Below are 427,018 nucleotides of genomic sequence, written 5' to 3'. Positions count from 1 at the left end.
AATTCTTTTTAAAAAATGTGTTTTTATTGACATTTTTTTATGAATATATAGCACATGAGCCTGAAAATTTAATCTATTGTCAATTATGATACCTAAATATTTAACTTGATCCACTACTGCTATCTTAGCATTATTTATTTTTATATTCATGTTATCTACATCAACCAATGAGTGTTTATTTTGAATTACCAAACATTGACATTTTTTGGCTTTAACAGCTGGATTATTCATGCAAAGATATTTAAATATTGTTTCCAAGTCTTGATTTAATTTATTTATCATGTCTTCAATATTTGTACCACTAATAAATAACATAGAATCATCAGCAAATAGTTTACAATGACAATGTTTTACACAGGTTACAACATCATTCCAATATAATAAAAATAACAATGGTCCCAAGATAGTGCCTTGCGGTACGCCATTATTTACTTTCAAACATTTAGAATAACTACCCCAAAAATTCACTTTTTGAAACCTATTAGATAAGTATGAGTCAAACCAGCTCAGTGCGTTTCCACCAATCCCAATTGCTTGCATTTTCTTCAGGAGAAGAACTCTGTTCACCATTTCAAAGGCCCGTCTCAAATCTAGGAACACAACTATCACATTTTTCTTCTCTTCTAAGTCGCTCAGCCATTTATCGCAAATATCTAACATCACTGCCTCTCATGAATGATTTTTTTGAAACCCAGATTCTTTCGACTTTCTTGTCTCCAAATTGGATAAATTTTTGTGGCGTTTCATTTTTGTTAGGCAACATTTTCTTCAGTTCTTTCCACATTTCTGCCCGCTTACTTTTATTTATTTACTAAAATATTCTTAGCTTTTCTAATTTTACCAACGACAGTATTCCTTAATTTTTTATATTCTTCCCATAAGTTTAAACTTCCTGTTAACCTAGCTGCCTTGTGTTTGTATTTTTTGCTGCTTTTTTGGATTAACTATAAGAACAGCTGATGCATACGATTTAGGTTTACTTGTTTCCGTGTTATCTATTTTTATCGTATTAATTTCTTCACGCAATTTTTTATTCTCAGTAATCACACTAATCAGGGTTTCGTGCATTGACTCAATTGAATTCGATAGCGATACTAACCTTGTAGTTATCTCATTCCTTTCTTCTTGTGTGAATCCGTATTATCCTCTTGTACTACTTTTTCTCCAACTTCACAGCACTGTTTACATTTTTAATGATGTTATCTTTGATAGATTAATTGGTTTGAGGCTTTAATTTGAACCCGAAGTGCAAGGGATTCAGGAGAAAAAAATTTTCGTCTAAACCGAAAGAATGCCCTTTCTAAGTACACTTTTGGATGTGGTTTTGCCAAAACGCTCTCGTGAGCTTGCCCGTTTTAATTTGTCCCTCAGAAATCGTAACAACCGGTTTACCACATTACAAGGTTATATGTAGCCTTTTTATTTTTTATGTCCGGTAAAACTAAAATTCTATTTATAATTTTGTTCGGTTAAATTATGGTCAACGACGATCATTTAAATAAGTTTATACAGGGTATTTTTGAAATGCGTGCACAAATTTTAATCACGGACACTCGGAAAAAATATTTAAAAAATTTTATGTCAAAAAATAAAATGACATTTATTTTTTGAGCTACAACTTTTTTAAATTACTTTTAGTTTTCTACGTTGTCCTACAATCTCGTAGGTAAAATTTCGGCACATTTTAAAAATACACCCTGTATATAATTTTTTATAAAATGTACGCCAATGCGAAGTAACCTATAGGAAATATGCTTTAAAACAAGGAAACCGCATTGGTGTACGTTTTATAAAATATGATATTCAGGGTGTATTTTTAAAATGTGCCGAAATTGTACCTACGAGGTTGTTTGACGATGTAGAAGACTAAAAGCAATTTTAAAAAATAGAATTTTTTAGATATTTTTTCCGAGTTCCACAAGAAGCCAGTAGCGCGTGGTTAAAATTTGTGCACGCATTTCAAAAACACCCTGTATAGTTTGTCCAGCGAGAGATTGGTTGACATAAAAATCACTAACGCATATATTTTTTATTTTTCTAAAAATTTACAAAATTCCGCATCTATTGAACTTTCTGCTGCCTTGGCAAGATCCTAACTTTGACATCTTCCTTCGGCCGGAGCACCAAGTCCGGCCTGAACTCGATGTCGTGCATGTCGTCGACCTTTTCCAAGGCGAACCTGCGCAAGATGCCGCACAGCACCGTCTTCAGCTCCAGCAAGGCGAACCTTTGACCGATGCAGTTCCGGGGCCCTGCGCTGAAGGGGATGTAGGCGAAGGGATGCCTCTCGGCGACTTGCTCCGGAAGGAAGCGGGCCGGGTCGAACTTCAAGGGCTCCGGGTATATCTCCGCGTTGCGGTGCAAGTCGAAGATGTGGATGTGCAAGACGGTGCCTTCGGGAATGGTGTAGCCCGTCTTGGTTGTGAACTCTTCGCTGGCGTACCTGGAAATGAAGGGAACGCTCGGGAAGAGGCGCAGCGTCTCTTTGATGCACCGCTCTGTGTACTTCAAGTTCTGCAGGTCTTCGTAGGTTGGGATTTTGGTGGGTCCCACAACGTTCAGAATCTCGGAGAGGATCTTGGTCTGGATGTCCTGCAGGTTGGCCAAGACCAAGAGCATGAAAGAGATCGCCATGGAGGTGGTGTCGTGGCCCTCGAACATAAACGTGTCGACTTCTTCGCGGATGCCTTCGTAGTCGATGTCGGCGCCGTCGTTCTTGGCCGACAAGAGCAAATCCAGCATCGCCAGGCGCTTCTTCTTCGAGTAGAACGCCATGTTTTGGGAAACGTTTGTTGTTCTTTCCTTCTCCCGCTCTGCTATTATGTTGGTAGAGAAGTCGTGGAGGATCTTCACTGTGGCGTTCTCCTCTTCTGCTAGTTTGCTCATGCTGTAAATCGCGTTGATGCGGTACCACGGTTTGGTCAACCGCCGCAAAAATATATGTCCGATCTCGTAGATAGCCTTCTTGTACTCCTTCTGGTGCCGCTCGTCAATACTGCTGATTCCCATGGCAGTCTCGGCGATCGACTGCAACGTGAAGTGCGTCACTGGTGGTACCACGTCGATGGTTTTTCCGCACTCTTCCTCCAACTTCTCGACCAGCTTGCCAGTCTCGTCGTTGAAAATGTGCAAGAATTGCTGCAAAATGCTGAAGTGGAACGCTGGGGTCAAGATCTTGCGCCGATTGTGCCATTTCGTCCCTGCAACACATTATTCACAACCTCGCGGAGGCTTCTGTGGGAGGAGTACCTGTGCTGGTCAGCAAACCGGTCCCCAACCAATTATACAAAAACGTGTAGATCTTGCTCTTGGACAGGTGTTTCGTGGAAGACAGTACCAACTAGAAATTAACTTTTGACCCAACAAAAAACATTCTCCAGTACTCACTTCGATGTCCTCGGGTTTCAAAAAATTCACGATGTCCACGTACAGCGTCGAGAATCTATAGATGGGGTAGTACTGTTTCGAAAAGTTCCTCATCCTCGTGAACATCGAATCTGAACAAAGATAATTCAGTTGAGACTTAAGACTACAAAGTACTCACCTGTATCTTGCATGAATATGCCCATGTGACCAATGATAACCCTCTCCGGTGGCCCTGGTATGCGCTTAAGTACATTCTTGTTCCTCTGGTACTTACTAAAAGAACGTACCACTTTCACCAATACAATTACACCTAAACTTAACAAAACTAAATAAACTGATAACATTTTGTACAGATCGCTGTGTTATTTGTGGATCGAACTTTGACATAACAGAACCTCGTCCAGCAGGTTTCGAAACGTTACTCCTTTATATTAGGCTTTTGTTTTCTTTGCACAGATAAAATTAAACTTTGCGACGAGAATAATAAACTCGAACTGCGCCGCACTGTTGGGCAAAATATTCTTATCGCTGATAAAAATAGATTAATCATGCTAGAGCACGGAGAGTTGCATACAGCATATTCGTTTGCGTTTCTTTATCGCGATTTGCTTATTTTGATAAATAAGAAAGGGACAAGTGGAGCGCTCTGAGGTTCCGAGTTTTCCGCAAGGATCTCCAAACGTCATCTGTTTGTTTTTAAATTAGGTAAGCAGAAGAGGTGTCAAATCGTGACAGACAATGTCCATGGTCGTCACGTCTATTACGTGAATCATTATTAACCGGTAGGACAAGTTGTTTGTGCGGCATGATGCAATGTTTTAGTCCCCCACGAAGCAAAATCAGGTGCACGTATTAAAGGTGATTAAAGTTTTACCGCACGCACGAAAAACCCTATTAAAAAATTAGTAAAAATTATGAAACGTTGGGGTTACATTCCCTTGATATAAGGCTTCAAATGTGTGCAATCAGTTTTCCCGTATCACTTTATTCAGAGCCATAAAATAAAAAAAATAAATAATAAGAGTGCAGTGTCATAAATAAACACCTCATTGTTGGGAAACATCTGTTGACTACATTTTTAGTAATTCTTAAGTCCCTAAAGGGTACCATAAACAAGCCATGTCAACCTCTTTTGTGGAATCTTGCACTTTAATATCAAATTCCATTTATTCCTGAACCGGTGATGTTTTCATGATTTCAATGACACAAAATTTTTGAAAGGTCTGTCATCGAAAAATTATGTACATTGTTTGTTATGTCAGTTTTCACATTTTTAACTGATCATAATTTTTCAAGACATTTTTCATAATGTACACAAAAGATAAAAAGAAGGATATGATTCTCATACAGGGTGTCGCAAAATTAACGTATTCCAAATCGGGGGTTTTGTAGGGAAAAATCTCAGGAATCTGGAAAAAATTAAATAAAAAATGTAGGGGGGTGGGGTCTTTACAAACATATATGGGTTTGAAAGTTCAAACTTTTCATCATGTTTTTTTCAAATAAAAAATATAAATGGTTGTCATTCATTTTGAAATATGGTGAGGATGATTATGTAAAATATTAAAATATAAATGAAAAGACATTTCTTGAAAAAACAGCTTTATCTCGAAAAAATAAAAGTTTTATTTTTCCAATTTTTGTTCAAAAGGGAAGTACAACATAGCTAGATTAATATTAATCAGGTACTTTTGAACAAATATTGGCAACTTTGATATTGTTTTCAAAGTGACAGCAATTTTTTTTTAAACATTTTTATTTGATCAACAGGATGTCCCCTACTAACCCCCGAACTCGGAATACGATAATTTTAAGACACCTGTATATGCAGAATATAAAAAAATGGTGCCCAAGCTGCATTTATTTACAGATGCCGATTTCCAAATAGGCAATATCCATGTTTGTTGTAAAAACTTTTGCTCATAACCTCAATGAGGAGTTAAGTGTCATGATTAATCTTATTCGCCAAGCTACTTGGATTGCTAACTTATTTCGAATTAAACAAAATATCAAGTTCTAGGGGTTTCTTGTACTTTTGGTTGCATATAACGAAATTTTCATCGGAAGTCTCTCGTAACTAATCCTGTATAAATGTTTCACGAAGACGATGAAAATGTATAACTGGTTGCGTTTCAATATTTGTAAGGCCCATTATTACTCGTTAATAACGCTGTATATCAGCTTCTATAGGATTTTAGGATTAAAAAAATGTAAACAAAAACTTTGTTTTTCAATGTTAAAAATCTAAAATTATGGAAAACTATTTCTAATTGGCATTCACAATTTGTTTGTAGACTTTCTAGACACCATGTGAATTTTTTCAGAAGTTTTAACAACATTTAGATTTTTCAAAATCTGTAATTAATGCAAAATTGGAGCACTGTTTGCATCAAGATGAAAAATTTGTGGTGATCTTATTTTACTAATGCACGTCATGCACTTTTTAATTATAAATAAAACTACATTGTCATACATATAAAACAAAGTATACAGACAGAGCAGTCTAGACGTTATTTCATATACGTTATAAGATTATTATCAACCAATTTTGGTAGGTATTCAAAGTGAAAAATAAAAAGTAGGTACCTAATAAAAATAAAAAATAAAATAAAAATAAAAAGTTATATAAATTCTTGAATATAATCATCTTCATTATGCCGTAAACACATAAATAACTATCACAGTAATTTTTCACCATCGGTAATTTTCACGTGTTTAACGATTTAATTAAGCGACGTTTAACGCATTGGTTTGCGTAACAGCCGGCCGTAAACTACAAAAGGAAATTATAAAAAAATATGTCCTTTGTAAAAAATAAAATAATGAAATAAATAGAGCATCACTGGCGTAGTGCTAGAACCGGCTTCGGATAATAATGGGAGTCGGTCTCCATACTATTACGCTTGACCGGTAAACGCACTTACCGCCCTTGATTCTTAAATAACTAATTGTTCATTAAATTATAATCATTATAGTTAATTAGTTTAATAAGTTCATACAATACAACACGCCAGTCAAATAAAAAGGAATAAGATGTACAGTTACAATGAGTTCTTGTTTTACATAGTGATAATGTTATTGGAAACTTAACTTGTGATGTTATCTTTTTCAGAAATCGTAATTAAGCGTAGAAATTAGAACAACTTGATATAAATCGATCGATCACTAATGTAGCAACATCAGAAAATTCGGAATGTTAGTTAAGAGTTACAAAATCTTGAACGGTCCTTAATGACTATATACTTGAATACTTGAAATACTTGAAACTAAAGCCAGAGTAATAGAATTTACTCAACTTCAATAATTTTAAGACTAAAATGTGTAATCAGAGAGCTAATTTCTCTGTAAGATTTATCACAATCCGCGATCAAAACCTCCAACACATCTTCTAATTTCAGCAAGAGTGAAAATTAAGTTTTATTCCTAATTAATAATTTAGTTACTTTTTATCGAGAATATTGCAAACTGGACTCAATTAGTAACGTACTTCATAACAAGTGTTCAATTGAATTGTTCATCAAGTTGGCTAAGACAGTATTTTTTAAGAGACAACAACGTCGTAAATTAAGTTGGTTAGACAAAGATAGCGACGAAAATGAAATCCAATTTGATGAACTTTTCGATTGAACACATATTATATTCTGGACATTGGTGTTGAGGGTTCAGAACAAAAAAAAAAATTGGATTAAAGCAAGATTTATTTATTTCGCAACAGAATCTCATTTAATACATTCTGGGCAGAAATTTCACCCTGATGTTGTTCTTGCTTCGGACCATAATATCTGTCACTAAAACAATTGATTCCTACGGCTCAATCAGAATTTGTGTTTGTTTCTGGAAATTACTCACTTGAACTTTGGGATGACTGGCGATCACCATCAAGGCAAAAGTAATGGCGGTGGAAACAGTGTCGTGTCCTCCAAACATAAAACCGTCCACTTCTTCTCTGATACCTTCATTATCGATGGGTCCTCCTTCTCTTTTGACAGTTAGCAACAAGTCCAACATTGCCAACCGTTTTCTTGTCCTTTCAGTCGAACAACTGTGAAAATCTTTTTCTTTTTCAGCAATAACGTTTCTAGTGAAGCTGTGTAGTGTCTTGACAAATTTCAGTTCTCTGTAAAAATGAGGAGTGAAAATGTAAAGCCAGATGTTTAAAAGGTAAGGGCGACAGATTCGAAACATTATTGTGTCGATTAAACCATGAATCGCTGTCTTGTAAGCTTCTTCTTTTTTCGAAACAAATTCCAGTTTTATCCCCATTGCAGTCTCTAAAATGTGAACATACTCGTACTAATCAAGGGCATAGATGTACATCTCTTCACCTCCGATGATCTTCAGAGCGAAATGAGTAATTATCGGAGATATCTCAGTGCAGGTGTTGTCACACTCCCGCTTCAACACTTCTACCATTTCCTCGGTTTTCTCGTTGAAGATTTCAATAAAGTCTTGAAGGATCTTAAAATGGAAAGCTGATGTTAAGATTTTCCGACGCGTCTGCCACTTCGTTCCGCTGCTGGTCAATATTCCAGTACCTAACCACTTCTTCAGCGAGTCGTAAATTGGACTCTTCTTCATGTGTTTTATATTGGTCAGAATCAACTGCAACCAGACGGTTTTACTTCTTTTTTTCCGTCGTTTTAAAACTGACCTTCATATCTTCTGGGCTCATTACGTTAGCAACTGCTACAGACATTGCCCATGACTTATAAATGGGGTAGTACTCGACACCCCATTTTCTAAGCACCTGGAAAATTTTATCTATGTTCCGGTTAATTTACAGTCTCACCAACACAATATTGTGGTACCTGGACTATCTTGAAGAGGGTATATATTCCCCAAAAACCAGTTGAACGTAGGAGGTCCTGGTAATTTTTTAATGTGGCGGACGCGACTACAAGATTTTTTTGATTTTTTTGTTTCTACTTTAAAAAAATAATATAAAGTAGTCAGTGCTATTACACCCAAGAGAACTATCCCCAGAAGCATTCTTCAAGCTGTCGGTAGTCAACAAAAAAAGAAGAAAAGTTATTTATTTATATGAGAAAAGACGTTCCAGTTTGATACTGTTCTGGGCCCAAAACCTTTTAGTGCAGAATAATATTTCGTGAGAAAGTAAGACACACAATCTCCGAAGTTGCGAACGTAAACCGAAACTTTTATAAACGCAGCAATGACTGTCTGTGCAGTCTCTGACAACGGTTGTCACAAGACTACAAAATGAACTTTTGTATTTAACATAAAACATAAGTAAATATACATTATTTAGCATAAAGTATACACTTCTTAGTATGCACTTGCTGCTTACTTAGCATACACTACTTTGCTATACTAAGGACAACGTAACATTTTTTATTTTTCACTTTCGTATAATTGCATGATAACTCCTAGGATACGAAATACGTAAACATGTCCATAACAACCGGGGAATAATAAAAGGGCGTAATAAGAATAAACGGGCGTAATAAGAATAAGCGGGCGTAATGAATTCATAACGCCCTCATCAATTCATAATTGCAAACATGCCAATTTTTTTTTTTAAAGAACACGTATAGTGAAAAATAAAATCTTGTATGCACCATGGCGTCACCGAATGATTGCGCCCATCGAACGATATCCATCTCTCGGGCGGGAGTGAGTGAGAGGTGATAAGGAGAAGACAGCGGGCAAGAAAGAGAGGGCATGCCGAAATCGCCGAAAGCAAGGAAAGAAAGCAGCAAGAGAGAAAGAGAAGAGGGTAGGATGTCGGAAGAAGGTCTGAACCCATTCAGAAAGAGTTCCAGAACCGAAAGATCCCCAAGTAGAGGCGAAGAAAGAAAGCAAAGCAAAGAAATAGAGGAGAAAATAGAAACAGTGCTCAGAGAGATAAAAGAGGATATGGCGGGAATAGTAGAGGAGAGCAGAGCACGAAGAAAGGAATTAGCGGCAGCGAGAGAGAAGGAGGGAGAGCAAGAAAGAGAGGACATGCTGAAATCGTCAGAAGTAAGGAAAGAAAGCAGCAAGAGAGAAAGAGAAGAGGGTAGAACGTCGAAAGAAGGCAAGAACCCACTCAGAAATAATTCCAGAACGAGAAGATCACCAAATAGAAGCCAAGAAGAAAATCAAAGCAAGGAAATGGATAAGGAAATGAAAACAACCCTGATAAGAGAGATGAGAGAGGAGATCAAAACACTAAGAAAGGAATTGGCGGCAGTGAGAGAGGAGAATGGGGAGCTAAGGAAAGAATTAGCGACAGTGAGAGAGGAGATGAGAGGAAGAGAAGAAAAAGGGCAGTTGGAGAAGGCAGATTGGATGAAAAGGATGGAAATGATAGAGGAAAAGATGGAACAAAGAGAAAAGAAGGAGAGGAAGAATAATGTTATAATAACTGGAATAGGAGCAATAAGTGGAAATGTAGAGAGGGGGGTGGAAGAATGGTTAGAAAGGGAGATAGGGGTGAAAGTGAATGTAAAGGAAGCATTTAAAATAAATAAAGATAAGATGATGCTGGCAAAAATAGAAAATTGGGAGCAGAAGAAGAACATAATGCTAAGTAAGAGTAAGTTAAAGGAAAAAAAAGGTGAGAGGATGTATATAGATGACGATTTGACAAAAGAGGAAAGGGAAACACAAAAGAAGTTAAGAGAGTTGGCCAGAGAGGAGAGAGATAGAGGAAGAAGGGTGAAAATAGGATACAGGAAAATACAGATAAACGGGGACTGGTTTAGATGGGATAAGAGACAGGAGAAACTGAAGAAAATTTGCTAGCAGAAGGAGAGAATAAGAAGACGACTCGGCGAGAAAATGCACAAGGAGAAGGTGAATAAAAAGGTAGAGGGACAAAGACACAGAAAAGTAAGAGAGAAGAGAGAGAATAAGAGAATCGAAGTACAATAGGGAGGGGAGAGAGTGTGTGTGAGAGAGGAAAATGATAGCGGGTTGCAGAGGTGGGGACGAGGAGAGAGAGAACAGGAATGGGAAGGAAGGAGAAGAGAGTGAGAAGGTGCAGGAGGTGACGCGAGGACAGTGAGAAGATCGAACACATGCGGCGAAATGTGAGAGAGAAAGAGAAGGGAATGGGGAGAAATATGGAACGAAGATGGCAGGGAGATGGATGAAAGAGTAAGGAAGAGGAGAGAAAGAATAGAGAACGAGAGGAGTGAGGGAGAAGAATAAATTGTTATTTTTATGTTTATGTTTTGTAATCACATCAGGAATCCGAAAGCCCGTAGGGCAAAATAAAGCATTTTGTTGTTGAACACGTATAGTGAAAAATAAAATCATGTATGCACCACGGCGTCACCGAATGATTGCGCCCATCGAACGATATCCCCCTATATATTCTTTTATCTATGATCCATCTCTCGGGCTAAAGCCCTCGAGCTGGATTCTCCGGGCGTAATCATCGTTGTAACGCCCTTGGTACATAAATAGCTAATCTGCCCCGGCCATTACATTTTCTTAGTTAGAAATCAAATAGGTTGTTACGACCATCTGATTTACACAGAAAAAAAATCTGACATTCGAATTGTCTTTGTGACATTTTATTTTTTAAAAACTAAAACAATAATTGTGGAATTGTGGACTTGGTAGATTTTTGACAGATCTGTGCCATAAAGGCCAATTTATGCCCACTTTTGAGAGCGTATAAAGACGATTATTGACTAAAATAGAATAAATAGTAATTTAATATACGAGTTTTATAAGACACCATTTTGTCGCACGCGTTTTTTAGAGCACGACGAGTGCAGCGAGGAGTGCTATAAAGCAAACAAGTGCGACAAAATGGCTTATAAATTAAGTATAATACACTCTTTTTTCTATTTTGTCCCAATTTTAAATTAAAAAAAAGTTCAAAACATAATGCTAGGAAAATTAATTTGGTGGATATAAAGGGTTGGTAATACTGATAACTAGACGAACAATTGCAAGTTTTGAATTTAAAGTGTCGTGAAGTGCAGTGATCACCTAGTCAGCAACTACTCACTGTGAATCACTGCCAACATTAAAAATTTAAATAAATGTTCCTGAAACCGGTATCGAAAAGAACTCCTTTTCGAAACCCGTTTGAGGTGCAAAATAGAAAAAAGTTATTATATTATAATTCAGAATAAGTGGCATCTCGGTAGGCGTTGGAAATTCAAATTTACGTTGGCAGCAAGACCCTTGCTAATAATTCCCTAGTTTCGATGCTGTTGGTAACCTTCGCTTTTAATTTGGCCTTGATATTATCATTGAAATCGTTTTGTGTTCATTTTCTTGTTATAAGTATTTGGAATTTCCTTGTTTCATTTATGAAAAGTGTATTATTTGTCTGGGGGTTATCTCTGCTGTGGGTGAAAACCATGTCAAAATTATGTAACGTATAACTTCAGAATAAAGTAATGACGGTTTCACATGTTTATTAAATTTTTTGACATAACATAAAGCTCACTTTAGAGAATCAACGCCTACCGCGATGCCATTTATTCTGAATTATACTATATAAAACGTGCGGACCAATGACTGAGAAGTGGGTGGAGTTTGATAATGGCGCCAATTTAAAAAGTGGAAAGGAACCTTTGCCACTATCCACTTGTCTTTTGACATTTTATTTGGCGCCTTGGCTTACAGTGTTTTGCTGTTGTTTGAGCGATTTGCGCTTATCTACTGGCTTTATCTCAATATGTCACGATTTATTTTAATCTGCAATTTTCATTGCAAAGTTTCATTTGATTTCTGGTAAATTTTAAAATAGATGTAGGTACTGTTAAGTTATTTATTTTCCCTGATGGTGAAATTTTCCCAAAATAACGATTTAACAGACTTCGGGTCGAGATACACTGGAGACTACTCGAGAGTACAACCTAAATGTGGGGGTGGGTGGTGATAATCGGAAGAAAGAAAACTCCGAGTGGTTTAAACGAAAAGAATACATTTTCACTCAATTCAGCACACGTAAAAATCTGATTATTTGATAATAAAAACGTTTCTCACACACTCAATAATTATGAACAAATATGAAGGGTTGTGCCCTCGCTGCGACGGAAAAAAATAAAGGAAAACTTGAAAAGTAAATTGATTTCATAAACTAAATTAAAAAAAAGGGGGAGAGCCGCCACGATCGGCGGGACCGTTCCCTCGGGCCTCACCTCGTTTTCCCAAAAAAAAAGCTAAATTCAAAATAGAAAATGAAGTCGCGCGGCGTACGAGGACACAAAAGATAATGAAATAAAATAAACAAGAACTCTTACAAAAAAAAAACTGTTATCGGCCTGACCGGCCGTTTACAGCCGAGGTCACCAGCAGACCGATAACTCAACCCGAACAAAAAAAACGTTCTTCCTGAAACGACGCCCTGGCTTCGCGAAAACTAAAAAATTTTTCTGGTCTTGATCGTCACGGGGCGGTCGACGTCTCTGGAGACCTGGACGTTCCTCGGGGACTTCCTCGGGCCCACGGTGGACGACGAAATCCGGGCGTGGAATTTGACTCCGCACTCCGGCGTTTGGTTCTTCAGGAACCTTCCGTCGGGGATCCGCAAATCCGCTCCTCGGCGTCTGGGTTTGGAGTTCGTGGACTCTTCTTCCAGCCTCACCCTCTTCGGACCCTCGACGTCCCTTTTCTCGCCGTTTCAGCCCCTTTCACAGTCCCGTACCGATCTGACCTCCCTGACCAAAGACCAAAGACAAATAATGTTTATTTTCCTCGATTTAGGGATTTTTGTGGCGGTTGGTAATGTCTTAATTTTAAAAGTGAAAATTTGATCAAGTCTTCAAAGTCGCCATTTGTTTTATCCAAATTCTGCCACAAAACACGAATATGGAAGATCATCTTTCATGTACGCCCGCTGAAAAACGTGAAATTGCCAAAAATACGGTCGCGAATTTGTTGCCTGATAAATTCTGATAAATAATTCTTTGCACATTTTGTAATTTAAACTGACACGCATGACGGATCAAGCTTTGCCGACCTAAAAATTTTCGTAAAATGTTCCGTGAAATAATGGCTATAAGGACATCCCAGATGATGACGTCGCGTTCGTTAATATGTCTATTAGAGAATCAAAATGGAGGCAAATTACAAAAAAGTCTATGCTAGCACCCAAATGACGTTATTTGAGTGCTTTAATAGGTCGTTGGCGTGTTAGAGTAGACTAGTAAAATTTACTGTATTGATGTTGGTAGCGTGAAGTGTCAACTGACAGACGTCAAAAAATAAATCTCGCAGAGAACAAAGCAAATTAATAAATAACAATGAACAAAACGTTTAATTTTCATTCTGGGATTTAAACTTCTCCGGCAGTAAATTTTCTAACGTCCTCTGTGCAATTTGCCTAATTTGCGGCGGCGTTAGTGATAAACTTTCTTCAGCATTCATTTTCAAACATCAAATGCGCAAATAAAAAAATCTGACGTTTTAAATTAACTTTTTTCACAGCCGGCTAAAATTATGCCACATATAAAATGTCACCAACCACCGCAAAATTCCCTAAATTTATTTTGTAATGAATCCGAGACTGCTTTTATTATGATAAGTTTCAGTTGTTGTTACGTGACATCTATCATGTATTTGCCTTTAAATAAAAATAACCTAAAAAATTTACATTAATTTAGATGTCAACTTCATGTCAAATTAAAAAAAAAAACAAACTAAAATCACCTTTTTTTTTAAACAGACGAAGGCGATGAAAATGTATAACTGGTTGCGTTTCAATATTTGTAAGGCCCATTATTACTCGTTAATAACCCTGTATATCATCTTCTATAGGAGTATACGATGTAAACAAAAATTTTGTTTTTCAATGTTAAAAATCGAAAATTATTGAAAACTATTTCTAATTGGCATTGACAATTTCTTTATAGACTTTCTAGACACTATGTGAATGTTTTCAAAAGTTTTGGCAACATTTAGATTTTTTAAAATCTGTAAGTAATGCGAAATTGGAGCACTGTTTGCATCAAGATGAAGAATTTGTGGTGATCTTATTTTACTAATGCACGTCATGCACTTTTTAATTATAAATAAAACTCCATTGTCATACATATAAAACAAAGTATACAGACAGAGCAGTCTAGACGTTATTTCATATACGCTGTAAGATTATTGTCAACCAATTTTGGTAAGTATTCAAAGTGAAAAATAAAAAGTACCTAATAAACATAAAAAATAAAATAAAAATAAAAAGTTATATGAACTCGGGCAAAGGCCCTCGTATTTGTAAACTGTTGCCCTTGAATATAATCATCTTCATTATGCCGTAAATATATAAATTACTATCACAGTAATTTTTCACGATCGGTAATTTTCACGTGTTTAACGATTTAACGATTAAGCGACGTTTAGTGGCCAGCCGTAAACTACAAAAAAAGATTATAAAAAATACCTCCTTTGTAAAAAATAAAATAATGAAATAAATTGAGCATCACTGGCGTAGTGCTACCGGTCTCGGATAATAATGGGAGTCGGTCTCCATACTATTACGCTTGGCCGATAAAACGCACTTACCGCCCTTGATTCTTAAATAACTAATTGTTCATTAAATTATAGTTAATTAGTAATAAGATGTACACCTGCAATGATAGTGATAATGTTATTGGAAACTTAATTTGTGATGTTATCTTTTTCAGAAATCATAATTACGCGCAGAAATTAGAACAACTTGATATAAATGGATCGATCACTAATACAACGGAGTTGTAGCAACATCAGAAAATTCGGAATGTTAGTTAAGAGTTACAAAATCTTGAACGGGTTCTTAATGACTTACTCTTAATAATTTACTCAACTTCAATAATTTTAAAACTAAAATGTGTAATAGGAGAACTAATTTCTCTGTAAGGTTTATTTATCATCACAATCCGCGTTCAAAACCTCCACCACATCTTCTAATTTTGCATCAAGATTCGCATCAAGAATAAAATCTGGCAAGATGTAAGGCGAAAAGCAACAGTGAAAATTCAATTTTATTGCTAATTGATAACTTAATTCAGCCTTTTTATCGAGAACATTGCAATTATAGTAACGTACTTCATATTGGTGTCGATAACTGAGGTAGAAATAACTTGTAAGTGGTAATAGAATTAAAGCAAGATTTATTTATTTCGTAACAGAAACTCATTTATTACATTCTGGGCAGAAATTTCACCCTGATGCTGTTCTTGCTTCTGATCATAATATCTGCCACTAAAACAATTGATTCCGGGGTGTCTACTGCTTCCAAAACAAAACTCCCCAAAATTCCACACAGAACAGCCTTCATTTCCAACATGGCGAACTTTTGGCCCAAGCAATTTCTGTGTCCTGCACTGAAAGGAATGTAGGCAAAAGGATGTCGTTGGTCGCAGTTGTGCGGCAGGAATCGATCAGGATCGAATTTTTCAGGATCAGGATAAATGTCAGGGTTGTGATGGAGATCGTAGATGTGCATCTGCACCACTGTACCCTTCTTTAGTTTGTACCCAGTGTGTGTTACCAAATCTTCGCCGAGTATACGCGCAATATAGGGCGCACTTGGATAGAACCTCAGGGTTTCCTTGATACATCTCTCCATGTATGTGAGCTCTTGCAGGTCGCGGTATTGTGGTTTTTTCCTGATGTCTCCCAAAACGTCTCTCATCTCTTGGACAATTTCCTCCTACGGCTCAATTAGAATTTGTGTTTGTTTCTGGAAATTACTCACTTGAACTTTGGGACGACTGGCGATCACCATCAAGGCAAAAGTAATGGTGGTGGAAACAGTGTCGTGTCCTCCAAACATAAAACCGTCCACTTCTTCTCTGATACCTTCATTATCGATGGGTCCTCCTTCTCTTTTGACAGTTAGCAACAAGTCCAACATTGCCAACCGTTTTCTTGTCCTTTCAGTCGAACAACTGTGAAAATCTTTTTCTTTTTCAGCAATAACGTTTCTAGTGAAGCTGTGTAGTGTCTTGACAAATTTCAGTTCTCTGTAAAAATGAGGAGTGAAAATGTAAAGCCAGATGTTTAAAAGGTAAGGGCGACAGATTCGAAACATTATTGTGTCGATTAAACCATGAATCGCTGTCTTGTAAGCTTCTTCTTTTTTCGAAACAAATTCCAGTTTCATCCCCATTGCAGTCTCTAAAATGTGAACATACTCGTACTAGTCAAGGGCTTAGATGTACATCTCTTCACCTCCGATGACCTTCAGAGCGAAATGAGTAATTATCGGAGTTATCTCAGTGCAGGTCTTGTCACACTCCCGCTTCAACACTTCTACCATTTCCTCGGTTTTCTCGTTGAAGATTTCAATAAAGTCTTGAAGGATCTTAAAATGGAAAGCTGGTGTTAAGATTTTCCGACGCGTCTGCCACTTGGTTCCGCTGCTGGTCAATATTCCAGTACCTAACCACTTCTTCAGCGAGTCGTAGACTGGACTCTTCCTTATGTGTTTTATATTGGTCAGAATCAACTGCAACCAGACGGTTTTACTTCTTTTTTTCCGTCGTTTTAAAACTGACCTTCATATCTTCTGGGCTCATTACGTTAGCAACTGCTACAGACATTGCCCATAACTTATAAATAGGGTAGTACTCGACACCCCATTTTCTAAGAAGCTGGAAAATTTTATCTATGTTCCGGTTAATTTACAGTCTCACCAACACAATATTGTGGTACCTGGACTATCTTGAAGAGGGTATATATTCCCCAAAAACCAGTTGAACGTAGGAGGTCCTGGTAATTTTTTAATGTGGCGAACGCGACTACGAGATTTTTTTGATTTTTTTGTTTCCACTTTAAAAAAATAATATAAAGTAGTCAGTGCTGTTACACCCAAGAGAACTATCCCCAGAAGCATTCTTCAAGCTGTCGGTAGTCAACAGAAAAAGAAGAAAAGTTATTTATTTATATGAGAAAAGACGTTCCAGTTTGATACTGTTCTGGGCCCAAAACCTTTTACAGCAGAATAATATTTCGTGAGAAAGTAAGACACACAATCTCCGAAGTTGCGAACGTAAACCGAAACTTTTATAAACGCAGCAATGACTGTCTCTGACAACGGTCGCCACAAGGCTACAAAATGAACTCACTTGAAACCACTATTTAACAAAGTACATTACTTAGTATACATTGTTTAGCATAAAGTATACACTCCTTAGCATGCACTTACTGCTTATTTATTTATTTTTTTTTTGCAATAAGTACCTCCTTTGCTATATTAAGGCCAACGTAACATTTTTTATTTTTCACTTTAGTATAATTGCATGATAACTCCTAGAATACGAAATACGTAAACATGTCCATAAAAACCGGGGAATAATACAGGGCGTAATAAGAATAAGCGGGCCTCATAAATTCATAATTGCAAAGATGCCATTTTTTTTAAAGAACACTTATAGTGAAAAATAATAGTATATTATACGCCAAGGTAGAGAAGACATTTTTTTAAGCCGAGGTAGTTTATTCCCCGAGAAGCGAAGCTTCGAGGGGAATAAAGAAGCGAGGCTTAAAATTGTCTTCTCTAGCGTGGTTTATATACTATTTTTTTCACTACTAGATCCGTTAAAACCCTTTCTAATAATAATTATTAATGAAATTTGTTTGTCCGATGCGACGATCCGAGTTCTCATTTTTCAACGGTTGCTATGAAAATTGAAAATCGTCTGTCTACGTTAACCAATAAAATCAAAGAAAATCTTTCGTTGCTAGGTGCGGCTGTTCATTATTGACCTTGGTTAATAATGAAAATTATTATTAACCAAGCGGATAAAGGTTACACACCTTTAAATTTAAGCGATAAAATAATTTCAGATATTGTTGAGCCAAATATACCTGACACTATAGCAAATATAAAACAAAAGTCTTTACATGGGAGATATTTTAAAGAACTAGAACAACCAGAAATTAATATTCAAGCTTCTCATGCATGGCTTAAAAAATCAAATATTCATCCTGAGACTGAGGGTTTTATATTTGCAATACAAGATCGTGTTATAAATACAAGAAATTATAAAAAACACATATGCGGATTACAATCGATCATTGATAAATGTAGGATTTGCGGAACTGAAGGGGAAACCATGAACACATCATTTCTTCTTGCACCGTTTTGGCTCAAAGCGAATATAAAAAACGTCATGATATATTCGCAAAAATTATACACATGAATTTAGCAGTTAAATTCAATTTATTAAAGGATACACAACCACATTATATTTATAAACCCGAAAGTTGTTTGGAAAATGACAGTTACAAATTATATTTTGGTCGTACAGTTTTAACCGACATTCATATTCAGCATAACAGACCAGACATTATTATTTTAAATAAATAACAAAAGCAAGCATATCTTTTAGATATAGCTGTTCCAAATTCACACAATATAACACAGACATATAATACAAAAATTAATAAATATTTAGAACTCTCCGTTGCTATGAGAAGTCTTTGGTGTTTAGAAAAAATTTCGATTTTACCATTTATAACTTCAGCAACAGGAATAGTACCGCAATCTCTTTTTAAAAATTTAAAAATTTTGGACTTAGACAACAAATTGGTGGTTGAAATTCAAAAAGGTATATTATTATACTCATGTCATATCGTGAGGAAATTCCTTAACATTGACACAGAACATAAAACACAAACAAGTCAAAATGTGGAGGCGAGACGCCGGTAGCGGTAATTATGTTGATAAGCACTGCACTATTACTTGATAGTATTATCCGTAATAGTGTATGTACTCCGGCAAAATTGCCGTGCCGCCGGGTGGAGGTGGGATAGTGTGAACCAAGGGAGAGAAATTCTACTTCTGGGGTCGGTTGGAGAGTCAATAATGACGCCTTCTGAGACTAGTAGTAAAAAAAATCTTGTATGCACCACGGCGTCACCGAATGATTACGCCCATCGAACGATATCCATCTCTCGGGCTAAAGCCCTCGAGTTGGATTCATCATTCTCCGGGCGTAATCATCGTTGTAACGCCCTTGCTGCATAACTAGCTAATCCGCCCCGGCCCATTACATTTTTTTAGTTATCAATCAAAGAGGTTGTTAAGGCGATCTGATTTACACAGAAAAAAAATCTAACATTCGAATTATCTTAATGATATTTTATTTTTTTAAATCTAAAACAATAATTGTGAACTTCATAGCAAAATTCTAACCTTAACTTTTTTTATGTGTCAAAATTTGACACTACAGTGTTTTGCTGTTGTTTGAGCGATTTCCGCCCTGTCTATTGTTTTATCTGAACATATCACCGTGTATTTTAATCTGCAATTTTCATTGCAAAGTTTCATTTGATTTCTGGTAAATTTTAAAATAGTTGTACCAATTGTTTTAGGGTTATGGTACACCGCCTCCATTTTGCTATGGAGAAATAAGTAAATTTAACTTTAACCTACAAAAGAAGCGCTTAAATATTATAGCTTTTTTATTTCATCTGAAATAAACTAATTTGCCGTAGTAATCAGAAAAATTTTGTTAGTATTTCGAATCGACGTTTTAAGACGCTTATTAAACTGTTTTTGGTAATTTTTAGCTTTCTTATATTGGCAACATCAGTCGTTTCACGTCAGGCGTCAATGTAAAGTGTGAAGCTTTGAAGTAAATTTAGTCAATCCTTTTTCTCCACGTCTATTAAAGAATGGATGCATTCTTGTTGGATATTCAGTGAAAGAATGATATCAATTCCACGCCCCGTGTTAGAATATACTGAAATCCACGGCTCTCGACCAATCACATCCTTCGTATTTTTGTTTTACAACGGCAGATCGCCAATCGAATGCGTTTGAGAACAGTAAGTCGCGCATCGCGTAGCAACCGCTAAACGAGGCACCATTTTAATTGTCAAATATTAAAAATCAAATTCAATGATTGTTTTTTCTTGGTATAGTCGTGGAGAAAGTATAGTCTTCAACTAGCTTATAACGGCAATTATTCACTCGGATATTTTTAGAACATTATTTAGGAGGACGAAAATTCTAACACGAGCCGTAGGCGAGTCATAATTTTGAAAGGCAATAATAGTCCAATCAATAGGGAGTTTTACCTTGCAAAAGGTACAGAAAAGTTTATACTTGGCAGGTATCTTCTATCAGGCATATTATTAATATTGTTGAGTTTGCGACCTTGGGGGGTTGCCGCTCGCCCCGCCATACTGGAGAATAGGGGTGTAAAATCACATTTTTGCGATTATTTCATTATCCGTGCGAGATACCTCTATCTAAGTTATTATAGAAAATGTAGAGCATGCAATTCTCTACATTTTTTGTTCTTTATGTTTTTTGTCAGACCAATAGTTTCGTAGTTACAGCGTGTAGAAATCGAGAATTTCTTTTATTTTTGTATTTTTTATTCTTTTCCACACCACCACAGAGGTAGAGCAAGAGGGTGCGTCTTTTTTTATGTGGTGTCCCCAGTGGGCATAGTCCACGATGCAGTAGAAGTTTACTGTTTTACTCTTTTTGATCTCTTTGTAGCGTAGACGGACCCAAATGATCTGGATCGAACGGTATAGATGAGCTGAATTCATCAGAGTTTATGAATTCGGGAATTCCTCTTGAGAATTTTCCTCTTGTTCCTCAGGGATAATGAAATAATCGCAAAAATGTGATTTTCCACCCCTATTCTCCAGTATGGCGGGGCGAGCGACAACCCCTCAAGGTCGCAAACTCGGCAATATTAATAATATGCCTAATAGAAGATACCTGCCAAGTATAAACTTTTCTGTACCTTTTGCCAGGTGGAGCCATTTTTATGTCTCTATTGACTGGACTAATAATAATTCTTACAACAAATGGTCAAAATGTTGTCCTTGAACATCTTGACAATATCCTAAACGATAATAAAATTCGTTTTGGACGTTTTCTATTATTCCAGTGAATTTTTTTTATAACATAATAACTCTTTCAAGGTCATTGAAAAGACCGAACAGACACTATCAGCAGAAAGTTTTTTTTTATCCTAATTGACCTGTCTTTAGATTTTTTTCAAAAATTATCATTTGGGTGTTTCCAGGCTTTTTGGACAATTATGTTTTGTACTTTTCGTTTTTTACACAGTTGCATACACACGTTCCATATTCGTTTGCGTTTCGTTTCCGCAATTAACTATTTCCGGTAAATAACAAAGGAACATTGAAGCACGGGAGGTACCGAGCGTTCCGCAAGGATCTCCAAGCGTCACCTGTTTGTGTCTCTCCAATTTTCCTACATCTCAAGTATTTTTCGATACGGAGCCAAATTTAGGCCTAAAAACATGACTTTCAGAATTTTATCAATCTCTATAAAATGTTTAAACAATTTCCTGAGTATTTCCTGCCATGCAAATGTATAATGGATAATGTGATTTGTACCACGCAAACAATTATTTACTGTTAGAATTAATTAATGCACATGACATGACTACATGGGCGGCGCAATAAATTGAGTGGACTAATAATAAAGATCTGACTAGCCAAGGTAAACATGCAAGTTGCATACTCAAACAGTTTTTAGTATGTATTCCGCAAGTGAGAATTTTTGAAGATTTCTGTCACGCAAGGACACACTTCTCTTGTTCCAAAAATAACACAAAGACGCTTCTAATCAGTTTGTTCTTCTTCAAGACAGTTTACAACACACTAGAATGATATACATATTTTGAATATTCAGAAATACAAAAAAATTGTTGCGAAATTATTCTGTCAATATGTTGAAAATGTTTCTTTTGAAAACTGAGTCTCAATTTGAATTTTTGAGTTTTAAAATGTTTATTGCAGCTCGGAAAATAGTATATTACACTATAAGTGATGAAAGTGCCTGATTTTTCAACGAGCAATACATTATATACCTACTCGCGAGCGCCAGCGAGTGAGGATAGTATTGCGAGTTGAAAAATTGAACTTTGATCACGAATTGTGTATACTATTTTTTCCAACATCGCTTATGAAAATGAGTCTCAATTTTAAATTTCTTTATAATGATTTTACTCCCCTATTTTTTGAATTTTTCGGATCTGGAGTTTCAATTAATGCAAATAACAGTGTTTTAAATTTTTATATTAATAAGTAGTAGGTAGTAGATTGTTAAATACATTTTTCTCACTAGTGAGTTTACTTTCTCCATTTTCCTCACTAGTGATGCAAACACCTATTTTCCTCACTAAATTGAGTGATGAAAGTTTCATTTTCATAATCGATGTTGGAAAAAATTATTATCACTACATTATTGCCAACTATAAAACGTACACGTTTTACGCCCACTATATTTTTTATTGCCAAACAAATTAATATTTTTATCGGGAATTCGTAATGAGCGAGATACATACATAGGTACCTATCTATGTACATACTACATATGTATACATATAGAGGTTAATAACACTCCAATCTCGAAACGTCTCGATAAGTTTCCAAACACTGATAACAATTTTGCCGTCTCATTTTTGGCAATTGAAACAAAAACAATGTTGATCTGTTTGTGCAAAAACAACGGAACTCGGAGCAAAGAGCAGACGTCTCTAAAAATACCTGAAACCTTCAACTTCGTACTTTTTTAACTCTGTGGTGGTCCCGTTTTATGGCCGTTGCGCGTCCGTCAATCCGTCGTGATTATGTACAAAGCTCTCAATTGGCGCAATAAATATTGCACAATCATAACCGTGTGGTAATGGTAACATTTGAAAGTGGCCCGGTAGGAGGGCGGCAGGAGCTCGGCGGAGGTGTCGGAGGCGGAGACGTCGCATATATCAATCAGAAAATTGCCATAGAATAGACTTTAAAGCAATCTTCCAGCAGGAGCGCAGGAAGCGCGGGAGGTCGTGGGTGGTGTAGCACGGTTCACAAGCGGATAGGTCCAAAGCGCACCCAACGGGTAATAGGGGGACATGAGAGGCGGCGACGGCTCGCCGCGCGCGCCAACGCGAACGTTCTCGGACTTTGCAGAAACGGTCGCAGCGGGGCGACCCCATTTGGGAGTTGAACACTTGCGACGGTCTCCATTTTTGTTCCTGCGACACTCGAGTTACCACCAACTAGACAATCACAGCCCCGGAGTGAGCAGGACTGCAGCAATGCGGACAAGTCGCCGGTTTGCGCCGATTGCATCCGCGGGGCGACCTATGAGGTCCTGATCGGCGCGCCAGGACGATAACCTGCCACTTTCTATTATTATTTGACACGATAACATCCACGAACTCTGAATTGCTTTCACACTCCAGTCAGATCGTAATGGCCTTTCTCTATGTTATCGTCGTATGTGCTGTCGCGGTGGTGGCGGCGAAAACATGGCGGTTTTACAGGACCCTACGCAGGATTCCGTCACCCCCGGGCCGCCCCATCATCGGGAATCTTCTCCAATTTATGTCGAACCCAGGTGCGTATCCCGAGGTTAAAAACAAATCTGCTACCGGAGGTTTCAGATCGACTCTTCATTAAAGCGCGAGCTTTCTCCGCCAAGTACTATCCCATCTACAGACTGTCTACTTTTTATTTTACGGTGGCGGTACTACTTGACCCCAACGACGTCGAAGTAAGCAGTACTTTTAACACAATTCTTCGATGCGTTCATACCGCTTATTTAATTGTCTCCAGTTGGTACTGTCCAGTACCAAACACTTGGCCAAAAGCAGAGTGTACAGTTACTTGAACCAGTGGCTCGGTACCGGACTCTTGACCAGTACAGGTACTACTTCCATTTCTTTTGGGTCAAGTTCTTTTTAACACTTTTGACAGGTGAAAAATGGCACAGTCGTCGGAAAATCTTAACTCCTGCTTTCCATTTCGACATTTTGCAACAGTTTGTTGCCACCTTTAACGACGAAACGGACAAACTAGTTCGAGTACTGGAAGAAAATTGCGGAAAAGCTCCAGTGAATGTTGTTCCAATCGTCACAAACTTCACTCTACAGTCTATTGGAGGTATGAAAGTTTAAAAAATGTTTGTTTCTCGATTTGACCAATCAAGTGTGGGTCTTGAGGCTAGCCCCGCCCCTAAAATTTTGACAGCGAAATGAAATCTTGTCCCGACAGAGACTGCGATGGGATTTAAGAATGCAAAAGAGGAAGACCACTTGCAGTACAAGAAAGCTGTCTACAGGATAGGCAAGATCATCTTGAGTCGACTGTCTCGGCCGTGGCTCCACGTCCACGCCTTCTACAAGTTGTCATCTCTAGGGCGTGAAGAACAACACGTGGTCAAAATCCTTCGCAACTTCACCAACAACATAATCCTCCGCAGGGAAGAAGACACGATCGGAGGATCATCCAAGAAACGACTGGCAATGTTAGACTTGCTCCTCGCCACCAAAAGAGACGGTGTCAAGATCGACTACGAAGGAATTCGCGAAGAAGTGGACACCTTCATGTTTGAAGTAGTCCACTTTTTCTTTCAAAACGTCGAGTAATCGAGTCATTTCAGGGTCACGACACAACTTCCATGGCCATATCCTTCATCCTCTTGACCCTAGCCAACCAACCCCACGCCCAAACTCGCGTCTTCGACGAAATCCTCCAAGTCGTGGGGCCCACCAACCATCCCACTTTCCACGACTTGCAAGCGCTCAGATATACAGAGAGGTGCATCAAAGAGTGTCTGCGCTTGTTCCCGAGCGTACCCTTCATCTCTCGACGAGCCGGGGAAGATTTTCGGACGACCACCGGGTATGACATTCCGAAGGATACGATCATGCACATACACATTTTCGACATTCATCGGAATCCGGTCCTGTATCCTGACCCTCTAAAGTTTGACCCTGACCGATTTTTGCCAGAAAATATGAGTCAGAGACATCCTTTCGCGTATATTCCCTTCAGCGCAGGACCTAGGAATTGCATAGGTGGGTGAAAATAATCCGGGGGTTTTTTGATGTAGTTCTGGGGGTTCTAGGGCAGAGGTTTGCTTTGTTGGAGCTGAAAGCGGCGCTGTGTGGGATCTTGAGGCGATTCGTTTTGGAACCGGTGGACGGCATGTTCGATGTCAAGTTTAGGCCTGATCTGGTGCTGAGACCGAGGCAAGAAATTAGAGTTAGATTAGCTCCCCGTGTACTCTAGTCATGTGTTGTATTGCGTAATAACGTGAATAAAAGCATATTGTTTTGAAAATTTGGCCCCCATTTAGGGACTTTTTCGTCGGTAGTTTGTCAGCGACAGCGAGCCGTCAGTCAGTTGTCACTTGTCAGTCGACAACAACATAACATAACCTAGATGTTTTGACAATGTCAATGTTTCGAGCCCTGGGTCGTAATCTGCCGTACTTGCGGCAGCAGTTCGGTGCCTTGTTGGGCAACACGAGCACCTCGGTCAAGTTCATCTGCGGCGTGGTCCTTTTCAGTTATGGCTTGTCGTACTCGGCGGAGGCTGTGCGTGTGATTTCAGTGACACCAGGCTACTTAATGCCTCCCTCGTTCTGGCTCTGGACAGCCTTCACGTTTTGTTTTCTCGAAATCCACTTCTGGGAAGTGCTCGTGGACATTGTGACCGTCGGTCTGTGCGGTAAACTGATCGAGCCGTTATGGGGTCAGATGGAGATGTTGACGTTCTTCGCCATCGTCAACTTCGGCGTGGCGGTCATCACCACCGTCTACTACTTCATCCTGTACGTGTGCACCTTCAACACGGACCTCCTCTTCACGGTGCACATCCACGGACTAGCCGGCTACATCGCCGGAGTCTCGGTGGCCGTCAAGCAGATAATGCCGGATTTGGTGATAGTGAAGACTCCTCTCGGTAAGCTGAGCAACAGGAACGTGCCCCTCACCGTCTTCTTCTCATCCCTGATCATGTGGGCCGTGGGGCTGGTCGACGGCACCTACCCCACCATGTTTCTCAGCGGACTGATTGTCAGCTGGATCTACCTCAGATTCTACCAAAAACACAACAACGGCTCGAGGGGCGACATGGCCGACTACTTTACATTTGCCAGGTCGGTATAGACATCTCCGCGACCCCCTCACTGACCCCCCGTTGCAGTTTCTTCCCCAACGTGATACAGCCCCCGATTTCCGTGGCCAGCAACAGTATACACAGCATGCTGGTCAAAATCGGCTTGTGCAAGAAAGTCGTGCGACGATTCGACATGTCTAATCCCACGGGAGTCACGGTCGCGGTCCCGGGGGCGGACCACCACGACATGGAGAGGAGGAGGTTTGTAGCGTCTTTAACGCGGGTTGCGTCTACATTTTTTGTTTCAGACAAATCGCGCTGAAGGCGCTCAGTGAGCGCCTGTCCAAGTCGCACGCTGACAAGCAGCCCCTTTTACCCAAGACTAATCCGAAGATTCTGATGCCCCCCAATTTCATGCACGGACCCTCGACGAGCGCCGCGCCGCAGGTGCAGTACGAACAGACCGTCATTAATGTCAGCGAGGCGCCGCCGCTGGCGCCCCCCAAAACCGAGACATAACTATTTCAAGCAGTCTTAGGTGAAGATAATTTATACATAGAGTATATTTAATTATTGTTGCTTTATTTTGTAAGATATGTCAGACTTTATTATTAACGAATTGAATATTTAATTTGTAATATTATTTTGTGTCTTTGTGACCCTCAAACAACCAACTGCAGGTCTCTCCCAACAGTTTGTTTTTTTCAAATTATCGAAAACCAAAACTATTTTCTTGAAGAAAAAAAAAGTTAATCAAAGATAAAAAAATACATTTAGCGTTCTTGTTTTAAATGATGGGGCCCCTAAAGGGGTTCACTGATTGAAGGTAGGACGTGATCTAGTGGATTTTTCGTACGTTGGTGAACGTCATAACATAAACATAACCTAAAAATACGAAGCTCATAACCTATATTTTGTGGTGTTTGTGTCTGGTGTCGGAGTTCAAAATGTCTTTGGCCGACGAATTATTGGCGGATTTGGAAGAAAATGACCAAGATGACTTGGACGAAGCTATGGAATTTGACGAAAAACCAGAAATCAAAGAGGAGAAACCCGACATCAAAGAAATTCCGATAGAACGAGACACAACACAGATAAACTCAGTTAGAGAACTGTGTAGGCTTCGAGATTCTAAAAAGCTGCAGTCCATATTGAAGCAGATTGAGAGTTACGTGAGTAAAAGTAGAAAATTGCACGATATAATAGGCCCCGTGGAGCAAGACCCTGAGTACCAGTTAATTGTAGAAGCTAATAATATCGCCGCCGATATTGACGGAGAAATAGGTAATTATTAGAATATTTGTCCGTTTATTTGAGTGATACATTTGTTTGTTTAGCCACTGTGCACAAATTCGTGCGCGACAAGTACCAAAAACGCTTCCCGGAGTTGGACTCTCTGGTCGTCAGCCCATTAGAATACGTGAAAACGGTAAAAGAACTCGGCAACGACTTGGACCAGGCGAAAAACAACGAGATCCTGCAGCAATTTTTGACGCAAGCGACTATAATGGTAGTCTCGGTGACCGCCTCCACGACTCAAGGGTAAGTCCCCCTCCCCCGTAAAATTTTCTTGATATCTTTTTTCACAGGAGCATGCTGACAGACTTCGAGAAAAAACAGATCGACGAAGCGTGCGACATGGCCATCGACCTGAACAACTTCAAACTGAAGATCTACGAGTACGTCGAGAGCCGCATGGCCTTCATCGCGCCGAATCTGTCGGCCATCTTGGGGGCCTCGATCGCCGCGAAAATCATGGGAGTGGCGGGCGGTTTGACCCGGCTGTCTAAAATTCCCGCGTGCAACGTGCAGCTCTTGGGGCAACAGAAGAAGACTCTGTCGGGGTTTTCCCAGGTGAACATGATCCCCCACACGGGGTTCGTGTACTTTGCTGAAATCGTGCAAAACACCCCGCCGGATTTGAGACGCAAAGCTGCGAGACTGGTGGCGACGAAGTGCACGTTGGCGGCGAGGGTCGATTCGTGCCACGAGAGCAAAGACGGGAGGATAGGGCGGCAGCTGAGGGACGAAATCGAGAGGAAGCTGGACAAGTTGTTGGAGCCGCCTCCGGTTAAGTTTATCAAGCCGCTGCCGAAGCCCATCGACCAGTCGAAGAAGAAGAGGGGCGGGAAGAGGGTGAGGAAGATGAAGGAGAGATACGCGATGACGGAGTTTAGGAAACACGCGAACAGGATGAATTTCGCCGATGTGAGTATAGTCAGTCGAGTAGAGCGCCCTCTAGTGTGACGTTAATTCTCGGCGGGAAATTTGAATTTTTCTAGCCTTTTGATAATGTTGTGATTATGGTTGCAGATTGAGGACGACGCTTACCAGGAGGACTTGGGTTACACCCGGGGGACCATCGGTAAAGCGGGGACGGGTCGGATCAGATTGCCTCAGGTCGACGAAAAAACCAAAGTCCGAATTTCGAAAACCTTGCAGAAGAATCTACAAAAACAAAACGTTTGGGGCGGCAGTACCACCGTCAAGAAGCAAATATCTGGCACCGCCTCCAGCGTGGCTTTCACACCTTTGCAGGGCCTGGAAATCGTCAATCCGCAAGCAGCGGAAGTGAAGGTGAACGACTCCAGCGCCAAATATTTTTCAAACACTTCGGGATTTTTCAAGGTCGAGAAAAGCTAATTTACGTTCAATTACTTGTAATTAATAAAAAACATATTAAAACTATTCACTCTTCGACTTCTTTACGTCATCATCTTTCAAGTGAAGGAAAACGATAGAAAATAGGAAAACTCCAGCCATCATGGAGAAGGCCCCCGCGTAGTAGGGGTAAGCGCACGCGATGAACCGCTCGTACTGGGTGTGCTGCAAAGGTCTCACTGACACCTGAGTGGTGTTGTAGATCCTGGTGTAGCCCACCCTGTCGTAGTCGACCTTGAACTGGTAAACCCCGTACACGTCCGGTATTTTAAATGTGACTTCGTATTCGCTGGGGGAGTTTCTTTGGAGGTTGATGCGGACGAAAGGATCGATCCTGACGAATTCCAATTGGACGTCGTTAGCTCTGAACGGTTTCCATTCGCCATCTTCCAAAATGTCGATTCCGATCTTGTAAATGACGTCATCCATGATGGTGTAAGAAGATGGCGGCTTTTCTTCGCCGACTTTGCTGTGTTTGACCGATCTGACGCGCAGCTGACCGTGTTCTTTGAACACCCATTGACTGACAGCGAAGGCCACGTCTCTGTTACCTGACATTTCGGCTTTAAGGCCGCCCTTTAGACGAAAATAAAATTATTAAAAAATAAAACAGATGAGCTGGCGACAGTACTTGGGCTTTTTCTACTGGCGATGTGAAGAATTCATCAGAGAAGAACGAAAGCGAGCCGCTGAAGACGACTCTGGCGTTGTTGCGCGCCTGCAGTCCCGCGATCAACACGGTGTCTTTACCGACAGCATGGGGGTACTAAAATTATTTCTCTTAAACTGTGGTGACAATTCCTTGATAATTATTTACCTCTTTAATTGGTTGCTCAGGAATATAACTGTAAGAAGTGCTGTCGGCTGTTAACAGCGGCAACACTAGGGGGTTCTCAGGGTCAGCCAAAATCCCAGTGCCCTGGTAGAGCAAAGGCTTGGCATCCTTCTTTGACCCCACTATGACAGGCGCGTCAATTAAATTGTCTGGAGTGATGACGAGTTTAGTGTGTTGACCTTCATCACTAACGTCGTAATTCAAGTGGTCAATTACAAAGGCGCCCTCTTCATCCACCTGGTAATTAATTCAATTAACACACTCTGAGTGATACTTAAATGAAATTATTTACCTCAAAACCACATTCTGACGCCAGCTCGCGCAGAACGTCACCGGTCCCGCTGTTCCCGGCCACTAGAACGTTGCCCCCTTCGTCGACAAATTGAGTGATGGTGTCAACATTCAAGCTGCCACCAAACTCTTCGACCGCCGGCGCAAAAATGATCAAGTTTTCGTACAGATATTCGCCGTATTTTGACAAAACGAGGGAGGAGTCATCGGCAATTTTGAAATTAAGAGTGTAGCCCCGTTCTAGAAAAATTCGCCGGTAACATAACCTCACTTTTGGAAAAAGTCTTACCTTGCAAGGACTTGAAGAATATTGAATGAGTCTCGCGTATTACCTGATTGTCTAACAGAACTAGAGTGTTTCCTTGCGATTTTACCCACGCGAAAAGGGTGCATATTAAAAGAATAAGCAATTTCATTTTGAACCAGCACACGTCACCTGAATACCGACTGATATCACCGCTAGCTGGACCGCACTTGATGATGATAATAATTTTTTATCAGTATTTAAAAATTATTTATTTATCAGTAAAATAAAAAAGCTTGCCGAAAATGTAGTTTGTGGAGACACAGTAGTCTTTATGGTAGGAACGTAAAAAATTACATGTACAAGTGCATAAAAAAATTAAATTGAATTTAACATCAAATTGATTATTACCGATACTTTTAAATTGATCTAGAGATCTAAGACCGCCTTTTTTGCTAAGTGAGGCTAAAAAATAAAGAAAAATGGAAAAACAAATAGGGTATAATTTAATTTTATTTAAGGTTGGCACTATCAAGGTTGAAATGTGAGTCGAGAAATGTTGAAAGAAAAATCATTCGTAGAAAACTAAGCGCAAAAAGTTTCATACGGCTAAAAATACACAGGGGAGTAACACACATAAATCATGCAAAAGATTGACTTCCTTGGTTTTTGTATATTTTTTTAACAATGTATAAATTACGACATACGACCAACACCACAAAACCAAATTCCCTAACCGAATTTTGCACTTTTGAACGGGTTAGCCTTACCGAAAGTACCCACGAACAAATTCACACGAAAATAACCCGAAAGTGAGTGTTAAAGTGCGACTTCAATGTCAACCTTCCCACTGTAGCCATTATCGGGAATCCTCTGCAAGAACTTCTGATACTCCTCAGGTAAGTTTGACTCTTTTCCCCCAGCCTTGATGATGTTCAAATACACGGCCGACGGTTTCCTGTCGTCGGCCAACTCCTCGATGTCTTCGGTAGACCCCGGTATGACGCACTGTTGGTAGACGTGACACTTTCTGGTGCCTCCTTCAGGCAAAACTACATCAACATCGAAGCGATGGTAGATCTTGTCTGGCACACCTTCTTGCCTGCAAAACACCCCAAATGAGACCGCGTTCGAGCACCCCCACGCGTTCAGTGCCTGTCTAGGGACTCCATGTGTTCCAAACCGATCTCCCAGATAGCCCCCCAGACGTGTCGCTTGTCGCTCTTGACGATCGTAGCCGAGGCCCCACGCCACCTCTCCGAGTATTTGGCGAAGTCGAGTTGGTAGTTCTGGACGCGAGATTAGTTAAAATGTAAAGAATTATCGGGTAAATGTACCATTAATTTGCCGATCCCCACTCTGACGGCGCTGGGGTTGTTGATGTGGATTCTTTTCGTTAGCAAGTTGCTGCCGTAGGCAAAGTACAAGAAGGTGCCCCCCATGTTTGGCCGAGCTACAAAAAGTCGCCGCTAAATAAATACACAGCTGACGGAGGTTAGAACCATAGAACACTGTCGCACTGCGCAATCAGTGCAAAGTTGGAATTGTGACGTCAGTTATCTTATTTGTTATAATACATTGTTAAGACCACTTAAGACTTGTTCTAGTTGTCACGTAAAAAAAAACACTCGTTGCTTAACAATTTTTATTTGCATTGAACCACTCTTGGGGCTCAGTCCCTGCCAAATTGGTGAGTCTCAACGGGTCTGTCAACGCGGTAGATCTCTTCGCCGGTGTTGAAGTACCCCAAATACTCGACTGTGTCAGGAGTGACGTCGATGTGGTAGTGTCCAGCTTCGCCGTGGTGGCTGAAGCCGTGGAAGTGTTGGACTCGCAAGTCCAGCCCCTTGAAAACAAAATTCTGTCAAAAAACCAAAACAAAAAAATGTCGGTTGTTACGTGGTCGCTGTTGATCAACGTCCCCACCGTGACTAGAGGAGCCGACATGTTGTAGAACTTCAACCAGTTGTTCAACTCCTCATCTGTGTTGATTGGAGTTTTGGAGAAGTCGCGCATCACGTGCTGCTTGGCTTTTCCCTCTTTCAGCAAAAACACGCCCCCGAGGCCTAAATCACAGCTTAATAAAAAAATAAAAAAACCTTACCAGATCTACAACATACCGACAACTTTGTTCTTGTACTCGTTGACCAAAACTTGTCGAATGCTCGTGATGAAGTCCTTCTTGCCCGTGCGCTTCTTCACGTGGACTTTCAACACCTGCAAGACTAGCAATGAGAGTGGCCGGGGGCGAGGGTCGAGCGTACCTTCCCAGGGGCCCCTTCGCTGACGAACAGGTTGGCCAACAGAGCCAGTCTGGTCTCGCTGTTGGGCAGAATCTCCTGTATGGGGACCGCTTCGTTGGCGGGGTCCACTTTGGATATTCTCGTCTGCTGGTCGACCACCCCTTTAGCGATGTTCAGATTTATGATCCCCTAAAAATATTTGAAAGTCGTTGTTTCTTTGGACAAAAATTAGATTACTTCGCAGTTGACGCCGGCGTAGGGGTGGGGTCCGGCGCCGGCACCGATTATGAAAGCCGGATCGGCGTCGATCATCGTTGCGAGTTTTTTCAAATCGTAGACTTTGTCTCTTTTGACGAGGGGTAGCAAGTACGGGACTCCCCCGATTTCCACCAGCTTGGTGCTGCCGTTGATACCTGGAACTCCTTGTGAGGATTAGGGGTGGCAGCGCGGTGACTTTACCTTTCTTTGCTAGGGTGAAGGGTTGTTGGGTCAAGTCGGGACACTCGACGACTTCAACTTTGACCTCTTCGAATTCGCTCCGGAGGCCTTTGTTTAAAACTGCGAACGGAAAGGTGAATAATGAGGGTCGCGGGGTCACGCGCACAAACCTTTCGCCAGTTCCTCCAATGGGGGCCTGTCTAGGGGCTTCTTCTCGATGGACAGAGTGTCGTAGTTTACAGACATGGTGCTGCTACGAAAATATATTTTGGTATTACATAACAACGTTATCAACGCTCCAGTTAATATTAATTACCCACATAACCTTAAACTGAACAAAAAAATTGCCAAAATTGATTTCGTCATGTCTTTTTATTCGATACACCCTGTATATTCAAAATTTTGAAATGTAGAGAGTTGAGAGTATTATACCAATAAAAGCTTGCACAAAAACTTACTTTTCAATGCCAGAACCTCTCCTCTTTGCCTCCAATAATAAAATAATCAAAAAATAATAATTGCAGGTTAACTGTAGGTCAAACAATCGATTTATCGCTTGACGTATAGCGCAAAGATTATGTTATTACATGCTCGGAAAGGCGTGATTTTATTAAATAAAGGTCGTCAGATAACGGATATTTCGCTTTTTTTAGCGATCCAATGACTTTCACAATTTCAAATTCGCCGCCATTTTGCTCGCGTTGGCAGCCCTGGCAGTCAACAAATCCGCGCGTTCCGATTGGGCGGCGATATTGCTTGGAGAGAAAAATGTTTGGTAGAGCTCCATGTTGTGTTGCGTGAAAATCGTGAAAAACGCTTTGTAAAATATACGAATTAAAAGTTGCATTTAACGTCTTGCCTTGAATTAGAAGGGTGTTGGTGTTGTTTTGTCGATAGGAATACCATTTGAGGTAAGTAATCACTCGGATAGTGTGCTTGCGGTGTTGTAAACAAACACCGGGTGCGTCCTTGGCGATCGATAAAAATTCGTTTTGATTTTTCCTAGTTCGGAAAATGTCACGGTATGGATCTGACTGCAAAGTTTACGTCGGCGATTTGGGCAATAGCGCTTCCAAGCAGGAGCTGGAGGACGCCTTCAGATATTACGGACCCCTGAGGAACGTCTGGGTGGCTCGAAATCCACCGGGATTCGCTTTTGTGGAGTTTGAGGACGCCAGAGACGCCGAGGATGCGATAAGGGGGCTAGGTAGGTGCAAAATTAAGTGGCAATTAGACACTGAAGTAATAGAAAATGCCAATGATTAGATGAATCAAGTAGGTTTCAAGGCACAGAAGGTAATGCAGAAATCTGCCCACAAGAAAGAATAAAAAAATAAATATCAGTTAATTTGTAAAAACGTTGTGCCAATTGAAAGTGCTTAATTTTTTATTCTTTTCCTGCTTGAAGTGTTTTTTTTTTTTAATATCAATTGATACCAAAATTCTGTTAGATTTTTAAAATGTGGTTGTTATGTACTTTTTGTTGCCAACTTGTGAGTAACAAAAGTACTAAATTTCCAAATCAAGATTACCTAAACAACTTTTCACAAATTCTAGACAGTGGTAAATGCTTATCAGTGCTCGGAAATATCGCATAATGCCGGTTGCAGTTTCCTGAAATTATTTTTTTTTTAGATGGTCGTACCATCTGCGGGCGTAGGGCCCGCGTGGAGATGTCGAACGGGAAGAGCGGGAGTGGCCGTTACAGGGGTCCGCCGCCGAGGTCCAGAGGGCGTCCCTTCCACCCGGACGACCGCTGCTACGAATGCGGAGACAGGGGTCACTATGCGAGAGATTGTAATAGATATAGACGTGGTGGGAGGCACAGGTGCGTAAGTTTGAAATTGAGCGAGAGGACACTCATTAGTCATAAGTCAATTTTTATTGAAATTATCATTTGTGTTGTTTTTGTTTTAATTTGATTTAATTTATTTTTTTCAATCAACTTGCCGCACAATTGGATCGTGGCGTCCGAACACGTGATTTTTTGTTTTAGTTTTTTGTTTAGAACGTTGTTTGAGTCATTGTTGGCGGTCCAGTTGTGCGGTGAAGGGCGTATAAAAGCGAACCGCATGGCGGTGTACTGTGTGAGGTGATTGGCTGACAGTGATGCCATGTTTATAGGTATAGTCTGTGGCCGATAGTAAGGTAAAGCGTTGAGTTCATTCTCGTCTCGTTGTATGCCTCCCGCTGACTACTGCGTAGAGCTGCCACGTAGTACATCGCTCACTCTGTCTGCACACGACTGCATTATACATACGAGACTGCTAGTGAGCCAGTGAGTTACCAGCTCTTTCGGGTGTAGCCCTACCTAGTTGATTTACTCTACCTCTACCTACAATGTTAACTTCACGTCTCACGAGCTCACAGACAATGGTAAAAACTTACATCTAAATATCTCTCTTTAACATTTGACTCGATTCTCTTTGTCTACACAGATTATTAACAATTTTTGACAAAAAGAAATAAATCGATTCGTCCGTGGTCGCACTCGGCGGCTCCGGATTGCCGACTCTTGTTACCGGAGCTGCGACCATCACTCTCAGAGAGCGGCGGAAAAACAGTCGACCCGGCAACACCGGTAACAAGAGGGTAGGTCGCAGCAAGCCGCTGCTGTGGCCACACTGTATGTGGTGACACTTTGAAAACTAATTTGTACTCCTTAGTTTGATTGGTTGGTCGCGTTTTTCCAAACGTTAACTGCAGTCGTGACATTCGAAATTTTTTCAGTAATTATTCATAAAGATTCGAACAAAAAATAACACTTAATGTTTTACGTTTCAGGTTAGTATTTGTTTCATTTTTCTTTTTTCAAATTGTACTCAAGGCAACGGTTCAGTACAATAATTTAACCAATTTCGTACTTACTCGTAGTGGAATAGTTTTGAAGTCTACATCATTTAAACAGGACCCCTAATCGTTTTGCACTTTTGTTTCTCCTCCCGAATTTCTTTTCGTTGGGGTTCTGTTTGGATGAGTCGCACGGGCAACAAGTGTTTTTTCACGTTGGTATTTCTTCTGTGTTGACAGGTCACGTAGTCGTTCCAGAAGTCGTTCGCGTGATCGCAGGAGCCGGTCAAGAAGCAACTCGAGATCTCGCAGTAGATCACGTAACCGCTCCAGATCCCGATCTGGATCTGGAAAGAGGAGCAGGAGCAGATCACGCAGCGCTGATAAAAATTCTAGATCTAGATCGCGCAGTCGTTCTGCTCCTAAAGAAAACGGAAACGCCACAGAGAAAGATTAGGACCAATCTTGTTTGATTTTTCTTTTCACGTTTTCTAGATTCGTGTTGTGTAAAAAAAGTTTCTTTTTATATTGGATTTGATGCCATAAATTCAACCAGTAATAAAATAAAAATGCACTTGTATTACGGTTAGAAGTGTTTAGTGTATAAAATAAATATGTAATCACAATTACAAAGTGTTTTTATTTACATTAAAATTAACGAGTCACAAAAAATAAAAACTTAATAACTATTTAACAATAATTAAAAAATTGGGGGTGGGGCGTGCAGAATCCAAAGCGGCTTCCCCTCCGGCGGTGCTCTCGTTAAGATCTCTGTCTCACCAGGCTCAGCTTGGTGGAGCCTGAGCGAGGTGGCCTGTCCGGATCGCGACTGAGCACCCCTCGAGCCTGCAGCTGCGGCGCATTCTTGTTGATGATGTCGGTGTTGAGCGGCGGCAACTCGCCCTTGAAGGGGGCGAATTGGGGTCGAGCCTTGATCAGTTCGGCAGCTTTCGACGCTCGCATGTCCAGGATGCTGCTCCGGTCGGCGATCCTCGCCGTCAAGCTCGCCCCCGACACTCGTTTCCCGTCGTAAGTGACGACGACGTCCGGCGGCGACGCCAGGTCGATCTTGGACGGCCCCTCCAGGTCGATGTTGGAGGGCTGGCGGTTCTCGCCGATCTGCGGCGGCTTGCCCAGAGGGGGCAGGTAGTAAGACTCCACCCTCTCCGCGGCCGCGGCCACGGGCTCGTCGTCGTCGAGGCTGCGCGAGTGCTTCACGATGACCTTCTTGACGTAGGGGCGCTTGCGCTTCAGCCCGTCGGCGGGGGACGGCACGAACACGGGCTCGAAGGGCCGGGGTGGTCGCTCCCTGTCGATCACGCCGATCTCGCTCTCGTATTCCAGCTCCGGCTCCTCGGACACGCGCTTCTGGAAGTCGCGACTGACGATGGGCTTGAAGCCGCCCTCGATCACCAACGACTCAGGGTGGAAGCCCGTGTTGAGGGCGGGCGGCAGGAGTTGGACGGGCTCTTTCGCGGGCTTCACCGCGTCGAGCGGCGACGACGACACCGTCTGCACCTCCGGTTGTTTCTCGGTGGAGGCTCGCAACGGCGAGATCTCCACGTTTCTGACCGTCACAGGCGCCGTCGCGATCTTGACCGGTCTCGGCACCACGATGAAGCCCGGTGCTCGCCTGATCTTCGCTTGAGACTCGGAGAGATAGAGCGGCTCCAGAGGGGGCGGCCTCTGCAGAGCGACTTTGACGCGCGGTCTGTACACAGGTTTTTTGTGTAGAGGCGGCGGTCGGATCATCACCGACGGGTAAGGCCGACGTAAAGGTCCCGAGGGCCTGCGCACTACAAAACTATTTTTCTGATAGGCGAATTTAGCGTGAGGAACAAAGAGACTTTGGTTTGACGGCTTAACGTCGGTGACAATGATTTTTTCGCCAGTTGCAGGAGTGGCGCTAGTTGTGGTGTGAAGTTTTTCAGAGATAGCAGTAGTAGAAGTGGTAGTAGCAGAAGGTGGAAGAGTGGTGTCTTTTGGTGCCTCTGAAGAAATGTCAGGAGGTTTGAAATCCTCCCTAACCGATTCTAAAAGTGGACTAGGTTTGAAAGTCTGCGGGTAGGGATTGTAGTAGAAGGGATTGTCGAAGAGGAAGGGGTTGTAAGTGGTGAGGATGGGAGTGTGGGCCATGTAGATTGGTGTTTGGTAAAAACTCGTGGGGTGTATCAGGATTGGTTCGATCGTTACAGAAGGGAGGACGGCGCTTTTTTCTGAAACTGTTGTATTATTCTTATCTTCTTTGTCTTCAACAATTAAAGCATTTGGTTTTACCCTAGTTTCTATCCGAATCGAGGGACTCTCTTCTAGGTCTGGTGCCGGAACGACCGACACTTCCGGTTCGCTAGCTGCCTTTTGTTCGTCGCAGCTGTCGTGAACGTTAATCTTCCAGCCCAGATATCTATGAGTGAAGCACTGGAACGCGACACCACCATCATCAAATCATAATCTTTCATCCCTGTCGGTACTTACCTGATAGTAGACCGTGTCGGGGGTGTCTTCATCCGGCGTCCATTGAATCACCCCGGGTTCGCCTTGATCGCACTTCAACTCCAGAGTCCTCTGGTACGCCCCGAAGGACTCGAAGTCGTCAGCTTCCTTGTCTCCCTGTTGGGTCCAGTGGCACAAACGCCCAGTCCCGGTGGGTTTGGCGGTACCGTCTTTGCCGAAAACTGCCCCGGCGAAGATCCTCACTTTTTTTCTCTCGTCAGGGGTCTTGTATTCGTACCCGCCGACTGGATCGTCCGTTATGTAGAAGGGATGGTACTTCGCTGGTACTTCCGGATCGAATCCGCCTTCTACCACGAAGGTGTACGCTTTTCCGCGCACCACGTTGATCTCGGGGATCAACAGTCCGTTGATGTACCACGAGATGCCCCAACCGACGTGACCGGTGATCGCCGGGTACCCCATTTTACCCCCGGTGGGTCCCATCTGCGCGTAGAAGACCCCGTCTTCGGGTTCGTAACACTTGATGGGCGGAATGTCCCAGGCGTCGCGTTTTGCAACGGGAGCCGGCGTGGGGACGGCGCGCACGCTGTTGGTACCCCTTCTGGTGTTGCCTCTTCGTTCGGTTTGTCTCGGTCTGGAGGCGCTCCTGTCGTTGTCCGCCGCGTCTTTGCGAGTGTTTCCGCGTCTTCGTTCTGAGTTTCTGGATCTGGAGGGAGCTGCGGTGGTGGTGGTTTGTCTAGGTTGCGACGCGGTTTTCATCGAGGGTTGTTCGCTTTCGGGCATGGGACAGTTCCACTTGGCCGGTCTTCCGAAGTCGAGGAACTGGTCGCCTTTGGTGTAGTGGCTGTGGAAGGACACTTCGTCCTTTTGGTTGAGAGGACCGATGGCCCAGATGATCGCCTGGGAGCGGTTGGTGTGGATCTGGCGGTCGTACTCGTCGGAGGGCTTGAGAGGCCTCTGGTAGGTCACTATGGAGTAGCCGTTGACCATCGCGGCGTTCAACAGCCGGACGTTGTCGCCGTCCTCTTTGAGGCTCCCGTCGGGACAAGATCCGGTGGGTCCGGAGCACTGGGACTTCGCCCCCAGGTAGTAGTCTTCGGCGAAGCCCTTCAGACTGGGTCTGTCCACCCAAGCCACGACGACGTCGCCGCCGATCATCTCGCTCCTGGAGTCGTCGCCGGAGATGCCGAACGACATGTACTCCCCGTCGTCTGGAAAATTTTTGTTTTTGCAATGGTGCCGCAAAAGATTGCTCTCTAAGTCGGTGAGGTCATGCAAAAGTGAAATGGACTTTCTCTCGGCGGATCGGTCGTTAAACCTGCGAGTGGGCAGCCGGGACAATGTTACATTTCAGAAAGCCAAAATTACGAAACGTCGGACGTCCTTCGCAGGACAATCGATGGGAGTTGTGCAAGTTCGTGCCGCCGTAAATCATCCGTTTTCAAAAAGAATAACGAGTCCATGAAAAAGTCGTAAAACGTGCGAATAAAAAAGCAATGAACGTGGCCGTTGTGTCACTTTTTTTACGGAGTTATGAATCCGGCACTCCGTCATTAAGGTCGAGAACAATTTGCCGGGTTTTATGTACAGTGGGTCGAGAAAAAAAGCGGTCGATACCGCCGCCGGACGGAAACGCAAAAATGATTGGTTGCTAATTTCAATGATAAAGGCTCATCTGCAGGAAGCGAGCGGTGTCGAGTTGCGGCGCAAAACAATGTCGAGCGTGTTTGCAAATTGTACTAATTGATCTGGAGATGTTATCAACCGGACAAAACCAATCGTATCCGATTTTTGCGCCCGCCCGTCACGACCCAGGTGATTGACATCGAGTGTGGCGGCTGGTCAGGGACGGTGAGCGGATCGATCGGCACACTCATAAATAAACTAATTTGTAAAACTATTGTTAGTTCTAACCCAATTAACTTTTGACGCGTGCACGTGGTACGAGAGGTCGTGCAGAATTTACATGATTTGACGGTCGTAATTGGCGCAATCACGATCTCGTGCGCGCCAATCGATCAGGGCGACAAATCGGCGCGCGCCGAAGCGGCGTCCTACAATTTTGGGCGCCGTTCCGTCGCCCATCTCTACAACCCCCTCTAACACGTGTTTCTGTTGCAGGAACCTGGAGGAGCCGGTGAGTGTCGCGGCTTCCAGAATATTAGCATGCAACAATAAGATTTTCATAATTGAGTGGGCGCGCTCCGTGCCCCTTTGTTGACGTTCTTTGCGAGCGGATTATTTTTATGGTGCGTGACGAGTTGGGGGGTGGAAAACGGAAAGTGTGCTCTTCGGCGCCCACGACTTACCCAATTTTGCAACTAATTGCAACACAATGCTGTCCCCGGCGACCGCCCATCTCGCTTCAAATGCCAGGTCGTCGTACAAGACTTCGCAGTTCAGCTTCGACTGAAACAGATTAATGTTGTTGTTATAATGGTGAGTTATGCGGCGGCGGCGGCACCTGGTGCGGCGCCCACGAGGGATTAGGAGTTTGAATGAGGCTGCGGTCGGACGTTTGTACAAAAAGCCTTTATTTGTATATAAAAAATGTATAAATTATAAATAGTGGAGTATAAAAACATTTATAAAAAAATATATTACAGCTGATAGAGACTGGCCTCGGCGAATTTCATGCGCGCTCATTAGTTTCAATTATAATTTAATCTCGTAAACCCCTAATATAATAATTCGGGGGGAACGATTCCGTGGCGAGGCTTCAATCTGTTATCGGATAAACTAGAGGCGGACGACCTAATTTCGAAAAAATCGATCGCCATGAAATCCGAGTAAAGCTTAATAAGTTATAGAACTCTGTGGCTTTCATGATTAATCTAAATTGTTAAACAGGTTTTTGTGTTGACATTATGCCAGGATCGGAGGAGAAAAAACACACTTTTACGGTCAGTTACCGACAGCTCGAGACCTTGGGAGCGGTGCGCCCACCCCCGACGCGAAGATTCGGTCTTTGCGAAATGCCGCGACCTCGGCGAGCTTCCTCATCTGCATGTTGTTGTGATTATTGAATTTTTTTTGGGTGGACACAATTTTGCCCAACCTTGCGTGAAAAAGGCCATCACGAATCTGTTCGATTGTGCGAAATGATAATTTTATTCTAACCTTAATCTATTTTCAAGGTGAAACGTTAAAGTGCATTCAGGTGAGACCGTTCGCGTATTTATAGCGATAGCCTCGAGCTCGGTTTCTTCAATCAATCTGAAATATCACGTAAACCGGTATTAATGAAACAAGCCCAGAATAATACTGCCCATCACTGAAACTGTCACATAAATTATTAGAATAAATAGTTAGGAGTAAAGCTTGGACTGTACAGGGGCGCGGCGGACCGCGGGCGGTCCACCCGCCGGGTGGGGCGCGCCGGGTCGAATTTAGCCGAATTGCGCGTACGCGTTTTGACCGCCGGCGGGCAAGTCGAAGCGGTTGTGCTGGCGGTTCAGCTGCGCCTTGATCTGCTGCTCTTCCAAGAGCCTCCTGTTCTGCAAGAACTGATTGTAAGCGAGCTGCTCTTGGTACTGTCTCTGTTGGAGATTGAGGGGGGTGTAGGGCACCGGCTGTCTCTGCTGGTGGTAAACGCTTTGGTCGATTCGCTGTTGCGCCTGGTGTTGTTGGGCGAAAATTTGCTGGGGCGTCAACAACTGCTGTTGTTGTATAAGGAAATTTTGGTTGGGTTGTTGGAAGATATTATGGAATTGGCGGTTCGGTCGGAAGGTGGTCGCTTCTAATTGTCCCCCAACTAGCGGCACTCGGGGCCTCGACACCTCTCTAGAGATGTCGAAGTTACGTGGTCGCTTCTGTAACAACCAGAAACATGTTAGTCTCTCCAAGGGGAAGGACAATAGCCGAAGCAAAACCCTCCGACCAGCAGAAGCGAGTGGTTAGGAACTAAGCTGGGACAGTCTCTTCGCTGTAACACTTTCAACATTAAAACGACGCCCGGTCTCGATCGTTCATGGGGTTCGTGATTCGCAAGTCTTTCGCGGTCACTTGGTTTCACTTCACTCGACGCGAGGACGCCCCACAAATATGCATGATTCTCGAAAGTCTATCCTACCTGGGGGCTGACTCCTAGCATCTTCAGCGACGGCGGCACGTTCAGGTTCGGGGGGATCTGCACGTGGCCGAAGTCCACGGTGAAGGCCTCGCACCAGATGCCGAAGTGGCCGATGTCGAACACCGTCAGGTCACCGGGCAGCGTCAACACGACGGTCTTCCTGTCGTATCTTCTCAAAGGGACTTCTTTGCCGTTCTCGTCGGGGACTCGGATGCCTTGAGGGGACGGCTTAGGCCCCCGGCCCACCCAGAATTTCGCATCTGCAACACGACGACACATTAAGACGGGCGCACGCGGAAATGCCAAACAATTTTTTTCGATGTCCACCAAATCTCTCTTTTTGCGAAAACACGAGTCCGTTAACCTCGTTATGTTGGCAGCGGAATTTTTGTTGCGACATGTTTCCATCCGGTTTTCGACACAATGGTCTTTAACACCGGCTCTTGCGGCGGATTTCGAGTGTGGGCGAATTGCTAGTTTTGAGAGTGTGGTGGCAACAATGGCGCGATTAAAACTTGCCCGGGAGGGACCAGAAAGGCTCTCACGGAGGTGTTGTCGTACGCTAAACAAGCACGTTGTGGCTTTGTTTGGATTGCATAAATTGTACACGCCGGAATGTACTCGATATGAATAAAAACAATTTCGTAGGCTGGTTACTTCATTTAAGAACACGTTTTCCATCCAGTACCACCCTGCAAAACAATCTCCTACTTCACACTGGAAATAAATATCCATAACAGAGATACTCGATCGTTTTTAACTCTGTTCTATAAACAACAAACTATTTTTTTTTTGAACATTTCAGAAGTTTTCCAAGGCTAAATTGTGATTCGTTGTTATTCCCAGAAAATTTGTAGCTTCTACCACAAATTAATCATGATTGATAGTTGCGCTCTTGGAATATGGTCTTTTATCACGAACTACAACAAAGTTGTCTCAGTTAACCCATTTCTGAATTACTTTAAAACACGAATTTCTTTTGTCGCAATATATGTGCATGTGAGGAATAAGACAGGTGCAAGAGCGCTCCCTTGAGGTGCACCTGAATTATGACTTCCGCCTTTCATGAATTTACAATTTCTTCCTCAAATCTTCTGATTTTTTTTCGTCGCCATGTACATACAGGGTGATTCTGAAATAAGTTTGTAAAAAAATAATAAAGCTGTAGGTGCAAGCACACTGCTTTGTATGGAAATGATCGAGGGGAGTAATGTTACGTTTGTGACTGACGGGCACCTTTTACCGTTGATTTATTATTGTTGCTAAACTACCAAGATAATCAGGTAATCACTCAGCAGCGTACTAGCAAATTTGACCAAATTTTCAATTATTTGTATCTCGAAAACGAAAAAACTTTTATAAGAAAATTTTCTTGTCCATGGCTTCTTCTCATCATTACCAATTACCGTTTTTTTTTCCAAACTTATTTCAGAATCACCCTGTACACTTGTGGAATAAGAGAGGTTCAAGAACGCTCCCTTGAGATACACCTGAAGCATGACTTGTATGTTTCATGAATATACAGTTTCTCTTTTTTCTTTGGACGAAATCTCTTGGTTCTTTTCCAAACAAATCTAGAGCGACAGTGTTGGGATTGAGGAATCGATTCCTTCCGAGCGGAGCTCTCAACTTAATTGATGCAACAATCGACTTGGATGGACGGAGTCGAGGTCGCGACGCTTCCTTTTACAAGGAAGTAGCGCCACTAATCGACTCCTGAAAAAAAATCTCGAGAAATGTCACTGGGAGTCCTTGCCGCATCTTCTGCGTTGGCGATTAGCATAATTGAATGTACGAAAAAAAACTGCATCTCTTGTAAAAAATTGTTTGTTTACACGACGCGATAACCTCGCACACGAAATTTCCATTATGTAACGCGGTTTCGCTGGAAATGCCATCAGATTCCTCCCCCGTCCGGCGCCATTATTCGCCTCGCAAATGGCTTTCGACGTCTGCACGTCGAGATTTTTGTGTCGTCCGTAATTATTATGGATCGACGTCGTGAAAGCTCCAGCCAATAAAGTGCATTTGTGCAGACTACAAATCCAATTCCGAATAGCTGTACGCGACTCTCGGAATTGTTTCCTAACATGTTTCGCCGTCAAAACCATTCTCCATAAATCAGGCCTCCGTTGCCGGAAAATCAGAAGAATTTCCAGGCTTCAGCGGGCAAGGGTGTCGCCTCCGTCCTCCCCTGTTATAGAGTCGATCCGGGGTAATTTATCTCCAGTGTGCGACGAGGTTTACACCGGTCTGAGCAAATAGTCGGCGCGTTTAATTGCCGTGTGTGCTCTTTTAATCACCAGTCAGTTTGGGTTAAAGCGAGAGCAAACAGGAAGAATCTCACCTGGGGCTTCCCCGTCGTAGGACAAGTTGGGGATGAGCAAGGTCTGGGCGTCCACGATGACGATGTTGTCGGACGAGATCGCGTGCACTCCCTTCAGCGGCTCGATCTTCTGGGGTCGGGGGTAGTCCAAGCTGCGTGGGATTTTCACGTCCCCGAAGTTCACCTGCAACCGCCAAATTTCGATAGGGTTCGAGTGGGGTGCGTGCAGTGGCCATTTCGCCAATCGAGTCGTTTTAATAAGCGCAATTGCCCGGCAACAATGCTATCTATCTATCTGCGGTGCATGCGATATGCTAATCACGTTATTTATGCCGACAGTGACATTATTAATGATCACACGCGGAAAAGAAAATATTCTGAATTCCGACGGTCGATGTGCACCGTTAATATGCCCGTTATGAGGATAATTAGCGCGAGATGGAGCCGGCGTCGCTCGAAGGGCCTGAGCCCGCGAGATGGCGCCAGGGTCTCGATGGTGCGACCGCGGACGGATCGATGGCCTATTTAGGTCCGTGACGGATGGCGATCGCGTTTTCATCGCGGAGGGACGATTGATTCGTCGTTGCGAAAATGGTGGTTTTATGAGATCGCGTGGCGCAATTGATTGTAAATATCGCGGATAGATAGACAAACAAACGGTGTCTCCATTCATGGTTTCGTTAGCATTCATTTGAATATTTAGCAATCCGTGAAATTCATTAATGAATGTGTGGCAAGCGGTGTTGATTTTCAGCTTGAACTCGATGTCATTGTCAATTGTGTCGAAAAATCCACAGTTGACACCCTTTTGGGCGTCGTGGGCGTCGCAGTTCACGAAATGTCGGCGTCGAAGGCCGTTTTTGTGCTCGTTATGCAAATCATATTCTATAGCTTATTTATTAAAATCTCGGCAAAGAGTCGGATGAGATATGCATCGTATTTAAATTGCTAATCCGGCAATAATTATTTAAATTTAAGGAAAAGCGTTTTTTCGCGGGGTTCATTATTGGCCGGTGTTAAATTTCCGCGAAGGTCGCCTCACCTCGAACTCCTCGCACCACACGTAGAAGATCTTGATGTTGTTGAGGGTCTTGCCTTCGGGGAGGGTCAGCGTGACCCCTTCCTTTCTGTACCTCTTGATCACTTCGCCGCTCCCGTTCTCGTCCCTCAGCCTGAAGCCGGCGCTGTTGGCGTTCCTCGAGGTGCTGGCGTAGAAGTACGCCGCTGCGACACAAAAAAACAACCTCAGGGTCCGTTCCGATTTTCACTTTTTCGACTCGATCGCACTTTCAAACGGCGATTTTCGGCCCAAAAGTGGATCGACTCGAGATGAAAGTGTCCTACCTGGGCCTTGGCCGTCGTAGGTGAAATCTTTCAGGTACAGAGTGCGGCCGTCGACCGCGTACACCTCGCCGGAGACGCCGTGGTGGAGCTCGGACAGCTTTCCGATGAACTTGCCCAAGTAGGGGGCGCCCACGGCGCCGCCTGCAACAAACAAACAACACCTTTCAGGGACTCCATCGCCAAGAAAATCTTTCTTGTGCGGAATTAAATCGCGGCCTCATCAGGAACGAATCGTTGCATAATCAGCGTTCATTGTTGAACATCTTCCATTATGTTGTTTGTGACGTAACGCCCACTCAGCCCGATATGCTAATACCCCGCAGAAAAAACCTACTCCAGGCTTATGTAAGCGCTGCAGTCGGTCCACCTTGGAACGGGCTGGGCACGTCGTAACTTATTTTCGATCGTGTCGCGGTGTATCGTGTAATTTTCCGCACCGAATAGCCACCAATTGTTCCGATAACTCGATTAGACCAGATAATAAGGGATGTGTATTAAGCGCGTCGAGTTAATACTTTATGCTTTCACGTTCTCGCCGCGTCAGGATAATTGGTTTTTTATTCGTCGGCGGATTGGCAACACTTCATTCCCGACGACTTCTAGATCACATCTAAATGTCAATTTCAATTTGCGCCATGGTGAAAATTCCCCCAGAGCGCAAATGTTGCCAGGTCCATGCATAATAGATGGTCTCTGATGCTCCATCTTTTTTTTCCCTCCTTCTAATTCCTGCTTTTTTTCCGCGCGATTTTATTGAGGAAGCTACTCGACTAGAAACTTTCATAAATTTTACTTTTTTTTATTTTTGCTTATATCACACTACTACTAATGGCGGTGGTTGCGCAACTCGCCTATCGAAGATGACAAATGAAAAAAATAATAATATTTTACAATTGTTTAGCTGTGCAACTAGTGAAAGTGTGTTAGTAATCCTCGACGCTTCTGGACTGAACTTTTAAAGTAGGTAAATATGTTTATATCTGTGCGCGGCGTTTTCTTTGTGCGATTTCATCTGCCAGTCTTATAATTGTACATAATTGTTGTGTGCAACATATTGCACCTGAGAAGAATCTAGGTGAGGACGGTGAAGCAATTCGCGAGCAATTTGCGGCGCGGAGGGTGTCGAGGAGCCGTTTCGGATAAGATAAGACACCCTTTCTCCGGTGGAGGGTCGGTCGGTGGTTTTCTCCGGCAGACGGAATAGGGGTTGGAGGTGAAGGAAGAGCGGGAGAGGGTCGAGACGAGGAGGAACGGGACCGTTTGGTCGGTGAAATGGAGGCGACGGTGTCCCTAATCCGGCGAGAAAAAAAATAGCTTCGGCTAAAAAAGGAAGTCGTCCCAAAAACATTATGCAAGGAGTCAAGGTTGCAAGCGCTGGAACGAGTTTCGTGGTAATAAAATTGCAAATTCAACTCACCCGAGATGGAGGCGATAATCACAAATGCAACGATGGGCCCCATGGTGGCCGTCGTCATGTCCGCTGCACAACTGAACGCACAAACACTGGCTGAACACCTTCGATGTCTTTCACTTAAATTTCATATGTTGGGAACGTGTACAAGAACTGGACAGTACGACTATTATGGACCCCTCTCCTTTTGCATTCTCATTTTATACATGTACTTCTCTCGACGGTTTTATTGTTCGCGTTGCATTAGAAACCACCCTGACCGCGTCGTGGTAGGGGATCGGTCTGATTTATTGCGATCGTTATGGAAAAAATCGTCGATCGTCATGGTTTTGCGCTTTTTTCCAGCGTCCATTAATTAATGGAAAGGAAGGAAAGTTTTTTTTTATATTTTGCGACTCGCACCTCGTCTCAACTTTCCTAATCCGGCCGGAGTCGTCCGGACACGCTGAATATTTGCCATTCCGAGACCCTTACCGAAAAAGTTTCTAAAGTGAGACGAAGGTGCGCCGAAATTAGCGTGAAAGTATCGCTCTTTTTCTCGTTTGGTCTGTTTACATTATCGCTTTCGTCGTCCTTGAACCCGTGCTCACTTTTCTTCGAAACTGACCTGTGCCACGAAAGGGCGCTAAGAGCGTGTTGGCGTTCCGCAGATTCGACTTGGAGATGGCCGGAAGAGTGATCAACCCACGAATAAAACTGATATATTGAGGACTCGAGGAAGGTCGACGATAACGGCGAACAATCAGCAAGGCTGACATAACAATTATAAAATCCCGATGCAAAAGAGAAAGAGCTGGAGATGGAAGGTTAGGAGGATGAATGGTGCCACCATCAGGAAGTGTACTTTTCGGATTGGTCAAGTATGAGTCTCGATTTGGGTCAATACTGCCGTCGAGAATTTAATTTTACGTTTTTCGCATCAATAACAACAGTGACGGCCTAGAAATATCGGCGAAATAATTTATCGTCGGCTCGACGTTTCGTTGGTTTTAATTGATGATCGGTTTTGGCGATTTCGGCCTCCGAACCGGGGAATGTCCGAACATTGTTGTTCAATTATCGCCAGAAGGTCCGCGAATCAAGGTTGATTTAACGGGATACGAAACGTCGATGGTCCGTTAAGCAAATGACCTTGATTTCCAAGAGATGGCGAGTTGGATTTAGATCAAGAACTCATCTGGTCGCGATTGTGTGTTTCGCGCGGACAGCGGACTGAACGTCGTTCTGGGGACATTTGTCGGCGAAATTGTTTAGGTTTAGGCCATGCAGATTCCTGTAACGAGCGTTGCGAGGAAAAATGTCGGCGATTAAATTGTCTCGTTTTCCGTTTCTGCCTTAATTCGGCACGGAATCTCATTTGGCATTTAACAAATTAGCCCAATTACGTAAGTGTTAAAGGCAAAAAGTGTCCATGAAACTTATAATTAGGGCGCATTCACGAAATTACCGGCCAATTAGTGCTGAGGTAAAGTAATTAGGAGCGCAACTTTCATTTGCGGGGTTGTGCGTTTTTCGATTGACGGATGAGGCGTCCATTAGAAGAGTGCCCTACGTTTTTCTCTTATTTTGACAATTCGAGCGTGACGTCCCGGTGAAAAATGGCGGTGGCGCTCCGGATTATGGCGGAGATATTAATGATGGAGATGTGGAGCGGCTGTCGAGTCAAACGCGGTCATCGAATGGGAATTTTCCCGGCGGCTCCCTCAAAAAGTCGCGCTCATTTTCCGCGTCCCTTTGGCGAGCTCCTTTCGTGAAAATTTAATAACTATCGATTCGAAAATTTAATTCGGAGCAGTCGTCTCTCCCAGACGGCGGAATATTTTCGCAATATCAACGCCATATTTCAGGACCTCGAGACGTTCGCAATTAGAGGATTGCCACGTAACGGCGTGGGCACGCCATACGTCGATTATTGTCCCAGCTGGGCGAAGAACGCGTTTCGCAATCCAGAGGAAGACGAAGAAGGAACCGGTGACAGATTTTGCGACGGGCTCGACCTCAAGTCATCTATCGATAAGTGGTGTTCGACGGCGGGGACTTCAACTCTCACTTGATCACTAAGTAGGTGAACCAGTTGTGAACAAACGACTAGCATCATTGTTGCGAAATCACGCACGCCGCGACTTTTAAACGTCGACTAGGCCTAATTGTGTCCGGGCCGAAAGCCCAATTTGACAAGATAAATGTCAAGTTACATCTCACTACTGCGCCGCTTTCTCCGCACGTATATGTTGACGGGCGTGTCAAGGTCACCGTCCATCCGACCCGGCGATCTTTGCTGGACTCACGTTTTGCCGTGATTATTATTATTATTATGAAAGGGTAGAAACCGATTGTAATTTGGTGGGCGTTCCCGCTGATTAGTTTCGTGTTTATCCACGATTCGATCTGCCAATGGTATTTAATTTTCACGATGATTATGATGAAATTTTACCTATCCGGACACATTTAATTATCCCATTCGATAGATACATGATACAATTTAATTTGTGCGCTCTGTGTGTGTAAATCAACATTTGCAAAATGCTTTCATGTCTGGCAGATCCATCCAGCGCACGGATCTGATTGAAATGTCGATGTTTTCCAGGTGGAACGGCAAAATTTTCATTTGGAGAAATCAACGTTGCGCACTCGATGGCTTTCAAGGCCACAATGGCGGGCGACAATTAATGGGACGCGTTTTGCTGCGATGAGGACGAAAACAGCAATTACATTTTTTATTTGAAATGCATTTCGAAGCACAAGGTGGAGAGAATTTATCGTCGGGTTCTGTAACTTTATAATTGCTTGTAAATTTATGCCAGGTGTAAATATTTGCCGACTATAAATAGCAAGAACGACTCAACAATACAGCTGACATTATTCGGCTCGAGAAAACACCAAATTGTGGTGAACGAACGGAGCAGGCCACAACACGGGTTTCAGTTTTTCTCTGCAGGAGTGATAATAATGAACGATGATGATAAAAATATGTATAGCCCAAATAATCACGGGACAAAAATAAAAAAGAGCACAATCATGAAGAGTGTGTAAATTAAATAATACACCAAAGAAATTTCTCTCGAATGTGAAAAATGCGGTTGAAAATAAATAATTTCGGAGGTTAACATTGACACGAAAAATGTTATCATGTTTACAAATGTTATAAAAGCACGCGTAACGCACGGCGGAGAGACCAAATTAAATTTTGGAGTGTTACAAAAATGTCAGAGGGATTTTTGTTTCATCAGTGAGGAACTAGAAAATACAATTTGCTTAATAGAGTTTCAATCGATTTTGATGTGGACTAGTTTATTCAAAACTAACACAACAGTGACATTTGTTCTAGTGGAAAATGGTGTATGTACTTTCAAATTCAATCAATAACATATTATTTCCATAAGGTTTGTTGGGGGAGCTGTCAACTTTAAAATACCAGAATGTAACAATTGGGAAACTGTTTGACAGAAGTATTTGTTAATTTTGACAATGAAAAAGGTGTTAAATATTTCACCAGAAGCGGCTAGAGAGGACGCTGCTGCTTCAAGACCTACAATTTTCTCTGTTTTGTTTTTTGCAATAAACTCTTATTTTCAAATATTCTTCTCATAACTGTGACTTAGACCCCAACTCAAGTTCCTTTTTCAAAATTTAATTCACGGTTGCATCTACAAACATCCATGCTACACGCCCCAGACCGTGTGAGTCGGGCTGCGCGGTACATATTTACAGAAAGTAGCAATTCACTCCACACGCGAAGCAGGTCAGATGGAAACACCATTCTGCTTCAGCGCAGGGAAACATATAGAAGGCAGGTCCGTATCAATTATAAATAGACCACATGGTACAAGTGATGCACACTTGTTTTGCTTCAGTTAACTGCTTGGGTGCGGGAAGCCATACTGTTCTCTCAATTTGGTTGTACGTCGTGAAATTTTATGGTACTTTATGTTAAAGATCTTGCGGGGATAGTTTACCACTAGCAGGTAATGTTTTAAGCAGGGTTGTATTGCACATTTTGCATACGCCAAATGGCACGCGCCGCTTCCCAAACCCAACCCAATAAAATTTTACGACCTACAACGAAATTCAGGAAACAGTACATATTTCAAAGTTCAGTTCTTCCAACACTTTAATTCAATACATTTTGGATAGAATTACGGGAAGAGAAGTTTTCATAAAAATCCAGAGAATTTTTTCACGAATTTTCAAATATTTAGAACGACTCTTAACTCCCAAACTAAGCCAGCCAGGGGGCTGAGTTTTGCACCGTTGGATTCCTGTTTCAACGTTCTTGGTTCACTCCGAAAGAGCTTTGATTAGTGGTGGTAGTTTCGGAGGAAAATCGCAAAAACGAGGTTTCCAAATTTTTTGTAACAATCTTAGAGCAACAATTACTGCTCCTGCGGAATTATTTCATCACTCTCGATCACGTGGATCACCACTGGTCTAGATTGGTTCACACTGAAGTCGGTGCAAAATTTTTCAATACCCCATCTGGATGCCGGAAATTTTTTTCATGAAAATTCTTCCCTGTTTTTCTGGAATTTTCCAAAATTTCAAATAGCCATAGCTCCCTAACTAATGTAACCAGCAGAATGAGTTTTGTACCGTTGCATTCGTCTTCCAACGGTCTTTTTTTCAGTGCAAACAAGATTCGATTAGTTGTGGTACTGGTAGAGTAAATCACAAAAAACTCCAATTTCACATTTTATTACGTAAAACTTTTTTTACAATGATCTTATATCGATTATTTCTACTCGTTGCACCAAGCTTTGTCACATGGATCACCACCGGTCTGGATTTGTACAGACTGGAGCAGAGGCGGCTCGTCAGGTGAGGCAGTTGAAACTTTGCCTCACCCAGAATTTCCTATATCTTGCTGTTTTGTTATTATTTTCATGGTGATCGTACCAAGAATTTTAGTTTTATTTTTTCCTTTTCCTGTTTGATTCGATTAATGATAATAACGATGATGAGAATAAAATGCGTCAATCGACTTGTAGTGTGGGCGTGTGCGTTACGTTGTTGCAGAATCGTGCAGCACTCAATTTTTGCCCGGATCGGGCCGGACATATGGACGTAAAAAATGAGGGTGATTTGGTGTGAGCTTTTCAATAAGGGAAAAATGAGGGTGCGAATGTGTCCGTAGTGACCCCCACATCTCTCCCGTTTCATCCGTGGGACGTATCGATCCTCGGCTCATAAATCTCGTATTTATCAGGTTGTCAAAATCGCAATCTCCTCACCTTTGATTAAGCGACGTGTCTTGAAGTTTCCGCTCGTAAAAGTCCAACTTAATTCGTGTTCGTTAAGAGGGCTTTTTGACGATTTGTGATAAATTGGTCGGATATTCATTTCGGTCCGTAATATTCCATAATTTACTCCGCCTAATCCGATTAAGGACTTTTTCCCTGTCCACGAAGAGAGTGTGGCGCGGTGTCTGCCGCCAAATTAAATTCACGTCGTTTTTCTTTTGTCGGGGCGCGTCGACAACACCCGCCCCCGTCGTTCGAAAATATTTGCCCACGGGCCGGCCGCCCGACCGTTCATAATCGCCCCCGAATTAACATAACGAAGAAAACAAGGCCCTTTGTTCTTGCGTTTTTAATGAGTTGGAGGCGGCGCGGGGTGGAAATATGAACGCGTTACGAAACTACCGCGAGTAATTAGCAGTAATGACGTCCCGTGCTTTCCTTTGACCCGCGAATGTGGGTCAAAAGGATTTTATTCAGCTCTTTCGGTTTTTCCTCGGCGCATTGAAAAGTCCTCCCCCTCGAGATTTATTTTATTTGCCTCCGCGCAATAATAACGCATCAGACAGCTACACTCGGGATAATTAAGCCGAGGCCCCATCAGATAATTCAGTTTTAGTGTTGTCGCCGTTGCACAAGAGAGTGTTTCGTTGCAGTTTAGGAACGCGTCTTTTACAGAAATGTCACGCCATATGGACGCGCGCCAACTCCCAGATGTCGTCCGGTTAATTGGTTGACCTCAAGTGCAATTGATAATAACAGGCGAGATTTTTATTAGAGCAAAAACGTACGGTTAATGAAGGTGAGCTTCACGCCACGACTTTTTCTCAATGTGATTATTCGAAAGCGTGGAGAGTGACGTTAAATGGAATCTAAATGGTTGGGACGTCGTTAGTCTTGTTAGTAGGGGAAGACTAACGAAGTTAATAAAAACTAGGTAAAACCTAGCAAATGTACACAACAGCAAATTATCTGAAAAGGTTACCGCTTGAAAGGGGTTTTGCTAACGAAGTAGTAGCGCGCTTGGTTGGAAGATTTTTTGGATTGCTAAAAATCCCTGCTGTAATTGCTACTTAATAATAGTTAATGCAGAATAAAACAAGACACTCTAGACCACTCTAGAGGCTTACATATCATTTTTGAAGTGAAAACTTCTTTAGGCGCACCACACGGGCAGTGTATTAATTTCATGCGACACGCTAAAATCGTCACGCTCGACTATGCGACACGCTCAAATCGTCGTCAGGCCGGAGAACAACGACAAGCGACACTTCGCTTGATTGGCAAAAATCATGTTTATTGACTATGACGTCATATGACTCCCTCAACGGTCAGTAAATTTAAAAATCTAATATCCGTGAAAATCTGGTAATTTATACAACAGCAAGCTCGGCTCTGTTCATCGGAACATCAGTTACCTATGATTTTGAGTGGAGATTTTAATATCGATTTCTCGACAGAAAAATCAAATCCCTTAATTGGTTTTTAAAAAACAGCATTGGATTTAAATAATATAACGGATGACTATTAAAATTTTCACTATGGATCATTCTTTGTTTTGCGTTGCACCTTAGACACTGACAAGTTTGACATTTCAATAAATGTTTTTTCTCTTAATTTGGTTATGTTTCAGTAAATTGTACTGACTGACATTTGTCGTTCGTTCTTGCGTGTGTCTAAAGTAACAGAAAAAATAAAAACTCGTTCAAAGCCAACTCCCAGTGAAAATTTTAATGGTCACCCGTTATATATACAGGGTGTCTCAGCGTGAAGGTTCAATTAGTAATAATAAAATTACCTCAAGTTAAAAAATGTAATTTTAACACATGTTTCCTTTATCGAAAATTATGCGCGATTATTATTAGATTGTTAAACATTAAAACGAAAAGATTAGATTTTGTCGTTAAAAATTTAATGTAAAATTTGAAGGTATTTGAGCAGTTACCTTTTGAAACAATTGATGATTAATTGCCAAGCAACATTTTGTACATCCTTTAAAGTCTGTCAAAATTGGGCGCGCTTTATTAGAAACGTCAAATTGTGAACATTTATTGAAAATACTCTAAAAATAGACTACAGCGGCAGAAATTTCAATATTGTTGAAAAAGGAAAAAAAAAATGCCTATGGAGAGTGTCGTAAGAACTTCAATGACAGTGCGTTTTCTCGTGGAACACTATCCAAATGTAGGCTTTACAAAATGTAAGGTTAAGAGAGTCGTCAATTTATTTGAAGACACAGGAAGCGTACGTGAACTAAATTAGGCCTTGCTAAAATATCCCGATCTTGTTTTAGTCCTTTATGGAAGAATTAAGGCATCCAGTATAATAAATTACGTCCAAATGTTGTCTTTAACTTTGTAAGTGTTTGTAAGGTTAGCAAGATAAACGTCAAATATGTCACCTGCGCTTCTGCGAAAAGGGATGACCAAAATTCTGCAAAATTGCGCGTTTGTTTCATACGCGTCTACGTTTTTGCATTTGCAGCCACGTTTAACACAGTTTTTTGCTTTTTTCTTGCAAACCAGACGTCTTCCAAGGACGAGTTTTTCCCTACAGCATTTTTTATTGACGATCAATTTTCTGTGTAAATCTTAATTGATTTAACATTTTAAAAAGGCATGTAAAAATTACGTTTTTAAGACTTGGGTGATTGCATTAATGGGATTTTATTTTTCACCGTCTAAAATATCTGCATTTTAAATTGCACAAAAATCCGCTGTAAAATAACTGAGTTATTAGGCTTAGCTGAGACACCCTGTATATATATTTATATGTATATGTTATTCATGCCTTGTTCCTGATTCCTCCAAGTACTATAATCCATAATAATATAATTTATACAATATACATTATTTAAAATCAGTTACGAGCGTCATAGAAGTTTTCACTTTTGTCGTGCGGTCTTAAGCGCAGACTCTTTTTTTCAGTCACATAATTTTTCAGAAAAAAACCACTAAAAATGTAAATTAAACTTTCTCAAAATTAGAGCATCAGAGTAAGCATGTTTGTCGTTGTCAAGGTTGGGTTTTATAAATGTTCGCCGGTTATGTCCGGATTCTACGAATTTTTGAAGAATGGATTCCGGAAGTGAATTTGTGGAAATCGGTTCTCAAGATATCCTTCGAAAAGGTTGACCCAGAATAAATGGATCTAGGGAGATCTTAGCGTTTTTACTTTTACTTCTTTTGGAGTAAATTACAATTGGTTTGGCAAAAAGTGTAATGATGTAGAGGAAAAATGGAACACACTGTACAGTTACAAATTACGAGAAGAAAGAGTGAAGGGAAAGTTCATTTAGTTGGAACAACAAAACAAGCTGAACTGTTTCAATAACGACAATCAGTCGCCGAAGACGGGAAATTCCAAATGGAGGAGATAATACCAAGAACATTGCAAGGAATGTAGAGCTATTAATAATTAATTTGAATAATTTGTTGCATAGAAATTATGGGAATGGGTAAATGCGAATTTGAAAAATGTGCGAGAAAGGTTCACTCTATTGTCTCTGACGTAGAAGGTGTCGACAAGTGTTAATTGTCCAGTGAAGTGGATCATTTTAAAGATGGGCATAAACAAAATATAGCAGGAAAATTGGAAGAAGATTGTTGGTCCATCAAGATAACGTTTTTTATTAGCGTGGTATATGTTCTCCATAATATTACATTTGTTGCCAAAAACACAACAAAACATTCTTGGTACTGATTTCTGATGACGACAGTAAATGAGTGGTTGGAGTGGTGTCACAAAAATGGTTCATGGAGGATTTCTTCGGATTTTTAATTTGATAAATTACCATTTAGGTCGATTATTACGACTGATGTCTTTATTTGCAACACAACAGTATCGTTTTTCAGTCTTGCACCACTTCTCGATCGCAAAATCTTCCACCGCAACGATCTTACGGTTTTCGCAAAACATTTGCATTTTACGGTGCTGATAATTTACGACTGTTGTCAACGTGTGTCCGTTTTTATCACTCACATTTTCAATCCTGTCGAGTGCAGGTACCACTCATCCTGGTTATAAATGTCAAATAGAAATACGATTGGTCCCAATATAGATCCGTGCGGTATTCCCTGCGTACGGCTACCTAGATTAGAGAAACTATAATAATAGATAGTGTATGATAAATTCGCACGCGGTAAATCATTTTCTAATGTATCGCATGACCTAGAATTATGTAATGAAGTGGGTGGGGTGGATACACCCTTATCGTGATCGAGGAATCGAGCAGGTTACGTAGACTATTGCAAGGCTGTATCCTTATCTAGTCCCCGTTGTAGGGGTGAATTGATGTTGACGATAGAGGCAAACTTGCACAGAGTCCTTTGTTCAAAAGTTTTAGCGAAGCTCACCGCAGAATTTCTAATTTCTCAACTTTAACTATTTTTTTAAACGTGGAGTAGTGTATCAAGACGTTACTTCGATTGTGCTTTCACTTTATCTATCATTTCCAATTTTTTTTTTATTGTTGTTAGGTAATTGTAATTAATGCGTCGTTTTTAAATGGGAAGAAAGTTGAAATACTTAACACAAACAGGAATAATCTGGTAATGAAATCTCTCTCTCTCTCTCTGACATATCATAGGCAAGCGAAAATAGTACATTTTTCAATGAACGAATAATAATGGCTATTATTCATGAGGATGAAAATTGCAACACGAGTCGTAGGCAAGTGGTGGAATCATCCGAGTGAATAATACCTATTATACGCGAGTTGAAGACTTATACTTTCTTTACGACTATACCAATTGGAATGATATCATTCTTTCATTGAATATCCAAGAAGAATGCATTCATTCTTTAATAGTTGTGGAGAAATATAATTCCTAGAACTGTACTTGTTGAAAAAGTGCTGTCATTTTGTCCACTACTGTAATTAGTTTAATAACACGTAGAAAACTTGCAACGTGACTGTTTAATTAACAGTAATCACGAAATTTTCTTCGTTCTAATTAAAAAAAATAAATCTGACTTTTGTCTTCTGTTCTTTAAAAATTCCCGAAATCTCCGACTTTCAAAGAATACTTGCAAACGATTTACCACATCTCTTTTCCCTTTGATACTTTTACAAAAGGTTCACCACTAATTTGATGTTCACCCCGACTCTAACGAGTGGCCCTTAGTTTGCTTAAAGTTACCCTTTTGGGGATATTGCCTCGTTTTGCAGTAAAGTTTCGTGCGTTTACAGTCTGTAATTATTTGAAACCTCCGTTTTGGGACTTTTTGCAAACATTAAATGGGAATATTCATATTTCAAATTGTCCACCCTCGCTAGTCCAAACTCCTCGACAACTGTTGGCATTCTCAAAGACCACAACGTCCTCGACAAACAAACAAAATTTTGCACCATCATTTAAAAAAGTACTCCTAGTTTGTTTTAATGGGTGTATGAAGCACTTGTTTCCGCGTGGGGTTACAGCGCTCGCTGCGCTCGCGCGTGCAAACTTCCCACTTGAAAGATTTGAGAAATCAAAGCCGGGAAAGAGCCGATTTATTAAATTCAGGTCGGAATTGTATCAATTTGACCCTTAACCTTAGCAACTATCTGATTACGTTTCATTATTTTTTATCCGATTACTCTGCCACCAATTTGTTTAATAGAATTTTGCGTCGCTGAAGTTTTGAATATCACTTAACCTCGAATGCTGCCGACTTTCGCCCCCTTTCCTTATCTTTTATCGTTTTATTAATATAATTTGCTTGGAGCCCGGTGACGGAAGCGGGGTCACCGTAGGTGCGACCCTTCGTTCCTTCATCCACCAAGTTCTTGGAGATGTTGCGGCGGCGATCGATTTGAGGAGGTCGAGTGGGGGGCGGTATGGATTTGGGCGTTATCGATCAAGCAAAATCCGACAATAAAACAAGCCCTCACGTGTGTATTTCACCGGCGGAAGGGCGAAATTTATGCTTTCACGCATCGCCACAGGCCTCCAGTGCCGAGTTTACGGCTTTGCTCGCTGTATTATTAAGGGGCGACTCGTTCGGGTTTAAACCGCCATAGAAGTTTAAACTGGAGTCGGTTTCGGATGGCTCTGGATCTTCGTGAAAGGGGACATTGTAGTCGAGCGGAGGGTCCGGCCGTTGTGCACGCGTGCGGAGGCCCCGCACGAGTGGTTCCGCTATTAAATCGAGCCGTTGTTAGCATCTCTCGCGTCCTACTTTATCAATAAAACGCTGTTCCGAGCGACATCAACGTCAGGAGCAGGTCTAATCTGGCGACATTCGCATATACAGGGCCGGCCAAACAAAGGGAATTGTGTTTTTGTCGGCGGCGGCGATAGCGCTCCGGTCGCGGGGTCAGATCTTTGTTTTTGTAATTGATGGAAACGTTGGCCAACAATGGACCCAGTTACAGATCGAAACAATTATACAGTCGGGAGAATGGAAAGCGTCGAGTTGGAGCATCCGTCGGAGGAACAATATGGAGTCATTGTGCGCTATCCAGCAATAAATCACCGATTTTGGGGCACAATCGGCGAGGGCCCCGAAGACGGCGGCGGCGGCGGCGGCGGCTCCGCTCCAGACGCTCGCTTTTTGCGCGCGTCCGAAGCGAGAAGGCGCAATAATTTATGGCTCATTTACTAGAGAAAGACGAAACGAAGGGCGGGAAAATCAATATGGGGGGTGGTGCGTCCGCGGCCGGCGAGAGGGCGCCACCGGGCGAGCGCGCCTCCGGCGGAGCATGTCGGGAGGGGGCAGCTTCGGGTCCGGACTCCCCGGACGGAACCGGCCGACGTTCATCTGTCCGCTCCTGCGACTCCGGGCGCGAATATGCGCACTGGCCCCCTGGTTATTTCACGTTTTCGGTGCTATTTCATCGCATTAAGTTGGCTACCGTGCTGCTCCGAGGGTGGTTGGCGTTAAAATAAAAAAATCGAAAAATCGAAAGCTCGACCGAATCTCGCTTGGGTAAGTTTTTGATTGAATCCTCCAGGCACGTTGGCTAGCACGCACCGCCGCCGCCGGCACGTCCCCCTCCCCGGGTCCGCCGTCCCCGCGCTTTTTCCCCGATCAAAAATTTCCGATCGATTTTTTTCCGCCGCCTCCGGGGAGGAGCGAGCCGCCGGACCGTCTTTTTGTCGCGTTCGCGAGTCAATATTTACAATTTGTCGCCGCGGGCGCCCCTTCACGACCCTCCGCGCTATTTTTCAGCCGGGAGATGGATGTTTCCGGCGGTTTTTCGGCTCCGGGGCCGCAATCGATAGGTGCGGCGCCTTTTTCGCGAACAAGCCCCCGACACGGCCGTAATTTAATTATTCACACCTGCTCTGATTCGGTTTGCCGGTTGCGATTTCGCCCGGATTTCGCCCCCAAATTATTAACGAGGCTCGTTAGGCCGTCCAGTCGCGGGCCCCGAAAAACCGACGGCACTTGATCGATCCGGCGCACGTCACTCGATTCGATCGACGAAAACGCGACTCCGGGAGGCTGCCCGCCGTTCACATTTTCATCACGAACCGACCGAAAATTCACCGTTCGATGACGCTCCAGGCATTTTCAATTAAAATCGCCGGATTTACATTCCACGGACTCGATTGCACCATCGAGTTATGCAACCATTCAAAGTTCCAGACACCGAAAAAGAATAAACTCCGGGCGGCCCGGCCGGGATTCTTCCATCGAACCGGACAAAAAGAGCCGTAAAACAACACAAAACACGCTTACGATTTCCTCTGCTGTTTGTAATAAAACTTTTCGAACAATGCGAATTACTCCGGATTTGTTTCTGCTCGCCGGTTTATTTTCAAACGATGATTTTTTCCTCATCGCCGACCCCTTCTCACAAAAAATCGTGAATGAACAGGCGTGATCGCGCCTTTGCATGCGCCCATTATTTATTTTTTTCGAACAGGAAGCGAGATAATGTCTGATAAAGCCGCGCATTTATAGTCGGTGGCCGATCGCTTCGCTGTTTTATGAATAGAGCGATTAATAGTTTCGCCAAGTACGTGATAAATTGTTCGGCGAACGTGAATTTTTCAACAGCTGGAGAGCGGCGTCGATGAGGTAACACGAGAGTGCAATTAATATTTTTTGTCGATTGAATTTAATTGCGTCACTAACCTACAAAACATCTCGATTGACTTTTTGCATCTGCAAATGTCGACCTGGTGGGGCCCCGCAAAATTGTTATTGTTGCAATTTTTATTGACCGAACACGTAATCGAAGGTTAGGTTTGCATGACGCGATTGCGAGGTGAGTCATGAGATGAGTACGATACCTGCAGGAAAAGAACCAGCCGGTCGTACCGACGATCGATCGAATTCTTTGGCGAGACACTCCACTCCATTACGAATACATTTCTCGGCGGTGTTTGCCAAGATTTTTAGTTTCAACCGAACGTTGTCCCCTCATCAAGCTTATCTCGAGGAGGACGAGAGCCCTCAGGTCCCTCCGACAAGCTAGATAAAGGCAATTCTGAACGGCGATCTTACGAGACGACGCGCATTGTAAGACGTCGCATTATCTTGCACCAACGAAACAGTATTGCGAATGCCAAGGCCAAAAACTATCCAATTTTGTTTCTCGTTATTTCTCATTATTAATTAAATTGTTAGTAGCATTGAAAATTTTAAAACTAACTGTATTGTTTAGCGTAGAAGCGGAAGCGCAGTCTGCAGTGCAGCACTGTAAAAAATTCAAATAATAATTATGCATTTATTGCACTAGAATGATATTATGTTTTGCATATGATATATCTGCACATTTATTAAAGGAACGGTTAAGTTTCAAAATTTTATTACTCCTTAAACATTTATGATTCAGTATTGTAAAACATTTTAATGAGGATTTTTTCAAACCGCTATAGATTCCTTCATTTTATTATCGGGGTTTTAATACCTTTTCGAAATTCCACAACTCAAGAAAAAGCTATAAAAAAATCGGATTTATGAAATATGTATCGACAAACTCGCAAAACATTACAGTTTGTTCACTAGTGAGAAAATATTTTTCCTCACTAGTGATTCAATTGCCATTTTGCTCACTATTTTCAGTGAGCAAAGACCACTGAAATTAAATGATCATGGAAAAAATATTTAACCATCCATTAACATCACCAGTTAATTCTTTTAGTTATAAAAAAATCACAAACAAGAAGAAACGAATATCTCAGGACGGCTAGCCGCAATAGACGGGACTGCGTCTAATTAAGATTAGACGTACGTCCCTCTGTGCTTGAATTAGACGTCACCGACGGTTCTTTTGTTCGTTGCATACTCCATATTAGATTTGTACTTTAATGAAATTATTAATGAAGATTTCAAAATAAACTATGTATATTCATTAGCGTGGAACGGCTTGCTGTACCGGAATAACGAAAGCATACACAAATGCAGTCTGGAGTGCAGGCACTGGCAAAAGATTCAAATAAAGTTTTTAAAGAGGATTTTCTTTTCAAACCGCCATATATTATCTTAGATGATAGTACTTGGAGGAATCGGGAACTCCGTCTATTGTTGTTGTACTCTCTATCGGGTCATTTGACATATTTAAATCCAATGCTGTTTGTAAAAAATCGATTCAAGGTTTTGATTCTTTGGTCAAGAAATATCCACTGAAAATCTGATTGTTTCTCGTTCGCTCGTCTAAACTCTGCTCGCCAGAACTCACTCGAGTGAGCCTTTCACCTCGGAGCGTGATACGTGACGATGTGACGGTGAAACTAATTCACTGCCCGAGAATAATGGCGCGGTGCGCCTAAAGAAGTTTTCACTTCAAAATCTTTTCAGATTTTTAAACTAAAATATCTCCTTGAGCTTCAATACTTCAGTATTTATTAATAAAGGAAATAATACACTGACCGGCACAAAAAACGACTCATTATGATTTCTTTAATAAATGATCTTAAAATTACATATACATATTTGTGCTTATTTTTCTTTCTTATAGTTAAATTGGGATATTTTCAATGATAGGGAGTGCTATGGTCACCATGGCAACTGAATTGTTTTGTTTAAATAAATTATTAGAAAATTTGCGCTACGTCCATGTTGTTTTTGTCGGTTGTCTTAAAAGATTTAATTTGACAATACGAGATACTAATTCAAAATGCTGTTCAAATTTTGGCAATTTTTTAAACATAAAATTTTTTCTAAAAAAATTACTTTTATTTTTTTTTTTCATTAAAATTGTATTTTCTGTGTTTAATGTTGTGTTTGTCGGATATTCTTTGGCAAAGAATAACTTAAATAACACTTATCAATACACATGTTATAATTTTTTTTTCTGAGACAATGAATTACTTAATTATACAGGGTGTTTTCGAAGTTGACGCGTTCCTTGTAACACGAGGTACTACACATTATACTTAAGAATTTTAGCCTAAATCTTCTTAGTAAAATGTTTGTATTAACGGAGATAATTGATTGTATATTTTTATTGTTTTCTAAAATTTTAAGTCCGGTCCTGTCCATTTCTCCGCTGTACTAGATTAATAAATAACTTGGCCCAGAATGGTGTCTTTCCGGAAATCGCTTTGCAATACTCTCTGCACGCTGCAGATGCATTCTGATAACGTGATAACATTGCCCATGCATTTGCAACATATCTGTGAGCTCATTATTTTCCTAATAATAAAGCCATTTCGACTAATTAGATGACAACTCTGACAGTAGTTTTGATTAACGTCCATGCTCATTTGCATTTGCTTTTTTTTTTTGTTAATTCCAATTTCTAACAAATCAGCGCAAATTTGAGCAGGACCGGTTTCAAAAATTTCAAAAAACTAACTTATTGCATCTTCATTGCTGTACACATTTTACTAAGGTGATTTTGGCTAAAATTCTTTAGAACAACGCATACTATCACATGTTAAAAGGAACGCCTCAACTTCGAAAACACCCTGTATTAATAAAATTCCAAGTGAGTCGTTTTTTGTGCCGGTCAGTGTAGATTATCAAAAAATTGCAAACAAGAATAAATGGACACTCTATTTTGGTACGGCTAGCCGTACTACGCAGGACTAGGCCGAATTAACATCCGACGTACGTCCCTCTCTCAGAAGTAGAAATCATCAAGTTGTTTTGTTGGTTGCATACCAATAACTTTTTTCCAAACTTTTCTTAATTTTTTGTTTGTGTTTGTCGGTCTTGACCAAACCTTTGCAGCCACCACTGCAACCATCAAATGCGATTTAATTCTCCAGTTTCACAGTCTAAGTTTCGTATTTCGGGTCGGGGATCCGCAGACAGTGTTTAATGAGGAGGTCGGCCCTAAATAGTAGTTTGTCTAGCTTAAAATTTTCCCGTCTGAAAACCTTTCCGGAAGGGTTTAGGGATGACGTTCGATGTCAATTACCCCCGGAAATTTTAAGTCCGTGCGGTAATCCCCCTGGAGGAATTTTTGACGTTTAATTATTCCCAAAACTAGGTCTCGTCCTGTTCCCGACAGATAATTGTTGCCTAGTGGGTCCGCAATAAAACCAATTATCTATTGGCTTTTGCCGGATCGATGTGCGCTCCGGTGCTCCGCCCGGAAGTTGTCGACTCCCGACCGGCGAGATTTCGAAAAACAACAAGTTTTTCCACAATGGCGACGGCGTTAATTTTCGCCGGCGCTACGGTGTACTCAGTTTCGTTGTTCGAGTGTTTGCTTTGGTCTCCCTGGGGTGCGCCTTATGCAAACTGCACGACGAGGGCGGCTGCAATTTTGCAACGTCGCACGGTTATTTGGTAAAATTCAAGGGATTTGTTTTAATTCGCGCTTATCGCAGCCGCCCCTCCGATAAATAATTTGCAACGTTCGCCTCGTCAGCTGTCGCGGCGGATGTATTAACCGCCCCCGACGGCAAACAAGGAGTAACGGAGCCGTCTCAATGGCTGCTAACTGTTATTGTGCCATTAATGGAAACGCGCAATTATATCGCTTATTGCTCGAATTTCCCGCTAGTGGTTCATAGGTGCGGAGGACGCAACTCCACGACTCAATCCATCCAGGATCGGGATCTCTGGAGGAGCGTTACGGCGTCGTAAAATTTTTACGAACATTTGAATTTGTACGACGGCCGTCCAATTTTCCCGGTTAGATTATTAAAATTCGTGTAGTCGTAAAGGCGAGAATCAATCGAACGTGAAGGAAAAACTTGGAGGGATTCGGCCTGCGGATCCGTGATTTGGGTGCGCTTCAGGTTTCAGGCTTCGTCAATTTCTAATTAACCGTCGACAGAGTAATTCGCCGCTGAAAAAGTGCCGTCGAATCGCTTGAATACAGTTCCGCCGTGAAATTGGCGGAGTTGGGAATAGTTGGATACGTTGTCGTGTGTGGAGTTTCCGATTGATGGAGGGAATGCAGATTTTGCGGGATAAAGGCTGCCGACGAAGAAAAGCCGGTTTTCGACGTTCACGTTGCGAATAATTACGTTCCACGGGTGTTCAATTGGTGACAGCTGTGGTGAGGGCGCAGGCTGTGCTTTTTGAAAGAAGGGCTAGTTTTGCTTGGTGTAGATCTGTGCTGCGACTCAAATTGCTCTAAATTCTAAATTGTATTTTTTTAAATTTCCTTACATGATTTGTGATAGACAATTTTACTTTTTTCCTTCAAAATGCAAAGTAAGGATGTTGGTTTCAATAAAAATCTGCAGTTTTTCTTTTAAGAATTCCTTTATTCCGAAATAATAATAATAATAATAATAATAATATGGTTACTATTACCTAAACAACAAAGCTCCAAAAAAAAATTCTTTGCAATGATTGAAATTTTAAATCAATTCATTTTACCTAAATTTGTAAATAACACGACAAGTTTTAAAAAATTACACAGTATCATATACAGTGGAGCTTTAACAATTATCAGATTAAATGGTTGAAAAGAAATTGACCAGACAAATAATATAAAAGCTAAAGAATTACCAAAATGGGAACGAAGACTAACTAAACGCGTTAACAATATCAGACGAGATTTAGGTAGAATAACTTTTTTTTTACAGGGTATAAATTCTAAGCATCTAAATAACTGTATTCAATCGATTTTAAATAAAAACAGAATACATTGTTTAAAATATAACGAATATAATGAAACATTAATAGAAATTAAAGACACTTTATTACAAAAATTGAATATTTATTCTAAACGATTAAAAAGATATAAAAATAATAAACAACGGAAATTTGAAAACAAACTATTTAGAAATAATGAGAAGTTGTTTTACAAAAATTTAGCAGATAATAAAACTCAAAATAATAATGGTCTACCAAATATAAATGAAATTAAAGAATTCTGGTCAAACATGGTCAAATGAAGTTCAATTTAATAATCCGGCAGAATGGATTCCTAATTTAGAAAATGAGATACCAGATAGTAATAATCCACATCATATTCAAATTAGCCTTGAAATTTTAGTTCAAAATATTAATAGTTCACATAATTGGAAATCCCCTGGAGGTGACCAAATTCATAACTTTTGGTTAAAAAAATTTACTTGTATTCATAAATGCTTACTTGATCACTTTAACGGATTTATTAGGGAACCTAACACATTTCCAGAGTTTTTGGCCCATGGTATAACATATCTGAAACCAAAAGATTCCGATATTAAAAATCCATCAAAATACAGGCCAATCACATGTCTGCCTACAATTTATAAAATTATGACATCTTGCATTAAAGTAATAATTTACGACCATTGTCAAAAATTAAATATACTTAATGAAGAACAAAAAGGTTGTGTTAAGGAGTGTTTTGGTTGTAAAGAACAACTCATAATAGATACGGTAATAATGGAACAAGCTAGAAAAAATAATAGAAATATTTGTACCGCATTCATAGACTACAAAAAAGCCTATGATTCAGTACCACATTCATGGTTAATTAAAATTCTTAAAATTTATAAAATTAATTTGGATTTGATTAACTTTTTATCCCATGTTATGACATTTTGGAAAACTACTTTAAATTTATCAATAAACAATACTAAATTAAAATCCGAGCCTATTCAAATTAAACGGGGAATTTATCAAGGAGATTCTTTAAGTCCTTTATGGTTTTGTCTAGCCATTAATCCTTTGACAAATTTATTAAATAGCACTGGATACGGTTTCAATATTAGAGTTAATAATACCACACTATCCAAATTAAATCACCTTCTTTATATGGATGACATAAAACTTTATGCATCTAAAAAGAATCACATTTTATCTTTACTAACAATAACTGAAAATTTCTCAAATGATATTGGCATGAGTTTTGGTATTGATAAGTGTAAAACGCAATCAATATGTCGCGGTAATTACGAAAATTTAGAATATATAACTAAAGAAGGAGAAATCATTAAAAATTTAAATAAAGGAGAATTTTATAAATATTTAGGTATTAATCAATCAAATCATATTCAACATTCAATTATAAAAGAAAATTTAGAAAAACAATTTTATTTAAGAATGAAATCTATTTTAAAATCAAAATTAAACGGTAATAATGTAATTAAAGCAGTTAATACATATGCTGTTCCATTGTTGACCTATTCTTTTGGTGTTATAAAATGGTCCAAAACTAATTTACAGAATATAAATATTCAAACTAGAGTTCTCTTTACAAAATTTTGTAAACATCACCCCAAATCTGCTATTGAAAGATTTAATTTACCATGCGAAAATGGTGGTAGGGGTTTTTCAAATCTAGAAATTCTACAACACAATCAAATTGCTTCACTAAAAAATTATTTTCTCAATAGAGCTAGTGATAACACTTTTTTTAATGCTTTGGTTTCAGCGGACAAAGGTTACACACCTTTAAATTTAAGTGATAATATAATTTCAGAAATTGTTGAGCCAAATATACCTGACACTATAGCAAATATAAAACAAAAGTCTTTACATGGGAGATATTTTAAAGAGCTAGAACAGCCAGAAATTAATATTCAAGCTTCTCATGCATGGCTTAAAAAATCAAATATTCATCCTGAGACTGAGGGTTTTATATTTGCAATACAAGATCGTGTTATAAATACAAGAAATTATAAAAAAACACATATGCGGTTTACAATCGATCATTGATAAATGTAGGATTTGCGGAACTGAAGGGGAAACCATTGAACACATCATTTCTTCTTGCACCGTTTTGGCTCAAAGCGAATATAAAAAACGTCATGATATATTCGCAAAAATTATACACATGAATTTAGCAGTTAAATTCAATTTATTAAAGGATACACAACCACATTACATTTATAAACCAGAAAGTTGTTTAGAAAATGACAATTACAAATTATATTTTGATCGCACAGTTTTAACTGACATTCACATTCAGCATAACAGACCAGACATTATTATTTTAAATAAACAAGAAAAGCAAGCATATCTTTTAGATATAGCTGTTCCAAATTCACATAATATAACACAGACATATAATACAAAAATTAATAAATATTTAGAACTCTCCGTTGCTATGAGAAATCTTTGGTGTTTAGAAAAAAATTCGATTTTACCATTTACAATTTCAGCAACAGGAATAGTACCGCAATCTCTTTTTAAAAATTTAAAAATTTTGGACTTAGAGAACACATTGGTGGTTGAAATTCAAAAAGGTATATTATTATACTCATGTCACATCGTGAGGAAATTCCTTAACATTGACACAGTACATAAAACACAAAAAAGTCAAAATGTGGAGGCGAGACGCCGGTAATTATGTTGATAAGCACTGCACTATTACTTGATAGTATTATCCGTAATAGTGTATGTACTCCGGCAAAATTGCCGTGCCGCCGGGTGGAGGTGGGATAGTAGTTGGTTTATTTCCATCAGGCTGACTCGAGCAAATATAAATACAGCGTGATCAAAAAGGACTGTTTGAGTTGGCAGTACTGATTTTTATTTTTAAATGGTATAACTGGAATAACTTCCGGTTGTTGACGACTTCACACTGACAGTTGACAATTCTTACATAACCTACAATTTTGTCGTTGTTGATTTCACGTCAAATATCTGTCAGAAGATGTATCCGGTTGCAGTATTGCAAACAGCCGAATAACAAAATGCTCTTAATTATATTGCCAACTTAAACAGTCCTTTTTGATCACCCGGTAGAATGAGAATAATAACGTAATTAAAACTGAATATGTAAATCATTATTTACGCAACACGTGTATAAAGCACTACTTTTTTTGGACATGGGAAGTTTTACACGCTCTAGTGCGTAAAGAAATTCTTTATGCACGCCTTGTATAAAATTTTGTTTGGAAACAGCATTATCTCGGTAAAAGAAAATTATTATAAGAAAAATTAATAATAACTTGAAAATATGAATCAGATAAATAAAAGTCAGGTGTACCATGTCATGTCAAGTCGTTGTTAAAGTTCCCTAAAGTTCCCTAAACTGTAAGATGAAGTATGAATTTAATTTCAAATTAATTGAATTGATTAATTAAAAAAAACTTTTATTGTTTTCTTGTCTAAGATAAACACTATTGATCCTTCCATGATAAAGACAGTATTTTTTTCATATTGCAATTTTTCATTACGACAACGTGCAATATCTTCTCTTAATGAGTTATTTAACTGCAAAATATTATTCGAAACATGTATTATTGAATTTCTTGTATGGAACGATACCCTTTGAAACGTGGTACAAGCTTATAAAAAGAAATGTTACTTTCTCCTTTCAAAATGTCATCTTTGCTGTTTGTCGACACAGCGTCTGATGACGATATTCTTGTCTAAAAGTTTTAATTCGAGAAATTTTATAAGAAATAATTACTTTTACGTGAGACGGCGTTAACACCGTAAAAACTTTATTCTTACTTTCGTCCATCGCATCGTTTTCTAGAATGTCTAGAAATTAAGAGTAGAAGTGAGTCTTTTTGGGCTAATCCCAGAGATTGAGACGAAGTTGAGGTCGCAACTGGGCGAAGCATAAAAAGACCTTCTACTCTGAATGATTTATACTATTTTATCTTCAAGCGGATCACAAGAAAAATTGGACATGAACTCATTTATTTTCTTTTGCTGCAGTTACAGTAACAATTTTCAAACTTACTATTTTCAAATTTAAAGGCACCAGTAATTCCTAGTTCTTTTGTTGCAATATTATTAGTATTTGAAGGTTCCATAAAGTAAAGTCTACCAAAGTCTGAAGTTTACCTTTTAACGTTGAACGGCCATCTTGCTATTTTTGATTTTGACATTTGTCATCCGTGCAAACAAGCGACTCGTGTTACACCACAGTGACACCGGTTAAATATTGGCAATAATTTCGTTATTTCGCTTTTTTAGAGGATTTTATTTAATTATTAAATATTTCGTGCAATTATTGATAAATATATCGTGAGAAATGCTTGAAACGACTTTGGTCGAGCCGAATGTGGACATTTCAACTTCTAGGATTTGAAGTGTTTCAAGGCCGGTTACAAGAAAAAAGCTACTTCAACCGTTTCTATATTCTAAAGGCGCGATTTTCGACCGCTCCAAGATAACATTTTTTTCCAGGACTTATAGGTTGTTGCTTTTTATAAAAATAAGTTACAGATTTTATTTGCGATGATCCAATTTTTTCCAAGTAGTTTGTGCTCCGTAAAAAATATCTAATTTTGGATGATCTCCAAATTAATTCCTTTGCTTGTGTCCGCAATAATCCAACTGCCCTTGTCCAGAGATTTCAGAGATAAAAATATTATATTTTTACAAAGGAAAATGAGTGTTCTTATTTATAAGGTCTTCATCTTTTCACAAAGTTCTTCCTTCGGTTTTTTCCCCAAGATTTCTGTTTCCAGCATAATGATGTTGACAACAGTTTCTCCTTTATGAGAGCTCGTATTGCTGTAATGTAGCTTTACTATTTAATAGGACCAATTCTTCTAAAAATGAAAACGTTATACAGGGGTATTCACGAGTAATAATGGGCCTAACAACGTCCCGATGCAACCAAATAAACATATTTCGCAAACGATTTGATACCAATTGATTTTTTTATTTTTTAATGAATCCAAAACTCTTTTATTAAGACAATTTTCAGTTGTTATTACGTGACATCTATCATGTATTTCTGTTTAAATAAAGATAACCTAAAAAAATTACATTAATTTAGATGTCAACTTCATGTCAAATTAAAAAAAAAAACTAAAACCAACTGTTTTATTATTTTTTTTAAATAAATGTAAATGATCCACGAAGGCGATGAAAATGTATAACTGGTTGCGTTTCAATGTTTGTAAGGCCCATTATTACAACTGAATAACCCTGTATACTCGTACTCGCATTGTTTTGTTGCAAATTGAAATATTCAACTCTTCTCGATTCGAACATTTCCTTCATTTATTTTCTCACTCTGTTGAGGCTTTTTTCACTACATTCTTCTCTAGAACGTTGATTTCAGTCTTAACAACGTTGATTTTAAAAGCCGCAAGTTTTACAACATTCGTCTTGAAAGCTCATCTTTTTTTTGTAGTTTTTGCCCTGTGAGAGCATGCATTATCTTGTCGCAACACAGAATTATCTATCTTTACAAGATTAATTTTTATTCACTTTTCTGCATCCAACAAATTGCGACGACCTTTCGACAATACTTTCTCCTGGACGCCCACTTCAAGAATAAAACGCTGATTTTTTATAAAAAATCATGAATGAATGTGATGGCGTTATTTTTTAAAAGCGTCTTTATTGTGTCAAGTGAGCCGTGATGGTTCTTTCATAACTTCCTTTTTACAGTTTGGAGGAAAATGATGGTTTTGATATGCGTTCTAATTTGTGACGGGTGTATTTCCTCAAAAGAAAAATGCCGTACAGTTTGCCGTGTGGGGGCGTGCTTTGTTTTGTTGCAACGTAGGGGGCTGAAAATTTTCTTTTATTAATTTATTTTTGGTGCTTTGACGGTTTTTGATCATATTCTTCTCCTCAAGGGTGAGGATATTGTGTGTGTTGGGTCCATCATTTTTCTTGAAAACCCCACTTTGAAGCATACAGAAACAGATTTTTATAAAAAAGAAATATGTACTTAATCCACATCATTTATGACGGCAATTTTTTTACTCTGCGAGTGCGTAGCTTATCTACCACAATTATTTGTCTTCAGAATATTTACTTTTTAAACGAGACAAACTATAATAGCCTTCGACGATATTTTTCTCCAGAGAACATTTTTACGAAAGTTAACGACGAGGTCGTGTCTTGTCCTATTACGTTATAAAACCATTTACCTCTGGAAAATTTGGAATTTCCTTTATTTTTCTATACTCGATGAATTCTTCTAGAAAGCATCCACTCGGGGGTTTTTGTAAGTTCTTTCTGTACGTGGCGTGCCTTGTCTTTCTGCCACATAGAACTATTTAACTCTGAAAGATTGGAAGCTCGACTTTATTTATTTTCTTGTATCAAACGAACTGTGATCGATCTTCGAGGACGTTCTTGTGTAAGGCCCCCACTTCAGAGATAAGGATGTTGATTTTTATGAAAGAAAAGGTCGGTTTTATTTGTGTCGGAATTCAAAATGGAGCAAAACCGAGTCGGTAACGTAGCGAAGAGGATCGACTTTATTTTTGAGAAAAAGGAAAATTAACACAAAGACACAACCCTCGCCGCTCTCAAAGCAAACGAAACGCCAAAGAATTCCCGCGATTGTTTCAGCCTCGTCTCGAGTTATTCCAATTTCAATATTCCCCAAATTAGAGCTTTGATGTTTCCGGAACGTAAATCGGAAGTTTGAAATTTCCATAAAACTTCCGAATCGTCTTCATTTTTAATTTCGCACTAATGTACGCCGCACGCTAAGTAAAAAGTTGTGTTGTCGTCGTTCACCCCTCGCGAAATAATCCGGTTAAAAACCACACGTGCTCGGGATTCGCATCCGCCGCTCCGCCTGTCAACGTCGGTAATTAAAATTGATAGAACAAATAAATTTCCGCCGTTGTTTACACGACACACAATGTTAAGTGAAGCCTCCTGTAATTACGGCGACGCTTCTTGCGTCTTCGGCCGCCATTATGCGTCGAAATTTAAAACGTGTGTACGTTGTACACCCCAATTTGAAACGAGACAGCTTGATAAGTCCGGGATTGTTTATTGCGGAGGAACGGACATAACTGTACGAGGGCGATCCTTATTACGTCGACTCCAATAAATTACCGACGAAAATCCGTTCATTGTCTCGACCTCTCCACTAATTAAGAATGGCGGCTCATATTTAATGCTGCACGTCTCTCACCCGGCCTACTGTGTCGGAATGAAGACGACGGGGGCGCCGCCGTCGCTGACACGTGTCATCTGTCTAAATCGACCCCTGTCTCCGCTTGGTGGCGCTGCAGAGGCGCCATCGTCGCCGATACGTGTCGTCTGTCAAAACTGCCCCGTGGGGCCGCTTGGTGGCGCTTTAGAGACGTGTCATATGTCAAAATTAAATACACAACACATTGGAGTGCGGAACTGTCAAATGATTCAAATAGTAAATATTGCACCAGATCACTTTTAATTAAATTTATTATGCTTTGTAATTGATCATATCTGCAAATTAATAAAAAAACTGTTTTAAAAGATTTTAATTTGTAATATTATACAAGTAGCAATTATTACCTCATTAAAAAATAATCCAATCGAACATTTAAAGCTTTTAATGAGGTTTTTTTTCAAACGGCTGAAGTTCATTAATTTTGGGAATTACCGGATCGGGTTTTAACACATTTTCTTTACTCTTCAAGAAAAAGCTATTAGAAAAAGAATATTTTAAAATATAATTAATACCCCTTTGAGCTTCAATACATACTTCAGCAGGTATTTATTAATAAAGGGAATCAAGATATTTAGCCTTTCATTTTGACGTCATCTACTGTTTGTTTTGTTGGTTGCATACCAATAATTATTTTACGTTTTTGTTTGGCCTGGTGGCGGTTTGGAGAGGGCGCCCCGGTGACTGACACGTGTCATGCGTCAAGATTGCGCGGTGGGTCCGCTCTGTGACATTTTTGGAAGGGCAGCGCTGTCGCCGCCAGTTGTCATGTGTTAAAATTGCTCGGCGTGTCCGCTTGGAGGCGCTTCAGAGAGGGTGATGTGTCAAAATTGCGCGTTAGGTCCGGTCGGTGGCGCTCTTGGCGGGATTGGCTGTCAGATCGCGTCTAAATTAACGAGAAGCCGTCAAAAGTGATCCAGCCGAAATGAAAACAAAGCGCGATAATTTCGCGAACGTTTCAGCCGATTAGCCCGAGCGATTCCCGAAGGGTTCGGGAATGGATGCAAGCAATCAACGTGATCCGCGATGATGACGGTGGTTGGGAATTGTAAAACCGGCACTCCTCCATTATTAATACGAGCCCGTCTTTGGAGAATCATCCGAAAGAAATGCCCACTTGTACGGGAATCCCCGCGAGGACGGAGTCCATGAAATATTGAAGAAGGGAACGGAGACCGCAAGAATTGGAACAACAGCAGCCACTCATTAGCCGGGATGGTAATTGATAAGTCCCCGAGGTGGGCGCTGATGCCTTTATGGAGAATGCAAGACGTGGCGAGGTGTTTAATTACGCGGAAACGTCGCGAGGGGCCGGATATCCCGTGCAAACAGTTTGGGGGGCGGCGAATAAAAAATGAATCGGCGCCAATTAACTTAAAAGTTTCCTCTTAACCTCTGGCGGGGTGTTTCATTAATTCCACCCTTTTTCGGAGGACGAGCCGCACACGCGACGATTTAATTACAAGCGCAAACAACTTCTTATTTCCAGAATAATAAAACCATTTAACGAACGAGAGACCATCATTATTTGTTCCCCAATCAAGTGGAGAGAGGTCGATCGATCTTGGTATTCTGGGTGAGACGCACCGACGAGATTGGTAGACGATGTCTTACGTCATTGGTGGCAAGCGCAGCCGGAATAATGATCAGGTGATTGGCAAGACTGCTCAGCCACATACGAAAAATTCTACACCGAACGCCGCCGCCACCAAATTGTTATTTGCCGCTGACGGTCGCGTTTTGTCGAACCGGGACCACTTTCGTATTCAAACGACATGTCAGAACAATGACGACGCGAACACACAACAGGACACAAAGTTCTATAAATACTCGCCGAAATAAACTTTATGCGACCGACACAATGGACCAATCTTTGGGACCAGTTTGACTGACAGCCAGATACTGATCTCCCCTTTTCGTCAAACCAAAAAAGTACCAAACAAAATAGTAGCCTTCGAATTTGGCGCCGAATCTCAGCGCTCCCACCGGCTGACTCAGAAGCTCTGGGGTGGCGCCAGTCAAAAATTATTGGTGCTCTATAGTAGTTGCTTCAACTGGCGCAAGATTCAAATTTTGATTAACTTCTCTTTTCACCCTTTTTTTCCATCTGGCGTTTGTTATTTTACTGGTGCCAGTTGAACTGGCATGCGCCAGTCGACTGGCGCCACTAAATTTTTCACGCAGCTTAATTCTAGAGGGAGCGGGTTAATTTGTTTGTTGCGAACGTGAAAAGTCGGGTGGAATAAAATCAAAAGATGTGCGCGCTTTGTTCGGATAATAATTATTCTTGCAAAGAACAAAGCTTTGGCGATTGTGGAAGTTCGCCAGCGACATATATTGCATGTGACAGTCTTAAATAGCTTTATAATTTTCATTTGCGGAAAATCCAGCTTTTCAGAGCGGAAAGCTCCCCGAGCCACGTTTGTTTATAAAGTTAAGAGCCTTATTTTGTTGTATTCGTGAAAGAAAGCTGTAAATAATCTAGATGAGATAGGTACGTTTCGAAAAAGAACGGTGAAGCTTTCGCCAGACGCAAAAAGGTCATGGAGCTGCGATTAGCGAAATGAAACGCGGATTAGCTTTATCTTGGGTATTTTTTTGATGGTGGCGTTATCCCGAGCGGGGTGCGCGTTATCGACGTTGTCATATGCAGAGTGTGGAAGTTTGTCGGGAGTTGAAATTACTTTCTGATTTTGTTTAGAACATGTGAGCCGCTCAGGATCTGATTTTTATTCGAGATTAATCCGGGCAAGGGTCCGCCCGGGGCGGCCCTCGCTGCAGATTGTCCATTTAAGCCCTAATTGATAATTTCCAAATGAAATGGAAATTGAGATTTCCAGATGGAATAAAACCCGGCTCGTCCGTCTTTTTCGCCTCGGCTCCGAGTCCCGTTCGAGGGGACACTCGAGCAACTTTAATTGAAAAGGAGTTCCGGGGCAACTTTGCAAATTCCGGCGAGCGTGGTCGAGTGGCGAAAGTCGCACCTAGGAGCATTCTTCAGGAGGGTCGGCGCGAGGGCGCACTAATCGTTGGCTCAAGACGCACCAGATCCCTTGAATAATTTAAGGGAGGCTTGCATCCGGGCCAACCATTGCGTCTTCGGATTTCTGTCAGACTTATGTTGCATGTAACGCTGATACCGAATTACCATATTCCCGCAACAATTCACCGGGCGGTCGGGGAAGTTTTGTTTGAGTTGGAGGGCTTATAGAGTCAGTAAGATGGCGCGTGACGATATAACGGCCGCCATGTTGACGTTGCTGTCGCTCGTATTTATTGCCACCTTGCATTTCGCGCTTGACTAATTGCAAACTTGTTCCGAGAAAAGATATTTCATCCCGGGTCTCGTTTGTAACGCCATAAAGACGTCACGGGAGAGATTACGGCCTAATTAATTAGTGGGGCGGCGGGCCTGATCGCCAGGTGACGGCGGGAAAAAATCCCACCCGGGGGGACTCCTCCATAAGAACTATTTCATTTATTCAGCGGCTCTTTTCGTATTATTTCAAATTCTATTATACGTCAGAGCCGCCTTTGTAGGCACGTTCTCTTTGTACACTGCTTTATCTGTCTTCCGTTTCCGTCGACGTTCCTATCTTAAATAATAATATATACCTGCCTTTCTCTTTCCCCAAACAAGAAAACTTTATATCTTGGCTGCTCCCAAAGTTCGCTCCCTTTTTTTTTGTTTTTCACATCCACCGACTTCCTAAGCCAGGACTGCGTATTAATTGGTCCTTTTTATGTTTCAGGTGTCAGGTCGACGAGATCGTGAAGTGAAAGGTGAGTCCTGAAGGCGATCAGCTCTCTTGTTTTCTTTTATCGGAATCGAAGTCCTTCGCTCCGGGCTCTCCATAAAAACCCGGATCTCGAGATGGGATCCGGACGATGCGACACCCAACAATCCTCCGGTATTCCGCGTCGGACTGGACTCGTGCCAAATGGCCGTCCGGATTTTTCCGGGGTGGAAAGACTCGCGTTAACCCAACGGGAATTTCCTCCACCGGAACCGGTGGCAAAAAGTCTTGTCTTTCCAAAATTCATATTATTTTTTGAAATCTCTTCCAATATCCCTCGATCAACTTTTTTGTTTCTCTACCGAAATTGCTTTTGCTGCTCCACCCTGTCAAATTTTTTTCCCACTTTTTTATCTCTTTAAATTTTCTGTATTTTTCGCCCGGCGCATCCACCATTTCCGTGTGGTGCAAAAAACACTTTGAGAAATTAATTACGACGAAATTAAAATGCCAAAGCTGCTGGCTCGAATGCTTTAATTAAGTCCCTAACGCGGTTTTATGAAAATTCCGGCGCCTCCCCACGATTCCGCCCGTTCGGCATTCGACTGAGGTGCCATTAGGACCGGCGCTTTTTCCGATAACGCGCTTTTAAAATTGAATAAGAGAAAATTAAAGGACCGCGAAACGACTTTTATCTAAACAGCTTTCATTAGTGCGGTGTAATTACAAGAGTTTTTGTTGTTTTTGCGTCCCGGTGTGTAAATCGACCTGTTCATCAATTATCTGTGTGGTAATTCGTGATTGATTGTCCGGTGTCGTTGCGTATGCGGTCGGTGTTTATGAAAGTGTGGCGAAACTTGCCCTAATGGCGCCTAATTTGTTTTAAATGACCGTCGAAATGGAGCCGCCGGAAGTCAAACTTTAACCCGGGACCATATCCGGTTCTTAAAATTTCCCTAGCATACCACGCGATTAATTTCACCTGTCAGAAAGTTGTAATCGCTTTCATTGGAGTTTTCGAAGTGCCATGGGGAGAGAGCGATCGAAGAATTAATAACGGGTGAAGGAATGCGACTCGGGGGAAGTTTTGCATTCAGTAATACATAGTAGTAGTGGTGGTATTTTTGTTTGGGGCAGGATAAAAATACACCAACTAAAAATAACGACAATAAACAAATAAAAAAAAAGTGAATGGTTCGTCGCGGTTTGTTAGTTGAAGTAAATAACATGAATATAAGTAAACACGAAAAAAGAAACAGGAAATAGTAAGTAATGATGCACTCAGTGGAGTAATCTATTGAATCGTTGTCGATAAGGGGAAACATCGAAATTTTATTGAAATTGTTGGAGTTTAGATTACGGTGTCAGTTTTAGAAAATTGACGCTGACAGGGATTAAGTTGTGGAAGTCGAAATTAATTTCATTTGGGAGTGGTGAATATTCTAGATTTTTGTTTACAAGATTAAATAAAAAACGAATACTTGGAATTACATTTTTGCGAGTAGAGCTAAAATGAAATCTACCAAGCGAAAAATACTGCCGTAACCGAATTATTCGGTCTCACAAAAAAGAGAGTATTTCAAAAAAATGCCTTTGAAGTAGGACTAGTATACGTGGCGCGAATAACAGGTCAAAGAGTTTCTGTCAATCTTGCATTAAAATTTAAATATCTGGTCGACGGCTCGATAATCGATAAAAGAAAGTTTGGAATCAGATGTGATGTGTTGTCTAGATTGGAGTGTCTGTTGTGATATCTAGACAGATTTTTGATTTTTTTTCATTTCTTTCTCGACAGAAGACGTTTTAGTAGTTTTTAGCATTTTTGTCGGTTTATTTGAATCCACTTGACTCAAAAACTGACGAATCGATTTTCTTCAAACGAATATTTTTACAAAGAGAAAGTTTCTAGTTGTGTTCTGTAATTTATTTCATCACGATATTACGTCAGGGAAGGGTGTAGTAAAAATAAATCTGTGCGTAAAGTCGGGTCGCTGAACATATAGGTATAGTGATAAAATAAAATGACGGGGGCTAATTGCGCAGAACGGTGTAGGACGAAGCCGGGTTCACAATCAAGCAAGCTCGTCGTTCTCGTAAGAATTTGGCGCGATTGATCGAGGCTGGATGTGCAGATTTCTCCTTTGACACTCTATTGAAGTGATAATTTTACTTTATAATGTGAGAACTGTGTAGAATTTGAATTGTGTACAAACATACTGTGAAAATAATATTACACAAACAAATTTTACAATTTTTTGCATCAACTCTACACGTGCGTACTTTGAAACAAATAGAAAAGTAAAAGTCCTGTAAAACATTGTTTTGTGACATAAGTCGTAAAATTTTAAGGGAAGCAATGAAACATGAAAACGTGATCAAACTGTCAAAGTGAAGTTAACGCGAACGCGAGGTTGTCACGTGATTTTTGGCGGTGTACATCGAGCTTTCAAGAATATGCGCGCTTTTTGAACGAGCCAATCGCAAACTGCTGTTTAAAAATCGCTACCCCTAGGATTCGGTTTTATTACTCTCTCTTGATCGACCCCAGTACAGTATATCGCGGTGTAATGAGCTCGCCTCGCTAATTTCTGGTCGATTTTCATCTAATTTGTGTCTTAATTTGTCGGGTTAGATGAGTTGATTTTTTTAAACGAACTTTAATTTGTTTAGATTCACTTTACCCGCATATTTTTCATTTAGAACCCTTCGCAAGCTAAAGGGGGAAAGCTCGAGCAGAGAGTAGTAATGAATTTTTAGAGAAACGTTCAAATTAAAATTGAACTTGATATTGACATCGCATACTTTAATATGCTGAAATCTTGGAAACATTTTTTTCTTTGAGCTTTTTCATTTTGGCTAAGCGATAATCACTGAGTGCCAGATCTGGGGAATAGGCTGGTCTCTCTAATGATCTAAAACGGCATTATTTTAACAGCTGTGCAAATCGTCTCAATTCTTGTCTTATTATTGTGATATATTTGTTTTAATTTGCAGCTTTGCATTTGTTTGAGCTTTTTAATTTTGACTAAGCGGTAATCACACAGTGCCAGATCTGGCGAATAGGGAGGTCTCTTCAATGATCTAAAACAGCATTATTTTAACAGCTGTGAAAATCGTCTCAGTTCTTGTCTTATTATTGATATATTTTTTTAAATCTGGAGCTTTGCATTAATGATTGTGTCCTTCGTCGGGATCCAGTTGGATTCTTCTTCCGGACAGGGTTCGGTTGTTGTTGAATTTTTGTAATTGTGCACCGGAAAGGCGGTTGCACCGTCGACGTGACCGAAATTCATTGTTCCGTCGGTTATTAGTTCGGCAATCAGCAGAAGCTCCGTCGACGAAAGCCGATTACTAGGGGACCGCTTCCACCATCCGGACAATAATCTCCAATAACAAACCCCCGTTCCGGCAGTAGCGATTCCTCGTCGGGTTTTTGCGGGCCAATTTAACAAACACGCCATCTTCCGCTAATTTGGGAGAGCGTCCAGGATGGCCGGGTCCCATCAAACATTATTTAATAAAGCGAGAATTAGGTAAATGTTGCCCGTAGGAGCCAGACCTAAAACGCCGCTAATATCATCAACCATCGACGACTTTAATTAGTCGGGCATATAGTAGATTAAAGGGTAATTTGCGCGCCATCTTTCGCCTTCTGGCGTTTCGCCCCACACACCTAATAAATAAGGACGGATTAATTGGCGGGGTGATTGATGGTGGTGGGGGATTCGTTTGTTTTTTGAAACGTTTCTCGTGTTTTCGGCCGATCGACGTCGGAAACGAGATTGGATTCTTGGCGATCTGTTAGTGTGCTTAAGGCTTAATGTCTTTCGGTGATTATTTCGCGTTGTGGGGCCATTAGGGCGCGGGTTGGTCTTAATTGATTCGTTCTTGATGCGATCGAGGATTGGAACGATAAATTTTATGCCGATATCGTTCCCGTTCGACTATTAAAAAATATACAAGGACTGCTCACGCAAAACGGCGAAGAGGTCTTTGCTGCTTCTAGCCAAGATGCCTGACATACCTGGGACTCATCTTGCGCTCAGATTCAGTCTTCAGGAGTAGTGAAGTTTTTGCAGGGGTGTCAAAGGACTGCAGAATCGATAGCGTCTTGGGCGACTATGAAATAAAATTCGTTGTCTTTTGCTTCTGACGGGTACACCCTCGTTTAAGTACAGAGTGATCAACAAGAAAACAAATCACGTTTTTCTAAACGTCTGTCTTAGCTTAATCGTACACATATGTATACTTGCTATACACAGTTTTATTGGTTGCCTACCTCTCGAAGAATCTATTATTAAAAAAAAAGGAACAAAAACGTTGGATAAAAGCAAAACCAATTGATCCTACTTTGTGTTGTGGTGTTATTTTTTTTTGATGGTTTAATTCAGGTTCTTCGAGAAACCGTACCGTTGGAAGAATTATTTAAATTGAAGGATCGAACAGACTTCACTTAGATTTTATTTAATAAAACAGGAAAGTGTCTTACTGGAATTTGGTTCATAGAAATGTATGAATAAATGAATTTGGTGGGAGTTTTTATTTAAGTTTTAGGTCTAAATGAAATTCTACTGAATTGAAAATTGGGTAATAAATAAATGAGTGAAATAAAAGGTAGATGGATTTGTAAAACATGATTTTGAAATTGAAGTTTTGAAATGCGAATCGCAGCTAATACAGTTTACGCGTCCGAAATTCATTCGGAAACAATTATTGTCTCGTGCAAAAAAGCGTTATTCAAAATTTTCCAATTCAAATAAGTACACTTAAAAATCTCAAATAACCTCATAGAAAATATAGATAATTACACTACACGGTCAATATAAATGATTGTAGTCCAAGTTGGCTTGAAAACAGAATGTAAAATATGGTTGCCGCTCCATATGAAAATGATCAAACGTATGTGAAAAAGTGAATACACACCGTTCACACAATTGATACTATTGACAGTTCACGCCACATTAGAGTTATGTTTGTATAGAGCGGCAAAAGTTTCATACCATGGGCATGGCTTGCTTTGACTACAATCATTTATAATGATCTGGATAATCTCTATACTTGAGAAATAATTTTAAAATGAAAGTCTTCATCGTTTTCTTCTTGTATATAAATATTTTTTTGTAGGATACATTTGCACAAGATTTTTGACCCATGCAATGTCTAGATCCTCTGTAAAGTATTTTAGATACAGGAAATATTCGTAAATGTAGAATTAACAAAAATATGTCCTCCAATAAAATAGGTACTTTTAACAATATCCCATTACCGCAAAACTTATCTCTCTCACGTTATTATAAATAATTTCCAGTAGCTTTCTGTGCTCTGTGAATGTACATATTTGTAAAATAGACGTTACTTCAAGCAGCCTTTCATTTTATTATTAATATTAAATCAATATTGTTATTTGTGTAAGAATTATCGGTAGATCTAGGGCAACAGCCGAGCGTGGGGAATTATGCCGTGTTGGAGGGTGATCTAGGTTTGCAGTTCGAAGGGCTGCATCATTATTTCACTAAAATTAGACTAAGAAGTGTCGTGACCAGAAAACATCGGTCTTCAGTTTTTAAAGAATACAATACAGGTTTAGTTTCCGAGTAATGGAAGTGAAAAACGTGAAAATACCGCAAAATTCACTTTGCTCACTAGTGAGAAAATATTATTTCCTCACTAGTGATTCAATTGCCATCTTTGCTACTATTTTCAGTGAGCAAAAACCACTGAAATCCAATGATCATGGAAAAAATCTTTTTAAGATTTTCTTTGAAAAATTCGCCTTTGCGAGAACACGTATCCCAATTGTTCAATGCAAAAATGATCACATACTTCGCTGTAGTGAATTTACAACAAATAAATGAAAGATTTTGAAGAGAAAGACTTTTTTTAAGGAAGGAAATGAAATAACAATAATTGTTAGATGGGGTTTTAAAGACACATTTTCGAAATCATATTCTTGTGTCTTTCCCTAATTTAAATTAATCAAAAATCGGTCAAGGTCTTTTCCTGGCCAAAAGTTATTAGAATCGTTTGTAATATTGAAAGTGGAAAGAGATTTTGTTGTGGGTTGTGGTAGATTTATTAATGAAATTTTTGCTTTCACATTAAAAATTTTAATACGCTGTTTTGAATTTTGCTTTATCTCTGATACGTATGAATGAAAATGTGTATATTTTCCGGATATTTTTTTGTCAGATTTTTTAAATATTGTTTTGAGTGGATCCATTGTTAAATGTTAAATTCAACGTACCACCTTTACCAATCTGTGATAAATTTAGGCAAGTCGAAATGTTTCTGCACAAAAATATCATAGAACATTAAATATTTAGTAAAGTAATTAAATAGTAACGAGTCAAAAACAATAGTAATAATGTAACAAGTGAGTAAAATAACATTTTTTTACGAGAAGGAAAATTTGGCGCACGAGCGAAACGATTGCCCAAATACGCCAAGCAAAAAAAGATACTTTACAAAAAAATTTTGCCCTCCGTTATTAAATGCATAGATTTTTTCATTCATTCGCGTTCATAAAAAACTTTTCTTAACGTAAATGCGTGAAAAAATGAACCGCTATGGCACTTTTTTAACGCTTCTGGACCTATTTCAAAATCACATTAATTTTAATTTAATTTTTAAATTAATTTTACTACGTGGATCTAAAAACTGAAAACAAAATATTGTCCTTGCAAATGTTTAATTCATATTTATTTATTTTGCACTATGATTCTTTCCTTTTATTCCTAGTTTTTCCCGTAAATTATCTCAGATAAAAAAACATTCCACTACAACAGGTACTTCAGCAACGCTATCTTTCATTTTTAAAACTAATATTATTGTTATTCTTAAATTAAACCGGTTTACATAAAACGTAATAAATGTGTACTTAAAACTCACCCTTGCGGCATTCCAAGCGAAGTGTCGATTTTACGGTTTTCAATTTTATTTAAAATGTCGTAAAACTTTTTTATCGTCCACCGTTTATGAAAAAATTCTCTCTTATTCTCACGGTTCATTTTTTATTTTATAGGAGTATATACCTTTATTAAGTGTGGCAAGGATTCAAAAAGTCCCAACAGACGACACATTCAATTGCATCGTGATGGAAATTGTGGATTGCGGTTATCGCCGATCAATTACACCCAAAACCATTGTTTTCGGTTTTGTTCGTCACGCTATTAATTATAATCCTAAACAATCTTTACCCGTTTGTCATAACTATTGATTCTATTATGACAAAACTTCATTTTTGCGGCAGAAATTAATTTAATTACACAAATAAATAACCGTGTTTACCATTCGTTTAATAAATCTTGTCCGAAAATATTTCATTGATTAGATTTAATCTCTCATACAAAACATTTTTGTTATTACATAACTTTTAGATTGTCTGGACAACAGACTCGAAGTATTTTTGGTGCGAAACGAGCACTTCGCGTACCTAAAACAGACCGCGAAATCTAGTTTCGCGGCCCTTGTTTTTAACGACGGCCGTTAAAGTAAACTACAGTCAATTTTACTACAATTAAAAATTTTCGCTTGCACAAAAGTATTGTATACACCTTGGCCGCGAAATCCTTTAATATCCACGAGATTGTCTTGCCTCGGCTGCAATCGGCCTCGGCGACAGTTTTCCTCCCAGTACGTTAAAGAATGATTTCGCAGCCTTGATGTACAGATAACTAGTGTTGCTTTTCGTTGTTGGTACCTCATAACAAGTAGTCTGGAGTCAACAAATCGGGGCGGAAGTGTGGCAGCGTCAAAAACACATCGCCGGTTTAAATTCCCCTCGTAGGTGGCGTGTTTGCACCCCATCATCGTGCAACATTAGTGCTTTTCCTCGTCGATGGCTCTGCGTAAAGAAAAAATCTCTTTGAAGGGCTCTCATCGTGTTTCTAGTGTGTACATCAAATAAAATTCCGTTTATTGTCGAAGTTGTGTTTGCAGAGTCGTCTCTCAATCGATAATGTTACAGGAGTCGCCTTGTATCCGAGATATTTTATTCATGCCCTATTTTATTTTCGGTAAATAGTCGTCTGGCAGCGCGTCCTCCTCGGACTCTATTTGTTTAAGTGAAGAGTTGCCAATTTTATTAGTGTTTAATCTCCGTAGATTCTGAGCAAAATACGGGACCTTTTAGCGGAATGTAATTTCGTTACTTAATAGAATGCTTTTAGAGTGGAGTATTTAATTACTCGAGTCCACTCCTCCACCTTTCAAACTCCACTTCCTTTTTTCTCCAAGATCCATCGATTCCGCCGTGTCGCCGCGGTACGACTGCGCCATTATCCGAAAAATGCAATTTGTATCGGCGGCGGTTCGAATTGTTTCCCGCTCGAACGGCCCCAAATTAAGAACTTATCCGAGACGAACGATCTAAATGAAAATCTCTCCGGAGGTCCAGCTCCGAAAACATCCCTTACGCGTGAAACACTGCAGATATAATCGGAGGAGTACCTCGCTCAAACACGCGCTGCCAGCAAAACCTCGCCCCGGCCTCGCATAAAACACCCTTTGATAAATTACCGCAATCCGTAATAAAACACACCCAGTGTGTCTAATTAGAGTCCTTTTGATCCGATCGGAACGCCCGAAATACCCGTCGACGACGACGCTCCTGCTGATTTTGTTCGCGCTTATTAAACGTTTTCTCCTGCGGAGGGTTGATCCTGCGATCGGGCGAAAACGACGCCGATCATAATTGGAAATTAAGTCGGTCGCAGGAATTGCGACAGACCAACTTTTCACGTTCAAAGAAGATGAAAATGTCAAGTGAACGGAGTTATGGTGAAAGTTGGACGTGGAGGCGAAAGAATACAAGTTTTTTCCGAAAGGCTGAGGGACCGACAGGAGAGGACGAGACTCGCTTTGATTACGTAAAATTATTTCCTCTCGTAAAAATACTAGAAATTTTGGTTTTGTGTCGAACTGTTCAAAAGATATAAAAGTTTCATATCGTGCATGCAATAAACGTATAATATTTTCGTTTTACTTGTGCGTCGTAAACTTTTATTGGTGGTGTTTGTTATAGCCAACAATAAATTTGTTAGTGAAAATTATTAGTTCGTATTTTTACTCTTACTACCTGTGAACCTCACCTAAAGCACCAACACAGATTCAACAGAATCTGCCAATTCACACCTTGCTTAAAATTAAGAAATTTCTGATGCTGGTTTTGGGTCGTTTGGTTAAGTCGTAGTGTACCGTAAAGAATGAATTTTACGAGGTACAAACAAAGCGAAATTGCGATATTTTCCAAATGAAAAGCAATATTTACAGTCTGAGTGAGAACACTTCAAGCTAGAGAAGATGAGAGTTATCTGATAAACGAAATTTTATGTACGAGAGCTCAAATCTAATGATTGAAATGTTTTCGGACTGGATTTACCAAATGAATAATAAACAGTCTTTTATTGGTGTTATTAAATTAATCTCTACCACAAAAGTGAAGTTGTGTCATAAAAGAATCGATAATGATGACAAACGTGTAAACTTTGTTCAGGATATAATTAATAGCGTGACATACAAAACCAAAAACAATGGTTTTCGGTGTAATTGATCGACGATAACGGCAATCCACAACTTTCACCACAATACAATTCGATATGTTTTCAATCCTTTGGGGGGTCATAAAAGTCAATGAGAAGTCAGAAGTGAAGGTGCAAATGAAGAACAGTTTTTTCATAAACAGGCGACAGTAACAGTACTTTATGGCACAAGTGCGTAAAGTAGTACTTTTCACACGAACCGGATGTTTGTTCGTACGAGTCACAGGCGAGTGCGACAATTTCATGAGTTTTACGCACTAAGAAGAGTGAGGTTTAGTACTATTTTTTAACAGTCGTAAAGATACAGTTTCACATGTATGTGTGTGCTCTATACACTCAAAAATTACTCGACCGATTTGGGTGAGAACTTCACAGTTTGTTCTTATTAATGCCAGGAGTATTTAGGGAGTGGTTTGAATGAAATCCGACAGGTAGCGCTGTTGTTTTGACAGCGTTAATTAAAAATTGGATTTATTCAGATTTCGCTGTTTAATATCGATGATAGATGTGACTCTTTTTCGTCTTAATTATTTGGATTTTTTGCTATTCGATCTTCTACGATAACCTTGCACAGTAAGATTTTTGGAAAATTGGAAGAGTTTGGAGATGTAGAAATCAATTCAAAAAGCATTAAAAGAAAACTAGGAGAGTGGATCATCTGTTCGTCGTTCCTCCAAGAAACTGCCACTACTTTTTAAGCGAAATAAAAACGCGAACTTCAATTGCCTTTTGGAATGCAGAAAATTAAAAGAAAATCTCATAAATGGTGTTGCTTTGTTGTTTGGATTTTTTTTGTCGAATCTTGGGTGGGTCCATCTATGTACCAAGACAATCTGCAGAATAGTTTAGTAGGGGTGTTGGATTCTCTCATGGGCTGTGACCTTGGAATGCTGTTTCTGGTGTGCTTGTTAAGCATGGTGCGGTGACACACGAGGATGGTTCATCATTTATTCTCCCCGATAGAGAAGATCCAAAACATTTTGGTAGGACATTCGGTGTATCGCGGATCGACTTCTCGTCGGAGTTTTTGAACTCGCGGCGGTGTTTTTGCATAAAATGCAAATTGTCAGATGTTTATTTTATTCTGCGGAACGGGGGGTGATTAAAATTCCGAGACGGATAGAAGGAAAACAATGTCATCGAGGACGTGGAGCGAAATCAAAACGGAGACCGAAAGGACTAGGAATTACTGTTCTGTCTTTCGCTAAGAAGAAGGACTTGAGATTTATTCCCTAATAAACTAAGTCCCGGGGATGGTCTTTTAAATTGCCTAAAGAGGATTGACAAAATTAAAACAGTGGGACTGCTCGAGCCGAACTAACTATATCCCTAGGGAAATTGGAGCTCGAGCCGATGCGATAGCCCGACAACTCGACCCTTAATCCTGAATATTTCATTATTCGTCATTATTTTGCATCCCCCGTAATATCGGTTGATTTCTGTGAAAAAGTCGCCAACCCTAATGGGATAAATTAAACATGGCTTGAAAGGAACGAAGGTCGCGGCAGCTCTCGAGGGTCCGAATCTGGGGGCTCTTTGATTTTCATGAAGGCGGCTCTCGTATCCCGATTGTTACCCGTTCTCGAGGACTCTTCCGTGATTTCTCCCCGTGATGAATGTTAAATATTTCCTCCACTCTGGCAGATCGATTCGACGTAATGCTTGTCAAATATCTGAACCGTGCCATAACCACGTTCTGTCTATATTTGAGCAAGGCCGGGGAGCATTTATAGTCGGAGAAGAGAGCGCCAGAACCAGATGTCAAAAACCCTTTTAACGTTCCTTTGACGGCTTCGTTCGCCATTACACATTAATATCCCTCATCTAGCAGACAATTTTGCGGCAATTTCAACACGGAACCCTCTCCCGATAAAGCCGAACGTGCGCCCGTTGTTATCGCTGCTCCTGACACGAATTACGCGGAAAAATCGCACACATCGATCGGGGTGGTTCTTCTACCCTCTTAATAAGGCCGCGTCAGCGAATATTCCGGCCGTCAGAGCTGGACGTCGACGATTAATCCCTCTCGTCGACGTTTTTCCAAGGATGCAACTCGTCCGATGCTAATTCCGCACACACTCGCCTTTTACGAGTTAATTAACTTCACCCGAACAACTTCCAAACTTCCATCACCAACAGACAAAAACGCCAGTTGGTTCCGCGCCATTTTTCCGCCCCCCACACTTATTTATATTTCCCTGCATAAAGTTTAAATGGGAATTGCATTATGCAAAACTTAAACATCGCCCCGAACTTCTTAAAGAAACTCGAGACCATATCGGGTGCGGCGGTGTAGATTTGCCCTAAATATTTTACGAACTTATCTAAGTTTAATGGTACAGAAAGATGGGCTAGATTCTGATTATCCGGTCCGGGCAAGAATCCAGCTCCGGATGCACAAGATGACTGCAACGTTTTCTGCCAGATTTTCGACTGGCACCCCCCAAATATTTCACGACTATGACGAAAATCCTGATTAAAGGGCGCTGGAATCTTAATAATCCCGCAGTGCATCCGGTGACGCTGCGCCACCCCCTCCGGCCCAAGAAGCGCTAATTCTGAGCTAAGCCCTCGAGTCGGCATTGTTCCGCAGGAATTGATCCTTTTTGGGGGTGCAGTGTCAACAGAAACTTTAAAATTGCTTCCTGAATTTTATTTAAATGCCACATCCCGGTGAGATATCGGTGTCCCGCCTTGTTTACATTCTGCCAGGGGTGGTGGACAACTGCCCGACCGGCTGTCGATTTATCGGGAATATTCCTTCACAGGACTCGGGATTTGTAGAGTGCAAGCCGCCCTGACAGCGCCGACCTCTTACAGATTTTATTTCCCCGGTTTACGAGTTCAAGGGGATGCACCAAGCGAGACAGCTGACGCCGGATCTCCAGATGAGCCGGAGTCGGTTGGTCACCTCGCGCGAGGGAAATCCCCCGGAGCGCGCCTACACGCTCACCTGAGGGGCGGGAGGATGTCTATCGACTGTCGCGGATGATTCTTTCGGCGTGGGTCCCCGGAGGCGCGGAATCAATCGATATTTAAACAATCTCTCGGTGGGATTGATGGTGGTTTGTGTGTGGAAGGCGGACTCAGCGAGGTGTTAAGAGAAAGCTCGACAGCGGGACCAGCTCGACCGAGAAATAACACGACCTAGGAATTCTCGCACGGATCCTGCACCCAACACGCACCACGGATCACGTCCGTGTTACCCTTCAGACGTGTACGTTCTGCCGGGAGGGATCACCGACGCGACATCTGTCCACGTGAAGACCTAGATGGCAAATTCGGCGATTAGGGCACCGTCACGGACGCGATTTATGAAGGGGAGGAAGGCTCCCCCGACAAAGAAAAGAACTCGTGTTTTTGTAAACGTTTCTGAGTGATGGCAACCAGACATATAGGTGTCCTGGTGACCTTGCTTTCGCGAAACGAACCGCCACGGGAGAATACGCGAGACCGGAATTATAAGACTAGGATGTTAGAGAGATTTGTAACGTTGCATTAGTGTAGAGTTGGATTTTTGTGGCTCGCGCGTACAATTTTATCGCGCTTTTGTCGAACCCCGTAAAACCCTGAAAGCGTTCATCCTCGTTCGGGAGGATTCTTAACGACGCCGAAACATACAAAGTGACTTCTTTGTGGCCATATTGATATTTCATCTGGCGATAGATCGCAGGTGCGTGCTGACATCAGCCCATAGAAGACAGAAGGCCCGCGAGATTGGGTGAAGTCTCGCATCGCTGATTCTCGCGGATGATTTGTTCGGGTTCGTGTTGTTTTTCAATTAGCAAGAGGTAAATAAAACAAGAACATGAACCTCTCCCGATATTGGCTACCCGTTAACTGGCAGCTAAAGGGAGTTTAACAGTGTTTGTGTTTGTCTTAACTTGAGGCGAAGTTCTCGCGCGCGCTAATGAACCGAGCACCTCCACCCCATCCCGTCGAAACATGCCAGCGTCAAAGGGTGCGTAATGACAGGGCAAATTCGAAAGCACCTGGAGGCGCGGCTAAGAAGTCGAGGTTGAGACGTCGGGATTAGGACGGTCGAAAAACAAACGGCGATAATTTGTGCGGATCTTTCCGTTGATAATCGATGCGATTTGTGCCGGAGCGGCTGTTAAAAAACCGCCACGAAATCGGGAAAAAGTGAGAGGGCGAGGGGAAACAGTGACGCCCACGGCTGCCACCATTCGCAGATAAATCTCCCTGTCTCTTGCACGTTTTACACGGTTTTAATCAACCCGAACAAAAACCGTCACCGGTGCTGAAACAACGTAAACTTCTGAAAAATACCCGAAACACCAGTCGGCGGGGCCAACCGAAAAAAACTGAATATTCAGGCGGCGGTACCGCGTAATTTCACCCTTCATTATACGCCGCCACCTACGGCGGGGTGGAATTTCTCCGTTTCGGGATTTCTTCGCCTCGCCGGACAGGTGAGGGTGTTTGTTCAAATCTGCAAGCGTGGATTTACTGTTTTAATTTTTTTTATAGTGACTAATGTTCCAATTTGCATTTTTTACCGCCGCGTTTTCCATTATCATTATTTACAGATAGTGCCTTTGCGGACCGACATTTTTGTAATCTTGTTTTTGTTCGAAATGGATTTCGTTCCTCGTGGATGTGATTTATTTTCGTTCCGGAGGAATTCCTTTTATTGGAATAACCGCCTGCACTGGCGAATTCCATCTTTGATCCACTTTTTGCCCCGGATCGAATGAATTAGTCCAGGGTGCGAGGCGAGGGTGCTCATTAGCAGATAAGCCGTACGGGTTCTACCCCGAAATCCCACGCGTTTTCTTATGGAGGGCTGTTTTTCGTATGCATACAATTGAAATCAGTTTACGGTTAACTAAGGTAAACGCTGGATATCCATTCGCAAATGGAAACCCTTAATCTCTTGTGCTAAATGGTGATCGCGAAGCGACGATGCGGTCATCTGAACGACTTTAAATTGCATGAGGAACCTCCCTGAGAAAGTACACGGGATTAATAAAGAATTCCGGCGGAGGCGTCACTAATCGCGAGGGTGCTTCGGCGGGTTTAAGAGCGGTCGTAACAGCTGTCAAAACACGGAGTAACTTCACGGGGAAATTTTACAATTTGCCAAATTAGTCGCCGGGGATGGTGTGTACTCGCCGGTTCATTACAGAAATAAATTGATGCTTCGGAAGGTCGTACATTCCGAAAGTTTTCCAGGGGTCGGTGGAGAATGAAGGATTTTAATTGCTGCGTCGAGTTTCGGACTTTTTCCGCCATTAAATGTGCCAAAAGTCGAGCAAATAGAAATTGTACGCGGCGAAAGACGAAGATGAACAAGCCGGGTCCGGCTACCGTTTCATCATTAACTCTTCGGGACTTTTTTAATTACGAAACTAGCAGTAATTGTTGCGCCAATTTTTCTCCAGAACGAATATTAATGAACCGGAGAGAGTTCATAATGAATTACGACCCCCTCCACACGTCAATTTACCACTAACTCGTCTGGCAAACATCTGACTAGTCTCGCTTTTTGATTTTTAATCAGACAGCTAATCAAGTGGATTGGGCGCACCTCGTAGTCACACCGAGTACTGTGGCCAAGCGCCTAGCGCGCCACTTTACATTCGGGGGTCCCGGGTTCTAACCCTGACCAGGTGTGGGTTTTTTTCAAAGGTTTCCCCACACCATCACATCGTGGTATATCGCATATAACAGATATCAACCTCTAAGTACCTACCACCTTCCTTCCGCACCCATCCTCACCGTACCCATCCCGAATCTTCCCATCAGTGTGGCTGAAAAGGCACTGTAAAGCCTCAGCAGGCCGCCCCTCTTCAGGGGGGAATGAAAGATGTATCCTTTCTTGTCACACATCTTGCGTGAGGCGTCCCTCAAGACTCCACACTGGGTCCAACGTTTTTCCTGTTTTGTATGGGCGCTGTTGCAGCCAGATCTACCTCCGGATCTTGCGTGCGTGCACACGAGCAAACATTCTAGACTGCAAATATTTGCAAAATGTCGTTCGGAATTCGTTGTCGGCTGAGTGGGGTTGTCCTTCGGTGGAAAACGTGGCGTGTGGAGTTTTCACAGCGCGCGGCCTTTCCGGGCGAAAGTTCCGGTTGCGAATTCAAATTTGGTCGGGATCGATTTTCCTCACGGCGAATACGTTCCGTGTTGATATTTGGTGCTAATCGATCGGGTGGAGCGGAGTCGAGCCTGTCTGGGAAGGTCGCCCCCGTGATCCTCTCATACTGTGTCATTTTAACCGGAATAAAAGGAGTAATTCCCGGAGACTTAGAGTTCGCAGAGGCCGGAATAATTTAGTGTCGCGACTGTTTCGAATCGGAGTGATTCAGGAGCTGTCACATCCGTTCAAGTTATCTGGTGAAAATGGGATTTTGTACATAATTAAAATTAATAACATCAGAACGGTTGCGGATGGGGAGAGGGAATTAGCGGAGGCAAAAAGTGGAGTCGATCGATGAGACGGAGTTGGGTCGGAGTATTTGAATGGGAGGGCAGAAAAGGTAAATATTTGGGGGGTCTCTGTAAAAATATGGTCGTTGTTTACGTTCTCGTGTTTCCATTAATAATGAAGAGCGCGGGAGCCTTGAGCGACTCCGTCCCGGACGCGAAACGTCGCCCCTTAACAAGTAGATCTCTGCGAGTCGAAAAGTTGGAGGTGTCAAACTACCGAAAGAAGTCGAACTGTGACATGATTGATGAGACTGCTCCGGATTTTATTCGTTTTGTGTCCGTTCCCGGTGTCACTTCCATTCCCCGCGGGCTTTTTTTATTGCCCGTGTATAAATTTCCGCTACTCCTTCCACAGCTAACCGGCAACTCCACCTCGTTAACGTCCGCACAGAGAAAACTCCATTTCGCGCATAATCGAGTTGGTTTTAAAAATGGAATCGAGTTGTGTGCGGTTAATTTTTTTTTAATTTGTCCCGTTCTCGGGCGCAAAACACTCCCCCTTATCTCGGATTACGTTCTACTCTTAATGCAATAAAAAACTTTTATCTGGAAACTCTGGATATTTTCGTAAACCGGCAGCCTTTTGTTGAACTCGGTGTAAAACATTCGGGCCGTTTAGTTTCGCGGGAGATACCGAGGAGTTGGCACAGACCTGATGTCTCAACTTCGGCGAGTTTTTTTTATCGCCCCCCTCTAGCAAGAAGAAGTTTTCTCGTGGAGAGGTCGCAACACGAGACATTATGTAGGGCGGTCGTAACTCGCGAGCGATTAAATTCGTGTTGGTGTAAGTCAACGATTTTTCAATATTTCCTCTACAATAAAAGCCCGATCGGTAGCTATTTAATAAAAGTTTTATCCTCTCCCATATCAATATCCATAACGTTTTATGGCTTTACCCTGTCGCGGGGATAAATCAAATCCCAAATTTCCAGATCGAAATTAGTTATTATAAGAGAGCCGGGCCTTGAGGGATATATAAAAAGACAACAACAAGATAAGGCAATTTGCGACGACGTCCTTGAACCGCACTCCGGAGATGCGGCATACAAGATATGGGGGAGAAAAATGATGTAATTCTTGCGTTCGGCATGACGCGGCTTCCATACAACCTCCGCCTGATGAATGTCTTCATTTCCCGACTCGTTTTGATCGACACACGCGAGGATCGTCATGAAATTTACACGACCAACGAACGATTGATTGATCGTCCTTCAGATGAACTCGATTCGACTCTGGTTTCGTCCGTGAATGCGGACGAAACGCTTAGTCTGTCGCACGTTCGTTGAACGTCCGTCGCACGTCCGTGGAACGTCCGTCGAACCGATTTTGTCGCTTTTCGAAACGGAGGAATCGGAGAGGCGCGAAAACGAAACCGCGATATTTCTCTTTGAAGGGAAATTGTACAAAAGGTTGATTGTTGACAGGAAATTACGGCGGTAAATTAACGAACAGGGTGGAAGGTCCGCGTTACGACGGTCAGGTTCTTTGAGATATGTGCGGTTGTCGTATCAGGCGTCGACTTTTCGGGATAATCCGCGAAAATCGCGTATTCGACCGGATTTGGGTCGCGAGAGACGGCGTCCCATTTTGGCGACGATTTATAGTGTATTTTTCGTTTGTCGGTGAACGCGGACGGAACGATTCGTCCGTCGCACGTTTGTGGAACGTCCGTCGAACCGATCTTGTCGCTTTTCGAAACGGAGGAAGCGGAGAGACGCGAAAACGAAACCGCGATATTTCTCTTTGAAGGGAAATTGTTCAAAAGGTTGGTTGTTGACAAGAAATTACGGCGGTAAATTAACGAACAGACTGGAAGGTCCGCGTTACGACGGTCAGGTTCTTTTAAATATGTGCGGTTGTATCGGGCGTCGACTTTTCGGGATAATCCGCGAAACTCGCGTATTCGACCGGATTTGGGTCGCGAGAGACTGCGTCCCAATTTGGGGACGATTTAGAGTGTATTTTTCGTTTGTCGGTGAACGCGGACGGAACGATTCGTCCGTCGAACGTCCGTTGAACGTCAGTCGCACGTCCCTGGAACGTCCGTCGAACCGATTTTGTCGCTTTTCGAAACGGAGGAAACGCAGAGGCGCGAAAACGAAACCGCGATATTTCTCTTTGAAGGGAAATTGTACAAAAGGTTGGTTGGTGACAGGAAATTAACGAACAGACTGGAAGGTCCGCGTTACGACGGTCAGGTTCTTTTAAATATGTGCGGTTGTCGTATCGGGCGTCGACTTTTCGGGATAATCCGCGAAAGTCGCGTATTCGACCGGATTTGGGTAGCGAGAGACGTCGTCCCATTTTGGCGACGATTTATAGTGTATTTTTCGTCGGCGGAGTGCGAAAAACACCCCAAAGAAGTAAGATAATTCCGAGATGGAATAATGAAAACACCTCGGAGCCGTTCCGTCTTGGCGTGGCCGTAAATGCGAATGGAAAGGCGACCGGTAAATTCGGAAACACGAAAATAAAGCGCGCACGTTATTTAAAATGAAAAGTTCGCCGCCCCTTATTTACGGTTTAATCAAAGTGCGGAATTAAAAGTTGCTGTTGGGGGCTTACGTCGGGCTCGTTTTTGTTTTCTTTTCTCTTTTCTTGTTGTTGATAAATTAACCGCAAGAGATTTCTAATCATAACATCGCATCGCTACAACCAACTTCTTATTTAATTTATCACCCGGGCGCTTAATTAGCACTGCGAATTTCCGGCCTAATTGAGTCGCCCTCACTTTTGTCGTCTTCGATCCCGTCTTAATGCAGCATCCTGCGGTGTAGGCATCCAGGACGAGTCCCCTTTGATTTTGCATGCTCCGCATCGTCCGCATTCTGCCCCCAAGTGGTGCTCTGCATTTTGCTATCGTGCCCCTTGCACATTGTTGCTCCAAAGTGGCATCCTCCCCTGTTTTATTGGACGAGCGGAAGGTGTACGTCCCTGACGCGAATCCTAACCCATTTGGAAAAATCGAAGCCGACAACGTGAGACGAGAGCAAGACGTGTCCCCCTTTCTCGAGCACCAGGATGACGTCCAACGAAACTTCGACGTTGCAAATCTATTTTCACTTAAATTAAATTCTCGTTAAAATCGAATTACGGCGCAGCACACCTGCGCTATTATTTGTTGCTCAGACCCTTTCCTGGGATTTATTTTTCGATGAGGCGGCAGCTTCATTAATTAGGACTCGCGGGCGCGACGCGCGGCCTTGTAGTTGGAAGTGGGCGGGCGCGACACGCAACGGCTGGCGCCATCTCTCGCTCGCGAACGGGAACGACCGCGTCGGTAGTTTTTGCACGCAGCTGGATGTTCCACGCTCAAATCGCGGCCTTTGTGCCTGTCCAAAAAGCGATTTAAACTTCCGCCGCTACAATTTTAAACAGGAAACAAGCCCCGGGGTGACTTTGATGGAATAAAAACCGATGTGTGCGCTTTGGCCCGCAAACGGATGAAGAGTTCGAGAGTTTAAAACTAATTCCGAAAATGACAAATCGCATCCTATCAGACCCGTCCGAATGACAAATCCCTTTCCGTCGAAATTGCAATATTCACTTTGTCCCACAGACCAAGATCCATAACTCACGAGACAAATCCGCTCCACGACCGATTCAATTTCGTGCTCGAATCTCGTCCGGGAAAAAACTGTATCGATTATTAATTCGAAATCTCCCTAATACGGCGGTTCGGGTCAATTTCCTTTTGTGCTTTGACCGCATTTACAAAACGGGAGTGCCGGGGTGGTTTTGCTGGTGACGTTTTATCGTGGCAGTTCGGATTCGGTCCGGTTCAGTTAGTTGCGAAAGTTTGGAGGAACATTCGCCGCCTTTAATGGTCATTTCGTATAATTATCAGGATAATATCACGATTTTATTGCGTCCGGAATGGATTGCGGACGTAGTTTACTCAAAATTCACTTGTAGTACTCGCCGGAATGATCTAGGAGGTTGGGCAGTGTCGGCGATAAACTCCGTCCGACACCAATTTAGTCGCCAAGCTAGTAAAGCTCGGAAGAAAAAAGCAAACACCAATCCTGACAGCAGACTATCCCGGTTCTGAGCCTCGTTTTAGTCTCTGCTCTTCCAGATTCCCACCGGGGTGAAATTATTATCCCATACGTTATGATACGGCTCCAGTTTATGCTCCACCCGCGAACTCCGGTAATTTAATAGCGCGAGAGTCTTCCGCGGGAGCAAGTCGTGTCGTTTTTTAATTGGCGTTCATTATCGATTCGAATTTGCTCTGGATTGATGTTGTCGCTCGTAATATTTTTACAGCTGGGACAAAGTAACGAGAAAACATAAATAGTTTATGGGAGATAAAAAAGCACTGAGGCTTTATTCAACATTTTTCCACCGCAAAAACGCCATATTTTATGTGACGTCTCCCACTATAATTTCACAGTCGTAAGCAAAGTTTGATGTGACGCAAGTTTAATCCCCGGCAATAAGGGCGTACGTGTGTGAAATGGCGTGATGACGCCATTACGGGGTGCAATCGCGAAGAAAGGTGCCAGTGGCGTGGGTAAAGGGTTGGACGCGCGTCGGGGGTGGCCAACACGGCTAATAATTTCCAACCGGGGTGAATTTTTAACAAAGTCGCGCATAAAGCCGCTCCATCATTCTCAAAACGAGTCTTGATGTAGCTTTTATCTTGGCGTAAGAGCGGAGAGGCATGAGGGACCGATGTAAATTATGAATTACGGAGGAAGTTGAACAAAACGGGGACGGAGAAAAAAGCTTGCGTCAGAATTATTAATGCATTGATAAGTGGGGGCGGTCGACGGACGTCTCGATCGGTTCGGGGGTTCGGACGTTATTTTTCCGGCGGCGGCGGCATATTCCGCGCCCCCCGAAATTGGATGTTCGTCCTATTTTCGCGCACACATTTATCAAAACAAATTTAAACTACATTATGGGGATCGATAGAGCGGCCAAACTGACAAGGGTTGAAAATGGGGTTGAGATAAAATCTATTTTATGTCCGGGAGGAATTAGCCGCGTCTGGAGGTGACCCGGAACCGTTCCGATAATTCCATGCAAATAGATTTAATTTTATTTAAATACGATTCAATAGATCGGCCGTTTTGTGCCGGTGTGTATGTGTTTCCCCGGAGAGAGGATACACACAGACACACACGTCGGCAGAGGGAAGGGCACTTGAACGCAGGTTAATCCCCAATTCTATGCAAATTACCGAAGCAGATTCCGTTTCCTCCCTAGAAATTGGAATACTCGACACGGTTTTCCATCGTGTAAACTTCGCAACGACAAAGTTATCGCCTCGCAGTCGTTATGTAAATTGCGCGACTATCTCCCCGTATGAAGATATGACGACTTACGATCATTATCTCTCACTTAACCCGGGACGACGCTGCGGTCCAGCTTCCGCCGCCCCCGCTCCCTTTTTCCACGCAAAAATACAATTTCTCGCTCGCGCCACGCAGATTTCCACCCCCCTGTCAACCGTGACACGTGATGAATTGTGTTCCCGCCCTCCGACATATCGAAAAGACGCCATAATGCACGTCCAATTAAATCATTTAAAAGGCCAAATTTCAATATAAATTCACGAACGTGGGGCGCACATAACGGACTCCTCATCAAATTAATGACTCTCCCGAATGAAACTTAATTAGAATGTCGTTTTGATCGTGATTGGGTCCGTCTGGGAGCGGAAAGTGGTTCGGTTCGAGTGCGCTTCCCGCATCTTTTCTGTCAATTCCCGACGATTCGTCCTACATTAAAGCGAAAACGCTGAATATTCGGGTGACATTAGCACGTCGAACCAGGGTCGCGACTTCGGGTGCGAGACTTATACGAGCGGGGGGCGACCGGCAGCGGTGAGATGTAATCGAGGCGCGGGATTCGAACTGTCGTGAGCGATCAGAGCGTGTCAGAGACCTCCCGTATTAATGCCAGGTGAATAAATTACACTGGAGTTTTATCATCGCGCAAACTATCATGTCATTCCCAGGTACAAAGCGGCGGCTGCACAAACGCGTCTCCCTTGAACGTGATAACTCCCGCTTTTATCCGCAAAGTATTGTGCGGGAGTTTTCACGTATGGAAAGCGAGCAACGTGAAATAAATAATAAAATTAATGATGGCGTATCGTGGGGGATTATTTGCGGAGTGGGGAGCGGATTTTTGCGAATATCAGTGCGGAAAGCGGCACCAGCGGCCATTAATAAATTAATAATGCCCCGCTAGAGCCCGTAACGGGCCACAATACTCCCTAATTACTCGGATCCGGCGGCGGGAAGAATCCGGGTGAGCCGTATCGCTCCGGTGCAGCTTAACTCCTCTGTCAACTGAATATTACACCAGTCGTGATGCAGTCGCCCTGTCCGGTGACCTGGAAATCGAAGCTCCTTTACGGCTCCGGAGCCCGGATGAATGTTTCATTCGTTCGGAAATTCACTCACCGTCGTGCGCTCCCCGTGTTCGGATTAAAAAATTATTATTTCAGCATCTCGCCAATTAATTCGATGGAAACGGGAGCTGTTCCAGTCGACCGGAAAATGTCGCACACACGATGGAAATCTTGTGACGTCGAGTGGCGCCAGCTTGGCAGACGTCCCGTCCATCGTGCGCAATATGGCGCCAACCGATTTAGTTTCTGTGTGTGTTTGCACCCCGAAACTGTGTCAAATTGACGGGGTGAGGTCGACCCGGACCGCAACGTCTTACGGTATTTTTGTTTGTCAGACCCGAAAGGAAAAACTGTCCCTGCCAGGACCCTCGTCAAATTTTAATTAGTTCCCCGTTTCATGTAATATTCCCGAATAAGATTATATTGAGCTTTTCTAGTCGGAGTAAATTAAATATTTGCTTTGAGAGGGTGGGATGCTTTTAGTTTCGAGTCGGCGGGGTTTTATCGAGAGCCATAATTAAAAAAATCGCCAGAAAGCTGCCGGGATTCGCTCCGCTTTGTTGCGAGGCCGATAAAAGTCAGGGTTCAAATCCCGCCACGGATTTATCTATGGGCCAGTGTAAAAATAATTTCGATTGTGGCGGGAGCGGTGCCCTCAAGGACTTGACATTTACGAACGTTTGTTTTGCGGCTTTTTGAAATTTTCATGCCCCGAAAAACACCCATTCCTCTGCCGAAAGCTCCTGATGTGTAGACAACCAGCAATTCAATCGCGAGGAGGGGAGCGCCGTTTCTCTACTCGCCCAACACCACCGGGTCGGTGTGTGTTTTATCTCGTCCGGACAGTGTTGTCGGTTTGGATTTTTGTGTGTTTCTCTTTGTGCGTGCAAGCGGCAAAAACTGAACCTGTTTTTGTTTCAGATAATCCAGGAAAATGGCGGCGTTCGTTGCGAAACAAATGGTCGGGAACAAATTAAATGCAGTTAAAGGTAAATATAATTATTGTAATGTTGGTCGTGGGGGTGGAGAATTCGCCGTAAAAATGACAAACGCACACCTAACGCGTCGGTTTTTATTAAATCAAACGGGGGAATTACCCATTCGCATGCGGAATAATCGCGAAGAAAGCTCGCAGGAAATGAAAGCGAATCCATAAATTAGGCGAAATAAACGATACCCACTAAAACAACAGGACACTAGCCGGAGGGGCGGCGTGACTGTGCAGCGGTGCACGTAGCCGCTCCCGGCGCCGTCACAGTCTCGCCTAAACAGAAACAAATAGCCGCATCCGTTTGCTCAAGATTTTCTGTGCGACTTCTTTCGATGCCACTAAACCCGTGCGAATAAGAAAGGCAAATACAATTTTCCAAAGTGAGCCGCCGACACATTGATTTTGTAAATTTTAACGGCTAAGGAGTTTTTCTTTGCTCAGGGATCCATAATTTATTCGGCCATCTCTAATTCAGGATAATCACAAGCAATTTGCTGTGTCGGTAGGGTTCTGAACGACCCCCACGAGCCCTCGACCTTAGCTATGACCCCGGCGCGCGGCACAAAGGGAGAGATAAAGTTCGGCGGCGCTCCTAGGGCTTATTAAAAGGGCACACCGGGCCGGTTTGCACCGCCGAAATCGAAAGCCGTACTTCGACGTGTTTCTTATTTAGGGCGGTGAAAGGGTTCCGCACGATCGATTCATCGCATCGGGGCTTCCCCTTTGACGATTTTCCTTATGATTCGCGACGGCTTTTTTCGGGAAGCTTTCATTCCGGCCGCGACAAATTCAATCAAACAAATTACCCAACGTAATGATCGAGTCCAAAGACTGAAAGAAACTCCGAATAATCCGATTACGACCAACTGCAGACTGTTGTAGTTTTAGTTTGCAATAACAAGCCTCCCGTCATGTTTGGGGGCCCGTTAAGCCGAAAGCGAACAAATTCCGTTCAATTAGTACCTAATTCCGGTGTTTCTGTTTCTGCTCCGGGTCAATATTAATACAAGAACGCCATTAAACGTTCGATATTACCAGCGATCGGCTATTGCCTTATATTGGTTTAGATTAGATTGTAATCGCTCCAAATTACCTATTGGTTTATTCATAGTGGTTATCTTTTCCCGCATCGCGCCCGACCACCACACCGATGACGCTCTTTTATTCCAAGAATTGCCCCCGAGCTGAGACGCGATTGGTCGCAGGAACCGGACGGTTCCCGCAGGTGACAAATCACAGCGCGGGGACTCTCAACTCCTCAAGTAATCGGAAAATAATTTCCGCAGTCGGACAGTGGAGCTTCCGGAAAGCGCGTATTTGACTTGTAAAACAAGTTAAATCCGGAGCGGTTTGCGTTCCGGGTCTCGGCGGCAAACCGCCCAACTATAAGCTCCATCCTCGCTAATTGGGCTAGGTAAGCCCCCTTTCGGGGGCGAACATGTTTGCATTTTGATTGGGCAAGTTGCGGGGAGATCGCGACGCGGCACTCCGGATAGTTTTCCGGGTTCAGGTGGCGAATCGACATAATTAATGCGATTATTTGCACGAGTCGATAGATCGTATCAACACGGTGTATCTTACCCACAATGCCGTTAATTTCGATTTAATACAAGGCAACCGCGTCGTGGTGGAGATAATTATCTGATAATAGTAGCAATAGTCTATATAAGACAAATTAATGTGTTAGCCATTCCAAACCATCCCTTTGAAATTTTATATGAAACTGAAACAAAGATACCCGCTTTTATACATGTTATACAATATTTCCTACAAATTTAAACCATTAGATTCTTACTTACTTGCTGAAGGTTCTGTGGCGTAATGGTTAGCGATTCTGACTGTGGAACTTCGATCCGGAGTTCGAACCCAACTGACGCCAAATGAACTTTTTCTTAATGAAAAAGATACATAATATGCAATCTTATGTATATCTTGTACAATATGATATACAGTGGGTTTGTAACAACTATCACTAGTACTAGTACTGCTAGTAGTGACTACTATAGTTCTAGTTGAGTTGTATTTGTCGTTATATAAATATGTATAACAAGGTAGCAGTAGTTCAGATTGTTAAGAGCTGTCGAGAAAGAGACGCTACAAGCTCGCGGAATTATGGCCGAAAAATAAAACACCAGAGTGCACAACATTTTCAGGATCTGAATAATAAAAGTTTATTCTTAATCTCATGTTTTATTAATGGAACGGCGGAGCGGAGAGTTGCGAAAATTTTGCACAAAATATATTTACTTTCAGACTTGGAGGGTCTTTATGTTTGATCGGAAGGAGTGCACTTGCGCTAACAAAAAACGCAAACTTGGAAAGAAGACTCGTCGGAAAGTTTCGTAATGCCACAAACGTCCTCTCACCGCTAGGCGACGGACTGAAAGTTTATTTCTTAATTGCTCTGGATGTGCCGATCTGGGGGTGAATCTCTTTTACAAGCGATTATCCAGACGATCTTGTCACAATCATATGTTGGTAAAGTTTGCGCCGCTCGGTTTATCCATCACGTCAGGAAGTGATGCGAAAATGTAATATTGCCTTGAGCGGATGTAAACAAAGCGAGAAGGCAGAAGACTGGCTTTATTATAAACAATTAACGAAGTTTACGCTATATTAGACGAGCAGAGAACAACAAACAAGTTGTAGTAACCTATCAGGGATGCGTTTTTCCCATCTTGTCCAAGAGTGAAAATGTTGCAACTCTTGTCTGGACCAACTTTCTCGCCCTCTTGATAAAACACCCTCTATGTTCATCAAATACGATTATTTTGATAATCTGAAGTCGCTGCAGATGACCACGCTAGATTATTCAATGAAGGTCTACTTCCGTCAGTTCACGAGATGCTGATCAATCCAGTTTTCTGAAGACACCAATGTGAGTAGAATGAGTAGAAATAGATCTCTCATCAACTTGTTCAACGATTACGACAGAATCTTCTTCCACCATGACCTTCAGAAGATGGTGATCAAACTTTTCGATTTTTCGACTCCAGGCTGTAATTTGAAAATATAATTTTTTTATTTAAAAATTAAAACGAGGGTGCAAATTCTAAAAAAATACATACAAAACTCGTTTTATAAGGGTATTGGCGCACTCGTCCCATAGAAAACTCCCCTACGGGTTCTACACCTGATAACTTGTAAGTCTGTTGCAAGTATTTTAAACTCTGGTGAAGCATGTTTTAACTGGTTTATACACAAACAACAATTAAATAATATCGATTAAAATTACTCTAAATGAAAATGACGTTTTAGAAAACGAGAATGTTCACTTTTTTTTCCTCATTTAATGTTTTTGCCGGACAATTAAATAAAGAAACAGGATTGAATATGTTTTTTTTTCTTTTGTCTTTTATCGTGTGTCGTCACGCACTTTACACCCTCGGCCGTCCTGGAATTTCCGTTATTTTTGCGAACGGGTGCGGTTTCAGCAGGACCCCTTTTTGCAGGGTTAATTAAAGGATTTGTACCCAAGAAGTATCACTCGGGAAAATTTCCTTTTCTCCCCGTGCCGCATTTCCATTCGTGACTTGTTTACCCCTCGAACGCTGCACACGACAGCACACAAGGTAATTGCCAGTCGGAGGCGGCAGTAACGCCGCAGCTTTGACGGGGCCCATTCAAAACTATCGGTAAACAATGTTGCCGACAATGGGCGAAGGTAGGCACGCTCAGGTGGGCGCGAAATTTCCACATTTCCATACAAAGGGTCGCCGCCACTCGAAATTTGGGAACAGCCGGCGGAGAAACGCTCCCGATACCTGAACGCAACCCGCCGCCCCTTCCTTCTTTTTCCAAGGACGTCGGGAACGTCCAGCACATTTCGGCGCGTTCGATATCCAGGCTTATACTAACCATTTTGATAACGTCAGTGCGACAGGATCCGCTAACATGGAAATATAACGGGCGAAGTGATCGGAGTCTTCTTAATCAAGTCTCGGATGGATTCTTCTCATTTTATTGAATCAGTAAAGTTTGGTTAGGGGCGAATAAACGGTGTCAGCAGAAGCCGGGATATTAAAAAAGAAAGGGAGTTCGACGATAAAGAAAAAACAAAAGGAGAAAAATCGCACAAACAGCTAGCGTCTAAGGGTGGTGTTCGATTCGAAACTGTTCCAGGATCGTTACTCTAAATAGATTCATAGGGCGAGTTTAACAGTTCCGATACGTCGATGTCATCGAAGTCACGTCCTAAAAATGCGATCTACAGCCCTTTAAAAGTCGAACTTTGCATTGGGATAGGCTAAATGTGAAAGAATCACGTTTCGTATAGCGCCAATTTCGGGGAAATAAAAGAGATGACATCAATCGAATGCTGCAACGGAAACAACCTACACAACAGCTTAGCAATACATCCCGAGGCAGCGATTCTCCTCTCGTTTGTCACAATCATACCAAAGCACGACCCACTACCGAAGAGAAACTAACTAATCTCAATTGGACGCGACGGATCGGGGGGCGCTCCGCAGGGTGGACGTCCGGCTGCACCGTTCTTCGGCCGAAAGCCCCTTATCAATTCACCAAAATGGAAGTCAAAGAAAGACTCTAACTGTTAGTGAAAACCCCATCAAAATATGTGTAGTAGTAATTTATTTATAAGTGTCCAAGGGATGCATACATAGAGACAAATTTTGTCTTTGTTATAACGTGAGATGTGATTTTCAATGGTGTTGTTGTTTCATGAAGACACTAAGAGGCATCACGCGGAATATTGGGAAAATTGAGAGAGTTTGGGCGGGAAATACCAACTTGTACTCCATATTCTCCAGACTTGGTTTCAGTAGATCTGAATTATTAAAAAAAAAAACATTGGATGAAAGCAGTTGATGACAATCGATGACAATTGGATGGCTTTTCGCGGATTCAGATTTGAATAAAAGAAGAAATATTTAAGAAGAAGGAATCAAAAGGTTGTTAGTTTATGGAAGTTGTTTTTAGGAAAATTTCTTTCTAAACTTCATTCTTCTTTCAAAACCTTTGGGTGCCAAAAATTTAGAAGCCATATTATTGCTAAGCGACTTCCTCCTGTGCAGCGCTTCAAATAAAAGGGATGACGTACGGGACGCGGCCGGAAGAGTGAAAAATTCCATTGGATCGGGACAACGCTCGATAGATTAATAGCCGACATGTTGAACTCCAACGGAGTTCGTCGCCTCATTACCGTGACAAAAATGGCGGAAAATGAGATCACGTAACGGAACTATTTCGAATTTGCGACGAACAATAAACGAGACGGTCGACAGTTTGGACTCGAGAGGAGAGTCGAACAATTAATAATAATATTGGAAGTTTATTGGACGTTCGACGAAGACGAACTCCCGACTCGGTCCACTTAAATATGATTGTAGCAGAAACAAGTTGTATGAATCACGGAGAGCGATGTCGTGAGTGGTAATAAGATTGTTATTTTCCTCGAATCAAATTCTGTTGTGGAATGGGATGTTCCAGATTTTAACGATCAAGCTTTTTGATTGTTGATGACGTGACCGTGTTTCAACATAACAGTAATGAAAGTTTTTGCTGAAGCGTTCATTTCCAACCGACGATTGTGATTTGCAAGCGTTTTCAACCGTTTTTAAGAGTTGGTCCCCAAGTGGGACCGTGCGGCACGCCTTGACGCAAAGCAGAACCTGCATCGTTAGTACCTACTAAATTATTTCCTGTTTGACGAAGACCATGGTGGCGCAAAATCTTGTCGTAATCATTGAAAAACTTGATAAGAGACTCAATTCTACCTACTTGATCCCCTTAATGCCACGAATCCGATTTCCAAAGAAGAATACATGATATGTCAAGTACGAATTGAATTATTCTGTAGCTAATTCAGGTTTTTTGGAAGTAAAGAGTGCACGATTCAGTAAAGGAATTATTAAGAACCACGGTTTCGATGTCTACCATCCAGGAATCACAACTTGGAGGGCAAAGTTAGATCCAAAGGACACTAAGAGTTTGATGGTGACCTTCTGAAGACCATGGTGACACAAAATCTTGTCGTAAACGTTGAACAATAAGAGACTCAATTCTACCCTGTGGACCCCCTTGACATTTTAAGAGAATTGGAAGGTTTCCATACTGGGCCAATGGGTACCTCGTGAACTGAGAGAATGAGTCCTTCATCACAGACATCTTGTACGGAGGTGCAAAAATTCATGTTTGATGAAAATGGGAGGGACAATTGAAAAAGTGTAGGTCTTAAAATAGAACTTTGCGCTACCCCTTTTTTCGTATCGGCGAAACCTTTGAAGCTTTGAATGCAGAAGTCAATCGGCTAGAGTGTCAAGAGCTAATCTTGTAATGTGTCTCATCTTTATCAGGTAGATTCTGATATGGGTGTAGGTATAGTTATGACCTTGACGAAATGCATACTGTTTCTTAGAGATGACGTTGACCGTGTTTGGGCAACTTTGTAGAGTGCAGACAATGAAAATAAGTCAGATGAGACGATTTTGCTTATTCATGTGCATAAATTAAGACAATAGTTAATGAAAAATGCTACAGTTCGAATGTAGAAGTTTTAAAGAGGTATAAATTTTTTACGACACTCTTAACATGCATTTTAAATCTAGATCGTTATATACTCTCAAACGTTACGTCTGCTGTAAAAAGTTGCACTTATTTACTGTGATATTCCAGTGTCAGAGTTGTTTCAAATTCTTTTTTGAACTCACTACTTTCAAAATGACATTTCGCGACCGCATAGCAGTGCGCGAAATCGACGTTCGCACACTAGTCCGAATGCTTTTTTGATGATTTTGAAGCACTAGTGCGCAAAATCGACGATCGCGCACTAGTGCTTCAAAATCATCCAAAAAGCATTCGTCTTTTTGAGCATTCTGAAAATAATTTGACCTGATAATAATAAACTCTGCTTCGCAAAATGCCATTTCTCCAATTTGGATGATGAAAATTTCGAAAGAGTGAAAATAAATCGCTATTAATTCGATTGACACTTTGGCAAACGCAAAACGCGAGAAGACGTATTCTGCACATTCGCGGAAATGAAGCACTCGCTCCTTCGTCGCTCGTGCCTCAAATAATGCGCTCATGGAAAGAAGTAGACTACAAGTACAGACCCTGGCGGAGATCCTTGCGGTCCACCTGTTCCAAATTATTTAGATACTCAAGAGTTGAGAATCTTGAATGGGTATTAAGGGCTTTGAAGAGTCAAATGGGTGGGAATGGGTTGCAAATTAGAAAAGTACTGTGCTCGGTTGGTTTTGGGAGGTGGAAGAATCAAGGAATTTGGTTTATTTGAAAGGACATTTAATTTGTAAAGAGTGTCGAGCCAAGATTGTTTTTGTTCGGTATCGACACACCATCAATTGGTTGTTCTTCGTCGTCGACTGATTTAACTCACGTCTTCTTCCACCCATTTGGCGCCACCATAACTCGCGATTAGGAGTCGGTCGCGTTCTCCAGGACTCTTTAAGCCGGGCGAGCGCGTCCTGGTCTCTGTTCAGGTCCGATAAGGGGGAATGTGACCCGGGGGGTTGTGTCGTCGGTGGCGTCGCCACATTCTAAGATCACACATAATTCTTTCACGGGGCAAGTAGTCAGAATGAACCTGTATAGGAGCACCTTTCCGCCCAGCTGGTCACACGTTTAGAGACGTTTCAGACCTTCACGGTGGCAAGATCGGTTCAGTGAGCCGATGGGCGTCTGGATCCGGCCGATATCGGCCCGATTCATAAGCACAACTACTGAAATATGGCTTTTATTGAAATGCGTCACGGGTCATCGAACAAATTGGTAATTTTCGCCGCCGTTCATCGTGCATTATAATTCATCGCGCCCGGGTCACGGCAGCGGGATTTTTCCGGGTGATGAAAATTCTTGCGCGACTAATCCTTTGGCGCCGTATGCAATAATCCCGACGCAATCGTCGGCATTCCTCCGCGGGGACGCCGAGGAATTCACCAGATGAGAGCCGGATCGGGGTGGAAAAACGCGTCCAGGAATTCCCATCTGCATCACCGGGATAACGACCCGAAAAACCACCCCGACTAATTAAATTCGACGTGCGATTGGCATATTTCGCGGCTCGTTAAACGCCGCCCATTGTCCCACGAACAATCGCCAGATAGCGCCGCCGCCGGACGGAGGGAAAACTTAAAATTTAACGACATCCATTCGCCGGTGAGTGGCGTCGTCGTGACTGACACTTTTAGACAGCTGAATGCCTCCTAGGTTCTGTTTATTAGAGATAAGAGACCTCCGAATGGGACTCCGATAGTGATGAATGCTTTATGAGCGGGGCACGGGCGAGAGGGCTCCCTCTCTCTTTATCTCGACCCGCTGAAGATGATAAATTACGAGACACATTACGTTAAACGTTACAATAATCGTCTATTCGTTCGGATGCTACGCCCCACTCGCACCCGAAGAACGATTCGACTCCCCCGACAGACCTTTTGCGATTATTATCCGGAACCGACCACCAAAATCGCACACCCAAAGAGTATCCACGCACTATTATTATTATTATTATTATTAGAAAAGGGGTATGGAATGAGATGACATCCATCCAAATGCCGACCGCTACCGGCGTTACTTAACCTCGACTGATATTGCTTTGATTACCATTATACAGGGTGCTATTGAAAGTTGTACAGATATTTTAACCACGAGCTACTGGCTTCATGTAGAACTCGGAAAAAATATATAAAAAACTCTGTCAAAAAATAAAATGACATTTATTTTTTGTGCTACAATTTTTTAAAATTGCTTTTAGTTTTCTACGTTGTCCTACAACCTCGTAGGTAAAATTTCGGCACATTTTAAAAATACACCCTGTATATCATGTTTTATAAAATATACGCCTATGCGAAGTAACCTATAGGAAATATGCTTTAAAACAAGGAAACCGCAGTGGTGTACGTTTTTTAAAATATGATATACAGGGTGTATTTTTAAAATGTGCCGAAATTTTACCTACGAGGTTGTTTGACAACGTAGAAGACTAAAAGCAATTAAAAAAAATTGTAGCTCAAAAAATAAATGTGATTTTATCTTTTGACATAGAATTTTTTAGATATTTTTTCCGAATTCTACATGAAGCCAGTAGCTCGTGGTTAAAATATCTATACAACTTTCAATAACACCATGTCTTGTGTAAATAGTTGTGAGAATAGTGTTGTTCAGAGGAGTAGCCCTGGCGCACGCCGCGACGCCTGATGCACCAGCGAGAAGCGAGAAGTTTTCGTTAATAAAGGAAAATGAAAAGTTGGCGGAGGAAGGCGCGTTTAAGCGAGTCGTGGAAGGTCCCGTTTAGGAAAGAAAAATCTCGTGATGAAGCTCACGTCCTCCAGAATTGGTTTAGTGGAGTGTAATGACCGACCGATTCAACACAGAAATTTCTTTTGACAGTTATAAATAAAACGGGGCCTTTTCCTTTTGTGTTGTATCGCTCGGCGCTGTATTGTCTAATTTAATTCATTCGAGTAACAAAGTGTGTAATTCGCTTTGACGATTTATCCTTGGTTCTTTTTGTTCGGGGTGGATTTTTGAAAAACGTGCGTTTCAAGCGAGATTAGGTGCGATCAATTCAAGATCGATTGACAGCGGCTTATTGTCTCTGTTGTGGGCGTTTTAAAAGCAGATGAAACAATGTAAGATTTTCTGATGATTAAGAGAATTACAATAATTTCGGAACGAGTGTCTAATCCATACTGCGTTCGTTTTATAAATGGGGCTGCTAATGACACCTGACACGTGACCACAAACCGACCAATACAAAACATTTTCATCAAAACTTGAATAACTGCAACAGGCAGAAACTTTTGGTGCATCCTACCGATAGATAATTTTTTGACAGCGTTGCTAACATAACAAAATTACATCTTCCGTAATTGTTTTGACGTTTCGTCATCCTTTTGTGAATAAATCATATTTTTTTGGTTTAGTCTTTTCGAGAAATTCATTTTCAAAAAACGAGCGGGGATAAAATAAACTGTTCATAAAATGCAATCTTGGTAACGGCAAGTGTGCTTACCCTGATGTTCTAATTTGAAGAAAGTTTAATTTGTTTTTTTTTAGAAAATAAAAAGGAAGTAGTATGTACAGTCGCGAGCAATAAATTTTGATCGTCAAGGTCATTCTTTGACGCAATCGAAAATGCTCAATTGTAAAACAGTCGTAAATATCATAACCATCATCACGTTGTATCACATTAATTGTAATTTTTTTCTCAATTTTTTGACACTTTGTTGACGTGGGCATAATCAGGCAGGGATTTTTTTTAAATTTGTGACAATGTAACCAAATTTTAAAATGACATTGACGACCAAAATTTATTGCTCGCGACAGTACTCGTGATTAAACTTCTGCGGGAGTAAATGATACACTTTCCTCCCTTATCCTGGAAATAAGTGTCGTAGTTCTTTGACGTTTTTGAGATGTTACAAGACAATTTGGGCAACGAATTTTGCGCGAATAACAAGCGTGAAGCAGCTAAATTTCAGCAAGCTTTGGAAACATCGTTGAATATCCATCTCGTGGGAGAACAAGCGCCCAATCAGGCACCTAGCCGCGAGTCCAAAAAGCCGGCAGCAGCGACTGCACCAATCTCGTCGTCCTTAATCCTGCATCCTCGCAATAATCGAATAAAATGTCTCCGGGAAATTTAACACAATAAACTAGTAGTGTTCAGATAACAGCCCTGTTAATTGCAAGTAGCGATGAACTCGGGAAGGAAGCGACTGCCAATCGTAACTTCGTTACGTGTAGATTACCAATCGGATGGGGCGATGATTGGACCCTTTGATTACATCGTCCTGGCCCCCTGCATTTTTACCCCCTCGCTCCGACAAAGAACGTTCGAATTCCGAAACGCGAGTGTTAGGCAACCAATAAAACATCCGTATATGAAATGAATTTTTTCTTTGATGAACATCCGTTCTGCAGGGCGCGAGATGGAATTCCCGCGGACTTATTGGAATATCCGGCGTGCTATGGCTGCTTCTTGGATGAGGGAGCACGTCGCGGAATCCGACAAAGCCCAATATCTGGCCGTTATTAAATAAGGATATTGGGAAGTAATCGGTATTCGGTCGCCGCCGATTATCTAGCAGAATTAATTTGTCCCGAGTCCTTGTTAAAAGTGGCGCGGAATTGGATTTGCGTCAGGGGCGGCGGATTATGCCGCAATTAAAACCTCTCCGGACCGCAAGAAATCACTCTCGCTGATCCGTCGCCGGGTGATGATGCTACACTGCAATCCATCGCGTCCGAATTGATCCGGTGACGTAAAAATTGCGATTTTTCAGGGACAGGTGCGGATGGTTTTTGGGGTGCACCAGCGTTTTAATTTCGTTCGATCGCCTACGGACAAATCAGAATTAGGCGTTTGTGTCACAAGCACCACTTGCAATTGAGCGGAATTTAATCCTGACAGGAGGAGCGGGTCCGGGACCGGATGAAGGTTTTTGTGCGCCGGAAAAATACGACGCAGTAATGTTTATTTATGAAATTAAAAAATATCGCGGGGGTGGAATAACAGGCTGGTGCCGAGGGGTGGCGAAATAACAGTGAACAACTGAAACGGTTAATGAAATAATTGTTTGAGTGTCCAAGCCAGATGGAACCTTACCACTGAATTATTATTATTGTTATTACTTTTTTCGGTGGAAAATTACCGATGTTGGGTGTTTTGAGGATTTACCAAACTAAGAGATGAGACGCTTTTGTTTATTAATTTTGCGAAAATGTTACAGAATGAAACGAGAGTCCTAGTTGGCGTGAAAACTTATAGTAAAATTTATGGTTGCCGCTCCATATCAAAATGATGAAAATTAAACGAATAACCTACATCGTTCACACAATTCACATTATTGACAGTTCACGCCACATTAGAGTCATGTTTGTATAGAGCGGCAAAAATTTTACAACATAGGCATGGCTTGCTGCGACTACAATCATAGGTACTAGTTCATTTATTAGTTCAGATGAAATTTCCCCATTCTGTATTTACTAACATTATTTTAGTACGAATCAGGAATCTTTCTTCTTTAATACGTAAAAACGACCTATATAAATTTGATTCATAATTTAGCATAGAATTCAAAAATAAAATCAAACTGGGTAGGTTCCGTTTAAAAAAACATAACTTTAGTGTTTTTATAATAGTGAGACACACTGTATATATACCGCAATATGTTCCGAATGTGCAGTAGAAGCGTAGCTATCATCTAGAAAAAACTAAAAGTTGATATCTTTAATAACAAACAAATTATGGAGCTTTTTCGCAACTCTGGGACACCTTGTATGTATTCCTTAGACTCTTATAAACAAATGACTACTACACATATTTTGATGGGGTTTACGTTAGTAGTTAGAGTGTTTCTTTAGTTCCGTTTTAGTGAACAAACAATTGTAGCAACTCGAGAAGAGACTGAGTAGTAATGAAAAGTGTGAAACAAATCGGAGCGATTCCTTAGGAAGACAGTGACAAATTTACATACTTTAATTTGGTATAGTTGCATTCTTTATAGTTCCAAGCTGTAATTTTCGGATTGGAACGTTGGAACTAATGGTTCAGTCGTCGCAAATCCTGCAGGACTTTACCTTCCAAAGTGAAACATTTCGAATTGCTGTTTTGACACATCCATTACCAAATAACCTGAACGCGCTTAAAAAAAGGACAAATCGCATTCGTCACTGCCTTTTCAACGGCATTTACGTCCGAATGTACAGATTATGTTTTATTTTTGAAAACAAAATCCTATTGAGCTGTTTTTTAGTTTTGTGCAAGTTTTTGTGGTGAATCCGGCTTCTTAATTCAACCGAGGCGAAACCGTTCAAGAACTCGTCGAGGTACAAAAGGTGCTGTAATAGCTCTCGACTGCTAAAAAACTTGGATTAATCTTCCACAATCCAAAGGCAACACCTCGTAAATGGTTTATGGCGAGTTTTCCCCGGCTTCTGCAGCCCAGCCGGCGTCAGAATTCGAAACCACTATTAGGGCAACTTTGTTGAAGACCGAAGTGGCGTGTTTTTTCTTGTCTTGTCGGTGGAAAGTTTGTCGGTGGCGCATTTCGGGCGTTATCAGGCCGGAAAAATGACGTCAGGGGAGGCGGATACAATAAAGTCACCATAAGGACGTGATATTTCTCACGTAGCAGAAATTTATTCGCGTCTAAGCGTCGCGAAAGTTCCTTTAAGGGCGGGAATAAAACAAACGCCGGCACGTAGACGGGGGACTCCCCGAACTCGCCCTCGAAAATTTAAATGGCCACATAAAACGGGTAATTTACGATTTCGCGAGTCGAAAAAATCCCGGCACGTGACGTGGCGCCCCACCCCCTCGCGATTTCCACGTGGCCGGGACAGTGTGCACTAAAACGGCGGGGGTGGCGTAAATAACTACCCATAAATCGGCCGTTATCATCTGTAAACACGCGCGCACATCAATTTCCACACGGAAAATATTCAAAGGACGCGCCCTTGATCGGGGGCGGCTGCTGGACCGGCGACTGTCGATCCGAGCCGATTAAAAACCGTAGCGTTCATTAGGGCCGAATACAATTTTTCATAGCGAATTAATGCGGTCGCCGCCCCCACAACAGAAACTCTGATCCTGTGATAATCTGTTTATCAACGGGTGGCACGCGTTAATGCATTTTTCATGCCACACTGCATTTGTTCCGCGGGTTTATCGACGGCCGGACTCCGGACTCCGGACCCCTCGAATTTCAGTGGCGGATACTGAAGAATGTCGTTATGGCGATTACTTCGAAAAATTATCATTCTGGAAGGAACTTTCACCCCAAAGCTCTAAAATCCCCAAATCCTTGTCGATTCATTTAATCGCGATCGCGTTATAATCAAGATTCGTTAGTCGCTTATTTCTATCCACTAAAAATTTATCGACTGTAGTCCAGTCAAATTAAAATTTTGCTTCCATTATTTCCAAGAGAAAAAAAATAGAGTGGTACAAATCGGTTCGTTAGATCCAATTATGCATTTGCACCGGAGAGAGTACTCAGGAAATTATAAAATGAGATTTTGACGTCTACAGGACAAAGTATAATGTTTTTGGCCTCCTCAACTCTAAATGACATGTTTACACATTTTGAACAGCTACGGTATCTTGATTTTTACACATCAAGCAAACTATGCGTCATTTTACCGCACGGAGTGTGTAAAATACCACGAAAATTTTAAGCTTTCAGGGACCTCCAAAAAAACTGTTACCTTATCATAAATAAAGCCCATTTATACTAAAGACAAGATACCGCTACCATTGATCCGTTCAGTTATCGAAAATAACATAATTTAATTGTTTTCTTGTGAAAAATTGTGAAGTCTGATGGGGCTATCTTGTGGTGTAAATCGTAAGCATGTCAGTTATCGGTATAATAGATAACTTTCTGATATTTCATTAATAAAATGTCAGTCTTTGACAGGTTTTGCAAAATTATTGGTTACAACAAATTTCAAATTTGAGAAAACGAGTCGTCGGCCAAAAAGATAAATACATTACTAATGCGGTAGGCATTTTACGTCGCTCGGTTTTTGTTAAAACACTGCTGCGCGGTCGTGTTTCAATCTAAAAACCTCGCGCTGTAAAATGTAGTCTACCGCATTTGTAATGTAAATAACTATTTCAAAAAGCTTTTGAAAATATTTGAATAGATGGAGCTTTTAATAAACACAGAGAAAGATTGCGTTGGTCTGTAATTTTTTTTTTTCATTTGTATTAGACTACGATGTCGATAACGATAATGACGTTTCGTCGATTGGTGGTGCGCCGTCAGGAGTTCGCTCTTCGGGGTAGTTAAGGATTCAATTTGTGCTCGAATCGGGGTAAATCCCGCCCCGAAACGTATATTGTTTCGGCAATGAGCGTTATTATTTGCACTAACCGCATGTAAGCTTCTGGATTTCTCCCGTTTCACGGGTCCTCCATCCCAGATGGAGTAATCGCGAGTGGTGCGTCGGTTTAATTGAGCAGGGCTCGTGTGCGATTTTTGCGCGAACCGGAGCCGTCGCCCGGAGCATTTAGCGAGTTCGACGAATCTCATCCGGTCGGTTCAGCCGGAGTCGGAGTTACAAGTGTTCCGGTAAGGCCTTTTACAGTCTTCTTACGAATCCAATTATACGCATCTCTTCGCCGCCCGCGCTCAAAACTCCGGGAAGCTCTTAATGTAATAAGGGCAAAAACGGGCCCCGTTAAGAAAATATCGCCCCGGAACATGAATCCGCCGTTACCGGCTTTATTAATCCCCCCAATTTAACATTGTTAACTCGAGCAGTACACGCCCCCCAACGCCGATTACCCCGAGTGGCCGGGGATTTTTTCCGGGATGGAGCTGTCACTTTCCGGGTTAATATCGACGGCCCAGATGACGGCGATTTTATTAGCGGAGCGCCGCGTCATCGATCGGCGGTCCGACGAAATCCCGCCGCCGGTTCGATATCGGCGGCGGCGTTTTTGGCCGCCCGCCAAAACCGAGAGGACCGGTGCGGCGCTCCTGACCCACTTCCCGATCGTCCGTCCGACGTTTTTCCGGGGACACTTTCGAGCCCCCGAAACGAGTGGAGATTAGCGGAGGTCCGGTTCGACGGAATTTATCGGCCCCCGGTGTGTTCGGGGCCCCCGACTGGGGACGGATGCAACTTTTTCTCCAGAAGGGGCGGGGCGGATCGAAGTAGACACGCATTTGTTCGGCTAGGAAAAACGCGTGAAAAGAAACGCACCGGAGCGGAAGAGGGAGGTGGGAAATGGTGGATGCGCCGGGACGGGGGTATTGACGAGGTGGATTTCTTTTTTGTTTTGGGAAAAACTAGTCATTTGGAGTTCAGGTGGACGGTCTGAGTCTATTAAAAATGGAGATCTAGGGAATGAGACTCGGAATGCTAAAGAAACTCGTAAAAGGAAACGGATAAGTTATTAGTTCATGAATGAAATAAAACTAAATAGGTCGACCTTTTAAATGTTACACAGGAATGTTCATCCTTTGTCTCGGGGATCTTCGGAATCTCAAAGACGACAAAAGTGCAGCCAAGTTGGATTTAATTCAAAGCTTTATGCTCCTGATGGTTTAAGGGGATTTATTATTGTAATGAAAAATTCATTTATGTCTACGAGTGCTTGGCAGAACTATTATGACGTAGAAAAATTAAAATACGCAAGTTTTTGTCAGTTTTGACAGTTATTCAAAGACAAAAATGTGGAACGGAACGAAGAGGTGACGATTTTTTTTTAAATGGGTGAAGAATCCGAGGACAGAGAAAATGAAGTCTGGAAAGACGAAACATGTTATGAAAGTGGGAATATGAAATATGAGAATTGCTTTAAAAAAACTGGGCTCCCCAGAACTTACTCGAATGAGCCTTTCCCCTCGGAGCGTGAGGGCGTGACGCGTGACGGTTGAAAACTAATTCATTGCTCGGGAATAATATTTAATAATGTATGAGGTGCCCCTAAAGGAGTTTTCACTTAAAAAAATTGAATAGAAAATGAAGGGGTTGAAATAATAAACGCTTTTGGTTTCGAAGGGGCTAAGCAACGAAGAAAAAAGAAAATCTAGTTTGCTAGCATTGGAAAGGGTTTGAATAAGTGGATTTAAATAATGTATTTAATTATTTGCATTATTACAGGAAGTCGATAATATGCAAATTAGTCACAGTCACGTTACATAATTTGCAATTAAAATTAATTTTATATTTGTTTTGCACTCTGTGCAGCTGTACCGGCGTTCTCGGAATAAAAAATAAATTGTCGGAACGGTGGATGCGCCGGGTTGGAATATAATCTGACACTAATGTGATAATAATACTGAAAATAATTTTTGAAATAACACTTTTCGAGTGAAAATGTGCCGTGGATGCAGTTTTTAAAACAAATTTTTCACCAGGTACCACAGTGTATTTTTGCGTAATGAATAAAAAAACATAAACAAAATTTGTGACAACAGATTTTTATTCAAGCCACACAAATTTGCTCATATTTGCAAAATAGCTAATCCGACTTACATCGAAATCAATAGGACTTGAATCCTTATCAGGAGAAATATTTTCCACAAAGAAACATTCCAGTCGGTGGTGTTTTGCAGAGGTTATTGTGCACGAAAAAGTTAATTAATGAACGAGTCATTGAATGCTTTAAGGAAAGAATCAGTCGAATCCTTAGTAAAACAAATATTTTTCACAAAGGATGTTTTTGCAGAAGTTATCGTGAACGAAAAAATTGATGAATTAATGAAGGCTTTAAGAACGAATTAATTAATGCGTGTAAACAGACAAGCAGACAGAAAATTGCGTAGATTTCCAAATCCACTGTTGCCGTTGGCACCAAAATCAATAGAACTGTATAAAAAAATCAAATGGGAGTTGTCGTGAACGAAAGAAAATTCCACAGACAGAGACGTACACACAGCCGCCATGCCGAAACCCACTTTTCTTTACATCTTGAGCAAATGACAATCGCAATTTGATCCTATCTCGTGCACGATTTTTCGAGCCTGTTTCCTTACGGAAGGCGGAAATAAAAATCAGTTAACGATAACTTTGAAACAACAAATTTTAACTTGTTAAATCAGCTTTGATGTTGTTAATGTTTTGAATAATTACGGTGAAAGAAGATTTGGATCATGATGGGATATGTAAATCGGGAAAGAAAGCAAGAAGTTTGCATTCTATTTAATAATTTGAATCCCTGAAGAGTTCCCTTAACACGGGGTATTGTAAATCGGATTGTCAAGACGTCAGTCTCTTAGGAAATCAAGGGACAACTCTCTTATTTGCTCTTTTTTCGAACCGACTATTAGCAAGAATACGATTTCAACAAGATGGTTCAACATCGCATTTTACTTACCATAAGTCTTTCGTATAAAGTATAAATTAGAAATTACTTGATTTCAGTATTGTCCGCAAAATAAGGAAGAAAATAATACTTGGAAAGAAGATGGATCTATTATCAGTGAAAGCTCTAGAATTAAGCTTCTTTTATATGATTGTAAAAAAATAATGGGATTAGAATTAAATAATTTTTGTGAAAACACTGAATTGACAATTTGTATTGCTCGCGTGTAGTGGCTATTACTCACTCGGATGGTTACAGCGTGCGTAACCACTACACGCTAGGTGAGTAATTTACTACATATTTCAAAGCTCTTGTGGCAAATGTATTTTTCCCAACACCTGATTTTTGAATGAACCGATTAAAAATGTGTAATTTGCCGCACGTCCCAATTTCATTAACACCACAACGACTTTCAAGGAGCACCAAATAAAAAAATTCCAAGGACGATTATCTCATTGTGGAGCGGTTGACGGAGCACTTTTGTCATTTTTTGTGATCAAAATTAATTTGTGAGAGTGCCAAGGACATTCTAGCTTTCTCCTTGAATAAAATGATTAATTTCCATCCGCGCGAGGGGTCTGTAAATTAACGAGTTTTAAATCGATTTTTTCAATCCTTTGTAAATCTTCAAAATTGCCCCGATGTAAGTTGTGACACGAATAAAAAAAAATTGATTCTTGGTGGGATTGAAATTGGGGGTGGGGACCCCTACATGCGGGTCAATTATTAACGATGATAAAATTGGCGTGTCCCGTCGAAGGACCCAGGATAATTTACGGCCAGAGCAATCTCATTTAACTGTCTCCGGTCATCGGTAAATTAGTGTTGTCGAGGGACGGCCGTTACGTGTTTCTTTTCTTAAACGTGGAAGTTGTGTCGGAGGGCCGCGGTCAAGATCGCCGTCCCCGTCGATAATCAAATCACGACTTCTCGTCAGTTTTTCGTGTGGCGGCGGCGACGGCCGGGGGCAGCGCAGCTCTCCGCCGTTAATTAATCATCCCGTGATGAGCGTTCGGTGTAGGTAGGAGCGAGTGTGGGGCCCATCTGATCCAATTATAGTTGAAAACGTTGTTAAACTATGTTCAGACGCGGCGAGCGTTAAGGACACGGGTTGGATGGATAACTAAATCGTTTAATTTACATAACCCCACTGTGTCAAGATTATAAAGGATCCGGTTTTAATAAGCGACGCACGCCGCCCTCAATAAAACATCACTCGTGCAAATCGCACAGATATCGGTTGCGGATAATGCCCCGATCGCTGTATCTCACACGTTCGCCACACACAAAGCGTCGGTGGGGGTGGGGGTTGGTTTTTTGTTTTTGGTTTTGTTTTGCGCCGCGAGATAAGGAACGAGAGGAGAACGATACATTTTCATGATTCTTGGCCGAGCGCGATTCAACAATCCATCTATAAATCCATCAAGTGCCCGCGATCCATTAAACGTTTACATATACATAATTCAACGACCGCTTCGTTGACTTGCAGATCGGACAGATAAACGAGGGAGGAGGCGATTGACACGGGGGTGGGAGGGGCGGCGCACGGAAGGGAATTGGAATGATGGAAATAATAAAAAAGTGATAGTCCAGCGGGACGGAGAAGTTCGTTGTTGTGGGTCAGAAAGTGGCGGGAGTTGGGGAGGAAATACACAGGGTAGTTGGGTAAAGTAGGGTTTCTGTTATGATACAGGTGTCATGAGAGATGTTGGATGAGGCAGGAAACCACGGAACAGCTCCTTGTTGGCTCTTCCTGTTTTAATAAGATAATAAGACGCATCTCGTTACTTACACGGTTTTTCTGTCGGATTAAATCCGGCTCTGGGAGTGGCCAAATCGTCCGATTTATTACTATCACATCTCGAAATAGAGACAATAATTAAAATATTGTTGGAATAAATGTATTTGCATTATTTTATTTTATTATTATTATTTCTTCTTTTTTTTGTCCTCTAAATAATATTTCTTATCTGATTTCATTCCATTCTTTTTGTCATGGCTAATTTTGAAATCTTGATCGAGACTGACAAAGTTTTCTGTGGTTTCATTCCAACGCTTTTCTGTTGGGTTGAAATCCGGTCATCGAAATGACCAAATCGTTATATTTATTAATTAATGCTTTCATTATACTCCAAACTATAGACAAAATTGCTCAAAAAAATTAACCTTTGGTTGTATGAAATAATTTTCTTTTGTGTTTTATGACACCATTAATGTCACATGATTTATGATTTTTTTTTCTTTTTAAAGAAAATTTCTTGTAATTTCATGCAAATATTTCTGTAAGGTTGGAAACTGGCAACTGAGGTGGTCAAAAAAGTTACAATTTTCTGAAAAAATGTACTTTAGTGTCATAAAAATATTCATTTTCAGTTTTTCATGACAATAGCACAAAATCTAATTTTTTTTTGACTGATTTCTTATTTTACTCCACCCATCTTGAATATACTGACAACTATATATTTTTGGAGTTTTCAGTAACGGTGATGAACTTTCTTCTTGATTCCATCCAAAGATTTTTCCTGTAGATTAAAATCTGGCGATTGGTGTGGCCAAATTAATCGCACTTTTATATTCCTAAATAATATTCACCTTTGACTTGGTTGAAGCCTCTGTTGTGTTTTTTTTTATTAAAAAATAAACTCTTGACAATTCTTTCCTTAGTTTAAACAAAATTTCTTCACCGATTTTTGTACAATTTTCACCATTTCACTGCATTCGCCATCACTTCCACCACAATTCTTTTCTTGAATTTTTGGCAATGAAATTCCCTGTTGCACAACATTCCAAAATTTTTCAATTGGGTCAAAATCCGGCGATCGCGGTGACAAAGTCATGATAATTATTGTTGAATCACGTTGCTTTGTCTCAAAGTAAAGAAAGATAATTTTAATTGTCTACAAAATCACTCCTGTTTCTTTTTAAATATTTTTTTTTTCAATTTTTTTACATCAGTAAGTAAACTGAAAAAATTAAAATTATTTAGAGGGAATGAATTATGCTTTTGTCAAAGTATTTTTTTTTTAAATTCTGAAATCTCCAAAGTTTTATTCAGGATCTTGAAGACACCAAGGTATTTCTAGTGAGTCAGATCTGGCTGTTGGTGTGGCTGCGTTATCGAATTTATTAAAATCTTGATCTGTGCACAATATACAAAGAAAAAAAACCACAACAAACAATCCCCTCTTCAATAAGACGTTAATTTTTTCCCGGAAGGGATCAAGCTTTATTGTATTTAGTAGATGAAAAGCGTCGTCCTGAGCGCACCATCAATAAACTTTTTCTCAATTCAAATGGCAAAAAATCAACTCGCTTCGCAATAACTCATCACGACAACTACGCCGGGACGATGTCTTTTACTGTTTAACGATGAAGAACACGCTCGACTGTCACTTAATCGAAATTTATTTGAGATTTTTTTTACAGTTGTCGCAAATTATTGTAAATTTTTCTACTAACTTTAAATTATCGCTCGAGAACCTCGAGATAGCCGACTCAGCTACAACTCCGAGGACCGTAACGACCTCGCCACACACATTAAAACTTCCCAATCAATAATAGATAGCGAGGTATCGAAAAATAGTAAAATGCTAGTGGACCCAAGGGGAATCCCCGAAGCACTCCAGAGCCAATATGATAATTAAAATACAACTAGAAATCGTACAATAACTGAACGACGCAGTGTTAAGATAAAAATAGGAAAATTACTGGATGCAGGAATATGAAGAGTGGATTTTTTTTTATTATGAAGTCGTAATTCGACATTTTCATCCGGAAAAATGCGATCTCTCAAGAGATTGAGGCATCTCACAGAATTCAAATTTCCGTCTAGCTAGTCGATGGGATGCTGGGTGTGCACTTCCTGTATTATTCCTCCAAAGCATCGACACTCGTCCTGTTAATGTTCCTTCTAAGCAGGAAGTTTAGTTTGCAAACACACTAAATGAAACACGATAAATGCAAAACAGGCAATAGTTTAATAATATTCGTGTGATAAATTAATCCGGCCTGAATGCCGTGGCACCTTATCTGTGATGAATTAAATCATAATGATCTGTTGAGCAAGATGTATTTCTAAATTCTTAATAATAATTAATAGACTGAAGAAACACAGTTTATGGTCATTGCAGATTGACAATTCAATGAATACTAATAATAATAATGATAATGATAAAATTTTGACATAGAGAACATGAATATAGTAGTTACAAAAATTAATAAGACGAGAACGAAGCCACACTGAAGAGATAGGACCTATACTCTATTCGCTGTAGAAATGTAGATATGGTATACATACGAGTCATAATTTACAAATGATGAATTTAAAGGTGAAAATTTCTTGTGCGTAATAAAAAAAAAGTGATAAATATGAGTCAGTGACAGAGAAGCTTCAATTTGTTAGTTTTTTCCACTTTTAAAAGGAACAAGTTGTAGTTGTTTGTGGCACGTGATGCCTTCGAGGGAACACAATGAATTCTCAGCAGCGTGAGCTCCGGGTTCCGGCGCAGAGCGAGCAAACCGCACCTCTGTTGGCCGATTGTTAAAACAACATTGTATGAGTGCAAGCAAAATAAATTTTGGCGATGCCTTTTAAACGCTTAACGATCGGGAGCCCTGCCCGTGACAAATGGAAGCAGATAGCTGCGCCCCGGGCGAAACAATGATGAATTAAGATGAAACGGGGGCGATAAGCCCCCTCGTGCCACACGTGATAAATGAAGAACGAGCGTCCGAATGACCACGAAAGGTGGAATTTTAAAGCGGCCGCGCTCCTCCTCCAAGACGCCGGCTCGCACCGATTAATCCCGTATGGGGTCCCGCAGGACTAATCTTCAATACGTATTAGATTGCGTCGAAGTCATTGTGGTGCGCGCTGCGCGAACCGGCCATCCGCAAGAAGCGACCGACAATGGGCCCCTAGACGAGACAATGGGCGGGAGCGATACCATCTGTCATAAGGTCCGCACGAGACCGTCTAATCTGATCCGGAGGAAAGGAAGTCAATTTGGAAAGGGAAGATATGGCCGAATATGATGACGGAGTGTCGGCCGCAATTAACCGGAGGAGAAGGGAGGAAAGCAAAGTCCGGGACGGCGGGATTGTAGTCCGGCACGCTCCATTGATCCTAATCTCGGAACGTGAAATAATCAGGCGGGGTTATTTATTTATTCATATTCACGAAACGTTTCCGAAATTTATTTACAAACCCACTTTTTTTTATCGGATCTCGCACAAAATTGCAATGGTTTTATTAAAAACTGCCAGTTGCAAACGCAAAGAGATTTTTTGGGCAACCCTACACTAAAGTAAACGTCATTTTAATTTCTATGTATTAACGTCCTCGAGATTGTCTTGCCTCGGCCGCAAGCGGCCTCCGCGACAATTTTTCTCTCAGTACGTTAAACAATGATTTCGTGGCCTTGATATATTGAACTATTGTGGATTTTTCTGGTGAATAATAATTAAAAAAAATTAAGTACCTAGTGTACGATGTTAGGACGGTACGTGCCTCTATAATAATAATAGAGAAGGTAGTAAATTATCCTGGGAAGGATTAATCGGATCCCTTTAAGAAAGTGACGCGTCAGACGGTCGAGTTATTAGCAAAATTCGGGAGACAATTTGTCAAATAAGTCAATTCGGTCGTCGTCAGTATGACCGAATTTGATGGATTATCGACCACGATTAACCGTCGAAGCACCAAAGAAGAAAGTGTGCACGTCGGCCGTAAATCCTCGATCCGAATAAACTGGAGGATTCTAATCTGGGCACGCTCCATTGCTCCTAATCTTAAATCATTGCCGATGCATTATCTTAAAGAATGGGCGAGATGAGCGCGCGACCACTTTACCGCCTCACGTATTATTTGGCCTGGAACGACTCGCAAAATGTATTTTCGGTGTCGGAGAGGATGCCTTATTCACGATGTAACGGCACTTAGATATATTTCCGCCGCAAATGGCCACCTTAATCTAGATGCAATCGGAATGAAAAGCCGCTCGGAAGCGAGGCACAACCTGAGAACTTTTCACTCAGAAAAAGAACCGCACCGTGCGGAATTTCCACCGTAATTAAGCGACACTCCAGACACCAAATACCAACAGTGATAATGACGATTATCGTTTGTTGCCTCTAATGAAAACATACCAAGCGAAAGATAACAGATACACATAAAAGATACTTAATTGTTGGTTGTGGCATGTGAGCGGCAGCTAAATCTTGTCGGATGTGGTCGTTTGTTAGTTTCATCCACTTGATTTATAAAGGATTCGAGGAGTGTTTGGAAACCACGCCTCATCAGTGAAAAAATAATTTGTTGCGAAAAGGGTTAATTGTTAATTCTAACTATTTGTGGGGATGAAAGACGCAGTGTTTTGATAGATATATCCCTTTTATGGTCACCTGGTATAAAGTGCGAAGGGTGTTGGTCCGCGGCCCCCAAGATTGATAATTCCCGTGTGTGACGTCACCGCAATCCAACAACAGCCGGTTTTTACAGTATCGTGTAATAAATCAAAAGGGGAGCGTTCCGGTTTCCGGAAATCACGTGACATGTGATGGTAGACGAAGGATAAAAAATTGGAAAATCCAAACACTAATCTAATCCACTTTTGACCCAAATGCAATTGCCGTGTAAGCCGGGACCGCGCCATTATCTGCCGACTCCTCGTACGCATCCCCCGGAATAAAAGGGAAGAATCGTCTCCTTTTGAATTATTAGGTGGACGAGTGTTGATTTCCCGTTTAATTCCGGTATTTGTATACTTCTGGGAGGTCTGGTAATGCCCGTGAACAGTGATTTAGTCAGGAAAGCTCTTACGGCGAATGAAAACGTTTTGAAATTCAAATGGGACCCGGTGCCATCGGAAGCCCTAAGATGAATGGAGATTTTACTGCTTGTAACGAACGAAAAAAACCGATTGATTTACATGGGGGGGCCGATGCGATTTTTTGCCCTGAAAAATCGTCCGGTGACATGCGAATTACTTGTTTTGTTGGCTTCAATTCGCCCCGGCCCCCGGAATAATTTATTTCGCGGTAAGTACGACCGGGGGTGGCTTATAAATCACCCGCGTGATACACCTCAGACATGCGAGTGCGCGCCGCCCCCGACAACATTTAAAAAAAGACCGCCACTCGAGTTATGGATCCACCAAATGTGTCGAAGTTGTCGACTGATCTCTCGGTCCTTTGCATCTGAAGAGATAACGTTTTTGGTTAATTTTGTATTCCGGACGGTGCCTCGCAATTACGCTAATGCGTCTCGCGTATACAGAGTGATGCCAAAATGGCACGTGTTGCAATGGAATTGCGTACATCGGGCGGGTGTTAATCTGGACATCGCATAATGGCGCAGTTTTGAATGGAGGAGCGCGATAAATAAAGATTTTACGAGGATTTAAAGGCTCAGCGCGATTCCGCCCCCGCACGACAGATTAAAATTGGGCCAGAAAGACCGCACAAAATGTTGGACGAATCCATCTCGAACGTTCGCCGATATACAATGAAGGTTTCTCATTTATCAGTACTCAACGTGTGCATAAAATACTGCTTTTCTTACAAGTGGGAAGCTTACACGCACGAACGCAGCGCGAGGTCTATTTCCGCGTCGAAACGTGCCAAATCGACTGCACCTGTTTGAAGTGGACCACAAGTAATTCGATTATTGTTAAAGCAAAGCAAAAAAATATTTTTTTATTGTTACGTTCATATCTTCACACATTCCAGCATTTATGTTTATATTTATAAACGTGGCCAAAGTTCATGAAATATTCAACGTTTGTCTGCTTAGACCAAGTAGCTGAGTGAGTCGGAAAGTTTAGTAGTTCTAGGTCCAGATCGGTGTAAAAGTTTCGCTGACACCAACTTATTTATGATATTCTCCGTTGGAGGAAAAGCACAATTTAAAGTGGTAATTGTGCCATCGGTTAATAAAAAATTTCTATAGTACGAGGACGTTGTTGGAATGCTTGATAAGGTAGCTACAATTTTTGCGATTGTCTTTGTCAGCAAAAAAATCGTGACACGTAAATAGTCATGAATCGTGATCGAGCAGAAAGTTTTTTTTTACACGCAATTTAAGAAACAAAGAAGGAAGTCCCGGCGCATCCACCACTTGTCGGAGATGGTGTTGGGAAGGATCCGAAGGAGGCGGCGTCCTGGTCCGACGATAATGAAGCCGGGCCTCGCGAGCCCCAACTTATTAACTTATTCATGATCCCCCTCGACACGCGAGCAAAAGTTGTAATAGTGCCCCCCTCCAACCGCTCCGTGTCCCCTCGCCGCTCGTCTCCCCCTCGCGAAATAGTATAAAATAGAAATGCACCACTTAGCAGAGAAAGCTCCGCTAACCTAAAATATCGTCCCCCACCACTGTGTCTCCTCCCTCTCCGTGCGAGTCCGGCGGTGGGGAGTAGTGACGTAACACGCAGTGCGGAACAAAACACTAGCGTGCGGAGAACCAGTCCGACATCTAGTGTTCCACGGTCGAGATATGAACATTCTAGGTAAGCCGTGACTTGCCACATCCTCGGTCCCTCGAGTGCTTGGTTGGGTCAATTGGTACGACTGAATTTTATCAAAGATTTTTTCGTTTCGTTGTGGTTAATGCTTGATGTTTTTGTTTTCTGTTTTTGTCGGCGAGACTTGTGCATGGATGTGACACTCTCTCTGTGTTTCTCTCTGTGTGTGCCGACTTTATGATTGTCGGAAAAAATTCTGCACGTCGCGGCTCATTAATCTCCCGGTCGGGGGATCGATCCCCCTCGATAACACCGGATTTTTGCGCGACCAGGCCCGGCTGGAAGCTTCTTGTCTTGTCTTGTGTTGGGTGTTGTCGTTGCACGTGGCGCTCGCCCGGAGCGGCGGTGCAAATTAACCGGAGCCGTAATCCGGGGATGAAGGTTGCAAATCAGCCGGATCTCGTCCGCGAAGTTGAACCGGAGCGGCGCTCGGCCGGGCTCGCCTCCAGAAGGAATCCGATTAATTCCGGGGGGCCAACAAACTATTCGGCATCTGCCAATAACTATTCCGGGTGGGGGCGGCGTAAATCCCGGTGCGGTCCGCAATAATTTCGCTCAGTTTCCATTGTTTGGTCCGGGCTAATTAACAGTTTCGATCCTGCAGAAGTAACGCGGCGTAGAATCAATTATTTTCGACTAAACAAGCGGCCCTAATTAAATTTCCCCAGTTTATGTCATCGTTCAGATCTCGGCTCTCTTATGTAATTGAAGTTGTTCCATTGAAGTTTTCGAAGAAACGCGCTTGTCGGGATTAATTCACTTAGGAGTATCGTGAATAGGACACATATACACTCGCATGCCAAGACCTAATTTGATTGTGAGCGCAATTAATCTCGGAGTCGGGAACGAGATTACTCGCCAATCTAATTGTCGACGAGGAGACGAAGCCGCCGCCGCCGCCGCCGCCGCCGCCGATGATGGAAGAAGTGCGGCGGCTCTTCGGTTAGACTGCAACGACCGATCGGGCGACCAGACCGCCCCCGGAACCATCGATCCGGGTGTCGAACACGAGATTACGTCACACGACCCGCATGCATTAACGCCACATCTGCAAACTTGTCAGCACCCACGGATGGATTCCTCCAGATACATGTTTGGTTATGTGATCGCGGTCGCGCGTCAACACGCTTTGAGGGACCGGAAATCGACCCCGGGAGGGCGAAATTCCGGACTGTCCCGGGAAAATGCAACAATTTACGTTGGAGGGGAGGAAGGGTTTTTATATTTTTGGAACACACTTTTTCTGGGTACGATGGGTATAAGAAGCGGAAAAGTTGCTAAAATATTTACCGAGTTACAAAATTTTCATGGTTTTTTGGTGTCTTGTAAAACGCTGACTTCTTTCAAATATTCCATTCTAATGTGCAAGAGTTCTTTTCGTAGAACTTCATTGTTAAGTTTCTTTTCAACTTTTGATTCAGAAGGTTTGATTTCTTCGAGATATTACATTTTTAACAATTTGTGATATGTATTTTAAGAATTGAGGAAATATCTCCTGTTTCGACTTTTTCTATTGGATCGAAATCCGGTGATTAATATGGCTAAAACATTATATTTATGAATCCTAGTATTATTTTCCAAAATAAAATCAAAAATTAAAATTGGCCTAAGAAAACTAAATTTTGGTTTTGCTAAAATATGTACAGTCGCGGACAGAAAAAAGTAGGACAAGTCTTATTAAGATTTTTAGCTAAAATTGAGTGGAGTTAACCGGGCTTACAATGGTAAATAAATAAATATTTTAATTCAATGTTAAGTTTCTTTTCAATTTTTGATTCAGAAATTCAGAAATTAATGTCCAAGTAGAGAGGAAAAATTACGACTGAAGTAAATCAAGGTTTGATTTCTTCGAAATATTCGTAGAGGGATATGGAGGGAGCACTGGCTATGCTGGCAATGTAAAGAAAGCGGCACGTCGCGAGACCTGTGCGGAGACCTTTTATGACGCCTTTTAAAATGACCGCCAGTACTTCGTGAAATTTCGTGACGAGGGTCGTTGGGCATCAGATGCTTCATAGGCGTCGGTGTTCCGTCATTTTACTAGGATTTGCTTTTTTACACGTGAACCGGTTGATGAATTGTCTTTGTATTTTTTCAGTTGTATAACTCTGATCTGTTTTTATTTTGAACTAAATATTTACGGTCGTCTTCCTACAATTCCTACGAAAATTGTCCTCAGAAAAAAGTTAAAGCGACGCCACTGGAAAGATGAAATATCTGCGTTAACTTCGGTTTCGCTCGGCTCATCTGGAGACCTTTTATTAGGTCTACAGAAAAGCGCGGTCGTATCCACTTTTTTGAAGAGTGCTCCCTCCATATCCCTCTACGGAAATATTACATTTTTAACAATTAGTGATATGTATTTTAAGAATTGAGGAAATATCTCATGTCCCGACTTTTTCTATTGGATCGAAATCCGGTGAATAATATGGCCAAAACATTATATTTATGAATCCTAGTATTATTTTCCAAAATAAAATCAAAAATTAAAATTGGCCTAAGAAAACTAAATTTTGGTTTTGCTAAAATATGTACAGTCGCGGACAGAAAAAAGTAGGACAAGTCTTATTAAGATTTTTAGCTAAAATTGAGTAGAGTAAACCGGGCTTACAATGGTAAATAAATAAATATTTTAGTAGTAACCATAGAAAGAGTAAACCGATTTACATTAGCGAAAACACATTGGCCTACTTTTTTCTGTCCGCGACTGTATTTACATTTTCATGACAGTTGTTTGGGATGTTGGGAAACGATAACGTCTTTGAAATTTACTTGTTCGAAATATTCCACTTTATAACAGTTTTTTTAACTTTATTGAGAAAATTCTTCTCGTGGCTGTATTGATATTGTGATGCCGTGAAATATTCAGTAGTAATATCCCGAGTGCTCGCGTGCATTCGACGGTTTGACATGTACGAGGAATATTTTGGTAGATTATTTCTCAAATGAAAAATTAAACTCAGAAAAATGGCTTTGTAAAGACGAAAAAAATCATTATTTAATCTTTTTTTTTTATTTCATCTTTACAGGGTGAAAATGAGTGAAAATAAGCCGGACGGAATTAAAAATGCAACCCACAATTCATTGGGAACGTAAAGCTGGATATTTACCGCGTCCAGATCCACCTTTACGTTCCACATGTATTGTGGGTTGCATTTTTAATTCCATCGGACTCATTTCACTCGTGAAATACCCTGTGTTTAATAGAAAAGTTAAAAGAGATTTGGTTTTCGGAGAACATAACACGAAAAATTTCCTAGGCATTTGATAGCGCTATTACGGAACACCCCTATATTCTAGTCACGACGAAAATGACTAAATTAATAATTGGAATAAAATTTTCCCTTATTCAATATAAAGTAGACATTTTCTTTTTCACATTAGAGTTTAAAAGATGGCATTCTCTTCTTAGTAACTAAAATATTGTTTTGACATCTTCCCTAGTTTTTGACATTTCTTTCCATCAATTTCTGAAATTTTTATTTTTTTTTTTTAATAAAACGAAAACGTAGGTAATGGAAGAAATTATATGTACATCTCCGGAGTGAACTGTCACTTTCTTCTTTGGGTGACTTTCCTCTCTTATCATATAAATGATAACTTTACATAATTTAAACTGTTCTAACTAACACACAGTTAACACAATGAGGATATTTAAATAAAATATATACAAAAACGTTTCTTATCTGAACATTTTCCATTAAATCCATCTTTATACACTTCAGAAAGCAATTATTCATATTTAGACTTAATGAAAAAACTTTGAGGCAGATTATCCCAGCGCCTCCACCATTTTTGTTGCACTCTACACTACTAAATTTTTAATTCCGAACAAAATTAAATTGTCTCCCACACTTGTAAATTTCCTAGTTACGTTAACAAGTTTATCCCGAAAAATCTCATTGCCTTCACCAGTTTTCACCTTCTGATAAAATATTCGTTCAAAATTTCTCTTACTTGAGATTAAAGTAAACGGACGTTGTCGTCGCATTTCAAACCAAGCAAATTGAAAGATTTAAAGCTCCGATACGATTTCTTAGTGAGCATGTTCTGCATGTTCACCAAATTTAGTCCAAGTTGTAGAGAACTCTTGACATTTTTATTTAAGTTTGAAAAGTCACAACTTGATTGATTTACCTTGAAACTCTCCGCAACCATTTATTTATTCCTAAAATTCGAGTGAAATTTCTTGGATCAACCATTACAAATGTTTGTCTTCAGATTTTTTAGTCTTTCTTGTTGTTTATCAAAAAAAAATCCGCACTAATAAAATCATCCTATACAGAAGATTTTAAAATGTGACCTTTGCAATCCTAGAAAATTTACAGCAGAAACTTAAGTTAATTGTATGACAGACAATACTCGTAAATCAATAAAATAATAATTGATTTTTGGTGAACACATTATACGCACTTTGTAACTTTTCAATTTATTTTTTTGGTTAGAAATATTATCTGAACGCTTCAAACTATGAGTGCGAAACAATTGAATTTCACGTTCAATGCAGGAAAAAGACCTGAAGAATTTTGGAAAAAATAGAATTCAAAAGCAGTTAACACGAGTAAGATGTTTAAAATACTTATTTGTATGTCAAGGCAAAAAAGTGCAGCTTTTTCGTCCGAGTCAGAGTTTTCTGTCCGAGGCGCAGCCGAGGCTTGAAACAAGCGAGGACAAAAGGCACTTTTTGGCAGACAGTGCACATTAAATTTCTTAGGCAATTTTTTAGTATGTTTTGCATTTACCTTTTTCAAATTGATAAATTTATTAATACATATTAACATTTTTTTTAATAGTATTTGTTATCAGCTTGCCAACAAAGCTAGAAATTTACTATTTACAATACAATTATTTATTTACATAATTTATCGTGACAGGACAATTATCGGTTTCGTTGATAACTGACTAAACAGAACGCCACGGTCAGCGTCCGAAAAAGAGTTACTTTTCGTCCGCTTGTGAGTACGTAAAATTACCGTTTCCATTAAGGGTGCCTAAAAAAATATTTAATTTGAAATAATGTGCGGAATGGCTTGGGTTCAGGACCAAATCGCAGCGTTCGACTAAAGTCCGGATCGTTTTCTTCGTCATCCGGTTCGATTCTTCGCGGTATTCCGGTCGCGTGTCCCTCGCCGGATTCCTCCGGGATTAAAAACCAATCAAGAGTGACCATAAAGCGCAGCATTCAGTGACGACGTAAAAAGTGCACTCCGGCCCGGCACCAAATGGGGCCGTAATTCGCTTAACGATCGAACAGAGTAAATGGTAACCATTTAACAATGTTGCTGGAGGGGCCGTAAACCGGCCGATATATCCGCTTTAAGTGCGTCGACATAATACAGCTAAGTGGGGCCCCGATATAAAATAAACAATTTTATTTCGTCCCGCGACGAATTAAACTAAAGGCGCTTAATTAGTTCCCGATCGGGGCGGAAAACCGACAAACTGCGTCACCGTAATCATTTCCCGGGAGCCCCGACCCCCCGGCCGCCCCCCAATCCACTTATCGATTTTGCCGAAACAATAAGCCCCACCTGTCATCGAGATACGCTTTTGATTGACGCGATCGGATGGCATGTGTTTTTGAGTGTTTTCATTACGCCAGATTTCACCCTCTCCTCGACCGTTATTATTTTTATTCACCGACCGGATTAACGATAACTCCGGGCCCGTCCTAATTTATGTATCTGGCCGCAAGAGTTCCGGATTAATGTACCGGAACAACAAAAAAATTACGACCCGGCAACAGCGCGAGACCGCGTAATTGGGCGGCGGGGGCGGCGATCTCGCAGGATTTTTTACCGACTCGCGTGCAGATCCTGGAGGGGGCGCTTTCTGTTTTTAATTCGAGTCGATGGTTCCTGATCCTGGAATGAATTCGTCGGTGGTTTTTAGCAGAATCCGGCGCGCCACTCGTTTTTCCGTTCGACTTCTCTTTGTTGCCTTCTAGTGTTTCCTGTGTAAAATGTTAGACAGTGGGCGCATGCTTAGGTGTTATGTGTTAGTGTGCGGAACAACAAATACATTAAAACGCGGAGACGTATCCAATTTCAAAGAGAATGTTTCGTTAAATGAGAATTTTCTGGCGTTATGTGTCGACGCTTTGTAGCAACGGGTCGGGAGGACTAATTGAGAAGTAAACATGTACATCTCTTTGTGGGGAAGGATAATAGCAGTCTCGTTTGCGTTTCTTTTTTCTTCGCCGGGGCTACATTTAATTAATACAATTTACGAGGGCGACGGTGTCCCAGCGCATCCACCATTTTGCTTCGCCTTGCCTTGTGCGTTTTTTTTTGTCATTTCTAAAAACGTCCGCGCGGCTGTTCCGGGAAACTTTAAATTTCCCGAGTGCGATTTTCATTTGAAGCTCTTTGGCGTTCCGGGCGCATCCACCAAATCCAGTCGACGCTGAAGCGACCACTTCACATTTTTATTGAAGTTTGAATTTCCGAAAGCTTGAATAATTCACCGTGCAACGCTTGAGGATTTGTGATTTATGTTTAAAAATTTCAGCTGAATTTTTTTTCAAGAGTTATCCGGTTGCCTCGCCACTTTTCACCCCGATCCTGCTTAACGATCCTTAAATTCTTGTTCTTACTATTCGATTCGTTCCAAAACATGACCGAATTTGCGCATCCACCATTTCTGCAACGCGTTCTAAAATTTTTGTCGCTGGAAATTTTCAATTCCTTAAGGAGCGTTCGTAGGACTCGAGCAGATTTAGGTCAATTTGGATGCATTTCCAAAGCTCGAATAACTTATCCCGACGCGCAGGAGAGATTTGTTTATTTTATTAAATGTCAAGTGGGAAATATTTATCAAAGCGCATCTACCATTTTGATGTATTGCAAACTCCTGCAGAGCTTCGGTCGATTTTTAAAGTTCACTCCACTTCTGAAGGAAATAAACGAAAGATGTCGTCTCAAACAACACTTATTGGTTACTTTGCTGACGCATTTCCTGAAGCAAAGAGTCACTCGACATTTTTATTTGATTCAAAAAATTTTAGATGTTGTCTCGGCACCAATTTTCATCGTGAAAGTTTTCTTTCTCGTGCTTCAAATCAGGGATGTGGTCGATTTCCCTTTTCAACTCTCACGAAACGAAAACCCGAAAATATTTCATTTCTCGCAGTCTCATTTACAGCTCTAGAACAATTTTTCCTTAACTGTCCCGGCACTTTCACCATTTGTGGTCAATTTATTTCGCACAACCAATTTTTTACGTGATCCAAACTTTCGAAAATATTCGTTTAAAATTTCTTTTTAATACCTAAAATTAAGTCGGTTCATTTTCAGTCGTAATTCGAGTCGAGCGACTAACTGAAAGATTTAAATTTCTTGAACATCGTCTCGTTTAAAGCTCAAGTACGATTTCTTAGTTGGCTTTCTCTTCACCAAAATTAGTCCGACTGGCAGAGAACCCTTGACATTTTTATTTAACTCTGAATATTCAGAGCTTAACTGATTTAGGCGACTCAATTTACAATCATTTATTTATTTTAAAATTTAGCGAACATTCATGAACAATCTCTTACAGAATTTTCTCTGATCCGTTAAGATTATCAAACTGAGAAGTTGAAACGCCTTCTGAAATGTTTCATTTAGGACGATTTCTTATTATTTAAGTGAATTTCAAGAAAACCCAAATATCGTACTCAAGAATTTATTTCTAAAAAATTTCCAGAGAAATATATTGTGTCCCGGCGCATCCACCATTTTTCCTATTAGGATTGCGGCTGCCGTTTTATGTGATTTTACGGTTTTTGTGATGGCTTTTTTAAGGTTACACAAAATTTTAGTTTATTTAAAGGCAACAGCAACAAGCAGATTTTTTGTTGTGGAAGGTGAAGAAAAAATGTTGTGTGCAAAGTTGTTGATTTTATGTGGTGTTACTAAAGCGGTGAAAATATATACAGGGTGTCTTAAAATTATCGTATTCCGAGTTTGGGGCTTAGTAGGGAACATCCTGTTGACCAAGTAAAAATGTTTTAAAAAAATGGCTGTGTTTTCCACAGACCCTCATACAGGGTGTCGCAAAATTCGCGAATTCCGAATTCACAGCGTTGTAGGGGATCACTTCAGTAGTCCAAATAGGGAAATTAAAAAAAAAATTGAACGGCAACGTGGCTAGAATAGTATTTTGTCACTGTGGATATGTATTGAATAAAATTAAAGTGCTTATATCTTCTTCAGGAAGAGCGAATATTTTTTTCTCACTTCAGTAGTCCAAATAGGGAAATTAAAAAAAAAATTGAACGGCAACGTGGCTAGAATAGTATTTTGTCACTGTGGATATGTATTGAATAAAATTAAAGTGCTTATATCTTCTTCAGGAAGAGCGAATATTTTTTTCTAAGTATTTTTCGAGCTCCACTGGGTCCTTTCCTACCACGCTCTGAATTCGGAATTCGCGAATTTTGAGACACCCTGTATAATTAGATGAACCTTTTCCCATTAATAAAGCACTTTTCCTTGCTTTTCACGCTCTCTACCCGGTCGTTAACACCAAAAACATTTTCAATGCTTTGGTTTTATGTCACAACGCGGAAATAAATGGAAACATGCTTCTGGTTCATTTTTTTCGGCACGTGTTACAGCCAAAAACAAAACAATTTGTTTTGTCGATCTTTTTTTTAGTCATTTTTACCGTCGTTTTGTTTTAAAAACACAAACCACTTGGACTTATAATTAGTTCATACAATTCGCACCAGATGTCTCACTGTTAATTGGACTTGCCAATAGTGTAGTGAAAATATTTCTCGAAGATCTCTTTCTAACAGTCCTGCCGCGACTCTGAGCAAACAAGTATCCGAAACATTTAAAGTTGTTCGTCTCGTTGAAAACTCCTGTACGATTCCTTCGTCTGCACGTTCGCCAGATTTAAAGCAAGTTGTAAAGAACTCTTGACATTTTTTTCATTATTTGCACTGATTTATCTCGTGACACTGCGCGATCATTTATTTGTATTTAAAATTCAGTTGAAAATTCTTCAACCATTTATTACAGAGTTTTGCGGAATATTCGCTCAAAATTTCTCAGTGTTTCTTAAAGTTTAGCATACCAGTAATCCTGAACGAACATGTAACTGGGAAGTTTAAATCCCTTGAACATTGTTTCATTTAGAGCTGGAATTCGATTTCTTAAATCGTATTTGTCTTTGAATCCAGATTTATTCTAAATTAAAAGAAACAAACAAACTTGCACCAATGCGGTTTCCTTGTTTTAAAGCATATTTCCTAGAGGTTGGCGTACACTTTGTAAAATATGATATACACGGCGTATTTTTAAAATGTGCTGAAATTTTACCTACGAGGTTGTGGGACAACGTAGAAGACTAAAAGCAATTAAAAAACACTGTAGCTCAAAAAATAAAACTTTTTATATATTTTATTTTTTGACATAGAATTTTTTTAATATTTTTTCCGAGTTCTACATAAAGCCAGTAGCTCGTGGTTAAAATTTGGTCACGCATTTCAGTAACACCCTGTATATTTTAAAAATTTTAGAATTTACTCCAAATTATTTTTCAATCCTTAAGATGGCCACGCAAGCAAGCAAATCACTACAAATTATTTTTTTAACATTTTCTCATCTAAAACACAAATCGTTTTGTCGAAAAGTGAATATTTGGGATCCTTTTATTTTTCATATTAAAAATTTCATTTGGTACATATTTTGTATCCCGACGCCTCCACCATTTCTCTCATAACGCAAACTTGCAAATATTCATTAAAGCATTTTTAATACCAAAATTGGAGCCCATTTATCCGAGTAAATACGAGAATTATTCAAATTTCGTGAGTGTCGTCTCGTTTAGAGCTCAAGCTTGGTTTCGTCCCCAAATCTATTAGTGGTAGAGAACCCTCGACGTTTTTATTTAAATTTGAACATCTAGAGCGTGACTGATTCATCTGGAGCCACTTTGCTGCCGTTAATTCACTTTTTAAACGGTGAAATGTCTCTCCGAGATCCCTACCGCTTCTCTAAATATTCCTACTTCTTGGAATCCTGAATGGAGTCCTCTTTCGCCAACTCCCGAACGAGCACATCACCAAAAACTTTAAGTTTCCTGAACATCGTCTCATTTACACTTTCTTGATGAGCTTTCCCGGCGCATCCACCAAACCTATCCCAACTTACTCCACATTTTTATTCAAGTCTGGAACATCTGGGACTAATTCGCCTCGAGACGCCCCACTTATTTATTTGCGAGGGCGTAAATTCTTCGGCGGCGGCGCCGCGTCGGACACCGTTTTTAATTTCGGCCGCCAATAATCCCGGAATTTCATTCGACTATCCGCAATACATCCCGGATAATTTAATTACGGCCCGGAGTTAGCATTCCTCTCCTCGGCGAGCTCCAGAACTTCCAACCTGTCGAGGTCTTGCCAGTCGCCTGGCAACCTTTATGCGTCCGTCACGCACCGACTTCTTCGCGACTTCCATTGTGGCGGTAAGAAAATGCGCCGCCATATAGGGAGGAATCCAGCGACGACTGCGTTCGAAGGTCCTCGTCCTTTTGTCCTTTTGTTCTTGGCGTTGTCAGCGATTTCAATTATATTGGGTTCCCTCTTGAATTTCCGCGCGAACAAGAGATATTCATTATTTCGTATTGATATTTCGTATTGTGCCAGGAAGCGGCGACAATGCTCCAGGCCGCACTATCGGGAATTAATTCCACAACGGGGAAGGTTTTTCCCCGGACTGCTAATCTGCACGCCGGATGCGTTTATCACATTGCGAACAAAGTTTTTGGATGCACGATGCACCGGAAAAACCGCAATTTAGGGCGCGAGTCCTCCAAAAGGACGTGTTGGAAATTTACGCGGTCGGATTATGACGGGAGCAGCAGAAAGTCGCGAACTGTGGAAGCGCGACGGCCTCCCGGGGGACACTTTCGTAATTAAAAAGCGGGAATGATGGCGTCCGTGAAGCGCACTGCATGCAGATAATTAAATCCGGCTCGTCTTGCGCTCGCTAAGTGGATTCCGGGGGACCATATGGTGACAACCGCCGGTAGCAGCTGCACCGATAAAACACGAAATTGAATCGATCGGGTTCATCTCTGGACGAATTAGCACCGGAATTGGAAGGTGCGAGTGGAACTGATCGCCGAGATTTCCGATACGGATCGCAAGCTAATAACAGTCCGGTCCAATTAAAGTTTCGCTTGAGGTAATCCTCAGAGTACAAGAATGTATATGACTGGTCCATTAGGTTCTATTATACCAGAGGAAATTGTTAAAATTATTTCCAACTAAAACTCGGCTTCGCCTCGTGCCTGAAACCTAGTTTTCGCCTGTACTCTAATGTAAAAAAAACTGTTACAATGTGGTGCAAAAAATGAAACAGGATAATAATAATCTCTTTAATGAATATTGTTGTTTGTTACATCAACGCTGGCATATTATTTTGGAACAAACATTTTGTCCAAAACTCCCTCTGCGGAGTTCTAAAAAAGGACGAATATGATTCTAATTGTGTGTTTCTACAGTTTGAGCTCTCTCATTTTACAATTTCATTCATTTGAATAAAATAAAATACCGACTAATGTTATTGTCCACACTAATTAAATTTTACTGGGCCAACCCAGAAACGGTGCAGTAAACGTGTTTTAAAACACCGATAAACAAAACAAACAAAAAATGGAATTGAAAATTTTATGTATGCAGTGTTAAAAATAGAAAATGATCGGAAATTAATTTTGCTTGGCATTAAAAATGTCTTTATGGTGTCTAGACGCAACGTGATTTTTTTTAGAATTGCCAGACAACATCATCATTGTTTTCCAATGAATTTTAACTAGATCGGCACCAAGCTACGGATTTGCAAGTCACGCGAAAGTGGAACATTTCGTGGCGCCCTTTCAAGTCTCAAGTAATAGCTACAAAACGGCCGTTCTGACCAAACCAGACTGCTTTGTACGAATTTTTGCGCTCTACAAAAATATTCTGTTTAATTTCGTTTCATCCAATGTAGTTTTTTTTTATTATGGAGGATCTAAAAATAACTATTGTTCGATACCTCCCTAGAAAGTGAGTCAGTATCTATAGTTGCCAGTGGGTGAAGGTTTCTCTCTCGTTCACTTTCGCTCATCGTTTTTCGATCACTCACTGGTTTTCATTCACTCGTAAATTTTTCCAATTTTTTTTGGTATCGTATTTTTGATTTTGTAGGCAACATTTGGTACCTCACGACATTTGCCTGTTCTAGGACATCATCAACAACATACAGGGTGTCTTAAAATTATCGTATTCCGAGATCGGGGCTTAGTAGGGGACATCCTGTTGACCAAGTAAAAATGTTAAAAAAAAAAATTGCTGTCACTTTGAAAAAAATATCAAAGTGCTCAATATTTGTTCAAAAGTACCTGATTAATATTCTAGCTATGTTGTACTTCCCTTTTGAACAAAAATTGGAAAAATAAAACCTATTTTTTCGAGATAAAGCCGTTTTTTAAAGAAATGTCTTTTCATTTATATTTTAATATTTTACATAATCATCCTCACCATTTTTCAAAATGAATGTCAACCATTTATATTTTTTATTTGAAGAAAACATGATGAAAAGTTTGAACCTTCAGACCCATATATCTTTGTAAAGACCCCCCCTATATTTTTTATTTTATTTTTTCGAGATTCCTGAGATTTTTCCCTACAACACCCCCGACTTGGAATATGTTAATTTTGCGACACCCTGTATAACTCTTCATTATCCATTTCCACAACGCGCACACAATCACTTTATTGACGTTACAGAACTTTGTTTATTTTGTATTTTTATTTTTTTTTATTTAAAATTTTGAATACTTTCTAAGAAGATATCGAACAAAACCAAATACAGTACTCGAGAGTAAGGCCGGTTTCGTTCACTTGAATTGCAATTCGCGTGAACGAAAGCTTTGCCTTCTTCACTCTTACTGTAAATAACTATGTCAATATTTTCACAATTTTTAGGAATTGTTTAAACAATTGCTCGAGATGTGTACCACTTGTATTTTTTTTTTTTTTTTTGGTAGTCTTAAAATTTAATTTGACCGGATCACAGCAGGGAGCGTTTCCGTTTCGTCGCCGAGGAAAAAATAATTGCAACGTTCTAGTTCCGGGTTTGGCCCTCGTAATCCGGGAGCAGGTTCTGTTTGTTAAAGCGCAATAATTTCCTCCGAGGCAAGACGTTTGCGTAGACCACGAGGAAATTCGCGTTAATCTGGTCCCTTTGAGGGATCGAATTTTCCGTTTTACGAAGCGGGGCGAAAAATGCATCTGCCTATCTGGACCCTGGCACGTAAACAATGAACCTTATCGCGGATATTCCAATCTCCGGTCGGTTCACAACAAAAGGGCTCTCGGCTTGTCTCGGTGACGTCACGCACAGGACGCGACTGGTAAGTGACGGAGAGGGAACGGGAGTGGGCCCTTTGAAAGCCGTGACCGATCTAATTACACCATGACATGGAGGGAAATCACATTTCAATGTGCCGTTTGTATTGGTCCTGATATGATATTAGTGCCTTGGATGGCGTGCACTCGAATAAATGGACAGCGTTCGACGACTCCCTTCACGTGTTTAAGCTTTAATTTCGTCTTTTGTCGGGGGCACAAACGCAGATATGGATTCGATTCGAGTGGCGGCTGCAGGCGAAGGCGCCGCTGATTAAAATCGACGGCGGCGTCTCCAATTTTTTCCCTCCGCCTTTTCCGGAGAGACCGCTGCACCTCCTGGAACAAAGACAAACATCTCGTCCTCGCACGATGCAACCCCCGAGTGCAAACAGGGGGCGGAGGCGGCGACGGGACGGCGCTATTTGTTGTCATCAATCGACAAATATTGGACGAGTTTTTTTTTTCGTATTTGCTCTGCAAATTTTTTTAATTAAAATTTACGACCGCCGCCGCTTAACATTTGTGTTCAATTTAATAATCGCTAACGCCCTTCGGTGATTTAACGAGGAAATATCCACTTCATCTGGAGGAAGTTAATAAACACGGGGTGGGAGAGCGGTGTAAAAGTTTTCTCGGGAAATTCTGAAGCGAACTCGATTTGAAAGTTGTTAAATTAGGAAAGGCTTCGCAGATGTTCAAAAAATTACTGCACGTCTAATATTAATATGGCGGGAAATAAATACTAGAAACTTTGAGATTAGGAAAGGACGGGAGTTGAGGGGGGTTGATTGAGATGTGCTACAAAGGAAGAAACTATTTCTAAAAATGGTGGATGCGCCGGGATTTTAATAGTAACGAGTGTCTAGAGAAGTGAGTTTTCTACGACCAAATGAACAAAACAAATGTAACAAGTAACTTTTTTATTCAACGTTAATTTAAACGTAAAATTCGTACCTGATAAACGTCAATTAACAAGTGACAACTAACTTTATTTTAAGTGTCACATGATTTTTGCTATTAAAAACACCATAGCGTGAGTAAAAAGCCCGTTGCTAACTTCACCTCGTGACTAAAGCGCACAAAGTCACAGCTTGTCAAGGTGTATTTAAAAGATCACTTAGCGTCATGGAAACATATGAGATAAATGGCGTTTTAAACATGGGAGTAGAAAAAAAAAATTCAGAATAAAAATAAAATATAAATAAACGACAAACAAGACTGCAATTTTTATTTTTATGGTGAATGCTACAAAGAAATTGCATGTCTCTATGTTCGACAGTAAACTGGAAAGTTGTCGTAACCGAAGGAAAAATGGCGGATGCGCCACATATTTCTCGATACCGAGATATCAAAAAGAAAACAAATCAAGAGTGCTTATCTTTTGTTTTATCGAAACGTTTGTCTTAGCTTGATCGTAGCATATGTATACTTGATATACACAGTCGTTCTATTGCTTGCCTACCTCTCGACAAATCTATTATTAATTAATTAATTATTGATAATTAATACTTTAGCTTCTCATTTTACCACTTATTCTGGGATAATTGTTGGTTAGCAACAGCACATCGTTAACGTTTCTTTGACATTTCCGCAAAAAATCTGCTTACATTACTCATTCTTACGAATGTAAAATGTTGCTCTTGTTTATTTTATAAATCTGCTCCATTGTCAGATAATATTATAAAATGCACAATTATAAAATTCATGAAGTATGATTTATTATAAAGTAGCGTTTGAGACCACAAATTCTCTACGAACGCTTATTTGCATAGAATTCCACTACGACATGATCGATAATTTGCAACGCTGGCTCTGGTTTGTTATCTTTTTGATCACATTGTATGTGAGGTAAATGCATTTTGCCTGAAAGTTGTTTTTTTTTCAATCTCTAATTATTCAGAAAAAGAAAATTGGAACAAAAGAAATCGTGAATTTTTGAGCTTGTGCAAGCGACGGTATTTTTGGCTTCGCTCTTTTAAATTCGTTCGAGATCTGACCTACTAATCCAGATAATGGATAATGCTCACAAATTTCTGCGAGCAGACGGTTACAAAGGCATTCAAGTGGGAATTAACTGTTTATAAAAGCTCTACATTTTACGTTATTCTTTGGTTTATTGTGTATCTTTTTGTCAATTTTTTGCTACACTTGTATTCATCACGATTTTATATTTTTACGTTCGGAATATCTTTCTGTGGCGAAATGAACAAAACAGGAAAGACCGCAGTCTTGTCTCTTTGAAATGTTGCTCCAATGTAAATTACAGATGTAACAGATGCGTCCAGATTAAACTTTGGATATTTCCAACTAGAACGACGAGATTAGATCTAAACATTGTATTTTATGCGCTCGGACCACTCGATTACAAATCACTGTAGCTGTGACACTAATAGAAAGTTGCTCTATGAAGTTACATCCACAAATATTCTCTTAACTTTCTACCAATTGTTATTTTTTCAAACGAACGTCAATTCCAATTGATGACATTTTTCTTGAGTCTCTAATATCAACTTCAAAAACAGCGTTTTCAAATTTTTTTAGATAAATCTAATGAACAAAACTTCAACTCTTCAACACCACTAACTGTTGCTCTTTAGTAATGTACAAAGTGATCAACAATAAACCAAATCAACTAAGATAATTATATCATCTGTTGTTTTATCGAAACGTTCGTCTTAGCTTGATCGTACACATATGTATACTTGCTATACAGTCGTTTTATTGGTTGCCTACCTCTCGAAGAATCTATTATTAATTAATTGATTATTAATAATTAATGCTTTATCTTCAACGGTAAAACTCACTTTAACACTTAATCTGGCATAATTGTTGCTTACAATTACAGGAAACGTCCGTAAACTTTACCGAAATCGAAAAGAAAAAACTTTTATTCAAGGTTAACGTCATCCTTGCTTTAAAACTGACGTTTGTTTGACATTTCACCAAAGAATCTGCTTACCGGTGGCGTTGCCTTTGGCAATAAAGCTGGTAAATTACCCATTATTACGACTGTAAAATGTTGCTCTTCTTCATTTTATAAATTTTCTCCATTATAATAAAGTGCACAGTTATAATTCCAACGTCAAAAATTCATGGGTATGATTTATTATAAAGTAGCGATTGAGTCCACAAATTGTCTATGCCTATTTGCATAGGATTCCGCTACGACGTGACCAATAATAATTTGGAACGCCTGCTCTGGTTTGTATTCTTTTTGATCACTTTGTACGTGAATGGTGGATGCGCCGGAAAATATAAACAATTTCTCTAGTTCTGTCTTATCAGGTATGACATAAAGCTTGCTGTCACGTGGTTGTCTTGAAGTGATTCAATTGATGAAAACCAAAGCTGCCGTCTCTGTTACTAACTTTGGAATTTGCTAATAAAGATTTTAGCACTGCAAATTTTTTTTACTTGTGTTTTTCAGACTAAATCTAAATGCTGTTCTATGTAGGTTTATCGTAGCAAAAACACGCTATCTTGTAGACGTCGTTAACCCTGAAAATTGCTTTAATAAATAGCAAAAGTAGGCAAAGCTCCAGCAAATGATTTTCATAAACTCCTCGATGTCTCTGTTGTTTAACGACGTAACTCCGACCTAAACACATCGTTTCTAGATGTTTACAAGATGAAAACTCCTTTGTCTCTAACAGTTACTCCGGAAATTACCGCGTGGTGGTTTATAGAACTAGTGGATGCGCCGGGAAACACATATTTAATCATATTTTTTTCTGTTTGTCGAAGCTGATGAAATAAAAATTGTTCTCGTCGCGACACGGTCTCTCATCTTGGTCTGTGCTGCCAACTTTCAAAGTTGAAAAAATTTATGAAGAGGGAACGCCTCGATAAACACTACGAGTGATATTTTTTTACATCTCTGTTTTTGATGACCTAGATTACAACTAAAAGCTGCCTTTGTAGACTTCGTAATGGTCAGTCGATTGGAAAACGCGACATTCTTTTATCTCTGATGCGAACCCTAAAAAACTGATTTAATATGAATTGCAAAAACCAGGGAATGCGTCTGCAAGTGTTTTTAAAATTTTATTGTTTTCAATTGTCATAAATTTTCATTTTTCTCCTTTGCAATTTGTCGAAACTGTCAAAAGCAAATGTGAAACCATTTTTAAAAGATTTGAAAGCTTCAGGGACGTTGTTTCAAACAATAAAATTTTGTATGCAACTCGTTTTTGGGTAAATTGGGCTTTTCTAATTGCCCTCGAGTCCTTAAAACCCTCGCTACGCTCGTGTTTTAATCTTGTCCCTCGGACAATTAGAAAAGCCCAATTTACACAGAAACTCGTTGCATAAATAACTATTACGATATCTAAATTGTTCCACGAAATAACTTTGACCTAAAAAGCACGTATTAAAAGCGGATTATTAACGGTAACTGTTGAAAATTTCTTTTAGGAGTTTTCAAGAATGGTGGATGCGCCGGGAGTATTTTTCTGAAACTTATTAATAAGTCTCTTTTTGTTGAAAATTGCTCTTAAATGGATTGCAAAAATGGTTGATACGCCTGTAAATAGTACAATAAAATCTTTTCATATTTCTATTCTTGGAAAAGCTCGGTTATATCATATTTTATAGCCTTGCTGTGGACAATCGATCAAAAACACTCTATATCTGACATTAATCTTGAGAATGGCTCCATATTAAATAAAAATCAACGGCGACGGTGAAGGAAAAGATTTCAATAAACCAATCGAAATCTCGATTGCTTCAATCGAAAAACAGTGATTCGAGATTTTTTTTAAGCCAATCTGATAAAGATGAACATAAAAATGAGTCTTCCGTAGACTAATGTTACGATATGATTCTTCAATATTTCAGTTGTTTGTCGAGCTCGACAAAATTTTACATTTTTTTGCCTTCGGGGCGAATCGAACAAATAAGTTGCAAGAAATTGCGAATGCGCCGGAAAATCTTTTCATATTCCTCGCACAATCAGATGATATCAAAATTTCTCTTTTATAGATTTCATTATGGCGAATCGAGCGGACAGATCTTTTATCTTTGGCGTCGAACGCTAAAAGTCTAATAAAACGGTGGTTGCGCTGGAAAATTCTTAAAAGAAAATCTATTGCCTGACGATGGAACCTAAAAACTGAAACTTCACATTTATAGCCGCGAGTTCGCTCTGTTTGCGTTTTTAATTAAGAAAAAACAAGAAAAAAGGCAAGAGAGATTTTCTCAGTTAAGAAGATTCAACAAAGAATAAAGTACCTAGTTGCTTTTCGATCAATACGATGCGTCCAAAGAGATTTTTTTTGTCTAGTGTAAAATAGTATGCTTAATTTTACAGCTTTGGAATAACTGTTTTCAATACAAGTGAGCAAAGTAGTGCATTTAAGCACGAGTACGGAAGTTGGGCGTCTGAGACGAAAGCGAGGACCCCAACCGTAAAAGTGCGTGTTTAATCTATTTTTTCCATTATTATAAAAAAGAGTCGCGGCAGCATTTTTTTGGTCACTTTTTGAATTTTGAGTTAATTCCAGTGAGTGTAATTAAGCATCGGTTTCACCCCTTATTATGCCGCAAATCACTATTTTTTAATGTAAATAAATCAAAATGACAAAAACATGACAAGAGTAAAAAATGAGGTTATACTAACGTAAACTGTACATTATCTATCTGCATCACTATTTTTCATAACTGTTAAAATCACTGAAATAATAACTTCTACAAAATCAGCCCAACAACAGTTTTTCACAACAAAACGTGGATCAACAAAATTCGAAACAATCACTTTGCTCACTAGTGAGAAATTATTATTTCCTCACTCAATTGCCACCTTTGTTAACTATTTTCAGTGAGCAAAAACCACTAAAATCCAATCATCATGGAAAATACTTAGTTATTTACATTAGAGTACGATAGGAGGATTTTACAGCGCGAATACTAGGTTCAGGCACGGGGCGAGGCCGAGAATAGTTGGATTAGTTGTAAAATACCTTCCGTACGACATTTGTATTAGTCTTTTCGACTGACCAAATGTTCTATTTTGCGAAATAACAAATGTCAAACTTTTTGACATACAGAGCTGCCAACCCGATAGATTATATTAGTCAATAAAAATTAAAAAAAAAAACATTAATCGGAAAAATAATAAACTTTAATTTTAAAGTAATTGTAGGAAGAGTAGATTAACCGTGCGTGCTACCGCACTCCTCCAGAAATTTACAACATCGGTCGGTAAATCGCAGCTACCTTAATCTAAATTGAAAGGTAAAGATGTGATTTACAGTTAGGGAAGCCGAAAAATTGATTTCTCGCTTTGGTACACTTCTGACTCGCTGCGGTCGCGTGCGCAAACTTCCCACTTGTATAAAAAAGTACGTGTACGTACAGTCTGCAATTGTTACGATAAGATTTGACGAAACACGAACCGAAACCTTGAAATGTTTTAAAATCACACGAATTTCTTTAAAAAAGGGGAACGGAATCTATCGCTTGAAGATTTTCTGTTTTCGTTGACGGCAAACTTACGTTCGTCGTACACAAACCAGGACTCCGTTAAAGGTTCAAGATTTATAGTTTTATTTATAGAAGCTCCGAAAGGTTTTCCAACATGCAAACTTCGTGCATTCTTTCTTTTTCGTTTTAAGCATGTCAGAATTAAAATATGTTCATTTTCTGCGACGAAAACGAATTCCTGTTTGTCGGTACGCCAGATCCTTGTGGGTCTTTTTCTAATTTGTAACAAATTGAAGTGGGAGAAACCAATTGGAGCAAGTGTGACCAATCGGAGAAAATTTGTAAAGACCGCAATATCGGTTTAGCGTTTGTTGGTTCGTCGAGGTTCGCTTTGTATTCCGTCGATTTCCCGTAATTGGTAAATGCGAAAATTTCCCGGAGCCAGTGCCACCCGTGACGTATCGCCTGGCAGCAGTAGCTGCTTAGGCTTCCATCGATCCCGGATTAATCCGCGAGGGCGAGCGAAACTCGCCGCGAACCGATTCGGTGGCGTTGTTTGTTCGCCGTTCATTTGACGTTTCGTTTTGATTTTTCGTTTTGCGTACGAGTTCCCTCCGGGGCAAATATTTGGCGCTGTTTGCGGAAAGGAATGCGAGTATCGATTCGGCAGGGCCGCACAACTCGGCCCCGCTTTTAATAATAGAACGTGTGTGTGATGAATCGCGTGTTGCAGGAGCGGTCGGTGGCGATGACGACGGCGACGACAAAGAGAAGGAGGAGGAGGCCGAAAGGGAACGGCTGGAGGCCATCCGCGAGGCTGAAGAGCGCCGGAAGGAGAAGCACAGGAAGATGGAGGAGGAGCGGGAAAAGATGAGGCAGGAAATCAGGGACAAGGTCAGTCGGGGGGCGATTTTCGAGTATTCGGGGGGCGATTAATCACGGCTCGCCCTGTATATGCGGTAACGAGCCGTGACGTTTGAGGGTGACGCGTGCGGCAAGGGCGGACCGTGATGTATTTGCGGCCGTCACGGCTGACCCCCTTCATAATTTCGTGATGGGAATTATCGAAATGTCAGACGGCGGCATCGATCTCTCCCTCTTCAAATTTTAAAACGACGAAGGCCTTGGCCGGCTTCGTTATCTCAACCTTTCATCTCTTGCGCTGCGAAATGCAAATTGTGCGAGATCGCGATCCACAGGATTTTTCCTCCTTAGGGATACTATTTGGTCGGGGACAAAGAGCACCCTTCGTTCGGGGGTCCTGGACGGCCCCATAAAGGACGAAACGTATTGGATACGGTTCAATATTTGTTTGGTATTATTTGTAAAAGGCGAATGTTTATGTGAACGTTATATATAATTTTACAATCCCTTGTGTGGTCAAACAATACTGGATCGGATGTTTACTCGAAACGGTCAATTTGACGATTTGTGGTGCAATTGTACTAAAAACATTTGATTTGGTGAAATTACCGCAAATCTATTGTACCAAAATATAGCTGCAAATTGAATTAACCGAATCTGATAAAATAAAAACGAAATTAAAATTCCCTTTTATGTATAACACGATTCGCGTTTTTTATTGCGTTTTTATGATCTACAAAAGTATTAATTCGTTGATGAGGTTGTTAAATACCAGGTGACCATAAAAGGTTGTGACTGTCTTTGTCAGGTTGGCGTGCGGAAGATCACTTTGACATTTATTAGTTAATTTATGTTCTAAAGTAAGAAACGTTTCTAAAACTGGTTTGAGCACAACGTCTTTTTTTAATGACAATGATTCACGACAATCGGTACCTCATCGGTTTCTTATTTTGTGTGTTTTCGCACGATATTGTAAAAGAGTCAGAACGCTTTTTAAATAGGAGTGTAGCTAGAGGCAAGTGTGCTGGACGTGCTACAGCAGCTACACCAGATGTTGTGGAAAATGTTTACAAAATTGACACATCTTCGTGCATCCTTTATCCCGCCAAATAGCGAGATCTGAAGTAACTCTTTTTCCTTCCCTCTCCGAAATAAATTTCCTTCATTTTAGAACTTTCCGATGAACCCTCAGGACAAATCCAATTTTACCATTGGCACAAGCACGCGCAACACATTACTTTTTTCACCGATGAGGCGTGGTTTCACGTTTCTAGTTTCGTCAACTGTCACAATTATAGAATTTGGTCCGCGTGGAGTGTTGTTGAAGTGCCATCGCATTCAATTAAAATTGGTGGGTTGGTTGTAAAGTCAGGGGGGCGAATTATTGGCCAGATCTTCTTTAATGAAACAACTAACGCTCAAAGATTCCAAAGACTCCTTGGACCATTTGTAAATGAGCTAGATTGTGTGGAATTAACAAACGGATATTTCCGACAGGATTCAGCTACTCCTCACATGCCACAAACAACAATCCATTATTAGAAACCTGACCTGACCTCTCTTGATTTTTTTTTGTTCCCTCATTTAAAAAACGTAGTTTTAGAACCCGATGGAGAATTTGCAATTAATTCAATAAATTGCCAACATATGAAAAAAAATCATAACCTTTTGTAGTCGCTTGTTTAAATCACTGTTTAGAAAAAATATTGATAACCTGGAGAAGCCGGATAACAATATTCAAATTTTTATGTAAATTTGTCTGTGTTGCTGAATTACCAATTTTCTGATTTTGTTGGTTGTTACAGCATTTCCATTTTTGAATAATAAATTAAAAAGTAGTCACACGACGAACGTAAACGACCTTCGTGAAGATAATTTTTTAGATGTAAGATTTTTTACTCCTATTAAATAATACATTAATTATGTGTACGCTAAGTGATGACGGGTTGTGACCAATCGCATCATTGCATTTGCAAATCGTCATGTTAATGTGGCTATAAAATTTTTATGACGCAGCGTAATGTTCGTGTATGTCACAATTATTTTGAAATGTCATAATTGACAAGTATGTAGAAATTTTATTATTCAAAAGATGTCATACAACTTTTTATTGAAGTAGGTAATAGCGGTCATTACACGCTCGTTGAATAATAGATTATTACCATATATGTATGTATTTAACATACATATAGAAAAAATCTAATTTGAGTGTTTTGAACTCACCTGTGGGAATATTTACTGTTTTGATTTTACTGCTTTTTAACTAATACATTATTTGTCGTCCGCTTTATCAAACTTGTTTAGTGGAGTAAAGAGAATTTCATAAAATTTTATATTTGCAAATGACCCGAGTATTTTCTTACGGAGCTCCTCTTTCACAGTTTTCATTTAATAGTTTTAAAAATCGCTCAAGATTTTGCTACTACATGTGCTACGTTAAAATTGATAGATTGTTCACAACTTTGGGATAAAATCAGTTTTTAATGTAACGGATGAAGTTTACTTAAAAACTCCTAGAATAAACTCATTAAAATTTCCGCATGGCATAAAATGTGTAGCGTAATCAATTCTCTTCAATTGGCGCTTCATTGCACAATTATTTTTCAAATCCACAAAATGTATTCGTCGACGCTGACATTTTTCGCTTTTAGTTTTATTAGTCTTTGGCAAACTGGTACCAAATTTGAATTTCAAGCTGTGACAAGTAAATGAAAGAGATAATTAATGCACCAGTGCACCGTTACAAAAAATTTATTAAACAATGTATTTTGGTATTCATAAATTTATTTCAACTGTCGATAATTCCCTAACTTGACCCACGAGTCCACGACTCGGTACATTACGACAGAATATTTTTCGTGATTTATTATTTAAGAATCTGACCCAGAAAGCGACGTGGAAAGGGTCTTCGTAAGTAGGAACCCTTGAGCACTTTTTCCCATTACGTCTAAACAACAGGAGAAAGTTAAGAAAATTGAAGTTGTTTGTCAGTATTGCTTGACGCCTTTTTCCATTTGTATGTAACTGTTGTAAAGGAAATCAAACGGAATTGATAATAAAAGGGAAAGTCATTCCGGATCTGTATTTTACACAGACGAGATCTTTCACTGCAATTTTCGATAAAATGCCTCAGAAACTTATTGTAATTGTTGCATTTTACAAGTCAGAAAAATATCATTTTTCAACTCACTACCTTGACACCGCACAGTCAACCGGGAACGTAGATTTCGCGCACTAGTGCTTCAAAATCATCCAAAAAGCATTCGCCTTTTTGAACATTCTAAAAATAATTTGACTTGATAATAATAAAATCTGGTTTACAAAAGGCCACTTCTCCAATTTGGATGTTGAAAATTTCGCAAAAGTGAAAATAAATCGCTATTAATTTGATTGACACTTTGGCAAGGGTCCACTAAAAATCAGACATAATGTTCGTTTCAATAAATATTGTACAAACTTTGATGCGCGAAGACGTATTCGGCACAAGCTTTCGCTCCATCGTCGCTCGTGCCTGAAATAATGCGCTCATGCGCGAAAAATGTCTTCCCGCACTCGGTTCGTAAATAACTATTTCACGATATGAATAAAAAATAGAAATTTGTAGTTTAAAAAATCACAAAAACTCTGTCGTTTCTTCTTTCAGTACGTACAGGGTGACATTTTCTCTGATAATAACTGGAGCGTTACGTATTGTTAATGAAGTCCTAATCCTTTTATTATTTCTGCGAAAACTTGAAACTTTTTCCCAGAAATCTAATACCAAGAGAACATGGATTTGGAACTCTTATCATTAAAATGACAACCGTGTCAGATTTCATTGGGCGAGAGAGAATGTGTAGTGTAGAGCTTAAATGTAGTCCGAGCGCCATCTTTAACATTTCCAAAATTTGCCAATAAGCCACGAGAACTGCAAAATTTTCTTTTCTTTAGTATGTATAAGGAAAGAATTTTCTATCAGGTGTTATAAAAAATTCCGCCCGGACGAACCTTGATAACAACTGAAACTCTCTCAACGCTTGGAAGTTCTGTAACTTATACAATTTCATTTGACGGTTTTGTACAAAGACAAGAAATTATCTATTTACAAAAACGCAAACGTGAAGAAAGTACAAAGTACTGTTTCAAGTGATACGTTACTACACTCCAACAAAACTACTTGAAACATTTCAAACAGCAATAAGAAAAATACTAAATGAATTTCTGGTGAACTTGTGCTCGCAACTTGTGTATAAAGAACTTTTTACGAGTGGGATTACATCTCTCGCAGGCTGCGTTCGTACGTGTTAACTTCCCACTTTCAAAAAGAATATTGCATAAATAATAAAAGTTTTGTCTAAAAAGAAAAAAATACTGTATAAATGTGCATACAAATCCCGACTTTGCGAAGGTCATTTGAAAACTTGAAGCGAAGAGAGTAGCATTACGTTTGGAAGCTGAAAGCAGACACTTCGAACATTTACTCTAGTTCGTAAATACGATTGGAGCTCCTCATGATTCTTTTACAACCGACAGGTCACACATAATTCACACCTTTATGAAAATCAAGATTTGCTAACTGAAATTTTTGATCACAGCCAACTCTAATTTTTTTTTTCAATCTCACGGTATTATTAATTAATTAATTATTAGTAATTAATGCTTTATCTTCAATGTTAAAACCCATTTTACCACTTATTCTGGGATAAATGTTTTAAACTATCCCACTCAAGCCAAAAAAAGCCCAATTTACAAAATAACTCGTTAAATAAACTACTATTAAATGTAGCTACGCCTCCACTTTTTTGTTGCTACTGAAAAATATTACAGCAGCAAAAATGTATTTCTGCCCAACGCTGCACGTATTGAATTATGTGAATAGGTTAGAAATTAATAAATAAATAAATGCTTTTAGTGGGCTTTGGCATATTTTATAAATAAATTATATATGTATGTAATAGTTACATAAAATGAGCAAAACAGTTATTTCCTCGTTTTATTCACAATGTATTTATTTTTGTTGGAGTATGATCATGAAACTAAAATATTAATTAAACTAAATGGAGCACATACTGAAATCTGATTTAGCTGCAAACAAAAATTCATATAAACACACCGAGAACCTGAATTATATTATAAGTAATTAATGAGTAGATTTTTAGTATACAAGCTCGCGAAAATAAATTTCAAATGATTCGGGTTGTGCCACCCTCCCCGGTCGAAAATAGCTCACGGGGGCAGACACGGAATTCGGTTAGTTATCCGTGGTCGTACCCGAACAATTTCTTCATCCCCCAAATTCAAACCAGACCACTCCGATTGATGGATGAAACCGGCGCATCCACCATTTTTGCGTGTTCGATCGATCCGCCCTGACTGTTCGACCCCGTTCCACGTAATGCCATTATTAACAAGCTATTTGCTCAAGAGAATCGGCCCGTACACCGGTAATAATCGACATAATCAGCTTTGCGTGCGATCCCCAAATTGCGCCGATCCGACGGGGGCGGCCCTTTTTTCCAGCTTCGACGAAAAAAGTTCACCCGAAAAATGGAACTAATAATCGGAGTGGAGCGGCGGAAAATTGCGGTCGACGATCGCGGCAAGACCGTCGAACGCCCTTATTATTTGGAAGGGAGCGACACGCGAAATCTATAAACAAACAGAGACGGGGATTCCCCCGGAGTGAGCGAGGACGTGTGGTTTGCGAGCCGCCCCCGCCGGGATGAATTATACGAGGCCGCACACTTCGGCGCGAGAGGCCTCTTCCTCGTTTCGTTTTTCGAACAATTTACGTAATCGCCCCGCATTTGCATATTGTAATTCAAGAGGGGATTGTGATTTACGGCCGGGGTTTCACCGAGTGGGTCGCCGGAAAAATCCGGAATTATTTCATTAGGAGCGGCACACGTGAACTCGCCAAAAGTGACGGAGACGGGAGAAACTCGATAAAGACGTTATCCTTTTGCTTTATTGAAATGACGAAGAGTCGATACGGAGGATGTTATTAATGTCTCTTAGGAAATATCCGCGCGATAGTCTCTTATTGAGACGGTTGTTTAAAGAAGCCGTATCCACTCACGCTTTAGATGGAATATTTTCAATATGAGGAAGAATAAACAAAGAAGATTAATAACTGAACTAAAAACAACACCTTAGTTGGAAAATCCCGGCGCCTCCACCATTTTTTCTAAAAAAAAAAAAACCATACGAGTGATGCTTTCCTAGTTGTCATTGAAGGTAGAGTCGTCCTATTTGTTTTATATTTGATCCACCTTAAAAGCTACCAGAGATTCCTGTGTTAACAGTGAAAATATCCTGGCGCCGCCACCATTTTGCTAAACATATTTTTGTTTTAATTTTCTTGACCATCGTCTTTTTTGTCCGGGGTATTTTTTGTAGAGGGAGAGGAGAGCAGTGAACGAAATGAACACGTTTAGAGCGTGAACGAAAGTGAACGAATTTCGCCCCGGGTCAACTATTTATCGGAACGCGGCCCGCTCATTGGCTGACCAATGGGGCAACAAAACCGGGACACGACGCTGCCCGGTATCACTCTTTACAACGCTCGAAATACATTTTTTCTTTAACGTATTCAGCCCGCACCCCGATAATCACCACCACCAACTCACAACTTTCCCGGCCCTTGTTTCCACTTTCTTTCACTTTGTGTCGTTGAAATTCGTGGGCCCGCTCGTTTTTGAAAGTTCGTCAGACCCGACTGTCACATTTAGATCACCCAATAAATTATTAATGTGAACACGCTTTCGCCTCCAACTTTCGTAGCAAACGAACGCACGTAAACATTTTCCCCGCACATAATCGCCAGCTTTGTCAAACTAATAATGACGTGTGCATTTTTAACAGCCGGCGGCGGCGCCGGCAATAATTTATTGCTTCGAACCCTCCCCCTGTTGTGTGACAAACCGTACCGCTTGCATCATTAAAAAATTTCAACAGGAAGTGAGTCAATCGGCCACCCTGCGGTACCCCACGCAACGTACATTTTGCCACAAGAGAAAATTGGACGCGCTCTGCTAAACAACTATTTGTACGAGCTAACAAAGGACTTGCCGCAATCGCTCACGGCGTTTTTAATTATAAAGCTGCAGTCAAAACGACAAATCATTTCAAAACAGGTGCTGCGAAAGGGTAGTTTAAAAAGTACAAAGTTTTTTAGATTTGCTGAATTGCTTCGGGACAAAATTCCGATTCTAATTGCGTCAAGCTCAACATCCACGTCTGGAAGTTGCAGAAGTAGTAGTTAGGTTTAATGGTATTGTCACAGTCGCAGTGAGAGCTTTAGTTTTTTGAGCACCGGAAAAATGTTCTGCAAATAGATTAAGTTTCGTTGTTGCAATTATTAACTTCTCCGGTCCCGACTGTTAAAACTTGAAAGGTTTCCCCGAACGATTATTTTGCACAAAGCGAGTTCGTCTGGTTCTTTCGAATCCCGAGTGTGGCAGCACTGACGCGTCGCGAGGGTTTCCCCGCTCGGCCATAATTTGCTAATCCGCAATTAATCGCCGTGTTTTGAAAACGCGTATGGACGTTTCATTTAGCGGGGGCGCGTTTACACGCGGATTATCTCCACTTGAAAGACGTACAGTGAAAGAGCGAGGGCCTCGTGCTCCTGAAAACTGCGTAATCCTCTTAGGGTCCCTCTCGAAGCCGTCACACTTTTTCCACCGTATTGACATGGCGTGAGCGCATTAATCACCGCCGTAAAATCGACGAACAACCCGCCCCAATAAAACCTCGTTTACTCCGGCGACAATAAAAATCGCGTTAAATCGCACAATACCCACATAGTTACCCCCGATAATGGAGTAGTGGTCGGTTATCGCGGCGCACCCCATAAATACGCGAGAGCGAAGGGGGTGTGTATAAATTACCCCCGGACGCGCTCCCGTTCGGATAATTAGGGAAATCCAGTGCGGCGAGGGATTTACGAGGGCGCCAAGAAAAATGGGGTGCGGGGTCAAGGTGGTGGAGGCGGCGGGGTCGAGGACCGAGATCGAGGGGGCGGCGATTTGCATCTCGGACAAAAGATGCAGAACACACAAGAGACATAGAATATTAGCAACAGCAGAAGGAAGATAACAAATACGACCCTGAGAGATAAAGCAAAGAGTGAAGATATTAGAAAAAAATAGGGTAGATAACGTAAATGAGTGAATAAGAGTTTAAAAACAGAAGAAAGAAGAATAGAAGAAAAAATAGGCAACTTGCTTATTAACAAGAAGGAAGAAGAAGAAAGAGACGACTTCTATGACCTTTGTAAAAACTTACCCCTATAGCTTCTAGCCCCTCCTGCCCCGATTCCGGTCAGCGCGACCGTCAGCGGCAAATTCGGCGGCAAATATTTGCCGCCCCCAATTAAAAGGGTCCGTCCGGAGCCCCCGGCGCGCCGCGCGCACTAACCGCCGCCGAGATAACGCGTTTCCGTCCAATTTGAATAAAATTACCACGAGAGAAATTGCAAATCGCCCCTTCGTGATCCGCGCCTGCATAATAATCCGCGATTTGTCGCCGCCGCTGTGGGTGGGTTCCGATAAAAAGTCGCCGCAACTACCGCCGCCACGTGGTGGTGCGTGACGCGTCGTCCGAACGTGACGCTCTTTTGTGCGTCGCGTTAAAATTCACTTTCGTGCGGCGCGATCGCCTCCTTTTTCATTCCGGACGTGGAATCGGTTAAAGGCCGATAGACCCGATCGGCGGCGGGGCCCGCCGCCCCCGATTTTTGCGATGCGGCTGCAAGAAGAGAGGAGTCGTCGGACCGGTCTAATTACGGCGGTGTCTCCCTCGCGAGTGGGTGATTATCACCTCCAACTTTCTTTTAATTTCCAATTTCCAGTTGTCACTCCTTTGTTCGCGTTTTAATTAGTATTTATGAAACTCGCGGCCATTGTCTTACGGACGTAATTGGTTGGGGCGGCGGCGTTTTTCAATTTCAATTAAAAGCGGCGAACAACAATGATAACGTGTAGTTATAATAATGACGACGGTGATGAAGTCGTTCCAGGTTTGGATAAAGTGGACGAGGCGAAGAAGTCAGTCACGGCAGGGGGGGCGGATTGGAAACCTTTCTAGTTGGAGATAATCTAATTACAGCTGTTAGCGCTTATTGATTATTCGTTTGCTGGAAATGGACCAAAACGGATATTCGGAAAATTAATATTAAATTAACAACATTATTCACTAAATTTAATAAACATCGTCCTAAATCAACTGATGAAGGATTCAATTTGGGGAGGAATGATGGCGCCCGAACACTGATGAATCTACAAAATCTAAATAATAGCCACGTCACCGCATTCAGAATGCTTTTTAATTGAGGAATTTATTAAAAATTCGTTGTGGATCGTAGTGTCAGTGATAGATACAGAATTCGCAGATTCCAATTAAATTTTTGTCGACAGTTACTACTTGCGCCGTCAAATCAAGATGGCGCTGTTGCCGCGTAACCCGCGAAATTCAAATGATCTAGTATTAAATTCTCTGACCGAATCAGTTTGTCAAAGAATCTCATTTAAGAGCAATAGCCGCGAAGTTGGATTTCGCGGCTTGTTTTAGATTGCACAAAAATTTAATTGTGTTGTGATCCATTAATCAGAAAGAGAAACAAACTTGACGACCAAGCTGAATAAAAAGACGAAGTTTTAGGTAAAATATATCTGAATCTGAGGAAGTAATAAAAACGGTTAAACACAATCACGAACGACTGTTGAAGTTTGTGACAAATAGACAACAAAATGATAAAACGAGCGAACAAATAGATCGATATTGCAGATATGATTCGTATTATGTAAACAGTGGCGACATCTCAATTTGCCTGATGGAGCCTCGAGTGGTTGTTGTCTGCACTAATCAGGGATATTCTCCCATCACATTACTAGCTCTCGGCTGTGATGAAACCAGTTTAACAGTCCAGGAAATTGCAGCAAATAAACATAACAATACACCACCATAACCTAATATTGTCGCAATAAAGACGCCAAGATTCACGTATTACCAGAATGAAATTTTAAATGTTTTATTATTGGAAGATTTGATTGTGCTTATCGCGGTATTGAATTTATCGCGGGTCGGGTCGATATCAAATAGGGATGGATTTTGTAATAATTCTATTTTTATCCAGTTTCTATAAAATTTTGTCGTCACTCGCCTACCATAATATCCGTAACGAGAAATTGATCCGGCCTGAATGACGTGTCGCCAGATGTGCGGCAAGATACAGAACGTAATAATAATTTCATCGCCGGACAAAATGTATCTACATTTTGTCATCGTCGACAGCGTTTACGTTATTCGAATAAAATTGTGGAATTTTTATGATGATGAGAAGAGCGTTGGGCCTGTCTAGACCCCGGGGAACCCCCACACAACCGTAAATAATAGATTTGTAACCTTGATGTGCACCACACAACGATCCATCGATTAAATATGGACGAATCGGCCGAAGAAAGGTCAAGTGATCAATCAAAAGTAGTCCAGAAAGGTCAGGTCAGCCGTGCGGTCGTGTAAATTTTCCTGTTGTGAAATTAAATTCGAGTCGGCGCGACCGTCGAAACGTGATCTCGGGGACCTCCGGAATCAATCCCGACGAATCGATCCGCTAATTGCGAAAGGAAAGGACGCGTCTCGAGTTCGTCCTGCGGCTCACGTCCTGACGTCCTCGCCGGTTCGATTTCATTTTTCATCTCCCAAATTGCATCGCACCCGGACGCTGCACGCTTTCGCCGTCACCGGAGCCGCTTCATCAAGACCGGAACGGCGACGTCTTCGTCGCGACGCGCTATTAATTGTGATAATTAATGTAAACAGGGACGGGTGACGGCTCTGGGACAATCACGGTGAAAAATCGCAGCCCGTCTGGACCATCTAGCAACGACGCGACGCTGAATTTAATCTGTTTCTCAATTTTCCGAGACGCTTTATCAGTGCAATTACCCTAATTTATCAACGGGGAACGGTGGGCAAATAAGGACGAAAGAGTACAAATGTCTCGGATGTTGTTCCGGAGAGGGCAAACAAAACGGACGGGGAAAAATGAACAGACGGTGGGGTTGGTGGCGGAGCGCGTTTGAAGAAGGGCGCACGGGGTGGCGGTTGACGTCGGTGTGAAATTGCCAGGACGAACGGGACGGGTGGGCGTCCTGGGGATGGGACAAGGATCTGAGCACAGTTTTGACCGATCGAAATGATAACTTGATTTGATTTATTCGTTGATTACAAAAAAGTAACTAAGTTTCAATTTTGAGACTTTGAGGTTAGAATCTAAAACTGAGAAATAACAATTGTTTATAATATTTACCAAATTCTCTGATGTTGGGATGCTGCGGCGTTCGTTGAAATGTTCTCGATCTTGGCGTTTTTTTGACAAGTGAAATGTAGGTAAAGCAGAGAACTCTAAAATTACTACAAATGGCCGTACTGCCAACTTAAAATTTAATTTTCAAGGTCAACTGCGTCGAATTATTATAATGCAACGCAACAATAATAACAACCGCGCTGCGAAAAAGAAATGATAATAATAATAAATGGGGCACGGGGTATCGCGGTATCTAATTTATCGGCGATGGTTGTTGGCACCGGTTCGTGGACAGGAGTCGATACGCGAGAGGGCCGAGGTGGAAATATTTCACCGGAGCTGCGTTATCAAAAAAGCTATAACTTAAAAACATATTTTCATAAGCGCTCCCAGAAATGTTATGAGGATTTATTGCGTCGCTCCGGGCGACTTGCACATTTCAGGAAACGAAATTTATTAGGCAGCCCCGAGCCGCCAGCCTCGTAAGGTTTCCTTCCAAATCGTCGCGGATCGCGTCGGCGGCCACCACACGACGTGTGCGGTAGATTCAGGGGCGGCGGCGGCGGGGTCGGGAAAGCGCGGTCCCCTTTCGAATTACGAATCGACTTAGAGGACGTAATATAATAAACCATTAGAATAAATTAAGCGCGAGGAGCCTCGGGCCGGAAGAACCTCCCGGAATTATTCAATTAAATCGTAGTCGTCCCGGCGGAAAAATAATTGGCGGCGGCCGCCCCCGCCTCGCGACTCGTCGCCTCGAAGGTGCGAAACGGACTCGTCGATGAGATTTATTTATTTCGTCGAGGGAGCGCCGACACACGCACGCACACACAAAAGGTGAGCGCCGGCACGGAATCTAATTATTTTTTTGCAGGGGGCGGCGAGCGCCGGAGAGGCTTTTAAGAAGACGCCCATCTTAATCGGGGTCAAATTGACTCTAGTAGGGAGTCCGTTACTTTATAGCGACTCCCTAACGGAGTCAGGTTGACTCCCTTTGAGGGAGATCTGCACCTGGAGGAGGAGCGACCCGCCGAATTTCGTGACCGATTTCCATTGCAAATTCGCCCCCGACTAAAACTCGTAACTTTGCCGTGCGCCCGTCCCCGCACCCGAAACGCCAATGCGGACCGCGGACTGAACGCGTCGTGTCTAAAGTGTCGTTCTGTTGCAGTACAACATCAAAAAGAAAGAGGAAGTCGTAGATCCCGTTCAGGAGGAGCCCAACCCGCTGATGCGCAAAAAGAAAACGCCCGAAGAGCTGGCGCGGGAGGCGGAGGCCGAGGACGAGGACGAGTTCACAAGTGAGTGCGTTCGGGGGCTTTCCCGGTTGGGCAAACGGTGCAGCATACTCTAGACAACGAATCGTTTTACAATTTCGATGTTTTTTGGCTATTTTACTCGTCGAGATTCTAAATGTTGTTGTTGAAATTTAATAACCTAGTTGTAGTTTACAAAAATGACAGTTGTAGTTGTTTTGGCACTAGCACTAAGTCAATTCACACTCGAACCACCTCACCTAATGCCTAAGTACAAACCAACAATAAAAGAAATTGTTTACAACTCTGTGCCTTTCGTGGCCTACCACATCATCGTCACGTGACAATATCGCAGATTACGTGTTGCCAAAATTGACAAGTCTTCTTCTTTTGGTGTACCTATTCTTGTTTTGTACTTCTGATTGTTGAAATGTCACCTGTGCTCTTGGTAGTTGTTGTGTTTTATTTTCTCATTGTTTTTTATTTGTCGTCGTCCTCATCGACACAGTACAATAATACAATTTTGATTGTTATTTGATTGTTTTGGTTTGTTTTCTTTCGTTCACCCGTCCCATTTTTTCCGTTCACATAGCGGTGCATGCGGACCGACACCTGGGTTGTCGGCAACCAGCAATACACCGGTGCGCGTTGTCCGTCGTGGAACGGGGGCGGCGGCATGTGCATGAGCCTTGTCCCTTTCTAAATGTGTTTTCGATTTCAGAGTTGAAGAACACGATAGAGACGCAAGTGAACGAACTCAAGTCTCAGATAGAGAGTAAATGCGTTATGCAATGAATTCCGGGGACATCCACGAGGCAATTTCTGCGGGCCGTCTTCATCTAGAACGTCACGGAAAATTCAAATAGTCTTAGGAGAGTCGGTCGGGCGAGGGGGGCGGCGTCGGCGGCGCGGTCCGCCGCGTCGCCGACGGTGCCGCCCGAGATGACGAGAGCCGTGCAGGAAAATGCCCAAAAACACAACAAAAGAGACTGCGATAAACAATTAACAAAAAACGAAAATATTATGATGACATCGGATGCCGTCACACTGTTGTCATAATACTTTTGTAGTATAGTGTAAAAGAATTGTTACCAAGAATTTTTGTAGATAGATGAGATATAGTTTGACCTATTTTTTTGTAACGTCAACCAACAACATTGTGCATACGGGACGTTTATTTGTGTTTTCTGAAGACGCATGTAGACACTTTTAACAATGAGACAATGAGGAATGTTCGAGGCTTTTTACCACGGCCACCAACGTTTCCGATGATGAATAACTACACTCTTCACTCCTCTCTTCCGAGCACACGCCGTGATTGGTCATCCAAATTCCTTGTGATCGCCTTTGATGTTCCCCCGGGTCCGCCGACGGCGACGACCGATTTCAGGGATCAGAAGCAACTCCGGGAACTAACAAAACGAAACAAAAAATCTTGTACATAGAACCAACGCTCAAATTACGCGCGCGCGCCCGTCGGCGGACGCGCCCCGCTTGCTCTGTATCTCTCATTCTCTACTTAGCTCTCTTTCGTGATATATTCTGTAAAATTAGCACATCCAGACGACAATCGAAGAAAACAGACGTCGCAGTATGGCAACCGCTTCTGTTTCGGTGTAGCATGTCATTCGATAATTATTGTTCGTTGTTCATTGTTGTTGTCTGTCTCTCTGTCTCTTTGTGGATACTCTCTTCCCGCCGTTACCTTCGAAACCACGACCAACATGTTCGAACACCAGGATGATAATGAATTCCCGACTTGAATTGTTGTTTCAGTTGTAGAGACGGACGGGCCCGACTGGTAGAGCGGTCAACCCTGCACCCGCGGGCTCGCTCCCCACGGGGCGGGCCCGCCGCCCGTCACCTAGTTCCGTTAGTCTTTGTGTTTAGTCTCCGGTCGGCGCCTTCACGATCCTGTTGTCTATGTGTCAATTAAATTCTATATATCATTCTCTGTAGGAGTAGCGTAATCTGTGTCTATCTTAACTCTAGTTGGGGTAGAGTCTAGACTGTATCGGTGTACTCATTAACTATAGGTGTCGTTGCTCAAATGTGTCTTTTTGGCAAAACGCAATGTTCAATGTGGAATTTGGGTGAAATCAACGTGAGTCTACAACACTACTACTACTACTACTAAAAAACAAGTTACACACGCAAATGCAAGACAATGCAACACTCGAGTAGGTTTTGTACATTTAGCAAATCTGTCTCTCTCTCTCTCTCTATCTCTTTCAAATTGTTGACCCGGTTGTCAAGGTTTTTTCGCGTTCGGCCGGTGCTTCCCCGGAACCGCCGTCCGAACCGTTGTTCCTACTTTGTCTGTTGTCGGTTATTACGGTTCCCTCACAACATAAGCAATGTAGTACGACTTAGTCTGGTGTGTGATAATACTATTAAGTGTATGTTTTTGTCTTTCGTATTGTATTCGACCGCCGAATTCCGTGTACTCAGCACACTTTTGTGACTATTGCGTTTGTTAATATCTAAAATTCTAGAGACAACGACACGTATATTATACACAACAAATAAGTAATTGTTAAACAACCAAAAAAAAAACGACAAAAAAAAACATAATGATCTGTAATTTCTAATCTTAAAGGTCGCCACGGCTGTCGTGGATGGCGGCGGCGGGGACGGGCGGACGCCGCACCTCCGTTCCCGCCTCCGCGAGCTTCTGCTTAAGTGACGTATTTAAATAAAAGCTAGTGATAAATTTATGCAAAAACTGAAAAATCGTTAATGAAATGATCAATGTTGTATTGTTATTACAAAATGATATTCGCAAGTATATATTACCATGTATTGTAGATATTGTTGTTGATTCGAAGATTATTCAGTTCGACATGAGCTTTCCACCAATTACCTACAACAAATTACCAACGGGTTTACGTTTTTGCATTCTTCCGTAATTTCGTTGTGGGACGATTTGTAAAGCTGTCTAGTCAAAAAACTTTTGTATTTATACACTTATTAACAGTAATTGTTTCATGAGCCATGGAACAACACGTTTGTAGTTGCCTGAGTACCTATAGTTAGTAAGGGCTGTTCACGTTGTTATATAATAATATTAAATTGATAAGTCTTAGTCGATCGACTTGATTGTTGTTAGTTGTAAAACCACCTGCAACGTTATTGTGAAAAGAAAGGACTTAATAAAATATTACAGTTTACAAACTATTCTTTCTGTTTCGGTTGTGGCTCTCGAATCGATACCACCGCCGACGTTTTTCCCATTTTTCCCCGCAACGAATGAATATTTCACGCGCTCGGAAAACTTTTCGCTAGCGTGCACGTCAACGTCAAATTTAACACGCGAATTCCTCCTACCGAAAACATTTTATTCCTCCTTAAATCTACAAATAAATAACCACAATTGGACCCGCCGCCGACGGCCTATTTCAGCAGGTCCTCCATTATGCATTTCCGAAGCTTGCTACCCAGGCCTCGGAAGAACCTCGACAGTTTCTCGTAAAGCTTCTCCCACACGTTGTCCGAGCGTTTTTTCCAAACTTTTTGGATGTTGCTGGCGGTGGTACTCTCCCCCTTGCCGTCCGTGGAGTCTTCGTGGAGTACCAATCGCAACTCCGTCTCCCCCCGATTCTCCACCACTTCGATTTTGTCCTTGTTCGGAAACACCAACTCGTAGTCTCCGTTCTCCTTGTCCCCACCTGGGTCTTTCGACATCTCGTTCAAAAAATTCCCGATTTCGTTCTCCACAGAACCGGCGTAGTTGTCCACGCTCCTCTTCACTTTCCCCTTGCCGGTCTTCTTCAGCCCCAGAACATCCGTCGGCTTCCACACCCTCAACCCTTCCGTCAAAGACTTGTACCTCCTCTTCGTCTTCTCCTCCGGCGACCTCACCTTGCGCTTGTGCAACAACTCGTTGTTCCTGTTGATAAAATCGAGCTTCTTCTTGTACGCCAGTCGCTCTTTCAGCATCTTGATCTGCTGGTCCTTCAGGGTATCGTCGATTGTGATCTTCGCGGGGTCGTACCCCTTACCCAAAACGTAGTACCACTTTCCCTCCCCGATTCCGTCGATGCTCCTCTTCAGCCTCAGGGGACCGCTCTCGTCGCTCTCCAAGTCGTCGTAGTCGTTCTCGAGGGAGACACCCTCCTCCTCCTCGCGAAAGTACTCCCCCAGATTCGCCTTGGTATCGAGGTCACTCTGGAAACACAACCAAAACCTTCCACTCCCGATTCGAGACCCAGATACTTACTTCTTGGAGCGCGAACCCGCGGTTGGTCACCAACGGAAGATGGTCGTCTCTTTTGTCTTCAGTCACGATTCCAACTTCCCACAGCTCGGACGCGTTTTGTTTTTCCTCCCCTCCGGCGGCACTCTTCTTGCCGAAGAACTCGTGGATGCAGTCGAAATTTCCGCCGTCGTCTTCGTCTGGTACCGAGTCAACTTCAAAATCTCTCGCTTGGACCGCGTCTTTTGCTTCGAATTTCATCGGTGTTACGGCGATCTTCGGCTTGTGGAGACCGAACAACCCTTTGGTCTTCAATCCCTTTCTCGACTTCTCTGTCGTGGTGAAGAGCAACTCGTCGGGATCGGCTAGTTCCGCGAAGACGTCCTCGTCTGGTAGAGGACTCTCTTCCTCGTCTTCTTCCTCCAAAAGCCCCATCATCTCTTCGGAAGTCTGTCCCGCCTCTCTGATCGTCGCCACTTTCTCCTCATTGTTCTCGAAACTCTTCTTGGTCTTCTTGGTCTTGCTTTGCTTCATCTCGGTCTTCAGCTTGAGCAAATCCATGTTGATATCTCTCCTCTCGCGCTTCTGCTGCTGCTGCTGCAACTTTCCCCTCCTGCTCAACATCTCCTTCAACAAATTCCTCCGATCCCCAAAGCTCTTCAGCTTCAACAGTCGCATATTTATGTCTTTCTTGTCGCGCGTCACCTCCCTCTTCGCTTTCCTTATCCTGATCAAAGTATCCTCACTGTTCAAAAACTTGTCAGTCGCTCTGTTCATGATCTCTTCCAGTTCTTCACTCGTGAAGATAATATTCTTCTTGGCGGCCTTCACTTTGGCCCTGTCGGACAAAACTCTTCGAATCTCCGTGCTGGTCAGCTCCAACTCGAAGATCCTTTTCTTCTCTTCTTCGTGAGGTTTCTGCTTCAACTCCTGCGCCCTCCTGTTGTCCTGTTTGTGCTTGGCCCGTTCGATGAAGAGCGCGCGCGGGTCCGCGTCCTCGTGACTCTTCTTCTTCTTCTTCTTGGTCTTCATCTGTTGGTAGTAGCGTTCGTCGGACTCCAACTCGCGCTCCATCACCTCTTGCAACTCCCGAAGACTCGGAGTTTTGTGCGCGGCGAATCGCGGAGACAACTCCACCGAGCTTTCGTCGTCGGAAAACGGAATGTTCTGGTCCACCTGGATCTCTTCCATCAGCTGCTTCAGGTCGGCTTCGTTGCTGACGCACACCGGGATCTGGGCCCCCGGCAGGACAAAAAACCCGATCGATTTGGGGGGCAAGGACAACGACAAGTAGTTCATGATCCTTGCTCGTCGCAGCTTCGGCAAGATCTTGATCCTGTCCCCGACGAAGCTGTCCAAGCTCAGTCTCTCCCCGTTGAGGTAGACGTCCCTAAAAAAACAAATGAGTCCAGATTGTACCCCCCGGAGTGGTACTTAAGTACGTGGCGTCCTCGCTCGGAGAGGTCAGGATGTACGATTGGACCTCGGCGTTTTTGAACAGTACCGTTCCGAATTTGACCAGGATGGTGTGGTTGGTGGTACCGTTGTTGACCGCGAGTACTGTCATGGCGCCGCTTCTGATGAAGTCGTTCTGGTGGCGAGCGCAGTGCGCGTAGAGCGACACCTCGGGGTGAGGCACGGTCGCCTTGGCCTCCAGAACATTCCTCCCCATGAGACTCTTGTGCAGCACCGACACCCAGAACGGGGGCGACTCCGAGAAGATCTCGTGGAGGCGCGGCTGTCTCAGTATGACCTCGTAGCCCTTCCTCGCCGCCTCCCCCATCTGCTTGGCCCACGCCACGGCGGAGCTGAAAGACGCGGGGTGTCCCGACTTGGGGGACACCACCCAGATCGGCACCTGGGGCGTGGTGTACAGATCGTCCAACTCCTCCAAAAATCGACTTTCGCTCTTGCCCGTCCTGAAATTGGAGCTTGCAGGCGACGGTTTCGCGCTCTCGCAACTTACGGTTCTTTCACTGCGGCCGCCAGGACCTGGGGGAGGTGCTCGACAGTCCTCCGGAAGTCCAGAGCGCAGCGACTCGCGTCGCTCCCCACCACTCTCCACTGGTCCTTCTTGTCGGGGAAGGCGTCGAGGATGTGCTGGAGGCGCTCCAGGTCCGACACGTACCGACTCTCGCTTTTGTTGGAGCAATCTGCAAGAGCTGCGTCTTTGGTGGTACCACAGTGGTGTGCTATTACCGTAGCCCAGCTGCCAGTAGCAGCTCACGTTCAGCTTGTCCGAGATGTCCAAGAGCGCCATCGCGTCCTGCGGGTTCCACCCTTCTCTGGTGGTGTCCGCGTCGTTGATTCCGAACACTGGGGTGAGATTCGCCGCCGCCAGCCACTCGTTCACGCCGAACCACATCGTGGGGGTGACCACGATATCGCCGTCCCCTTTTTCCTCCGAGTCCGAGTCCTGGTAGCGGACGAACCGGGTCGAAGGACCCGCTATCCTGACGTACGCGGGACTCAGTCGCTTGGCGAGTTGCAGAGTGGTGTCGCTGCAAATGTCGCGTCATTCTGGCACCGCAGTCGGCCAACTCACCTCAGATTCAGGCCGGTCAGGAGGACGGCAGGATCGATAGACAGGCTCAGGAATTTGTCGCTGACGCGGTGCGCCCCTTTCTTGCCATTTATCGCGTAAATTGCCTCGTCTGCGAGACAGAGCGGCCACAACACCAGAAATACCCCACCGATTGCTCTCAGCATTGTTCGCCAGTCACTGACGACAGCTGGGACCAGGTCCTGACAGGAAACTTCGCCTAATTGCAGAGTCGACATTTTTCGCAAGTGTGCCAATCATTCGCAATATTTACGTTGGGATTTGTTGATTTATAAACACAGGAGGCGCAATCGATACAACAAATACCGCTCCGTGGCGCAATCAACGAATCCGCACCCTTCCGGAATATCAGCGCCATTAAACAAATCCACATCAGAGGGGGCTGTCAATTTGACATAAAGAACGTCATTCTACGTCACATATCCGAGTTGTGCCGTTAAATCATTTTGGAAAAGTGTAATCGCACTTGGAATAATTCCGACCCTTGTTTGTGAGGATTAAAACAGAACTTGGTCGAGGGTGCGATTGATTTAAACGGATTATCCCAACAATTACACACCACCAGACCTTCAGTAATTGAGTTTCAGGAACTTTACAGATTCGTTCTTCGTTCGCATTGTCTCATTAAGCACAACCGCACTTTCGTCTCCGCAAATACTCTTTATTGCCTCATTCGAATTCAACCCGCAAGACTTGTCGCAAAAAAACGAAATTATTCCACAATCTAGAGGTTGGAATTTTGATTAAATCAGCGTAACGGTCTTGCATGAGTGTATTTATTGTGTAACTTAGATTGGAGGAGCGATTCATTGCGTCGTGACGCGCAATCACTGTGTATTTTTGTAATTGCGCCGCATCGTAGATTTGCTTCGAGTCGAGTTGGGGATTTTTGTTTTCCCCCATGTCAGTGTCCAATCAGTCATCTGTCATGTCGATGTGCGTTAGTTGTGTTGGTGTTGGCCGTGACTGATAAATTATCAATTCGGCAAAGATACCATCGAGATTGAAGGTCGAATCACTTAAGGAGAAGGTTTTTAGACGCAGCCCTATCGATTCCTATCTTATAATGATTGCGCTTTATCGCGTCGTTTCGAGTGATTTTCTCGCACGACTCCGCTCGGTGTTTCTCTCGCCATTGCCCCGATGAGCGTGTGATCTCCGCGATGAAGGTAAAAGTGGACCTGAAAGTGTGCGGGGTGTGCGGCGACAAAGCCCTCGGCTACAACTTCAACGCCGTCACGTGCGAGAGCTGCAAGGCCTTCTTCCGACGGAACGCCCTCGTCCAGAAGCAATTCAAGTGCCCCTTCAACGACCAGTGCGAGATCACGACGATCACGCGACGCTTCTGCCAGAAGTGCCGCCTGGACAAGTGCTTCGCCATCGGCATGTGCAAAGACTTGATCATGTCCGAAGAGGACAAGAACCTCAAGCGGCAGAAGATCGAGGAGAACCGGGCGCGCAAGCGGACCAAAACCCACGGCTTCAAATCGGGCTTCAAGAAGGTGAAGAAGGAGGACGTCGAGGCGGACTCGCAGGAGTCCCAGGGCTTCAGCTTCGCCGATTCGGACAGCTCCAAGGACGCGGGGTACCAGCCGAACGGCACCCCGGCTGTCGTCAGCGTGATCAACTACAACGACGTGGGGAGCGAGCGATTGGTCACGTCGAGCGACGACGTCTCCATGATCAGGACCATGCTCAACAACACTCCCAACGTGCAGAAGAGCCCCGAGGAGAGCACTTTGGTCGGTTTGATCAACAACAACGACCTCAACTGCAACAACAACGACCCGACGTCGTCGTCGAGGAGCGCCGTCGACGTGACCAAAGACGTGGTGGAGGATGTGCACAGGTGATTATCGCGATAGCGGTGTTTGTTTTTTAGTAAACAAGTGACACCTGCAGCTCTGTTTGCAGGAATCGTTGCGAAATTGTTCGCATTTTCGCTGACGGCTCCAATTGTAAATAAATAATTGTTAGACCAGGCCAAGGAGGCCAAAGTCACATTTGATAACGAAATTGGTGAACTTTGTTTTGGATGCGATTACTCCAGCCCACTGCGTTCTCATTTTTTACGCCTCAACGCGCGCGGGCCGTTTTATTGTTGATAATAAAATCCAGTTAACGATCTACTCTATTTACAGCTCGAATAGTTGGGATTGTTAGCGTCGGATGAATAGAGTTTGGTCAAGGAGACAACCCCGAAGCACGCCTCGTTACCGCGTGTCCTTCAAACGATCGATCATCTGGCGATAATTTGGCGGTTTAAAAACATCCTAAATGCAAACACTTGACAAGTTGACGTCACAGAGATGTGACCGATTAAAAGTTGTAAATCGTAAAAAGGTATAAACAAATCATAAAATTCGACAGATGGACAAAGTGCAGCTCCATAAATTCGAAAAAATAAAAATTCGAGATAATGCGGTTTTGTTTGAGTTTCGCCGGTGCGACAACCAACTTTAATTGTTAATTGGGCCTGGTTTCAGGGTGTCCATCGAGCCGAACTCCATCGAGTCGATCCTTTGTGAAGCAATCAAGCTGGAATTCGAGGCGTACTCGTCGATTGCCCAATGCCATTCAAACTCCCGCGAGCTGAACGACGCCGAACGGGCCAAGCTGAACGAGCTGATCGTGGCGAACAAAGCCCTCCTGAGCCCGCTGGACGACGAGCTGAACAACCTGATCGGCAGCGATTACAAATTCAGGGTAAGAGCGTCAAACCCGCTTCGCTTCGTCCGACGTGACCGTGTGCGTGCTTTTAATTTGTGCGTGTGACCCAGAAGCGCCCGGACTTCTCATCAATCGCGGACTATCGCAGTCGTTGTTGCAGGGCAACCCGCAGCAAGCCCTCGAGACCGACCCGGCGCTCGTCGACGTCATCAACCTGACCGCCATCGTGATCCGGCGGCTGATCAAGATGGCCAAGAAGATCAACGCCTTCAAGAACATGTGCCAGGAGGACCAGGTGGCGCTGCTCAAGGGCGGCTGCACCGAGATCATGCTGCTGAGGAGCGCGATGAACTACGACCCCACCAAGCAGACCTGGAAGGTGAACGAGTTGCCGTGGAGAGTTAGGGTGTTGATGGGGTTCGTTGCAGATCCCGCACAGCCAGGAGACGTTTAATCTGAACGTGGACATCCTGAAGCTGGCCAAGGGCAACGTCTACCAAGAGCACGAGCGCTTCATCAAGACCTTCGACCCCAAGTGGCGCTCCGACGAGAACATCGTCTTGATACTGTGTGCCATTACGCTGTTCACGCCGGACCGGCCCAGGGTGGTCCACCAGGACGTGATCAAGCTCGAACAAAACGCCTACTACTACCTCCTGCGCAGGTACCTGGAGAGCATCTACCCCGGGTGCGAAGCGAAATCCACATTCCTCAAACTCATACAGAAAATCGCGGAGCTGCACAAGTTCAACGAGGAACTCATCAACGTCTACCTGGACGTGAACCCGTCGCAAGTCGAGCCCCTCCTCATCGAAATTTTCGATTTGAAACACTGACCTTCGCACCGCACGCAAAATCTATTTTTATACGACTAGAACGAAGAACCTTTGTAAATAAGAGACGCTTATTCGAATTTAAATAGTCCAAGCAATAAATACTATTTATTATTGTAAATAAATCGTTTTAAGTATAGATGTTTGTTTTATGCGTCGTAGAAATGACTCGACTTTGCCGACCTCGACGTCGAGTTCAGTCGCTTTTTGGCACCGGAACTCTCCTTCCGTCCCAGAACGGGACTGGAGCTAGTCCCCATGTTTCGTATCAGACTTTTCAAGCTCTTGGCCTGGCTGTCCACAATGTTGGTTTCTTGGGCGATGATGTAAAAGTCGTCCAGCAGATGGGGCGGCGGTTCTACCGGACACGGAGTGACGTTCGCTTCTGGCCCTCTGTCAATCAATAGCGCTAACCTGTTCCTCAAAGATTCGTTCCTTTGCTCTAACTTGTTGATCTTGTTGGCATCTTCCTCAAAATGCATCAGAGTCGGTGTTGGCATGTACTACAAATCAATTGTCAACAAAGAAATTCACCAGGTTTGCACTCACCTGGAATATTGTCGCTAGGAAATTATGCAGTGACACCAGCAAAGTGTCCTGCCACTGTTTTGTGAAAAACAGCGAAAACGCCGGATTTTCTTCGTGATTTTTTATGTACGGAAAAACTAAATATTTACGTCAGAAAAAACCAAAGCAAACCTGTCTCTTACCGAACCAGTCTTTCCACTCGTTCTGATTCTGCAGTTCGGGTGTCATCCGCAAGAAAAACTCCATCACTTTGTCAGTCTTGTTGTTAACGGCACAGTTCACCAAATACAACTTAAGCACGGCGTTTTCCAGCTTTTTCACACCTTCAAAGCACCCTCGAACAAAACTTGACAAAACTCGCAAATGCGCTCACCTGGGATGAAGTGACTCTCCAATTTGCCGAACATGTGGGCGTCCAAATGGCCCCACAGTTCGCGCAACGAATTCAAATCGTAATTTGCCACAAGCTGCATAAGCTGTTCGATGATTTTGTCCACTCGGAAACTTTTCTCTTTGTCCACTTTCAGTTCGGTGTCTAGCGCTTTCAGAGTCGCACCGAAACCTCTGAACAACAAATACTCGCGAATCAATTCATCGATGTACTGAGCGTGAGCCATCGTACGACTCTTTGGCTCCCAAGAACGCTTCAAAACATGTTTACAAATGTAAATCGCAAGTCGTCGACGACAGTGACAGTTCTGACGTTTCAAATGACATTCGTTGCCAACATAAGTGCCAACTTAAAGATACAAGTTCCTAGGACAAGCGAGTGTGACTGTTCTGGGTTTTTGGAACGATTAAAATCCTAACGTGCTCTAAATAATATAATTTAATTAGAAACTTTACTAACTCAATGTAAAACCGTACTCGTACATAATAAATGCGAGAAAATATTGAAATCAAGATTCAAAACAATAAAAAATATCAGTTCGCATTTGAAATACCTTGTTACAAGATAAATTAAACACATTTATCAACATCATGGAGAGTAATACTATTAAGCGAAAATCTCTTCACTAACATATTCCGTTTAACACAGATCTACCATCTATCAACGTAAGTGACGCGAAAAACCTACCATGCAACATCTGGTATACGTTCAGAGAGAAAAATAATAAATCAAGTTACAAATTAGTTTCTTAAAAACGATCAACAATCATCATTGCACTACAAGAGAAACGAAACGAAGGGACCAACACACACTTAAGTGCTGGGGTAGTAGGGTGTCGCGTTGGTTGCGTTTGTCATTTGCGGGTACTGATAGTCCTGGTACCCTTGCGGGTTACCCGGGGTGGGAGGAGGAGGATACATACCTTGGGGAGGCGGAGGCGGGGGATACTGTTGCGGATACGGATTGTGATAACCTCCGTAGACCGGTTGCGGTGCGTTGTAATCGTAACCGGCCGGTTGAGGCGGGTGCGGCGGATAGTGCGGCTGAGGGGGAGGATAACCCTGGTAGCCGTAATTGTATTGGGGTTGCTGGGGCTGCGCGGGATACCCCATCATGTCGTAAGGAGGGGGTTGCGCCGGATAGCCGTATCCTTGCGGAGGCGGCGGCGGTGGCGGGGCGTGGTACGGTTGCATGTTATAATTGTAGTAGTTATTGTAGTAGTCGCTCGAGGGCGCTTCCGTTTTGATTTCTTGCGGCGTCGGTGGCTGCTGGTACGGCTGCGGCGGCGGCTGTTCCGACACGTACGTCACTTCGTCGCTGTGATCGCTAGCGTCGCTCGGTATCTGCGCCGGTTTGGGGTCGGAGGAGGCGTCGTCTTCGATGGCGTCGTCCTTGTACGAGTTCGTGATGCTGTCGAGGGTCTCCTGAAACGGCGCGCCATCAAGACAAACCGCATCGGAAATCGTCCCGCGTACCTGGAACGGCGTGTTGTCGTTCATCACCGACGTGGTCGTCTCCTCCAGTCGCTGCAGCACCGACGAGTGCGGTTTTTGCTCCTGGGGCTGACTCGACAGCCTCTTAATCGAGACCTGCTTCTTCAGCAGCGATATCCTCTTCTGGATGTCGTCGGGGACCGACATTCGATCCGGCAGGACCACGTCCAGGTTGTTTTGCTTGTTGCGGTCGTTGTGGGTGTGCTCCTCGTCGCTGCTGCTCCCGGGGAACACCTCCGCGTCCCGCGGTTTCGTCGCCTGCTTCCGCTCGACTTCGCCCCGCCCCGCGAACGACCGACTCCGGAAGTTCGCGTCTTTCTTTGTGAAGCTCTGGATTCGCGACACCAGGTTAGGAACTGACTGTCTTATGCTGCGCACGTTCATCTTGGCGACGCCCGGGGTGAACGGCTTCACCACCCGCTTCTGCGGCATCACCGACAGCGACGGATTCACCTTCATCGTGGGCGGCAGGGTCGGCTTGATCATCTTCGTCGGATCGTTGTTGTCCTCGGCTTTGCCTTTCACCTTGATCGCCGTCTTGATCGCGACGATCTTGCCGCTTTCCAGCTGCATGTACACGCCTTTCGGTGACTTCAACACCAGCACCTTCTGACCGGCTTTCAGGACGATGTTACCCTTCTCGGGCTGATTGGTCGGAATCACCACGTCCAAAGGTAGAGTCATCTCTTGGGCCGTCATCCCCTGCCTCTGCCAGTGCTCCGCCGGGATCCACCTCGACGGTCTCTCGTTGCCCTGCTGCATCGGCCTCACGGACGCCACCGGCCGGTGTCCCCGTCCCCCTGCCAACAAATTGTACGGGGGCTGTCTCGCCGCCTGCTTCTCCCTCTCGTAACCCTTCTTGGCCAACCTCTTCTCCTGCTGCGACAACTGCTTTTCCTTCCTGTCCACAAGCAGAGACTCGTGCTGGAACGGCTCCTTGTTCAACCGCCTCCCGTGATTCTCGATCACCTTGTGCATGACCACATCGATGTAGTTGTCTCTGACGTGCATCCAGTCCTTCTCCTCGCCTTCGTCCTTCTTGTCGTCCCAACACAGCGTGCTGACGTCCTTCATCGTCAGATGGGCGTCGGGATTGCACTCGTCGACGACGCGATCCGACATCCCCTGCTTGTTTATCTGTCTGTCGTAGATCTTCTTCTCGAGGCAGTTGTCGACGACGAGGCGATAGACAAAGCAAGGTTTTCGTTGCCCGTATCTGTACACTCTGCAGACGGCTTGCGTGTCATGACAGGGGTTCCAAGACGCGTCCAACACCACGACGCGGTTCGCACCGATCAAATTTATGCCGAGCGAACCCGCTCGGGTCGACACCAAAAACAAGTGGATCTTGGGGTTGGAGTTGAACTCGTTTATGAGCTTCTCGCGCTCGAGGGCGCTGGTGGAGCCGTCCAGACCTGAACGAAAGTTTCAAAATTAAAAAAAAGAACCACAACCACCGGACAACTCACGGTAGTAGCTGCTGTTGCGACACCACTTTTGCGTGTCTCCCGGAACTAGATTCATCTGTAGAAACTGCTCGATCAAGTCGAGAGTGATCAACGACTGACTGAAAACTAACAATCTATCACCCAGAGCTATGCTTTCTCTGATTATACAAAAAAGAATCTCCATTTTGGCCGAGTTTTCGATACGACCGGGGATGTAATCTTTCAAGAGATCCACAGCCTGCAAAAAAAAAAAACTAGTCAGTCAAGAATGAGACAATTTAAAGGGGTGATCATAGATCCTAATTACATCGTGCTTGGCTATGAAAAGACTTGCCGCCTCTCTAGATTTGTAAATTTGACATTTGACAGCTCACACTTGTCACTGCAGTTTTCATTACTTATCATTTTTCAAGGTTTCGAAGTTGGTCGCAGAATGTGCAAATAAAGGAAAAACAAACTGAGGAAGCTGTTGCGGATTAAAGGGATGACGAGGCATAACTCACAAACATTTTGCACTATCTGGATATTTTAAAGATCAAGTATTTAAATGACAAACTACAAAAAGCGAAATAGGTAAGTAACAGTAATCACGTGTCTTGAACATAGGAGCGAAATTCTTTCTTTGAAAACAATGCACTAGTTCTTTTGATTTATTTTTGTTTTTATTATTTTTCAATGAAATTTTAACTGAAAATGAAATTTCTTGCGATTTATTTTTACTTTAAATTAATCATTTTAGAGACCTTTGTTTTTAGACAAAAAAGTAATCACACCAGTTGACCTTCAAGATAGTATAGTTACGTTATGCATTGCAGGCGGCAAATTGCACAGCACACTACGATGCAAGAAACAATTACATAATCGACGAAAAAAGAAATAAAGGGCGGCTGTGAAAAACAACATTTTTGAAAACGTACAACGTAACTTAATAAACTGTCACTTGTCAATTTTGACATTTATGTGGATTTCACTGAAAAAATGCCTTTCATTCAAGAACACAAAATATTCACGACAGAATCCTATTTTCGAAATAAAAACGAAACCATAAACAACATTATTCATTGGAGTTTTGGCAAAACCTCTCTTAATCACGAATGTTAGTATGATTTAAGCTAGGCCGTACGTTTTCATAAGTTTAATTTTTTACGTCCGCCTTCTTGCACATACCCAATCATACGGAATTCCGCTGTCTTCTTTAATATCCTTAGCTGCCATCTTCGGCGTGAGCGCCGCATCCAAAAACTTATCGTCGCTGTTGTTCAGCTCGTTCTTCAACTCGTCCTTGATCAACTTCTTCATCTCCGGCTTGATGTCCGACTTGTCGTCCAACTCCTCCACCTTGGGCTCGATCTTGATGTCGCTCAAGATCTTGATCTTCTCCGAGTTGAAGACCGACGGCAACTTGATGTCGCTGATGATGTTGATCTTGGGCTTGGAATCGTTACTGTTCTCGGCCTTGATCGGACTCGGCGTTCCCATCATCGCCGGCTTCTCCTCCTTCTTGACCCACGCCTGGTTCGCGTTGTTGCTGCTGAAATTCGGGTTGTACTGTTGATTGTAGAACTCGTTGTTCTGGTTGTAGGTCTCGTTCTGCTGGCCCCAGTAGTTCTGCTGGTAGTTCTGGTACGAGTTCTGCTCGAAATTGAAGTTCTGCTGTTGACCGTCGGTTCTGTTGTAATTCGGCCCGAAGTGCGAATTGTCTGATATGTTGTTGACGAAACTGTTCTGCGAACCGACGAAGTTCCCTGTCGATTCTTGTCCGAAAGTGTTGAAGCTGTTGGGGCTCTCGAAACTGTTCGAGTTCGGCGCGAACTGCTGCGAGTTCTGGTCGAAGAAGTTGTTGTAGTTCTGACTGTCGCTGGCGACGCTCGGAGGTGGCTGCGGCGTCGCCGGAGGATTCTGACTCGTCTCGCTCGGAGCGTTGGTGCTGTAAGGAGTGACTGACGCCGCCGGTTTCGCTCCGTTCTTCCCCCGAGGGGCGCTCCGCCTCGGTCTGGACGGCGCCTTCTTCGATTTGTTCCGCTCCGTCGATCCTGCCACTCCGGCCGTACTCCCCACCTCCTCGAGATCAATATCGACGGCGTCGCCTCTCGCCCGCTTCTTCAAGAAGTTGTACAGCACGTCCGGATGGTTCCAGATTTTGCAACAAACCGCGAACGCCTTCAACGGGTTGGGGACGGCTTGCGACCGCACCACCTCGTCCATGAACGTCTCGTACAACTTTCTTTGGAACGGCAACATTCGCACCAACAACACGTACTCTTCTTTCTGCGGCAGGACCGTCTGCAGGACCGCGTGGGAACGTCTCTGGACGAAACCCACCAACAGGGAGTGCAACACGTGCGCTCTGTACCGCATCAGTTTGATGTCCGCCTCCGTGGAGTCGATACACTGCCCGTTCATAATCGGCCTCTCGAACATGTTGCAGAATTCCGTCTTGGACCCCAGATAGTTGGGTCTGACGAAGTCGACCATGCACCAGTACTCCATCAGATTGTTCTGGAGAGGATAGCCGGTCAAGACAATCCGCCTCTTGGTGCGCATCTGCTTCAGAGCTTGCGAAATGGACGCGTGCGAGTTCTTGATCCTGTGACCTTCGTCGCAGATCACCAGGTCCGGGCCGGGCGTGACCAAAGCCTCGTGGACATCTACAAACCAAAAGTGACTCATCAACGCTTCCGTCAATTTACCTCGACAGCTTTACCATCAAAGAGGGCTTTGTTCTTGTCGTCTTCTACTGGTTCTGGCAGGTGAGGTTTCCGCTTCGATTTGGGGTGTTTGCGCAACGACAACAACCTGAACTGTTCGTACCCTATGAGAAGAACCCCGCCCCCGAGTCTCCACTGTTTGATGACCTTGTGCCGCGCCGCCAACGTCTTGTGGCTGTCGTTCAACACGTGCAGGTTGAAGTTCCTCGCTCTGACCTCGCCGTGCACGGTCAGCGCGCTGTTCGCCACCGCCTCCTCCGTCGGCAACCACATGTTGTACTCCGCCATCCAGTTCTGCAGCGTGTTGATGGGCATGATGCACAGGATCGTCTTCGCCGGAGTGTGTCTCAGGAAGATGTCCGAGAAGCACACCACCTGGAGAGTCTTACCGAGACCCATGGAATGAGCGAGGATGCACCCGAAACCTAGGATTATTAACATTCGGTGACGGCGTCCTCACCAAAGGGGTTGTCTCTTACCGGCCGAGCTCTCGAATCGGCTCGTGCTTTCGATGACGTTGTCGTAGAGGAATCTGACCCCTCCGATCTGGTGCGGCTTGATGACCCTCGCGATTTGGGGTGCGAGAAACACGTCGGGTTCGTTGTCGAGGTGGCCGATGTTCACCACCACTCTACCCTGTTCGTCCGGCTGGTTGAACTCGTCATTGGTGTGCATGCCGGAGTTGCTCGGGTCATCTTCCGGTTCGTCGCTCTGGTCGCCTTCCGGCTCGGAGACCACGATGCAGTCCTCGTCGGACGAGATGTCGATGGTGGTGACCGGAGCTTCTTTCGCTGGAAACGCAATTTACTTAAGAACCACCAACACCTTCTAACCTCCTCGCGGAACAAATTCTTGAGCAAAACAAAGACTTTGAAAAGTGATTTTTATGTTTTTTAGTGAAGTCACAGACTATGATTTATAAAAGTGAAGCAGAGGCCTTTTTAATCGCAAATTGTATAATATAGCAACCGGACTGTACCTGAATCGTTACTCTATTGTTTATCATTTGCGATTTCTTCATTTTCTTCAAATTTAAAGGTGAAAAGACCGAAGAATCGAAGATGGGTTAGTGAAACAACAACTACGTTTTGCTTTTTTTTTTAATTATTTGTAAGAAAAATTGCAGTAGACTTTTTAATAGTGATAGTGATTCTTTTTCTTTTAAGCAAAAAAAAAGGAAATGGAAAAAAAAATAGTACATGAATGATTGAATGAGCTGCAGGGCTGCCGGGACGTGGCAGAAGTATAGAAGTTAGAAGAAAAAAGACTTTAAAAAAGAGATAGAAAGAAATTTTTGTTTTAATTTAATTGGATGAGGCAGAGGTCAGCGACCCCCGCCCCTTTCTGGAGAAATTTTACAAAAAAAAGACATGCATCTTCAACGAGATGACGTGACTGTACACACTTCAAACATCTTAAACCAGTGAGGGTCGTCCGGTGTTAAAACTCGTAACGACTAGTGCCCTCTGTTGCGCACAACGACAACAAACTATTGACCGCTTTACCTCCACAAAAAGAATCAACAAAACAAAACAAAACAACAAAAACCTGTTGTACCACCTTGCTTCGGTTCATTCATAAAACGCAAAATTAAATAATTTCGTTGTTCCAAAAAAACAAAACAAAACTATACGGTGTCGTCCCAAGAATAAAAAACCCTTTCGCGTGGCGGCCACTTGTTGCCCGCAACTTACGTTTTATTTTCGGAATTATCGGTTTGATGTCCTCTTCGCTGTCGCTATCGCTGTGCGACTTCATCATCGGTGGGAACTTCTTCGCCACCGGCGCTATGCTGACCGAGGGCGTGAGGTTCGCCCCCGGCTTCTTGAGCGAGATCAGACTCCTGGGGTTTCTGACGGGTGGAGTCCCGACCGCCGAGGCGGCATTCTTCTGCACCCTGACCAGATCGAAGGGCCGCTTGGGGAGCCTCGTCATCGGTTTGGTCTGTCCGTTGGGCAGCTTCACCAGCACCGTGTTGCCGATCCTGGTGGTCGACGTGCCCGGCTTGGAGAAGTTGTTGCCCTGCAGCAGCGAGATCACCTTGTTCTGCATGCGCTCCTGCGCCGCCTGCCTCTGGAACTCGCGCAGGAGGCGCTGCTGCTCCTGCACCCTCTGGAGGCGCTCCATCTCCTGGCGCTGCGCCGCCAGCGTCGACTCGTCCAGCTTGGTCTCGTCCATGACCTCGCGGATGTTGCGGCGGAGGTTGAGCCCCTTGCGCTCGCCGGGGTCCTCCTCGGGGGTGGCGCCTGAAAAGAATCACCCTTGAATCTCTGATACCACAGAACTTAAGAGCGTCTCACCTGGTTTCCGGGCGGGGGTCACCACGACTTCGTTCTCCGTGGCTTCGACCTTCTTGGGCTTGACTTCGCCCTTCTTCACCGTCTGAAAGCTGATCTCCCCCATTTCTTTCAGTTTTTCTTTGATGTCGAAGTCGTAGTCTTCGGTGTCGGGAGGGGTGGCCTCGGCGGCTTTGGCAGTCTCCGGCTCGGCCGTCGCGAACGGGTCGTCGACGAACTTGTCGAGGAACGAGTTTGTGGTGAGTTCGTCTTCCGAATTAACTTTAGTATTCGGAGGCTTATCACCAGGGAGGGGTTCACTGTCCGATTCCAGTTCACTTTCGCTATCGAAGTCCGATATTTCGGTGTCACTAAAGTTAATTTCATCACTACTAACGAATTTGCTACGTTTCTCACTAGAGTCATCACTGATTTTCTTGGGGTCCGTCGAAGTCTCGTCCGCCGACTTCTTCTCGAGCGTGATGGTGCTCGGGTCGAATTTGAATTTTTTGATGGAGATCTGCGAGTCGGGGAACGACCTCTTCAGACTGAGAGTCTCATCGTTGCTCTCGTCCTCGGGGCCGCTGGACCCCTCGTCTTTGCCCTTCTCCACGGAACCCCCGTCACTCGGGGGTCCCGCCTTGGGCTTCTCGAGCCTCTGGATCGTGACATCTCCGAACCTCTGCAGAATCGGTTCCATCCTCGTCGCTTCTTCAGCACGGTTTGTTTACATTGACATTTGAATCGGGCGCCATTTGCGTGAGTCGGTGAGACCGGCGATTCCGCTATTTCCACCCCGAAAACCACCCTCGCACACACCCAGCCCTAACAGAACAGCCCCGCCACATTCACGATTCCACCCCCATCGACACTCGACACCAATTATCCCTTAATTATTGACGACGGCACTCCGACAACAGACACTACATTCACACTTTCCACTGTTTTACACCGACGACGGGTACCCCGTTCACCATCACGCCAACACCTGGACACCCTTCGACTCGGTCACCAGCCACGTAATCGACGCCCTCCGTGCTCACCACGCCGAACAACCCGATAAAACAATACTAAAATGGCATTGTTCATCACACCACAACTCAACTGACTGATGACTGATGGAGGTTTCACCGGTAGAGGCGCTGCCAGCGCGTTAAAATTGAAAGTCGCCTGCTTGATTCTTCGCGGTGTAATTAATAAAAACCCATCAATAATGAATGCGCCCACGCCCTAAGGGCGACTCCGGCCCCAGTTACCCCCGAATTCCGTGATAGGGTTGAACACCCTTCTCGCAGCGTAAATACCGTCAGAAAAATACTTGATCTTGCTTTACCAATCTCTAATTTTTTACCCACAGATTTGTAACTCGTCCTGACCCCCGAAAACCAAACCGTCCTTTTCTCCCTCGTATTTCAACAGGTAAGTCCCAGTTTTATAATTTTTCACCACGAAAAGACGTTTCTCTTGGAATTCGTGGCCTTTACGCGACCTCAACTTTTTCGATCGTTACACATCAAATACCTATTGTAAGTATTTGTATCGCTAAAGTAACAAATAATTGCACAATAATTACCAACTGCATGAATTAATGAACAGACTATTCATGTAATTGCTTTTGTAATTTTGAAATTAGGATTGCTGCTTTGCGCAAGTGCGCAGACGCCAAGTGGTCAACATAACCTAACATTTTTGCTGGTTTTTGTTCTCGTTATTTCCTATTGTGTAACAGTTTGCACCACTCGTTGTCGAGAATAGAACTTTTAAGAGTCAAAATCTGATCTTTTGTGTAACTCGTATGGTATAAATGTAATTTGGTGAAGCCCACTTTACAATCAGATCGTTTGTGTTTACGTTACGTCACGTCAGTGAGGAACGTAACACATGTCATTTGACAAATGACAGCTGTCAAGAGTAAAGACAAGAAGTTGTTTTGTTTATCTTTTTTTAAGACTTTTTGTGTGGAAGGTGGAGGGGTTTAAGAAACAAGCGGGTGGATTTTTGAAATAATATATTTTATAAATGAAAACAGCGTTTATTCGTAATATAGTAAGTTGCCAAATAAAATACTAATCAATATTAAAGTATAGCGAAAAACAATCCTATTTTTTGTTTAAATGTTTCCTAAACACATTTTACATCCGAAGCAATGGTCAAAGCAAAAATGGAATTTTCGACTTGTCGACTACATATGTTAAAGTAAAGTTGATAGCACCATGACCGATAAAACAAAATAACGCATGAAAGCAACATTAAAAATAATAATAAAAAAAAATTTAAGGCATTATCAAATTTGCTCGCCTCGATTTCGCCCCGGGTAAAATAAATCGGGAGATGTATCTATTTTACGGCGACTTCGGAGAGTAAAGTCGCAAGAAACGCCCACCGTGGAGAGAACGGTTGCGTTTACGTTGTTCGGCGTGAATCGAGGCGACATCACAGAAAAAAATTAAATCGTCTTGACAACCAAAGTGTTCCACTCCTTTGGTTGGCAATCATTAATTTCTTACACAACCATCACATAAAATTTATAAAACAACAATATAAAATATATATTATATTACGCTCATTGTGCGTCTTCCCCAATATACAGATAGAGTGAATCTTTTCTTTATGCGTAATGAATATAAAAACTACACTACTTTATGTTTCTTCCATAACAGATATAATCTTGCCATTGGATGGCTCGTCGTATATTTTAAAACGTATCAGCTGCCAGTATTAATATACTTAAGTCGCATGTATTTACAAAAAAATCGTACAAAACATAAAAATCGAACAAAACTAAATTTACTAAAAACTGGAATGAATTTTACGAAACTACAAAATTACGGTGGAGGAGTATTATCAATTTACACAGGAGGCGGTCCGTCATTGTATCGCAATGTAGGAGTTAGACTGTTGGCGATACTGTTGACTAGCGAACATGAATAATCGTCTTCCGAATAGGGGACTAGAGACGCCGCTCCCAACATGAGCAGCATCAAGGCTTGGATCGGTAAAGAAGCTCGCACGACTCTACCTAAGAAACGACAACCTCTTCGAAGCACCGACGTGTTTATTTGCAAATCATCTGAAGAACCACCACTGAAACGCAACAACCTGGCATGAGCACAGCGCCCCAAATCACCCCGATCTGGTGCAAATTTAAGCGACAAAAATCAACTTTAAAAACTATAGCAACTAGGGAAGAAAAAAAAAATATTTACTTGTGAGCAGAATCGTCGTGTGCAGAGGTAGATGGATGGTCCTGGCTCGGTTGGTCCAGAAGCTGTCCAAAACAGGCAAATGAAATGTGAAACAGTGCCTTAACATCTCTTATCCTAACAGTGCTACTCAACGAAAAATCAAACGAATACCATAACACTACCAACTAAAGTGGGTCTTGGACCCTAACAAAACTTACGATGGTTAGCCACACAATTTTTTTAATAATAATAAAACATATTTACAAAACTAAAACACTAAAAACTAGTACATCGAAATCGACTAGACATCTCTACTAGTTTTTATTTCGTTTACAAGATAACGCAACGATTTGTTAAACTTACGTCATAGTTGAGCGTGTGCAGTGGTGCGCTTACGCTATTCGAAGCGACGACAGCGGCACCCATTTCGTTCGGATCTCTGCCCAGCACGGCCCCCAGTTTCAAGATGTAAACTCCGGTCAACCGTATCAGACTTTGCAACTTTAACCGCAACTCCGTCAGCCTGGTGCAGGTCGTGCTGGACCCCTCGGGAGCCGCCTCGTGCCTCAGCAGCTGGTTGGCCGCTTCCTGCAGGCTCATCACCCGCGGCTCGCACCTCTCCAGCTCGGCGCGCAACTCCCGGAAGTTCTGGTACTTCGTCTCGATCGTTTCCCTGTCGGCTGTCAAATCCACGGGTTCCGACACCCGAATCCTCTGCTCGGTCTTCTCGAGCCAGACGCACATCTCGGTGATGATCGTGTGGAATTGCTGGTTCTGCAAAAAACTGGCTCGTCAACGAGAACGACTCTCGGAGGGGTCTCTTACGTCCATGAGGGCCGTCTGGAGGAGGGTTTCCCAGCTGGCGGCGTTCTTGCACACCGCCTCCCACCGCTTGTTGTCCGTGTCCAACCTGGCCCTCAGCTGGTCGGCTCGTTCCGTGTCTTCGGTGTGGTCCGCCAGGTGCGTACCTACGATGTTCAACGAACGGACGATGCTCTTGTGGCTGTCCAAGTCCAGGAGGAACTCGCGGTGGTCCTGGATCACGTCTTCGAGTTGTTCGATGTTGGAGGGCGGCGAACGCTGAGTCTTCTGGGTGCCTTCAGCAACCTGCAGCCACTTCTCGAGTCTCCAGAGGTCGTTGTCCAGCTGGGCCCAGTTGCGCTTGGTGCACAAAGGACAAAGCAGACGTCCGGCTTCGCTGTTGAAAAAATTAAACAATCAACTCCCACTCTAGAGCGGTCACTGGAAACTTACTGGTTGCATGAGAGTTTATAAGCGTCAGAAATGGTAGACCTGGAGAGGAGTTAAAAGAAAACAAACACCGAGTTAGTAGTGTTAATACCTTGATACCTTCACCGTCGAGTGCTCACCTCAACTCTCTTATCTTCTGTTCTTTGTCCTTGGCGACGAGCAGCAGCGTCTCGAAGCGTCGGATCAGCTCGTAGACCTCCTTGCCCAGAGCTTCTTCTTCGGTGGCGTCGCACTCGTTGATGAGGAGGTCGTGCAGATGCTTCACCAGCTCCACGGTGGACTGACAAGTCGCCGACACTCGTGCGATCTTCTTGGCACTTATCGGCAGCTCTGCCGAGCCCTGTTGAGGAATTTCCTTGGCGAGGAGTTCCTCCAGGCCGTCGATGTTCCCGCGGCACTCGCTGATTCCGCTCGTCAACTCCATCAAGTACGCGTCTTTGGCGCTGATTGATGTCATCCTCTGCAAGGCCGGGAGAGTGTCGACTTGCACCGCCGAGTCTTGCTGGAACTTGAGAGTCTCCACTTGGACACCCTCGTCGACTTCTCTCGGTTGTTGGACGATTTCCTTCTTGAGCGTGGTCTTCAGCGTGATTATCCTCTGCTGAACGTCTTTCCACAGGATCTGATACTCGTCGATCATCTCTTGGTATTTGACCACTTCGTTCTTCTTCACTTTCTTCATGATCTCCAGGCCTAGCTTGTCCGCAGTCTCCAGGACTGGATTCTGCAGGGCCAGGTGTTGCTCGAGGAGTTCCAGTTCGTTGAGGCGGTCGCGCGGCCGGACGTTCTGGGTCGTCAGATGCTCGAGTTCGGTCAGTTGGGCGTCGACTTTCGTCAAACCGATGATGGCGTCTTCGTGGGCCAGAGAGAACTCCTTGAAGAGCACTATTTCGTTCTTGAGGCGTTGCACCAAGCTCTGCACCCGCGGCAGCAGATTGTACCAACGAGTGATCACCACTCTGGCTCTGGACGTCAACTCTTGGATGTTCTCCGGCTCCAGGCCGCCCAGCGTGGCGAGCTTGGAGTAAGTCTGTTCCAGGATCTCGAACGTCGGGGTTCTGGATTCGACGTCTTTCAGTTGGTTCTCCGCCATGTAAATCAGCTCTTGGATCTCCTCGCGGTTCAGCTTCTTCACCGGCTTGTCCAGATCTTTGATCTTGTGTTCTTTCTCGGTCAGCCACGGCTCTTGCTCGGTGCTCAAGCGCAGCACTTCTTGCAGCAGCTTCCAGATGAAGTTGATCTTGCGTTTGCGTTCCGCCGACTGGCCGCAAACCGCCTTCCACCTCTTCTCCAGGTTCTGAATGGCGACGGTGATGTTCTCGGTTGAGAAGTGGGCCTTCCAGACGTCCGCATCGCTCAGCAACAGCTCGCACAGGTTCAGCACTTCCCCGATGTTTCCGCTCTCGTTCTCGATCGACTTCTTCAGCTTCTCGTGCTCCTGCAGCTTGCGCTCGATCACGTCTTTGGTGGAGGCCTCGAAGACGAGCGGTTTGCCCAGTTGGGACTCGATCTGCGTCAGCCACGCCCTGATCTCGGCGATTCGCTGCTCCAGCTGCGACATCGTCTGCATCATGTCGTGGATCTTGTTCCGGCGGGTCTTGCCGATGTTGTCGAGTCGCTCCCACCGGTCCAGCACCACGTCGGTCTTGGCCTGGATGATCTGCTTGGCGGTGACGTCGCTGTACTCCTCGCCGCAGTTGGCCACCAGGTCCCGCCCGGTCGTCACCAGCCAGTTGTACTCGCGCTCCTTCAGCGACATCTCGGCCTGCAGCTCGGTCTCCAACCTGCGGAGCATCTCCTGCGGGTCCTTGATCGACGAGATCGACCCTTCGCTGTCCTCGTCGAGGCGGCGCTCGATCTCGTCGGCCCACGCCACGAAGCGCGACTGCCGCGTCTCGAACATGGACCGCAAGCCGAGCTTCTCCTCCAGCTGGTGCACGAGGACGGCGAGCTGGTGGTCCAGATCGCCTTGTTGGTGCCACAAGATCCACATTCTCTGGTTGATGGTCTTGATGTCGCCGGGACTGATGCACTCTTTCAGCTGCTCCTGGGTCAGACCCAGCTGCTCCAGGTCTTTGGTCGCGTTGCTCAAGCGCGCCCGAGCTCTTTGCAGAGCTTCGAGCTTGTTGCTGACTCCCGAGTGCGACGTCGGGAGTTGTCCCGCCGATACCGTTATGATGTCTTGGATGTCGTCGTAGAGAGTCTGCACTTTTTCCACGTTCTCTTCGTGGGTCTTGAGCAGCAGTGTGATGCGCTCGAGGAACTGCCGCCAGGTCTCCAGACCGGCTTGCAGATTGGAGATTCTTTGCTTGATGGCGGCGTGTTCCATGCGAATGGAAGTTGCGAGAGCGTCGTCGCAAAACTGCAGCAACAAGTTTTGTTGTTTCTGGAGGCTGTCGGTTTGTTCCTCTCCTTGCGGAATCTTGCCCAAAAGGGTCTGTATCCTGGAGAGCAACTTCGGAATGCGTCTGATGTGGATGTACTTCAGCTGCATCTTCTCTCGGTCTTTCTCTATGTTCTTCAACCAGATCAAGAGCTTGTTCTGGTCTTGCTTGTAGTCGTCCCAAGCGTTGAGACGCGTCTGGACCTCTTTGTGACGCTCCATGATCCTCCAGAGCGTCTCGTTGTGAAGATTCGTCAAAGAATTGAACTGTTCCATCACGCTGCTCTCCACCAAGCCGCTTCCAAGCTGACTTTCCTTCTTGTCCAAAGGCTTGAGGACGTTCTGTTGCGTGGTCAAGAGATTCTGGTGGACTTGGCACAAGTGTTGGTGTTCCGAAAGACTGTGATAGTCTCCGGGAATGCTTCCTTGCAAGAATTGCTGCACATTGAGCAGGTACTCCTGCCACAGTTTGAGCGCCGCAGCGCCATCCTCGTTCTTGATCAGCCTAGTGCTGAGTCTGTGGTACTGCTGGAATGTCTCTCTGAAAACTTGCTGCCACAACTCCAGAATCTCTATGACCGATGTTTCGGTCCTGGTCGATTGCGTCATCTCCAGCGTTTTGTCTTTGATTTTCTGTATCTGTCCTTCGGCTTTGCTCAGCGCCAGGAGGTGTTCCCTCAAGGTGAGAAGCTTCTCCTCGCTGTCCGTATCCGGGCTTTGCTCGATGTTGTCGACGCACCTCTGCACGCTGTCCAGGTAGGTCCTGGTGCCGTTGATCTCGTTGGTGGTCTCTTCCCGCGACACCGCCCTAGCTTCGGCGACGTCGGCGAGCGCCGTGAGCGACTCCCGCACATCCTCCAACCGCTTGCCCAACGCTTCGACCTCTCCGCCGAGGAGAGCGCTGGCGTCCAGACCTACCGCCGCGGCTATTCCCGAGACCAGCTCCTTCAGCTCGGCCAGGCGTTCCGTGTGGGCGGACAGGGTTTCCTCGCAGACCTGGAAAATCGCATTTCACAACCATTAACCTTGGCCGGCGGTTTCAATTAGATCGAAATGCGGCCGTAATGATAATTTAGACGCGGATAGGCACGCGATTCCTAATCACATTCCATTCATAATGATTGGCTTCGGTGCGAGTGCAGTCGATACGGCTCCGGGAACGGACGGAAATTGTTAGTTTCCGGAAATTTTTCTCTTGCGAAAATTCGATTCGACTCGAGGTGCTGCTGCTGTTTTTCCGGCGCCGGTAAAAAACCGACGGAACGTGATCGTGGAATTCCTGAACGTTGCACCACCGGGAAAGTTTTGCAAGAAAAATGCTTGCGTGCGCAATTAAAATAACAATTGCATTTATGCAGATATTCGAGCCGGGGCAATTAGATTTTATGCTCTAATACTAATACCGGTGATACTAGCCAGGAGTTACGACGACGGTACTGCAAAAGCTGTATATCTGGTTGCATAAACGCATTTATTTTGATCGGTACATTATTTTGTGCCGCAAATGTAGTAAAAAAACAACAAGATTGTTACAGGTAAATTAACAAATGCTGGTTATACGAAAAATAGAAATACACTGACCCGCACAAAAAACGACTCACTTTGAATTTTATTAATATAAGTAAGTCATTCATTGTCTTAGAATTTTTTTTTTGATATCATGTTGAACTCATAAGTTTTATTTAAGTTATTCTTTGCCAAAGAATATCCGACAAACAAAACATTAAATAAATACAGCAAATAAAATTTTTATGAAAAAAAAAAATTAAAGTAATTTTATAGAAAAAATTTGATGTTATGAAAAATTGCCAAAATTTGAACAGTATTTTGAATTAGTATCTCGTATTGTCAAATTAAATCTTTTAACACGTAAATAAACCGACAAAAACACATCATGGAAGTAGCGCAAATTTTCTAATAATTTACTTAAACAAAACAATTCGGTTGCCATGGTGACCATAGCACTCCCGATCATTAAAAATATCCCAAATTAACTATAATAAAGAAAAATAAGCACAAATATAATTTCAAGATCATTTATTAAAGAAATCATAATGAGTCGTTTTTTGTGCCGGTCAGTGTAGAATAAAAAAGTCAAAAAATTTGGACTTTTGTTTTCAACCTTGGTATTTTTTATTGTTTCACTCTTTAATTTTTGTATTTTTATATAGTAAATGAAAATATTTAAGACGAGTCTGACAATTCTTTGAAGCAGCTACTGCGTGCAAATAGAAAAGTACACCTATATGGCGAAAGTATTTAATAATTTCTCTCTAAATATGGGACCCAAATTTAAATTGGAATAAACATTATACATTTCATTTCGTGACAAGGATTTGAAAAGCTTGATTTTATTTCTGTTGCCCTTTCAAAGAATATACCGTGCGATCAACAATTATTTAGATCAAAGAAGGCTTTGACATTCTAGCCGTATGTCGACAGATGTCTGGAATGCATGGAAGTATTTCTGGTTGCATATACCCGTTCTTCGTTATTAAAAATACCATTACTAATAATATGAATCATTTATGTTCTGAAGTAAAAACCATTTTTGAGTTAAAATTTAATTCGTAGTGACAGTTGTTTGACGTATATCGATGGAGTGAGCAAAGATACGAAAAATCTAACACTGTCAAAGTCATAGCCGCCCCTTATCTAAGTATGTACATAATTGTTGATCGCACCGTATTTTTTGTGAGAAAGAATGTAAAAATTAAGTAATAAATATAAAATCTATGAAGCAATTTATTTGTATTTTTTTTTTTTGTAACTTGTCTACTTCAATTGTTTGCAATTATTTACACGCTCATGGTTGAAAATACAGCATTAAATCCAAAAGTCAATAATTTTTCATTTTACCATTTTGCTTCAAAATGTAATATTTCTAACAAAAACTACAATTTTCTACATTACAATTACTCAAATAAATCATCAAAGAACTGTATAATTCACAAAAATTTTAATTCTGTAGTCCCATTAGTCATCGAACCCAAGTTTAACAGTATTTTTGTTTTGCTGGTATTTCACAAAATTGTATTAGTGATTATTTTGTTTTTACAGTCAACAATAAAAGGGTTTTGTTTCATTACCTGAGAAGGTATTTCAAAACAACTATTATTATCAATTCTGACCGGTTCCTCGTTTGTCCGAAATGCTCAAACATAATCTTGCAAGTACAAAGTGTCTATAAAAGAATGTAAGTACATACAGGGTGTTGGTGAATGGTTGGGAATAAATTTCAGGGTGAATTCCTTACGAAAAATGTGGCTTAAAACCTAAATAAAGTTTTTCGTTAAAATGAGTAGTTTTCTCAAAAAAAGAAAATGTAGTCCACTGTTGGAGAATTTCTCTAATTAGTTCATTTGTTTGCCTAAAATCGCATTAGTTTAGATTTTTTTTTTAAATTAAAGTTTCAACTTTAAATTTTTTCCTTAAACCATTATTATTTCGCAGTATTTCAAAATACGGATATGCCAGAATACATTTATTTTTCTTTTTTTCTTTTTTCGAGAAAACTACTCATTTTAACGAAACACTTTATTTAGGTTTTAAGCCACATTTTTCGTAAGGAATTCATCCTTAAATTTATTCCCAACCATTTACTAACACCCTGTATATTAAGAGTTCTGTGGAATTCGAATATGTTTGATTTTTGTCGCTCTGTAGCATATTGTGGTACCAAACAGAAAAACAGACGTTATGTAAACATAAAAACTAAGACGTCGAATGCAAAACTAACGCTAAAATTTGGTATTTTTATTTTTGACAGTTGACACCTGATTTGATGGCTCGACATAGTTCGACACAATAAAATTTTAGAGCATCACAATTCCACATGACTTTGATATAAGTTCTTTTTTTGTTCGACACTGTCAGAATTTGAGAATTTTCTCCTGTGTGAACGGATTTTGATAAATGTCACAACTTGTCAAAACGAAACCTCAAGCTAATTTTAAAGATTTTAAGAGATTTGGAGCCTTTAAGGGGCTCGTCGAACAAAAAAACCTTGTATTCAACTCGTTCTTGTGCAAATTGGGCTTTTTTTGGCCCACTCATGCCAAAAAAAGCCCAATTTACACACGAAACTCGTTAAATAAAAATTAACTACTATTATAGACACCTCGGTTTTGGAGTACCAAAAAAATAAAAATGCAATAAAAGTGTATGCTGTGATTGTTAAGGTTATTCATTTATTTTATTTACATAAAACGAAAAAATAACAAGATTATTATGTTTGTTATTTTTTTGTATAAAATATTAAAGATTTTACTAAACTCAATAATTAAACAGTTTCGTTTTTTTTTGTCAAATTTAAACAATCATTGTTTAAAAATCAGTAACACCTCCAAAAAGAATAATTTTTGAATTAATAATTTACGAAAACCAAAAAGAACAAGTCAGTATAATTTTTCTCACATAATTGAACAATAAAATGGAAATATAAATTTCCTATTCTTCTGTTTTGCTCACGATAAAAATTATTAAAGTTATTATAAATTTTCAAAGAATCTTTTACTTATGATTTTTTTTATTAATTTTTCGAAAATAGCAATATCCAAAGAGTATCTACCTATAGTTTATTTTTTCTTATAAACAATTGTCACAATGTTGTTACTTTGATAAAAACATCAAGTAGGGAATTTCAATGACGTTGGCAACACTGAAATTCTCAATTTCAAAATGCAAATAATTTTGATTTTGCATTTTTAAATTCAATAACTGTTTCCATTATCGTTTATTTCATTACTTTTTTTTATGATATGACGATTGCAATTGACATTAATTTGACATAACCTCAAGGTGAAATTTTCATAGTCTTTTTTTCCTTCATTTTGGCACTGACCATTGTTTATAAGAGAAAATAAACTATATACTCTCTCTTTGTATCAATCACAAACATTTTATTTCTGTAATTTTATTAACATCCGATCAATATTGATAATATTTTTGTTTTCTTTACACCCCATAAAATTTTATTGGTACTGAAATACATACTCCGTATAGCCAGCAATGAAATTGTTTTTTTTTTACTACCTCAGAAAATCTCAAAATAACTGCACTGTCTTTAACCGACCCACGACAAAAATGAAAATTTGGCAACATTTTATCGGAAATTTTTCTACTTAACTCTCTATTGCCAGTCCTGACCACCCTGTTGTTGAACTACGCTCAACTAACCTCCCAAAAGTACGCTTTTCATAACAATTCGATCCTGATTACCTTGAGGATTTTGATTTTTTCAACGAGAACCAATATTTCTTCATTATTATATTAGTTTATTTGTCCCCTTGACGTTTAACGCGTTGTAACTCAATCCACAACCACCCCTCGCAGTCCTACCGGGAGGACTAACAAAACTCATTCATATTCAAATTTGGCACACGATAGACAGAGACGCACGAAGGAATTGCACGCGAGAGACAAAGACACATTCATCAATGGAAAAACGTGAATTCTGGCGCCAGCTGTACCCGCGGTGACAGCGGCTGCGTAAAAATGTTGGCACGTCTGCACTCAAAAATTTTTTGCGAATCACCGCCCTTACCTTGAGTTCTTCCGGTGTACACATTTATCCAAAAAAAAAAAACCAAAACCGTTTCCGAAGGCACCAATTATCACACGATTTCCGCACGACTTGTCAGCGTCTTCACGTCCTCATCGATAATCTGCGACGATCGATGAATAATTGATGGGGAATCAAGACGTCCCCGTCGACTTTTCCGGCGTATTTTCGCTCTTCCTGCCCGAAACCGGCCCACCGCAACACTCAAAACGTGACCTGGACGGGTGCCCGTACGTTATTTATAAAATTCGCACCCATTTCAAAAATACACGCTCACGCACGCACCGCGTAGACGGACCGTTCCTCTTTAAAAGCGTGATCGATCGGTCTAGGAGAGCAAAGAAGCTGCGTCGAACGATGGACCACGAGTGCGGGGAGAGCGCTCCCGAACGCGGAGGGTTTATAAATACCACCACCGGTGGTGGCGCAGCCGGGATAAATACCTTGACGGCTTTGATGGCCTCTTCGGGTTCCAGATTGGCGACCGATTCCATGTGGTTGTCGACCCATTCGCTCACCAGATCGCTGGCGTCGCGGTACCTCTTCCACAGGTCGGCCGCGTGCTGGTACTTGGTGCACAACTCCTTGAGGTTGATGCAGGTGGTGGAGTAGGCGGTGACCGCCTCCTCGACGGCCGCCTCCACTTTCGCCGAGATCTCGGGGGTGCAGCTGTCCGACAGGGGCTTGGCGGCGGCCTGCAGTTCCGCCACGAGAGTCTCGCGGGAAACTAGGTCCACGGAGACGCTCTGCGGATTCAAAAAAGAAATGATTCACGGTTTAATCGCGAGGTTAATTATCTCAACTTTGGAGCGTCGTTAATTACACCGACGAGATAACGAGGATGTCATCGTAATTAAATGAATACTACGAGTACTTACTTAATTATTAACGCCACAAAATCATCATAATTCGGAGGGTCAACAACATTCTCGTGTTGTAAGGACGTGTTTACGATGCCGTCGAGCTGAGCTCTTTTGGATTATATTTAGAAGTCAGTTGGTTAACGGAAATGTTATTTGCATTTATTTTAAAATGCTTCGTTCATTTGGAACAACCATATTGCTGCTGATAAGATAGTAGATGAGCTAATTAAGAAAAACAAACATTTTGAACTTGGCAATTCGCTTGTTTTCGACTTTGTACCAACATCAAGGTAAGAGGGTACCATAAATTTTATTGTTACCAAAATGGATAAGGTTCCCAGAATTACCTGAATGGCTTTAATAAACAAACACATTGTCACAGTCTGATTCACCTAGAATTTTTGCAAAGGTGTTTTTCGATTTTGGAAAAAATATACTACATATTTTTCAAATCTCGTTATTATTAATAAATATGTCTCTTATTCGTTTTAATTAATTTTTATTTTTTATCTCATTTACTTTTCATATAGCCGACATAATGCAAAGAAATATTTGAACATTTTATTTTTAACAGCTGCCTAAACAAAAGTACCTACTTATTTTTTTTACAAATAAAGAAAGATTACTGTGACGTGATAACATATTTTTTAAACTTGACCACCGTGTATATTATATGTATACTAACGAGGTATTTTCGAGTGCCAGAATTCGATTTCAATTTCTTAATTTGGTTATTTTGGTTCACATTAAAGTTTGATTTACAATATTTTACATTTTTATGTATTTTTCTAAGGTCGTTCAAAAAGTGAGTGTTCATTGCATTGTTTTTAGTGGAAAAAGTGCCTCTTAATTGCACTAGTGCAATAAAGTCTTTATTGCACGCATCTGTCAACAGTCTGTCTACGATCGTGCAAAAAGTGAGTGTTTATTGCATTTTTCACACAAGACGCACAGGACTGAACTGTTGTTTATCGTTGTTTTTTTCTCGTTTTTGTGTTCGCTCGTAGAAAAAATGTTGTATGCAACACGTGCAAAAAGTGTTATCATTGCACTTGACGTGTTGTCCCACTCGCCTGCGGCTCTTGGGACAATTTTCACGTCCCGTGCAATAATCATTCACTTTTTGCACTTGTTGCATAAATAACTAATTTTCGCCATGGAGGAGTGATGAAAATAAAATTCCATTGAGTTATAATATGCGAATTCGGATCCTGATTTATGAATATTTCCACATTTTGGAGACACTTGTGTCTTTTGTGATCTTTTCGAATCTCCATATTGAACTAAAATTTTGATTCTTTCCTTTCATAATACATAATTTAAAAAAAAAAAATTATCCCAAAATGATTGTGGTATCGTAGGGTGCTTAGATGGAAAAAAGTCTTTGCCACTTTTCGAGGATAAGGTCCCGCACTACACTACATGAAACATAGCCACTGGTAGGTGTCAAATATTATTTGTCATTTATTGCCAGTTGTCAATATTGCCTCGGGATTACATAACGAAAACTAGTCAAAACATTTTATCATTCTAATCTATCATTTTAAAACCTTTACAAACTGATTTAGTTAATATTGTTTGGTTGATAAAACTAACCTCTCTTATACCTGTCATTTTGACGGTTCTTGATAGTTGGTATCACTTTTCTAATATGCGTCAAAATTCAAAACACTCAAATTATCAAAACCTACTACGATACCACAACCATTTTGGAACACTTTATATGTAGAAATGCAAATTCAAACGAGCTAAAATCTAGTGTTTTGCATTTTCGTTTTGAAATTGAAGATTTTTAACTATTTTAGATTTTAAAATAATATTTGAATCTATCAGTATTCAGTAGGTAATGTTGTTATTATTACATATATATTTTTTGACAGAATGTCACTTTATTGTAATATAATTTTCTGTTGCTTAGTTACTGACCCAAATAAAAGTTGTTTATTAGTTGAAAGTATTTTTCTTGTTTTCCTAATCCCTACACTGTCTTCCAAAATTTTCTAAATTTTGGCAATAGTTTACTTAATTAATATGAAAATCAAGGTCAAGGCAGTGAGTTCCTTCCATCTTTAAAAACATGTGATAATAATTTTATTACTCAATCTCGCCGGTGTTTTCTTTACTTTAGACCATTTTTAGCACCTTTTTAGAATTGTATTTAAAAAATCTGTGATCTTTCGGATCTTCCCATTTTACCAAAATAAAAAAACTTGATTCTTTCGCAAGAACAAAAATTAAATTACAGAAAAGCAAATTGAATAGAGCTAAAATTAGGTCCAATTCCTAAATTAAATTTGAAAAAGAAAACAAAACGACTGTTTTTCTGACGAAACGCCCATTTTGTTTAAAGTTAATTGACGTTTCTGTCTGTCTTACGTCATTTAATACCAACATTACAAAGCAATTTGCCCTAGTTTCTGTTGCAAAGTAAAAACACCGGCGTGGCGGAAACAACGTTTTTCCGCACTCTGCGGAAAACCGGGAAATACCTATTTTGAGGCATTAAACTTTGTGATCTTATTTCGATCGCCACACTTTCTTAACTGAATTTTCTGCATTAATTTAAAATAAACACAATTCTTCCCTACACTAACATTTGTTTTTAATTTGAAAAAAAGTTTCCAAACACTTTTTCCAATTTTTTTTTTTCGTGAACAGCATTATTATTCGGGATTTTTCCCGCACTCTGTATATTTACAAACACAATACAACTCATTTCCTGTTAACCGAACTGATTTCATAAATATAAAAGAATAGAATCCAATTGTAGGAATGATTTTTTAACGAACAGCGGAGGCGACAAGGCGGAGGAATTTTATAATCAAATTTACTCAACAACTGAGCTGTCGCGCTTCATCTTGTTACCAAAAAAAAAATGTTTGCCCACTGATTTCACAAAATTTACCAACAAATAATCCGCATCGAAAACACGTAAAAATTTACCTAAACCGTCACGTTTTCACACATAAATTAAAACAATTATTTACAAGAATTTTATCTGTGATAGGAACGAAACACGTTTCAATATTTACCTCCGCTTGTGACACTCCATGATACAACACACTTATTTATAAATTCAAACGAGCGTACTTGACGTTATCAGCGCAATTAAAAACGTCCAAAATTCGCGATCACATCATCGCCAAATCCGTACCGACAATTACCACCCAAACCCCAGCTGAAAATCGTCCCGTCTCGACAATTTCCCATTCCGAAAAGCGATAACTTGAAAGATTTTCATCAATTAACAACGAACACGCAGCACTTCTGCCGCTCGACTAAAACTGTTGCGATTTTCGCCGCGCTTATCGCTCCTCAACGTCAAGCCGCGTGGTGCGTTCAATAAATCAAAGACGCTCTCACCTCGAGCCGCTCCGTCGCCTTCCTCAGCCTCTCGTAGTCGACCGTGCCTTGGACGGTGAGCAGCTCCATCATGAAGTCGGCTTCCTGGACGCTCTGCTGCACCAGCTCGAGCTGGTGCTCGAAGCGTTGCCAGAGTGCTAGACGGTTGCGTAAGAGCGCCAAGAGCTGTCCGCAGCGCTTCTCGAGGACGGTGTGGGCGTCCTGCAGGTGGGAAATGTCGCGTTCCACCTTCACCGGCGATACGGTCACACGGAGGCGCATCGGGAGGGTGTGGAGGAGCTGGCGGAGACCCATCAGGTCCTGCCACAGCGTGACCAACTCCTCGCCGACTTCGTAGCAGTCGTTGACGGCTTTCTCGACGGCTTCGCTGCCCAACTTTTCGCTCTTCTCGCATTGGTCGAGGGTCTCGCTGAGGGAGGAGTGCTTGCGGCGGACGCGGTCGATGCCTCTCTGGATGTTCTGGAGGCGCTCTTTCAGCAAGGTCCCGCCTTCGAGTTCTTCCGAAATCAAGATCTCCAAACGCTTGGAAAGAGCCAACAAAGAACCGACTTTGTCCGACTCCGTCGCTGACAGAAGACCCAAACGTCCCAACTCGTTCTGGATGGTGTCGATCCTCGTGGACATCACCTGGAGGCGCTCGATGTACAAATTCAGCTCTTCTTCAGTCTTGATGATGCCGCGGAGGTTGTCCACGTCGACTTTCAAGTCTTCCAGTTCTTGCTCCAAGAGCGCGAGTTTCTCGTTGACTGGGACGTCGGTGGCTGAGATGGTTCCAATGATGGTGGTCTGGATGTCGTTGATTCTCTTCGAGATCGTGTTCCACTGGTCTTGGAGTTCTGTGTGGAACTTCCTCTGGATCATCTCGTCGGAGATGGGGACGACTTGCAGCGACTTCTCTAGATTGTTGGTCGCTTCTTGACGCGTGGAATTGTGGACTTCGTGTTGCGCTTTCAACTCCCAGAACTGTCTCATGTGACCTCGAGGACCTGACGGCACCTCGAGCCTCTGGAGTTGTTGTTCGGCGTCTCTCAACCAGTACTCGACTCTGTCGCTCAAGAGGTTGTAACTGGTCCACAAATCGCGGAAGGCGAGCAACCTCTTCAAGTTGTTCTGGACGTCGTCTTGCAGCTTGAGGATGATCTCCAAAGACTCCATGTACGCCTCTTCCAAACCGGAACACACCACAAGTTCTTGCAGCTTTTGGGCGACTCCGTTCAAGTGCGTGATCTTAGCCTGGTGGTGGGCTATGTCGAGCGCCAGGGACTGGTAGAGGTCGATGTAGCGGTCGTAGTCGGAGGAAGTGACGTCGCTCAGGTCGGGCACTCTCTGTTGGGCCACTTGCAGCCACCTCATCTCTTCTCTCATGCCCTGTTCCAAGACCGTCCACCTGGAGGCGGCGAGCGACATCTGCTGGAAGCGACCCGTGGCTTGGTCCAGGATGACCTTGGCTCGGTCGTACAGGTCCCTGTGGAGTTCCGAGTGGTGCATTCGCGTCTCGGAGTCGAGATTCTCCTCCAGCGATTCCAAGATGGCGCGACAGTGGCTCAGATTGACGAAGAACTTGCGATGGTTCTGCATGGCGTCTTCGAGATGTTCCAAACTGCTCACATTGATCGGGCTCTCCACCAGCGCCTCCGCGACGTCGATTATCTGCCCGAACTCCTTCAAGGTCTGCTCGTATTCGTCGGCCAACGACAGGAACTGCAGCGCTTTCTCTCGCTCGACCACGATTTGCTGCTCCATCGACTTGGTGCTGTCGTGGTTGCTGTACACCGCTTTGGGGATCTCTCTGGTGGGGAAGTCGCGCATCAGACCCTTCGCCGTCGCTATCAGATGCACCGCCTTGAGCATGTTGCACCGATTCGCGTGCTCGATCTTGTCCAGTTCGTTGAGTTTCGTCTGCGGCGAAGCGTCCGACTCTTTCAGGTCGTCGAGCTGCTTCCTCACCTCGTCGATGAGGTTCGCCAGTTCGCCCACTCCGCGGATGAACTCCTCCCATCGTCTCAGGTCGCTGGCGGCGAGCTGTTCGTTCTCGCTGGTTACTTCCTCGATCACTCTGACTTGCTGCTGAAGAGAATCGATGTAGCTCTTCATGCGCTTGCGGTCGTCCTCGTTGTAGATGTCGTCAGCCTGTTTCATCACCGACTGCAACTGCTCGACCTTGTCCTCGATCTTGACAATCTCCTCTTTCAGATTGTTGAACTGTTGGACGCGTTCCTTCGACGGACCGTCAGCCGTTTGTTGCCGATTGACGTAGATGCGATACTCTATTGTTTCCAACCACGTGGTTATCGTCTCGACCGTCGTTATTATGGTCTGCTGGATGACGACAACGTCGCGTTTCTCGACGGCGTCCTTGAGGGCGTTCAAGTTCTCCTGGACGTTGTAGCTTCTCTGTTCGACGGATTCGTCGGTGATGACCTCGTGCAGGGTCGCCAAGTACAAGACGTCGCTCAAGTGAGTGGTCTTGCGGGCGTTTTGTAGATTCTTCACGCGTTCCAATGCTTGGGTGTGTGCCCACCTGATGTCCAAATCTTGAGCAGCAACGGGACTTTGCTGTCTTTCACCTTCGATAAACAAGGCGGAAGCTTGTTGGCGCTTCTGCCACGTCGGTTTGGGAGTAGAAGAAACGGGGAGATCTTCGGGGAGGCCGGAAGATTCGACTTCTTCAATGGTTACGGAAGAGACGTGTTTGTGTTTGGGTTTTGGTGATGGCGATTTGGTCTTGGGTATCTGGATTTCTTCTTCGAGTAGGTCAGTCGGCAAAAATTGTTTTTTGTCAAGTTTTCCTGGTTCTTGAATGACAGTGGTAATTTTACTTTCTTCAAACGGAACATCGTGTTGTGTTGCAGTTTGTTGCAAGGCTTCGGGTTCCTTCGCTTTTTCGACCACCTCAGGGACAGTTACCGTCTCTAGTCTAGGTTCTGTTTCTGGTCTAGATCTTGCTTCTTCGACAGACTTGTCTTTCTCTATTTTCACTTCTTCAACAGGTCGTGCAACTTGGACGTCTTCAACAGGTTTAGGTCCTTCTAATTTGATCTCTTCAACAAATTTAGGTTCTCCAATCCGTGATTCTTCAACAGGTTTAGGTCTTTCCATTGTTTCTTCAACTGGTTTTTCTTCGACCTCTTGGATAGACTTGGATTCTTTTGTTTTCGTGTCGCCAACAGCTGCGGGTCCTTCTGCTCTTGTTTCTTCAACCCACTTAAATTCCGTCACTTTAGTATCAACTGTAGTCTCCGGAAGAGTTTCAGCAGCTGGTTCCACCTTAGTTTCTTCACTAGGTTGACTAACCTCCATGACCTCCACCTTTCCAGCTGATTTAGGCACTTCGATTGCAGTCTTTTCAACGGGAGCCGGTTCTGCACCATCTGTCACTCCAGCAGGTTTCAATTCTTCCTTCTTAGGTTCTTTCTGCTTAACTTCTTCAACAGGTTTTTTCGTTTCCAGTTTCTCTTCACTAGGTTTAACTTCTTCTCGTCCGGTCTCTGTCTTGACAACTGTCTCCACTATCTTACTCACTGGTGTTGAAGAGTCTGGTTCCACTTTTTCTTCTTTCTTCACGTCTTTGTCTGCTGGAGAAGACATCTTCGGAGCAGGCTCAGCCGCTGCTCTTTCGCCAGCGATAAAATCAGTCACACTGGATTTTGGCATCTTCGACTTGTCCATGAAGACACTTTCTCGACTTGTGAATTCTGTGGTACCATCTTCTGGTTGTACCACTTTGACCGAAGTGGTCACTTGGAAGTCTCCCTCGGTCGGTTGTTGCGTCACGACGTCTTCCGATATAATTTCGAAATCTTCAGGACTGGTGGACGGCGTCTCCGTCGGTACAATCTCAACCGAAATGTTATATTCACGATCTTCTTTTGGTTTCGGTTTGGCGGCCAACTTCTTCACTTTCTCTTGATCCAGATCCGTGATCACTTTACTGACGACGACAGCCTCTTCTTCAACTTCTTCAGGTGGCGCCGGTGACGACGACCTCGAGTGTTTCTTCGCGACTTCCGAATAAAGCTCCTTCGGGTCCAGCAAACCTCCATCTTCTTTACGTTTGAAAGCCGCCAACAAATCCTTCTCGATACCTGGGGCCGCTTCTTTCGGCGTTTCCTTCTTAGCTTTTCTGTGACGTCTCCTTCTTCTAGGTTTGCGCACGGGCTCACCATCCACGTAAACTTCCACGTCAACATCTGACGGTGACGATTCTTCAGAAACAGATTCTTCAGTCGGCTTCACTTCTTCTTCTTCCTTCACGCGTCGAGTCGACACCTTCTCGCTCACAGTGTCGGTACTTTCAGACGGCACCGTCACCGAAGCCTCCACCAGAACCTCGTATTGTTCGGACAAGCTACTAGGTGGAGTCAACTCGTTGATGTCGTGAACCACAACAGGACTCGTCTGCGTGACGGTCTCCGAAGTCTCTGGAACCTCCTTGGGGGGCACCAACGCGAGCACTTCTTTGGCCGCCTCAACTTCTGGTATTTCTTTGGTCGCTCCTACTTCGGCGATTTCTTCGGCGAACACTTCCTCGAAAGGCGGCGCCGAAGGCTCCGGAGACGTCTGCACCGAATGTTCAGCAGGTGTGGGTTGCGCCTGCACCGCACTTTCGCTCACTTGGAGCTCAGGTGACTGCGTCTGGACGAATTCTTCCTGACTGGAAACGATCGTCGTCTGCATGGCCGACTCGCTCCTAGGAATATCAACAGTTTCTGGTGAGATCGTTTGGGCGGCTTCTTCGACCACCTCGACCTGTTCGGGAGTCGCAGTCTGGATGGAAGTCTCAGACGTGATGATTTCCACCTTTTCGGGAGTTTCCGTCTGCGTGACTATCTCACTGGTGGTGACTTCCACCTGACTCGAAGTGTCCTGGATTTCAGGTTTCACCACTTCAGGAGACGGTTCTCTGGACGTCTGCATCGAAACTACAACAGTCTCTTTGGGAACTTCCGGTGATGTTTGCACCGAAACGGGTTCGGTTGCGACTTGTTCCCGCTCGATAAACTGCTGGACGACCTGGTTGAGCTCAGGAGACGTCTGAGCCAGAGTCTCTTGGGTGATCACGGCTTCCAAAACTGGTACCGTCGTGACGATCTTCTCGGTTATTTGTTGCGGAGACTCGCTCGAAGGTCTCAGAAAAACTTCTTCGACGACTTTGACGGTACCCAGATCCGACTGGGTCGACAACGTGTGGTACGAGTCGTTGGGCGAGACGATTTCTTCGTCTTGTGCTTCCAAAATCGCCGGTTCGGACTCGATCTCGTGTTCGCTCTCCGAATGTTTACTCTCTTCGCGTTTTCCCTTTCGCCTCTTCTTCGATTTCTTCGGTTCCTCGACTTTCTGCGGTTGCACTTTAACAGGTTCGTCATCTGTCAAAGGTACCGAATCCCCAAACGGTGACGACTCGTACACGGACTTCGGTATATTCGATTCTTCCGATTCCTTAACCTTGACCTTCTGTTTGCGCTTCTTCCTGCGCCTCTTCTTGTGCTCTTGGTTGTCGTCGTCTGCCAGACTCTCGTCGACAGTGGTCTTGTCGGCTTCGTACCCCGTATCTTTGCCGTCTTCTTCTTCGTCAGACTCCGTAACTGGTTCGAACACTTCCGCCGGCTTGGGAGTCTCCTGTTCGAAGACTTCTTCGGTTGGTTTGGGAGTCTCTTCGGACGGGAGCGAATCATCGGGCATGATGATTTCAGTCGATTCTGCAACAGACGTCGCGATCGACCCTTCTTTGTCTTCTTCAATCTCTTCACTCGGAGTCTCCTCTTTGTGTTTCTTTTTCTTCTTGCTCCTTCGTCCTCCGTGGTCTATGTCGCTCGGTGTGGGCGACTCGACATGCTCGCTTTCCAATTTGGGAGTGATCGACGCCGCCGCCACCGACTCTTCACGTTCGTTCCCGGTCTGGGGCGCCATCGGAGACAACGCAACAGACTTGACGATGGCGGTGGTCGAATGCGACACAGCGGGGAGAGTCACGTGGATGTCCTTCTGGATCATCTCGGCCGGCGTCGTCGCCATTTTCTTCTCTTCCACAAGCATACTCATAGAGACTTGAGGACTCACGATCAACGAATCCGCAGCTTTCTCTTCCAGTGACAGAGCTATCTCAACTTCTTGCGACGGCTTCTTTGGTTTCTCTACAGGTCGTGGTGAATCATCCTTGGGGGTCACACCTGTTTCTTGCTCTTCCAGTGACAGAGCTATTTCGACGTTTTGAGATTCTTTGGGTGCGTCTTCCTCACCCGGAACAAGAGGACTTTGCGTCCTAGGCGTACCAGAGACCTTCTTCGACTTGCTAAACTTCTTCTTCTTCTTTTTACCTATAGGAGAATCCGGCGACTCCTCGCTTTCTGTTTTCGACAGTATTTCAACCTTCGGTGGTTCAGCTTCGTGGAATTGTTGCGACGTGATAAAATCTTGCGTTACCACACAGATATCTTTCTGCTTAACATCACCATTGACTTGGAGAGGCTTCAAAACCGTCTCTTCCACGATTCTCGCGGTTGAGTCGACTTCTTCGACAGCTTCTCCAGGTTCTGTGACGGTTTTCTCGACGATCTCGATTGTTGTGGTGGGTTGACCCGTCTCGGGCTCTTCCGTGACCTTCTCGACTTCCCTGATGCTCACAACGGGCGTGGTGACGGTCTGGGTGACCGTCTGAATAACTTGAGACACTTTCGGGGACGGCATCTGCACCGCAATCTCTTCGCTTGGACGTCGCGGTGAAGCTTCCTCCACTCGTTCTTCCGTTTTCGGCGACGGCATCTGCACCGCAATGTCTTTGCCCGGGCTCGGCGGTGAAGCTCCCTCCACTTGTTGTTCTGTTTTTGGCGACCGGTCAGCAGGTGGGGTGACCATCGTCGCGACTTCCGCCGTCTGCGGGGGAAGCGCTTCAGTGGGAGCCTCCTTCGGGACTTCCTCCGGGATCGCTGTTTCAACAACAACGTCAGTACTAACGGGAGCTGGTAACTCGTCCCGTGGAGTTTGCCTGTCTTCGGGTGCATCGCCAGCTCTAGGTGCGTCCTCAACATTACTACTAAGTGCAAGTCTCTCGTTCTCTATAAAGTCTTTACTAGCGATTGTCTCGGTTCTTCGTGTTTCGAGTGTGCTTTCAGGCTGAGGTGCAATGGCTTGCTCTACGACATACCTCTCGCCTTCTTCGGTCACTTCGCGCAACGCCTCGATGGGTTTGCCATCGAAGACGGCAGCGGTGACGGTCTGAGTCACGCTAGTTCCCGGCTCCTCGACAACGACAGTCGGCTCACCGAACTGTTGTTCCTCGATGACTCTACCGTCTTCGGTACGAGTCACGTTGATGCTCACTCGCGGTATACCCTCTTCGGTCACTTCCACCTCTTCGGGTTCTTCGACCACCTCCTCGGTAATCTGTTCTTTACCATCGACAATCACAATCCTACGAATTATCCGTCTGGTCTTCCGTATAACCCTCCTGGTCACTTGTTGGACAACAGCCCGCACGCTCGAACTGGACGTGTGAATCTGGCTGCCACCGTATGGTGGCAACAACTTGTTTTCTTGATCAACGAACGTGACGTCTCCTTCGTGAAGCCTTATCCCTTCGATCTCCACCTCCGACGGTTTGTCACCTTCGACAACAGTGTATTGCGTCTCCGGTTCCGTCTGGAACTCTTGCACATCCACTTCTCCGCCGGGCACCCCCGACACGATCTTGCCGCCATATTGCTTACTAGTGACAGTCTGTCGACTGCCGTCTCCTCGAGCCACAGTCGTACTGCTCTGCTGTTCCTTGAGACTAACCTGCGAGAAGGACTGAGTCACGGGCTGGTTCCCGTCGGTCAGCGTGCTGGTACTGGTGAGGTGCTGCTGCTGCTGGACAGTCTGCTGGTGCCGCACCACCGTCCTGTGCAGCTTCTTCACGATGATACGTTTGGTACCGTCCGCGTCCACGATCACCTCGGTGGTGGTCTCGTCCGGCTCGACGAACACGGTCTCGAAAGGTTGGTTGGGTTTCGCGTTGGTAATGTTCAACTCGCTGGACTCGCCCCGAGTCTGCGTCTGTTTCCGGTAGTTCGCCTCGACTAGGAGGTCATCCGGTTCCTCCACGATCGGTTGTGACTCCGCCATGGGTTTCGTCGCTATTTGGATTGTCTCCGCGCCGTCTGCCACAGTCTTCGAGATGGTGATTGTCTCTTTGTGCTTGCCGGGCTCTTGCACTTCGGACGCGCTGTCGGAGAGTTGCGTCTGTATCTGCACGTCTACGGGTTCGTTGTAAGTCACTGTAAAGTCTCTGGTCACGATTTGTTGTTGCGGGGAGGCCAAGCTCCGTCCGGTTTGAGTCTCGATGTGAACCCCCACGATCGGACTCTCTTCAATCGGCATCGACGCCGAATCGAGAGTGTTCTCCTGGGACAGATCCGGAGATTTGACTCGCAGCCGGTCCAGGTGCACCCGCAGCGTCTCTATTTTCGTCCGGATCGCGGTTCTCTCCTCGACGAAGATCACCGTCAACGTCCTCAACTGCTCGACCAGAGCTTCGGCCAGCTGTCTCAGATCCGGGTACTTCTTGAACTCGTCGCAAACACTCGCCAACTCCTGCAGCCTCGCCTCCTTCTCGTCCAACTCGTCGCTGAGCCTGTCGAGGTCGTCGATGGAGGCCCCGATTTGCGTTTCCGTGTCCGGCGTGGCGACCGCTTCGACCGTTCGCCTCGCCGTCTCCAGCCAAACTTCTATTTCCGTCAGCAGTAATTGGTATTGTGTCAGCTCTTCCTGTCTCCTCACGTGCGATTCTCTCGCGTTCTGGAATTAGACGGTCATTACTTACGCAACCGGGCTTAAAATTAGCGCTCACCGTCACCGCTACCCTGCCGTGCTCCGCCTGCGACAGCAGCGTGGCGATCCTGGTCCTGATCCCCGCCAAGTGGACGGCCAGAGCTTGGGTCTCGTGGTCGGACTTCAGCTCCAGGACCTGGCCTTCGAGACTGATGGCTTGCGCCGCGTGCTTCTTCAAGTCGCTCGTTATTTCCTGGAACGAGGCGGTGAGGTAATCGACAAGAAAAATCGCGCAATGACTATTTATAGATGGAATTATCGAGTGTCTGAGTAAACACTTCGGGTGTCACTGCGGAGGTCCCGACGAGGTTGCGCTCTGCGCCGCGGTCGCCACAGGACTGACCACTTAGCCGAGGTCGGTCCACGTCGCTCCGCTGGTGGGATTTTGTTTATTTATGAAGATGCGGATAGATAATGCACACGTCGGGACTCTATTTTTAGGAGTCGCGCCGCGATTGATGGGCGCTAATTGAATCCATTAAACAGCGACCGAAGGCTCTTTCATCAAAGACGTCTGAGGGGCGCATGTTGATCGCGAATTGATTGCCAATTAAATTCGATTCTTCGATGCTTAAATTAACTCCAGACGAGACTCTCCACTCTTGCGAAGCAGTAAATTTCTAATGACAGCTGACAAGCGGCCACCATCTTTATTACAATACAAATGGCTCTCGAGCAGGTGTAAGCGATAAATTTAGTACCGGGTACGTCACCACCAAAAAAACTTATCTTCTGTGATAACTTTACAACGAATTATGGCCGCACGTTGGTGGTTTAATTGTTTTTCTATCAGACCCACGCTCGCCATTTTTGTCCCGACTCTAGAAAGCGATTGTTTCCTCGAAAACACCAAAATCTTCGGTTCTCGATTAGCGCAACGTTGCCAAGACGAAAGGTCCAGATTCTGGTGTGGCTCCAACAATGCAGAAGACTCGCGGTTACGGCATCGCGGTTTTCGCGGAGCGAAAATTTCGCGGATCCTCGTTGTAAATTTGAAGCGGTGTTTGTAAACAGAATGTTTGGAGCACGATGTAAGAGTCGAAAAAAAATCTTATGCAAGAGTTGATCTCGACTCACCTTGTCAGAATAGAAACATGTTGTAACTGGTCGATAATACAGCAGATTTGAAATGATTTAATGTGTCGGTATAAATAGTTGAATGGTGGAAGTCGTGTGACCCGCCAGGCAGAATCACTTTTAAAATTAAAATAATGATGTCATCGGGATCATGCAAATATAGATGTAAAAAAATTGAGATATGGAGAGAAGAAATGCGGTCAAAGCCGCGTCACCGGCGGTTCATTGTTACGGACAAGGACACGAATCGATGACACAAACGGTGCCTGGAACAGCTCGAAAAGGACACGCGGAGAAAGTGAGGTCGTGATGCACCGCGCTGACTCAGCAGGGTACTTACTTCCAAGGCTCTGATCATCTGGTCGAATCCCTCGCGAGGTAAATACTCGATGGATATCTCGGTGGTCTGGAGGAGCTTCTGGAGCTTGGCCACGTCCTCGGTGAGGTCCTGCGAACGTTCGAAAATGAGCAAACGCCTCGACATGATCGCCGAATCTTGACACGAACCAGCGTCCAATCAAAATTAATAAAGCGTCGAATGTCAAAACCGTTAATCAAAAGACAGACACACGCCTACTAAACCCAAGACTCGACAATGCAACAATTATTATCGTACTTTTATTAATTACCAAAAATAAACACAAGCAGCCATGCACTTAAAACGACACCCTAAATAAACACACAATATTTCACCTTCTTGAGTTGATTGTCACCTCCTGGTGGTCTGTCGACAACGCCTGTCGATATCGTTGGCTGCATTGGAGGCCCTAGAGGAGGAGTTTGGGAGGATTCCGCGATCACATCTTCCGCGATACTCTCGGATAGGTGTTTGGCCGCCCGCAGGTGCTCGTCGGCGGTTTTGATTTTCGCGACGGGTTCCGGCTCTAGGTAGGTGCTGCGATCTTTCCAGCCGCCGACGCCGCCCGGCAGGGAGTACATGCGGTACTCGCCGGGCGGAGCGGCGCCGTGGATGTCGCCGTTTTGGCGAGAGGGTCGCGGCGAACCGCGCCCGCTCGAGCTGTCGGAGTCGCGGTCGCGGTCTTTGTCCGGCGAGTCGTCGGATCTGCTCGGGGCGACGTCTTCGGCTTGTGCGGTCTTCTTCTTGGCCAGATCGAGCTGGTAGTTCTCTTCGGCTTCGTCGTACAGCGACTTGTCGAGCCAGAAGGGGCCGTCCAGGTTCAGATTGACGGCCAGCACTTCTTCGGGACTCAAGATCAGATCGTCCGATTTCTTGTGCGAGAACACTTCGGATATTTTCGCCACGATCGTTTCGAAGACGCCGTGTTTCTCGACCTCTGGGCCGGTTTCGGAATCAGAAGATTTCTGTCGCTTGGTCTTCTTTTCTTTCTTCTTTTTCTTCGATTCTTCTTCTCTGACCATCTTGACTTCTTCGCTTGGAGTCAGTTCGGTCAGCTTTTCTTTGGCGAGTTCTACTTCTTCCACCGCCATCTCAAATGCTGCATCAAATCTCTTCTCAAACGCGTCGACAGGTTTAATATCATCAGTTTTAACTTCAACACTTTCTGGTCGAATATCTTTGATCTGAGACTCTACTTCTTTCTCTTCCTCGATAGTCTTAACATCAACTTCTTTAATATCTTCGCTTTTGGCTTGAGTATCATCAGTTTTTGCCTTAACATCGTCAGGCAGCTTAACGTCATCGTCTTTGGTCTCAACATGCATTTTCTCTCCTTTCTTCTCTTTGCGTTTCTTCTTTTTACCTTTACCTTCACCTTCCGGTTTTTCCTCCACGTGTGTTTCCTCTTTTTTAGACTTCTTCTTCTTCTTATCGTCCGATTTCGGACTTGTCACTTTAGAAATGAGGGTGTTAAGGAAACTACCGCGTTTTTCGACAGGTGATTCGGGAGTTTTAGGTTCGTCAGGTGTATACGATTGTTCGCGTTCGATAAATTCCGAAATTAAACGTTTGTCTGCGGAAGAATGAGGTACTTGGTGCGGCACTGTCTCAGAAATTGCGATGTCTTCAGTTTTTGGAGGTGTAGTTTCCTTTTCAACAACCAAAATGTCTTGATCTGGTGTTGGTTCGTGAACGGCGACTTCTTTCTCGATTTCAAAAACAGCTATGTCTTCTGTGGAAATTTCTGGTTCTTCAACTTTATCTTCAATTTTTTCTTCAGGCTTCACTTCTTGATCTACCACTTTAGAAATTTCTTCTTCTCCAGTTTGAATTTTCTCTACTTCCTCTGGTTCCACTTTTTCAAAGACACTTTCGCTTTCTGAAGTTTCTAATACTCTTTGTTCTTCAACCTTGCCCAAATCTTTAATTTCTTCAATCACCGTCACTTCCGGTGCCGATTTAATTTCTTCTGGAACACTTTGTTGTACTACCTCCTCAGATTTTATTTCTTCGCCTTTTGGCTCTTCAGTCACTATCACTTCTGAAGACACTTGTTTTTCTTCTCTCTCCTCTGCTTTATCTTCAGGCTTCACTTCTGTTACCACTTGTTTCACTTCGTCTTGCACTTTATCTTCACGTTTCACTTCTTCTTGGTCTTTATCTTCAGATTTCACTTCCTTATCCGCCTTTCCTTTCTTGTGTTTCTTCTTCTTCTTATGTTCTACACTTTCGTGCACTTTCTCCGTTGCTTCCGGTGTCGACTCTTTGCTCTTCGAACCACCCAAAACACTCTTAACCGACGATATAAAACCACCAAAAATTCCAGAAGACTTCTCGGGCACTTCCTTCTTTTCCTTCTTCTTACCCTTGACAGGTTTAATTTCCGTTTTGATCTCTTCGACTCTAGGAGCCTCGACGATTCTTTCTTCTTCCACCGGTTTCACTTCTACTTCTCGTCGGGGTTCGCCTTTGGTTGCCACAATTGACGCCCAACTCTTCATTTTGGTTTCGTGTTGTCTCTCGTTTTCCAAAAAGGCGTGACTGTCGACTTTTGGTGGTTCAGATCTAGTTTTTGATCGCGATCGCGACCTAGCTCGACGCTCTTTTTTCGTCATCATCGTCATGAAACCCTCTTCGTCTACTGGAAGTGGTTCCGGTTTGTGTTCAGGTTCTCCCACCACTTGTATGTGAACTTCTACAGGTTTCTTGGGTACTTCGGTGGGTATAGGAGTTGGTGACGGTTCACGACTTCTAGTCGAAGCAGCAACGATTTTTGCGTAAGTCTTGTGTTGAGGTTCAGTTGTTGGTTTCGTTGTTTCAGTGGTCGCTTCGATCTGTTCAGGTTCTTGTTGCACAAAGACGAAACTCTCAGAAGATTCGGATGTGTTGGGAGATCTCTCGCGTTTTCTAGATTTTCTCTTAGACTTAACAGCATCCACTTGTGGTGTCAACTCTTCAACAATCTTTTCCACAACCTCAGTTTCCACAACTTCTTGAGCTACATCCTGCTCTATTACATTTTTCACTTCTTCTTGCAAATCCACAGTTGTCACATCTTCCTCGTGCTGATCCCCAAACCCAACTGGTGATGCATCTCTGCTTCTACCAGTCACAATATCAGCGTAAGTCTTCAGTTGTAGACCTTCGTCCGAAACTTCATCACTTGTAGTTTCAGGTCTTGCTTCTTGCGTCTCTGTTTTGTCCACATCATCCTGAACTGGCTTACTCTTTTTCTTCTTCTTTTGTTTCTTTGTTGTTTCCACCGGTTTTTCTTCTTCTACGGCCACCACTTCTTCTTCCTGTTGTTCCTTCACTTCAACAGTTTCCACCACTTCAACCGGTTTATCTTCGGTGTCGTCTGTTGATGACTTGTGGCGCCTTCTGCTCTTCCGTTTAGACTTCTTCTCATCGATACTTTCGTCTTCGGACAGTGGTTGAGGTTGAGGTTCTGATTCTCGATGTTTCGAACGGGATCGCGAGCGTGATCTTCGCGGAATGAATTCTTTGAAACCGTCTTTGTCAGTTGTGTAATCCACAGTCACTTCCGACGGTTCGATGACTCGAATTTCTACCGGCGGCTTGGGAGGAACCTCTTCAGTTTTGGGCTCGATTGATTCTTTAACGCACTCAGCATCGTCCGATTCCGACGATGTCAGTTTTGTGGCAACCACTTCGGCGTAGGTTTTGTCACCTTTCATCAAGTTTTCCCACACGTTTACAGGTGCTGGTGCGGAAACCGAACTTTCAACACGTCCTTCCTTCGACGGAGGTCTCGGAGATTTTCCTTTGCGTTTCTTGGGTGACTTTTTCGGTTTTGTCGATTCCTCGGTGACCTGTTCCTCCACTTCTGCACTGACTTCAGTCACTAACTCTTTGGGCAACAGACTCTCAATATCCTCTTTCTCTTCGGTGATTTTCTCTGAAGAATCTTCCTTTTCCGCCTCGATGAATTTCTCGGTGTCTTCTCGCGGTTGAGGTGTGACTTCTTCGGCCCACACGCTGCTTTGAGGTTCCGACGTAATAAATCCTGAGTCTTGTTGGCTGTCCACGATGTCGTTGTAAATTCTCTCGCCGTAACTCCACATCTGAGTGGAGCTCTCGTCGAATTCCGATTCTTCCTCTTTGAATTCTGGTGTGAACTCTACATATTGTGTTCTTTGCTCCGAACCCGGAATGAATTCTGCTGCGTTCGGATTGAGACGCGATTGTTCCAGTTTTGGTACAAATTCGGTGGCTTTTGCCAAGATGGCTTCGAACTGTGATGGTCTCGTGTCCTTGCACGGAAGGATCAGTTCTTCAGCTTCTGCCAGTTCTAACAACGAGACTTCGGGTATTTCGTCAGGTGCTTCGTATGGTCTCCTACTTGGTGGTGCTTTCTTTTCTACTTTTTCCACTGAAACTTCTACCACTTCTTCTGCTTTGGGTGTTACCGCCGGTACTTCTACTGTTGGTTCTTCTTCCACAGCAACTGTAGGTTCTTCTTCCACAGCAACTGTAGGTTCTTCTTCCACAGCAACTGTAACTATTGACTTTTCGTCTTCAATAACTTCCTCAACATGTTCTGGTTGGTCTAAAGGCTGCACTATTTCGTCTATTTGTTGCGTTACAAAACTTTCTGTTTCTTGAGGCTCCTTTTCTACTTCTTCGTCTGAGTGAACTAAAACAGGTTCTTTTTCTGATTGTTGTGTAACAACCTCTTTTGATATTTCCGCAGGTATCACATCTTCCTCTGTGAGCACTTCTGTTTTCTGCGTGATCACTTCTTCTGAGACTGTTTGTTGTTCTTGGAGAGTACCACTTACTAGTGCTTCTGTCTGAATCGCATAAGGATGATCTAAATCTGTAGTAATTACATCTTCTACGATTTCCGGTTCCTGCATCTTCGGCAAATCTAAAGCTGGATCATCTAGATCTGTCACAGGTTCGTCAAGATCTGTAACTGGTTCTGAACGTAACACGACAGATTCATCTATCTGAGGTACCGGAGAAGATAACTTTTCTTGACTAATGAATTCCAAAAGAATATCCTGCGATTTTTGCGATATTTTAGGTTCTTCTGTGATGATTTCTTCAACTTTTTCCTTTGGTTTTTCTGTGATGATTTCTTCAACTTTTTCCTTTGGTTCTTCTGTGATGGTTGCTTCAACTTTTTCCTTTGGTTCTTCTACGATCTCTTCTTCAACTTTCACTTTTTGTTCTTCCGGAATACTCTCTTCTACATTTTCCACAATTTCTGGTTCCACAACTTTGGCTTTTTGTTCGTACCAAGCAATTTCTGCATTAAGCAAGTAGATGATGTCGTATTTGGGGAAATCCAAAAAGAGATATTCCATAGATTTGTTTGTATCTTCTTTCACTTCTGGTTCTATTTGTTGAGTATTGATGTAATAGTCACTTTCGGCTTTCATCAGAGACACAATGTCGTAACGTGTGATGTTGTCGTCTACGAAGGCGCACAAAAAGTTCCTGTCAGGTTCTTCGACGGTGATTTCTTTGGTCTCTTCTGGCAATTCTTTGTCTTCTAATGATCGATCGATGTAATATTCTGTTTCTGCTTTCATCTGTCCGATCACGTCATATTTGAGCAAGTCAGGTTCTACAATGAATGGTTGCTGTTTTGGAGCACTTTCGTCGTCAGTCAAGATCGTTGATTCGCTCTCAACCTCTGAGAGAATTTTCTGTTCGCTTTCGTCAGTCGACCAGAACTCCGGTGTGTGAATGATACGTTCCAAGCTTTCGTCAGCTGACAGTATTTTTATCGGGTAAGTCTCTTCAATCACGATTTCTTCAGTTGGTACTTCTGGTAGTTCAAGACTCTTTTCCGTTTCAAGAACTTCACTAGTTTTCTGAGAAACTTCCAATTTGATGTCTTCCTTGAATGCTTCGATGTCTTCAGTTATCGATTTTGATTCAACAGTTTCCTGAGTTTTCATTGCTTCAGTTTCCGGTTTTGTAGTTTCTTCGATTTGTTGAATTGGTTGTTCTGTATCTTCATCCGAAAACACCATCTCCTCGTCCAAAACATTCATCCACAAATCACTCGAATCATCTATGGGCAGTCCTTTGTAAGCTGGTACCGCCGGTTTAGCACTGTCAACTGTAGGCTTTTCTTTCTCGATAAATTCCAACGTTGCTGCTTTACTCTCAACTGACTGAGCTGAAACAACTTCTTTTTCTCCCAACTCTTCTGGTCGTTTCTCGTCTTCTTCATCTGAAAACTCCATAGGTTCATCCAATACATCAATCCACATGTCTGTGCTGGCATCGATTGGTAGCCCTTTATAAGCAACCTTCTCCTCAGGTTTCTCCACAGACTTTTCTTTTTCGATAAGTTCTGGCATTGCCGGTTTACTCTCGACGGACTGAACTGAAACAACTTCTTTTTCCTTCAATTCTTCTGGTCGTTTTACGTCTTCTTCATCTGAAAACTCCATAGGTTCATCCAACACGTCCATCCACAAGTCTGTGGTGGCATCGACTGGTAGCCCTTTGTAAGCAACCTTCTCTTCGGGTTTCTCCTCAACTTTTTGCACTTTCTCTGGTTCAATTATCTTTTGTTGTTCTGTCACGGGTTCTACCTTAACAGGTGACTCTTCAATTATCGATCTCTCTCTTTCGATAAACTCCGAAATTACTTTGTGAGTCACTTTGTCGTCGACTTTTGGTGAACCTTTAATTAACTCCTCCTTCGTTTCTTCTTTTGTTTCAACTATTTTCTGTTCCGGTTTTTCTACAACTGCTGCCACAACATCTTCAACTTCCTTTACTTGACTTTCTTTTGTTTCCTGTTTTATCTCTTCTACCTTCTGTTCGGCTGGTTGTACTTCTTCAGTTCGTACTAGTTCTGGTAATTCATCGTCATCATCAGAGAAGACCATAGGTTCGTCTAAAATGTCCATCCAAAGCTCACTTGACTGATCCAATGGCAATCCCTTGTAAGCCGGTTTTTCTACTGGTTTTGTCGATTCTTCTACAACTGGAACAGTTTCTTCTTTCTCCAGTTCCAATTTTGTTGATTCTTGTGTCAACTTATCGTCTTCTGCAGTAACTGCAGTCACTTTTTCCGGTTCTTGCAACTCCTCTTTTTTCTCAACAGCTTTTATCTCTTCAGTTGGCTTTTCAATTTCCTCATCATCCGAAAATTCCATCGGTTCGTCTAAAACATCAATCCACAAATCTGTGCTGGCATCAATCGGTAAACCTTTGTACACAACTTTTTCTTGTGGTTGTGGTTTTTCTTCAGTTTTTGCTACTTTTGGTGTTTTATCCGCTTCGATTTCCTTCTTGTCCGGTACTACACTTTCTTCAGAAACAAATTTCTCTCTTTCCAAAGTTATATTATGAGTTGATTTGTCAAAAGATATTGATGAATCATCCAGAAGTAGACCTTGGTCTTGTTGTGATATTTCTTCTTTAGCTGAATCAACTTCTTTAGGTTTTTCTTCAAGTGCTGTCGCTGGTTTTGGTGCATCTTTAATTAACTCCTCTTCCCTTATTTCTACAATCTTCTGCTCCGGTTTTTCTTCAACTTCCTTTGCATCACTTTCTTGAATTTCCTGTTTTATCTCTTTTTGTTCAGCTGGTTCTACGAAATATTCTTCATTTCGTACTAGTTTTACTTTTTCAAGGTCTTCCTCAGAAAATACATTCGGATCGTCCTCGAAAACTTGTATCCAAATATCCTTCGAGTCATCTCTCGGAATTGCTTTATAAGTCGGTTTTTCCGAGTCCTCTGGTACTGTAACCACATCATCCGATTCTCCTTTTGGAACTAGACTCTCTTTCTCTGAAACTCCTTGTTTTTCTTCATCGAGTGCGACCGTGGTTTCGTCCACCACGTCAAGCCAAAGATCCGTTTTGGCCTCCTGTGAAGGTTTTTCGAGTTTCACCCATTGTTCTTCCGCTACAGAAGCTTTCTTTTCCCCTTCGATTAGTTGCTCTGATGGTGATTTTTCAGGTATCAGATCCACAATATTATCCGCCATGACATTTGGTATGAATATGAATTCTTCACCTACGAGATTTTCGGATGTACTTTCCAAAAGTTTAGTAATCTCCGACGTAGATGGAGACAGCGTCTCATCGACAGGTGTTTCTTCTTCGAAACTAATTATTTGTGGGTGTTCCTCGAAAGAGACAGTTTTTTCCTTCTTGCTGGTCTTTCGTTTAGGCTTCGAGTCTTCCTGTTTATCTTCAACTAGTTCCGCTTCTTGCACGATAAATTTCTCTTTGCGTTTCTTCTTTTTATCCTTCTTTCCCGGTTCTACTTGTGGTTCTTCAATAAATGGCTTATCAATTTGTGGCTCTTCAACTTTAGCATCGTCGACCTCTTTTTTGTGTTTATGCTTCTTGCTCTTCTTCTTTTTAGACTTTGAAGAATCTTCTGCTTCTTCAACTACCTCAGCTATCTGCTCTGTTGCAGTTTCAGCTTCCGGTTGCTCTACCTTTGGCTCGTTTTCCACCTTAAGTGGACAAGATTCTTCAGGTGGAGGTTGTTCTACGAACGGTTCTTCGCTCTCGACTTGCTTCTTTTTGTTCTTCTTCTTTTTAGATTTCTTCTCTGTATCTGGCTTACTGTCGATTTCTTTAATAATAGTTTCAGATTTTGGAGCGGTGAGCTCAGTCACTGTTGACTCTTCTTCTACCCTTTGCGGAGGTGTCTTAGAACCAACAATACTCGCCCAAGATGAGAGCGATTTTGTTTCATCGACATCAACACCAGTAACGCTTTCAGTTACAGAAGTGGTCACTTCTGCGCTTGTATCTTCCACAGTTTGTGGTTTTTCTATTTCCTTAGTAGCTTTAGATTTCTTCTTCTTTTTCTTATGTTTCTCTTTAACTGTATCTGCGTCATTGACTTCTTCGTCTGAAAGCACAATCGGTTGTTCTAATGTATCGAGAATGTCAATTGTCTCATCAATAGGCAAACCTTTATAAACCGGTTTTCCTTCGGAAACAGGTTCCACTCGTTCCACACTTTCTTTTGGTCTTTCTTCACTCTTTTCACTAGTGTCAACAGGCAAAGTCTGAACTTCCGGTCGTTCTTTTTCAACTTCACTGACTGATCCACTTTCAATTTTCACATTTTCTTTGCCCGACAAGACATTCATGACGTCTTCGATATTACTAACTTCAAAATCGACAGATTCTTGCCTTGTTGTTGACGTTTGAGGGCTGTCAATTGGTGACTTGATTTTGTCGCTTGATTCGGTGCTAGGTTGCGATTCGAGCAAAAATTCCAAAGGAATTCCTTGTCGCTTCTTTTTCTTCTTCAGTTTTTCTTCGAAAACTTTGCAAGCTTCCAATTCTTCGGTGGTAAATTGTTCAGGTTCGGAAGCTTTTTTCTTTTTATCTTTCTTCTTCCTAGCCTGACTTTCAGCAATTTTCTGGCTAGGACGTTCTTGCACTGAACCGAATATTACTTGTTCTACTTCAAAAGTGTCAGTAAAGGTGTCACGTGCAGTTTCAGTTGGTAGAGTTGCAATTGATGAAGTTTCAGTTGGTAAGGTTTCAGCTGTTGGAGTTTCAGTAGATATAGTTTCAGGTGGCAGAGTTTCATTTGACAGAGTTTCAGTTGTTGTAGTTTCAATTGATACGGTTTCAGCTGGTGGAGTTTTAGTTCGTGCAGTTGCAGTTGATGAAGTTTCAGTTGGCATGGTTTCAAGCGTTGGAGTTTCAGTTGATATAGTTTCACTTGGCTTAGTTTTAGTTGTTGTAGTTTCAATTGATATGGTTTCTGTTGGTGGAGTTTTAGTTCGTGGAGTTTCAGTTGGTAGAGCTCCAGTTATTGGAGTTTCAGTTGATATAGTTTCAGCTGGTAGAGTTTCAACAGTGGTTTCAGAAGGTAAAATTTCGGTAACAGTCGTTGTTTCGAGAGTCGTTGTTTCGAGAGGAGCAGCTTCTGTGGATACCTTTTCAGTGGTTACAGTTTCAGTCGCGTTAGTTACAATACGTAAGGGTGCTTCAGATTCTGGAGCGTCAAATGTGAAATCTTCTGTCAGAGGAGTTTCAGCTGGGGTTTGCATTTCTGAAGATTTTGTGTCGAATATTTCTGAAAATTCAGCCTCAGTTGTCCAAGTTTCAGACAATGTGTCAATACCAGAATCCGATTTAGTTAAAGTTGGAGTTTCTTCTTCTGTTGTAGTTACAGTTGTTTCACTTGTTACCGCTGAGGTTTTTTGTTCTTTTGTTGTTGAACTTGTTACAACAGTCGACTCAGTTGTGGTTGTTTCAGTGGTACTCAACTTCTGAATGAGTTTCTCATCGTCAGTCGTAGAAGTCTCAACTTCTTTAATCTCCATCTGTTTCAATTTCTCCTCGTCTGTCTCTGTTGTTTCCGCCACAGTTTTGTCTTCGTGTATTCCTTCTTCAATAAAATGCGTCGCTTCAATTGGAGTTTCCACAAATTCCATTTTCAAAGAAACCACAGGTTTCATCCGGACTTCTTCGTGTGTTATCATCACAATTTTATTTATTGGGCCGATTGCTACATCAGACTCTGTAGTTTGTGTGGTTTCTTGACTTACGTCTTTAGTTATATCAGAAATTTCTCTTTGTTCTTCACTCGCGCTGCTCTTTATTTCTTGAGTAGACATGATCGGCTTCGATAGAGAAACAGTTTCAGTTATAACTGGTGTTTTTGTAATACTTGTTACGGCGGTGGTTGTCGTTTTGGTTTTTTTCACAGTTGTAGAACCTTCTGTCTCTTCTTTTTTCTGTTTCTTTTTCTTGGACTTTTTGTCTTTAGCTTTTGGAACTATTTCTTCCGGTTCTTTGATCGAAACCTCTTTCTCGGATGTTGTTACAATCGAATGCGATATTTCGTTGTTAATGAACGTTTGCAAAGAATCTTGTGGCAATATTTTAGTGGTCTCGACTTCTACTACTTCTTCAGCGGAAGGTTTAGCATCACTTTCCTCAGGAAGTTGTTGCTTCTCAACACTTTCCTCCACCGGAATATATGAAGATGACACAATCGGTATTTCTTCCTTAGATTTACCTTTCTTAGACTTCTTTTTACTCTTTTGTACCGTTTCATCTGTTGTCATCGGTTTTGGCTCTTCACCACCAGAAGCTTTTTCCTTAGTTATAAACTCATCCGTTTGAACCTTCGTCTTTTTAGATTTTCTCTTAGACTTAACACTAACGTCTTCAAAGGCAGACTCTTCAATTTCTTGTGGAATCGTTTCGGTCTCTACAGTCTCGATTTGTTGCGAAATAATCACAAACGGCTCACTCGTACTTTGCAAAGATACTATTTCTTCCGTTGTTTCAACTTTCTCACCAATAACCTCATGAAGATCATCTTTAATTTCTGAAACCGATTCCTCTGTCTCTTTTGTAACGCTTTCTTGAATGTCAGTTACAACTGTCTCTTCCGTTTCTTTCTTAACACTTTCTGTTCTTTCTGTGGTGATCTGTTCCTCCACTCTTCCGTCAGTTTGTTCGACGACAACCGTTTCTGTAACGGACTCAGTCTTTTGAACTTGGGTTTCAACTGGCGATACCAAAGTTTCTTCGACTTCTGAAACGAATCCTCTAGATTCTTCACTAATTTTGCTTTCTTCAAGTGGTACAGTAGTTTTTTCTACATCTTCAGAATCCTTCGGTTTAGATTTTTTGGACTTCTTTTTAGGTTTCTCAACAACTTCTGTCTCTTCTTTCACTTCTATTTTCGTATCGGATGGAATCTCTACAGATTTCTCAACACCAATAAACGTCTCACGACTACTCTCAGTCTTTGAAATATCTTCTTTTGATTTTGATTTTTTCGACTTCTTCTTCGATTTAATCACAACAACATCCTCACTCTCAGTCTTCTCAGTGGTAATAAAAGCATCAGTGACACTTTCTACACTCTCTTTGTTTCCCTCTACTTTCTCTTCCACAAAATCAGAAATTACGTCTTCTTTTGGTTTATGCTTCTTGTGCTTCTTCTTCGATTTACCCTCTTTCTGAATCTCATCAGAAACAACTTCCGGTACCTCAGTCTCATCTTTAATCTCCGGTTTTTGTTCACCAGTCTCAGATTCACTCTTCTGTTTAGGCTTCTTCGATCTCTTTTTCGATTTACTCTTCACGTCTTCGACTTTCGTCTCCACTTCTTCTGGCGTAACAACAGTCTCTCCATCTGGAAGCGTTTGCTTCTCAACTTCAAGCGCCTCCTCTTCCACTTTCGCCACAATAATCACATCTTCCACCTGCTGTTCAACAACTTGTATTTCGTCTTTAGACTTGGACTTTTTCGCCTTCTTCTTCGATTTGCTCTTAATATCTTCAACCTTTGGTTCTTCTGGCACCGAAGCGACAGTTTCCACTTCTTCTGCAGGCGCTTCGCTCACTTCATCCGAACGAATATCCGCCGCTTCAAGAACATCAACAACCGTTTTGATGTCTTCTGTCTTCGCAGGTTCTTTCGGTTTAGATTTCCTAGATTTCTTCTTCGGCTTGGTTTTATCTTCTAATTTTGGTTCCGTTTCTTCGGGTGTCGTCACTGGACTACCCTCAACTTCCACGTCTTTGCGAAGTGGTTGTTCAAGACTAGGTTTGTGTTTCGATCTAGACTTCTTCTTTGGTTTGGTCGGAATCTCTTCACCTTCCGGTGCCTCCTCACTAGTAACTTCAGTCATTTCTATCACGGTGTCTGACTTCTTATACGGCCTCTTCTTTTTGACAGGTTCTTCTTTCGTCTCTTGATCCGTCTTTTCTTCAACTGTCACATTTTCTTTATCGACATCATCTGCAGGCTTCGTCGCCTTCTTCTTCTTAGATTTCGCTTTTTTATCTTCAGCTGGTAATTCTGTCACAGTTTTGACTTTAGTCTCTTGAATAATTTTCCGTTTAGGGTTTTCGATGACAGTTTCCGTGGTGGTCTTCACCACGGTGATCTGCTTAACATGCGACTTGTTCTTCTTGCTGGCTTTCTCTTCGCCTTCCGTCTTCTGATCGGCGATGGCGATCTCTTTGAGCGCCTTGTCGATCTCGTCGTCGTCAGATTTACCTTTCTGCTTCTTACTTTTTCGTTTCTTATCTGTATCTTGGGGAACATTACTATCTACATCACTAAACGATTTCAAGTCTTGTACACTGGGAGATTCATCAGCATCGTCATCACTCATCGTTGCGACGAGCTCTCCTTGATGACCATCTGATGGAACTTCTCTAGTATCGATGCGTCCGTATCGTTTCTTTTGTGTCTTTTTCTGTTGCTTGTTAACAACATCAGGGAGCGACTCCTTGGTAACTGGGTGCGATTGGGACTCCGTCGACTTCGTTTCGTCCTGTAGCTTGGACTCGCGTCCATGCGTCGGAGACTTGCGTCGCGGAGCTTGTCGATTCGTCGTCGTTGCCGCTGCACTGGATGGCTGGAGAGGTTTGGCGGCGAGTCCTTGAGACAAAATCTGGGCGTAGGAGAAGTGACCCCCGGCATCAACCCTACCCTCGACCGGAGCTTCCTCCTTCTTCGGACTCGAATCGGTCTCTTCCGTTCTCGGGGGCGGAAGCTGGGGGGCCTCCTCGACCGGTGCCGCTGCCGGCACCGACGGAGGCCGATAATTTTCGTAGTGAGTCACTTGAGTGATCACGGTCGGTTGGTAGTGTTGGCTGTATTGTTCCGGGTACAAGTAAGTCCCCAAACCGGAACCCATCAGTTGCTGACCCGAAGCTATGAAATTGACCATTTCCGGAATCGGCTGGATGTAGTCGAAGATCCCGCCTTGTTGGTGGGGGTAGAACCCTTGTTCTGTCGGGATGGCGTACTGGTAGTGCGTCTGGGAGTACTGGTTCCAGTTCTGCTGAGCCGGAATGAAGTTGTACTGGGGTTGCACTTGAGGAACGCTGACGGTTTCCGGTTCGGGTTCCGCTTTTGGAACCTCTTTCTTCTCTTCCGGGAGCGGTTGCGGCTCGGGTTCTTGCCCGACCGGGACGGCGAGTTCCTCTGACGGTTGAGCACCGTACTGGCCTCGCAGAATCTCGGCGTAAGTGGTGGAACCCGGTTCCCACATGGGACTCGGGGAGCGTCCCCGAGGCTGGACGGGTTCCGGCTTGAGATGGAGTCTTTCTTCGGTCAGCTTGACAGCCGGGGTCTCTTTGATCTCTTCGAGTTGGGGTTCCGGTTTGGGTTTGTCGTCTCTTCTGCGCGGGGATCGACTTCTCCTGGGTGCTTTGGTGACGAGTTCCGGTTCGGGTGCGACCGGTGGTGCGATTTTAGTCTCAACAACTTGCGTTTCGGTAGTCTCCAGTTTAGGTTCGCGTGATTCGGATCGGCGTTCTTGCGATTTGGACCGTCCGGCGGTAATGTCCGCGTACGAAATCCCGAGTAGGGAGGTGGGTTGGACGTAATAGGGATCCACGAGTTGGATCTTGCCGGTGAGGACATCGATCCTTTGCCGGAAGGCCTCGATCCGCGCCTGTTTACGCAGCAACAATGCAACAAATCAGTATAAACGCGTCTCACATGAGTGTGGATAGATTTCGCGCGATGCAAGATGGTGGCTGAAACGCACGTCGTTTTAGGTGTTCAAGGTCTAGGTCAGGTGGTGGGACGTGATCGGGGGAGGGAGCGTCGGTTCGGTTAGGTGTCGAGCGGTTCCGAGTCCGGCACGCCCCTTTGCAGAATCAGTTTGATTCGCTCGTTGCGAGCCGCCATTTTGTTCTGCAAGGCACGCACACGATCTCTGCACGCCTACACCGGGGGAGAGACGGGAGTGCAGCAATAATGATAAAAAGAACAAAAACAAAAACGCTCCGTGAGAAACAATCAAACATAAATCAAGATTGTGTTCGCTTTCTGGCTCACCCAGACCGAGAGAGATGGTCAAGCTACTAAGTGATGCTAACTAAGATGAGTGGACAGCACCCAACAACCGTGTGGTATGAGGAAGAGAGTGAACACAAATATAATATACGAAATAAACAAGATGGTGGTGAAACTCAAGCGTTTAACTAAGCAGTTGATGGTAAAGAAGCGGTAAAAGCGGTAAATGAAGCGTAATAAACCAATAGAAAAGAGCCCGAAACCAAAACAAACACAATCCCCAGCTGCCTCGAGGAGAGGGGGGTGGAAACACCTTGATGGACGCCTCAATCACCTCTGCAGCGCCTTCTCCTGATCAGATTTCATCAAAATGTTTCCAAATAACAATTTTGCCGTCGTTTGGTTAATACAGTGAAGGAGTTGGTTGGGAGTTCTCTTGACTGCCTCGATATCAAAAATTTTGGCTTCACTACGGCTGCGGTGCGGCTTGAGCGTACGAAGGTATATGAGATGAAGGTGGCCATGTTAGTCTTAGTCACGTGTACATCCACACACCACTGCCCGTGATGGTGTTGGTGACGTCACAGTACATGCCACTTCCATCCATAAATCCAATCTCGTTAATCGGGGGAACACACGGAAACCTACCTGTTGGTCTCGGACAGCTTGGTCGCGGTCGTGTGGCAAGTGCGTCGGGGCCATCGCCGCCCTCAGCTGCTGCTCCACCTGGACGATCTGCTGGCGCAACTGCTGCACCTCCAGCTGGTACTGCTCCACTTGAGCAATGGCAGCCTCCAGCTTACCGCTCTGTTCCTTGATGGTCCTGTTCAGATCGTCCAGCTCCTTGAGCAAGTCCTGCGCGGATTGGGTCACGCGGGCGTCGCCGCCGATCCCGGAACGGAAGTGCAACTGAAAGTTGACGTTCAAACCCAACTACCGCCTCACCGGACGCGCCGTCTCACCTGGAGTTTCTCCACAGACAGCGAGATCTTGGTCTTTTGGATCTGGATGTCGGAGAGCATCTTCTCGCACAGGGCGTGCTGGTCCCTCAACGGTTTCTTCTTGTTCTGCTGCGACTCCAGCGCGGTCGTGCTTTTCTCGATCCAACCGCGGACGTCCTTCATCTTCTTCTCGCACTGTTCCCACTCTTCGGACGTCTCCTGCAAGAGGGCGTTGCGTTCCAGGATCAAACCTTCGACTTCCGTTTTGGCTTCTTCGGCTTCCTCCATCTTGACCGGGAGGTCTCCCACGCTGGTCACGCTTCCGATGTGTTCCAGTTCCTTCGCCATCTCGCTCAGATTCTTGCTCGCGACTTTGCAACTCTTCACAGCGTTCTTCGCGACAAAAGCAATCGATCAAAAGCCCCAACAACTCTAGCACAATACTTACGGAATAATCGTGTAGTCTTTGTCGCGCTTCTGTTAGAGTTGTGATGTACAAGGGATCCTTCAGGAAGACTCTCTTCTCTTGGACCCACGCCATCACGGTCTGGTACAGCGTCAGGAAGCGCTGCCACGCGTCCAGAGTCTCCCCGACTTGTTGCCTCTTCTCTTCCAGCCACGATCGCACCTGTTGCAGCTGATCGGCCAAGTCGTTCATCGTCGACCTGATCAACTCCCTCTCCTCGTCGTCTTTCGTCTTCTCGATGATGACCTTTCCGTTCTTGATCAGTTTCTCCAGCCGATCGGTGATCGTACCGATCTCGGACTGGATCTGCTGGAGGTGTTCATGGAGGAGTTGAGGTTCGACGGAACGATCTTGTACTTTGAGTTCCGCATCTTTGATCCAGCTCTGGACGTCTTCGACGTCGTTGAGGTAGTCCGTGCGGATGGTCCGAGCCTTCTTAAATTCCCTATCCTTCTCATCCATGGCACTCGCGATAGCTTCAGTCAAAAGCTCCAACTGGTTCAGTTCTTGGGCAACGTCCGACGGTACCAGCTGTTGGGCTTTGTTGTATTTGTCTTTGAGCGTCGAGGATAGGTCTTTGGCGTGTCTGCTTCGAGACTCGACTCGGTTTCGCAGTTGCCTCAACTCTTGTTCGGTCTTGACGAGGTCGGCGTCGAAGACGTAAAAGCTCTCTACCTCGAGCTTGAGCTTGTTGAGGTCGGTCTTCTCCCGAACTATACTGTCCAGAGCCTCGACGATTTCCTTGAGATCGTCTTCGGTCTTCCTTCGCTTGTCGTCCAAGCTCTCCAAAAGCCTGAAAATCAACAACGTGAAACGTGTTTTTGGGTGTGATGGCTGCGAGTTTTATTTTTGCACTGGCCTATTTTTAAGTCGCGACCTGGTACATATTCGGGTGTGCCAAAATAACACGCGTCGAAACTATTTCGATCTAAACGAGAATAGCGATGTTACCTCGAATTCCGGCTCACCAACACCAACCGAAGACACTTTCTCGACTCTCACCCTCGTGCGGGACTCCGGGTGAACAATATTCCGGGGGTGATGATATCACGTGCGTCAGATGCGGTACCAGGCAGAGGAAATACCCGAGCGGAGGGACTATCCAGCCATCCAGTTCGACTTTATCGTACGTTGTGTAAATTTGAATTTAGGGAACGGCGACGGCGTCGCGGCGCCTCCTCGCGCATGCACCGGGACTCGCACGAAATTCTCGATCATTTGCTCGCGGACCGCACCAGCGATAAAAAAATTTCCGACGGAAGCGGTTGCATCTGATAAATCGAGGCGACGAGACTCCGACGAATCTGGGGGGCGGCGCGGGGAGAGACGGTTGCACTTTTTTTAAATCGATCTGATAAAAATAGAGCTCTAGGAATAGCACGATTAGAACCGTTTATGGTGTCATAAAACACGGATAGGTTGCATAACTGGCGCCCCAGTGGCGTGGGGGCGATTGGGGCAGGTGGCGATGCAGGCTGTTCCGGTTAGGTCGAGATTTCAAGTGCCAAAGTGCGATATCGCTCATTCCGAAGTTTGAATCATCACGTTTATACTAAGGAATGGAATTTACATATGGCTGCAATGCGGCGTTGCCAACTTGTTCAAAGCGTGCTTCATCATGTTTTATGATTATTAAGGCAATTAATCTTTCAAGATACTAACAATTATTTCACAAATTCTTACAAACAAAATTGAAATCTGCGTTGTCGGAAAGATTTTAAAATCCATAGACTTAAATTTAGATTAAAAACATTAAATTAAGTAAAAAAAATTCCTTTCAAAGAAAAAACACGGCGACTCTTAATCGATTATTATTAAATTTATTCGTCACGCATGTACGGTTGCCTTTAATAATTTAAAAAACAAAACTTGCTAAGTTTAGGACGGAAATTAAAAATTTGCAAAATTTTGCAAAAAAAATAACAAAAAATCCAGTTCAAAAATAATAACGGTTCTTGACAAAATTTCAGTCTAAATTTCCATAGAGCTTGTATCGCGCGTTCAAATGAAATCCTGGGCTCAGTAGGCGTTGAAAAAAGTAAACCGTTTAGAACAGTGTAAAGTTTGAATTTCCCGCCGTTTGACACGAATGACATTTTACTTATGTTTAACCGGGACATGTTTGTTTTCAGCAAAAGGTGCCCTTAGATATTTGCTTCGAGAATATGAATCGTTAAGTTATTCTATTTTTAATCTAAAACATTGTTAAGAAAAAAAAAACTTTTTTTTGGCTCTAAATTTTAGGTTAGCTGTCAAGATGCTCCAATAATCCACGCTGTAAAAAAGCACAACAATTGACGGTTTTCAACGCCTTCCCAGCCCAGGATTTCATTTGAACGCGCGATACTATTTTAAATATCGTATTTTTAAAGATTTATGTGATCTAGCTAAATTCAAAAATGCATATTTGGACAGTGAAAGTGAAAAGTTTACCGTTCTGGCAACAAAAGAACCAGCAGAAAAGGTTTTTCTTTTGCTGGAGGTTTGTTGTAGCTGTTTGAATTAGCTAATAAAATTTTGTTTAAAAGGTGACAGATTGCATTTGACCTTGATCAAATTTCATCATTATTATTAACCTCTACAGCAAGCGGTAGTGAAAAACAATTTCACAACCCAAAAACAAGTCAACAATAACTAATTATAAGACAAAGGAGCCAAAAAGAAAAAGTACTATACATATTAGATTTCAAAGTGGTTGTCGACGCAATTGGCTCTGAAAATTCAAATTTAAGTTGGCAGTACGGCCATTTATAGTAATTTTAGAGTTGGTTTAATTTCAATTGTCAAAAAAGCGTCAAGGTCAAGAACATTTCAACGAACACTTATGAGTTCTTGTTTTTAGACATTCGTTAACTCAATAAATAACGCTTCTAACCAAAAAATATCTGGCAACATCAGAGAATTTGATTATTATTATAAATAATTGTTATTTCTCACTTTTAGATCTTTTAGATCATAACCTAAAACTGTCAAAATTGATATTTAGTTACTTTCTTGTAACTCAATCTAAAGACCGGTGTGCATACTCATGGCCAACTGCGTCGACAACCATTTTGACATCTAATATGGATATCAAAAAACAACAAAGGCTTAAATAACAAAGTAAAAAGACTGTAATTGCGAGTAAAAGCATCAAAGAAGCTACTCAAAACACCTGATATAGTTTGCAATGCAAGCTTCAGCACGACGTGCCCAAAAAGGCCGAATTCGATTCAGAATTCCTCTGTTTTGACAAATTTCCTGAAGGGCGTTTTGAACTCGCAGCCACAAACTGAAAAACTCTCAGATGACCTGCAAGATGCTGAGTACTTGTTCGTGGCTGGTTTTCAATTTCGTGAAAAAAATTTTCTCGTTGGCGACCAAGATCGCGCTTTTTGATTTCGAAACGCCCGAAATCACGAAGATGCTGCACAACGTTTACAAAGTTTCGTGTATTGGGATTTGGGAAGTATTCTTCGAGGAAACCTTTCACCGTAGATTTGCCGTGCTAGCTCTGAATGTCACGGGCTTCACCATAGATCAAAACCATATCGGTTTTCTCCAGGTTGGTGAAAGCCATTTGTAATTTAAATTGAGGTTAAGTTGATGTTTTTTCAAAGTGACTTAATTTGGAATTAAATGACAACAAAAAAGTTCTATATTTTTTTTTGACCCATTTTTTCATAAAATTCAGTGGCTTCCAAACTTTTTTTTGGAAAATTTTGCCCCTTTTTCTCAAAAAATACCAACATTTGTATGTATAGGGCATTTCTGGCTTAATCGTTACCCATTGTGAAGATCTATCAGTAGTTAAAATATCTGCACAAGTTTCAAAGTCACCCTGTATTGGTTTGAATGTCATATTTTGGAAAATGTGTGTGGTTGAGGAGGAACTAAAAATCCTAAATATTTTTCGAAACATTTTTATTCAAAGCATAAATATCCAGAGTTTCCTAGAAGAAATACTTCCACTGATAATCAGATTTTAATCTTATCGACCAAGCAGGTCGCATTTGTTGATAATATTACATAATTTGAATGTTGAGTATTTGTCAAAAAAAAAATGAAATGTTTCAAAAAATTTAAGTTTAAAAGATTCAACAAGAAGGAAACCACTAATAAAAGAATCACTTATCTACGGTGCGAGGAGAAGCACAAATATTTAAAATGCAAATTGTGAAGGCCACTTAAAAAATTAGCAAATTTTCGAAAAGTGATCCAAAAAGGTGTTAATTTATGAAAGAGCGGAAAAAAATAAGTGCGCCGCTGCAGGGCCTGTCTGGCCCTGTCCCAAGAATTAAACATAGCGCTCCAAACACAACAACAATCCGATTGTTTACCATTTTTTTTTAGTTTAAGGTTAAACCTAAACACGAGACACTATTACCACTTAGAAGTCATTTATGCTAACCTAGTTATGAGTCAGTGTAGCAAACCCGTAAAAATTGAAATTGTGCAATTGACCACCTGATGATCGCTCACCTCTGGTACGTCCCTTCCAAGTGCTTGAGCTTGTCCGCCAGGGCCGTCGCCGACGTATTGGAGCACTCCCTCAGGAACAGCAGCACGTTCCGGGACAAGTCGACCACTTCGTCTTTGAACTTGTCCAAGGACTCCGCCTCGGAGCGCAGTTCCTGCGGACCGACACACTAGATTGGGAACCTAACGGGGACGTCCACTCACCAGAATGTCGTTGTTGGTGGCGATCACATGTTCCTTGCTCCTGACGACGGCGTCGACGTGCTTCGCCCGTTCCTCCACCGACGAGAGGAGACCCTCGAAGTGCTGCCAACGGCCCTCGAACGTCTCCCAGATCTGGGCCAGCTTGGTGAGGGTGTCGCGGCGACTCTCAAGATCGCCGACCAGCGCGGACCATTCTTCGGACACTTCGCCGCTCTGGCTCTGGGTCTTGACTCTGTTACGCTCGTCTGCCTGCTTTGTTATTTCGTTGGCGCGCTCGACGAGCAAGTCCAGTTCCAGTTGCTGGTTCTGAAAGAAGCGGTAACGTGAGATGGAGGCTGGCCGAGGCCGGATCGGTGCATCTTTCGCCAAGGGCGACCAACACAGCAGACGCTTATCGACCGACTTACCTAATATAAATGGCAAACAGTTTACCTTATCTCCTCTCCTGTTTACCTTAACACCGAAAGCTAACGCGACTTTATTAAAAAAACTATAAAACGCCGGTATCAGCAAATACCTCGATTAGTTCGATTGGCAATCGCGATCGATTCCACTCCAGCGAACCGCGACCAACGACACTGACGCCTTTTCCTCTTTTTACCAAAAGAACTACTGTTAAGGACGCCCGTCCGTCGCCAGACCTCACGCATATTATTACTATTAAGGCAATTTTTAGCGGGAAAGTGTCCTTGAAATTAGTACACACATCATCATATGAAATGCACATATTCTTGTATCAGTGATGTAAGGAACGTGATATCACTGGTTTAAAAATAGAATAACATCATTACACATTCACTGGTTGTTTACCTTTAATTCTTGGTTGCCTAAGAGTCAAGTTCGTTAATCAAAAACTTTGAAATGGGTTAGCTGGTCGATAATCGCTCACCCACTCTTCCCCGATTGTTCACTCTCTACAGCGCTCCAAATAAATATTTATTATTATTGTAAACCGGCGATAAAACGTGAAACTTGTGACGCCGACCAGGAATTTTATATAAATACCGAAATTATCTCATTTCCTGTCGTAATCTATTGAAATACGCACAAGTGGATTCAGTTCACCGGCGATAATTTTAAATCTGACACCCTGATCCTGATTTGCTATTTTTACAAGATGCAACGCTTCGGATCGTCACCTGCTTCGTCCATGCTTCAATGAAACATTTTGAGAACTGTCGCACGTCACTTTTTTTCACAATAAGAGAATGACAGTTTGGCAAATGTCAAAACTTTACTGGTCTATTTATGGCATAAGTACCAACACGTAGATGACAGACGCCTACTTTCCTATTTTTAAGAAACTATTAAATTATCTCGACTGAAACTAATTTCAAGCTTGTTAAGTGGAAACTTAAAAAACTCAAGATTATAAATACAGATTTATTACCACGTGATCAAAACTGAGTGTCTTGACGTAATTGTTACTAGAGAAATGTCACTTGCCCATCACGAAGTAGAATTCAGACGTAATTTTTTTTACAGGGAGAACCATAAAATAGTAAAAGGTAAAATTTCACTGTTTGGTGCTTTATAATAACGTACCAAATGACAACACAATGACATTTCAAATAAGAATTTGGTTAAGAGATTTTTATTTTTGATCGGTAACTTTGATGGCATTTTTCTAATCACGTGGTATAAATACTGACATAGCCGTGGGCTGTAGAAATTTGCCACTTCTTACAATACATAGTGTACCCGTATTAGTAAAACAAATGTGATTACAATATGAAGCTTTTAGATTATGTAATTTAACAAAAAAAAAGGTCACAAACGTTGTCCTGCAGAAACTATTCTTGAAATGTCTCTTCTGCTGCTTTAGATTACACAAAACACCTTAATTTACATTCTAAAAATGAAAACTACTGAAAACTGCCGAGTGACAAGAGCGAGCTGTCAAATGTCAAATTGATCAATTCAGATTCAAAAGGGGCGGCAAATCTATGCCATAGATAGACATCACAGCCGACTACAATGTCAAAAACATTTATAATAATATTGTACAAAAATGGTAAATTAAACAATTTAGTAATTCAACTGTATAAAGTCCATTTTTTTAAACAATTGCCAAAATTGTCAAAATTCCCTCAAAGACCAGACTGTACCGCCCTAAAACCTTTCATTCCAGCAAAATTTGCTTCACTGTCATTCGTTTAGGTAGGTACATGTCGCTATGGAAACGACATAAATAAAACAATTCATTTTGTAAATAATTATTGTAAAAATATCGGCAGAGAATTGTAGTGAATTGTAGTGATGTTTCAGCTTCCTCCAGAGTTAAAAAGTACGTATTATAAATTCTGCAGTTTCTAATTTCATACCCGAAAAATCTAAACGCCAGTTTTACGTGGAAACTTTGATTTTTATCAACTACATATTAAAATGGCGTCTACTTTAACGAACGTCATTAAAAGCAACCGCCGCGATATTGGATTTCGCGGCCTGTTTTAGGTACGCGAAGTGCTCGTTTTGCACAAAAAATCATTTAAAATGTCCCCAATTAGAATTTAAGTAAATGAAGTTCCTAACTTTTCAAGAAATTTCTAAGAAAATAAAAATGAAAAGCTTACAAATTCAATAGTATACAGGGTGTCTCAAAATTCGCGAATTGCGAATTCAGAACGTTGTAGGGAATCACTTCAATAGTCCAAATATGGAAATAAAAAAAAATCGGGACTCCCCCCACAAAGATACATTGGTCTGAAAGTGCACTGTTTGAAGTGCGTTTTCTTCAAATACAGGCTGAAAAGTTCAGTGTTTATTGTTATTTATGGTGTAGATGATTGTGGAAAATAATAACGTAAAACAATTTTTTGAAGAATAGCTTTACTTTGGAGTAAACAAATTTTAAAATTTTTGTAATTTTTCTTAAAAATGAAACGGCAACGTAGCTAGAATAGTCTTTTGTCACAGTGGATATGAAGGCTGCTATGTCTTGAACAAAATTAAAGTGCTTATATCTTCTTTAGGAAGAACGAATTTTTTTTTCAAAGTATTTTTCGAGCTCCGCTGGGTCCTTCCCTACCACGCCCTGAATTCGGAATTCACGAATTTTGAAACACCCTGTATTTTACAAAACAAATCAGAGCTTATTGATGAATTCATTTTTTAATAAAAAACAACCTTGACACATGTGAGATACTTGACTCATTAATTATCAATGTGGATGACATACTCGTACGCCTACTTTAAAGTTTAAACTGATTTTAAATTCGTTAAATACAAATTTTAATGAGTTTCTAAGTTAAAAAATAGTACTTATATTATGCAACGAGTATTTAAGATGGCTATTAAAACATGAGTATGAGAATTACGGTACGAGCCATTAAATTTTAGATATGTCAGATGCTCATGGCAATATTTGATATTGACCGCATATTACCGTGATCTTGCATTTCTATTGGTTATAAACTTGTAACTTATTGAAAAATCTGTATATTAATGAATATCATTAAAGTACAGACAGTAAATGTCTAATAAATGAATTAAGTATATGTAGGAGTAGAAAAAGCTAAATTGGCAATTTTCAAAATTAGTATACATATTTTTCTAATTTTTAAAAGATTTTTGGCTTACAGAAGAAAAATAACCGCTGTGTCCCAGTGAGAGGGAAAAATGTATTTTTTGAAAATGTAAGTTGGCGAAATCGTACTTGATGAGAACTGACAACTTATTAATTCATAATTTCAAAGAAATTGTCCTTCAACAGGCAAAAAAAACAAATTTTGAGAGGTTTTTGAGGGTATTTAAAAATTGAAAATTGTACAACGAAAACCCGTCAAGAAAAAAATAACTCTGACAAACTGTTAAAATTAAAACTAAACATTTAATAATTCACAATTGTAGAAATGTATTCATCGAAAGTAAAAATAGAATTCTGACAATTTTTAGAAACTTGACTCATCTTTCTCCCGTTCCCGCCAAATTCTGAGACGAAACCAAAACATTTAAATCAAAATCTAACTCACCTGTATGTCATTCATGGCGTGCGAAATCTTCTGAATATTGAAATGTAGTCCCGCCAGAGTGGTGACCGGCTCGTCCGTAAACTTGGTCCTCGCGATGACCGCCTTCACCTTATCCAGCGTCTGGCAATAATCCTTCCAAATCTCGGCATCCTGTTCCAGCTGCGCCCTCTGCGACTTGGCCGAATTCAGCGTGTTCTTCAGCAACTGAGTGTGATGCTGTTGTTCCCTGCTCAACTCCTCCTGCTCGTACGGAGTCAAACTGGGCCAAATCTTGTCGGCGGCTTGTTGTATATTCTGCGAAACCAACTCCTTCATGTTCGCTTCGGTGCTGAAGAAGATCTTGTGTTCTTCCAGATCCGTCAAAATATTCTCAAAATCCACTCCATCCTTGTGACTCGCCAGCCGAATGTCCGCCTCTTTCACCCAATCGTTCAGCTTCTCCTTCAGCCTGGCGTACTCCTCGCGCAGTTGCTTGTTGCTCTGCAGATACTTCTCGCGCTCTTCCAGTTCGCGGGGGAGCGACGTCAGCAGCGAGTTGGCTTCGGAGAGTTGCTCCGACAGCGACCCTGGCATGCTGTCGTCGTGTCTCGTCGCGTCTTGAATCTTCTTGATCTTGTCCAGGTAGTTGTTGACGTTTTGGGCGAGCTGGTGGTGGTTGTCCAACTCTTTCTCCACGCTTGCGACGTCGCGACTCAACAGCGGTCTCGACCTGACGAGGCCCTCGTTCGAGTGCAACCAATCGAGAATCTCTTCGAGCTCCGCGGCGAGCTTGCGATGCTCAGCGGCGGTGTTCTCGTGTTCTTGTCTTTGCTTCTCAACAGCGCGTCGCAGATTCTGCAGGGACTGCTTCAAAGACTGTATCTGTTCGGTGATGCTGTTGCGGTCTTGCACCGAACAGTCCGCCGCGATCTGTTGGCCCTTGTCGGCAGCCGAAGCCAGCATGGCTTCGCACTCCTGAATCTTGAGGATCACGTCGTCGTACTTCTTGATCTTCTCTTCGACGGTTCCTCCTGTGCGCTCTATGTCGCGCACGATCTCGGTGTATTTGGTGATGAAAGTCATGATTTCGGTGATCAAGGCGATGAACTGCTCACGCAGAAGAAGGAGTTGACGGAGACGCGCGATCTGGTCTTCGATGGACTTGATCAGTTCGTCTTGGATGGCCAAAACGTTTTGCAACTCGCCCGAGTGCGACGCTGGGACGTCTCCGAGCTTGGCTTTGTTGGCCTTGAGGTCAGCCAGGATTCTCTCGTAAGTGGTGAGGACATTCTGCACGTCTTCGACTTTGCTCCCGACCGGTTTGGCCAACTCCTTCAGTTGGTTCTGGATCTCGTTGACGAACTGGACGCTATCGGCGATTCTAGACTGTGCATCTTTCAACTGTTGGATGTTTTGCTTAAGAGCATTGGTTCTGTCTTGGATCAGCGCCGAGATCCTGCCATGTCTGTCCCTCATGTTGTTGAGAGTCTCGTTCAGACCAAATTTGTCGGTTTCGCTGATCGTAGGAATGATAGCTTTGCCTTGTTCGAAGATCTTGTCGATGTCGCCTTGCACCCGTTTGGCTTCGTTGTTCAACACTTCGTACTTGGCCAGTTGCTCCTCGAGGACTTCGATGTTGGGGGCTCTGATGTCTGACGCCGTGGCCACCTCGGCTTGCTTCAACCAATCGATGCACTTGTCGATGTCGCTCTCGAATTGTCTGCGACCTTGCAGGAGATCACTCAGCGCGTTGATCTTCTGCTGGGAGTCACCCTTCAAAGTCTCGTACTCCTCCTTAACTTCATCCAGAAGAGCCTGGAGTCTGTCGCGGTCCTTCTCGTCGCACTCCTTCAAAACACTATTGCCGAGCTTGAGCAAGTCGTTCAAATCACCATCACTGAACTCTTTGATCTCGCTCTCGTGCTGCTTGTGCTGGGCGATCTCCTCCTCCACTTGGCGCGACTTCAGCGGCAGGTAACCGCTCAACTTGTGGATCTCCGCGTTCTTGGCCTTCAACCAAGCCTTGGCCTTCTCGAGGTTCAGCTCCAGGTTGCGTCTGGTGTTGGCGGCGGCGTTGACGCGCTCCAGCTCCGATTTGATCTTCTCCACCAGCTGTTCTTGCTCCGTTCCGAAACTCTTCAGAGCTGATTCTAGTTGCTGCTGTTCTGGGGGTTCCAGCTCGTTGGTCATGTTGCCGACGCGCTTCATCAGAGTCTCTTTCAAGACCAGTTTGTTGTCGGCTTCCTTCAACAATCCTTTCAGAGCGTTCAGTCTGTCGTCGGCTTTGCGACTCTCGAAACCTAGAGCAGGAGGTCTTTGGAGCTCGACCAAACGGTCTTTGACCCAGTCTCGCGCGTGCTCGATCTCGTTCCGAGTGTCGTCGATTCCTTTGCGGGTCATGTCCAAGATCTGGAGTTTCCTCTGGAGACGCTTTCCGATATCGTTGTATCTCCGCTCGATCGACTTCATTTGCTCTTCGACTTGTTGGGCGTCTAGATTGTTCACAAATTCGAGCACTTGGCCGGCGAATCTCTTCACCTCGTCCATTCTCTTAGGTCCTTGGTCTTCGAACTCCGCTTGCAACTCCACAATCGCGGCTTGCTTCTGCTGACAGTTCAATCCAGATCCCTTGTCAATGGCATCGATCCTCTTGACCAAATTGTCGAACCAGTTGTTGATAACTTGGACATTTTGTCTGTACTCGTCCATGATGTCTTGATTGGCGTGCTTGGCGGCGATCGTCGCCGACAAATCATTCTCCAGCTCGTCCAACATCCTCTCCAAAGCTGCGTTCTTCGGACTGGCGTACTCCGTCACCAAGACAGTACGACGCTGGTCGATATTCGCCAACAAATCGTTCATATTGTTCAGTTCCTGTTTCGCAGCATCCGCCCTCAACTTCGTGGGGCGATTCTTCCACTCACCCACCACGTTCTTCTGGTTCACGATCCAATCCTTCAAACCCTCTCTGTGCTTCTCCTTCTCTTCGAACTCGGCAACCGAAGACGTCAAGTTGCTGAGATGAGACTGCACCTGGAACGAGTGGAAGCGTGAAGTCCAAGGAATCTGACGTTTCGAGCCGAAAGCAACGAAACCTACCTTATCGACTTGGTTATGCAATTTATTAATGAAACCACGCGCTTCAAGTTCATCCACAAGCATTCTCAGTTTGGAATCTTCCGAGCATGCTGATTCCTTGTGCGTCTAAGTGCAAAAGCAAAATTGTGCAAAACAACGACACACAATCCAAACGACAACAAAACTCGCGGGATTTACCTGGTCGATGAGGTCCTCCAAGCGGGCTCTGCACTCCAGTTCTTTGATCGGTACGGGCGGCGGGAGGGTGTCGCGGGGGCTGCTGGGCCGGCTTATGGAGGCGGTGGCGGCTTCGCAAGCCTGGACGGCCAAAGCAAGACGAGACTTCTCGCTTTGCAACTTGTTGTGAAGAGACTGCAACAAACTCGTCAACACGACATCCCGACAAGACCGTAACTTACTTTGGCTGTTTCCAATTGAGCCAGAGCTTCCTCAAGACTCTCCGCCTCCTTTTCCACTTCTTCGCTCACGATTGGCTCGTATTCGTCCAGGTTGGCCATGATGCTTTCCAAAGTGTCTTCGTATTCTTTGAACTTGGCCAGAGAATCCACCAGTCGGTTCTTTATCTGTATGGCGGTCTGCAACAGCGAGTTGTAGCTCTCTTGGACGTTGCTCAATTGTTTTTCGATAGTGTCTCTGATCGCGGGCGCCTCCTTCACGTATCTCTCAATCTGTCCGTGGCCTTTCGCCTTGACATCATCCAAAGTCTTCTGGAAGTTTTGTATTTCCTTCAGCAGCACCTCGTGTTGACTCAGTTGCTCTTCGGTCTGTTCCCTGTTGGTGATGTACAACGAGTTGTGCGCCATCAACTGGAAGGAAATCTGAAGGAGCCACTTCTCCGTCTCTTGCAAGCTCTGGTGGTAGTTGTTGTACTCTTGCATCTCCGCCTCGATCCTCTCCTTTTGGGCATCACACGTCGAGCTGAGATTGTCGTAAAGCGTCTGCAACTGCTTCACTTCTTCGAGGACTCGCGGTTGCTTGGCCCAAGAGCTCAACTCGACTGCTTCGTCTCTCAGTCGGTTCAAATCGCCTTGTTTGTTCTTGATTTCAACTTGCAGATTCTTGTAGCGTTCTTGCAAAGTCTTCATCTCGCTCAACTCTCCTTTGGTGTGCGGTTTCTCTTTCAAGACTCGTTCAGTCTGGGCCAACCAGTCTTGCAAACGCCTCTTGGTCTCGTTGTAGTCGTCCCAGCGACCCAAAGCACCTTTCAGCTGCGCCTGGATCGACGTCAAGTCCATGTTGAGCTGGTCCCAACTGTTCCTCAAGCTCGTCATGTTCTCGCGCAAGATTTCTTGTTTGTCAGCTGGGGTGGTGTTGATGGCTTTGGAAAAAGCTTCCTGGAGCTTGGTGAGGAGTTTTTGGCCTTCCGGTGTCTTCGCGGAAATTATCCTGATGGTTTCCAGTTTTTCTCTGATGCTGTTCTCGTCACCAACCCCTATGCAGTCTTGGACGCTCTTGTGGGCCGAGTGCAGCCAACTCTCCAGTTCGTTCTTGACCTTGAGAAACTCAGTATGGTCGGACAAGTTCTTTTCGATTTTGGAAACGAGCGTTTGGGCGTTGGTCAGCAAGTTGGTGTAAGCTGTTTGCAACTGGACCGTCTTATCCCGAACCCACCCGACTGCACTCAGCTCCATCAGAGCCTCACAAGAGTCGGTCAAAGTCTCCAAATTGGGCTTCTCCGACACTATTTCGTCTAGAAGCTGACGACACCTGTCCAAATCCTCCGGAGTCTTCTTCTCGCTCTCGTTCTCCTCATCGACACGTCTCTGGAAGTTGTCGATACTCTTCTTCATCTTGTCGTAATTCGTCTTGAACTCCTTCCAAGCCTCTTTGCATTTGGTGATGGACTTTTGGGTTTCGTTGCAGATCAAGTGAAGACCCTCCCAGTCCATGTTCAGTTGTTCGATTTCTTGCTTGATGGTGTCTTTGCCCTCCTCTCCGGTCGTCTTCATCACCAAAATGCTCAATTCGATCGTCTTGTGGACCAGATTGTCGCACTCCGGGAGCGAACTCGCGATCTCGGTGATCTTGGCTTCCTTCTCCAAAATTTTGTCGAGCTCGTCGTGCAGGTCCGACCAAGTCTGAGCTTCCACGCACGACTTCCGTATCAACTCCATCGCGTTCTTGTACGAGTTCTTGTACTGTTCGTGGTCGCCCACTTGTTTCTCCAAATCCGCGATGGACTGGCTCACCAGTTGCTTCAAACTGTCATACTTCTTGAACGAGTTCTCGTAATCGTCACTCTTCAAGCTCGCATCTTCGGCCAACTTGCTCTTCAGCTTCTCGATCAAGTCATTATGAGTTCTTATCTCCTTCTGCACCGCTTTGAACTTCTCCAACTTGGCCTTCTTCTCGCTCAAATCATTCAGATACTCATCGTCTGACTGGACCTGGTGTTCAATATCTTGCAGCCAATCCAGCAACATCACGTGGAGCTTCGCAATCTCTTCTAGTTGCGCCGCGCGATTTGTCAGCTTGTTGCGCGCTTCTTGCACGTCACTCAACAACTTCTCCATGTCTTGTTTGAGATTCTCCGTGTCTTCTTGGATCTTAGCCGCACCAGATTGTTCCGTATTCATGATGACCCTCTCCTTCAGCTCCGCGATGTAGCGCAGCTTGTTTTGGCCTTGCTCCAGAGAAGTCCTAATATTTTTGACGGCTTGGAGCTTACTGTTGACCTCCGGAAGCGTATTGGGAACTTCTTGGCAAGTATTGAGCTTGTCTCTGGTGCGATCGATCCAGTCTTGGCACTCTTGGTACAAAGTACTGTGCTGTTGGTGCTCTTGGTAGTGCAACTCCAGACGCCTCATCACTTCCTTGGCGAGCGACAAGATCGCGTTGTACTTCGTCGACAATTGAGTCACCGCATTACTTATCCTAGTGTCGGCACATGTTTCCAGCAGGACTTGCGCCTTCATATTGAGACGATCCAGCTCCGACTGCCAGTCGAAGAGAGTCTGGAGTTGCAACTGGAACTGCTCCAGAACAGATCGCTTCTCTTCCAGACTGTCTTGGAGCTTGTTGTACGACTGCACCAAGTTTTCTGTTTGCGCCAGCCAGTCCAGAGCCTCTTGGTACTGGTCTTCGTACTCGGTCCACTTCACGATTCCTATTTCCAGCAAGTTGCGAGTGCTGCTCAAACACTCGACGTAGTTGTCGAACTCCTCTTGCAACAAAGCTACTTCTTCTTCGATGATCTCGCGGTCTTCTTCATCAGCGTATTGGCAGGCTTTGTCTCCTTGTTCCAACGCCGTTTCCAGTTTCTTCTCGCCTTCGGGGAGTTCGTTCTGGAGGGCCTTTAACTGCGACAGTTTGCTTCCCAGGCTCTCCTTGTCGCCTGTAGGTTCGGAGCATTTGCTCAAACGCTCTTTTGCCAAGCGTATCCATTGGACAAAATCGTTGTCAGCGTCTACAAACGCTTGGTGCTGTTCCACCGTCTCCTTCTGTTTCTCGTACAACTCCTTCGCGTGTTTTGACAGACTCTCGTACTTCGTAGAAATCTCGGAAGCCGGAGCTGCTTGTTTCAAATCCTCCGCTTTCGACGTCACCGACTGTATCATGGGTTCAAACGACACAATATCTTGAACTATGCTTCCGGTCTCCCTCAGCGTAGCTTTTCTTTCTCCGATGGGCAACGAACTCAATCCAGTTTGACTCTTCTTCGTCTTGACCACCTTCTGTTCTGACACTTGTTGGAGCTTGGCCTCACGATCCGTAATCCACTGTTGCAACTGACTGTACGAACTGTCATAATCCGCCCATTGGAGCAAAGCCGTCTCCAGATGGACCTTCACAGTAGACATCTTCTTCACAATCCTGTCCCAATCTCCTTGAATCTCCCTCAACTCATTATTGATCGCTTCTCTTCCATCCGACCTCGTATTCCTCAACACTTTCTCTCCACAGTTCACAGTTGCATGAATCAAATTCTGACCTTCTTCTCTCCTCTGGATCAACTCCTGGATCTTGTTCAAGTGCGACTGCAGCACGTCTTTGCTGCTGTTCGACGCCGCCTCCGAGCAATTCCTGATCAACTCGCGAGCCTCGTCGATCCAGCGGCGACTCTTCTCCAGATTGTCGGAGTACTCCTGGTGCTGATCCCTGTTGGTCTCGACCTTCTTCAGCACATCCTTGGCCAGATTCAGCTCCACCTGATAGCGAGAGTTGAGCTGTTGGAGTTGGTTGTTCACGTGAATCTCCAGAGGTGATTTGAGCAACACCTTGGCGAAGTTGTTGAGTTGTTCGATTTGGGTCTTCCCGTCTTCGAGTTTCTTGAGGATGTCTTTGACGTCATCCACTTGTTTGACTTTTTCGGGGAGCGTGGCAAAAAGCGCGATCTTCTGGCTCTTCACCAAAATGGCGCTTTGCTGGATCCAGTCTGAAATGCGTTCGTACTCATCTCTGAAGTCGCGGTAGTGCTGCAGGACCAGTTCCAGTTGGTCGCGTTGCTGTTGGAGGTCTTTGAACAGTCTTTCGAAACTCTCCCTCAAGGCTCTGATGTCGTTCTTGATCAACTCCTGCCCATGCGAACTAGTGTTGGGCAAAACAACCTGCGCGGCGTGTTCCAAGTTCTCCAAAAGCACCTCCCCTTGGGCTTGCTTGTTCAACAAATGATCCAAAGGACCTGAGAAATTCTCAATCGTCAGTTTTTCCGTCAACGGTCTCTGCTTCAACTGAGGGACCCTCTCTTGGGCCCTAGTCATCCACCTCTGCACCTCATCGTACGACTCTTTATAAGTCTTGTGGTCCCGATACTGGTTCTCCCTCTCCTGGAGCAACTTGATGATCTTCTGCGCGCAATCGTCGAACCTGTCGAAGATCTTTCGAGCGTCGACTTGCGCAGCTTTCTTGCTCCTCAAGACTTCCGACGCCATAGCTTTCAAATTGTCGATCTCGATCTTCTCGCACCGCACTTTCTCTTCCACGTTTTTGATCTGGTCCAGTTGAGCTTTCTTCTCGGGCAGCGTCCCTTGAAGGACCGACAGTTCCTTCAGTTGTCCCTCCATCCATTCCACCGTCTTGTCGAAATCTTTGATCTGTTCGAGGAGACCGGCCCATTTGGTCAACGCCTCGTCGATGATCGCCTTGGTCTCGATCATCCTCGACGCCAGGTTGGACCAAAGCTCTTGGATGTTGGCAAGAGCTTGATTGATTGTGTCGTGGCCGTTGGGCGAAGTGTTTGCCAAAACTGTCTGCGCAAGCTCGACCAAACTCTGGATCTTGCCGAAACCTTCCTCTTTCGACAACAGAAGCTCCTGCACAGTTTCTAACTTCGCCTCGAGCTCCTTCTGATTAGAAGAACCGATGTCCGAGCAGTACGTCAGTTTGTCGTTGATGTCTCCGAGCCACTGCTCGCACGAACTAATCTTGGAGTCAAAATCTTGGTGACTGTTGACATACTGTTGCCAGCGACTTGTCAAATCTTTCACTTTGTGACAGACTTGCTGGTACTTGACCCCCAATTCAGAAATCTGCGAATTTCTGTTGCACAGACCCTTGTTGACCTGTTGAGCTTTCTCCGTGACGGCATCAATTTCCAATTCTTTGGCTCTGATCTCGCCTTGGAGAGTTTTCAAAGCTTCCAATTGAGCTTTCTTCTCAGCAGCAGTAGCTTTCAAATCTACCGAGTGCAACTTGTTGTCCATTCCTCTGATCCAAGCGAGACATTGATCTTTGAGTATTTCGTACTCGGACCAGTGCTCCAGCTTGTTCTCCAGCTGGGCTATAATCTGTGCTATTGCCGACACTAGTCCTGCCCACTCTTGCTGCGAGCTGTCAATTTGCGACCTGATAGCTCCTTGTCCGTAATCGACAGTTCCAGGGATGACTCTATCACCCAGAGCTTTGATGCTCTCGATTCTGTTCTCTTCTTCAGGAAGACTGTTCTGCAAGTTCTTCAGGCGCTCCAGATTCGAGTGGAGGGAGATCCTCTCGAGATCTATATCTCCCAAAGTGTTGACGGTATTGAGCGTGGCGGCCATCCACTCCTTGGTGTCGCCCACCACCTTGCTGTACTCTTGGTGGTCGCTCACGATGGTCTCGTATCGTTCGACGAAGCTTTGCGCTCTCTTGAGCAACTTGTCGTGTTGGTCCGCGATCGTGGCGAGTTGTTGGTCGATGGTCTCGTTGCGTTCCGGAAGGCTCTCGACTTTGTCCCTCAAATCGACGACATCCTGCTGATGCGCCAAAGCATCATGCAACAAAGTGCGATAAATTTGAAGCTGAGCCCGTTTCTCATCCAACGTAGCTTTAAGCTCGAGTTCTTGGGGCAGTTCGGCTTCTTTGAGCCAGGCGCGGATGTTCTTGGCGCACTCTTCGAAGCCGGTCCACCTAGCACAAACCCTAAAGACCTGCTCCACCAAACAAAACACTTGAACACTTACCTTGTGAGCTTGGCTTTCAAGTCGCGGTCAGTACTGTTGATGCCATCGAACAGGGCCTCGAACGCCTGTTGGAGCTCCTGGAGCTGGCCGCTGATGACCTCGCGGCCCTCCGAGCCGGTGCTCAAGTAGAGCTTCTCGCCGAGTTCGATGGTGTTGTTGAGGAGGAGAGTCGCGCTGGTCTGCTGCGACAGCAGCTCCTCCAGAACTTTGTACTGTTCGGTGAGAATGTTGCGCGCCCCTTTCTTGATGGTTTCCTTGCAAGCGTCGAATCTGACCTGCGCCACGGCGATCCAGTCGGAGCACTGTCGGTACTTCTCGTTGTAGAGCTTGTGGTCGGCCACGTTTTGTTCGCACTTCTTCACCACTTCTTTGGCGGTCGCTTGGACCGACTGGAAGCGCGAAGAGATCTGCTGGACGTTGACAGAGATCCGACTGTCGCCGCTGCTCTGGATCAGTTCGGTGGAATCGTCAGACATCTTGTCGAAGTCGGCTTCGTTCTGTCTGAGATTCAAGATGAGAGCCTGCAAACCACACAAGTCAATACCAGATCTACACACTCCACCGAAAAGAAAAGAAGAAAGAAGAGAACACCACCAAATAGGACAGAGTTGCTAAAAGAACAGAGTGCGACATCAACAGCTAATCTCTTACTTGCTCCAAGTGGTCCGTGATCACGATGAAATCCTTCACGTCTCTGTTACGCGATTCGATCAACCTAGTCAGATCCTGAGGAGTTCGCTCATCAAAAACACTGTCAACTCGACCACCATCGACAACTCACCTGATATTTCTCCAACTGTTCCTGTTTCTCTTCCACGGTATTCTTGAGGCTGTAGTTCTTCAGAGCCAATTCTGCATCGGCCAACCACGACAAGAGCTTCTCGAGGGACTCTTCGTAGTCGTTCCATAACTTCAAGCGCCCCTCCAATCCCGACTTGATGTCGACCAAAGTCGCGACAAACTTCTCTTGTTCGAATTTCAAATTGGCCACGTCTCTGTGCATGTTCTCCTGTGCCCTTCCAGGCAAAACCGAGATTTTTGTTTCCGCATGTTCCTCCAGCTCCCTCAGCTTGATGTTGCTCTCGGGGAGGTGCTCCTCCATGTCGATTATGTTCTCAAGACGCTCTTGGAGAGCTTGCTTGTTGCCGCTCAAATCAGAGTAACTGTTGAGCTTGTCCCACAACTGTTTCTGGTTGTCTTGGTGCGCTTTCTGCAAGTCGTAGAACTGCTGGTATACCTCTAGACAATTGTCCAACTGCTTGATGTTCTTCTGCACCGCTTGCAACAAGTTCTTGTAGCGATGATTGATCGATTTGATGCTGTCTTCCACTTCTGCCGTCTTCTCTTTGTTGTTGGTCAACTGCACCAACGTTTGAGCCTTCTCCGTGACTCCATCGATGATTCTCTTGTGCGAAACGATCTCCTGGTGGATGGTTCTGTGCTTCAAAAGCTTGGACCTCACTTCTTGGATCGACACCCACGAAGCGGGGTCCACCTGGATCTGCTTCTCCATGGTGTCCAACCAGACCAAAGTCTGTTGCAACATGTCTTGATAGCTCGACAACTGCAAGCTTTGCGCGTCTTGCAGCTTCTGTTGCTCTTTGATGCCTTCAGCAAGCCTGTCCCACCTCTCTCTGATTTCTCTCAACTCGTTCCTGACGATCTCGCGGCCTTGGGTCGCGGTCTCGGGAAGAATTCTTTCGCCCAACAGAGTCAGAGAGTTGATCTTGTGCTCGCCTTGGTCCTTTTCGGACAACAACACTTGCAAGCGGTTGGTGATGGCTTCCAGATTCGTAGACAGTTCGCCTCCATGCAGGACGGCTAAATTGTCTTCCAAGTGCTTCAACCAGTTCGAGGTCTCTTCCAGTTTGGTTTGGTACTTTTGATGGTCGTCGACTATGCTTTGCCAGCGGTTGATCACGTCTTTGGTCGAAGCGTGGAGGGCTTGGTAGCGGTTGCTGATCTGCGAGACCAGAGGTTTGATCCTTTGCACTCCACTGGTGTGGAGAAGTGCGTGGCTCTTGTCCACGAAGTAGTCAATTTCTTTTTCTTTCGCTGCGACTTGCTCACGATCCGCAAGATACACTTTGAGTTGTTGTTCTTTCTCCAAAAGAGTTGCTTGAAGACTTTGGTCTCTAAACTTGACCTCCGCGTTCTTGAACCACTGGTTGAGAGCGTCCAGCTCCGATTCGAATTCTTGCCACTGCTTGATGGCATTTTCTTGCTTCTCCACGATGTTATCTGAAATCCACCATCAGTCCAATACCTCACAACTTACCCAAAAACTTACCCATATCTTCCAAATGCTGCCTCAACAAGTCATACAACTCCTCGAGTTCTTTCTTCAACAAATCCACACCCTTCGGAGCCGTACTCTTCGCAACCACAATAAACTGCTGCTTGAGGCTCTCCAACAACCTCGAACCTTCTTCTTCATTACTCTCTTTCAAATTCTTTACCTGAGTGATCCTCTTCACCACTTCCGTTTTCTCTCCATTGACCACATTGTAGTCTTGCAATTTTTCCGACTGTTCAGCCAACCAGTCCTTGAAAGACGACACTTGCTGATTGTACTGGCTGTGTTTCTCCACACACTCCTCCAAGTTCTTCAACAACTCATCAGACTTACTCACGATGCTGAGGAACAGGTGCTTGATGGACTGCAAGTAGACATTCAAAGACCTGTCTTGGGTCTGATCTACCAGTTGTTGGGCTTTGTCGCAAACCGACTCCACGAGCTGTTGATGGGACATGATCTCTTGGTGCATGATCTTGTGGTTCTGCAACTGCGCCCGCTTCTCCTGAAGGGTGGTTTTCAACTCGGTGTGTTGCTGCATCGCTTTTTCCACATCTTTCAACCATTTGGTCAACTGCTCTTGGGTGGAAGAGAAATCAGAGAACTGCACCAAACACTGGTCTAGTTTGTTGGTGGCGTTTTGTAGATCGTCGGTGAAGCTGTCCCAAATAGTTCTTAGGTTTCTCAGTTGTTGTCTGATTATTTCTCGACCGTCTGGTGAGGTGTGCGTGTACAGTTTTTCCCCGTTGTCGACAAGGTTCTCAAACTCTTCGCTCTTCAAGTTTCGCGAGTCTATCAAGTTCTTGATGTCTTTCTGGCGCGTTTGGAGGATATCCAAGTCGCCGACGATATGACTCAAATCTGACAATTCTTCGGCTTTGTCTGACAACCACTGGAGAAAACTGGCGTATTCTTCGTTGAAGCGTTGATGCTCACTCACGAATCCTGTATATCTATTGATAGCTTCCTTCAGAAGGTTCTTGAGCGTCTGGTAGCGCGTCAACAGCTGCGAAACCTTCACATCCCCCTCGACATTATTCGCCAGCTCGTTCACATTAGCAAAGTCTTTCTCCTTCCCCAAAACCTCTTTCTCCAAGCTCTTCAACTTCTCCAAATGCGCTCGTTTCGTCTCCTCCGTGCTCTTCAAGCTCTGATCTTTCACTTGCGCCTCCTTCTGCTTCAACCACGCCTCCAGGTTTTGGATCAACTTCTCGATTTCTGCGTATTGCGAGTGAATACTTTGCAACTTCTCCAGCGCGTCTGAACAATGGTCCAAGAACAGTCTCCAGGATTTTTCCTGCTCCTCGAAACTATTAATCAACTGGGGATGTCCAGAAGGTGCAGTTTGGGTCAAAACAACCTCCAGTTGTTTCTTGCAAGAGTTGATGATCTTGTCCCCTTCGACTCTCTGCGCCAAGAGATTCTCAACCATCGCCAGTTTTGCTTCGGGTGGTTCCGTAGAAGACTCGTCGACTAGTAGAGCAGCTTCGGAAGTGAGGGCGCTCAACCAATCGTGACACTTCTCGATTGCTTGGTTGTACGCTTCGTGATTGGCTACGAAATCTTCAACTATTTCAATGCGGTTACTCACTTCTTGTGACAATTTATTGTAGTTGGCCAAGTTTTCATCTAGTATAGACTCGGCGTCCGAATCGGCCAACTGTCCGATCTTGTCCTGCAACTGCTTCAAAATATTCTTGTGAAGGTTGACATCTTGAGCCAAACTCTTGTAATTGTGCAGAGTCTGCTTCTTCTCAGCCAGAGTTGCATCCAGCTTCATCTCTGGACCTAGCTTGCTTTCCGCCTCGCCGATCCATAACCTCACTTGGTGCAAATTGTCGTCGAACGAGTGTCTCTGGATCAAGATCGCTTCCACTTGTTTGTAAATGTTGTTGACCTTGTCGATCAACGCCTCAGATTTGTCTCTCAAATTCCTCAACTCCGTACGAATGGCGTCTCTGTTTTCCGGAGTGATCCCCGAGAACAGAGCCTCTCCGTGCTCGACAGCCTTTCCTAGAAGCATCTGACCTCTCTCTTTCTCGCTCGCGAAATTCTTCAGCTCTTGAAGAGTGGCTTGGTTCGGTTTCGTCGTAAAATCCGAGAAAGTCTTGACTTTTTCTTCCGCCTGGACCAGCCAAGCTTCCACATCCTTGATACTCGTCCTGTACAAATCCTTGTATCTGTTCAACTCGTGTAACTTCTCCAAGTAGTTGGTGAGGAATTTCGACACTGTCTGGTACCGCGTGTTCAAGTGCTGCACGTATTGCCCAACTCGCGACTCCGGTACTTCCTTGACCAAATCCTCGCTCAGAGGTACCAACTTCTTCACTTCACTCTCAAACGCCACCACATCCTTTTGCAACTTGTCTACATCCTTGATTTTAGCATCAACGCTATTCAAATCGATCTGAGTCGTATTTTCCAGCTTGATCTTGTTCTCTATGTCTTTCAACCAGTTGGAAATCGTCTCGCTGAGCTTCTCGTATTGCTCGTGCAACACTATATTTCTCTCGAGCAGCGCTTTAGTACTGTTGTAACTCTCCTTGAGATTGTCAAGATCCAGAAGCAAGTGGTCTTTTTCCGCACTCAACAGTTTAATAGTTTCCGGAGACTCTACCTTCTCCAACAACAACAAAGATTCTTCGAGTTCTTCGCGCCGCTTGTCACAATCTTCCAAAGCGTTCTGAATCGGTACCAAAGACTTCAACTTCACTTCCAAGTTGTACTTGTCACTAGCTGGTTCGGGCAAACACCACTGGATCTTCTCTTTGTGAGTTGCGATGATCCTCTGCAAAGCTCCGTACTTCTCGTTGTGGAACTTCTTCAAGAAGCTCAAAAGTCCGTTTTCGATCTTGTTGGCGCGGATTATCACACTCTCGAATCTCTTCTTCAACAGTTGTTGTTCTTTGGGTAGATTACTCTCGCTGAAAGTGGGATACGCCGCTTTCATCTGCTGTATCTCTTGGTCGATCCTCTTGATGTCACCATCCGAACCCAAAACTTGACTCTTTAGTTGTCGAACGGTCAACAGACGCTCCAAAATTTTGGCGTTGTCTCCGGACAAGTCTTCACACTTCATTATTCCTTCGCGCAATCCAGCAATATTGCCACCCACAGTTTTGATACTCTCTCTGATCTCTCCTTCCTTTTCCCCGTATTTCGACGCCACGAGTTCCAGTTTTTGGGCGTTGGCTTCCACGTCCTTGAACTGATCCTCCAGCAGCTGTACCAAAGTCTGCAGAGTCGGAATATCTCTCCCGTCGGTCAACTTCACCAACTGCGCATATTTCGTTGGAATACTCTGACTCAATCGTTGTTGGGCGGGCAATTCTTCTCTATATTTGGCAAGCTTGGCCCTCGCAGCCTCGACTTCGTTGGGCTTCTCCACTGCCAAAGCCAGATTCGTATTCTGCTCCGACAACCACTGCAACAGACTGTTCTTGGTGTCTTCAACGTGCTTCCAAATAGTCGCCTGAGACTCTGCCGTCTGCGCGACTTTCATCAACTTCTCGTATACTCTAGACCACACTTGGTGGACTTCTTGGACTTCCCTTCGCACCTCCGACTCTATCCCCGGCACGACTTCGGCCTTCTTAACAATCGCCTGTCCCTTTCCATCCACGCGGTCCAAACTGGTCTTGGTCTTCTTCAACGCGTCTAAAGCCTTCCTAGCTTTCTCGCTGTTGATGTTGGCTTGGACCAGATCATTCGGGACTTCCAAACCCTCCACGATCTGTTCGATGCGCTCGATCTCTTTGATGACTCGCTCCTTCGCTTCTTTGAAGTCGTTCCAGGCGAAAATCGTGTCCGACAGTTTCAATTTCTGCTCTTTGATCTCTTCGTTGACTCGGTTCCAGTTGCTTTCAACTTCCGAGACCGCGTTTTGGATCACCGAAACGTTCTGGATGTCTTCTTTCATCAGTTGCAAGGCTTCTTTGCGCAGCTCCTCCTTGATCGGCGACTTCTCGATCTGGCTCTCGAGCAACTGATTCAGATCTTCCACAGCTCTCGGGAGTTCACTGGAGCTTCTCACGTTGCCCAAAACTCCTCTCAACTTGTTTTCAGTTTGATCCAGACCATCATTCACCTTCTTCTGGAGATCCTCAAATTGCTTCCAGTGCGCTTTCAATTTCTGGACGTTGTCCAGCTTGTCGACCAACTGAGACTTCAAATTGATCGCCCTGACCTCAACTTCTCTCACCATCTGGTCGGCACTTCTCGGCAAACCTGTCTGCTTGTCAAGAATCACAATCTCCTTCATGCTATCAACAGCCGGAGCCGTCTGTTTCCACGTGGTGATCTTCGTAATAATAGTCTCGGTCTCTTGGAGGAGTTTTTGAAGACTCTCCGGTGGTACCTTCCCACTGTCCAACTGGTACTTGATGTGGGACAACTGATTAATAGTCTCCCCGTGCCAGTTGATCAAATCTCCCCACTTCTCCAATGCCAACTTCTTGGTCTGCAACTTACTGTCAACATCCTGATAGTTCTCCACAAGACTACTGTACTCCTGACTCAGCGTTTGGCTCTCGTCAGGTGACGCTTGCAGACTTAAGTCTTTAATTTCGTTGTAGATTCCGTTAAAAACGGGTTGCTTCTCTGAGTGTTCTTGCATCAAAGCGTGCACGTTGATCAGGGCGACCTCTACCTTGTCAGCTGGGACCTGATCGATTTGGGCCACGTTGCTCTTCAACTGATCCACCCAATTGGTAAAATCAACCATTTTGGTCTGAAAGTCGTGTTTGACCAAAATGGCGTCCGACACTTCATTGATCTTGGCTCGTACAGCTTCGGCAAGCTGTCCCACTTGTCCCTTCAACTCCTGCACCTTACCCTTGACTACAGTGGCGCCCTCTGGATTGACATAATGACTGATCGAGTCCGAACTCTGCGTCAATGCGATCAGTTTGGCTTGTTGCTCGGAAACTTCGTTGTTGAACGCCTTCAACTTCGCCAACTCCTTCTCGAGCTTCTCCACGTGTGGAGTGTTGAGATTGACAGCTCTCTCGGCCAAATACTTGTTGCTTTTGTCCACCCAGGTCTCTAGATTGGCCGCGTTCTTGTCGAAATCTTGCCAGGTGACTACCAGCTTCTCCAATTTGTGCGCGCACTGGTTGGCGTTGTCGTTGATGATGGTCCACCTGGTGTGGATGGAGTCGATTTCGTCCGGCGCGTTGGTCTTGGACGTGATTTGCTGGCTCAATCCCGCAACTCCTTGGAGTTTGGAGAATTGCAAGTCGCACTCTTTGGCGAAGGCGTTGTTTTGCTCTTGGAGAATCAACGCTTCTTCGAGCGAGGTGGGTTTAGGGACGCCCATCTGGATGCGGCTCTCGGAGCGCTCGATCCAAGGCTTGATCTCTTGGATGCTGGTCTGGTAGACCTGCCAGTTCTCCAGGTCTCGGTTGATCGTTGCCGCGTGGGTCTCCACGTTTCTGTTGATCGCGAAGACGCGGTCTTGGAGGTCGACGACTTGTGCCTGGAGCTGGTGCACGTCTGGATTGTCGTCGATCATCAACTGGGAAGCTTGAGAGTTCAACTGGTCCAGAAGCGAGAGCTTGTGGGACAGCTCCGACTGGAGAAGAGTCGTCTTGGTGACTCGTTCTTCCGGAAGAATATTGTCTTCTTGGACTGCGCTCAACAGCTGAGGCGCGTTCTGCGCCGTCCAACTCTGCAACTCCCCGAGCTTACTCTGGAAGTCGACCCATTTCGTATTATACTGCTCCAGGAAGACCACCCTCTCCTGGACATTCTCAAGAGTGGTGCTCAACCTGCGCTCGATCTCGGTCACTTCTTTGTCCAAAACCGGTTTCTGCTCGCTCGGAGCGACTTTACTCAGATTCTGCGACAGATCTCTCAAGCGTCTCAACATCTCTTCCGTCGCCTCCCTCAGACGCACCGCCATCTCCTGCTTGGCCAACAGCTCCGCCGGAAGGTTACTCGAGTTGTACTGGCTCGGAGAGATGCGCTTCAACTCTTGTTCAGCTCTTTGCAGAAGCTCTATGATCTCTTGTTTCTGCTCCGAATAGTTGACCCACAAGTGCTGCGTTCCAATCAACTTGTGAAGTCTTTCGACGGTCTCGTCGTAGGTCTCGGTCCATCCGCTCTCCAAGATCTTCACTTCTTCTTGGACGAAAGGCGGAGCGTTGGAGTCTTTCACCAGCTCCTTGCCTTTCTGCAGCATGGACATGATGTGGGGCCTTTGTTGGTCTAGCTGGGCGATCGCCACCTCCTGGTGCTTGATCAGTTCGGTGACGGTCTCGATGCTCTGGGGTTGAGTCTCACGCTTCGACTGCTCGCGGACGCGCTTCAACAAGTTGCAAACTTCTTTGACGTCTCTGCGGTAAGTGTAGCACTTGGAAAGGGTGTCAGTTTTCACCATGGTGACCTCAAGAGAGGGGATCAAGTTCTTGTAGCGCGTGATCAAAGCTTCGAGTTTCTTCTGTTCGGTCACGGCTTGACTCTCGGGACAGTGCGAAGACAAAGCGTCCAAAGTCTGGACCAACCACTTCATGTCTTCGCGCTTGGAGTCGGCTTCCTTGCAGATGTTCTACAACCAAAACAACAATTAACACTTGAAAGTCGACCAAACAACAAGATTACCATGAGCTTTTTCAACTGTCAGCATTAAAAAAAATTGCAAAAAATTAATTCTATTTCATCGCCTAGATTTTTAACACTACCCACCTGAAATATCGCCTTCTCCCGCTCGAACTCCTCCATGGTGTTGATGTCGTTGAAGATGTTGCTCAACGTCTTGTCCACCTCGTCCATCCACTTCACCATAGCCTCAAACCTCTGATTGTACCGCTCCCACTTCTCCGGGATCTGGTCCAGCTGCTGGCGCAGGTTCTCCACCTTGCTATTAAGACCAGCCCATTGCTGTTCCGCCTTCTGCAGCGACTCAAATACACTCTTGTCGTCGGGATGGTGTTTAGCGTAAGTCTCCGAAATCTTCTTCAGGTTCTGAAGGCAGCGGTAAGTCTCGGACATGGGACCTTGCGCGGCGAAGAACTGCTTGTTCCTGGTCAAAATCGACTCGATGTTTTCTTGTTTGCTGAAAGCGAGGTACTCCGTGGTGATCTCGTTTTCGATCTCTTTGATGTAATAGTTGAAAGTAGTCTCGTCGAGTCGGAACTCGAGTCTCATGAGATGAAGAGGAGCAAACGACAGGATCTCTTTCCATTTGCTTTGGAGCTGGTGGACCGAGGCTAGAATCGGCTTGTGATGTTCTTTCGGAAGACAAGTGCATAAATCCTGAGCGCTTTGTACTAGATCGTGGATCCACCGCTCGTTGACGCTTTGGAAGAAGTTCTTGTGCTCTTCGACCACTTCTTTGTTGTCGATTCGCCTCTCGCCGATCAACTTTTCTGCAGTGTTCAACCAGTTGGAGATGACTCTCTCGCACTCGGAGAAATTGAACCAGCAACGAATCGCCTCTTGGAGACGCTGCTCCCACAGCTGTCCGTTCTGAGTGACGTAGACAAACCGGTCGTTCAACTGTTCCATACTCGCCGTCATCTTGGCCACATCCACGTTGTCACTTTGGTCCACTGACTTAACTATATTGGCCAAAACTTTGTTCTTACTGTCCAACATCGACTTGTAGTAGAGAGTCCTGGTGAAGAACTGCTTCAATCTATCCAGCTGGTCCTTCAGCGTGTCTTTCTCGGCTTCCAAACTCAAGCTGCTCAACAAACCTTCGGCGCTGTTCAACCAGTTGTTGATTTCTTTCTGGCCCGCTTCCAGAGACTCCTGCTGGACCAGGAGCTGGCTGTAGATGTTGAGCTGGGCGGGGAGCAGAGCGCGCACCCTCACGAGACTCTCTTTCTCGTGCTTGAGCGTCATCATCATCTTGTCCACGTCTTCTCTGGACAGGTCTTGGATCAGCGTCTGGAAGGTCTTGCTCACGGTCTTGAACAAGTTCTCGATTTCTTCCACTTCGCTCTGGAGCTTCGCCAGTTTGTCGATGTGTTCTTTGATTCTTTCGGTCGAGCCCAACTGGGGCGAGTTCAAGGTTTCTTCGGCTTTCCTCAGCCAGTTGGAGAGGATCTCGACGCCGGCTCTGAAGTCTTTGCGGTTGCGCAGCAGATCTCCGGCGTGACTGTACTTGTTGACCAGCGGGTAGAGCTTCTCCCACCGGTCGATCATGTTCTGGTAGCGGATCTTGAGCTCTAAGGCGATCTTGTCCTCGCAGGTGGCGATCAAGAAGCTGACGGTGTCGCCCAAGAGCTGGTAGTTGTCCCTCCAGACGCTGATGTCTTGGAAGAACTCCATGCGCTCTTCTTCGGGGAGTTTGAGGGCCTTCTCGGCTTTGTTGAGCCAGTCGTCGAACTCGTCGGAGAGCGAGTCCCAGCGGCGCCAGTAGGCTACCACTTCCTCGAGCATGCTCTGGACGCAGCGCAGCTCCATCGAGACGTTCTTCCAGCGGTCGGCGATTTCTCGCAAGAACTTGTCAATATCGGCGATTTCTCTCTTGTCTGAAAGTGACAAGATTGTATTTTGGGCGAGGGAAAAACAAGAGATTCTTACCTATGCCTCCATCGCGTTTGTACTCTTCGATCACGGCTTGCATGTCGATGAAAGCTTTGGTAAACTCCTGGAAAATGTGGTTTTTCGAAACAAAATTGCGGTACTGTTCTAGAAGTTGCACGACTTTCTCTAAACGTCCGTACTTGCCACTCCATACTTTTAATTTGGTCTCGGTGAGTTGCAAAAATGCAATAAGGCAACACTGGAAACAGGGCGCTTAAGACCTGGGACTCAGGAGTGAGTTGGGACTTACCTTATGTTCAAGGAACTTGAGTCTGACTCGTCGTTGAGCAGCTTTAGGTCCGATTTCGTTCAGTCTAACAGCCATATTTTGTAACTGTTCGGAAGGCACTTCACTAGCTAGAGGACTATTACGGGCCTGAGTAAACTTTTCTTGTACCGTAGGCAAATCGGCGAAGAAAGCCTTGTGTTCCTCCAGCTTCCTACTAATAATAGAAGCAGTCTCTTCGTTCATAATCGTGGGTATCTCGTCGCAGTAGACCAGCTTCTCGGCTTTGGCCAACCACTCCCCCACGAACTTGAAGTCTCCAGGTAGGAGAGAGTCCAGCAGCCAGAGCCAGAAGAGCAGCTGGTTCTGGAGCTTGTTCCAGAGCTTGTCGATGTCGTACCAAGACTCTTTGGTGATAGAAATCAAACCTTGGCCCTCGATCAGGTGCTTGAGCTTGGCGAAAGTCTTCTCCTTGTCGTCGACTTCCCCCTTGAAGGCCAAGTAGTCCGAGTAGCTCAAAGGCAGCGAGTTGGTCTGCTGCAGGTGTTCCAAGTATTGCGTCTTCTTCATGAGCCACGCCAGCAGCTCGCCGTACTCCTCCTGAATGGCGGCGATCGCGTCCGGGCCTGTGCTCTTCGGCTCGGGGTACTTGTGCAGAAACTGCGCCACGTAGGTCATGATTGACCTCTCGTCGGGCTTGGGCACGTCGACGTCCTCCGGGTCGAGCAGTCTCGTGATGCCCAGCTCGGTCTCAGCCACGTCGAACGCCGTCTGCAGGCGCGTCTTGTTCGAGGCCTTCTTCAATTCGGCGATGTTGACCAGGTTCTTTTTGATGGCGTCGATGATGGCGAGGAACGCTATGCCGTCGCGCCAGCTCGCGCCGAAATCTTTGATTTCTATGCCCGAGTCGCCGGGCAGAGCGTTCGATACCCAGTGGAGGAGGGTCTTGCGCGCTCCGAGCTTCCATTTGTCCTTCGACGAGCTGGTACCTGCGCTGTCCAGGCTGCTGGAGCTGTCCCATTGGGCCAGGTACTGGAGGGCACGGCTGTTCTCCTCGATCTGCGCCGAAGAAACACGAGTCAACAAACATCCGAACCAAGGGTTACGCCACCAACTACGACTTACCCACTTCGCTCCCCAATCCTTGCGGAGCTTCGGATTAGTACAAGACATGTTAAAAGTGCGCTAGCGGTTACGTTGGGGCTACTTCTACGCAACCAAGCAATACCTACGAGCACCACCACGAGGGACTCACCTGGAAGTACAAGATGATGGTCCAGATGAGGCCAAGCACGACCGGCGGTCTCCCGTCCACCAGGTCGCTGGCGTTGATGTTGACCAACTTGATGCGTTTGCTGGTCAAGAACTGCAAAGCTGTGTTGGCGTTGCTCAAGAAATGGGGCCTCCGGAGGATCCTGCCTCTCTCCACAGGCTGCAAAACACTCCACAGTCACACAAATCGTACATTTCCAACACTCCTACCAGTTTCTCTCCTGAAAGGACCTCCAACAGGGCGAGCAATTTCGTTCCGTCTTTCAGGTCGTCGATCAAATCCTCTACCCTGAGCGGTGGAACTCGCTGAAAAAATAACAGAGTGACGTCACGTGTTTCACAACTTGCTCGCGTGATGAACCATCGGCGTACCATGCACCGATTTCATTCACTAATTGCAAAAGTTGTACTCCCATCAATCACAGTGTTGTTGAACTTTGGGAGTGCACGACTACGTACCTTGGATAGATAAGAGTTGATCCAATTGACGAAAGTCTTCTTCTGGACGCGCTCCTGCTCGTCTGTAACAAAAACAAAACAAAAATTTACTCTCGTGCCTCGTCTCCGTCTCAGTTGCCTCCCAAAATGACTTAAGTCGCTCGCTGCATCATTCCTCGCGAATCCTTGACTTGCAAGTCAACTGTTATCTCGACGGTTAATTTTAGATCAGCTTTTCGGAATTGATTTGATCCACGTGAGCTGACCCTTGAACTTTAGGGGCGGTTGCCTAGGCTTCGACATTTTTCGCGTGCGCGGACGAGACTCGCGAAATCGGTGCGAGCTTGTTTACAACTCCTAGACAAAATAAATATCAACATGAACTTGGAAACGGAGCAGACAATGGTGCTGCCAAAAAAGCGTCGCTTTGAAAAGTAGATGGAGCTTCTGTAAAAGTCAGGCGATCGCGAAAGCCCAACGAGACCTTGGCCACAATGAGCGTAACTAACCTTCCTAAATTTTAATTCGCCAATTTAAATTCTTTGGTGAGTGATTGGAGCAGATAACTAGAACTGTGCTGGTGTTGTGTTTTCTACTGGGAAAGGTGGCGGCAACGTCAAACGCGATCTCGTGATAAATGGACGTTTCGTTTATTTTCCTCCGCTTTTATTATTTGCTTTTGCTCAATATTGTCTTAGCTGGTAGACCTAGAAAAAACTCCTTCGTTTAATGCCTCCGTGTTTATTTTTAGACGTTACAATCTAATCTGATTCATAAAATGTGTGTTTACTTTTAACTACAATAATAATAATCAAGCAATTACCATTATCTTGGGACATATTTTACCGTTTTGCGACATAACGAGCATTGTTGTGAACGCAAACAGATACTAGTGGGAGTAGTAGTTTATTTAATAAAAGATATTTGTGTGGGATCTGACATCCACCTCGCACACAAAACTAAAAAGAACACTTTGGTCTTGCAATTCTGACTTGAAGCGGTCCTCCAGAGCCAAAATGTAAGAACAGGTTTCACTCCAAATATTTTTATTGATTCGGGTGCAACGCGAGAATTTGAATACCACACGGAATTACAGCTCTTGCGCGTTAATTTATGCATTTACGGTTTCACAACAGCACTTATTATAATTTGATGGCTGTAACGTTTTGACACGTTCCTAATAAAATTAGACGGATAACTAATGACTGTTTACTGAATCGATAATGATCGGTCTATCAAAGCGAGCTGTCTGCTGGTGTGATTATGAATTCATGAATTTTTACTGGCACGTTATGCTAAATTCCTGCTTGGAGCGAATTTATTTTGGACTTGACCTTTGCAATTTCGTGGAACAATTCGTGCAGTGCAGGTAGACGCAACTGAGCTTGACAAAGTCTGCGAGGTTGTCATTTCCGAAAGAGGGGACTTGAACTGGCACTCCTGGTCAGGTGTAGGAGTGGTACAGCCGGAGGGGAAATGGCGGTCACGCGAAGAAAGTTATAAATATTTAGTTTATTTGGTGGTTTTCAGTCTTCGGTAAACAATTATGGAAAATAGGTCTTTGGTAGTGTTAGGAGCAGATGACGGTGGATCTACCATGACCATAACTATCACTACCACTCAGCACTATGATGGAGTACCTAATTAGTCGTGGTGACTAATTACTGAAGAAGTCTTCTGCGATCAGCGTAGCAAAGTTATGCCAGAATTGTTCTTGTTTACTGAACAGAGGAAGTTAAGGCATCATTGCGATAATGCAAAGTTTAGATGAAGAGTAATAGGTAGTTCTGTTCCCACTGGGTGTTTCAAAATTTGTAAGTTGGGAACATCAGAATTGGATGGCTTATTTAGCTTCAATGGCTGAGAATTTCTTGGACATGACAATGAAGGTTAAAATTACGATGGTAATTTGCTTACAAAATGAGAGAAAAACATGTAATTGGCGTGGGTTTACAAATTATATAATAGCTGTGGAAGCTGTTTTGAACTGTTATGTTATGATGAAATCGAAGTTTTGTCGGGTGAAAGTGAAAGAGGAGATAATAAAATTAAAATAAGCTTTTCACATAAAATAGGTAAAACCGTCCATATAAAAACCAAGCGCCATGTCATGATAGTACTAATTTTCGCTCTTATTCTCGAGATCGTTTTTATTTTACTTTTCATTTCGGTTGTGTTGAATTATAAAATTTTAATTACAGCTCATTCACCAGACTTGAAGTGTCACATTCAAGGTCGGTCTGAGAGTGTAGTCATAATCTAGTAGGTATACTTCGTCCAGCGAGAGATTGGGAGATTTTAAATTGTAGGCTTGTAACCCAACACTACAAAATGCACTAGAATAGGTACAGTCGATGGACAAATAAAACTGGGACAAAAATGACAATCACATAAGTCAAAATTTGCATCGTTTAATTACGGCTTTATTACAAATAGGTTAACTTTGGTATGACAGACCCTGATAAATATATTGACAATTCAATAGTCTGATTTACATAGACTCAATTTTAAGTGTCCCAGTTTTATTTGTCCATCGACCGTACATTAATTAGAGCATAATTTCAGAACAAAAAATGTTACTGCTTGAAGGATAGGTATATTTCAAATTTTATGCTCACTGGGTACTAATTTCTCTGCGTAGAATTTAGTGATTTTTATGTCAACCAATCTCACGCTGGACAAATGTCATTTGTGTCAAAATGTCTTTTGCAGCATCAACCCGGGAAGTTGTCGATGGTGAGATATGAAAAATTGTGTGCAAATTTTTGTTTACCAAAATTATTGCAAAATGAAAGAGATGAGATAATTTGTAGCAAATGACGTCAAAATTTGATTTTCGTTTTTTTTTAACTGCTGCCACAAATCCAAAATTAAAATAGCAATTGGCGTGGCTGGTGATAAAGTTATCATTAGTGCCAACCTAACGGTACTTTGACAATTCAGGACTACAATGGGTGAGTTTTACTATTCCATTCGTTTGATGAGATTTCAATCAATAAAATGTCTTCGTAATTGTTCAAAAAATGTACGAGAGCGTCGTAAAATCTATTTCTTGTTCTAATTTTTCTAAAGTATTTCCTAATAATCTTTTATTAAGATTAATATGCAGAGACATGGAAAATACAACAACTCAACTGTTACAAACTAGAAATTATAAAAAAACATCTTCAATAAATTGTTAGCCATGATATGCTGTCCTAGATATCGAGCGATCAAATTAATTTGTAATCGAGTCATCCGAGAATCGTATGTCGTTACTTAAACTCCATGCTTCAATAAACACAGGTTAGGTCTTGTGTCACTCGAACGCCGTTGCGTCTTGCGTCTCGGTTTTGTTCTGGGTACTCTGCGCTCTTATTGGCCGGCCAATGAGCGGGCTCCCTTCGTGCCGCGTTTGGTCATAAATCCGCCGGCCGAAATTCGTTCACGCCTTACGTGTTCGTTTCGTTCACTCCTCTCCTCTCCTACAAAAAAGACTGCGATTCCCTAAAAACGAGCTGGACAAAAAGACGATACTCTTCTGCGAGACAATGTGCATCGAGAGGCGGGACCCAACAGGCTCTTTCCACAGTTTTTTCGGATCTATTTAAATATTACATCATCAAAAAATAATAGATTACAAATTAATTTGATCGCTCGAAGGAAAACAGTTAAAAAAAAGCTTAAAATTTGTTACATTTTTTCAAGGTTTTCTTTTATTTAATTCTTCTTCAAATTAAAATGTTCATTACCTCAAATGTACTCGTTAGTTCAAGTAGGAACGAGGTAATTTATTATTATTTTTATAATTCTTCAATTCTTCTTTTTCCTGATCTTAGTTCAAGATCTCTATTTTTCATTTTCTTTGTTTGCTTTAACTTTTATTGTATCGAATTGTAAATTATTATCATTCTTTATTTACACAAGTCCAAAGTCCTTTAAGATAGTCTCGCATTCAATTTTTTTTTTTCAATTTTTTTCTATTTCTTCGCAAAACTTTGATACCAAATTAAAAAAAAACAGCTGTCACAGATGCAATGAAAGTATGGTCAACTCAACAACTAAAAACTGAAGTAAGGGTACAACTTGTGAACTATTAAAGATATAACAAACGAACTTTTTGTTTGAGCTTTTCTTACGAAAAACTTCTGCAATTTTTTTAATACGTTGCTTTTTTTATACGATTACCTATTTAACTTTCACTAATATTAAAAGTTTTTTTTTGTTTTATCTCATTTTTATTAAAATTTTCGACAAGTTCGATAACGAATGATGCGACTTACAGTTCAGTATCTATGGGTATTTCCCGATTTTTTTCTCTTTCCAGTTATTATTTTCTCTTCTAGCGGGTCATTATAAATTATTGTCGCAGTAGGCGTTGGTGACTTTGTTGAATGTGCGCAAGCCTCACAACATGAATGAGACTATTATCGCCGATAGGTAGCGCTACCGGTGGTAGTGGAAATCTATCTACTATAGTATGTATATTTTATCCTGGTAGGCGGTTGCGCGCGCCATTTACGAAATCCTGCAACGAAATTCCACCTCCCTATTGGTTAGCGGAAAAAAGTAACCAATAGAGCGGTCGCATTTCGTTGCAGGAGTCTGTAAATAGCACGCACAACCGCTTACCAGGAAAAACTATACTATAGTTTGTCTAATGTTGCGAGGCTGGCGGCACATCCAAAATTTGTGTGGGTTTTCAACGCCAACTGCGATGGGACAATCATTTATGTATAATGACGCTGTATATTCACACTTTTATTCAATTCATTTTTATTAAATAATAATTTCTTATACCTATTACTGTTAAGTCCACCTGTTGCAACACATCTGAAATAATTTACTATCCTCATAAGTCGCTCAAATAATCCACGAAGAGTCCTTTGAAGAAATTTTCTCTTTTCCAGATTTTTTTTTTCAATGTTTTTTCTATTTTATCAAGATTATTGATTAACGTACGTAACAATCGACTCAACAAAGATGATCTCCAGTTGTTATCCTAGACATGAGATAAAACAAAATAAGCAAATCATAAAATCTGAAGAAGAATGAATCTTTTGTGATTTTTTTAATAAATTACAGTTTTGTATATGATCATTTCATTTTCACTATACTAAGGTCTTAATTTTGTTAATCTTGTTTTTTTATTAAAATACAAATTTTCGTTACTTTCAAACTATCCATTCCCCTGTTACTAAGCAACAGTAACAGGGAAATCCCCTAAATTTTTCTCCCTTAAGATATTTTTATTTTCTCTCCCATTTTCATATTTTTAATTTCATTTTTACTATGTCCATCTGAGACATGTTATAAAAGACAATTTACTGGTAGAAATAAATCCTTTCCAAATTTTTGTATTCTCTTAATTTTTTTTCTAATTTTTTTCAAAATTATCATACAAAGATAAGTGCGAAAAACAATTCAAAAACGAAATGCCCAAGCCATTCAAGACACGATGTCAGAATATCTAATTTTTTCTATTTGAAAATATGTATTCGGGGAATCCCCCAATTTGGTTTCTTCTCAAAATTTTTACTTTCCTTCTTGTTTTTTTTTCATCTTTCTCAATCTTTCAAAATCATAAACACACGACGTACCAGACGATTTATTGCCCATTATAACTATGTACTCAAAAAATAAAATAAATAAATACAGACTCCTTAAAATGTCGGCTCTCCTTTGATCTGAAACTTTATCTTCCAGTGGACAACAATGTTAAAATGAGAACAAGATGAATTACAGTTTGGCACATTATCCAGAGCGTAACACTTGTAAAATACGGTTATTAACCAGCTGAGTAATTGTCCTTTCAGTGCATCCACAAAAATAAACAATCTCTTGAAGGAGTGTAAAACCAGAGCAGTCGTAAACGTTCCTGTGAGTCGGTGAAAGAATGAAAGTTAATTTATTTTCAGCATGAGCCGTTTTACTTTTTGGCAAGTGCAATAAGCGCCATGTTTATGTTTACTTTGCTGCATAAATACAAATTTCAAGTGAAAATCTTTCGGGTCGGTCAAAACGTGCCAAAATTCTTCCGGTAATTGTTCACTTTAACTACTTCTGGAATTTTCGCGTTTTTTCTGGCTAGGCGTCCTCCTAGATCATTTCCCACCATTTAAACCTTGTGCAAATGAATTTTCCTTACCCTTTAGTGGCTTTAGTCATACTAAAACATTGGTGCGACCTTGACGCGACCTTGAAACACAACAAAAGAGAAAAAACAGGCATTTGCACAAGGTTTGAATGATGGGAAACGGTCTAGGAGGACGCCCTGATGGTGTTTAGCCAGAAAATCGCGAAAATTCCAGAAGTAGTTAAAAAGAATTCCTACCATTTTTCCTCTATTTCCGTATCAGTCCACCATGTCACATCTTGACCCAAAATATTACTCTCATTATAAATAAATCTCCCGCGATTATGTCAGTTGCGCACACAAAGCGCCCATTCATCGATTATCAATATCGCCATTTTCCTGTTTTCTTATTCCGTTCCGAAAGTCGTCCCAAATGTGTGCCTTATCAGCGACTCGTTCGACATTTTGTTTAAATTTAGACATTGTGCAGCTTTACCACTGGCGACTTATCAAATTAGCGAGCCACAAGGATATGAGGTGCACTTTAGCACACGTTCAGTGCGACACAAACAACACCGATAACACGAAACTCACACAACACCGAAAAGCCACTTTCCGGGTGCGAGGCGCGATGTGCACTTGTTTCGTTCAAGGTCGGCCGTCTGGCCTTCGATACGCGAACACCCAGTCGATTTTTTCGCGCGAGAACCCTCCGTAAATAAACGACGGACGAGATGTTTACAACGGATCCGGTTCGAAAATAAACGGGGCGATTAAAATGTCGCTGCGACATGTCGCCCGACATTTTCGATGGTGCAGATAGCATCTGGATCGATCAGCGTTGTCGTCAGATGACACAGATGTCGCCCGTGCGAGTTCAAAAATCTCCAACCAGGTCACAAATCGCATGAGCTGGAACAATCGAATCGCAGCGATTTATTGCATATCCGAGATGCGTTGGGCGACGTTTCGGCACGCATCATCCCTGTTTGCACGCGACTTATCTGTATCGCGGGTTTGCTTACAAACACACACCAGAGCCGATAAATTTTTATAAATAATGATGACACCGTTTTCACATCGTAATTCACGGCGGTGGCGTCATCGCGCGATTTACGACGGCGATAAGTGGTGGCTGTCGTGCGAGAAGTGTCGAGAGCGTCTTGTGTCAGATACGCGGTTTTTAATCGATTGAAGAGGTGCTTGCGGTTTCCAAGGCACGAAGTCGGTACGGTTTTTCGGTGGAGCGAAGCGTGAAGCGACAAGATCGCAGGATGCAGGAAGCAAGGATAAGATTGGGAAGGACTCCAGGATGGGTACTTGGTGGATGGGATTTTTTTCAAAAATGTGCTCATTAAGAGAGATGGATTTTGACAGTTGAGAGTGCTTAAGTGATGACGAGAATTTATTTATGCTAATTCGACCACCTGTTAACACCGACTGTTTACACAGGCGTCGGCCATCTGTTCTTGCGTATAAAAGCGGCAGCCAATTTTCAAATTTTTCACAAATTTTATGTCAGGTCGGAGTTCCAGAACTAATGTTTCATTTTGATTTTTTTTGTCAAAATAAAAAAAAACACATGACAATCCTTGTCAGCTTTGCGTTCTAAAATCAATCCATTAAGAGCGAATCCATTTTTGAAAGATTTTTTTTTGTTTTGTCCTGTCAAAATATAAACATCACAACACAGTTCTTCTCAGTTTTGAACTCTAAAAATTCATTGAAAACTTTTGACAAATCCATTTTTAAAAAAATTATATATTTTGTTTTTATATCGAAGTAAAAAATCACAACAGAGTTCTCATTTTCATTTTTTTTTTTCGTTTTTATCTGTTTGGAGCTCTAAAAATTCATTGATTTTTTTTTGGCGAATCCATTTTTAAAAGATTCTTTTATTTTTTTTTATATCAAAGTAAAAAGGTCACAACAGAGTTCTTCTCAGTTTTGGACCCTTAAAAATTCAGTAAAATTCTTTTTGGTGAATCTATTTTAATAGAAATGGCTTGCAAACGAAAACATAGCAAATATAGTTCAATCATTTCGTCAAACTACGTGTTTAAAGGTTTAGCATTTAAAACCTTAGGCCCTTGGTGCAAAGAAGCCATCGATTTCATTAATGTCATCGGAAATCGACTTATCGCGGAATCAGGCGATTCAAAATCAAAGAAATTCCTTTTCGAGAGGATTTCCCTTGCCATTCAACGTGGAAACGCTGCAAGCATTCGGGGCACTTTTCCAGATTCCGCAATATTATCGGAAATTTTTGTATTATAAAACAAAAATGTTATTTTAATAGTTATTTGTACAACTAGTTATGAAAGTCATCCTTTTTTTTCACGAATTTGCAGATTTCAAGCAAATAAGTGAAAAAAGAGACTTTCATAACGTGTTGTACACACTGTTTTTTTGCATATCGATGTAGGTAAGTTGAGAAATTTGGTCTAAAATGATTTATGAAAAATTACAAAAAAAAATAGGTATGCTTTGACAATCATCTCCAAGAAGATGGAATAAAATGATGCAAAAAAGTACTATTTTCACTACGATTTTTCGTATAATAAAAAAGTGCTACTTTCACTACGATTTTTCGTGTATAAAAGTGCCACTTTCATTACAATATGCAAAAAAAAAAATTTATTTTATTTTTATCTCAAAATAAAAAGACCACAACACAGTTTGTCTCAGTTTTGAGCTCTAAAAATTCTGTGGAATTCTTTTTGGTAAATCCATTTTCAAGTTTCTTTTTTATTTTGTTTTTATATCAAAATAAAAAGGTCACAACACAGTTCTTCTCAGCTTTAGACTGTAAAAAGTCATTAGAATTCTTTTTGGTGAATCCTTTTATAAGATTTTTTTTATTTTGTTGTTATCTCAAAATAAAAAGATCACAACACAATTCTTCTCAGTTTTGTTGTTTGTTTGGTTTGTAAAAATTCACTGGAATTCTTTTTGGTGAATCTATTTTTAAAAGATTGTTTTTATTCTGTTTTTATCTCAAAATAAAAAATCGCAACCCAGGTCTTCTGTTTGGAGCTACAAATTCATTGAATTTTTTTTTTGGCAAATCCATCTTTTTGTTTTTATATCAGAACAAAAGGTCACAACACAGTTCTTCTCACTGTTGTAAAAATTCTTTGGAATTCTTATTAGTGAATCTATTTTTAAAAGATTATTTATTTTGTTTTTATATCAAAATAAAAAGGTCACAACACAGTTCTTCTCGTTTTGAACTGTAAAAATTCATTCAATTTTTTTTGGCGAATCCATTTTTAAACTTCTCAGTTTGGAGCTCTAAAAATTCATCGGAATTCTTTTTGGTGAATCCATTTTTAACAGTTTTTTTTTATTGTTTTTATCTCAAAATAAAAAGATCACAACACAATTCTTCTCAGTTTGGAGCTCTAAGAATTCGTTGAAATTTTTGTTGCCCCATTTTTTTAGATTTTTTTTATTTTGTTTTCATATGAAAATGAAACGGTCACAACACAGTTCTTCTCAGTTTTGGACTCTAAAAACCAATTGGAATTCTTTTTGGTGAATCCAGTTTTAACAATTTCTTTTTTATTTTGTTTTCATCTCAAAATAAAAGGATCACAACAGTTCTTCTCAGTTTGGAGCTCTAAAAATTCATTGAAAGTTTTTTTGGCGAAAGAACCAATTCATTGTTTAAAGATTTCTTTATTTTGTTTTTATATCATAATAAAAAGGTCAAAACACAGTTCTTCTCAGTTTGGAGCTCTAGAAATTCATTGATTTTTTTCTGGCGAATCTATTTTTAACAGAATTTTTTATTTTGTTTTTATAAAGTAAAAAGGTCACAACACAGTTCTTCTCAGCTTTGGACTTTTAAAATTCATTGGAATTCTTTTTGGTGAATTCATTTTTAAGAGTTCTTTTTTAAATTTTGTTCTTGTCAAAATAAAAAGATCACAACACAGTTTGTTTGTTTGTTTGTTTTGTAAAAATCCATTGGAATTCATTTTGGTGAATCTATTTTTAAAAGTTTTTTTTAATTTTGCTTTCATCTCAGTAAACCTCAGTATTGAGCTCTAAAAAGTAAAAATTCATTGAAATTTTTTGGGTCAATTCATTTATCAAAGATTTTTTATTTGAACACAAAAACAACTTCTTTTATTTCGTTTTTGTGTTAAAATAAACAAATTACAAGGCAATTCTTGTCAATGTTGTATTCCAAAAATTCATTCAGATTTTTTTCTGGCGAATCCAATTTTTATTTATTTTTTTTATTATGTTTTTGTCAAAATAAAAAATCACAACACAGTTCTTATCAGCTTTGGGCTGACAAGAGCTATAAACACCTAACTTCATCCACATTTTCAAATTATGTCAGAAACATTTAGATAACAACACAGTTCCTCAGCTGCGGTGTTCGTGTGAAAAAACAATAACAAACTAAAACTTAGACCTCTTAACCCGAGTTATTAATCACCAATACCTCAACTCTGTCAATACCTTCACCAAACAAATAAAACAACACTAAGAACGCAACAACCGTTCTATTCAGTCAGATTGACACATATTACCCCAGAAAAAACCAACTCTTCCTTATAAAGTCACTCAAAGAAATCGAATTCACTTAGCAACAGTACCATTTTCAATTAGTTCTGACCGCAAAAAATGAAAACACCAGATAGGAGAATAATGTAGCTCCGCCCCACCACCCGATTTGTCGCCAATCGGAAAAGTGCGACGCGAAATCTTCACTTTGCATTCGACAAGACAATTATTTTTTGGTTTTGTTATCTCAGTCAGGCAGGTTAAATAATTCTCTCAAATCACCATGTTTTGTATGTTTTTAGGTCATGATGTGCATACAGCTGATATCCTGTTCGTCCACACCGAAACCTTTGTATGGAGTCACCTGACACACTTTGTAAATTTTTACCAATTAGAGGTTTCAAAATCGACAACAAAAATGTTTTTGTATAAAATAACTAAAAGCGATCGATTTCTCTCAACAGCAGCATCATTTGCCACAAGAAATAAAAACACAGAGAATTAATTTTATGGCCCCGCCTAGCACCTGATTTGTCGCAAATTGAAAACGCGTGGTGCGAAATCTTCCTGCACACTTTTTATCATACGACAATGACCCTTTATTCTTCAGAAAGTTCTGCACAAGAAGAGCATTTCTAGCTCTTGTCTGGAAGATCAATTGTGACAGTTTAGTTGACAGGAGCCGTCTAGATCAAGATGAACAGAATCAGAATACAGATGTTTGGTGGGAAAATTGCAAAAGTAACAGCACAACCGCGTTTAGAAAATGATAATTGAAATTAATGGCCGCACATGCTCACGCATAATAATAAAATGGACGCCATATGCACCGAGTTGTAGTCTCGACGGGTTCTAACGAAAAAGTCAATCCAGTTTTAGTCGTGCACTCATCGGTTTCAACGGAAATGACCTCAACCTTCGACTTAAAAAAAGATATTTACAACATGTTGTTTGATTGATTAAAACCCAAACCGGCGCCTCTGTCCCTAATTAATTTAATTTTCAGGCAAATTGCATCTCGTGCAGATCTGGTTCATTGTTCGTGGTCGACATTCCGTGTTTAATTGGGAGGTTTATGGCGCACTCGCGGAAAAAGTGAATTTGTGCTCGAGACACCTGATTACGCAACTCGCTCTTAAATCATGTCAATTTTTAAAAAACCGAAAGTGTTGTTTGCTCGTCCAATATTTGTGTTGTTTGGAATCGGTAGCCGAGATATCTACACTATTACGTTGCCGTTTATAAATAGAACGAATAGGATTAGCATTAATTAAGAGTTTACAGTGTAACCGCGGTTGGAGTACGTGCGCTCGTCGATGGTCGCCGGCGATCGGCAAAAAAAAACAATTAGCTGACCTCTGATGGTGGCGATGTGGTCGTCGTACTGGGACTTGGTCCTGACGTGCTCCAGCTTGCTGGAACCACTTTGAAAACTCTGAGTCCTGTACTCGCTGTACCATTCCGAACTAGAACTGGTCACTTTGCTGCTGGAGCTGACGTCGTCCCAGTCGTCGCGGTTGAGGCGTTCCTTCGACGGCGTCCTCCTCAGGCTCTCCTCCGAGGGGAAACGTCCGCCGGTCAGGCTCGATATGCTCGAGGTCTTCGAGCTGGTGGCCAGGTTGCCGTTCGATTGGGTCATGTAGGCCGAGTCCTCCAGCAGCAGCTCCTCGGAGGGCGTCCGGCTGCTCATCTTGCGCACGGTGGTGCTGCTGGAGGTGGACGTCACCTGGCGCACCGACTTTCGGACGGTTACTTTTTCGAATTTGACGGTCTTCACGCCGGTGGCGAGGTCGCCTTCTTCGGTCGTCGTCGTGAGCGTCTCCTGCAACCGCCACCGTCAACTCCGGCTCACGACGGGGCTCGCCAGACTTTCAGGGCGGAGGTGCGATACCACGCGTTTTCAAGGACTTCACGATCGATTCGTACACCGGGTGGCAACGGGAAGAGGGTGGCGACCGAAGGGGATGATATACAGGGTGGTACACGCCCCAGCCAACGTACGAAATTCAATGTTTTTAATGAGACAGCACTAGATTACCAGTGGCCTTGAATAATCCAAAATGTAACGTACATTCAAAAATATCACGTTGCATGGATTTGGGGCGTGGCTTCATCAACTGTCAAATCGCAGAGCTTATTTGAACGCTCGTTATTATTTAAGTAAATGTAATTTCTTGCCCAAAAAACGACATTTTCATCTATAACAGATTCCAGGTGTGACACTACCCAGAAAAAAAAAACACAAAAACTTTGAAACCATGATCATCACTATATTCAAGAATTAAAATCTTGTAGCTTCATTTAATAGATATAACGACAGTAGTAAAATATTTCGTATGAAATATTAAAAAAGTTACCAGATTCCCTATTCATTTTGAATATAAAAACAAATATTTTTCGTAATTCTACTTCTTGATGATAAATTCATTAACAAAACAAGGAAAAAAGTAAAAATACATATTGGCAACACATTTGCTGTTTACATTATAATTTTTTTAACACCTAGGTGCATTGTTTCAGAACTTTTTATGCTGAATCATCCAGATGATTAATTTTAGATGAATGACTTTCGTAAAATTCATATAAATTTAGTTATCTGCAAAATTTCACTGACAAGCTAAATTGTTATCAAAAATATGTTTTAATTTATCTAGGTTGCTACTTGAAAAATGTACAAGGTATCTACTGCACTTAAGAAGTGATAAACTGTCACCGTTCGCGTTCTGGAAGGACCAGATTTATCGCGTGAACATTTTGGTCCTTCGAACCGGATTTGTCCCAATCGAGTTTTATCAGCCAAAATTCTCCTAAACAGAGACTATTGTGATTAAATGAGAGTTAATAAAAATGACGTCATATTTACATAGCAGAAAATATAAATGAAATCACAGTTTACGTAAATATTTGGTTGCTAAATCAAGAACTTATTTTTTGTACAATTTTTGAATTGAGTTGTGTCTTGTAGGGAAAAATCTCAGGAATCTCGAAAAAATAAAATAAAAAAGATAGGGGGGTCTTTACAAAGATATATGGGTCTGAAGGTTCAAACTTTTCATCATGTTTTCTTCAAATAAAAAATATAAATGGTTGACATTCATTTTGAAATATGGTGAGGGTGATTATGTAAAATATTAAAATATGAATGAAAAGACATTTATTGAAAAAACAGCTTTATCTCGAAAAAATTAAAGTTTTATTTTTCCAATTTTTGTTCAAAAGGGAAGTACAACATTACTAGAATATTAATCAGGTACTTTTGAACAAATATTGGCAACTTTGATATTTTTTTCAGTGACAGCAATTTTTTTTTTTAAACATTTTTACTTGGTCAACGGGATGTCCCCTACAAAGCCCCGAACTCGGAATACGATAATTTTAAGACACCCTGTATAATACAAAATATAACGTGCGTTCAAAAATGTCAGTCAAACCATAGTTGTGAAACGTCATTTATTGACTGGGCGAGTAGTAGTGTGAAAGATATGATGAAAGAGAAAGCCACGGCCCGCTGGACAACAGATTTCTTTGAATGCTTGTTATTTTGATGACTATAAATTTAATTTCTTGGCCAAAAAAAAATGTCTGCCTGTTAGACACATTATAATTTTTTAACACCTAAGTGCATTGTTGCAAAACTTCTGCCGAATCATCCAGATGATTCATTTTAGATGAAATTTACAATTTTCATAAGATCTTTAAAGCTAGTTACATATTTGCAAAACTTCACTGACAAGCTAAATTTTTATCAAAAATATGTCATAACTTATCTGGATTACTATTTAAAAAATGTGCAAAATATGTAACTGCACTTAAGAAATGTTAAACTGACACTCTTGCAATTAAGTGAGAGTTGATAAAAATGACATGATATTTACATGACGGAAAATACAAATGATATCTTTTAAATGAGACACCTGCATATTACTTCGTTGATCTTATGTAATGTAAAACATAAGTAATATAACCTGCGTTCAAAAATATCTGTGGTCGAGTGAACTGGTGTTTGTTTTTGTTTCCGTAGTGAATGACGTCACTGTCAAACCATAGATGTAGTGGGGTGCAACATATGAAGAAAAAAACATGGCCTGCTTGACCACAGGATTATTTGAACGCTCGTTACTTGATTATTTAAGTTTTCAAACTTAATTTTTTGTCCAAAAAATCTATAACAGATTCCAGGTTTCAAAGTATCCAAAAAAATAACAAAACATTTTGAAACCACGATCTTCCTTTTTTCAAAACATTTTTTTAACTTATCTGGATGGTTTAATAATTCACATATGTGAAATAAAAAACGCAGGTAAACAGCATTAAACTGACAACGTTGTGATAACAAAAATGACAGTTCACCAAAATGGCAATATATTTATATGGCGGAAAATATAAATGAAATCACTTGTATAAATATTTGGTTGTCAAATGTAAAACTTATTTTTCTGTCAACTTCCAAACTTTCTATTCATTGTGAATATTGAAAACAAAAAATCTAGACCATCTTTGAAAATCAATAAAATAACAAAATGAGTAAAAATACATATTTGGAACATATTTACTGTCTGTTATGCACTTTACTTTAGAATGTTTATAAATCTTGTTATCTGGAACCTCACTGTCAATCAAAATTTACGTAAAAAAATATTTTGAGACTTATCTAGATTGCTGTTTAAAGAATGCATGCACTTGGGAAGCAATAAAGTGACAGCGTTTTTATGGCAAAAGTGACAGTTCATAAAAATGGCGTCGCATTTATATGGCGGAAAATATAGTGAAATCATGGTTCGTGGAAAGCTTCGATCGCCGTGTCATAGAAAAAATTGTCGTTTTTTTTTTTGGTGCGTCACATGCAGTGGCGTGCGACGCCTCCTCGAACGATTTTTTCTTTGGCCACAGTGTATACTACTTACGCAACCGGTAAATTCGTTGTGCAATCGCAGAAGCAATCAATCGGCACCGAGGGAGTAATTCAATCGAGTCGGGTTAAGTATTTGGGGTGGTATCGCACCCTCCATAACCTGAAAATCTGACGAGGAATGCGAGGGTTCGGCGGCCCGTCCGTAGCGCCACGTGGGTGGTGCCATCGAAGAATTGATCGCACCGGTGACGTCACGGAATGCACGCGAGCAAAACAGGTCCCGACGTAAAAATGGTCCGGTCGTTGCATCCCCCGGAGTAAAAATCCGGGACGCAACAGATAGACGGCACCGGCGGATCGATCGGGCGGGCCGCGATCCTCCGAAGCCCCTTCGAGACCCTTGCCTGGATGCTGCCGTCGGGTTGCACTTCTTGGGCGTGCTGCACCAGCTGCCGGGGCGAGCCGGGGGGCGTGCGCCGGAGCGCCACCCGCTCCAGCCGGCTCCGCTCCAGGTTGCGCGCCCGCTCCTCGGCCAGCCTGCGCTCGAACTCCTCGACGTCGACGGCGGTGACTCCTTCGACGACGCCCGAGCCGGCGCCGGTCCACACCTTCTCGAAGAAGCTAACGCGGTCCCGGAGACGGCGCCCGCCGGGGCTGGTGGGACTCTCCGGGGGCCGCTTCGGGCCCTCGCCGGGGTCTCTCTTCGGGGCACTCATGCTGGTTCGTTATGCGACGCATCCGTCAGCGGTGGGCATGGTTATGCGCTTTCTGCCGTCTGTAGAGTTTGCGTTGTTCAGAGACGCGAGACCGTTCGATACTGAGGCGGACGCGACTGGAAGGACGACGAGGAGGCCGCACGGAGGGAGCGGACCCGCTCGGACAAGCTCGAACACACCCGGGAGGCGACGACCGCCGCAGAAGATGGCTCCCAGAAATACGGAGAATCACGGATTTCACCGCATTATCCGAAAGAAACGAAGGCTTCACGGCCAAATCCAAAAACGCAACGACCTACTTGCACCCGACAAGGTGTGGCCCTGGCAGCTCTGGCTCAATCACGCCGATTCATAGATAACAGATTAAGATAACTTCTACAAGATATTTGCCAAACAATAATCTCAACTATGTACATATTTTTTTTTCCAAATATGTTTCTATTGACACATTCCCACTTAAATTTTAATTTATAAAATTTATGTCTTGTTGAAATGAAAAAAAGTCATACACTACGCTGTGGTTCGTCTAGACTCGAGAGATCAGTGAGTTTTCTTGTTTTCAAAAAAAAAAACAAAAAACAAATTTTAGTAAACTGTCACAGATAAGATTACAGCACTAAGTGTTCTAGGAACTCAATTTTTTTCAAGCGTTCAAGATATAGATTTCCAAAATGTGAGTGTACCGTCTTTCAAGTGTTTTGAAATTTTGAAATTTTTTATGGGTGTTAAGAGTGGGTATAAATGTAATGAAAGCTGGCACAATAAACGCGATAGTCTTCATGTTACATCAATAGAATGGAAAAAAGTATTTAAAAAAATCTGACCCCATTTGAAATGAAAGGTGCTAAAATATAAATTACAAAATTCCTCACGGTCGAAGAATATTTCGATTAATTGCACTACAAGAGAAACATTTTTATAGTTGCACATAGATGGTTTGGAAATTGTGTCAACATACTCGCAGAACTTGTTTAAAAATTTTTGGAAAATTTTGAGTTGATATTTTCTAAATCAAACATGAATTTTTTGAAATTCAGTTTTAAGGAATGTCACGATGAACTGGAAGTATCGGGTGTTCATTTAAATTTCTCCTCAAAGTTGGCTTGAAGAGTCGATTGTGAACGCACCACTCGTCAGAGTAAAAACACAAACAACGCAGAAAGTGAGGTTAGATTTTAAACAGCTGATCCGTGATCTGTAATCCGTGGTGCGTTCACAATCGACTCTTCAACGCCTACTTTGGAGATAAATTTAAGTGAACACCCGATACATGTTTGTGTTCGAGCAATCAAAACAATAGGAATGGTAGTTGAATTATTTTAATTAAAATAGTGAAAGAAATTTTTACATTTAGCCCGCTTTTGGTGCTAATAATAATCAGTGTCAACCTAAGCAATAAAGTTTTTTTTTCTTTAAAACAATTGTCAAAGTGTTGTCATGTTGGAATGAGCCACTAGTTATTTGATTGTTATTACTTATTAGGTTGGCAACATAAAATGTCAGTTGTATGTCAGCCATTTTGATGTGAAGGCGCTTGCGGCGCTACTGAATTTATATGTTCAGTTGCATTTTCGTCTTTATTTCTTGTCTTTTGGTATAAAATTTGCTTACACCTAAAAGTTTCCTGACTTTTGAAAATTATTGACATAACCTCAAACCTGATCTAGGGAGATTTTACGATACAGATGCTCCGAAACGAAAGGTTTTAGGGTGGTGCAGTCTGGTCTTTGAGGGAATTTTGACATTGCCAATTGTTTTAAAAAAATGGACAGGGTGTCTCAGCTAAGATTTTCGAGCCTAATAACTCAGTTATTTTCCAGTGGATTTTTGTAAAATTTAAAATGCAGATATTTTAGACGGTGAAGAATAAAATCCCATTAATGCAATCACCCAAGTCTTAAAAAACGTAATTTTACATGCCTTTTTAAAATGTTGCATCAATTAAGACATACATAAAAAATTGATCGCCAATAAAAAATGCTGTAAGGAAAAACTCGTCCTTGAAAGACGTCTGGTTTGCAAGAAAAATGCAAAAAACTGTGTTAAACGTGGCTGCAAATGCAAAAACGTAGACGCGTATGAAACAAACGCGCAATTTTGCAGAATTTTGGTCATCCCTTTTCGCAGAAGCGCAGGTGACATATTTGACGTTTATCTTGCTAACCTTACAAAAACTTACAAAGTTAAAGACAACATTTGGATGTAATTTATTATATTGGATGCTTTGATTCTTCCATAAAGGACTAAAACACGATCGGGATATTGTAGCAAGGTAATTTAGTTCACGTACGCTTCCTGTGTCTTCAAATAAATTGACCACTCTCTTAACCTTACATTTTGTAAAGCCTACATTTGGATAGTGTTCCATCAGAAAACGAACTGTCATTGAAGTTCTTACGGCACTCTCCTTAGGCAATTTTTTTTTTCAGCAATATTGAAATTTCTGCCGCTGAAGTCTATTTTTAGAGTATTTTCAATACATTTTCACAATTTGACGTTTCTAATAAAGCGCGCCCAATTTTGACAGACTTTAAAGGATGTACAAAATGTTGCTTGGCAATTAATCATCAATTGTTTCAAAAGGTAACTGCTCAAATACCTTCAAATTTTAGATTAAATTTTTAACGACAAAATCTAATCTTTTCGTTGAATCAGACAAGTGATTTACTTAATTGTTTGTGTAGACCCCTATTTTTTAATGTTTAACAATCTAATAATAATCCCGCATAATTTACGATAAAGAAAACATGTGTTAAAATTACATTTTTTAACTTGAAGTAATTTTATTATTACTAATTGAACCTTCACGGTCTAAAATATCTGCATTTTAAATTTCATAAAAATCCGTTGGCAAATAACCGAAATATTAGGCTCGAAAGTCTTACCTGAGACAACCTGAATATCAAATTTTTGAAAAAATTCGAACTGATATTTTCAGAATAACACGAGCTAGAATTTTATTAAGTGTTTTAATACAAGCCACTCAGATGCAAGATTTGAAACATCTGAAAACTGTCATTTCTCAAAAACAAAATGTCGTCACATCGAGATAGATTAAAAATATATGTATGTATTTCTTAATATTTGATTTCTAGATAATCGTTAAGTATCTATTAAAAGTATCCAAAACAATATGAGTTATTGCAGTTAATGTGGAGATTTTTTAAAATTTGGCCCACTGTCAAATGGAAGGTGCTAAAATATGAATGACAAAATCACGATCTAAAAGTATTTCGATTGATTACTTAAAATATAGACACCATTCCCGTTGTTTTGACATAATAGGAGGCCATGATTTATTTTTTTAACGTTGGACATATTGTTTGATTTCCGTCGCTAAAGTGCCTGACATGCGGACCTATCAAAATAATCATAACATGTTGCCGCCACGTCCGAGTATTCTTCTGTTGCAAACTAGTAAAACTGACAACAATGCACTAGACATTGACGCTATTCAGGGCCTCAAATTGAGAAAAACATAACCTAATTCAACAGACATTTTCTGAAAATTGAGTTGGCTGTTTCAAAACCAAACCTAAGCTGCCAAAACTTTATCGAATTCTTGTTGATAATAATTGGAAAGAATTCCGAATAAAATGGCATGAAGAGCAAAGTAAAAACTTCAAGAACATTCATAGTCCAAGAAGGTCACCTCTAGAAGTAATGCGATAATCATGTAACTAGATTAGATAATAAAGAATTTAAATTGCATCGATTGGAAACGAAAAGCGCAATTTGGGTTAAAATCTGACAAGAAAAGTGGACGCCTCAAGTGAGTTTCTAAAATCCGGCGAATGTCGTAACAGTTCGTTGAGAAACAAAACTAATTGCATCTATTCAGTATGCAGATGTGATCACCTTGGTCCCGAAGGTCATCCAATGGTCGAGCGAGATTTACCGTCGACAATACAGAATAGAAGTGCACTTGTGTATTTTTGCCATTAACGCCAACTTTGTCGCTTTTAGAGAGGCACCACAACAGAACCAGTCCCACCATGAATTATTTATCAAGAGTCATCAACGGTATAAATATCGCAAACGGTGACCACAACTCTAAAAAAAATCGTAGGCGTGTGTGCGCTAATACTTTTTTATAAAATGCAAACTCTCGTAAACAAGTCTCAAGTGTGCATTCCACCCTCGCTGACCCACTAACCCACCCCACAGTCATCACCCAGAGGGGCGCCCTCGCCCCTCTCCGAATTACCGGAAACACGTGCAGAGGGGCCCGCACTGTGCGAAGTGGGTCGGTGTTGTTGAAAAATTGGAAACAAGAGCGCATCGTCGTCGTTGTCCTGCACGCGATCGGTGACGTGTTTTCGGGAAAATGAGAGTGAAAGCTGGGACCTCGCCGAAACCGACATCGGTGTCAAGGCTGAACGTGTTTCGGATGATAAATAATTGTTGTTGAGTCGCCTCTTGAATAATTCCGTCGACGGGCTGGGGCCGTTAAGAGACTTTTTCAACACCGGAGGTGTAATTAATCCGTCGACGTTTTTATAGCCGCTCTTTGATTCCTCCCAATTAACACCCATCCCGGCCGGCGCTTTAATTGCGACAGGAGCGAGGATCGATGGAGTCCTGCGGGCCGCACGCGCGCCCATCTCAACAGACCAATCGATACTCCTTGATCAAATTGTGAAATGTGAAACATTGATCGCAGCGTCTCTTGCAGATCTTGTTTGTCCGAGTGATAAAAAATTATGTAACGCACAAATATAACCGTGAAGTCACGGCTCTCGCTGTTCACAATTATTAATATTTCTTGGTAATCTGACCGGGGCGTTGGGTTGGTGGGTTGCAAACGAGATACGATCGGTCTGCGCTTGCACGCCATCTACCACCGGGACCCACCACCAGCCGGACCAATGAGTTGCGTGAACGGGACTTCTGGGTCGATCAGACCATCCAGTTGACAGAGGTCAAGACGCGGGTCGACAAACTCATCGGGAGTATGTCGGTCGAACGGCGGCGGCAAGAGGAGGGACCCTTGCGGGGCTCCGTCGCGTGCGAGATTATGAAATAGTACTGAAAATAGAGCGCATCGGTTTGACAAGGGACAGCTGAAAACGCGATATTTTCAGAGGATGCGTTCGTGTCCGCCCACGGAAGTATTGTTTGTTCGATCTGGGAGACACGAAGCCATAAATCAAAATGGGAATGGGTTATGAAATCGAGAATTAATGGACGGAGCATGTGTGGGGGATGGAGACGAAGGCGATGTAGAGGTGGAGAAAGCGCAGACGTAAGTGATGTCCATGGCGGAAACTGGGACGTCCGAGTGGTATTTTTAATGTTAATGGGACCGGCCCTTTCTACGGATGTGTGCCAAAGCGGATCGGATTTGAGCGGAGAGCGAGAAATGCTTTGGCTTGGCGCAGATGCGACGAAAAAGAAACGTCGTAAAGAAGATACGAGTATCATGTCTAGAGAACGGGAAATAACGAAAATAAGAGAGTTTTGTTGTGGCGGCAGCAACTGATGCATTTGGGAGTGGTCCCTTGCAATTTGCGTATCTTCAAAAAAAAAAAAATGAGACCCAGACTAGTCTATTTTCCAGATGCTTAAAAAATGCATGATGGGTTAAATCAGTTAATAATACAATTATGGATTATGTGCTTTGAATTTTCCAAATTGTTAGAATGTTTGACAGATAAAATGTTTAAAATGACAGCGAAAAAAATTAAATCTTGTTAGCCGTGACTGTCATGGTTCAGTTGGCAGCGCTGGTTTGAATACAAGGTGATCAAGAAGGATTCTTTGAGTAGCGATAGGTATAATTAAGAAAATTGTTTTATTCGGCTATTTGCAACCGGATATTCTTGTTGATTTATTTGACAGATATCTGACGTAACATTAACAGCGACAAAATGGTAGGTTTTGAGAGTAAACTTTAAGGGTAAAAAGAAATTAAACTTGAAATACAGAACAATGAAAATGATGCGGCTGTCAATGTGAAGCTGTCAACAAGCGGAAGTTACTCCAGTTGTACCATTTAAAAATAAAATTCAGTATTACCAACTCAAACAGTCAAGTTTCTCTGTTGGGATTTAAATATGTTTCTTTGACAACAGCTAAAAAAAAAATAGAAACAAATCCCAAATCAGACAAATTAAAAAATAAAACTACCACCATCGTACGTCTTTTAAATTTTGCAAAATGTTACCACCTTTGACAAAAAAAAAACTAAATCGATTGAGCCGTGACTATTATGATTCAGGTGGCAGCGCTGGTTTCAATATTGTTGCATTTGACAACCATCAAGTTTCTCTATTAGAGGGTGGAAAATTTAAATATGTTTCTTTGACAACAGCGATATTTAAACTAGGGCTGCCAACTGAATCATGACAGTAATGGCTTTCTCGATTTTTTTTTAGATTGCACTATACACTTGGCACAAATCTTCTGAAAAAAATGAGAAACAAAGCCCAAACTAGACTATTTTCCAAAAACGGAAAAAAATTATGATGAATTAATCACTTCAGAAAATAGAATACAAATACAAGTATTACAAGATGATGAAGAAGGACTATTTGAGTTGGTGAATTTTATTTTTGAATGGTATCGGGTGTTTTTTAAAATTTCACCTCGTAGTAGGCGTCGAAGAGTCGATTGTGAACGCATCACTTGTGTAAAATGTAACATTTAAACAGCTGATCCGTAACCTGTATAGTACAGCGTGATCAACAATGACTGAGTCTGTTGGCAATGAAACAATTGAAAAATATTGGTGTTTTTCTGTTTCGTAATTGGCACTGAACGGATGTTTTAACTTGACACGACAAAAAAAAAAAAATTGGTTATGTCGGGTATGTTTATGCTATTACAAAAATGACCCTTTGATGGTAAACGTCAAATTCTCCCGTCAACTCTGTCAAAGCTGACAACCGGAAATGCGTTTAGATTACAGTGGTACCAAAATCATTCAAATTTTCATTGCTACCAACAGACCCAGTCATTCTTGATCACGTTGTATGTTCACAATCGACTATTCAACGCCTACTATGAGGGAAATTAAAAAAAAAACACCGGATACAACTGTAATAACTTCCGGTCGTAGACGGCTTGACACTGACAGCCGTATCATTGACAAGTAATATTTCAAAGTAAATTAAACATGCTGGCGAATCTGTTCGAGATCCTCAAAAGAAGAGTTAATTTATTTTAGAGAAAAATGGAGAGCCTTGCGAGTATTTCCTTTAGTTAAATTCTTAGATGATTGGTCTGTATTTCAAGTTTAATTTCTTTTAGTGTTAATTCTTACTCTGATAATAACCTACCATTTTGTCATTGTTAATGTTACGTCAGATATCTGCCAAATAAACCAACAAAACATATAAGGTTGCAGTGTTGCAAACAGCTAAATAAAAAATGTTCTTAATTATCTTGCCAACGCAAACAGTCCTTGATCACCTTTTGACAGCCAAAATATTCAAAATGAGACTGAAGATTAAAATAAATCGAGTAGGCTATGGCGATCATGGTTCAGTTGGCAACGCTAGTTTAAAATATTGCTAGATTTGACAACAGTCAAGTTTCTCTATTAGAAGTTGAAGGACTGAAATATGTTTTTTTGACAACATCAGTATTTAAACAACTGAACCGTGATAGTCATGGATTATTAGGTTTTGTTGTTGTTTCTTTGACAATGACAACAGCAATATTTAAACTAGAGCTGCCAACTGAATCATGACAGTCATGACTCTCTCGATCGCACTATCCACTTGGCACAAACCTTCTGAGAAAAATGACGCCCAAACTACACTATTTTCCAAAAACTGAAAAAAATTATGATAAGCTAAATCACTTAATAACAGAAATACAACTGTGTATCAGACGGTCATGCGTGTTTTGAATTTTGCAAATTTTGAGCACATTTGACAGGCAAAATTAAAATGAGATCGAAAAATAGAATAAAGCGAGTATGCCGTGACTGTCACTAGTGTCACGGTTCAGTTGGCAGCACTAGTTTGAATATTGCTATATTTGACAATCGTCAAATTTCTTTTTTAGAGGTTTGATGATTTTGACAGCAGCAATATTTAAATTAGCGCCGTCAATTGAACCGTGGTAGTCATGGCTTTTTCGATTTTTTTCAATCGCACAATACAATAGTCAAATATGATCGAATACTTTTATCCCCTAACAGGCAATTATTTTTTTTAAGTTTATGTTGGCAGTAAAAGTGACATCGGCATTTTACATGCAGTTGAAGGTTACATTAGTAACATTCCCCATTTTCCATTAGCCTTCTAGGGAATCAATCATATGGTATAACTCCCAGTAAGGTAAGGATTTAACTCCGATCACGAAATATTTTTAGAACAGTTTTCCAAGAAATTGGAGCAGATAAGAACAAAGATAGCAACAAATATGTTTCAAACGTTTGGTGTTTCAAAAATAAAAGAAAAAATCATTGGAATAATAGCCGAGTTCTCGGGTCTATACTCCGATCACTTGAGCAATGTAGTAATCACGTGCACACAGCACGTGCTACCAAAGAGACCCCGCCTCTCGTTGCGTCTCCCCTAAGAAATAGACTTCAAATAAAAAATTCGCATTAAACACATTTTAACGACTTTGTTCGCCATAAAATGATCCTGCAGTGTTGTCTTCTCTTTATTGATTGTAAAACTTTTCCGTAGACGGTTCTCAATTGGAGATGCGTCCATTATAACTGAATCAACCAAACAAATAAACAGTGGCACCACGTTCCACTGACACGAACATGCCGGAGCATTGTATTCATGCTCTCTCTATCTTTTATCGTTGCACCTGTATTTAGTCTTGTCCAAAAACGAGCATCAGGCGAAAATCACCTAACTTTCTCTGTATCTTAAGCAAATTAAAAGAGTAGCTTCGTAGTACTTCTTATTGTCAGAACGATGAAGCAGTGATGACGGATATGAATGAGTGATTCGAGAGACAAAGAAGATCTCTTCAACTGTCTTGGGTGGCTACGTTGGTTTAAATTCTTCCAATCTTGTTTTTTTTTTCGTATACCACAAGAAGAAAAAAAAAGAGCTCAAAAACAAGGAGCGTGCTAAACTATTACAATAAAATTTAAAACGTAAACTATTAATTTCTGATTATACACCTGTTCAATGATAATCACTATAATCATTAAATAATTGTAACAAGAGCTGAGGTTCTCGGAACCTCTCTTGTTCAAACGTGGGTCATTTAGAAGTTCGTCGGCGTTGCCTCTAAATTTTTTACCGGGTTGTAACACTTGTAACACCACATCTGTTACGAACAGCTGTGAAATAGTTTATTATGTGCAGCTTTTTCAATAAATTCATATTAACAGGAATTTCCCCTAGATCTAAAAGTTCTTCACGGAAAGCGATTTTCCTCAGGGCCAAACTGCAGTTCCCAGATGTTTTAAAAACATCGACGACACTTCCAAGATGTGATAAAGATAGTGGAGCATTGACGGAGAAATTATACAAAGTGTCTATAAAAGAAGGTACATCAAGAGTCCTGTGGAATTGAGCGGCTCTATAATTGTATTGTATCGAATTATGTCGGACCATTAAAGCCGTCAACAGTAAAATGTCAGTTGTTTTGCTTAGGGTTTTCTTCAGTTTTTCTAATTACTTTTCATCTTACAACAGCTTTTATTAAAAATCTGTCACTAATGGACGTACATAACCTCTGTTTTTCTATCTGGTACCACAGAACGGCAAAACTCAAATATATTCGAATTCCACTGTACTCTTGATATGCCTACATTCTTTTATAGACACTTTGTATTTCAGTTGAGAAAAATTATATTGAAAACAAAAAACAAAATATTTGAGGTTTTAATCAACAAACCGTGAAGGTCTCCTGAATTTTTAACACTTTTTGCTCAATTATTAATCATTTTAATTTTTATTGCACCCCTTAGTAATGCTGTTATTTATAGATCGGGACATTATTCTGGTGGCTTTGATTATCTCTTTTATTGGTAATTACTTTTTATTAATGTTTGTCAGTAGTTTTTCTTTATTATTAAAGTAAACACAATAAACGCATTTTACTGGAAAACATTTCATGTAGGTATAATTATTTTCAACAGTTTGTCCAATAACTGGCAGAAAATGATTAAACAGGAAAATTTCAACAAGCTCGAGTGCAGAAAATGTTTGTTTTCCGGAGCATCTGCTAATGAAAGTTATAAATAAATTCGAAAACAAATTAACCCATTTGAAACGATTTCTTAAGGGTGCTGTGTACAACAATCAGTCACTGGTTTTATTTTCACCATTTAAAACCCATAAGTCCATCACTAACAATACCATTAAAATTATTTTTGTAAACAAACAGGACCCAATTTTTTCTTCTGTTATACAGGGTGTGTTTCGAGCCTAATAACTCAGTTATTTTCCAGCGGATTTTTGTGAAATTTAAAATGCAGATATTTTAGACGGTGAAGAATAAAATCCCATTGATGCAATCACCCAAGTCTTAAAAACGTAATTGTTACATGCCTTTTTAAAATGTTGAATCAATTAAGATTTACATAAAAAATTGATCGTCAATAAAAAATGCTGTAGGGAAGAACTCGTCCTTGAAAGACGTCTGGTTTGTAAGAAAAAAGCAAAAAACTGTGTTAAACGTGGCTGCAAATGCAAAAACGTAGACGCGTATGAAACAAACGCGCAATTTTGCAAAATTTTGGTCATCCCTTTTCGCAGAAGCGCAGGTGACATATTTGACGTTTATCTTGCTAACCTTACAAACACTTACAAAGTTAAAGACAACATTTGGACGTAATTTATTATACTGGATGCTTTAATTCTTCCATAAAGGACTAAAACACGATCGGGATATTTTAGCAAGGTAATTTAGTTCACGTAAGCTTCCTGTGTCTTCAAATAAATTGACGACTCTCTTAACCTTACATTTTGTAAAGCCTACATTTGGAAAACGAACTGTGTCATTGAAGTTCTTACGACACTCTCCTTAGGCAAATTTTTTTTCCTTTTTCAACAATATTGAAATTTCTGCCGCTGTAGTCTATTTTTTAGAGTATTTTCTATAAATTTTCACAATTTGACGTTTCTAATAAAGCGCGCCCAATTTTGACAGCCTTTAAAGTGCCTACAAAATGTTGCTTGGCAATTAATCATCAATTGTTTCAAAAGGTAACTGCTCAAATACCTTCAAATTTTACATTAAATTTTTAACAACAAAATCTAATCTTTTCGTTGAATCAGACAAGTTATTTACTTAATTGTTTATGTAGAGCCCTATTTTTTAATGTTTAACAATCTAATAATAATCGCGCATAATTTTTGATAAGGAATATGTGTTAAAATTACATTTTTTAATTTGAGGTAATTTTATTATTACTAATTGAACCTTCACGGTCTAAAATATCTGCATTTTAAATTTCATAAAAATCCGTTGGCAAATAACCGAGATATTAGGCTCGAAAATCTTAGCTGAGACACCCTGTATAATAGTATATTATGACACGAGTTTTATAAGAGACATTTTGTAGCACGCACGGATTTAGGGCAGGAGGAGTACAAAATGCCTTATAAACCAGATATCATACTATTTCTTCTATTTTGCCCCTTTTTAAATAAAAAATCGCAATTTTAAAATTTGGGGAATTTTATGGTGGTTGGTAACACAAATGCTACAGTGGAACATTTGAAAATTCAATTTGAACTTATTGTTATAACGTTTGTTTAGCGTGATTTGACGTTTGGTGACGTTGAAAGTTACCAACCTTGAAAATGTAAATTGCACTGCTCTATTACGGCACTCAAATCAGCTGTAATAGCTTTGTCATGAACGCAAATTAGAAAAAACGATTTATTTTTACTTATGCATCGGTCCCGAAGAGCTCAGACCTCTAGACTTTGTTTAGCTTAATTTTTTCTTTAGCTTTTGTAAGCTACCATCCCTCACTTAAACCACCTAAAATATACAGGGTGTATCAGAATTCGACCGACAAACCTTCAGGGCTGCTTCTATGATCAAAAATAAGCATAAAACTCTTAATACATATGGGGTCAAAAACGCTTAGTTTGCAAGATAACCAACAAAAACCTAAAAACGGTTACGATCTGAATTCCTTGGATTTTATAGGGATATTTGTGCATTGAACACGGGAACAAAATTTTGACAATTTTTGTAAATTGTACATTGCTCCTTTTTATTTTGTACGTTTCATCCATAAATTTCACCGATTGCTTTTGTTGCTGATAAAACTTTTTATTCGATTATCTCGCAAACTAAGGGTTTTTGACCCTATATGTATTAAGAATTTTATGCTTATTTTTTATCATAGAATCTGCCCTGAAAGTTTCTCAGTCGTATTCTGATACACCCTGTAGATACATGGAAGACAAACAAGGGAAAACAAGTGTGGTTTGTCAAAAAAAAAAGGAAGAAAATACGCGATAGAGGTGGAGATACGCAGGAGAATGATTAGGAAAAGAGGAACAAAAGAAAAATAAACCGAAAGCGAGCGAATTTTTACCGTACCTGGTCATTTGAGAGCCGAGAGACAACAAATAATTTGTTGGCAGCCACTGCTAAGAATAGATTCAAATAATTTATATCCTAATTAAAGGCCAACTGATAAATCATTCGCGATTGTTAACACTAACCATAAAGAGCAAGCAACCATTAATTCATTTTTTTTTCAAACGGATCGCAGAGCGAATATTTCAATTCTTGGTACCACTTTCACCTGATATTTATTACGCGGAAAACGGAATTAATCCCAGATAAGCTATCATGTCCATTAGTCAAGGGACAACGTGTAGAAAAACCCCAATCATGGTGCTTGTCCCCCAAACAAACAATCCAATCACTTAATCATCACGTTTACAAAATCTCCTATCTTATCCACGTCGATAAGATAACAAATCACAACGCAACATTGACAATTGAAGTGCGAACGAGTCCCTGCCTGGGAAACCAAGAAAATGTGCGAATCGAGCGACACTTTCGAGCTGGGGGTGTTCAAGGACGCCATCTTGGACGAGGACGTTTCGGTAATGGTACCATCAGCGCCGGTCTGTTCTAACGTGTGTTTAGGTGCAAGTCGACGCCATCAAGAGGTTGCCGATTTTGGCGTCCGCCATCGACGTGGAGAAGACCCGCGACGAGTTGATCCCGTGCTTGGCGAACAGCGTCGACGCCATGCCGGAAGAGTCCTGTTTCAATCTGGCCGAGCAACTGGAGCGACTGGTTCCGCTGGTCGGAGGGAGCGACCACGTTGGCGTGTTGTTGGATATTTTGGTGAAGCTGGCCTGCGAGGACGAGGTCTTGGTGAGGGAGAGGGCCATCGAGTCGATGAGGAACATCTGCGACAGTTTGGAGCAAGAGCAGTGCGAGAAGTCCTTCTACCCCCTCATCGAGAACATGATCAGCAGCGACTGGTTCACCACCAAGTGCTCCGCGGGGTGTCTCATCTCTGTAGGTCCCTCCCTCTTCTAACTCCGTAACCTGTCGAGTTCCTTCCAGATTTGCTACGCCAAGATCTCTCCAGACAAGCAAACCGAGCTGAGGAACCACTTCAGGAACTTGATCCAAGACGACTCGCCCATGGTGCGGCGCTCCACTGGGAACAGCCTAGTGGACTTCATTGACATCATCGACGAGGACCACCTCAAGTCTGAGTTTGTCCCCATCTTCGACAACCTAGCCCACGACGACCAGGTAAGAGAGTCCCACCAAATGGTACTACTACTAGTACTACTAGTGATTCTAGGACTCCGTGAGGACTTTAGCAGTAGACGTGGGCATCGCCATAGCTCGCAAATTCAAAGACTTCGAAATCTACGAGTTCCTCATGAAGACCTTCAAACAACTAGGCGAAGACGAGTCCTGGAGGGTCCGCCAAAGAGTAGCTTGGAGGATTCCCGAAATCCCGATTTCGGACAAGACCCGCGACGAAATCGTCAACATCTTCAGAAGATGCGTCAGAGATGACGAAGCCGAAGTCAGAGTCTTCGCTGGCAAGAACTTGTACAACTTCACACACAACTTCTTGGAGAGCTACAAGCAGCAACAGGACAACTACGAAGACATCTTCGAGAAGAATTTCGAAGAAGTCATCGCACCCGAGATCTATCTGCTCATGAGAGATCCCAACGATGACGTCCGAGTAGCTTTGTCCACCAACATTCTCTCTTTGAGTGCGGTGTTACGCAAGGAGTGCTTCAACGCCAACATCTTTCCTTTGGTCATCGACGCTCTGGAGAACGAAGAGTACATGCCCTTCAAAGAAAACATGTTGAAGAATCTAAACTGGTTGCCGATGGACCTGGACATCACCAAGTCGGTCAAGTCCATCAGCAACGTCATCCACAACATGATCCTAAACTCGCAGCTGCACTGGAGGACCCGAAGAAATCTTCTTCTGGCTTTTATGCACATCACCAAAAACACCACCAGTGAATATTTCGACGAGAACTTGAAGTTCTTCTACCAGTTCTTGTTGACCGATCCGATCTACGCCATCAGAAGGACCGCGCCTTTGATCCTACCACTCCTGGTGAAGCAGTTTGGGATGACCTGGGCCAAGACCTCTCTGATTCCTATTTTTGTCCCGTTTTCGACCGACCACAGGTACCTCTTCAGGTACACGACCCTCTTCGCGATAGAAGAACTGATTTCGCCCACTTTAGATAACGAGAGCGACGGCGACAAAAACGGAAAATATCTGGCAGATTTCAAAAACTTGATAGGAGAGTCGAAGGTTTTGGAAACTTTGGTCAAAATAGTGAAGCTTAGTAACAGACTTGATGAAGAATTGAAGAGCGACGAAACGCTTGAGGAACTGGATGATTATCTTAGTTACAATGACTTGAAGTTTTACGCCGAAGACACGTTAGAAAACCTGAAGAAAGAACAGAAATTGGTGATTTTTTCCACTGGGCTTGACGAGATCAACGACTGCTACTTGGAAGGTGTTTTGTTGATGTTGGTTAAAGAGTTTGTCAAAGTGGTGAAAGATTTGGGCGAAGATCCTATCAAGAATGTCGAAGAGAGGGCGAGAAGGACGCTGCGAAGCATCAAGAGTTTCAACAGAGAGATCAAGAAAGAGGTGGAACAGGAATGGGTGCAAGACGCTTTGAAGGGGGTGATTGAGGAAGATTTGAAGAGGATAGAGGACGAAATAGAGGAGAAGCTGAAGAAAGAAGAACGACTGGATGAGTTGGAAAGGTTAAAAGAGAAAGTAGAGGAGAAGCTGAAGAAAGAGCAAGAACGGCTTGAAGGGTTGAAAAGGTTGGAGGACAAAGTAGGGGAAAGGTTGAAGAAAGAGGAAGGAGTTGAAGAAATTGAAAATATCGACTTTGACATGGCAGAAAGCGAAGAAGAAAGCGAGTCCGAGGAGGCAGTAGAAGCGGAAAACATCGAAGACTAAACAGAAATAAAACACTTGCATTTTTAAAATCGTTTTATTGGTATTTTATTTTGATTTGACATTGTCAGTCGTCCACAATCTTTGACTTAAGACTTTGTACTTGAGTTTGACATTTTTTTTGAACTTATCAGGCAGAATCATGATCATGGTCGTAATGTTTCCAATAGATAAGGTAAAAAACAAGATAGATAAGGTCCGGACGTGCCATGTGGCGCCGCTCGTATTACTCAAACTGTACAAAGAACACGCGATGTAGAACTGGAAGAAGTAGACGACGAACAAGAACGGGAAGAGAAAACTGAGCCCGCGCCACATCCAGAAGTGGAACCCTTCTATGGTAATGTCCATGTTGTCCCTCTCCCCCAACGCCTTCAACCTATACAGCACCCCCCGCTGGTACACGAACTGCAGGTACTGCACCACGCTGAGGTACGCATTGAAGACCATGAAAGTGGTCCTGAACTGGTTCCAAGTCTCGCCCTCGGGCCAAATCAAGAGAACCGCGGCCGCGATTGCGGAGATGTAGTGGTGCACCATCCACCAACCCTTGATCCTGGACCCGTTCACCCTCAAGATGCTCTCCCGGATGGTCAGCGTGGAGTAGTACCAGACCAGGACGAACAAATACAACCGCTCCACTCTCCGACTGATAAACAACAAGTTCACCACCGAAAGCACAAACGCCACCGCGCTCAGCACCAACTTAAACTTCTCGTACTCCTCCTTGTACTTCAACTTCTCCTCCTTGTTCAAAATCGACACGTTCACGTTCCCCAAGATGACCTTCAGATACGTCCCGCTCTCTTTGGGCAGCGTCTGTTGGATCTCGTGCAGTTGCGCCTTCCGCTTCATCATCTCCTCTTTGATCTCATCGTACCTGTTGTCTTGGGCCCGCTTGATCGCCCCCCCGATGATGGCCATCCGGTACTTCTGGTGGTGGATCTGCTTCTCGCATTCTTTCTGCCACTTGGTCACCTCCTCGAGCTTCTCCTGGTAGGTCTTGCTCGCCGCCTCCAGCCTCCTGAAGTCCTCGTTCAGCTCGTGCCAGTCGTCGACCACCGAATCCGCCATCGTTTCACTTGCACTAACTCCGACCTATCGCTTTATTAAAGACGGACGTCACTGATTAGGGAAGCGCGGGGGGATTGTGTACTTTGTATTATCGTTACTCGCTGTTTACCTACGATAATGACCAGGTACGGTTTCGGAAGCCGAAACTGTTTACCCAAACGCGATTGGGTTTTGTTTCTTTTGCGGCGATCAATCAAAGATGCTAATTTCGATTGGTCGTTACGCGAAAATAATTAGGCGCGGAATTATAGGGACACGAGTTGGGCGCCAAAATATTCCATGGGTGCGGAGTTTGGACCAGACACTCGGACAAACACCTAATTGTCATTAAATAACGAGCGGACTTTGAATGTGACGTCACGATCCGAGAGGGGATCTAAAGTTTCCGAACAATGGATCGCAGATAAACAAGTAATCAGTACCGCTGTGGTACTTCAAAGGTCGCAGCTTTGTTTCGATCATCGCGGGTGAATATTTACGCAAATGAAGTTTTACAATCACGCACCGCACGGAATTAGATCGAAAGGCGTTGCCAAATTTCTGAAATATTGGGTTAACAACCTCCTCCACATCAAAACCCGAATCGAACATGACGTGATGTGCAATTATGAGTCCCCCTGGCGGTCGATTTGCATCTCAAAACCGAATCGCTTTCGCCTTCAAGGTGGACAAGCCAATTTATTTGCTAATAGTTTTGTAGATTTTTCAAATCGCGATTGCGTAACTTGCAAAAATAAAACCCATCTCTTGGCACACCGCGCTTACCTTGCAACTGGTAGATGGTGGCTTGGTACTCGGCCAGTCGCTCGTCAATGTAGTCCTGGGACTGATTAGCGATGATTTCCGCGGTGGATGGTCCGCTCTCTTCGTCGTCAGGTTCGTAGTTCTGGGGGAGAGGAGGCGGCTCCAAGGGCACGCCGACGTACTCGAACTCGCGGGACGGCGGCCCGAAATCCGGGGAGTAAGGATGGGGGCGGAAGTGCTCCGGGGTGGGAGAGTACGGGTGGATCCCGCGGAAGTACTCCGACGGCACGCCACGCGGCGCCGGAGACGGCTGGAAAAAAACAACAGAGCAATGACAGCTTGTCAAGTCTACACGTTCGTAATTCTTCTAGGTTTGGTAAATTCGCAGCGGCCGGAGAGCTGTGGCAGCTCCAAGACCACGACCACGGTGCCCCCCGAAGACAACGACAAGAAGTTCAACGTGGTGGTCTTCCTGGCGAAGACCACGACCGGCGAGGCGTACACCCAGGACTCGGGGATCAAGTACTTGAACTTCGTGGAGAAGACTCGGGTCAAAGTAAGGGTGTTGTGTTTGGAAGATGCGATTGAGAGTTGATTGCAGCACTGCGCGGGGAGTGGTACCGATGACGACAGTCTGGCGACGTTCACGGGACAAGGGAGTGACTGCAAGCAGCTGCTCAAGACTGGGATCTACTCGTTGATCAGCTACTGCAGAAACGTCCTCGGGATGACCACCGCGATCGCCTCCCAAGAGAACGACACCTTCAGCAACGCCTTGAGATTCAAGAAAGCCTCGGAAGATCGCGAGGTGCGGTACTACCACCCCAAGACCTTGAAGGGTCGACTGGGGTTGCGAGAGAAGCCGCGACTCATCACCAACCCCGAACACACCGAAGTCTTCAAAATCAGGTCGAAGCGAGAGTGTCACTTTGACGACGGTCAAAATCCCTCTTCGGAGGAACCCCCCAAGTGGGACGTGTTTGGGATCAGCGCGAGCATCAAGCTCACCTTCTTTGGGAAGTTGTTCGAGGACGCCAAGACCCAGGAGAAGACGGTGCCCAGTCCTGAGACCAGTCAAAAGCAAGACTTGGACCAGTTGGGACACGTCTCCGAGAACTGTCTTTTCGACCTGGTGAAAGAGACGTTGTCCAACGTGCAAGAGGGTTGCAACAACGGCTTCTTGATGATCGTGTTGGGGGGTTGCTTGAAGGAGATCTGCGACATCTACTCGACCTTGATGCAGAGTGTCAAGCACGTGGTGGAGAACACCGACGAGAGAAACACTCTGATCGTGGTGACGGGGTCGTGTCCGCCGATCGACCAGGCGACCCCCGAGGAGCAACAATGCCTGATTCCTGTCTACATGAGGGGACCCCCCAAGACCAGCAGCATCGCTGTTTCGCGCCAGCTCTACGACGTCCCCTACGCCATCAAGAATTTATTGGCAGAAATGAACGGAGGTGAGTCGTGCAACGCAGGAAACGACACCAATCAATTTTTTTCTTTCGTGTTTACACAGATTTAATGAGTCGTAAAATTTTATAGCGCTGCGGGATATTCCACGAAAACGTGCTCTCGCTTCCAAAATTTCATATTAAAAAGTTGCACTGTAAAAGCGCTCTGTTCGTAATAACTAGACATAAAAGTGAAGGACGATGGGATCACCTTTCGTTGTATTGCTGGGTCGAGCCCACCTGCGAGACTCTAGAGACCTTGACCAGTTGGTTTTTTAGGGAATTACTTTGCGACTCTGAAGTCGAAGAGGAACAAGAGAGCCGACGAAGAAGTCGAGGAGAAGCGCAGCTCCGGTGGAGGGAGGAGTTCCGGGAGTTGGGTGTTGGTTGGGTTGTACTTGTGGAGAGTTGCTTGGGAATAAATGTTTTTCGGGAGTTGGGTACTTACTGGGTGCATGGGCATCCTGAAGGGCCTGGGCCCCGGCGGGGGCGAGAACCCCGGCGGTATCGGGGACATCTGCGCGGGCCACCTGGGCCTAGGGCACGCCATGTAGGGCAGCCTGTTGCCGAACATGTTCATGCCGGGGCTGCCCAGCCTCGGCGGCGGCGACTGTGTGTAGGGTGACGGGGGGCGAAAGGGCGACCTGCCGCCCCCGCCGCGGCCCCCGTGGCCAGACATGGGGCGCCTTCACTCGCGAGCGGGGCACATCTGCATGGAAAAATCGCGTTGTCAGGTGCGACCGCGGATGGGCGAACTCGCCCCTGAGCAGTGTTGTGGAATTAAGGTCAGAGACGTCCTATTTTTAGGCAACGGCGAGTTTATTCATGCCCGAGGTACGTGCCGTGCAGTACAGAGGTGCGATCGCGAAGAACACCAGAATAGCACAGTCACGGGGGCCGACTTCGACGGGCCAGCCTTCTGGACAAGTCGCAAATATTTGGATTCGGCGTGAGTCAAACGTTTGTTTTTTCTTCTGGAATATTGGAAGCGAGCGGAAATAAAATCGGCTATAAATACAGACAGTGGGTCACAGCCAGTGATTTTCGCCGGACCGGAGAACAAGAGAAGAATCTCGTTGAGGCGCTTTTCTCGAGTTTACGACAAGTCGATTTAGCGCGCCGCTACTATTAAATTTAAATTTATCTACCCTGGAAACGCGCGGAGGCGGCGCGATGCGGAAATTTTCTAAAAATTCTTTTTGTAATTTGCCTCCATTTTGATTCTCTCATAGACATATTAACGAACGTGACGTCATCATCTGAGATGTCCTTATTTCACGGAACATTTTACGAAAATTTTTAGGTTAGCAAAGCTTGATCCGTCATGCGTGACACTTTAAATTACAAAATGTGCAAAGAATTATTTATCAGGATTTATCAGGCAACAAATTCGCGACCGTATTTTTGGCGTACTTCAGCGGGCGTACATGAAAAATTATCTTCCATATTCGTGTTTTGTGACAGAATTTGGATAAAACAAAAGGCGACTTTGAAGACTTGATCAAATTTTCACTTTTAAAATTAAGACATTAGGTACCAACCGCCACAAAAATCCCTAAATCGAGGAAAGTGAACTTTTTTGTTTAAAAACGGCTTAAAAAGCGCAAATTACAAAAAACAGTATAAAAAACTCGTTCCAGAAGACCGTGAAGCACTCATTCTTTAAAATAACTCGTGGCTACGCTACTCGGTTTTTAATCTTGAATTCGTGCTCCAAGACTGGTCTTATGAAACTTGTCTTTTAATATACTATTTTACGCCTCCGATTCACTTCTTCTCGCCCAAAACTCCAGAAAAATCCCACCGGACCGTTATTTTGGAATCATTTCAAATGCTCGATCGAACTTATCAACATCACTATCAAAATAACGCTCTGACTGCCAACTCGACAACAAACTCAAAATAAGACCGATCCAAAAACGATTTTTCTTCTGCACGGAGCGATAGAGTAATCGTCTCGAAATAGAAATCACCAAGAGAAGGATAATCTCGGGTTTCTTGCGGCTCCAGCCGTAAATTCGCCGAAGACGTTTAGTTGTTTTTAACGAGTGCTCACTTGCAAAAATAAAAATAAATCTGGTTCTTTTAATTGTCCGCCGGCGTGCCTCGTCTAAATAATCTATTTTCGATTGGCACAATCACGTTCGCGAAGACTCAAAATCTTGCCGAAACACAAAATTTGCAAATATCGAATTAACAGACACTCGCCCACTCCATCGGCGGATTATTTTCGAAATTGTCTCTGTATTTTTAGCGCGCGCGGCTATTTCTGCACCGTCGCAATCCGTATTTTTGCGGTATTATGTCAGGGGGTTATAAATACGTGTGGACGAGAGCGCCCTCGCTGCCCTTTCCTCGGTCGCACCTCGAAATTACCGTATCAAATCGCAGTTGTACACTGAAGTCGTCGGCGCGCGTGTGTCCCCTTCAGGGCGACACCAAAAACTGCAAGATCTAGACATCGACTAGCCGAAGCTGTACGTGTTCGTTACCCCCTTCTCGAGAGCGACTTTTAATTTTAGATTTGGCACCGCGACGCTTCTGACGCGGCTCACACGCGCCCGTACATTTCGAGAAGTTCGGTTCGCCGTGATTATTGATGACTTCGGCCGATTGAGATGTCTGGGGCGGGGCGGCGATTTTAAGCAGTTTAAGGCCGATGATGAGGCCGAATCGCGAGGCGTCGCGGCGCCGCCAAAGCATCACCGACGGAAATATATGCCATCAATCCGTTACCGGATGATTCATAAACCTAAATAGCCATCGGCGCTCTTTGTGCCTCCGACTTGCGCGAACGCTTCAACAAATTACAAACAAAAAACTCTCTTCCTGCACTTGCCGTGCGGGCACGCATACCATCTTGTTGAAAAATTTACCACCACCCCACACAAGCCCCGTATCGTAATTTTTTTTCCAACACTTCTTTCTCAAATCTCTTCTCTTTTGACCTGGTCAATTTTTGGGGACTGTCCCGGCGCACCCACCATTTCGCCGTTGACAAAATCTCACTCAAGACTTCTCTCATTTTCGTTTTATTCATTATCGTAAACATACATAAGTGCTTAAAATAGATAAAGAAAACATGTTTTGAGGGTCAGAACAGTGAAAACCTGGAAATCACTGAAAACAGATAGTTAGAGAGAATTATTAATTTCTAGAATAGAGAAACTTACTCCTATCGTCTTCAGTTTTCGAGAATTGTGTAAGAAAATTATTCTTAAATAAAGTAGTGATGCTTGTAGACATGTATGTACGCGTTCACTTAAAGACAATTGACAGTTGCTATTTTTAATGTTTTTGGTAATAAAAACTGACCAAGAGAGTAACAGACAAGATAACAACTACCAAAATCTATTCAATGTTTTCCATTTATTATCAAATTAATGGTGCAATCGAGCGAGACACGTCTTTTGTCTGTACCGGCGACCGTAGATGCCGGACTTGCACCATTAAGCTTGACGGATTAATTTCTTTAGCAGTCCTAGCTTGAATTGTTCACAATACAAAGCCAATTTATTAACCTAAATGTCTATGAAAGAAAATTCCGAGAAACTAGTTAACACTTGACTAATATTTTTTCGCGGGGGACCTCGACCGCGACCTCGATTTCGCTCTCGAGTTATTTGTCTTATTGTTAGTCTCTCCGGAGTCGCCCCAGTCTGACAGATCGTATTTCGAGAGATCCCCGTCCTCGTCGTCGTCCTCGTCCTCCTCCTCTTCTTCCTCCTCGTCCGGCGCCACCACCACCGGCTTGGGCGGTGTTTTGATCGTGTCGTTCTTTTCAGATTCTTCGCTTTTCTTCTTTTTTCTTCTGCCGAACTCGTCGTACTCGTCGTCGGATTCTTCGTGCTCTTTGTACTCCACAACCCCCCTGTCGTTGTAGCCGCCGCCGAAGCCGGTCCGTTCCTCCACCTCCCCGAACTTGGGGGCGTTGCAGACGTTGCACTGCTGGCGGCGCGCCCAGTTCACGTTGCCGCATTTGTTGCATTGCCAGTCGTCGGCGCTGAACAGCCCCCGGCTCTTCTCAGCCGCCGCTTTGCCTATCTCGTGGCCCAGCTTGCGCTTTTTCACGGCCGACGCGGGGCCCCTGCTTTTGTAGCACCGGTTGCAGTTGTTCCTACGGGCGAAGTTGATGTTGCCACAGTCCGGACACGTCCAGTCGCCTTCGTTCGACGTCGACGAGATTTTTATCGACTGGGACGGCGGCGGGGTCAGCTCCGCTTCTTCCATGGACGCGGCGGGCGGAAATCGTGCCGATCTAGGCTAGACAAGACGTGAATCGTGCGGGGAATCGCCGAGGTTTTCGTAGTGTTTGGGAGTTGCACTACTAAACAGAACGGGGGAGGGAAAGTTAACATTTGCCGTTACTTGGACTGCTTTTACCTTTACTAAACTTAATTCCGGTTCTTCGGCCAGGAGAATCGCGGAATTAGGACGAATTTGTTGATAAAAATGAAACGTCAAACTCCAGCTGCGCCGAAATGTCTCTAGATCGCGCGGGGAAGATTGCGACCGCCAGGTTGGCATCGCGCCTGTCACAACGCAGGACGCGATCGCAAAAAATCAATTCGCACCGATTCCAATAAAAACCAATCATTTTCGCACCTGGTGCCGACATAACCGACACAACAATCACTTAGACACGTTTTCACCCAACAATTAATTCCTAATCACGTCTAATCGGAATTAACGCGTCGAAGATTGCGTCCTGTAAATGTCAAACCTGTCAATTGTCATTTTGTTACCAAACTAAACGTTGGTCGGTGTTTACTAGCGTCCAATAATTTATTATTTTAAATTAGAAAATAAAATACAAAATGTCCAAGGCTCACCCTCCGGAATTAAAAAAGTGAGTATCTTAGGTGTGTTTTGGTCGGGGTTGTGACGGTATTGTTGCAGATTTATGGACAAAAAATTGTGTTTGAAGTTGAACGGGGGCCGCCAAGTCGTGGGCATTTTGCGAGGCTTCGACCCTTTCATGAACCTAGTCGTGGACGAAAGCATCGAAGAGTGTCGAGACGGCAAAAAGAACAACATAGGCATGGTGGTAGGTGTGTCGGAATTTTTCGAAAAATGTTTTTGAGGTTATGTAATTTTTAGGTTATCCGAGGTAACAGCATCGTGATGCTGGAAGCCCTGGACCGAATTTAGCTTGTAATCTAGTGTAATTAACGATCATTTGTACCAATAAAAGTTTTCTGTAAAATTTGTCGATGGTTTTATTGTCGCATTTGCGTGAAAAATCGCGATCGTCTCGGGGGCACAACAAGGAAGACATTATTGCGGGAGCTTTTGTACCTCCATTCACAAAGAAATTCAATTCTCTATTGTTTTCCCTGAACCGGTTTGTCCGTAACACTGTGTGAAAAGCGTATAAAATGTCGCATGCGCGCCGTCACTGTTCCCTAATCCATGGCCAGGAAAATATTGGAAACGTTTGCCAGTTTCACGCAGCGCGATAAAAGCGTCTCGGCGTCGACGTTCCAGTGAAAAGCACCAGCGACGAGTGAGAATTCGAGTGTGGTGACGACTTTTCCTGGACATCACCAACTGCCAGGTACTGAATTAGCTGTTTTTCGAGGGGGCGCCGCGTCCGCAAACCCCTATCATACTCACCGCGATTTCCCGTGACTTTTAGTGACGTTTAGACGCCGGAACGAGTTCCAGGTGGTGGCGGCGACCCACCCCCGTGGTGTCCGATCAAAAACGACGCGGGTATGTAGGTCGAAAGGTGGAAATGCGTTCCGTAACAGGCGAATAATGAATTCGTTGTGTTTTTACGACGTCTTAAACGACGTTCCGGAATTGAAAGAAAACACTTGACTTGATGATTTTTGCGTTTAATTGCTGCTCAATTACGCCGTCGATTGTCGGGACAAGTGGGACGAACGCGTGGGGATTTTTTATTAATGGAGGAAATACCTGCAGGGTCGGAGTGCGTCGAGAGGGGCACGTCGGATGCGGAATCAAATCGACATCCACCCTCGTTCCGGTCTTAAAGACTTGACGATGACGTCGAGAGACCATCCACCGTCATATTGACCCGTCTTTTTCCTGTCAAAACAGCATTTTAATAATGCAACTCGAGAGAGAAATCAATTTATATTTTCGCCAAGATCCTCTCGAATCTGCCTCCGGTTCAAATATCAGATTTTAATATTTAATTCCGCATAACGTATCGCGAGCGTGTCATGGGGTGGTCTGTTCTCGTGGTATCACTGTTATTTTTCTTCAGTTTATCTGAATTTTGAAATTGAAGGGCGGCTACATAACGATGTCATCCGTGATCTGCAGGTGAAACTACCTCCTTCGATTTCCGAAATGGAAAAACTCCCCAATTGGCGTTTTATTATTGCGGAAGGTGTTTATAAACCCCCGAGAAACTCATTTTTCCGTTTTCTTATCAAGAAACGAACGTACCTACCCTCACAGCCGCCGAATAAACGTAATTTTCTCCAACACGCGATGAAAATACATATTCGCTGTTTTGCGGCGAAAATGGATCATCGTTAAAATGCGAATCAATCAAATCCTTTTAATCCTGTCGGTGTAATTGAATTCCTCCGAGACAGTAGGATTTTTCGTCCCGGCTGACGCTCTTAATAAAAGGAAAATTCGCACACAATTCCCAGGTAGATTTATTTAACTTTCATAACAGGGTTTTAATTAGCAAATCCAGCGTCGGAGGCGGAACCAGATTAAATCGAGAAACTTAAGAAAATATTGTCGCGGAGATGAAGACTTCGACTTAATTAGAAGGGTTTGGGGCGCGGAAGGATTGCCAAAACGACGGACAGTTTGCAACAACATCGATTTGTGCAGCTGAGTCGTACAAATAAAATATTGGTGCCAAAGTTAGATTGTTGGTCGGGATTTTGCAGAGAAATGTATGGGCGTCGGGATGCCGAGTTTAATGTCACCAAACTACCCCGACGATAAACTATCAATTACGAAGCGTAGTAGGGTATAAATTCGTAATGGACAAACAAGTTAATACAAACAGTGAATAATTTTTGTTGGACGAAATTGATATCGTGGAATTAAGGAGTTGGATAGTTTGCGCGACATCGGCAGATGGATCTATTTTATGTGAGTGGCTCGTACAATAATATTAATGGGTGGGTGTTATGATGAGAATATAAATTTATATTTTGATTGAATATTAAATTAACCAAAAAAATGTGAAAAGGAAATCAGTAGGATGTAAAATGTTACTTCTGGACCAGGATATTTGGCGTCTTGAAAAACAAGGCAGAATCTTACAAATTTAGCTGTTTTCCCAAAGGTAAACAACCGAAAAAGGCCTAAAAGCATTAATTTTTATGCACTTCAAAAGTACCCACCAAAAATTGGGCACACGAAAAAACCGTTGAGAATCACCCAAAATCATCTCAAGAACACTCTAAAAAAACTTACAAAATACCTTGTTTTTAAAGACTCCAAAATGGCTTTCTTTTTCTGGACCAAGCCATTTGGCGCATGCAAAAAAAAAAGAAAAAACAACACCAAGTCAAGAAGGTACCAGGATATTTGGCGCCTTAAAAAACAAGACAAAATCCTAAAATTTTAGATGTTTTCCCAAAAGTAAACAACCCAAAAAGACCTAAAATCATTAATTTTTATGCGCCCCAAAAATACTCAAAAGTCTGTAGACTACCAGAAATTGAGCACATGAGAAAACCGTTGAAAATCATCCAAAATCATTACCTTAAAGCACCCAAGAAGAATCTTACAAAAACCGTTATTTTAAAAAATCCCAAAATAAGTTTTAATTTCTGGACCAGACCAATTGGCGCATGCAAAAATCATTTGAAAACGACCAAAAAAAAGATAAACATATGAAACAACCGAAAAAATTATTCAACACCCCAAAATGGCTCTTTACTTCTAAATCAGTCCGTTTGGCACATGCAAAAAAATACCTTGTTTTTAAACACTGCAAATTGGATTTTCATTTCTGGATCAAGCCAATTAGCACATGCAAAAATAATTGAAAAACGACCGAAAAAGAGCCAAAAATATCCTATTTCTGGACCAGGAAGTGAGGGCACTTAAAAACATTTAATAAAAATCCCTCAAAAATTCGTACAACTATCAGTTTCTTATTTTAAGAAATCGAATTTACTATACACGGTGTCGAAAATTTAGCGTATTCCGAATTCGGAACGTTGTAGCGGATCATTCTTGAAGGAATATATAGGACTCAAAGTGTAAACTTTTTTTTCTTTAAATAAAAGCAATAAATGTTAGCGTTTATTTCTACTTATGGTTAGCATAATCATGTAAAATAATAATTCAAAAAGATTACTTGAAAGAATAGCTTTATCTTGGAGTAAATACTTTTACTTTTGAAATTTTTCTTCAAAAGGGAAGTGCAACATATTATTTCATTACTTTGGATACGACGGAATTAACAGAAATTTTAACTGACTTTCAGATGTCAATATGACAGTATGTTGGCATCACTTGCTATTTCAGTTTAGTAATTTTGTATTTCATAATTTGGCAATTTACCTTGACGTGGCAAATTGACAAATTCAAATCATTCATGCGGATTTTGAGAAGCCTACAAGAATTTTACTTAATATAACCATGTTTTACATGATGTTGAAGACTGAGTTCTTGTTTATTGTTGGTGTTTCACGAAATATAAATTCTCATTTACCATAACCTCAATTTGAAATTTTTTTAACTAGGCGTTGCTTACACTCTGAACTCTCGTTATGAATTTGTGAGTGTCGTATTCGTACAATCTGCAACAACATATTAAAAATGACACTGACAACACGGATGTCGTTGAAAACAATGTTGGTGGAAATTTAAAGATGTTATAAATTCGTTTGAAAACTGAACGTCCTCTTTAAGTTGTTTTATTTGAACCCACTGAATAAAAATGAAAAAACGTCAACCGAAATGGATGTAGTTCTCGTTTTATTTTAAATCGACGAATCCTGTTGTAGGTATTTATTCTTGTTGAATTGTTGAGCAGAGAAAAAATTTAAAGTTTAGGTATGTTGAAGATGACAGAAAGTGACAGAACGTCGATGAGATACTTAAGAAAGAAATTATGAAGGAGAAACATGAGGTTATAGAAAGTCCGAGACTTTAAAGTGGAATCTTCTTAACAACTTAAACGCAATAAACGAATCAAAATGAAAGTCAACGTTAAAATCTACAAAAGAAACAAAAGTTTTGAGAGAAGATTTAATAAAAGCTCTTTGATTTTCGTTTGCTTTCGTCGTACAGATTCATTTCATCAAATTTTTCTAAGTACTTTCATCTCGCGAAATAAACTGACAAGAATCTAAGAGAGTGATTTTACATATATATTTGCAGAAACCTAAAGAAATCTTTTATTTTTCTCACATTTCTGTTAACAGCTAACATAACAAAAATCGACAATAAAGCAAAAGAAATAATATCGTGCACCACGGATTACAGATCACGGATCTGCTGTTTCTACACGAGTGGTGCGTTCACAATCGACTCTTTAACGCCAACTGTGGGGATAAATTTAAATGAACGCACGATACTTGTTCTACAGAACGACTAACGAAATTGTACATTTTTTAAAAAATATTTAATTTTCTTAGATAAAACTTCGTCCTGGATGAGTTGCAATCTTGACTGCTCCCATTTTGATCTTGTAAGTTCTGTAACACAATTAAACAAGTTTTTTAGAATCTTCTTGCAGCACTAGTTTGACATTTTAATGTTCTCTGATGGGGAAAGAATAATATTTCGACTTTGCTATTTTAAACAAAAATTAAAAACAAACCAACGAAAAACCGACGCATTCGTTTAATGAAATCACATTATTTGTTGTTCGGTAGACAGAAATTAATTAAGCCTTTTAAAGATATGTACTCATCTTTTATGAAATAAAACTTTTCCATTTTGAAGACCCTGCTGAGTTATAATTAAAGTTCATTCTTTCATTGAAAATAAAATAAATCAAAGAAAGGTAAAACGAGATCTCTTATGTGGTCGAGATGGCTTTAATTCTATTTTATAAGAATTTTCTAGACAGAAATTAGATAATTTTCTTTTTTGACTTAAATAAAATGTTTAATTTTTAATAGATAACATGTTTTATCATCCTTGCTGTAAAAGTAACTAAAAACACTTGAGACTTAATTCGTTCTCTTTCATTTTTTTGTAATTTTCTTTCATATTTTGCACCACACGCAGATTAATACCGTGAGACCGAAAAAAAATTAGAGCTAGCTGTGACTAAAAATTTCAGTTGGCAATTGGTTAAAATTTCAAATGTCAATCTTAAAAGTTAGGTTAGTGATTTTGAGAACGTTGAAATCTTGATTTTCATAAAGGTGTGCATTATGTGTGACCTGTCGGTTGTAAAAGAATCATGAGGAGCTCAAGTCGTATTTACGAATTAGAGTAAATGTTCGAAATGTCTGCCTTCAGCTTCCAAACATAATGTTACTCTCTTCGCTTCGTGTTTTCAAATGACCTTCGCAAAGTCGGAACATCAATTAACATGCATTAATTCGGGAATTGTGCCAGGCCTGTTTTTGAACACGTTGTTTTTCAGGTATGGAAAAACAAAATAATCAAGGCCAGTTGGTGGTAAGTGCCTTGAAAGTCCGGAATGACAGTTACTATTGTAATTAATGACATCTGATGACATTTGAATTACATTTTTACGTGCTGCCAACTGAACCATCGCTGTCGGTACGATTGAAGCTACACCACACCTTTCATAAGTTTTGTTTCCCATAGCCGCCTCTTATCTCTTTTTTGTTGGATTAAAACTAAAAATAACATAAAACCTCCAATCAGACGTTCGCTCATAAGTTTTGTTTTCCATAGCCGCCCATATCTCTTTTTTGTTGCTCTTGTTGCACAAAAAATCACCAATCAGACGTTCTCTTGGGACCTTCCAACGATTTAATTTTTTCCCAACAAAAAATGTACGTTACCAATCACCACAACAACTAAATATGTATGGATGGCGTATTTGAATGCGCCATTTCCATCGAAATAACATTTGAAATTACAATATTATTATTAAGTAAACATTCCTTCCCGTATACTTTCCCAGATTCTGCAAAATAAACTAAATTTTTCGTCTCAAATTTCTGTTTACCATTAAATATGATACTCTCAAGTACATTCATCACAGGTGTAGGTATCCATCATTTCCAGACAAGTTGTCTTTTGTAAAAGAAAAAGATTTTTCATCATCCATCACTATCGAAATTTTTTTGTTGCTCTAATAGGTACTGATTTTTTACATGTTTGAAATTAGTTTTCTATAATATACTCGTACTTATTCCAAATGCATCCTCGAGAACCACCTCCCGACTCATTCTTACCATTTCCTTTTGCTTCCTGACGGCAATTCCTTAACAGACAGCTCAAATTCGCACATTTACATTCGCTCGATAGTCGGTCACAAGCCAAGACATATATTGGGTGATTCAAAATGATTGTGGATAAGTATGGCAACTGTGTACGAAAATGTATGTGGCAAATGGGTGGGTGGGGTAGTGCTCTGATATTTGTATGACATTTCGTTTTCATAAGCGTGCATTTGATATTTTTTTTATATCACATCACGTTGACTTGACAATTTTCAAAATTGTGCGACTATGAACTGTCAAAGAAATGTCAACTCTATCCTACCCACACAGTGGCCACATACATTTTCGAACATAGTTGCCATACTTATCCACAATCATTTTGAATCACCCAACGCATAATCTTCTAAATAATAACGTTCAGCGTAATCAACAATGACTAAAGTCTGTTGATAATGAAACAATTAAAAAACATTGGTCTTTTTTGTCTCGTAATTGGCACTGACCGGATGTTTTAACTACGACATTTAAGGCTCGCGTTTACCTGAGTTTGAAACGGTCGAAAAAGTGGATTTTCGATCACGTTTTTTGAGAAAACAGTACGAGATGAACGTTTTCTCTCTTTACTACATAAATTATGAACATTTCTATTAGTGAACTATGAAGAGAAAAATATAATTTTGTTTTGACGAATTTGTTGAAAAACCACAAATAAAATGCTCTGCTTGGAAGCTGTGTAGGCAAAATGAAAAGAGATATCGAAAATATCTCACGTCATTCACTAGATATTGTTATAAATGTGACGCAGACGAAAAGTGGTGTTTCCTACTTGAATATTAGTTGAAAAAAAAACGAAAAAAATGAAGTCATTTCTCAACGTTAAAATTTCACGTTGTAGACAACCAACCCTACATGCTACCTGAGCTAACAGCTTACGGAAAGGGGACTATACAAGGGTACAAATTACATCGCCATATCACCCATTTTAATATTATGCAAATCTCTATCCTTTTTTTTTACGTGCAATAATAATTTCCAGTAATAATACACCATGAAATAAGCACAATTTTTTCCTTTATTTCATGTCAAAATTCACGATTTAAAATATTTTATTTTATACTGTCCGGTAGATGTTCGATTACATTATCCATTTGAGTCCGGTTGGGTAGTTATAACAGTATCAGAGACTGTTTTATTTATACAAATCAAATCTGACATTGAAAAGTGCAAAAGTCGAAAAATATTCACTTGAGTGCTTCGAAATGATCGAGTTGTAATACGAAAGTTGATTAGCAACCACGAATGTCATTTTTTAAAATGGTTGCAAGTTGCTCGTCAGAAGTTGACGACTCATGTTGACATTTGATATAAAAATAAAAAATGTGACACTAGTATTCGCCGTTGTCTTAAAAATAAAAAAATAAAAAAACATTTGAAGGACAATAAAAAATTATCGAAAAATTATCGCTGTAATTCAAAAAATAAAGCCTTACGATTGGTCGAAAATGATGATGAATGAAATAATCACATATTATATCCCAAGTGTAAAATTTTTTATCGGAAATTTTTTTGTTAATGAACGAAAACATCCATAAATGAGGTCACAAGACCAATTATTAGCAAATAAGAGCACGAGACGAAGTCGAGGGCTTTTATTTGATAATAATAATTGGTCCTCTGACCGAATAATTTATGGATGTTTGAGTTCATTAGCAAAAAAATTGCCGATATCAAAATTTTGCACGAGGGGTATACGGCTGATTATTTCCTGAATAGAATGAAAACAAACGCATTATTTCCAATTCTTTTTATTCAAAATAATTAAATAAAAAAAAATCAGGTACCGGCATTTTTTATCAGATTATTGCACATTGCATTTTAGAGAAATTTTATCGGGTTATTTTTTGTTTTCTCGTTTTGATTGGTCAATATTTGTCACGCAATTGGTTGCTAAACACATGAAGGAAATACTCATTATAAAAAACAATAGCAACGGCCATTACCACAGGAAAAAAGATGATGCGATTTTCACAAAATACATAATATGATTTTTTATTTTTGCAATAAAATTATGATACAGAACAGACTTCTAGTATGAAATAATAGTATACTATTACTATTAGATACATGAGCAAGTACAGAATAAGCAAAGAATAAAAATCGTTACTTGCGAGTACATAATATAATTCTATACTTAGCAAATTTTTTTGACTAATAAACCGATAATATTCAATTATTCACCGAAGGGACACAAGATGAAACCAACCGTTTCATTGTAATTTGACCTTAAAAATATTTTACCATAAGGGTCATTTTTGTCTCATTCATAATTCTTGACAAATCAGGTAGAAACTCCGAACTAAAATTCATTCCCTCATCTGCAGGGAGTAAATGCAGATTTAATCGTAATACTTTGGGAAAATACAACTACACAATGCTGCACCCTGTATTTGGTGAATATTATATGTAGTTTTATTAGTCGGACCTTCAAAGTCAGAAAAATGTCCTATACGATCAAATTGTAGGTATATTATGTACCTACAAAAAAATACTAAAACAAATTCTTAGCTCAATATTTTTAATTTTTTAAAATTTAATGTTCCTTTTGTTAAAAAAAAAACCGGGAGAATTACAAAGGAAAGTCGGAAAATTAGGGCAAACTTCAAAAATTATAATTTTTGTATGCACTCTCGATCATAACTGACGACATATTTAATTGATTTTTTTTTTGTTCGGTTTGTTCCCGGGATGGAAATAACTCAATTGAAAAAATATTTTTGGAAAATTTGGAGAAAAATCTGGAAAAACGCATTTCAGCCTAAATCCGTTTTTACTATTCTGTTGTTTCGCGATCTGTCCAACAAATGTAATTATTTTATTTCTATACCAATTTATTTCGCTATCGGATTGTTCTCTTGAACATCGATCTTGCAATCGAAATGTAAATAAAACACCTTGAGATTCATTGTTATTTCAAATTTAATGGAAGAAAATAATTCATCATCACAAACTAATTTACTGAAATTTGGATTGGACAAGACAACGTCTGTCGGGTCAGCTAATAAATAATAAAATGGAATGAAACAACAGTTTGCAGTGTAGCCAATTCAGATTTGGCATTGTAGGACTTGTCTTTCCAACACAAAATATTATCTCCGTACGGAACAGGACAGGATCGTAATCCTCTACCCTCTACTGAGCGTCTGTGACTAATATAAGGTACCGGGTACCTGCGTCTCTCGGTTTGTTTGACCCGTTTGACCAAAATATAAATTTGTAAATAGAGGACCCACTGCACATCAACTAGGAAATTTCTTTTAGGTAAACGCGAGCCTTAACAAAATTAGGTTACTGTATGGTAGAAGTTGTATTCTCAACCGTTATTGACATCATAAATTCCGGTACGAAAATACGTCATCCCAATAAAAATGTCCTGTTCCAGTGTAAGAACAATTTTAATAATAACTAAAGTCCATTCATTTCGTATTGAACTTTTTTCAAGGTCAAATAATTTTATTTTTTGTGTAAGAGAATTTTAAAAACGCAACAGAAAAACTACCTCTTCCACCCAAACATGTGGCTCATAAATTATGTTCTGAAAGGTCCTTGACTCGGGGGTGATTTTTACGGTCCCACAGGCGAGACGGGGACAGTGTAGCTTTGGCAGCTAGAACCGACGGGCTGTCCAAGGTACGAGTACGAGAGTGACGGCAGGTGAATAGTCTGTGACCCGGGAGTGGTGCAGTGAATTAGGCTTGTGCTAGCCGGTGATACAGTTACCAGGTGTGTCGGTAACTGGGTGATAGCAGGTTTGGGCAACCTGGGCTATGATGTCAGTATGTCAATGCGCTAAAACCTCTGGCAGATACCATGGTATAATTCCTGAGCACCGGATGTCCGGGTGAGGCATCTTTGGCTCATGACACGGCTCGGCCGTTGACTGGGCGCGTCTTGTCGAGACGGCCAGTGGTGACAACCAAATGTAACAGATCATACGTGCTTGATTAACGGTTGGGAGGTAACCCCGGCTCTCCTGTACTGAGGGAGCACAGTATCGTATGGAAGTGGGTTGTAGGCTCACACGCTGGCCGTGGCGGTCTTCTTCTGTGGAGACCGCGGGCGGGCCGTGCATCCCAAACTGCACACGGGGCTGTTACAGGTACTACTAGAACATCCAACGCAATCCCGGAACGTAGCGCTCTGAAGACGACGCCCGTGGTTCGAGCCCCTCATCATGATCGGGCTAGGGGGAGGAATCCCCCGGGTGAGTCACTGTATGACCTTGCTTCGCGACAGATGTGTCAGGTGTTTATCATTTACATGTTGTACCGTCCCATTGAGCAAACCCGAGGCCGGACCTGTGCTTTACCTTTTGAATGACTGAATGAGGTGGAGGTGAGTCCGACTGTAGATTATCGTATGACTGTAGCTGAGATTGTCTAATTTAATGTGTACCGATGAGTCTGATCGATTAATTATCAAATACTGAGGGATGACGCCCTTGGGCAAAAATCAAGTCTTACATATCAGAAGTGGGATCAGAATTCTGCGTGACCGAAACGGTTCACTCTTATTGTCAGCTACAGTGCGATAAACTTGCAAGATGGACAAACTCAAATTATTTTCGATTGTAAACCAATGACATATTTATTTGTGCGGCCTGACATGACAAACGTCCCAGTTCTTAGAAGTTGATAACCAAGTTGTTAGTATTGGTTGTTGTGCATGGTAAATTAGAGCGACGATCCCTTTTACTGAGAACTGAAAATGGTTATGCAAAAAAAAAATGTGTTGTCGAGGGTTACGAATCGGGGGCGTGTGAAAAACGAAAACCATTAGTCCATTCGTTCTTTGTGCAAAACCTATAAATGTCAGTGGTTTCCAAGAAACCGGGGTCCTGGAGATTATCCAAATTGCGTCAAGGCTATTAAAATGAACGCGTAGCATAACGAAGGGTGCCGAAATTTACAGCCCTGGACTACGCCTACATTGTATTTCGGTCCTTGAGGCAAAAAAACTGATAAGTGCGACCGAGCACGTACCCTCAACACTTAAGCTTATATAAGGGCGTAACTGGACCGTTGCGTCAGTTTTTCAGTTAGATTTTGTTCGAGACGCTCTACTGTCAAAGTTGTGAAATCATGTCCGAGTCAGCTGTCAGTCGTCGTCGCGTTAGACAAATTTCGACGAGCTCGTCTTCAGATGAAGACACAGCCGCGAGTTCGGCGAAACGCGCGGGGTCAAGCTCATCTACTAATACGCAGAGTAGTGATTTGGCGGGTGTGTTGAAAGATTTTGTGGCCAGCCTGAAATCACAAGTGGCCACGGTCTCGCCGCGGCCCATTATTAACACCGGGCTGTTGCCGCCCTTCGATCCAGAGGACCGGTCACTGAACATCCATCAGTGGGTCGCGAAAGTGGAAGAACTGGCGTCCATGTACCGCTGGACTGAAGAGGTGACGGTACACAACGCGTTGGCGAAGTTGGAAGGACTCGCCAAGACGTGGCTTGGTGGCTTACCAACTGTGACGTACACCTGGGAAGAATGGCGCAGCCAATTAATCGCCGCGTTCCCAACTAGTGACGACTACCACCAGAAATTACAAACGATGATGCAGCGGATCAAAAGGGTCGAGGAGACGTATTTCCGTTACTATTACGAGAAATTGGCTCTACTGAATCAGTGTGAAATCAACGGCGAAAAGGCGGTATCCTGCTTGATCGCGGGTATTCAAGACGTGGTGGTCAGAACAGGGTCGCAGGCCGGCGGATACACGGACCCAAGCGCCTTGTTGGGATACCTGAAGAGATGCGACGCGACGTCGTCGGCATCGGCATCACAGGTAGTTGACGATCATCAACAGAAATTCCGCCGAGGAACGCCACACGAATGTAGCTCCGATGGCGACAGAAGGTGGAAGACATCCGCCGAATCGGCAGCGCGACCACCTGTACAGGAGGGATCGCAAACAGGCAGGTCCCGGTGTCATAAATGTAAAAAATTGGGACACCTCAGGCGGAACTGTCCACTTTGGAGAGATAACGATGAGGGTGCGACCATCTCGTAATTACATTTGGGGGTAGCAACCATGAGAGACACCAGGTAAAATACTTCGACCCACAACAGACGGAAGCTACCCTATCAGTATTGGGTCAATGACCGGGCGTCCCTCTCAGCTGGAGGCCTGTCGGAAGCTTCCGAAGACGACGGACGTGATCAGGTGCTTTGTGACTAAATTTATGGCCTGTCAAGTGTCCGGGTGCAAAAGACCACAAATTGATATGTGCGGATCAATGTCAAGCGGTGTACACAATTATTTTCTGATGTTTAATGTTTACATGTTCTGATTGGTGTTAACAAGAGCAATAAAACAAACTGCAGCAAAACATATCTTCGATTATTTCTCAAACTTCTGCGACTATTTATTTTTTTTAATTTTTACGACGAGATCACCGTTATTAAGCGACAAATTCTAAAGGGTTGCATGAGTCCCATGGCAATGTTAGCACTAGTGTAGTTAGCACCGGTAGTAGGCTGATCAGCAAGTAGTAATAGATGTAGATGTTACGATACTAAGGTAAATTCACAATCTCGGGACGAGATTTATGTCAGGTTGGCCGAATGTAAGAGAATTTTAAAAACGCAACAGAAAAACTACCTCTTCCACCCAAACATGTGGCTCATAAATTATGTTCTGAAAGGTCCTTGACTCGGGGGTGATTTTTACGGTCCCACAGGCGAGACGGGGACAGTGTAGCTTTGGCAGCTAGAACCGACGGGCTGTCCAAGGTACGAGTACGAGAGTGACGGCAGGTGAATAGTCTGTGACCCGGGAGTGGTGCAGTGAATTAGGCTTGTGCTAGCCGGTGATACAGTTACCAGGTGTGTCGGTAACTGGGTGATAGCAGGTTTGGGCAACCTGGGCTATGATGTCAGTATGTCAATGCGCTAAAACCTCTGGCAGATACCATGGTATAATTCCTGAGCACCGGATGTCCGGGTGAGGCATCTTTGGCTCATGACACGGCTCGGCCGTTGACTGGGCGCGTCTTGTCGAGACGGCCAGTGGTGACAACCAAATGTAACAGATCATACGTGCTTGATTAACGGTTGGGAGGTAACCCCGGCTCTCCTGTACTGAGGGAGCACAGTATCGTATGGAAGTGGGTTGTAGGCTCACACGCTGGCCGTGGCGGTCTTCTTCTGTGGAGACCGCGGGCGGGCCGTGCATCCCAAACTGCACACGGGGCTGTTACAGGTACTACTAGAACATCCAACGCAATCCCGGAACGTAGCGCTCTGAAGACGACGCCCGTGGTTCGAGCCCCTCATCATGATCGGGCTAGGGGGAGGAATCCCCCGGGTGAGTCACTGTATGACCTTGCTTCGCGACAGATGTGTCAGGTGTTTATCATTTACATGTTGTACCGTCCCATTGAGCAAACCCGAGGCCGGACCTGTGCTTTACCTTTTGAATGACTGAATGAGGTGGAGGTGAGTCCGACTGTAGATTATCGTATGACTGTAGCTGAGATTGTCTAATTTAATGTGTACCGATGAGTCTGATCGATTAATTATCAAATACTGAGGGATGACGCCCTTGGGCAAAAATCAAGTCTTACATTTGGCTCTTTAATTATGTTTTGTAAATAGTGACATGCAACTAACCAACATAATGCGATTTAGCAATGCTCAATCCAACGTGAACGGTGTTTACCGGCATGTCACTATTTACAAAACATAATTATACAGGGTGTCGCAAAATTAACGTATTCCAAGTCGGGGGTCTTGTAGGGAAAAATCTCAGGAATATCGAAAAAATAAAATAAAAAATATAGGGGGGTCTTTACAAAGATATATGGGTTTGAAGGTTCAAACCTTTCATCATGTTTTCTTCAAATAAAAAATATAAATGTTTGACATTCATTTTGAAATATGGTGAGGATGATTATGTAAAATATTAAAATATAAATGAAAAGACATTTCTTGAAAAAACAGCTTTATCTCGAAAAAATAAAAGTGTTACTTTTCCAGTTTTTGGTTAAAAGGGAAGTACAACATAGCTAGAATATTAATCAGGTACTTTTGAACAAATATAGGCAAATTTGATATTTGAAGTGACAGCAATTTTTTTTAAACATTTTTACTTGGTCAACAGAATGTCCCCTACTAAGCCCCGAACTCGGAATACGATAATTTTAAGACACCTGTAGAGCCAAAAAATAAAATTATTTGATCTTGAAAAGTTCAATATAAAATGAATAGACTTTACAAAAATGAACCTTTTGCCTGTCAACACTGTCAAAGCTGTCAACCGTGTTTTTAGATTGCAGTGGTACCAAAATCATTGAAATTTTCATTGTTACCAACAGATTCTTGATCACGGCGTATATTATGATACGAATCTTATGAGATGCATTTTGCAGCACGCACGGGTTTAGGGGACGACGAGTTTGCGGGGAGTGCCATGAAGGAGTAAGTGCTACAAAATGCCTTATAAAGTATTTCATGGACTATTTTTTCTATTTTGCGCCTTTTTATGCCCCTTTCAAATGAAAAATTGCAGTTTTAAAATCTGGGGAATTTTATGATGGTTGGTGACACTAATGTTACAGTGGAACATTTGAAAATTCAATTTGAAGTTTGTTTAGCTCGATTTGGCATTTGATGTTTGACCTTTGAAGTTACCAACCTTGAAAATCCAAATTGTACTGGTCTATTACAGCACTCAAATCGGCTATTAACGCACTCCTTTCAGTGCTGTAATAGCTTTGTTGTAAACCCAAAAAATAATAATTTGTGGGACGATTAACACCATTTAATTGTGATTACTTTAAACCCATCCTTGATCCAAAACGAAAACTCTTTTTAATCCCGTTGTCCATAACGGTCAACACTCCTTTTCCGGCAAACATTCCCAACTTTCCGGTGAAATATTTAATTCGTCCTGGGAGTTCAGCAAGCGAATCCTCTCGAACCTGCACCCACCCGCACAACCTACACGTGTATGTTTTTTCCCATTCGAAATCGATTCGAATCCGGCCCTCTCGCCGCAAACGTGCCTCCATTAAAGTATTAGTGTAATGTTTCCACGTTGTCGGCTCGTTTTCCATACACAGTTGGTTTATTGATCAAAAGTGAACGTCGCTGTCAGAGACGTACTCGCCCGAAACGTCTTCCCACCCCCGAATGAATGTGGGTTTTCGGGCGATTTCGGAGCCGGCCCTGTCCCCGCGGGACACCTGCCTTCGCCCCAATTAGGCGAGACGAAGAGATCGTCGCCGATGCGATCGGGGACGGCGTTAAGTCGGTAAATATTATCGATTTGGCGGCGTAAACCGCGACTTGCGGTACAATGCTATCGCTAAATTCGCATCTTGTTCGGAAACGGTTCCGGAGCGTGGGCGTCGCGACGGGGCTCGATGGCGCCTCTGCAAATAAAACTCTTCGGGAAAATTCTCACGCGAATGGAAAGTCGCTTGATTGTTTCAAACGGGAATTAAAAAGGAATCTGTTTTGAACAAATGTGCGTTTGATTGGTTCATGTTTTCACGATGATCCACACAGAATGGGACGGTGTGGGTTGAAAATGGAGGAAAATACACCGTGAGGGATTTTCATTAATGCCTGTTTTGTAATGGAGTATTTAGGGGATTTAACGAGCGCTGCATAAAACGGGAACTGTTCAAAAATTTTGGCCGAAGAAAGTGGGACCCGGAAAATTACGAGTTCGCCCCGGAGCGCACCTCGTCCCTTGTTAATTCAATAAAAAATCTACTGAAATTTGATTCCCGACAACGCAATCCCTGAACTGTCGTGTGTCTTGTTTCGCAGATGATGAGACGCACACGTCGCCACAAATTCCTCCAGATGTCCGTGTTCTTTCTTATTTATTCGATAATCCACGTCCTCTCCGAGAATTCCACTCAGATCTTGGATAAGCTGACAGAAAAGGATAACAAGTCGACGACTGACACGAGCTCGATACAATCGTCGACGGAACAGGCCACGACGGTCTCGGTGTCGACGAACTTCACAACACCAAAGCATGTCGAAGGCTCGTCGAGGGCGCCCAGGGCGACGAAGGAGACCACAAACTCCACCAACTCGACGGGGGGGCAGCCCTGCACGCCACCAGCCATACAACAGGTACCTCATTTTTTAAACTTCACTCAAAAGAAGACAAAAAAAAAAAAAAAACAATCTCCGGTAGAGATGTCCTACAGGAAACAATAGCATTCAGGGTTCACCAATCTGGAAGATCAATCGATGGTTCGTACGTCAGCACAACACGAAATATTTTTCCAAGAAATTTTTGAACATTTTTATTTCCTTATTCCATTTTTGATTCGTAGATGTAAGTTCATTCATTCATTCATTCATTCACAATCAAATCATTTATCCCAACACTTCACCCAAGCCTAGACACAACTGCACCTTCACCAAAGACACCATTTTCAAATTGCAAAGTACTAGAGTCTTGTTCGACTTCAAAATCGCACTTTTCAAAACGCATGTTTGTTGATGCTATGGTTTGCTGAATCTTCGGTGCAACTGAGTCACTCTTGAAACATGTTAAAACGTGTGATTACGTTTTTGACGAGTGGAGATCTAGCCTCCAAGAGCTTAGCTTGAGATAATTTTGCAAGTTGAATCGGTAGAATATTCCAGATGAACACGTCTGAACAAGCTCGTTGCCAAGCGCATGCACACCAAGCCCACAAAGCAGTACACGGACACCTTAATAAACTAGTAGCGGATGACGATGGAGATAATGCACAAAATACACCTGACGCGACGCTGTGTAGCGCTGAAGCAATGAAAAAGGTAGAAAAAAAAATCGATTTTTTTTTGCAACTGGCGTTAAGTTCATTTGTACAGTCGCGAGCAATAAATTGTGGTCGCCAAGGTCATTCGTTGACGCAGTGGAAAGTGCTCTAATGTGAAACGGGCATAACCTCAAATAAATTCTGTCTTGTCAAGATCTTGTCAACTTTCTGGAAGTCCCAACTGGGTTGCCACCCTAGCTTCTGACACATCCGTCTCTATCAGCGAAATAATTTTTAGTATTTTTACTCTGTTAAAAAACGAAATTGGGGCCATAATTTTGAATGTTTAAAATAAATCTTAGACATTTTTTTTTTTGATTGACATTTTATTGACAAATTTTTAATTTGTGACAGCAGCAGGAAGTTTCAAAATGACCTTGACAACCAAGATTTAATGCTCGCGACTGTACGACGGGATGTAGAGTTTGACAGTTTTGATTTTGATTGAAATCAATTTTGACAAATTAAATTAGTAGGATATTCCAGATGAACAAGTCTGAACAGGATCGTTGTCACGCACACACACACCATGCTCACAAAGCGGTACACGGACATCTTAACACACTAGTACTGGATGACGGAGAAGATAATGCACAAAACACACTTAACACGACACATTGTAGTGAAGAAGCAATGAAAAAGGTAGGACAAATAATGAAAAAAATGATTGTCTTAAAAAATTGTTGCTTGATAATGTGCAGTTGCGAGTGTTTAGCAGTTTAGCTTCTGTTGGGGATTAATTTTGCAAAAGGTGGGAAAGAAAAATAACACAAGTCGACAAAATTTGACTCTGCGAAGGGAGTTTTAAATAATTTATGTGGGACTAGATTTAGCCTGCAGCTTTGCTAGCTTAGGTACATTGAGGAATGTGACAACGTCAAGCTGAATTTTAATTTGAAAGTTTCTCCATAAGTTCGCGTAACTCCCTGCTTGAGCTGTGCCCTGTCAACCACTGCCTTGTGGAAGAAAACGAAGTGGCTACAGTAAATTTAAATGAATTTAAGTCCGTTTAAAACATCTACTTGACAATTTAAGAATTCAGAAATTAGAGGAAAGCAATTAAAAATGAAAACAAATATAAGATGTGATATGACATGACAAACAGAAATAAGCGAGGCGAGTTCACTACAGCGCGACATTTTCGGTACAGAATTTCCATCACTGGGCGGCCTATTGAGGTCATATCGGGATGAAATAAAGTAGGAAACATGATCAGGAGTTTGTCCTTTCTGGCGAACTTCGTTTTAAAAAAATCAAGATACATATTAGTTTTTTATTAGTTACCTAATTGAAATTTTGTTTAAAAGTAAGAGACTATTGCTATTTTATTTATATGTATAGATGTTTTATAGCTGTTTACAAAATGTCAAGGTACCTTCTTTTTTTCTACCACGCAAAAATTGGAAAAATAACTAGGCAAAAAAGGAAAATGTGAAAACAGATTATTTCACGAGTGATGAGCCAGATAAAATTGAAAATGCAACCTACAATACATTTGCATGCGATGCAAATGTATTGTGGGTTGCATATTCCGTCGGACTCATTGTTACTCGTTAAATGCCCTGTGTTTTAATTACTTTGGTCCTATTATTTTGTTTTCTAACGGAAAAATCGTCTTCAACAACTATAAATTATAAATAATTACATTTGATGCTCTCTACGTTATAAATCACTTGATTTATGTCAGCTTGTGTAATTTTCAATCAAAAACAAATCTCCAAAAATGGTTTTTATACTTTGGTATCATAAAGAGCATTTTGTGAAACTAAAAGTAGTGTCACAAAGTAACTTGTTGTGAAACTGTTTTTGGGTTCTTTTTTTATATGTACATATTAAGTTGGTATTGCTGTAATAGCACGCTGGCCGGCGTCCGACATCTCTAGCGAGATCCTGTTAACAATTAAAACATTTGACATAAATTTCACAGAAATGCCACAATAACTCATGCCACACAAAAATCCCTAGATTATTTCATAGTCAGATTTTTCACTTTTTATGAAATTAATGCGACCAAAGTAGAAAAAATGGTATATTACACTCGTTTTATAAGACGCACTGTGACACTCGTTCTGTTGGAGCACTCCTCACTCCGTTCGTCGTACCCCAATCAACTCGTGTCACAATCAAGCGTCTTATAAAACTCGTATAATAATACAGGGTGTCTGAGCTAAGACTTTCGAGCCTAATAACTCAGTTATTTTCCAGCGGATGTTTGTGAAATTTAAAATGCAGATATTTTAGACGGTGAAGAGTAAAATCCCATTAATGCAATCACCCAAGTCTTAAAAACGTAATTTTTACATGCCTTTTTAAAACGTTGAATCAATTAAGATTTACATAAAAAATTGATCGTCAATAAAAAATGCTGTAGGGAAAAACTCGTCCTTGAAAGACGTCTGGTTTGCAAGAAAAAAGCGAAAAACTGTGTTAAACGTGGCTGCAAATGCAAAAACGTAGACGAGTATGAAACAAACGCGTAATTTTGCAGAATTTTGGTCATGCCTTTTCGCAGAAGCGCAGGTGACATATTTGACGTTTATCTTGCTAACCTTACAAACACTTACAAAGTTAAAGACAACATTTGGACCTAATTTATTATATTGGATGCTTTAATTCTTCCATAAAGGACTAAAACACGATCAGGATATTTTAGCAAGGTAATTTAGTTCACGTACGCTTCCTGTGTCTTCAAATAAATTGACGACTCTCTTAACCTTACATTTTTTGAAGCCTACATTTGGATAGTGTTCCACGAGAAAACGAACTGTGTCATTGAAGTTCTTACGACACTCTCCATAGGCAATTTTTTTTTCCTTTTTCAACAATATTGAAATTTCTGCCGCTGTAGTCTATTTTTAGAGTATTTTCAATAAATTTTCACAATTTGACGTTTCTAATAAAGCGCGCCCAATTTTGACAGACTTTAAAGGTGTACAAAATGTTGCTTGGCAATTAATCATCAATTGTTTCAAAAGGTAACTGCTCAAATACCTTCAAATTTTACATGAAATTTTTAACGACAAAATTTAATCTTTTCGTTGAATCAGACAAGTGATTTACTTAATTGTTTGTGTAGACCCCTATTTTTTAATGTTTAACAATCTAATAATAATCGCGCATAATTTTCGATAAAGGAAACATGTGTTAAAATTACATTTTTTAACTTGAGGTAATTTTATTATTACTAATTGAACCTTCACGGTCTAAAATATGTGCATTTTAAAATTCATAAAAATCCGTTGGCAAATAACCGAGATATTAGGCTCGTAAATCTTAACTGACACATCCTGTATACTATTGCTATTGACGTAAAGGTTAATTTTGTGTTTGCACCTTTTACCATAGAAATGCGAGAAGAATTTATATGTCTGATGAATTTTTGCAAAATAAAACAGTTAGAGTATTCTAGATGAACAAGTCTGAACAAGCTCGTTGCCAAGCACACGCACACCACGCTCATAAAGCAGTACACGGACATCTTAACACACTAATACTGGATGATGATGAAGAGAACAAACAAAACACACTTAACGCGACACTGTGTAGTGCAGAAGCAATGAAAAAGGTAGGACAAACAGACAAATTCTTGTCTTGAGAGAATTTGTTTGCTGGAATTGTGAGTGTTGTAACAGTTTAGCTTCTGTTGAAGCTTAATTTTCGCAAATTGAACGAGTCAGGATGTTTCAGATGAACAAGTCTGAACAAGCTCGTTGCCAAGCACACACACACCACGCACACAAAGCAGTACACGGACACCTTAGTACACTGTTAGGTGACAGCGAAGAAAACGCAAACTTGTCCAAACTGTGCAACGCCACTGCAATGAAAAAGGTGAGCCAAGCGAAAAAATTCAAATCAAAATTTTACCTCTACGGTCCGGGCCCGGAATATATTTATAGCATATTTCGCATTTGACGTAAAATGTTTGTTCGAGATTCTTTTTGATGTTTGCCGTAATTGACGACGCTCGTTACAGGAAACACGATCAAAAACGTCGACTCGTCCCTTTTTCTGTGATGTTTCACAAACAGGAATTAATTGTTCGTTATAAAATCAATTTTTCAGTATCTCATCACTCCATAAATTCACATGAAATGATGCCGGAACCCGCCCCGAGATTGGTGTAATTAAATTTGTAATCGTCGTTTACTCACGCGATTTATCCCTCGGCTCCGGATCTAATGAATCCGGATTTGCGCAGATTACGTGTGAATTCGCGTAGTACAAATAACGCAAAGCAAGAAAAACTTCCAAAATTTTTCCGGCGCGTGTCCGCTAGATGGAAGCTCGAGAGCTTCCACCGGCGCCATCTATCCACGACACTCTAACACTTGCGCATTCCAGATGAATAAGACTGAAAGAGCTCGTTGCGAAGCGCTACACGCACACAAAGCAGTGCATGGACACCTTACCGAATTAGTATTGCACCAAAACACAACCAACACCACAGAACCACCCTGTATTCCCCCAGCAATTCGACAGGTAAGTCAACATGAAAAAAAGATTTCCTTCAAAGGAATTCCACTCTCCAAACGAGATTCTTTTGACCTTTGGCGTAACCGATGAAAGACTTGATTCCTCCTTTTTCACAAAAGAAATTTATCCCTTAGAGACCCCAAAAAATCCGAACGCAGTTTACACGAATTTGCAGGCCCTGTGGATGATAGAATGTGACGGACGCGGAGTTTTAAAATGTGAGCATTTAATGTCGGCGTTGATGTAAATCCAGTTGGCGAGGGTTACATATGGTGGATGCGCCGGGATAAATCACCTTCGCATGACAGTTGAAAAATGAATCTTAAGCACAAAGCCAAAATGTACAATGCCTCAGACGTCAAAATGAAATCGCGAATCGAGCAAATGTGTTTTGAGCGCGACAAATAAAAGATTGCGAGTTGCAAACAACGATTGCGACTGAGATAATTAAGTTTCAAAAAAATTAGTGAAGCAGAGAGGTTGTAAGGTATCGCCTTCCACTTGATTCGGTCAAGTTCCGAATCGATCCTTGAATTTCTAATTGTGTTATAAGCTGTACGAGTGGCCGTGCTCGAAGAGCAACCATCCCGAAGATTACAAAGGCCCGAGAACTTCAATTAGATTAACCTCCTCACAATCAAGTTTCCAATTTAATTTACACGACGGCACACAACACAAACATCCCATTTTTATCGTCCCGATATTAAATCAGCCGAACCCGATCACCCTGGGGGTCCTCCATAACGATTTCGGGATTTTGCAGTTCCCCAAGCCCCTGATCGGGCCCGAGCAGCGCAAACACGGCGGCATCATCGTCCACATAATAGTGGCAGTTTACACCTTCCTAGGCCTCGCGATCGTCTGCGACGAGTACTTCGTCGCCTCCTTGGACCGCATTTGCGAAGGTACCCTCCAACCCCTCGCCTATCGCGACTCAACCCGCCTTTTGCAGAACTGAAGATGTCGCCGGACGTGGCGGGCGCCACCTTCATGGCCGCTGGAAGCTCCGCCCCCGAGCTGGCCACCGTCATCATCGGCGTCTTCTTCGCCAAAGACGACATCGGTGGGTAAAACCTGTCACCTGTCATATGTCATCTGTCAAACGTCACCTGTCACCGCTTGTAGGAATCTCCGGAGTGATAGGATCGGCCGTTTTCAACATAATGTTCGTGATTTCGGTGTGCGCCCTGTGCACCACCACCGTGGTCTACCTCAACTGGTGGCCCCTGATCCGCGACTGCTTCTTCTACGCCGTCTCGATCCTCGTCATGTTGGTCACGATCCAGGACAAGATGATCTCTTGGGGGGAGTCGCTGTGCATGATCTTGATGTACGTGGTCTACTGCGTGGCCCTCCACTACAACAGCTACCTGGAGCAGTGGGCCCAGCGCCTCCCCGTGCCTTGCAAGAAGCTCGCCCCCGACGAACAGTCCGGACTGGTCAGCTACAAGACCCTCGAGGAGGAAGGCAAACACCCGAGTTACGGCTGCAGTCCCGACAAGCCCGCGGAAGGATTCGAAGGTGAGTACCGCTTGTGTTGGGACCGCTAGTACCGATTAGACGCTCCAGGCTTCGATACCCAGCTGAGCGGCCCCGCTTTGAACCAAGCTAGCGGTGGGGCGCCGCCTCCACCCCCCGCTCCGGTGCAGCACGACTATTACAGGCCCAAAGAGTACGACCCCAGTAGTATGATCAACCCGCTAGAGAAACCCACAGGTACGACTCTCGCTCTCTAGGCGGCGACCCCTCACGAGTCTCTTGCAGAAGGCGGCCTCTACAAGCAGATCACGTGGGCGGTAGTCTTCCCGATTCACTACCTCTGCAGGAAAACGATGCCAGATTGCAGGGCCGAACAGTACCGGAACTGGTACCCTTTCACCTTCTTCATGTCGATGATGTGGATCTCCTTCTACTCGTACTTCATGGTGTGGATGATCACCGTGATCGGGACCACTCTGGGCATCCCGGACACGGTCATGGGTTTGACTTTTGTGGCCGCCGGGGTCTCCGTCCCGGACGCCCTCTCCAGCATAGCGGTCATCAAAGAAGGGTAACTCCTCGACCGCGCTCGTTCCCACCTAAATACCGATTTAATTTTGCAGATATGGCGACATGGCCGTGTCCAACGCTGTAGGCTCCAACGTTTTCGACATCCTGATATGTCTGGGGCTTCCGTGGTTCATCAAGACCGCCATCATCAAGCCCGGCTCGGACGTACCGGTCATCAGTAAAGGTACGCCCTTCCCCACGCCAAAAAACCGACTCGTCGACGACCTCTTTTGCAGGCCTGACTTATTCCACGTTGTCTCTTTTGTCCACGGTGGTGTTTTTGGTGGTGGCGACTCACCTCAACGGCTGGAAGTTGGACAGGAAGTACGGCATCATCCTGATGGCTTGGTACTTAATTTTCATAACGTTTGCGAGCATGTACGAGTTGAATGTTTTCGGTTACCTCAATCCACCGGAATGTTCTAGTGACTATTAACCACGTTTTTATGTTACATATTATGCTCAACAAAGTTCTATATAAAGAGTGTTGACCGTTTTCAAATGTTACCCAAAATGTGACTTAGGTGTTAGCCGTTTAGCGTTGTTAGTAGCCGTCCTGTTCAAATTTTCAACGTTATTTCGTTTCTAAAACAAATGTAAAGATCCCTCTACTCTTAACCGGTAGAACTACTAATCTATAAGCTTTTCTTATATACAGTGTTGACGAGAACAAGATTCTTTAGCTGTTCAATTAATGTAAGTCAATAGTAGTTAACTGAGTGTGCTGATTACTAAATTGCCGACTGTTCGACAAACTTATGAAGATAACGGTAGTTGTAGGACCGCCCTTCCGTGACACACCGTAGATGTACCACATCGAAGTCAGCATCGGCCTCTATACAGGGTGGACACTCACAAACTCAACTATAGTTTTTCAGCCACAAAGGGACTAATCGTCCACCCTGTACAGTTTTATTTCAACGATCTCTCCTAAGTTTCGAGACTGATTTAAAACACTTCCTTTCGCTTCCGCTCTCCGATTTCGTTACGAACTTGTTTACATTTTTCGATTGTTTTTACAAAACAATCGATCGATCAGTTCAGCTGTGATTGTTGAATTTGTATTTTTTCGTGTACCCAGCGAGGTTGCAGTTTTCATCCAACAAAGCGAGTCGATGAAAACAATAATTTAGTGAAACTTACGACAATAATACCGCCTTATGGTCAATAGAATAGGCTAATTATAGAGTATGATAAAAACTTGTCGGCCGCGAAATCCAGGTTCCGCGGCGGACGCTCCACCACGAACTATTGGCAATAAAATCTAGAAAATCGTCAAAAATTTACAAGACTGGTCATTATATTTTTTTGTCCATCTACAACAAATCTTGCCAATAATTCCTGGGAGTTTTACAAATTAACGAATTAGATTAATATTAAAATAGCGTTAATAATAATGCACCCAGTATTAGCTCGACGGATTCGAACAACTATGGAAAACCAAAATTACTGCTTCCTAAGTCGTGTTAACCTGTATAGGAGTGTATTGAAGAAAATATTATAATTGCTTAATGATCGTAGTTAATGTTTGATAATGTTTACGAGTCGGTGTGGTGTTCAGCGGTGGTACAGCCGTTGGATTCTCTCATGGGCTGTGACCTTGGAATTATCTGCGCGAAGGCGGACCGATAAATCAGATGACGATGTTTTCCGGTCGGTAAATATTTGTCGTTTGACTCATAGTCCATGAGAAAATCCAAGACCTCTGTCGCTGGGCAGCAGCGTCGACGTTCGGTTTTAAAATGGCTTAAATTAAATCAACGTTGATTGTGAACTGTTTCTTTAATCAATTCAAAGAAAAACTTAAAAAAAAGATCGAACGTAGCACTTATAGCCAGATATAAAATGCACTTTAAATGTTGGAATGTAACCATTGAAATAAAAATGTTAAAAAACGAAAGTGTTGTTGATCGAAACCTGGAAAAAACCTCCTGGAGTGGCCTCGAAATAAGACGGGGACGTTTGGGTACATTTTTATTTATAAAGAGTAACCAACATACTTTAAAAGAAAACATACTCTACAGTCTATCAGATGTGTACCTAGCCTAATTTCCTAGATTTAATAGATATTTTTACATTATAAAAAGTCCATTTTTAAATTTGATGAAACATTGGTCGTATTGTCGCAATAAATGTTTTAAGTAAAATCTTCCAAGTCAAACGATAAAAATTTGTACTTGAAACAAAACCGAGGAGTATTGATAGCCAGAAACGTAAAGATCTCGACGGAGATTATCTTACATGATTGAGCACCAACGCCTCTCCCCTCCGTTGTTGACTTCGCACAGCTGCGAATTGACAGCGTCATCTTCGAGGAGAAACTTGTCGTCTTTGTACGCCGTCAGTTTCGGAGTGCTCGAGGGCAAATCCGAGCGAAACGTGTTTCTGATGCTGGCCAGGGGACTGGTGAATTTGGAGAAGAACCCGGGCGAGTCGTTCTTGAACCTCTTGCCGTGCTCCTCCTCCCCTTCGCTGCAACTCTTCCTCTTGATCCCCACCGAGGATATTCTCTCGACGCTGTTGCGACTCGGGTACGTCGCCGACAGGTTCTTGTCCAGGTTCGTCTGGAGCAGTCTCTTCCTGTACTGGTCGCTGATCGGTCTTATCGTCCTGCGCGTCGACAAGTGCCTCAACGCTTCCCCGAACGTTTTATTTTTGTTCCCTTGCAGGAAACTGTTGCTCTCGAGATTGGACGATTCCTTGTCGATGTAGTACTCCAGTCGGGTGGAGTCCCCGCCGGCTACGGCCTTCGTCGAAGTGTTCTCCGAGCACGACTCGAACGTCACGTTCAACTCTCCGTCTTTGTTGTCGCTCTCGGTTTGCTCCGTCTCTTCGTCTTCTTCCAGCGATTTGGGGGTCTTCGGCGTCGGAATGTTCCTCGTGATCGACCTTCTGGTTTTGCACCGAGTCAACACCGGCGACTCCTTCCCTGATTCCACCTCCGACGAGTTCTCCTCGAACACCAGCTCCGGGTCCGGCTCGTCGGACACGATCAACGGGTCCATCTCCGTCTCTGTGTCCTTCCCCGAGAGTTCCAGCTCGTTTTTCTCCTGCTCCTCGTGTCCGTTGCTCAACTGCGGCGTCTCCGGCTCAATTTTGTTGTCGACGCCGTTCTCGTCTTCCGTCGTGTTGTCCTTCTCCACGTCGTTGGTCGCCTCTTCCGGGACTTGTGGAGGTGCGGTTTCCGGTTCTTCGGCGAGGGGCGGCGACTCTTCCGGTTTAGGAGTGGGTGGTTTGCACGTGGAATCCTCGTCGGCGGTCTGCCGACGCGCACGACGCGTCGCTTTCTGGCTCATCTCGTCCCTCCTATAACCACCTCATTAACAAAGAGGAAACTCGACAAGGTCGGGTGTGCGGGTTAAGCGGTTTCTTGATAACTACACCAAGGTCGCACGGGATCTCGTCGTTGCCGAAGCAAAAGACGTGGAGTGGGGCACAACAATGGGAAGCATGCTCAAAGCTGATCGCAAGGGGCCCCCGTTCTAACGAGTTTCTTTGGAAACACCTTAGTTGCGCGGCTTGCAGGTTTCACCTACGAGCTTAAAAAAAACACTCCGCCGGCGGCGATAACAATAAGATTGCGGCAGGAACAGTTGAATGGAAAGAAAACCGTATAATTATGTAACTGAGCGACAAAAATATCCGAAACTTCCTACTTCAGGTACAGTTATTGTGTGCATGGATGAACGGTTGGGGCCCTTTATTTCGCTCTAATTACAAGCAGGGAGTGCCTCTTACTACGTGAAGCCCGACGAGCACTGCTGGGAGGTAAGTATTGAGTTAGTAGGAAGGAATGTGGAAGAGCGGTATTTTTACGGAATCTATTTACAAACATTCCGCTACAAAACTGTACAGATAACGCGACTCGACAACAATTTTCGTCGCCGTCGCCCGGAGACTCCCAGCATCACTGTAATCACGCTGATGGCAAAATTGCACGGTAATTGCCTCCGAACGAGCAGTTTGACTGAAAATTGTTGTCGTCGCCGCAACGACACCAACCCGCTTCAAAACAGAAAAGCGTTAACTGAGACGGGAAATTATGTCATAAATCTTACCTTTTTATACAGTTTTCATTCAAAATCCCGCAACCGGACGGCGTCGTTGTCCGGACACTACACAAACCGTTTTTTAAATGACATTTCAAAATGGCGGCGCTTTTCCACCTGCATTACCGACACTGCTGCGACGAGAGAGGGCGCGCGAAAGTGAGGTTAGAGTGGAGAAGATGCCCCCGTGTTCGGCGAAATGTGGAAAAAATGCGATACTCAAGGTAAATAACACTGGCTTCGTTATTTTTGGTTGACATGTATTTGTAGAGGCCCAAAACTGGGGACGTGTTGTGTAAGGAGTGCTTTTTCGAGGCGTTCGAGAATGAGATTCATTTCACCATCAGTAGGGCCAAGCTGTTTAGAGCCGGTGCAAAAGTGGCTGTGGCAGCTTCGGGGGGCAAAGATTCAACAGTACTAGCTTACGTTTTGAAGTTACTCAATGAAAAGTACGATTACAAGCTTGATTTAGTTCTCTTGTCAATTGATGAGGGCATCACAGGGTACAGAGATGACAGTTTGGACACTGTTAAGCAGAATCGCGACGATTATAAAATGCCTCTCAAGATCATGTCATACAAAGATTTGTATGGCTGGACTATGGACGAAATCGTCGCAGAGGTGGCCCCACTTCCAATTAATATTTTTTAAATGACATCCATCTTGCAGATTGGTCGAAAAAACAATTGCACGTTTTGCGGCGTGTTCCGACGGCAAGCTCTAGACAGGGGGGGCGCGCTTTTAAACGTCGACTATCTAGCAACGGGTCACAACGCCGACGACATCGCTGAAACTGTCCTCATGAACATACTGAGGGGCGATTTGGCGCGTCTCAGTCGCTGCACGTCGATCATCACCGTAATGCAGCCCCCTCAATCTCTTTTGACATAATTCCACAGTTTTTTTTAGGACAGCGGTGACGGCATTCCCCGCGTGAAACCCCTCAAATACACTTACGAAAAAGAAATCGTGATGTACGCATATTTCCGGAAGTTAGTGTATTTTTCTACCGAATGTGTCTTCGCCCCCAACGCCTACAGGGGGCACGCTCGGATGTTGTTAAAAGACTTGGAAAAAGTTGACCCGGCTGTCATAATGAACATCATCCAGTCAGGTGAGTTTGAAGGGGCGGGGCCAGAACCACCAATCAACACGCTCGATTCAAATTGAGCGGCATCGTTGTCGTTCTTGATTGGCTGATAGCGTACTTTGTTGTAGGGGAGTCCCTCACAATTAATGCCACTGCGAATATGCCCACTCTGAGCAGGTGCACCCGGTGCGGGTACGTGTCGTCGCAGGAGGTGTGCAAAGCGTGCGTTTTGTTGGAAGGACTAAATAAAGGACTTCCCAGATTGGGCATCGGAAAATCGAGTAAAGTGAAGCGATTCATGCAAGAAAAAGAAAACAGTCCATGTTGTAAAACGCAAAGTTGTTTATGTAACAAGAAGTAAAAGTGGTTGGTGTTACGCAACATAGGCCACTGATTTTTTCTCTATGGGAGCTCTACAGACTGGACAGTTAGTGGAGATGTCGATAGAGCAGTCTTCACACAGGCAGACGTGCCCGCAAGGCAACAAAATTATCTGAAACGAATCTTTGAGAAACGGATTTTTTGGGGTCGAAGATTCACCTCGATCGGATTGCTTTTACACACTACGCAAATCTGATTTTCTGGAAGATTTTGGTCGCGCATTTGTCTCCTTCGTTTCCGTCTCGACTCGTCCAGCATTTGTTTCCTCTTCGACTCCTCAATCAATCTATCCTTGTACTGCCAATATTTTCGTATTATTAAACCTCCAATCACTAGACCGATCGTACCGAAAAGTATGCAGAGCAGTCTGCAAAAAGTTAATAAACGCATCTGAACAATGACGACTTTTTTTTACCTATAATTCTTTTTTGAACCGTTTAATTTCTTTATGAGCGAAGTGACTTGCATATTCGTTAAATAAAATGGAGCCCCATTCGACGGCGGCTGTAATCTCAAAATGTTGGCGTCCTGGGAGTAGACCAGCTCGCCGATTCCCGTGATAGTGGTCCCCTCTCTCAACATTTTTTCTGTCGACTGTACCCCTCGCTGTCTTATCCCAGCGAAAAAGCCCCAAATGTGATCCATAACACTCGGTACAGTCGGGTTGAACACGTCAGAAATCACATCCATATCTGGAAAAAAATCTTGAAATTACATTTAAAACAAAATTACGTCAACACCTAAAACATCCGCCGCCAGCGGATCAGCCACCTCCACCTGCACCCCCTTATTATTAACAGCAAAAGGCATCACGTTGTGCACTTCTTGGACAATTCTCTCAGAATCTGACCAAAACCCTGTAGTACTCCTTTGAATCACATGCTCTTTGATCCGCAAGAGCTGTACCACTCCTGTTACATTTGGATTGTTGCTACTCACAATTGGTTTACCTAACGGCTTGACCGTTCCGCGTATAGATACATACGACAATTTTTTTTCGGGATGTGTATCAACAATTTCTTTCAAATCTTTGTTTATCGCGAGGTACGGGGCACCCTGCGAATTTTTTCCAGGTTAAATCGTCAACATAACTGGTGATTTGTACCTGAATCATCGCCATAGCGTTCTTGTTTTTGTAGTATTGCTTCACACATGCTGCGAATATCACGAGATCCACTCCTAGGGCTATGCCCTCCGTCAAATAATCCATCTCGATTTTGACGTCAGAATGATTACGGAAAGTTTCACCAATTTATCATCGTGTAATTAGGTTGATTATGTGTGTAAAACACCGATAACGATTAATTTAAATCATAAATTAAATCTTTTTTACTGACAATTTTGCCCAGTTGTCTGTATGTTGGCGGCCCTGTCTGTCATCTAATTTTACAAATTTTATTTCTTTCAAAATAAATTAATATAAGTCTGACCGAATCACCCTCTTAATTTATATAATCATCACTAGTATATTATACAACTTCTTTCTCTACAGTTTATTTAAAAAACTTTAATTAGTTATGTTCATGTTTCCTAAAGATGGCAACACTGATTGATGATATTAAATTTGACAACCAATCACTAAACATGGCGTAACAATGTTAATTAAACTTTGTTTGTATATTTCGATAACAAATTTATCAGTGATTTGATGATTGTCGCGTCGTGCGAACACTTGTTACAATGTCTCGCGTCAAGTCCCGCCAGAATGTCGAAATATGCGGTGATTGCAGTGCCGCAGGTGAGTCACACTTGCACCAAGTTAAAGTGATTAAATGCGAATTAATTGCAGATGCGACATGGGCGTCGTTAAACAAGGGGATATTGTTGTGTACCCAATGTTGCAGCATACACAGGAGTCTTGGCAGACACATCTCTCAAGTCAAATCGCTGCAAAAGAGCAGTTGGCACCCAAACCAGCAAGCTGTCAGTTTTGTGATAGTGGACGTTATAGTATAATACATTATTGCTTTGTAGATGGTGTATACTTTAAACGGCAGCGGGGCCAACAACATCTGGGAACACTCACTGCTCGAAAACAACTCAAAATTCATGAAGAAAAAACCCAACCCCAAGGACCCCATCAGGTGAGATTGTCAAGTTGGTAGGGTTGGTAATAATAAAACGTTTACAGTGTCAAGAGCGAATTTATCAGAGCCAAGCATTTACACTGTTCTTTCACATTTCGCGACAGCGCCACCTATGATGAGGGTCTGGAAAATGAACTAGGCAAGCAGCTACACGCTAGCGTGAGGACGCCGAATTTGGAAACGTCGTTTCGTCTTATCGTCCAAGGAGCGGACCCCAACTATTTTCACAATGTACAAAAATATCTTGTTTTTTTTTTCTTCGTAAAAATGACGCTGGATTTTAGGAGAGGGGCACCACCCCTCTGCACATCGCGGTCAAAACGGAGCAAAAACTGCAGGTCGAATTGCTGCTGATTCATGGAGCTGACCCGACATTTCCCGACGCTCACGGAAGTACACCCATCGATTACGCAAAGTAAACATTAGATCATGTCGTCGACAGGTGTTCACACTTAATCATTTCAGAAAAAATGTAAACAAGGAGTTGTTGAACAGATTGATTGAGAATCAGTATGAGCTGACGGACGCTTTTATTCAATATTTGACGCACCGCAAGCCCGACCACCACAACGGGATGCATTTTATCTTGCCGCAAGGGGGCTTCGAGTCGAATCCCACCTCCGTGAATAAGCTGCAAAAGGTGAAAAGTGCGGTTGCGGAACGAACGGGAGAATAATGTTTGTTTGTAGATGAAGAACGCGCTGTTCGAGCAGTTGGCCATGGACGTTTTTGACGAGATTGACAGACGGGAAACTGAAGCGAGTGAGTTTTAGGGTTTTTCACGTAGCTAAAAAAAATCCCTAGGCAAGCTTTGTTTAAAAAAATAGTAATGTAATGTTTCATTTTTTTACTGATAAGGATGAGGAAAGTGGTGAGTAAGGAGTTTTGCGTAAGTTGTGTTGGCTTTCGTAATTGAGTTTGTCCTAGTTTGGCTGAGTTGCGTCGATGCCATCGATCTTACCGTGGTACCGTTCCTCCCCGTGGATTCCACCCTTTCGAAGCACCGCAACCAGGGCAGGCAAAAACTGGCGAGATTCTCCACCCCTGAAGTGAAGAGTCTCGTTTTTGACATCTTGATTGACACCCAGAGGCGACAGATGTTGGCGGAGAAAGGTACTAAATGTTAGGTTGGCAACACTGGTTGTAATTGACGTTTCAGGGCCGAACAAGACTCATCTGCGCGAATACTCTTCAGTCGCCGATGACGACCCCTTGTATGATTCTGTGGCGCCGGACGAGGATTACGTGACGTTGCCCACCATACAGGAGAATTCCCCCAAAGAAAAAACGTCGATGGGCAAGGTGGGGACGGATAAGCCGCCTGAAGTTGTGGTGGAGCAGCTGACCAAGCAACTGCAACAGTCCGACAGCACCATCCTGGACCTCAAGGCGGAAGTTAACCAGTTGAAGGCGCACCTCGAGACGCTCAAATACGAAAACATCGAGCTGAAGACGCGCCTGTCCCAGCACAAAGTTCCAGACAACAACAACAGTATTAACGGCGACGGCGATTCCAACTCGTTGCAGACGATAACGGTCGGTGGAAGCGGGCGCGACGCGATTAGTTTCTAACGCGTGCTTGTTGCAGAACGGCGACGTCGACCTACGGCAAAACCGCAAGAACCAGAGGCCATCCAGCATGTACGAGACCCGCGAGGGCCTGAAAACGCCCAACTGGCAGATCCTGAAGAACCAGATGAAGCAGAACGAGCAGACGCGTAACACCACGCAAAGCCTCTATGGACTCGTCCCCGACAGCCAGACGATCATCGACTGCACAAACCTGATCACGAAGAGCATCCAGCACCTGTGCAAGACCATCAACGACAGAGACAACGAGGACTGCCTCGCCAGCGGGGAGAAGGTCAAGATTGCCATCGCCAAGCTAGCGACCATCTTGCCCAAAGTGAGTATAAAGGCGGTAGAGGGCGCCGCTGACGGTTTGCGCTTGCAGGACAAGGAAGGCAGGTCCATCAAGTTCCTGTGCGACGTTTTGCCATTGCTGATGGTGGAGTGCTCGTCGCTGCAGGGGGCCCACAAGAAGGGCGACGGCGCGCTGATAGACCATCACACGGGTAAAATAAGAGAATACGCCTTCCTTCTCGCCAAACAAACCAGGGAGGTGGTCGCGAGGTACTCGACCGCGCAATGATCAGCAATTCCATTTATTTCGCGACATTCGTCCAGTTTTTAATAACAATTCCTATTTATTAAAGAGGGTGCGTCTCGATAACATGAAGCTTGAATAATCACAAAGGGTTTTTGACGCGAGAGGGCGCCAAACTCGAGTCGCTCGATTTGGCGACAGTTGTTTTTTTGAAAAGAATTTTAATAAACGTTTTTCCTCGGAATGTGCAATGGAATATTGTTTTAACCGGTTTTATCGACGAAAAGTTGTTAATATTTCGCATCCCTGATTGTTTTAACGTGAAATTTTAACTCGTAGTTAATTGTTAGACTGATTTATTATACATCTTTGCGACTTTAATTGACATTTTTCACCCAGTTTGGTGCTAAAACTTACATCACTGTTTCAGACCGTCAACCGCTTTCCTAGTGATTATTGTCAATTAAATCTTTTATCTACCTTGTTTTATTTTGTATAAAATGACTGAAATATTCTATATATAAAGACAGTAATTGTATGTATACTAATAAAAGAAGCTTTTATATAATCCAATAAATAATTTCTATACTCGAATCGGCGAATTAGCACTTCCAGACCACTATGGCCAAGTTCCCCCCGAAAAACATGTAAAGCAGATTTTGACACTCGAACGAGATCTCGAACCCGAACCCCTCTCCCACCACGACGTGAAAAGGAGGACCGAATTTCTTGTCCATCTCGTCCTTGATCATTTTGGCGGCGGCTTCGTTGTTCGTCGAGTGCTTTTCGCACGCCGTCACCACCAATTCCATCGACTCTTGTTTCATCTCTTCCGGCATGTCTGAATGCTACAAAAACAAACACCGTCTCACCCCCAACCACCCAAATCGATAAGATGACTCACCCTTATCAGGGGGTAAGTGTGAACGATTTTTTTGGTCTCTTCCGGCTTCTCGCGTCCTTCCCCATCGCCCATTCTACCATTAAATCTTAAACTTAAAACTACACACCCTGCTCACCACTTTTTCACACTTTTTGAACACCAGAGTCTTGACAAATTGTAAATTGGCGCGTTTGTGACATTTAATCCAAACAAAGTGTTGCCAACTGTAGCAAACAAACTTGATGATTGTCATGTTTACAATTTACATCGATAATAATAAAAACCAGCAGAAAGTGATTTTGTATAATAATGTCGCGGTTCAGCGGAGTCCTCCAGTTGACTGATTTGGACGACTTTATCACACCGTCGCAAGTAAGTTGTAAAGAAATTCGAATCGAACATAACCTCAAACTTCTTCGTACTGTAGGAATGCATCAAACCGGTGCAAATCGAAAAAACTAAGACCAGTACTGGGGCCAAGATTACGATACAAGACGACGGATCGTATCTTCAAGTGGATCGAGTAAGAAAAGTCCGTTTTAAGGACCCCCTGATTGTGACATAATTGTAGGATGGGGCTATGCAAAAACTGCAAAAAGTTGAGATTTCTCTGTCAGATTGTTTGGCATGTTCCGGTTGCATCACCTCGGCGGAAAGCGTGTTGGTGACGCAACAGAGCCAAGAGGAGATCTTGCGCGTATTCGAGGAAAATAAAGCGTTAAAAAATGTAACAATCAAAAGTTTTATGTTGTCCAAAGTAACAGGTTTGATTCAAGGAACGCGGGGGCGGCGGAGCGAAACTCATCGTAGTCTCGCTCTCGATACAACCGATTTTGTCGATCGCGGCCCACTATGGCCTCGCCGTCAACGACTGCGCCGCCAAACTAGTAACCTATTTCAAAAATCTCGGCGCCGACATGGTCGTCGACATGACCCTAGCCGACGACTTCGCCCTCCTCGAGAGCCAAAGAGAATTCATCCGCAGATTCCGAGCCACCGAAAGCGACGGCGTCAAAAACGTCATCCCCATGTTGGCCTCGAGCTGCCCCGGGTGGGTCTGCTACGCCGAAAAAACGCACGGCAGCTACATCCTCCCCTACATCTCCACCACAAAATCCCCCCAACAGATCATGGGCTCCTTGATCAAGCACTGGGTGGGTCACAACTTGGGCGGTCGCGCCATCTATCACGTCACACTGATGCCCTGCTACGACAAGAAACTCGAAGCCGCGAGAGAGGATTTCTTCAACAGCGAAACGCAAAGCAGAGACGTGGATTGCGTCCTCACCGCCAGTAATATCCCCAACTTTGATTTTAAATTTTTGTTGAGCCAATGTGTTACAGTCGAACTGCAGCAAATGCTGGAAAAGGAGGGTTGCAGCTTGGAAAACCTCGAAAAGTCGGCGTTTTCGCAACCTTGGTTGTTGAAACAAGACGCAGATGTCGCTGCAGCGCTCACCAGACATGTGGGTTCGGGTTCTGGGGGTTACTCCGATCACATTTTTAGGTATGCGGCAAAGGAGCTGTTCGGTGTAGACGTCGACGAAGTCACTTATCACAATTTGAGGTAAGACGAAAATATACAGAGTGTTGCTCTTAACTTTATCGTTTAGGAATCCAGATTTCCGAGAAGCCATCTTGGAGAGGGAGGGCAAAGTGTTGTTGCGTTTTGCAATAGCTAATGGGTTTAGGAATATACAAAATCTGGTGCAGAAATTGAAAAGGGGCAAATCGCAGTATCACTACGTCGAAGTGATGGCGTGTCCGTCAGGTATAAAATGATTCGGCAATATCCGTCCACTAGGTGCAAAATGACCTTGACAGAACTCCGTTCTAGTACTTTTTGCTTTGTGTGGTTGGCAGCTTTGATTTAATTAGATGTTTCCTCCAGAAACTTAGTGGACGGATAGCGATAGTAATGTGTACAGGGTGATTAACGCAGTCATCACAATTTTTTATACAGGGTGTTTGAATGGTGGGGCCCAGATCAGGCCGAAGGACGGGATCGCTCATAAGGAACTCACCACGGAACTAGAAAATTTGTACGCGTCGCTCCCCCTCAAGCCCCCCGAAGAAGATAAAACAGTGAGGGAGTTGTACGAGGGGTGGTTGGGGGGACAGGAAAGTGACAAGTGCACGGCCATTTTGCACACTCAGTATCATGCGGTGGAGAAAACCAGCAACGCTCTCAACATAAAGTGGTAACAGGGTATATATAATTCCATCAATGAAATAGTTGTTATGTACACACTTGTCGTTTTAATAAAATTAGCAACACCAATTCAGAAAACAAAAATTACACGCCGTGAGAGCTTGTTTGAATCGTCTAAAACTAGTTTCGATCGAGACTATCATGAAATATTTTCAGAAGTCGTTCAAGTCTGTTAAAAAAACAGAAATCGGAAGACGTCCGGGTGCCGATACACCCCGCCCACTTCTCAAGTGTCTCGGCCCACCGTCTTCTAAACTCCGCCCACTGTCTTCTAAAATCCGCCCGCTTCAAGCAAGCTCCACCAACACAATACATCGAAATTAAAAATAAATTACGTCTCAATAAATATGGGTTACTATGATTTTTTTTATAAAAATACTTAAAATAAAATATCACTTTTTCAAGTCTTGACGGTATTTCGACAACCAAAATTGGACCTGCCCTCAGGGCTCGTGCAATTTGACGAAGCTCTCGAGGGTCTTGGGTATTTGATTTTTGTACGGTATTTGAAATTTACTGATCACGCTTGCGCAGAGACATTTCAGATTGACGTGGTTCAAAACGTGCACGTCCACGTCGGAGTGTTTGCTCACGTCGACGATGTAGTCCAGGGGGCAGACCCCGCGCGAGTTGGGCTGGTCTATGTGACCCCCGTATTGCAAGAGCAGCTTGATCAGCTGGAAAAAAAGTAGGGTGACGACGCGTGACACGCCCACCTGGTCGCTTACCCAATCGGAGTAGTTCTCGCGCTCGGTGGCGATGTGCAGGGGGGTGGAGCCCGCCTCGTTCCTCGCGTTGACGTGGGCGCCGCACTCTAGCAAAAATTTGATCACGCTAAGCTTAGGGAATATCACCTGGGGGAGAGTTGCGTCAGCGAGGAAAAACGACAGCGGGTCGACTTACGATGGTGTCTTCGTCCACGAAGTAACTGGATCGGATCGTGTTGCACTTCGAGACGCACAAGTGCAAGAGGGAGTCTTCGGTGAGGACGCTCCGCGGGTCCAGCCGCACCAGGTTGCCGATTAATTGCACCACTGTCGCGACCTGCCCGCTGGTTTTCGCCGTTTCCACCATCAGGTAGATTAAGTGGGTCACGCACTTCAGGATCTTGTCGAAGAAGTCGACTTGGCGCTTGTACACGGGTCTTATAGTTAACAGTTGTCTTATTTCTAAAAAAAAAACACAAATCTTGAAACAACCAACACGGCACGACGAACAACTGACCTAAAATGTCTTTCGTTATGAGTTTAAAAGTGCAGACTACGTCGTGGAATCTCTGCCTGGCGTCCTTCTCGTTTTTTGGGGCGCTCTTCTCGTTGTAATCTACCATCTGTCTGACTAGAGCTTGGGCAGTGAAGCAAGTGTCTGTGTACAAAATCGAGTCCTTCTCCACCCTTATTTCGAGAGCCCTCCGCCACAAATCTATGCAGCGCTGGTACCTCAACATGTCCGCGTACGCAGCCCCCCTGTACATCAACCTGAAAATCGTGTCCTTGTGGTGCGGCCCCAGTATCCTCTCGGCTATTATCAGACTCTGCGTGCGTATCAAGTCTAGGTCTGTGGCGATGTTGTCCAGCTCCTCCATGGTCTCGAACTCCTTGTGGAAGCGGTAGCCCTCCTTGGGCTCCCGGATCGGCAGTTTGGGCAGCAGCCCGTGGCTCTGCCTGCACGCCAGCCCCTCCCTCCAGTGGAAGAGCGCGACGACCGCGTCGTTGTGCTCCTCCAGGAACGTCGCCCCCATCAACTCATGTGCGTTGGCCAGTTTGTCGCTCGCGTAGCAAATATTGATCGTGAGATAGTCGAATATGCGGGCGGCCCCCTTGAGACACGCCATCTGCAAGGCGTCGTCGCCGTAGCGCGATCTGGCGTTATAGTTGGCCCCGTTTTTCAGCAACAGTTTGGTGGTTTCTAACCTAAAAACGAGAGCAAGGTCAGTGACCCCGACCGCCGTCCGAACTCACCTGTGCTCCTGTATAGCGTAGTGGAGAGCAGTCTTGTTCTGGATGTCTCGGGCGTTGACATCAGCCCCGTGTTTCAGGAGGAAGTCGCAGAGGGGGGCGCTTTGTACGGAATTGATGAGACAGGTGCCCCCGTTGTAGTTGGGGCGGTTGATGTCGGCCCCGTGCTCCACCAGGTACTTGACGATCTCGAAGTGCGTCATGAAGCACGCGGACCGCACGGGGGTCGAGCCCGTGTCCGAGACGGCGTTGATGTCTGCGCTGTGCCGGAGTAAAATCTCCACCACTGACAGCTTCCCAGAGACGGCGGCGCACCAGAGGGGGGTCACGACGTGGGTGGACCTGCAACGGACGTGTCGGTGGTGAAAACGAGGGAGTGGGGCTCACCTGTCGTCTTGCACTTCGTATAGGCCTCGCTGCTCGATGTCGGCTTGGCACACGGTGATGAGGTACTCCACGATCTCGGTTTGGCCCTTCTTGCACGCCAGGAACAGGGGGGAACAGCCGACTTTGACGCGATTCACGATTTCTCGACGGATATTCGGTGGATACTTCTCCAGACGGTTTCGCAAAGAGTACGAAAGTCGGGCCCCCGGGATCGAGTGTCTGCACGCTTCGAGGAGGTCGTGAAAGAGGTTGTTTTTTTCGTTGACGGGGTCCATTTTCGACGACTTCCACATCTTTTATATCGCTGCTTCGAATTGTGTTTTTTGAATAATTGTTTTTATTTTGACACTTTGACAGTTGCCAAACTTTCACTACTGCCAACCTGACGACACGAATCGTGACGTGTAGGTGGTGCTTTCGCAACCTGGGAACCTGGAGAGGGCAATAAAACACCGTCTTACAATAATTATATAAAGTCTATTTTTTAGAATTTAACGGATAGTATGAAACACGAAACGACCTCAATAAATTGAATTAACATCGAATAAACTTTTTTCCATCTAAAAACTAGATTTGAATCACCATTTCTTTACCGCCTGACCGACTAAGCTTTGAACGTTCTGACGACTCTAGAAACGTATTGTCTGCAGATGGGACATTCTGCCAGTTTCTTGCCGCAGTCGATGCAAGTGGCGATATGTCCGCACTCCAGGAGCACACAGTCAAGCGGGGCGTCCATGCACAGCTTGCACAAATCTTCCAAGCTTTCAGGCAACCCCTCTTTGCTCTTGCTGGTGTCCTGCCACAACCGCTCCGCCTTCTCCAACAGCTCGTTCTTCTCGACGCACCCTTTGTAGTCGACCCTATTGTACGCCAACAAAATCTTCAACTCCTTGACTGACAAACTGCTCAGATCCTCCACACTCGAGTAGTCAGACAATTTGGGAATTTTTCTAGGAACGGGACTGGACTCGGCCGTCGACGTCGTCGGTTGGGGTGGCTCTGGCGGGGCGGTGGATTCGGGTCGGACGGTCGGTTGTGGCGGCCTCGGGGGCGGCCGCCTCTCTTTTGGCAGAGTGTTAGAAGCGTGACTCGGCTCGTTGAACCTGGGGTCGGTGTATAAATTCCCTGAGCTGCTGGACGCGAAGATCGGACGGTCCGGGGGACGACTTCTTCTCTCCTGCTGTCCGTTGTTCAGTCGGTCCGGAAGGTTCAACACGGTCTCGAAGTTACCTTAAAAGCAACGATTAGAAAGTGACGAACGCGGCGTTTACGTCATTACTGAATATCTTATTCACAACTGTCGAGCTTTTAGTGCTTTTTACTGGAATGGTCCGGTTGCATAACAAGTCCACCAGTTCGCGTTTCTCTGCAATTGACATCGTTGGGTGAACATTTAAACGCCAACTGACTCAATTACCCACCCACTAGACCGAATGTGGCGATGTTATGTCTGTTCAAATAGTCCTGCAAGTCTTTGGCTTTCAGCTTCATCAGTTCGGTTATGTCTGGGGGCCTCGTGATCAAAACTACGCACTTCTCGCAGTAACATATTCTGCAAAACGAATTAACCAAAATATGTTGTTTTGGTGCCATCCAAGTGCATTTACCCGTTCATTCTTTTCATGCATTTTGTGCAGTACTGCTCCTTGCACTCGCCGCATTGCATTATCCAAATCGAGAATCTGAACGACGAACCACACTGTTTGCAATGCATTTCACGCAGTACTCTGACATCTGCTTATTAATATTAACACGCCCTACTGGTTTAATCAAAATAAACGACTCACGATGAAACTATTGTTAAGCGACATAACCTTCGAAGACCTGTCATTTGACAAGGTACGGTCGCGCCCCCTCGCGCACGAACCGGTACTTACCCCTTGCACTCAATTAAACAATATTCTACTGATTGGATCAGCTTAATGCATCTTTAATGTACATTTTGTTAATTCTTGTCAACTACATTACTCATTAAATCATATAAAAAATTCGCATGCCATATACAATGATTCAGATTAACAAAAACAAGTGGAGTTACCATAGGCGTCCCATACAAAAAACGGGGGCAACTACCAGTGCCGTAGTTAAAATTTCGTCTCGTCTAAAGTACACTTTACGGTTTTCTGTCTCGGTCTAAAACACAGTTTTTGGTTGTCAAATGGGTTGCGGTCCGTAATAAAACTAACTTTTATCAAAAATAAGCTTTAACAAAATTTACAAAACCGGTTTGTACCACACAATATCTCCGTCGAGGCAACCGCTGACCAACATCAAATCTCTAGGATTAAATTTACATGAGACAACAATCTGACTGTGATAATCGTTCATTTCTAGCAGCGTGGTGAGTTGTCTGGGTTTGTCAGGCACACAATAAGTCAATTCTTGATAATTTTCACTAAAACCTAATAACCTAATTCCCTTGTAGTAGGGCGAACAGATCACACGACCATCCGGCGAGTAACACAGCTCTTTGATGAACCCCCTGCCGGCGTTGCCTTCTTTGATATAGTGCGTCAGTCGCGGCAGATTCACAATAACTTTGTTCCGCTCTTCCGGATGCTGTTGGAAATAATCCGTGTAGCTGTTCCTGCCGATCAGCCCACTGTTGATGATTCCCATAGAAGGCAAATGAAAGTTTTCGAACATGTTCGGCTGGACTTGCCTGTCGCTGGTGTACTGATAGTTGGAGATGTAGCCCATCCAGAGATCCGTGGGCCTTGGATTGGTGTTGCTCTCGTCGGAGTCGGAGTTCTGCGAGTTCTCGCCCTCGTCCACGTAGTAATTCTCGCAGTTCTCGTACTGGAAGAGGTCGCGCTTTTGGATGTCGTGCACGCAAGTCGCCTGAAATCAACTCGATCAAATCGTCCGAAAACGTTTCGTCTTTCAACGCACCTCTTCCGCTTCGCACGAGCTGAGACTCCGCGAGACGGCGTTCCAGCCGTGCGGATGGATCTGCAACGAACTGATCACTTCAGCGTCGATCATGAAATCGTCGATGAACTCCACCCGGTTTCTCCGCCGCGTCGGGAGAAACAGATAATTGAAGATGGTCCCGGCGGGGAAACTTTGCCCGCTCATTTGCATCAATCGGTACAACACCGGCTGAAAATCGACTTTCTCAGGAACTCAACACAACTTCGTTCGCTTCATCACAACAAACAATTTATTTGGGCTGAAACGTGTCGTGACACGCGAGATTTACCTTGAACGATCGAAAGTCGTTGGCCAGCGTGGCTAAATTCAAGTCATGGACGATTATCATGTAGCCGCTCGTGGTAGAAATGACCATTTTGGACCCATCTGGGGACAATTTCGTCCGCATCAGACCGTTCATCAGGAAGACTTTGTCGTAGAGCATGCTGTTCTCGGTGGGACTTTTCAGGTCCCACGCGTAGATACTCCCGTCGAAAGCTGACGTCACCATCACGTTGTCCCGCTCGGAGTATTCGATATTCTTCACCTGTCCCAACACAAATTACTACAAATTTCCTCTCCACCGTGACACTTTTTACCCAATTCGAGTGGCCGTGGAGCGTCTTCGTCTCGCTACTCAAGTTCCTCGTGTCCCACAATTTGATCGTATTGTCGTCCGAGCAGGTGGCGAACTGTCTATCATCTAAAAACCTACACGACCGTGTCAAATCCCACTCGTTACTTTTGAGGTTATGTTCACCTGACACAGTTGACGCAATTGTCGTGCGCTTTTTCCATCCATTTGATCAACTTTTGGGTGGAAGAGTCGTAGATTAAGACACAGTTGCGTTCGCACGCGGCCACCAACAGCTTGCTGGAATGATTTGCGTGAATGCGTGCAAAAGCTGGGACGAAACTCACCCGTCGAGGCTGAACTCCAGGTTGAAGATTCCGCCGTGGGTGTTGGCCCGGTTGGACTTGGTGTCCAGCTCGTACCGCTCCATCGAGCTGTACAACTTGGCGATAATATCATCTTCACAGCCGACGTACGACTTCAAGCCCAACTCGCGCTTCTTCAGGATCTCGTGCAGGCTGTGCTTGAAACAAGGCTTGTGGGCGGTCCGCACCGATGTTTGAGGTGCACTCATCGTACGAGCCCCTAAGTCACATACTATTTCCGAAATTACTATTTCAATTTATTTAAAAACTGTCTTGTACACATTGTTGATATAAATTGAAACGTCAAACATCTGTCATCGACAAATTCCCCTAGACTACGGCGGTAGGATTTGAACGTGCAGGGTTTGCGTTGAGCTTGTTGGCAGACAAGATGACCTTCAGCTTGCAGTTCCTCCTGTACCACTCCCTCCAATACTCGAAGTACTTTTCGATGGTCAGCACCAACCAGGAAGTGTAGGTGAAATTGATCGCCGCGATGCCTTAAATCGAACGTTCGTAATCAAAATGGATTCCTCTGGTTTGACATTACCGAAAATGGCGGTGAAAGCCATGACGTGGGAAAGGAAAGTTTTGCGAAATTTCGGACTCGACTTGGCCAATGACTCACAAAGCAACATCAGCATGTAGGTCGAGGTCACCGTCGACGGGGTGTACACGACCATGGTGATGACGTCGACGAGCAACTCTCGAAAATGTTCGCCGGGGTGTCTCAAAAAAACCAAAATCGACCAGAGCACACTGTATCTAATAGAAATTTTCACTGTTTCGTATTAAACCTGCAAACAATTTTACTTGGGCTCTCGGACGATCCTGAAGTGGTACTTGCACAGCTCGCACTCGTTCCTGTTGGACTCGTTCAGCCAGATCTCCAGACAGTTCAGATGGGCCAAAGCTATGGTGCCCTTGCAGCGACAGGGCGTCAGGAGATCCCCCGAACTGTTGCCCCCGTGACAGATCCGACAAATGTAGTCCATCCCCTGCAAGACTCGATTACTCGCGAACAATCAAAAATCTTTATTACATCGATCTTGATACACATCTCGTTGCATTTTCCTTTTTTGGCCAAAAGCGGCCGGGTTATGGCGCTGGTGTGCGAAAAGATGTCCGGCAGGCCTCGGACATGCTTCTGGCTCGCCAGAGATTCATCAGATTTTTCGGTACCTAGAAAGTTGGACTGATTTTCACCAAAATATCGAGGCGTACTCACTGTTGGATATCGACGAAGTGGATTCTGCTAACATTTGACTAGAAATTTTGAGTTTGGGGGAGAGAATTTATGACTGTGGTGACATGGCGCCAAAATTTGAAAGATGAGTGACATGTGCATGACCATCTAGATTACACACATTAAAAATCGTTACACATAAAAAAAAACTCATACACTTCAAATCAGATCAAAGACGAAAGATCTTGGAAGGTCTACCTGATATACATTTAGAGCAAAATGTAAAGACCAATTTATCGTGAACCTGATTCGTTTTTAAATCAAGGACTTTTTAGGAGGAATTTTATTTCAGACATGGACAATGCTTCGAAGGAAAGATTCTGGAGCTTCTGTCATCCTCGTGAACATGATGTTCAGTCGTTAGATAGTCGTTAGCATCAGTTATTTATTAAAAAAGAAATTGATAACAATTTACAGAATTAACCTCGTAAAGTAAGGGCATAGACATACGATGGTTCTTCTTTAGGTTTCTACAAATGCTCAGTTTGATTGTCAATTTGTCACGCACATCGATTAAATTTGGTTATGTCGAATGCAGCTTCAGTTAGAAGAAGATTTTTTTGCTAGTTTGACAGATTCTTTCTTCCATTTTAAAGAAAAAAAAACTTCAAAAGATGAAGATTTCATGTTTTGGCTTAATTTTTTTCATAGAATCATGTGTCAGGTAGATGCTTTATACGACCAGTTGCAAAAAAGGGAACAGATCGGTGTGACACTTTATCAAATGTAAAAGAAGAGGCTGAGACAGTTGTAACAAGCGTAGAGAGGCTAAGAAAGCGTTATAATCCCAAGCAAATCAGCGTCATTTTTGACAGAAACATTTGCAGAATATAACTTTCCAGAAACTTATTTTTTTTGTTCGACATTGTCAGAATTTGAGAAGGTTCTCCTGTGTGAACGGATTTCGATAAATGTCACAACTTGTCAAAACGAAATGTCAAGTTAATTTTAAAGATTTTAGGCGATTTGGAGTCTTTAAGGGGCTTGTCGAACAAAAAACGTTGTATTCAACTCGTTCTTGTGTAAATTTTGCTTTTTTTGACATTCGTGGGCCCACTCGTGCCAAAAAACCAAATTTACACACAAACTCGTAAAATAAATAACTAAAACAATGGGACGGTAAATGCTTATCAAAATTTAGAAACAAAAATATTAGATTTAGAACTAAGTAGTTTACGTTAGAATTCTAAGAGAAGTTCTCAGAACTTAGCACTATTTCTTGTCTTGACCTTGACTTCGAAGCCCATCCTCTTGGCCTTGACCTTGGCAAGTGGAAAGGATTCAGGGGGATCGAGGTGGGGGGGTTCAAGGTCAAGGTCAAGAAAAACTCCCTCTATTTCTGTCCAACCTGCGTTTTCCATAAAAAAACAACTTTATGAAAAATTTCCGTTATTTTAACAATAGAGTGATGGGACATTTTGCAGCCGCCAACGAAAGACGTCTGGACTTTTCAAATAAAACAACACAACTGAGTATTTCTTTATTTTTGCCTTTGAATAAATTGTGCAATATTTTTGTCCACTCTTTGATTCACAACCTCGCCAGTTCCCGATGTTTGTCGAAGTTGAAGCCATTCTTGTCTTCGATAGTCTTGGAGGCGCCATTTTGCAACAATACGTCGACGATTTCGTTGCCACAGGACAAGATGGCTGTAAAAAAAATCAATTCTGGAAATGTGAGTCACGTGACTGTCACCAGTGTCACCTGCTCTCATCAAAGGTGTCCACCCGCTGGAATCTTGAGCATCCACGTGTAGTCCCTGCTTCAAGACAAACTCTACACTGTCTAGATTGTTGGAGTCAACGGCGTAATGCAAGACGTTGAGGCCGTTGATGTCGGTGGCGTTGACGCTGCATCCTTTATCTATCAACAAACTAGCGACAGATAGGTGTCCTAGAGCGACAGCAGCCATCAGAGGAGTTCTCCTGGTGTAGTGAGACGCAGTATTGACGTTGGCACCTAGAGTGATCAAGAGATTGACCAGCGCGGGGTCGTTCTTGTCGATGGCTTGTACCAGAGGCGTCTTCATGTCTTTGTTCTCGACTTCGAGCAACAGAGACCTGGAAGGTGTGTTCGTCTGTGGTTTGCCAACAGCAGGACATATTATACCTGGCGTGGGCGATTTTGCGTATCAGGGGCGTCTTCCCGAACTTGATGGCCCGGGTCATGTGCATGGCCAAGTAGGGGCCGTCGAGCGTGGCCCCTTTGAAACGTATCCAGTCCTGCCCGTCTTCCGGCTTGATCCTGAAGTCGTAGCACGTGCACGGGGCCAGCCCCGCGATCCTGAGCTCCTTCCTGGGCCCCCAGTAGACCGGCGCCCACCGCTTCATCTCGTCCAGCATCTGCAGCACGCAGATGCCATCACGCAGCACCTCCGCGTCCTTCCAGGAAAAGCCGACGTGATTCTGAGCGCGGTTGATCATCACCGGTTTGTTTTTGTTCGCCATTGTGGGTATCGACCAAACAAGTTCGTCGCCCGATTCGCCGTTGAAATTCCCGGCAGTCGAGCGTGGCCGAGAGGTTCGCCTTGCAAGAGCCGTAGAAAGTTGCTCATAACAGTTCCGCGCGCGTGTAACTATGTCGCGCTAGCAAATCGCCACGTCCCTGCAAGATGCCAAAACGGCGCTGATCGACATGATTCCAGTGCTTCTCGTCTTCGTCTTGGCCGGATCAGGTGAGTGGACGAGGATGTGGAGTGCGGCGACATCGCTGATCGCGCTTGCAGCTCTGGGCCAGGACGACGAGGGCCCCTATCGCGGCAAGCATATCGGCAAGCTCAACTCCTACCACCACGAGGTCGGGGGCGACGTGTACGCGGTCGACGACTACACCCTGCTGCTCACGGCCTTCAGCTACGACGGCAACGGCGCCGACACGTTCTTCTGGGCGGGGGCCGCCAACCGCCCAGGCCCCCAAGGCTTCATCGTCCCGGACGAGTACGGAAAGTAAGTCTGCCACTTCACTGCCACCACCCCGGTACAATTCCCACCCTCAGGACCAATGTTTTGGGGCGATACTTGCAAAAAGACTTCACCTTGACGCTCCCGGACGACAAAAAAATTACAGACATCAAGTGGTTCGCGATTTACGACCTGCTGAGTCAGAACACTTTCGGGGACATCTACATCCCGGAGGAGTTCGAGCCGCCCACCATACAGAAAATACCGCAGCTGGCGGGGAAATCGCATCAAGTGTCCTCGGGGGCGATCGAGATCATCGACGCTAAAAGAATCAAACTGAACGAGTTTCGGTACGACGGGAAGGCCAAACAGGCGCACTTTTGGGTGGGGGTGGGCGCACAACCCGCCTCCAAGGGGCACAAAGTGCCCGACGAGTTCGGATAGTGAGTACAAGCGATCAGGTGTATTGTTGGTTGCCTACATCGCCACGTTTTAGCCTGGACGCTTTGCGCGCCTACAAAGGCGAAACCATCACTCTAGAACTCCCAGGAGACCTGACCATCTTCAACATAGACTGGTTCAGTATTTTTGACCTCGAAACTAAAGAGAATTTAGGCTCGATCATCATACCGGAGGGTCTAAACGTGCCGCCGTCTTTGGTCAAAGTGTTTGTAAGTCCTGGATCGACGGTATCTTCGTATTAAAAATTCTTGTAGCCCCACAAGGACCACCTCCCCAACTGCCTCCAACTCCACAAGGACTTCCAGGTGTCTTGGGAGATTTTCGGCCCCCAGATCACCATCCAACTGGCGGGACAAGTCGACGAAAATGCTTACATGGCGTTTGGTATTTCCGGTTCTACAGAGAAGAGTCAGATGTTGGGTTCTGACGTCACCGTAGCCTATCTGGATGGGTATCGAGGTTTCGCCTCCGACTACAACGTCACCGCGTTGACTCCGGTGAGTCACCCCAATCGCGAAATCCTTGTCTGACTCAAATTTCAGTGTGTCAGAGTGTTGGGGCAATACAAGGGAGTGTGCAAGGACGAGCTGGTGGGGGGACAGGACAGCAACCAGATGCACACCGCGAGCCGAGATAACGGCATCAACATCATCACTTTTCGGCGCAGCCTCATCTCACGTAAGCCCCCCTCTCGGTTTTAGATTCTGTTCCCGAATCGCGTGTTTTAGCGGACCCCGGCGACATGCCGTACCCCACTGAAGGCTCGATTTACGTGATCTGGGCCATGGGGCGCCTCGACCACAACAAAGAACCAACTTTTCACGATATCTACCCCAAGACGGACATCAGGGTCGAGCTGGGGCGCAACGAGTCCTCCTCCAACTGCTTCTCTTTCACGCGGTCCGACACCCAACTGCGCGAGCCTTGGGCCAAGGGACAGATCTACGACAAGACCATCCGGACTTTCAAAGCGTATTTGGGGCCGTCGGGGGGCAAACGGGGCTACCAAGGGGCCACCGGTCAGACCTCTACGTCGCTGGCGTGGTACATTAACGGGTTGTTGGCCCCCGAGTTGTGGCTGAGACGCGGGTTGACCTACTCGTTCAGAGTTTACGGGGGTAACAACCCTCACAGTGCCGAGTTTTACCACCCCTTGATAATCACGGACGAGCCGCACGGAGGGTTTGACAGGTTGTCAGACGAGGCGCAGTCAAAGGTGCGGGTCTTGACGGGGGTGGAGTACTCGAGGAGGGGCCGGCCGAGACCCACGGCAGGTAGGATTTAAATAAAAATGCCAACATTTGCTGTATCTGGAACATGACATTTGACATCTTATGAGTAACTAACTGGGTCTTTTGTTTTTAATAGTTTGTCCCACTGCCAAACAACAGGAATGTTGGTCAGACATTCAAATTTGACAATTTTGAATTTGTCAATTCTCGGCAGCTGGTATTTGATTTACTGTAATTATTAAACTATCTGTTCCTATTGTTTTATAAATTTCTACGATATGTCCTAGTTTTGATTTAAACGAAGCCAGTTTGGAAGTGTCAAAAAAGAAACTTTAGTTGTTAGATGATTGCATAACCTATAAAAGTCAAATTGAAAAGAAGCATAATGCACAAAAAATCACCGAATGTGCACATCGAATGATAAAACATAGTTATGCAAATGTTACGTAAGTTGTATGATTTTTAAATTTCAGCTGGTCCTCTGTGTTTGGCCAAGCATAAGGACCTCACGGACCGCCGCCTCGACGACGACTTCCCCTCCTTCAGAAAATTCAACCGTTCCTTGATCTACACGTGCGAAGAGGGTGATCCCGGGGTGCTAGAATTCACCCCCAACACTTCCTGGCCGGACGTGGTTTATTACAACTCGTTCACTCAGTCCAACATGGGGTGGAAAATCCACGTGATCGATAGTTTTTCGGCGGCGAGGTCCAAAGGGTCCGCCCTGCAAATCAACAGTTACGTCGTCGTGTCAATCTTGTTTGTTAAGCAATTCGCGAGATTGTTTATTTAAACAAGAATAATGCCATAAACAGACTTATTTTCAATTTTCGGTTGGTGATTGTGGAAAAATTAGAGTCGGCAGGCCTTAATTATTTATTATAATTAATACTCCTGAACTGTACATTATTTATAAATAAACTGATAGACATGTGATGAATCTTTCGTCAATAGCACCGCTCCACATGAAAACAAGGTTGAAAAACTTGGAAAAAATTCCGAGAGCAATCGTCGATAAACAAACGCGGTTTGTCGGGTTTTTAACGCGAAGATGCCGGATTCAACAAGATATTTATGACAGGAGCTTTCAATAAGAGCTCGTTTCTTTAAAATTTTATTGTAAATAATAAATACAAGCAAATATGAAAGACTATTGTAATTGGTGCATCGCGTAAACAAACAAGAGCGCTGATTGGTGCAAAATTAGGTCACGAGAATGCTGCTTGGTGTTTTGTTGGTCAACTATGCTAGTCCCAAGATGGACGTTAATATAAAACGGAACTTTGCAACGTGAAATTAATCCAAGCTATTTCCGCTCCACAATTACAAGAAGCTCTTGTTATAATTTTAAAACATTATTTACTCGGAATTACGAGAGTCTGAAGCTGATCTGAAACTTCCCGGAAACCGACCGGATTATTATTTTCCGTGAAAGTTCACCGACGTATATTACGGAAAATGTACTGAGTGGTGTATTTAACACACAGAAAAATAAATATCTCTTGATTTACAAAAAAAAAAAACAAGATTAGAGTGGTTTTAAAGTTTTTGAAAACGTCGCAATAAACTGTTCTTTTAGATTTTTTCGCCTAACTTCCTTTGAAATGGCCACTGAACAATAATTCTTGGTCCAGAGGAATTCTCACGTCAAGCTCTATCACATAAACCGTGATAATTAAATGTTTCCCTTTTTGTTAGATTTCAACAAGATAGGTATGGCACGTTTTCATACCGCAACAGCAACTAAAAAATGTTTGCAATTAATTTTGGTGGGGCGGTTTGACTGAGAATCTGTTTATTTTTGCAGATTGAAACGGATTTTTTTAGAATTTTTGAAAAATATCCAGTTCTTGTAACTGCTTGTTTGATAAATTTCTATTAAATATAAAACTGAAAGGAAATTTATTTATAGGAAAAGTTCGTCGAATATTTCAGTCCGACACGTTGAAAATTTCATCTAGTTTGACAAAACTGATGAAATTATTTAAATTGGTCCTGGAGGACCAAGACATTTCCGTCGTCGTCTGTTTAATTTTAGCCGCCATTCGGCCCCAACAATAAACAGACCATCCGCATTACACTCGGAATAATTAATTTGCATTAGAGTTATTTATAAAACTGATCCAGACTGCACCATCCATCATCGAAAGAGGAGTTTTTGCATAAACACAACACGCTGACACGCCGGACTTTTCCACGGACAGAGATACATTCGGCCGACACTTGAAATATCCCTCCACTAAAAATAAAACAATAAATTAAATGTGTAAGTAATAAAATACGCACGAGCGTATTCGAGCGAAATTAACGCTCCCGCCGCCGACTGGAAATTCCATCGGAATCGAACGGACGAAACTCAGATTGTTCCGATAAATATTTTATCAGGACCATAAACACCGCACATTATTTATCATCGTCGTAATGGATTCGACACGAGCCGGTTCGATCCCCCCGGCAGACACCCCCAGAAGTTCATTTATTTGTCGCTGGATTGAAGCTGCTAAACAGATTTATTTTTACGGCGGCGCCGAAAGACCAACCATAACAAACACGACAGACGGAAAGGGGGCGACATTTAACTGGGTTAATCTGACTGGGACGCGACTCACCCCTCGCGAAGAATAAATAATCCCGACCCCACCGGGGATGAATACATCATCCAGATTAAATCGGAGCTGCTGCTCCATCGTCATCGCCATATCAATATTGATCACGTTATTGAACTTTGCCACTAATTTATTCGTTATTGTTGGACGGAAAGTATTTAGCGCAGAAAGTGCGCCGCGCTCATTATGTTTTAACAACAAAATGTTCAATGACACATTCTTTCGCACAATGGACGCATTGTTTGGAAGAAAACCTGCACCATCGCTTTCTTGCTCTTCCAAATTTTCTGGTTTAAAAATGGATCCGACTGTTATTGTGTTTCGACACCGGACCGAGCGAATTGTTTATTTTTTCAGCAAAATGTGTACAGTTCGACCGACAATAGAGTGGACAAAGCCGTCGCAGGAGCGCTACTATTATCTGAAAGTATTTCGAAGATATGCTAGTCCTACGGCGTCGATAAAGACTGACGTTTGTATGTCATGGCTGTGTTGATCAAATACTTCTTGAACAAGATACGCCGCAAACGTATTATTTACTTATCGACATATCACAAAAAAAAATTAAATATACATATGTTACAGTTACGCGGAGGACAAATCTATGCAAACCAGTTTTGCCTCCAGGTACTTCTCTGAACAATACTCACAAGAAACAAGTGCAAGCGTCGAAGTAATAATCTTGTTGGGTTGGGCTGCTTTACAACTTTCTTGAAGAGGCTATGAAAAGAACTCCGGTGTAAACGTCTCTTTTATTGCTTCTTTGTGACATTTATAAAACTTCTGAAAAGTCGGTCTTTCTTCAATGGTAGCGTGAGGGACATTACAGAATCGTAAACTTCTCGCTTTCAATTGTTTGGTTTCTGAGAGCTCGATTCATGAGATAATTAAAAAAAAAAACATATTGGGTGAACTCGCTCCTTCCAAAAAGTGAAATTCTTGTTTGAACGATTAGTTTGGCAGAAGAGAGATATAAGAGTATTATTTATTTCTTTGCCTTTCTGTTTTTCGCTTTCGTGCTGCTCCGCACACGGCCCCGGTGCGTCCTAGGCCAACCCACGTGACCCCGCGCTCGCCTTGATAGCATTGGTCGGAATACAAAGGTAAGACAGTGGCTCGAGTGGGGAGAGACCGGTCCACTGCAACTGTTAACTACTCGAAATCGGAAGGAAAATAAAATCAGTCGACTATCGCGTCTTCGCCGAAGTAGAAGCTGCGACAGTAGTTGAGTGAATCGGGCGCGGCGACCGCGTCAACCCTTGTCCTGTGAAACCTCCCCCGACATGTGTCGACCCGTCAGGACGCTCCTGCTCGTCCTGAGTGCGGTTTCGGTGGCGACCTCCGCCAGGAACGTGACCATATCGAAATGCTGCAAGTTCGACGAGTCGCTCTCCTCCACCGAGAACAAGTGCCTGCCGGTGGTGCACCAGCCGACCTGGACCCTCAAGGTCTACAGCCCCGCCAAGCAGGCGTACCTGCCCAAGGACCAGGTGCCCCCGAATTGGCACCTGAAGGCCGGCGTCAAGCCCGACTGCTTCCGGCCGGCGCTGCTGACGCCGCATCTCGGCACCTACGTGCCCTTCCAGAACGGGTCGCTCTTCGTCGTCGAGTACAACAAGCTGGTGCACCCCGGCAATTACTGCATCGACTACGGCGCCGTTTTGGCATGCCTCGAGGACCAGCCCCAGAGCATGTCGCTGGTCCGGGTGAAGAAGTGCTGCGGCAGCGACGGCATCTTCTCCGAGACCAACAACACCTGCATCCACATGAGGGATTCCCCCTACAGGATAGACCTGGGGCCCAATAAGACCCTCGGCACCGGCTTCCCCAGCTGCAGCCAACAGGAGATCGTCTTCGTGGGGAAGCTGGACGAAGCGCGGATGCAAGATAATGGCAGCTTGTGGCTGACCAAAACCAAGACGCTCATACCTGTCGGGAACTACTGCCTGGAGCACGTCTTCGAGAATGCCGGTGAGTTGCACACATTTAGGTTAGGTCACGTGATGACACCATTTTGTCATTTCATGCCGATTCCGAATTCTTCTGTTGCATCACCGAACGCAATAAAAGCTTTGCACGGACAAGATTTACTCCACGAAAACACGCAAATTACACACATTAATCTTGAAAATTACTCTTAAATGTCACTTGTACCAACCGTAAATAGTTCGACATCACAGTTGGTAGTATTTTATTGTGTCATCGGTATACCGGGTCGCCAATTTAATATTGAATCGCCTGCGAGGTCCCAACGTAAAAGTTTGCGTCTTTCAACGGTTCTTCGAGTAACTGTTGAAAGACAGGAAGCTAAACAAGTTAAAAGCGCAATTAACGAGTCTGGGTAAATTGTCGAAAAAATTAAAGTGCAAGCTGCTAATAAACCCAACATGTTGGATTCTGAGTTGTTAATGTGACGATTAACGGTGCCTTTATTGAATATTTCATTGCTTAATAACTGTATGGTTTAACAAATTAACACCGAGTGACAGCTGTCAAAGTATGCAAGTTGTATACGGTGTGGCCCGACTAAAACGAAGATCAACCCACGACTCATTTACCAATAAATTCCATCGATAGCTTATAGATTTGTTTGTGTGGTAGTTTCGAAGGCGCCACACAAATTCTATTTCGGACTATTTTGATTTATAGCCGAGCGAAATATATTCAGTTCAGCGTTTTGTGCACTTCAATATTTATAAATAAAACCTGACAAGGTAACAATGACCTTTACATTCATTACGACATTGCTCCTCACGGCTGCGTTCACATTTGTCTACACCTTCAAATTACCAAATTTCTTTGGGACAGCTGCGCCGTTTCCAAACCAACATCCACACACATTCACCCTCGCCAAGGCTGTGCAGTCTTCGAGACTGAAACAAAAAAGGAGCTAGAATTTCTACGGAAAACCAGTTTCGTGAAATCGAGCGGATTCCTCGGTCGCTGCCAGCGTGTGTGTAATTTAAAATAAATTGTTGCCTTCTTAATGTTTACCTGCTGTCTTCGTTATTACCTTTTCACCTGTTGCGCACACCGACAAAGCTGACCCAAATTCACGATTTTTACCATTGTCTTCGCTTCTACCGTTACGTCTGTCCGATCGAATCACGCTCGACTCATCAAGTGGGGCTCGAATTTTCCCCAAATCGAAATCTCGAAAGCACGCTTCAGTGACCTTCTTGCGCTGCGACATTTTCCCATAGATCAAGGCCAACGCAATTACTCAATCTGTATGTTTTCGGTGTTTCAGGTCGCGCTGCGAGCATCATGATCTGTCAGGAGCACATGGCGGGCGTCATCATCGAGAAGGCAGAGACCCACGACATCCGCTTCACCATCTACCCCATAGGCTTGGCCCTCAGCGCCGTCTTCCTCGCGGCGACTCTAGCCGCCGGGGCTATTCTTCCAGCGAGCCACCACGTCTTGCACTGGAGGTGCCAAACCAACCACGTGGCCTGTCTTCTGGTGGGGGACGTGCTCTTGTGCATCACACACCTCTCGGGGCGCATGGACCACACCCTGTGCATCCTAATCGGTGAGTATTCAAACTTGGCGCTCATCTGACGTCACGCTTGGGATACTGTCAGATCGTAACCGTTTCTAGCCCGAAGCCGCGTTGTAACACTCGATCGACATTTATATCGGTTTAATCGACGCCTGTGACGTAGCTAGAGGGCGTGCTGCCCAATTAAAGCCGCCGGTTCGTGCCCGACCATTCGCATTCCACGAAAGAAGATAACATTAAGTATTCGCGGCGCGAGACGCGGATTCCTGGCGAAGTGTTTAATTCCGCTGATAAATAAGTCATGCGAAAGAGCCGTTACGACTTGAGGACTGAACAGTTCTTCGTGAATCATTGTTGTAATGAGGAGATGCGAAAAAGAAACTTTCGATTTTTCAATTGACCCAAAACTGGTGGTGGGACCTGTTGTTGGCAAAAAAACGCGGCGACCGTTCGAGCCTTTGTGGGGCCATCTGGGCTGACTCATCCATCGAGTGTCGCTTTTTGTCGACGAAGCATAAACGACGGGTTTGTGAAAAAATGACGCGAATGAATGCTCGCCGTGGTTATCTCCAGGAGACCAGCGGACTGTGAAGCGCATAATTAAATAATGCTTGGAGATGGTCGGAGTGCGGTGGGTGGACTGGTCGAAGAAAAAGCGAAGAGCGGAGGCCGGAGGATTCAAAATAGGCGGCTGAGTCGGTTGGGGGCTGACATTCTGATTGTGACGGAACTCGAGGGGCAAGACGCTCAGCGGTCTCGAACGAGGAAGTGGAAGACACGACCGTGGAAATCGCACAAGTGACCACCAGCGCGCTCCATTTCCACGCGATCACAATCTTCACAATTTCGCTGTTAACCGTGAAGAAAGTTGGGTTTCTTCGCAATACCACGAATCGATTTCAAGCCGGATTAGTAAATTAGTATCCGCTCGAAGCCATTACGACAATAAGGGAATAATTACGGCCGATAAGCCGCTTAATTGATGCGAATTCCGGTTTTTACGCCGACAAAACATTTTATACCTGGAGCTGGCGGGAGATTGAGGGACGTTAACCTTTCAGGGACGCCCTTCACTTATTTGTCCGAACTTTGGAGCCATTATCGATGGCTGTATTTACATTTTTCAGATAATGGGGATCTTCGAGGCTTCGAGAGCCGAATGCGGCTCCCGTTGAGCTCGTAAAGTGACCGCTGGGGAAGCGCCGCAATAAAACTCAGAGACTCCATTCAAATTTGCGGGACTAGCGGATATTTTTATTATTTTTGAGAGCCCTTCAAACCATAAAGACCCACAGGAAATCCGATTTTATTCTTTTACTGCCAGGTTAACTGTAATTTGGGATGACAGCTGTCACTTGCACTGCCGACTGTCAACGATGACAGTTATTTCTGCAAGGGGCAACGTAATTTAATTGCAATTTGAGGATTTAAAGTGTCTTGAGTGCCAGGAGGCACAAAAGCCGTCGAAATCGACTGAAAACGCTCATTCACGCTAATTATCTCGCTTTCTCATTTTTTAAAGTTGGACAAACTGCCAAATTTTAGTGACATTTTATATTTCTGAAACGTCAAACGTCTAATTCGAAATTCGAGTTGTGTCGTAACGTCTGCATCAAAATGTTTATTTTATTGCTTTAATGGACGGGACAGGAAATTTATTATCTTTGCAGCTACTGTTAGACAAGCACATTGATTGATTTTGCCTCGACGTTGACATTACACAACTTAATGATTCGTCGACGATTGTCCAGCAGCAAGTCGTGAGACCGGTAAATATTTTATTATTTTTAAAAGGAACTCCAAGACTACTTACAGGAGTAGAAAAAACTAACACTTGTATCTTGAGTGACAATTGTTGTCTACACGAGTTGCATAAATAAATATTGTTAAAAATATCAGTGTCGGCACTCGTTGAGATCGATTTACTTCGCTTTTGTAGATTTAACATGTCTAGAGTGCTAGAACAGATAAAAACCACCCGAGTAGAACGAAAAATGTTAATTGACACACATTGTCTCACGCTTACATTTTTTAAGTTGGACACACTGACTTTTATATTTTTACTAACCCAAATGTCAATTCAAATTGCACACGTCGTAATGTCCGTCTCAATATTTTATTGCTCTAATGAACGAGATGGAAAGTTTATTATCTTTGGAGCTATTACAAGACCAGTGATGAGTACATTGATTGATTTTCTCCCAGTATTTGACATTAAACAATTAAATTCTTGGCGACACAATACAATTGCAAGTCACAGAACGGTGAATAGTTTACGTGGAGATTTTTTCCGAAAAAATTAAGTTGTCAATTGGAGTCGGTAATGACCCCTCTAATTCACACCATCATCTGACAGAAATGACAGTCACGTGTGCAGGAGTCGACGCCAAGTTATTTTGAACCAAAACTGAATTTAAAAAGCATTTGAGCAAGATTGTCTGGCTTTTCGATTTTAAGGACAACTGTCACGATTTAGTGACATTTTATTTTTTGGTGACTTAAACGTCAAAGGTGTAATTCAAGTTACGTCGTAATGTTCATCACATTATGATTATTTTATTGCTTTAATGAATGAAACGGAACAGTTTATTATCTTTGGAGCTATTATCGGACTAGTGATGAGTATATTGATGTTTTTGCCACAGTATTGACATTAACCAGTTGAATCTTTAGTTGAGACAGCCGTACAATTGCACCAATTCTTGTTGATATTAACAGTGTCGAAAAATACGAGAGCAAGAAAGTAAACTGAAGAAAATACACTGGAATAATCTTCGTTTTGGTGTCAGACTGCTGGATTTGCTTCTCGAATCGAAGATAAGCGAGAAACGCAAACATTTCAGATCATGTTTCGGTTATTGGTCGATAAGTCACACCGACAATCCCAACAAAAATGTCGCTTCACAGTCACGTGACAAGTGTCAATCGAAGTGTCATATTAAATGCCAGCTGTCAAATTCCCCAATGGTGAAATAGTCGGTGCCAATACCGATTTTCTCAGACGAACCCGGTTCGTTACGCAATCGAGTCACTGACCCGACCACTTTAGAACGTGACCGTTCCGGCCAGCCCGCCTCTCGGACCGGTGACACCGGCGAGTGCATCACCGTCTCAGGTGCACTTCTGCGAACAATGCGGTTTAAAAGTCTGCCGCCGACGAAGAAGTGGAGCGCGTTCGGCCCCAGGCGCCCCATAATTTTTTTACAAAATGCGGAATGTCGCCGCGATAAGCAGCACTAATCGGCGCAGCTCGATGGACGCGATTAATTGTCGCAAATGCTAATGGCACAGTTGCACAATAGCGGCGATTTATCGCCACCGCCACTTCCAAGAAGGTTGAACTTGTTTATGCGAGTAAATAATGAGCGCACCTAAACATTGCCGGGGAGTAAACAGTGTCGTAAATTAGAGCGGAGAGTTATCGCGGAGATAAATTTTTGTTTTATCGGCGGGGGCGACAGAAGCTGCCAGCGACATTCGCCCCGAAAAGCCAGTGGGGCACTCGCCGTAGAAATCGCACGCCACAAACCAGTCGCACGCGACGAGACAACTCGCAAGCAACGTCTCTGCGACTCGATGTTTTCCTGCAGGTTGTCCGGGAGCCGCTTTAAATATCAAATTTCCCCAGATGTTGCGTGATTTATCGGTGTTTGACATTTAACTGCGGCCGCGACGTCGCTTTTTGAAAAACTTGCGGAAATTCGTCGATAAATTGCGCGATTTTATTTCGGCTCTTGTCATTGAGACGCACATTTTTCCGCCGACGTGTTCTGCGCCATAAATAAATCGTAAACGTGCAGGATGTATCGGCTCACTATTTTAATTCATTTTTTAAACGATAGCAGGATCCCGGATTTATTATTTATGGTCGAGTCGGATATAATTCTACATAACAAACACATCCTGCGCTAAATTGCGTGAAGAGGCGTGCGGCGAAGAAAATTTAATTTCGACAAGAGATCGACAATTTGTTTAAATTAGTTTTAATTGGGGGTACCACCTACGACCGTGCATTCGTTAGGCTTTTAATTAGACAGGAGAGGCGCGTCAAATTTTATTTATTCTCTTTTCGAAACGGTCGCATTTCTGCAATCCATTCTAAATTTAATCGTTCGTTCTAAATATATTTGGGTCAATAATTTGTTGTTGTTATTTCTGCGCCTCCATCCTTGAACGCATCTAATCGATTGTCGTTTTTTTGCAGCCGTCTCGATGCACTTCCTCTTTTTGGCGGCCTTCTTCTGGCTCAACACGATGTGCTTCAACATCTGGTGGACCTTTAGGTGAGTGCGCAAACATTTCCATCGACATTGAGACGTTTCTTCGATCTCCCTTATCTAGTTTATTGTGTTAAATGTTGATAACGCGACTTTGTGGGTCGATGCCGACGCTCCTCGATTATTTCTGCAGCATCTGACAAATTAAATCTGCTGACCCGGAACGCGTACACACAGATGTGTGGATGTTTCGGCAGAAATTAATTTTCTTGCTTGTAAACCTTGGAATTTGTTTATATGCTAATCGTTGCCAAAGTTCATCAAGATAGTAGTGTAACGGTGGATTGTGTGGCTCTGCCGCCAGGTCAGGTTTTTACGCGGGAAAGTCGCAAAGAAACGGCCTCTTCCCAACAAAAAACCACCAACAATAAAAACCAAAGGCCAGAGGTGCTTCCGCGAAAGCCCAAAACTCATTCTCCTTGCATTTTATTTTACTTGAAAATTCCCCATCTATACTTCGTTCACTCGCGCTGCTCAAAAAATCACGTGACCTCTTAAAACTCTTATCAAGGTCTAGAAGAGCAGAGCTTTCGGAGCCCCTCGCCATTCTTCTCCTTCGTCCACTCTCGGCGGCGCTTCCCACACTTGTCTTTCTTTTTTCTGGCCAGTTTGAGTTTTTCCGTGGTCACCGAAATAACACGACAGGTCGACAGCTGCGGCCAAATCCATCATGGACGTCCTCTTCCAGAAACCACAACACAATTAGCCAACTCGAGTGGCCTCCGATAAAAATAACGCGACGTCCATACAAGTGGCTCGCTGATGAAGTGATGAATAACCAACAGGCCCATATGGGGCGCGGATCTCTTCCTTCGCGGTCGCACAAAGGCGGCGGTACCGTAATCCGCTGGATGGACGCGAGGAAACGACTGCGATTCTTCGAAGGGCCCCCCGTTTCCGTTCCTTTCAGGTCTGATCGGTTCCGGCTGGAGCGGGGGTTCCAGGTGATCCCGCGAGACGCAGTTCCGGCCCCCGTCATCGCGCTTTAATCGCGACGTGTTTATTAATCGAGGTTTAAAAAGCTTCAGAGGCCGACGAACAAACAAACAGATTCATAAAACCGAGCTCTTTAATGACGGCGGTGTTTTCCACCGACAAAATCAAATAAATAGAAAGTGTATTAACGACTCTCTCGGGATAATACGTTTCGTAAGATTTTTTTTCGCCGCTCTCCCAGACAAATATAAATTCCGGATGCTGCTGTCGCAACCTTGGGACTCCTCTTGGTGTGACAACTCTCCTGACACTTTCTCCTCTCACGGATGTCTGTGTTGTTGTAACGTTTTCGGATTGTTTAGGTGCACGTGTTTGGAAATTTCGGGATTTTTTTACGACTAATAAAAGCGAACGAACCGGAAGTGTCTGTTTGTGACTCGATATCTCACGGTTTGTCGTTGACGAGATGTATTGCGTGGCGACATCTCGCATGCGATAAATCCCCGCTTCTTGGTGGAGGTTCCCAGGAGGGTAGCCGGAGTCAACGAGAGACCGTTTGTCTCAGGTCGCGCTGTGACATCTAAATATACTCCAATTGAGCACCACGAGCTGAGAGATGTATGGCGATGGCGACCAGACAGATGGCACCGCGATACCCATGACCCAGATCGGTTTACTCCGGCTGGGTACGACGATAATTGCCAATTTAATGTATGCATAACGTCTAGACGATTAATGTGGCAGTGTCCAATTACGACGAAGACTTGCGAAAGTCGAGGGAATTGGAGCGGCGGGTTGGAGTCGAAGTTGGTGTCATTGTCGGGGGCTGACGACCTCCCTTTGTGAGAGGCGCGACGAGTTTTGCCAGAAGTGGACAGGGCGGGGCCTGATTGTGTGAGAATCGGCGCTCGGGAGGTCACGTGACGTCCAGTTGTAGTCTTGGTGCCGGTTCCAGGGGAATTTCGAATTGAATCGTGTTGCAACAGCTTTCTACGTTTCGTTCTTTTTATGAAAACAAAAATCTACAAGACGAGGAATATTAATGTACAGTTGGAGAAACCATTCGACCATTAATAGGTTAATGTGACACCAGTCACTTTTCTGAGTGGTAAAAATGAAAAAGTTTTTGCTGTTGCATTGCTTGGGACCTCACGACACCAAGCGTTGCCAGAAGTGGATGGGGCGGAGCTTCGATATACGCGAATTCCTACAAGTAGAGGTCACGTGACGTCCACTTCTCGTATTATATGTAGTTCCAGGTTGTTGGGAGCGTCATTCGAAAGTTCACATCATTTTGCAAAAGTATTTTCTTTTTCAACCAGCTTTCTACATTTCACTCTTCTTTCTCCCGGAAGAAAAAAACCAAGTACAGTTAGAACAATTCGACTGTACCCATTACGACATTTACCAACCGTGCAACCGTAAACATTTTCAACAAAAATTCCTCCAGTTAACAGAACATTAAACCCCGCAGCTTGCCTAGAAGGGGAGATTCAATCGTTGTCATTTAAAAATGCGTCTTGATAGTAAAATCCAACAAAAACAAATCGCTCTGAGTTGGTTTTCGAGATATGGAGACAGTTTTCGAACACTTTAAATGCCAAGATAGAAGAGGAATGATTGATTTAAACCGAAGTTATCTAGACGCACCGGAAACCACAGTTGACAGAAGTGGACGGGGCGGGGCTTGATTGTACGCGAATCTGTACAAGCACAGGTCACGTGATGTCCCCTTCTGGTCATTCCCGCGAACTTTCCAGACTTGTTGGCACAACTTCCTCTCTTCAAGCTCTTTCTCTCGTCCGCACTCGATTCTTTTGCTTGAAAAAATCCACGCTGCTGAAAAACCAGCGAACAGTTAGAGCAATCCGACCATTAAGAGCTTAATGTCTTAACGAGTCCAATTAACGAGGAAATCGATCGCATGTCGAGCGGAAGGGTTCCAATTCTCTTTTTTCCGCCACATCCGATTGGTTACCTGCTTGGGGGATTCGCCACAAGCCAAGTCGCCGACGGTGGATTTATTTATCGCACCAGGAGCGGTTGCCCAACAGATGTCCCACTCATGTTATATATAATTTTTATAAATCCGCGCCTCGTTTACTGGCGCCTCTCTGTTTATTCATTAATGCTCGTCGGGAATTATTGCCGCTGGGCTATTATTGGAACGCGTGGCGTTCGCGAAATTGGAAGTCGATCGTCGACGTCTCCCAAGCTAAATTTAGACGAAGAACTATTCGGATGAGGAACGCGAGGAACGACGGATTTACCGACGGATCTGTCTCGGTGCGATTGTAAACATTCCAAGATCACAGACCGGTGCCGGTGGGTTTCCTCGAAGGAACAGGACCACCGGAGGCGCCCCCGGAGCCGCCGATAAAATTCCGGAGCCGACGATTTTTATCGACACCAGAACATCTGGCGACTCTTCGCGAAGGTTGCACCGCGATCATTCTAATTTGGAACAATGGAAAACAATTATTCACGATTACGTGATTTGGCCGGGACCGGCGAGCCGGTCCTGATTAAATTCCCGACGTGATTCACGAACGGCGCCGCCACAGTCCCATTGTGTCACTTATCGCGTTCATTTTTCCTTTATTCAAAATTAAAAAACGCCCCGGGGTATGCAACCGGCGACACGACTCGCCAAACGTCAAATCGGGAGAAACGTCAGTTGGCACTCTGGAGACATGTCAGTTGTCAGTTTGTAGAAACAGCAGTTGCAGGACGCGTTAGGTGCGAAACTTGAAACGTGAAATGTAGAACGGAGAAAACAGGAAACGGCAGGAATTTAATATGTCAGCGGTCAGAGGCAACCCGATATCAAGGTTACATTTTTTTACTGGTGTCCTGTGATGCGGAGGGCTTCTCGCCTATCGTGTTTCGTTTATTGTTTGTAATCGAGGAGGAATTTTGTTGTGAGTTTAGACACAAAGTGACAGCTACATATTTTTCTTTCACAACAATCAAATCATAGACAAATTGGCGATCCAACCCGAGGCAAAACGAAACATTTTGGTAGCCACTGTCGTTGAAACTTACAGCGCACAAGAATTCAGACTTGGTAAAAAGTGTCAAAACAAATTAAAATCGAACATAAATGTACTATTCCGGCCAAAAAGTTTCGTCCACCCTTTTCCTGTCATTTCACAAAAATTGCGTGGTTTATTTAACCTTTATTGCCATTATGATTGACGTTTGCAAATTAAAATTTACTACTGTCACCCGTAAGAACATAGACATACACAATTTGATTGACACATGTCAACATGTGAAGCGAGGTTATTCGTTCCTAAAGGCTGCTTTACAGCATATGTGAGTGGAATGACAGTTGTGGACGCCATTGTGCTAAACTGAAGCAAGAAACACTAAATAATTCTCGACGAGCGAACACTAAACAAATTAAAAGTTACGGAGATACCAGGCTGTATACAATTTGTTCAAATCTCTTCACAATTGCAATGAATAGCGTGATAATTATTTTTAAGAGGATGGATCACGATCTCACGCGGTGAGAGCCGCAATACAATAGGTGTCCCCTGCAGAGCTCATAATTTCTCAATTTTTCGAACAGTTCTTTCAGTGAGTCCAAAAGATTGTCTATGGTGCTGTAAAACTGTCAAAATCGTTTGTTTTACGGTACTCGCACGTACCTGAAATAATCTCCAAACAGTTACTACCGATTCCACATACCGTATCCTCGCAGTACAGTTTCCTTCATTATCCGTCATTACGAAAATCGTGTCGGAACAGGAAACCTGCCGACAACAATCCATTTCGAACGTCAATTAAAACGGTCCGAAACCAAGAAACGCACCGCTGCCCTCTCTATTACCTCAATCAAGGTCAATCCCCATCCGAGGTTCGCCGTTTAGTGTTTACTTCCATCTCGGACAATAAGACCAAGCGGGCGCCCCCTCGTGCCTCTCACCGAATCATTCTCCTTTTGTTGCAGAGACCTGAGGCCCCAGAGCGTCGAGAAGAGCCAGGAGAGGTGTCGGCTGCGCCTCTACGAGATCTACGCCTGGGGTTTACCCCTGATCATCGCCGGAACGGCCGCCATCTTGGATTCGGTACCGGAAAGCTCGGATTTTCTTCGACCCAAATTCGGCGTCAACACCTGCTGGTTTTACGGTGAGTGAAGGAAATTAAGCGCGGATCGGCCGTGAAATTTCGTTTCGAGGAGCGTAAAATGGTTCCCGGTGCAAAAAAGAAATGAGTTACGGGTTTATGGTGAGAAGGGAAGACGATGGAGCCAATAGCGAAATAAAATGCAGAGCTTGAAGTAATTGGTTTTTGTTTGATGTTGCCAAAATTGCGTTAGATGTAGAACTTTTGGTGAAGATCTGCATGCCTTGTCTAAAGCGTTTTCAATTTCGCCAGAAAGAGTTTTCTGAGCTCGGACAAAAGTTGTTGGTATTTTAAAAAATGTTAACACAACATCGCAACAAATTGCCAATCATTGTCCTCTGAGTCATAACTGGAAAATTATTCTGATGAATCTTCATTGTTTACCGTTACTATCAAGCTTTCACTTACTCACGGAATTGTTCTCGATTTTACTTACCACTCTTGAGTCCCTTCTCCGTGACGGATTGAATTTATTTTTTACTTGAAGATCTCTTATCTATTTGCTAAATTTCCTAATTTATTTTCTTTGCCGAAGAAACCGAAATTATTATTATGCAACACATGAACATTACGAATTCTTCACCGACTTGTGGACATGTCGGGTTTTAGGACAAATTCTTCTCCTTTGACATATCTTCATGTCCGTTTTGAAAAACCACACTAGAGTCGTAGATCAATTCGTACAGTTGTCACCAGTTGTCAAAATAAAACAAGGTCACATCTGTCAGTGTGCTACGTCGTGGACAAGAAATCGTCAATCGCTCGTACGAATCTGTTCTTTTTATCAAATTTGCATAATTTGTTTTTAAGTTGTGTTTAAAATCCAGCTAATAATGTTGTCTTATTCAAAGCACGACATAAAATATGTATCTGATCAAGAGTGCGTTGAAAAGTGTGATGAACGCATGTCTGGCATAATATGTTACTCTTCGTTAAGTTCAGTGACAAACCATGAATTCTTTCTGTCATAAGTGTCTTTTGTTTGGGTAAATAAAGAGTTTTGGACAAAAAAAAAGTTTTAATCAAAATGGGGCACGAATTGAAGAACAAAGACAGTTAATCACAAATTGGAGGTTAAACGTGACAACAGTGACACAACTTGAGTGACAAGTCACAAGGTACAAGCTGCAACATACGGGACACGAGCAGAATTTTTGACAAGTCACTATTTTCAAATAAAATCTACCGTTGGCACAGCTGATATTTTGGGACAATTTTTCTTTTTACGTCTCTGGTTTTTTTTACAAAACTCAACGTCAAGACAGATGAAGTGTGAATGACGACACCGAAATTGAAAATCCAGTTGGTCAAGAAAAAACAAATTGAGTCGTAGATTGATTCGTGCGAGCTTGTTATTGTCAGCTGTCAAAACAAAAGTACATAGTTCACATCTGTCGGTGATGTTTACATCACATAAACTATTTTTAAATACTTACCTGTAAAAATTCTGGAGTTAAGATTTCTTTTTACCAAGGTTGTCTTGTGTAACTACATATTTCTCAGATAATTTTCTTACGTGCCAGTTTCTTTACGTAAAGAGTAAAACAAAAGGAAGTGAAGAACTACCAGTAAAAGGTGCGGGATTCCAGCAAATTACTCAGTAATTTCTTTTTGAATAAAAAGCCGAAGAATTATTTTTCTTGGAGCTTTTTCAAGGATGTTTTCTCATTTATCACGAAAATGCTCTCAAATTTGAAAACAAACAGAAAACAACGGGGGCTAGATCTGACAGATATGGCGGGAGAGAATTTGAGTTTTCAGCAAGCCCAGGAAAGTGGTAGTGAAGTCTTAGATTGGTTCATATGAGCTTACTTACCAATTAACAATTCCGCTGAAATTACTTCCATTAAATAAACAAAAAGTAAGTTGTGCAAAGCAAGAAATTGTTATAACACAATAAAAGTATTCCAATAAAAAAATGTTGTATTAAATAAAGATTACTAACCCTTTTATAGGTTAGTGAAAACAGTAACGTCATCCAGAATGACATTTCAAATGTTAAAGTTGAAAAACATAACATAGCAGGTGTGACCTACTTTTATTTTGATTTGGTAAAACCAGCATGAGTCAATCCAAGACTCGACTTTTGCTTCTCGTGGTAAGAAATCAATATGTATTAAAAAATACATTGTCGAAATTCTGCATTTTGTTTTTTTATTAACGCCTTTGGTTATGGTAACGAGCCTTCAAAAAAATTGTAATCAAGCAGGCCGCAGATTCTCTTTTTTACGTTATGCAGGTTGCCGTTTTACTCCGTATGCTTTGACATACATAACCTCACTTTGATCATTTAATGAAATGATAAAAACCATTATGTAGCAGTAAGAAAACCAGGAATTAGTTGTTTTTGCAAAAGAAATAATTGTTCGTCGAATAAATGACGTTTAACATCTACTATAAAATTTGACAGCTGATGAAGCTACGTCATACTTTAACGGAAACAAAAGCAAGCCCCATTCCACAACACATTCTTTTGAACGCCCTTTACCAGCCACCCTCGGACAATACTTCTTCTAGATGGAAAGAGGACAAAAGTTTTCTGTTTGAAATGCTCTTCAGAGCCGTCAGAGAGGTCCGTCCGCTCTTTAACATTTTTTCTGCGGACCACCGTAAATTCTCATTTTGCTCGTATCGATTCAATGATAACGAAGCCAATTCATGAGATTGATGCTGAAGAAGTTTTGAAAGAGTCTTAACATCAAATGGAGTGAAGGGTTGAATGAATAGCGTGTGAAAGAACGCTTACAGAGCTTCACTGGTTTTGAAGCTTTCGAAGAAGCTCATGGGGAGTTGGTGTCTTTGACAAAAGAAGTTTTGGCATGTAGTTGAGGAGAGGATCTAAACAACTGCATGAGTCGCACACCCAATCGTCAACTGATGAAGAATTCGTTGATTGAAGAGCAGACATTTGATGAAGAAACGACATACGTATTTTTTGTCATGATTCAAAAATTCGTAGTGGCAAACCTTTGTTATCAAACTTCTTCGAGAAGAAAGTCGGAGAATTTTATCTTCCTCGGCTACGTCACTAAATCTTCAGCAACTTCTCCCAAAATTGAGTCGTGAGAAAACTTTTTCCTAAGAAAAAAAAACTCTTGGTACCTGTTTGAAAAAGAGTTGTTTTTGCAAAAGAAATCATTGTTCGTCGAATAAATGACGTCTGACATCTACGATACAATTTGACAGCTGATGAAGTTATGCTTTGATTCTTTGACATTTCCTTTAGATACATAACCTCACTTTGATCATCATTTAATAAAATGATAGAAACCATCATGTAGCAGTAAGAAATACAGGTATTTTTGCAATTTTTGCCCCTCCATTGGGCCACAAATTTTCTTGAACGCTCTCGGACAACACTTTTTCCTGATAAAAATAGGACAAAAGTTTAAAATGCGCTTCAGAGCCGTCAGAGATGTCCGCCCGCTCTATAACATTCTTCCTGCGGCACGACCGCCCGAAGAATCCAAAGCGGCGATCGTAAACTCCCATTTTGATCGTTTCGAATCGATGGCAACGAAGATGAGCCCACGGCCGCGCCGTCTACGGCACGTGATTCACTGTTTACAGCGTGGGTTATAGGTCAACGGACCATCACGCGTACAATCGAATGCCCAAACAGCCGGACGGTCAAGGTTTTGCGTACATTTGATCCGCGCCGCCACCTGCCCCCATCAAAATGACGCGCACCGGGAGCCGTCGATAAGACAACGCGAGTTGCCATGCCGTCTGCTGCTGGCGATTATGCAAAAACATATTTTCGTTACGGAATTATCTGGATCCGCGTCACATCGCCAGATAACGGTCCTGTAAATAAGTAAATTTAGAAATTTATCGCTCGTAATTGAATAAATCGTTGCGAAATCGGCCGCCGCCGTAACAAACGACTTCCACTTTGTTTTCTGTTTTACGTTCGCATCGAAAAATCCAAACGCTAATAAAATATACGCGCCGTCACCACGAAACAATCGTAAATCTTGGCGGCGCACGCAAAAAATCGCTGCCTCGTTAATTGGCCATTCCGACTGCAAGTGGCCATTTGACTGCAACGTTTTATGGATTTTCATCGTGGGCATGTTTAACGGCGGCATCCTGGTCGGCACGCGAGAAAAATTCGAGAAACGTTTGTTTTATTTATGCGGGAGTGCGCTTTGATGATTTGTTTTGGAATCGAAAATGCGCGCCGATCGACATTCGTAAAACGCGATTTTGTAAACGCTAACAGGCGCTGCCAAAAGATGTTTGTTTTTGGGAAAAGACCGATTCAGCTGGAAGGTGTTCGATTCGACCCTGTCGATCCTAACTAAAATCTGTTTTGAATGGCTCACTTGGCAACATATTCGCTTTCTCCGGAAATGACCCCAGGTTTATTGTTTTAAGCAGAGCGCCTACGTATTTAAAGCTGTATTTCTGCCATCATCAAGAAGTACTTCGTTCGTTCATTCTATTACGATAAATCTTATAACTCATCGCTTAAGAAAAACCTTCAGAAAGACAGTTCTGAAACTGATGCTGAAGGAAAACCAACTGTTTTGAAAAAGTCCTAACACAAATAGTGTGAAGCTCTCGAAGAAGCTCATGAGGATATGGTGTCTTTGGCAACATAAGTTTTGTCATGTTAAGGAGAGGATTTAAAGAACTACACGAGTCACATTCCAAACCCTCAACTGGTGAAGAATTCGTAGTCGCAAGTCTTTGTTATCAAACTTCTTCAAGAAGAAAGTCAGAGAATTTCACGTCATTGAATCCTCAGCAACTTCTGCCAGAGCTGTAGCAAAATTGGCTCGTGAGAAAACTGTTTCCTCAAAAAAGAACTCCTGGTAACTGTTTCAAAAAGAGCTGTTTTTGCAAAAGAAATAATTGTTCGTCGAATAAATGACATTTGACATCCACGATACAATTTGACAGCTGATGAAGCTATGCTAATTTTAACTTTTCCTTTAGATACATAACCTCACTTGATCATCATTTAATGAAATGATAACTACAAATCATCATGTAACAGCAAGAAAAACAGGAATTTGTTGTTTTTGCAAACTAAATTGAACGGAAACAATAGTAAGGACCAATCCCCACATTGTACCACAAATTTTCTTGAACGCTCTCGGACAACACTTCTTCCTGATGGAAAGAGGGTAAAAGCTGAGCTGCTGCAAAATCTACTCACGAGAAAACTTTTTCCTCGTAAAAACTGTTTCAAAAAGAGCTATTTTTGCAAAAGAAATCATTGTTCGTCGATTAAGTGACGTCAAAATTGACTCCTGGGACAGAGCACTATTTCGTCAAAAAAAAACTCGTTTCAATTTTCTTTTTTTGGGTTTCATGTCACATTGCGCAACAGACATTTTTTACAATCCACTTGCACTCTGTAACTTTTGGTCCTCAAATGCTTCTCATTTGCAATTTTCAAGACCCGATCGAGTCGTTCAAAGCTTGAAAAACGATGTTTTTGGGTAACTCAAAAGCGTGGAATTTGTTTTGTTTTGATGACTAATCCGTCGAGTCAGGGAGAATCTTCTGGCAGCAGTGATGCACCACGACCTCGTCGAAATTTTGATCGGTCAAAGTCCGTAGGAACCTTCCTCTTCTCACCCAACAACGAAACAAAAGTCGCTGCCTTTTAATTCAGTTTAAAATTGGAAATTTCCATCTTGGCAATGGAATCCTTCCTTCGGAAGATGGAAATGTCCAATTTAACGTTCCATTATTTTACCAAGCCGTCAAATTAATTTTTCTAGATACATATTTCAACTTGTAAACAGACTTGACGTAGTTTACTTGTAATAAATCAGATTCAAGTGGAATTTCCTTAATTTCAATAACACATCGGCGCGGATATCGCTTGTAAATCAGAATTGATTAAAACTAGTTTCTGGAAAGATCTGATCGATTCAAACGCTATATCAAGAGATAAATCGATTCTTTTCAATGCCAGCATATTTCGAGCGTTTCGTTATAGCGCAATCCGCACTAATTACTGGAACGACAGTGAAGGGAGACCTTGATCGTGGATGGGACCCGCACACGGAACCGCGGTACCATCGCCGGTCCCAGAGAAATTCCTCCATCAATTGTGCGTGGGTCTGATGATTCACACGGTTTAATCGCCACAGAAAGCGAAGGCGGTCCCTCTCAACGTTGCTCTTTGTCCGCCAATTGACGCCACAAATTTTTTTCGGCAAGGTCGTTTCAAGGCTGGTTCGTTGCAGGCAACATGGAGATCCTGACGTTCTTCTACGGCCCCGTGGGGGTCCTCCTCATGATCAACCTGGCCCTCTTCGCCCTCACCGCTAGGGAGTTGACCTGCGGCCTGTGGAAGCGCGAGCTGGTCAAATCGACCTCAGAGAGGTAAGCAAGAATGCGGCGGTTCTCGTTTTTACTACGAGCGACGGGGAAAACTGTCCCGCTCGGTGCATTCCTGCGCCGCATTCAAGGACGGCCGTCGACCACGGACCGCAGTAGAATTTTAACGACGTTGTTTCAGGGCGGCGCTGGGACGCGTCTGCATGAAGCTGGTGGTGGTGATGGGGGTGAGCTGGATCGCCGACGTGCTGTCGTGGATAGTGGGCGGGCCGCAGGAGCTGTGGTACTTGACCGACTTGATCAACTGCTTCCAAGGGGTGTTCATCTTCATCGTGGTGGGGTGTCAGCCGCAGGTACTGGTACGAGGCGAGTTTTGTGCACATTCATCGAGCGACTCTTTCCAGGTGCTGTCGGCGGTCAAGCGACTCTGGTGTTTCCGCAAGCACAGAGCCAACGGTACCGCCGGTACTACCAACCACCACTCGTCCAGCTCGCAGGGGATGCCGTCGATGGGCGACACCGTCACCAATCACAGCGTGACCAACAACACGACCAAGTCGATACCGCTGGAGACGAGCTGTTGATGCGAACGCAACAACGATCATATTTTTTATACAGTAACGAGCTAGGACTAGTCAGTTATGAAAAGTGACGTAGATTTGAAAGGAATCTCATTCCGTCGTGTTCTCTATTTTTTTATTTTGACTGATTTTTTTTTGTGTATTTATGTGTCGTTTAGATTTAGTTCCTTATTTATGTTGGTTGTTACCTACCGTAAGTCGTTGTAAATAGTAAATTCTCCCATTTGTTAGGTTAAGTCTGATTTTTTATGTTGTATGACGCCCAGTATTATGTAAACTCTTGTAGTTTCGTTTTATGTAAATCTTGTTTATGTAAAGTGTTGTATGTTTCGATTTTTTGTAATAAAATTACAAAACATGTAAACTCGTCGTAAACCACATTAACCACTCAAACTGTCACTCGCGACATCTGTCAAGGCACACTTGATAGGGATCCTGTAAAAAATGACAACAACCAGAGGTTTAGGTTGGCGACGCTGGGGAAATATTCAGATGTTTATATTACAAGATTTTTTAATACAATAATAATCTTTGGTATTATGTACAAAAACTACCAAACTAATAGGTGTATAATAAAATAAGAATGTGAAAAAAATCACATTATTCACAGTAGGAATACTTAATTTTATGAAAACAAGTGAATCGCGATCCACCGCCCAATGGAGAAGCAAATCCCTGTAGAATCGAAGCATGTCGGAGTTGAGCTGCCATCTTGAGCAAACATGGCGACTTGTTTGAGTACAATAAAGCTTAAATGTGATGCGTACGGAGTAGACTAGTAATTTGAAGCGAAGAGGGTAGTTTTGTGGCGCAACCCCCAACCGGTATTTCTCCACCGGGCGATGCAAGAATAATAATTTACCCGCCAAAATATGTACAGAGGATCTCGTCTTCGGCAGAAATTGATTGTCCTTTAAGGCCTTTTGACACAAATTACTAATTTATCACAATGTGTTTTGAGATCCTACCAACCAAACGGGCCCTCCTCCGTCGTCAACTAACCAACTGTCTCCTAACCTGACGATCAGCACGCCTTGCCGCTCTTCGCGTTCGTCGTCTTGTTCTCGAACTTCTGCTGGAGCGACGCCACGTTCGACGACGACCTCGCCGCGTTCTTCACCCCCGCCGGCACCGTCCTCGCCTCCGAGTTGTTCTTGATGAGCGACTTCTTCTCGGCCGGCTTGTTGAAGCTGGCCGCTTTGCCCCGCGCCGGGCCTTTCGGCAGCCCCGTCAAGTTCGGCTTGGCGCTCGTCGTGGGCTTCTTGGCGCCGTTCACCACGTCCGGCCCTTTCGCCCCCGGCTTCGTGTTGCAGCTGGTGACGACGTCGGGGCTGTTAGACGCGGGGCGCGTCTTCGTCTGGGGCGCGGACGCGGTCCTCGTCGGCGACGGTTTGCGCGTCCGCAGGTTCGGGGGTGTGGTCTGGCGACTGATCGGCGCGGTCTTCGGTTTGGTCTTCGTGGGGGTGGGGCTCCGCGACTTCATCGGCTTGGGTTTCTCCTTGAAAGTGGACAGCTCCGGCTTGACGGGGGGGTTGACCGCCGAGGGGTGGATGTAGCCGCTGGAGGTGGAGCTCGCGCTCGACTTGCCGTTGTTCATGTTGCTGTAGACGCTTTCCGGGGACTTGTAGATCGACGACGTGTTGACGTAGGTGTCGGAATCTGCGAGCTTCGCTTTCTCCTCTTCTTCGGCTTTCTTCTTCCGAGCTAGAGTCGACGTGGAGTAAATCGAGTCGAAGTTGCGGTTCTGGATCTCCGAAACTATCTCCCCGAGGAGTCCCATGCTGTCGTTGGAGCTCGAACTCGTCTTAGCTTTGTCTTCGATCGATTTTACGCTCTCCGGGGGCGACAGTGGCGACTCCTCGATCACCGCATAAATATTGTCGTTGCTCAGCTCTTCGCTGAGCTTAGCCAACGGGGCCACCTTGTTCAAGCAATCGTCATACTGACCACTGTTCTTTACACTAGGCTTCTGATAACCCGGCAAGCTAGGTATCTGTAATTTCTTGTCTTGGACGTCGAGGATAGGGGGCGCTGGGGGCGGCGGATTCTTAGGCCGACTCCCTGACGGAATACTCAACGGACGTTTGGTCCCTCCGGGTTGTCTCATCGACCCGAAAGTCTGTATATTAGGTCTGGGTGTCACACTAGTACCCCTCATGCTTTGCGCCCTCATTATCACAGCTTTCCCATCGTCCCCACCTACCTTGACGGTAGTACCGTCAGTCTGCAGAATCGGATTCGAAATCTCGATAGACCTGAGCGCGTTCTTGTCCATGATCTTGCTAGCCTTGCGAGGCAAAGTACTAGTACCACTATTGGTACCGCCAGTGGTCGGTTTCTTCAAAAACGAAGCGATCCGATTCAAGGTCGTACCCCCTTTCTTCCCGTCATCTGAAACTATTGACTCGGGCGTCGAGAGCGGCCTCTGCTGCACAGAGGGCGCTTCCGGCGCCGCTCTCATCGGTACTTTGACGTTGCGCAGCGGCGAGATCAACTCCTTCGCCGTACACGTCGAGTTCTCCAAAATGGGGGACGAGATGATCGGCTTGGCTGTGCTCCCGGGATTCGGGGGCGGCAAAGCCGGTCCCGTCGCATTGCTGTTCACTCCCACCAGAGCCTGCTTGAACGACTGGGCCCTCGACACAGACTTGTTCAAAAAACTCGAGTTGGACCTGCCCACCAGAGGGCTCTTGAACGCCGGAGTCGCGGGAGGGACAATGATCGGGGGTGGAGGCGCAGGTCGCGACGGTTCCGTCTCGACTTTCTTAAAAGGTGCGAGCGAGAATCCCTTGAACTGGCCGAAGAACTCGTGTTGGAGGGGAGTGGTCGGTCTGTCGTTCTGGAGGAGGGAGTGGTTGTCTTCGGTGCGTTTGGCTGAGTCGGGGGCGAACGGGGGTCCCCGGGACTTGGACGGCGACTTGATCCTAAAAGGGGCGAGAAAAAGAAGCGATTTAAGCGACGGTTTGTCGACTGGTTGGACCACACTCATTACAAAAGCGAAAGCAGAGGAAGATGTTAAAAAACAAAAGTAACAAAAAAAAAGATTAAAATATATTTGGTAGTATACAGAGTCACCGACAAGTTAATTTACACAAACATGCAATTAGAGGGGTGACAAATTAAGAACACAAAGAAACATTGATTACCGTGCGATCGAAAATAAATGGAATCCGAGCAGACCACAATTAACATTTTACATGGAATGTAGACGTTGGCAACACTTTGGCACGTCATCATTGCAACGGATTAACAGCTGTCGGTGTTAAAATTGGATTGAAATGTTCGGTATTCTAAATGAACAAAACCAACGGCTTTATCAAAGCTGCCGATGACAGATGACATTTAATTATAAGTCAAAAATCAGAATTGCCAACTGTAGCATGTTAACCACGATCTGTTGTGATTTATTTTATTTTTGATCGAAGGGTGGAATGCCTAAAAATTCGACTGGTCTAGGCAAATCGGGGGCGGCATCGAGACCCGATTTGCCCAGTTGTTTATAAAACAAAAACTACAACATAAAAGTTGGTGACAGATCACAGGGGGTGTTCTATGGTGTGGTGACAGGACCGGGTGCGGACACGTCAAGCCCTGCGTCCCCACCTCACCCCGAATTACATTTTTTGCGGCGTTTGGTCGAACCTCCTCGCCAAATCTCTAACGCTGACCACCACCATGGGACTCTCGAAACAGACGGTTTCCGTGGTCGCTGGAGTCTCACTGTTCTGACTAGAACCGCAGTCTTTCTTGGCCCTCAAACTGGTGTTCAGTTTGAGTCCTTTGATATTTTTCAAGGACAACCGCCTACCACCACTCTCCCGATTAGTATTTTTAGTGATCGTGTTACTCCGTATTATGACGTCGGCGTTGGTGGTGGAGACCAAACCCGTCTGTTTGATCTCCAGGTTTCGGATGTTATTCGGCGTGTTAGAGCCGCCCGACGCGGACCGACTCGAGAAGAGACTACCACCGCGACATGCAGACAAGACATGCTGGAAACTGGAAAAGAGACAATCTTTTACGTACGTTGGCGCTGACGGTTTCGCCGACCGGAAATAGAGCAAGTTGTGCTTCATGTAGTACGAGAGCAGCGCCAGCAGCACCATGCCGGGGATTATCCCCAAGAAGATGACGAACAGGGCGATCACGAACTCCTTGCGAGCTGAAACGAACACTTTGAGATGCCATTTTCTCGAGTCGACGACGTACCTTCGGGATCCGACGCCGGACCGCTGTCCTCCGAGCCTCCAGGTCCTGGGTCCTCGCAGAACGGGGGAGCGTAGCCGTCTCTGCAGTGGCAGTGCCCCAGATTGTTGCACCAGCCGTTGTTGTTGCAGTCGTGCGGGCACGTCTGTCCTTGCAGCTGCAAGCTGGCGACAGACATGCACTTCTGGTTCACGCACATCTGCAACGAGTCGAACGTCTTTGAGGCGATCTGGAGAATTTGCGCCGCTTTACCTTGCCGTCGCCGCACTTGGCCCCGTCGGGGGCCAGACCCGGGTCCACTTGGTTTATCCCCAGGTCGACGATGGCGGTCCTGCACGCGACGATCGAGCCCTTCAGGTTGAGGAAGCTGTGCGAGAGGATCGAGACCGACTCCATGCCGAACTCGAGGCGCTCGTTGAGGTGCTTGCAGTGGAGCATCCCGCAGAGTACGTTCCTAGACAAAATTCCCGTGACTCACTTTCAGTCACTTCCGGACAACTTACTCGTTGTTGCATTTGAAGTACGACTGGTTGAACTTGTTGTAACCGCAGTTTCCGTGACGGTCTCCTTTCACGTTCATCCTGTAACACTGCTCGTCACTGGATTTGCCGGTTTCGCCCCACAGGAGCTTGCACTGGTCGGTCCTGGTGCGGCAGAAACCGTGATAGCAGAAGGCCTTGCCGTTGTCGCAGACTTCTGTGTCCATCTTGTAGATGTCCGCCGGGCAGTACTCGCTCTGGCCGGTACAGTATTCAGGCAAGTCGCATTCGTAGTCCGCTGAACGACACATGGTCCCCGCGTTCTTGGGCTTGCACGTCTGCAAAACAAACACTCTCGTAGACTGGATTAGTCCTCGCGACTCCTAGAGACTCACCGAGAGGTCGCAACACTCCCCCGTGGCACAACTGGCGTTGCTGTGCAGCATGCACGTGGTGGCGTTGCAACAGGTGTTGTCGCAGTGCTCCGAAAGGCCGCAGTCGCACTGCTCCCCCGGCTCGACGAAGCCGTTCCCGCAGACTGGACCGTCGAAGAGCGCCGCCGGTTTGTTCTTCAGACAGTAGTCCATCCCGTGAGTGAACGCCAGCAGCAGATAGTTCAAACTGCAACTGGACCAATGCTTGGGGGCCACCGCCGAGCTGCTGGGAGCCATTATGCAGCGCTCGTCCGGGCACGAACACTCGTTAGTGTCGTGCTCCATGCCGAAATTGTGGCCCATTTCGTGCGCCACCGTCGTGGCGACCAGTCCCACGACGACCGAGTGGTCGGTGTTGACGCCCCCCGAATACTCGTAAGTGCAGATTGGCCCCTTGAGGGCCTTTCCCACGACTCCGTTCTCGAAACTGAATTTGCTGCAAGAATTCCAATTAGGCGTGGCGAGCGCGGAACGGGTGACACGCTTACGTCAGCAGTTGGGCGTTGTCGTTGGGGTGTTCCTTGACTAGTTTCTCGCGGCGGTAGTGCAGGAAATTTGTGAGGGTGGTGTCGCCGTTCGCCGCCAGAATGATCTCGTCGTGCTCCGTCCAGATTACCACCCCCACCAGAGCTATGAATATGTTCAACGGGGCGTAGAGCTGCAAACGTTTTGTCTTTACTAGATACTTGGGGTCCACGCCGTACTTACCCCGTTGATGATGTTGGCGATCGTCTTGCAATGATGCTCCACTCGGCTAGTGCTCTCCCCCAGCTCTTTGTACTCGCGGTTGTCCACCACCAAAACTAGTTCCACGTACTTCGACTCCTTGTTAGCGTTGTATGGTCCCCTTACCAGCTCGTTCTGCTCGGCAGTCCTTTTATACTGAAAACTCAAAACTAGTACCGCGAAAACTCGACTTGAGATCACTACAATCGGTCCATCCTCTAGTGCAAATTTTCTATAATAAAATTATTGAAGTAAATCCATTTGAGGTTAGGACGCTGTCAAATAAATAATTATTCTAGTCTAGAAGTTGGCCGTGATTTATATTATAATAAATTTGACATCTGACAGGTCGCACTTCTCGCTTTATTTCTTATAACTTTTCAAAGTATGAATTACGATGTTAAAGATGCAAAAGAGTCTTTTTTGATGATTACATCGGGCAAAAGGTAAGTCATTATGTGTGTCGTTTTTAGTTTAAATTACATGATCCAAAAAACTTGTTTTTACGTACGCAATTAATCACGACAGGTTATGATTTTATAAACATTTACAACCCCGTGTCAAAAAAAACTCAATTAGAATATGTAAACATGAAATACGAAATGTTTTTCTTAACATGAAACGCAACTAAATCGAATTAAACGATGATTGAAGTAATCTCATTCTCAACATGCAAAAGTTGGTTCATTTCGGTGTTTGTAGCTACCAACCATAAAAAGTAAAAACCACTAGAAGATAAGTGTCAATTTGTATTTTTTCCAGTTACATATTTTATTTTTTCTGTGTCGTACCCTCAGAATCCTGTTGTGTCCGTGACTGCTGTCGTGCTCCCCCTCTCCCCCGGGATACCCGCACGTCTTGTTATGGTCCACCAGGTCCGAGTGTCTGTACACGACGTGTGTCTCGTCATTTGCTCCGGCCCTCTCGACATAGTGCATCTCCTCCCCGTCGAAAACCACCCCCGAGAGGCCGTGACACGTGGACAGCGCCACCCACGAGCCCGGCCTGTCCCGCACCTTGCCTCCGTAGTGGCACAAGTCGACTTCTTCGCGACTCGGCTTGACCACCTTGTGCGCCCCCTTGTCCTGCGTCTTGCGGAAGAATCCCTTGGGGATGAGTTGCTTGTTCAGGGTGAGGTCGAGGACGAGCTCGTCGCCGTCAACAGGGAGGGTAATCGTCAAGTGGTCGAGGTGGTAGGGGCCCTGTATGCAGAACGGAAACGATAAGGAATTGTCTGTCGTTGAACCGTTGCGACGATGTTATCGTGGGCAAGTTTTATCGTTTAATTTCGTAAATTGTTGCTTTAATTGAGGAATTAGCGGGATCGCGTCACCGTCTTCTCACCTCCTCTTTGCTCGTCGTTATCTGGCGCTTCTCTCGTCCGTGGTAGATTCTCGGCTTGACAAGTGTGTGACGGCTGAAGTCTCTGGCAGGATGTCGTTCAGCTGGAAACATTCAAAGATAAGAAATTCGAGAGCCGTGCTGAGTTTTTGTCGAGAGCAGAGACTGACAAGTTTAATGTCGCGTCGAATGACTGGCACCGCAAGCCGATTCCACTTAACATTTAATTCAGTCAACTAGGACGCTCGAATGGACCCCCGAGCGACAGGACGAAGCCAGGTCGCACACTGCACCCTACAACACCTTTCACAGCCTCAACCAAATTTTTTTCAGTCCGAACCAATAATTTCCCCTGTCAAACTCGCCGTTACCGACCTGTCGCTCAATTAAGACATTTCAATTTTGCTCCATTTACCTGTTTTCGGTCGTTATAGAATCGCTCGGTTACGAAATTCACGCTTTCGCTTGAATTAACATTGCAATTTCTAAATCCCGGCGTCCCCTAGACGAGGGTTCGTTTCGCTCTCGCCTCGTTTCGAATTCCGGAAATCCAAACCGTCCGGCATCGGCGGCGCCTCTATTTTTAACCTGATAGGTCAGAGACACTTAATTGAATCTGTGTGCGTGGACAGGTCAATTTGTGCAGTTGCGCTCCAATTTTCTAATGCGGTGAAACTAGCGATTCTTTTTTTGCGAGGAAAAATCGCGACAATCCCACCGAAACGGATTTTTGTTGGGAGAGAAAGCGCGAGGGGTTTTTTCCGGCTGGAAATAGGCACGGTCGGTGCATTTGGTTCTTGGACGGCGTCCAACGACAAGAAAACAACAAGAAAAATGCAGACTGATTTAAATTTGGCGTCTCTGCTGGGGATATGGGGGTCGGAATTTCTGCACAAATTGCCGTTACGAGACTAATTATACGCGCGGGTTTGGATTTTTGGATGTCGCGCATCGAGGACTAAAGACAATCGGACAGGCGACGAGCGTGACGCGACGTGTCTGTCTGTTATCAGGACGTGACGTTTTGTCGACTGCCGCGAAAGTTCAATTTAGAATCTTGAGTGGAGAAAAATGTGATGTATAAAACTGGACAGTTAGATCCAAGAAGGTCACGTTTTGAACCAAATTATATAAAATTCTTGCCGCCAAAGGCAGTTGTTGAGCCTCGGCTACGCCTCGGCCAGAAATCTCAGACTCGGACGAAAAATACGCACTTTTTGGCCTTGGTACACAAATAACTATTTTAATTCTAGTACCAAGGTCTTTTAAGGAATAGGAAAAAATATAACTTGCCAATGACAAAAAATTCAGTTTATTTGAATCGAACAAAACATCTTACACACTGTAACAATCATTTAAACTTTGCCAAAGATTTTTAGAAAAATTAAAACTCATCCATCCAAAATTGAGCAATTTCTCTTTAAATCCAACGTTTTTTGGGCCTTTCAGTCAAAATGTTTCCTTCTCGGTGAGTGATTTCAAAAATACAATAGAAGTATTTCACGCTAGAACGTGGTTGTTGAAGCAATTTGAAATAGAAGTTTTTATTTTTAGCTGGTTTTAATCGCTCGGTGCTGATTACACACCCAGCAAGTAGAACTCCCGGCGAAATTTCCAATTATTTTCCACTCTGCTAGATTTCCCCGGACGCGAGACAAGTGTGAGGAATTAATTACGCCGCCGCCCACCGCTCCATCGCCCTGCGTTCATTTTTTATCAATTTATAACAATAAGAGGAAATTGGTCTTGCGGCCTGAGCTGTTCCGTTGTTTGATTGAACTGTCAAGGCCATCGACCGTTTATTGGCCGGCCCAGTTTCCAAAAGCGCTCCCGACAAAATTGGTTTCCCGTCGACAACCGCCAGGATTAGCAAATTCAACGAAAATAAACACCGCAGAACATAAAAAACTCCACTCATTCTGTTCGTAACATTGTTTACATCTCTTAATAGAAGTGTTGAAAGACTCTCTAATTTTTACACTTCATTCTGAAGAAGACGCGTCGTATTTTTCGCACCGCCTCGAACATAAACACCCGATCGAAGCCGAACTCCTTGACGCGAAAGTGAAGTTTACTTATCGGCGAGATCGATAAGTGCGAGAATTACGACCTCCGATCACCGGAAACATAAAAATACTTGCGAAACCATCACAGCGAAGACCGTCCTCGCCCGTTTCCTACCAGAAAAAAATCCGAAAAGTGAAATTTGACAAAAATTCGCTCAATCCGGAAGTGCAGCGAAGCCCATCAATTTCAAACGTGCCGCTCTTGACACGCGACCCCGCCAATCCCGTGATCGCGCTAATTCGAACCCACCAATCGCGTCGCCCGCTCCTGGCGCGCTTTTCAAATCCGCCTTGGCAGCATATCTCGTGAAAAAACTAGGTTATCATCGGATTTTTTTTATAGTATCCGGTGCCTTGAGACGCGTCTACAATGACTTCCATTGTTGACTGCACCCATCACGGCCTCCTAGATAACGTGTAACAAAACAGAATTGATTGCAGGAACCTGCACGAATTTTTACAGCGACGCACGACAACGTGGTTTATTGACCCCCGGACTTTTGCAGGAACCGAAACCGTACGCAGGCAGCAACCTCGCCCGCACAGAAAAACTCGAAATCGATGGAAATGTGCAAATGTTTACGACAATAAACGCACCGGGACCCACGTAGGAATAAATCAAGGTCGATTCCCAATCGGCAGACTTCAAGGTCGTTGCATAAGACCCCCCCAAAACCATTAGAAAGTAAAGTGGAATAATTACATCAGTGTTACGGTTATTGTTTCAAGATTAATTATATTATGTATGCATATGGTACGCGTTCCAGTTTAGGTTTTTTTCCGGTGTTTTAATTGGTCGCGCGATGGGGAGGGGGTCCATCGATCGACTTCGCCGAAGACGTAAACTCCACCACGTGCCCGGTGGTGTTGATAAACTGTGTGCGCGCTGGTTATTAAGTTACGAAATAATAAGCTATCAGCTGCAGACTCCGGCGACTCTATTTTCATCCGTCCAGAAATAGAATATTGTAAACTTTAATATTAGAGTGCAGGTGAAGTCGAGAAAGGAACGTTCAGGATGTCTGTTTGGTTACTTAACGCTAAACGAAACCCACTTTCTATCGTCCGAAAAATCGCCAATTATGCAAGGCCCATGGCGGTGGGGTCCCATGATCGTGAAGATCGAACCCACAACACGTCGCGACATTCCTCCCATGTGGGTAAATATTTGTATTTGCACGCCACTGATTGTTTATCAATGGAATACATCCGAAGGCTCCGATTTAACAACAATTTTCATTGCTGTAAACAGTGCAGCGTCCACGTTTGTCAACAACACCCAAAACGCAATTTTTCCAAATTTGCGTACACCAGAAGCTCACTTGACCTTGTGCAAGTGCACTTTACCATCACTTTTTTCCACAAGAACCAGCTACAAGCTCTGTTAATTACCGCCGGTCGATGCAATTAAATCCAGCCTTCTATCAGAGCTCTTTTCCTTTAATTCTCATTGTGATTATGCAGCGGCGCTACCTCCATCACGGATCGTGACATTTAATAAGGCTTAAGTGGAAGCAAACGGGGTCGACGTTAATTAGTCATCGACCCTTGTCACAAGAGCGCTGTTACCTAAGTGCATTAACTTCGATGCACGAGTCTTCAGTCGAGGAGAAAATCGCCTCTGAATCATCGCGGTTTAACATGTTTGGCGGATGTAGGCAGTCGACATCTGCTGTTTTGGTCGGGAGCGACACCTGCTTGGGATTATCGTCGACAGACGATTTTGGCTTACCTGCGGTCAGGTAAATGGCGAACAACTTAGAGGGTCTCGAAGAGAAACAGATTCAACAAGGAGGTGCAAATGGAATGCTGATGAGGTTCGATCGACGTATGATTTGGGCACGGGAGTGGCGGAGTGGTCGCGATGGAAGAGGATGGTTTAAAAATCACGGAGACAAAAGGGAATTGGGAGTGAAAATGGAACAGACGATTTAACAATGATCGCAGTCCTGGATGGAACTGTTCTTTTCAATTTACATTTCAGATTGTGTTTTTCCATTCGGGATTTGTTCGAAATCTGCTCGTTTGGAAGTCACTTCAAGTGTAACACGACTGTAAAATTCTCTCATAAAACGGATTCAAATAATTTCTTCACGACTATTAAAGAATGAATGCATTTTTGTTGGATATTCAATGAAACAATATCAACTCCACGCGTGATGGAATATACTGAAATCCACGCCTGTCGGCCAATCACATCCCTCGTATTTTCATTCTATCACGCACAATTTTAATTGCCAAATATTAAAAATAAATGGTATAGTCATGGAGAAAGTGTAGTCTTCAACTCGCGTATAATGGCTATTATTCACTCTGATGATTCCTCCACTCGCCTACGGCTCGTGTTGGAATTTTCATCCCCTTCAATAATTGCCATCATTATACCCTCGTTGAAGAATGTACTATTATGAAAACATTCGATCCATTCGAGATTTTTTCAAAATTCACGTTTTCGATGGCATCCTTTGTCGGATTAATACATATTCCATCAAAAAATTCAGATTTGCAAGATGTTCTTGCAAACACGACTCGACGAAAGACAACTTCAATAACTATTACTTTTCCGAATACCTCAGAGAAGAGTTTTTTCCAAGAACATGTCACTGTCCTGGGGCAACACCACCCCTGAAGAATCAACTCTTTGTACCATTGTTATTTCTACGATATTTGCATTTCTCAGACGAATCACCGGTTATTATTCCGCTTAATGGTTCGATCCTCTTTACTTTTATGTCTTTTACATCAAGGTCGAGGAAGATCCACGGAATCCGGTGCATTGTTAATGAAGAATCCAAGAAGTATTTGTCACTCGTTGGGCTTCAACTGTTTTCGGCGTAATTCGAATAGTGGTGATTTTAAAATGACTAATTTTATCACATATTTTACTGATCTGATCTGTTGGCTGTTATTCACATCCCAGCCATTCGATATCACGCTCTTCAATATCTAAGTAGCATCAGAAACATCTATCTAAATGCAACGAGCGTTCTAATAAATGTCATAAAAACACCGTGGTTTTTTTTCTCTTTTCCAAACGTAGGTGGTCTTTTTCCTTCAGATTCAGATATACATAACCTCATTTTGATCATACCATCATTTGTTGTGATGAATGACAAATTGAAGCTTGCTGTTCATTTTATTATTATTTCCCTAACTCTTTTAGCGGTTTCTGTAATACGTATTGATGGTCGTTCACCTCCTGTTTCACAGAATATTTGACAACTGCAGTTACGCCATACGGTAACGGAAACAAAAGCAAGCACCCGACCACACATTTTTTGAACACACGTTATCATTCGCACTTCTTGCAAAAGTAAAACCATAATTTCATTTGCAAATTACACAATCGATGAATCCGTAAAAAAATTAACTCGCCCTCATTTTTTCATTCTTTTGTTCTCATCAACGGAAATGTTTCTTTCTTCGCTCTAATTTTTTGAAAATCAGTGTCTGACCAACAAGCGGTTGCCTTTTTTTGGTTTCTTTAGCATCATTTCTCATTTTTGAGGCCCTCCAGTAGATTAAACACTTAAACTAGCAATATTTTCAATTTGTGTGTCAAGAATTGCATTATCTCTATGTCTATATAAGTTTTATGACAAGTTTCAACCATATTTGATGATTGTTTTCGATATCCAGTGATAATTTTCAATTCTGCACTCCATCCTGTTTATGATTTAATATTCTCTTACATATTTAAACATTAATTTTCCATCGCCTGCAGCATAAACACTCCAGTTTTCAATGATATGCACCCTAATTACAACAGAAAGCTGCTAAAGGATTAATTTCGGAATAATAGCCAAAGTTTCATTGAATGCGCCAGCCATGTTGAGACCATTGCACATATGTATTTATCCTCTGCACTCTAGTAATTTTATGTTTCTTTAATTCGCAGTAATTACGTCTGTGTCATCTTTCCCAGTTTTTTTGTGGCCCACATAAAAAAATGTGAAATCACTCGTTTATGTTAAACCAGGCGAAGGACCAGCAATAATGTAAAAATATGTAGATTTTCTTCTTTACTCGAGGATTGCTGGGGGCACTTTGTGACTACCAACATCAGCAAGATTATTCTGGGAATATAGCAACAACAGTGGTCTCGCAACGTTTCCTTCTATTCTGTTCTGCGACCCCTCTCCTTTTCCTTCAATCTCTTGTATTTTTTACGTTTTGTAATGAATACTTCCATCTATTACGTATACCGATCGTAGTAACACGTTATCACCAAGCAAATTGTTTTCGTGAGCAACACAAAATAATAATACTCTCCTTATCAACTTTTAACATGTCACACGAATCAAATTCAATTCGGTGAAATGATAATAGGATTTCAGAAATCATTTTGTTCTTTATTATCCCCTTCCATCTCCCCTCTGGTCAGTGTCGTACAACAGATTCTTTCAACGCGATCACTCCAAGAAAAAATCTGCGTCTGTGTGATCTGTTGCAACCCAAAAAAAAATGTATTCGCATGTGACATTCCACCGCCACTAAAATTGAGCAATCCTCATTTTGCTAGAGTTATATTCGACTCTTCGCTTTCAAGCCCAACTATTTCAACAAATTTATCTAGTCGAGTCGACTATTTATCAGGCCGAGTGATCTGCACTAAAATATCTATGTAGAACACAGTAGGAGTCTAATAGTCTCCATTAATAATTCCAAAATAGTTCATTAGAGTTGCTCGGCCTAAGACAACAAATAAATTTCAAACGAAAGTTGTTACGTCAGCTGTATCATAATAGATTGGGATGTATTTGTGTAGTCTTGACGAATTTCGTTTGTGCTCGAGCTTACAAAGATAAGGCACTTTTCTTTTCTGGTGAGAAAGTCACGACGTTGCTTCGCTCGTTTCAGCTTTGTTTATCAATTCTTTGCCACGTTTTTTCAAATTTCTACTATTTACATGTTATCTGGTCGACAAAAAAACGCATATTGTATGCCAGATGGGTGTAGAGTCTGCAGTGGAACTTATCCAGGCATGACTATTGTCTGTTGGCATTCTCGCCGCGTCTCTCCTGCTAAACCTCGTTGATCCGTAGCCAACACCGCCAGAACAACGTTCCAACTTTCGGCAATCAATTTGGCAAGTTCGCCTTCTCCCCAGCTCCCTCGCCACTCGGTCGCCTGGCATCTCCGCAATTAATTGAAACCGCAAGTGATAAGGAAAGGTCACGCCGTTATCCAATCAATCGATGCAGAAACCGCCGTTTCCTCGTCGACATTCTGCGTCTCCATCGCCGTTTCCTCGACCACGACAACAACAACCGCCACGTTTTGTTTTCCTCGACGTGAAATGCATCGCTCCTTGCCCTTTCCCACTGAGTCACGTGACATTTTTATTCAAATGTAATGAGACATTTCCCGGTAAAGTGTGTAATTTCAATTGCTAACCGCACTGAATGTTTAATTAAAAAAATGCTGCTGACCTTCGTCGGAAGCACAATTTCAACAACAATGGAGACGACGCCTGAATTTTTTACGAACGATTAGGCGACGGCTACTCGACGGTGTCCGCGCCACAAAAAGCGATCTCGAAATTAAATCCGGGCGTCGCCGGAAACGCCGCCGGAATACAAAACTCTGATTCACTCCTGGCAGGTCCCCAACGTGGAGAATCATCAAAAGTGAATCAGCGCGCGTTGATTGGCGTCTCGCGGAAACGATCACCGTCTACGGTGACACCGTCACAGTTTTCTACCAAAGTATTTGATCAGAATGCGGCGATCGATGCGCTTCCGGATCGCGATGACCACTTTCCTGCGGCTTGAGGTAGTCGTTAGCGACCCGAGATGAGTCACCGGTCGTTGTAGTGTAATTAACTTCCGCGGGCGCGCCACTGGTGGTCGCACAATGCAAGGGTGCAGCGCCTTTTCACCTGTCGGGAGGCCATCTTGTCGGCCATTTTAATCTCTCCATCAGAAAAACCGGGTACATAAAGGAAACGACGGGCGCTGCGTATCCGGTTGTGAAGTGCGTCAGACCCAGACAATTCATCTGTTCCCATCCTATTCTTAACCATATGTTGTTGACACTCGAAACTCTTGATAACGTAAAAACGGCCACGACAATAAATAGAGGGCGCTCCCTTCGGGGCACAATGAGCGTTGATTAGGCGAGGGGGCAGCCGCGGCTCGACACGTGCTGCTCGCGTAAACAAAGCTGGGAGCGGAGAGGAGTCCGGGGACCCCTAAAATGTTGCAGATGTCTCTAGTTTGGACTCCTTCGAGACACATGGCCAATTTTTTGCCAGGACCGTTTTAGAACGGCGAACCGAGAATCCTGGTGGGATGCAAAATTCGAAGGGTGCCAGGCTCACGTGACGTCTAGACAGGGGAGGGGCGTGTTAATTAAATGGAAATCAGTTGACCACGATCGATCCACCGATTCGTCTCGGGTCCAAACAAGCAAAAAACAAAATGTTCTTTTGGGAGTTTCTCTTGCGCACAAAAACTTCGAATCTGAGGATCAAAATATCTTTGGATTAACACCAATCTACATCGTTAAAAAGTCTTAGACTAGTTGGAAGTCTACACCTTCTGGTCGAAAAATTTCGATCCACCGCGACTCGTTTTTTCTATGGAGTCGATTTCTTGATGTAAATGCATCGAAAGAGTCAAAACGAGGTTAATTGGAGTTGTAAATCCACACAAACCGGCTAAATTTGAAAATCACTTGCTTTAAAAGGTTAACCAATAAGACTCCATCATCTGTTTTATATCAAATCAAGGCCAACAAATTTATTAATTTCATACGTCAGGACTACTTTTTTCCCCAACTTCTTTTCGATTGCGAAACCTCATTGTCTGTCGTTCCACGAAATCTTCGACCCGGAAGTACTGATAACAACCAAGACTATTTGTTGGCAATGTATCATTCTTGAAATTTTTGCATGCATGTTTCAGTTGACAATGCGCTTTCTTTGTTGGTGCGTTTAGTACTATAGAAATGACATAATTACATGTTGGACGCATACAAATGACTACCTATAATAAAAAGTTTGGTACTTTCGACTTTTACTCCAAATGTGGGCCCACGACGTGAAGCTTTTAATCCGTCTGGAAAAGCTTTTAGTTATCGAAGAGTTTCGATCAAGCACTTAGCACCATTCGGACCGGATCCATCATCCCCTGGGACGTTTTCAAGGACAGCCAGGGCACGCTCGGATTAAAGCCGCCTTGTCAAAATGGTAGCAAACGGTACATTAAATGTGTCAATGTTTACTCAGAGACATCATCGTGTACAATGACTGTACTACTGTTTTCGAATTAAATTAGTCGGTCAACAAAGCTACAGCTTTATTTAAATAATAACAAGAAATTAGATCAGCACCGACGTGGTGTTTACATTAGTCGTAATTAACCCTTTCGGAGTGACATTTTAGATATAATTCGAGTCAATTGGAAAAAGGGTCGCCGCAACCTGGTGTCCCCCCTCTGATGCCTTCGCCCTGAATGAAAAACACCATTATACTCACTTCTTTCGGTTGCTTCAGCTACATTCCAGTGGATGGCCTGCTGTAACGACAACAACAACACAAAGCAAACATAATGCACTAAATCCGCCATATTCCCACTGAACAACTGATCACATACTGCACAAAAGACCGAGTTCTTTCATTCACCACAGAACAGACCGACAAGCACGTCTTTATCGTTGTCGTCGCCGAGGCCGAATAACTGTGGCCGAGGACGTCGCTGCAACCGTTGCAACCGAAGAGATCTGCAACACGGTGGCGCCATCTTGCACACATTATCACCACCTCAAACAGAAACCAGCACTGTTGACACTCGTTTAACTAAATATCAATAAACAATAAACAATGCGTCTTGCTAAAATGCAACGACTTCGCGCATGCATTTCTGATAATGCTGATTTGACAACTTACGGTTCGACGAACTCTGGTAAAAAGATGGCGCCTCAACTCCACACAATTTTACAAACATTTTTGTAACTTTTTTGAAAATACACGATTCTCTCCGATTTGGGTTTTATTTTGTATACACATTAAGCCCCAAAGCCTGTTATTGACATTTTTATTTTTGTGGTTGCAAATGCAACCGGATTTTCAAATTTGCACTTTGATAAAATATCGAGAGTGCTTTGACTTGCCATCGATCAAACGGCGACATCTTGTCAAAATGCATTGCGACGGGGCTATCCGAAACATCGAAAAGGAAATCCTGCGAGAATGCGCCAACAAAGGAATCCAGATCCACGAGAATTTCCTCAACTACTACGTAAGTGCCCCCTCGCGTCAACCCCCAGTGATTGGTCGCTTCTAGTTGAAGCTTCTGGCGCTGGACCCAACCTGGGGCATCACCGACAAAGACATGCTGAACCGCGCCGACGTCCAAAAGTTCATCAAGTACGTGGTCAGCAAGCTCGAAAATCAGCTGACCCCCAGCATGATCGCCCTCAAGATGCAGTTCTACTTCTCGTGCAACTTCCAGATGAAGCACAAGATGGTAAAAAGAAATCGGAGCGAGTTGTTGATTAGGTTGCGGGCGCTGGAGCAGGAAATCGTCGATGTGAAGTATCTCGCCGAAGAGGACGAGATCGATCTGACGTACAAGAAGATCGTGTATTATATCACGCTGGCGTCGGGGCTGGGGAATCCGACTTTGGAGCCGGTGTTCAAGGAGGTGAGGGCGGCTCTCGGGAGCATCCTGGACAGGAACGAGCTGAAAGAGTTCGTGACGCAGCTGAGGTACATCAAGATGGACAATCTGCAGGAGTTCACCAAGCTGGTCACCGGGATCAGGCTGTTCAATAAAGACTGCGGAAAAGGGGGCGAAGGAATGGAGGATTGTAAGAGGTTTGGGTGTAGATTTTCGGGATGAAACTGTTTGCTTAGTGCCGAAGTTGATCAACGAGGCTCTGGACGCCACGGGGGCAGAGCTGCAAGGGCAACTGGTCACCATCATGGACAAGGTGAACTTGATGACCACAGCTTTGGATTTTGTCTATGGCATAGAGCTCAACGAGAGGAACCATCGAGTAATCGTGTATCGCCTGCCGAGGGGAGTAACTCAGAGGGACGTGGAGTACGTGCGCGACTCCCTCATCGTCTACCGCCAACACGAGCTCTACATCAGGTTTGTTTGCAACAGTTTGAAAGTCTGTATTGTTGCCCTCCAGGAAACTGATGGACGAAATCGAGAGGATCGAAACGGCGTCCTCCCAGATCTTCAACACCCTCCAGCGAGGCCTGATCGACCTCCACCGCGTGGTCAAGCACAGAATCGCGATTCCTGTCAATCAAGTCTTTGTGAGTTTTCGCGACTCGTTGGAGTGACGTGTTCACTCCGCAGTACTCGTTTCAGCCCCACTTCATGAAGTTGTCGGACATCTGGTGCAGCCTGCAAGACCAGACGATCCTCATGGCGAAGATCAACCAAATCATGATCAACTTGCAGAAGTACATAAAGATCTTGGCGTTTCCGGACTCGCTGGCCGAGTCGATGATCCCCCCCGGGGAAGCCCCCATGACGGATACAGAGCGACTGCAGCGCACCGCCGGTCAAAAAATATCAAACGAAGACAACAACGCCACGATCATAGACGCCATCAACTTCCCGGATTTCAGCAAGCTCAAGATGGAGTATTTGGGTTTTTGCGGGTGGAAACTGTTGGCCACCGAAGGAGGACTCTTACCCGGGAATCCCAATTTGGGGATAGCACGGACCATGAACATGACTTTCGTGTTTTCATCGAGGGAAGCGGGCGCGGCGTTCGGGGAAACACCGGAGAAGTAGTCGGATCGGGGGTGCTGGTGGGGGCTAAAAATCTTGTTGCAGGTGCGTCATGGAGACCATCAATTTGGCCCGGAGGAAACCGGAACTCATCAACCTGCTCAACATGAAGAATCGCCTGATCTTGCTGCAGAACATCAAGGAGTATTTGGGGTCGGAGGGAGGCACGTGTGGTATTTCACGCGATTATTTGCAGGTTGGTGAGAGAACCGCCGCTGTTGCCGCTCACGGATAACGCCGAAATACAGACGGAGCTTCATCCCATTGACAAAAACATCGACAGGAGTTATTTCTGGAACATTTGGGATTTGAAGCGCAGGGCGATCCAGCTGGTAACGGCTTCGAATGTCGAGTGTGTTCGTGCTTAAATTGTTTTCAGGCCAATTTGTCACACTGCAAGACTGTCAGCAGTCAAACGTTGAAGAGCTTCTTCAGAAACAACTTGAGGACGCAAACTTACGACAAGAAGGAACAGATTTCGCAGACCAAGAGGGACAACTACAGCAACGTTCCCAAGCCTTCGACGTTCATCTTCGGTCTCAGGGGCAGGAAGGACGACAAGCAATTCATCGTCGACTTGACCAGGCCTGTCGATGAGTGACTGAAGATGGTGCAAGTGTTTTATCAAAATGACGGCCATTTTGGGATGTTTAAATTTTATTGAATAAAAATCAAAGTCGTATGCACGATCAAAATTTAGACGACATATACAGTGCACAAATCACATACGATCTACTAGTGTTCATACAAAAAAAAAATCAAACGTAACCTATATTCCAGAAATTATGTTATACTTAACCTAGGAATCAGTTCAAAAATGCTTAAATATAATACGAACATAAAATAACTTCTTAACTCGGATGTCTGGGTAAAGTGTTCTATTCAACATTAATTGTTACCACCTAGCGCAATTACAAACATTCAACTACAAACAAACTCTATTTCATTTTTTTTTGGAAAAATATTGCAAAATTGGAGAAAGAAGGCGCTAGAAAGATTTTAAAAATTGGAGTAAAGGTTAAATGTTACAGTTTAACTGATAAAGTGGTTCTTCAAGAATTTCATCATACCGAATGTGCGGAAGCGTTTGACGCCGATTACTTTGAACAGAGCGTCATCGCAGATGGCGTACTGTTTGTTTTTGGGATCGTATAGGTCCCGCTCTTTGATGATGGCCCATACCTTCTTGACCACTTCGTGGCGCGCCATTGCGTCCTGACCCACGAGCGCAGCCAGCTCCGGCGACAAAGTCATGCTCTTCGTGTATCCGCTACCTCCTCGCTTTGCGCCCTGCCAAAAAAAAAAATTGACAACCACCCTCAACACCAGACCTAGACACTCACGCCTCCTTTCTTTGCGCCTTTGTTCTTCTTGCCCCAATCCTCGTCGGAGTCGGATTCGGAACCCTTCTTCTTCTTGGGGGGAAGCTTGCGAGTCTTGATCGGCTTGGACTTCTTCGGGGAGTACTCCTCTTCGGAGTCGCCCTCGGAGGGCTCGCTGGCGCTGGCCGACTCGTCGGACGCCTTCTTCGCTTTTTTCGCGGCCGGTTTCTTCCCGGTGGACGCGCGCTTCTTCTTTTTATCGTCCTCGGAATCCTCCTCCTGCAAGGTAAACAACACCGGTTGGCATGGCGACGAGTGGCGTTGCCATGGCAACACGACAACTCACCTCCTCCTCCTCCTCCTCTTCTTCCTCTTCTTCGTCCTCCTCCTCGGACTCGCCCTTCTTCTTCTTCTTGTCCTTGGAGCTGACGAACTCCATTACCAGATCATCGATCTCCTTCTTGCGCGATTGGAGGTTGGTATCAAGCTTCTCCTCCAGCTCTTGTCTGACTTTTTTGGCGGATGTCGACGAGAGGTCGGCATCTTTCAAGATGGCTGCGGAGACGGCATTTTTGAATTCGATTGTTTACGAGTTCGGTTTCCCGCCACGAGGCGCTGAGGCGGTTGCTTTCTCCCAACACGACAACAAAGAGTGGATGTTTTTGACACCGATAAAGCCGCGTAGGACGAAGATTTGGAAGAAAAGTCGCTAAAAAGAATTGTAGACGAAAGCCTGGCCTCGGTCTTTCCATTGGAAAATTTTCGCTGTCGATGCATCCAGGAGGCGAAATTCGACAAAATGCGGACGGGTACGGCGGCTTGGGTACGCAACGTACGCCGTGACAACAGGCGACTAGATCGAGGCAAAAATCCGTAAATACGCCGAAATCGAGGGAGACAAACTCCTACGAAAATCCGAAATAAAATTCTACATCGATTTTGTCTTGGGCCTTTTGTACGAGATCGCGTAATTTCAGAGATATTTCCGATTTTGTCGGCGCATAAAATGGTGTGCATAGATGTAGCGTCGTGCGGCCATTGTTTATGTGCGAGTTTCAAACAAACACATATTGTACAAGAGTAAAATGCCCGATTTTGCACGTGAACCGACCGAGATCCATTAACAAAAATTTCGCAGATAAATTCAACAAGCTCAGTTATGCGCGTTTCGACTCTACAAAGGCTAACATTATTGAAATATTGCGACTTACCGGCGATTTCCTTGCGAAGATCTTCCTTCGTGATGTCTGCCATGATGCTAAAACGAGACGTGACGCTACGACAAAGATAGAAAAACGCACTGTGTGCAGGGATGCGATTGAACGGTAAAAACTTGTACTGAAATGTAGGGACATTTTGTACTAAATTCTAGGTGATTGTACTGAAAACCTGAACACCTTAAAATTAACCAAACTCGGGAGCGGGATTTTTAAAATAGATATAAAATACAAAAAAAAAAAAATTTACTCAAGGACTCAACAAAACAGAAAAAAATATTAACATAAAATATAAAAATACATATGTTGTGTATTTATATTTATAGAAATTCTTGATGCAGTCAGTTAGAGCTTAAATGATTTCTTTGGCAAAATCAGACCACTCTTACTATTTTCTTTAACTGATAAAATATGAGATATTGTTACAATATTTAACCTATTTCGCAATTTGGTTTTATTTAATGTCAGTTGGGAAAACACTCTTTCTGCCGCAGCTGAGGAATGTGGAAGAGAAAGAATGCATTTTACAACTTCCATCAGACTGCTAAACATTGACTGGCCCAACTCATTTTTTGTTTCAGCAACCCTTTGCCAAAATACAGTTACATCCATATCTTTAAAATGTTCTAATGCTTTAGTTTCGCTAACTAACTGCCATTCTAAGTTTACTTTATCAACGTCTACGTTTAAGTAAGGAAATAAATACGTAAATTTAGATATAGATAAGATGTCCCCAGATAGGGCGTTTTTGGGAGTAAAGTTGCTAGCATAAACTAAAAATTCATCTGTCATGTTGAACCGTTTTTTTATTTGTACACACAATTCACTGTAAAAATTTAAACAATGAATTTTGAAATTATGTAAATCAGTTTTACTTACAGTGTTTACAGTTTGTGGATTTTTCAAGAAACTATCAACTTTACCTCCAAAATACAGATCATCAATACCAAGATAATTCTGGGGACTAAGTACATTAATATTTTCTAAAGAAGTTTTATCGATAACTTCCTTTTTAACAAAACATTTTAGAATACTCTTATACAAAAACTTGATTCTTTCGAGTAATATTGGCGTTTTTGGTTTTTCGCTTTGAAATTCAATATTTAAATTGTTAATTAATTTTAAATTATATGCTAAAAATTCCAAATATAACTTATAAATGGGATTTCTCAAAGCACTGGAAATTGTCTTGGCCAGTGGAAGTTTTTCTTCTTTTGCAGCTTCGTCAAAATATGAATTCAGTGAATCCCAGTGAATCAAAATTCTGTCACATACGGCCTACAAATATGAATATAAGATTATGTCAGTTAAAACTGATATCGTTACCTGTAATGATAACCACCTAGTTTGACTGGGGTACAACATTTTTGACGGTTTTTCCTCACAAAATATTTGGCATTCCTTTAATTCACTACTTCTCTTCGAACTATGTGAGAAATAGGAGTAAATGTCTCTGCAAAACTGCTCTACTGTTGAAGGTAGCTTTTTACAGGAATTTGAAGCACATAGGTGCAAAGAGTGACAGCTACATCCATTTACTACGATATGAGGGCATATTGCTCTAAACCTTTGCTTCACACCCTTCACATCTCCCATCATAACACTGGCATTATCTGCCCCTAAACCGATAACATTGGCAAATGGAATTTTGTTGGTGTTCAATAACAGCCTCACTGCGTTAAATAAACCATCAGATGTGGCATCATGAACTTCGATTAAATCGACGAAATGATCTTTTACAATTTTTTCAGATTCTTCAAAAAATCTGGCCACAACTACCAAACTCTTCCTTGTAGCTATGTCGGTGGTTTCATCTATGATTAAGGAGAATTTCTCCTTCCTCAGTTTTTCAAAGATTAATTCTTTTGAAAAGGGTCCGAGCACTTGAGTTACTAAATTAGTAGTTTTGTCTCTTTGCATTTTTAAATTTTGTATTACTTCGTCTCTTTGAGTAACTTTCTTTAATAAATCTATTAAATTGTTTGCAAGGGCAAAAGGTAAATTATTGTCGCATAAAAAAGTCGCTATAAGGAGTTCAACTTCTCGAATTCTTTCAGCTAGACACACCTTTGGATCTTTTTTTATAGTTGCATCAATTTTTGGGGTACTTTTTGCTGAATTATATTTTTTTATGTGTACAGCAGAATTTGCATGCCTTTTTATATGAAATCCGGCTCCCTTAATTATAACATTACATATCTTGCAAAAACTTGTATTGTCTTTTTCAATTAGGAAATCATATTTTTCTTGCCACTCTTGTCTAAATTTCTGATGGAATATTTTCCTTTTTTTGGCAACAGGTTGACCTGAGGTATCATTACTTAAATTATCTACCTGTTCAGATTCGTTGTTGTATGTTAATGTGCCCGAACTCGAAGGTAAAGAATCTATGTCAGGATCGACTTCCCTTATTGTTTTATTAGAAGTATGGCTAGTGATTGTTGAACAAACAACTGTTGAATTAACAGTGTTTGCATTTATATTGCATGCATCCGTACGCGTACACACCGATACAGAAGACGCAGATGCCGTAGTAAAGGTAACTGTATTGGTTGTGCTGGTTTTATCCTTAGTAATACGGATAACAAACCTAAAATATAATTTTTTTTGTAAAACCTTATCTAATTCTGAATTATACATTACCTATCCATTATCAGGCAGTTAAATAATAATTGCACTGACCCACTGACTTATAAAAGTTCAAAACACCACTTCGTCACAGAATAAAATAATAGAAAACACAAAAGTCACAAAACTACAAAAGGGTAGAAAGGTTACTCTGAACTGAAAATCACAGAACGAAGAACAACCAGTCACAGTGAAACACTTTTAAAATTTAAAAATAAAAATAATTGTAAATGCGCGCCGGGCGCAGGCAGTTTACGAGCCGAGTACGCAGGGTACACTTCCAGAGGTGCGTTCCGAAATTTGTTCTTTGCCTAGACGATATTTCATCTCGCTCACTAACTTGTAGTGCGCATATGTTTTACTCTTTTTAACATCCAGAACATCACTCGAGCAGGGTAATTGAACGCACCCCTGTTAAGCCGACCCAGCATTGAGCAATGTACTTGAATGTATCCCAGCAACATCTGTGAACCACATGGGCACAAGCCACAAGCACAAGGCTGATGTTCTGAATCTGAAGGTCATGGAATGCCGTTTTTATTATATATCAAAGGTGCCGACAAAAAGACCCTTCTGGTCAATGTCAACGGGACCATTTAAAAGCGCTACTTGTAAAACTCATGAAATTGTTCATTTAACAATTTTTTTGGCATATTGTGGAAATTGTACTAAATTTGGCAAAGAGGTACTGACGTACTAAAAATTTGTTAATTGTACTAGATCTAGTACGATTGTACTAACTATCGCATCCTTGACTGTGTGATCGGATCGCAGCAGGCGGAGAAGAGAGCGCTGCGCTACCTGCACACGACGACCCCCACCAGACGAGGTCCGACCGGGAAAATAAATTCAAACCGTCGAAATGGACAAGGGGGCTGAAATCGCACAAATCGGAATGGGATTCGAAACGACAACGACGAGGCTTGAAAGGGTCGTACGCAATGCAGCCAACTTGAACCTACAACTGAATTAAAAATGACGTTGATGCAACGCGTGGTAATCGTTTCGTACCCGAAATGAAGCAAAAAATTTCATAAACAACATTACTAAGCGCTGATTTATGAATAATTGATAAAGACGCTCGGTTCGCATTCATTATTTCGTAGGCGGTCACGAACGTGTTTGATTGGTTGCATAATCTACTCTACATAGAGTGCACAAACGATAAAAAAATATTGGACTGGACCACAAACCATGCACAAGATCTACGTACCTATTTGCGTTTTGTCATTTTTGTCAACAGATATCTTTAAAAGATTCAGTTCATTGGTCGCCAGAGAGTGCAGTTGAAGTACAAAGACAAATGAAGATTTGAATTCATGCTCATGGAGATGATGCTGTTGGAAAGTATGAATAAAAAAAAAGGGATCACAAGGGGTTGTAATCGAGATTATCTTAATCAAAAGCTGGATTGGGCGTAAATAGTATATTAAAGAACAAGTTTTATAAGGGTTGATTTGGCGCACGAGTCCCAGGTGTAGAAAACGAGCCGTAGGGGTGTTTTCTATGGGACGAGTGCGCCAATCCCCTTATAAAACGAGTTTTTTATGTTATTTTTTCGAATTTGCACCCTTTTTTAATTTTTAAATAAAAAAAAAATCTTCAAATTCTAGGGAATTTTGTATTAATTGGTAATTCAACCTAACGGATGCAACTAAATTTTTTGTAACAGATGTTAAAAAGTTTGAACATTAATATTGGAAGTTTATTGGTGTAAATGACAATAATACACTGAAATATTGATAAACATTTTCTTAGAGATCTATTAAACCACGAGTGCTTTAATAGATAGCCATAAACGACTCCAACTTGAATACAATAATGGACCTATTAGAGACGCAAATTCGAAAAACAAATGTATTCTGCGTTTAATCGGGTTATAAGGATAATTATTGTCTGGTGCTGGTGCCGTTGAGCTTGCAAACGTTCACGCAAGGTATAGTTTGTCCAGCAAAAAATTGGTTGAAACAAAAATCCCTAAATTCTACGTAGAAAAAGTAGTACCTAGCGCAAGTAAAATTTGAAATAACATTCTTGTAACATTTTTGTCCTAAACTAAAATTATGCTCTAATTAATGTATTCTAGTGCATTTTGTAGCGTTGGGTTACACGGAATCTTAGCCACAACTGACATTTAACTGACAAATATGTGTGAACTGGCCTTTATTGAATATAACCCAACTTTTGACTCGATAATGCCATTTCCATATATGATTTCCCTGCTTTTTTGATGTCACAAGAAAAACTTCAAAGTGATTTTTAATAATTGTCATTTATTAATGACACTAATGATTGGTTTACATTAGAAATGTCTAAAAAATGTTGGCCAAGATTTCGTGTCCGGAATAGTAGGTATAATCTATTCATTTTGATTGTGACCACTCCCTAGTAACTTTTCAGTTGCTAGGTTATTGATAGGGAATTTTAGATAACACTAAATCCAGTCGCAGTTGGCAACTCTCGGAGGCGCCATTTTGACAGAAACGTCACGCTCACAGAAGACAGAACGGAGAACGACTTGCGCAAACGTTTTTCGACGTACACTGTGCGCATATCTATAAAATTGAGTTTTGGTACAAAATTTTAGAATTCAAAAAGAAAATGCCACGTCGTCAATATTGACTTGTTTCGAGACATTTATTGAAGCCAACGGGAAAACAACTCACAAAGACGAACATCACCAATAAAGTTAACTCTGTTTGTGCTTTTTTCTTGTTGTACATTTTGGCTAGTAAGTGTTGTAGTTTGATATCTTCTGCCTTTTCATCCCCTGTAAATCATTTTTTTGAATTTTCTGTCTGATTAGTTTTTATCTGAAAATGCTACCTAATTGAAAGTTCTGATTACCGTTAGTAATCCCCAGGCGTTTTTCGCGTTTGTCTTACTGCCAAATGACCGTTTCCTTCGTTCTTCATTAATATCGAGAATTGCATGAGGTGATTTCAAAGTTTTTACGTTAAATAATCTGTACCTGGATATAACCCCACTTTTCAACAGACGTGATCACAGAATCAGACAGACGTTTTTAGTTTCTCCTACTTCAAATATTGATTTTCGTTATTAATATTGATAAATACATTAAAATAATTGCTTTACTACCATGGTCAAGTTTTGACAATTCTGACATTTTCACATCATGTTCACACCACACAAATATTTAGTGTAAAACGTATGCAGCACACAGCTAAACAGCGCCTACTATGTTTTTGGTTGTGGTCACAATCAAAGTGAATAGATATTACATTACTGTCATTTAGATAAAAATGAGACAAAGAATGTTCTTTGTCAAACCACAAGTGATCAAGAAGTTGGCAATAAAATTAAGAACATTTTTTTTTAGAATTTGCGTCTCTAATAGGTCTATTATTGTATTCAATTTGGAGTCGTTTATGTTCAAACTCTACTTTTTAACATCTGTTGCAGATGTATAGTTGACTCAAGTTGCAAAAAACCACTTGTCATTTGCAACAGCATTTTTTTCATATTTTTGAACCAAATAAAGGCACAAAGAGGCCAGAAAATCATAGTTTGGGTTGAATATTCTCCATATAAGTACAGTTTTAAAGTAATTTCAAATGAGTATTACCAACTCAAACAGTTCTTTTTGATCACCTTGTATTATTCATTAGATCATATCCAGTTAGAAAAATCGTACGTAAAAAGGATCAATTTTGAAAATGAGTTTTTCTTCTGCATGTGTCGTCATCTGGGGACAATGTGTACAGCCGTGTTTCCCTTAGCGCGGTCAGTGAGGAACTTTTAGGGACTTTAATTGTCGTTTTTACAGTTACCTGTACCGGCACGCGTCTTTCAAATTTAGTACTCCTATCGCACAGCAGAGGGAGCCGCCAGCGTCGACCCGGCGCCGCGACACCGCTATCGACGTCTCTTTAAATGTCGCTTGAGAGCGCGATTTCCGTCTTTCGGTCGTTTCCGATCGCATCACGTCGAAGTCGTCGGAGAGAGACGGCGGCAAAGGTGCACCGCACAAGATAAAAAATGACGAATGCGCACGACGGACCGGTTTATTGGTTGGTTCTTCTCTCGTTTAGAGGTTGGGACAAGTTTTTAGTGAATGCAGTTTGCTGCCATGCAACTAAAACGATTTCGTTGTACCATGACCTGATTTCGAGTGCAGCGGCGTATTAGCCGTCGTGAAAACATCCGAGACGTCGTCGTTTTCGCGTCGGCCGAAAAAGCAGCGGTCCGACCTCGGGGGCGCATCGCCAAGGCCACGGCCTTTAAATTGAGCCGCACGCGTGGGCCGACGAGCCGCCGCTGCGCCCGAGTCGGCCGCTCCGGTGACGGCGGCCGCCGCCGCGTCCGTCGGGGGGGTGTTGTGCCGATGATGCACCCGAGGGTGCAGTATTTATAAAGCTATTGATTTTTCGGGTGGACTCTCTTATGTATCGTGAAAAAAACTGGGCGTTGGTTTAAGGAGCGCGGATGCAGTTTAGGCGTTTGACGTCGGCGTCGTCCCGTCGCCATGGCTACCAACTTGATTGATAGGACGCTGCCCCGCGCCTCGCCGCCGCTCCCGAACATTGTCAAATTTACACGAGGCTCGGGTGGCGAAAATGCGAAAATGATTGCGGCGGGGGTGGCCCCGACGAACGAATAAATAGTCGCCGTGGAAATGTCAACGGGGGCGACTTCGACTTCGACGGGGGAAGATTACGACGCGGCGGCGGCGGCGAGGGGGCGCAAATTCGGAACGTTCTTTAAACTGTCGCACACGTCAACTCGACTCCTTCGTTTATGGCGAATCGATAAGCATGCATGAAGTTAGGCGCAAAAAATGTTCAATTAGTTTTGCAAAGTTGGTAATGAATGTCAAGAGTAATTGTTGACAGATGCGGAAAGTTTGGCGTGTAAAGTTCGAGAATAATCCGAAGAAGTAGTACATCTGACGGTAAATTCGAACACAAATTTCTAGAAAGAATTCTGATAATTGGGGAGACAAAATACAGGAAATAAAGTATGAAGATAACGAGCCAGAGTATAAACTTCGAACGCAAATAACTGAGATAAAGTTCGGGGTGAACTCCTTGAGGATTCGAGGAGGAGCTGTGGCAAATAAGGCGAACAAGGAATGTAAAAAAGATTGTCGGGATGAGTTTCCAAGGAAAAAACTGCAATAACAACTTCTAAAATGGAAAAAATAACAAACGAAAAGAAATCTGGGGGCTAGAACTAAGATTTCAAGGGAAGGAAAAGTATGAAATGATACTAAGGGATGAAGATTTTCTGCCTGATGTCAAAATTATTGATTCCTTTGGAAAAGTTTAAGATAGAAGCAAATTATTTTGATTATGATACTGAGCATGAAAAACACTCTTTGGAGGCACGAATTAACATTGCATTTGGTACCAAAGAGAAAATTACCATTTATCAATTTGTAAGAAGATTTGAATACGTTTTTTCTCGAAGATTAATCGAAAAAACCTTGAGATAAAAAAACTGACTGTATTCCTTCTGGAATTCTGCAAAATTCAGAAAATGAAAAAATTGTGGTGTTTTTTTGTGCTAATTTTGCGCTATCTTGACAAAGAAGAATAGGTACGACGGCGACGATTGTATGCAGGTATGAAGTAGCCAGTGTGAAGTCCCGATTTGGACTCTATCAAATTCTGTTGGTTTTGCAAAATTTGAAGATAGCAAGACTGATAGAGGCCTGAATTGTACTACATATTTGTTTGTTTCTTCTTTGGGAAGAATTGTTAAAAAAGTCTAAACCAGAAAGGCGTCATCTTCGTGAGTAAAGCTGAATACACACTAACCATAAAATATTGCGTTCCATTTTTAGTCGCGAGTGTCCATCATAAGAACCAGACTTGGATACTGTTGAACTGAATCTCGCAACTCCCCAGCGGTGACAATTTTTTTGAAGAGCAACGGTACCAGCCCTTGCCAAACCTCGTACCCCACAGTGGTACTAGCAAACTTTTTGATAAGCGACCAGACCCTACCATTCAAGAACCCCAAAGATTCGCCTGGACTTTCCGCCAGGTCACGTGCCCCGTCATTCCATCCTCGCCGAAGAAGGACATCCGTCTAATTCTCTGCCCGGGCCGGTTCTTCGCCGTTCCCGATAAAAATCCTCCGTTATTTTTGCAGAGCCAACACTGGTCGGATTTTGTTATTTTTATTATGTTTCTCGTCTCTGTCGGTTACTGACCTGAGTCTACGTCTACACACAGAGGGCACTACTATTCGAACGGCTAACGTTCGGTCAAACTCCCCAACTTGACTCCCATCGGAGACGTCGATCTTGATTGACGACCAGTTGAATTTTTAATTTCGTCCATTGTCTTGCACACTTCCATATCGGTTTTGTTATGTGCGTGTGTGTGTGTGCGCGAGTTCGCGAGATGCGATTCGAATTTAATTCGTTCGCCATTGTTGCAGATCGACACTCGATCTCTGCGAGACTTTAATTTCGATGCAAAACGACGACTCCGACCTATGAGACATGCAATATGCAACTTCAATTAATCACTCGATTGGGGAACACGAGTGGAGCGAAGAGGTCGCCCTGTGGCGCGCCGCATTGCGAATGCTGATGGAATTATAACAGCGCTCTTATCTGGGCGAGAGCTAATTTATTTTCATTTCTGCTTCTTGTTTCGTCGGAACAGTTAACAGCCTCTGGTCAGCAGGGATTTTTTGCCCGCCATTGAATCTATAATTTTCGTTCGATTCCTTCCAACTACCGATTTTAATCACGCCATTATGATTTATTTTGACGTGCCGTTACGTACGAGATTTTTCACCATCGATGGAAATTGAAACGAATTAATTCCGACAGCGTTTGTACACGAACGTTGCCGGATTTATCGACGACACGTGCCAGAATATTAGTTTCTTATTAGTCCGAGCCTATCTAAAATCGCACCAACGAAGACGGGCGTGAATACCAAAACAAAGATCCTCCCAACTCATTTTACAAGGAAAGAAAAAAATATCTATTTTGCAGTAACGAACACTAAAGAAGTTCTCCGACCTGGCTCACCTTTTTCTTTATGACTCGCCCCCCCTTGCAAGATGGTCCAACAATTTTTACTAAAACTACACCTAAAGATACACTCTAACTTTTGGTAAAAACTGCATCAAAGTATCTTCAGCAGTTATTGAGTTATAAGTGTCCAAGTGATGCATACATAACAATAATTTTGCGTTTTAAAGTATGTTGAGGTGTAATTTTTTTAGATTTTAATAATCACCGTAGAACACTCAGTAAATGTCAATTCAATTCGGGTTTTTGGATAAGTTATAAGTGATACGTGTAGAGATAAAAATAATTGAGATAACAATCTTGAAAGATTGAGATGTGATTCTTATGAAATTCATCATATCTAACAAATCTTAAGTGAGCGATTACTGACGTGCTCTTGAAATCGTAAGAAATGTTTTCTAAAGCTTTTTGGAATTTTCGAAAAATGCAAACAACCCAAATTAAAAAATTCCATTTTCTCCCACATCTTTACTTTTTCCTGCAAACGTGACGGTTAAGGTGGGCGTCCACTAGCCCACATTGTGCACACTTAATCACAATGCACACATTGCTACGACTGACTGAGTTTTTCCTATTCTTCAAACCTCTATCAATATTGAAGAACAAAAAGAAGAAAAAACTACCACCGATATCTTTGTCCGTAGCAAACTAACCATTTTCTTGTATAGTTGTCGTTGAAAAAATTGTAGGTACATTTGCCAACGCATGTGGGTTATAAAATAGAAGCAGAAATAGTCTAAGTGATTGAGCTGCATTATCTCCACCACTGGACAACCCACGTGTTACCGTTACGTCATCGTATTTACGCGATGCAGCAAACGCACCTGCATCAACCACGGCGCAGATGCGTACGATGCAGACCAGTGAGCGCCAACCCTTACTGCGAGATAGAAGTAGAGATGTTGGAAAAGCGAATTTTTGAATCCACCGTGTGAAAATAGAAATGTCAATGTTTCCCATGTTTGTTTTGATGGTTTGGATGAAGTGGGAATGTCTTTGGGTCGGCATGTTCTTTGGAGTATAACACCAAACCCACAATTTCTGCAACATCGTGGACTGCACCGGAGAACCGTTTATTTCATGGTTCTTCTAATAACCGGCATTAATTTAAAATAGTTATTTAGTAAAGCGGAACTTTTCACAAACAGAAACAAGGACACGCTACTAATTTATTATTTAGAAATTCAACTTGCATAACAATTTTCTTTTACGCCTTTAATGTGTATGAAACGGAGTGAATTATATGAAAAGATAAAGAAGTTGAAATGTGCATATACCCATGTGCAAAGTTTTAATTATTCTAAACACATAATCGCATTATCTTCAGCACGCAACCGAAAAGAACAACTAGGTTCTTTATAAATTGTTTTTTCCTCCGAGTCCCACTCTGCACTCGTTTTAATCATGCGACGGGCTCCGGGGGGCGAAAATTCGCCCGGATCCAATTAGGAGGCGGACGATAAATCACGGAGGATTTGCATGAGTGCGGAAAACCGGTGCAGTTGACCCTTTTCCGAAGAGATTTTTCCAGACGAGGACCTTCGAGTGTCTTTGGCCACATACGAGCTGCGACAACCGTAGATTATATAACCAACACATAACAACAACTTAATTACCATTTTATGTTATTATAGAGCCATTACTTGTCAGAAGATTTTATAAAGCCGCGCCACGCGCTTACTTTATATCTCTTGTTGTTCCTAAATGCAGATCTCTTGTCTCGTGTCGTAACGTTTGCAAAAACCGACACTAAAAACTGATGCAATTTATTTCTCTCGCGCTGAGTGCTGCACCGACCGCACAAAAAATCGGGCCACTCTGTATCAAGGTCTGGACGGAGATGGGCGAAGTTTGACAGTTTGAAAATAAACTAAATTTGCGCGAAAGGGCAGACGGACATTTTTCTTTTGACCAAACTAGTCGTTGGTATAGTGCGTTTCACGAGTTAAGGTTGGTACAAAACAAGACATTGTTACCAAAATGTAAACAAACAGAGAAAGCTGACAAATGAAACTGAATTTAGTGATGTTGCACAGCGTTACCAACTACGCTGTCTTTCCTCATTTCGAAATGTGTAGTTCAATTTAGGTCTGTCAGGTTGGTATAACTTTGACGTCATTAGTGATGTGACTGCCTCAACTCGTGAAACACACTATAGGTTTTGAAAGGATTATCTGGCGAGCAAATTTATGCAAACGTGTTGAATAAATTGAAGGATCAATGTCCTTCAGAGAATACTATAAAAATTGGGTTGTTGGTTTTGGAAGGAGAGGAACGAGGTCAAAGGTGAACATCGTATCGGAAAACTTATTTCACCACTTCAGGAAATATCGATGGTATAGAATGATTTTGGAGGATTAAAGAGTGGGATTAAAGGGTACAAAAGACACTTTGGACGCCATGATTTGGATATGAAAAAAATAAATATATCTACGATGGGAATCTACAAAGAAAAATATTCAATTAGGCTTTAAATTGAGAGACAATCCTCCACGCTCGCCGGATTTAGCACCCTTGGATCATCACTTACATCCAAAATTGAAAAAATATGTATTTCCTAGTTTTCTTTGAATAAAATCTTTGTGGATGTTTTGTAGATCACACAACATACATTTTTTTTAACACTGACGAGTGTTCAAAAAATTTGTGCGCAAGCAGGCCGAGCTTTCCACTTTTTCACAAATGCAGATTGTCTTTATTGTAAATTAATTAAATAATAAATTCAAAGTAAAGCTCTCATTGGTTAATTTTGATTCACACCGCTGTTTGTTTGCTTAATAATGACATCCATGGTTTGATAGCTGATGAAGCTACGTCATACGTTAACAGAAACAAAAGCAAGCAATAGATCACTTGACAATAATTTTTTTAACGCTGTTTTCTTTATGAATCCACTGAATGTGTGCATTTAGAATTGAATTAAAAATTTGTGCTGAGATAAGTAACGGGTGTTCAAATGAAAAGTTCTTCAAGTTGACTATGACTTTTTGATGAAAGAAGATTTTCTATGGTTTTGTATTCAATGTTACCAAACATGTAGCCAGAGACATGTCCTGCTCCGATTATAAACCTTTGTAATAACTTGCCACTCACATTACATATAAAATAAATTTAGTCAAAAATGTCACTTCTTAACGTGGTTCTAACCTAACTTTTGTCATTGATCTTCTGTTCTGAGACATACTTCACAATGTTGAGAAAAATTCAAAGGCTACTTGATGAACTTTTCAATTGAACACTCGTTATAGTTACGCCACTTGATAACATTTTTTCGAACACACGTTGCCTCCATGAAATACGTCACATTGGTGTCTTTCCTCCATTTGAAAGGTTATTTTGGTTATTTCGCCAACACAGATTCGCCGTCTTCCCCTGAATATTTCAAAGTTTTTTCAAAAAAAATTCCTGTTCGTGTGTCGTAATCTCGTCATCTCTTCCTGGTTGAAACCAGACCGCATCCATGCTCTCTGAGAAAGATCAAGGCTCGCGTTTCCTGTATCGGCATGCTAATTAATCGCATTATCGAAGAATTGGGTGAGTTTCCTCAAGAAAATCCAATTGTTAACAACATCTCTAATGGTGTGATGATGACATAATTGGCCGTAATTAAATCAGGAAATTTCCAACTGAATTTTATATATTTCATTGTTAACACAATAATTGCCGTTAATTAGCCAACACGAAGGCAACGGGGCCTGCATCGAGAACGGAAAAAAATGTTTTTATTTGACGTACGCCGATTATAAGAGGATTAGAAGGAGAGGGCCCTAAGGTCGGCGTAATTTGCATGTTATGACCAATTTTGCAGCACTTGATTATACGTTTCGTAATGGCAAGTGGTTGCATTTTGTGTGATGGCTAGTTTGTTACTCGGGGCAGCGTCCCGCCATTTTGAGTGTGCACCTGCTGGGGCTTTTTGTTCTTGTTTCTTATTCCGACGAGAAGACTGCGGGACACATGTTTGGTATCCGACATATTCGCGCTTTTTACCGACACGCCGGACTAGAGGTCAATCATTGTTAATGAACCTGCCAGGGGCGAACAACTCTAATTTACGCCCTTACGGGCTCACCCTCAACATAAACGAACACAGATAACACCACAATCGAGTGTGACACCGATTCGGTGTTCTGACGCACAAATAATACAGTCTTGATGACTTTTGGAAAACTTTTTGGCACATTTTCGAAAAAGAAGTTGCCACAAATTAAGATTTGAGGAAACGTGGCACATACATTAATTAGGAATACATATACTCGTATTGCTTTCTGAATAAATAAGTTATGGATAAACTTAAAAAATATGTAGTTCTTTTTAGTTTTTTGAAAATTTTGACATATTTTTCAAAATTAATTTGACAAAAGTTGACCAAGAAATTAAGTATGTGCAAGTGAAGATTATATTTTGAACAATACCTTTTACGTAAACTTGAAAAAACAAACATTAGAAAATTTTGATGCATTTTTCAAAAAACAAAAATGAAAATCTTGTCATACACAAAAATCATTTTGATTTTTGTTGGCTGACGAACCAAAATTTAAAAAAAATGTTGCGGAGCTTCACATTGGCTTTGTTATCGAATAAAACGAAAAATTAAAAAAATAGTTTTTGGTTTTTGAAAATTTTAAATTATTTTTCAACACTAATTTGATAAAAGATTCCATAGAAAACAAACATGCCCAAGTAAAGATTAACTTCTGAACTAAATACCTTCAGGTTAAATTGAAAAAATGAACATTTTCGAAAATTTTGATGCATTTTTCAAAAAACAAAAATGAAAATCTTGTTGCAGACAAAAATCATCTACCTTTTGTTCTTGAGCGACGATCCAAAACAAAACAAAAAAGTGTTGGAAAGCTTCACATTCACTTTGTTTTTGAATAAAAGGAGACCTCCCTGTAGCTAATGAATGCGAATCGAACTTTTATAGTATTGATAAAACAAACACAGATAAAATCATAATCCAGTGACACCCTTTTGGCCTTCCGACGCAGAAAAAATACAGTTTTGACAAGTTTTGGGAATTTTTTGGCGCATTTTTCCAAGAAAAGTTGCCAAAAGTTAAAATTTAAGTGAACGTGGAACATTCTCGTACATTAATGAGGGATCTATTCCTTTGTGAATAAATAAGTTTTGGAAAATACATACTTTTTTAGTTTATTGAAAATTTTTGACTTATTTTTCAAAATTAATTTGACAAAAGTTTGCCTAGAAATCAAATATGAGCAAGTGAAGATTATATTCTGAACAATACCTTTACGTAAAATTGAAAAAATGGGCATTTTGGAAAATTTTGACCCATTTTTCAAAAAACAAAAGTCAAAATCTTGTAGACAAAAACATTTTCATTGCTGATGGGCGACGATCCAAAATCAAACAAAAAGCTGTTGTAAAGCTACAAATTTGCTTTGTTTTCGAATAAAAGGAGAAATTTGGAAAACAGTTTTTCTTTGGTTTTAGAAAATTTTTAACTTATTTTTCAAAACTAATTTGACAAAAGTTTGCAGAAAACAAATATACGCAAATGAAGATTATCTTCTGAACTAATATGTACCTACCCTTAAGTTAAATTGAAAAAATGAATATTTTGGCATATTTTGACGCATTTTTCAAAAAATTAAAACCTTGTCATAGACAAAAATAATTTGGACTACTCTTGAGCATCGGTCCAAAATCAACGAAAGAAGTATTGGGAACTCCACACTTGCTTAGTTTTTGAATAAAAGGAAACCACCCTGTAACCTGGCAGGAATCGATAGATGCGTCATCTTGATTACTGATTGATTGATTACTGTTAGGCCACGATCCAAAATCAAACAAACAGGTGTTGGAAACCCCCATGCTCGCTTAGTTTTTGAATAAAAGAGAGCCACCCCGTATCCTGACACGCACTGACGACTGCACCTCGAACATTTACGATGTTGATACAAATGAGGGGTAATTTCGGCGTCCCTTCCCCCAACCCCTCCAATTGAATCATCATAATCCCCTTGATTATGTTGCGCTATCGACGTTCCAATCTTTGAATGCAATTTTTATTTCAAGGCTGTGGGAAAAGAACCGGCGATAACTTGGGGAAAATGCACGCAACGAAGTGTGTGCAGAATTGAAAATTTCAAAGTCGAGAAGTTCAAAACAAGCCAACGCTAATTTATTGCATTCGATATGCATCTCTGAGAAATTATGATTATAATTTTTGTTCGGGTTCGTGTCCGGACGCCATATTCTTCGTCGACTTGTTCTTCACATAACCTCGAAACCTGACTACGCCAAGAACTCTCAACAGCGCCACCAACTGGCCGAAGAACTTCACTTCTCAATATTGCACTGTTTTTTGACATTCATCCTGCACCTCAACATTTTTAACATCTCATCTCATCATCTAGTCGCAGACCTACATAAGTTTAACTGGTAATCGTGGAGATTTGCCGCCTCTTCTGTATTTGTAAATTTGACATTTGACAGCTCACAATTGTAATTTTTCAAAGTGTTAACCGAAGTCTTGTGTGTTAGTTAAGGAAACAAGAGAGGATTTGTCAAGACTATCTCTTGCAGGACAGTGGTTGCTGTAGCTTGTTGTAAAGATTTCGTTTCGTTTCTCATCGGTACAGTCAGAAACTCAGAAATTTACATAACCAAAATTATTGACAGATGTTTCGGTTGATGTTGTCACATGTCAAGAGGTCAAACGGCATTAACGTCTCATTTTGCGTCCAATCAGCTTCGAACACGTCCGCAGAGCACCTAACCTCGTTGCGGCGCCCGTCCGTCCGGCAGAGGTCGCCGGCGATGCGTGTCACGTGTCCGCCGGCAACAATTTCGGTAAAGACGAAGAAGTTGCGAGGCTGAAAGGCGACGTTCGCTGTCACTGACCTAGCCGAAGAACCATTACGTGCTGTTCAACTGTTTTTATTTCGATTGCACCCGTTGATTTCCGACCTGCCTCAACCGGCTGCCTCGAAAGTGGCACATGCGTGAAAATCCAATGCATATGCGAATGCTCATAATTGGTGTTTTATTTTAATATGGCTACTTCATTATATCGAAGACACGGTCTGTTGGCCGGCGAAGGCTCTCTCCGGTTCTAACGCGTGTGTACGAAATGCGATTATTAATGCTCGGAACCGGACACCGGTCTGCCCCTGCTGGACTCACCTCGGCCGGAGATATTCGAAGACCGTTTCGAAAAAACAAGTCGCAGATAATGCGTGGATGCTTTGGATAAATTATGGGAAACGAGCGATGGACTCACGCTCAATTACTTTCTAGAAACGCTCTTTTGCCAACGACAGGAAAAAATGTCAGGCGACGATCTGGTCGGAGCCGGCGGTTTCGAAATGTCAACTCTATCACAACTGTCAAATTTTGACGGTCGCGTCTGGGGTGCGTTCCGAAATGGTGGAGCGCAGGTAAGGAGGGCGGTCGTGTAATTATTTAGATTAAAGATACCGTTTGTAAAACTGTGCTCGGCTGGGCTTCGAAATTATTGTTCATTTCATGATTATTAAAGATTATCAACGGTTAATTACTTGTTTTCTATGTAAACAACGTATTCGAGGAGAAGCAGGTCAAGAAAAAAAATTATAAATTGTTGTGTCCATAAAGGGGACAGCGTCCAGTGAAAATGAGAAAAAATAAAATGTTGCAAGTAGAAATTTTAAATTGATGCTTTACAATAAATTGGCCTGGTTAAACATTAAAGGTGGCGTGGGTGTGTCTCAACAATTTTGTTTGCAGTGGTTGGAATCGTTTTTGGTAGGGGGTTGGTTGAAAATACGAAAAGAGGGAAAAAGTGCGCTGACGTGAATAGTACAGGGTTATTCCAAATGATTGTAGTCTAAGCAGGCCATGCCCATGTTATGAAATGTTTGCCGCTTTCATGTGAACTGTTAATTTTTGTCGCTGTCACTGTCATTTTTTAGATGAAAAGTGCGGCGATGAGGATTTTATTTATTATTTTTCAATTAACGATTGATTCCAAAATTTAACTCCTGCGAGTGAACGGTGTGTACTCACTTATTCACATCATTTTGATGTTTTTTATACGGAGCGGCAACCATAAATTTTACATTCAGTTTTTACGCCTACTTGGACTACAATCATTTAGATTTAGAATAACCCTGTATTTCAAAAAAGTAAAAATATCAGTTGGTACAGTAGGGTTGCCAATTGCAAGAAAAAAAAACAGACAGAAGAACAGGCGCTCTTTGAGTACGTTCCAAAAGTCGAGATTTATTTATAGTACCCAAAGTCGTTAGGCTATTAACAATCCTTTTGAAAACTACTGGCTTTAACTACTGTTGAAGATCGTTTGAGTCAAGTGGACTGTTTCGGAAAGGGATCATAAAAAAAACTATTGTGGTCAAAATAAGGAAAGAAATTTGAAGCAGAAGTGTTATTTACCAACGAGTGCAAATTCGAAGGTTTTGAGTCTAAGCTCAGTGATTGTTTGACATGGTTTTGAGTAAAATATGATCCTTCATAGATTGTTTCTGATCTTGAAGGATGTATCTAATAAAATTTAATTAAACATAAATAAAAGAATATTGGTTCTAATAAACACAGTTTTCTCTCTTATCAGGGTTTAGTTGCTTTGTTTCTTGTTTCCTAAGCAGTAATATAGTTATTTGCATGACAAGGGAGGAGAGTGTATCATTTCGTTGCACGGAGGAGTGTAATACCCGAAGCGTAGCCGAGGGCGGTAATCACCCAAGGGAGGAAATGACACTTTACTACAGAGATATGCATATAGCATTTTGTGCAACATTCTTTTTATTTTTTAGGAACAACATCTTCACATTTAAAGAAACCTCTCCAATATTAGGGGATCAGAGTAAGCACACTTGTCATTATCAATAGGTATTGTGTTTTATAAACAATTTATTTTATCTTCGATTGTTCGCTCAGTTGTGTCTCGTATTTACGAATTTTTGAAGAATGGATTTCGGTAGTTGTTTTGAGGAAGTCGTTCTTCAGGATATCTTCCAAGATATCTGTAGCGACATGACTGGATTTACTGTTTAAAAAAATGGAGAATCATAAAATATGTAGTATCAGTTATTCAAAAATTGAATGAAATGTTAAAAATTATGGAAATCTTCTTTTTGGTTTATTTTTCAAACAAGTCGGAAAAAGTTAAAAAAATAAAAATGTTAAGGACAACGCTGATGATGAGACATAATGGCTATGTGGAAATGAGTTTTATTAAATAAATTGTTATTTTTTGACAAATCTTGTACAAATTACATACCTTTTCGAATATTATGTTTTGACAAATGTTCGAGAAGTGTCAACTTGAGGTTTTTACTTTTCTCTTCCCAAAGAAAAAAAAAATCTACACTAAAGCTTTCTTTGAGCGAGTAAAGAGCGTTCAAAAAATTCGTGGCCAAAACCTACTTGCATTTATTTCCGTAGCTTCATCAGCTGTTCAACCATAGATGTCAAATGTCTCTTGCAAAAATCAGTTCAATTTAGAACCCACCAAGGAGAGTTTTTCTTATTTTGAAATGATGATAAAATTGCGGTTATGTGTTGAAAAAAATGTCAACACGTCTCAACTAAAAAACCCCTTGTTTTAAAAATAATCTTTCGGGGAAACAAAAACCTATAAAACATTTTCATAGCAGCAAGTGTTAGTAGGTATCGGGTGTTCATTTAAATTTCTCCTCAAGTTGGCATTGAAGATCGATTGTGAACGCACCACGGATTACAGATAACGGATCAGCTGCTTAAATCTAATCTCACTTTTTGTGTTGTTTGTGTTTCTACTCTGCAGACTGACGAGTGGTGCGTTCACAATCGACTCTTCAACGCCGACTTTGAAAACAAATTTAAATGAACACCCGATACCTTTGCATCTCAATCAGGTTAAAACTTTAAAAACCAATAATTTGCAAAATTACATCGCAGCTGTTCGTCTCCGACCTTCGTTCTTCCCTCTTTCAAATCTGCAACCAATTTTTTTGGTAGCGTGGGAAGGACATTGATCCTTCAACATATTCAACTTAAAAATAGATACTTTATTACCGAGCAACAATCAGTTTTATCAAAAATATAATGTTTGTTTGTCATATTTTCTTCACAAATGCACAACAAGGTTCTGATTTCAAAAATCACGCTCGTTCTAACATTGTAACCGCATTTCCTTCTGACCATGAAAAACGTTCTAGGATCTAGGTTAACTAGATATGAACATTATGTTAAAGTCCAAGTTATTGAATAATTTTTAATCACCTACAAAATTACACTCGTTAAAAATTATTATTTTTATACGATAGGTATATTAAAATTTAAAACACCTGTAGTAGTGCAAAAAAACAGAAAGAGCGTTGTTTTAGGTAAAATAATGTCTACATAAAATAGACGATAGGTTTGGTGTTTATCATGAAAAAATAAAATTGTTTTCAGAGTGAGATTGATTAAAATCGATACGTTAAATAAAAATTGCGGAGAACCAGTTTGGTGTTTGTTGTTAGGATCCGAAAAAATTGTTTGTAGAGTGTTTGGCCTTAATTTAAAAATAAATTAACGAACGGTGACTTACAATTAAGTTAATAATTTCAATTAAACTTGATAATTATGTTGAAAACAGAGTAATAATGTAGAGCGTAACTTGGCGTGAAAAACGCTTAAGAATTAGTGAAAATGTCTAGTGCTACTTAGTTCGACTTGATTATTAAATGACTTTTAATCGCGACATGGAAATACATACATATATTTTTTCAAATTAATTAGACCCACTGAACATCACAATTTAATTATTTATGAAGAGAAAAAACGCGCCGTCGTTTGCCATCCCCGTCGAATAAATAAATCGACCTGACGACGGTGTCGAGACGAAACGTAGTGCGGCGTGAAAACAAAATTGCAAATTGCATTTTTGGGGAAGTGAAGCTATTTCCCGTCGTGCACCACTTCGCACAAATCCGGCAGCCAGTGGTGTAACCTTGATGTGAAAAAAGGGCGCCGAAACAAACAACAAATTCGACGTGGAGGAAAACTCGCCGTTTCGACGTTTTTCCGTGATTTTCCTTGCCGGACGTCGCGTGACCACGAATTTCCGAATCGATTTGCATTAAAATTTCGCCACGCGCTCCGCCGTCACGCCAGCATTTTCGGCAAAACGGCCGCCCCCAGCCGCCCCAAAAACCCCACGTCAATTCTGGATTCCAGTCACAGGCGGCCGGTCGCGGTTCAATTGTTTCACGGCACCGCGTCCCGCGCCGCCCGTCCCTCTTCTTCTTCTTTCGAAACCCCGCTCGCGTGCATTCCCCCCTTTTGCGAGCACCGAATAGTTGGCCTTGAACGAGTGCATTGCTTTGAGAAGTTCCTTTTTGTTTTTGGACGGCGTTTGGCAACGGTCAACAGCCCTGCCAAGGTTGCAACTAACCTATCATAATCTAAACTCGCATAACCCCATCCGAAATGCAGGGACGGCGTCGGCCCCCGAATCGCGCCAGCCGGGCCCGGGGGGGCGCCGCGGAAACACGAAAAATTTGACAGCGGACTAACGTCACTTGTCATCCGGTGACGGGCGCTTCCGCGGCCTGCTGTGGCGCGTTTTAAAGCGCTAATGGTGCGAAATTCCCCACGAGTGTGCTGTACGCGCTGATTTTATCGGATAAATATTACAAATTGGACGGGATCGATAATGTAATCATCTTGTTTAATATTTAAAGCGTTTGTTAATAAAATTAGCTGTAAGAAGTCGCAGTTAATAAATGCACAAATATTGATTTGTCCTACTAAAATATAGTCAGAGCTTCCACTCGACTGCAATTTGATCTTTAATATTTAATGAGCCACAATATTTAAGTAGACTCATGATTTTGCTCGTAGATTTTTTTCCAAAAAAGAAATACTTCATCGATAATCGCTTGTGGAAAAAGTTTGATTTCAAATAACAACTCGCTCGATTTTCGTTCAGATGAATTTAATTGTTCTCCAAATTAACGCAACTTAATATGTACTAGTTTCCCAACTGTATTAAACTGTGGTCTGTGGTCTTTGACGTTTATTCACCGCCAACTATTATTTCTAAATTGCATTATCTTTTTAAACATCACGGCTGCTAATCAATATCGTGAAGTTAGCTCTTGACAGTTTTCTTTCATCCACGCTACAACTTAAAGTAAAAAAAATACATACATATTTAAAACATCTTTATGTAATATCCTATTACATATTTTAAATATTTCAAGTGTCATTCTCTTATTTATAAAAAAAATGAGTACTTTATTAAATCATTTGGAAAGTTTGCTGTTATTTACTATGCGTAAATAAATAATTAAAATTATTTATTGTATTATTTACGAAATTTAAGCATAATTCTATCATTTTACATTATTTTAGTTGCCCGATTGTATTAAACTGTGACACCATTTTTCTGTAAATTCGCTGTCCGCCATCTTTGATTTCCAACTTTCATATTCTTAATCTCGTCATCTTCGAAATCGTCCAATTCTGTTATCCCAGCCCACTCGTCCTTTAATCTGTATTCATGATTCTTCCACAATTTCATTCCTGTCACAGCCCTCTCAACTCACTCGTGCGCCATATTTCCCTACCCCAAAACATTGTCCACCTGTGTCAAACCGAGCGACCCTATTAGAATAAACAAAATCCGTCACTCGACGCAAAACGTACGAACAATCACCCCATTATGCGACACCGGCAATTTCGAATCAAAAATCGAGTGGTTTCCATGCACTCGTGTCTCTTGATTTGTAGTTGTCCCGACTGCATTAAACTGTGGCACTTATGCGTCCATAAATTCGGCGTTGATTCGCCGCCGCTTTCATCTCCCGATTGCCGCTGTCGCCGCCTCCGATGCGGGGCCAAAAAATTCGGAGTCCTGTCCGTGTCGTGCACTTGCTTGGCATGCATATTCGGCCTGATACGTGGTCCTTAACCTACCACAACGCGCTTTCGATTGTTCGTCTGGGTGTATTTTTACGCCAACTGGTTTCGGCCGTGGGTTTTGCCGAATTATGTTGTGGAAGGTCTATAAATACTATGGTAATGAATGAGAGCGTTGCGTGCGTGGTTTTTAAACGTCGTCGACTTTGAAAGTTTGTTGTTTGTTGTTTTTTTTTTCGGGGGACCGCGTCGGATTAGCGTTCGCGTTTTGGACTGGCGGCGGCGGCGACGAAGGATGAGGTAAAAAATGCACTTTGTGCATTATTGGATTAAAACGTCGATGATGGCGAAGAGGAAAGATAGTGCGCGTCGAAACGGGGGATACAATAATGTCATTCATGGGAAGACTACAAAAACATTGTCAAACATATTATGAATGAGAGGAAGACACAATGCCTGTCTGGAATTATAAATGCAATACTTAGAAATTAAATCTATTTGTTATGGCGAAAGGGACGGGACGGGCGTTACGTAAAGTGCGTAATTTTCGATCGGACTGATGGTCTCGTTATCGATTCGTTGTTTACCTTGCGCCACTTGCACGCACGGAAGTGAAAAACAAATCTACGATATTAATGTGAAAAATTCAGGACGGCTCGGGGAAAACAGGAAATGATAGGTTCGGAGCGAAGGCGGATGGGAACTTCCACGTTTGACAACGGATCTAAATCATTCCCTTCGAGGAAGATGTTTCGGGCTAAAGGTGGCTCGGAATGTGATCAGACAGCTGTCAAAATAGCAAAACTAGACTTGGAAGATAAACGCTAAGTGATCAGGCTTTAAAAAACTGCGATAAAGTCGCAAAGAATTGTTCAATTTAAATGTCAAAAATGTTAAACAAATGTGAAGAAAAATCAATCATTTTTCAAACTGTCGATAACTCGATAAACACAATAATTGCTAAACTCGTTTTCTGCAAGATTATTATTTAAATATTGGTCTACATACTTTGAGGAAATTTTGACATTTTGTAATAAAACTTCAGCCGGGATAATTTTTTATCAAAGCAGTCTCAAAGTAAAAAAAATAATTAAAAAAAAAACGCACATAAAATGGATTCACGTTGTTTTGACATAATGGGAGGCCATGTTAAAAAAATAAATCATAGCCTCCCATTATGCCATAACAACTTGAACGGTGTGAAATTAGTAGGTAAAGAAAATGTCAAAAATTCGTGAAAAATTGAATCATTTGACAACATATTTAAATTATTTCACCATTTAACAATTGAGAAACTTGTCACCAAAAGCATCAGAAACAAAAGTAATATGGTAGTGTAAATGTTATAAAATTGGAAGAGTTGTCAAAAATTGTAGAAAGTTTTGACAACATACCAAACGTACCAACTTGTTTTAAAAATTATCATCTGTCAAATTGTCATTTGATGCTTTGCTTCGCTTTTTAATGAACGTACCTGCATCTGATGTCAGCTGTCAAAATTCTTTAAGAAAACCTGACGGAATCTCTTCCAACGGGCAATTAAAAACTTGTTAAGAGTTTTCTTCTGGACACATACAACAAATTAAATAAACTTGTTTTTACACAACACTTTGTTTGTCACGTTAATGATTCGAGACACAAACAATCTGTGAGTGATCAAAACAATTTAATGTCGACTTGTAAAGTGCTTGGAAAAATCAATACATCACAGAAGCAAAAGAGAAATGTAAAAAAGTAAATCCATTCTTATTAGATGCACCTACGCAACACGTGACCGTCAATAAATCGATCAAGTCGGCGAATTATTCCGACCTAATGTGACCCCGCCATTTAATTTTTGACAATATGCCAGAAATAATCTGTCACAGCTTACTCAGTTTCTTGTGCGGTGCTCTTATAAAGTGCTGACGTTTTATTAGATTAAGCGACTGCAACAAAACTAGCGTAAAAAGGCGACAATCTGTGACGGAATCTCTGAACCGTCATTTTATTAAAGATTTACGAAAACGAAGTGGTCTAACGTAGACTCTTCAGTGTTGCCAACGTCACGATGAGCTGTAAATGTCAGTTTGTCAGTTTGTGACGTTGGCCACAGCCGAAATTCCGCTGGAACTCTAAAATAAATATGGAGAGACAAAACATGGCTTTTAGTGTTATGTTCACCTGCGATTGTTTACGCAGCCGACTGCTATTTAAAACAGTGCAAATTGACTCGATTGCTGTTTTACTTGATTCGATAAATGACAGTCGATTGGTGCGAAGGTGTTTTAAATTTGGAAAGAGCGATCCCGCGATGACCATGTTGAAGAAAAAAAGTGTCGTTTGTTTGACGTTTACGGTGATATCCGCAGGAATGCCAACTTTACCTTTGACATTAGAGCGGCGATCAGTTGCACGAGCGTAATCGTAACGAATTGGGAGTTGTGCGTCTGCGAACGTTACGTAAAACTTCAAAGCAGAACTCCGGAATAGTGCATTATGTAAAATGCAAATTAGTTGTCTTTGGTAGGTTTTATTTTTCGTCGTGTTTATGGCACGAAAACAAAATAAATAACGTAGAAACCACACATAAATTACGAAATCCCAAGTAAATGCAATATTCAAAGTCGAAAGAGAGAGGAGAATCAAGGAGATTCATGCAAGAAGACGAATGGTAGTTAATACAATGTGCAGTTGACTGGCTGAAAGGTCACAAAAATCGTAGAGTTATGTCCCGAACACAATACATTCTAAATTAAAGTGCCTCAGCACATGCAGCCAATTATCGCGATAATAACAATAAAATCCCCCACACCTGGGACGGCGGCTTCGGTCGAGCCGGAGTCCCAATTATCCTGGCTCTTCCAGGACGGTCCACCTGGACGAACGGGTGCGAGACACGTCGGTCGTCGATAGTTTCAGGCCGGGATGCGATTTCCAACCGTAACTGTTACTCCACGTCGGGATCGCGTGCAGAAAGAACTCCTCGTCATTGGTATTGAGCCAGAGTTTGGGTGCTTGTCCTATCCCAAGCTGCACTGTATAGACTAGGTCGTTAACCTGGGCCCCGTATGCATGTGTGTGTGTGTGTGTGTACACGCACTGCACGCGAGCCTTAAAACTGGCGGGAAAAATGCACGTCTTCCACCTTGTCTTCTTCAGCAGCAGCGGCCGCAGGAAGGAAGTTTATGTTTATTATTTTAATTATCGTGGTGCGACGAGCGTGTGGAAAACGATTTCAGACAGGCCGTCGACTCGGCTGGGGTTTCCTCCGGATTTTTTCCGAAGAGTTTCCTGCAATTGTTCAAGGCCCAGACGCGAGCACCAACATAAATCTCGCTTGACGTCTGAACGTTTTGACAGACGAACCTAACCTCAAATCTACATCGCCGCGCAAAATAACACAACAAATTCAGCAATTTGGTGCCTGCAGCTTTTCTAATCTGAAAGTTGGAAAATTCTTCAGATCAGGGGGAATTTTCATTTCAAAACTGTAAACACTCGTTGCAAATTTTTGACAAGTAACCATTTCTAACCTCAAATTCTGACAGCAAAATTTACGAAAGTGTACCATTAGCGAGGAAACTTCCATCTCGATTTGAAATTTGTAATTCTTTATTTTGCAATTTGTCACTCCTTCGATTTCTCCATTTCTTTTCTCGTAACTTGTAGATATCATAGTGAATGCAAAATCTATTTGAGTAACTACTTAAGAAGTGAATTTGTGTGGAAAGACCGCTTACTGTTAGTATTTCTACAAGGACCGTTGTTTAGAAATGGATAAATATAGAGGTAAATCTGGATTTCGGAAGGTAAAGAATGAAGCAGAAGAGTGAAAGAGAACGAGAAGGGTTGCGGAGCTTTGCTTGGACTAGAAGTTAGCGCGAAAGCAAGAACTTATTTTGGTGAATCATCAATATCGGAAAAAATTATCACGTTGACAATTTTAATATGACAACAGATGCAAGAAAAGGAAGAAACTCCCGAAGCATTCTTTCCAACGATTGATTTGGATGATCAAAGATTAAGTTATTGCTTCTGACACCACCAAAGCTACACAAGAAAATTGTCAAGATAATATTTCCAGGGGATTGGAGGATTCGATTTAAGAAAAGTGAAACATGGTTTTTAAATCATTGAAAAACTTGTCGTAAGGATCCAAGGAATTTTGCCAATGATGGAAGAATACCTGTCCTGAAATAATATTTGTTTTCCAAATAAATTCAACAATGGTGACCAAATTTCTAAAAATTGGAGCATTAAGAGTGGAGCACTACTGATTTGCTCTCTCTCTGGACTGCTTGGACGAACATTTGACATGTCGCGATCTCGTTCAGTTTCTTTCGGAAGAAGAATGGAAAAACAACATTTTCAGAAAAAAATGTGCTTTAAACTTCTAGTTCGTGGAAACAGTACTTCTTGGAAAAAATGATACATGAAATGGAGACAACTGGAAAGACGATTGAAGCACATAAGAATAGACATTTGTTCACAGTTCACAGGAACTGTTTCCACGAACTAGAAGACACAGAGAATTGGTAATCGCGAAAAAAGAAATTTTGAGGGTTTTTGGAGATCGTGGTGAAAATCGACGTGCTCTTTAAGGGAGAATAACACTAAAGTGGGAAAGAGCGCAGAAAAAGGGAAACGGTTGCAATCTATCACTAGATTCCCAAAAATCTTTGATGAAAGAAAAAATCTAAATATTTTTTCATAATTGTACCTATATGTTATGATTGATATCTTCTAAATTGAACAAACAGTATTTGTTCGAAGAAAGATTACTCAGTTTTGTTGTTAGCAACAAAAAACTGGAAGAGGTATCGAAGACTCAATTGCTGCGAATTAGTGAAACATAACATTCCTTTGAGAGACAGCCCACAACAATAAGGATATGACAATGGTCCCGATATATGTAGATGAATATTCAGTGAAGCTGAAGCGATTGTCAACGAAGTTAATCCTTAAGTTCCGTTATTTGCTGTATTTATAAATTTCCAAGAGTTACGGCAATGGGAAATACAAAAAAAAACTGATGTTGAATCCTTCTTGCATAATCCATTGGAAAAAAGGATGGAATGCTCGTGTGGATCGTAATAAATCATTTTTAGATACCCTTAAGGAAAACGGTAATTTTACGTACTCACAAAGGACGAAAAGTAACTCTTTTTCGGACGCTGACCGTGGCGCCATCTGTTGGTCTGTTTAGTAAATTAGCAACGAAACCGACAAAACCGATAATTGTGTTGTCACCATAAATTATTATGTAAATAAATAATTGTATTGCAAATAGTAAATTTCTAGTTTTGTTGGCAAGCTGATAACAAATACTATTAAAAAAATGGTAAATATGAATGTATTAATAAATGTATGTATTTGAAAAAGGTAGATACAAAATAAATTTGTAATTTTTCCAATGTCTTTTGCTTTGTAGTTCGTGCGGTCGCCTAAAAAATTTAATATGTACCACTGCCAAAAAGTGTCTTTTGTCCTCACCTTGTGCTCAGACTCGGACAAAAAAGATGCACTTTTTGGCCTTGATACACAAATAATTGTACTAAGCATGTACTCTGTATTGTACAAGCACAAAATGAATGAGAAAATCTAAATATATCATCTGAATTGGAAAGTGTCAAAGGATATCTAAAATCATTCTAAAGCATCTTGACATTTACGATGTGGTTGGAAATTGTCGTAGTTGTAGACACAAGAAATAAACTTCCACAGTGTCGGGATGGAAGTCTTGATACAAAAGTTGAAAATATTGGTAAATAGTTTAATCGAAGAATTATAGAAAAATCTCAACAAGTGGGAAATCCCACTGAAAGAAATAGAAAAAATGAAAATTGGAAATCAGTTAAAATTTGTTTTTTTTTTTTAAGTTAGAACGAAGAGAAGAGAAAAGCGCTGCATTGATAAAAGAAGAAAAGTACAGATACGAGTATATCGTTGGATTATTTGTAAATTAAGTAGGCACTTTACGTTTGTAAGAAGAGACAATAAGATACTTTGATATTTATGGAAGGAAGCAAGGAAGGAATTGGCAGCTTTCTGTGCCAGCAACAGTTTTGTGAAATAAAACAAAGATAAAATCATTTTAAAAGCATTTATTTTTTGAGATTCGATCCAAATCATTAGGGAGTACAAAACAAACATTAAAAAATTTAAAAGATAAAATGTATATCTATGCACGTATGACTCGAGCACTTATAACTAAAAAACTACTGAACACATTTTGATGCTGTTTCCACTAACAGACAGAGTGTTTCTTTAACTGGAGTTTTACTAAAAACGATTGCACCACCTTGCAAGGGGGCCGAGTAGTAACGAAACAGGTGGAGCAACTCTGCCAATTTCTGCAGCAAGCAGTCGGAACGATCCCTGCAGGATGTTTACAAAGCATCCTAAAGCACAGTTCGTTGATCTAAATTTATGACAGTAGCAAAGACCCAATTTTTGTATGTGTGGGAGTGCTTTAATTCTAGTTGCGTGTTATTTAAAAATACTTGTAATTTCATATTTATACACGAGTTCATTTCTTGATGTTTCGATTTTGAACACACTTTGACAGCGTTGTAATCTCATTTGGAAAAGAATAAAAAATCTACAAAAATCCACAATGATGCGTTTATCAGCCATAAAACAGGACCTCGTGATTTTTGTCTTGCGACAATGTAAATCTTGCGAACATCTAAATTATAATTCAAAACGCAGCAGGCTATGAGCATGCACACCGCCCTTTAGATTTAGTTACAAAAAAGTAACTAAATATCAATTTTGCCAGTTTGAGGTTATGATCTAAAAGAAATGACAAGCAAAGTTTAAAAATTAATAAATTTTAGTTTGGTTGGTGGAAAACTAATCAATTCATCCATAGAGAACAACCTGAACAAATCAATAAAAATCTAAATGTCATGGGGAGAAATAACAATTGATTTTTTGGTTAGAAGCATTATTTATTAATGTCTAAAAATAAGAAATCATAAAATGTTCCTGACCTTGACGTTTTTTTGACAATTGAAATATAAACCAAGAACTCTAAAATTACTATAAATGATCGTACTGCCAACTTAAATTTGAATTTTCAGGGCCACATGCGTCAACCACCATTTTGAAATCTAATATAGTTTCCGGTTTTCCTGGGGCTAGTACCCCCTCGACGGCCCCGCTCAAGACCGCAACCAGGAACAAGACGAGCTCCCGTAGCCGTCGTCCCCCTCTGAAAGCGGCGAGTTTCAGCGCGACCCCAGAAGTCCCACTCGACATCGTGATTTTTCAGCGCAAGAAACCGTCGGAGCCGTACTGGAACGGGCGCCAGATGTTCGAAAAGCAGAAGAAGAACACGACGGGCGACTTTTTCCTGTCGACGGGAAAATTACGACGACCATTTCGCGCTCAGTATGTCGTCGCTGTCGCCATATTGAAACGTCGAGGTTATGTTGAGTAGCGCGATCTTCATCGCCGGTAATTCACACCGGTAATTATCTCTCAATTATCTCGTTAAGCCCGGTATAAACAAAGAGGAACGCGGCGGATCCGCCGGGTCAAGAAATGGAGAAAACGCCGCGAAAAATCGCACTGGGGGGAACAGGAAGCGGGAGCAAGAGAGGGGAACCACCGCCGCCGCCGCCATCTTTGAACCGATGCATGTTTTTAGGCTAAATTATAATTCAATAATAACAAAACCGGTTGTGTGTTAGAAATGCAGTTTTGCTAACAAAGAGACTGTGAATTCGACCCAAAGAATGGATATTAAGGTCGCCGCTGCCAGCGTTATAGAACTTATCCTTACAAATATGTTAGATCACCTTGGGTTAGAGCCGGCCAATAAAATTCTTACTTTAGGCTAATTTACAATTGCCATTCAAACCAGTTTCTGACCTCCACCGGCACACGTGAAAATAAATTAGTTTTTCTTTGTGGGGTTCTTGCGCTAGACGGATCGGTTCTTGGGGGCGCCATCACTCCCACGATTGACCAACGAGAATTACGACGGCCCACACGCCCAGGGACCCCCACGAATTTTATTTTAATTAACACGCCTCAAAAATCGACACACTTTCACTAAACGGGTCCCAATTCGGCCAGAGCTAACGTCTACTGATCCAGATCGATTACTTCGAAAAACCCAAAAATGAAAGTATTTCACGGGATTTTTTCCAATTTTCAAACATACAACGCAAAAATTGGTTCAGTTGGCAGTGCTTGCAATTTTGCAACATAATAGAAAACCTTGAATTTTATTTCAGTTGCCTATTACGTCATAAAAGTAATCACATTTCCAGATTTTCAAAATTCAATTTCAAATTTTGTTTTCGACTTTATCATTTTTTTTAAACTTGTCTGTGCAACAGAATTCGGCTCTTATCGGTGAAATTTTTTTCTTAAAATTTTAAATATCCTCAAAAATGTCTAGATTTCACTTTTTTTATTTTTTTTTTCAATACAAGAAGCAACAGATTTAACTAATTTGAGCCCTTATTCTTCTTTTCAATCCACAAGCACTTCAAAATGATTACATATTTTCAACTACTTTAGCATTTTCACAACTGTAGAGCTTTCGTCTGATTGTTGGAATTCTTAAAAAAAAATTCAAACATAACAAAAGGCATGAGAAGATATTAGATTAATAATGAAGAAAAATTTTTGGCACAAAAGTGCATAAAAAATTTACCAATGTTATTATGTACATATTTCAAAAACTGTTATTTTTCACTTCGAAGCTTTTGTTTTTATATTATAGTTGTTTTTCGTCCATAAATAAATATTCTGAAACAATTTCCTATTACGTTAGCATTTTCAAAAATGTCGAGCTTTCGGCCTGTTGTTGGAAAAATACTTAAATACATACTTATAAATAAACATTCCCAATTTTGACTTCCTTCAAATTTAATTCTCAAATAGGGAAGACACTTGAATATTTAATATTTTTGTTCGTTCACGGGAAAAAAAATAATTGGCACACTTTTACTCGTATGTTGAATCTGTGGAGCGGAAGATTTAGACTAAGCTGAGCATCCATTTGTATCCTTTTATGCAAAAAAAAAAACCGAAAAATATTTCTACTTCGAAAATGTACAAAATTAAAATATTCACTTTTTGCTGTAAACAGCATTTAAGTACATTGTTTTGGCATAATGGGAGGCCATGGAAATTTTGCATTTAATTTGAGGTTTGAAGTTTGAGGTTATAAATAGCGTTAATGTCTAATGCATTGTCGTCAATTTTACTAGTTTACCATAGAAGAATACACAGACATCGCGGGAAATTTCCCAACATGTAGAGGTTTTTAATTTTTTTCTAAAAGTTTCAAATGCAACAAAGAAACTTACTTTGAATTTTCTTTGACCGGAAAATACCCTAAACATAACTAGGTTAGCATTTTCAAAAATGTCCAACTTCTTAGGCGTTTCTGATTTCTTTTTAAATTTTCAAATGAGTCAAAGATGAAGAAATTTGTTAAATTAAATATTGTTTCCACCAAGCCAACATGTTTTTTGACTCCCTCATCACCCCCTCCCCCTTTTGGACGTCGCACATCCAAAAAGCTCTGTTTCTTTCGAAAACTGGTCGCGTCATCGACCGAGACGCTCCGCCAACGGAGTCATTACGTTTAGTCGGAAGTGACATCAATTCGCAATTAACTGTCAAATTACTGTGAAGAAACTACCACTCAAAAGCTTTTACTGTGCCTATCAGCCCGTGCCTTTTTCGATAAGTTTTCACTCTTATCGAGTTCAAACCAACACATTTCGCTAACGGTTTATGCAGCTATTCGGCGAGGAATTCGAAAAATACGTAGAAAACGGGTCACGTGACCCGGACGAAATGCGGGCCATTAGAAACCGTCCGACGAAAAAACCTGTGGCCGCCATCTTGTCGATCAAATAATGGCGACACCGCCAAACAAATCGCATTCCTCGAGACAATAAAGAGCGAAGCGGCAACATTTTCATTTCATGCTCATCTCATAAATTCAAGGAAATGAATTTCAAGCGCATCATCCTAGCCTGCGCATATTATAATCTTCATTGGGAGACCTTCCAGAATGAAGATATCGCACCGATACGCACTTAATGCCTTCTGTTGCGTATAAATTTATTAAGGCCGGTTCGGATGGCTGCCGCTGGTTTTTTTCTCGCGTCTTCCTCCGCGTCACTCCTTCGCGATAAGTTTCGTGTGAAACCTTATTTATTTGTTAATCAGGTTGCCTAGAATCGTGTGAAGGTCGACGACCCCTCAATCTCTCATAGCCGGCTAGACGAAACGAAAGCATCTGCAGCTATGTACGTATAATGGCACACATTTTTCTGCACCTCTTTTTCATCCGAAGCGCTAATCACTACCACCGCAAGAAGCGCAACCAGACGGCGCAAACTGTTACACTTTAACACGCCATTGACGAAATCGATTTCTATTTGGGCCCGTTTAGGAAATCGGGAAAATCGTTGCGTATTTGTTTGGCAACGCGATGTGCAACGAGCTTCCGTTGAGAAACGCGAGATTTCAAAAATCTGATTTCACACACAGGCAGAGGGCGCTAGTAGTGGACCTTCGTACCGCGATTTTTCTGATATGGTGTTTGTTTGTTTGCGTGTCAAATCTTTTTTTTTTCTAAGTTTAATTATGATATTAGAAGGCCGCAAGGTACGACAAGCTTTTTGTTGTGTTGGTAAATATCAAGGTGAAACAACGTTAACAAACTTAAAATGTGCAAAATTATTCCGATTTACTTAATTTGAACAATGCGAACGATTGGAATTTATTTTTGAGTCATTTTAAATGGATCGAAGTGGCCTAAAATGAATAGGGATCGAGTAGTTATCATAAAGGTTCATTGTTAATGACCTTTGTGAGGTGTGAAACGGTGCAAATGTATGTTAATGTCTTTGGTAAACTGTTCTAATGATTTCATTATCTGTTTCAGAATAGCCAGACGTTGTAAGACTAATATATTTTTTAAATCCACTTAAACTGTTTGCTTAATTAAGTCAACTGAAGTAATCTCAAAAAAAGTAAATAAACAGATAATAAAAGTCGTACTAAAACTGGCATAAAACAACTTTTTATATTATTTACATGAGCTGCTGTGTAAATAAATTTGTATTATCGTGAGGTGTCTTTTTTCATTCATCCGATCGTTCGAGAATCAAGAATCAGAAATTCTCTTCTTTCTCGCGTAACACAGTGATCGGTTTCTTTGATTTTGTAGGAACAATGTAAAGATTAGACAAAAGAATTACAAAATTACAGGTGTAGGAATAAGTCCAAGAACAATAAGTTGGAAATTAATAAAAGGTGGAATTGGTTCAGAGAAGTAAGAATAGATACTATGTGTTGACCTTCAGATTCTCCTGATTTATGCCCGACAGATACCTAATGTACGGGATACCGTTGATCGTTTAATTAAAGACCAGTTCAAGACATCTATTTGAAGAATTGAAGAATACTTGGAAAAAGAGTGATGGATTTTATTCTAAGAATTGAATATCTGTATCCTTTCATGTAAAAAAAAATCAAAGAAGCATCTCTAATTTTTGCCGTATAGTTTACAAAAATCACTTCAAAACTTTAGAAGGTCTTTTTGTGCTTCTCCCAGTTGCGACTTCAACTTCGTCTCGGTCTTCAATCTCTGGGCTTAGCACAAAAAGACTCACTTCTACTCTTAATGACATAATCTACTATTATTAGCTATATGCTAATCATTTTCTTTTTACAATATTTGCTTTAATTTTCTTTTTGCAAAGCAACGCTTCCAACATCCAACGCTCGCTCCGAAACGGCCCTTTGAGGCATTAAAAAAAAAATCTGTCTTGATAATAATAAAATTTAGTTCATAAAATACAACTTCCCTGGGTTTTCCTCCATTAAAAAATTACGGAAAGATTTATAATCGTTGAAAATTATTCCTACAAAATTCACAAATTATTGCAAACATTGAAATATCAAGTGAAGCAATTGTTTCCAATAACCAAAGATCACTGCCTACTTGGTTTTATGTTCGTTTATGTTTAAAACACAAAATTTTAATTTAATTTTCGTACAAAAAATATTGTAGGAACCACTTGCGTGAAGAGATCTTCCGTTCATTCGCGCATTAGTTAAAGGCACTCGCTCCTTCGTCGCTCGTGCTTTAAAAAATGCGCTCATGCGGGAACATAGTCTCCCCGCACTTGGTTCGTAAATAACTATTACATCCTAGAAAAAATGATGCATTCATATGTGTCGGTAAAAACGTCCGCATTTTTTTCGCAGCTCTTAAAATCTCCGTTGTAATATTTTTACAACTCTCATTTTCAACAATATAAGTTTTGTGAATTGATTTTAGCCTATTTCGAGTGTAACAATTTGGAGCAGCATTTAGTAAAAATATTTCGTCGATGATGTTTTCCGGTGGAACGCGTGGAAAATATCGACAGCAACCGTTAAATGATATTAACGAGATAATATCGAGGTGATTGCCAAGTGCAATACATTGTTAACGTTAACATTTCAATGACAAAACGAATGAATACATTAGCATTATTTTAACATGCATGTCTAACTAACGAATGTTGAAATTACAAATTTATTGTCTATATACATAGATATTCCTTTATCTGTCCCGGTCGGATACATAATTTTAATCCAATTCCCGTTTAATTAACGGAAAATTAAGTAGAAAATTTTTCAAAGTGCAGTAAAAGTCGCAGCGATCCGTCCTTGAGTGCAGTTTGCCTATTTAAAGAACGAATAACGTGCTCCATTGATTACCTAATTTAAAGTCGCCGTCCAATCGAGCCGTTCAATTTTTATTGGATTACTTAATTAAATTAATTCCAGGAGGGGCGAGTCTCGCTCGTCGAACCAAAAATTTCGCCGGATTTTCGGCATTCCTGGCATAATTCATGAATCAGCGCCGACAACCTCAATTAAAATAATGGCCGCGAGTTATTTATTTATGTGCGGTGCAGAATGTTAATCCCCGTTCTCGCCGAACGCAAATTTCGCTAATATCGCGTGAGCTGGCGGCGTTAGTCCTCAACAGGACGGTGCGCCACCCCAAACGGAGCGATCCGGCCGCCTAGATCGCAGGAATGCGTTGCGCAACACTCTCGGAATAAAGTCCACAGAAAGGCTACTTGTCGGAATACATAATAATGGGCTAGGTTTCTCATAAATAAATTAAAAGGCTCCAAGGTCATCCCAAACTGGTCGCCCAAACGCAATTTCCTTGTTGCAGATGGGCGCGCAGCTGCTGACAATTTTTTCCAATTGAAACAATTGAGACGCGCCGAAAATGTTCAACGACCTTGGCGGCCATGTTGGCTTTTGGGACTAGTGTATCTATAATTATTTTCTAATGGTGCCCCACCCACGGACATTTCGTTGGTTCGGCACCGTCCCCACTCGACGTTAGATGGGACAAAATCCCAAAACGAATAAAAATCCACCATGTTTACCATAACCAATTCGTGTTAATATTTTATTGAGTGGGAAACTGGCAATTATGGGACTGGAGTTTAAGTAATGGTGGTCGCATGGCAGGACCATTAAGACTCGTATGTTGTTTTTAAATTATATATATTTTATTTACCATTTAGTGGTAAATGACCGTTTGCCGCAGAGAAAATTGTAAATAAGACGATTCGACAATCAAGTTATTAATTTTCTTTTTTAGGAATTATTATACACCGGATACATTAGGCACCTTAATGAGTTAGTTAAATTAATGGTGGCCACTTTTTGCCATCAACCAGCGTGTCCTATCGATACCGACATGAAGAGGAAGCGTACGTTGACGTTGCAGTTGGCATTACAAAAAGAAATTTTATTTCATGTGTAAAACGTGTAACAGGATATTGTGCGTTCTCACACCGCCAGTTTATGATAAGCTGCGTCAGTTAAAATAAAAAATTAATAAACTTTCCTAAATCTTACTTCAACGAACCAAATAGGTAGGTAATATTCCGGACACGGAATCTTGGCCACAACTGACATTTAACTGACAAATATGTGTGAACTGGCCTTTATTGAATATAACCCAACTTTTGACTTGATAATGCTGTTTCCCTGCTTTTTTGATGTCACAATAAAAACTTCAAAGTGATTTTTAATAATTGTCATTTATTAATGACACTAATGATTTAAATAGACAGATCTTCAAATTATTAATTTTTTTTGCGTTTCTCACTTCATTCAGTTGTTCGAGAATCATGACAAAAAAAACTCTTGAACACCTCTTTTGTATAAAATCCAAAATTCACGGCCACGGAATTTAGTCAGTCGTTGTCATTCAACTGACATTAGCTGTAAAACAGGTATTATACAGGCTGTTTGATAAAAAAAGCCTCAAACCATAACTTTTTTATTTGTTATCCGATTTCAATGAACAAAAAAACCAAAGATATGGTTTTTCTAGCGCTACGAAGCAGCCATAAAATATATTTTTTTGACGTTATTTTCAATAGCTAACGATAGTCAACTTTTTTTTTAAATGGACACATGTAGTTTTTTAGGCTCAGTCTGGTAGAGTTTTTCTTTCTGAATCTAATGATGTATTAAAAGTTATCATGTGGTCCATAGCTAACTAAAAAAAAAATAAAACAATTTTTAATCGTGGTTCAGCTTGTTATAAAATTTTCAAGTAAGCCGTGAAAAACAATTGGAATACAAATAGCAACAAATGTCAAGTGTCAGTTTCAAAATTTTCAGGTGCAATCTTGAGGTGTTTTGTTATTATTTTCTTGGAAAACATCAATAAAAGAAAAATGTATTTATATTTTATTCATGTTTTTCTTGGAAAACATGAATAAAATGAAAATTTATTTATATTTTATTCATGTTTTCCAAGAAAAATAATAATAAAACACCTCAAGATGTTTTATTATTATTTTTCTTGGAAAACATGAATAAAATATAAATAAATTTTTATTTTATTCATGTTTTCCAAGAAAATAATATCAAAACACCTCAAGATTGCACCTGAAAAACATGAATTATTATTATTATTATTTTTCTATTAAATTTTTGTTTTTGACTAATTACGATTTTTATTACACTCGAATATAATATAATAGTCAAATGACTGCTGTCCTGCATGACTGGCAATGTTGTTATTTTATACTTAAATAAAAAAAGTTTAAAAAAGCAGATGAAAATTTCTAAGCTGACGTTTGGATGTCATTTACCCCTCTACGCATTTACCGCACTTTGTATTCCGATTGTTTTTCACGGGACTCTTAAAAATTTCATAAGCTGAACCACAAAAAAATTTTTAATTTTTTTTTCAGTTATCTATGGACCAAATGATAACTTTCAATACATCATTAGATTCCGAAAAAAAACCTTACCAGACTGAGCCTAAAAAAACTACATGTGCCCATTAAAAAAAAAAAAGTTGACTATCGTTAGCTATTGAAGATAACACCAAAAAAATATATTTTATGGCTGTTTTGTAGTGCATGAAAAACCATATCTTTGGTTTTTTTGTTCATTTAAATCGGATAATAAATAAAAAAGTTATGGGTTGAGGCGTTTTTTATCAAACAGCCTGTATACTTATTTCTAACCCCACATTTAAATTTTTGACATGAATGTCAATTTGTCAATCAAAAACGTTACTGGTGGCATTTTGATTTTTATTGTGCGTGACAGAATTTTTGTCAGAAAAATTTTGAATGTCAGTCACAATGACAATAGTCTACACAAGTTTTTTCGAATTGACAGTAAAATAACTGACGAAATTCCGTGGCCGTAACTGTACATCTAGATAATTCAAAAATTTTCAAAAACTGAGAAATTACTAGGTTTCGTTAATTATATGCGTGTTTCGCTTAATTTATTTAAGCAGACATTATACAGGCTGTCCCCGAAAAAAAAAACGAGTACATAACTCCCTTATTTTAATTATCTATACACCAAATTAAATGGTTGTTAATAGGCTACCAAATGGCCTACTAAATTCAGGTATAGTCTCAAGGACTTCAAGGGTAAACTGTCAAAATATTTTTTTTCAAATGGGATTACATACTTTTTTTTAGTAATTCTGATGGATATTTTTATTCTAAAAACAACAATGTATCACAAGTATACGTACCAAAAATAAAAAAAAATCAAAAAAACGCTATTATCGTCTATGTTCCATTTTGCGCTAAACATTGCGCAATCCCACATGTTATTATTTATCATTTGTTCTTCCAGCTAACTTAATTTGGTTATTACATTGTAACGCGATGCTTTTTGATAACTTCTCTCTTGGTGTTCGTCATTTGTTTCAAAAGTTACTGTTATTTTTTTTATGTGAAATTATACTTGTGATACATTGTTGTTTTCAGAATAAAAATCTCTATCAGAATTACTAAAAAAAAGTATAGTCTTATTTGAAAATTTTTTTTTGACAGTTTAGTCTTGAAGTCCTTGGTGCTATACGTGAATTTGGTAGGGCATTTTGTAGCCATTTAATTTGGTATATAGATAATTAAAATCCTCCGATAAATAAGGAAACTATGGACTAGTCTTTTTTTTTGGACACCTGTATAATATGTAGTCTTATTAAAATTTCTTAAATCATTTTTTTTATGCCAAGAAATACAAATTTCGTTATTAGTGTTGGGGCACAAATTTTACCTATCTTGGCAGGTAATAAAAAATATATCTGGCTATAGTACAATGGAACAAGATAATGCACATTCACACGCAACTCATTGATTGATATGCATTTCAATTGAAATTAAATATGAACAAACGGTTTGACTTATAATCATTTAAAGAAACACGAAGCTGTAAATTTTTCACTCTTGTAAAAACTCTTTCAAAAATTTTTACTTCAAGCCAAACACATAAAGGACAAAGTTCTGTTCTGTTCAATTTTTTCAAAATTTTCCAAAATGTTTCAAAATCCATGACTTGTTATTTCACGGTATACAAATCTTTCAGATTTAAATCTTGAAAAATAGAGTCTATATGAAAATGTTATTACATTTTTCTACAGGGTTATTATAAATGTTTCTAACATGGCAGTTGGCATAGAAAACCACACAAATTTTGGATGTGCCGCTAGCCTCGTAACAGACAGACTAGAATCGCAGATAGGTGACGGTATTGGCGGTAGTTTTTACCGCCGGAAATGTGTCAACTGTCACCCTAAGTTTTCTTCGCAAATGTGTTGCCGACACAGTTATTGTTTAAAAATTGAATATTTTCGTCGATTTTGAAAAATTAGTCTTATTTAACATCAGAAATCAGAAATTTTCAAAATGTTCAAGATGAATTTAATAATAATCATTAGAACATTCTTAACCTGATTATGGTTATCGAGACAAAAATTTTGTATTTTTTTTATTAGGTAGTATTCAAGAAACAGTTCCAGGTCTGTCATGTCCTTTATTTTTTTAGACTTTTCCAAAAAAAAAATCAAACTGTTTTTGTTTTTGACTTCACTGGAGACATGCAATTACTATTTTAGAAGAATTTCCTAAACGACCCCCTTTGTAGCTCGAAACACAGTGCAGCCTCGAACGTCAGGCGCAGAAACTGCAACGCCGGCCCTGCTCGTCACCTGTTTTATAATTGAATAATCGGCGCCATAACCTGTCTAATTTAAAATTTCAACAAAAACTCCAATTTTCCATACAATAGATGGTCGCGTCTGAAACTGAAGATTTTCCACAGCGATTGTATGGAAATGGCTTCTTAAAATGCACAGTCCCACGTGCCTCGTTTCGAATTTTTTCGGCGACGCTGTATACGCGAGTCCGTCGAGTGTTTTTCAGCGATAAGTCCTCTTCGGCGTCCTTATCAGAATTTGTGGAGTCGTCCTGGATAAATCTAGTCGAAAAAATCCGTCGAAAATGTCCGTTTTTATCAACGGCCCAGTTCTCCGCCGGCTCACAACAATATCGTTAAGTAATCGCGTTCTCAGTATTTCGTCCGTAGAAGTGGGACGAAAAATCGATTCCCGCAACGAAAAGCATTCTCTTCTCGATCGTATCAAAGGATTTAACTGTCACTTCTTCAATTTTTCCTTGATTATAAAATGCAAGAATGTCGTTACGAAACAAACGACATCGATGAATTCTTATTGAATAAGACAACAAAGGAGCCATTACTCTTTTAACTGGAAGCGCCTTTCCTATCGCGTTTTCGTCCTCTTCCACGTGACATTTATCGTTTCGATAGTTCAAATTCTCGTCCTTGCTTTTAATATGTGTACGTCGGATTTTTTCCTCCAATTACGACGATTTGTGATGAAATTAACGAGCGACGTCGTGATCGGATATGCTTTACGACACCGATAGCCATCGCAGGTGCTTAGGCCCGCTCCACACTCGCACCGTCTCGCGACGCGGCGCCAGGGGGAGCCACAAAACACTATTTTTTCAAGATGGCGCCGCACGTCGCGCCTTTGCAACACGATCCTCGGCGCGCTCTCGTTTGAACTTTAGTCCTGCCTCGCCGTTTAACTCCGTAATAATATTAAAATATTCAAGTTTATTTCATGGCATGAGAAAATATAATGGTTTCCTTTAATTACAATTAATATTTGAAAGAGCGTTTTCAAATGAAACTGCGGTCAGAACAATGCCGTAAAAAGCGTCTTTGTGTTTGTAGCGTACGTCTCTTTGGAAAATGATTGTTCGGCTCTTCGAGCTTCGGTCCCACGGTTATTGTTTTTTTTTTCAATCATCTCATTATCTATTTGTGAATTATTTATAAGTGTGCCCGTTCGAAACTCTCTAATACCGACGGCTGATCACATTTGAGAGCGGTCGTTAGAAATTAAAATTTCAAATACGCTAGAATTTAATGTTAAGGTGATCAAGTTTATTATTTCCCAACGTATATTAGCAATAATTAAACTGGTTTATTAAACAGGCACGGACAGATAAATTTCTGCATACGCTTTGCTTCTAATATTTTAGACGATCGATTTGGATTATTTTCTACCAATAACCTCAATACCATTTCTGGGTCAATATCGGCAAGATGGCGGCGCTCAAAAAACAAAACCATCCGTCAAACGCCGACTGCGATGCGTTTTTCCCGGAGATGAAATGACATAGTTCAAGGACTCGGCCAGCGATTGAGGAAGAACGACACAAAGAGTTGCGTGGTGAAGCGAATCGCCCTGTATATGTGAGGTGTCCCAGTTAAAATTGGGTTGATCCCCGCGTGAGCGTATTTACTTTGGCACTCAGACAATATCATAGTTTAATGACAGAACAAACAATCAAAGTGATTCATCGGCATCAACAACAATCCGACGTTTTGCATATGGTGCACCCGTAAAAATCGAGATGCATGAGCGGCACGTGACGCACATAAAAAATGCTCGTAGTATGGAGCAGTCACGTGACCCCTTTCGGTTATTCAGACGTGCATTACGGTAGGTCAGCGACCCCAGCTGAGCCTAAGAGTTCCCCAAATCGATAAAATTACAAATTGAGACGCATCGGCCTTGCGAGCTCCTCCAAGTGATGCGTCCAGTCGTCGGGTTGGTACGCCTGGGGCGCGTGTGTTGGCAGCCGTGCCATCATTTCCCGCGAAACGGAAATGTCAGACGGTATCAGCGGGCCCAAACAAGTGGTCAGGTCTCGAGGGTGGAGCGTCGGTTCAACGACATTTTGGAGCGGACTGATAACAAGGTTATTGGCGTCACCTCCGAATGCGGCGATAAGAGGTGCAGCGCGGCGGCTGCACCGATAAGGCCGGGGCTTCGGGGAAGTCTCGAAAGACGCAAACAAAAACGCGAGAAAAATGGCGGCGAGGATCGAGTGTTTGCTCAAACAATTCGACTCGAGTGGGTTCTCCAAACAAGCCCACCTATAAATAATCCCGGTGAAGGTCTCCGCGACAAAGAGATTTCAGTGTTGCCGAAATGAGGCAGACGGGCACCAAGTTCACAGACGATGGCCGTTGTCATGGCCGACGGCCAGACGAAAATATTCGGACGGGCGTGATCGAAGAAGAGGTGCGGAACGGGTCGGGGACGACCGGGATCGACAGGAAAAATGACGACGGTTCCGGGAAACGTTTCCAACTGTCAACGAGACGCTGAGGCGGTTTTTCCTTTCCTTATTCTTGCAGTTCTGCGAAGACGGC

General features: G+C 42.5%; 39 protein-coding genes and 1 long non-coding RNA gene across 72 annotated transcripts; 17 read left to right on the top strand and 23 right to left on the bottom strand.

Annotated features, from left to right (window-relative positions):
- Nucleotides 1–2,014: 2,014 nt before the first annotated feature.
- LOC138125698 (cytochrome P450 4C1-like) lies at nucleotides 2,015–3,897 on the bottom strand. The gene is made up of 4 exons (XM_069041149.1): nucleotides 3,545–3,897; nucleotides 3,388–3,497; nucleotides 3,250–3,340; nucleotides 2,015–3,200 (listed from the first exon to the last, which is right to left on the bottom strand). The coding sequence occupies exons 1-4, from the start codon at nucleotides 3,708–3,710 to the stop codon at nucleotides 2,062–2,064; spliced, it is 1,506 nt and encodes a 501-aa protein (XP_068897250.1). The 5' UTR covers nucleotides 3,711–3,897; the 3' UTR covers nucleotides 2,015–2,061.
- A 5,151-nt stretch (nucleotides 3,898–9,048) lies between these two features.
- On the top strand, nucleotides 9,049–10,113 carry LOC138126608 (uncharacterized). The gene has a single exon (XM_069042402.1). The coding sequence runs from the start codon at nucleotides 9,049–9,051 to the stop codon at nucleotides 10,111–10,113; it is 1,065 nt and encodes a 354-aa protein (XP_068898503.1).
- A 5,289-nt stretch (nucleotides 10,114–15,402) lies between these two features.
- On the bottom strand, nucleotides 15,403–17,968 carry LOC138125699 (cytochrome P450 4c3-like). Its single transcript, XM_069041150.1, has 5 exons — nucleotides 16,966–17,968; nucleotides 16,809–16,918; nucleotides 16,483–16,759; nucleotides 16,007–16,428; nucleotides 15,403–15,961 (listed from the first exon to the last, which is right to left on the bottom strand). Exons 1-5 carry the CDS (start codon nucleotides 17,144–17,146, stop codon nucleotides 15,449–15,451), a joined length of 1,503 nt encoding a protein of 500 aa, XP_068897251.1. The 5' UTR covers nucleotides 17,147–17,968; the 3' UTR covers nucleotides 15,403–15,448.
- A 4,645-nt stretch (nucleotides 17,969–22,613) lies between these two features.
- On the top strand, nucleotides 22,614–25,368 carry LOC138125332 (cytochrome P450 4C1-like). Its single transcript, XM_069040596.1, has 7 exons — nucleotides 22,614–23,641; nucleotides 23,688–23,797; nucleotides 23,860–23,950; nucleotides 24,001–24,186; nucleotides 24,298–24,638; nucleotides 24,686–25,103; nucleotides 25,154–25,368. The coding sequence occupies exons 1-7, from the start codon at nucleotides 23,497–23,499 to the stop codon at nucleotides 25,315–25,317; spliced, it is 1,455 nt and encodes a 484-aa protein (XP_068896697.1). The 5' UTR covers nucleotides 22,614–23,496; the 3' UTR covers nucleotides 25,318–25,368.
- Nucleotides 25,369–25,377: 9 nt separating this feature from the next.
- LOC138125337 (transmembrane protein 115) lies at nucleotides 25,378–26,791 on the top strand. Its single transcript, XM_069040604.1, has 3 exons — nucleotides 25,378–26,188; nucleotides 26,236–26,409; nucleotides 26,457–26,791. The coding sequence occupies exons 1-3, from the start codon at nucleotides 25,482–25,484 to the stop codon at nucleotides 26,665–26,667; spliced, it is 1,092 nt and encodes a 363-aa protein (XP_068896705.1). The 5' UTR covers nucleotides 25,378–25,481; the 3' UTR covers nucleotides 26,668–26,791.
- A 225-nt stretch (nucleotides 26,792–27,016) lies between these two features.
- Nucleotides 27,017–28,845, top strand: Prp31 (pre-mRNA processing factor 31). The gene is made up of 4 exons (XM_069040594.1): nucleotides 27,017–27,432; nucleotides 27,486–27,690; nucleotides 27,738–28,356; nucleotides 28,462–28,845. The coding sequence occupies exons 1-4, from the start codon at nucleotides 27,096–27,098 to the stop codon at nucleotides 28,789–28,791; spliced, it is 1,491 nt and encodes a 496-aa protein (XP_068896695.1). The 5' UTR covers nucleotides 27,017–27,095; the 3' UTR covers nucleotides 28,792–28,845.
- Ost48 (dolichyl-diphosphooligosaccharide--protein glycosyltransferase non-catalytic subunit Ost48) lies at nucleotides 28,792–30,511 on the bottom strand. Its single transcript, XM_069040601.1, has 5 exons — nucleotides 30,225–30,511; nucleotides 29,937–30,175; nucleotides 29,627–29,881; nucleotides 29,441–29,575; nucleotides 28,792–29,385 (listed from the first exon to the last, which is right to left on the bottom strand). The coding sequence occupies exons 1-5, from the start codon at nucleotides 30,349–30,351 to the stop codon at nucleotides 28,834–28,836; spliced, it is 1,308 nt and encodes a 435-aa protein (XP_068896702.1). The 5' UTR covers nucleotides 30,352–30,511; the 3' UTR covers nucleotides 28,792–28,833.
- Nucleotides 30,512–30,674: 163 nt separating this feature from the next.
- On the bottom strand, nucleotides 30,675–31,719 carry LOC138125348 (gamma-glutamylcyclotransferase-like). Its single transcript, XM_069040623.1, has 3 exons — nucleotides 31,517–31,719; nucleotides 31,335–31,468; nucleotides 30,675–31,281 (listed from the first exon to the last, which is right to left on the bottom strand). The coding sequence occupies exons 1-3, from the start codon at nucleotides 31,619–31,621 to the stop codon at nucleotides 30,999–31,001; spliced, it is 522 nt and encodes a 173-aa protein (XP_068896724.1). The 5' UTR covers nucleotides 31,622–31,719; the 3' UTR covers nucleotides 30,675–30,998.
- Nucleotides 30,937–162,446, top strand: cpx (complexin). Of its 5 annotated transcripts, XM_069040625.1 has the most exons (7): nucleotides 30,937–31,078; nucleotides 40,226–40,241; nucleotides 76,396–76,426; nucleotides 99,664–99,731; nucleotides 146,596–146,756; nucleotides 159,188–159,317; nucleotides 159,994–162,446. In XM_069040625.1, exons 4-7 carry the CDS (start codon nucleotides 99,677–99,679, stop codon nucleotides 160,065–160,067), a joined length of 420 nt encoding a protein of 139 aa, XP_068896726.1. In that variant the 5' UTR covers nucleotides 30,937–31,078; nucleotides 40,226–40,241; nucleotides 76,396–76,426; nucleotides 99,664–99,676; the 3' UTR covers nucleotides 160,068–162,446. The 5 variants fall into 5 exon arrangements, with proteins under 5 accessions (XP_068896726.1, XP_068896728.1, XP_068896725.1 ...); XM_069040627.1 differs by lacking the exon at nucleotides 40,226–40,241 and having other exon boundaries at nucleotides 30,941–31,078; XM_069040624.1 differs by lacking the exons at nucleotides 30,937–31,078; nucleotides 40,226–40,241 and adding an exon at nucleotides 59,248–59,403.
- Nucleotides 31,811–33,459, bottom strand: LOC138125341 (ester hydrolase C11orf54 homolog). 4 transcript variants are annotated; one of them, XM_069040610.1, is made up of 8 exons: nucleotides 33,319–33,459; nucleotides 33,031–33,113; nucleotides 32,882–32,980; nucleotides 32,660–32,835; nucleotides 32,444–32,611; nucleotides 32,300–32,396; nucleotides 32,079–32,245; nucleotides 31,811–32,025 (listed from the first exon to the last, which is right to left on the bottom strand). In XM_069040610.1, exons 2-8 carry the CDS (start codon nucleotides 33,104–33,106, stop codon nucleotides 31,852–31,854), a joined length of 957 nt encoding a protein of 318 aa, XP_068896711.1. In that variant the 5' UTR covers nucleotides 33,107–33,113; nucleotides 33,319–33,459; the 3' UTR covers nucleotides 31,811–31,851. The 4 variants fall into 4 exon arrangements, with proteins under 4 accessions (XP_068896711.1, XP_068896712.1, XP_068896709.1 ...); XM_069040611.1 differs by having other exon boundaries at nucleotides 33,031–33,110; nucleotides 33,319–33,450; XM_069040608.1 differs by lacking the exon at nucleotides 33,319–33,459 and adding an exon at nucleotides 33,177–33,318.
- On the top strand, nucleotides 33,612–36,283 carry LOC138125347 (serine/arginine-rich splicing factor 7-like). 3 transcript variants are annotated; one of them, XM_069040621.1, is made up of 5 exons: nucleotides 33,612–33,771; nucleotides 33,867–34,067; nucleotides 34,496–34,688; nucleotides 34,985–35,236; nucleotides 35,299–36,034. In XM_069040621.1, exons 2-4 carry the CDS (start codon nucleotides 33,875–33,877, stop codon nucleotides 35,010–35,012), a joined length of 414 nt encoding a protein of 137 aa, XP_068896722.1. In that variant the 5' UTR covers nucleotides 33,612–33,771; nucleotides 33,867–33,874; the 3' UTR covers nucleotides 35,013–35,236; nucleotides 35,299–36,034. The 3 variants fall into 3 exon arrangements, with proteins under 3 accessions (XP_068896722.1, XP_068896723.1, XP_068896721.1); XM_069040622.1 differs by having other exon boundaries at nucleotides 35,891–36,031; XM_069040620.1 differs by lacking the exon at nucleotides 34,985–35,236 and having other exon boundaries at nucleotides 35,891–36,283.
- Skel (DM13 and DOMON_DOH domain-containing protein skeletor) lies at nucleotides 36,271–47,465 on the bottom strand. 3 transcript variants are annotated; one of them, XM_069040577.1, is made up of 9 exons: nucleotides 47,264–47,458; nucleotides 45,847–45,987; nucleotides 45,545–45,726; nucleotides 44,524–44,686; nucleotides 42,177–42,436; nucleotides 40,414–40,513; nucleotides 38,126–39,315; nucleotides 37,928–38,068; nucleotides 37,704–37,872 (listed from the first exon to the last, which is right to left on the bottom strand). In XM_069040577.1, the coding sequence occupies exons 1-9, from the start codon at nucleotides 47,319–47,321 to the stop codon at nucleotides 37,840–37,842; spliced, it is 2,268 nt and encodes a 755-aa protein (XP_068896678.1). In that variant the 5' UTR covers nucleotides 47,322–47,458; the 3' UTR covers nucleotides 37,704–37,839. The 3 variants fall into 3 exon arrangements, with proteins under 3 accessions (XP_068896677.1, XP_068896678.1, XP_068896679.1); XM_069040576.1 differs by having other exon boundaries at nucleotides 36,271–38,068; nucleotides 47,264–47,465; XM_069040578.1 differs by lacking the exons at nucleotides 37,704–37,872; nucleotides 37,928–38,068; nucleotides 38,126–39,315; nucleotides 40,414–40,513 and adding an exon at nucleotides 40,618–41,916 and having other exon boundaries at nucleotides 47,264–47,449.
- On the bottom strand, nucleotides 102,330–158,273 carry LOC138125353 (uncharacterized). Its single transcript, XR_011157414.1, has 2 exons — nucleotides 158,020–158,273; nucleotides 102,330–102,730 (listed from the first exon to the last, which is right to left on the bottom strand). It is a non-coding gene; the product is annotated as an uncharacterized lncRNA (long non-coding RNA).
- Nucleotides 162,447–162,589: 143 nt separating the features above from the next.
- Nucleotides 162,590–166,794, bottom strand: LOC138125322 (uncharacterized). Of its 2 annotated transcripts, XM_069040581.1 has the most exons (6): nucleotides 166,013–166,794; nucleotides 165,667–165,968; nucleotides 165,434–165,620; nucleotides 164,910–165,386; nucleotides 163,492–164,857; nucleotides 162,590–163,439 (listed from the first exon to the last, which is right to left on the bottom strand). In XM_069040581.1, exons 1-6 carry the CDS (start codon nucleotides 166,246–166,248, stop codon nucleotides 162,666–162,668), a joined length of 3,342 nt encoding a protein of 1,113 aa, XP_068896682.1. In that variant the 5' UTR covers nucleotides 166,249–166,794; the 3' UTR covers nucleotides 162,590–162,665. The 2 variants fall into 2 exon arrangements, with proteins under 2 accessions (XP_068896682.1, XP_068896681.1); XM_069040580.1 differs by having other exon boundaries at nucleotides 164,910–165,968.
- A 175-nt stretch (nucleotides 166,795–166,969) lies between these two features.
- Hr96 (Nuclear hormone receptor HR96) lies at nucleotides 166,970–169,672 on the top strand. Of its 2 annotated transcripts, none has more exons than XM_069040593.1 (4): nucleotides 166,970–167,879; nucleotides 168,517–168,736; nucleotides 168,861–169,079; nucleotides 169,129–169,672. In XM_069040593.1, exons 1-4 carry the CDS (start codon nucleotides 167,194–167,196, stop codon nucleotides 169,534–169,536), a joined length of 1,533 nt encoding a protein of 510 aa, XP_068896694.1. In that variant the 5' UTR covers nucleotides 166,970–167,193; the 3' UTR covers nucleotides 169,537–169,672. The 2 variants fall into 2 exon arrangements, with proteins under 2 accessions (XP_068896694.1, XP_068896693.1); XM_069040592.1 differs by having other exon boundaries at nucleotides 166,971–167,879; nucleotides 168,849–169,079.
- LOC138125344 (WD repeat-containing protein 91) lies at nucleotides 169,614–170,781 on the bottom strand. The gene is made up of 4 exons (XM_069040613.1): nucleotides 170,435–170,781; nucleotides 170,244–170,384; nucleotides 170,083–170,198; nucleotides 169,614–170,036 (listed from the first exon to the last, which is right to left on the bottom strand). The coding sequence occupies exons 1-4, from the start codon at nucleotides 170,676–170,678 to the stop codon at nucleotides 169,683–169,685; spliced, it is 855 nt and encodes a 284-aa protein (XP_068896714.1). The 5' UTR covers nucleotides 170,679–170,781; the 3' UTR covers nucleotides 169,614–169,682.
- Nucleotides 170,782–170,872: 91 nt separating this feature from the next.
- LOC138125320 (helicase ARIP4) lies at nucleotides 170,873–179,532 on the bottom strand. 2 transcript variants are annotated; one of them, XM_069040575.1, is made up of 8 exons: nucleotides 178,402–179,530; nucleotides 177,796–178,347; nucleotides 176,581–176,892; nucleotides 176,098–176,526; nucleotides 174,561–176,041; nucleotides 173,415–173,631; nucleotides 171,928–173,360; nucleotides 170,873–171,876 (listed from the first exon to the last, which is right to left on the bottom strand). In XM_069040575.1, exons 1-8 carry the CDS (start codon nucleotides 179,075–179,077, stop codon nucleotides 171,265–171,267), a joined length of 5,712 nt encoding a protein of 1,903 aa, XP_068896676.1. In that variant the 5' UTR covers nucleotides 179,078–179,530; the 3' UTR covers nucleotides 170,873–171,264. The 2 variants fall into 2 exon arrangements, with proteins under 2 accessions (XP_068896676.1, XP_068896675.1); XM_069040574.1 differs by having other exon boundaries at nucleotides 170,873–173,360; nucleotides 178,402–179,532.
- Nucleotides 179,533–180,370: 838 nt separating this feature from the next.
- On the bottom strand, nucleotides 180,371–268,508 carry Msp300 (Muscle-specific protein 300 kDa). Of its 7 annotated transcripts, XM_069040566.1 has the most exons (32): nucleotides 268,078–268,476; nucleotides 264,178–264,643; nucleotides 252,267–252,328; nucleotides 252,018–252,113; nucleotides 251,791–251,967; nucleotides 250,560–251,594; nucleotides 250,307–250,508; nucleotides 248,462–250,254; nucleotides 241,772–248,324; nucleotides 240,263–241,722; nucleotides 240,133–240,207; nucleotides 239,482–240,002; nucleotides 233,500–239,428; nucleotides 233,279–233,452; nucleotides 233,102–233,206; nucleotides 230,024–233,035; nucleotides 226,053–226,358; nucleotides 225,852–226,003; nucleotides 221,373–222,183; nucleotides 220,946–221,317; nucleotides 220,632–220,892; nucleotides 205,564–219,636; nucleotides 205,211–205,318; nucleotides 203,813–203,986; nucleotides 194,986–203,760; nucleotides 191,203–191,505; nucleotides 182,933–186,192; nucleotides 182,817–182,855; nucleotides 182,388–182,760; nucleotides 181,926–182,336; nucleotides 181,584–181,645; nucleotides 180,371–181,461 (listed from the first exon to the last, which is right to left on the bottom strand). In XM_069040566.1, exons 1-32 carry the CDS (start codon nucleotides 268,387–268,389, stop codon nucleotides 181,227–181,229), a joined length of 51,687 nt encoding a protein of 17,228 aa, XP_068896667.1. In that variant the 5' UTR covers nucleotides 268,390–268,476; the 3' UTR covers nucleotides 180,371–181,226. The 7 variants fall into 7 exon arrangements, with proteins under 7 accessions (XP_068896667.1, XP_068896672.1, XP_068896668.1 ...); XM_069040571.1 differs by lacking the exon at nucleotides 205,564–219,636 and having other exon boundaries at nucleotides 268,078–268,477; XM_069040567.1 differs by lacking the exon at nucleotides 182,817–182,855 and having other exon boundaries at nucleotides 268,078–268,475.
- Nucleotides 268,509–281,233: 12,725 nt separating this feature from the next.
- On the top strand, nucleotides 281,234–283,797 carry LOC138125324 (serine/threonine-protein phosphatase 2A 65 kDa regulatory subunit A alpha isoform-like). The gene is made up of 4 exons (XM_069040586.1): nucleotides 281,234–281,390; nucleotides 281,434–281,814; nucleotides 281,863–282,057; nucleotides 282,110–283,797. The coding sequence occupies exons 1-4, from the start codon at nucleotides 281,322–281,324 to the stop codon at nucleotides 283,766–283,768; spliced, it is 2,304 nt and encodes a 767-aa protein (XP_068896687.1). The 5' UTR covers nucleotides 281,234–281,321; the 3' UTR covers nucleotides 283,769–283,797.
- LOC138125340 (transmembrane protein 120 homolog) lies at nucleotides 283,789–285,140 on the bottom strand. Its single transcript, XM_069040607.1, has one exon. It carries the CDS (start codon nucleotides 284,837–284,839, stop codon nucleotides 283,814–283,816), a length of 1,026 nt encoding a protein of 341 aa, XP_068896708.1. The 5' UTR covers nucleotides 284,840–285,140; the 3' UTR covers nucleotides 283,789–283,813.
- Nucleotides 285,141–285,327: 187 nt separating this feature from the next.
- LOC138125333 (uncharacterized) lies at nucleotides 285,328–287,472 on the top strand. Of its 5 annotated transcripts, none has more exons than XR_011157411.1 (4): nucleotides 285,328–286,139; nucleotides 286,185–287,043; nucleotides 287,129–287,266; nucleotides 287,317–287,472. XR_011157411.1 is itself a non-coding variant. In XM_069040599.1 (4 exons), the coding sequence occupies exons 1-4, from the start codon at nucleotides 285,676–285,678 to the stop codon at nucleotides 287,457–287,459; spliced, it is 1,227 nt and encodes a 408-aa protein (XP_068896700.1). In that variant the 5' UTR covers nucleotides 285,328–285,675; the 3' UTR covers nucleotides 287,460–287,472. The 5 variants fall into 5 exon arrangements, 4 of the variants coding, with proteins under 4 accessions (XP_068896700.1, XP_068896698.1, XP_068896699.1 ...); XM_069040599.1 differs by lacking the exon at nucleotides 287,129–287,266 and having other exon boundaries at nucleotides 285,328–285,715; nucleotides 285,955–286,139; XM_069040597.1 differs by lacking the exon at nucleotides 287,129–287,266.
- Nucleotides 287,473–290,042: 2,570 nt separating this feature from the next.
- Nucleotides 290,043–291,568, bottom strand: LOC138125346 (zinc finger Ran-binding domain-containing protein 2). Of its 4 annotated transcripts, XR_011157412.1 has the most exons (3): nucleotides 291,421–291,568; nucleotides 290,211–291,364; nucleotides 290,043–290,157 (listed from the first exon to the last, which is right to left on the bottom strand). XR_011157412.1 is itself a non-coding variant. In XM_069040617.1 (2 exons), the coding sequence occupies exon 2, from the start codon at nucleotides 291,265–291,267 to the stop codon at nucleotides 290,605–290,607; it is 663 nt and encodes a 220-aa protein (XP_068896718.1). In that variant the 5' UTR covers nucleotides 291,268–291,364; nucleotides 291,421–291,568; the 3' UTR covers nucleotides 290,043–290,604. The 4 variants fall into 4 exon arrangements, 3 of the variants coding, with proteins under 3 accessions (XP_068896718.1, XP_068896719.1, XP_068896720.1); XM_069040617.1 differs by having other exon boundaries at nucleotides 290,043–291,364; XM_069040618.1 differs by having other exon boundaries at nucleotides 290,043–291,361; nucleotides 291,421–291,562.
- Nucleotides 291,569–291,653: 85 nt separating this feature from the next.
- On the top strand, nucleotides 291,654–292,246 carry SNRPG (small nuclear ribonucleoprotein G). The gene is made up of 3 exons (XM_069040630.1): nucleotides 291,654–291,886; nucleotides 291,937–292,084; nucleotides 292,138–292,246. The coding sequence occupies exons 1-3, from the start codon at nucleotides 291,855–291,857 to the stop codon at nucleotides 292,186–292,188; spliced, it is 231 nt and encodes a 76-aa protein (XP_068896731.1). The 5' UTR covers nucleotides 291,654–291,854; the 3' UTR covers nucleotides 292,189–292,246.
- A 196-nt stretch (nucleotides 292,247–292,442) lies between these two features.
- Nucleotides 292,443–316,212, top strand: LOC138125323 (probable sodium/potassium/calcium exchanger CG1090). Of its 4 annotated transcripts, none has more exons than XM_069040583.1 (14): nucleotides 292,443–292,594; nucleotides 308,197–308,511; nucleotides 309,034–309,189; nucleotides 309,678–309,833; nucleotides 312,601–312,756; nucleotides 312,879–313,022; nucleotides 313,536–313,673; nucleotides 314,431–314,572; nucleotides 314,620–314,730; nucleotides 314,793–315,188; nucleotides 315,228–315,383; nucleotides 315,435–315,717; nucleotides 315,770–315,900; nucleotides 315,953–316,212. In XM_069040583.1, the coding sequence occupies exons 2-14, from the start codon at nucleotides 308,197–308,199 to the stop codon at nucleotides 316,150–316,152; spliced, it is 2,484 nt and encodes an 827-aa protein (XP_068896684.1). In that variant the 5' UTR covers nucleotides 292,443–292,594; the 3' UTR covers nucleotides 316,153–316,212. The 4 variants fall into 4 exon arrangements, with proteins under 4 accessions (XP_068896684.1, XP_068896683.1, XP_068896685.1 ...); XM_069040582.1 differs by having other exon boundaries at nucleotides 292,444–292,594; nucleotides 315,432–315,717; XM_069040584.1 differs by having other exon boundaries at nucleotides 292,445–292,594; nucleotides 315,237–315,383; nucleotides 315,432–315,717.
- Nucleotides 316,213–317,677: 1,465 nt separating this feature from the next.
- Nucleotides 317,678–319,012, bottom strand: LOC138125338 (uncharacterized). Its single transcript, XM_069040605.1, has one exon. It carries the CDS (start codon nucleotides 319,010–319,012, stop codon nucleotides 317,954–317,956), a length of 1,059 nt encoding a protein of 352 aa, XP_068896706.1. The 3' UTR covers nucleotides 317,678–317,953.
- An 839-nt stretch (nucleotides 319,013–319,851) lies between these two features.
- Ctu1 (Cytosolic thiouridylase subunit 1) lies at nucleotides 319,852–321,634 on the top strand. Its single transcript, XM_069040602.1, has 5 exons — nucleotides 319,852–319,989; nucleotides 320,036–320,386; nucleotides 320,435–320,623; nucleotides 320,675–320,879; nucleotides 320,984–321,634. The coding sequence occupies exons 1-5, from the start codon at nucleotides 319,852–319,854 to the stop codon at nucleotides 321,214–321,216; spliced, it is 1,116 nt and encodes a 371-aa protein (XP_068896703.1). The 3' UTR covers nucleotides 321,217–321,634.
- On the bottom strand, nucleotides 321,178–322,662 carry LOC138125339 (mitochondrial E3 ubiquitin protein ligase 1-like). Its single transcript, XM_069040606.1, has 5 exons — nucleotides 322,342–322,662; nucleotides 321,977–322,292; nucleotides 321,652–321,928; nucleotides 321,396–321,603; nucleotides 321,178–321,348 (listed from the first exon to the last, which is right to left on the bottom strand). Exons 1-5 carry the CDS (start codon nucleotides 322,444–322,446, stop codon nucleotides 321,229–321,231), a joined length of 1,026 nt encoding a protein of 341 aa, XP_068896707.1. The 5' UTR covers nucleotides 322,447–322,662; the 3' UTR covers nucleotides 321,178–321,228.
- A 126-nt stretch (nucleotides 322,663–322,788) lies between these two features.
- Git (ARF GTPase-activating protein GIT1) lies at nucleotides 322,789–326,024 on the top strand. Its single transcript, XM_069040587.1, has 11 exons — nucleotides 322,789–322,974; nucleotides 323,026–323,159; nucleotides 323,211–323,320; nucleotides 323,368–323,554; nucleotides 323,608–323,738; nucleotides 323,789–323,963; nucleotides 324,013–324,085; nucleotides 324,251–324,436; nucleotides 324,483–324,859; nucleotides 324,912–325,229; nucleotides 325,278–326,024. Exons 1-11 carry the CDS (start codon nucleotides 322,917–322,919, stop codon nucleotides 325,473–325,475), a joined length of 1,947 nt encoding a protein of 648 aa, XP_068896688.1. The 5' UTR covers nucleotides 322,789–322,916; the 3' UTR covers nucleotides 325,476–326,024.
- On the bottom strand, nucleotides 325,770–326,476 carry LOC138125351 (dynein axonemal light chain 4). The gene is made up of 2 exons (XM_069040629.1): nucleotides 326,335–326,476; nucleotides 325,770–326,278 (listed from the first exon to the last, which is right to left on the bottom strand). Exons 1-2 carry the CDS (start codon nucleotides 326,404–326,406, stop codon nucleotides 326,033–326,035), a joined length of 318 nt encoding a protein of 105 aa, XP_068896730.1. The 5' UTR covers nucleotides 326,407–326,476; the 3' UTR covers nucleotides 325,770–326,032.
- Nucleotides 326,477–326,540: 64 nt separating this feature from the next.
- Nucleotides 326,541–328,594, top strand: LOC138125331 (probable cytosolic Fe-S cluster assembly factor AGAP009023). Its single transcript, XM_069040595.1, has 7 exons — nucleotides 326,541–326,685; nucleotides 326,741–326,836; nucleotides 326,885–327,040; nucleotides 327,090–327,606; nucleotides 327,658–327,880; nucleotides 327,927–328,084; nucleotides 328,277–328,594. The coding sequence occupies exons 1-7, from the start codon at nucleotides 326,623–326,625 to the stop codon at nucleotides 328,516–328,518; spliced, it is 1,455 nt and encodes a 484-aa protein (XP_068896696.1). The 5' UTR covers nucleotides 326,541–326,622; the 3' UTR covers nucleotides 328,519–328,594.
- Nucleotides 328,550–331,260, bottom strand: m-cup (mann-cup). The gene is made up of 6 exons (XM_069040588.1): nucleotides 330,871–331,260; nucleotides 330,487–330,825; nucleotides 329,750–330,438; nucleotides 329,429–329,694; nucleotides 329,254–329,379; nucleotides 328,550–329,202 (listed from the first exon to the last, which is right to left on the bottom strand). Exons 1-6 carry the CDS (start codon nucleotides 331,161–331,163, stop codon nucleotides 328,969–328,971), a joined length of 1,947 nt encoding a protein of 648 aa, XP_068896689.1. The 5' UTR covers nucleotides 331,164–331,260; the 3' UTR covers nucleotides 328,550–328,968.
- A 67-nt stretch (nucleotides 331,261–331,327) lies between these two features.
- On the bottom strand, nucleotides 331,328–332,730 carry LOC138125343 (E3 ubiquitin-protein ligase rififylin). Its single transcript, XM_069040612.1, has 4 exons — nucleotides 332,481–332,730; nucleotides 332,295–332,425; nucleotides 332,153–332,239; nucleotides 331,328–332,103 (listed from the first exon to the last, which is right to left on the bottom strand). Exons 1-4 carry the CDS (start codon nucleotides 332,585–332,587, stop codon nucleotides 331,475–331,477), a joined length of 954 nt encoding a protein of 317 aa, XP_068896713.1. The 5' UTR covers nucleotides 332,588–332,730; the 3' UTR covers nucleotides 331,328–331,474.
- Nucleotides 332,731–333,059: 329 nt separating this feature from the next.
- LOC138125328 (DDB1- and CUL4-associated factor 10 homolog) lies at nucleotides 333,060–334,934 on the bottom strand. 2 transcript variants are annotated; one of them, XM_069040590.1, is made up of 7 exons: nucleotides 334,708–334,934; nucleotides 334,547–334,660; nucleotides 334,386–334,497; nucleotides 334,076–334,333; nucleotides 333,766–333,975; nucleotides 333,536–333,714; nucleotides 333,060–333,475 (listed from the first exon to the last, which is right to left on the bottom strand). In XM_069040590.1, the coding sequence occupies exons 1-7, from the start codon at nucleotides 334,932–334,934 to the stop codon at nucleotides 333,088–333,090; spliced, it is 1,488 nt and encodes a 495-aa protein (XP_068896691.1). In that variant the 3' UTR covers nucleotides 333,060–333,087. The 2 variants fall into 2 exon arrangements, with proteins under 2 accessions (XP_068896691.1, XP_068896690.1); XM_069040589.1 differs by having other exon boundaries at nucleotides 333,060–333,714.
- Nucleotides 334,935–334,960: 26 nt separating this feature from the next.
- LOC138125345 (E3 ubiquitin-protein ligase MARCHF3-like) lies at nucleotides 334,961–336,101 on the bottom strand. Of its 2 annotated transcripts, none has more exons than XM_069040614.1 (5): nucleotides 335,954–336,101; nucleotides 335,768–335,907; nucleotides 335,539–335,723; nucleotides 335,276–335,490; nucleotides 334,961–335,225 (listed from the first exon to the last, which is right to left on the bottom strand). In XM_069040614.1, exons 1-5 carry the CDS (start codon nucleotides 335,985–335,987, stop codon nucleotides 335,056–335,058), a joined length of 744 nt encoding a protein of 247 aa, XP_068896715.1. In that variant the 5' UTR covers nucleotides 335,988–336,101; the 3' UTR covers nucleotides 334,961–335,055. The 2 variants fall into 2 exon arrangements, with proteins under 2 accessions (XP_068896715.1, XP_068896716.1); XM_069040615.1 differs by having other exon boundaries at nucleotides 335,276–335,484.
- A 1,301-nt stretch (nucleotides 336,102–337,402) lies between these two features.
- On the bottom strand, nucleotides 337,403–338,418 carry LOC138126789 (fibronectin type 3 and ankyrin repeat domains 1 protein-like). The gene is made up of 3 exons (XM_069042567.1): nucleotides 338,081–338,418; nucleotides 337,676–338,031; nucleotides 337,403–337,620 (listed from the first exon to the last, which is right to left on the bottom strand). The coding sequence occupies exons 1-3, from the start codon at nucleotides 338,416–338,418 to the stop codon at nucleotides 337,502–337,504; spliced, it is 813 nt and encodes a 270-aa protein (XP_068898668.1). The 3' UTR covers nucleotides 337,403–337,501.
- A 32-nt stretch (nucleotides 338,419–338,450) lies between these two features.
- Nucleotides 338,451–341,501, top strand: knk (protein Skeletor knk). The gene is made up of 8 exons (XM_069042563.1): nucleotides 338,451–338,645; nucleotides 338,697–338,916; nucleotides 338,967–339,314; nucleotides 339,368–339,542; nucleotides 339,588–339,830; nucleotides 339,876–340,011; nucleotides 340,062–340,607; nucleotides 341,039–341,501. The coding sequence occupies exons 1-8, from the start codon at nucleotides 338,606–338,608 to the stop codon at nucleotides 341,356–341,358; spliced, it is 2,028 nt and encodes a 675-aa protein (XP_068898664.1). The 5' UTR covers nucleotides 338,451–338,605; the 3' UTR covers nucleotides 341,359–341,501.
- A 2,810-nt stretch (nucleotides 341,502–344,311) lies between these two features.
- On the top strand, nucleotides 344,312–363,271 carry mthl1 (methuselah-like 1). The gene is made up of 7 exons (XM_069042566.1): nucleotides 344,312–345,142; nucleotides 346,422–346,706; nucleotides 350,881–350,959; nucleotides 355,848–356,026; nucleotides 362,233–362,371; nucleotides 362,508–362,679; nucleotides 362,731–363,271. The coding sequence occupies exons 1-7, from the start codon at nucleotides 344,455–344,457 to the stop codon at nucleotides 362,908–362,910; spliced, it is 1,722 nt and encodes a 573-aa protein (XP_068898667.1). The 5' UTR covers nucleotides 344,312–344,454; the 3' UTR covers nucleotides 362,911–363,271.
- A 97-nt stretch (nucleotides 363,272–363,368) lies between these two features.
- LOC138126785 (disintegrin and metalloproteinase domain-containing protein 9-like) lies at nucleotides 363,369–379,863 on the bottom strand. Its single transcript, XM_069042562.1, has 11 exons — nucleotides 379,640–379,863; nucleotides 370,097–370,197; nucleotides 369,544–369,954; nucleotides 368,735–368,908; nucleotides 368,515–368,684; nucleotides 367,988–368,462; nucleotides 367,617–367,930; nucleotides 367,366–367,567; nucleotides 367,117–367,312; nucleotides 366,934–367,069; nucleotides 363,369–365,831 (listed from the first exon to the last, which is right to left on the bottom strand). Exons 1-11 carry the CDS (start codon nucleotides 379,728–379,730, stop codon nucleotides 363,932–363,934), a joined length of 4,170 nt encoding a protein of 1,389 aa, XP_068898663.1. The 5' UTR covers nucleotides 379,731–379,863; the 3' UTR covers nucleotides 363,369–363,931.
- A 143-nt stretch (nucleotides 379,864–380,006) lies between these two features.
- Nucleotides 380,007–382,623, top strand: LOC138126787 (cilia- and flagella-associated protein 206). The gene is made up of 8 exons (XM_069042565.1): nucleotides 380,007–380,402; nucleotides 380,448–380,973; nucleotides 381,020–381,260; nucleotides 381,304–381,433; nucleotides 381,489–381,916; nucleotides 381,963–382,061; nucleotides 382,114–382,249; nucleotides 382,297–382,623. Exons 1-8 carry the CDS (start codon nucleotides 380,217–380,219, stop codon nucleotides 382,516–382,518), a joined length of 1,968 nt encoding a protein of 655 aa, XP_068898666.1. The 5' UTR covers nucleotides 380,007–380,216; the 3' UTR covers nucleotides 382,519–382,623.
- Non2 (upstream activation factor subunit spp27 homolog Non2) lies at nucleotides 382,557–387,865 on the bottom strand. The gene is made up of 5 exons (XM_069042568.1): nucleotides 387,847–387,865; nucleotides 384,451–384,546; nucleotides 383,586–383,794; nucleotides 383,261–383,518; nucleotides 382,557–383,207 (listed from the first exon to the last, which is right to left on the bottom strand). Exons 2-5 carry the CDS (start codon nucleotides 384,491–384,493, stop codon nucleotides 382,950–382,952), a joined length of 768 nt encoding a protein of 255 aa, XP_068898669.1. The 5' UTR covers nucleotides 384,494–384,546; nucleotides 387,847–387,865; the 3' UTR covers nucleotides 382,557–382,949.
- Nucleotides 387,866–427,018: the final 39,153 nt, after the last annotated feature.

Source organism: Tenebrio molitor, chromosome 3, assembly GCF_963966145.1.
Source record: "Tenebrio molitor chromosome 3, icTenMoli1.1, whole genome shotgun sequence".
Lineage (NCBI taxonomy): Eukaryota > Metazoa > Arthropoda > Insecta > Coleoptera > Tenebrionidae > Tenebrio > Tenebrio molitor.
This window is presented reverse-complemented; position numbering and strand designations above follow the sequence as displayed.

Bases quoted from the DNA above. Each gene is read 5' to 3' on its own strand.
- LOC138125698 (XM_069041149.1), bottom strand. From the start codon at position 3,710: ATGTTATCAGTTTATTTAGTTTTGTTAAGTTTAGGTGTAATTGTATTG. The intron at 3,498-3,544 runs GTGAGTACTTTG...ATCTTTGTTCAG, and splicing joins CATATTCATGCAAGATACAG to ATTCGATGTTCACGAGGATG. The intron at 3,201-3,249 runs GTACTCCTCCCA...AATGTGTTGCAG, and splicing joins CGGTTTGCTGACCAGCACAG to GGACGAAATGGCACAATCGG.
- LOC138126608 (XM_069042402.1), top strand. From the start codon at position 9,049: ATGCCGAAATCGCCGAAAGCAAGGAAAGAAAGCAGCAAGAGAGAAAGA.
- LOC138125699 (XM_069041150.1), bottom strand. From the start codon at position 17,146: ATGCTTCTGGGGATAGTTCTCTTGGGTGTAACAGCACTGACTACTTTA. The intron at 16,760-16,808 runs GTCAGTTTTAAA...GTCTGGTTGCAG, and splicing joins TGAGCCCAGAAGATATGAAG to TTGATTCTGACCAATATAAA. The intron at 15,962-16,006 runs GTGAGTAATTTC...ATTGAGCCGTAG, and splicing joins CCAGTCGTCCCAAAGTTCAA to GAGGAAATTGTCCAAGAGAT.
- LOC138125332 (XM_069040596.1), top strand. From the start codon at position 23,497: ATGGCCTTTCTCTATGTTATCGTCGTATGTGCTGTCGCGGTGGTGGCG. The intron at 23,642-23,687 runs GTGCGTATCCCG...CGGAGGTTTCAG, and splicing joins CCAATTTATGTCGAACCCAG to ATCGACTCTTCATTAAAGCG. The intron at 24,639-24,685 runs GTAGTCCACTTT...GAGTCATTTCAG, and splicing joins TGGACACCTTCATGTTTGAA to GGTCACGACACAACTTCCAT.
- LOC138125337 (XM_069040604.1), top strand. From the start codon at position 25,482: ATGTCAATGTTTCGAGCCCTGGGTCGTAATCTGCCGTACTTGCGGCAG. The intron at 26,189-26,235 runs GTCGGTATAGAC...CCCCCGTTGCAG, and splicing joins GACTACTTTACATTTGCCAG to TTTCTTCCCCAACGTGATAC. The intron at 26,410-26,456 runs GTTTGTAGCGTC...TTTTTGTTTCAG, and splicing joins CACGACATGGAGAGGAGGAG to ACAAATCGCGCTGAAGGCGC.
- Prp31 (XM_069040594.1), top strand. From the start codon at position 27,096: ATGTCTTTGGCCGACGAATTATTGGCGGATTTGGAAGAAAATGACCAA. The intron at 27,433-27,485 runs GTAATTATTAGA...TTGTTTGTTTAG, and splicing joins CGATATTGACGGAGAAATAG to CCACTGTGCACAAATTCGTG. The intron at 27,691-27,737 runs GTAAGTCCCCCT...CTTTTTTCACAG, and splicing joins ACCGCCTCCACGACTCAAGG to GAGCATGCTGACAGACTTCG.
- Ost48 (XM_069040601.1), bottom strand. From the start codon at position 30,351: ATGAAATTGCTTATTCTTTTAATATGCACCCTTTTCGCGTGGGTAAAA. The intron at 30,176-30,224 runs GTAAGACTTTTT...GAATTTTTCTAG, and splicing joins ATTCTTCAAGTCCTTGCAAG to AACGGGGCTACACTCTTAAT. The intron at 29,576-29,626 runs GTAAATAATTAT...AAATAATTTTAG, and splicing joins CTGAGCAACCAATTAAAGAG to TACCCCCATGCTGTCGGTAA.
- LOC138125348 (XM_069040623.1), bottom strand. From the start codon at position 31,621: ATGGGGGGCACCTTCTTGTACTTTGCCTACGGCAGCAACTTGCTAACG. The intron at 31,469-31,516 runs GTACATTTACCC...TCTCGCGTCCAG, and splicing joins TGGGGATCGGCAAATTAATG to AACTACCAACTCGACTTCGC. The intron at 31,282-31,334 runs GCACTGAACGCG...GGTGTTTTGCAG, and splicing joins CACATGGAGTCCCTAGACAG to GCAAGAAGGTGTGCCAGACA.
- LOC138125341 (XM_069040608.1), bottom strand. From the start codon at position 33,226: ATGACGAAATCAATTTTGGCAATTTTTTTGTTCAGTTTAAGGTTATGT. The intron at 33,114-33,176 runs GTAATTAATATT...ATATTTTCGTAG, and splicing joins TTCAGTTTAAGGTTATGTGG to CAGCACCATGTCTGTAAACT. The intron at 32,397-32,443 runs GTACGCTCGACC...CTAGTCTTGCAG, and splicing joins GCGAAGGGGCCCCTGGGAAG to GTGTTGAAAGTCCACGTGAA.
- LOC138125347 (XM_069040620.1), top strand. From the start codon at position 33,875: ATGTCACGGTATGGATCTGACTGCAAAGTTTACGTCGGCGATTTGGGC. The intron at 34,068-34,495 runs GTAGGTGCAAAA...TTTTTTTTTTAG, and splicing joins GGATGCGATAAGGGGGCTAG to ATGGTCGTACCATCTGCGGG. The intron at 34,689-35,890 runs GTGCGTAAGTTT...CTGTGTTGACAG, and splicing joins AGACGTGGTGGGAGGCACAG to GTCACGTAGTCGTTCCAGAA.
- Skel (XM_069040576.1), bottom strand. From the start codon at position 47,321: ATGACGACGGCCACCATGGGGCCCATCGTTGCATTTGTGATTATCGCC. The intron at 45,988-47,263 runs GTGAGTTGAATT...TGTTTGTTGCAG, and splicing joins GATTATCGCCTCCATCTCGG to GCGGCGCCGTGGGCGCCCCC. The intron at 39,316-40,413 runs GTAAGTCGTGGG...AAAATTTTCCAG, and splicing joins GCAATTAGTTGCAAAATTGG to ACGACGGGGAGTACATGTCG.
- cpx (XM_069040625.1), top strand. From the start codon at position 99,677: ATGGCGGCGTTCGTTGCGAAACAAATGGTCGGGAACAAATTAAATGCA. The intron at 99,732-146,595 runs GTAAATATAATT...CGCGTGTTGCAG, and splicing joins CAAATTAAATGCAGTTAAAG to GAGCGGTCGGTGGCGATGAC. The intron at 146,757-159,187 runs GTCAGTCGGGGG...GTTCTGTTGCAG, and splicing joins GGCAGGAAATCAGGGACAAG to TACAACATCAAAAAGAAAGA.
- LOC138125322 (XM_069040580.1), bottom strand. From the start codon at position 166,248: ATGTCGACTCTGCAATTAGGCGAAGTTTCCTGTCAGGACCTGGTCCCA. The intron at 165,969-166,012 runs GTGAGTTGGCCG...CGACATTTGCAG, and splicing joins CTGACCGGCCTGAATCTGAG to CGACACCACTCTGCAACTCG. The intron at 163,440-163,491 runs GTAAGTATCTGG...TTGTGTTTCCAG, and splicing joins GCGGGTTCGCGCTCCAAGAA to AGTGACCTCGATACCAAGGC.
- Hr96 (XM_069040592.1), top strand. From the start codon at position 167,194: ATGAAGGTAAAAGTGGACCTGAAAGTGTGCGGGGTGTGCGGCGACAAA. The intron at 167,880-168,516 runs GTGATTATCGCG...GCCTGGTTTCAG, and splicing joins GTGGTGGAGGATGTGCACAG to GGTGTCCATCGAGCCGAACT. The intron at 169,080-169,128 runs GTGAACGAGTTG...GGTTCGTTGCAG, and splicing joins CCACCAAGCAGACCTGGAAG to ATCCCGCACAGCCAGGAGAC.
- LOC138125344 (XM_069040613.1), bottom strand. From the start codon at position 170,678: ATGGCTCACGCTCAGTACATCGATGAATTGATTCGCGAGTATTTGTTG. The intron at 170,199-170,243 runs GTAAGAGACAGG...GTAAATATTTAG, and splicing joins CGAGTGGAAAGACTGGTTCG to TTTTTCCGTACATAAAAAAT. The intron at 170,037-170,082 runs GTGAGTGCAAAC...ATTGATTTGTAG, and splicing joins TCCTAGCGACAATATTCCAG to TACATGCCAACACCGACTCT.
- LOC138125320 (XM_069040574.1), bottom strand. From the start codon at position 179,077: ATGGAACCGATTCTGCAGAGGTTCGGAGATGTCACGATCCAGAGGCTC. The intron at 176,527-176,580 runs GTAAGAGACAAC...TAATAATCCTAG, and splicing joins CCGATTCGAGAGCTCGGCCG to GTTTCGGGTGCATCCTCGCT. The intron at 173,632-174,560 runs GTATGTGCAAGA...TTTTTTTTGCAG, and splicing joins GCGGAATTCCGTATGATTGG to GCTGTGGATCTCTTGAAAGA.
- Msp300 (XM_069040566.1), bottom strand. From the start codon at position 268,389: ATGAGTGCCCCGAAGAGAGACCCCGGCGAGGGCCCGAAGCGGCCCCCG. The intron at 250,509-250,559 runs GTAAGTCCCAAC...CCCTGTTTCCAG, and splicing joins TCAAGTTCCTTGAACATAAG to TGTTGCCTTATTGCATTTTT. The intron at 250,255-250,306 runs GTAAGAATCTCT...TGTCACTTTCAG, and splicing joins CAAACGCGATGGAGGCATAG to ACAAGAGAGAAATCGCCGAT.
- LOC138125324 (XM_069040586.1), top strand. From the start codon at position 281,322: ATGTGCGAATCGAGCGACACTTTCGAGCTGGGGGTGTTCAAGGACGCC. The intron at 281,391-281,433 runs GTAATGGTACCA...ACGTGTGTTTAG, and splicing joins TCTTGGACGAGGACGTTTCG to GTGCAAGTCGACGCCATCAA. The intron at 282,058-282,109 runs GTAAGAGAGTCC...TAGTGATTCTAG, and splicing joins ACCTAGCCCACGACGACCAG to GACTCCGTGAGGACTTTAGC.
- LOC138125340 (XM_069040607.1), bottom strand. From the start codon at position 284,839: ATGGCGGATTCGGTGGTCGACGACTGGCACGAGCTGAACGAGGACTTC.
- LOC138125333 (XM_069040597.1), top strand. From the start codon at position 285,807: ATGGGGGCGGAAGTGCTCCGGGGTGGGAGAGTACGGGTGGATCCCGCG. The intron at 286,140-286,184 runs GTAAGGGTGTTG...AGTTGATTGCAG, and splicing joins TGGAGAAGACTCGGGTCAAA to CACTGCGCGGGGAGTGGTAC. The intron at 287,044-287,316 runs GTGAGTCGTGCA...TTGGTTTTTTAG, and splicing joins ATTGGCAGAAATGAACGGAG to GGAATTACTTTGCGACTCTG.
- LOC138125346 (XM_069040617.1), bottom strand. From the start codon at position 291,267: ATGGAAGAAGCGGAGCTGACCCCGCCGCCGTCCCAGTCGATAAAAATC.
- SNRPG (XM_069040630.1), top strand. From the start codon at position 291,855: ATGTCCAAGGCTCACCCTCCGGAATTAAAAAA. The intron at 291,887-291,936 runs GTGAGTATCTTA...GTATTGTTGCAG, and splicing joins CACCCTCCGGAATTAAAAAA to ATTTATGGACAAAAAATTGT. The intron at 292,085-292,137 runs GTAGGTGTGTCG...TGTAATTTTTAG, and splicing joins AGAACAACATAGGCATGGTG to GTTATCCGAGGTAACAGCAT.
- LOC138125323 (XM_069040582.1), top strand. From the start codon at position 308,197: ATGATGAGACGCACACGTCGCCACAAATTCCTCCAGATGTCCGTGTTC. The intron at 308,512-309,033 runs GTACCTCATTTT...AGAATATTCCAG, and splicing joins CGCCACCAGCCATACAACAG to ATGAACACGTCTGAACAAGC. The intron at 314,731-314,792 runs GTGGGTAAAACC...CACCGCTTGTAG, and splicing joins CTTCGCCAAAGACGACATCG to GAATCTCCGGAGTGATAGGA.
- LOC138125338 (XM_069040605.1), bottom strand. From the start codon at position 319,012: ATGAGCCAGAAAGCGACGCGTCGTGCGCGTCGGCAGACCGCCGACGAG.
- Ctu1 (XM_069040602.1), top strand. From the start codon at position 319,852: ATGACATTTCAAAATGGCGGCGCTTTTCCACCTGCATTACCGACACTG. The intron at 319,990-320,035 runs GTAAATAACACT...ATGTATTTGTAG, and splicing joins GAAAAAATGCGATACTCAAG to AGGCCCAAAACTGGGGACGT. The intron at 320,880-320,983 runs GTGAGTTTGAAG...ACTTTGTTGTAG, and splicing joins AATGAACATCATCCAGTCAG to GGGAGTCCCTCACAATTAAT.
- LOC138125339 (XM_069040606.1), bottom strand. From the start codon at position 322,446: ATGGATTATTTGACGGAGGGCATAGCCCTAGGAGTGGATCTCGTGATA. The intron at 322,293-322,341 runs GTACAAATCACC...AAAAATTCGCAG, and splicing joins ACGCTATGGCGATGATTCAG to GGTGCCCCGTACCTCGCGAT. The intron at 321,929-321,976 runs GTGTTGACGTAA...ATTTTTTTCCAG, and splicing joins GCTGGCGGCGGATGTTTTAG to ATATGGATGTGATTTCTGAC.
- Git (XM_069040587.1), top strand. From the start codon at position 322,917: ATGTCTCGCGTCAAGTCCCGCCAGAATGTCGAAATATGCGGTGATTGC. The intron at 322,975-323,025 runs GTGAGTCACACT...AATTAATTGCAG, and splicing joins CGGTGATTGCAGTGCCGCAG to ATGCGACATGGGCGTCGTTA. The intron at 323,964-324,012 runs GTGAAAAGTGCG...GTTTGTTTGTAG, and splicing joins CCGTGAATAAGCTGCAAAAG to ATGAAGAACGCGCTGTTCGA.
- LOC138125351 (XM_069040629.1), bottom strand. From the start codon at position 326,406: ATGGGCGATGGGGAAGGACGCGAGAAGCCGGAAGAGACCAAAAAAATC. The intron at 326,279-326,334 runs GTGAGTCATCTT...TTGTTTTTGTAG, and splicing joins ACACTTACCCCCTGATAAGG to CATTCAGACATGCCGGAAGA.
- LOC138125331 (XM_069040595.1), top strand. From the start codon at position 326,623: ATGTCGCGGTTCAGCGGAGTCCTCCAGTTGACTGATTTGGACGACTTT. The intron at 326,686-326,740 runs GTAAGTTGTAAA...TTCGTACTGTAG, and splicing joins ACTTTATCACACCGTCGCAA to GAATGCATCAAACCGGTGCA. The intron at 326,837-326,884 runs GTAAGAAAAGTC...ACATAATTGTAG, and splicing joins CGTATCTTCAAGTGGATCGA to GATGGGGCTATGCAAAAACT.
- m-cup (XM_069040588.1), bottom strand. From the start codon at position 331,163: ATGTGGAAGTCGTCGAAAATGGACCCCGTCAACGAAAAAAACAACCTC. The intron at 329,380-329,428 runs GTAAGTCGACCC...ACTCTCCCCCAG, and splicing joins TCGTGGACGAAGACACCATC to GTGATATTCCCTAAGCTTAG. The intron at 329,203-329,253 runs GTAAGCGACCAG...CTTTTTTTCCAG, and splicing joins GCGAGAACTACTCCGATTGG to CTGATCAAGCTGCTCTTGCA.
- LOC138125343 (XM_069040612.1), bottom strand. From the start codon at position 332,587: ATGCATTGCAAACAGTGTGGTTCGTCGTTCAGATTCTCGATTTGGATA. The intron at 332,426-332,480 runs GTAAATGCACTT...TTCGTTTTGCAG, and splicing joins TGCATGAAAAGAATGAACGG to AATATGTTACTGCGAGAAGT. The intron at 332,104-332,152 runs GTAATGACGTAA...GTTGCTTTTAAG, and splicing joins AGTTGTGAATAAGATATTCA to GTAACTTCGAGACCGTGTTG.
- LOC138125328 (XM_069040589.1), bottom strand. From the start codon at position 334,934: ATGAGTGCACCTCAAACATCGGTGCGGACCGCCCACAAGCCTTGTTTC. The intron at 334,661-334,707 runs GTGAGTTTCGTC...AAATCATTCCAG, and splicing joins CTGGAGTTCAGCCTCGACGG to CAAGCTGTTGGTGGCCGCGT. The intron at 334,334-334,385 runs GTAAAAAGTGTC...GTGTTGGGACAG, and splicing joins TCCACGGCCACTCGAATTGG to GTGAAGAATATCGAATACTC.
- LOC138125345 (XM_069040614.1), bottom strand. From the start codon at position 335,987: ATGTTAGCAGAATCCACTTCGTCGATATCCAACA. The intron at 335,724-335,767 runs GTAATAAAGATT...CGAGTCTTGCAG, and splicing joins AGATGTGTATCAAGATCGAT to GGGATGGACTACATTTGTCG. The intron at 335,491-335,538 runs GTAAAATTGTTT...AATTTCTATTAG, and splicing joins AGGATCGTCCGAGAGCCCAA to ATACAGTGTGCTCTGGTCGA.
- LOC138126789 (XM_069042567.1), bottom strand. From the start codon at position 338,418: ATGGCGAACAAAAACAAACCGGTGATGATCAACCGCGCTCAGAATCAC. The intron at 338,032-338,080 runs GTATAATATGTC...CACACCTTCCAG, and splicing joins CGCAAAATCGCCCACGCCAG to GTCTCTGTTGCTCGAAGTCG. The intron at 337,621-337,675 runs GTGACACTGGTG...TTTTTTTTACAG, and splicing joins GACACCTTTGATGAGAGCAG to CCATCTTGTCCTGTGGCAAC.
- knk (XM_069042563.1), top strand. From the start codon at position 338,606: ATGATTCCAGTGCTTCTCGTCTTCGTCTTGGCCGGATCAG. The intron at 338,917-338,966 runs GTAAGTCTGCCA...TCCCACCCTCAG, and splicing joins GTCCCGGACGAGTACGGAAA to GACCAATGTTTTGGGGCGAT. The intron at 340,012-340,061 runs GTAAGCCCCCCT...CGCGTGTTTTAG, and splicing joins TCGGCGCAGCCTCATCTCAC to CGGACCCCGGCGACATGCCG.
- mthl1 (XM_069042566.1), top strand. From the start codon at position 344,455: ATGTGTCGACCCGTCAGGACGCTCCTGCTCGTCCTGAGTGCGGTTTCG. The intron at 346,707-350,880 runs GTGAGTATTCAA...GTTTTTTTGCAG, and splicing joins CACCCTGTGCATCCTAATCG to CCGTCTCGATGCACTTCCTC. The intron at 362,372-362,507 runs GTAAGCAAGAAT...ACGTTGTTTCAG, and splicing joins GTCAAATCGACCTCAGAGAG to GGCGGCGCTGGGACGCGTCT.
- LOC138126785 (XM_069042562.1), bottom strand. From the start codon at position 379,730: ATGGCGGATTTAGTGCATTATGTTTGCTTTGTGTTGTTGTTGTCGTTA. The intron at 370,198-379,639 runs GTGAGTATAATG...GAATGTTTCCAG, and splicing joins AGCTGAAGCAACCGAAAGAA to CTGAACGACATCCTGCCAGA. The intron at 367,931-367,987 runs GTGAGTCTCTAG...TTTGTTTTGCAG, and splicing joins GGGAGTGTTGCGACCTCTCG to ACGTGCAAGCCCAAGAACGC.
- LOC138126787 (XM_069042565.1), top strand. From the start codon at position 380,217: ATGCAACCGGATTTTCAAATTTGCACTTTGATAAAATATCGAGAGTGC. The intron at 380,403-380,447 runs GTAAGTGCCCCC...GGTCGCTTCTAG, and splicing joins AGAATTTCCTCAACTACTAC to TTGAAGCTTCTGGCGCTGGA. The intron at 382,250-382,296 runs GTAACGGCTTCG...AATTGTTTTCAG, and splicing joins AGCGCAGGGCGATCCAGCTG to GCCAATTTGTCACACTGCAA.
- Non2 (XM_069042568.1), bottom strand. From the start codon at position 384,493: ATGGCAGACATCACGAAGGAAGATCTTCGCAAGGAAATCGCCG. The intron at 383,795-384,450 runs GTAAGTCGCAAT...CCGTCTCCGCAG, and splicing joins TCTTCGCAAGGAAATCGCCG to CCATCTTGAAAGATGCCGAC. The intron at 383,208-383,260 runs GTGAGTGTCTAG...TTTTTTTGGCAG, and splicing joins AAGGCGCAAAGAAAGGAGGC to GGCGCAAAGCGAGGAGGTAG.